Genomic DNA, 487,428 nt, shown 5'->3' with positions numbered 1-487,428 from the left:
CAAGTTACAGAACACTGAATCTCAGTTTCCTCATTATTACACTGGGGACAATAATCCCTGATTAGAAGGTAATTATGAGGATCAGGTGTGACACATGTGTAAGCACTGTTGCACTGGGTCCGGCATTAGGTCAACTTCAGTTCCCTCCCTCCCACTTTAAAGGCTTGTCACTAGGTGGCAGTCCATCTCAGCAGCTTGCCTTCCCCTCAGGTGGCTGAAGCCTCCTAGCACCAGGCACTGGACCTCAGGCTGAATACTCAGCTTCCTGAGGGGCTGCGTTCGAGGGAATCAAAACACACACACACACAATTACTACAAGACAAAGTCAGAGGCAGCTCAACACCATCAACACCCAGCTGGGTGGGCTGCCTGAGCAGTCACTGCTACACACTCACAAATTCCAGGAAACCTGGATCTTTCTCTGGCATCTGCTGCATGCTCTGCTGGGCCTCTCACCTCTGAAATGCGGTAAATTATCCCGCTCTGGCTCAATATCTGGTTGACCGGCTCCACTGTGATCTCAGGTGTCTTTGGTTTGGGCAGTTCTCTGTGACAGGGGCAGCTGGATTGCAGGGGCAAATCTAGAGAATGGCTTCAGGAAGACAAAGTGTGAATTATTCAAATACAGGTATATCTCAGAGATATTGCAGGTTCTGGTCCAGACCACCTTAATAAAGCAGGTATCGTGATAAAGCGAGTCATGGAGGGTCTTGCCTTCAGTTTGTAAAAAATCACAACACCCATGAAGCGCAATAAAGTCATGTGCACTAAAACGAGGTCCACCTGTAACACAAAAAGGCCTTGTGGCTAGAGATGGGGAGTGAAAGGGAGGTGGTGAGAGATGAAGTGGGAGAGCAAGGGATCGGGCCATACAGGACTTGCTGGGCTAGGTAGGGAGTGTGGATTTTATGAGCAATGAGAAGTCATGGAGGGTTTGAGGCTGGAGCTAGGAAATCATTTAATTTCCTTTAGAAGACCAAAGAGGGTCAAGTTTGGGTGAGAAAAGATGGGCCGTGGGCTTGTGGGTGGAGTGGAGATTATCTGGGAGCAGAATGAACTGGACTTGATGAATTGCTGTGGGGTTGAGGCAGAGAGAGGAATCAAGAACATCCCCAAGGGTTTTGGCCTAAGCACCGTAGAGTTTCGCGCCATGTTCTAAGAAAATGAAGACTGCAAGAGGAGCAGTTTGAGGAGGGAGTGAGATGCCTGTTAAGTGGGGACGTGGAGCAGGCAGTGTGGGATGCAGGGGAGACACAGATTTGGCGCTTCGGGGACCTGGGTCAGGGCGGGGGCAGTCTGTGAAGCCTCGAGAAAGGTCAGGTCATCTTGGGAACTGGCTCAGGACCCAGCCCACGGGAGGCTTCTGAGGTCGAAAGGCAGCGGCCAGAGAGAGAGGAGGAAAACTAGGAAGTCAGGCCGGGAAAACCAAGGCGCAGAAGAGCATTTGCAGGAGGGGCGCCTTACAGTGGGGCCTGTACCATGTGCTACGGCGTGGACACCAAGAGTGCGGTGTGGCGGGCAGGGCTCATGCCAAGGCCAGAGACGCGGGCCACCGGGGCCGCGGGTCCGAAGGCCCCGTAGGGGATGTTCAGGCCTGGGATGCTTCTCCCCAGGACCGGACCCTCGAAGGCCACACTGGCCGCAGGGGCGGGACCAGCGTGGGTCTGCGGCCTGTGGGCCAGCCCCGCGCGGCCAGAAAGGCGGGGCGGGACAGCCCTGCTGTCCATCAGAGCCCGGCGGCCAATCGGCAGGCGGCCCCGCCCCACCCACCCTCCCCGGAGAGGGCGCGCAGAGGACCCGCAGCCGCCGGGAGAGGCGGCCAGCCTGGCTCACTGCGCCGGGCAGCCCGCCCAGCTACTAGGTTTGACTTGCGGGCGCGGGGGCCGCTCAGCGCCCTCACCTCTCTCTCCAGTGGCTTCGCGGGCGGCGCTCGAGGAGCGGGGGTGAGGAAACGGCTGCGGCTGGGCCTGTGCGGGACAGGGACGGGGCGACTGCGGCCGACTGCCGGGCCGGCGCGCGGCTGCCGCGCGTGACGAGATCGGCCGTGGCCGCGTGAGGAAGATGCGGGACGGAGAACGCGGGCTTGACCGCGAGCGGCGCGCGCGCCCCGCCGCCTTGGCGCCCCTGTCCCCGCCCGGGCCTGTCGGGGGTCGCGGGGCGCAGGCGCGGCGGGCGGCGGGCGGGGGTCCTCCCCACGGGCTCGCGGGCGTCTTTGTTCCCGGCGCGCGGGCCGGGGCGGGGCCTGCGGAGCCGCCCGCCCTCCCCTCAGGCCCCGCCCCGTCTCCGCCCGCAGGAGCTGCCGCCGGGCCCACTCGCCGGCCGCCTCAGCCTCAGCCCCCGCCGCCGCCTCGTCTCGCCGGCCGGGCCCGCGCCGCCGCCTCCGCCGCCCCAGCGCCGAAGCCATGGCGGGCGCCGCGTCCCCCTGCGCCAACGGCTGCGGGCCCGGCGCGCCCTCCGACGCCGAGGTGCTGCACCTCTGCCGCAGCCTCGAGGTGGGCACCGTCATGACTTTGTTCTACTCCAAGAAGTCGCAGCGGCCCGAGCGGAAGACCTTCCAGGTCAAGCTGGAGACTCGGCAGATCACGTGGAGCCGCGGCGCCGACAAGATCGAGGGGGCCAGTAAGTGTGCCCCTGCCCGGGGCCTGCGGCACGCGGGGACCCGGGGGCCCGGGCGCGACTCCGGCAAACTTTCCGGGCCTCCCCACCCCCTCCGGGCCCCGCCCCCGCCTCGGCCCCGGGGGTCACCCCGGTGGGGGCATCCGGGTCCTCAGTCGCCTGACAGACACCCCTTCCCCCAGCCAGGGGGAGAGTTCTGGCGCTTTGCCCAGAGGTCTAAGAGTCCTAGTGGGTTGGAGGCCAGCGGAGCAGGCATCGTGTTCCCCGCACCCCCCTCCCCCCCTCCACGGGATGGTGGTCGTCTTGCGGGTGAGGGGAGGCGAGGCAGAGCCTCCGCCCAGCCCCTGAACTCGGGGCCTGGACAAGAGGTCGCCTCCCAAAACCCTTTCTCCTAAAAGAGCAGTCTTGGTGAAACTCTTGGGCCCCCAGGCTGGACTCTTATTTGCAAAGGAACCTTGGGGTTCTCGAAGTAGAACTTAGGTAGATGTTGGGGTCAGGCTGTTTTGGAGCAGAACCGAGTCTACTCATCTCCCTCTTGGTGGTCCTGTTTGGTTTGGCAGAGCCTGCGAGAGGGCAGTGGCTGCTTTTTCCTGCTGCTGCTTTTGTTCTGAGGCTGAATTTTGGAGGTCTGTGTGGGTGGTAAAGAGCCAGGCTCCCCTTGCCCTTGGAAGCGCCTTCTGAAAGCTTGGCTCCAGAATGGCCAGCCCTGGCGTCAGGTACTCTTTTCAAGAAGGGGCAGCCAGTTTGGGGTCTTCGTGTCCTCTCCTGTGGCTGCAGGGAGCCAGGGACAACTACTCTTGGTTTCCTGCTGCTTTGACCTCCCAGGCCTGTGCAGGGCTGCTTTTGCACAGGTCTCAGTGGGACGAGGGAGTTGGGAGATTTTGAAAAATCCCAGATCTATCAGAGTGTTATTCCACTTAGTGCATGCCTGTGCTGTGGCCGGATGGGCACCCAGCTCTGTCCTCCGTTCCCCGCCTCCAAGTGTGAGAGATGATGTGTCTGCAACCCTATGCTGTGGGTTGCTTCCTGCAAGGTCCTCTCCCCCACCCCCAGACTAGTGTTGGAGGGAGCCAGGCTCAGAACTAGGTCCATGTGGAGGAGGGTGGTCAGGAAGTGACACCCCCGGGGGAAGGTCCTACAGACCTCCTTGGGCATGGTGTATATGCTTGTAGATGGGGAGGAAGGAAATCTTGTGGTGAGGCAGCCATCCTCAACTACAAACTCCAGATCTGATACAGCTGCAGAACTTAGAAATGGCAGCTGCCTTCCCACATGCCCCCATTGGTCCTGTCAGCCATTGGGTGAAAATGTTCGTGATTTGAGAGACAGGATTTCCAAGTGGAGAAAGGACAGACATTGCTGAGGGTTGAGATAGTTCTGGGAGCATCACCTAGGGGTCAGACTCTAGGCACAGCCCCTTCCTTGCTTCTGTGGTGCTCCCTGTGAATTTGTGGCACTGGCTGGAGGTTCCCAGATAGAGATCTCCTGAGTAACAGGCTGCATTTCAAACCATTCATGTGACCAGCAGGCAATAAAGGCAGCACTAATTGAAGGCAAGGCTGGCTTTGAAGCCCACGTTTTAGTTGTGTGTGAATCCACCCCCCCCCCCCCCCCGTGATTACTTATCTTCTCTGAGCCTTAGTTTTCATCATCTTTAAAATGGGAGTAATAATATATACTGTATGCTTGATATGAAGATTAAATGAGAAAATTGATGTAAAACATTTAGCTCAGTGTCTGACACATGAATGTTTAATAAATGTGAACTGTTATTAATAATAACAATAGATTATGACTGTCCTCCTAGACCCTGAACTGTGAATGTTGTAGAGGTGGAGTGTGGCCATAGGAGAGGGTGAGGGTGCAGGAAGGGAGGAGGATGGGGACCAGACCGAGTTAACATTTCACTTAGATCACTACCCAACCTCTGGCTGGGTTGGAGCGTCATTCTGTGCACCAAAAGGTGGTGGGTTAAATTCCTGGTCAGGGCACATCCCCAGTGGGGCGCATGTGAAAGCAACAAATTGCGCATGGGAAGCAACAAATTGATGTTTCTCTCTCACACTGATGTTTCTCTCTCTAAACTAAGTTTTAAAAAACAAAACATATCCTTGGATGAGGATTTAAAAAAAATTTTTTTTTTAGATCACAACCTGGAAAAGGGGAAGAAATGTTTTTCTGTTTGGTTTTTCTGTTGTTGTTTTTTTTTTTTTTTTTTTGCTCCAACCCACTTAACTCACCCACCCTCCTACTGTATAGAACAGTGTGTAGAATAAGTATATGGAGATTTTCACATCTGATGCCTGAGTTTCTTGTTTGTAAGTTGGGGCCTGAGCAGAAGGAAGTGGTGTGTAAAGGGAAGAGTCTAGTCCATGGTGTCTCAGGTCTTTGAGCAATGGAGGCAGGAATGCTGAGGACCTGGGGTGGGTCAGCCAGATCTCATTTAATTATCTGGGATTTGAGAGGCCTGGGGCATAGGTAAAGGACAGAGAAGGGGCTCTGGCCCTTTGATTTTGGAGGCCCGGACTGAATGAGTCTGGGCAAAAAGACTAGTAGACACTTGTGTGGAGTTCAGATCTTGTAAATGGAGCCCCGTCCTGAAGCTGCACCACTTCTCCCACTTCTGCCCATTCATGGGTGCACCTCATTGATGGGTTCTGATCCCTGCAGCCCCGCTCTGTGGACTCTGAGGAAGGTTGGGCTGCCAGCTGGGTCCCCTGCCACCTGGCCTCTTGCCCGTGCCTCAGGTGTCTGGCCTTTTCCTGCTGGCCTTGCCAGGATACTATGCAGTGCCTGTAGCTGGGCCAGAGAGAGAGAGAGAGAGAGACATTTGTTACCCTCGGGTGTCCTTGGCCCTAAAGCAGTGGTTCTCAACCTTTTTAATGCCGCGACCCTTTAATACAGTTCCTAGTGTTGTGGTGACCCCAAACCATAAAATTATTTTCGTTGCTACTTCATAACTGTAATTTTGCTACTGTTAATGAATGGTAATGTAAATATCTGTGTTTTCCGATGGTCTTAGGCTCTACAGCAGCGGTTCTCAACCTGTGGGTCGCGAACCGCTAGCAGGGTCGCCTAAGACCATCGGAAAACACACATATTTACATTACGATTCATAACAGTAGCAAAATTACAGTTATGAAGTAGCAACGAAAATAATTTTATGGTTGGGGGTCACCACAACACGAGGAACTGTATTAAAGGGTCGCGGCATTAGAAAGGTTGAGAACCACTGCCCTAAAGGAACAATGCTGCGGTTCAGGGAAAGGGCACAGCACTCACGTAGAAGACCTCCTGGCCTAGCAATGCCCTCTCACTTTACCACTTGTGAAGTAGGACTGGTTTTTAGGGTGGTAGTTTGGCTCTAAAGAGGGGTGGAGAAGTGCTTTGGTGCCAGTTGTCATGGTGGTATGACAGGAACCAGGGTGATGTTTATACTTTTTTTTTTTCCAGATACTGACATAAGTGAATACAAAGCAGTTACAGACTTCCTGCTGAGTGCTACAGACACTTTTCATCATGTTTTTTTGGCTAATCCTCACAAGGGCCCTAGGGGATAGTTTGGAGTACCATTCCATTTTACAGATAAGGAAATAGAAATACAGGGAGTGGATTTTGCTGTGGGTGATAGTGCTGGTGTGGGACAGCCTCAGTGGACCCAGCTCTCCAGGCAGTGGCTGGCTAGCCAATCCCAAGAGGACTCTAAGCCTTAGGTTTATGCTGCAAATGGGCCTCAGGCCCATGTCATTGTGATCTGTGTTTCTCCTCTAAGGAGAAACCTATGTGCTCAGACCTTAGATGACAGACTGCCTCAGCCTCTCTAGGCTCTGGCTGCATGCTTTTCTTCTGGTGTCTTCTGGATGAGATGGTTCAATGAAGGGTGGTTATGGGTAAGTGGCCCAGGTAGAGGCTCCATGGAGAGCTCTGCATGCCAGTCAAGCACATCTGTGGGGATTTTGGAGCCCTAGGCTTTTGTCTTTGATTTTTCTGGAGCTAATCTTCTAGATGCTAGGCCCCCTTGTAGCGAATGGAAACAGGTTCTTGCCCTCAAGAAAACTGAAATAGACAATGACAATCCTAGTGGTATCTTTGATGACAAAGGTTGGGGGTGGCAGAAGAAAGCAAACAGTCTGGACAAGGCAGCCAGGCTCAGAGAGGAGATGATGTTGGGACAGCTGTCTGGAGCTTGACCCCTGTGACTATCAGACTGGCGAGGAGACAGACTACGAGGCCTGCACCAAAGGCTAGGCCCAAGGCGCCTGCTCAGGCCTGGTGTCATCAGGGGTTTTCTTTGTGCTGGCTGTCTGCTCCCAATGGGAGAGGGGCAAGAACACATGTCTGAATCTCCAGAGCTAGCCATCCCTGCCTGTGTGTTTCCTGTCTGACTGTAGTTTTTCCAGGGGAAGTGAGACCTCTTAGTGTTTCCTCAGCACTCCAGGCTTGCGCTGATGTGTGGGTTTCAGACCAGCCCTGCCAAGCCTCCTGTCCATCTGGGGCTCTCTTTCCTGTGAACCTAGGAAAGGGGCCTGTGCACAGCTGGCTGGAGGAGCTGAGCACACACCCAACACCTCCAGCTTCTCGTGTGTGTCATCAGTTAGAGATACTGGCTACAGGCCTTGTTTTGGGTAGCCCGTTGGAATGAGGGGCATTTATTTGTTTAATAAGTATTATTTAAACATCTATTTTTCCACTGAGGGTTCAAAGATGAGTGAGACATGGTCTATGTTATTGAGGAGATCCCAGACCCTTGAAGAAGACAGACTTGGGAACATGTAATTATAATCCTGAGTGACACATACTATGATAAAAGTCTGTACCGAGAGCTCTGCTTAGCAAGCTGGGGGTTGAGGGGAGAGAGAGCCAGGGGAGGTGACCTGTGCACTAGGCCTTGAGTGATTAGGGAACTTGCCCATGCCCTGGTTGAGGCACCAGAGGTCATGTGCCAGGGTTGGGAATGTGTTAGGTGTGGTAGAGATGAGGCCGGGGCTGGTGGGGGCAGCTCAGGGAGGACTTCGGTGTGCTGTGCTCATGGGCTGCAGTCTGTCCTGTGGACAGCAGGACTGTCTTGCATGCTTGCCTGGGAGAGGTTGAGGAGGGAGACCAGTGAGCTACTGCAGTTCACAGGAGACAGCTGATGAGCAAAGCAAGACCTTCTCGCTGAGGCAGGGGAGAGATGCAGTGGTGGTGGAGAAATGGGTCTGGGTCTGGAGGAATGAGACAGTGAGCATAGCACAGATGATCCTTGAACAATACGGGTTTGAACTGCTCTGGTCCACTTTATACTTGGATTTTTAAAAAATATATGCAATCATTCCTCTGTATCCCTAGGTCCTTTGGGTTCAACCAACCACAGATTGAAAATAGTATTTTCAGGGCCAGCTATATGTATTGTTCTATGCCATTTCATATAAGGGACCTGAGCATCCTTGGATTTGGGCATCTGTGGGGGAGGGGGGTCCTGGAATGTTCAGCACCCATGGATAGTGAGGGATGGCTTGGGGAGTCAAAAGTTATACACAGATTTTCAACAGCATGGGGCGAGGTGGTATAGGGGCCCTGTCGTTCAAGGGTCAACTGTAGTTCGGCATTTGGGCTCTGAACTCAGATGGCCTACGTTAAAAATCCTGTCTACAACTTGCTCTGTGACCTTGAGCATATGACTTTGTCTCTCTGGGCTCCTGATCTATTAAAGTGGGATAGTAGCAAACTGCATTTATTTCATAAGGTTTTTGTGAGGATTTGATAAGAATATGTGTAAAGTGCTTGCATCGAGTGTGGCCCAGCATACGTGCTTAACGTGTGGGAACTCTTACAAGGAGGAAGATGAGGGAGAAATTCCCCAGGAGGACCCGATAGCAGACAGGAGCAAATCCCACGGCCCTGTAGAGGGGGCTGGTGCCTGGCCACCAAGCCCTTTGATTCAGAGACGAGGAGGCCCACCCATCTTCTCTCTCCAAGCTCTCAGCAGTCCTCTGTTGTCGGGGTCACTGTCCAGGGTGTGATTTTTTTGTTGTTTGTTTGTTTCCCACTGCCGACTTTTGTAGGGTGGTTGGGCAGTTGGCTGGAAGCATCTGCTTTGGTATCATCTGAAGATATCAGATTGGCCTATTTCCAAGTGCCCATCCCAGAGCCCATAGTGTGAGACCCCTGTTTTCCAGGAAGTGCTCTAATGCCACCACCTCATTGTGGTAGAGCCTGCCTGTGCATCTACTGTCACTGTCCCTGCCCATCTCCATTAACTCATGGCATCTCTTCCCACTCTGCCCTTTCCGCTGGGACATGGCTTCAAGGAGGCCAGAGAGAGATAATGTCGCAAGACCTGTTAGTAGAGGATAAGAGACTTTTCCCCCTCTCCACTCCCTCTCTTAGAACTGGAGAAGTCTGTGGGGACTTGGAGGAGAGTCCTAGGAGGAATGGGTGTGGCATAGGAGGGGAATGTTCCGGTTCCCCTTGAAGAGTGCTTTGTTCAGAAAAGTGTGGCACCCGTGCTTCCCTGGGGGATCTTTGAGAGCAGCAAGGTAACAGATGACAAGGATGAGGAGTGACCTCCAGCAGCAGTTGCTAATTGGGCTGCAGTGACCAGAGATTTGTGGCTAGAATCAGTTAGATTTGGGTTTGAGTCTCAGCTCTTCCTGTGACCTTGGGCAAGCTACATTAAACGGCCTGAAGTGGATCTTCAGCTGTAAAAGTAATTTTCTAACAGAGTGTATTACCCATAGTTGAATGAGATTATATGAGAGTAAGGTTTTATGTGAAAGTGCTCAGCACAGCATTGGCACTTTTGGTCACTTAATAAGAGTTTGTTTCCTTTGCTTTCACTTTAGTGACAGCCCCAGTTCCATCACCAAGCTTGGCCACAGTGCTGCTCTGATTTCTGTGTTCCCTCTTTGAGTCTGGACACAGATACCTGGGACATGAGAAAAATCGGGTATTTGAATAGTGCATTAGAGTTATGGACCATTTTCTCATCTGCTGTGTTGTTTGAGTTGCACCATGGCTCCATGAATTGAGGGAGGGCAGGAATGATTAGCCCTCTTCTAGATGAGGAAACCAGGGCGCCAAGGTTAAGGTCATATAGCAGGTTCATGCAGTGCTGGTCCAGAGCCTAGCATTTCTGATTCCCACTACAATATTCAGTTTATTCTCCCTCTCTGGAGAAAGTAACAATAAGATGGGCTGTTCTATGGGACCAGAGTTTTTTGTTTTTTTAATATATTTTTTATTGATTTCAGGGATGAAGGGAGAGGGAGAGATTAAAACATCAATGATGAGAGAGAATCATTGATTGGCTGCCTCCTGCATGCCCTCTACTGGGGATTGAGCCCACATCCCAGGCATGTGCCTTAACTGGGAACCAAACTGATCTCCTGGCTCATAGGTTGACACTCAACCACTGAGCCACACTGGCTGGGCCATAGTTTTGTGTGTTTTTTATTTGTTTGTTTTTTAATGTGGACAGAACTGATATCTATTCTGCCCTACAGTCAGATTGGTTTGACCAGCTTAGGCTTCTCTGGACAAACTGGACTCCATGTTTCTGTCTAGATCCTCTGCTGTCCTCATCTCCTGACAGCGCCCCAGAGAGATGCTTTCCCACTCCTGCAGGGGGTGAGGAAGCCCCTGATTTGAGGTGGGGGGACAGAAGAGCCTCACTCTGACTTGTTCTTACTGGCTCATGATGACTGCTGTACCCGAGCCTCTGCCAGGGAAATGGGAACCTGGGTGCTCTAAGGAGGGCCTTTTCAGGACCCCTGGTGACAAGCTCACATGCATGCCTTCATCCATGTGTTCCTGCATTTGTCTCACATTGTGGCCCTAGTCTCTGTGTGTGGACGTGATTACTCTATCTTATGACTTGTTGGTGGCCGTAGGTCTCTAGCCTGGCATGCTTTCTGTAAAAAAGAAAAAGAGGAGAAAAACCCAGCTCTCTTGTGCCTCCGTGGCACACTGAACAAGCGAGACCCCCACTTGTGCTTCCCTAGCTTTGGACTCTGGCATTTGCTGACATGCCACACACCATGGAGTCCAGTAGTGACCATAAAAGGGTTATGGTGGATGCAGCCAGAAAGGACAAACAGCGAGGGAAGGGAACAAGCCAGAGGCCTTTGTCAGGAGAGGTGAGGGTGTGCTGGGATGAAGCACAGCCTCCAGTCTTGGGGTGACAGCAGCCAGGGCTCATTTGTCCCTTTTGCTGCATGTCCATGACAAGCCACACCACTGTCCCTGAGAGCGGTCTCAGTAGCTCTGGGTCAGCCCTCTGGTGCAGAGCCTGAACACCCTGAACACCTGGGCAGACTAGGCTGGAGAGGGATGAATTTCTGTGACTGGGCCAGGGTGCCGTGAGGGCAGCTGTGCTGCTGTGGCAGAGGAGACGGCTGCCCGTGTGGGTCAAGAGGCTGCTTTGGCTGGGGTCTTTGAAATAGGTATCTTGTGTTCAGGCTTAGGTATTACAGCTGTGCCCTTGCCTGTCACCTTCCTACATTCAACCCAACACACGTGCCCCTATTGAGCTGCCCCTGAGTCTAGTCTGCTGTGGCCACAGCTCCCTGCTATCACCCCAGAATTAGAACCTCTGATCATAGCGCCCAGAGCTCCTTTGCTGGTGTGTTGGGACCTCAGAGGGAACTTCAGTGCCCAGAGGAGAGGGAAAGAGGCATGAGAAGGCCTGGTCCCAGAATACTCTGGAGTGGGGGGGAAGGGCAATAGGGAAGGTGGAGTTAGTTGCTTTGGGGGAGGCTGTGATCCCGTGAGATGGGGTTCGGAGAATCTCTGCTTACGTTCCTGGCTCAGCTGTTAATATTCTTCCTCCCTCCTTGTAAGACTCATTCCTTTCGAGGTGGTGCTTGGCCAGCCTTTGAGAGGCTGCAGTGGCTGTGTGCCCAGGCACAAGTACTAGCGCTCTCCCCACTCGTCACCTCCTAGGAACCGGGCCCATTCTGGGAGGGCTCCTTTTTATAGCCCACATGTAGGCTTTGTGTATAGGCTCTGCTGCTTCCTTCCGGGCCCTTCCCGGTGTTGGCAGGTGGCCCTGGCCTCGCAAGACTCAGGATGCAGAATAAATGGGGCGGGGCTCTTCTCTTGCAAAAGACTGGCATCTCCTTTGCTGAGCCCAGGCCTGGCACAGAGGAGGCTGGGGTTAGGAAGTAAGAAAAGGAGGTGACCCAGTCCTTGATCCTGGGAAGCTTAGATCTGGAACAAGCAGAAAACCGTGAAAGCCCAGGGCTGGTGGGAGGCAGTCGTGCCTGAAGTGCGATGGGCTGAGCCCAAGGGTCCAGACAGAATCTGTTCTCTCTGCAGCAGCCCATCCTGCCCTGGGGGCTCTTTCCCCTACTGGCTGGCACGCCAGCATCAATTAGAGGATCTTTGCAAAGGTCGTGAGGGGCCTGGGAGCAAGGTGTGGGCACGATGAGGAGTGAATGGTCTGACCGAAACTCAGGGCCTGGCAGCAAACAACTGACCAGACTGGTGAGGGGATGGGCCACAGCGAGCTTGGCCACTTGTTTGTGTGAGATCTAATTCTAACTCAGTCGGGGTGGGACGTCTACTTTGGGGTTGGCTTCCTGTTTTCTTGGACACCTGGGGATATGGCTGAGCTGAAATGTCCTGAGGGAAGTAGTTGTTTAAGGGATGCCCCCAGGTCACAGTGTCCTTGGCTTGGCCTTGTCAGTGGGGGAGTAAGGCATTGGCCACACTGGGACTCTGGTGGTGTGGGTGTGTGGTGGGGGAATTCTAACCCCATGGGATTGATTGACTCTAGCCTCAGGCCCGGAGTGTTCATGGAGTGACTAATCCTAGGAAGGAGGGGAGGAGTTGGCCACAGGCCTAAAAGGCTTCTCAGCCCACTTGGGGGCAGGAGGTCAGCTGGGAGACTGGGCAGTGACAAGAGTGGGTGGGTGGGGGGGTGGGTCTCTCTCTGAGGCTCTGCAGACCACTTCCCCTCGTTGCACCTGATAGTCCAGCTGTTTGGAGGCATTGTTCTTCCTACCCTAGTCACTTTCTCCACCCACAACAATATTTGGGTATAAGATGTTTTATGTTCACTTGTCAGTTCCTAAATGGGACTGTGACTTTTCTTGGGAGCTCTTAACATATCTACCAAGGAGATTAGAAAAGGGAGCGTATGTCACTTGGTGAGGGGTGTTCCTTAGGGCCTCGAGGCCAGCAGTGACATACAGAGAGTACCCCCTCCAGTGAGAACAGAGCGTCGGGCCTGCACTGCTCTCTGGAGGTTGTCCTGGTTCCTGGCCTGAGACTGGCCCACACTGGAAGGGTGAGGCTCTGCAGGTGGCGGTGGGAGGCAGAGAGGCAGCTATCCTAGGATGCGTGCTAGTAGAGGTGAGATCAAGTGCTGTCTTAAAATGGTAGAACTAGGAAGTTTAAATAAGGAAGGGGAGGCTATCCCTAAGAATCAGAGCTGGGCTTCCTGAGGGGAGAGGCAATGAGTGGGTGGGTTCTTTGTCACATCAGAGTGAGGTCAGAGTCTAGACAAGCACTGGGGCCTCGCCTCCCCAGGAAGCAAAAGGAGGACAAGGAGAGTGGCTTGGCTTTGGCTGGCATGGCCCAAAGGGAGTGTGGCCAGATGCTGAGGAGCGGCTGGGCCAAGCAGTTCTGGGAGTGGCTATTGGGGTGGCAGGAGTGGGTGTCCTAGTGAGCAGACCTCTGAGGGTGACTCCTTTTATTACTTAGACTAGAGGCCCAGTGCACAAATTCATGCATGGGTGGGGGCCGAGCCTGTCGGGAGGAGGAGACGGTGGGAGGTTGGCCGGCTGGCCCACCCTGATCAGGATGGTGGGGGCTGATCGGGGGTGGGGCCACAGGTGGTTGGCCGGCCAGCCCCTAATCGGGGTGGGGGGCCGATCTGGGGTGGGGCAGGGGGAGGGGCTGCAGGAGGTTGGCTAGCCAGCTCTGCCCCCTACTGGGGTAAGGGAGGCGTTTGGGGGCAGGGCTGGTGGGGGGGAGGGGCCGTGGGGGTGTTGGCCGCCGCTCTGCCCTTGATTGGGGTGGAAGAGGCCGATTGGGAGTGGGGCTGGCCAGGGGGAGGGGTCATGGGAGATTGGCCAGCCAGCCCCACCCCCCAGTGGGCAGGTTTGCTGGCCACAGTGGGCATCATAGCCTCTGGTCATTCCAGACGTTACAGTGTTCCAGTCGCTGGCTTTTTATATGTATAGATTACAGGGGTGGGAAACCTTTTTTCTGTCAAGGGCCATTTGGATATTTATAACATCACTAGAGGCCTGGTGCATGGCATTTATGCATGGTTGGGGGGGGTGTCCCTCAGCCCGACTGCGCCCTCTTGCAGTCTGGGACCCCTCAGGGGATGTCCCACAGGGGAAGCGGGCCTAAGCCAGCAGTTGGACATCTCCCAAGGGGTCCTTAGCGTTGCCACAGAGGTGGGGGAGGCGCCCACCACCGCTGCTGCGCTCGCCAGCTGTGAGCCCAGCTTCTGCACTCCCCCTGTGGGAGTGCACTGACCACCCGGGGGCAGCTCCTGCGTTGAGCGTCTGCCCCCTGGTGGCTAGTGCACATCATAGCGACCGATCATTCTGCTGTTTGATCGTTTGCATATTAGGGTTTTATTATATAGGATTCTCAGGCCATATAATATTATAAACTTAAAAATTAGCTTGCTGTATTTGGTCAAACATTTAATTAAATCACCCCTAATGCCTTGGCAGGGCCAGACCAAATGATTTCGCTGGCTTTATTCGGCCTGCAGGCCGGTCATTCCCCACCCCTGATTTAGAACATCCCCAACTTCCTAGTCAAGTTTGACTCTGTTGGGGTTTAAAGGCTGCCCCACATCTCCCCCCAAGAGGGAGCAGGGCTCATGGTGGTGGTAACACAGAAACCAAAGAGGAGCCCGGGCTGGGTGCTGAGAATGAATGCATCGGGCCCAGCAAGCTCCACAAGAGGAGGCCTCTGCTGTCCCCTCACGTCAGTCCCTGTCACTGAGACCCCAGTCAGAGGCCCCTATTGTTTCCTTGAGGGAGGGAGGCCCCAGATTTTTCTTCTCCTAACTCATCCCATTTCTTGCAAGGCATTGGGGTATTGAAGCTGACAGCATGGTCCATGCCCTCAAGGAACTTACAGTCCAGTGGAGAGTATTGACTGTCAGTGAAATTGCTTTAAAGTACAGTTACCACTCATCTGGTGCTCAGTAAATATAGTTGTGAATAATAAATAAAGCCAGTAGGACTTGTTCACGGATTAGATTGGGAGAGAGGGGTGTGAGAGAAAAGGAGATATTAAGGATGATTCTAAAGTTTCTAGTTTATGCACTTATTTGAAGGTAATGATGTTAGCTGACCCAAGAGTTGTGGCGAGAGGGTTTTGGTGAGAGAAAACAGTGTTTGGTTTAGAGCGGCAGTCGCCAACCAGTAGTCCGAGGACCACTAGTGGTCCGTGAGGTCCGAAAGGTTGGTGACCGCTGGTTTAGAGGGGTTTCTTTGAGGTGGAGATGGCAAGTAGGTGGAGATGGCAAGTAGGCAGTTAGATGGATGGGCCTGAAGCTTGTAGTCCAGAACTTGGATAGAGCTGTGTTTGTGAATTACCTGTGCTAGGAGATAATTAAAGCTGTGGGTGACACTGACTAGGAACAAGGTAGAGCATTAGGAGAGGAGAATACCTTGGCCTTGAAGCCTGCATGTGATGGAGATAGGCCTGGAGCCTAAGGAGAAGATGGAAAATCAGGAGAGCTTGTGAGGGAGAGAGCAGTCAAGAGCAGAGCTTCCAGCAAGATGGAAGGCACAGTTAGCTGTGTTGAGTGCTCTGAGTTTCTGGAAAGAAGAGGATAAAAAAGTGACTTAAGCTGAGCGCTCTGGTTCTCCAGGTGGCTTGAATATATTGCGGGTGGAGGGTTTCATTGGGCCCTTTGAGATCCTGGACAGCTCTGGCACCTGGCCCTGCTAGGCCCTCGGCCTCTCTTCTGCGGTGGGGGCCTGGCAGACAGGCCATCTAGAATTTCGGCAGCATCAGCCTGCAGGGGAGGCAGAGGTCAAAGTGTACAGGACCTCTGTCAGCCCTGAGGTTGACCCATGGGGCAGTGGGCCGCCTGGGGGGTCATCTAGTCTCTTGGGCAGAAAAATTGGGACAAGTCCCTTCTTTTTGTTTTTTAAATTTTATTATTTATTGATTAAGGTATTACATATGTGTCCTTATCCCCCCATTGCCCCGCCCCCCCATTCATGCCCTCACCCCCCTGGTGTCTGTGTCCATTGGTTATGCTTATATGCATGCATACAAGTCCTTGGTTCTTGCTACACTTACCCTTACAGTTGTTTTCCCTTACGCGGTGGTGTTGCAGGCCGGGTAGGCCCCTTTCTCTCCCCTCTCATCCACAGAACTCTGAACAAACGTCCCGAACAACCAAGCTACTGCAATGATGCTCTGGCCCTCTGCGTGACATGGGCAGGCCAGCCCTCTACCCTGTCTTTGCAGCAGCCTGAGACTGTCTAAGTAGAACTGCTCACTTTCTCTGGGCTCTCAGCACCAGAGACCTGGGTCTCCCTGTTGTTCCCCTCTTGGCACGACCTCATAATTCCCTGCTTCCCCTGTTTCCTCCACCAGGTAGGGACTTTCTCAGAGGCAAGAACTCCAGTGCCTTATTGATTTCCATTTAGCCAGGACCCAGCCCAGGGCCTGGCCTGGAGTGAGTAGGTGTTTGATCAGATGATGAAATGAATGAATAATACTAATAGACAACTGCTCAGCTCTCTCTCTTAGCTTTTAGTTTTCTGGGTGGGGCCTCCTTTCCCTTCTTCCTTTGGGGCTTGGGCATACTGTGCCTACCTCCAGAATGGGTGGGCTTCATCTAGCACCCTAGGAAAGAGGGCTGCTGCCTGGAAGGTGTGAAGACTCGCCGGGGCTGCCCTGCTGCTTCTCAGGTATGGTGGCTGCTGTGGAGTCACTTCAGATGGTCCAGTTCTGCCAAGAGCTACCATGTGGAGTATCCGTTTCCTCATGGCTCCAAAGAGGAGCTTCACCTAAAATCTAGACTCTAGATAACATTCTGTACTGGTGAGGGTCCTTTACAGCTGTGGCCTGAGGCAGTTAGTAGATAGGGGTGCAGCGTTCCATGTAGGAGGATCCACAGTCCTCCGTCCAGCTGACTGAATAGCCTTTTCCTGTTTATCAAGGTGGGAGAGAGCCGGATGCTGAGTCAGGCCTGGCAGCTCTCCTCAGTCAGGTGTTGAGGGAATAGTGACTGAAGAAACTCCAGCCAGGGCAGATGCTGACCTCTGTCCTTGGTATACCTAGGCTGCAGGATTCGGCTAGGGTCTTCCTGTGTGCATCCTGGGAAGGGGCTCTGTTCCTCTCCCCACTGCTAGTTGGCTTTGAAGGCAACTGCTGTACCTTCCTCTTGGTGTGCTCAGAGACCCTGTGATCCTGGGTCTCTGAGCCTGGATTCTCATTTGTAAAATCGAGGTAGATAGCCTCCGCTTTTGCTGGGAGCTGCTTCTGTTTCTGTTGTAAGGTAGGAAGGGGAGGGGACCTCTCACTCCTGGAGGCTGTGGTATTCAGTGGGCAGACATCTGGGAAACTGCTGGCCATCCCAGGCACCTGGCCTGCAGCATCAGGTTTCTTTGCCGCCTGTGCCCAGGTTCTGTCTGTGTCCTCTTTGGTCACCTCCATCTTTTGCCTTTAGAGCTGTGAAGGCTCTGTTTGAAGCTGATATTCCTGGCTAGGACAGGTGTCCTGGGGTACAGAGCCCCTTTGCCCCTGGTTCCCTGTGAAGAGGCTCTCAGGTGCCTGCCCTACCCTGGGGGAGCCGCCGTGAGGGTACCTTTGAACCTTTGAGTGTACTGGTGGCAGAGGTGCAGGGCCAGGAATTGGCCAGAGGACAGTCACTTCCCCTTGAGGCTTCCTTTCTGCATCTCAGCATTCTCTGGGGGAAAAGGCTAAGCTCCATTTGTGCTCCCTCAGGCGCTTGGCATGTAGTTTCTTTGGAGGGTGATGAAGTGGTAGGCTGACTTGAAGGGTGGGGGTACTGGGAATGGCCCATCTGTTTGCACAGACTGTGCGTGGAGAAGGTGATTGATGAGAGCATTTCTGGGAAGATGTACACACCTCTCCTGACCCCTGGGACCCACTCTTCTGAATCCCCTGGTGGCCTTGGCTAAGCAGGGTGTGGTGCTCAAGGAGCCCTGCCACACCCTAGCCGGTTTGGCTCAGTGGATAGAGTGTTGGCCTGTGGACTGAAGGGTTCCGGGTTCGATTTCAGGCAAGGGCACATGCCCTGGTTGCTGGCTCCATCCCCATTGTGGGGCATGCAGGAGGCAGCCGATCAATGACTCTCTCTCATTGATGTTTCTATCTTTCTATTGATGTTTCTCTCTCTCTCTCTCTCTCTCTCTCTCTCTCTCTCTCTCTCCCCCCCCCCCCCTTTTTCTTCCTCTCTGAAATCAATAAAAATATATTTTTTTAAAAAGATATTGAACTAAAGTTAAAAAAAAAAAAAAAAGGAGCCCTAGCCGGCTTAGCTCAGTGGATACAGCGTCAGCCTGCGGATTGAAGGGTCCCAGGTTCGATTCCGGCCAAGGGCACATGCCTGGGTTGTGGGCTCGATCCCCAGTTGGGGGCGTGCAGGAGGCAGCCGATCAATGATGCTCATCACTGATGTTTCTATCTCTCTCTCCTCCCTCCTCTCTGAAATCAATAAAGAAGTATATTTTTTTAAAAAAAAGGAGCCCTGCCTCTTCTACTGTTCCGCCTGCCTCATAGCTCCATTGGCTTCCCATGGTTCCCACTGGCTGTAGGAGCCTTTGTGCGGGGACCTTCCATTGTTCCCGACTACACTGGCCCCAGAGGCCACATCCCCCCAGCTGTGCCTGGTCCTTTTTCCTGCCCCCAGAGTCACCTCACTGACCACTGCATTTGCATATTTGATGTAGCTCCTCAGGCTTTGGTGTCCCCCCACCCCCCACCACCATCACCGCCTCTTCATCCCTCATACCATCTTTGAGTACTTGGGGTCTTTGCTGCTTCATAGGTAATTAGCTCTGGAATCTAACCCTCGGGTGTCATTCTTGCTTCTAAGCACTCTGCGAAGCATTTTGAGGCCTCACCAGGACCTGGGTTTGGGGAATGGAGGAAAGAGCCCAAAGTGGTTTCTTCCTTGGTGAGCACACAGGACAGTGGCCAAAACACCAGGAAGCACTAGATGGTGTGACAGAGTCATGGGCACTGAGTGTGCGCTGGCCTGGGCCTGCCAGAGTCAGGTGCGGTGGTGGCCCTGGCTCGTGCACAGGCTCAGAGGTAAGGAGGAGGGCTGGGAGCCCGTGTGAGGCTGGGCTCTGCGTTTCGTTGCCTTGATTGGATTTCCACTCTTTTTAGAAGGGCTGGGCTTTCCCCACTTTCCTCCAGTGCCCTCAGCAGGACTGGTCAGGGCGTTCAGGTCCCACAGGTGGGTATACTGACAACCCCCAGAGTGAAGGGACCTGTCTGGGTTAATATACCCTTACCTCTGTTAGACAGTCAGGTTTTAAAAAGAACCTTCATATTTATCATGAGTTGTGATATTTTTAAGTTGCAAAATATATTTACTTGCATTTTAATGTGAACAGTTTCTATTATAGTTTTACATCAGTTAACTCACAGTTACAATTACTTTACCCTATAAAGGGAAAACTCAAGAAACTTGCACTAAAATCATGTTTCATGTGCAGAAATCTGTGTCATTTCCTTCTCTGTGTGTGTGTTGTTGTTTGGTTGGTTGTTGTTGTTGTTTGTCGTGGTGGTTTTCTTGGAAATATCTTCATTTGGGGGTTTTAATTTTCGGTATGTTCTCCCGTCCCTTCCTGGTAAGATCATTCTGTGTCTGTCATCGCACTGACATCTCACAGCAGCCCATGAAGAAGGTGCCAGGAGTGCTGATCCCATTTTGCAGATGAGGAAAGAGGCACAGAGGTGGAGGTTTTGCTCATGACTCTTTCATACGTCTTCCTTGCCTGATGGACCATTTGGAAAGTGGCCTCAATTGAGGGCAGGGGACCCTAGGACATGGGTTCCTGATCAAGAAGCTGGGATCTAACTTAGGGTCTTGGATGTGATTCTGGACACCCTCTCCCACAGCCCACCATGGTCAGGGTGAAGCCATGTTTCTACAATGAGCATGGGCTGGCTTTCTGGGGCTATGCTCATGGAGGAGCCCTAAAAACCTTGGTGTCCCACCTTTGCCACCCCTTTCTCTTCCTTGGGATTCTTGTCCGGGGACTCTGTCTGGTCAACAGGAATGCTGCCCCAGCACAGCCCTGCAGTTGCTGTCCAGAAGCCCTGGGCAGGAGCAGAGCTGGTGGGGCCCTTGTGGGTTGGCCTAATGTCTGGGAGTGGGTGGGGAGCAGGATTCCAAGACAGGAAGTAGCCCTACCTTCAGAGGGGCTGAGCACAGGCAGGTCCTCTGTGCTCATTGTCCTCTACCCTTCCCAGGCTCCAGACTGGCTGCCTGCCAGTTAGCTTGTCCCTTCACAGCACCCTCTCCTCCCCCACTCAGGACAGCGGGTACTGTCCGAGGGGTAGAGACCTACTCTCCTGTGGAGGCAAGTCCTGAGCTGGTCCTGAGCAGCATTGCCCTTTGTTGCTATCTAGCTGAACAGCTCCCTGAGTGCTTGGGGTCACTTCTGTGGCTCAGATGAGGAACCTGAGGCTCTTAAAGAGAAAGTGACTGCCATTGCTTGTATATGCAGGAGATATTTACTCTTCAGGTCTGCATGACCTGGGCACGGCTTTGAGTAACTGCTGGCCTATAGTCTCTGTGGTCTCAGGCAAGGAGCCTATCCCTGGGCCAAGAGAGGAGAGAAGGGAGCATCTCCCTGTTTGATCATCAAGCAAATTCAGTGCTTAGAGCCCCTGCCGCCAGGCTGTGAGCCACTTCCGTCTGCATAAAGACCACAACAGAAAACAGTCCAAGGCAGTCAGGGCAGATTAAGGCTGACTATCCCATATGGCTCTCGGTGTAGCAGTCTGTCTGCATGTGAAGGGTTTTTGGCAGGCCCATCCCCACTATAGCCTTCCCTTTATCCATGGCTTACCAGAGAGGAGAGCCGACGTGTCTAAAGCCCAAGCTATGAGCTTGGAAATGGGACTTGAAACTTGGTCTTTGTGATTTCAGATCTGTTAGTCTCCCATTCTGGTACCCCACCCTATGAGAGGCGGTGGTATGCACATGCCTCAGACTGTTGGTGCGTGTGCAGGTGGGGTGCTGTGGCTGCTGCAGGCTCAGGAAGCAGCTTCTGGCCTGGGCCACATCTGCATGCACTGATCTGAACTTAGAGCCCTTGTCCTGACAGAGATACCAGTCTCCCTCCCATCTCCAGCCTAGCAGGGACCTCTGAGTGCCTTTGGCTTTTCTTTTCCCTCGTGTTCCCCCGAGCGTGTTCTCCTGTGGTTCTGAGTGGGTATGAATGCTGGGTTATGGGTCTCTGGGAATAGGGTGCTGCTGTTCTCCTGCTCCTCTAAGCAGTTTCCCTCCTGACCCCTGGTAGGGTCTCTCTTCCTGTCCCACTGCAGGTGTGACCCAGACTGACTGTGGCCCAGCCCCCAACCCCCCAAAGTAGGGCCAAGGCTGTGTCCGACCCAGGGAGTCTCCTCTCCATGATGACAGTCCCTGGGGGACCGGACCTGGTTCTCTCAAGAAAGGGGACCCAGCTCTATTTGTTCTGGGAGGCATGAGATCGCACAGGATGTCGCTTTTAAGAACCTAGAAGGGTACCTCACTCTAGTGTTGTGTCCTTTCAGCCTGCTGTTGGCTTGATGGCCTTGGAGGGCATCAGGACCAGGCTGGCACCTCCTTATGAGGGAAGTACGAGGGACCAGATGTGCCAACAGGAGCTTGGGAGACTTGGACACCTGGCCTGGAGCTGCTCTGTGCCTACCTGTCTTGAGTGGGAGCCTGTTCTGCCTCCAGCCTGGTCTCAATGGAAGTGAGCCCAGGGGCACAGGGCATGGCTGGGGTTCACTCATGGCTACCGTCCATCAGTGTGTTGTGCACATGTGCACGCGTGTGGGGTGGCTGCATGTAGCCCAGCAGTAGGCTTCGTACTGACGTCCTAGCTGTCACGCTGTGACTGCTTCTATGTACTGAAGGGAGGGGCTGAGAGGAAGGGCCCAGGTATGCACCACACAGGCCTTGTCCTACATGCATTTGTGTGTGTGGGGTTTTGTGCCTCTGTCAGAGATGTGGGAGGATGACAGCAGCTTTGCACCGGAAAAGCATGCTGGTTTCTATTTCAAAGGGCAGATTTTGTGGTGGTTCTGCAGTTTCTCATCTGGGCATTTCCCCTGTTCAGCTCCTCCTTCCATCCCTGGAAACTGTCTTTCTGGGCTGGGTCTTTGTGACTCAATTTTCCCCCTCCCTGTTTCTACCTGAGTATGACTCCTAATTTAAAAAAGCCACCCCCATTTTGTTGCCCCTCCCCCCACCTGTGTGACTGTCTTTTTCATTTGTTCACTTGGTCATTGAGCAAGCACTGCCTGGCCTACGGGGAGATGAGGTGTGTATATGCATAGTGCCACTGGGGGTCAAGGGTATGGCCACTGCATGAAGGCGTTTCCAAGTTGGGTCTTGGTAGAATTGGAGTCCGGGATATAGACAGTCCCTGGCTGGGAACCAAGATGAAATGGGGGACAGGAAGGTGCTGGCTGTTCTTTCCATTGGCCCAGCTTATTTTGGCTGGAGTAGAGAAGATGGGAGGACAGAAGCTGGGGGGTAAATCATTGAGCCCCATAATGAAGGGCCTTAAAGGCCAGAAAAGAAGCATGTTCTCCTTAGTGAGCAACTTGGGGAGGGACCAGAGAACAATGTTCTGTAAAAATTCTGAAGACTCAAGAAGGATGGCTCATTGGTGAGAACTGGGGGCAGGGCAGCCGGCAGGAAAGTCAGGGCTTTCAGCTGTAGAACCAGGCCCGAGGGGCTTGCTGAGGACATGGAGCAGGCCGGTAGAACCAGTAATGTGTGGAGGGGGAGCTGGGGTTGGGACCAGAAGCCTTGCCATACTGTTCAAGGTGGGATGGATGTACCCCAGCTGTGGCTAGAGGGACAGGGAAAGAGCCTGGGGGTTTGGCCCCTTGGTACATTCCAGCCGGTGGTGTGCAGTTTGGGCTGGGAGGGCTCCTGGGGCGGAGGCTGGCCAGGCAGCATGTTGGCACTGCTCCTGGCCCCACATCTTCCAGGCCTGTCTGGGCTGAGCGCATTTGGAGAGAGGGGCTCTAAGGGAGTGCTCAGAAAGCCAGGCTTCTTTCACTTGACCTGATCCTCCCTAAGTCCCTTTATCTGGCTGGTAAGTCTGCTTTCTGTCCAGGGCCCCAGCTGGGTAGAGTGGGTGTGTGGCCGGGCAGCCTTCTCCAGGCCTGGGTTCAGAACCTATGTGCCTGAGCTGATTTTGGTGAAGGAGTGGGCACTGGATGAGCTCCTGCCATGCTGCCTACAGGGCTGGGTACTTGGGCTCTCAGTACTTTTGATCTTACCATCATCCTCATGATGCCGTTATTGGTTACTGTGTTCCCAACGATGCAGCAGTGGGGTCAGGCAGTTGTCACTCTGCTGAGGTCACACAGCTAATATGACCTGAGCTGGGTTCCAGCCCAGAGCCCATGAATGGTTTTCTACCACTCTGCCTTCTAGAGAAGCGCAGTCTAGCCCTTTCTTTATACATGGTGAAACCGAGACTGAAAGGCAAACGAGTCACTCAGCATCATCTCTGGATTAGCGGCCGAGGCAGGTGTCTGGCATTCAGGCCTATGCTCCCCATCTGTGCTGTGTTAGGGTAGGAGCATGCACAGCCTGATAGCCAGGATAGGAAACACCCCATGGACAGCTGCTGCTTTGGGGGACGAGGCCTCTTGCTGACATTCGCTTGTGGGTGACTTCAGAGGGTCGGCCATTTCAGGGGTGCACCAGTTCTTTGGGCCTGATCCTGCCCAGCCCCGCCCTCCCCAAGGGACTGTGCAATTTGGTTTGTGTACTTTGTGTAAGGAAATGGTCCTCACAGAACAGCCTGTTTCTCTTTCTAGGTTCCAGCTTTTTTTCAGGTCAGAGTAACCTGCTGTATTCTTAGCAAGGGAAAGGTACACGGGACCAAGCTCCCTCTCCCCCAGACAGCTCACTCAGACCTCTCAGCTTTGAGCAGAGGTATGCTTAGGTGCACCTCAGCTCTCGTCACCCAGCTGTCTGCCCCTCCAGGAGGGGAGTCTCTCTGTGGTCCCTCCCTGAGGGAGAGTGTGGTATTAAGTGAGGAAACCAGGTTGCCCTTGTTTCATTGCTAAGTCTCAGAGACCCCAGCCTGACCTTGACCTCTTCTCTACCTTCCTAGTTGACATTCGAGAAATCAAGGAGATCCGCCCAGGGAAGACTTCACGGGACTTTGATCGCTATCAAGAGGACCCTGCTTTCCGACCGGATCAATCACACTGCTTTGTCATCCTGTATGGGATGGAATTCCGCCTGAAGACCCTCAGTCTGCAAGGTGGGAGTTGAGGGGCTGGCGGAGACAGGGGAATAGTTAAGGGGAATGTCCCCTGGTCTCTGGCTCCGTGGGTGGTATGTGTCCTCAGTTCAGCTGTTCACCCCTCACTCACAGCTACATCTGAGGATGAAGTGAACATGTGGATCAAGGGCTTGACTTGGCTGATGGAGGACACATTGCAGGCAGCCACACCCCTGCAGATTGAGAGGTAAGAACCACCCCTGACCCTGTGGTTAGAGTTGGGGGCGTTGGGATCTAGGGAGCAGGGCAGGGACAGCCTGCTGACCTCCCTGGGCCTGGCCCTGGCTGGAGAAGTGGCTCTCACTGCAGGCTTCTCCCTCCAGGTGGCTGCGGAAGCAGTTCTACTCGGTGGATCGGAATCGTGAGGATCGGTAGGTCCTGAGCTGTGGCTCTAGCCCAGCAGGGTGAGCTGGGGCACCCATAACAGTAACCATGCCTCAGGGCAGCTGCCTGAAGAACCAGAGGACTCAGAGGACCTGCCTCCAAGGGGCTGGGGTTTGGCAGGTGGTTCTGGCACAAGTAGCTTCCTGCAGAAAGCCCTCTGGTGGCCATGGTGCAAGCTGCCAAGAGAGGCCAGGGACAAGAAGCCATGTGCCCTGACGCTTTAGGCAGAGACAGGAAGTGCAGAGCTAGCTCTGGGCGTCCTGGAAAGAGGCCAAGTGGCTTGTAATGTGTGCAGGGGGTACTTTAAAGCTGTAGTGTGATAGCCAGAGGGGCCAAGGAGAGATGGGGGACAAAGACCAGGTCATGACTGTCTTTGAGAGACGGGAAGCCAGGGAGGAAGAGAGACATGACCCGAATTCACTTACACAGGCTTGCTGGCTGCTAGTGGAGAGTCCAGGGCAGCAACTCTAGCACTGTGGGTGAAAGATCGGGGGAGGGCTTGGGTCAGGGCGGACGTGGGACTTGTGGGTGTGAGAAAAAGAGGAGTCGAGGGTGACAGCTTTTTGGCCTGAGAATCTGGAAAGGCAGAGCTGCCCTTGACAGATGGGAAGCCTGGGAGGAGCACATTTGGGGGCTTACCAGTTCATTGGGGTGTGTGAAGTTCCATGATGCCCTTAGATGTTCAGGTAGCGACATTAGTAGGTAAGTGGGCAAATGGAGTGTAGGGAAGAAGTTGGGGTGGAGATGTTAACCTGGGGAGCATTTAGATGATAGGAAGGCCATGAGGCTAGAATCACCTGGGGGTAAGTGTAACAAGAAAAGGGAAGAGGGCCAGTGGCTGGTCCCAGGCTGCTTGGGTGTTGGGGATTGGAGAGGTAATGAACTTGCCAAGCGATGTAGCAGCTTGTGAGGTAAGAGGGGGCCCGGTTCTGGAAGCCCAGGGAGAGGGAGCAGTCAGCTGTGCCAGGCCTCCAGGTGTGGTGAAGATGGAGGCCCAGGGAGATAAGCTTGGACTTCATAGCACAGAGGTTGTGGTGACCTTGAGACAGGCAATGGAGAGGGTTCAGGGAATGGATGGCTCCTTTAAGGCATTGCTGTGAAGGGGAGCAGACAAGGGGGTGGGCAGTAGCTAGAGCGGTATACAGGGGCAAGACATGTGTTTTGGGTGAGAGAGAGAACAGCCTGCTTGCAATGCTGATGGCAGAGTCCACAGAGCGAATGTGGAGTGATGCAGCAAGTTTCTTACCTGCGAAGTGAGGACCCTGACGGCCGACCTCCTGGTGACAGGGTCAGACAGCTGGCATCTACACAGGGCCAGTGCTTCTGAACAGCACTTGATGGTGGCAGACTGAACCCCTCAGTACAGAGCTGGATTCGCTCGGGAGTTTGGGTGCTGACTGCCAGGCTCTTGAGCAGGAAGAGGAGTGGTTGCCATCCTCCCAGGAGAGAAAGCCTTTCCCCCATCTTCTCCATCCTGTTCTAGGCCCAGCAGTATCCTCTAGCCCCACTTCCTGGCAGGGCACCCCTGGAGGGCAGGGGATGCTTCCCGTCAGGCCTAAGAGGGTGCCAAGTCACCGGCAGTGGTATTTGATTGAGTGACCTCCTCTTAAGTCCCCCCAGTGCCCGTGCGGAGGTTCAAACTCCCAGCATCCCTGGGGTGGTGTTGGAGGCACTGCTGAACTTCCCCTTAGAGGCAGAGGCGGGGAGGGGGAGGGGGAGGCTGCATGAGCTGGACCTGCAGCATCTGACTGCCCCGCTCTGTCCAGATGGGAGCCAGAGAGCTGGGGTCCAGAGGTACGGGCTGGATCAGGGCTGGTGGGAGGAGGGCCTCACTTTACTGAGACTGGTCACTCCTTCCTTGCCAGAACCCTGGGCTTTTCTTTGCTCAGATGAGGAAACCAAACTGAGAGAAAGGGCTCTGATCCAGCCTCATCCTCAGGACTTCAAGTCTCAGAGTAGTGCTGTTTACCTGTCTAGTCCCAGGTGGATTTAGCCTACAGGTCAGAGGTCATGAGAGGTTGGGTGAGGCCACTGGAGATGTTCATATTTCTTTAGTATATCAGCCAAGGACCTGAAGAATATGCTGTCCCAGGTCAACTACCGGGTCCCCAACATGCGCTCCCTCCGAGAGCGGCTGACGGTAAGGGCCTCCTGGGCTATCTGCGGGTGGGTGGGGGAGGCCGGGAGCCATGGCCAGTGGGGCTGACCAGAATCCTGTGGTGTACCTTGCAGGACCTGGAGCTGCGCAGCAGCGATATCACCTATGGGCAGTTTGCTCAGGTGTACCGCAGCCTCATGTACAGCGACCAGAAGACGGTGCATGAAGCTACCTGCCCTCCCACGGCCCTTGCCCCTGCTCTCCTGTCCCAGCCCTGCTTGCGTCAGCCCTGCTGCCCTGCTTGGGGGCTTTTGGGTGCCATTTCTCCAGCTCTTCTCTTGAGGCCTACCCCCATCTGTCACCCCAGCTTTTCTTTCTGAGAGCCCCTTTCCCACATGGCCTCCCAGGGCTCCCACTCTGACCAGGTTCTGTCTCCTGCAGATGGACCTCCCCTTCTTGGAAGCCTGCGCCCCAAGGTTTGGTTTGAAGTGGGGAGGTGGGGTTCCTTATGCAAGTGGAAGGCAGTGGGAGGGGGTGAGCCATATTGGATCATTCTTGGCAGCTGTGCTGGCTGGGAGCTGGGCTCTGCCTTCCAAGGGGCCCCTTATTGTCTGTGGACCATGCGAGCCAGCTGGCCGCCAGGCATTTCCCTTCTCTCCTGCAGGGCAGGGGAGCGGCCGGAGCTCTGCCGAATGTCCCTTCCGGAGTTCCAGCAGTTCCTCCTCGAGTACCAGGCGGTATGCTGGGCTGGGCTGGGACTGGGCCAGGGTTCCCAGCTGAAGGGGGCTGGGCTCATCACTGACTGGAGCCTCTCATGTGCCCCACCTTGCCCACCCCCATCAGGAGCTGTGGGCTGTCGACCGACTCCAGGTGCAGGAGTTCATGCTCGACTTCCTCCGAGACCCCTTGAGAGAGATTGAGGAGCCATACTTCTCCCTGGAGGAGGTGAGGCCTGCCTTTCACCTCTCTGTCAGAGAGATGGGTCGGGCTGACCAGAACCCCACCAGGTTTCCAGGAGCCGATCTGCCTTAGGGGTGCCACCTTGTTCCCCTCACTGTCTACCTTGCCCACCCCACTTGAGATTGAGCATCCTCTCTGCTTCCCCCACCAGTGGGCTAGGCCTGGGGCTCAGTTTCTCTTCCCTTCCCCCATGTGTTCCTGGACAGTTTGTCACCTTCCTGTTCTCCAAGGAGAACAGTGTGTGGAACTCGCAGCTGGATGCGGTGTGCCCGGACACCATGAACAACCCTCTCTCCCACTACTGGATCTCCTCCTCGCACAACACGTGAGCGGCGCCCTTGGCCCCACCCAGCCCGACCTGGGGAGGGTGGGACTCAGCTGACCACCCTGCCTTTCCTTTCCCCATCTAGGTACCTGACCGGGGACCAGTTCTCCAGCGAGTCCTCCCTGGAAGCCTACGCTCGCTGCCTGCGCATGGGCTGTCGCTGTATTGAATGTGCGTTGGGGCCAGGGCTGGGGGAGGAGGATGGGAGGCCTGCCCACTTGACGGTACTCATGTTGCTCCCCAGTGGACTGCTGGGACGGCCCGGATGGGATGCCAGTCATTTACCATGGACACACCCTTACGACCAAGATCAAGTTCTCAGACGTCCTGCACACCATCAAGGAGCATGCCTTCGTGGCCTCAGAGTGAGTGTGGGTAGGGACCCTGGCTTGGCTGGGTTTCAGCTCTCTCCTATGGCAAAAGGCAGAGGACCCCCTCAAAGGCCCTGTTCCCATTTCACCTGCCTTTCATCTCCATCCTTCCTCTCCTGCTGCTTGCGCGAGCCATTGCTTCCCACGGAACTCCCTGTTTCCTGCATCCTTGTCCCCTCTTTTGTGGGTCCTTCTCTTTAGGTTGTGGAACACAGTCAAACTCTTCCTGTCCTTAAAAAAGATACTTCCTTAACCCTGACCATTGTCCTGCCAACTCTTCCCCTCACAGCCCAGAAAATTGTCTTTGTCCCATGTCCCATTCTACAATTCCTATTCACCTCACCTATGGTCACTGTGGGATGGGCTCTGGGAGGAGATCCGCAGTGACCAGGGCACTGGTCTCTGCTGCCTCACTGAAGGAATCACCAGGGTCCCCCAGTAGCTGAATTTGGAGGCTGCTTCTCCTCTTTCCTGACCCCTTTGGTGTGGGATCTCTCTCTCGCTGGGGCAGCCTCCACTGTGGGACCAACTCATGGGATTGTGGCAGATCTGAGTCCCCAAGGTGCCCCTTTAGCACCCCTTCACCCTTCCAGTGGCCAGAACCCGCCTCCTCTCTGGGAAAGCTCCCTGTAAATGGGACCCCAGGCCCTTGGCTCCTAACACCTCACTGTGAGGGCTGTTTGGACCGAGACTTGATTCTGCAGAACCAACTGTAGGGTCTGTGTCAGAACGAAGTAGTGAGGATACCACTTCTGGAAGAGACCGGAGTCGTGACAGTGTGCTCCCACCACCTGGCCCCCTACCTGCAGGTACCCAGTTATCCTGTCCATCGAGGACCACTGCAGCATTGCTCAGCAGAGGAACATGGCCCAGTACTTCAAGAAAGTGCTCGGGGACACACTCCTCACCAAGCCCGTGGACATTGCCGCCGACGGGCTCCCTTCACCCAACCAGCTCAAGAGGAAGATCCTTATCAAGGTAGGGGTGATGGGCTGGTGGGCCCCCTGCTCAGCACCTCTCTACGGTCATTGGTCCAGCTGCTGGTCTGGGGCCTAGGTGAGGCAGTGGGGCTCTGGGACTCCGGCTGGCACTGCCATATCCTGGCCTGCTACCCACAGCACAAGAAGCTGGCTGAGGGCAGTGCCTATGAGGAGGTGCCTTCATCTGTGATGTACTCTGAGAACGACATCAGCAACTCCATCAAGAATGGCATCCTCTACCTGGAAGACCCCGTGAACCACGTGAGGGCAGAACTGGCCGGGCCGGGCTGGGCAGGGTGGGACAGGTGGGGGGAGCACCCTGTCATGGCCCCACTTCCGTCTCTTCCAGGAGTGGTATCCCCACTACTTTGTTCTGACCAGCAGCAAGATCTACTACTCTGAGGAGACCAGCAGTGACCAGGGCAATGAGGATGAGGAAGAGCCCAAGGAGGTGAGGGGCCAGCCCAGGGCTGGGGGCTGGGCTGGGCTCAGAGTCACTGAGTGTCTTTGCTGTCGTCCTCCTCCGTGCAGGCCAGTGGCAGCACAGAGCTGCACTCCAATGAGAAGTGGTTCCACGGGAAGCTCGGGGCAGGACGGGACGGGCGGCACATCGCCGAGCGCCTGCTGACTGAGTACTGCATTGAGACCGGGGCCCCCGATGGCTCCTTCCTAGTGCGCGAGAGCGAGACCTTCGTTGGCGACTACACCCTCTCTTTCTGGTAACCCACTCCCTGTGCTTGTGCACATGGGTGCAGCACCACCCTGAGGTAGCTGTGATTCATTTTCTTTCCTTCCAGGCTTTCAGGGGAAACATTTAATCTCGCCCACAAGCTCACACACACTTACCCAGTTAGAAGCCTCCCTCCTGCAGGGCTGCCCTGTCCCCGCTCTGAGATTTGATGCCTGTTTGGTACTCGGGCCTGTACTCACTGCTTCCCCTCTCCCCTCAGGCGGAACGGGAAGGTCCAACACTGCCGGATCCACTCCCGGCAGGATGCTGGGACCCCCAAGTTCTTCTTGACAGACAACCTTGTATTTGACTCACTCTATGACCTCATCACGCACTACCAGCAGGTGCCCCTGCGCTGCAATGAATTTGAGATGCGCCTCTCGGAGCCTGTCCCCCAGACCAATGCCCACGAAAGCAAAGAGTGAGGGCGGGGATGGGGGCGGGTGGGACCTGAGTGGTGATGGAGGGAGGGGTCCTGACTCAGGCCTGTCCTCAGATGGTACCACGCGAGCCTGACCAGAGCGCAGGCTGAGCACATGCTGATGCGCGTCCCCCGTGATGGGGCCTTCCTGGTGCGGAAACGGAATGAGCCCAACTCCTACGCCATCTCCTTCCGGTGAGACATGTGGCCTGGGATGCTGGAGGTGGTGCTGGCCTGCAGCTGGTCCCCTGTGTGACTGTTCTGTCCTTGTCAAGGGCTGAAGGCAAGATCAAGCATTGCCGCGTCCAGCAGGAGGGCCAGACGGTGATGCTGGGCAACTCGGAGTTTGACAGCCTCGTCGACCTCATCAGCTACTATGAGAAGCATCCGCTGTATCGAAAGATGAAGCTGCGCTATCCCATCAATGAGGAGGCACTGGAGAAGATAGGCACAGCTGTGAGGACCGGTTGAGGGCTGCAGCAGGCAGGGGAGAGACCAGCATGACCCTCCCGGGCTCACTGCTGGGCGGCCCAGAATCTACCAGTCGGGATAATCCAGATGTGTGGGGCAGGACTGGGCACAAGTTAGGCCGATGAGGTGGGGGACGGCCATTCAAACAGAGGTCCCTGTGGGCCAGGTTGTGGGTGAGGAGGTCCTGGAGTCCACACAGGGAGAGGATGGGCCCAAGGCTGGGGGCTTATCCAGCTGGGTGTGGACTAGAATGTTCCTGGGGCAGGAGAGAGTAGGCTACAGAAGTGGAATCGTGGAGGACAGAGCTCCAGGGGGAGGAGACTGGTGAAAAGGCAGGACCTGATGGTGCAGCGACAGTTAGGGTTCTGGACCAGGGTCATGGCCTTGGATAAAAGGAAGGAGTCTGGGACGGGAGATCCACTTGAGACTCTTGTCATCAGTGACGCGGATGGCCAGGGAAAAGACTGCCATCCATGGAGCTGGGGTGGTGGAGAGGAGTGTGCTGGGGGCCAGGCTCAGCAGTGAGTGAGGGAACTGCCGAACAGCTCTGCTGCAGAGAGCTCGCTAATGGGGTGGGTCTCAAGCTAAGAACGGGGAGAGAGGAAGGGGTGAGGCCATGCCCACTGAGGTAGGAAGACCAGGCGCCAGTGAAGAGGGCAGACTTAGTGACCAGCTGCCCTAGGAAAGGGGCATGTGGCAGCCAGCACCCCTTTCGTCTCTGGGTGTTAACGTGTCCCTTTCTGTCCCCTTTCTAGGAGCCTGACTATGGAGCCCTGTATGAGGGACGCAACCCTGGCTTTTATGTGGAGGCAAACCCTATGCCGACTTTTAAGGTACAGCCTTGGGCCTGTGGGCACAGGAAGCTGGGGATCGTCCCCAACTGCTTGGGGCTTACATTTCTCTGCTCAGAGCCCATCTGTGGTCTTTGTGGAGAAGTGGTGTTTGTGGTTTTCCGAGGCCTGAGAGGTTGTGAGAGATGTGTGGTTGGTGTGTGGCCGCAGCTCTCTCAGGGCCAACCCCTTCCAGCCCGTCCCTGGGGGTCAGCACTGATCCTGTAGACTGTTCCCCGGGGTAACCCTGGTTTCCTCCTTGGCAGCAGTGGGGGGAAGGGGAGCACACTTGTCAGAAAACTGTTTTTACTAACTCCCTCACCTCGTGGCAATCTTTCAGACAGGACCTTTCTCTTTTGCCTTTTTCTTTAAGGGGTAAGAGCTGTGCCCTATCCCTTCCCCACCCCCCCCCCTTTTCCTCAGCAGCCAGGGAGCCTGGGAGAAGGTTCCTTCTTTTTATTTTTCAGATGAGGAATGATGGGGCCCCAGGGGAGGCACTCCCTCCCGGCCCGCCAGCCCTAACTGCTGGGGCCCAGGCCGGGGCCTGCAAGGTTTCACCTGGGCCCCGAGGTGCTTCCCTGGTAGAGGCGTGGCTCTGTCCCCAGTGACATCTGTCCTGGAGCCTCCTGCAGGGCAGTGTTGAGGACTGCAACTAGGCGGGCTGCTGCCTGGGCCCCAGCTGGGAAGCCCAGGCGCTGGTGTGTGCACATGAGGCTGCAGTCAGCAGAGTGGCGGGCAGGGACTGGGCTCACCGCTGCTTCTCCCCGTGCAGTGTGCAGTCAAAGCCCTCTTTGACTACAAGGCCCAGAGAGACGACGAGCTGACTTTCACCAAGAGCGCCATCATCCAGAATGTGGAGAAGCAGGACGGAGGCTGGTGAGCTGGGTCCCTGGGCTGGAGAGCCCTATAAGTGCCCATCTGTCCCACGTGTGTCTCCGCAGTGCCTGCCTTGGCTTAGGTGTGGGGGTCCCAAAGGATACCCTCCTCATGGGAGTTTGGGGTGGTTGCTGGGGGTCAGCAGCTTGTGGCTTCCACAGGTGGCGGGGAGACTATGGTGGGAAGAAGCAACTCTGGTTCCCGTCAAACTACGTGGAGGAGATGGTCAGCCCAGCAGTCCTGGAACCTGAGAGGGAGGTGAGGCTAGAACTGCTGGCAGAACAGGAGTCCCACAACCAGCTTCCCTGTGCACACACCCATCACACAGTCAGGTGTGCCTGCGCATGACAGCCACCCCACATGTGCGGTCATCACAGCCGTGGCGTCCATGGTCTCCAACACACACGTGCCACGTCTGTTTAATCACGTGCACACTTGTAAGATGTATTTGTCATATGCAACAGACATCCCCTCACACGCATGTATACAGGAGACCTGCTGACGAACCTGTGGGCTTTGCTTCCCACAGCACTTGGACGAGAACAGCCCCCTGGGGGACCTGCTGCGGGGGGTCTTGGATGTTCCAGCTTGTCAGATTGGTGAGCCCCATCCCCTTCTCTCACCCACTGTTCCTCAGGCTCTCTCCATGCTCCAAGTGGGGAGACCAGTGGTGGCCCCAAAGGCTGCTCTCACTCTGAGCTCTTCCCATACTTAGACACCCCCTTGACACCACCCAGGATCCTTTCTGCATGCTCACCCTGGGCCAGGCACAGCGGCTGATGCTGACATCCACAGTCCCAATGGGTTGAGTCATAGAGTGTGACAGATGGTTGGGGAAGGGCCCAGGGGCCAGATTGGAGGCCTATATCAGACAGACCGGGTTCAAGCCCTGGCCTCCCCACTCCGGCAGTGCAAATAGGCCTGGCAGAGTAGCGCTGCCTCTCTCCGAGTGTTGGGAGGAGAAAAGGTGATGAGAAAACTTGGTGAAGGCACCGAGAAATGTCTGACCAAGCTCTTCTCTTGCTCCCCCAGCCATCCGTCCCGAGGGCAAGAACAACCGGCCGTTCGTCTTCTCCATCAGTATGGCATCAGTGGCGCAGTGGTCCCTGGATGTTGCTGCCGACTCACAGGAGGAGCTGCAGGACTGGGTGAAAAAGATCCGTGAAGTGGCCCAGACCGCAGATGCCAGGGTGAGTGCCTGCTGGAGTCTGCGGGGTGCTGGGTGGACAGCATGTGAGCCTCTAGGCAAGGATCTGGAGGAAACCCACATGAGCTAGTGAGGTGGCCTGTTAGGGTGTGTTGATACGTGAGGCCATCCAGGTGGGTCTTCTCAGTCGGGCAATTGGATACAAAGGGCAGAGGTAAGAGGAAAAGGCCTGGGCTGGAAGCAGGTGTGGGTGCTCAGGAGGCATGAGGACTGTAGAGGAGGAAGGAGCCTGGGAAGGACAGGGCTGTGGAGTCGCCCACAGGCCCGGTAAGAATCTGAAAGTACCCGTTGGGTTTGGCAGCAGAAAATGGCCTTGGTGACACTGTCAAGAGCCATGGCAGTGGCCAGGCTCTTTAGGACCTGGCTGTGGGAGAGAGCAGAGGGCTGGGATTTGGATGGGCATTAATGCCAACAGCTCAGGAGCCAGCAGGATGGAGCCCGAGCTTGGCTGGAATGGTCAGCCTTCTGGGGAAGGGAGGACCCTTCCACGGAGCCTAGGGAACGGAGAGAAGGAAGTACTCGCAAGGATAAGGGAATTACTACTTGGTGGCCCTTTGCCCTAGTCATTTAGGGTGGGGTAGAATGGCCTCAAAGCAGATTTGTGAGCTGAACAGAGGGGGTCTGAGGATTGTGCCAAAAGTGTGGTCTGAGATAAGGAACTGGCAGATCAGGTGGCTGGAGGGATGGATCCCAGGGTCTAGGCTGAAAGTGGAAGAGGCTATGAGTACATGAGTCCCTGGTGGAAGTGGACCTCCAGGGGTAAGAGGACAGGATGGGGGCTCTCAGGAGTGGGCTTCTGTCGCCAAAATGTGGCTGTGGAAGTAGATGTTGTGTTGGACTGGGGGAGCTGAGGCAGAAAGGCTCAGGGTGGTGGAAGGATGGTCCTTGGGGTACAGAAGACCGAGCCAGAGGCCCAAGTCCCCAGTGAAGTCACAGGGAACCAGGAGGTGATGGCCCTTTGGCCTGAGGAAAGTTAGGTACCAAATGGTGACAAAGCATCCTTGGGTAGTGCAGCCAACCCGGACCCCACCGTCTCCTCGGGCAGAGAGGAGGGACAGTTCGGGGTCGAGGCCGAAATAGAGGGCTCTGTGTATGGTCCAGTGGGGTCTGGAAGGTGCAGGGGACCTACTGTGTGGACTGGCCAAGGCTGGCAGGGGCTACTTTCTTCTCGGTCCCCACTCTGCCTGGGGCTACAGCGCCCTTGTGTGTGTCACCAGCTCACTGAGGGGAAGATGATGGAGCGGAGGAAGAAGATCGCCCTGGAACTCTCCGAGCTTGTCGTCTACTGCCGGCCTGTCCCCTTCGATGAAGAGAGTAAGGGCCGAGGCCCAGTGGGGGTGCTCTCCATGGGGGGTGCAGTAGTATTTAGTCCCGGGTGCTGGCCCCCCAACACTGCCTGGGTGGGCGGGCTCTGTAAGTGTTCTCCCTGTTTGGCCCAGAGATTGGCACAGAACGTGCCTGCTACCGGGACATGTCATCCTTTCCGGAAACCAAGGCTGAGAAGTATGTGAACAAGGCCAAAGGCAAGAAGTTCCTGCAGTACAACCGGCTGCAGCTCTCCCGCATCTACCCCAAGGGCCAGCGGCTGGACTCCTCCAATTATGACCCCTTGCCCATGTGGATCTGTGGCAGTCAGCTGGTGGCCCTCAACTTCCAGACCCCAGGTGAGGAGGTGCTCTGCGGGGTGGGGAGGAGCACCCCGGGCAGTGGGGCTGGAGGTCACTAACCTGGCTCTTGCAGACAAGCCCATGCAGATGAACCAGGCCCTCTTCATGACCGGCGGGCACTGTGGCTATGTGCTGCAGCCCAGCACCATGCGGGACGAGGCCTTCGACCCCTTTGACAAGAGCAGCCTCCGCGGGCTGGAGCCATGCGCCATCTGCATCGAGGTGGGCTTCAGAGTGGGAAGGGGGCTGCTCCACTGCTCTCGTTTCAGGAGTTAGAGATGGGATGCTGGGATGCTGGTTAATAAGACTGGGAAGGGCACTGCTCTGTTGTTGAGCTTGAAGAAGACGTAACTGTCCTCTGAGGTGGAAAGGCAGCTAGCAGTCTCTGCAGTGGGGCTGGACAGTGAGTGGCACAGGCCAGAGGCAGCCCGGTGAACAGGGCTGGCTCTTGACTAAGGAGTCAGGCTGCTCCTGAAGCCAAGCCGAGGGTAACCACTGCCTGGAAGGAGTAGGCAGAATGTGGGCAGGAAGCTAGTGCCAGTGGTGAACCAGGGGCCTGGTGCTCAGGAGAGCAAGTCGCCACAGGCCCAGGCTCGCACGCCTTCGCAGCAGTTCTTTAACAACCCTGATGCCCCTGCTGATGTGGGGTTCAGGGTGCTTGGGGCCTGAACAGTCTTAGAGGAAGTGTGAGGAGAGTATGGGGTGAGCATCTGCTTCCGAGAGAAGAGATTCCTTTTTCCCCCTAGAGGTAATTTGAAAGATTTCTATGTTAAAACAGACATGGATATAATGTGAAGTAGATTGCAAAAACTCACATGAAAATTTTGGTTAAAGCTAAGACACCTTCAAATGAACGTTTGCCGTCAGCAGTTACTCCTAGGGATGTAAGGGGCAGTGTCCTGGGGGCCCAGCAGAGGGCGCACTGCCTTCACTGCATAGTGAAGACGTGGAGGGAGCAGGAAGGACAATCCCAGGCCCATCTTTGTCTGCCTTACAGGTGCTAGGCGCCCGGCATCTACCAAAGAACGGCCGAGGCATTGTGTGTCCCTTTGTGGAGATTGAGGTTGCTGGAGCTGAGTATGACAACAGCAAGCAGAAGACAGAGTTTGTGGGTGAGCCTTCCTTCCCCACTCACTGTCCTCATCCTCCCCTCTGCACCAGCGGCCCTGTCCTCTTGAGGTGATGGCCTAAGGCAGTGGTCGGCAAACTCATTAGTCAACAGAGCCAAATATCAGCAGTACAACGATGTAAATTTTTTTTAAGAGCCGAAAACCGACTTCTGCGCAGGGGCCACGAAATTTCAATCACACTGTACGTGCGCGCCCACACGTATTTTGTGGAAGAGCCACACGTGGCTCGCGAGCCGCAGTTTGCCGACCACTGGCCTAAGGCCTTTTATCCTTGCTTTCGCAGTGGACAATGGCCTCAACCCCGTGTGGCCGGCCAAGCCCTTCCACTTCCAAATCAGTAACCCTGAGTTCGCTTTCCTGCGCTTTGTGGTATATGAGGAAGACATGTTTAGTGACCAGAACTTCTTGGCTCAGGCTACTTTCCCGGTGAAAGGCCTGAAGACAGGTGAGGACCCTGCCCGTGATCTGGGGCGGGAGGGTGGGGGCCTTTCCAGCTCCCTCCCAGGCTGAGGGCCAGGCTTTCCTCCCAGGGTACAGAGCAGTGCCTTTGAAGAACAACTACAGTGAGGACCTGGAGTTGGCGTCCCTGCTGGTCAAGGTCGACGTTTTCCCTGCCAAGGTAACTGCAGGGGTGGGACCCTGGCCGGGCTGCAGCCTTGCAGGTGCAGGGGAGTCACTGACTTCAGGTGCACTTCCCTCACTGAAGCAGGAGAATGGTGACCTCAGTCCCTTCAGTGGTACGTCCCTGCGGGAGCGAGGCTCCGATGCCTCGGGCCAGCTCTTCCATGGCCGGGCCCGCGAAGGCTCCTTTGAAGCGCGCTACCAGCAGCCATTTGAGGACTTTCGCATCTCCCAGGAGCATCTCGCAGACCATTTTGACAGCCGGGAGAGAAGGTGAGGGGTGGGGGGTAGGTGCCAATATGCATCTCGGCAGAGGGGGTGCTAGAGAGATGGGAAGTGGCTCAGTCGGTCGTCCTTTGATACCCTCTTCTCCTGGGTATGAGCGTTGTAACGGTCTGGCCTGGGGCTGGGCTGCAAGGCCCTACTGCCAGTAAGGACACTCGTCCCTTCTGTCCAGGGCCCCACGAAGGACTCGGGTCAACGGAGACAATCGCCTCTAGCTGTGCCCAGCCTCGTGGAGAGCAGCAGGTGCTGCGTGCCTCTTGGAATGCCGTGAACTGGGTTCATTGGAAGCGGCCGCCATGGCACCCTTCCTGGTCTCGCAGCCTGGAGCCTGGATTCCAGCAGAGAATGCTAAACAAAAACCAAGCCATTAAGATGTATTCCTGTTTGGGGCCTCCACACCCCAGCCTGGGTGAAGGCAAAAACTGTTCTGTGTCTCGCATTAAGCACACACATCTGGCCTGACTTCTGGAGGTGGATCCTTCCATCTTGTGGGGCCAGGACCATGTCCGAAGCCCCTTTGAGAGAGAGAGGCTGCCTCAGCTGGCAGCACAGGAGGCTCTGAGGAGCAGCAGCAGCCTTGCTGGGCCAGGGAAACCAAGTTTACATTGTCCTGCAGCTTTAAAACCACAGCCGGGCAGGGGTGGGGGTGGATGCCCCACAGTTTGGCCTTGGAGTTAGGGCACAGGAGCACAGGGCCTGCCCGAGGAGGAGGACACAGCACAAGGGCACATTGCCCATGGCGGGGAACACGACCCAGCCTGAAAGATACAGGGGATCATGTTAAAAGTAGCAGTATTGGGCGTCGCAGGCCATGGAAGGCTGCCCTTCGAGGGGCCAGTGGAGGAGGCTGAGCCCCAGGGCACCACCTGAAGCAGGGACAGGCAACGTGTCCCAGAGCCACAGCAGCGCCTCAGGGCCATGGAAGGACAAGGGCCCAGACCTGGGCGCACCACACCACTGGGCTACACACTCTGCCACTGCCCATCACTGAGGACCTGCTTACCAGGTAGACGAGTTTGTGGACATACTTGAGGCCTTTGTCGGCATGATCGGCACCAGTGTGGCCAGAATGGAGGAGCAAGTCGCTAAGGCAGAGGCCCAGCTAGGGACTTTGCCCAGTACATTCAGGAAACTCCTGCACACAATTCACATGCCGTCCTTCAACAAGGCTCTCCAGAGGCCCCAGCAGATTGGCTATGAAACCCCATCCTGAAGACCACTTTCTGTTACAGTGGAAGCCCTGGGGTCTGAATGCCAGCCAGCCCTGCCAGAGGGTGCTGCCTGAGATTAGCTCAAGTGTTCAGCCAACTGAAAACCCTAGTATTAGACATACATGATGTTGGAGTATAGAATTTTAAAGTTTATTTTTTGCACACTATTTCTCACTCTTCATTATTTCCCATACATGTATGATTTTTCTATGTCTTCCATGTCTAACCTGACAGCTGCTTGGTGATGGGATCGGGGAAGCAAAGAAAGAATTCGGCTGTGCACTGTGGCAGAACTGTTATTTTTATGGGTTTTCCAGCTCAGCTAACAGCGTGACTTTTTCACGGTTTATATCTACTCTTAAGAAAAACCACTGAGCCGTTAAAGCCTTGTTATTATTTGGTCCCAATATTGATTCAGTTTCCTATAGCTTACTTTTAGGGTAGGTGGTAAATTATTTAACATTATATTAAACTCTCCTTATCATGAATTGTAAACTGAAGGAAGTCATACAATTTCTGAGAAAAGGTAGAAAGGATGACCTCAAATCCTGATTTGTCCATAGCAAACGTCTACATATGGTTGCCAGTGTTTGGTTTATAATATAAATATTAAAATTTTTTAATTTTATTGGGAAAGCTTTCCTTCTAAAAAAGACTTTTTAAAAAAGTATTCTTTTTCTCGATGGTATAACTAACTTACTCCTCATGCTCCTCACCATGGAGAAGCCTCTGAGAGCAGCAAGTGGGTGGCCTGCCCTATTGGGGGTTCGACTTGGGGTGTTAAGGCACTGATAGGAATGGGAAGAGATGAAATAGCAAAGCTTATACTGGTGAGGTGGTTTTTTTTAAGGCAAAAAAGACAGTACGCTTTCCCTTAGGACTGGAAGAGGGATCAAGGAGCTGCCTGCCTTGTGGGAGGTGAGGGGACAGGACAGGCGGTCAGGTGCTGAATGAAGCCTCTGAGCTGATGGCAGCTTCTGTCTACCTGGTTAGAAGGTCCAAGGAAGGAGATGGGGAAGGCAGCCCCATCCTGAAGGACAGGTTGGGGCCTGGCCCGAGGGTGCTTAGGTGCCTCACACACGCAACCCCGTTGCCTGCATTTGGGCTCAGGTTTAGCCATTGCTAGTTCTGCTGCTCTCTTAAGATCTGACTGCCAAATAAATCATCCTTGTCTCCTTTTTCTTTTAACTGGTGTGTTCTTTTGTGGGCTTAGGAAAGCCAGGTTTCTGGAGGCGTGTTGACAAGGGACAATCACCTGGTATTTTTTCTGCAGTAGAAGCAGGTGGGAAGTTCCCGGTCAAGCAGAATTTGCCTCCTCTGGGCTACAAGGAGTATGAGGCCACCCTCTCCTCCAGGGTGCCCACCTAGGGTGTTGATGGGTGGAGTGTGGCCAGCCAGCTATGGCAGTGGGCAGTTCCACAGAAACCTCTCCTTTCAAAACACACACAGTGTCAAACATAGGGTGCTATGTGCCATTCTGGTTGCCTCTGGAACATGCAACCAAAATCTGCTCAGAATATGGTTAAAAAGGCCCTTCCCTCCTCTTCCCCTCCTGTGTTGCTTTTATCATGGTCTGTGCTGGTGGGGAGAAAAAATCATGCCATACAGAGTGCCTGCCTGCCTGGTGGGTGGATGGGTGGAGACAGGCATATGAAGCCATCCCAGGGAGCCCGAGAAGACCTGACATCGAAGGGATACAGGTAAGTGGAATTAGTTGGTTCTTAGGATGGTAATTAGCATCCCCTACTCATAGACCAAAGCATGGTTGGTGGCTTTGGATCAAGATTGTTTTAAGACAAGCCCAATGTGGATTTAGAGTTGTAGGTTCAAAACATCCCTTTGCTATTTGACAAGTCAGACCAAAGACATACATTTCTCAAGTTCACAGATGTGGGGTCAGTCCTAGTTCATTGTAGGCCCCTCTAAGCATCACCCACTTGGAGAACTGGGCTCATCATTTAAAATATTTCCTGTCATTCACTGAACTAGGTATGATAGCCAGTCCCAAACTGCCACTGCTCAGGTTCTTGCTCGCCTCCTAGGCTTTCCTCCTGGCGCTTCCTGGTACTTCTCAGAGGAAGTGGGGTGGTGGGTGATAGCCCAGAAATAAGCCCATGCCTTTATGATCAATATTTGACAAAGGAGGCAAGAACATACAATGGGATAAAGACAATCTGTTCTAGCATTTTTCAACTGGTATGCCACAAGAATTATTTTTAAAATATGCAATACCTGACTATTCAGGGGCACTGGCCTCTTTTCACAACAATAGCCATCAGGTCTGAATGTGCTGCCTTGAACCATAATATATAGTTCATATAGTAGGTTGTATCTTACTGGTCACATCACATAAGGTTGTGTCCAATTGGTTAATTCTTAGTACCAGAAATCATATATACAAATATAGACACTTGTTTTTTTTACAGATTCACTTTGGAGAAAAAAGGGTAGGTAATTTGGTAAACCTGTCAAAATTACATCTATATTTTTTTTGTCAGATCACCAATAAATGATTTTTTGCTATACCACAGAATTTTAGTCATTAGTTTATGTCTGCCATGGGATGGAAAAGTTGAAAAGCGCTGGTCCATTCAATAAAAGGTGTTGGGAAAATTGTACAGATAACGTGCAAAAAAATGAAACTAGACTGCCTTCTTACACTATATGCAAGAATAAAACCAAAATGGATTAAAGACTTAAATGTAAAATTTAAAACCATAAAGCTAGAGAAAACATAGGCAGTAAAATATCTGACATTTCCATTAGCGATATTTTTTTTTTCTGACATACCTCCTCGGCCACAGGAAACAAAAGGAAAAATAAACAAATTGGGACTACATCAAACTAAAAAGTTTTTGCACAGCAAAGAAAACCATCAACAAAATGAAAAGACAATCCACTGAGTGGTAGAACGTAGTCACCAATGATACATCTGATAAGGAATTAATATCTAAAATTTATAAGGAACTCCTACAACTCAAAAAATCAATTAAAAGATGGGCAGAGGACCCAAATAGACACTTCTCTAAAGAGGACATACAGATGGCCAATAGACATGAAAAGATGCTCAACATCACTAATCAGAGAAATGCAAATTAAAACCACAATGCGATAACACCTCACACCTGTCAGAATGGTTATCATCAATAAGCAAGTGTTGGTGAGGATGTGGAGAAAAGGAAACCCTAGTGCACTGTTGGGGGGAATGCAGACTGGTGTAGCCACTGTGGAAAGCAATATGGAGTTTCCTCAAAAAATTCAAAATGGAACTGCCTTATGACACAGTGGTTCCATTTCTGGGAACATATACGAAGAAACCCGAAACACTCATTCGAAAGAATATAGGCACTCCTATGTTCATTGCGGTACTTTTTACAACAGCCAAGCTTTGGAAGCAGCCCAAGTGTCCATCAGTAGATGAGTGGATTAAAAGGCAGTGGTACATTTACACAATGGAATGTGACTTGGCCATAAAAATAAAAAAAAAAAGTGAAATCTTACCTTTTGCGACAGCATGGATGGACCTGGAGAGTATCATGCTCAGGGAAATAAATCAGAATAAATGCCATATGGTTTCACTCATGTGGAATCTAATGAACAAAATAAAGCAATAAAAACACTCATAGGTACAGAGAAAGACATGGCTGCCCGAGGCGAGGTGAGTTGGGGGACTGGGTAAAAGGTGAAGTGATGGAGAAGTACAAATTGGTAGCCGCCAAACAGTCACAGGGATGTAAAGTACAGCATAGAGGATATGGTCAGTAACTGTCCGGTGTCCGGTGGGTACTTGAACTAGCAGGAGGACCACTTTGTAAAGTGTATGATTGTCTAGCCACCATGCTGTATACTTGAAACTACTACAAAATAACGTTGGATGTAAACTGTAATGGGGGGTGGAAAGGTGGTAGTGGGTGGGAGTTAACCTGGGCTCTCCTGATCCATGTTTTCCGGCTCCAGATACTAGTGGACAGGAGACAGCTTTTCTGATCAGTGAAGGAAGAGTCTGTGCTGGCGGTTAGGGGCGTCTTTGTCATCCTTGCGATGGCGACCACTTTAATTGCCTTCGTGACGTTCCTCCATTTCCTGAACACCAGCCTTTCTGGAGCACACCCTGGGGAGGAGCAGCTCCACACTGGACGGCCTGGCTCCGGCTCCTGCAGCACCGCCTCTGCTTCCACTGCAGACATCCTGGTCCTGCTTCCTAGAAGGAACAGGACAGCCCTCAGCCAAGCACATTCACACATCAGTCTCACCTCAGAATTCCTCCAGGCACACCTGATGATTCTTGGTTGACCAAGAGGCCCAGCAAGGGGTAGGGGTGAGGGGAGACCCTCACTTGGGAGGGAATGTCTTCATCTCTTAAACTCAGGGTTGGTAGCTATTTCCCTACACGATGCCCACAGGCCATGTCCCTGCAGTCCCGCAGCTTGGGCTGGCTGGCTGCCTTCCACCCACAGCCCTGCATCACCCGGGAAGCTTCTGAAAAACTGGTTTCGGGGACACTAGCATGTATTTTTCAAAGGCTCCCCAGAAGACCTGAATGAGTGGTCAGGGCTGAGAGCAGGGCAGGAAAAGGAAGTCAGTGGTACCAGGGCAAAGGCAAGAAGACGTTCCTTTGCAGGGTCCTCTGCTCCTGGCTGGCTGGCAGACTAGGGACAAGTAGACCGTTCAAGTGGCCGGCCTTGACTCACCTGGTGGTCACATGCACACACAGCACCGCCTCCACGGTCAGACTGTCCACAGCCTGATCACAGGACTCGGGTCAGAACCCTTGGCTCTAAAGGCTACCCTGGGCGCAGGGGAGGCAAGAGCAGTTTCTGACCTGCTGAGAACACTGGCATTGGCAAGGACCTGGGGCCATGCGCAGAGGCAGGGCCTCCCCTCCTGGTGAGGCTTCCTGAACATCACCTGAAGGCTGGGGCTAGAAACTTGTCTTTCCACTTGAGCCCATCTCGAACTTTCGGTTCTGTTGAGGGAAAAGTAACTAAGTCGCATCAGGTTACCCCATCAAACTAGCTCATGGAACAAAATGAGGCCATGCTTCCTCCACATTCCAGTTACACGGTCCAGCCCTGACTCAGTCTGAGGACCCTCCTCACCGGGTCTCCTCTGGTCATCTCTAGAGCACTCATACCCAGATGTCAGTCGGGTTCTGTTCCGTCTGGAAACCCACAGCCACCCCTTGCTGGCCACCTCTGCCAATTCCATCCACAGTTGTGTCCCAAGCGAGCCACTGCCTGAGTCTGCACCCACCCTGGGGGTCAGCTGAATGGCCTCAGGTTCCACACCTGGTGGTCTAGCTCCCAAGGTGTCCTCTCACCAGATACTTGATGACTCCTGGCTTGACTCAGCCTCTATCTGTGGTAATTTCTAAAGTGCCGAATTTCTGTCACGTAGAATCCGAGCATGAGTCGTGCAGGAGAAACTTCTGAGTGAGTCGAGGGAAACTGCCCTGCTCATCCATCCAAGCTCACAGCCGGCCTTACCCATAGAGTGAATCCACAGATGTGAAGTGTTTTTAGCTTTTTTTTTTTTTCTGACTCCCCCACAAAATAAAAGTCAGCAGATGTGAAATGTATTTAAGTTTTTATTTAGGGACAATTGAAAGATTTGAAGTACCATTTCGGCCCATTTCAAATTGTACAAGAAGTTTTTCCCTGTTGCCTTCTCTTATCCACGTCCACAGATACAAAATCTAGGAAATGTGCAATTCGCATCTTAGAAATAGCAGCATCCCTACAGGGACCTTGTGAGCCTGGAGATGGCCCAGTGCCAGCCTTGCCTCGGCACAGCCATGGTCCAAAGGCAAGTTACAACCTGTTAAAAACATTCCCCTGTGGCAGAATCCCGTTCCACCCAGGCCTAAAGGACAAAGCGCCCCTCCTACACGGTTTGGTAACGTTTTCATCTGCCTCCAGACAAACAGAAACAGGGCAACTGCCTCTTAGCACCAAGGTGATCACTTCTTCTGCCATCTCTGGGAGACAGGAAGCGAACCAAAAGCACTGGTCAACAGTCATCCCCCCTCCTCACTTCTCAGCAGCCCTCTGGAACAAAGGGTTTGTACTGAGCCCAGAATCTACCGGTGGTAGAAAACCAGGAAGCAGGACCATCGGGAAGGAATCTGCAGGCCTTTGGCAAACTCCCTGAGTTCCACAGACTGTGCTCAGTAAACTTTCAATGAACAATGGCCGGCAGGACAGAGGGGAAGGTTGGCGTGTTTTCTCTTTCTAAACTATGGCCCTCCTGACACAGCTGACAAAGCAGCTGCTCAGAAACCCGCAGACTCCTCCACACAGGGCTCACTCTCCCCTGGCACTGGCCGGCTTCACTGCGCAGTGACGACCCTGCTGGCTCCCTGCTGGGGTCAGGGCGGGGGCAGGCGCCCCTCCTGGCTCTGGGAAACCTGGGGCTCCAGTAAACTGCAAGAATGAGACAGCTGTATGGGCAGGAGCCAGGGGCAAGTGACATTCTCTCTCTCAACACAAATTGCAGGACTAGCATGTACCCTGTGTGTAGGTTCTTACCCTAACAGTATCTCCGGAGTCTGACTCTTGGGGAAGACGGAGCACTTACAGCTTTTTATGTATAGTGTCTGAGCCTGTGTCATCCCAGACAGTTCACTGCAGCCCCAGCTACACTGAGTACTTTTAAACCCTCCATTCATCATGGAAAGAACAGGAGTTATAAAGCATTCGCAAAGAGAAGCTACTAACACACTCAAGTGCTCACATGCCCACACACGCCACCAGAGCCGTCTCCTGAAGGAAGAGGCACTAAGACAGGTAAACACTCCCTCTCAGGAAGCCTGGCTCACCACCCGCCCCTAGTGGACAGCAGGAGAGAGAGAGGAGGAGAGGAGAGGACCACAGCCCCGTTGTAGGGCCTGCGCCCTGTGCTCACCTCCCTCCGCTGGGCCTGGCTCAGGCCTGAGCAGCAGCAAGGACCAGGTCCTGAGGGCTGTGGGAGCCTTCGGGCTGGCGACAACAAGGCAGGAACTATATGTTCTTTGTGGATCCTTGCAGTCCTTGCAAACTAAAAGATGTCATTTTTAAGCTCCAGGCTGCAGGTGCTTGCCCTGTCCATATGGTAACCAGGGCCTCCTCATCCATCCCAGACTTTGGGTCCCTACTCCTGCTCCAGATTTGGGGGCAGGTAGAGTGCTTGATTCCTGTGGGATCCAGGCTGTCATGTCTCCAGTCTGATGAAGGGCTAGGGCCCCACTCAAAGGAGAGGCCAGGTTTGCAGGCAGGTCACAGAACAGCCAGTCTCGACAAGTGAGCTCGGGACTGAAGAACCCAGAGAAGCAGACTCTCTGGGACCAAATGCTTTCTGTCTGTGCTCCTCCCAACTACGTACAGATGCTGGGTCAACCCAGGGAGAATTGGGGTGAGCCCCCAGTTCCAGTGTGACCTGCACTGGGGATACATACAGATTCCAGCAGAAATGAATTCGAACTGTAAGCCTCTGGACTTACAGCTGAGTTGGGGAGCAAGCCAAGCAGCACCCATGAGAGCTGCCTGCATCCAGTCGCTCGGCCCAAATCCAAACCCACCACTTTGTTGAGAGGTTGCCCACAGTCTCCTCAGCCCTGGTGTCACAGGGCTCAGCTATCATAAATGGGCCAGAGAAGCCAGCAAGGCGGGCACCTCAGACTGAAGCCTCGCTCAGGGAGGGGACTATGAGGAGAAAGCTGGGGCTCCACACTCCCTTTCTCAGGAGCTGGAGCTCTGCTGAGGAAGGTGCTCCCCAAGCCCCAGGGAGATGGCCCCCAGGGCTGGGCAGGAGGCTGGGCGGCCTGTGCTAGGGACAGGCAGCAGAGGAAGCCGATTCAGGGGTCCTGCAGAGGGAGGGCTCCAGTCTGGAGTGAGGAGAACTGAACCCCATTAACCTGCCCCAGGCTGGCTGCTGGCTGTGCAGACCTTGCATATCTAGAGGATTTTTTTCTCCAACACAACTGAGCCTTGCAAAGCGGTGGGATACATGAAAATTTAAATGTCATACAAAAGGTGAGTCAAATGATAACCTGCCCCAGGAAAATTCTGAGCCAGGGAAAGGGGGAATACTTGAGGAAAAGCCCAAACTCCAGGTTTGGTTTATTTAAGATTTTCTTCTTGGCTTGTTCTCCTCTCCTGCAGAGCGCCTTTCTCCACTTGGGTGTGGTGTCTGAACTGACAAGCTGCTCCAATCCCCAATTTTGGTCCGAGAAGAGAAAGGAAGACGAGGCAATAGGGCCCAAAGAGGGCAGCACAAGCAGGAAGCCATGGGAGAGGTTGTGCAGAGCAAGGCGAGACCCAACCAGAAAGAGCAATGCCCACCTGCACGGAAGGCAGCCTGGCACAGATGTCCGAGTCAGAGGAGGAGACACAGGACCACTGACCGAGCCACATCTCAGCCTGGACACACTGAAACTTCCTGGGGGGACACCCTCCCTCGGCCAGGTGGGCCACGGCCATTAGTACATGTGGGAGCCTATCAGGCACCACCCAACCCTCTGCCGAGCCCCCACCTTTTGTTTCTGAAGAGCAGGGTGCGGGGGCCTCGGGTCGAGGCACTTTGGTCCACCTCAACAGCTGCAGGTCACTCGGCCATGAAAGGAGCCCTAAGCCCCCGAGTCTGCCGAAGCCCAGTGCTGGCCACCACCCCACTCGGCATTCCAGTTCAGGAACCCGAGACTTCCAAAGACAGACCTCCTCCCAAACCAAATGCTCCTCAAGACCCAAACAAGTGATCAAAATATGCCAACTATATGTACCATAAATCCAGATTCCTGTATCAGAATGAAGATCTGGCTTCACCTCTTAAAACTGGATCTACAACCTCATTGTAGAAATTATAATAAACCAAACACGGATAAGACATGGGCAACTAGAAACAGTGAAATACTTTCCTGCCTCTGACGAGTCCAAGTGCATTCAGAGGAGCAGGGAGAGATTAGTCACCTTACAAAACAGGCTTTTCCTCTCGAGACTAACCCACCCACCCTCAGCTCTGCAGCCCAGACTGCCTTCTGCCGTAGCGGCGTCACAGAAGCTCCCCCTTCGGTCGTGTGCAAAACCGCCGCGGTCTGTCTTGTGGCAGGGCCTCGGGCCCCGGCACTGGGGGTATAGTCCTGATTTCTGGGCTAGCGTGGCTATTTCTCTGTGCCCAGTGGCTGTGTGTATGGTTCTGCACCAAAGCCTTGGGTACCTGCAATATCCTTTTAGGCACCTGCTTAATGTCCTGACCGTCTCTCCCCCCATCACCTTTGATCTTTTATTCTTTTAAGCATGAGGCCCACACCCCACTAATCACTCCGGCCCAAGAGCACAGGAAGGAGGCGCTGTGTCCACTCTGGCCCCTTACCTGGTCAGTCTTGTTATTCCTTGTGTGACCTGGTGGGTGGGCAGGGCCAACAATGTGAGGAAAACATGCCAATTTTTCTACCTTTTAAAGGTGAGTTGGTGCTGAGGTTGGGTTGCTCTGTCTTGCATGAACTTGTCCATCATGTACTTTATTTTTTCTGCCTTGCTATTTGGATTGTAAATGAAATGTGAATACAAATAACGAAGAATATCCTCTCTAAAGACCCACCCCTTTGGCCGGTGTGACGGTTCCAGTGGTGATGCCGGCAGGGTGTGTCTCACACTTGAAGATGGCTTCGTGCTGGGCCGCCCACTGCACCCCATGTACCAGCATTCCCCCAACACCCACGTGCCACCAAGTTCCTCAAGCTTACACGTCAGATGTCCATTTCACGAGCAAAGTATCAAATGAGTATTTATACTGTATATGTGTATACATAAATTAGTCTGCATGTACATAAACACTAAAGGAAAAATTCCAGGTGTCTGTTCTCTGAAGGAAGGCAATAATTCTTCATTCTTGGCAATTCTGCAAAGAGAGCTTTGGAGTTAAATAGCTTCACCCCCCAAAATGGAAAGGATACAAAAACAATAGGCTGCAAAGCTTGCCAAATGCGCATAGGCCACCTGTTTGACACACATAAGGGTGGTACCTATTGGGACAGAGAGGGCAGAAGGCATTTCCAAAGAACAAGGTCTGAGGACTTCTCATTTGCAAGGCAAGCCCTCTCCTGGACGGCCAGTGAAGAGCCTGCCTGGTCCCGTTCCCTGGGGGGTGGGGGGGATGGGAAGGGGGACCATGTCTAACCCAGCACCAGTATTTCTTGCCCACAGCCCCTGCCCTCTCTCCGGGGTCTCCTCATGCTGCCCACCCAGCCTGGACCAGGAGGGCTGTGCCCAGGAGGTCCCAGTGCTTTGGGAAGCAGGTGGTGTCCAGGTGAGCGGTGCTGCAGGTGACCCTTCTTTTGCCTGTCGCACTCTGTACCTGCTGCTCTTAAAGCAGCCAGTCCTGGGGAAACAGAGATTTACCATTCAGTACAGCTTTGAAAGCAAGTTTCCCCATGTTTCAAAGGCATCTGTTCCTGTGATTTTTCTCAATAAAAAACACACACGATGTTTAGGCTAATGTAGACAGAGGTCTTATTTCCAAGTTTGCAGATATAAATATAGACCTTTAACACCATAAACCCTGCAAGGACCTGTGCAGTGATGCCCAGCACCCCTGGGCGAGTGCCCAGCACACCAGCCAGGCCCTTGGCATGGGGGCCAGGAGGACTCTGGGTGTTCTGCCAGGACCCCCCACATGCAGGTCATTATGCCGAAGGCCACCCCAGTTCTGATAATCCCATCCGTCCTCACCCTCACCCCGGGAAGGTGTGGGTCTCTCCTCCCAGAGCACAGGGGGCTGTGCAGTGAGAGGACGAGGGCCCTGAACACAGGCGGTGGCCATGCACTATCGCTTTGTCCCCACTGCTGGTTCTGTTTTCAACTTTCCTCTAAGCATGTCTAGATTTTTTTAAAAAAATGCGGGCATATAGTCAGTACAATAGACTTAATAGCAAATGTTTCTTTAGTTGATCTGGTAACTAAAAAGTAACGGTCCATGATTCAAACTTCCATGAACAAAGCAGAATTACTACAACAGCTTAAGAGAGTGGTGATCACATAACCCAGTCGTTTCTTAAATGCAGTAACGGCAGGTTCTGCACCGATTATCCCACCAGGCATGCGAGCCGGCAGGAGATTCTGCTGGTCTCCACCTAAGGTGGCGGAGAGCACTTCAAAGGTGCTGCCTTCCTCGAGGAACACAAAGGGGCCCGGGCTCCAGATGTGGTCTGAGTGTGCGATCACCCTTGCCCGACCTGGAAGGTGAGGGAACATGTGGCCCCAGCGATGTCCAGAGAGCAGACACAGGACATTTTCAGAGATGATGCAAAAGACAATGTACTGCTTTGCTAACAAAGTTTCTATGTAATAGTAAGTGTTTATAATCCGATGTTTCATTAAATGTGTATAGGCGGACTTATGTTAAAAACTGGATTCTGTGTCTATGACTATGAAATCTGAACTACTTTATCCACTGAAAGGCAAAGGACAGGTCCTACATTGTGGAAGAACTGACGGGAACTCTGCTCTCCCTCTTGCTTGGTGATGGCTGGCCGGAGGTGACAGGAGGGATCTGGGCTGTCTGTGAGGTTCCAGAAGCTCTGGGCGCCCAGGGCCAGGTATGGGAATGGATGTGGCAGCAGAGAGTTGGGTGGGGCCCTTCCACGTGGCAGGCGGCATCCCCGACTGGCCAGTCCTTCACAGTAATCGGTTCAATTCAGTCCGTTTCTGAGGAGAAAGCACATGCCTGTCACCTCCATGTCAGCTGCCACGTGTGTAGCCCCAGGGGCGGCATCACTGGCTTTGGGGACTTCTTAATTCCATAAGCAACGCCTTCCTGCCAGCCACCCCCCACTCTGCAGCCTGAGGGAATGTGAAGGCGTGTGGGTAAAGGACGGGCTGCTGGCTAACTCTGGCAAGGGACCACTGCCCAACCCCAGGCCTCGCAGCTGGTGCAACGATGTCTTCTCTAGGCCACAACGTATCCCCGCGGCCCACTCCCCAGGCCGCTGCCTTCTCGGAGCCCTGTCCTAACCCGCCTCATCCTGCCCTCTTCCTTCCGGCTCTCCAGAACACACTGTTCTAATGTAACAGCAGCTGGGTCTAATTTCTGACATGCATTTTACTGATGTCTTCATTTCTAACTTCCAACCCCCAGTCAGAGCCATGGGTTGTTCAGAGAGGTCCGCCGTCCCTGCTGCTTTCAGAGGCAGCCGCCTTGAGGCTGCTGACAAGGCCGGGAGAAGCCAGGGGCAGACAGACAGCCCTTCCTGCACCTGGTACCTGCCTTGGATAGAAGAGGATGATGCCACAGGTGCAGGGTCACCCCCGCCGCTCCTGCTCTGTCCCACCCAAGACACCAGCACTTCACTGTCTGGTGGAGTTAGTAGCTGAGGGGAGCAAATGCTTGCGACTCAAACCCATTCATCCCAATTCCAGGTTAGCTTTCTTTAAAAGTGTGGTGAAATATACATAACAGAAATCCTACCACTTTAAGTGGCATTAAGTATAGTCACACTGTTGTGTAACCACCACCCTATTTCCAGCTGCCCAAGAATATAATTTAGTAAAACTTTAATTTAAAAAAAGGAAAAGAAATAGCTTGTTCTAGTTCCCAGCAATCTATGCTGTTTTGCTGGCGAAGCCAAAGCCCGGTGGGCATTCCCCAGGGCAAGCCCAGTGCAGGAGATGAGGCCAAGGCAACCAGCCCTGTGAAGACAGACCTGTCCCTGGTGCCCATGACGCTCCCTGGGAGGCCCTTGCTCACGGTGAGGGGCCTCTATGAGGAGACAAGTAGCTCAGGGTAAGGAGGGGAGGAGAGGCCTTGGAAAATCAACACCCGATAGTGATAGCCAGTGTGATTTGTCTGTAGCTTCAAGAAACCTGTCTTAGCCATAGCTGGTTTGGCTCTGTGGATAGAGCGCCGGCCTGTGGACTGAAGGGTCCTCGGTTCAATTCCGATCAAGGGTACATGCTGTGTAACTTTAAAAATTACTTAACTTCTCACCTGGCCAGCATGCTCAGTGGTTGAGCATCAACCTATGAACCAGGAAGTCTAGGTTTGATTCCCAGTCAGGGCACATGCCCGGGTTGTGGGCTTGATCCCCAGTAGGGGGTGTGCAGGAAGCAGCCAATCAATGATTCTCTCTCATCATTGATGTTTCCCTCCCTCCCTCTCCCTTACTCTCTGAAATCAATAAAATATATATATTTTAAAAGAAACCTGCCTTAAATAAAATATTCTTGCAGAATTTCCTGTCAAGTACTAATACACGACCCAGCATTTGATTCCATATATGTCTAAGAGGGAATGATTTTCCATTACTTCTACATCAGGAAGAACAATTAAAGAGCAAATTACAGGATTTTCATTATTAAAAAACTTAGACATGTATCTAAGGATAATTAAAGACTTTCTTTTTGTTTACCAATTTGAGTTGAATTTCCTCAAAAGTCCTATTGCTCTCTGCTACCCAGTGGTTTGGGTTCTGCCTGACCCAGGTGACGTACTGACCTATTCTCCTATTGCTAAAAAATGGCTAGAAAAGTTTGGACCCTTGTAGGTTCACTATGTTCCTGCCCCTGCACAAGTTTTTAAGAAACATGAAATGAAATAAACAACTCTCAACCCTTGATCATCTTATGCTCTGACGGTGTCTGCTGCCAGTTACCCCAAAGCAGCCGGGCAGCCTTTGAAATAGCAAATGTTCCCATGCAGTAAATCCAGTGCCCACCCATGGGCGCCCACTCCCCATACCACGGAGGACAGCCATGGCTCCTATGGGCTCCTTACCCAGCTGACGACCAGCCTGGGGACTTGGTATGTCACAGGGCTCTGAGCTGGCCTCAGGGGCACTGGGCTCCCACGACTCACTGTTTTCGGACACCTCTGAATAGGTATCGCCCAGCCCTTTGTGCACTGCTGCAGGGTCGCCAGGGCCCTGGTCCTCGCTGCCTGTGTCTGCCACGGCCCGGGTCTCCTCGCCCATTTTCTCAGCAAACCACTGCTTGACCTGCTGGGAGCTCATCTGGGTCTTATCGCAGAGGCTCTGCAGGTCCTCCTCATACAGCGTCTTGTGTGTCACGTAATAGTCTTGCAGCAGCTCCCGGTTGCCGGGGGCGATGACCAATAGCCCTGGTGGGAAGTTGCCCCGCTTGTAGTCTTCGTACCACTTGAGCTGGCCATTCTTCAGGGCGTACCTGCTGTCTCCAAACCAGCGCACCACCTCTGGCCGTGGCAGGCCTGTCTGGGCCATGATGGAGTCGTAGTCCTGAGTGCTCGGCCACTGCGTCTGCACAAAGAGCTGGCGCAGCAGGTGCCGCTGCTGTGCTGTCTTTTTGCAGCTCACCTTGCCGGGCGGCTGCAGGGCCAGTTTGTTTGACCCGTCGTCTTCAGGGTCACAGGCGCCCAGCCCGGGTAGCTCGCCCTTGCCATTGGCTTCAGTGACCCGCAGGTTCTTCAGGTTGATCTTGATGGGGCTGACTTTGCGTTCAGCCAAGGTGTGGCTGCTGGGCACTTCTGGGGAGCCATTCTCCCCAGGGACCCTCAGGTCACCGGCCGCCTCCTCTGCTCCCCCCTCATCCTCGGCGGCCTCTTCCTCCTCCTGACAGGCACTCCCATCAGCCTTGGTGGTCTCCTCGGTGTTCACCTTTTTCCGTCTCTCAGAAAACCAGCTGTCGATCTCTCTCCGGGTCATTTTGGTTTCAGTCCTCAGGCGGTCCAATTCCTCGTCGAGAGGAAGGGGGTTTTGTGCAAAACTGCTCTCCAGGGCTCGGAGCTGCTCGGGGGCTCGCTCCTTGTATTTGGTTGGTGTGAAGTCAGGGGTCTGGTGCCAGGACTGTCGTTTGGCAGAAGGGTGGGTGGCCAGGGTGGCTGCCGTCGGGATGCAGGTCACTTCAGGGGCCTTGGACACTGGGGAGAAGGGCACCTCTGGCACAGAGTCAATGATGATGGAGCTGGGATCCCCGGGCATCATGACCCGGGAGCCCTTCAGGTTCCGGCAGTGGTACCTCCGGTCACTGAACCATTTCCTCACCTCCCTGGTACTCAGGCCAGTCACTTTGGTCAGATGCTCAACTTCGCTCTGTCCCGGGAACTGGTTCCGACAGAAGCTGCCTTTCAGAGCTGACAGCTGTTCATGAGATTTCTTATTTTTGTAGATGCTGGCATCAAGGAAGGCTTGGGAAGTGATGCTCGGGCACGCTGTGAGCAATGACTGAGCTGCATTGACCACCTTCACTGCTGATGTCGTGTTTGAACACACAGTGTTAATGGGCGCAACAGTTGGCTGCTTGGGGATGGATGTTACTGCTAGAGGGAGAGACGAGCTTGGTGCCTGCAACCCATTGGCCATCAGTGGCTGAGTGACCAGAAGCCCCCCTGCTGCTCCCTCTGGCTGTCCCACAACATGACCTGGGAGGGCAGCCTGGATGAGATGCTGGACGTTGCCAGCATTGGCAACCAGAGGAGTATTCAGAACGGTGATTGTGGGCTGAGGGACAGACTGAATGACTGTATTGAACATCTTTTTCCGGGCATCCTCGATCTCTTCGGGGGACCAACTGATCCCTTGTTTCAGCCGCTGGGCTGTGAACCAGATCTTGAGCTGTTCTTCCGGATACTTGGTAACCACAGTCAAATAGCAGAGCTCAGCTTTGGTTGGGTAGGGAAACTTGTGGAAAGAGTTCTTCAAGAAGCTGTTGGAGTCCATGGCCGCATTGTATGTTGGAATGCTGCTCAAGGGGATCATCACTTTGGGAAGGGATTTGGAGGTGGGCAGTGGCTGGTGGGTGTGGTGCTGGGCATGTGCCGGGGGCTGCTGCTGGAGAGAGAGGAACTGTGCTATACCAGCTGGCAGAACTGGCACTGTCCCCAGCAGGGGCCCATTGGTCGTATGGGGAGGCTTGGCGGAGTTGGTGGGTGCCTGGCTGACTGGAACCGCACCATTGACAAAGGAGTGGTCCCCTTCTTTCGCTTCTGTTTCCCCAGCTGGTGGGTTTGGTAAGGTTTCACCAGCAGGTTGACTGGGGGCGTTTTCCTTGAGCGTATGAATTTTTTTGGCTTCAGCTTTGCCTTTCATTATCTTCATGATTGGAGTTTTGGTGATGATGATCTCGGCTTGTCCATCGGTCCCGTCAGTGCTGGGCTCGCCTGGCGGGTCAGGAGCGCTGGTGCTCTCAGGGACGCTCTGCTCCACGACCACGTGATTGTCTGGCGTGGCCACGTTCCACAGGAAGCTGGCTGCCCCTGGGTGGCACTTGGCGTTGTGCAGAGAAAGCCCCTCAGGAGTGTTTGCCAGAAAACTGCACTCAGTGCATACGAAGGTCGGGTCTTCATTAAAGTCTGTGTGTGCGGAGTTCATGTGCCCCACAAACTGGGTTATGTCCTGGGATCTGAAATCACAGTATTTACAAGAATACAAATAGCCATCCAAAGTGCTCTGATGCCCGTTGGCCAGCGCAGCGCTGTCGGTATTGCTGGAGGCCTGGGCGACCTCGCTGCTGGTGGCAGGCGCTTCTGGGGGCAGGTCCGGCGGGGGTCCTTCGGGCAGAGCCTCGGCGGGCTGGGCCTCTGCACTGGCTTCCTGCAGCACCACGGTCTTCACGGGAATCATGCATGGGGTGGTGGATTTCCGCTTGCTGGCCATGGCGACAACCGCTCCGGGTGATGGCTTGGGGACAGCTTGTCCTGTCAAAGGCCTCACAGTACAAGTTCCAGCTGCTGCATGAGGGCCAGAGAGTTTCCAAAGGCAGCTTTTTCAGTTTGCAGAAAGCAAGTTTTCCCTATTAAACCTGAGAAGGAAGAAAAAAACATGATTAAGATCTCTGAAGCTCTGCCTGTGTGTTTCTCAGATGCTCAGACACACTCCACTGCTTGACTTCTATCACTTCGGCCACTCGGGGGAAGCCAGCAGGAAGTTCAGCAGCAGCTTGGATGTCAACTTGGAGTCAGGAGCCCCCCAAATGCTAACAAAATGGTGCCCTGAAGAATGACCTGGGGATGTTCCCATCCCACTTGATAGACTTCAGACATGTGTTTCTGTTTTGTATTTCCCTCTGCATCCATGCATTAAGTAACTCAGATTCAAAAACAAAAACGACAATGAAATAATCCTCTTTTGAACCTCCAAATTCATTCTGACCACGTCTGAGTGAGAACAAAAGATCCTAGTGTAGTTCTTGTTTAAATGTTTGGGCCAACCAGGGTTTTCTTTTCATAGCCTTCCCACATATGAGAACAAGATGACGCCTCTGCCTCGCCCAAGCCAGGCCAAGGCCAAGTCAGCGGGAGGCGGGTGTTGGAGCCGGGCCTCTCTCCGTGCCCTTGCCCTGCCTGCTGCCCTATCAAACACACTCCAGGCTACAGAAGAGGGATCACCTCACAATTACTGGCTGTACCCCAGACCACTGCCACTCGTGAAGCCAAAGGCCATAGGGTCAGGGGATCCACAGCACAGACCCAGTCTGTGGCCCTGCCAGCTGCACATTCTCTCTCTGGGCGCAGCAATTTAAAGTGTGGCCACACCTTGGGTGCACAAACTACACATGACATTGTATCGTGCTTATTTCATTTTTATTTCTTTCAATGCCTTCCTTAAAAATACAAACTCTTAAATCTTTGATCCATTTGAAATTTATTTCAAAAGCTGGGGTGACTGATTTATTTACATGTAAAATAATTATTATAATAATTTTTTTTTTAAATCCTCCACTGAGGACATGCTTTTATTGATTTTAGAGAGAGAAGAATGGAGAAGGAAAGACAGAGAAACATCGATGTGAGAGTGAAACATCAATTAGTTGCCTGCCTGGGGATTGAACCCACAGCCTGGGTATGTGCCCTGACCTTTTAGTGTACAGAACGAAGCTCCAACTAACTGAGCACACTGGCCAGGGCTATTATAATAATTCTTTCTTGAAATGCCTGAGAAAGCGTTTCTGTGATTCCTATCATTAACGTAATATCACTACAATCATCATTATCTTTCTTTTAGCAAATGATAATGCTTATAATGATTAAAATAATAATAATTTTAATACCAAAATAATGTTATAATCAGTGTTTGTTTGTTTATTTATTTTTTTTCAATTTTTTTATTAAGGTATTATATGTGTACATATCTTACCATTGCCCCCCCACCCCACTCCCATATATGCCCTCACCCCCCAGAGTTTTGCGTCCATTGGTTATGCTTATATGCATGCATACAAGTCCTTCGGTTGATCTCTTATCTTCCCTACCTCTCCCTAACCTTCCTGCTGTAATTTGACAGACTGTTTGATGCTTTACTGCCTCTGTATCTATCATTTTTTCAACAGTTTATAATGTTCTTTATTATCCATAAATGAGTGAGATCATGTGGTATTTTTCTTTCATTTCTATATATTATTGACAAACATTTTCAATCATTTGCTTTATAATTCCAAATCAGGAAACTAAGAACAACACAGTTATGTTTCCAATGAGCAAATCATATTTTGAGGTAAATAACTGAAGACATCAAATAGAATATTTGAAAGCACAAGTGATGTAATAAAAAACAGATAAATTTTTAGGCCTTCAAGGTCAGCACCAAGAAAGAGAAAAAGACAACTTGCAAAATCAGAGAATATATTTGCAAATCATGTATCTGATAAGGGGCTTGTATCCAGAATAAAGAACTCTTACAACTCAACAATAAAAAACAAAATACCCAATTAAAAAATAGGTAAAGGATTTGAAAAGACATTTCTCTAAAAAATATATACAAATGGCCAGTAAATACATTAAAAAGTGCTCAACAGTGACGGCTGGTGGAGCTCGGAGCTCCATGGCCATCCAGGCAGCATTGGCAGCAGCCCAGATCTAGAGGCTGCTGTTGGGGGTGGTCCCCAGGAAGGGCCGCAGTTGTTTAAAAAGAAAGTGTTCAGCATCATTAGTCATTAGGAAAATGTAAATCAATATCACAATGAGATATCACTTCATACCCTTAGGATGGCCACTACAAAAAACAACAACACAAATCCTATCTAATAAAGAGGGGATATGCTAATTGACCCTCACACCATCGCAAAAATGGTGGCGCTCACAGCCAATAAGGAGGGAATATGCTAATTGACTGCCCCGCCCTCAAAGATGGCGGTACCCACAGCCACAAGATGGCGGCACCCAGTCCCCTCAGCCCCACTGGGGCAGCAGGCGTGCGGCAAGGCCGGGCCCGCCCTGCATGCCTGCCTCCAGAGTCCCCCAGTCCCCTCAGCCCCCCAGCAGCCCAGGGCCGGCCCAAGGCGCAGGCAAGCCTCGGATTGTGGCTGCCCAGCCAACCAGGGCCACAGGAGGCTCAGGTGACAAGGGCCGGCTGAGGCTTGCACTGCTGGCAGTGGCAGCAGCAGAGGTGTGATGGGGCGTCACCTTCCCCTGATCGCCGGGTCGCCTCCCACCCCTGAGGGCTCCCAGACTGACAGGGGGCAGGCCGGACTGAGGGACCACCCCTCCAGTGCATGAATTTTCATGCACCGGGCCTCTAGTAAGTAAATAACAGAAAATATCAAGAGTTGTTGAGGATATAGAGAAATTGGAACCCTTGTCATTGTTGGTGGAAATGTAACATTGTATAGCTTCTATGGAAAACAGTATGGCCTTTGCACTCTGTTGATTAGTTCCTTTGATGCAAAGTTTTTAAGTTTGATTTAGTCCCACTTGTTTATTTTTGTGGGGGTTTTTTGTTGTTGTTAAATCCAATAAATCATTGGCAAACCAATGTCATGAAGCTTTTGCCCTGTTTTTTTTTTGTTGTTGTTCTCTTAGCAGTTTTATAGTTTCAAGTCTTATGTTTAGGTCAGTGATTTTCAAATGGTGTACCATGGCACACTGGTGTGCAGTACTTGACTATTTAGTCAGGGGCACTGATCTCTTTTCTTAGATTGTCAAATAAAAAAAAATGCCAACACAACAATAGTCAACTGGTGTGAATGAATCAATATTATACCTATTTTTTGTGAGGCAAAACATGTATTTTCTGTTAGTGCCACATAATTTTAGTAATTAGTTTACATGTGCCATGAGATAAAAAAGGTTGAAAATCACTGGTTTAGGTCTTTGAGTTAATTTTTGTATATGGTGTAAGGTAACGGTCCAACCTCATTCTTTTGCATGTGGATATCCAGTTTTCCAGCACCATTTATTAAAACTACTGTCCTTTCTCCTTTGTGTAGCCTTGGCAACCTTGTTGAAGATCATTTGACTATATATGAAAGAGTTCATTGGACTCAATTCTGTTTCATTGGTCTATGGATATCTTTATACCAGTGTCATACAGTTTTTTAAAAAAAGTATTTTTATTGATTTCAGAGAAGAAGGGAGTGGGAGAGAAATATCAATGATGAGAGAGAATCATTGACTGGCTGCCACTGGGAATCAAGCCCGCAATCAGGGCATGTGCCCTGACTGGGAATTGAACCATGACCTCCTGGTTCCTACGGTGACACTCAACCAATGAGCCACACCGGCCAGGTGTGTATCATACAATTTTGATCACTGTACCTTTGTAATACAGGGTTGGCAAAAGTAGGTTTACAGTTGTGAGTAAGGAAACAGTTTATTCTTATATTATTTATTGTATTATTTTCCATAAGAACAACTGCAAACCCACTTTTACCCACCTCTGTATATTTTGAAATCAGGATGTGTGAGGTCCCCAGCTTTAATTTTCTTTCTGAAGATTTTCTTCTTTTCTTTTCAGGGTCCTTTGAGATTCCACATGAATTTTAGGATTTTTTTTTTTCTAGTTCTGCAAAAAGAAATGCCAATGGGATTTTGATAGGGATTGCTTTGAATCTGTAGATAGCTTTGGATAATATGGACATGTTAACAATATTTAGTTTTCCAATTCATGAACATGAGATGTCTATTTATTTGTGTCTTCTTTAAATTTTCAGCATTGTTTTGTAGTTTTTTTCATACAAGTCTTGACTCCTTGATTAAATTTATCCTTAAGTATTTTGTTCTTTTTGATGCTATTGTAAATGAGATTGTTTTCCTTTTTGGATTTTTCACTATTAACATGTAGGAAAAAAATTATTTTTGTGTGTTGATTTGTGTCCTGCAACGTTGTTGAATTCTTTTTTCTTACAGTTTTTTTGTTTTGTTTTGTTTTTGGTGTGGAATTTTTAGGGTCTTCTACATATATGATCAGTTCATCTGTGAACAGAAATAATTTTCTTTCTTTTTTATAGTTGATTTATTTTGCAACTATATAGGCATATAAATGTACTAGAGGCCCAATGCATGAAATTCCTGCAAGGGGCTCGGCCCTCGCAGCCGCAGTGGCTGCCTTGGCCCTCACAGCCCCAGCTTCTGGAAGGATGTCCGGAAGGTCATTCGGCTGTCTAGTCTAATTAGCATATTATGCTTTTATTATTATAGATTCCTTTTTAAACATCTCTGAAGATGAGTGAAAGTTAAAATGGTTGATCATAGATCAGCAGCAAAATGCCAACTGACATTTCAAATTATAAATAAAATTCTGTTTAGGATATTTAACGGATTCTCCAAATATAAGAATTAAGCTGAAAGGAAACAAATTTGTAGGCTTTTCTTTTAAACAAATATAGATATTCTTCCTTTGATTCTTTAAGCTTTAATTAAAAACATTTCCCTTTGGCAGGAGTTTTCAATTCCTTTCATTGTCATGGTATTGTGATTATAGGATCAAAAATGCTTAATTTTCTTGCCATTCCCCCCTCATATTATTCCCCACCCCTACTCAACATATAATTTTAATATTTTCAACAATAAAAGACTATTTAGAAATTAAAATCTAATTGACCATTTGCAATAATTGTTTTTTCTATACTGTCTTGATAAATGTTTAAATCCAAACAAGTTTTCTTCACAGTAGGCTGATAATCACCAAGTTATATGTGAAAATCTGGTTACTCTGACCTTTTTTTCAAGTGTTTAAAAAACACACCAAACTGCCTGTTAGACCCCTGAGTGAAATCCCAAAGAAGACAATGATGCTTTTAACTCTGTTCTAAACAGAGCTAAGTGCACACATTACCAACATCACTTAAAACAAAACAAAGAAGATGTAAACATCTACAAAGGTTAAGGTAAAAGCAGTTTGGTTTGTAAACAGTAACTGCAGATAACAATGTTATTGTAAAGTCACAGTTTATCAACGTCCTTCAAACTGATCAGGAGGTGCTGGGCGTGGAGCCGAACAGAATCAATAGCTACAGCAGTTTTCAGGCGGTTTTCAATCCTGTGGAAATGCATGTGTCAGTAGGCAGGTTATTGGTTTCTTTTATTCTTTCTAAGCATTCTGGATGTTATTCATTTCCCACTTCTGAGTCATTTGACTGGAGGCACAATTGGAGAGGAACAGGATGGAAGATGTCAGAGCGGTCTAAGCACTTTCCTGAAAGGTTGGGAGTGAATCTGTGCAGGTCCTGGAGTTCTGCCATTCCTTAAACTCCTTTAGATTACAGTGTGTAACCATAATTTTTGACCCTTTAGGCCCCTCTGTCAAATACTAGTCATACTGCACGAGCTGATTAGCTTTGCTGATTTGGAGAAGCTGGTTCCCTCCTCTCCAGTGGCAGGGTCCTAGTTCAACAAGGCCTCCATTTGTTTTTCCCATGCTAGCTAACGCAGTCAACAGTTTCCAAGCCTCTGATTTTTCTCAGTCAACATGTTTGGGTGGCAAAGGGTAGTGTGAGGTGATATCATAAGCAATTTCTCCCATGAACCATTTAAAACTTATGCAGTTGTGATCTTCTTGAAAATTTTTCAGCTCAGAGACATTTCCATATGCTAACACCTTTTGATTCAGGATGACTAGCACAGAAGTAGTCTTTATACTCATTCCACCAAACCTCTACAACTCTAACGTAATTCTTCAGAGTTGCAGAAGACCTAACGTAAGTGAGCAGAGGATTCCTTGCCAGCCCTCAAGATGGTAGATATGTCCCACATAAGAACAAGGGACAAATAGTAATTTGCCACCACACTGCCATATTTTGTATGAGATCTCAAAGTTTTCTCTCCTCAAATATGGGGGCCTGAGTCATAAAGATATGGTTCAGTTTTTGTCTCATTCTCTTCTCTTCAAGGGTCAGAGGCACTTATTTCCAGAGCATACTCCAATCCCATGCTCCTAGGGCACACCCAGCTTCATCATCACCCCTTGGAGTATAATTTCATGTGTTACCATTTATGATATCTGTAATCGGCACAGTATAAAAGGTTCTGTCCTTAGAAATGGGATCTGCAAGTGGTGCATAACAGTTAACTAGGTACATTAAAACCTGTCCAAGTTTAGCCTTCTGGGGACCAATACTTTGTGCTTGATTTAAACCTTCTCTTCTCTCATTTCAAAATATCTTTAATAGGCCATTCCACAGCTTAACATAGTCATTGAGTTTTTCTTTAAAAAATTTTCTTTTTAAATTTTTATTGATTTTTAAAGAGAGGAATGGAGAGGGAGAAAAACAGCAATGTAATCCCTGGCTGGTATTTCTCAGTGATTAGAGCATCGGCCCACACACTGAGGGGTCGCGGGTTTGATTCCCAGTCAAGGGCACATACCTGCGTTGCAGGTTCAATCCCCAGGCCCCATCTGGGCACATGTGGGAGGCAACCAATTGATGTGTCTTTCTCACATCAATGTTTCTCTCTCTCTCTTTCTCTTCCTCCCTTCGACTCTCTCTAAAAAATTAATGGAGGGAATATCCTAGGGTGAGGATTAACAAGAAAACAAAACAAAACAGGAAGAAAAAAAAAAGAAACACTGACCAGCCACCTCCTGCACACCCCCTACCGGGGATTGAGCCCACAATCCAGGCATGTGCCCTGAGGGGGAATCTAACCTGCAACTCCCACAACCCAGGGCATGTGCCCTGAGGGGGAATCTAACCTGCAACTCCCATGACCAACTGAGCCACACGAGCCAGGGCCAACTAGTTCTTTTAAGTGTTTTGTTTTGTTTGTTATTGCTTAAATAATTAATTAACACAATTTCTGTTAAATATTTCCTCAAAGACGTTTTAATTACACTGTGGACTGTTCTCTTGAGGGCTGACCATCCTTCATTATGGAAGACAATGACAACACTGGAAGTGAGCAGGTTTCCATCATAATGCCAATACTTGCATCCTCATCCTGCTCAGCAGGCTAGGGTCATCCAGCCATGGGGATATGAAAGATCAGAGGACCACTACCCCCAGGAAGCTTCCCACCACCAGCAAACTGCATAAGCTGAACCCAATCTTCAACCTCAACTTCCTCCAGCAGCTAGAGACACACAAAGCCAGTGTAGCTACCACCACAGTTCTCTTCTCTTTCCTTTTCCTCAACAATTGCTCTCCTAAGACTTCCAGTAGTATGTTGAACAGAAGTGGTGAAAATAGGCATCCTTGCCTTGTCTTGTTCCTGGTCATAGAGGAAAAGCTTTCAGTTTTTCACAATTAGCTGTGGGTTTTTCCTATATGGCCTTCATTATCCTCTATAATAAAAGGGTAATATGTAAATTGACCCTAACAGTGGGACAACTGGTTGCTATGATGCGCACTGACCACCAGGGGGCAGACGCTCAATGCAGGAGCTGCCCCCTGGTGGTCAGTGCGCTCCCACAGGGGGAGCTCCACTCAGCCACAAGTGCGCTGACAGCTGTGAGCACAGCGGTGGTGGCGGGAGCCTCTCCTGCCTCCTCGGCAGCGCTAAGGATGTCCAACTACAGCTTAGGCCCACTCCCCCCGGGGAGCAGGTCTAAGTTGTCAGTCGAACATCTCCCAAGGGTTCCTGGGCTGCCAGAGGGATGTATGACTGCCAGCTTAGGCCCAACACCCCAGGGAGCAGGCCTAAGCCGGCAGGTGGACATCCCTCAAGGGGTCGTGGACTGCGAGAGGGCTCAGGCTGGGCTGCAGGACCCCCCGAGTGCACGAATTTTTGTGCACCGGGCCTCTAGTATTGAGATAATAACTTATATTCCTAGTTTGTTGAGTGCTCTCATCATGAAAGGATGTTTAATTTTATCAAGTGCTCTTTCTGCATCAATTGAGATAATCATATGGTTTTTGTCCTTCATTCTGCTAATCTGCTGTTTTATATTACATTGATTGATTTTCATTTGTTGAATCGTCCTTGCATTCCAGAGATAATTTCACTTGGTCATGATATATAACCCTTTTAATGTGTTGTTGAATTCGATTTGCTAGTATTTTGTTGAGCATTTTTTGTATCAATATTCATGAGGAATATTTGGTCTATAGATTTCTTTTCTTATAGTATCTTTGTCTCATTTTGGTATTAGGGTAATGCTGACCTCATAAAATAAATTTGAAAGTGTTCTTATTTTATTGCTTAAGAATAAGCAATAAGAAATTTCCAGTGAAGCCATCAGGTCCTGAGTTTTTCTTTGTTGGGAGGATTTTTTATATTGATTCAATCTCCTTACTAGTTACATGTCTGGCCAGATTTTTATTTCTTCATGATTCAGTCGTGGTAGGTTGTATGTTTCCAGGAATTTATCCATTTCTTCTAGGTTATCCAATTTGTTGATGTATAACTGCTCATAATATTCTAATCCTTTTTATTTTTGTGGTATTAATTGTACTGTTGCCTCTTTCTTTTCTAACTATAGGCCCGATGCACGAAATTCATGCAAGGGCTTGGCCCTTGCAGCCGTGATGGCTTGCCTTGGTTCTCGCAGCCACGGCAGCTGCCTTGGCCCTTGCAGTCCCAGCTTCATCTGTAAGGTCGTCTGGAAGGACGTCCGGAAGGTAGTTCGGCTGTCTGGTCTAATTAGCATATTAAGCTTTTATTATTATAGATTTTTATTAGTGGATCTTCTCTCTTTTTTATTAGTCTGGCTAAGGGTTTGTAAATTTCATTGATCTTTTTTAAAAAAACTTCTTTACTTTTTCTATTGTTTTCTTATTCTCTATTTTGTTTTTTATTTTACTTTTCAATTACAGTTTACATTCAATATTGTTTTATATTAGTTTCAGGTATACAGTACAGTGGTTAGAAAATCACATACTTTACAAAGTGTTCCCCCTGATATTTCCAGTACTCACCTGGCATCATACATAGTTATTACAATATTATTGACTATACTAGAGGCCCGGTGCACGAAATTCGTGCACGGAGGTGAGGGGTCCCTCAGCCTGGCCTGCACCCTCTCCAATCCGGGACCCCTCGGGGAATGTCTGACTGCAGTTGGCCATCCCTCTTGCAATCGGGGACTGCTGGCTACTAACCGCTCACCTGCCTGCCTGCCTGATCTCTCCTAACCACTCTGCCTGCCAGCCTGATCGCCCCCTAACTGCCCTCCCCTGCCGTTCTGGTTGCCCCTAACTGCCTCTGCCTCAGCCCCCGCCACCTTGGCTTTGTCTGGTCTGGTCTAATTAGCATATTACCCTTTTATTAGTATAGATTCCCTATGCTGTACTTTACATCCTCATAACTATTTTGCATCTATTTTATTTTTTGCTCTGATCTTTATTATTTCCTTCTTCTGCTAACTTGGGCTTTAGTTTTTTTCTTCTTTTCCTAGTTCCTTGAGGTATAAAGCTAGGTTTCTTATTTGAGATATATTTTCTTTTTAAAATGTAGACATTTACTGCTATAAAATGTCCTTACTACTGCTTTTGCTGTACCCATAAGTTTTGGAATGTTGTGGGGTTTTTTTTTTTTTTCTTTTCAAGATGTTTTCTGATTTCTCCTTGGCTCACTGTTGTTCAAGAATGTATTGTTTTATTTCCACATATTTGAGAATTTTCCAGTTTTCCTTTTGCTATTAATTTCTAGTTTTGTTCAACTGTGGTTGGAAAAGATCCTTGGTATGATTTCAATTTGTTAAGACTTGTTTTGTGTCCTACCATGTGATCTGTCTTAGAGAATGTTCCATTAGCACTTGAGGAAAATATGTATATTATGCTATTGAGTGGAATGGTCTGTATATGTCTATAAGGCCCAATTGTTCATTGGTGGTGTTAAGTCTAAATTCTCATTCTTGAAAAAAATTAGCAAATGAAGGGAATACAACATCCTTAGATAAAGACTCTCTATCAGAAATCATAGCAAACATTGTACCTAATAGTGACACATTCAAGTCAGGAAGAAGATAAGGATTCCCACTATCATTATTTAACATTATAGTGGGATCCTAAACAGTAAAACATGACACGAAAAAGAAATATGAGGAGTAGACATAAAAAAAAGGTGAGATAAACCAGTGTTATTTGCAAATGAGGAGATTATCTCCTAAAAACTTATTATAATAAAAGAACTGAGTAAGATAATGAGGTACATTTGCAATATACATTAAATTTCTCTTATGCCAAAAAATAATCAATTACAGAAGGAAATGGGGTTGTGGGGAGCATTCATATTAACAACCAAATCTGGAAAAGATCTCAAAGTAAACCTTTTAAGACATATGTAAAATCTATAGGACAATAACTATAAAACTTCAATAAGAACAAAAAGACCTAAATAAATGGAGAGTCATAGCATATTCCTAGAGGTAAAATTCAGAATTATATGAATGTCAGTTCTCTCTAGATTAACCTCTAAATTCAGTACAATTATAATCACAATAAAAATGCCATCAAGTTGTAAGATTTTAATGGTAAAATCTAGGTGATGAGTAGATGGATGTTCACTATAAAATTTTTTCAATGTCTCTGTATTTTTTTTTTACTTTATGCCTTCTATATTGTTTGAATAAATAAAATTAACAGTGCAAATTAGGTGGCCAGCAAATGAAATGGTTGTGATTGCTCATTTAGAGTTGGGAGGTTTCAGTGTGACATGAACCAAAGAGGTAGGAGAGGGGTCCTGATATACCCATAGAAGCCAAGGCTTTGTCGAAATGTAGGCCCTGATTGGTATCACTATCATATCATTTACTTGGCAACTTTGTCTTGAAGTAATTCAACTGGAACAATAAATAATAACCAGGGAGGTGGAGGGAATATGACCACTCACTGTTTTCAAATACAATCAAATATGTATGCAAGGGGTTTTGTATCCACACATTCAACCAACTGGGGATCAAAAATATTTTTTTAAAGTTACATTGTTCACCTATATGCAAAAAACTACAGGACACTGAAAAAAGAGATTGAGGAAGATATAAACAGATAGAAGAACATACTGTGTTCATGGATTGGTAGAATCAACATCATCAAAATGTCCATACTATCCAAAGCAATCTATAGATTCAATGCAATCCCCATTAAAATACCAATGGCATATTTCACAGACCTAGAACAAACTCTCCAAAAATTCATCTGGAATAAAAAAAGACCCCGAATAGCTGCAGCAATCCTGAGAAAGAAGAACAAAGTAGGTGGGATCTCAATACCAGATTTCAAGCTGTAGTACAAAGCCACTGTTCTCGAAACAGCCTGGTACTGGCACCAGAACAGACATATAGATCAATGGAATAGAACAGAGAACCCAGAAATCGACCCAAAGCACTATGCCCAATTAATATTCGACAAAGGAGGCATGAACATACAATGGAATCAGGACAGTCTCTTCAATAAATGGTGTTGGAAAAATTGGATAGACACATGCAAAAAAATGAAACTAGACCACCAACTTACACCATACACAAAAATAAACTCAAAATGGATAAAGGACTTAAACATAAGACGGGAAACCATAAAAATACTAGAGGAATCCACAGGCAGCAAAATCTCAGACATATGCTGAAGGAACTTCTTCACTGATACTGCTCCTAGGGCAATGGAAAATAAAGAGAAAATAAACAAATGGGACTACATCAAAATAAAAAGCTTTGCACAGCAAAAGAAACCATCAACAAAACAACAAGAAAGACCACTACATGGGAAAGCATATTTGCCAATGTTATCACTGATAAGGGTTTACTCTCCAACATTTACAGGGAACTCATACAACTCAACAAAAGGAAGATAAACAATCCAATCAAGAAATGGGCAACGGACCTAAATAGAAACTTTTCAAAAGAAGATAGAAGAAAAGGCCAAGAGACATATGAAAACATGCTCAAAGTCACTAATTATCCAAGAGATGCAAATCAAAACGACAATGTGGTACCATCTCACACCTGTAAGAATGGCTATCATCAACAAATCAATAAACGACAAATGTTGGCGAGGATGCGGAGAAAAAGGAATACTCGTGCACTGCTGGTGGGAATGCAAATGGGTACAGCCACTGTGGAGAACAGTATGGAGTTTCCTCAAAAAACTAAAAATGGAACTCCCATTTGACCCAGTGATCCCACTTCTAGGAATATATCCCAAGAAGCTAGAAACATCAATCAGAAAGAATATATGCACCCCTATGTTCATAGCAGCACAATTTACCATAGCTAAGATTTGGAAACAGCCTAAGTGCCCATCAGCAGATGAGTGGATTAAAAAACTGTGGTACTTCTACACAATGGAATACTACGCTGTGCTAAAAAAGAAGGAAGTCCTACCATTTGCAACAACATGGATGGACCTGGAGAACATTATGCTAAGTGAAATAAGCCAGTCAGAGAAAGATAAATATCACATGATCTCACTCATCTATGGGAAATAATGAACAACATAAACTAATGATCAAAAACAGATCCAGAGACAGGGAAGCATCGATCAGACTGTCAAACCTCAGAGGGAAGGTAGGGGAGGGTGGGGGTAAGGGGGAGAGATCAACCAAAGGACTTGTATATATATGCATATAAGCCTAACCGGTGGACACAGACAACAGGGGGGTGAGGGCAGGAGTGGGGGTGGGTGAGAAGGTAATGGGGGGGATGAGGACAAATATGTAATACCTTAACCAATAAAGAAATTAATATGCAAAAAAAGTTACATTGTTCCTTACATGTACCCCCTATAGTTAGTTAGATCTACAATAGTTGTGCCTATACTGAACATGTACAGACATTTTTCGTGTCACTATTCCCTAAATAATACAGTCTAATAACTATTTACATAGCATTTACATTGTATTAGATGTTATAAGTAATCTAGAGATGATTTAAAGTATATGGGATAAAGATTAAAAGAATATTTGATGATATTAAAATATATAAATAAATATATGGGAGATGTGTGTAGGTTATACGCAAATACTACAGTATTTTATATAAGGAACTTGATCATTTGCAGATTCTGATATCCATAGAAGGTCCTAGAACCAATCCCCAAAAGATACCAAGGGGGGTAACTGCATCAATTTCAAATCATCAATGGATTTGACCACTTCAATGGACTCTTGACACCCTGAAATCCATAAGGGCACAATTTGATTGAGGCAGAATCCTTAGGAAATGCAGAGTTTGACCTTGAAAAGAGTCCTAGATACAAATATTCTTTAAAAATGCATATTTGTGTGAAGCTGCATATAATAGCTGAAAAAATTAGTGACCCCATACACTGGAAGTGTCAAAAAGTTGTTCTGGGGCCATATATGCAAAGAAACCGTAACAAAGAATCCATCAGGTTCCAATGTGAATTGAATCAAGGCTGAAAGTGATAGAATGCATGAGTACCTTTTAGAATTGATTTCTGGCATGAGTCAAGTGATCCCAACAGTGGTAGTAGCTGGTACTGTGAACCACTGCCATAAACTCCAAATTACACAATGGGTTCCATCTCAAGAGACTTCTGAAGTATAAGAACACCACATACAAGTGGATCAGTTTGCACTGATGGTGCCACTGCTCTGCTAAAAAGCAAATCTGAGAAATTTCCATGACCAACCAGGACACTAGATTTTCTTCAATTCCATCACCCAGAGTGCTTCATGGTGTGCAGAGCACTTTCACCTCTTCTGATCCATCTTCATAGTCTCCTGAATTGGATATTATTGTCCCTTCCCCCGTTTTAGCATTGAGGAGCTACTGAGCAAGAAAGGGAAGGTGATATAACCAAAGTCACACAGCAGATTTGTGGTGAGACTGATATTCTGACTCTAAGTCTTTTTTTTTTTTAATATATTTTATTGATTTTTTACAGAGAGGAAGAGAGAGGGATAGAGAGTTAGAAACATCGATGAGAGAGAAACATCGATCAGCTGCCTCTTGCACACCCCCTACTGGGGATGTGCCCGCAACCAAGGTACATGCCCTTGACCGGAATCGAACCTGGGACCCTTGAGTCCTCAGGCCGACGCTCTATCCACTGAGCCAAACCGGTTTCGGCCTGACTCTAAGTCTTAATGTTCTTTTTCAGGCCACATTCACTCTGAATATCAACTGAATAATAAACCTATCACCTTTAATTATTTTGACATTATTTACATGGGCAATTATATTATTTTGAGCCTTCCTACAAAGGGCTCAAAATTCTTAAAGCTCAATTATTCTAGTGTTGTTATTTTTTTAAATTAAAATGACTTGACAGGGCTATCATGAGCCTTATTATTTATAACACTTTGTACAGTCTGAAGAGGGGATGCATTATTTACTATTGCCTAGGACAAGAGAACTCTGGTACAGTGGGCTAAGTGATGAGACCAAGGTTAGTCAGCAGGAATCTATAACAAAACCAACAAGGGAAACTACCCATCCTCAGGAATGTGTGGGGCACGACCTTGGCCGTCCAACAGATCCACTGGCTAGAATCACCAGATTTCTACTGGAATGAAGGCATTTGAAGACTTCAAGCCTGTTTCTAAACCCGAATCCTCAAGTGTCAAAGCAACGTCGAGCCCAGAGCTGGCCTTGTTTTGCTCTCTCAATAAGGAAGGGTCACAATACTTTCTGCACTTTGTAATTACCATTCAATGGAGGGATCAGGGCCAGAGCTCTCTACTTGTTTCCCCCCCTCAAATAATTCTTGTTTCTGTCAAGTCACCAACAGAAAGAGCCTGCTCCAATCAGATGTTATCACCTCTGTAGTGAACACTAATTTATTCTTTCTCAAGCCAAAAAGGTGATTATAATATAAATATAAAGGCCTCAGAATTAAAGGGACTTTAGAGACCACTTTAGATTTCAACCACTCATCTTTACATGAATCATCTTGAATACCATGAGGTGGTTAGGATACCCTATATTTGAATATCTCTGAAGCCTGGGAGGTCAGCACCTATTAAAGCAGAAAATATGTTGGAAATGATTCCTTCTTTAAGCATCCCCCAAATTACCTTTACTCATTAAATTTAATTTTTTACTCAAAAAGAGTCAAGGACTTACTATGTGCTAAGTACTACTTGCTAGGTATTGGCTATATAGATATTTTTTAACAGATGCCATACTGTAGTCAAGAAGCTAATAGTTTATAGTGGATACCAGGCCATTCATCAATATTCTGGGGCGGACTCTCCTTTTGGACACATTGGATTTCCCTGTCCACCTGAACTGAAGTATATAACCAGTGAAATGTAAGCAAATGTGTTATCTCCAGGGGAAAGTTCTAGAAGAAAGTTCATGCTTTGGTTCACAATTTACTCTCTGGCCAAGCAACTGGCAATTCCCGTACTGTGGCTATTCTATTAGCCTGGGTCCTAAAAAGGGAGAACAAAAGCTGATCCACAATGTACACACAGTGTGAGCAAGAAACAACCTGTTATTTTAAGCCACTGAGGTTTTTGGAGTTGCTTGTTACTACAGCATAATTCAACCCATCCTACCTGATACACAACAGAAGGAAAGCCACACAAATTAACCAAACTCAAACACTAAGCTGAGTGTTGTAGTGGAAACATGCACAAGATTCACGAGGGCAGGGAAAGACTTAGCACCCACCTAAGTTTTCTGGAGGGCTGGGGGAAGACCTCACAGAGGGGATAGCCTTTGAATTAGAGGCTGAAGGATGAATAGATACTACCAAGTAGACATGTTGAGAAAAGGGTGCTCTGGACAGAGGGAACACTTTATGCAAAGCCAGAGGGAAGAGAAAACATTTTGGGGAAGTTACAAGGAGCTCAGTTTTGCTGGCAGGGGAAATCTAAATGTGGTGGATTTACCGTGAAGATAATGAAACTAACTTCCAGGACCCTACACCTTCCAAAGCCTGTATCTATATTTTTATAAATTTATACTTATACTCTTTATTTATTTTTTTTACCTTAGGAGGGGCTCCCTTCTAATGTTCAGGTTCCACAAAAGCTGGACCTGCTTTGGATGGGGTGGAAGGCAATAAGGAGGTGATTATAGGTCTATAGAGCAGATCTGTAGACCTCTTAATCTTCCACATGAGATCTTTTTTAACACTTGGAAAAAAGGAATCATGTTCCTCAAGAATCTTGTTTCCCCCTCCAAGCCAATCATCCTCATTCCTGCATTTGGTGTAATGGGTTGGAATGTCTGCACCATCCCCACTGCTCTTCTCCGAATGTGCTCTTACCGCCTATCGCCCTCTTAGAAGTGGTACCCGGATCTAAATCTAAGTCTCCAGATGTCACCCAAATGTATCTGGCACTTTCCTTAAAGAAGTTTCTTGGGTTATACTTAATCCTTCCACAAGAGTTGTTACCCAAATGATTCCAGGTGTCATACTGTGACATTCACCAGAAAAACATGGATCAGTGCTCTAGGATTTAGTTTGTATAACCAGTACCAGTATCAAAATACAACACATGTTGTTTCAGTTTAGGTTTGGCAGACTTTGGGGAACAAGTTTGGTAGAGAAAAGAAAGATAATTCATTTAACAAATGTTTACTAAGCACCCACCCTATGCTAGGCATTGTTCTACATGCTAGAATATGGGTGGGGGGAAAAAAAGAGCTATAAAAACTCTACCTTCCTGGAGTTTACATTTTAGGTTGAAGAATAGACAATAAACTAAACAAGTATATGAAATTGTGTTAAAGTGCAACGGAGAAAAATAAAGCAGGACAGGGGATAGTGAGTGTGGTGGGTGGGGAAGGGATGAGGCTGCAAGTTTAAATATGGAGGTCAGAATGGCCTCACTGAGAACGGCAATGGAGCAGAGACTTGGAGGTGAGGAAGTGAGCCACCTAGATGTGTGGGAGGAGCAGTCCAGGCAGAGGCACAGCTGGTGAGAGGACCTGGATGGGGGAGTGAGTCTGGTTTGTTCAAAGCAGAGCAAGGCCAGTCCAGCTGAGTAGCAGTGGTCGCAGAGAGAGCAGGAGAAGACAAGGCCAAAGAGGCGAGAAGGCTGACTGTGCAGAGCCACTGTAATGACTTTGGTTTCTCTGAGGTGGGCAGTGCCATGCGAGGGCTTGGAGCAGAGGCCTCACATGACGGGATCTGTGGCCTACAGGACGCCTCTCTGGCTGTATTGAGAACAGACTGCAGGAAAAACGAGTGGAGAAGCAGGAAATCTGTCAGGAGGTTATGGCAGCAACCCAGGCAGGGGATAACAGCTTGGACCATGATGACAGAGAAGTGGCTGGTTTCTGCATACATTTAGGAAGCAGAGCCCACAAGATTTCCTCGGGGACTGATGGAGCGTGTGAACAGCGTATCCATAGGGGAGCTTTGTCTTGGAGAGTTTTGACCTAAGCAACTGAAAGCATGGCATTGCCACCAAACAAGATAGGTTTGAACCTGCAAGTTTACTGCAAAAAGCAAAGTCAGGTCTCTGCTGCCAAGACTGGACGGTCCCTTTCTAGGTGAAAAACTGGACTAAGCAGGTTTGGTCAGAAGCATTTCAGAGGACTAATGGGTCAGGCTGCTAATGAGCATGGGGGCTATGCAATGCCAATATTCCCAGTGAAAAGACTCTGGTCTTTGCCAAAATCTGCTTGAACCAACAGAGAAACTGCAGGAAGGGTGGGAGGGGGGAAGCTGGGGGCAAACCTAGGACACCTTGAGAGCCAACTAGTCAGAAGCTACACCCTCAGAGGTGTGAGACAGCTCCTTCCAAAGTTAAACACATTCCGTTAAAATGTATTTGCATCCTAAATTTTGGTCCAAGTACAAAAGCAAAGTGCTTTATTTAATTTAAAACTAAAAATTAAAAAAGCAATATAAATGGTTTGTTCTGGATATGATTTTACTTCTGAATTACATTTGGTTTGTTTTAATTGAATTTTTCCAGTGTGGGCCAGAGAGTTTACAGGCTAAAATAGCTTGAAGGCTAGTGGGCCTGCTTGAACCTCCCAAGAACACGCATTGAAAAGGAACTCTGGCTCTCTTCTGTGAATACAGCGCTCCTCCTCTCCTTCCAGGCTCAGTCGGCATTGATGAACTTCTTCAATGGCCTCACTACAAAGCCCATTAAGATTTTACACAGGAGAAAGGATGCTCGATTTCACTCAGAGTAAGAAAAATACTAATTAAAATCACTTTGATTCTCTTTCTTTCACTCACTTTGGAAAAGCTCAAAATGTTTGACAATATACTTAGCTGACAAGGGTTTAAGGAAATAAGGCATTCTCATAAACTGCTTGTAGGAGTGAAACTTGGTAAAATCTCTATTGAGAACTATTTTTTTAAGAGCTAACAAAATTATAAATGCCCAATCTCTTTGATTCAGCAAGTCTGCCTTTAGGAATGTAGCTTACAGGTGTACTTGTACATGTGTGCATTCAAGCATGTATAAGGTAAGCCACTGGCAACACTGTGAAAGCAAAGGCTTGGAAATAACCTAACTATCCACAGAGGAATGGGATAGTATGCACCTGTGAAAAGGAACAAGCGAACACTTTTTATATTGCTATGGAGTCATCTTCAAGATATCTTGACATATTTTTATTTTTTATTTTATTTTTTTTTATTTATTTATTTATTTATTTTTTTAAATTTCTTTATTGATTAAGGTGTCACATATTTGTCCTCATCCCCCCATTCCCATCCCACACCCCTCCCCTTGGATGCCCCAACCCTCTGTTGAACTTAAGCATTGGTTAGGCTCATATGCATGCACACAAGACCTTTGGTTGATCTCTCCCCCCTCCCCCCACCCTCCCCTATCCTCCCTCTGAGGCCCGATAGTCCGATCGATGCCTCCTTGTTTCTGGTTCTGTTCTTGTTCATCAGTCTATGTTGTTCATCATTTCCCCTAGATGAGCGAAATCATGTGTCACTATAGATATACTTATAAGAATTGAATGTGCGACGAGCAATAATAGTTATGCTGACAGGCAAATGAATCAGTTTGTAGTGAGTTTCTTTCTGGACCAACAGTTCTTTTGAGACCCAATATCAATGTCCACCGGTTCCCTATGAGTACATGTCGGCACTGACCCCTCAGCTCTGGATGGTGGACAAATGGTGGTAATGCAGGTCCGACTCCCTCTGGTTTGGTCTCGGCTGGACCCAGGGGCACTGCTTCACCCGGATCCAGGGGCCCGCGGCCTCGCCCGGACCCGGGGCCCAGGGCTCACCCGGCTCCAGGGGCCCGCGGCCTCGCCCCGACCCGGGGCCCAGGGCTCACCCGGCTCCAGGGGCCCGCGGCCTCGCCCCGACCCGGGGCCCAGGGCTCACCCGGCTCCAGGGGCCCGCGGCCTCGCCCCGACCCGGGGCCCAGGGCTCACCCGGCTCCAGGGGCCCGCGGCCTCGCCCCGACCCGGGGCCCAGGGCTCACCCGGCTCCAGGGGCCCGCGGCCTCGCCCCGACCCGGGGCCCAGGGCTCACCCGGCTCCAGGGGCCCGCGGCCTCGCCCCGACCCGGGGCCCAGGGCTCACCCGGCTCCAGGGGCCCGCGGCCTCGCCCGGACCCAGGATTCAGCCTCACCCGGACCCAGGGGCGCACGGCCTTGCCCGGACCCAGGATTCAGCTTCACCCGGACCCAGGGGCGCATGGCCTCGCCCGGACCCAGGGGCACGTGGCCTCACCCGGACCCGGGGCCCAGGGCTCACCCGGCTCCAGGGGCCCGCGGCCTCGCCCCGACCCGGGGCCCAGGGCTCACCCGGCTCCAGGGGCCCGCGGCCTCGCCCCGACCCGGGGCCCAGGGCTCACCCGGCTCCAGGGGCCCGCGGCCTCGCCCCGACCCGGGGCCCAGGGCTCACCCGGCTCCAGGGGCCCGCGGCCTCGCCCCGACCCGGGGCCCAGGGCTCACCCGGCTCCAGGGGCCCGCGGCCTCGCCCGGACCCGGGGCCCAGGGCTCACCCGGCTCCAGGGGCCCGCGGCCTCGCCCGGACCCGGGGCCCAGGGCTCACCCGGCTCCAGGGGCCCGCGGCCTCGCCCCGACCCGGGGCCCAGGGCTCACCCGGCTCCAGGGGCCCGCGGCCTCGCCCCGACCCGGGGCCCAGGGCTCACCCGGCTCCAGGGGCCCGCGGCCTCGCCCCGACCCGGGGCCCAGGGCTCACCCGGCTCCAGGGGCCCGCGGCCTCGCCCCGACCCGGGGCCCAGGGCTCACCCGGCTCCAGGGGCCCGCGGCCTCGCCCCGACCCGGGGCCCAGGGCTCACCCGGCTCCAGGGGCCCGCGGCCTCGCCCCGACCCGGGGCCCAGGGCTCACCCGGCTCCAGGGGCCCGCGGCCTCGCCCGGACCCGGGGCCCAGGGCTCACCCGGCTCCAGGGGCCCGCGGCCTCGCCCGGACCCAGGATTCAGCCTCACCCGGACCCAGGGGCGCACGGCCTTGCCCGGACCCAGGATTCAGCTTCACCCGGACCCAGGGGCGCATGGCCTCGCCCGGACCCAGGGGCACGTTGCCTCACCCGGACCCGGGCCCAGCCTCACCCTGACCCAGTTCCCAGCCTCACCCATACCCAGGGGCACGCGGCTTCACCCGGATCCGGGACCCAGCGGGGTTTCGTCTTCTTGATCCCAATTCCTGTTGGTCAATTCCCTCTCAGCAATTCCTTCGGCCATTTTCTCAGAGTTCCAGGGTAGCCACCGCAGAACTCGTTGGGCGGCGGGCTCGGCGAAGCTCCGGTGTGCCCGGTGCGCGGCGGCGGGCTGGTCCGGGGTGGCTGCGTCGGCCCTTGGGTCTGCAGCGGTGGCCGGTCGCCGAGCGTGCGCACCTGGCCGCTTCCGGGGTGTTGAGATTCTTGAAGGACTCGGAGGTCAGCAAGCGCGTAGTCTCCCGCCCCATGTCTCCCAGGGGCTCGTCTGTCCATGCTCGGCAGCGAGTGAAGCCTTCCCCTCAGCCGGAGACCGCTGGGGGAACTGCACCGAGCACGTTCCAGGCCACCATTGTGTCGCCTGAGCCGTAGTTTTTAAAGTGTGGTCTTTGGGTCACCGGCATCAGCTTCATCCCGCGTACCCCTCTCTTTTATTCTAGTTGTATAGCATCCGCTCAGTTAGCCCTCCGGTGGTTCTGGATGGTGTCTGCTCTGCTCTCCCGTTGTAGTCTCAAAACCATTGTGGTAGGCAGCAATCAGGCTTCTGCCCTATGCCTCCATCTTGGTCCTTGTTTGTATAGTTAAGTCTTGATTGTTGTTGGTGTCACTGGGAGGAATTGTCCTCCAGGCCTATTGGCCGTGCGGACCCTCTGTGACTATAAAGGAAGAGTTGCTGTGCGGAAGACACGCCTATGTGCCGGGTCTTGGTGCAGCAAGGCTTCGGCGCTCACTGCGTCTGCCTCTTGAATGTGTCCCTTATGGGAGTGGTCGAAGTCTGGTGTCATCTCACACCGACCACTAGATGCCCTCATTTCTGGGTCTCCAATGTAGTGTAGGTCAGCTACTGCCTGTGGCCCCTCAGCAGGAATTACAGCATCCCTTATATTCGTGACCTGTTTCGGTGCCTTCCCCTTTTGGCTGCCTCCCTATCGCTCAGCTTCCCCAATCTCCCTAGGTGGTCGCTCTTGATATCCCCCTTTGTGGGCTGAGTGCAAAGTCTTGGTGTTGTTAAGCCTTGATTGCTGTTGGTACACTGGGAGGATGTGACCTCCGGCCCAATTGGCTGTGAGGATCAGCTGTGTCTATGCCGGGAGACAGCCCCATTCAACTAGACTTGCAAAATTGTAAAAGCCTCTGTGTTCAGCTTGGATGGGGCGGAGTTACAGGGCGGAGCCTACCGCCTTGGCTTCCTGTCAGCCCCGCCCTATGAGGTTCCTGTGTCCCTCCGTACTCCCAGCAAACACCTCTGAGAGAAAAGTGCCCTGGAGTTTCGCGCGCTGCCAAACAGTCTAGTCTCTCCCCCAATGAATCTGGATTCCCAGATTCTCTCCCGGAACTGGGTTTCCGTGTAGTCAGAATTGGGGCTCACCTCAGTCTGGCGCTTTTGTCTCCTTCCCTCCAGGGCAACTCAGCGGCACAGTCAACAGCCCATCCTCCGCGCACAATCCCCTGCGCGCCTCCGGTGCTCTGTTCTTCGCCGCCTCTCTGCATCTCTGCCCCACAGCCCAGTTTTCCCCAGTATGAGCCTGGCTTCCCCGGGTCTTTCCCGGAACTGGGGTTCAGTGCAGTTGGAACTAGGGATTCAGCACAGTCCGGAGCTTTTGTCTCCTTCCCGCTAGGGCAATCCAGCGGCACAGGCAACAGACCCTCCTCTGCGCGCATTCCCGTGCGCGGCTCCGGCGCAGCTCCTCTGTGTCTCCGTCCCACAGCTCAGACTCCCCCAGCCTGAGCCCGGCTTCCCAGGGTTTCGCCGGGAAATGGGGTTCAGTGCAGTCGGAGCTGGGGTTCAGCACAATCTGGCGCTTTTATCTCCTTCCCGCCAGAGAACGCCAGCCAGGCCGTCAGCCGCCCCTTCCTCTCCGGCTCCGTCTTCCCCGCACGCTCGCGGGCTCGTGTCTCCGCCTGTGTCTCCATACCTCAAGCTTTTACGGCTTCTCTGATTTTCCTTGTGGTTTTCTTTTTCCTTCTAATTGTGAGCATTTCAGTCAGCCAGCTTTCCTGTGGTTCTGGATGATGTCCGTTTTGACTTTTAGTTGTGTTTTTGATATTGTTGTGCCCGGCTGTAGGTTAGGTGTTTAACCTATGCCGCCATCTTGGTTTTTTCTTGACATATTTTTAAAGCAACGTATACTTGTGCTTATGTATATTTACACTTAAATATCTCTAGACAAATACATGAGAAACTAGTCATTGCCTCTGGGGAGGGGCACAGAGAGACAGAAGCTTTTCCTTGTGAACCTTTTTAAATTCTAAAAAATTACAAATGTGCTATGTATTAAAAACAAAATTTGAATAAATATATAAATGGAAAAAAACATTTTCCAAAGTATGTGGGTTGTTATTACAAAGAGCAACAAGTGAGAAAGTGAGTGGCTAATGGGGTTGAAGCAGAGGTCCTTAAAAAATATGTGACTGGGGTTGAATACTAGGTAGAACTTTACATCCAAACTTTTAATAAATACAGATGGGCTTTGGGTTTCACTTCTGTAGTGCTGCATCTGGGCACTTCATCTACATCTAAATATAATCCCTAGGCCTTCAGTTTACAGACATAGTTTTAAAACAACTTAAGAACATCCACAATAGAGGAAGGGGACAATCTATGCAGAGCAATCTCTTTCCCATTAAAAAAAGCCCTACAGCAACCTGTTATCCAGTCTCCATTTGAGTATCATCTCCATGGTCTGAGACTCATTATCACTTACAACTATTACAGAGCTCCTTTCTTACCTGGACCTGATTCCCAGGTTTAGATCTATCTTTAACCTTTTGCACTCAGATGTCGAGATTAAAATTACTCTTTGAATGTATCAATAATTTGAAATGTAAAAAAATTCAAATAAATAAATTTGTATGAAAAGAAACTCCAGTTTTTTATTCTACTGCCGCGCTTTGTAAAATCTGGGGTATTTAAAAAATTAAATCCCGAGTAGAATAAAGGAATTGAGAAAAAAGCAAGCGAGTGCAAAGGGTTAAACCAACATAAAACAAGGCAACACTCTTCACTATGTGATCAGTCCAACTCTCTATATATCAGCCTGTCTGTCACAAGTTGATGATCGTCATTTCATCCTTCAGTATTCACTTCTGCATTGTAACCATCCTGAATTCATTCCACATTCTCTAGTGACCTGTTCTTTGAATATATTTTAATTTGTCCATGTCGCTTTCAAAATATGGCAATTAGAACTGAACAAGCATTCAAATGTAGCCCAACCGGAGAGAATTCAATGAAAGCAGTGTTTTAATCATTCTACTACCACTAGTAATACCAGAAATCTATCTGGGTAGAAGTTCTATTTTCTTTTTCTCCCTGCACAGATGAGGAATTTGAGACCCAGTGGGACAAGGGAGCACTGCTGGAATTTGGCAGCACTGGGATTCTTTCATCACAGGGCCATGTGGGGACACATTTACACACACTCATTTACAATTCTGACACAGGAGTTCTGGGCTTTCTTCCCCTTTGCCTCTTTGAACTCTACCTTCTTGTTTTAGGAGGGAATGTTTGTTTCTTGTTCTTTGTTATAGCCATGCCACATGGGATCACTAGTGGTGCATGAGGTTCTTGCTGAATGCAGAAGGCCTGGGTGGGGATGGCATCTGGGACCCCTCTATGTGACACCTCTCACCCTAAGTATCACAGCCCTTGTACGATCTTCTCTGATCACCCTTGTTAAATGTCTAAGTTGGTCTCCAAACTCCACACTAATTAGTCATCCTCTATCACAGTTCCCTGATTGCTTCTCTACAGCATTTATCAAAATTCACCACTGGATCTTTATTTGCTTCTCCTACTTACTGTGTCACCCCGGTTAGCTCTGTAAAGTCAGGGTATCCTCAGCATCCAGCACAGTACCTGACACAAAATACAGTTCTAATTGAATGAATTGTATTGATTTCAGAGAGGAAGGGAGAGGAAGAGAGAGACAAAAACATCAATGATGAAAGAGAATAACTGATCAGCTGCTTCCTACACACCCCCTCACTGGGGATCAAGCCCGCAACCTAGGCATCGGGAATTGAACTGTGACCTCCTGGTTCATAGGTCGATGTTCAACCACTGAGCAATACCAGCCAGACCCATTTTAAGCATTTTTAAGTGTACAGTACAATAGTATTAACTACATGCACAAGTCTCCAGAATGCTATTCATCTTGCAAAACTGAAACTTTATATCCATTGAACAATTACTCTCCTTTCCCCTCCCTCACTCCCTGGCAACCACCATTCTATTTGCAGTATCTAAGAGTTTAACTGCTTCAGATTCCTCATACAAGTGGAATCATGCCGTACTTGTGTTTATGTGACTGGCTTATTTCACTTATAATAATGTCCTCAAGGTTCATCCAAGTTGTACCATGTGACAGGATTTCCTTCCTTATTTTTTGTATAGAGCGAGGAAGGGAGAGATAGCGAGAGGGAGAGAAACACTGATTTGTTATTCCACTTATTTATGCATTCATTGGTTGATTCTTGTATGTGCCCTGACCAGGGACTGAACCTGCAACCTTGGCGTATCAGGCCAACACTCTAACCAACTGAGCTACCAGGCCAAAACTGGGAGAAGCCCTCCATTTTAAGGCTGAATAATATTGCATTGTATTATAGACTATATTTTCTTTATCCACTCATCCATTGATGAACATTTAGGTTATGCCCATCTTTTGGCTATTATGAATAAACTAGGGGCCCAGTGCACGAATTTGTGCATCCTGAAAGGAACTGTGGGCCGTGAGGCTGTGGTGGGCACAGGGGCAGGTCCTGACCCATCCTCCACGCCCCTACCTGGCCCCTCCCATAGCGCTCCCCTCCACCCCTGTCCCCTCTCTGCTGTTAGCCCGGCTCCCATCGCATCCACTCCCACGCGCTGACATCACCGGCCCCACTCACACCTGCTGATGGCGCAGAGCGATTGGGGCCAGTGCCAGCAGTGGGTGCGAGTGACAACTGCTGTCCCTATTGCCCCTCAGGAGCAGGGGGAGGTGGAGAAGCCCTCAGGGGCAATCGGGGCTGACAGCCATCGCTCACACCCACTGACGGCACTGAGCAATCGGGACCGGCACTGGGCGCCAGCAGTGGGTGTGAGCAGCAGCTCCAGTGCTGGCTGCGGGTGCGAGCAGGGCTGGTGCCGGCAGTGGGTGCAAGTAACGGCTCTGGCACCAGCAGCAGGTGCGAGTGAGGCCATCTCTGTCAGCAGGTGCGAGCGGCAGCTGCCAGCCCCAATCGCCCCTCAGGAGCAGGGGGAGGTGGAGAAGCCCTGAGGGGTGATCAGGGCCAGCAGCCACCGCTCGCACCCACTGATGGCACCAAGCGATCGGAGCCGGCAACCAGCGCTGACAGCGGGTGTGAGTGGCGGTTCTGGTGTTGGCAGTGGGTGCAAGCAGGGCTGGTGCCGGCAGCAGGTGAGTGCCGGGCAGCACTGTGGCGTGTGGGAGCAAAGGATTTTCAGTAACCACCAGAGGCTCGCCCCGATGACAGTGACCGGCACCCTGCCTTGGTCTGGCGCCCCGGCTGACCTGCTCCACCATCTCGCTGTGGCCTGCGCCCACCATGTTCCATGCTCTGCCACCTACTGCCAATGCCCGCCATGTTCCGTGAGTGCCCCCTGGTGATCAGCGCACGTCATGTCATAGAGACTGGTTGTTTGGTTGTTCGGTTGTTCCACCGTTCGGTCTATTTGCATATTAGGGTTTTATATATATAGATAATGCTGCTATGAACATGGGTGTGCAAATATCTCTCTGAGACCCTGCATTCAATTCTTTTGGTTATATACTGTATTTATGTTATGCTCCCCACCACCCAATGATGCCAGCAGAGCTGTAGCAGTCATAGAAGTCATATTTATCTTCAAATTATTTTTACTCTTGTCACCAAATTATCTCCCTCTCAAGTTCGCTTCCTAGTCCTTTCCAATGTTCTCCAGGTTCCTTTATTTTTAAGTGAATTCCACAGGCCAAATTTCAAATTTGCTTCCTTGTCAAGAAGGAAAGGAATCTATTAAACCTTTCCTTCTCCCTCTGTTGGAAAAGATCCTAGGCCTGAGTAGAATGGCGCTACATTAAACCAGGGCACAGTGCCCTGGAACGGGTCAGGGCTGTGGCACTGCCTCAGTTGGCCCAGGACAGTTTTAATAATGTTCACTTTATGAGTAATGTTTTGAATGTTGTTAGTATTTCATCAAGAAGTTATAAGTTTCCCTTGACAAGTAAGATTAACTGGCATTCACTGGGTTTATCAGCCTTGTGACTTAGAGCCAGGATATTCCTATGCAAATCCACTTACAATCTTATGATGCCCAACCAAAAGGATCAACTGAATTTGTTTTTAAAAAATTCCACATTTTTCCAGATCTCGTCAAGATCAGGGTCACTTTTACATCATTGTCCTGAGCAGGGCAGCAGAACAGAGGTGTTGAACACCAGATGGAAGACATGCTAGAGGTCTCTAGGGGTGCTCAGCTGTCTCCCGGGGAGCCTTAGGGTGCCAAGGTCACCCAGGGGTAAGGAGGAACAATAGGCCTTAGCACCTGAGCCTTCTCTAGTCTATAAAGTATAAAGTCAATCACTTCACAAAAGTAAGAGTGGCTATGACTGTGCAAAATATAAAATTTCAACAACTATTTCTTCATAACCATTGTCAAACTGGGAATAAAGTACACATATCTCCCTATTCCCATCTTGACCCTCTTCTCCCTAGGATATGGGAGGGCACACCTGCAGGCACATCACTGATAACACTCAGGAGAGTTTGGGGAGACGTACCTTCTGGTTCAAGTTGGTAAGCATATTTATTTTCTTTCTATGAGATTTCAGGAGCCTAAATAAAAAGTTTCTAAGAACTTCTTTTGATATGAGAACTGACATGATGCAACTACCATCATAAATTTGGTAGAAGTTGTATTTATCCGTTTTTAAACAAAAGACTGCTTTAATATTATGTGTTGTTTCTATGATAATCTTGGACAATAAAATTTCATCTGACTTTACTTAAAATACTATTTAACTTTCATAAAAATAGAAATCATCCTCTTAATTGGCCCTCTACCCTTTCACCTCCCCTCTCCTCCGCAGAGCCAGCCTCCACCATCCCACTTATTTAACCTCCTTGCCCAGTCAGTCTTTGGCATGCTGAAGGCTCCATTTCACCCTCCCATTCTGCCCAAACTACTTGCACCAAGGTTACCAGTCAAGTGGCTCTCTCCAACTCCTTGGCGAGTCTCAAAGTCATTCAGGCCCCAAAGGAGGTTAAGACCCATGCCTCTAAAAGCTCTCCACAAGGGAGCAAACTCACCCCTGTCCAGGGCTTTGCAATCTCCTGTACCCAAGTGACCTCCAAATCACCGAGCAGGCTTGAATTATCCGCCAAGCTCCAAACCCATCACTTCCAACTGCCACTGGTCCCTGTAGGTTTTTAAAAACTACACACATAGTTTCTGCCTCCTTACTTTGGCATTCACCCCTCAAGAAAAATAAACCTAAACAAAATAAGCAAAACGAAAATTCAGCCACCATGTTCTACTGCCTAGATATTCATCTCACTTCTCCCCATGTGTACAGATTTCCAAGCAAGAGATCTGATCTCCAAATCACTTGTGTGTCCTTTATGCAGCCCTCATGTCTTTCTCTTATCCAGCTGCTATCACATCCTATAAATCTAAGAATATTTCAAATCTTAACTCTTGTCTCCATCCGCGTGAGACATAGTCCAAAGGAGCCAGACAGGCCTGGTTTATATCCTGATTCTGCTACTTATGAGCTCTGGAACACAAGCACAGTACTTGTACCTTCTATGTCCTCATTTCCTCCTCTTTATAAGGTGGAGATAATAGCCTCCATCTCTCAGAGCTCTTGCAAGAATTATGATACTGGTGTGAGTGCTCAATGGTTAGAGCGTCAACCTGAGCACCAAAGGGTCACAGGTTCGATTCCCGGCAAGGCCACATACTTGGGTTGCAGAATCGTCCCCAGCCTCAGTCGGGGTGCGTGTCTCCCCAGGGAAGACAACCTATTGATGTGTGTGTCTCCCATCTATGTTTTTCTCTTTCCCTTCCCCCCTTCCCTTTTACTCTCTCTAAAAATTAACAGAAAAATATCTTTGGGTAAGATTAATAAGTAAACAAACAAAAAGATATGGGTGTGAGGGGTGCAACACCATGCCTGACACATAGCAAGTACACCACAGGCAATGGCTATTGGCATTATCCTTGTGTTGTTGTTTTTTTTTACCATAATTCAGTCCTTTGTTGGTTTTGGCTTAAAGTCCTACAAAAACCCTTCAAGTTCCCAGCCCTTAGTTCTTTCTCCTCTTCCGTCCATCTCTAACATTATCAACAGAGTCAACATCCTCAAAACAAATGTATTCATGTCTCCTTGGTTTAAAGAATTCCTCCTGGAATTCCTACTTCCAATCAGAAGATTCTATTCCTATGCTGTTTGATACAATAGCCACTAGCCACATGTGGCTCTTCAGTACTTCAAGTGTGGCTTGTCCAAATTGAGATGTATGATAGGGTAAAATACACACTAGGTGTGAAGACTTAGTATGAAAAGGAGTGTAAAATATCTTAATTATTTTTTAATAGTACAGAGTTCTTTATTTAAAGAGGAAAAGAACTGATCTGGTATCTTCTTTTTAAAAATATATATATTTTATTGATTTTTTACAGAGAGGAAGGGAGAGGGATAGAGAGTAAGAAACATCGATGAGAGAGAAACATCGATCAGCTGCCTCCTGCACACCTCCCACTGGGGATGTGCACGCAACCAAGGTACATGCCCTTGACTGGAATCGAACCTGGGACCTTTCAGTCCACAGGCCGACGCTCTATCCACTGAGCCAAACTAGTTAGGGCGTATCTTCTTTTTTTTTTTAAACAATTTTTACATTCTGCACACTGATGTAGAAGTAAAAGAAAATAACTGAAACTTAAATATGAAAGAATTTTTTATAATTAAATCCACAATTTTATACATTTATCTTACTCATGCATCACTGAAAAATCAGCAACTATTATGAAATACAACAAATTATATCAAAAAGAACCCAAAAAATTCATAACAAATTATATCAAAAAGAACCCAAAAAATTTCATATATATCCAAGTATGAAAGTACTATATTCTTTTTTTATATATTTTTTTTATTGATTTCAGAGAGGAAGGGAGAGAGAGACAGAGAGAGAAACATCAATGATGAGAGAGAATCATTGATTGGCTGCCTCCTGCAAGCCCCCTACTGGGAGTAGAGCCCATAACCTGAGCATGTGTCCTGCCCGGGAATCGAACCATGATCTTCTAGTTCATAGGCTCAACCACTGAGCCACAGCAGTCTGGCAAAAATACTGTATTCTTGATGTTTTCACATCCTTCTCTTCTGTGTGCTCATGTATTACACATTGTTTCCTTGGATAAATGCATCCCCATACTTATTCTTCAGTTGTCCATTTACATATTCTTCCCAAGACTATCTTTGTGCAGCCATCCAGGCAAGCCAGGCCCCTTTGATAATCCACTCCAGAATTCAGTTTTACTGCCATTGGTCTTCAGTGATTTGCTTTAAGCAGTCATTGGGGTTTGCTTCCACAGACTCACTGTAACAATCCTGATCAGAAATCTCCTGGCTAGGATCTGGAATCCCTGCTATAAGTGCCCGCAAGCCTGGCTTCTGCCAACAATGGGATGAAACCCTCATCTCGTATTTTTTAGATCAGCTTTTTAAATCAATATGCTTATATTTGTTGGTAGTTTCTAATTTTTTCTTAGTCCCTTTACTCATGCCTCCTTTCTTTTTCTCTTTTCCTATCTGAAATTTTATGGTCTCTGAAGTACTTACATCTTTTTTTTAGAAGGAGGGGATTTTTTAAAAATACTGTGGCAAAATACACATAAAATTTACTCTCTTAACCATTTTTAAGTGGACAGTTGAGTGACACTAAGTACCTTCACACTGCTGTGTAACTATCGCCACCATCCATCTCTAGACCTCTTTTCATCTTGCAAAACAGAAATTCTGTACCCATTAAATTAGAACTCATTCCCTCTCCTCCCAGCCCTGGAAACCACCATTTTGCTTTCTGTCTATGGATTTGTCTATTCTAGGTACCTCATATAAGTGGAATCATACAGTGTATGTCCTTTAGCGACTGGCTTATTTTACTTAGCATAAGTCTTCAAGATTTAACCATGTTGTATCAATTTCCTCCCTTTGTGAGGCTGAATAATAGCCCATTATATTATATATACCACATTTTATTTATCTATTCATCCATCAATGGCCACTTGAGCTGCTTCTATTTTTTGCCTATTGTAAATAATGCTGCTGTGAACCTGGGTGTACAAATATTTCCTTGAGTCCTTGCTTTTAATTCTTTTGGACATATACCCAGAGGTAAAATTTTACCCAGAAGTGGAATTGCTGGATCAAATAGTAATTCTATGTTCAACTTTTTGAGAACTGCCATACTGTTTTCATAGAAACTGTACCATTTTACAGTCCTACTAACAGTGACAAGGGTTCCAATTTCTCCACATCCATGCCAACATTAGCTATTTTCTGTTTGTTGTTTTTTATAGTAGCCATCCTAATGGGTGCGAGGTGGTATCTTGCTGTGCTTTTGATTTGCATTTCCCTAATGATTAGTGATATAGAACATCTTTTCATGTGCTTATTAGCCATTTGTACAACTTCCTGGGAGAAATGTCTATTCATGTCCTTTGCCCATTTTTAAATCAAGCTGTATTTTGTTGTTGACTTGTAGGAATTCTTTATATATTCTGGATATTAACCCCTTATTAGATATATGATTTGCAAATAATTTCTTCCATCCCATAGGTCAACTTTCCACTCCACTGAATATGTCCTTTGAAGCACATAAGTTTTTAATTTTGATGTAATGAAATTTATCTATTTTTTTCTCTTGTTGCCTTGTTATTGGTATTATATCCAAGAAATAATTGCCAGATCAAATGTCATGAAGCTTTTCCCTTATCTTTTCTTCTAAGAGTTTTATAGTTTTAGCTCTTACATTTAGGTCTTTATCTATTTTAAATTAATTTTTGTATATGGTGTAGGGAAAAGGGCCAACATCATTCTAGGTTTCTGGACACTAGTTGTTGAAAAACACTATCCTTTTCTTACTGAATCTTGTCATAAGTCATTTGACCATATATGTAAAGCTTTATTTCTGGGCTTTCTATTCTATTTCACTGCTATATATGTCCTCATTAATAAGTTTTAACATTAAATATATGTTGAAACAATATTTGGGATATATTGGATTAAATAATTCTTAAAATTAATTTCATCTGTTTCTTTTTACTTTGTCAATGTGGTTCCTAAAACATTTTAAATAACACATGTGGTTTACATCATATTTCTACTGGATAGAGTTGCTAGATCAGTGGTTCCCGATCTTTTTTTTGGCCATGCCCCACCTAAGCATCTCTAAAATCCTGATGCCTGCCTCCGTGACATATAATTCTTATTATTCAAAAAGTGAACTCCTATTCACGTGGAGGAAGCCTAAAAGACCATTAACTTGGTCTAAACAAGCTTCCAAAGAACATGGCATCCAGGAAAGAGAAAAATAAAAGAACGAAAGGACAGTTGAAGTACTGAGGAAGAAATCACTATTAAAATAATAATATGAAAAAATAGCAAATAAAATTTCAAAACATATAATAGAGAAAAGAAATGCATATATATTTATATACTATTTGAGGCCCTAGAACCATAAGAAATGCAAAAAATTCACTGTCAATAACTCATTCTCAAATTGCCCCCTTTAAAAATCAAATCGCCCCGCTGTGGGGCATGTGCCCCACGTTGGGAACCACTGCTCTAGATGCTCTGAACTTGGGCCACCATGCAGTGTGAACAACAACTGACACCATGGGATTAAATGATAGTCTGCAAGCCCCCTTCCTTTTGTGTTACTACAGTGCTCAGGAAGCAGGAGAGTGGTGTGGTTGACAATTGAAACTCAGGTTTCAGTCTTCAAGACCTTTTCTGTCTAATACAGCAGCCACTAGCCACTTATGCCTATTTGAGCGCTTCAAATGTGGCTAGTGCAAGTTGAGATGTGCTGTAATATAAAGTTCAGACTAGATTTCAAAAGCTTAGTACAGCCTGGCTGGTGTTGCCCAGTGGTTAAGTGTTGACCCATGAACCAGGAGATCACAGTTCGATTCCTGCCCAGTCCAGGCACATGCCTGGGTTTCAGACTCGATCCCCAGTAAGGGGCATGCAGGAGGCAGACAATTGATGATTCTCTCTCATCATTGATGTTTCTATCTCTCTCTCCTTCTCCTTTCCTCTCTATGAAATCAATAAAAACATATTATATGTATGTGTATATATATATATGCATCCTAATATATAAAAAGCCAGGGGCCGTCACAACCAAAACAACTAGAAGGACGACCGAACAGCAGGCTGCGTGGGGCGACAAGGCTGGAACGGGGGTTAGTGAGGGACAACCAAACAACTGAACAGCAGGCTGCGTGGGGCGACCAGGCTGGCGGGGGGGGGGGGGGGGGCAGTTGGGGGAGACCAGGCCAGCAAGGGGGGCAGTTAGGGACGATCAGGCCAGCAGGCAGAGGCAGTTAGGGGTGATCAGGCTGGCACTGGGGGGCAGTTATGGGCAATCAGGCAGGCAGGTGAGCAGTTAGGAGCCAGTGGTCCTGGATTGTGAGAGGGATGTCCCGGATTGGAGAGGGTACAGGCTGGGGTGAGGGACACCCCCCCGCCCCTCCATGCATGAATTTCGTGCACCGGGCCTCTAGTGTATATATTTTATACACAAATATATATATATGTATGTGTATATATATATATATGTATATGTATATGTGTGTGTGTATACACACACACACACACACACACACACACACACACACACACACAAACAAACACACACACACACATACACTAGAGGCCCGTGCACGGAGAGGGGGGGGTGTCCTCAGCCCAGCCTGTACCCTCTCCAATCTGGGATCCCTCTCACAATCCAGGACTGCTGGCTCCCAACTGCTCGCCTGCCTGCCTTCCTGATTGCCCCTAACCGTTTCTGCCTGCCAGCCTGATCACCCCCTAACCACTCCGCTGCCAGCCTGATTGATACCTAACTGCTCCCCTGCCAGCCTGTTTGCCCCCAACTTCCCTCCTCTGCCGGCCTGGTCACCCCTAACTGCCCTCCCCTGCAGGGTTGATCGCCTCTCCAACTTCCCTCCCTTGCAGGCCTGGGTCCCTCTCAACTGCCCTCCCCTGCTGGCCATCTTGTGGTGGCCATCTTGTGTCCACATGGGGACAGGATCTTTGACCACATGGGGGCATCCATATTGTGTGTTGGAGTGATGGTCATTCTGCATATTACTCTTTTATTAGATAGGATAGAGGCCTGGTGCAGGGGTGGGGGCCGGCTGGTTTGCCCTGAAGGGTGTCCCAGATCAGGATGGGGGTTCCCTTGGGGCATGGGGCGGCCTGAGCAAGGGGCCTGTGGTGGTTTGCAGGCCAGCCACACCCCCTGGCGACCCAAGAGGAGGCCCTGGTATCTGGAATTTATTTACCTTCTACAATTGAAACTTTGTAGCCTGGAGTGGAGCCAAGCCTCCTGCTTGCTCCGTGGCCGGCAGCCATTTCTGTTGGGGTTAATTCACCTTCTATAATTGAAACTTTGTAGCCTTAAGTGGAGGCCTGGCCTGGCCAGGGTGTGCGGAAAGCTTTGCTTTCTCCGTTTCCGGGGGCAACCCTGGCCTGCTCTCTCCAGCTCCGTGGCTGCCGCCATTTCTGTTAAGATTTGTTTACCTTCTATAATTGAAACTTTGTAGCTTGAGTGGAGGCTTAGGCCTAGCAAGGGCAGGCGGAAAGCTTGGCTTCCTCTGTTGCCTGGGAAACCTTGCTCTTTGTGGCTGTAGCCATCTTGGTTGGGCTTATTTGCATACTCGCCCTGATTGGCTGGTGGGCGTGGCTTAGGCATAGTGAAGGTGTGGTCAATTTGCATGTTAATAAGGTATCACCTCACACCTGTCAGAATGGCTATCATCAACAAATCAACAAATGACAAGTGCTGGTGAGGATGTAGCAAAAAGGGAACTTTGTACACTGCTGATGGGAATGAAGGCTGGTGCAGCCACTGTGGAAAACAGTATGGAGTTTCCTCAAAAAATTAAAAATGGAACTGCAATTTGACCCAGTGATCCATGTCTAGGAATATAGCCTACGAAACCCAAAACACCAATCAGAAAGAATATATTCATAGCAGCGCAATTTACAATAGCTAAGATCTGAAAACAGCCCAAGTGCCCATCAGTAGATGAGTGGATAAAAAAGCTGTGGTATATTTACACCATAGAATACTATGCCCATGTAAAAAAGAAGCATCTCTTACCCTTTGAGACAGCATGGAGGGAGCTGTAGAGTATTATGGTAAGCAAAATAAGCCAGTCATAGAAAGATAAGTATTACATGATCTCACTCATATGTGGAATCTAATGAAAAAAATAAACTGTTGAACAAAATAGATCCAGAGACATAGAAGCATGGAATAGACTGACGAATCTCAGAGGGAAGACAGGGGTGGGAAGTGGGTGGAGAGAGATTAACCAGGGAACTTACATGCATATATGCATAGCCCATGGACACAGACAATAGTGTGGTGAAGGTCTGGGAAGGACAGATGTGGGGTAGAGGGGGTCAATGGAAAAAAAATGGGGAGGGCATCTGTAATACGTTTAATAATAAAGATTAATTAAAAATAATAAAAGTTTAAAAATAAATAAATAAAAGTACAAAAAGTTTTGTAAAATATCTCATTAATAATTGTATTATTTGTTGAAATATTAAATTTTTTTATAGTTTGAGTTAAATAAAATATATTATTAAAATTAGACTTATTTTGAATATATTTTTAGAGCAGTTTTAGGTTCACAGCAAAATTGAGAGCAAGGTATAGAGATTTCGCATATCACCTCTGTTCCCACACATGCATAACCTCCCCCGTTGTCAACATCTCCTATGTGTGTCACATTTGTTACAATTGGTGAACCTACATGCACACATCATTACCACCCAAAGTCTATAGTTATGACTCGTTTTTGATGTTGTACATTCTAAGGGTTTGGACAAATTTATGACATGTCAGCACCATTTTAGTATCAAACAGAGTAGTTTTAGTGCCCTAAAAATCCTCTGTGTTCCACCTATTCATCCCTCCCCACCCCTTAACCTCTGACCACCACGATCTTTTTAATGTCTCAACAGTTTTGCCTTTTTCAGAATGTCATACAGTTTGAATCACATTGTTAACTGTACACAGCCTTTTGGGATTGGTTTCTTTCATTTAGCAATATGCATTTAAGGTTCCACCATGTCTTTCCAAGGCTTGATAGCTCATTTCCTATTTATTTTTATTTTTAAAAATATTGCTCCTAGAATTATAAAATGACATATGCAGCTCACATTATATTTCTGTTGGATACCTGTTGGTTTGACAGGGGCAGTTTTTCAGTCTGGCATCAGCCACTCAAGTTCATGCTTGGCTACACCTAGTTAGCTTCATGCACCCTGACATACCAGCCTCCTTACCTTCATGTGTACTAGAGTCACTTCACAAGAGCTGCCTGTTTTTTTAAATATATATTTTTATTGAACTCAGAGAGGAAGGAAGAGAAAGAGAGAGAAACATCAATGATGAGAGCGAGTAATTGATTAGCTGCCTCCTGCACGCCCCCTATTTGGGATCAAGCCTGCAACCTGGGCATGTGCCCTTGACTGGAATCGAACCCGGGACCCTTCAGTCCACAGGCCAATGCTCTATCCACTGAACCAAATCAGCTCGGGCACGAGAATTTTCTTTAACTCCTTTATCCTTGAAGACTAATTCACATTCAGACCCATGTCAAATATGACATCTTCAGGGAAGCCTTTCTAAACTTCCACTGTACTTAAGTCACCCTTTACAGTACTCTGCACTCATTTTGTAATTTTTTCTTTTTGAGCACATATTTGACTTTCCCTCTAGATTGTGAGCTCCTTTAAGTAAAGAACCATGTTTTGTTTCAGTAGGCACTCATATATGTTGAGTGAATAATGAATGAAGAAAACACAACAAAATTCATATCCTCCAATAAGAGGTAACATGACCACTTAACATTCAGAAAGCATAGGAAACTCCTAAATGCAACAAACTAGGCTGCAAAAGTGTATCAGTCAATAGCTAGATTTATTTACAAGCTAAAATTTGTGTTTTATATTAAATCAATGCCTTAATATTTATATGTCACAATTAAGTGATAATAATTAGCCCCTTAATGGTTAGTAGATTCTGACTGTCTTGGAAATGTGGGGATTGGCTACGGAAACTGGATGGTTAAAACAACCACATTCCATATCCATTAGCTGAAAGCCCAGATCCCACCAGAATAGAGGCACTAAAACTGAGCCTTTGATGTAGTTTCCAAAGAAAGCCACCAAGATGATTAAAGAGTTGGAAAATGAGATTTATGGGGAATGGCCACAGGAACAGAGACAATTTAGCCTAGACAAGAGAAAAGGCCGAAGGGTGACTTAATAACCATCTTCAATCATTGTTATTATACAGATGATGGTGACCAGATGGTCTCCATTTCCATCAAAGAAAGAATACTGAAAATGGACTTAAGCTGCAGCATAAGAAAAGTCTAGTTTTAAAGAAAGAACTTAATGGCTAAGAACTAGTGCACAGTTAAGCAGATCCAAGGAGTATGTAGTGGTCACTTCCAAATGCTTTTATCATGCTAAAGCAGCAGCAAATGGATAGAGTGTGGTTAGGCCTTCACAATCCTTTGTTGAGGGCATATCCTCAACTGGCTAACCTTCAAATGAATCAAGTAACATACAACCATAGGAATGGAAAAGAACTAAAGATATGAAAGTTGAAACACAGCACCCTCTGGTGTACATAACTGTCTTTCAATCAAGGAAGATTCTTGATATATATCAGTATTTCTCAAAATATAAACCATGATAGAATCAAGAGAAACATATACCAGGCTGGTCCTAGTGTTCATTTAGTTGCTACATCCATCTTTATCAAGCATGTACTATGTATTTCCCCCTTTGGTACCAGGAAGGCTCTTACACAGGCACCTCACTTCTGTAAACATTAAACAAGGCTGCTTCCCCATCACCTTTTGAATGCTGCATTCAGCTGGCACATAAACATTTCATGCTGAGGCATGACGATGCTATCCACCAGATCAGTTCAATTTTGCCCTGCATTCAGAAGTACATTATATACAAAAGTTAGGGGACACCTGAACTGGGTGCTCTTTTGACATGTCCCCCTCTCTGTCATAACATACAGAGCCCTTCCTTACCAAGCTGGATCTCTTTGTCTCCTGAATGCCAGCAGCCATCCTCTGAGGCTATGTGCTTAAAAACTTTATCCATCTAACTTCCTTTTATTTTTAAATACAAAAGACATTCGACCAGCTCAAAAAGTCTGAGAATCAATCAAGAATGTTTTGCATCCCTCTCCATATCTTTAGTCATCTTGGTTCTGGGTGGGAACTTCATTTAAGTGACACACATACTTCATTCATGTGACTCACTACAGTTAAGCAGCTGCTGTGTCCTAGATAAACACAACACAGGCCCTGTGTCTGAGATTCACAATCCAGTGGGGGAGACAGAGATACAGGTGAAAATAGATAAACTGAAACTCAAAGCTCTACGTACTAACAGAGGAAAAGTAAAGGGCAGTAAAAACACCAGAGAAGATCTTGCTCAGGACATCAGAGCAAGACATAAATCCTGTGGGAGCAGGTCTTAAGGGTGAGAAGATGTTGTCTAGGCAGAGGACACAGGAGCACACACTATTCTAGGTGTAAATACCCCAAGGCCTAAAAAATAAAGAATGGCCCCTGGCACATCACCATTTGGGACAATTCTTCCTGTCCCAAAGGTCTCCTTGAGGAGACATGAGAAACACACCTGAACAACCTGACCCCTACACGTTATATATGGAACACACCCAAGTGACATCAAACAAACAAAAACAAAGCAGACCAGACCCTGGTCTGAGGGAGGGGAGAACAGGCTGGAATGGAGAGCACTAGGAGGCCAGTGGTCTGGCTGGGAAGCTCAAGCAGGTATTCCTCTGACATCGTCCCTGCCAGCTAATCAGCAGCCTTGCCCTGTGCCCATCTCCCTTGTAGCACTGAAGACAATGCATTAACTTGGGTACAATCTTCCCCTTTCACATGATGATGGGCAGAGGCTAAAGCTGTATCTTTATCACTATGCCTCTATCACTCAGCATACATGGAGCTCAAACAAAATTTAATGAATAAGCTAAGTGATTAGTTCATATGCATAACTAGGATTTAAAAGTGCAGAGCCCTGGACCTGTAAATCCCAAACACCTTCCTCTATCTAATTCCCCTTGTTTTGTTCTTCCTCATAAGCTATCCATCTTCGTCTGGTTCATGCTTTCCTATCCTTTCACTTTCTCCTAAATCAACTCCCATCCTCTAATTGGGGAAAGATGGCAGATATTATTGTCCCCAGTTAAGAGTAACCTATGGCAAAATGAAACAACCAAGCCAAAGAGGTAACAAGGAATTGGCTTCTCACATACTCAGAAGAATGTGAGATTGCTGCCTCTCCAGGGAAAAAGAGAAACCCGACCTGATTACAGAGCAAAAATAGGTCACTGCTTGAATACAGCCCTTTCGGACACTGGCAGCAAACGCTTTTTGCTTCTGACTCCAGTGTCACAAGAAAGTGGCAGCACAGTCTTAGAATAAGGACTCCACAGCCAGCTGGCCACCTCAGCCTGGCCTTCCCACTGGCATTCTAGAAGCAGCATGCAGGGCCAGGCAACTGCTGGGGAGCCCAGTGAGCCTTTGTCACTGGTGACATGAAATACCAGCATTCATATGTTTTGTTTTGAATCAACTGGATGATAATTCAAGGTTGTCCTTATAAAAAGTCTCTCTCCTTTGCATTCAGCTATATTTAGGAGGAAAGAAATGAATAGAGCTCAGCTAGCTTGCTTATATCTATGTAGAGCCAGCAGCAGCCTCTTTTCTATGAGTTATAACTATGAATTATTATAATGTTTTTCTTGCAGGAAATTCTGTGTGTGCATGGCTGGGAAGGATGTCAAAATTGTGTTTCTATGTCAAAAGTCTGCTATGTATTGCTCAAAAAATAAGCTGAGAATTACTGATCAAGAATCAGTGCTAGACTGTTGGTGGGAATGCAGACTGATGCAGCCACTGTGGAGAACAGTATGGAGTTTCCTCAAAAAACTAAAAATGGAACTCCCATTTGACCCAGTGATCCCACTTCTAGGAATATATCCCAAGAAATAGAAACACCAATCAGAAAGGATATATACACCCCTATGTTCATAGCAGCACAATTTACAATAGCTAAGATTTGGAAACAGCCTAAGTGCCCATCAGCAGATGAGTGGATTAAAAAACTGTGGTACATCTACACAATGGAATACTACGCTGCTGTAAAAAGGAAGAAACTCCTACCATTTCCAACAGCATGGATGGTCCTGGAGAGCATTGTGCTAAATGAAATAAGTCAGTCAGAGAAAGATAAATATCACATGATCTCACTCATTTGTGGAATATAATGAACAACATAAACTGATGAACAAAAACAGAGAATCATCGAACAGATGATCTAACATAAGAGGGAAGGTAGGGGAGGGTGGGGGTAAGGGCGAGAGATCAACCAAAGGGCTTGTATGCATGCATATAAGCATAACCAATGGACACAGACACGAGGGGAGTGAGGGCATGAGCAGGGTGGGGGGCTATGGGAGGGTAAGGACACCTATGTAATACCTTAATCAATAAAGAAAGGAAAATAATCAGTGGTAGAATAGAAAAGGTAAGGAAACAGGCATTTGAACAATATGTTTTATTAGCAAATAGCATCCTATATAATAAAACTCTAATATGCTAATTGACCGAACGGCAGAACAACCGGTCACTATGACACACACTGACCACCAGGGGGCAGAAGCTCAATGCAGGAACTGCCCCCTGATGGTCAGTGCGCTCCCACAGGGCGAGTGCCACTCAGCCAGAAGCCCCGAGCTGGACTCTCGGCTGGCGAGCGCAGCAGTGGTGGTGGGAGCTTCTCCCGCCTCCTCGGCAGCACTAAGGACTCCTTGGGGAATGTCTGCCTGCCCCGCAGGGAGCGGGCCTAAGCCGGCAGGTGGACATCCCCCAAGGGGTCCCAGACTGCGAGAGGGCGCAGGCCGGGCTGAGGGACCCCCCTACCCAGTGCACAAATGTCATGCACAAGGCCTCTAGTATTTCATAATAGCAATGATTGACATTTGTTAAACATAAGGTTCCAAAGGGCTCTGGTAAAGTAATTCTAAGAAAGAGGTTCCAGAATGGTCTACTGATATGTTCCTCTATAAAAATAGGCCTGGCTCATATAGTGTCTGGTATACACCTTTTCTCTAGATGCAAGATCTCTGAGGTAGGGCTCAGTGCCAGACTATTCAGTTTCTGCAATAGTGATATGCACACTGTGGGCATATACATCAGTTACACCTGCAGTGTTCTGCTTTACTAGCAAAAAAAGGGGGCTATGATTACAAGGTTCCGATCCAGTACTCATTTTGTTGCATGGGATTTAGTATTAAGTTTGGGTCCCTTGATACTAAAGCACTCAATACCCAGAATTTGTTTGCATGTGTCTAGAACTCATAGGTACAGGGTCTGAAAAGTTAAGCTGAATCTTAATGTAGCCATCTAAACAAAATTAGAATTTATTTTATAACAGAGATTGAGATAAGGCTAAATAGAAAAGAAATGGGTGATAAATAGTTTAGAGAAAGAGAGAAAGAAAAGGAAGAGGAGGAAAGATAAGGGGGAAGAAGGAAACACTTACCTAAGCAATGGCTTCCCTACCAAAAACATTTTTGAAGAAATGTACATGATGCTTTTAACATCTGTTCATTGTAAAAACACATAACAGAAACCTATAAATTCAGTAGTTTTACCTAAATTTGTATTTCATGAAGCAAAACCTTCAGATAAATATGAAAAGTATTAATATGTAGGCAAGAAATCTCTTTAATTTGAAGAAATACATAAGTAATTCATGCTTTCCCCTCCTCCAAGGTAGAAGCTTAGTCCACAGATTAGAATCACTAAAATAAACAAAATAAAAAGAAATGTATCTCCATTTTGAATTCTAAAGTACAAGTGATGAAAATCAATTCAAAATGGCTTACATAATAAAGTGGGTTTACCGGCATACATAAGTAGAAAGTCCAGAGGTGGGGTCTGGTTCAGTTGCTTTATAATGAAAGCAAGGGCCTGTGTGTTTTGTTTTGTTTTTCTGTTTCATTAGCCGCCTCCTAGGGGTAGCTTCCCTAATCACTGCAAGATGCGACAGCAGTCCCAGGCTTCACGTCCCCACCATCCAGGACTGGAGCAGGTTGGTTTGGGGAAGACCTCTTAAAACACCAAGGAGCCTTCTTCCCAAAGTCCTCAGCAAACATTCTGACGGCCTGAACTGGGTCACACAGGCCAGCCCTGAACTAACCCCCTAGGCACTGACTGCTACTGGGTTAATCACTGCAGCAACATGCAGGAGTTACATGATTGAGTTTAGACGATCAAGACCCATCCTGGAGCTGAGGGTGGGACCAATCCTTCTCGATCAGAAGACATACACACTGTCTGTTTGCTATGGAAGGGAGGGGGGAGTAGAAGAGATGTTGGGATGGGGACAATTATAATGTCCTCCACACCTCGCCTGGTACTGAATTTGACTCAGATCTCCAGTATCAAGGGCAAACATGGAAGTGCATTTTGAGTGACACTTGATCATTTAACAAAGACTAATGTTTATTCTTACAGAGAGGCAAATTTTCTTGGAGGTAAACTCAAGGAGAAATACATCTTGGAACTCTATATAAGGGAAAAGGGGTAAAGGTAAGGAGAACAGGCTAACTTTGGAACGATACGTTGAAACACTCAAAAAAGCTACCTTTACGTTGATCCCCCAGAAGGCAGAGGATGTGACAGTAAATCTAAGCACAGGGCCGAGATGAAATGGTCCAGATGCTTTCCTTTCAAATGACCTAATTTACTGCAAAGAGCAGGCACTGACTTATCTTAGACTCCTTCTTATGTATCAAATTTCTAAAAATGAGCTTGTCCTCACATGACGAATTAGTTGGGTGAGCCCTGTGAATGCTGATGTCCAATGGATCATTTACCATCTATCCCCTGCCTCTGACCCATGACCTACTCATGTAGTATTTCTTCATTCTTTAGCTGCTGACAAAAATGGAAGGCCAGTCATATTTCTGCAGGCCTTAGGACACAGCTGTCCCAAAGATGGAATTAGTTTTCTTTGATATGCATAGACTTCCTCTCTGTTCTAAAAATTAGGCCATATGTAGGAAGTACATTTGAAATTCTCTGGGCAAATCCAAGATGGTATTTGCACTGTTGGATATTTATATGGTTTTTATAACCCAGCTCTAGGAGTATATGAACATTGCCTTTGCCCACAGGATCAATAATCACTAACCTCTAACAGTGTGGAAAAGGTAATATAATGTCTGAACAGAATGTAATACTACTTCCTCTGTGCTGGTCTCCACCTACCAGGAAGTCATGGCAGTGAATGGATGCAGTGTCCCTCTAGTGCCTCAGCAGCCCCCTTACAAAGCAGCTGACTTTTGGTTACTTCAGGTCAGGGCAGACCGCCCAAACTTCAGGGCATGGTTCTAGGGCCCCAGTGTTCCAAGAGGGGTAGAAATATCTCCTTATAAAACAGTGGGCAGTCAGAAATGTATGGGATTTCCTCTGCTTCCATGGGATTAGGGGAAAGTCTCAACACTCCAGTACTTCTCCAGTAAATAGGATGTGCTATTGACCTGGTGCTCATCCTCATAAGGTGTAATGGTGAAGTGCTATCTGGAATTAAGATTGCTGCCGAGAGTATAATGGGAAAGAACTCTGTTTTCAGGGTCACATCTGGGACCCTGGATTCATTTTTCAGTTTCAACCCACATTTGACTGACCACTGTGTGCCAGGTTCTGTGCTAACAAATCCTCATAGCTTCAACAATTCTAGAAAATGGATATTACTACCTCTATCTTACCTGTGTGGAAGCAAAAGCTCAGGAAGGTTATATCTATTGTCATAGAGCTGGAATGTTATAGTTGGGTACCAGACTGAATCTCTTGATGTTTATTCCACACTGTGCCATTGACTCTCCTAGTGCAGTGTTTGGGGCCTTGGAACATCTATATAATAAAAGCCCAGTAACCATTACCGCAGAACAACCAGAATGACCGGTCATTATGACATGCACTGACCACTAGGGCGCAGACACTCAATGCAGGAGCTGCTCCCTGGTGGTCAGTGTGTTCCCACAGTGGGAGCACCTCTCAGCCAGAAGCCATGCTCATGACTGGCGAGTGCAGTGGTAGTGGCAGGAGCCTCTCCCGCCTCTGAGGTAGTAGCTAAGAAGCAGCGAGCCAAGCAGTAAAGAGCGAGCAGGTGGGCGGTTGGAGCAAGCAGGCAAGCGGTAAGGAGCGAGCAGGCAGGCAGTTAGGAATGAGCAGGCGGGCGGTTAGGAGCGAGCAGGCAGGTGGTTAGGAGCGAGGGGTACCGGATTGCGAGAGGGTGCAGGCTGGGCTGAGGGATGACCCCTCCCCCACCCCCCACCCGAATTTCATGCATCAGGCCTCTAGTTATTATATAAAAGGATGTGAATGGTCATCCTCATTATAGCCAAGCTCTTACTCTGCTCTCAAAAGAGAAAATAAACTAGGTTAAAGGGGGCTATTGGAAGGCAGAGGATGGTAAGTGTTGCAATGAATGAACACAAGAGGTTTGGAAACCCTAGGGCAGTGATGGCAAACTTATGACACGTGTGTCAGCACTGACACGCGTAGCCATTTCTGATGACACGCGGCCGCATGCCGAGGATGAAACATTTGCTGCTCCTGAGGATGAAACATTTGCGAAATAATATTTCTTCCTCAAAGTGACACACTACCCGAGTTATGCTCAGTTTTTTGGCGAAGTTTGACACACCAAGCTCAAAAGGTTGCCCATCACTGCCCTAGGGTGAGGATCAACTCTATTAGAATAGGGATGAGGAAAGACTTCAGACAGGTGAAGCCATCCTCTGGGGAGGAAGAGCTTTTGAGGTTAACAAGAGCCCCCCAATACAGACATGGAAGCAGGCAAGCATGTAAAGGGATGTATGGGAAACCTCTTAGATCAGGGTTTCTCATCCTTGGTATTGACAGTTTAGACCAGATAAATCTTTGTTCAGGGGAGGGAGGGGCTGTGCATTATAGGAAATTTAGCAATGTCCCTAACCTTTATCCACTAGGTGCCACTAGCACATCTCACCCACCCCCTTGTTGTGACAGTTAAAAAAAACTCCAGACATTTGCCTTAGACGAAGAAGTGTATGTCAGCAACTGGGGCCTGGCTGGATGTGGGGCCTGGGAAAGACTAGTATAAGAAGGAGAGTCCATGAACCAGACAGGAGAGGGAACAACGTGTGCCCCGGGTGCCCTTTCATCAGCTCCCTCAGCTATGGACTCAGATGACATTAGGACAAATGGAGCCAAAGGTGATCCCACAATGGGGTCCATTGGAAGAATGCCCAGCAGGATCCTGGCTGGGAGTAAAATGTCCACAGGAGGAGAGAAATGACTCTAGGCCTAGGCCATTTGGGAAGGGCAAACTCTTATTCTCTTTTCTCCTTTAAGTAAATGGAAGCAAGCGAGGAAGACACGGGGAATGCTACAGGAGCCCGGAACTCCCAAACCTATTTGGGAGGGTTTGAGGGGACCTGGATTAGGAAAAGTACTGAGCAGACATGTGTCTAGGACTACAGTGTCACCCTTTCTTCCCACTCCTGCACCTCTCATCCTCAGCCTGCTTGCTGTTGCCAGGAAAAGTAGACAGGAATTGGGATACTTACTCCTGGGAGGCTGAAAGGAAAAAGGAGAAGGGGGTGAAAGTGAGAGAATTTTGAGGTTCAAGAGAAATTTTGACAAGAGTTTACAAAGGGGGCTTTGTTGCTCAGTAAAGAGAAAAATAAGTACAACTGGACCTGGGGCGGTTTGAGGACAGTAAAGAGGCAGAGAAATGCATATTCTGGGTAGGGTGCATCACATGACCATTCATTCTGTTTTAGAGCTTAATATCTACAAATGGTGTGGGTATTATCATCTTTTTATAGTAGAGGAATATAAGGTGTAGGGAGGCAAGTAATTTCTCTTTGTTGACAGACGAGGGGCCTCCCAGTATGACCACAGGCCCCAGGCATGGTTGGCAGTCCCTCCATGCTGTGCCTCCTCTGGGCTCCAGAGCCCACAGCTTCCTGCTCCAGGTGAGCCGTAGCTGCTTGTCTGTCTGCTTCACTAGACCAGACGGTCAGGGGTTGTGTTTTGGGTTCTGGGTCTCCAGCATTTCCTTAGGTGCCAGGCCCAGCCCCCAAAGCCACAGAGGAAGCAAGAGTTAATACTGAGGAGAACAAAGGCCCGGCCAAGGCCCAGCTGTGTGGATTTACAGCAGAACTAATGAGCACACCCAGTTACATAAGTGCTTCTCCCACTCCGCTCAGCAGCCACTGGAGCAAAGCAGGGCTCTTTCTTCCCTGTGCTATATATAATCTCTGTTTTGGCAGGGAGCATGCTAGAGTTCCACAGCTCTGTTATAATAGATAGTAATTTTTTCTTCAAAGCCCAACAATTGTTTGTTGTTGTTGTTTTTACTATTGATGCCACAAAATAATACTTCAGACTTAGCTTAAGATTTAGATACTTTCCCCACATTTTCAGCATTTTTCTATCTCAAAAAACACACTTTTTTTCCTGGTTCCACTTTCAGAAGCAAATGAAGGGTCAAGTGAGATGCTGAAGAGAAGCTTGCCACATTCCATAATTACAGACTTTGATGCTGGAACCTCAAGGCTCCAATCCTAAATGGGATAGTATTTCCCTTTGGTAACTAAATAGGGACTGATCCATTAACCAGAAATATATTTTTGATACAGAGTAGGTCAGGTTTGTTTTTGGTTCTTTCCCATCTGTCTCCTAGGCCCTAATCCTGGAATTCATTACCCCATGAGCATAGAATGAATGTTTCATAGGAAGAATCACTCCTTTGTCCTGGGACTTGTTTGAAGGTGGTTTTTGCTTTAATAAATCTCTTTTGGAGCCCTGGCCAGGTAGCTCAGTTGATCAGAGCATCGTCCTGATATGCCAAGTATAAGAATCAACCAATGAATTCATAAATAAATGGAACAACAAATCGATGTCTGTCCCTATCTCCCTCCTTCCTTCTAAAATCAATAAAAGGCATATCCTCAGGTGAGGGGGGAGGGAAATAGTTTAAAAGCACACATTTACTAAAAATTACCATATTAACTTTGTGCCAGTACTAGAAGCTTTCTAATTCCTGAAAGTCATAGTTTGTTATTCTATAAACTGTTACATATACACATTTGCTTGAACATTAAAAAATTATATATATTTAAGTATATGCAATCATTTATACTTTTTGCTAATTTGGTTGGGCCCTCCCCCACACCAATTTTTCTGAAATGGTGAGCTACTAATCATGTATTTGACATTTTCATGGGAAGACAGGTTAACAAGAAAAAGAAAAATAGGCTTTAAAAATATGAATTGTATTAGCATTAATACTAAAATCTAAGTATTAGGTTAGTATTAGCAGTATTTGTAGACATAGCCCTTAGAGAGTATTAAGACATTTTGAGACTTGCTAACACTGGTCGGCTCAGTTGTATAGCAAGTGCTGTTCAAAGTGGCTTGTCACAGTGGTTGGAGTCAGATTAACATGAGTTCCATCCCTGACCTGGCAACTTCCCAGTGCAGGTCACTGGGTCTTGGATGAAGTATTTAACCTTCCACAGCTCAGAATTCTCTTTTTCAAACTGGGAATGGTATCAGCGTATACAGTGTAAGGTTCACTGTGAAAAGTAAATAAGGTAGTATATGTGAAAGCATCCTTGTGGGGCATGTTGAGAGTTAAGCAGAAGTCTTGGGCTTCCTGCCTCCTTCCAGGCCCCCTGCAATCCTCAGTCACCTTTGTGGACCCTGTGCAAGGATCTGAACACTGTCCTCCTCTTGCATGCAACTGTGGCTGTGAATTCAGTGACTTCTACTGCCTTTAAACACACACACACACCCTTCCTAATACAGTCCTCTGCATCACAACCACATCTGCCTTTTCAAAACACACAGATCGTTGTCTTAAGTGATTCCCTGAAGGATAAACTCTGCCCACTTTAGCCTGCTGTCAGATCCTCAGTCCAGTGCTTTCTGAGCTCCTGGCTCTTCACAAACCCTCGTTTTCCTACCCTACCTCGCCCAGGCCATGCCCCTGTTTCAAGCCCTAACACAGCACCCAAAGCCCACAGCATAAACTTCACACGGCTTCAAGTGGCATTTGAGACACATGGTATCCAGTCCCTGTCACTCTCCAGTTTCACTGTCCACCACACCTTTCCTTCCATACTTTATACCCAAGCAATTATACTTACGGGGCCTGGAACTCCCATGCTGTCTCTTCACTCGTCTGTCAACTTACATATGCTCCTCTCTTTGCCCAGAATATCTTCTCCTCTCATCTAGTTGGCAAACTCCTAGACAGTCTTTACACTTCACTCTAATGACTCCACTTCTGTGACAGTCCGTAAAGTACCGACTCTATGTCTTGTACATTCTTCTGTTACCACACCTGCCATACTGTAATTATTTTTTATGTTTTCTTATAATTCACTCAACCACTATAAATGTCTTTTTTGGGGGATGGACCCAGGGCTCAGTCTTACACAGAGCAGTCACTCAGGAAATAGTTATATTGTTGAACAGAAGCAGCTTCCAGCCTAGTGGGAATGTGGGAATACGTGCTACAACAGCAGTCTGTGACTGTGAGATGGCAGAGGGAGAATTCTACCACATCCCCATTTAAAATGTTAAAATGTTGGGGACTGCTAGAACTCAGAAAAAGAAACCCTTTATGTGGTTACAACTCTAACAAGTCAATTACATTTCCCTAAAGTCCGTGGAACTCAAAACTGTATTTTTCTCTCCAAAGTGTCTTTTTTTATAAAGTTTCCTGTTCTGTGGAATGATCGTGGGCAATCACTTTTGCAATTTTTGGTGATGCCAGTTTATGGCTATGTTTTTCTGTTCACTGAACTGGCTCATTTCTTCAGGAGAACAAACTGTTCTGCGCTGAAGCAGGAATTGGCTGGGTTCTAACAAAAAGATTCCCCCCGCCCCCTCTCCCCGACAGTGTTTTTGCAAAAGACCCAAGTCAATTTATAGCCAAGTAACAAAAGGTCAGAAAGGTTAGTCAAGCAATGGGCGTAATTCCTGTGTGTCACAGCCAATAAAGGAAATGGGTAGGAATAAATAGTATGCAATATTAACCTGAAATTATTTGTGCAAAACTATTATTGTAAACTATACAAAGGGACCCATGGCTTCCAATATAAAGAATTTCCCACTCTGATTTTTTTAAGGTACATTTACTGTGGAAGAACTGAGATGACCTCGAATTTCTCATTTGTAAGTGGAAAATGTAAAAAACTTTTCACACTAATTTATGAAAAATCTTGGTCATTGTTTTCCAGCCCTGAAATAGAAATGGTCACATAAAAATTAAATATTCCATAGTTAAATCACAGTTAAATACAATTTACATGGTGGAATTTAATATAAAATATTTGCCAAAGACAAAGAAAACTGACCAAAGGGATATACTAAGAAAAGACTCTATAAATATGTTTTAATCACACTGAAAGTGTGACAACTACTGCATTATTCAACGAGCATAAGAACAACAAGAAATGCCTGCCTTTGAAGCAGACATAAAGAACTGACATCACCAGCCAAGCAAGCAGATGAATAACAGCCTGTACTGGGCAGCCAACCAGGCCTGTGGAGTAAGGAAGCCTTTCAGGATCCAAGGCTATTGGAAGCAACCCCTACCCCCACCCCACCCTAGTCATGATGTCTACAGTACTCACCATTTAAAACAACCTAATCATCCAAAAGATGAATGGTTAAAGAGAACACAGTCATGGTTCAGACAAGATGATGTAACTTATTTCTCTCCTAGCCTCCTTCCTAAGTACAACTATAAATTCTGGAAATAACACAAGAGGCAACCAAAGGAGAAGGTAGAAAAGGGAAGGCGAACAGGTTAGAGATCCCAGAAGTGGAGGAATAGCATAGCAGCAGGGCATCTTATGACACTACCACCTCCCACCCCCACTCCATCCAACTAAAAACTGTAACCCAGGCCCAGTGTTTCCCAAGCCCCAGCCTAGCAACGAAGGTAACCCAGGTAGGCATATCTTTCCCCATGACAGAATGGAAGTTCTGCTGACAATACCAGGCCAGCTGGAAGCACCAGCAAGGAGGATAGATCAGGGGCCCACTGATAATAAAATAGGCTGAAAGCACTCTCCCTCCCTGTAGGACCTCTGGGAAGTACTCTTCATTCCAGCAGGATGGAGACTCCCTTCTCTCACCTACAGGCACTAGGCAGCATTGTCTGGGGAAACTCCTCCTCCCATTAGCACCAGCAGGGATCAGTGGGAGCCCCAGCTGCAACAGATAGCCAAGCAGACCAAAATAGTCAAGGCTCTGAAAAGTAAATTGTCATTGGAATCATAGCCTACAAAAGTAGATACAACCTATGTGCTAAACTTAATTGGGGTGACTTCCTGGTGAAATAAAAAATTTAAATAGGACCCAGAGTCTCCTAACATAACTGACAAATGTCCAGAATAGAACTGAAAATCACCCAACATACCAAGAACTAGGAAAACCATGACTTGAGTGAGAAAATATAATAAACTGATATCAACATCAAGATAAATCTGATATTAGAATTAGCTTACAAAAGATTTTAAAGCAACCATCTTAAAATGTTGCAACAAGTAACTACAAATTCTCTTGAATCAAATGACAAAATAGAAAATCCTATTAAAGAAATAGAAGTTATGAAAAAGAACTAAGTGAAAATTATAGAACTGAATGATACAATAAGAGAAATAAAAACTTGCTAAATGGCCCAGCCGGAATAACTCAGTGGTTGAGCATAAATCCATGAACCAGGAGGTCAGGGTTCGATTCCCAGTCGGGGCACATGCCAAGGTTGCAGGCTCGATTATTGATGTTTTTATGTCTCTCTCTCTCCCTTCCTCTCTCTGAAACAATAAAAAAATATATATTTTTTAAAAACCAACTTGCTAGATGGAGTGGAGATGACAGAGGACAGAATAAGTGAACTTGAAGATAGATCAATAACACTTATCCAATATGAACAAAAGAGAGTAGACTGAAAATAAATTAACAGAGCCTCAGGCACTTATGAGACAATAACAAAAAAAAATCAAATGTTCATATCATTAGAGTCCCAGAAGGAAAGTAGAAAGAGAGGGGATGAAATCGTATTTAAAAAGATAATGAGTGAGAATTTCCCAAACCTGGTAAAAAACATAAACCTATAGATTCAAAAAGCTGGGCAAATCTCAAAAAGGATAAACTCAAAGAAATTCATAGCCAGGACATATGATACCTGAGTTTCTGATAATTAAAGACAAAGAAAAACCCTTGGAAGCAGAGAAAAGCAACATATTGCCTATAAGGAAACATCAATACAAATGACAACAGATCTCTCATTTGAAACAATGGGGGCCAGAAGGAAGTAGCACAAAATTTTCAAAGTTAAAAGAAAAGAACTGTCAACCATGAATTCTGTATTTGGGGAAACTGTACTTCAAGACTAGAGGGGAAAAGATATTCTCGAACTAAGAAAAACTAAAAGAATGCGTTGCTAGAAGACCTACCCTTAAAGAATGGCTAAAGGAAGTTCTTCAAATAGAAAGGAAATTATAAAAGAAGAAATATCTGAGCAACAGAAAGGAATAAAGAACAGAAGAAGTCCCTGGACAGGTAGCTCAGTTGGTTAGAGCATGGTCCCGATATGCCAAGGTTGGTTTGATCCCTGGTCAGGGCACATACACGAATCAACCAATGAATGCATAAATAAGTGGAACAACAAAACAATGTTCCCTCTCTCTCTCCCTCTCTCTGTCTGTCTCTGTCTCTCATCAATAAACAAAAACTTTAAAAAAGAACATAAAAAGAATGTGAATACATATAATAGACTATCCTTCTCCTTGAGCTTTATAAATCATATTTAATGACTGAAAAAATCAAAACACCATATGATACTCAAGATAATTATATTTAAGGGGGGGGCAGGTGCTCGCTTCGGCAGCACATATACTAAAATTGGAACGATACAGAGAAGATTAGTATGGCCCCTGAGCAAGGATGACACGCAAATTCGTGAAGTGTTCCACATTTAAAAAACAATAAATAAATAAATAAATAAATAAATAAATAAATAAATAAGAGCAGTAAAGAGACACCTAGATGGAAGTAAATTTTTTACATTTCACTCCAAGTGGTAAAATATTGATACCAGTAAGACTATTATAGGTCAATTGTGTATATCATAATACCCATAGCAACTACTAAGAAAATGATACAGATACACAAAAAAACACAAATCAAGATAAAATCCTAAAAACTTCAAGTAACTCTGAGAAAGGCAAGTAGAGAAAAACAGGAAACAAAACAAAATAATAAAATGGCAGATTCAAGCCCTAATACACCAATAATTACCTTAAATGTAGATGGTCTAAACACACCAATTAAAAAGTAGTGACTGGCAGAGTGGATAAAAACCCAACCCAACTATATGCTATTCACAAGAAAACTCACTTAAATTCAATGAAATAGGCAGAAAATAAGAGTACTGTCCATATAATAGATACATCAATAGCTAGTTAAATTATGTTTATCAATAATTTTAATACAGGAAAATATTTAGACTATTACATTTTATAAGACATGATAAATAAGTAAATACATAAATACGTTTAAAGCTAGATATAAAATGTATATATAGAATGGCTTCAACTCTATGGAAACAATTTTTAAATAAATACCTAAAAAGAATGCTATGAATATATCACTAACAATACTCTCAATTATCTTCATTATGCTTTTGTATATTTTTCAGATTATCTACCATAAGAATGAATGGTGATTACCCGAGGAAAAAGGGGGTGGGGGTAGGTAGGAGAGGGTAAATGAGGAATAAATGGTGATGGAAGGAGACTTGGGGTGGTGAACACAATACAATATACAGATGATGTATTATAGAATTGTACACCTGAAATATATATAAAATTTTATTAACCAATGTCACCCCAATAAATTCAATTTAAAAAGAATGAATTGCTTTTATAATCAGAAAATAATATACTTTAAAAATTCTCTCTAATTAAAGTAGTCTATTAAAGATAACTGTGTTGTTGCCTGGGGAGGAGAAACTAATATTTATCATTGGCACCAACCATTAACATGGATCTTTCTACTAGTGATCGTTCTACTTGGCTGTCCACTTTTTCCCTGATCTCCAGAGGACCAGAGGCACAGGCAGGCCTCAAAGATCCAGAAAATGTTCTCTTTGCAAGCTTTGAGGCCTGCCTGTGCCTCTGGTCCTCTGGGGACGAGGGGTAAGAAAGCAGACATATGGGGTTGCAGGGCCATGTGGATAGCAGAGCAGGACGGTTGGACACCTGTCTTCACTTCCAGTGGTCTCCAGAGTCACTGCTCTAGATCTCCACAGGTCTGACCACTGAGCTGGTTCCCATGTTTCCTCACTCCATCACCCAAGGCCATAAGAGCATGCCTTGATCCTCACAGCCCAACAGAGCCGAACACAAGTATCATCCCACCATGCTGGGGACCACAGTTCAAACAGGAAATTCTTCTGTTTCCTAAATGGCAAGTCAGTATCAATTTAACATTCCCATCTTCCTTTCTTTTTCAAAGTCTCTCCCTAACTTTACCCAGAAGCCCTGTGACAATCTTCCTACTACAACAGGCCCAATCCTTTTCTGACATTTCAAGTAAGAAACTTCAAAGTAATATTCAATTCTTCTTCACCCTTTATTTGTATATCCAATATATATATATATATATATATATATATATATATATATATATATATATATATATATATATATATATGTAAAAGCCTAAGCGACTGGCCAACCGGCTGACCAGCTGGTAGCTATGACGTGCACTGATCACCAGGGAGCAGACACTCAATGCAGGGGCAGAAACCACTGGCATGGAAACATGGAACAGACCGATTAATCTCAGAGGAAAGGGGAGAGGGGGGAGGGTGGGAAGAGATTAGCCAGAGATCTTATATGCATATTAGAGGCCCGGTGCACGGATTCGTGTACCAATGGGGTCCCTCGGCCTGGTCTGTGGGGATCGGGTCGAAACCAGCTGTCCGACATCCCCTGAGAGGTCCCAGATTGCGAGAGGGTGCAGGCCAGGCCGAGGGACCCCACTAGTCTATTATAAAAGAGATTCAACATAGAATGCAGGAGGTAGCAAATAAAATTATTTCTAAAGTCCCCTATTAGAGCTTTACGGTTCTTTTACTAAATATTACCTTTACTCTTTCTTAAAGTCAAAGTTGAAAGCTCTGACCAAGACTCTTTCATGTATAAGATGCTTCCTTGTTGATGTTCTATGGCCCTATTTAACATTCAATAGGGCCATTTCAAGACTACCATCAATTCTGGAAAAGTTGCTTTTTATTTTTATAAGCACGTGGAATCCCATCTCTCTATACAAGATAACTCAAAGCCAACGTTGACCTTAAGGTGCAAATACTGCAAGACTATTTTAGTGCCCCCACCTTTGCCATCTCCCATAGCTAAACTACCAACAGTAATGAGGTAACACAATTTTACAAACACTTGAGCAAATATTATTTGAGAACATATTAACTTTCAAAATAAAATTTTATTTTACCTAGTTTTAGGGGGGGCTAGAATAGAAAAGGCATGGACTTTAGAGTCAAAAAATAACCCTATTACACAACTTTACAGCTACACAACTTTGCAGCTTTTTCATCTATGAACTGGAAATAATTATGCTTACCTCTTGTGAGGATTAAGTAACATCTATAAAAATAAAAGCATAATATGCTAATTAGACCAGACAGCCGAATGACCTTCCGGATAAAGCCGCGGCGGCGGTGGGCTGAGGCAGAGGCAGTTAGGGGCAATCAGGCAGGCATGCAGAGTGGGGATCAGGCAGACAGGAGAGCGGTTAGTGGCGATCAGGCAGGCAGGCAGGCAGGCAAGCGGTTAGGAGCCAGCGGTCCCAGATTGCGATGTCCAACCAGCAGTCGGACATCTCCCAAGGGGTCCCAGATTGCGAGAGGGTGCAGGCCGGGCTGAGGGACCCCCTCATGCACGAATTTCATGCACTGGGCCTCTAGTATTACTTATAAAAATGCCTGGCATATCATAGGGGCTCTCCTGGCTCCATTTAATATTGCTAACTTAGTTTCTTTTCTCCACCTATTTCTCATTTATGTTTTCTTGCAGTATTTTATGGACCTGAGTAAGTCACCTTAAAGTCTTTTGGAACAAAAATACACATACATATAAACATATGGCATAAAAAATAGTACACACTCCTATGGGAAGCAGAAGTGGGCATTTACTGGGAAGGAAAATGAGGCAACTTTCTGAGTAATGATATTTTGGTAAGCATTTGGTTACACAGGTATATGCATTTGTTAAAACTCAGCAAATGTACAGTTAAAATTTAACTGCAAATTTAACTACAAATGTACAAATATTACCTCAAAAGAAAAAATTCTATAAAACAAATAGTGACCTCTACTTAGTGATACACATGCTGAAGCAGTCAGGGTAAATACATAACAAATATGATGAACAGATGGTTGGTTAGAGGACTAGGAAGCACATGGAGTAAAATGTTAATGGTCAAAACCTGGTAGTGTGTATACTGCTGCTCACTGTAAATTCTTTCAACTTTGCAGAATGTTTAAAATTTTAACCCTTTGCATTCACTAACCCTTTGCTACCGATGCTAACAGTGTCAAGTCACACTCGACATCTGAGTGCAAAAGGTTAATAATAAAAAGTTGGGGAAGAATTTCCTACAGAAAAAAATGAAAAGCACTCAATACACGTTAGTTCTCTTCCTGAACCCTCTCCCTGTTGTTATACATCCACTTGTTCATTTACCTGTAAACACTAAGCACATACTAAAGTATTGCCTAGTACAAGCTGCTTAACCTCAAGCCCATTGAATCTCAGTTTCCTCATCTGTGGAATAATAACTACGTGCCTCATGGGATTTTTGTGAAGATTACAATGATAAACATAGAACACTCAACCCAGTTCCTGCCAGTATAGCATGCAGTAAAGAGCATGGGCATTATAGCGTATTATTCCAGTATCAGGTAGTGGTTAGAAGCCCTGACTCCTATATGACTGCCTGAGTTCAAATCCCAACTTCACCATTTTATAGCTTTGGGCAAAATTCTTACCCTTTCTACCCAGGACCAAATAGTTTCTCTAACCTATGATTTCTTACTTAAATTTTTAAAAAATGAGACAGAGAGAAAGCAGAATATGTTTGTGTGGAATCTTGTCAAAGGTTTATTTTTTTAACAAATGTTAAGTTTTTAGCTAATTTTAGACTTATAAAAAACTAGAGGCCCGGTGCACGAAATTCGTGCATGGGGGGGGGGGTTGTTCCTCAGCCCAGCCTGCACCCTCTCTCCAATCTGGGACCCCTCGAGGGATGTCCGACTGCCCGTTTAGGCCCAATCCCAGGGATTGGGCCTAAACGGGCAGTCGGACATCCCTCCCACAATCCAGGACTTCTGGCTCCCAACTGCTCGCCTGCCTGCCTTCCTGATTGCCCCTGCTTCTGCCTGCCAGCCTGATAACCCCCTAACCACTCCCTTGCCAGCCTGATTGATGCCTAACTGCTCCCCTGCCAGCCTGATTGCCCCTAACTGCCCTCCCCTGCAAGCCTGGTCCCCCCCAACTGCCCTTCCCTGCAGGCCCGGTTGCCCCCAACTTCCCTCCTCTGCCAGCCTGGTCACCCCTAACTGCCCACCCCTGCAGGCTTGATTGCCCCCAACTGCCCTCCCTTGCAGGCCTGATCCCTCCCAACTGCCCTCCCCTGCTGGCCATCTTGTGGTGGCCATCTTGTGTCCACATGGGGCAGCCATCTTGTGTGTTGGGAGTGACAGTCAATTTGCATATTACTCTTTTATTAGATAGGATAGAGGCCTGGTGCACGGGTGGGGGCCAGCTGGTTTGCCCTGAAGGGTGTCCTGGATCAGGGTGGGGGTTCCCTTGGGGTGTGGGGCAGCCTGGGCGAGGGGCCTGTGGTGGTTTGCAGGCCAGCCACGTCCTCCGGCGACCCAAGTGGAGGCCCTGGTATCTGGGATTTATTTATCTTCTATAATTGAAACTTTGTAGCCTTGAGCGGAGGCCAGGGCAGGCCAGGGCTGTGGGAAGCTTGGCTTCCTCCATCGCCAGAGGCAACTCAAGCCTCCTGCTCTCTCCAGCTCCGAGGCTGCCGCCATTTTTGTTGGGATTTATTTATCTTCTATAATTGAAACTTTGTAGCCTTGAGCGGAGGCCAGGGCAGGCCAGGGCTGCGGGAGGCTTGGCTTCCTCCATTGCTGGAGACACCCAAGCCTCCTGCTCTCTCCATGGCCACAGCCATCTTGGTTGGGTTAATTTGCATACTCGCTCCTGATTGGCTGGTGGGCATGGCTTGTGGGCATAGCAGAGGTACGGTCAATTTGCATGTTTCTCTTTTATTAGTGTAGATGTTGCGGCCCAGCCCACGTGGCTCAGTGGTTGAGCATCGATCAATAAACCAGGAGATCACAGTTCAATACCCGGTCAGGACACATGCCCGGGTTGCAAGCTTCATCCCCAGTCGGGGGGAGTGGGGAGGGGGGCATGCAGGAGTCAGCGGATCAATGATTCTCTCTCATCATTGATGTTTCTATCTCTCTCTCCCTTCTCCCTTCCTCTCTGAAATCAATAAAAATACATATTTTTTTAAGTTGCAAAAACAGTCCAGAAAATTTCCACATATCCCTGACCCAGCTTCCCTTTATGTTCGCACCTTGCATAACTATAGTACACTGAACAGAACCAGGACATTGGTACAATACTATTAACTAAACCAGAGAGCTGATTCAAATTTCACCAGTTTTTCCTACCAATGTCTTTTTTCTGTCTGGGGATCAAGAATCCCCACTGCATTTAGTCGTCATATCTCAGTATCCTGCAGTCTGTGACAGTTCTTTAGTCTTTCCTTGCCATTCATGTTCTTGACAGTTTTCAGAGCATTAATCAGTTATTTTGTTGAATGTCCCTTGATTTGGGTTTACCTGATGTTTTCTCATGATTATACTGGGGTTAGTCATTTTTGACAAAAATACCTCAGAAATGATTCTGTGTTCGTCTTAGTGCATCATGATGTTGTTATGTCTTATTACTGGTGGTGTAGATCTTGACCACTTGGTTAAGATGGTTTCTCTACTGTAAAGTCACTACCTTTTCTTTCCTTTATAGTTAACCAATATGTTGAAGGAATTTATTTGAAACTATGCAAATTCTATCAAAGGGTTCTTAAAGGACTACTGGCTCCCTCATTCACAAGCCTCCTCACTTCCCTTTAAAAAAACTCCAGAAGGTTAGGTGACATGATTTCCCCATATTATTTCTGTCATGCAAGTTCTTTGTTATTACTTTGTTAGCTCAGTGGGTTTTATTTTTCTTCTGCTTATAAAAATAGTATATCGCCCTGGCTGGTTTGGCTCTGGATAGAGTGTCGGCCTGCGGACTGAAGGGTCCCAGGTTCGATTCCGGTCAAGGGCATGTACCTTGGTTGCAGGCACATCCCCAGTTAGGGGTGTGCAGGAGGCAGCTGATCGATCTTTCTCTCTCATCGATGTTTCTAACTCTCTATCCCTCTCCCTTCCTCTCTGTAAAAAATCAATAAAATATATCTTTAAAAAAAATAGTATATCTTCATGGTCAAAAAAATTGTGAGGAGCTTACAACTATACCTTTAGAGATTGGTACCTGTTAGGAACTGAGTGTTTGTGTCCCCACCCCCAATTCAAGTTGAAATTCTAACCCCCAATGTGATGGTATTAGAAGGTGGAGCCTTTGGGAGGTTATTAGGTCATGAGGGTGGAATCCTTATAAAAAGGATTAGCCCTCTTATAAAAGGGAACCCCAGAGAGCTCTCTCATCCCTCCCCACCATATGAGGATACAAGGAAAAAAAAACCAGAAGAGGGCTCTCACCAGAATCTAACCATGTTGGCACCTTGATCTCAACTTCCAACAAAAATAATTAAATATTTGTTGTTTATAAGACCCCCAGTCTATGGTACTTTATTAGCACAGCTTGAACTAAGACAGCACTATAGGTATCCTGATATATATATATTCCAGTGAACCTGTTCTCTTCTTTTTAATACCACTTGGAGTCAGATACCATGGGCTTAATTAAATCCCAGCCCCACCATGCACTTTAGGCAAGTTACTTAATTTTGCATATTGATTGGTCCGCATCTGTTATTTACAGATGAAATGAGCAAAATTAAATAACATTTTTGGAAGAATTATTCAGTAAGGTAGAAATAAAAATTGTATGGCCTATATTTAAGAAAAGCCAGCTGAACACTGCCATGGGGAAGGTGAGGTCTCTCAGTGGACACCTGCAACTCCAGATGCCACATCTGGACCAAGGTGAAAATTGTTCATTGTTGAACTCCTTAAAAACTCCCAATCTCATTTGAGTCAGACACTAGACTTTTTTACATTCTGCCTCAAAACACCTCATCTGCCACTTCTCCATCACTGTTGTTACCACCTTGTTCAAGTTCCCATTGTCTCTCACCTGGATGACTGCCACAGCTGCTTAACCAACTTCCTCCCTGTAGTTTGTGCTGCACATGACAGTTATGCTTCTAAAAACAAAGTTGAGCATGATGCTCCCCTGCTTTAAAGCCTTTGTGGTACAGCCCACAGGATACAAACTCAAACTTGCTGGCCAGGCATTCAAGGCCCTTGACCATCTGGCCCCAATATCCCTTTGTCCAGTCTCATCTCCAACCACTTGGTACCTTTAGGTTTTGATGAACTAGGGCAATGAATTGGGTATCTTCAGGCTTATCCATTATCTCACAAAGCCCGACTGGTACAGGAACACTCAGCTCCCAGGATGCCTTCGCTCACTCAACAAACATCACTCCCTCCTCCCTCCCTGCCTCTGTGTCTCCAGGACACCTGACAGGTCACATAGATTTTGCCATTGTTGATCTGCATGCAGGCCACCTCTTCAACTAGAAAGGGGACCTTGAAGGCAGGGACAGACTGTCTTTATCTTTGTATCTCCTGCACCTAGCTCAGTATCTGTCCAGCTTGGAGTGAGGCCTTGGTGATTGTTAAATGAATCATAAGTAGCAAAATACTTATGACTAACAGGCTGAAGCCCAGAAGAATTGATACACTTCATCAAACACATGTAAAACATGAAAGGAAAAAATAATGGGGGTAGATAAGGAATAGGAAGAGTGGATGCCAAAAGAGAGAGTAACTGAATTTCCTTATATGCAAGGAAAGGGAAGTTCCTGGTTTTGCTTTAATAATACTATCTAATAAAAGAGTAATATGCAAATTGACCGTCACTCCAACACACAAGATGGCTGCCCCCATGTGGTAAAAAATGACTGCCCCCATGTGGACACAAGATGGCCACCACAAGATGGCCTGCAGGGGAGGGCAGTTGGGGGCGATCAGGCCAGCAGGGGAGGGCAGTTAGGGGTGACCAGGCCAGCGGAGGAGGGCAGTTGGGGGTGACCAGGCCTGCAGAGGAGGGCAGTTGGGGGAGACCAGGCCTGCTGTGGAGGGCAGTTGGGGGTGACCAGGCGCAGGGGAGGGCAGTTGAGGGTGAACAGGCCTGCAGAGGAGGGCAGTTGGGGGAGACCAGGCCTGCAGTGGAGGGCAGTTGGGGGGACCAGGCCTGTAGTGGAGGGCAGTGGGAGGGACCAGGCCTGCAGGGGAGGGCAGTTGGGGGAAACCAGGCCTGCAGGGAAGGGCAGTTGGGGGGACCAGGCCTGTAGTGGAGGGCAGTTGGGAGGGACCAGGCCTGCAGGGGAGGGCAGTTGGGGGAGATCAGGCCAGCAGAGGAGGGCAGTTGGGGGAGATCAGGCCGGCAGAGGAGGGCAGTTGGGGGAGACCAGCCCAGCAAAAAAAGGGCCGTTGGGGGAGACCAGGGCTACATGGCGGGCAGTTGGGGGGGACCAGGCCTGCAGGGGAGGGCAGTTTGGGGTTACTGGGCCAGCAGGCGAGGGTAGTTGGGGGTGACCAGGCCTGCAGGGGAGGACAGTTAGGGGCGACCAGGCTGGCAGGGGAGGGCAGTTAGGGGCAATCGGGCTGGCAGGGGAGCAGTTAGGCATCGATCAGGCTGGCAAGGGAGTTGTTAGGGGGATCAGGCTGGCAGGCAGAAGCAGTTATGGGCAATCAGGCAGGCAGACAGGCGAAGGGTTGGGAGCCAGCAGTCCTGGATTGTGAGAGGGATGTCTGACTGCCCGGTGGGATCGGGCCTAAACAGGCAGTCGGACATCCCTCAAGGAGTCCGATTGGAGAGGGTGCAGGCTGGGCTGAGAGACACCCTCCCACACACACACCCCTGCACGAATTTCGTACACTGGGCCTCTAGTAGTAAATAAATGTAGAAACTAATGTTATTTTTAGCACTAGGAGAATTCAAAGGTTTGTTCACCTTTAAAATTAGTTTTAAAGTGAAAAAGAAGGAAAAAACATTCCATATGACAGAACAGAGACAGGAAATATAAAAATTAAGGAACGAATTATATACAGAAAACATAACAATTGTACTATCAACCATAAATTAAAGATGATAAATTCACACGTAAGTAAATTATAGACTCTTCAAGATTGATTGAACAGAAGGACAAGCTTTACTTTAAGTATTGACAAAAAACATAAAAAGAATAAACACACAACTAAATAATCTTGAGAAACAAACAACCAAAAAAACTTAGAGGAACTTTTTTAAAAAGAAAGGAATTAATATTTGAAAGGAAAAACCAAAACTTTGGAAGGACCACAAGACACTGGCAGGAGTTGCTACCTATGGAGGCAGACATGACCTATGGATGCGACAGAATGATGCCAGCAAGAGAGAGTCTCTGTCCAAGTACTATGAGACAGGAGGCATGCATGAGGATTTAATAGAGGCTGAGGGGATACACAATTACCTGCACATCTGCATGAGTTTATATGTGAGATAAATTCCTAGAAATGCAATTGCTGAATTAAATGGTATGTACCTTGAAAAGTGAAAGATTAATCTATAAATATTTTAAAGGTGAAACAGAAAAAGCATGATGTGTAGAATAAATAAAATATCATACTTGATAGAAGTGGGATGAGAAAAATGAGGTAAGGTGGAGGTAGGCAAAATACTAGGTATAGACACTGACATAACAGAAAATTGGCTTTGTCCTTCCCATTAACTTTGCCCCCACAGCAGAAACCTGGAGGAGGAGGAGGACAGGAACCATGTGGCTATCTGGGAGGATATTCTCGGCAGGACTCAGCATGATAATGAGCAATAGAAAATGTGTGTACAAATTTACTTGCAAATAAACTTGTCTTCTGTTATTTTTAGTTTAGAGGACTAATATACAAGGCCATGAAATACTTTTTAACTCAAGCTGCCAACTCAGTTAAAGAATGAGCAAGCTGGAATACATCACATATTCAACAGCAGCCCTACTGTAATCCACCATAATGCAGAAAGTTCCAGAAGCTAGAATTTCCCATGGGCTGGGTGGCCCCAAGCTTGTGGAGGAGTTGCCATGTCTAAGTCAGGATGCTGTGCACAAGCTTCCAGCACTATTACCACCAATGACTCTGACTCAATTTCCTCCACTTTCTTTCCAAAAATTTCTACTCAGTATACTGGAAAAGAGCTCTTAATGTTATAATGAAAAGTTATGTAATGAATTTCCTTTATTTAAAAATGTTAACAACAACAACAAAACCCAAGTCTAAGCTTGTGAGTGCTGAATGACAAAATAAATTGAGTTCCCAACTAAATTAATAATAATAAAATTTTGTTAGAGCACATATACTTCATAAAGTGAAGGCTATGTCTATTTACATTGATTAACCAGTCTGCTTTGTTTTTAGCATTAAATTTAGCATTGAAAAAAATGTTTACTGTTCCTGAGGGCATTGCTGCCCATCTCATAGAATGTAACTTGAAAAACTGGTGTTCAAATTAGTGTTCTAATTTTTCAAGGCAGTAATTTAATAAAACAAAAGTATAAGTTCTACATTCAGACTTAAAGTTGACCTTGGACTAAATCTGCATATAACAGAGACACAACTCTACCTTTATAATACCCAATTGTCAACCTAAGACATAACAGGTTCCTAGGTGATCCAAGGAATCACAGAAATTGCATATTTCATATAGATTTTTAGATTAATTCAAAACAAATCATGTGGTCAAAGACCTCAGCAATAAAAATGGAAGGAGGATAAAATAACAAAAAGTTTAACAGCAACACAAGGACTAAATATTATGGCAAATATTATAGCAAGAAACGTGCTAAAATTCAGAAGCATACGATTTACCTGGGAAATATACTTTTTTCTTACTTCATTGGTTTCTCCAGTATCTCTCTTCACTTTATACAGTCCCGTGTGCATCTTTAAAGGTTCACTTGTTGTTGCTTCTGCAGTTGCAATTCAGTCCTGTAAAAGAAGCAGCATATCATCACTCCATGAGAAAAAAGATCAAGTATATTTTGGAAGCTGAGTTATCCAGTCTCATCAATCTCCCTTCCTAATTCATTTTCACCAGAACTATACACAAACAGAAAAGCCAAGGTGGTGGAGAGAGTAAAAAGAGGTCATTAAAATACAAACTAGACAGTTAAAACTACTTAAAATGCGAGTAGAAACTGAAAAATATAAATGGAAATAAGGCAAAGTCAATTGTCTCTTATAGTAGATCAGAACAAGACGATTCATTAAAATCTGTATTTTTAACCCTCTTTGCACCAATGAGTTGCCCTCTCTCCCTCCTAGCTAAGTTTGAGATAGCTTAGCAGAAATGATAAAATTAACTGACATGTGGCCTTACAATTTCAAGGCTGTGCACCTTCAAGGATCTGTTCTTTTTCACCACTTTTCCATTCAAAGTTCTGGGGTTTTCCTGGCATGGAATCTAGAGGTACCACAATGTTCTAGGCTGTGAGTTCTAGGCCAAAAACTATGTTATCTTTATCTTTGTTTCTGACCCTTACCCCTATGTTTTCACCTTCTGCCCAGGGCCAATGAAGAACACACAGTAACTCTTGGAGTAAAAAATAAGACAGTAACTATGTTTAAAACAACAACAACAAACAAAACACCAGAGATGCTTCATGTGATCTTATAATTACTTGGGAAACCGTTGAAAAACCACTTCTTTTGAGTTCTTTACTTCTTTTCCAAAGCATTTTCTTTGGTTGAAATGTACACTAGCAGTATAATGGCCCTAAAGAGAATATGCCAGAGGATCTCAGAACTTGAAACAGAACAGTGCATCGGTACACCAGAAAGGATCAGAACAGTGAGTATCTGTAAATGTAAACAAGTTTGCCCCTCAAAAAAGCACCCCTTACCAAAGTAGTTCCTACTTATCTTTCACCATCATTCTTACGTCTTTAGCATACACATAGCTAGCTCTGACTCTGTCAGGCACTGTTCTAAGAGCTTTAACTAAATTGACTAATTCTACCTTTATAACAACCCTATGAGGTAGATTCTAGTATTCAAATTGCCCAGATGGGAAAATTAAGGCACAGAAAGGTTAAGTAAATTGTGCAAGGAAATGCACTAAGCGCTGTTCACAGGCAGAGGGTTCTTGGACAAATGTAAGCCATAAGCTGCAGTCTCGTGCACCTATTTCACTTTCCTCTACTGTTGCCATTGTATAGTAGCTCAATGTCTAGCGGAATTAGCTCTTGTTGGAAATTTTCCCTAATTAATATTTTATTGAAAAACAACTTTTAACTCTCCACAACTTAAAGACTAACCTTTTCTTATTTTTAAAAATTATCCAATGCACATCACAAAAAGGAAACCATAATTTTATGGAAATCAGAAGCAATAACTATTTTAAGCTGAATACTCACATTCACCCACTACTTTAGCTTATTAGATTTATTCCAGACAGTTTGCTATGCTTACTAATTTCCTTCTAACTTTAAAATCACAAGGCCCTGGCTCAAGCAAGGCATTTATTCTTTTACTCTCTAGTTCAGCTGATTGGGGCATGATGCTAATGATGCCAGAAGCTGTGGGTTGAATCCACTAGAAACCAATTAGCTTTGCTGGCTTCAAGTCTACAAATTCTTAGTCTGGATGGCCTATTGTGGATCCTAAGAGGAACCAGGTGGGAGTGTGTGACACAGCACAGATACATCTGCAGGAGGAATGAGTCCACATATAACACTGGGTCAGAAGCAGGACAGGGGGTGGGGGGTGGAGAAGCATCAACTTTACTCATAAAGAAAAGCTTCATGATCATATTGGCAGAGCAGTTCTACCCTTCTAAGAAGTTCTTCTCAATCTCAGACCTTTTGCCAGAATCGAGCCTAAAGTCCCTCCTTCAAAAAACAGGTGTAAGATTAAAAAAATAATAAGAAACTAAGGTTTTTAGTTTTTGCACAAGCTCTGCTTGATTGATCTAAAACAGGATTTTCTTTTTTTTTTTTTGAATTTTTATTTCTGACATCAATTCCACTGACAATAAAAAGTACTTGTGATAGTTTAGATAGTCACAAAAATCTCTAGCAGTGCAGCATAGTAAAGCATCAGAAAAATCTTACTACAATTCCATATGAATTTTTTTAAATTTACTCTTAATTTTTATAAAACCAAAATCTGCTCCATCTCCAAATAATATAAAGTTATTTTAGACATTAAATAAGGAAGAGGAGAACAGGAACTAATTAGCACTAGGAGAATTAGTTTCTCTACTGTAAAGTCACTACCTTTTCTTTCCTTATAGATTCTTTTTTTTAATTTACTCTTAATTTTTATAAAACCAAAATCTGCTCCATTTCAAAATAATATAGTTATTTTAGACATTCTTTCTCAAATTAAATAAAGAAACCAACCAGTATCAGTCGAGATCAAACTTTAAAACCTAGGGCCTGTTCAAGATATAAATTTTACCAGTTCTACAAATAAAAATGAAAAAACAAAACTATATTCCTTAATTGTTATTTTGAAAAAAAACCCACTTGGGATCATCCATCTTCCAGTTTTCCTGCCCACAGGTGGAAAGAACTTTCCCAATGTTCTAATACTATAAAGCACATGGGTTCCTACAGTCACAAGGTAACTATGACAGCAAAGCCACAGTTATTTATGAGATCACAAAAACTATATGATGTAATTTTTAAAAATTGAGGTAAAACTGAAGTAACATAAAATTAGCCATTTTAAAGTATACAATTCAGTGGCATTCACAATGTTGTACAACTGTCACCTCTACCTAGCTCCAAAGCATTTTAGTCGCCCATTGAATTCATTAAGCAGTCACTACCATTTCCTATTCCACTAATATATTTTATTGCCTCTATGGATTTACTTTCCATGATATTTCATATAAATGCAATCACACAATATGTGACCTTTTGTGTCTACCTTGAAGACAGGTATTCAAACAAATACTTGTACACAAATGTTTATAGAAGCACTAGAGGCCCGGTGCACGAATTCGTGCATGGGTGGGGTCCCTCGGCCTGGCCAGTGATCGGGGCCATCTCAATTGGGGCAGGCTGGCCGGGGGGTGAGACTGCAGGAGGTTGTCCAGACAGCTGGGGGAAGGGACCGTGGGAGGTTGTCCAGCCACAGGAGGTTGGCTGTGGGAGCGCACTGACCACCAGGGAACAGCTCCTGCGTTGAGTGTCTGACCCCTGGTGGTCAGTGCACATCATAGCGACCAGTCAATCCGTTGTTTGGTTGACAGGTTGTAACGGTTGCTTAGGCTTTTATATACTACTGGAGGCCCGGTGCATGAAATTCGTGCATGGAGGGGGTCCCCTCAGCCCAGCCTGTACCCTCTCCAATCCGGGACCCCTCAGGGGATGTCCAACTACCAGTTTAGGCCTGATCCCGGGGATCGGACCTAAACCGGCAGTCAGATATCCCTCTCACAATCCAGGACTGCTGGCTCCTAACTGCTCACCTGCCTGCCTGCCTGATCTCCCCTAACCACTCTGCCAAGAACTCACAATTCCTGCTCTTGGGTAATATGCTGAGTATCTGAATGTATGACAACCATTTAAGGCTAGGGGGAGTATTTTTTCCAATTACCAAAACATTTGCCCAAAGAGGCCATGGTTTTTTTTTATGTAGCCTGTACTAGAAGAGCAGTGAGGGGCTGCATAACAAATGCTTCAAGTCATCTGGTGCTCCTTACCCCAGATGCCCAGCAGAAGGGAGCCCAGATGGGCACTTAGTGACACTTGCTACAGGGCCAGCTGGGGAGGAACCATCCCCACCCACTCTGTGTCATCAGCACTCAGCATTCTGAGTAACCCTGAACAACTGCTGTGATAGCTTTCTCTAGGTTTTTTTCCTCTCCTCCCTCCCTCCCTCCCTCCCTTCCTCCCTCCCTCCCTCTTTCTTTTCTTTTTTCTTTTCTTTTCTTTCTATAAAAGGAGCTTTCCATTAATTTGCAGGCTTGCCACTCTGTGCCCAGGCACTGAACTCCTGAGACATCTGTCCTGGACTTGGCAGACCCACTTTAGTTTTGTTCTCTGCTCTCTGTGGTGCTCTTGGTTACAAGCTCCCTCCTGGAAACAAGCCCTTAACTGTCGGCAAATGCCTGATTTGCAAGCACTATTACACAGGAAAAGAGAAGCAGGGGGGCATGAAGGGGTTTATGACACAGCTACAAATTAACCATCCCTGGGTTTAAAATAGTCCAAATCTGGCCTGGCTGGCATGGCTCAATGGTTGACCGTCAACCTATGAACCAGGAGGTCATGGTTTGATTCCCAGTCAGGGCACATACCCGGATTGTGGGCTCTATCCCCAGTGGGGGCGTGCAGGAGTCAACTGATCAATGATTCTCTCTCATCATTGATGTTTCTATCTCTCTCTCCCTCTCCCTTCCTCTCTGAAGTCAATAAAACAATATTTAAAAAAAAATAGTCCAAACCTGGGCACATCCTACATGTCTATAAACATGAGGATGGATAAACAAATGGTGGTATTCAGACAATGGAATACCATTTAGCAATTAAAAAGGAAGAGTAGGTTTTTGATATATATAATATGGATGAATCTCAAAATTATGTTGAGCAAAAGGAAGTAGACATAAAAGAATATGTTATATGATTCTTTATATAAAGTTCTTTAAAAAATCTATGATGGTGAAAATCAGAATAGAGATTACCTTTGTGTGGTGTTCACATGAGTTTAAAACTTATTGAACTATACATTTAAAATATGCACATTTTGCCCTTGCCAGTGTGGCTCAGTTGGTTGAGCATCTTTCCATGCACCAAAAGGCCACGGGTTCAATTTCCGGTTAGGGCACATGCCCAGGTTTCAGGTTTGCTCCCTGGTTGGCGTGCATATGGGAGGCAGCCAATTGATTTTTCTCTCTCATATCTCACATTAATGTTTCTTTCTCTCTTTCTCTTTCTCCTTCTCCCTTCCTCTCTAAAAATAAAAACATTTTAAAATATATAAATATAACATGCACATTTTGCTGTATGTATATCTCAATTTTTATGAATAAAGTTTGAAAGTCTTTATAAAAATGGTAAAAAGGCAGTTTTCCATCATATTGTACCTGTGTCTAACATTTTGAGAAAGAGGAAAGATATTTGAAGTACTCAAATATACTTCTTTAGACAAAACAAAGATAAATCTCTTTAAAGTAGTATAGAAATTTATATCAGTGTATTCATTTAATTCTTAAAACTGAATTACATAAAGCATTCTCTCAAATTTCTCCTACTCTAACATCCAAGTTAAATATTTTAAGCACATATTGAGAGTAGAAAAGTATGATTTAGAGGGAGGGAAGGAAGGAGAGGGAGACGGAGGAGGGAGGAGGGAGAGGAAGAAACATCGATGTGAGAGAGACACATCAATTGGTTGCCTCCCACACATGCCCCGATCAGGACCAGGGATCAAACCTGCAACCCAGGCATGTGCCCTTTACCGGGAATTGAACCTGAGACTCCTGGTCCCCAGGCTGATGCTCTAACCACTGACCACACCAGCCAGCTCTTTATAATAAAGTGGGGGACCACCCACATAAGTGCTAGAACTAGAGGATGAAGAAATAGCATGACAAATGACAAGGCACACCCCGCCCCCCCCGCCAGAACCCTGGAGGGATATTCCAACTATTTAGCAGGACCAGTGATCCTGTACCCACTTGTGCTAAGGGAACCTGCTACAGTTACCACTCTGATCACATAATCAGGGTTCTCAGCCCAGGTTGCATGCACATCAGAAACACCTGGAGAACTTTAAAAAAATACCAGTTAACATACAAATGGCCAACAGGAAAAGATGCTCACCACCACTAATCATCAGGGAAATGCAAATCAAAACCACAATGAGATATCACTTCATACCTGTAAGAATGGCTATTATATAAAAGACAACAGACAACTAGAATTGGCAAGGATGTGGAGAAAAGGGAGCCCTTGTGCGCTGTTGGTATGAATGTAAACTGGTGCTGCCACTATGGAAAGCGATATGGAGATGCCCCCCAAAATTAAAAATAGAACTACCATATAATCCAGCAATTCCACTTCTTGGTATTTATCCAAAGAAAATGAAAACACTAACTCAAAAATATATATAAACCCCCATGTTCATTGCAGCATTACTTATAATAATCAAGATGTGGAAATAACTAAGTGTCCATATATATAATGGAATATTATTCAGCCATATAAAAGAATGAAATCTTGCTATTTGCAACAACATGGATGGACCCTGAAGACATTTATGGTTGTCCCAACTGAGAGAGCTGGGTTCTAGTGGGTAAAGACCAGGGATGTTGCTGAACATCTCACAATGCACAACACAGCCCTCACAACAACGTATATCCAGCTAAAAATATCAATAATGTCAAGGTTTAGAAATTCTGCATTAGATTCCCCAAGGCATCTCAGTCTGCTCCCAAAAAGTTAAGAATTACTATTCCATAGTTTTATTTGCATAATAAAAGGCATAGACAAGAAGTGTTTCTGCAGCCTGAAAAAAAGAAAGTCAATTTGAGATACAAGAAGCAGTGTTGATCAAATAAATTATTAAAACTTATAGTTAGCTCTCTTTCTCCGCCATCGAGGTGCATGTGTTTGCTTCTCCTTCACCATGTCTTCCCACAAGACTTTCAGGATCAAGAGGTTCCTGGCCAAGAAACAAAAGCAGAATCGGCCCATTCCCCAATGGATTCGGATGAAAACTGGTAATAAAATCAGGTACAACTCGAAGAGGAGACACTGGAGAAGAACCAAACTGGGCCTATGAGAAATCACACATGAGAGATGACTCACATATTTATGCTGTATCCAGGTTGCCTACACCTTTAAATAATTGAAAAGATGCTACTGTCTGGACAGTTGGGGCATTTTAATTGGAAAATTAATGGATTTGTGATTTTGCTCTGTTGATTTTTTCCCCCTCCAATAGTAGGTTGGTTCAGTAATAAATGCGTGAGACCTTTAAAAAAAACAAACTTATAGTTAAATCCTGACAATTATTGATCAAATAGAATGTGAAGTGCAATACAACTGCTAATAAAAACTCTTGAACGGAAATAGGCATAATGTAGAAAATTAATCAGAAACTTTGTAAAACGTCTGGAAACCAAAGGATATGCTGCCATATCCAAGTGCAATCATATAACTTCTCTTCTCATTAGGCAGAATTAGGCTTTCAATGCCTCTAATGAGATCCACCTCTAAATGACAGCCAAACAAACTATTGAAACCTAGTTCCATTACATGCAGTAAAACCGGGCAAATAAGCAATCTAACAAAATGTACAGTGTCTTATGACCACTTCTCATTAACATTCCCTGAAGATAATTATTTTGATCAGCTAGAGACCAGTACAAGTTATAACACTCAAAATTAAGTGCATCACCAAAGTTACTTCAGTTCTTCAGATGTCCTATTTGTGTGTGTGCCCATGCACATGCATGTATGCGTGTACATAAGAATGACTCACATGTCAATGATGTTCTATACTCTGGAAATGAGGTCTCCCCCTCTCACCTGCATCTGTCCAGCTATAGTACAGCTTGCAAAAGTCCATAATATGGAGCTTCAGTTATTTACTAACTGCAGTTGAATGACTTCCTATAAAAAGCAAGTCACCCACTGGTAAGGAAAGGAAGGCAAGTACATCTCCTGGGGAGTCAGTCAATGAACATTAATATAACTTATCCATGGTCACTGTGAGTTAATGACAAACATGAGGAATCACATTCTCCAATCTCTAAACTAGACTCTGTTCAGAACACAATTTTATTTAGAAACAGTACATGAAAAGTAAGAAAATGAAGTCTTGGGTGGGAAAAGGGTGAAGAGAGAGGTAAAAAGGACAAACTTAACTCTCTATACTTGCAGATATTTTGGCTGTTAATAAAATATATCCTATCTAATAAAAGAGTAATATAAAAATTGACCGTACCTCCGCTACACCCACAAGCCACGTCCACAAGCCAATCAGGAGCAAGTATGCAAATTAACCCAACCAAGATGGCTGCAGCCACAGAGAAAGCAGGAGGCTTGGGTTTCCCTGGCAATGGAGGAAGCCAAGCTTTCCGCCTGCCCTGGCCTGCCTTGGCCTCCACTTAAGGCTACAAAGTTTCAATTATAGAAGATAAATAAATCCCAACAAAAATGGCTGTGGCCACAGAGCGAGCAGGTGGCTTGGCTCCGCTCAAGGCTACAAAGTTTCAATTATAGAAGATAAATAAATCCCAGATACCAGGGCCTCCGCTTGGGTCGGCGGGGGGCGTGGCCGGCCTGCAAACCACCACAGGCCCCTCGCCCAGGCCGCCCCACACCCCAAGGGAACCCCCACCCTGATCCGGGACACCCTTCAGGGCAAACCAGCCAGCCCCCACCCATGCACCAGGCTTCTATCCTGTCTAATAAAAGAATAATATGCAAATTGACTGTCACTCCAACACACAAGATGGCTGCCCCGTGTGGTCAAAGATGACTGCCCCATGTGGACACAAGATGGCCACCACAAGATGGCCAGCAGGGGAGGGCAGTTGGGAGGGACCAGGCCTGCAAGGGAGGGCAGTTGGGGGCGATCAAGCCTGCAGGAGAGGGCAGTTAGGGGTGACCAGGCTGGCAGAGGAGGGAAGTTGGGGGCGACCGGGCCTGCAGGGAAGGGCAGTTAGGGGTGACCAGGCCTGCAGGGGAGGGCAATTAGGGGTGACAAGGTCTGCAGGGGAGGGTAGTTAGAGGCAAACAGGCTGGCAGGGGAGCAGTTAGGCATCAATCAGGCTGGCAGGGGAGTGGTTAGGGGGTGATCAGGCTGGCAGGCAGAGCGGTTAGGGGCAATCAGGAAGGCAGGCAGGCAGGCGAGCAGTTGGGAGCCAGCAGTCCTGGATTGTGAGAGGGATGTCTGACTACCTGTTTAGGCCTGATTCCGGTAGGATCGGGCCTAAACAGGCAGTCAGACATCCTTCGAGGGGTCCCAGATTGGAGAGGGTGCAGGCTGGGCTGAGCGACACACACCCCCATGCATGAATTTCGTGCACTGGGCCTCTAGTGTGTGTGTGTGTGTGTGTATAGTGTGTGTGTATGTGTGTGTGTATATATATATATATATATATATATATATATATATATATATATATTTGTTCGTATGTTACTTACATATTTTTGAGGGGCTTTTTGCTAATCCTCACCCGAGGATATTTTTTCCATTGATTTTTTAGAGAGACAGAGTGGAAAGGAAGGTCGGGAGGGGGAGGGAGAGAAACATCTATGTTAAGAAAGATACATCGATTAGTTGCCTCCTGCTCGTGCCCCACTAGCGCAGGAATTAAACCTGAAACCCAGTGCCCTTGACCAGGACATGAACATGAGATCCTTTGGTGCATGGGCCAATGCTCTAACCATTTAACACACTGGTCAGGGCTACTTATATAATTTTAAAAAGTTATTACACAAAAAACTCCACTTCTCAAACATTTGTAATAGAAAAGTTAGTTCCCCCAAAATAATGAGAAAATTGACTTGCTTCATAATGTTACAATTACTGAACAAAGAATGCTTATTACATAAGTACTTAAAAAGGGATACAGCTGTTGATCAAATTAATTCATAACATTTATTTGGTACTAACAAGGTGCCAAGAATCAGGCTGAGACTCTCTCCTGCTCTCAGACCACTCACTACCCCATGCTGACCTCTGTTCCAAGTGCTGCAAGTTCCACCTTACATGCCAACGATCCTCAAACCCAGCTTCCTCTCAACCACAGAGCCAGCTACCCACAGCATTTCTATTCTTGAATGACCCACTGCTCCCAAGCTCACCATGTCCCAAACCAGGATCATCATCTTCCTCAGACCGGGTTCATTTCCTTTATTTCATGTTTGACTGCAGCTTTAGAGCCACTCAATCTCCATGATGGTGTCAACTTTTTGCTGAGTGCTACCATCTATCATCCCTTTAATCTAGAACAGTGACTGGCACACAATAGATACTTAATAAATATTTGCTAAATAAATACATGTTTAGAACTGTGTGCTCTAAGAAACTAAAATTTAGAAAACTAAAAAAATTGGGGGATATTCTTCCAGCCAATGCCAAAGTTTACCAGAAGGGTGATGAACTGGAGGTTCATAGGCAGAGAAACTGGACTGCAGAAGACAAGTCTTAGCTGACCATAGTGATATTTGAGGGAAAATGAATTGTTCTTACAGATAGGGCCCCAATGTTTCCCATAGATAACTACCACTCCTGTCTTACAGCAGACAAATTCCCACCTTTACTGATATATTATATGCCCATGACCTGTGGTCTTTAGTTAAACATTCTCCATCACCAGAGGTGTTGGGCATAGGCTTGGGCATTTTTGTACTGGAAGGACAACTATCCTAAATTACCTTTACACCCCTTTGAATTTCAGGACTTTGTAATTTTATTTATTTAGCTGTATGTATTTTGTAATTATTTAACACTAGAGGCCCGATGCACGAAGATTCATGCAAGAATGGGCCTTCCTTCCCCTGGCTGCTGGCACTGCCTTCGCTCTGGCCCGGAGTCGCCTTTCCGCCTTCCCATGCTGCCCAGAGGCCTGGAGCGGTTGGGGCAGTGCGGAATGCCTGCGTCCTGCCCCATCTGCTCGGAGCCTGTGTAGGCAAATTAACCCCCCTTTGTTGGGTTAATTTGCATACTCACTCCTGATTGGCTGGTGGGAGTCACAAAGGTACGGTCAATTTGCATCTTACTCTTTTATTAGTGTAGCTTAAGGTATTAAGAATGGACGCAAACATTTGCAAAGCTTTAAGAAGACATCAACACGCTTTTTAGACATCCTAACTAATAGAACCTAATACTACTGAATATATAACCATTTTCAATCATCAGTAGGTCACTGGTGAATGATTACATACTGTCAAATGTGTTGTTCAATGCAATTGTGCTTCCTATTTCAAGTTCATGAATGACTCCAAAGTCACAGTCAAACAAAAGGAAAATAAAGGAGGTCCTTGTTTTATCCCAAATTTGAATTTAAAGGGATGATTACATCATTGAACTGGATACAGATTGATGTCTCCCTCAGTACATCTCATTTTATTCATAAAGAAGGCATCTGTCTTCCTTTGGGTAACATATCAAGGATATGATCTTGTACCAATAAAAGTACTGGATATACCTACAAAACATTCCAAAATTTGCATTTTTCCTTTCAGCAGTTTTAACAATGTTTAGTACTATCACATTTTTGACACAATTCAAGGTGCTGATTAAAGCTTTTTTTTGCCCCCTAGATTACAAATGCCACAGGGAAATGACCTTTACTTGTTCACTGCTATATTCCTAGTGTTTAACAGTATGTTTTACAAATAGTAGGTGGTCAATAAAAGTTTGTTGAATAAACAAATATTCACCTCTATCCTAGTTGTAATTTGATCAAAAACACACTGGCCAGGGGAGGGGAGGTAGAGGCCGGGCAGAAGGCGGTGCCGGCAGCCAGGGGAAGGAAGTGGGAGAAACAGGGGATATCTGTTAATAGTGTCAACAACAAAAAACAAACACACCTATAGACTAAAAACTAGTAATAAGAAGTCCAAACACATTTTTAGCAAAAGCAACAATGGAGTAAATAAGGGCATTTCAAGAGGACCAGTTTGAAAGGGGAACGCTCAGATTTGACAAAGTTCTGTTATGGTTGTTGAACAACCTAACTCAGTCCTTACAACTCTGTTATTAAGTTACTAAAACTCCATAGCCTTCCTTTAAAAAGACTAAGTCTAAAAAGAAGTGATGGATAAATTACAGTTTGTTTTACTGAATGGTGATTATGTACCAGGTACTGTGCTTGGCACCTGACATTTATTTCATGTAATCCTCACGAACACCCTATGACGCAAATGCCCGTTATCTCCACGTTATTGATGAGGAATCAGAGAGGCAAAGAAACCTGGCTTAGGTCATCCATTGGCAAGACTGTTGCTCTTAACCACTAGGCTATGCTGGCAGACCCAAAGTTTCTCTGATCATAATACTGCCACGGCAGCTATGTGGTCCAAATGAGCATGTGGAAAAGTAGTTATAGTCACTCACTAAATATTAGTTATTTACCTTCCTGTTTCTCCTCTCCCACTTTCTTTATCTAGGGGCCTCTGTCCTGGCTCCTTAGGCTATGTTCCCTGAGTTGTAATTTGGGAAGATAAGCAGTGACCCAATAATTTGCTTCCTCCCTGCCTACAAGTTTGGGGAGCTTTAGGAGATTTTGAACAATTTGTGGTATTGTCTGATGCAGGCCACTGAAAAGCAATTAAACATATTAGTCATGATTGGGGAAATTAAGCACATTGCTTCAGTCAGGCAGTTAAGTGGTGGAGCTGAGATCCGAAACCAGGACTTTTCTCCCCCCATGTAGTGCTCCTGTCACTACTGAAAGGGGAGTCATATAACCTCAAGATGGGTTACCCACATAAACAAGGAAGACAGATAACAGAATTCATATAAAACTTTAAGAATATGTGGAAATAGATGAGAGGTGCTGCCAGAGGAAGGCAAATCCAGAATAATACAAATGACTTTGCAAATGGAAGGCTACAGCAGCATCTGTAAGTAGGTTTTGTACTAAACCAAGTTAGTACAGGTTTGGAAAGGCTGAGTGGAGCAATTTTTAAAAATATCTTCTCTTTTAACCAAAAATGCAATAATCATGATAGAAATTACTATATTTTCTTTGTTAATAATTTAGCAAGCACAGAGCATAAGTACTACATAAAAGTTGCAGTTTTGTAAAAGAAATAAAACATTGGTTTAAAAATATATCTTCTAAACCTGTAATTCTTATGTAGACCATCAATTAAAACTAAAACATGAGTTTTGAAAAAATACATTTTAAGCAATCAGGAAAATTTTAATATACTGAGTATTAGATGATATTAAAAAACTTGTTGCTGTTTTTAGATATGTTAATGGCACTATAGTTATGGGGTTTAAGTTCTATTATTTAATCATTGTTAACACATCCAAGTCATTCTTTTCAACCTGGATTGAATATGAGCATGATTATTTTTCACTGAAACTAAAAGCCTTATTATTATCAATGTCAAGACTTAATTTTTTGCTGCTGTTGTTTTTCTACTCTGATTGACATGTCCTAATTTAATGTCTAGTTACAGGACTCAATTTTGTAACGTATTTGGAAGACACAGTATTTAGTATTTAGGAGTTAGAATTATCTAAACATATTAATGAACAATGGAGAAGTAATCAACTCATTGAAACTAATAATACTTGGTTTGGGTTGTTTTCTTTTTTATGAGTTTTGTTTTGTTTGTTTGCTTAATTCCTTCACCTTTTCATTTTTCTTTATGTATACTATAATTCAATAAAAATATTTATGTTAAGTTACATACTGAAGTATTACAGATGAAATGCTAGGATATGTGGAATTTGCTTTAAAAGATCAGAAGAAGTGGGGTTGGAAGGGGAGATAAGGTGCTCATGACCTCCCTGTGCTGTGTTCTACAGAACTCACTTGCTAATCTATAACTGAAAGGCAGCCAGCTGCAAGAGTATCTTTCAGTTTAGGAATGTAATTTCAACAATGCATCCATTTTCTCCAAATTCCAATAGAGAAAAAAAAAATTGGATGCTCCATAACATTTCTTATAAAAGAATTTTATCAGTAACACTGTACTTTCTAGCCAATGTTTAAAAAACTAAGTATTTAGTTTCTCTTTGGGTAACTTTCCGATATACAAAAGTACACCAGATTTATAACTTAAAAAGTGCTCAGTATACATGAGCATTTTATCAATGTCCAGATGACAAGAAACTTGAAAAGATACCAATTATGTTGGATAACAGTTTGTTGGACTGGAGTAAAGGGTCAATCAAACATGCACAGAAAGGTCCACAACCACTTCGAAGCCGGTGAAACCGCAACACTCACATTTTCTTCATTTACCTAGTGAGATAGGAGATGAAGCTCTGAGTACCTGCATGACACAGTATTTGTTGGGGGCTCTAATGGGACAGCACAGCTATCCACACACTGAAGGATTTGCTCTAATGAACAACTGGACCCCCAAACTGTGCCTTACTGCTCAAAGTATGGCCTCATAGGCCCCACAGTGTCTGCATCACCTGGGAACTTGTTAGAAAGACGGAATCTCAGGCTATACGCAGACTTATTAAATCAGAACCTGCATTTTAACCAAATTCCCAGGTAATTTGTATGCGCAACACAGTTTGAAAAGCATGGGATTAGGGGACTACTGTCAATTTGGAGGGAGATTTCCACGGGGCTCTTCCAGGGGCCTTCCCTGGTCCTCATTTATACTGACGACTTATATGAGGATACTGAAGAGCCCTCATCAAATCCCAAATGACACTAATCTAGAAGGACAAAATTACACAAGCATCTCTTGGAAGAGACCAGCTTGACAGCAGATCACGTGAAAAGATACAAGTAATCGGGTTTTGCTAAAGAAAGAAAAGTAATACACACTTGAATGCATTACTGCAAATCAGGTAATTTCTAGAGAGCTGGATGCAAATCTGGCCACATATTTTAACAGAGTAACTGACAGCAAACTGTGGTCACAGACATTGGTGAATGACTAGAAGAAAGGGATCTGGAGATTCTATCATGACAAATGGCTAAACCGGAGGACATTAAATCTGAAGAGGCAACTAAAAGTGGGGACGTTGTAGTTGTATTCACACATTTGAAGGACTGTCTCAAGACAGTTCGTTCTGCAATTAGTTTCTGAGCATCTGTTATGTGCCAGGCACTATGCCAGGAGTTATGAACAGAGAGAGTTAAAAACCAGACCTGATCTCTGATTTTCTGAAGACTCCTGACTAGTGGTAGAAGCTTGTCTGTTGCTCCAGAAAGCAGAATTATGGACAGTGGAAAGCAAGTGGAAAGTCAACAGCACCATACAAGGGACCTCCTCTGGCTAGAGGGCTCCAGCTTTGTAAAAGAGTGAACAGACATAAGGGTCCAGGTCCCCCAAGTGAACAGAATGGATTTGGAAGGGAAAGACCACCTCCCAGGGAGTAGCCCAGGGGACTACCTGGCCAATGCTAATATTACAGAGTTACAGGATAATAGGGGCCAATATCATAAATCAAATACAAGATCTGTTCAGAATTACACTATGTGCAATTGAGCCAAGAACACATTTTTTAAAACTTAATCACAATTTAGGGTTTCAGTTAAATTTTGTGTGCAAAGATAAGTGATGTCCAATTTCTCTTTTAATAATAATTTTAAAAATAGGATTTAGCCCTGGTCGGTGTTGCTAAGTGGTTAGAGCGTCAGCCTGTGCACCGGACGGTTTTGGGTCACATACCTCAGTTGCAGGGGGCATGTGGGGGGCAACTAGTCAATGTCTCTCACATCAATGTTTCTCTCTCTCTCCCCCCCTCCTTCCCTTTCCTCTACTCTCTAAGAAAAGCAATGGAAAAAATATTCTCAGGTAAGGATCAAAAACACACCTTAGGATTTAAATAAAAAAATCAAGATTAACATTTTAGTTATAACTCTGCTAAATGACTCATTTTAATTATAATCTTGCTTCTCTCAGCAACTCTAAAACTATTTTCATATTCTTTTATATACCTTTGGAGATGCTTATCCTATTTCTGAGAAATTATCCTTAAAAAATAACAATTCCTTTCCTTTTGCCAGAAAGAACAAAAGAGGGAGGTGAGAAACTAGATACATAAAGATGCAAATGGACGTTTTTAAAGAAAAATAATAAATAAACCATTTAAATGTTCAACAAAATTGCCAGTCTTTTTTGTGGCATAGAACAGAATAAGTAAATAACAATATCCAACAAATTGGAAAATATTTAAAGGTAAACTGACAAACTAAATAATTATGAAGGCTATATAGCAACATGGAAAAATACTCAGAATGACAAGATAGTATAAATTTGTACAGTTCTAGCCATGTAAAATGTATGCATGCATACAACAAAAACTAGAAGAACAGAGACAATTTTAATGTTTAGTTTATGAAGGGTTACGATTCCTCTCTTTTTTAATTTAAAATTTCAGCTTCACTGTTGATTGTTCGGTAAATACTTTTACAGTGTATGTATCAGGAACCAAAATAATTGTAACCATAAGTGTAATGATTTGTACATTAGGAAGAAGTAAAATAAAGAAAACATGTAGTTTAATCTTAATGTTCAATTGGTTCATTGTCTTTTATGAAGCTATTTAAGTTCATAAACAACCAAAATTAAAAGGTAATAATTTTCATGTTATGAAAAGTGCTTAACATTTGAGGAAAGTAAAAAGGACTTTGTACAGTAACCGCCCATGAACTTTGAGCAAAAGCAAAACTAAATTTCTGGATTCTATTTTGCTTTTCACCTTATTTGATCTCACTTAACATCATTCATGCCAAGTTGAATTTTTTCCCTCCTCTACCCCGTCTCTTCAAGTTCATAGATGTGAAGAAAAAAATACACAGCAGCTCTGAACAGTCCTCTCCTGTTCTCCCAGCAATGCCATAAACTGTGGCTTTCTGGAATGGACTCCAGAGAGTGCCAGATGTGAGGGATATCTGGCTACAATCTGTCACCACAGAGATGACCAGAACTGAGCTGACTTAAGGCCAAGAGATTTGGGTTCAAGTTTTCCACATCTATAACATGGAAATACTACTTACCCCAAAACATGATTGTGTACTAGGTGATGCTTGAGAAATGCTTATCTCATCCTTTTTACTTACTTTCCACTACACACACACACACACACACACACACACACACACACACACGAGCATGCACACAGTTCTGCCCATTATGAAACTGCATGGTCCTTATCCTATATAATAAAAGCCTAATATGCTAAGTGTCCAGTCATCCGGTCATCCGTTCAACCAATCAAAGAGTAATATGCTAATGATATGTTAAGGCCGCTCAACCACTCGCTATGACATGCACTGACCATCAGGGGGAAGACAGCCGACCAGTCAACCAGTCACTATGATGTGCACTGACCACCAGGGGGCAGATGCTCTGACCCGTAGGTTAGCTTGTTGCTGGGGTCCCACCAATTGGGACTGAGCAAGACAGGCCGTACACGCCCAGGAGCCCTCCTGTGGTCCCTCCCCGGCTGGCCAACCTCCCGAGTCCCTCCCCAGCCCCGATCATGCACCAGTAGGCTCCTTGGCCTGGCCTGTGCCCTCTTGCAATCCAGGACCCCTCAGGGGATGTCGAAGAGCCAGTTTCAGCCTGATCCCACAAGCCAGGCCGAGAGACCCCACTGGTGCACGAATTTGTGCACCAGGCTTCTAGTGTCTAATATCTTCCTATGGCTCCTCCAGTTTCACTCTCCACCCTTCTCTACCTTGCTCTATGCCCCAGCAGGCTGATCTTTATGGATCACATCACCAGGCCCTATGCCTTTGACTTCTGAGTTTGTCCAATGCTGAGTCCCAGAAAAAGATTAGAGAAAGGAAAAGGAGTTGGAAATTAATTCCATTTAGGCTGGGTGTATCCCTCAACCAAAAGTCACTACTCCTCTCAAGGTGGCCTTTTCTAAATGACAATCCCTTCTGGCTTCTGATAAGCACTTCATCCACTTGTCCATTGGGAGCTAGGAGTGGTATTAACTCCACTGTTACCATAACTCTGGGTTCCTGCTCTGTCCCTTGTGATTTCCTCTACATTCCACCAACATCTCTTTAAGTAAATGCTCCTGGAATTATCTCAAGTTGAGAATACCAAGTTTTCCTGTAGGGACTCTGATAAAGCCCCATCTATAGCATTTCAGAATTATTTACATCTTGAGTCACAGGGAGAAGGGGCAGTTCTAGAGTTCATCTCAGGCTGAGATGTGCACACAGGCAGGACCAGATGATTCTAAAATATTAGACTCGAAAGACTAGCCTGTGCTCCCCCAATTGGCCTGAAGTAGTCCAACAACTGAGCCACTGTCCTCAGACCACAGGGGAATTAACCAGTTCCTAAACTCTCAGAGGAGAAGTTCTAGGCAGTCCCAAATTTTAATTCCTCAGTCCAGGCTCAGTTAACAAGTCCCAGTTTTATCCCTAATTAATAATGGTGTCCAACTCACCAATCTCTTAGGGACTAGGGGAAGGGGAAACAGCAGCCTCCCAAAGTCCCTACCTTCCAATTGTGCCACTGCTTCAAGTGTGGAGTTGGGGAATAGGGCACAAAAACTGACCCTCCAACACCAAAAGAGTAGGGAAAGAACAAAGAATAACCAACTCCACCCCCCCTTATACCTTTCTCTCCCTCCCAATTCCCAAGAACTGAAGACACTGACACCCACAGAGGGCAAGCATGTTAAGGCTGAACACAGGTATCTGGCTACCAGTCCAACATCAGCTACAACAGCCATCGTCTCTCACATATGGTCTGTGCCAGCCAGTTGTCCAAAAGCAAATCAAAGGTTTAGTCCAAGCCCACCATGATGGCATTAGACTTTGGTTTAAAATTGACTTGTGGGGTCTGGAGAGGCCCTAGCCATCCTGAGACCAAAGAACTCTCAAGGGTTTAATTTCTTTTTACTGAGTCTAGAGACATAGAATCAAAGACCTCAGTTCTACTGTCAGCACCTACCATGTGAACAGTACTCTTCTGGGAGCTGTGGTGAGTTGCAAAAATCACCCAATTATTTTTTTAATTTACATTTTAATTTTAAAATGTCAAGGGATAAATATGAGGCATAAGAGAAGGGAATTATACATAGAGCTTTACCCAGGTGTTGGAGAAGCCATATAGTGGTGTATAAAGAGCACAAGGTTTGGGTCACTTTGCTACATGTGACACATGGAGCAAATCCCAACCTTTCTAAGCCTCAGTTTCTTCATTGTTAAGATGAGGTCAATAACAGTGTCTACTATTAATGATATCATTATTATCCAGGGCTGTGAGTATTGAACTAAATGGTATGTGTCCTTGGCACAGTAGCTGGCATGCTGTGAGGGCTCAATCAATGCTAGCTCTGAATATCAGACCCAGCTGAAGTTGCTTAAATCTCTCCTCTAGCTAGAAACAAAATTGTACGGCCTTACTGGCATTTTACCTGCATCCCAGGACTTAAAAGCCTCTGTTTTCTTTTAGAGAGCAATATTTTACAATATTATTGAATGTAACAAAAGGCTTTACTGTTAAGTAAGACTACTGAGATAAAAATATTCCATTAAATAAGACATTTTGAAGTACTACTCTAGAGATGGGTTCCAAGAAAAAGAGTATCAACTGAGAATAAGTTTAACAAGAGACTGAGCCACCAAAAAAGCCAACAAAACCTTGGGATTATCTATTAGGATCACAAGATATAGAATAAGGAAGGATGTTACATCTGAAGAAACTGGGGATCCAGAGTCTGCAGAGAAGGCTTTGGGAGATGAAAAGGAAGATGTTAGCTGTCTTCATGTACTTGAAAGGATGTATATGTTGTATAAGGTGGGAAAGACTCAGTAAATCCAATAGTTCAAAAGTCGCAAGACACAGATTGCAGCTTCCTGTGAGAATGTTCTCAGGCTAACAGAGGGCCCCCACATACAAAGAGGAGTTGGCATCACATCAGGGGGCATACTGGAAAACCCTATGTCATTTCCTATCTGACAGTCTGAAATCCTAATGTTTTGTTTGAACACCAGAAATAAACATTTGTGGAATCAATAAAGTACGGCTCAGGTGTGTAAGTATTTCTCACTTTGATAACAATAAACCCTTGAGAGAGTATTATGGAGGTCAAATGTAGTCCACTATTACACAGACGTAGCAGTCTTATTTCATTTGAGAGATGTCTATAGTTAATAAATAACCCCATAGTGTTTTTTCTTTAAAAATATCTTTATCGATATAGCTCCTTGAACAATGGAAACTTAGGAGAAAATAAACAAATGGGACTACATCAAAATAAAAAGCTTCTACACAGCAAAAGAAACCATCAACAAAACAAGAGAGCCACTGCATGGGAGAACATATTTGCCAATGTTATATCCGATAAGGGTTTAATCTCCAAAATTTATAGGGAATCCAATCAAAAAATGGGCAAAGGACCTAAAGAGACGCTTTCGAAAGTGAACATACAGAAGGCCAAGAGACATATGAAAACATGCTCAAAATTACTAATCATCTGAGAGATGCAAATCAAAACAATAATGCAGTACCATCTCACACCTGTCAGAATGGCTATCATCAACAAATCAACAAACAACAAGTGCTGGCAAGGATGCGGAGAAAAAGGAACCCTCGTGCACTGCTGGTGGGCATGTAGACTGGTGCAGTCTCTGTGGAAAACAGTATGGAGTTTCCTCAAAAAATTAAAAATGGAACTCCCATTTGACCCAGTAATCCCACTTCTAGGAATACACTAGTATATCCCAAGAAATCAGAAACACCAATCAGAAAGGATATATGCACCCCTATGTTCATAGCAGCACAATTTACCATAGCTAAGATTTGGAAACATCCTAAGTGCCCATCAGCAGATGAGAGGATTAAAAACCTGTGGTGCATCTACACAATGGAATACTACGCTGTTGTAAAAAAGAAAGAATTCTTATCATTCGCAACAGCATGGATGGACGTGGAGAGCATTATGATAAGTCCATGGTCGGCAAACTGCGGCTCACGAGCCACATGCGGCTCTTTGGCCCCTTGAGTGTGGCTCTTCCACAAAATACCACAGCCTGGGCGAGTCTATTTTGAAGAAGTGGCATTAGAAGAAGTTTAAGTTTAAAAAAATTGGCTCTCAAAAGAAATTTCAATCGTTGTACTGTTGATATTTGGCTCTGTTGACTAATGAGTTTGACGACCACTGTGCTAAGTGAAATAAGCCAGTCAGAGAAAGATAAATATCACATGATCTAACTCATTTGTGGAATCTAATGAACAAAAATAGATCCAGAGACACAGAATCATCGAACAGACTGTCAAACCTCAGAGGGAAGGCAGAGGAGGGGGGCGGTGTAAGAGATCAACCAAAGGACTTGTATGCATGCATATCAGCATAACCAATGGACACAGACAGTAGGGGGGTGAGGGCATGTGCTGGGGGGTAGAAGTGGCCAGGGAGAGGTCAGTGGGGAAAAAACGAGACATATGTAATACTTCAAACAATAAAGAATTTAAAAAATAATAATAATCAGCCCAATACTACATCAAAAAGACTCAAGTGCTCTAGCTGGTTTGGCTCAGGGGATAGAGCATCAGCCTGCTGACTAAAGGGTCCCAGGTTCTATTCCGGTCAAGAGCACATGCCTGGGTTGTGGGCTCAATCCCCAGTTGGGGTGTGCAGGAGGCAGCCAATCAATGATTCTCTCTCATCATTGATGTTTCTATCTCTCTCTCCCTCTCCCTTCCTCTCTGAAATCAATAAAAATATATTTAAAAAGACTCAAGTAACCCTGACCAGTGTTGCTAAGTGGTAGAGCATTGACCCTAGTACAGAAGGGTTGTGGGTTCGATTCCCAGTCAAAGGGTCGTACCTGGGTTGCCGGTTCAATCCTCAGCCCCAGTCTGGGCACATGCAGGAGGCAACCAATCAATGTGTCTTTCTCACATCTCTCTCTCTCTCTCTCTCTCTCTCTCTCTCTCTCTCTCTCTCTCTCTCTCTCTTCCCTCTCTCTCTCCCCGTCTCCTTCTTCCCCTTCCACTCTCTCTAAAAATCAATGGGGGAGAGGGAAGGAAAGGCACAAGTACAACAAAACAAACAAAAAGACACAAGTACAATCTGTAGCATTTGATTAATGAAGCTAAGGTTTTGTTTAGTCAAAGGAATCTCTGCTTTTTACTCTGTAAAGCTCAGAAAACTAAACACTGAAAAAAGAAATCAAGAAAGATTCTAAAAATCAAACCACTGAGAAGAAAGTGATTCAACATTTTATTTTCTTTGTTCCACCTGCCAAAAAAGATAAAGTGTGTTTGGAACTGAGAGAAAGACAAAAACAAAGAATTTAAAAGAGTTGAAAAAGACATTTGAAAGAGAAGCATGAGAGTTTGCTGACATTAACCACCCAGAACCTTACTGAAATTCCAGATGGGTGACATATAGAGCTAAGCGTATGTGTACTGCACTGTTTCTACGTATTTCTTCTTTTTCGTTCACGAATAAGCTGGCTAGCAGGAGGGAAGGCTATAAAGGCAGAAGCTCATCTTTCTTTCATCCTATTTGCTGCCTTCCACAGCTATCACAATTCAGCCCAGGAGAACATTAGTGCTTATCACCATGGAGGCAATTGTAATGTCACAAGCCCAAAATTGTGGGACCACAAAACGAGGACCATGTAGCACATTTTGGAATTGGAGTGAGGGAGTTGGAAACCAAATTACCAGGCAATACAGATTTTTGGACGCTCTTCTAAAGCAATTAGTATTCTTAAATTCTCAGATTTTTTTTCCTTTCAGAAGATGGAGACAATTACTAATTCTTTTGAGTTAAATTAATTCCTTTGTTCATAGAATATATTATACCAGAATTCACAGCCCTCAAACTCAGCGAGGAATGAATGCTCTACGAAAAGACATACAATCAAGTGCAGATACCTTCATTATAAAGTGAGGCTTTCATCTGAACTGGAGAAAGCAATCTTTGTCCTAGATCACTGGGTATTTTATTGTAATCCTATCCTTCAAGTACTATTAGACTGGGGAGACAAATAAGTAAGCAGGGTGCTAAGTGTGATCATATCCACTTTATGCTCCAGGAGAAATGAAAAGGGAGGAGAAGCGGCGTCTAACCCAGTCTGAGGGGTCAGGGAAGGCTTCCTGGAGGAGGGGGCATCTGCAATGAAGCTGGAAAGGCAGGTAATCATTGGTCTGATGAAGAGGGAAGGGTTCTTTTTATTCAGGGAGGCACAGAGGAAATCCCGGAGGACCAAGGTCAGAAGCCTGAGGAATGCTATCATTTAGGGCAGGCCAGAGGACTTGGGGATCCATAAAAGGGCCACAGAATGAGGGAGCAGAGACACAGAGGGCTAAGGAGGGGAGCATTTCGAGGCAGGAATGGCTCATGTGACTGGATGCCAGTCAAGCCAGGCAAGGGCCAAAGGCCTAGACTTGGCTAACCATAAAGAGCCTCAGGTGCCCTTTGCCCAAGACATTTCAGAGAAGTAGCAATGACAGAGGCCAGAGCACAGAGGGTTGAGTTGAGGTGAGGAAGTAGAGACTGTGGATAAGGCTACTCACAGGAAGCTTGGCTAAGAACAGGGAGTGAGCTAACAGGAAATACAGGATCAAATTTTCTTCATCAACCTGAACCTCTCTGCTCTGAACTCCAGACTCACTTCTCCTCTTTTTCCCTCATCACTCCATTCAGTATACACTATAGCCTTCTATACAACAACCAGATTGGTCTTTTCAAATTGTAAGTTGAACCCTCTTAGCCCCCACTCAAAATGTACAACGGTTTCCTGATGCCCTTAGAATAGTTAACCCCGTGTCTTGGCCATATGTTCTTGTGTGATCTGGGCCCTGCTTCCCCCCTTAGCATCTTCTCATGCAATGCACCTCCCCCTCCTGCTGGTTGTGGACCAATCTGGTCTTCTTTCAGCCCAGAAAACCTTTCAGCGCATTTCTGCCTTAGGATCTTTGCTCAGGATGCTCCCTCTGCCTGGAATGCTCTTACTCTCCCTCCTCCAACCAAAGCTGCCAAAGGGTGAGTCACTTATAAGAGAACACACCACAGTTCCTCCTCCACCCTGTGCTCAGGGGTTCCTCAAACCAACTTCAGAGTCCACGTTTTCCAGCTCTCCAGGTGGGATGTATCCAGGCTCTCACTACCAGGCACTTTGACAGCAAAAGACTCAAGACCTAGCTCATTTCTCTGCTGCCTATTAGTTGTGTGGCTTTTGTCAAGACACCACCTAATCAGTTTTCTCATCTTGAAAAAGACAAACTACGTCTGCCCCCCTTTCCCCGCCTGATGTTAGGAAGCTCATGTCAGAAGGTATGTAAACATCCCAGTTCTCACCCACCTATTTCCCCTACCCCAAGGGCCTCTCTCCCACATTTGTAGCACTTGCCTTCACCAGAAACCAGTCCTAGGCCCCTCAGCCCTTCCCAATCTGTCCATCGAGGCAGAAGGGGGTAACCTCTCTGTTTTGTCCTAGGGCTGCACCAGCCCTGCCTCACTCTCCTCAGCTCCCCCTCCATCATTCTGTGTCTACTAAAACCCATACACCCAATGCATTTCCCATCTAGGTTTGGTGCCTAAGAGCCTCTGACACAATCCTCCGCTCTTTCTCTTCCCCCAATTGCTGCCTGGACATCGATACCCAGGGCAACCTTGGAAACCATGGTTTGAAGATGGCCAAGCATCCATCAGTTGGACCCCTTCTACCCCTACTGCTGACTGAATTTTAAATAAGCGTGAAAATGTCTTCTGTTTTAAGCCACTGAGATTTCAGCAGGGTTTATCTGTTACAGAAGGTAGCATAGCATTTCTCTATGTAATACAGGCTGAATTTAGATCTTTGGAGGAAAAGGGGAGGACTTTAGTGGTAAAGAAGAAAGTTCACACAAAAGCCTGGAGCCAGAATTACTCATGGCCTGATGACACCAGCTCCATTTATATACTTCTTATCATCTTCAAATAATTTAAAATACATCTTTTCATATGATACAACCATCAGCATCAGTACTTTTTTAAAAAATATATTTTATTGATCTTTTACAGAGAGGAAAGGAGAGGGATAGCGAGATAGAAACATCGATGAGAGAGAAACATCAATCAGCTGCCTCTTGCACACCCCCCACTGGGGATGTGCCCGCAACCAAGGTACATGCCCTTGACCGGAATCGAACCCGGGACCCTTGAGTCTGCAGGCCGACGCTCTATCCACTGAGCCAAACCGGTTTCGGCAGCATCAGTACTTTTTAAGTTTTCATTATAACTAACAGTTTACAAATGAAAAAACAGACTTAGAGAAGTTAAGGTATGTCTAAGGTCCCATAGCTAGTAAATGGAGGACCAGAGCACTCCTGACTCTCGGTCCAATGGCATTTTCACTACAGCATCCGGTCTCTCAAAGCCACCTTCTAGTGCTACAGCAGAGATACTCTTGGCCGAAATATAAGGGTGCTAAAATGAAACAAAAAAGATAGGTAGTCTGGCAGAAATGGTTAAAGGCTGGTTGCTGAGGACTTTATAAACATCAGACTGTGGAGTATAACTTACATTCCACAGACAATGGGAACAATAATCAGCCTCCACTTTCAAGCCCCACAGCAGTAATTTTATACCTTCACCTCTGTCTTCAAAGACCTTACTGCACCATCTCCTCTTGGCTATCAGTTGTTGCCAATAGTTCACTTTCCAAAGAAAATAGGAGCTTTTATGAGGGCAACATTTCCAGCCCCCTACTTTCTATAAACATTGCTGTATCCCCAAATAGCCTTCTTTTTTCCAGACAAAGTGAGAGAGGTATCCCTCCCCTGGAAATGCTACTGACCATCCGCGGTGCAAGTCCCTCATGGGGACTTGGAGGAGACAGACCTAAATCAACCACTGTCCTTTTTCTCCCTTGAATGTCTGACTTCTTCCTTTCTTCTAGCTCCATTTCTTCAGCCTCTGTACAGTCCCTTTTATCCTAAAATCATCCCTTCCTCAAGAAGCCCACAGCCCCCCTTATCCTACTTCATAACTGAGCTTCTTTAACAAACAGCAACAACAAACACACATTTCCACTTCATCACCATGGATTCTCTATTCCACCCTTTGTAATGTACCACGACACTGAAAGAGTCACCTCTAACAATACCACCTATGAGCTTAAGTTCAATGGACAGATTCCAATGGACAGAATGGACTTCTCCCAACCTCTTCATAGCTGCACTCCCTCCTTCCTGAAATCCTCCCCTGCCCTGACTTCTCCTCATCTTCTTCCTGTCTACTCCTTTTTGGTTTCCTATTGGCCTCTCTTCCTTCATCTCTCCCCTAAATGTTGGTATTTCCTGGAGTTCCACCTTGATACCTCCTCTTACCTTACATTTTCTATTCTCTAATTGAAATCATCCACAAACATAGCTTCAACTGATAGCTACACATTGGTAACTTGAAAACTTATCTGTTCAGACCACTCATGTAAGTTCTCCATACCTTGGCTACATTTGCCTGCCAGTATCTTCATGATGATTCCATGGGCATCTGAAACTCAACGTGGCTAAAACCACATTAGGCATCTTGCTTACCATATTTGTTCCTCCTCTTTCTGTACTGATAATGAGAGCATTTGTTGAGTACTGTATCAGTCTAGGTCAGTGGTCGGCAAACTCATTAGTCAACAGAGCCAAATATCAACAGTACAATGATTGAAATTTCTTTTGAGAGCCAAATTTTTTAAACTTAAACTTCTTCTAACGCCACTTCTTCAAAATAGACTCACCCAGGCTGCGGTATTTTGTGCAAGAGCCACACTCAAGTGGCCAAAGAGCCGCATGTGGCTCGCGAGCCGCAGTTTGCCAACCACGGGTCTAGGTTCTCCAGAGAAACAGAACCAATGGGATATATGTGTATATGTGTGCATGTATACACACATAAAGATTGACTTGTTTTAAGGAATTGGCTCATGTGACTATAGGGACTGGCAAGTCTGAAATCTATAGGGAAGGCAATCCAGCTAAAAATTCAGGCAAGAATTAATTTTAGGCTCAAGCTCATCCCCCACTCAAAAGGGCATTCTGGAGTCACGGTCTGGCCCTCTCCCCTCCAACTCCCCAGCATCCTACACAATGCCTGACACACAGCAGAAGCTCAAATATTGGCTAATGGCCAACCAGGTAGAAAGTGAAATGCTATTAAATGAGAAGGGTACAAAAGGATGAGGAAGGCACTGAATCATAATGAGGAACAATCGGGAAACTTAAACAAAGGCTGTGCTATAAATCAAGACATGGCCCTGCTGTGGCATTCACTTGCCAGAATTACCTGACCACTACACCTGTGAATGAATGACGATTATCATGTAGACAGAAGCACATCCATTCTGATACAGTCAAACCTCATTTCTCCATGTCTCCCATCTCAAACAATTCAGTTCACAGAAAAAAATGTGTTGGTTGTGGAACCAAACTTCAATTAGCACAATTTTAAAACATAAAGAAGCCATTGAATGCTAATGTTGCTAAGGGTGTGAAAGAAACAATGACCACAGACAATTAAAGAGGTAGAAAAACTGTTGTTGATTTGGATAAACGAAAAACAGTTAGCCAGTGACAGCCATTTCAGAAGCAGTGATATATGAACAAGCAAAGCTGTTGCATGATGACCTGAAAGACATCCCTGGACTGAATGCAAAAAGTGATTTATTTAAGGCTAGTAGGGGTGGTTCGATAAACTTAAGAAAAGAGGTGTTTATTTATAGATTAAATAAGAAAGGTTAAAACAGGAAATCATTTGGGGATCTGGAGTGGATTAATTCAATTTACATTCTTTCAAGAGGGGGGCGGGGAAAGGATTAGGTTTTTGAAAAAATTATTTCTCCAACACCCATCTGGAAGGAATTAAGTTTGAGAAACGAAGTTCCACTTACTCCATTTGAATATCTCAACAACTCTGTGAAGCTGACATGGCAAAGAAAAGGCCACATTTCATGAGTAAACTGAGGTTCAAAAAGCTGGTCTTGTCTAGTTTGCTAGAGAAAATATCTACAATGAAAGGTCTTAGTTCTTCAGTGATATGCAGGTAAAAGGGGCTATAAAAATAACAGGTCAGAACCACAAAGGAACCATGAAATTCAAAGCTCCTTATGTACCTAAATCTGCAAGAACTAAAGATATCTTCTAGTATTTACAAAGGATACTTCCTATTTTAATTACGGTTCAGATCAATTTTTTGTCTTACTGCACTGTAATTCCATGGTATGTATTATATTGTTAGCATTGTCATATGTCCACTGTTGTAGTAATAAATTTCTGGTTATAAAATATTTATCTAGAAGCACTGTTTTCTGAAATAATGCCAATATGTATTAAATCTACAGTTCTTTAGGGAAGACTAAATAGCCTATTTTAACTGTTTAGCTGTTTTTCTTATTTATTAGTAAACATTAGAATTAGTGCAGTTTTAAAAGATTTAGTCCAAGTCTTATATTTGGTGATTTGCTGAAGCTACATGGCATTCTCTGAGGCCACAAAGTAATGGAAACCCTCACTAGCTATTCCAATTAAACAAGGCAGGGCTGATTCCCATCCCCCACTTATAGTAATTTGACTTTTTCAAAGCTCTTTCTACATAGTATCACTTAACTATTATAAAACTCTTATAAACCTTTTCAAAAGGTGTTTTATTCCAGTTGACAGAAAATAGAGGCAAATGCCTAAGGTCATATAATTGATAAAAGGCAAAAGCAAGACTAGAAGCCAGGCCTTTCTGCCCCCTGGACAGTAGTTATGCTATACCAGTAAATCTATCATGGCTCCTGGCCATGGAGCCACCAGATTATAAGTGGCCTGAAGCCAGAGAGACCATGTCTGACTTGCTTCCCACTAGTGTCTAGCAGAGTAACTGACACATAGTAGGCACACAATAAGTGCATAATGGGTGAGGAACTGAATTCATTTTCTTAGAGCTGCTTTAATCACTTGCATGGTAAAATGGGGCATATAGCATTGCCATATATGTATATTGGCTTTTAAAATGCTATTGGCGCCAGTCAGAGAAAGGTAAGTATCACATGCTCTCACTCATATGTGGAATCTAATGAACCAAATAAACTGATGATCAAAAACAGACCCAGAGACACAGAAGCATGAACAGATTGTTGAACCTCAGAGGGAAGGCAGGGGAGGGTGGGTGGGAAAGATCAACCAATGAACCTGTATGCATATATGCATAACCTGTGGACACAGACAATGGGGTGGTGAGGACCTGGGTTGGGAGGGATGGGAACAGGCTGGAAGAGGTTAATGGAGGACCTACAGTATGTGATACTTTCAACAATAAAGATTTTTAAAAAATAAGTATGCTACTGGCATTAGCAGGAATAAACAAAAGGGAAAACACTGTATTTTCAAAGTATGTGATGATTTCCAAGATATCCAGAATTCTGAGCCAGAACCCTATTTCAGCACAAAATGTAGAGGTGGTATGTTTTCACTTCCTGAAAAATAGTGTTGAATTGATGGAGCAAATGGAAGATTGAAAACAGAAAATAGAGCCTTAATAGGAGAAGGGGAAAAGTGAAAGATTGTCAGGCATAACAACCATTTGCAAGGCTGGCACAACGGTCCAGCTGTATCTAACCCACCATGGCAAGAAATGGTGTTGCTAAAGGAGAGATGATTCACCCAGAGGGCCACATGTCAGTGAGAGAGAATCCACTCTGTGGTAGGGAGATATAGCTGTGAAGCAGGACAAGCCCAGAAACAAGGCACACAAAGGCTTGGGGCGGGAAGAGTAACTGGGCACAGCTTCACAGCCTTCCTGTAAACCCCTCTTGCTTAACTAGAGTAAGGGAAACAAGGAGGAGTGGCCCCCTTCAGTTTATTATGGCCCCAGCCCACAGTGCTCTCCTGCCCTCACTGCCAACTATCCCTGAGAAAGATACTCAGAAGTGAGATGGTGAATGTTCAAGAGGCTTCCTACCCTGGCAGACTATGCCTTTCCTATGAAGGCCTCACCAACATCACTTAGAACTCCCTCTTTTCCCAATTTCTAAACTATATATCCAAATATTACCGCCCATTATCATTCTGATTTTCTATTCACCACCATTTGAGACATTCACTATGGTCCCAAAATTATTTTTAAGGGCTTCCATAAAAGCCCTTCTCCACCATACTTTCCTTAACACTTCATATGTTAATTTCAGAGACAAGTTATCCAAAATAATTGAGGAATGAGGCATTCTTAATGAGTTATGTAGATAACTGAAAGCTAATTCATTAAGCACCAAAATAAAGAATGCCTTAGTAAACAGAGACTATAAAATATAATAATTATATAATTAAATCCATAATTAAAATAAAGGATGCCTTAGTAAACAGAAAATATAAAATATAATCATTCAAAATTATTGCTAAAATAAAGGATGCCTTAGTAAACAGAGAATATATAAATATATATATATATATATATATATATATATATATATATATATATATATATAAAAGGCTAAGTGTCCATCCATCCAAAAGGTAGCCATGACGTACACTGACCACCAGGGGACAGACACTCAATGCAGGAGCTGCCATGATGCACACTGGCCATTTAAAAATAAACGGCACCACAGACCTGGCACCAACAAACCAATATTCAGCTTCTCCCAAGTGGGACACAGGCCCCGCCACCACCCTGGAGCAACACCCCACCAAATCACAGCCAACGCTACCAAGACCCCATGGCCAACCCAGAAATGGTGGCTGTGAGCACTGGGTAATGACATCACATAGCAACGCCCAGCTTCCTCTCCCTAGTGACCAGCATCCTTGGAGTTTCTTCAACCCAGGAACCCAGCCTGCTTTATAGCCAGGTGCAAACATTTTACAGTTTCACCGAATGTTTGTGAAGCGTTTTCCTGTGCCTCATCTCATTTGTTCCTCACAGAAGTCCTGGAGTAGGTAGATAGGAGACTCAGTAGAATTCTATTTTCTTTTCATTAGCAAGATGCAAATAGCGATATTAAAATATTTCTTCTAATTAATTTCCTTTCAATGTGCACAAATCCATGCACCGGGACACTAGTCAAATATATCACTCAAAATTATACCCAGCCTTCAAGAAGCAGTCTGATTACAATCACTCCCTGAAAGCATCCTCTGATCCACTCACCACTTCCACCCAACTGCCAGAAATAACCTCTCTTTTGTCTGTGGTCCTACATTTTGATTGCACCTCCTTTGTAGCACACAACATGGTCTGCTTGAGGTTAGAGATTTAAATGCACCTTCTGACTCAAAAAAATAAGTTCCTTGAGACCAGGAACCTCTTTTTTAACTAAGGGGCCTAGTTCACAGCAAGCATACAAACACTTCACAAATGGGATACTCCATCTAAAGTGATTCAAACACTATAAAGAGCATCAGAACAGAGCTGAGCCTTCAAGGGTTCCTGAGCTCTGTAGGGCAGGAAAGTGGGATATTAGAGAACATGTTACTATCATTAAAATACTCATTGGCCTCTGGTTCAGTACTTCTCAGCTTTAGAAGAAAATGTTTTTCTAACAGGGAAAAAATACCCTGAATTCCTGTGTGTGTTTTTCTAAAATAGAATTACTTTTTTAAACTCTCAACTTGCAAACTGAAAGTTCTGGTTGAGTTGGCATTGCTAACCCTCGAATGCCACAGTTTTTAGGTCTCAAGACGTGCATTCAAGTGGCTCCCTGCACTTCACCAGAGAGATGAGACAGCGAGTGGAAGGATGTGGTAAGTGACAGGAATATAACCAAGATGCTATGCCATGTTTGGCACCTGTACACCAGTTTGAAAGCCAGGCTTCTCAGGACCAGCAGTGCTAAGAGGAAATAAGAAATGGAACACATGATAGAGCAAATCAAGTTTTAGGCTCAAGGTCCATAGCAACCACTTGTAGCAGGGCTGACAACATTCTTTTCCTAAGCCCTAGTGTTTCGGTATGACACACAGGGTGGTAGGTATAGTTTAAGGATTCTAAATACTTCAACTCAACTCAAAGCCTCCTTACTAGCAATAGGGGATTCTAAGTGGTCAGCCAAGGACAGCTAACTTTCAAGATTCCTCCCCAGCAACTATTCTTTTGGAGGATTCTTCTTTCTTGTCATGAAAAGGAACTGAAGTTTCTTTGTGAAAATAGGGAGAATGGGATGGTAGGATTACTGGTATTGTGATATTAAGTATCTAATCATATACACAGCTCCTTGGGGTTTATAACTGCTCATGTCTTTGGTTTGTCATTGAGTAAAATTTTTTTAAATGAAGAGAATCTCAAAGTTTATTTGAAAATCCATAATTATAATGAAACATTTTAATATATTTTCTCAGGAAATGAAAAACAATATTTGTTAGCATACAACAGCTTAGAAAATTTAATAAAATAATTTATGAAACACCTACAGAAGTGTTTATTTGGTCAAAAAAAACCCACATACTTTAATAACAATCAAACATAATTGAAACACACTGAGGGCTTACATTCAGCTACAAGTGACGGGAAGTGCCCTGTCTGCCTGACAGAAGGAAGGGCTGGGTCAAGGCAGCCACTGCACAAGCAGCAGAGAAACTCACATGTCCTCCTTCTGGATGCACAATTGTAGATGTCACGGTCAATCAGGACAGCATACTCACTAGCACTGTTAATGCATAATGCATAAGATGTTTCCTATACAAATCAGACCCTATATAGATACAATATAGAAAAGAGGGGAATAAGTCTGATCAGTATCCTGGTGGACACAGTGGGCTTACAGAAAAATCCTCTCCCTCTCCCTTCCTCTCTGTAAAAAATCAATAAAATATATATTTTTTAAAAATCCAAACTCTGATCAATCTTTGATGTGGATCTTATGAAGAAACCAGTGGAAAGTTCAGAATATAAATACCAGATAGCTGGTGGTGATTTTGAGGATAGTCTTGATTGGAAGGCCAAAGGATCCGGATTATGGATTGGAAGATGGTGTTTCCATTGCTACTGTGTGTTCGTCTATCTAGCAGTCTGTACGATGGCTCAAAAATCTGATTAATGCCTTCTTCATTTTTGCCTTCCAATCTCCTACAAGTGTGGCTATTAATGAATTCTAACATGGAAGCATAGAGAAGGTGGGTTTTGGAAAATCAATTTCCTAACATTAGCCACACAGGAGAATGTCTCCAACTCTAGATTTTGTTGGCCCATCACAGATCCCTCATCTTAAGTCAAAATTTATTCACCAAATACCAGTCAGAAGGAAGGACAAAAAGCAAAGGGCCAAATATGAAAATAATAATGTATGTGAAACTATATTCTTTCATAAACTTGCCATACATAAAATTTATTCCAATTATTTATTAGTATGGGAAACAGCAAAAAGCTCCTATTCTAAGTACCCCCAAAAAGGAGCTTTGTTAGAGCGAAAGGTAGAATATACATAAGGTCACTAGGAAAATCTAAATACCAACTGTCCTTTTTCAATAGCCCCTTAACACAGAACAAATAAAACATAAACAGATATTTAACCTAACTGCATATAAAATACATTTCAACTCACCTATAAATCTAACAGGCTTCAAAATGGAGAGAAAATATTATTAAATAGCCCTAGCTGGTTTGGCTCAGTGGGTAGAGCGTTGGCCTACCGAATGAAGGATCCTGGGTTCAATTCCAGTCAAGGGCACATGCCCGGGTTGCAGGCTTGATCCCCAGTGTGGGGTGTGCAGGAGGCAGCCGATCAATGATTCTCTCTCATCATTGATGTTTCTATCTCTCTCTCCCTCTCTCTTCCTCTCTGAAATCAATAAACATATATTTAAAAAATATAAATATTATTAAATGTTTTCAGAAAAAGCAGTACCCATTAATCTTATGTACTATTGTTGAAAGACAACTCTCAGAATTATTTCACATGAATATTCATTTCTGAAATTAGTAGAAATTCACAGTCCAATGATGTACTATGGAGGTTCAATAAACATTACATTTATAACATTAATAAGAACTCTTTCATGTTGAAAGTTTTCTGGCACATTATACATGCATTAATTTCTACCAAGCTTTCTCCTTGGTAGAAATTAATTTCTACTTCTTTACATTTCTCTTTCTTTTCATATGTACTGGGATGGGTCAATTCAAGTCTTCCTTCTACTGTTTACATTCGAGAGGTTTTATCCAGTGAGTCTTTTCATTGTTGGAAAGGAACTGGGATAACTTAAGCCTTTCCCAAATTCTGCAATTCTATTTGATTTCTCTCCAGTGGACATTGTCACATGTCTTCAAAAATCTGTGTGATAAATGAAGGCTTTTCCACATTCCTTACATTCATAGGGTTTCTCTCCAATATTAGTTCTTTCACATTTTTGTAAGGAACTGGGGTCTAAGTAGGCTTTACCACATTGTTTACATCAAAACAGTTTTCTCTTCAGAGATTTCTTTCATAATTTTGAAGATCGCTGGGGTACCTAGTGCTTCACTGCATTTTTTACATTCATAGGGTTTCTTTCCAGTGTGAATTATTTCATGTTTTTTAAAGATAACTGAAACAACTAAAGGTGTCACTAAATTGTTTATCTACATAAGGTTTCTTTCTTCAGTATGAATTATTTTGTGTTTAAGGAACTGTGATCTCTATAGGCGTCACCACATGGCTTACATTCCCAGGGGTTCTCTCCAGTAAGTCCTTCTGTGTCTTTGGAAGGTGCCATAATATCTGTAGGCTATCCCACATTCTTCACACTCAAAGGGTTTCTGTGCAGTGGGATTTCTTTCATGTATTTGAAAACTTTGATAGCATCTGATAACATCTTGATGGCTTTCCCACATTCCTTACATTCATAGGGCTTCTCTCCAGTGAATTTTCTTTCATACCTTCAAAATTTTTGATAACATGTAAGGGCTTTTCCATATTCTTTATGTGCATAGGGTTCCTCTCCAGTGTGAGTTCTTTCATGTGTTTGGAAACCTAGATGACAACTGAAAGTTTTACCCTGCTGACATTCATGGGATTTCTCGCCTGTTTGAGTTCTCTGGTGGGTCTGTAAGGCACTCTAACACATGTAGGCTTTACCACATTGTTTATATTGATAAGGTTTCTCTGTAGTGTAAGTTCTGGCATGCATTGGAAAACAACTTTACTACTTCTTTACTACATTGTTTACATTCATAGGGTTTCTCTCCTGTTTGAGTGATGTGTTGGAAAAGTTTGGTGATATCTATAGACTTTCCTATAGACTTTGATAGAGTTTCTCTTCAGTGTGGGTTCTTTCATGTATTTGAAGTGAAGTTGAAGAACTTAAAATTTTCCCATATTCCTTACATTGATAGGTTTTTGCTCTACTCTGATTTCTTTCATGTTTTTCAAAACACCGGAGATAACTGAAAGCTCCCCCACATGTACTACATATATATGGTTTCTCTCCATAATTCTGATACTTATATGGCTTACATTCAGTTTGACATCTGATGTGCATATTATGAGAAGAATAAAGACTTTTCCACACACACTGTGTTCCCATGGTTTTACTCCAGGAAGAGTTTTCTTATGCAGAGAAATTTAGAATAAGACTGATGTTTTCTTCACATTGACTACTCTCTTTCCCACCACACATTCTCTCTACTATATGACTTCATTTCTATATTTCCTGGGTCTCCCTGAGTCCTTCCTACACAAATCACATGAGAGAGAAGCTGTGACATGGCCATCATATTTTTTTTAAAAATCCAAAGGGTGGGCAACACGTAATCCTCAGCTCAGTTGGAGAGAGAAGGGAGTAAGTACTTTTTTAATCTAGTGTCTTCAGAGACAGAATTGTGTCACATAAATTAATTTTATGGATAACTGAAGCAATAAAATATGCAAGCTTACGTTGGAAAGCTTTTAAATCGCATTACTTCCTTCTGAGCCTTCTGAACTAACCAAACCATAATTTGACCTATTATTTTTGAACAGGATAACAATTAAGATTAATTACTGCATTCGGAGACCACTGAGGCTAATGAGACTGTTTCCTCTACAACGAATGTTCCCAAACTGCTATACTTCAAAATATTTCTGCCTCTGTCATCACCAGCTAGCTGTCTCTTCTTGCTTTTGTCAGTGTGCTTGCCTCTAAGGAAGGGCCCTTTACTTCATAGCTTCTGATATAAGATAGACCTGGAAAGACAGTCTATTAAGGGTCATAAGAGAAGGCTCATGTCCATGTCTGAAGCTTCAGACCCACACAGTCAACTTCCAGACGCTGTGTTCTTATCCACTACAACTACACTTCCCTCCTTGACTTCAGTCACCTTCACTGGGTTCATTCACTTCAGTCATTCATGCCAGTGGCAAAACCCAGGAGCCTGTCATATCCAGTAATTAACTGCTCCAACTCTGAAATATTCCACTCACGTGTCCCTCCCTAACCACATCCTCCTATTACTCCATCACTCCAATGCACCCATTCCTTTACTTCATCAACACCTCTGGTCCTTTTCTCCTCCTCATCCTGCTTAGACATTTTTACCTTATCATGTTTATCACTCCCAGGCCAATGGCTTCAGTTCCTCTGCTCTACTGTCCTTCTGCTGCTCACCCCTGGCAAACCGCTATCCTGGCTAAATCCAACTATATGCCTTCTTTGCTCCTAAAATCAGGCAGCTGCGTGCTATGGTGTCCCAATCAATTCATGGTCTCCTACCTCAACAGAGCCCTACACACTACCTGGAAATAATGGTTGTTACCCTAAGGCCACTCTTCCTCTTCCTGACCTCAGTTATAAGTCAAATCTCCTTGTTTTCTCTGAACTCTTCCCACTCTTAGCAGAAAATCTCACCCCCTCTGTTTCACAGAGATGATGGAAGCCACCAGACTGGCACTTGCTTATAAGCCCAGAAAATGCAACTGTGCCCAGATATTCCATCATAAGGTCTGTCAAATCCACTGCATCTGTGCCAGGTCAACTGTTTGCTTGGGTGTTTGAAGTATGCTCCCAGTGATCATCATTACTGAAATAAGCAGCAATGATGGTAAGTACGTTTCTGGTGCAAAGTATAAAAATAATCAACATCTCAAAAATAGCCAGCCCCTCTAAAGATCTCTTTACCCTGAGAATGTAGCTTAAGATAGGAAGGAGTTTAAAAAGGAAGGAAGGAAGGAAGGAAGGAAGGAAGGAAGGAAGGAAGGAAGGAAGGAAGGAAGGAAGGAAGCTGTTTTAACTACAAGCATTTAAGACGTTTAAATCCAAACATAAAGTTGCCATGCAGCAAAAGAATAATTATAAATCCCAAGGCAAATCGTTAATTCCCTGATAATTTTAATAAATTCAAAACCAGAGTCAGTGAGATCATTTTATTATTATCTTTTTGTCACACTTACCCAAACTGTAATTTGTTGATGGGGCTACACAAGACTTTTTGGGGGGCTTTTTCCCCCTTCTTATAATATTAATAGCTAACATTAGTTGGGTTTTTTGTGTGTATAATTATGCTCCTCACAATGACCCTGTGAGATAAGAATTATTCTTTTTCTCCATTTATAGTTGAAAGACACTTAGATATGTTAAGTAATTTGCCCAAGGGTTTTCAGCTGGAAAGTGGCAAAGGTAAAATTAAAACACAGATCCTGAATATAAACTAATCTATGTGCTTTGGCAGAGAGGTTATTATCAGAAACTTCCCAGGAAATGCAAAATCCCAACCCAAGCATTCTTATTTTTTATACTCAAATATATGCTTAGAAACAAAATGACGAGGAATCATCAAATATCAATATTATGGTATATTTCCTATTCATTCATTCCTACTCCATGCATATTAGAAGGCATAATGAGTGAGAGAGACATTTCTATGGCCAGATCATGTAGATTCAAATCTTAGCTCCAGCACTTTGTTAGCTGTGTAACTTTAAAAATTATTTAACTTCTCGCCTGGCCAGCGTGGCTCAGCGGTTGAGCATCAACCTATGAACCAGGAGGTGGAGGTTCGATTGCCAGTCAGGGCACATGCCCGGGGTTGCGGGCTTGATCCCCAGTAGGGGGCGTGCAGGAGGCAGCTGATCAATGATTCTCATCATTGATGCTTCTATCTCTCTCTCCCTTCCTCTCTAAAATCAATAATATATTTTTTAAATTAACTTCTCTAAATTCAATTTTCTCAACTAAAACTAGAAATGCTAATGTAATAGCCATCATTACCTTAGTTAAGGTTTCTCCCAGATATTTAGAGATATGCATGAACACACCTTGGATATGTTAAGTAATGAACCTGGCACAAAGTAAGTCTCAAAAAAAGTTAGCTGTTAAAATATCAATATTTTTCAAAACATATCTTGCATCTACTGGATTCTAAGCAGAGCATGGGGTGCCAGGACTATACCATCAACAGTCCAAGGCTTCCCCTGCCTCATAGATCTTGTGGTCTATTGGGGGACTAGACAATATAGAAGAAAACAAATATATAAATGAAACTAGAGGCCCAGCGCACAACATCATGTGCGGGTATGGTCCCCAGGCCTAGCCTGTGATCAGGGCCATCTTCCCCGGTTGCTGGCAGCCAGCCCCGCCCCCGGCCGCCACCCACCCCAGTTCCCCATTCAGCAATGGGAGCCTAATGGCCAGGGGAGGGACCGAGAGGTGGGCCACTCACTGGCCCCACCCCTGCCACTGGTGGCCCTCTGTGCATGGGGCCACCAGTGGGGTGAAGGCCTTGTGGTCTGGCGCTGCCCACATCCCCGCCACCTACCCCTGGTCCCTGTTCACCATCGGCACCTCATAGTGAGGGGTCAAGCGGTCATTCTCGTCGTTCTGCCGTTATGGTTGCTGGGCTTTTATTATATAGGATACTTGGAATTTTGGCTAAGCAGGAAATGCACATGTACCGAGAGAAGGGACAGTGGGGAGCTACTATAGAAACAGTGATCAGGACAGGCCCCTCAGCTGTTTGAGAAGGCTCTATGAGAAGAGGGGGGCAGAAGAGGGAGTGCGGGGCAGAGGGAAGGGTCTGTAGAGGGACTTGGCAAATTTGAGGAACTGACAGTGCTCCAACCTGAGACAAGCATGGTGAGCTGGAGAGGAGGCAGAGAGGGAGACAAGGCCTGACACTTCTGAGTAAGAAGTGAGGATGTGGGCTAAGTGCAGTGGGAAGCCACTAAGCAAGAAGCTAATGTGATGTGGTTTAGATTTTTAGTAGGATCACCCTGGCTGTAGAGGGGAGAATGGGTTAAAAGAAGGTAAAAGTGGAAGTTAGGAGAGACCAGGTAACAGGTAGAGGCAGTCACCCAGCTGAGAGAAGATGGTGGGTAGATAAGGAGGGTGGAGGGAATGGAGGATTTGCGCTATCCTGGAGACTAGGCCACGAGACCACACTGATGGATTGAATGTGGACTGAGGAATCAGGAAGAATCAAAGATGACTTTTCTGGCCTGAACACTGAGTGAAGAGTCATGACAATGAGCCAGGGAAGGCTGGAGAAGAGGGGATGAAGGGGCCAGGAATGAGGAATACTAATTTGGAAGTTTAAGAGGAAGACTGAGAGATCAATTTTGTATATGTGTGAACTTTGAGATCACTGTTAGGCAAGCAAGTAGAGATAACAGGAAGGCAGCAGTTGAAAATGCAAGTCTGGAACCAGAAAAAGGTCCAGGCGGGAGGTGTAACTGAGGGAGTCATCTGCATCCAGAGGGTATTAAATCCTGGGAACAGATGAGATCATTTAGGGAGAGAATATGATGAAAGAAGGGAGATAATCTAATGAGAAAAGAGAAGAAATAATAAAACAGGTTGGTAATCTAACACTGATCGTAGTAATGCTAAAAACACAGAGAAAAATTAAAAATAAATTCTTAACAAATTACCTTTAGGCTTTTAAAATAAAAAATTTTCACTTTGGATTTTTCCCGAAAGTTTCTGTATATTGGAGGCATAAGAAAAAATTTTTTAAGTTCTCTGTTTGGATTGTATTCAGAAGGATCCTTTTCCTTAAGAACAAAAGTGAAATTATTTTTCAAAAACTCACTACTTGAAATTCAAGACTTTAAAAAGCTTACTCTCACACTATGTCCTCTCTGTAAACATTCTACCTTAAGATACACTTTTTCTCATCCTTATAATAAAAATGCAATTATATGTTTTATTATCAATGTCCTTTCATCCTGAAAGATGAAACTGGTCCTTGCAAATAGTCCAAGAGTCATACGAGAGGTGTAAAATGCTCAAGAGATCAAGAACTTATTTTAAAATGTTAAAAAACAAAAAACTTAAGTGTGCCTTCCAGGCCACCCAAAAACCGATAAGCAAGGAGCTGAAAAGGATAGAATTGCCAGGAAAAATATGTAAATATAATAGCTACTCCTCAAATGAAAACACATTAAAGCTGTAATTATATCTCTGGGTATTTGTTAACCCAAAAAACTCACTCTGCTCTTGAGGCTTATACTATCACTAAGAACTACCAAATTGAAATCATAGTTGTAAACATAACTGGGATACTTTATATGTTTAAAAGATTCCCAATGTTTCACAAGGGGTGATGTATAAGAAGGAAAGTCAGTAACAGTTGCCAAAACTGTTCCTTCCCTCAATTGTGAAATTAAATCAAGACTGAAATTCTCTTTTACAATCATAAGACTCTGTAAAATTCTTCTGTTCAGACATATAAAGGAGAGGACTAGCCTAACTTGTAAGGGATTGTTATTCCATTTCATGATGCAGCTATGCAAAAGCCTAGGAGGCTACCAGGAAGGTCACATGAATTGATGGATAATGAGCATTCATTCATTCAACAAATATTGATTACGCACCCATAACGTGTCAGGTGCTATTCTGTGTCCTGAGGTTACATCAGTGAAAAGGTCTCACATTTAGGAGTTAATGGGGGAGACAATGAAACAACAAATAAATACATATGTATTTGCCAACTGGTGTAAGTGCTATGAAGATAAGTAAAGTGGGTTGAAGGAGGGCTGGAGAATGGAGTGTATATTACACACAATGATCAGTGAAAGCCTGATGGTTATACCTGAGCAGAGACTTGAGGCCAGTACCATGATATTCAGGGAACAGAGTTCTAGATAGAGGAACAGCAAGTGCAAAGTCACTGAAGCTATGCTTGAAGTTTTTAAGGCATAGCAAAGAGAACAGTCTAGCATGGCTGAAAGTGAGGACAGGGAGGTAGCCTAGCAGGCAAGAACTTCAGATTTTACTTTAAAATGAGAAGCTACTGGAGTGCTCTAACAGAGGTCCTAACTTTTTAAAAAGATCACAAAGGGAACACAAGTTCTTACTCATAAAAACAAAACAAGCAGATGTCTCTCAATCTGTTCATAAGTTTAAAAAAACACACAATAAAACAACCTTACAGTATGGTAGCATTTTTGTAAAAAAAATACTCATACATAGGAACAAAAAACTAAAAAGATAGTGTGATTTACTATGGTTTGTGGGATTGTGATTTTTTTCTTAGGTTTTGATTTTTCTAGTTTTCTGCCTTAAACACGAATTACTTTTGAAAATTTAAACGTTATCTTAAGGGGGGGAGCACTCCCACTGTGAGACTACCTTAGTCTGAAATTTTAATTACGGGGAAAAAACAACAAAAAAATAAAGCATGGGAAACATTTTCTCCAAAAATTACTCGACTTTCTATGCAATGTTTGCCTGTTATGAAGCACTGCACAAATCAAGTGCTGCTCAATGTATCAAGGTCACAAAACCAACTTGGTTAATATGTTTATCATTACACTAGAGGCCCAGTGCACAAAATTCGTGCAGGGCGGGGGTGGGGTGGGGGTGGGTGGGTAGGTGTCCCTCAGCCGGACTGCACCCTCCGAAACTGCTGGCTCCTAACTGCTGGCATGCCTGCCAGCCTGATCGCCCCCTAACCGCTCCCCTGTCCGACCGATTGCCCCCAACTGCCCTCCCCTGCAGGCCTGATTGCCCCCAAGCTGCCCTCCCCTGCCGGCCATCTTGTGATGACGCAGGGACCACCTAGGCTTTTATTAGTATAGATAGTAGCTCCGTCCTCTAAAGCAACTTTGATTACCATCTTTCCAGGGCAGCAATAGAAAGCCCTTTTCATTAATTTCCTAAGGCTCTTTGATACTATTTTGCTGCTTCTGGATTTTTCCACTGTATGTCTCTTAGAAACAAATTAAGCCAGAATAAGTTGTTCCAGCTAATGAAGTGTACTTTGGGTTCTTTCCCCGTGATTGAGAATTATCCAGCAAAATACCAAATTGTTTTAGGACGCATTTTCTCTCAGTTTTGAAATATTGCACTACTACGTTACTACAAATAAAGAGCATCAAGATAACAATATACAAGAATGTGTATAAGTGGAAACTACAGGAATCCTTTTTTAAAGCAAGGATATGTGGAGGTCTCATGAGTAAATTACTATGTGTCTACATAGTTTAAAACAGAAAAAGAACATATGCCCTCCCTACTCCTTTACCCACCCTCAACGCCCCCCGCCCCACCCGCGCCCCCATCATTTAACAGTTTCTCCCAGGGCACAAGCTCAGGACCATCACTCCTCAGAAATGCAAACCACTCAACTCAAAATGACTCAGGCTCTCAAACACTTTGCACCTGAGCGCCACATCCCACCCACTATTCAATCACTTTCAACAGGCTTCTCTGAATGAAAATCCCAAACCGGGAAGGTTTAACTAGCCCCCAACACCGCTCACACGCCACCCGCGGCATCCGGGGACCCGGCGCCCGGGTTTTCTGTTTTCGCGAGGCCAAAAAAGGGTTCCAGGATTCAAGATCCTGCTGTACCCCAATGGGTCGAGTCCGGATTCACCTGCCTCCCTAGCCGAACTGGCGCTCTTTAGACCAGAGGCAGTGGCCGGGCCTTCCCCGCAGGACACACGGGCCGGCCGGAGTTGGAGCAAGTGGCTCTGACCTCCCAGCATCTCCACCTCCCGTCAGTCAGGCCGTCCCCCCACTCCCCTCCCTGCTCTCGGGCGCACGTGTCGCCCCCCGGCGCACCCTCGGACACGCACCCTCACGCGAGCGGGCGGGCGGGCATCTGCGGACCCCCACTTCCCCTCCACACCCCTCTCGTTGCTCCTTTCGCCGCGGTCTGGCCGACCTGAGCTACACTGACCCCTAGGAGCGGTGGCACCCCACGCCCCCAGGACGCCCGAGCCTGAAGCTGGGGGAGGGGGTGATGACAGATGGGCGAAGGGCGGGGATTCGGGGGGAAGGGGCGGAGCCTCCCAGCATGGAGGTGCTGGCGGCTGACAGTAAGAGTGGGGCAGCGGGCGGGAGGGGTACGCGGACACTGCGGGCAGGGCCGGGGGTCAGACGTGGCGGGAAGGAGCTCGCGCAGACACAGGGGGCTGACAGGCAGAGAGACACACAGACACGGGAACTGACAGTCGCGGGGACACACGGGCCGGCGGGCCGGCGGGCCGCGGCAGGCGCTCACCTGGCAGCGGCGGCGGCGGCGGCGGCGGCGCCCGCGGCCGGGCGGCTCTCACCGCGCTCCGGGCCTCTCTCCTGGCGGCCGGCCGGTCGGCCGGTGCAGGCCCCGCTGAGGCGGCGGCGACGGCGGAGCCGCAGACTGCTGAGCGGCGGGGACGCAGCTGCACCAACCGACTCCCGGCCGCTCGGCTCGGCTCGGCCGTACTCGGAAACGCTCGGCTCCGCTCGGTCCCGCTCGGCTCGGCTGGGGGCGTGGCCCGAGGCCCCCCGCCCAAGTCGCCTCTGGCGCCGGTGGGCGGGGCTCCCTTGCGAGCGCGAGCCCCCTGACGTACCCGAGAGCGGACCTTGCCCCGGGCGCATGCGCGGGCTGCGGTCCGGCTCTGCCCCGCGTGGAACTTGAGGGGGTTGGTGAAGAAGGGGACTGGGGCGGATGCTGCGGCCCCAGAGGTTACCGGCTTTTGTATTCCATATCCTGGTCTTTCTGGAGGACCGGCTAAGGAAGGCCACACCAAGCTACACTTTGAAAAGGATGTGGGCAGGGCAGGGGCCAGAGGCCATCCCCACCCTCTCCCCTCTCCCCGTCCAGTGTTTCCCAACACGCGTCACCTTGGGAGTCCGTCTTTCTTTGATCCCACCAACGGGCACGTCACTGCAGTTTAGGAACTCTTCTGTTTCCTAAACAGAGCAACAACTTTTGATAACTGCTTTCCTAACGTTAAATTTCCAGGTACTTGAAACTTGAAAGCATCAATTAGCCCCCTCATAGAATAACGCTGTCCCTTCTTCACAGGTTCTATTGTGTAACCTGTAACACCTGGGATGGGGGTGGGTCTTTTCCTGAGTTTTCCTCGCACGCTCCAGGTACCGTGTTTGTGATGGAGCCCAGGTCTATAGCAAATGGGCTCAGGAAGTGGTCCCCACCTTTAGAACCTAGTGATTAATAAACAGCAAGAGCTCTGCAGTCTGACTAACTGGGTTGGAATCCCAGATCTGCATTATACTAGCAGATTAATAGTTGGTAGAGTGACTTTGGACATGCTACTTAATCTCTCACCCGTAAAAGAGCTATGAAAATATTAGGAACGAAGCCAATAGGAATGGTTGAAAGGGTTAAATCACAGCACCTGTGACGTTTTCCACACGGTGCCTGTTGTTGAATAAATAAGGCTGGCTTTAACTTTAGTTTACTTACAATTTTCAGAGCCTGAAAACCAGTCAACATATACAAGGGTGGGCAAATGTAGTGAGTATGCGAAAATTAATTTTTGTATTATATATTTTTCTATATGAACTATAAACCTACTTTTGCCCCTCTTTTCCCCCCCCCCACCCCCCACCCCCACCCTAACACACACACAAGTGCTGAGCAATATGTCAAACTTGCCAGGTACAATGCCAAACTGAAAATTGCTCCTCATCTTGCTCCTTTTCACAGTCTTCCCCATCCCCAATTAATGTCAATTCCATCCTTCTGGTGGCTCAGGACAAACCATTGGAATCATCCTCGACTGGTCTCTTGTATCACATCCCACACGCAATCTAGCAGCAAAGCTTGTCAGCTCTCCCTACAGTGGCCTCCTCTTCTCTTTCCTGGAATATTGCAATAACCTGCTACCTGCTCTCCCTGAATTCACTCTGCTCTCGTGGAGCTTGTTCTCAAGCAGCCAGAGGGATTCTGTTGAAACCTAAGTCAAAACATATTTCTCCTCTAAAGCCTTCAATGGCTTCCCGCCTCACTCAGAGCAAAAACCAAGGTCTTTTTTTCAAGGACCTTCAAGATTCTATGTGACTGCACCCCTCTGCTCCCCAGCACTCTGCGTCTCCATCCAATCCACCCCCTCACTCCACTCCAGCCACACTAGCCTCCTTCCTGCTCCTAGAACATGCAGGCCACTTTCACCCCAAGACCTTTGCCCTTGGTATTTCTTCCCCCCAAGATATCAAAAAGGCGTGCATCCTTACTCCAAATATCTGCTCAAAAGCCATCTCCCCAGCCAGGCTGGTGTGGCTCAGTTGGTTGAACACTGACCCATGCACCAAGAGCTCAGGGGTTTGATTCCTGGTCAGAGCACATGTCCGGGGTTTGGGCTCAATCCCCAGTAGGGGGCCTGCAGGAGGCAGCCGATACATTTTTCTCTTTCTTAGATGTTTCTATTTCTCTCCCTCTCCCTTCCTTTCTCTCTGAAATAAATAATATATATAAATTCCCCAGAAAGACCTCCCACACCACTATACTGAAATATCAAGCCCCAACCCCCATCACTCTCTCTTTCCTCATCCTGCTTTATTTTTCCTCATGGCCCTTATGACCTGACTATCATCTGTAATGTCCCAAGGGCAGAAACTTTGTGTTCTAGCATCTGGAGCATGGCCTGACATGACCTGAATATCATCTGTAATGTCCCAAGGGCACGAACTTTATATTCCAGCATCTGCAACATGGCCTGACATGCCCAAGCACTCAATAAATATTTGTTGAATGAAAGTATATATGGAATGTGTTGTTCCAAAGGACTCCATTTACTCAACCAACTTTTCTGAGCATGTATTCTAACCCAGGCCCTGTGGGATGCAGAGGTAAAGGAGTCACTCTCCCGACCACTGAGAACTCAGTATTTTGGAGGAGACAGACATGTAAAGAAGTACTTCTGGAAGAAAGTATGGAACGCTCCATGGATAAGCCACCTGCTTTGGGAAGTAGAGAGAAGGACATAATTAACCCTTTGCACTCGCTTGCTTTTTTCTCGATTCCTTTATTCTAATGCTAACTGTGTCGAGTCACACTCGATATCCGAGTGCAAAAGGTTAATACTATATAAGAGAGTGTGGAAAGGCTTCTCAGAGGAAGTGAAGCTAGGCTGGTCCTAAAGAGATGAGGGGGAGGAGACTCCAGGCAGAGGAAACAGGATGCACGTAAAACCAGTGTTGGGAGGTTTGTCACAAATCTCCTTTATCGAAGAAGGCAAATTATTATTTTTTAAATAATTTAAGAAGATTCCAGGTGGTTCCTATAATGTCACCTGCACTTACATTCTGATAAGCTTTCTCAAGTGGGAAAGAAACTGTCAGAAGTATAGTTGATGCAATAGAGTTACAACCTGAGCTCCATTTTATTGGAGTGAGCTACACCTGTGACTTTTTTATGTCAGGGTCCAGAGCAGGGGTCCTCAAACTACGGCCCGCGGGCCACATGTGGCCCACCGAGGACATTTATCCGGCCCGCCGGGTGTTTTTGCCACCGCTGCCTGTCCTGCTTAGCAGCTGACTCGTCCCGGGCCCGCAGTGCACGGGTGTGGAATGTGCGCCGCACTCTCTGACTCCCCTCCTTCTCTGAGGGACAGTGAACTGGCCCCCTGTTTAAAAAGTTTGAGGACCCCTGGTCCAGAGGCAAAGAGCATGTATCATTAGACGTTTGCTGGCTGCAAGTACCAGTTACCCATCAGGCCAGTTTAAGGAAAATAAAAGGAGAACTTAAAAGCTTGGGGTGGGGCAGGAGGGTGGTTCTCTCAGGCCAAGGGCAAGAACCCAGCTGGACTTCTGTATGAATTGGAAGCAGAGCAAGGGTTACCAGTAGGACCATCTCTGCAAACTTGTTTTCTCTGATTCATGATAATAAAATGGACGTATGTCTGCCAGCCACTCCCAAGTACATGACAATTCCAACTATCCAGAGAGAGACTAAAAATCCCTAATTGTTCCAATTTCCAAATCCCAGAAAAGAGGCTCTCATTGACCCAACTTGAGTCAGGTGCCCCCTCCTAGTTCACCAGGAACCCACCGCCGTGGATCAGGACCACAAAAAAGGAATTGCTTTGAGTTGAGGAGATAACTTAATAGAACTCCCTCTTAGAACCATTAATTTCACGTCATGAAAAAACATCTGGGAGACATTTGATTGTGACACAGGAGAAGATTATTGAGTTTCTGATTTCTGCTTAGCAGGGAGGCCTCTTTGTAGGCAGCAAACAAAACAGGAAGTTGCTCTTTTCCCAACAAAAAGTGGACAGAAACTGGGGTGGTCTCCATAAGTCCTCTGTAGTGGGTATTCTGATGGCCTCCTATGGCAGTTGACATTAATGCCAGCCACCAAAGGTTTTTGGGTTTGCTTGCAAGACACTTCTTAGGATTGTACTTCTTTACATCTTGGAGTCAGGAGTGGCCATGTCACTTACTCTTATTATGGTCAATAAAGTATGAGCCGAAGTGTATCACTCCTGGATCCAAATTTTAAGAGCTAGTAGGCTATTTTTTGTTTTCTCTTTCCCTCAATAACAGCAAAAGACAATGCTTGAGATAGTTGTAGCTCCATCAGCCTAGGTCCTGGAGTGAGAAAACATGGAATAATGCCCCTAGATGACCCACAGTGGACATGTAGTATTAGCAAGAAATACACCTTTGCTGTTATAAAAAAAAAAAAAATGGTGCTTGTTTGTTATCACAGCAAAACCCAGCCTATCCTGAGAGATGCATCTTCCTAACATCCAGTCTATCTCACCCCCCATTGTACAGCAAGACAATCTGAGTGGGATGGACCCTCATCTCCCACATGGGGTGTGGACCCTAAACCAGTTGAAGTAATCTCACGCACCTGGTATTGGTTGCTCCAGGGATAGCCCTCTTACCCTGGCCTACATCTATCAGTACCCAGTATTCACCTCATTGCAATAGTTGCATAAACCCTTCACTGTCTCCCTGGATGTCAGTAAGGAACTATTTGCTGCTGGCAGCTACTTTGTGACCAGGAAGAGAGCCAGCCTAATGATGACACCAATGCATGGAAAAGGGAAAGGCAGATGAACTGAAGAGAAACAGAGTTGGGGTGCTGATCAAGGCTTACCTGAATCCATCTACCCAATAATCTACCCAATAAAGTTACTTAAGTCAATAAATTCCCTTTATCATTGATTCTAATTTGACTTGGAGTCTCTTATACTTGAAACCAAAAGCATTCCAACTATGACTGTTCACTGCATACTTCTGAGTAGTAGCCAGTGCCACTGACTCACAGGTGGGAAAGAGTCTGGGCTATGAACAGTTGCAGGAAGAGAAGCTGAAAATTCTACCTGATTTATATGCCAGTTCCTTATCAAGAATGAGTATCACGATGCAGGCACAGCACAGAGAAGGATCGGGATGAGGCCTGTCTTCTGCCAGCACTCACAGCTAGGGTTCTGCTGCCTCTATGGGCAGCCCAGCCCAGGACCCCCGTCCTAACACAGGGTGGGACCTGGAATCACATCTTATTTTCTAAATATGCACTTTCTGCTGGACCAGAGACGAGTTTGAATATCCATGAGCTCTCCAAGCTCATAGTATTGTCTGTCCCCACCCACTGCTCTCCAATAAATATGTATTGTGCACCTACCTACCATGTACCTGACCCTCTGTTAGGTTCTGGATATGCAGCAGTGAATAAAACCAGAGACCTTCATGGAGCTTACAGCCTAATAAATAGGGCAGACACTGGTCAAGTAATCAACAACATAAATCTTACATGGTGCCGCGTACCATGAGATCCAGGGGGGTGGAAACCTTGGAGAATTTAATGCCGGCAAGCCTGCACTACCAGATTTTCAAGTCAAAGAAAAACAATTCTAGGTAGAAACACAGAACTATAGGACAAAATGAAGATCACAGGCAACAGTATATATGTGGATAAATATGAAAACTACTTTAACTGTAAAATAATTACTATTTAAAGCAATAACAATGTATTTTGAGATTTGTAACATGTAAAAGTAAACAATATGACAGAAATATCATAGAAGGTAGAAGCAATAAAGAGAATTATACTGTTATGAGGTTCTTATATTGTTGGGAAAATTGTAAAATACTAATTCAAGTTATGCTGCAATAAGTAAGGGTGTATATCATAATCTCCAAAGTAAGCATTAAAAATATAAAAATGGTTTATCTAAAATTCCAATAGAAAAGAAATTGAAAGCAAGGTTTCAAAGAGATGGTTATACTCTCATGTCCATAGCAACATTATTCAAAGTAGCCAAAATGTGGAAGCAGCTCAAATGTCCATCAATAGGTGAATGAAAAAACAAAACATAATATACTCATACAGTGGAATATTATTCAGCCTTTAAAGGAAGAAAGTTCCGCCCTAACTGGTTTGGCTCAGTGGGTAGAGCATCGGCCTGCGGACTCAAGGGTCCCAGGTTTGATTCCAGTCAAGGGCACATACCCAGTAGGGAGTGTGCAGGAGGTAGCTGATCGATGTTTCTAGCTCTCTATCCCCCTCCCTTCCTCTCTGTAAAAAAAATCAATAAAATATTTTTTTTTTAAAAAAGAAGAAAGTTCTGACGTATACTACAACATAGATGAACTTTAAAGACATGAAGCTAAGTGAAATAAGTCAGTCACATACACAAAATAAAAGAAATAAGTGAGTCACAAAATACAAATACTCTATGGCTGCATTTATATGAATTACAGGCATACCTCAGAGATATTATGGGTTTATTTTCAGACCACCATGATAAAGTGAATATAGCAATGAATTTTTTTGGTTTCCCAGTTCATATAAAAGTTATGTTTACACTATCCTGTAGTCTATTAAGTGTGCAATAGCATTACATCTAAAAACAAACAAACAATGTATATATCTTAATTTAAAAATACTTTATTATTAAAAAAAATGCTAACCATTATCTGAGATTTCAATGAGTCAATCTTTTTGCTTGTGGAGGGTCTTACTTTTAATTTGTAAAAAAAATGCAATATCTGCAAAGCACAATAAAGCATAGTGAAATAAAGCAAGGTATACCTATAACTAAAGTAGTCAGATTCATAGAAACAGAAAAGAAAATGGTGGTTGCCAAGGCCTGGGATGGGGGGAGGAATGGGAAGTTTTTGTTTAATGGAGATAGAGTTTCAGTTGTGCTAGATGAAAAGTATTCTGGAGACCGACTGCACTGAAGTGGGAGTTACTTAAAGCTAGTGAACTGTACACTTAAAATGGCTACAATGGCACATTTTATGTGTATTTTTTAATGCTTTTATTGACTTTAGAGAGAGAGAAAGGGAGAGGGGGAGAGAGAGAAACATCCATGAGAGAGAGAAACATCAATTGGCTGGCTCCTGCACACTCCTTACTGGAAATTGAGCCCACAACCTGAGCATGTGCCCCCCCTGGGAATCAAACTGGTAACCTCTGAGTGTATAGGATGACACTCATCCAACTAAGCCACATTGGCCAGGGTTTGTTATATGTATTTTACAACAGTTTTTTAGGAAAATTAAATGGAGCCCTAGACAGTTTGGCTCAGTGGATAGAGGACTGAAGGGTCACGGGTTCAATTCCTGGTCAAGGGCAAGCACTTTGGTTGCAGGCTCAATCCCCGCCCCGACTGGGGCGCATTTGAGAGGCAGCCAATTCATGTGTACCTCTCACATCGATGTTTCCCTCTCTCTGTCCCTCCCCCTCTCTTCCACTCTCTCTAAAAATCAAAGGAAAAATATCCTCGGGTGAGGATCAACAAAACAAAACAAAATCAAATGGAGAAGATAAAATGAAACAATAATATATCCAAAAGAAGTGAGAAAAACAGGAACAAACACCAGGTAGGACAAATAAAAGACAAATAAGATTATAGCATTAAATGATTTGGAACCATACCTATAATTATGTTAAATGTAAGTGGACTAAATATTTAATAAAAAGAAAAAGTTTGACAGGCTGAATTACACAAACAAACAAAAGACTCAATTATAAAATATTTATAAGAGACACACTTTAAGGACATATAGGTTGAAAAATTAAAAATGGAAATATAGCTAACATTTAAATAAGAAATATTACCTACCTTATATAAATTCTATAAGAAAATAGGGGAACAATTCCCAACTTATTTTATAAAGTCAGCATAATCCTACTACCAAAACCTGGCAAGAATATGACAAGAGAAAATACCACAGACCAGTATCTTTCATGATCGTAAATGCAACAACCGTAAACAAAATGTTAGCAAATCAAATACAGCATAAATAAAAAGGATAATAAATAAAAACCAAGTGGAGTTTGTCCCAGAAATGCAAATCCGTTTAACATTTAAAATCAACCACTTTAACATAATAAAATAAAAAATAATTTGATCATCTGAATAAACAATTAAAAAAAGCATTTGCTAAAATTCAATACCTATTCACAATCAAAAATGTTTAGCAACCTAGGAATAGAACTTCATCAATTTGACACAGGGAATATAGGAGGAAAAACAAAAACACCAAAACTGGAGCTAACATCGTCCTTAATGGTAAAACATTGAACACTTTCCTCCCTAAGGTCAGGAACAGAGCAAGGATATCAGCTGTCACCACCTCTAATCAACATTTTACTCTATGTCCTAGCCAGGACTGTAAGGCAAGAAAAAAAAAAAAAAAAGTCATAAAGATACGAAAGAAAAAAAAAAGTAAAACTGTCTTTATCCAAAGATAATATGATAGTGGAGATAAGAAATCCTAAACTTTTAGGACCAATAAATGACCATCTTAGTCTGGCTGCTATCATGAAATACCACAAACTGGGTCTTATCGACAATAAAAATGTATTTCTGGAGGCTGGAAGTCTGAGCTCAGGGTGCCACATGGTCGGGTTCTGATGAAGGCCCTCTTCTGGGTTGCAAATTTAATACTATCCCCAAATCAACCTTATTTCTACCGTCCAGCAAATGTCAGAAAATAGTTTTTAAAAAGAATAGTCAAAATAGTTTTGAAATAACAACAACAAACAAAAAAATGCCAAGTACAGACAAACCTCAGTTCTCAAACAATTCACTTCTTGACCTGACAATCCTTTCATGCTAATACCTGTATGATCAATCAAGCATGTCTCACTCAGGCAACAACAAAGGGGAGAATGCACAGGTATGAGTCAGTTTACCGCTAAACCTTATGTTGTTAGCATCTCAGGAAATGGTGCTGTGAATATTTTTGTGGGCTTTTTTTCCCCTTTGTTGCTGATTCTTGTTAAATTTTCATTTTTTACTATACATTTCATTTTCTTTCTTTAAAATATATTTTTATTGATTTCAGAGAGGAAGGGAGAGGGAGAGATAGAAACATCAATGATGAGAGAGAACCATTGCGGCTGCCTCCTGCACACCTCCTACTGGGGATCAAGCCCACAACCTAGGCATGTGCCCTTGACCGGAATTGAACCTGGGACCCTTCAGTCCACAGGTCAACACTCTATCCACTGAACCAAACCAGCTAGGGCTCCTTTTGAATATATATATTTTTAATATATTTTATTGATTTTTTACAGAGAGGAAGGGAGAGGGATAGAGAGTTAGAAACATCGATGAGAAACATCAATCAGCTGCCTCCTGCACACCCCCCACTGGGGATGTGCCTGCAACCAAGGTACATGCCCTTGACCAGAATCGAACCTGGGACATTTCAACCGACACTCTATCCACTGAGCCAAACCAGTCAGGGCTCCTTTTGAATATTGACTGGGAATTGAACCTTGACCTCCTGGTTCATACATAGGTCGATGCTCAACCACTGAACCATGCCACCTGGGCCTGTTGAACTTTACAAAAACTGAACATTAGGTGTTAAATATCTGTCCATTTTAATACACGTAGACCTACTTCACACTTGGAGAGGGGGGTAATGCATATATTTATTATCTTGATTGTGGTGATGGTTTCATGGGTATCTGCACCTGTCAAAACTCAAATGTATGCTTTAAACATGTCAGTACTGTATGTCAGTCATACCCCAACAAAACTGGAAACATATTGTGCTTTTAAATCTTTTACTGTTTTCCCCACTTAACACTCTAAATTCCATCCAGTCTGCTGTATGTGTGTCAAATTCGTAGCTGCGCACTGCTGTGTAGAAATAAGCTGTAAAATAAGCAGATAGTTCTCAGTGAAATGGGGTCTGCGTAGGGCACGTCATTCAGCCATCCCATCCTTGCCTCCTGCTCGCCTATGCCACAGACAATGCTATCCTATATAATAAAAGCATACTATGCAAATCGACCGAACGGCTGAATGACCCGTCAGTGGGGGGCGGGGCCAGCGAGCAGGCAACATCAGGCCAGCCAAGGCACGTGCCAGCAGGCAGAGGGCGGGAACAGTGACGAGGTGAGGGGCAATGACCAGTGGTGGCGGAGGGGCGATGGGGGAAGGGGGAGCCAGCACCGTCGCCTGATCAGCCCAGCGGCGGCACCGTAGAGGCAGGGTAATGGAGGCGGCGCTGTCCCCTGATCGCCCATCTGGTCACCTCCCGCAGAGGGAAGCCAGACTGCGGCTTACGGGGATGGGGCCTAAGCTGTCAGTAGGACATCCCCTGAGGACTCCCAGATTGTGAGAGTGTGCAGACCGAGGGCACCCCCCCTCCCACCCCCAGTACATGAATTTTCGTGCACCGGGCCTCTACTCATAAATAACCTCCTCCTTGTCATCATGTATCTAAGCAAACTGTCTTCAAAATACACTTCAAGGAGTGAGGTTGCTGAACAACGTGCCCGAGTCAAGTTTCCCCGTGCAGCCCGCTGCCGGGAGGGTCCCAGTCTCTTCACTTGAGTTTCTGACCCCTTCCTGCTGCAACAAGACAGAGGGCAAGGACGTAGGTCCGTGGCATCCCCCTTCAATTTGGTAGCCACCTCATGGTTGCTGACAAAGAATTCTTCAGGCACATGGCTGTGGCCATGCCATAAGTGCGTAACAGATGGAATGTCTTTATTTTTTACTTGTTTTTTTATCCTGTTTTGGGGGACGGATGCAGGTTAGAGAAAGAAACTCTATAGCCTGACTTTCGGGGCACGCCCTGTCGGCCTTCAAAGGTCCACCTACAGGGGGGAGCTGGGCCTCAGGGCTCAGCCAGGGTTTGAAGCAGCCAGGAATGCAGCAACCCAGCTGGCCGCTCAGGAACACCTCTGAACAAGGCTGCGGGGAAGGAAGTCATTACACAGACAGCTGGGCTGCAAAAAAACAAAAATACTCCCCACACCAAACTCCACAAAGCAGTGTGGCTGGGTGCCCCATGACTCAACGGGTTGTCTGCCATGTGGCACACAACCCTCACCCACTGCTGGCCACTCCTCTGAGCAGCTTGGAAATGACTGGGCGGGGGCCCCGGGAAAATCCATGACTGTCTTCCCTCTCCACCCTCTCTGCTCTGCCATTGCTACCCTCAGCAGCTCCCTTCTCCTCACTCCTTCCCTTTTCACCCTTTTGCCCTTAAAAAAAAAAAAAAAAGGCTGGAATTTAGTATTTCATACCTGCTGGAGACTTTGTGGGGGCACTGAGGTCAAAACACTGGCAACCGCCCTGGCAGGTTTGGCTCAGTGGATAGAGGACTGAAGGGTACCAGGTTCGATTCTGGTCAAGGGCACATGCCCGGGTTGTGGGCTCGATCCCCAGTGGGGGGTGTGCAGGAGGCAGGCAGCCAATCAATGATTCTCTCTCATCATTGATGTTTCTATCTCTCTCTCCCTCTCCCTTCCTCTCTGAAATCAATAAAAATATACTAAAAAAGAAAACAAAACAAACAAACAAACAAAACACTGGCAACCTACTGAATCAGACAGATACCAGCAACAAGTCATACCACCTTGGGCAGGGGCCATATCACCTGGAGAGAGGCCGGGGGAGACAGACGGCAGCAAGGGATGGAGACTACAAGGTAGAGGCAAGACCATCAGAGATGCAGATATTTACTCACTAATCTTGACTGGAGACCTACTCTGTGCCAAATACCATTCTGAGAATAGAAAGGTGCAGACAGACCCCATGTCTTGTCCTCCTGAGGGCTACGTTCTCCTGGGGGAAGACCCACAAACACCAAATACCATAAATTGGTAAATCAGGTCGCATATGGAAAGGTGATAGGGCTACCAGAAAAGATTAGAACAGGGAAAGGTGGATGGGAGGGGTCAGGGTAGAAAGGTGACATCTGAGTCAACTGGAGGTGGTGGTAGGGGGGTGAGCCATGTGGGTGTCTAGGGAAAGAGCATTCTGGGTAGAGGAAACCACCAGGGCAGAGGGGACAGTGTGCCTGGTGTGCTTGAGAACCAACCAGGAGGTGAATGTGGCGGCTGCAGGCAATGAGGGGGAGCTGAGTGGGAGATGAGAGCAGGGAGGTGGGAGGTGGGAGACTGGGAACCACGGGCGGGTTTTGAGCAGAGATCTAACCAGAACTGACTTTGGTTTTAACAGCATCCCACTGTCAGGTGTTTCTGCCCTCTGAGAGTATGATGCAAGAGGAGTACAAACTGAAACTACTGAGTGTGGCGATGGTTTCATGGGTATCTACACCTGTCAAAACTCAAATGCGCACTTTAAACATGTGTGGTTTACTGAACACCAGTCATACCTCCATAAAACTGGGAAAGTGTGGAGCTTTAAATCTGTTACTATTGTCCCCACTTGATACCCTAAATTCGATCCAGGCTGTTGTGTGTACATCTAAGTCGTAGCTGCTCACTGCTGTGTAGAAAGAGGTCTTGCCAAAGACATAGAATTGTATGAAGTCAATGAGAGTGATGCTGGGAACAGCTGGAATCACATAAAGCATTGGCAGATGAGGGTCTGGCAGCGTTAGAAAAGGACATCACAGGGCAGGAGTTTCCGAAGAATGATTTAAGTAAGAGATAAGAGAAGCCTTTGGAAAAACCAAAGGAGTCCAGAATTATTTTTGGATAGTTGTGCTTTTGAGAAAATACAATACTACATAAAGGATGTCATACCATGCAATCATGCAATTGCTCCATGCTCCCAAGTTATTTAAATTATTCTTGGTCACACTAAAAATTAGGATAGGGTGGCATGCATTATTACCAAAATTTTATTCAGTATAGGATAAGATTTTGTTGAGCATATTTTTAAGTGTAAGTTAATAACTGGTTTTCTTCTCTTCATGTATAACAATGGTTCCTACTTCACCAGCTTGCTTGTTATAAAGATCAAATAAGAGCATTCATTCACTAACACATGCAACTAATACTTATTGTGGGTCTCCTTTTGTGTACCAGGCCCCAAGTGAGGCTTCAGGTTACAGTGATGAGCAAAAAGACATAGCTTTCACTGAATAAGGCCCACATAACACACTACGATGAAAAGACACATAATTCTATGAGAGCCTATGTGAGGGAAAGTCAACCTAGCCAGAAGGTGTATTAGTTAGCTATTACTGTGTAACAAATCACCCAAAACTTAGAAATTTTGAACAACATACATGTACTAGAGGCCCAGTGCATGAAATTCATGCACTCGGGGGGGCGGGGCTCAACTCAGCCTGCGCCCTCTCATAGTCTGGGAGCCCTCGGGGGATGCCCAACTGATGGCTCCGGGGAGTGGGCCTAAGCCATCAGTTGGACATCCTTAGCACTGCCAGGAGAGGCTCCTGCCACCACCACTGCATTCGCCAGCTGTGAGCCTGGCTTCTAGCTGAGCGGTGCTCCCCCTGTGGGAGCGCACTGACCACCAGGGGGCAGCTCCTGTGTTGAGCATCTGCCCCCTGGTGGTCAATGTGCATCATAGTGACCGGTTGTTCCACTGTTTGGTCTATTTGCATATTAGCCTTTTATTATATAGGATTATCTCACTACTTCTATGAGTCAGGAGTCTGAGCATGGCTTAGTTGGGTCTTCTGCTTTGAGACTCACAAGGCTGCAATCAAGGTCACAGCCAGGCTACATTCTCATTTGGAGACTGAACTGGGGAAAAATTGCTTCCAAGCTCATGCAGGTTGTTGGCTGGGTTCATTTTCTTCTGACTATAGGACTAAGGACTCTAGCTTTTTGCTGGAGGCTGCCACAGCTCCTAGAGACCACCATAGCTCCTTGTGAGCGTCCTAAACCTGGCTGTTTACTTCAAGTCAGCATGGAGAGTCTCCAGAGCTAGTCTGTCACATAATCATGGGAGTGACAGCTGGCACCCCTGCCATATTCTATTGGTTAAAATCAAGTCACAGGTCCCGCCCACACTCAAAAGGTAGGGATAACACAAAAGCATGAATACCAGGAGGCAGGGATACAGAGGGTCACCTTGAAGTCTGTCTGCCACTGCAGGCTTCCCTGAGGAAGTAACAATGGAGCTGGGATCTAGTACAATGACTAGCAATATTACGTGACTCTCCTGCTCAACAACCATCAATTGTTCCTCAATGCCCACGATTTTGCCCCATATTCCAGGCTAGGCAGGCTATCTGCTTGTTCTCACTTTCGCTCCAGTATCCATGCCTTCATTCACCACTTCCACCCACTTAGGCCGCCCCTGGCTCTCTCGTATATCCTCCATCTACTTATAATTCAAGGCTGAGCATAAATTGATCCTCCCTAAACAATGTTTTTGAACATATATTTAAGGGAAGAGCACCATGCTAGACTCTCCCTGAACTGGAAAGCATAATGAGGCATGATCCTGAATGCCAGACACAGGGTGGGGAGCAGAGGGTATCCTCAAATAAGAAGAGGAAGAATAGAAGGTTCCTTTGCTGAAGATCAAGTTCACGGGGCAGTTGGTAAGTCCTACAGGGATTTTAGATGCACAGAAAGCTCCACTTCACGCAATGCTTCATGATCTTTCAGGATTCTTCCCTAGGCTGGAAATCACGAGCGGGTTCCAAAAGGTTTCGGTCAAACTGACGTTTTTCTGGGAAGGACAGTTGGAGCCAGGAACTGCCCAGCCGCAGCCCACGCTGCCAGGCAACCTGGCCAGGCTGGCACCAAAGGCTTCTGTGGAAGGAGTAGGGAACAGCACAGAAGTCTCCTGCCCTTCAGCCCAGGATTCCCAGGCCTTTGGCCCAGAGTCTGGCTTCCTCTGGCCTGCGGCAGGGGGCGGGGCCACGGGGGCGGGGCCAGCGGGAACAGCTTTGCTTCCTCAACCTTCAGAATATATTAGCCTTGGCCCTGAAATACCAGCTTTGGACCCGCGCACCTGCCCACTGCTGCCATAGGGGTCTGAATCTTTGCAGATGTCGTAGAGGGAAGAAGCAGCCTGGATCTACAGGTGGGGGAAGGCCTGGCTCCCCGAGTCCCCCGTGCCCATCTTCCCTAGTGCCCACTCCACCTGGAAGCCAGAGGGCTTTTTCTCAATACCCATTAAAGCTTCATTTGCTCTGAGCACCTGGACACAATCAGAATCCTTCCCCACCCCACACTCCCACCCACCTCACTTCACTTTCCATCCTCAGTAGTGAACTACCCCCAGGACCTTGCACAAACTAGACCCTACACCTGGAACATTGTTCCCACCCTTCTTCACCAAACAAATTCCAATTTTTTTTTTCCAGGCTTAGACATCCACTCAGGAAAGCTGGACTTGACCCCTCCCATCCTGCTATGGGCTCCAGGGCTGGGCCCACCACCGCTCTCATCTTTTTACATCATAGCCACCTGACTGCCTGTCTATTCTTGTCTTTCTTTTCCTTCTTCCTCCCCTTCCCTCCCCCCAAGCCTGTGCTGTGGCTGCAGCACACGGTGTCTGGCCCAGGCATGGTGCTGGGTAAGGTCATAAACACCTTGCCTGGGGGTCCTCTATACCTCTGCCTGGATTGGGGGGACTCCCGCAGCCGCTTCATGTCTTAGAGCAGCAGGTCTCAAACTACAACTGGCATCAGAATCGCCTGGTGGTGGGCGGGGGGCGGCGCTTATCAAATACAGGTGGCTAGGCCTCACCCCCAGAGTTTCTGCTTCAGTAGGTCTGGAGTAGGGCCCGAGTTTGCATTTCTAAGAAGTCCCCAGGTGCGGCTGCTGCTGCCAGCCCAGGAACCAACTTTAAGAATCACTTTTCCCACCGGCCGCAAGTTTGACATGCCTGAGAGCACCAGTTTCCCCACTGCTGGAATAGGATAACGGCCGTTCCCACCTAGGTTTTGTGAGAATCCAATGAGACAATGCAAACGAAGAACTCAGCATTGTGCCTGGGCCCAATAAAGTGTCTGCAATGGCGAATGGGAGAGGGCAGGAGACATGCCAAGCAGGGAACACATGGGCAGGAGCAGAGGCAGGAAAGGGCCAAGCAGGGCAGCGGGGCTGACAGAAGAGCCAAGGCCAAGCACAGCAGCCAGCGTCCACGTTGCACGATGGAAGCAGCTGGGAGCAGGTGGGAGCTGAATGTGGCAACACTGGGCAGGAGGCTGTTGCCGGCAGCAAATTCCCCACGCTGGGTTCTCCTTGGCTATTTGGCCAGGCGCTGGGTTGCCAGGTTTAGCAAATAAAAATAAAGGCTAATCTTTAAATCTGAATTTCAGATAAACAAACACATAATTTTAGTATAAGTGTATCCCAAATATTGCATGGGACACACACTAAAAATAAAACCTTATGGTATTTATCAGGAATTCAAACTTAACTAGGCATCCTAAATCTGACAACCCTAGCCAGAGACCAACTGCTTACCACCCAACCCCCAAGCCTGCATGCTGGAGGGAGAAGGTCCCAGAGTCCTCTGCCTCCCTCCCCACCTTCAACAGGGCCATCAGGAGTGGTCCAAGCTGCAGGCCTGGGGGAGAGGGTCCTTTCGCCTCACGCTAGGCTCGCCCAGCAAGAAAGTAGCGGGACACAGTAACTCATCCTTGGGCCTGACTTAGCGAAGCACAGACCACCCAGTTCCATGAAGAAGGAAGTGCCACCTACACTCATGAGTTAATTAAGAAACCAACCGTTGCCAGTGGCATGGGCCCATCTGGTGCGTGTACTCTGAGAGAGGAGAAAATAGCCTCTGTCCTTAACCCCAGAAAGGGGCAAACACAAGCACCCACGGCAGGGTGGGCCCGGCCTCGTTCAGTTCACGTGGGCGTTAGGACATCCTTCTCCCAGAGGCTGCCTCTGTCTCCCCTGCCTCATAATCACCAAATCTCTGAGGATTTATAGTTCCAGAAACAAGCCTGTCAGAAATACAATTTCTGCAACAAACTTTCTATCAACCCCATCTAACAAGAAACAACGAAGGCAATTTGTGTTCCATCTTCAAAAAAAAAAAAAAATGCGATAAACATTATTGAATGCTTAGTGTGTGCCCTGTGCTGTGTTTAGCATTTTATTTGGCCCAGTAGTTCTCAGCCTTGGCTACACATTACAATCACCTGGAGAGGTGTGTTTTTTTGTTGTTGTTGTTTATTTGTTTTTTCATTCCAGTACCCCAGGCATCAGTACTTGCACAGGACACAGTGATTCCAATGGACAGTCACTGACTTTGTTCATTCTGTTTAATTCTCACAATACAATCCTGAAAGGGAGGTTTTATCTCCGTTTTGCAGATGAGAAAACTGAGGCTCGAAGAGGAGTAACTATGCATCTCTAGCCACAACCTCTGACCTCTCCTTCCTTCCTCCCTTCCCAGGCTCACTGCAGGGGTTGCCGATGTTCCCAGTGTTTCACTGTTATATATAACAGTTATCTCTAACGCTATCACAGAAAGGTTTGTGGCATGGCACTGCCCTCTGGCCACTTCGAGATAGCTCTGCTCCCAACAAGTCTCTTCTGAAATACCAGCCAAACACTGCCCTGGGTTCAGGACTGACACCAAATGACTTTTGCTAAAGCAAAAACAACTGAGGTGCTAGCTAGGTCCTGTCCTCTTGGGTCACAGAACAACGGTAGCCAGGTCTCTCTCCCCACCACCGCCCAGCACTTCTAAGTCTGCCTCTTGGCCATTGTGCCCCACCCTCCCAAGCCTTTCCTCAATGCCCGACCTCTTAACAGCAAATTCCCTCACCTCCTGAGCCTTCTCAGCGCATCTTCTTTGCAGGGCTCACATTCTGATAGGCAGTCAGAGAGGTCTTTTGATACAGGACAGACCGCGAACCACAGGTCCAAAAGGAAACAAAGCGTTCTCCGGCGCGAGCCTCGCCGGTGGCTCGCGGGCCGGCGGATCTTTCAGAAGTGCGCGCACCTGGGCTCACCTGCGCGCGTCGGTGGGGCTTGCCGGCCTAGAGAGGATGCTCAGCTGGGCGAGAAGGCTGGTCATCGCCTGCCCTCTGCTGGCCAGTAGCGGTATTGAGCCTGCTGCCGCTCCACTGTGCGTCCAGTAGGTGCAAGGAAGGGGAGTGGGCATTTATTGAGCTCCTGCTGTATGTCAGGCACTGAGTGAACTGGGCGCTGGGGTGTAAGAATAAACGCGGAGTTCAAATTCAGAGGAAGAGGCAGACAATCATCATAGTCATTCGAGCAACTATGAAATTACAACTGTGGGCTATGTGAGCATATGATAGATGTGAGGGTCCTGTTCAGCCTGGGGTGGTAGAGGGGGCAGGGGAAACTGCCCCAAGGAGGTGACGTTTGAACACCAGGTACCTCACAAAGTCATTTCATTTGGTGTCGAAAATCCTGCACGGTGGCTATGTCCTTTGACAAAGCAGAAAACGGGCTCCGACTGGGGAAAACTCACCCAAAGTCACACAGCGAGCTGGAAGCAAAGCCTAGGGATTTGAAGGGCCCCGCCTCTCCGCGGTTCCTGGAAGCGAGGCACGTGGCCGGCCACCCGCACAATGCTGCCAGCAACTCCAGGGCGTGGGGCGGGGCGGGGGTGGAGCCGAAGTGTGACCCCGCCCACCCACACTCTATAGGTGAAAGGGCGGCCTTGGGCGTGGGGACGGGCGTGGGGACTGGGCGTGGGGACTGGGCGGAGGTGGGGTCTTTGGGGGGGCGGGGGTTGGAGCCCGCCCTGGGCTCGTGGAAGGGGCGGAGCCGGGATCTCTCCCGGTCCTAGAGGAGGCGGAAGTGCCATGCGAGTGCGGGGCCAAGGACACTTACCCGCTGACCCTGTGCACTCAGACAGAGGCGGCGGCTCCGGGTCCGGGAGGTCCAGTGGGCAGCTCCAGAGGTAGGGCCCCACCCGGGCCTGCGAAGAGGTACCCCGCGCCCCGTCCCGCCTTGCCCCGCCCATCCGTCCTGCCATTCGACCCTCATTCCTTCCTGTTCTCGGGCCTGAGTCCAGAAGGGAACTCTCAAGGGTTGAGGAACTCACTTCGTCCTTGTTGCCGGCTCGGCGGTGGTGGGGGGCCCTGGACACCCAGAATTTGGGGTCAGGAGATAATGAGATGCAAAAACCTTTCGGGGGTGGTGAGGGGGTTGGCTGGCCCAGCATCATCCCAGGCTGACTGACCTTGAGGAGGTAATCCACCCATTCTGGTACTAAGTAGTCTCAGTGGCAAAGCAGGGTCTGACCTCGCCCGGCCTGCCCTGTGACTGGCCAGGTGGGGAGGGTAGCCGTGAAGGCGGCTGGGAACCTTCCAGAACGATAGGAATTCTTATCCTCCTGCTCCCTCTGTTCCTAGATAGAGAACCGTGCCCCTACCTAGCCCCAAATCTGGGAGCCCCAAAAGCTGAAAGCTCCCACCCAGGGCAGCAGCTTGTTGGTGGAGTTGTGTATTGGCCTGGGAGACCCGTGGATGTTCCCAGAGCGGTCTCAGGCTTGGGCACCCTGTGAGGCCTGCCTGGAGCCCACCTGCTCACTTTGCAAACAGTGGGGTCACCATATCATGCAGGGCCTTGAATGCTGAGTTAAGAAGTCTAAACTCTCAACTGTGAGCAGGGACAGTGCATTGGAGTCTGGCCTGTAGTGTCAGGACCAGCCTGGGTGAAGGGGGCTGTCACAACGCCAGTAAAGTTGCTGGTGCCGATAGGTGACATGTATGGGCATTTATTGCATGCTAGTACTTTACTTGAATTGTGTCATGAATTGCTCATGCATCCCTTATGTTATCCCCATTTCAGAGGCTGAAACAGGCTTAGAGAGGTAAAGAGACTTGCCCAAGGTCACAGCTAGTGTCAAGGAGGGGATTGGAACCCAGGCAGTTTGGTGCCTTACCCACAGTGTCCTGTTGCCATCTAGGATCTAGGCATCTGGTAATAAAGCCTTGGCCTAGTTCAGCAGGAGGAGAAAGGAGGGACCAGATGAGCAGAAAGTTGGGGAATGGGATTCAGAGGTTTTTTGTGGGGCTACCCATGAGTTCTGAGAGAAATTCAGCTGACCTGGGTTTGGAGGGGGGTGAAGTATTTAATTTTATTTTTATTTTATTTTTTTATTTTATTTTATTTTTAAAAAAATACATTTTATTGATTTTTTAGAGAGGAAGGGAGAGGGATAGAGAGTTAGAAACATTGATGAGAGAGAAACATCAATCAGCTGCCTCCTGCACACCCCCTACTGGGGATGTGCCCACAACCAAGGTACATGCCCTTGACCAGAATCGAACCTGGGACCGTTTAGTCCGCAGGCCGACGCTCTATCCACTGAGCAAAACCGGTTAGGGCAAGTATTTAATTTTAGACGTTAGTTTGGGGTGAAGGGTGACATAGGGGAGCCGAGCAGAGCTTCCCCCCATCTGGGGAAGACTCAAGGCTGGGTCCTCGGGAGAGGAGATGCCTTCAGGGATGGATGCAGGTAGGGGGAGGCAGCCAGAGCCTGGCTCACAGGAATCCCTCCAAATGCTGAGCAGACTGATGTGGGGGCATCCACTCGTGGGATGGGAGAACAGATTGAGGAATGAATTGTAGGCTGAGAAGGGTTTGAAAAATTGAGGCCTTGTTTCATAGAAGGGGAAATTGAGGCCAGCCAAGTACTTGCCTGAGGACATTGTGTGGGTGGGTCACCCAGGACAATCCCGTGGGTGACATCTCTGCTGTTCAGCTCTTTCTACTACCTTCAGTGGCTCTCCACCAAGGCCAGTTTTGATCATGTTTAGAGACAATGTGATTGTCACACCTGGAGGAGGTGTTACTATTGGTATCTAGTGTGTAGAGACCAGGGATGCTGCTAACCATCCTACAATTCCCCCACAGCAAAGAATTATCCAGCCCCAAATATCAATGATTCCAAAGCTGAGAAACCCTGTACTTGGTCCAGCTCAGCGTTTCACACCTCCCCTCGGCCCCCAAGCTCTTTTGCCCTCAGCAGGGCGGATAGCTCAGGCTTGGGCCTCCAGCTGGGCAGACCTTTGCCCCCAGCCCTGGTCTGCCCCTCCCACGGTTGCTCCTTTATTTCTGGTAGCTTCTAGCGTCCTCTCTGCTTTTCCTGGGCACAGTGGTCTAGAGTCCTGCCCACCACATGTCTGCCTTGTCGGTTTGTCTGTCTCCCCAGACCTATATTCACAGAGTTTGGTGTTAGGTGGGGAAGACACCAACGTGGAAATTTCCATATAGCGCAGAGTAGGTGCATTGCAGATAAAATATTTATTGCATTTGAGTGGCATGCTCAGGGTCCAAAGATCTTCATTTTATCTGTTTTCACTTTAGCAATTGAAATTGTACCTTACGTTTGTGAAGCTCCGCACTTCTCACAAGCTGCTCCCAGGTGACGCTGGTGCTGCTGGGGACGGAGCACACTTTGAGTGGCAAGGTATTACAGGGCTGCGCAGAGGGGGCTGGGGGCCGGGCAGCTCTCTCCACAGACAACTGTGGACCGAGGAGGAGAAGGAACCACGGCATGGAGTCAGGAAACCAGGATATGAGTCATCACTCCCTCGTCCCATCTATGGCCTCTTAGCTTAATAGAGTTTGGATAAATCACTTAACTTCTTTGAGGGCTGGTCTTGCACGGCCGGCGGTCCTCCAGGAATTCTGATTCAGGGTCTGAGAGGGGGAAGTGCCCTGTGGAAGCGGATGGCCTGTGTCCTGGCAGCCACCGGGCAGTGGGCCACTGGCCTGGCCAGCAGGGAGGGCAGGGAGCTGAAGTTGGCAGAGGGGGCACCATGCCAGCGTGGAGGCGGCTCTCATTATGGCTCTGGTTTTTCTCTTTGGTGGCCACAACCTCCTGCCTCTAGCTCACCGAGCTGGGCCTGGCGTGGGAAAGCTGGAGGGACAGGTCTGGCCAGGGGAAGGAGAGTTGGTGCCACGGGCCAGTCCTAGGCCTGAATAGTGGCCTGAGGACTGGGGGTTGGGCCTGAGAATGATGGCCTAGAGCCGTGGTCGGCAAACTGCGGCTCGCGAGCCACATGCGGCTCTTTGGCCTCTTGAGTGTGGCTCTTCCACAAAATACCACGGCCTGAGCGAGTCTATTTTGAAGAAGTGGCGTTAGAAGAAGTTTAAGTTTAAAAAAATTGGCTCTCAAAAGAAATTTCAATCGTTGTACTGTTGATATTTGGCTCTGTTGACTAATGAGTTTGCCGACCACTGGCCTAGAGACACCGGGGTCAGCTATGGGCCGAGGATGGACTTCTCATCCTCCTAAGGAAACTGGGAAGGACTTGTAGTTGGAGCCTTAAACTGGAGCTCCCTCCACCCACAGCTATAAGGAGATGAACCCAGGAATAGAGCTGCACAGAGCCTTAGGCACCTGGGGTGCTCCTACCCCTGGTACCTCACAAATCAGCCACGATGGACCAGCAAGGCCCCTTCCAATTCCTGGGACCAGGAGGCAGCAAGACAGCTCAACCCATTTCTCAGGTGGAAAAATTGAGACGCCTGTCTCCTTATTTACTGGGAGGGTATCGGCCTTTAGGGCTGTTGCCTGTTACGCACAGGGGTCAGGGCCTGATATGTCATGAGGCTGCTCCCCATTGACCCCAGGGAGGGGTGCCTGCCTCCTCCTGTTCCCACAGTTGGGCCACCTGGGCTTCTGGGGCTCGAATCTCCGCCCCTCTCCTTCCTAGTTGTGAGGTCCTGGGCAATTCACTCCACCTCTCTGAGCCTCAGCTGGCTTGTCTGTAAACAGGAATAATGACACCCACTCGGCCAAGCTGGTAGGTTGTTGTGACGAGGAAATGAGCCCTGTCACTGAGCACTGTGGTCATCATCATTACTCATGGCATTTAGAGGCTCAGAGAACCCCAGGTCGCCTTACCCTGTGCCCTCATTTCACAGATGTGGGGATCGGCACCCGGAGAAAGGAGGCAGCTGTCCGGGAGCCTCCTGGTTGGTCAGTAGGTGAGCCAGAGCCAGAACCCACGTCCGCTGGCACCCCTCCCATCCCGTGACTCCGAAGGCGCTCCGAGGGCGACACACTGTAAGCCAGGGGACCCGGGGGTCAGGATGCAAAGTCTCCCCACGGGGGTGTGGGGTGGGCGGGGGCCAGGCCTTGGTCCCAGCACTGCCTCCCTTTGCCAGCCCCAGCCATGAACTACGTGGGCCAGCTGGCGGGGACCGTGTTTGGGACGATGAAGGAGCTGTACCAGGGCCTGAACCCGGCCACACTGAGTGGTTGCATCGATGTGCTGGTGGTGAAGCAGCTGGACGGCTCCTTCAGGTGCTCGCCCTTCCACGTGCGTTTCGGCAAGCTGGGTGTCCTGCGGTCCCGGGAGAAGGTGGTGAGTGCTGGCAGCTGCCGCGGGCCACGGCCGGGTGGGCTTTGAGGCCGGGCAGCCACCGCAGTCCCAGGAGAGCACCCAGGCCTCCCTTAGGTGCGGATCTGTCCTCTGGACAGGCTTCCAGCCTTCTGTATTTTCTTTGATGGTTTTAGGGTTAGTTCGGGGCTTTGGTCCAAGGGGTTCCTATTTTCCCCTAAAAGCAGCGTAGTGGAACCATCGGACCGGAAGCTCAGTAAGACCTTACCTGTGTGTTCTCATAAGTGGCCTCACCTGTGCAGGTGGTGTCTTCTGCCTGATGATCGATAGGAGGTGGTAACACCATCCCCGGGCCAGGCCTGGGGTGACACTCAGAGGTTCGTTCCTCTCCCTTAGGAAACCTGCACTGTTGTCACTGGGCTCCGGTGTGTGAAAGGGGGTGTTGGTGGGCCCAGACCCCTTCACACTGGGGTGACTATAAACTGTCCAGAGTCACAGCGTAACCTTGTGGGAGATAGACTCGTGCCTTGTGGTTAAGAACTAGGCTCTGGGTTCATAGCCTCCTTTGGCTACTTCCCAGAGAATTACTTAACCCCTCCCAGCCTCAGTTTCCTCATCTATAAAGTGGGAAGAATGACTGGAGCTGCTGCAAGGGGAGGCTGTGGAGATTAAACAAGATGGTCTAGATAAAACATGATGCTGAGTGCCTAGGAAGTGGTCATTCTTACCATTGTTGGTCCAAGCACTGCCCTGGGGCCGGGGACTCCACAGGGACGAGATGAATCACGTCCTTGTTCTCATGGGCTGTGGGAGAGAGAGGAACACAGAAACCAAAGCATAAACAAGGAAACTGAGACCATGACACGTGCATCAAAGCCTCGAGAATGGGGAAGTGTGTTCGGGGAGGGGCACAGAGGCTCAGCCCGCCTCTCCGAGGAGGCAGCGACCCTCAGAGAGGGGAGCAGCCTGGTACACCAAGGGCTGGGGAGACAGTTCCAGCAAATGCAGGGCTGGGGAAGGGGAGGCAGCAGGGAGCCTGTCACTGGGACCCGCTGGGAGGCCAGGGCCCCAGTGGACTGGAGTGAGGGCCGACGGCGGGGATCATGCGCCCCGTGGCCCATCATGCCCTGCTGCAGGTGGACATCGAGATCAATGGGGAGCCTGTGGACTTGCACATGAAGCTGGGGGACAGCGGGGAGGCCTTCTTCGTCCAGGAGCTGGAGAGTGATGAGGTAAATACCTCCGTCCTTGACAGCACCTGCCCCTGCCCCTGCCCTGCACTAGTGCCCCCTCTGGGCGGGGCTTTGGGGTTTGTCACTGTCAGCAAGGGTCCAATGCAGGGGATGGGTAAGGGCTGGCACTCATGATCTGCTCTTGGAGCCGGGTAGAATTGGGGGTGGGGGAGGGGACGAGGGCTGACTTACTCCCCCGGGAAAGTTGAGGAAGGTTTCTCAGAAGAAGACACTTGAGCTGGTCCCTGAAGGGTGAAAAGGAGGCCTTCGTTGGCAGCCTGGGGAGAGGAGGGAGCTGAGGCGTGGCTGGGGCTGAAGAGCATGAGATGGCTTGCTCTGGATCTGGGGCGGGCTCAGTGCAGCTGGAACAGGGAAGTACGTGGGTGGAGCATGAAGAGAGGGGTGTTTGCAGAGGGAGGCAGGCCCAGCACGAGCCAGCAGAGGTGTTTGAATAGTTTGAGCTTGACAAACTTTAACTGAGCCCTGTGCCAGACACTGCAGTGAACTCAGACGAGGGGTGACCCCCTACTTCAAAGGAGGTTCCCAGACGAGCCTGGGAGACAGACACATAAATAATGGCTGGTGAAACCCTTTGGTCATTACAGTGAAGGGGGTTGGAACCGAGGCTGAGAATAGTCAGGGCAAACTTCCTGGAGGAGGTGACGCCTGGCTAAGTCTTAAAAGGGAAGTAGGCGTTTACTGGAAGTAGGTGTGGGCAGAGAAGATGAGAGGCTGATGCCCAGGTCTGACCAGACCGTGTGGTCCACACCCTGGGCTGCCAGGGATGCAGGCAGCCCCTGGGGTTAGGGCTGCTTTACCCCTGAGGGAGCTCCACGACCAGCAGCAGTTACAGGCCATGCTGCTGCCACCTCTGTCCAGCCTCCACGCCTGTTTTCCTGACCCCAAATGAGCTCACTCCAGGGCCTGAGACACTGGCAGGGCTCAGGGTGCCTGGTGACAAGAGCGGTCCCCCTGAGCGGTAGCCCCTGATCTTCTCCACAGGAAAACGTGCCTCCCCGCCTATGCACGTCACCCTTACCTTGGGGAGGCCTGTCTGGGTTCCCCTCCGACTCCCAGCTGGGTACAGCCAGCGAATCCGAGCCCATCATCTTGGGTGTGGCCTCCACGGGAAGGAAGAAGAGGCTTCGTAGGAGGAAACCCAGGTGGAAGGAGGACACGGTGGCAGACGATTCTAGTTCTGAGGAGCTGGAGGCGGGTGCTGAGAGTGAGCTGTCCCTGCTGGAGAAGCCGAGGCTGGAGCCCACAGGATGTGTGGAGACCAGGTGGGGGCCAAGGGTGTGAGGATGCCAGCCTGGGTTCAAGCACGGTTTCCTCTGCTGGTGCTGTGCGACCCTGGGCGAGAGCCTTGACCTCTCTGGGCTTTAGTTGCTTCACCTCCCCAAGCCCCTGACGTCCAGGCTCCCGTGCCCTGTGCTCTCAGTGACCATTTATTTCCCTGTGGCCCCTCAGCAGCATCCAGTTGGAAGAGGAGTCCTCGTCACAGCCTACAGACATCTACCCCTACTCCGATGGCGAGTGGCCCTCCCAGACCAGGTGAGAATCCAGGTGGGCCGCAGGTGGGGACTCAAGACCAAGGTGGTTTCCCTTTACATTTTTCTAATAAATAATGACGTCGAACACATTTAATGTGTTTACCAGCCACTTGTATATCTCCTTTGCAAAGTGTTTAAGTTGTTTGCCCATTAAAAAAAAATTGTGGTGCCCTAGCTGGTTTGGCTCAGTGGATAGAGCGTCGGCCTGTGGACTGAAGGGTCCCAGGTTTGATTCCGGCCAAGGGCACATGCTTGGGTTGCAGGCTCGATCCCCAGTAGGGGGTGTGCAGGAGGCAGCCGATCAATGATTCTCTCTCATCATTGATGTTCCTATCTCTCTCCTCTCCCTTCCTCTCTAAAATCAATAAAAATATGTATTTTTTAAAAACTGTGGTAATATGCACATAACATAAAATTTACCATTTTAATCATAGTAAAGTGCACAATTCAATGGCATTTAATAAATTCGTAATGTTGTGCCACCATCCAAGACAATCCCTCTCCAGTTCCAGAATTTTTTCATCACTCCCAATGGAAATCCTATACCCATTAAGCAGTCACAAACTTGCCCCCCCCCTTTTTTTTTTTCACTGGACTGCCTTCTTATTATTGATTTGTTGGGAGTTCTTTATATATTAATATATCCTTTATATATTCTGGGGATGCAACACAAGCATAAATATGTTTTGAAAATATTTTTCCCAGGCTTGGGGGTGGGGGGGAGAGGATGGCGGCAGGCTGGTTTGGGGGTCTCTGAATTCTTGTTTTCTGCAGCCTTTCGTCGGGAGAGCTAACATCCCCTAAGAGCGACTCAGAGCTGGAGGTGAGGACCCCGGAGCCCAGCCCCCTGAGAGCTGAGTCGCACATGCAGTGGGCCTGGGGGAGGCTGCCTAAGGTGAGTTCCTCTGTGCCATCCCCCATCCCTGCCTTTCAGGGGACTGGAGTGACTGAGACTTGGGCCACCTAGTGGGGTGTGGGAGGCAACCCCTGCATCGGCCCTGCCCACATCCTTCCCATTGGTTTGATTGAAGGTGGCCAAAGCTGAGAGGCCCATGTCCTCGGTGGTCCCTGATGGCAGCACTGGGGCAGCCTCCGCTCAGGGAGAGCCCAGCACCCCTGACCTTCCGCCTGACACGGAGGGGCCCGCTCTGGTGGGTCCCCCTCTCCCTGCCCCCGAGAGAGAAGAATCCAAGACTCAGAGATCCAAGGATGCGGGTCTCTCTCCTGCCTCAAAATCATGGAGCTGGGCCGCTCTGGAGGGTCCGGCTCCCACCGGGCCACCAGAGGGGTTCTCCAGGAGGAAAGGTGAGTGATGCCTGGACACCCCCCAGTGCTTCCCTGGCCTCACGTTACCTCTGGGGTGGACTCTGGGGCATCAGGCCTGTTTTGAGCACCTACTGTGTGCCCAGCATTGTGTTTGACACCAGCCCTCATGGGGGGCAGACAGATAATGCATACAAAAGCCAGGAAGAGTGTTACAGCGATGATGTGGTACCGTTCATTGGGTGGGACGGGGGCTATCTAGATCACGCGGTCAGGGAAGGCCTGTGCAAGTGGGTGATGTTTGAGCTGAGACATGAACAATGAAGACCTAGGCACGTGCGGATCAGGGGAAGAGAATTCTAGGCGGAGGGAATAGCATGTTTCAAGGCCATGAGGCAGGAGAGAGGTTTCACGTTTAGGAACTGAGGCAGCTGGTGTGTCTTGAGCGAGGCCGGGGAGAGGGTGGGGAGAGGAGGCCGGGAGATGAGCAGAGGCTAGACATTCTCGCTCACCGGCTGGGATTTATTCTGAGTGCATGGGAAGGCAGTGGCTAGTCCAGTGATGGGCAACCTTTTGAGCTTGGTGTGTCAAACTTTGCCAAAAAAACTGAGCATAACTCGGGTAGTGTGTCACTTTGAGGAAAAAACTAACTCCAAGACTCTAGTCGCAAATGTTTCATCCTCAGGAGCAGCAAATGTTTCATCCTCAGCATGCGGCCGCGTGTCATCAGAAATGGCTACACGTGTCAGTGCTGACACGCGTGTCATAGGTTTGCCATCACTGGGCTAGTCCCTGGATACACGTGGCTATTTACAATTACAATTAAGTAACATTTAAAAAATTCCATTTCTCCATCACACCACATTTTAAGTGTGCTGATAGTCCCCTGTGGCTGTTGGCTACTGTACTGGACTAGCTGACGGGACATTTCCAACATCGTAGAAAGTCCACTGGACAGTGCTGCTTTAGGGTGCTCCAAGACAAGGGGGCCTCATACTGCTCACATGACGGAGCACACGCTAGGTCTGCAGCAAATGGCATCTCCTCTGCCCTCAGGCTCCCTGAAGAGAAGCCAGCCCCTGGGCCCCATCTACCTGGATGACTTGTCCTCCCTGGACTCTGAGAATGCAGCCCTTTACTTCCCCAAGAGGTGCCTGGGTTCTGGGTGCTAGTGGCTTGGGATCAGGACTGGTGGGGCCAGGGGTTGGCTGTCAGGGGCTTGAGAGGGGTGAGGCCCTCCTCCCAGCCTCCTTGTATTCATGTCACCGCTGACCCCTTCCCCCCCAGTGACTGTGGGCTGGGGCCCAGGAGGTGGAGTGAACCCGGCGGCCAGAAGCCAATGGGGGACCCCAACCCCGAACAGGAAGCAGAACCCACTCCGGACACAGTGGACACGATAGTGCTGTCTCTCTGTGGAGGACTGGCTGACAGCCGGGACATTTCCCTGGGTATGTCCAACCAGGAGCCCTTCTAAGGATTGGCCCTGAGCCTGGGGGCTGGGGAGAGCAGGAGGACCCCAGGGGGTGGGGCAGCAGAGGTGTGAGGCTGGGCCAGGCTCCCTGCATTCTCTGCCCTGTGGAGCCCACATTCAGCCAGCAGGGATGGGGCATTCCCAAGGCCCCGTGAAGCAAAGGCTTGATGCTTAGCTGTGACTTATCCTGTGAGAGCTCAGGATGGCCAGTGCCTGGGGTGGGAATAGCAGGTGCAAAACCACAGGAGGGGAGGAGCCCTGGGGGAGGCCTGAATGGTAGAGTGCGGAGGGACCCGGAGAGACTAGGGCAGTGGGTCATGCGGGATGTATCAGCCTCTCCCCTCACTCTCTGCCTCTGTGCCCAGAGAAGTTCAACAAGTACATAGTCTCCTACCAGGACCTCGTCCAAAACCCTGGCCTCTTGGACGACCCAAACCTGGTGGTGAAAATCAATGAGAAGTAAGTACCAGGGCTGGGCTGCTGGCTGCCACAGGACTCACCCTGCCTCCTTCATGGCCCTGCAGCTCCTACACCCTGTTCTGTCCCTCCAGGCACTATAACTGGGCTGTAGCTGCCCCCATGGTCCTCTCCCTCCAAGCCTTTCAGAAGAACTTGCCCAAGGTAATGGTTAGAGCACCACTGGGACTCCTGGGGAAAGTGGCCATGGCCTCGGGGTGGGGGGCCCTTAGCCAGGAAGTGGAGGGTGGGCAGAGAGGGGCCTGGGGCTGACGGATTGCAAGACCCACTCTGCCAACATTGCTGTGTGGACAGAGCCACCCCCTTCCCTGGTTTCCTGGCGTAGCTGAATCCCACTGGATTTGGACTTTACTTCAAAAGAGCTCAGGGCAAACCAGAGTGGGATAAACATTCGACAGGGACATGCCTTCAGCAGGAAGTTTTCAGATCTGGGAGATGAGACTTGGGAGATGGAGGTCCCACTCCTCACCTGACCCTGAGAACCTCTGAGGCTGGGCTGCGGGTGTTTGCCCACATTATCAGCACACATTTGTTATGTACCTACTATGTGCCAGGGACAGTCATCCCCTCAAAGAAAGACAGTTAAAGACTCAGCCAGGTGAACGTAAAATTCAACTGTGAGTATTGGGAAGGAGAGGTCTGGGTTGCTTTGAGAGCCTCAACAGGGAAGTTTGCTGAGCAAGTGCCTGCTGGGCAGAGATCGGAAGGATGAGTAAGCCTTGGCAGGAACAGCATGTACTGATGCTCAGAGGTGGGAAGGAACCCAGCCTCTTTAGTCCCTCCTGTACCTGCCCCTTCTGCCCTTCTGGAAGCGGTCCAGGCCCTGCCCTGGTCTATTGTTCTCCGTTTGATTAGAGTTGCCCAAAGAACATCACTAATCAGCTGGTGCCTCCCTTTGGTGATGCTGAGCTCCATCCTCTGGCTGCCTCTGGGTCTGAGCTAGTACCACAGCCTGTGAGAAGGAAGAGGGTCCCTCTCCTGCTTGACTGTCCTCACCTGGACATACCCACCATTGAGGTCCCTGTTCCCAGCTCAAGTGGGCACCCTGGCCAACCCACCCCAAGCCCATGTCCTCCTGACGTGGGTGCACCATTCTGTGTTTGTAGGAAGCACAGATCTAATCCGTATTTTCCACAAGCGCATGTTACCCCCACCAGACAGGAACGGTAACATACAGAGGGCGCATTTATGGGATAGAATCACTGACCTTACGGGTTGCCCGTGTGGGTCTTGGAGGTTGAGGGGAGTACCGGCTCTAGACTGTCCTTCCTGCTGTCACTTGGTGGCATCATGCAGGGAGTCCCAGATCTTGAGAAACTCCCAAAGCACTGCCTTCAGCTACTCCGGAGAAACTGACCCACAAGATTTGGAAGCCAGGCCAAGGTTGGGCTAGAGGTAGGGGGTCAGGGCTGGGATGGAGGGGCCCTTGGTCTCCCGTGCTTGCTTACCTGAATCCCACGATGGTGGTGGGTGTGCTTCCTCAGCTCGAAGGTCAGCCCCAGGCTCCGGGCTTATGTTGGCCCCAAGGGCAGTCGAAGGTGGGTTTGTGTGATGCAGGGGGAAATGCCATGGCCTTTATCTGCCCACAGAGCACCGTGGACAAGCTGGAGAAGGAGAAAATGCCCAGGAAGGGTGGGCGGTGGTGGTTTTCCTGGCGACGCAAGGACTTCCCGGCCGAGGAGGTGGGTGGTCACGGTCCCAGGGTGGGGTCAGCCCAGGCAGGAGCTAACTGTTCACTGGATGGATGTTCTTCCCATAGAGAAGTGCCCCGAGGGAGAAGACCACAGCCAGGGAGGCACGGGGGTGAGTTGCTCTCTTGGCTGGGGGTGGGGAGGATTGCTGTTGGAGGGTCGGAGTGGTGCAGGCACCCCTCCCCCAGCCATGGTTCTCTGTCACTCCCTAATCACACCTACACCCTTTCTTTCTCCTGAGAAATGCCCCCATTTCACAGATGGGAAAACTGAGACTTAGAGACATACCAAAGGTCCCACAGCCGAGAAATGGCAGAGCTGGAATGGGTGCCTCGACTCCTGGCCCAGACAGGGGTTACTATATTAAGGAGGGCAGGGCCTCTCCTCTCCGCCAGGGGCCTGCTGATCTTGCTTTTTTTTTTTTTTTTTACCTCTGAACTGAGCCAGAATGCCCAAGGGTGGTGGGGGCGTGGGGGAAGGTGGCCAAGGTGAATCAACTGAAGCCAAAGCAGGTAAGTTTGGGCGTACACCGTAAAACACATTTCTGGGTTTTCAGGTAAATATCTCCAGGCAGGTCTGGCATCCTGGTTGTAGAGAGGCACTGAGGGCTGAGAGCCCGGGCCCTGGCTCCAGCTCTGCCACCACCTTTCTGGGTCTAGCATGCCGGCCCACATCCTTAGTCTGCCACCACCCCCAAAATGGGTGGCACCTAGAGGGAGGGGTTCCTGGTCCCCTGGGTAGTCTCTGGAGGGGCAGGGACAGGCCCAGGCTCCTTGTGGCCTGGGTCGAGGGGTGTCTACTGGGAGTACAGTGCCCTCGGCTGGCGGAGGTGCCTGAGAGCTGGGCTGCCCACAGGGAGAAGATGGATGTCCTGAGTAGCGAGGATGACGCCCCTGACAGCCCCGTCATCCTTGAGGCTCCCTCCCTGCCACCCTTGCCTCCAGCCTACACTCCTGCCTACAAGAAGTCCCTCCGCCTCTCCTCCGATCAGATCGTATGTGTGTCCCTGGGTGTGTTCGTGTGGGATGGTGGGGGTGGTGATAACTGTCAGAGCCCCACAGTCACTAAAGCCCAGAATCCAACCCCTTGGCAGCCAAACAGCCTCTGCTTGAATACCCCCAGGGGCAGGGGCTCGCTGCTTTACGTGCCAGTCCATTTCTGTCCAATGCCCTCACTGGAGAAGCCCTCTCTAGGCCTAAAATATCAGCCTGCAGTGGGTGGCGGGCTGCGCTCTGGCCCTTGCAAGCCACCTAAAGGAATCAAATGTTGATGACAGCCCTTCAGATTGGCCCTGGGTTCACGGCTTTGAGCTCAGTAACAGGTGGCTCCTGAAATAAGGATGTTTTCTCTCTGAGTATAGCTCCAGGGCCAGGGAGGTGCCCGGGGGCCTGGCCGGTCTGGTACAGAGCAGCTGCCGCCTGTGTGGTACCCAGGACTCACACCGGCGATGGCTGAGCTGCTCTCATCCTTCTCTATGGACCAAGGAAAGGGCTAGGGTCTCTCTTTGGGGTGTCACAGGGCTGCCTGTGATGATCCCACAGGGCCTTTCCATACAGTGAGGTGTCTCCCTGACAAGGGCAGTGCCAGCCTCGGGGCTGACCTGAGAAACTGGAGTGGGAGCTACGGGCCAGGCTTTGTCCTCGAGCTTCACCCCAAAGGAACACAGAGGGAGATTAGGGCTCCTGTGCTGGCACTGTGCCAGCCCCACCCGCACTCCCTCCTCGGGGCCACCCTCTGCCCACGTGGCTCTCTCCGATGGATTCAGGCAGGTTCTCTGAGCTGGGAAGGAGAGGAGAATGAGAGGCCTGGGGATTGAAGGCCACAGTTTGGGGTGGCAAGGGGTGGACAGTGCCTGGCTGTGGCTGATCACAGCCCCCCACCTTTGCCCGGCCCCAGCGGCAGTTGAACCTGCAAGAAGGTGCCAACGATGTGGTCTTCAGCGTGACAACCCAGTACCAGGGTACCTGCCGCTGCAGGGCCACCATCTACCTGTGGAAGTGGGACGACAAGGTGGTCATCTCGGACATCGATGGTACCATCACCAAGTGAGGCCTGGTGGGTGGGGGAGAGGGAGGGCCTGGAAATGTGCCGTCCTCTGTGCTGGGGGGCAGGGGCCAGGGGAGAGCCCCCCTCTCCTACCCCCAGTGCACCACCTTGGGGCTGGGAGCTGGGCCCCATGCCTGGAACACGAGGCCACATGAGGCTGCCTTGGAGTGACCCCTCCTCTGGGATCTAGGTCGGACGCTCTGGGCCACATTCTGCCCCAGCTGGGGAAAGACTGGACACACCAGGGCATCACGAGTCTCTACCACAAAATCCACCTGTGAGTGCTGGGGCTGGGGCAGGGCCCCAGGGAGGGAGGGACAGGACAGTTTAAGCCACCATAGCCCCGGCCCTGGGAAGCCAGGCTTGGGGCCCAGCAGGGCCCAGAGAGGAAGACGCTGAGCCATGTCGCTGGAGAGCTGAGACCCACCCACCAGTCCTCCTGAGGAAGACTTGTCTCCTGGGGTGAGGGATCTGGGTCTAACTGCTGGACTTCATGCTCCAGAGGAAGTCTGCGGACTTGCTCACACCCTTGTCCATCTCGGTCCGCCTGGGCCTCGGGACTCTGTCCATGCTCCCTCCCCGAGGCCGCCTCTCAGCCTGCCCAGCTGTTCTCCTGGACCGCTCCCTGCAAAGGCCCCTAGGTTTGGAGGCTTGAGCTGAGCTGGCTGAAGCCAAGAGGGCAGGATGGGTGGTGCCACCTGTCCCTGTGCCGGGACAGGCCCCCTGATGGCGCTGTGCCACCTGTCTCCACCCCCAGAAACGGGTACAAGTTCCTGTACTGCTCAGCGCGGGCCATTGGCATGGCTGACCTCACCAAGGGGTACCTACAGTGGGTGAGCGAGCGGGGCTGCGGCCTCCCTAAGGGCCCCATCCTGCTGTCTCCCAGCAGCCTCTTCTCCGCCCTGCACAGGTAATCAATCCCCTACACGATACGAGCCTACAGCCCTGGAGGGGGGTGCGGGCCCACTGCCAGCCCAGGCCGGCACTGGGCCTATGTCACCTGACCCTGCCGTCCTCCGATTGCTACCCCTCCTCGGCTGCCTTCCCTGCCCTGCCCTGGCCCCGGCTCCCCAGGGAGGTGATTGAGAAGAAGCCAGAGGTGTTCAAGATCGCCTGCCTGAGCGACATCCAGCAGTTGTTTCTGCCCCACGGACAACCCTTCTATGCCGCCTTTGGGAACAGACCCAATGTGAGTGTCTCCTCCCCGAGGCCTGAGGCACCGCTCCCCACCCCGCAGCCCACCAGCCCCTCCTTGTCTCCCACAGGATGTCACTGCCTACCGGCACGTGGGCCTACCTGAATCTCGGATCTTCACCGTCAACCCCCGGGGAGAGCTCATCCAGGAGCCCATGAAGAACCACAAATCCACGTGAGGCCAAACCCTGCCCTGTGTCCCCAGGCCCTGCCATGTCCCCGCACCCCAGCCTCTGCCTGGGCCCCAGTTCCAGCTCTGCACCGGGGCCTCTGTTCCTTGCCCAGGGCTCCCAGGCAGGGTAGTTGGCTTGATGGGACGGGGGCCACGGCCTGGCAGCAGCTCAGGCCCTCAGTGCCGGCCCTGTTTTGCTCACAGGTACAAGCGGCTCAGCGAGGTGGTTGAGCTCCTCTTCCCACCCTTGGACCGTGGCCCCAGCACAGACCTGGCCAACCCTGAATACAGCAGCTTCTGCTACTGGCGGGAGCCACTGACCACTGTGGACCTTGACACCCTGGCCTGACACCCTTTCCTCCCTGGCCTGGCCCAGAACTGACTGGGGATCCTAGGACATCGGGGGTTGGAAGCTTGGTGCCACAGGACCAACCGGACGCGGAGAGGGGAGATGAGGGCTGCTTGGCAACCTCTCTCCCTATCCTGCCTCTTGCCTCTGCCAGCGGAGCTGCAGGGGGTGGGGCAGCTGTTCCAGGCCTCAGCTGGCCTGTGGCGATTAAATGACTGTCACCTGGGCCCTTGCAGCGTTCTCCGAGACCTTGATGTCTCTGTCCCTATCACTCTTGAGACTTTGCCTCAACTCCTGATAGGACAGAGAGAAGAGGGAGGCCCCACTGAGGCTGTAAGCACAGAGAAGGCTGGCGGCAGCAGCGGGGCACAGATTAGCATCTGAGAGGAACACAATGTCCCCCCACCCCTTCAGGGAGCCTGAAGCCAGACCCTTACATAGCCCTGGCCCCTTCCCACAGCTCTTGAGCCAGACACCTCAGCATGTCCCCTGAGGATGCAGCCCCAAATCCTGCCAAGCAGGTGGGGTTGGCCTGCCGCCCTCCCCAAGTTCAGTGCCACACAGCTGCTGAGCAAACTCTTGCCCAAGGAGCTGTGGGAAGCAGGACTGACACCCACTGCAGTCATCCCTCCCACTGTCTTTGGGGAAGAAAGTACCTTTAGTTTAGAAAGGCTAAAAGCTTTAATCCGGCCCACCCTCCCCCAACAGCACCACAGTGGAGAGCAGAATTCCAAAGTGTCAAGAAGCTGGAAGGCAGGGCTACTGGAACTTGCAAAACAGCACAGGAGGGCCCATGCTGCCATGGGGAAACTGAGGCCAGGAGCCTCAGCAGAGATAGGCATCAGGGTCTCTGGGACCTGTGCAGGCCAGATGCACGCTTGTATTTTCATGTTCCTTGGTCATGTTCTACCTGAATTCCTCGTGACTTCACGAACATCCAGGCGAGGTGTTTGCAAGGATTCTGGAAGCTAGGTCTGGAGCCCTCTCCTTCCAGCCATGGCCTTCTGCCCAGGGCTTGGCCTCATTCAGGCCATGACGTACATGAGAGTGGCCCTCAAGATTTCCCCACACACATGAAAAGGAGAGGACTCTGTGGGGACCAGAGTGCCTGAAAACATATCTGGGGAAGAGAAGGAAACACATAAATCGCAGAGGATCTCCAAACAGATCCCCTGGGCCTAATCCTGTCCTCTAGGAATCGACAGGTTCCCTAAGCCCACACCTTGTGGGAGGATCAAAAGGAATAAAGAGAACTCGTGCCTGAGTCTTGTGTTTCTGTTCTGCCCTGAAGGACCTGTGGTGGTGGAAACCTCTGGTCCTTGGTTCAGAAATAGCACCTGTGAAGCTGCCAGGTGTGAGGACAGTGCCAATGGGCAGCACCTTCCTGCAGATGACAGGGGAGAGAAGCTAAGAGGACAAAGGAACCAGGAGCCTCCATGAGCTCGGGCCTACTGCCCGTGGGCAAAGGGGCATGTGGACAGGCCACTGTCTGAGAGTGGACCTGCAGTCTTTGCCCAGGTGCCAACTCATGTCTGCAGAAGGGCAATTGGCAAACTGGATTGTGAGGTCTCTTAGGTGTGCCCTTGCCTGCAGGCATGTTGTGCTCGCCTTGACCACTATCCTGAACTGTCCAGTTGGTGCAGCAGTGAGCATGGGTATTGATGTCTGAGACCGTCAGGTGAAGCTGGACCAAGACTGTTCCTTCGTGGCCTCTGCAATGGCCTCTGCAGTGGCCAAGGGAGGCTGGAAAGCATGGTCTGGGCTCTGGGGCGATGTCCCCAGGGTTGGTAGGGTCTGGGGGTTGGGTCCCGTCCAGCCTGCCTAGTTGGCCCGCCCCGGCCGCCCCTGCTCAGCCAGCTGGGCTTGGCAATCTAGCAGGTCATCCCGGAGGCGGGCGATGTCCCGTGCGTGCTGGGCCAGCGTGCGATTCAGCTGATCCACATGGCCCCATAGGCCCTCCCGGGGCCTGAGTGGATCAGTGGGCAAGCTGTTCAGGTCTGCAGCCATTGGGCCCAGCTTCCCACACACACCCTCCACTTGTGCCACCCTCTGATCGAAATGGCCCACTGCCAGCTGGAGTTCCTGGGCTGTGTCCTGGCAGCGGCTCAGCCCGCCAGCCACATCGGCCACACCGGCCTTGAGTTGCTCCAGCTCCCCCCGCAGGCTCAGGACCTGCCTGTGGCCAGCTCGAAGCCGTGAGCCTTGGCTGCTGACCTGCTCCTGGATGGCGTGGACCTCGGCCTCCACCTTGCGTTCCCGCTCATCCAGGGAGGTGTTGGTGGCTAAGAAGGCATCGGAGTACTGGCTGACGGAGTCGCTGAGGCCTGTGAGTGACTTGCTCACGGAGTTCAGATTGACCTTGAGCAGGGTGATCTCGCCCTGGAGTGAGCTGCCCGTTGCTTCTGCCAGCTGCCCCTGGACCTCGGCCACAGTGCCATTGAGCTGCTGGAGTAAGGCGGTGTGGCTGGCCACCTGGCGGAGAAGGACCTCAATCTGGGTCTGCCAGGCCTTCACTTCCGCCATGAGGTTGTTCAGAACAGCTGAGGTGGTGCTGGGGGTACATGAGGTCTCCAGCGAAACCAGCCGTTGTTCCAGCACAGCGAGCTCTGTCTGCACCAGGGGCCCTGCTGACCTGCCTGGCGGGGTACTGTCACGGCTTAGCTCTCCAGCCAGTGTCAGCAGGCGCTCCTCCAGGCTGTGCACACGCTCTTCCAGCATGGTCCTGAAACCATCCACCCCGCCTCCCCCCTCCTGCACCCCCCCACAGCAGCCCCTCCCTCCACTCTCTGTCCCATTGAGGGTCTCCAGGCCCTCAAGAAGTCCATCCACACCACCCTCGAGCATGGCAGCAGAGAGCCGCGTGAGCTCATCCCTGGTGCTGGAGCCACGGCCCCTTTGGACCTCGGTGACTGCCTGCAGGTTGCTCTCGAGGCTGTCCATGCGGGCACTGACCAAGGCTAGCTGGCTGCAGCAGCTGCCCCTACCAGCCACGCTCAGGCCCTGCAGCCGGGTACCCAGCTGTGAGAGCTCTCGGCGCAGGGCCAGCTCCCGGCCATCCAGGCTCTGGTGCAGCCTCAGGCTGGCCGCCTGACCCTCCTCGCACTGCTGCCGCACCTCCTGCACCCGCAGGTCGCATGCGCTCTGGACGCCTTGCAGCTTCTGCTCGAAGCCATCCAGCAGGCTCCCCCAGAGTTGATGCAGCCGTCGGTCCACATATTCGTCCAACAGGGCCAGGGAGGTGAGCGGAGATGGGGGGGCCTCCCGAAGCTGCTGCAGGTGGGCCTCGTGGCCGAGGGCCAGCCCATGCACCTCATCCAGCAGCTGCACCTTGGTCCGCAGTGTGTTGCTCACCTCTGTCACCTTGCTCAAGATCTCATCCAGAGGAGGTGTGAGTGGCCCTCCAGCTCTGTCTCCAGGGTTCACAAACCCCTCGGGGATGCCTCCAAAGCCCACACGGGGATCAGGAGCTCTGGGGCCACCAGTCATCCTGTTGGGGTCCTCGTGGCTGGCCACCAGGCCGCTGAGGGTACCATATGCTTGTGCCAGGCGCTGGACATCACCCTCCAGGCGTTCTAGCCGCTCACCAAACAACCCTAGGCCTTTCCTTCCTGGGAAAGAGAAGGAGAGAACCCCGGGGCAGGATCACTGGCCTGGCTCTCTCAGCTTGTCCTGGTACCAAGCCACCTGAGAGACTTTCTGTTCTAAGCCAACCTTGCTGGGCATAGCTCTGTCACTTTGGGGAGAGGGCCTGGGGGCTCACCCTTTTGCCCAGCACGAGATGCACCCTCCCTAACCCTGCCCAAGCTCAGCTAGCTTGGGTCAGTCCCCTTCCCACCTCCCCCAAGAAACCCAACCACCTTGGTAGGGTCTCCATGGGCAGACTCACCGTAGGGGCTGGGGGTGGCTCTGCTAGAAGGAGGGGGCCTGGGGCCTGGGCTCAGCTGCCCAGAGGGAATCTGGGGCTCAGGCTCCAACTGGGGTGGAGCGGCCACCCCGTGGTCTGTGAGGTGCTCGGGGCAGCCTTCTCCAGTGAGCCCAGGGCAGCAACGCCAGGAGAGTTCTGTCACCTTCTTGTAGCCGACCTTGTATTTGGGTCTGAGCACCGTGCGGTACCTGGGCCAGGGATGGGGAGAGGGCAGGGCTCTGTGTCTGTGGGCTGAGGCACCTGCCTCCTGGCAGGTGACCTTGCCCCCTGGCTGGTCTTCAGGGCCACTCTGACACTTGGATATAGTCTAGATGTCCTGCCTCCACAACACCCCCAGGGTTTCCTTTCCTGTGCTGAAGGCGACAGGGCCGAGGGATGGAAGCAGGTGTTGCCAAGGCTGAGATGGGTTAGGGGAGCGCAGGGAGAAGCCCCACCCCATCCTGTTTGCCTGGGGAAAAGGGGAACAAGAATTTAGCCCCAAGGCTCCCAAGGTCACCTGGACACCCTTGAGCTCAGACTGCCATCAGAAATTTCACTGTGGCTTTGGTGGGACCTTGAAGAATTCTGACAAAGGTGTCCTGCCCTGGAGCTGGGGCAAGCAGCTCCTCTCACTGCCCGGGGGCCACTCTGGGCTCCCATCAGCTCCCCCATTCTCTCCACTCCTTCCTACCCTACTCTGGAAACTCAGCTCTGGTCATGGAGGCTGGTGACAAGGTACCTCTGATTTTGAGCACAGAGGTGAAGGGCCCAGGCGGAAGGCAGAGCAGGGGCCACTCCCTCACCTGTTCACCCACTGAAGGCATACCTGGGGCAGGTGCCCAAGGATCCTGAGTACACAGGCTTGTATTCAGACCTGCATTTGAACCTCTCCAAGTGCAGACCTGAGCATCCCACCTATGTGCAATACCACACAGCCTCACTTGGCCCCATCTGTCCAGTCTGAGCCCCCTGGCTGGTATTCAGGGCCACTCTCAGACACTGGATATAGTCTAGATGTCTTCCTGCCTCCACAACACCCTGTCACCTTCCTTTCCTGTGCTGAAGGGGACAGGGCCCCACACCCTCACCCCTGGCCTGCCTTTTCCACATCACCACAGCCCTCCTTGAGTCTGCCCGGGGCCCCTGTGGCATTAACCACTGCCAGTGTGACCCTCTGCTCTCCCCTGTGCCCCCCACCCCCACCCCTTGCCCCTGCTTCTTCCTTGCCTGGTGCTGCCTCTCCCCTAAAAACCCTCCCCTGGTACCCGTGTGGGCTCTGACCAGACCAGCCTGCCCCTGATCCCTCCCTGGCCCCCTCCACCAGGCTGGTGTGGGCTCTAAGAGAGTTGCAGCCCTTGCAGAGCTGGCTGCTGCTCTCAGCGTAAGGCAGGCCCGGGGCATGGGCCCAGGGATCCTGAGTGGGTGGGATGGGTGTGCACTCACGTGACTGTCCCGGGGCACTTGGGCCCCCATCCACACTGCCGGTACTCAGCCTTTATGTAGCTCTCTGCTCCCTCCTGTAGGACACAGGTCACATTCCTGTGCACCACGTAGGCGCAGAGGGCCCTGCAGGGGAGAATGGCATCCTTGGAATATCTGGCCTGGGCCGGGCCCACTGAAGCTCCTACACCCCCTCCTCCATCTGTAGGCCTCAGCAGGAGATGTGACCCCCATCTTTTCTCTACTACTTCTCCTTATTCCTGGGAGCCAGGGCCCTCGGCCTGGGGTCCCGCCCACTGCTGGGCTCGCTGGTTCCAGCCTCCCCAATGGGTTGGTCACTGGGTTCAGCTCTGTACTGAACCAGGCGTCTGGTGCAGCTGCCCTCCCCTGGTCTGACCTCTGCCCTCCCTGCCTGGAGAAGAGGCCCACCCTGGATTCCCCATCTAGGGCTTTGCCACATTCCCAACTCCTTTACTGGCTCTCAACTCCTCACCTTAGCACTGGAGGTTTCTGAGGTCTCAATATAGTTCATGAGGTCTTTGAAATCACCCTTCTCTCTTCTTCCCCTGACCGACTCCTGGAGCAATGCACCCACCTTGTACCTTTCTGGCCCCTGCCTCTGTTCTGGTTCCTCATCCTCAGATCACTTCTACCGCCTCCTCCAGGAAGCCTGCTCTGATGTGCCCAGGCCCACTAAGTGTCAGCTGTTGGCCCGGCACTCTTCTCCCATACCTCTGAAGGGCAGCTAGAGTTCAAATGCAGCAGAGCCCCTAACTCACCTGGAGACCAGTTGGCATGCCACTGCCTACTCAAGACCAGAGGCTGAGGCAGGGGAGGGGCAACAACCCCACTTACAGGCCACAGGGATGGGATGGCGGCTGCCAGGCATAAACCAGCCACCTGTGGACTGCTGTGGAGCTCTGGAGCCACAACAGGAACCCAGGACCCAGGAGTCCCAACTAGCTCTGTGGCCCACCCACGTTGGGGCTGCCGAGGGGCTGCTGGGGCCAGGCTGACCGAGGGACAGGGCGGGCCGCCGGGCGCAGGGCTCCATCTCCGACCGGGTGGGGCAGGGGAGTGGTGGAGGCCCGCGCGCCGCGTGTGGGAGAGCCCCGCGTGCGGACCGCCCTCCCTCCCTTCCCTCCACCTGGTCCGCTGCGCCCGGGTGTGCACACAGCGCAGCTGGAAAATGTTACTTCGCTGGAAAGGTTTCCGCGGGCACTGCCAGGATCCCCGCCGCCGCGCCAGGCCCCCTCGGCTTACTTTTCTTTGCCAGTCCCGCAGCCTCCCGAGGCGTGGGGCACTCGCCCGGCACAAGCTTAGCCCCGGGAGCCGCCCCCTCCGCGCCGCGGCCTCGGGTGCCCGCGCCCTCCCGCCTCCGCGCGCGGTGGGGCAGGTGGGAGCGGCGCCGCGGGGCCATCCCTCCCATCCCTCCGGTTTCCCGCCCGCCGCGTGGCCCGCGCTTACTTGTGCGGCCCCGGGCGCAGCCGCGGGCGCCATCCCGTCGTGTATAGGCTGTAGCGGGACGCACCGGGCGGCGCGGGCCGCGCGAGGAGCGGGGTGCCCTTGGCCTGCGCCCCCGAGAGCAGCGCCGCGACGGCGCACAACCAGACCGGCAGGCGACGGCGGCCCATCGCCACCCCCGCGACCCCCACTGGTCCCGCGCGGGGCCCCCGCCCGTGTCCGCCCGCCGCGCCGCGCCGCCGCCTGGGTCCCGCCGCCGCTCGCGGCCCCGGGAGCTCGCTGGCTCCGCCGCCTGGCGCTCCGAAGCGGCTGCGTCCGTGGAGTGGCCGGCGCTGCGCGCGGCTAGGGCCGCGGAGGGGAGGCGGGAGGCGGGCTCTGCGCGGATTAGCATAAACTTGGGGCCGCGTCGCTCTGCTCCGCCAGCCCCCTCTCGGCCGCCAGCCCCCCGCCCCGCTCCTAGCTGACGCGCGAGGGGCCGCCCGCAAGGAAGAGGTTAAGAAGGAAGCAGCCCTAGGGTGGAGGGGGCGCAGGCCGTCACGCCCTGGGAGGCCCCCCAAGCTCACCCATCCACATGCACCGGAGAGAAGCGGAGCCAAACCCCTGGGCTGGCCTGGGTGCGGGGGCTCTCGGGAGCCGCCCACCATCCGCCCGACACATTGGTCCTTAAAACCCATTGTGCACCTGGGACCGCCTTCGTCCAGGGCTCCGGAGCTGAGATGACCGTGATTTGCGCCCGCCAGCAACACCTCCTCAGCCACCGCCTTGGAACAGGCCCCAGACCTTCCCCGTGGGCTAGCTCTGCCTCCAGGCACCCGTCGTTGTCCGGAGGTGCCCAGGACATCGGATCACTCTGCTGTTGACTCCTCGCTAAGCCCCTGCAACCTAATCTGGTGGCTGTCCCTCTGGTTTCCTGGTGGGGTCCGTGTTATCTCTGTCTCCCTTAGCCCAGGATGCTCCGCTGCTTTCGGTGCATCTAAAGCTCGTGGCTAGCTGTACCACAGCGCTGGCTCATTGTTAGCGTCTGGTCAAAGAAAACCTTCAGGTGTTTCTCCCAAAGAGTTGCTGTTGAGCCAGGCTTCCTCCATATTTCCCTTGTGAAATTGACTCTTGGAACCCAAGCGTTAGCCTTTGTAGTCATCCTTATTCAACATCATCTTGTTGACATTTTAACCCGCAAAGAGCGTGCTGAATCCTGATTCTCTCATCCAACAGAGTGGCACTTCTTCCTGACGTTGTCTCATCCACACAGGTGACCACAGCCTTCTGTGTCTTTAACAAGTGGCTGGTAGGTATGCAGAAGGCAAGGGACTCTGAAGCACACCTGGAGAGGCCTCGCTCCAGCCTGACTTTGGGATGCAACCCACACCCTCCAGGTAAAGCAATGATATCAAGGGGCCCAGAATGGCGCAGCTCTGAAACACATCCATGCTTATGCCCTCTCCCAGCCTTCGGGGCATGTGGGACCGTCTCCCGGGCTTGGGAATTGAAACACAGAGGCCAAGGGGACCCAGCTTCACGGTGGGGCCTGTATTAATTTTTCTAGGGCTGCCATAACAAATTACCACAAACTTTGTGGCTTAACACAACAGAAATCGATTCTCCCCTAATCCTGGAGACTAGAAATCTGAAAGCAAGGTGTCGGCAGGGCCATACTGATCCCAGAGGCTCAAGGGAAGGACCCTGCCTCTCCTCTTCCAGCATCTGGGCCCCCTGGCAATGCTTGGCAGTCTTTGGCTTGTAGCACATCACTCCAGCGTCTGCGTCTGTCTTCACAGGGCCTTCTCCCCGGGTCTCCACGTGGCCTTCTTCCCATGGCCTTTTCTCTGTGTGTGCCTGTGTCCTCTCTCTTCTTCTTTTCTTAAAAATATATTTTACTGATTTTAGAGAGGGAGAGAGAGATAGAAACATCAATGATGAGAGAGAATCATTGATTGGCTGCCTCCTGCACGCCCCCTACTGGGGATTGAGCCCGAAACCCAGGCATGTGCCCGTAGCTGGAATCGAACCTGGGACCCTTCAGTCCGCAGGCCGACGCTCTATCCATTGAGCCAAACCAGCTAGGACTGTGTCCTCTCTTCTTAGAAGGACCCCAGTCATAGAAGTCAGGGCCCAGGCAAATCCAGTAGGACCTAGTTTGAAGTAATTACACTGCAAAGATGCTAATTCCACAGAAGGCCACATTGGAAGGGTCTAGGACCTAGACTCTAGGTGGACATACATTTTGGGGGCACAGACATGATTCAACCCACAGGATCCCTGCGGGGTGGTGAGAGGACAAGGCGTGTCACTCTGTGGCCATTGCTCTGCGGGAATTATGGGGAAGCCGAGGAAGAGAATTCGCCAGGGGAGTGGGGCAGAGTCGAGAGGCAGTGGCCATCTGGTGACTGCCTTCCCCTGTCTGCTTCCAGTAACCCACTTCACTTGAGCTAGCTTGAATGGGCTTCTGATCCCGGCAACCAAATGATGCCCGTCTAAGACAGTCTTTCATCCCCCACCACAAATGCACCGAATGTGTTATTTTAATCTCCGGCCTTTAACAGAGATGTCATGAGCCGTTTTGCTGAGGGCAGGATACAGTGTCCATAGCACGCTCTTGATCTGTAACCGCTGAACTTCCGCTTCTTGGGAAGCGAGAGACATCTGAGGGAGATGCACGGGCCCTGCTCCTCACTCTCGGCTGGGCTCAGACTGCCTGGCAGCACACTGCCCTGCGGCTCTGGAAGAAACCCCCTCCCTGTCCCAGAAACTGTGATCCTTTTCCAAGGGGTCCCGCCCCTTCCTCTCACTCCTTTCCCCAGCCCAGATGTGGGGCCCACGGCTCACAGGGAGGAGGCTAGATCCTGTCTGAACTTGGAAAAATCCACACAACAAGGGGTGGAAAGGACAGCCGGACCCCGCTTCCCTTTCCCAGGTGGCTGACATCAAACCATGTTTAATTAGAACAGCCTCTTTAATTAGAACAGTCTCAGGAGCCAGCCCTGGGCCCCTTCCCGGTGGGGATGGAGGACGTGGGTGGGGGAGATGCTCAGGGTCTTGGCTGGATCCAGGCAGAGGCTGGGGTCTCCCCCGCAGATGATGAGGCCACTTTGCATGTGCCAGACAGGAAACCTAGGCAGGCCAGAGGCAGGGGAGGGAGGCGGAGTTGTCCTTCCCCCCAACTCAGACTGGAGTTTCCACACCTGAATGGAGGCAGCTGAGGGGCCATGCACAGGGTCACACTATCTGTTCATGGGGACATGCACGGCCATATCCAGACACATGTGGTCCACCCCACACCAATTCCCTATACACACACACGCAGAAGCATACTTTCCCAGTCTCCACTAGCCCCTCAGGGACAGATGTGCCGCCTCTCTCTTCAGGAGGGACAGGATGCCATCAGGACAAGGTAACCCTGGGCGGGGAGCATAAAGTCTTGCGTTTGGGGTCCGTCAGTAAGTGGCACAGTGTGGGGCATGCGTAGGAGCCTCTGCCAGACCCTGAAGCATCCTTCCTCCATGGGCTCTCGGGGCAGAAGGAAAGCGCTGGCTCCTGGGACAGAGAGGCAGGTTTGCATGGTGGTGACCCACTCACCTGGGATAGCCCTTCCAGGCCTCCGAGGACTTCCCAAAATGCCAGGCTCCTCTCCCTCTCCAGGCTCCTCCCACCTCACAGGTTGTTCTCTGCATTTTATGGAGGCCCACCCACCACATAAGGTCAGTGAGCGCGTCACAGAGTTTTATGGAAAGCAGTTCCCCTAAAAGAGACCGAAGTAGAAAGCCCTGACCCTGCTAGCTTTCTGGCACAAGCCTTTCCCTCCACAGATGAGCCCCCAATGGGAGAAATTCACCTACCCCGGAGTCGACGGGTGGTGGCACCCATCCTAGGATACAGGCTCCGGCTCCACCACCCACACCAGCTCCTTTCTTCTGAGCCTGCGCAGTCACCTCCCTGCACGTGGGGCCACCTGTGGAAGTTCTGTGCAGCAAGCTCTGCCCAGCTCCCTCTTTCCTCAGCATAAACATCAGCGCTCAAAGCCCAGTCGGCATTTTGATTACAGCTCCACAGCTTCAAAGAACGTTACAGTTAAATCCACGCTGGCTTCTCCAGGACCCTGGGGGTGTGTAGATGTGCAGCCCCAAGGTGAGGGCCTGGGAGAGGGTCCAGAAATCATGGACACTGGACTCTGTAAAGCCAGGAGTTCGAGTTGCTTAGAAGGAACTTAAAAATTGTGCAGTGCTGGTGGACCCACATGCAAACCAGATGCCATCATTATGCAAACGATATGCAAAATATATGTATGGGCCTCCCAACTTTCCCAAATGCCAGATGTGGCCCTTGGGGACCCTGAGGATGCCTGATTGTGGGGAACAGAGATGACCTTGGACTCATCAGTCTCTTATGGTGGGCAGAAGGGGCTTAGCTCTGAGGCTGTTCATGCACTGGGGGAGGGAATCGGACAAGGAGCCAACTGGACCTGGGTTTGAATCCCAGCTCCTCCACTTGCAAGTTGCATGAGCTTTATGGAGTCACGTCACTGCTCTGAGCCTCTGTCATCCCATCTGTAAAATAGTTACTATGAGGACTAAATGAGAACATTGGCTAAGCTGCCATCTGCAGGGTCGGGCACTAAGAGACTCACGAGGAGGCAGGGCTCAGAGTGCTTCTCTGAGAGGTGGACGTCTGGGCTTCTTTCCACTCGCTGAAGTGGTGGCTGCTGGGCAGGACCCTCTCCAGGGGCAGCCGCGCGTCTTGGGCTTGGGAAGGTCAGTGCTGATAGACCAAGTACCCACAAGCTCCTCGTTTATTCAGAAATCTGCCAGAGGTCCCACTTGCCAGGGGTGTGGTGGATGCCCGTTGGGGCCCTGACAGGCCCCATTGTACCCGACAGTGCACCCGCCATCCCCCTCTGCAGGAGTGGTGACTGCTGATGCTCACAGCTACCCTTCCTGTGACCTGCCCTCAGATATGAGAGCCACCTCCCCTGGGAAGTTACAAACCCTCCCACCCTCAGCCAATGACTGGCCGAGACATGGTATAAAAGACTGGCCTCGCCGAAACCGGTTTGGCTCTGTGGATAGAGCATCGGTCTGCGGACTGAAAGGTCCCAGGTTCGATTCCGGTCAAGGGCATGTACATTGGTTGTGGGCACATCCCCAGTAGGGGGCGTGCAGGAGGCAGCTGGTCAATGTTTCTCTCTCATCGATGTTTCTAGCTTTCTATTCCTCTCCCTTCCTCTCTGTAAAAAATCAATAAAATATATTAAAAATAAATAAATAAAATACTGGCCTCTTCGCTTCAAGGGTTTATGTTCCAGGCCCCTCAGATCAGGCCACATCTAGGCTCCACCTGCAACCACCTTCTTGACCTGCAAGCAGAGCTGGACAATGCATGTGACACTCACTATGGAGGTGAGTGTCACAGAGGACCAGGGGGAGTGAGGGGTCACAGAGGAAGTGCCTGGGTTGGGTGGGAGATGTCTCCTGGAGGTCACCTGTGAGCAGGTACAGTGTGTGCAAGGCCAGGAGGCAGGACACTGCTCAGTGTGCGTGGAGAACCTGCAGAACTTGGGGGGCAGGGGGAGCCTGTGCTCTTAGGAGCGGGCCCTAAGAGAGGCTGGCAGGGACCAGACAAGAGGGACTTGGGTACCCCAGTGAAGAGCCTGACTGTACAGCAAGGGGACAGCATTCAGAGTTGTTGTGAAAAAATGTCCCCAGGCTGTCACTGCACAGAGCCGGCTGGGGGATGGGGGAGGGGAGGGAGGCTGCCAGGAGGCAGCGGCTGCTGATGGGGCAGGGGGTGGCTCAGGGGTCCATCCCAGAGGCTTGTAGGGCAGAGGGCTGACAGGCCTTGGTGGCTGATTTGGGGACTGTGAGTGTGGGAAGGATTCTGGAAGGCGCCAGGCGGAGGGGAGACAAAACATCAGAACAGGGGCGCCCATGTGTGGGCAAGTGTGGGAGAGAGGAGGGTCTAATGAGCTGAGCAGGGCAGGCCTGCATTCCCAGTGCCGGCCGTGGGCAGCCACAGCCAGGCTGAGGAGGCTGAGCCTTGAGTGGGAGGCCTCTGTGAAGGCGGGTGCTGACAAGAGTGGGTGGCATAGCTGGCTGGATTCCAGGGGACTGGGAGCTGCTCCCCGCTGCAGGGGCGGGGCGTAAGGCCCTGGGAAGGGCTCCCGCCCGCCCTCCTCTAACTCTTCTATTCACGGGCAGCGGAGTAAAAACCACACGGGATTACCACCGGTGACGGAGGAGCCAGGCATGCGAGGGGCGGGGGCAGCGAGGCCAAGCCAGGCCGGGCAGGGGGCTGCCCTCCACTGGGATAGGGGTGGGGGGAAGTCATTGCTATGGAAACTCATGCTTGGATAGGCAGGACCTGACCTCCACCCAGACACTGCCCTTATCTCAGACCCGCTCTGCCTTAATTCCTTCATTCCCAGGACATTGGCTGGGTGCCCCGCTCGGTGCTAGCAGCACAGACTAGGGGCAGGCAGAGGTGGCTGATGGTTGGGAGAAATCTCAGGAGGGGTCAGGAAAGGAGCCTGGGGAGGGGACGGGGCAGGAGACTCCCTGAAGTGGCTTAGGAGAGGGTGTGGCCGGACCGGGGAGGGCCGTGTGCAGGCCTCGGCCTCGGGAGGCGGGCGCAGACACACTTGGTCTTCTGCGCTGTAAGCCCCCTCACCTGCCTCTTCTGCCTGCCAACGCCATCGTCGTCCTGCGTGGACCTCCCTCCTGACCCACAGTCCTTGCTTGATGCAGGGGCCACTTACTGCCTGTGCTTGCTGTGCGGATGAACTGTGGGTTTTAGACGGTCACTCTGTGGTCACGGGGAGGGTGCAGGGGGAGGCTGGTACCGGGACCTAGGCAAGAGATGCTGGGAATGAGGGCAGGCATTTGGAGGGAGGGCTGTCAGGCCTCCAGGAGCTGGCTGGAGAGATGGGTCAGGGCCAAGGTCAGAGTCATGGGGCCCACCCCCTGCAGGGTCACAGGCCTGTCTCCCCCCATCTCATGCTTAGGGATAGATGGTATATTTAGCATCAATTTAAAGAGCTCCCTGCCAGGGCCAAACCACTCTGACCCTCCCCCACCCCAGAGCAGCCCACCCACCCTGTGAGCAAGGGGGCCTTCCCCAGGTTGAGGCTCTGCAGCCAGTGACTCCCACATTCCCGGCTCTCCTGGCGGCAGCGGGCAGCCCCAGCTCCTTTGGGAAAGGGCAGACAGGAGGCTCCCACGGTGGGCCTTCATCCCTCCCTCCCGCCCCCCTGCCCGGGGCTGGTGGGGATTAGGGCACCCTTCCTCACCCAGTGTGTCCCATCCCTGCCCTCCACTGACGGTCTGCCTCTGCAACCTCAGCTCCTCCTGCCCTCACCCCCCTCCCCGCTGGGGAAGGGCTCCCTGGCCCCTCAGCCCCCTCCGTGGAGTGCCTGGGAGCGGGAGGGAGAGGGACAGGGAAAGGGCTTAGGAGGCTGTGCCGGTGCCCAGGCGGCAGGCCGGGCTGCTGCCACGTAGGGGCGGATGGCAGGGGTGGGAGGCACCCGGGAAGATTAGGAGACCAGGAAGGCCTTGGTGATCTTCGAGGGGCTCCAAGGTGCCTCTGGGTGTCCAGCTGTGGGGTCCCTTTTTGCCGGGACAAGGGAAGAGGGGGGCACACGCTGGAGGGAAGCCATGGAGGTGCCCGCAGAGGCCCTGGAGGAGATGGGTGGCCGGGATATGAAGGCAGCTTAGGTGTCCCATTTGCCCACTGCCCTTCCCAGCTCGGGCGGCTGGCGTGTGCTCGGCTGGGCCCCCTGGTGTGAGATCACACTCACCGTCCCACTGGTGTCCAGAGCTGCTATCGAAGCCCCAGGGAAGGGGCCAACTTGTGGCCCTAGTGACCCCACTCCTGAGACGACTGGCAGAGGCGCCTGTGCAGAGGGCATGAGGGCCCGGGCAGCGGGGGGCGGGGGGGGAGGTGCTGGGCCCTTGCTGCCCCTGAGGTGGTGCTGCCCTTTTTCTATTGGATGGCCCCTCCCAGGCAGGCTCCACCTCCACCTACCTTTCAGCTTCGGGACCCTGGGGTGTCCCCATCCTTCCCCGTCTCCCCAGCCTCTCAGCCTCCCTGCCCAGGAACCTTCCTCCTCTCACCCCAAACCTCATTCTCTTCCTTGTCCCATAATCAGGAGAACCTCAATTGCCATGATCTCTGGAGCCCAAATGGTCAGCGACAGAAGAAGGTTTCCCCACCTCGAGTGCTTGGAGGTCAGACATCCAGGGCGGCCAGGTGGCGCTCCCAGGAGGAGGGAGGGGAGGGAGGTGTCTCCATTCTGCCTCTCAGGATGGGCTGATGGCTCCTAATACAGGGGAAATAAAGGCCAAAGAAGAAGTTGGATTAACAACAGGAAGTTGAAGGTTTAAGTCCTGCCCCATCTGGTTGATCTGAAATTGGAGAGAAGTTAACTCACCGGCAAACGTTAAGGCCTTGAAGGGAATGAAGCGATCTTCAAAGGGGCCCCTGGGTGGTGGGGAAGGAAAGCTGGGGGCGTTCAAGGTGACCACCCCGAGAGAAGGCAGCGCAGGCCTGTGCCTGGGCCAAGCTGGGCTCAAACAGGGTGAAGGATGGTGAAGGGGTGAGGAGCGGAGACAGCGATGGTGCAGAGGGGAGTGGGGAAGGCAAAGGCAGATGAATGGAAGACAAGGGCAGAAGGCTGGGGTTCTGAGAGGGAAGAGCTGAGCATGTCTCTAAGCAGAGGGGAAGGAGCAGAGAGCGAGAGGTTGGAGACCTAGAGAGAGGGAAAGGCCCCCAAAGGGACTGGAAGGGAGGAGGGGGAGAGCCAGGAGGGCCTGGGAGGCAGAGCGCCTGTAAGAGCCGTGGACGGTGGAGGGGGTGGCAGGAAGAAGAAAGGTGTTCTGACTCATGGCCAGGGCTTCTGGTGCTCAATGGCAGGCGAGGTTTTCTCCAGGGATGTGGGGCCAAGTGCAGGGCTGAGGAAAGGCTGTAGGGAAAGGGCCTCGGGGAGACCAGACCGCGGGGTGTGTGGTAGCTGGGTGGATGGTGGCTGTAGGCCCCAGTGTCCTCCCACTGACCACAGGACTCAGCAGCTTGAGGGTGGGGCCAAACCATGGCTTGTAGGGCCTATACGGGGCTGTGAGTGTGGATCTGGGGAGGGCTGGGAGGACCTGGTGGAGTCAGAGTTGGGTGTTCCCCAACCCAGGTTCCCAGAGAAACACATTCAGGATCGGCAGATACCTGAAACCCGGCATCTAAGTGCTTAAACGCAGCTCCACTATTTGTTTTGTGGCAATAAAATAAATCACACCTTCCCAATGAGAAAGGAAAGGAAAATACGCCTGGGATCAGTTTGGCTAATGCTGTCGTTTCCGTGTGCCCCTTCTAGCTGCCTGGTGTCACCAGCCTGCCCACCTGCCTGGCTCATTTCTCACTCTGCTTGCAAACGTGTCCTGTGAGAGTTTTCTCTGTCTTGACCAAAGTTGGCTGTGGTTGCTCAGTAATTGTGATTATTTAAGCATGCTCTATTGCCATTTTTTTACAACCAAGAATCTCGGGGCTCCCCAGGGGATTAAGCGACGGTACAGAGTTTTCCAGAATCATTAACATCTGGCACCAAAACTGAGTGACGGATACCATTCGGAGCCAGGTGTCACTGAGTGAAGGTGGGCGGGTCGACACAGCCCATCAGGAAACACGGAGGTCTGTGCGAGCTGTAGGATTTTCAGAGTCTTGGTGATCAGAAAGAGTTAGCATTTTGTGGCTTTTCCCATTGTTTGCCATAAAGTGTCAACCGTGGAGAAGCTAAACCATTCACCAGGAAAAGGGCATCCGTGGAAGTCATTTTAGGAAGGCATAGTTTTGGAGTTGTTGGAGGTCGGAATAGGAACCAAAGGAGAAGAGCTTAAAAAAAAAGTTTTTATTGATTTTATAGAGAGAGAGGAAGGGAGAGGGAGAGAGAGAGAGAGAAACACTGATGAAAGAGAAACATAGATCAGCTGCCTCCTGCATGCCCCCAACTGTGGATTGAGCCCATAACCTGGGCATGTACCCTGACCGGGAGTCGAACCCGTGACTTCTTGGTGCATCGGGACGATGCTCAACCACTGAGCCACACCGGCTAGGCAAAGAGCTCTTTTGATCCGTGAAGAGGAGGGCTGATTTCTACAAAAGGGTGCAAATTCTAAATAAATTGTTGGGCAAACAAAAACAAAAAAAAGTGAAATGTTGCAGCATTTTGTGACAATAAATGTTTCCCCCAGCTTGAAAAAAAAAAAAAGAGTAATGAACCCTGCCCTGTGTCACTGAGATTCCTTGAGCTATTCCCTCTCCTGTCTGTGTGTATTTAGAAGTTTCCATAATAAAAGATTTTTCAAGTTAAAAAAAGAGAGAGGGAAAGGATGGAACAATTGACAATAGATGCTGGTCATTCCTCTTTTTCCCTTCTCCTTTTGGAAGCTCTACTGTATGTTGTCTTCCACTAATGTTGTCCCGCCCCTTTCTGGTTTTCATAGGGAAAAAACCTTCTATTACTTGTCAACAAGGTATCGATCAATTCCTCCCGCCCACCGGCTCCCTCCCCTTCTTCCTTCTCCCCCACCCAGTGGAGATATTTAAAATGCTTTTGCTGGCTCCCTTTCCCCTCCTCAGCGCCTGCCTTGTGCCAAGATCATTTAGCACTTTTAGCTGTAGGCTAGCAATAGGTCCTTGCTCACCAGAGATGGCGTCCTCTTTTCTTCATCTCCCTTGTCCCCAATCTGATCCATTTATTGCCTGATTCAGTTCCTTTCTAGGGCACTTCCCTGTACGGGGAAATTCAGTGGATCCTTGTATTTTCTCTCTCCTGGGCAGGTGGCATGGGATACTTTGCTCTTTTCTAGCAAATGAGATGTGCGTTTCCAGTCTTACTCTCTTTTCTTTCCGTGCAGCTTGTTCATTTGGGAAGCTTATAAGACTTTTCCCTTTAATCGTGGAATTCGGGAATCTTCCCAGGCTATGCCTGCATGTCTGCTTTTTTCCATCATTCCTGCCTGGAATTCAGCGAACCCTTTCAAACCCCATCTTTCTTCAAACCACGGAAATGTTGCTCTCTCGTCTTCGAGTGATTGCCGCCCCTCCATTTGTTGCTTTTTTCCTTCTGGGTTTGTGATTCACAAGTGATGCCTCCTGGGTCTCTCTCCTCAAGGGCTCTTCTTTATCTCCGCTCCGCACGGGTTCTGTCCTCTGTTTTTTGCTTTGGGTTTTGCATCATAGAAAACCGCCCCCTTGGTTTTCCAGTTCTCCATCCTCTCCTTTAAAATCCCATTTCCTAGTTCAAGAGAGCATTTTCTTTTGCGGCTGATTTTCTCAAAGTGCTCTCGTGTTGTTTAGTTTTCTTTCTCCTGCGGCTGTGAAGGTCGCGGTGTGTCTCCTCCCGCGGTTCTGAGTGAATGCCGGGCTCTTTCTCCTGACTGTTGGGTTCCCTCAGTTGCCTATTGCTTTCACTTTGTCTTTTTCTCCCCCAGAATGTCAATGTAAATTGTATTAAGTTCCCATTTTCCTCCAGCTTTATTGAGGTATAATTGACAGATAAAAGTGATATTAGGATGCACGCCATGATGTTTTGAGGTAAGTATACATTGACACACTGTGAAATGCTTACCAAAACCAAGCTAATTAACACATCCATCACCCCAGTCACTTTTTTTTTTAAGAAAAACTCTCTTAACAAACTTCAAGTATATAATACAGTCTATTCACTGTAGTCGTATTGTGGTACATTAGACCTCCAGGCCGTTTCATCCAGCATAACTGAAACTTTGTAGCCTTTGACCAACATTGCCGCTGTTCCCCTCCCGCCACCTCCCCAGCCCTTGGCCACCACCACTCTACTCTCTGCTTCTAGGAATTCGACTCTTTTAGATTCCACATACAAGTGAGATCACACAGTACTTGTCTTTCTGTGTCTGGCTTATTTCACTTAGCATAATGTCCTCTGGGTCCATCCACGTTGTTGCAAATGGCAGAATTTTTCTTCTTTTTAAAGGCTGAGTAATATTTCATCATATGTACAGGTGGGCAAAGGTAGGTTTACAGTTGTTCGTATGGAAAATAATACAATACATAATAATACAAGAACAAACTGTGCTTTGTGTACTCACAACTGTAAACCTACTTTTACCCACCCCTGTGTGCACCACATTTTCTTCCATCATTCATTCATCTGAACTCATTCCAAGTATCTTTTCCGACCACAACAGAATGACCCTGGAAATCAATAACAGCAAGGAAACAGGAAAACTCACAAATATGTGGAAAGTAAACAGCACACTCTTGAACAACTATTGGGTCAAATAGGAAATCAAAAGGAAATTGAAAAAATATCTTGAGACAGATGGAAACACAAACACAACACAGCAAAACTTATGGGATGCAGCAAAAGCAGCTGCTAACAGAAGTTTATCCTTTCCTTCTTGCGGCTCTAATCACCCCCAAGGCTCAGGTCCAGCTGACAGACTAGCTTGTGCCTTGGGGTGCCCCAGGAGGGAGCACTCTGGGTCCCCATCTCCCAGGGACAGGAATGGGTTCTGAGGGTCCTCCCAGCAGCACCCAAGGCGGCTGGACCAGCTCTCGGGTGGATCCCTGCGCTGAGCTCTCTCTGCGAGGGTCTCTACTGTCTGCCGGGAGGGAGCCAGCCCTCTGAGTGCAGGGCCCGCCCAAGCGGCCAGGCCTGCTGCTGGCTGGCCCTGGAGCTGTGCTGAGTAGCAGCCTTAGAGCTGGGAAGCAGGCAGCCTTTGTCCAGGAGGCTTAATGAGAGAGACATTCTCGGATTTCATGGATGTTGAAGAGATGACTGGGATCAAGCACCTCATGCAGGGTTATAAAAACATATCAGCGCCTGGCCAGTTGCTCAGTGGTTAGAGCATGGGCCCTTGGACTGAAGAGTCTCGGGTTCGATTCCTGGTCAAGGGCACTTACCTCGGTTGCAGGTTGGATCTCTGGCCCTGGTCAGGGCTCATGTGGAAGGCAACTAACCCATGTGATGTGTCTCTTTCACGTGGGTGTTTTTTTTTTTCTTTATCTTCTTCCCTCCCTCTTACCCGCCCTTCCACTCTCTAAGAAAATCAATGGGAAAAATATCCTCAGGTGAGGATTTAAAAAAAAATACATGTCAGCAAAAAATAAAATAAAATAAAGCAGCAAAGTGGAATTGGTGAACCAAATTGAAGAAACTTTGAGGAGTTCTGCATATCTGTTGAGTCTGAGAATAACGAAGCTTTATGAGGAAAGGACCTCCGAGGCTCTCAGTCCTGTTCTTGGCACAACACGATGCACCTACCAGGAGAGCTCTCCAACCTTTGGCAGCGGTGCAGGTGGAGGGTGCAGGAGGCACGGTGATTTCCGGACGACACCTGCAGCTGTGAGGAAGTGTCCAGGGGCCGTCAGACCACGGGGCAGGGCAGCAAAGGATTCTTCTCATCCTGCAGGAGACCGGTGGTCCACTTGATAGCCCTGCTTCCAAATTTGAATTTATCGTTTGTTTTAAATTTCTTTACCACATGGTAAGTGTCATGGGAATTTTCTTTCTAAAGAGCTTCAAAGGGAAACTATAGACATTTTCTTTGTCTTTAAAAGCTAGCAAGGATCGTCATCTGAGAGAAATTATGAACATTGCAAAGCCGCTTGGGACAGAGTGGATAAATTATGCCAAAAAACAATTCCTAAGGACTTCAAAGTTGAAAACTATTTCTTTCCAAAGAAAAGAACTTCTGAAATAAAATAAATGGTGGCAATTCAATGTAGGCATTTCTTCTGCTCTTGTCAGAAGAAAAGTGCTATATGAATAACTGTTCTGCAGGAGGGGTCCCTAGGTTATTGATTTAAATTTACACTTTTCTAGAAACAATCGTGACAAAGTGAAACAAATTTCTGAACTGCCATATTCAGATGGAGTGAAATAATAAATAGGAATGGTTAAACATGAGCAACTTTTGTTTGGCAACTTTTTTTTTTCAATTCTCACCCGAGGGTATGTTTTCATTGACCTAAGAGAGGAATGGAGAGAGAGAGAGAAAAACATCGATGTGAGAGACACACATTGATTGGCTGCCTCCTGCATGCACCCTGACTGGAGCCAGGGATAGAACCTGCAGACAGCTTCAGAATGAGTCCTTGACCTGGAATCAAACCCATGACCCTTTGGTGTGTGGGTGAATGCTCTAACCACTGAGCACCTGGCCAGGGCAACCACATGCAACTTTTGATACCATAATTCAGAGCATGTTTTATGAAACTCTGAAAGTACCACTTCTGCTGTGATTGCCTCAGCCTAATGGATCTTCTCGGCTTGCTGATTTACAAGGTCTTCACCACCCTGTTCCTTCATCTCAGCTATTATAGATGGCAGTGCACAAAGCTCATTTTCTACTCTTTGTGGCCTGGATGTCCCCTTTTGCTGCCCAACCATGAGGGAGGTACTGACTCTGATGGCTGCCGAGTAGGACGAATCCACAACAGTGAACACTTCCTGAGTCCTTACTTCCTCCAGCCACGGGGAACACCCTGAACTCATCAGTTCATTCAATCTTCAAGTAACCCCTAGGGAAGGGATTAATGCTTCATTTCTCGGGTGAGGAAAATGAGGCTCAGAAAAGGTAAGTGACTTGCCCAAGGTCATACAGCAAGGAAGCCTCAAACCCAGAGCCCGAGACACCAGAGCCAGTATAATCACTACGTTATCTGTGAGCAAACAGATGAGGAGTCAGGGCATGGAGTCTTCTGCATTAGCTGAGCTAAAAATGTGCTACCACTTTAATCTCATCACAAAGAACTTTTCATTTCAGGAGGCATGTGTGTTTCATGTACATTTCTGGGTGACCAGACATTCCTATAGAATTCTGAAGCTCTCTGCTGAGCAGCACTGGCTCTGGCACGCCTTCTCTGATGCTGCGATGACATAAAGGACATACGTTACAGTGAGATACTATGAAAACTTCCTCCGCCACTAAAAAATAAATTTCCCAGGCTAAACAAATGGTGCAATATTTATATAATGGAAGAGTACTCAACGATGAAAAGGGGCACAGTACTGACTCATGCAGCCACATAGATGAATCCCAAAAGCCTTGTACTGGGTAGAGTAAATCAGACACAAAAGAATAGATACTGTATGGTTTTATCTATATAGAGTTTTAGAAAAGGAAAACCTAGTGTATCAGTTTGCTAGCATGGACTGCCACAGACGGGGACAACAGAAATTAATTTTTCTCACAGTTCTGGAGACTAAAAGCTCAAGATCAAGGTGTGGTCCTAGCCAGTTTGGCTCAGTGGATAGAGCACTGGCCTGCAGACTGAAGGGTCCTGGGTTCTGTTCCGGTCAAGGGTACATGCCCGGGTTGTGGGTTCGGTCCCCAGGGTGGGGTGTGCAGGAGGCAGCCGATCAATGATTCTCTCTCATCATTGATGTTTCTCTCTCTCTCTCTCTCCCTTCCTCTCTGAAATCAATAAAAGTATATATTTTTTTAAAAAAGATCAAGGTGTGGCCAGGGTTGGTTCCTTCTGAGGCCGCTCTCCTTGGCTGTGGATGGCTGTCTTCTCCCTGTGTCTTCACAGGGTCTTCCCTCTGTGCGCCCACATGTCTGTGCCCAATCTCTTCTAGTAAGGGCGCTGGTTAAACCCGATGAGGGCCCACCTATATGACCTCATTTTATCTAGTTATCTCTTTAAAGGTCCCATCTCCAAACACACTCATATTCTGAGGTTCTGGGGTTGGGGCTTCAACGTGGGAATTCTGGGAGAACACGATTCAGCCCATAACACCGAGCCTATGGGGAACACACCAGAACAGTGGTTGCCTCTGGGAGCAGTGGGGGATAGAGGTGGACTGGGCCATGGTGAACTTTCTGGGGTTGACGGTAAATAGTATACAGTGACAGGCGTTTGGGTTACACAAGTACTAGTATCTGGGTTTGTCAAACTTACTGGAATAATACACTTAAGACATATGCACTTCATTGGATGTCAATCTCACCTCCAAGAAAACCATAAACAAATATTGAACTCAAATTAATGATATGCTCGCATAGTGTCTAGGGGTAAAGGTAGTGATGTCTGAAAATTGCTTTTGAATTGATTGATGTGTAACTAGATGGATAGATACAGCAGCATGTTCACAATTGCAGAGTCCAGGAGGTGGGTTTATGTGGGTGGGTATTCACTGTATAATTCTTTCAATTTTTTGGTATGTTTGAAAATTTTCATCACAAAATGCTGGGGGGAAATATTTTTTAAAATAAAATTTCCATTTAAAAAATGTTAGCCAGACATTTCTCATAAAGTCTCCTTGATTGCGAGATCAAGGCTCAGTCATGGAGGGAATGACCAGGACTCCTGCCGGGTCACTGGTGGGTCAGCGCCCACAGTGTTTAGCCCCAGGATGCCTGTGTCCAGGGAGGAAGGATAGGAAGGCGATTCAGGGAGAGGCCTGAGGGTCGGAGGGAGTTCCCGGGACCAGCTAAGGTGTGCAGGCTCGGGGTCAGAGGAAGCTGAGGTGCATTGCAGTTTGGAATCCAGGGCAGTCTATGATCTGTTTCCTTAAGCCATGATGACTCCATTTAGGCTCAGTGAGAGTGCTGGGGTGGACATGTGAATGATATGGAGTTGGCAGCGCATAGTAGGCACACAAGTACTGAATTTAAAGAGATTGGAAAGGGGCCTTCCCAGGACGTAACCCTCAGGAGACAGTGAAGTTGCCTGTCCAGCGGGGGAGTCGGTCTCTGCCTCTGCCAGGCCCACCTCTGGCCTGGCCTGCGCTGCCTTGAGGAATGGGCCCCGGAGGCTGCTGGGTCTCTGGGTTCCTGGACAGCCAGGGTGAGGGCGCCTTGCCACATTTTTAGGAGAGAGCACATCCAAAACAATTTCTTTTTCTAAAAACTCAGCGCTAACGGGTTCCAGATGTCCGTTTGTTATATAATGGGGTTTGTTTTAATAGCGTCAACTTCCAGATGTGCAGCCTGGAATCAAGAAGCCCATTGGCCCCCTGGGGACCTGGTGAGCCAAGCCCAGAGCTGCCCAGGGAGAGAGCAGACGAACGGACGGACGTGCGGAACCAGGCCCGGGAGAGGAGCTGGTGGTGCCCTCCTGCTGCCCCCTGGGCTGCTCACCTGCCCAGCAGCTATCCCGACTGGGAGAGTGGGGAGGGTGTCCCGCCTCCTGCCGCTCAGTCCTGACTCTGAGCAGGGCTCCCAGTGGACAATCACAGAGACAGCCCAAGGGGCGTGTGCTTGGGAATCAGGCTGCACCAGCGCTGCCTGGTGACCTTGGTTAAGTCTCTCGGCCTTGCCGATCCTCCCTGTCCTAGCAGGTAAAGGGGATGAACACCACGCTACCCCTACGGGTCCCTGTGAAGAGTGAAGCAAGGTGAGGGGCACAGAGGAGGATTGGGAAGCCTTGGGCCTTTCCCCTTGGTCCGTGGAAGGACAGTCCCTTGTAACCCATCACACCCCCAAGACCCCTCCCCAAGCCAGGAGCCCCTGGGCGGCATAGGCGACCTTTTCCCTGGACGCTGGAAGGGAGCCGGTGGTGCAGCCTTCAGCACCCCACCGCCAGCACTTGTCCCACTGCCCTGCAGCTCCCACAGACAGAACCTTCTTCCCTGGCCGAGCCAAAGGCAGCCTCTGGGGGACCCCCAGCTGGTCGGAGCTCCGCTCTCTGCAGCCTTGCTGAGTGCGTCCACGCCCTCGCCTACCTGTGGGCCCTCAGGTGCGGGAGGCAGTGACCAGTCTCCAGATCCTCTTCCTCTCTGCTGGCTGCAGCCACAACATCCAGTGGATTCAGATGACGTGCCCTAGGAGGGATGCGCAGGTCCGCAGGAGAAAGAGCCCAGAACCTAAGTGTAACCACAGGAGACAGACACACTCTTTCCACGCCAGGAACACTGCTATGGAAAGGAAGATAACCATCCCAAATTAATGCGTGGAAACAATGCAATTCCAGCAAACTCCCATCCAAACTGGGCGGGGGTGGGGCGGGGAATATAAAGGTGACATGAAAAATAAGTGTAGCCGAAACCGGTTTGGCTCAGTGGATAGAGCGTCGGCTTGCGGACTGAAGGGTCCCAGGTTCGATTCCGGTCAAGGGCATATACCTTGGTTGCGGGCACATGCCCAGTAGGGGGTGTGCAGGAGGCAGCTGGTCGATGTTTCTCTCTCATTGACGTTTCTAGCTCTCTATCCCTCTCCCTTCCTCCCTGTAAAAATCAATAAAATATATTAAAAAAAAAAGAAAAAGAAAAATAAGTGTAGAGTAGTCACTGTAAGGGACTGAATGGTTGTCTCCCCACCCCCTGCCACCCCCCAGTTACTATATTGAAGTTCTAATCCCCAAGGTGATGGTATCAGGAGGTGGAGACTTCGGGAGGTGATTAGAGGGCAGAGCCCTCATAAATGGGATTAGTGCCCTCATGGCAGAGACCCCCAGAGCCCTCTCACCCTTTTTCTGCCACGTGAGGACCCAGTGAGAGGTTGGTACTCTGCCACCAGGAAGAGAGCCCTCACCAGAGCCCGACGATGCTACCACCTGAGCTCTAGACTTCCCGCCTCCAGAGCTGTGAGAAATACATCTCTGCCAGTGAAGCCACCCAGTCCGTGGTATTCGTTATGGCAACACAAAGGGACTAAGACAGTCATGATATCTCTGTGAAGGAAGAACAATAAAGGAGGACCTACCCTCCCAGCTGTTAAAACATATGGTAACACCTGGCAGGAGTAGCGCAGTGGTTAAAGCAGTGGCCTGTGCACCAAAGGGTCATGGGTTCGATTCCCAGTCAAAGGCTCTGGTCAGGGAGTGTGCAGGGGGCAACCAATCGATGTGTATCTCTCACATCAATGTTTCTCTCTCTCTTTCCCTCCCTCGCTCCCTTCCATTCTCTCTAAAAATTAATGGAAAAAATACCCTTGGGTGAGGAGTAACAAATTACCCTAAACACATGGTGAAACTATAATAGTTTAAACAGTATGGTTCTAACACCAGGATAGCAGGGAAATAAATGGCACATAAAACTAAAGGTCCAGATGTAGACCCATCTGCAGGTGAGAATGTGGAATGTGGTAAAGAAATCCATTTCAAACGAAAGCAACTAGCAGTGCTAGCTGGTTACCTTCGGGGCGAGGGATTTGGTGTGGGCGGGCAGGGAGTGTGAGAGATGGTTTGTTTTTCATTTTGTATCTTTCAGAATGTCTGACTTTTCTAACTTCATACATGTAATACTCTTTTTTTAAATATCAACATATTTTTAGGTCAATATATTAACTAGAGATTTTGGTTCCTTTGGGTTTTCTCCTTTGTACATCTTTGTATTTAAGAGAAACCTAACAGGTATTGTAACACTAATAATAAAAGGAGATGTAACACCCTGTTGCTGGTTATCTCTGCGAGGTGGGCCCCGGGCAGGCTTTTCACCTTCTATGCCATATATTTCCATGACGTGTGGACGGCTTCTCATCCTCCCCTTCTCTCTTTAATTCCAGGTATGACTTTAAAAATCAAAAAGAGGAGGAATGCATTTTGAACAAAATAAACAAACGAGTGCAGAAATGATGGATTACTCAACAAATGGCTCTGGACAACTGGCTAACAATTTGGAAAAAATAAAGTTAGATTCCTACCTTACACCATAATAACCTCATATGGCTTTAAGATTTCGATGTTAGAAGTAAAACCATGAAAGAATCCTGAAACGTGCCTTGGCCGGTGGCTCAGTTGGTTGGAACGTTGTCCGGTACACCAAAAAGGTTTCGGGTTCGATTCTCAGTCAGGACACATACATACCTAGTTTGCATGTTCGATTCCCGGTTCAGCGCATACAGGTGGCCGCCAATTGATGTTTCTTTCTCACATCCATGTTTCTCTCTCTCTCTAAAAATCAATAAATGTATCCTTGAGCGATGATTTAAAAAAAGAATCCTGAAACATATACAATTTTAGATAGGCAATGATTTTCTAAGAAGACCCCAAATGCACAGATTGATAGATTTGATAATAAAATACATAGTATCCCCCTTTCCATCAAAACAAAATAGAATAAAGGTCAAACTGGAAAAAAAAAAAAGACAGATAAGAGTCCTATGTAACAAAGAATGAAGAATTTCGATACATAAAGAGCTTTTACAAAAATTCCTGCCATTTAATTTCTTTTCCAAGCCAAGAATAGAGGGGATTTGACCACATTGAGCCCTGAGTTTCTTAGCACAGCTGAGGTTGGGGGGTGGGGCTGTCCAGAGGGTTCAGAGTGGAGTGGAGAGCGCATGGGGCAGCTCCAGGGCCGGGCTGGGTGCCCTCCATGCGGCAGGGGTTCCCCAGTCTCCCTGGCATCCACAGTCCTATCTGGTGCCAGCTTCCCCAGTCCAACCTGACACACGCCCCTCCGGGCACATCTAACATTTCCCCATTCCTTCACACACACCAGGCACTTCCCGTCTCCATGACTTTTGCAAACGCTGGTCTCTCTGCTTGGCTTACTCTCGTTACCAGAAAAAAGATCCAACTGCTCCTTGAAGGCTCAGCTCAAATGTCCCCTGTTCTGCAAACCCATCTTTATCCACCCGGCCCCGCACGGAAGTCCCCTCAGGCTCCCGCAGCGCCTGCCCATTGTTCTCCCACCCAGTGGCTTATCTGGTCCTCCCTATGGACAGGGCCTCCATGGGCTCCCCTTCCCCACTCCAGGTCTGGCATGGGGCAGGTGTTAACCAATTCTGCATGAACAAATGAATTGCCTCGTGATTGACAGAGCAGGGCACTTGAAATGACACTCCCCGTGTTGGCTGGTTGAGCTTCAGGGTCAATCAAGTTATTCCCTAAAACCATATAATTTCATTCACTATTGGACATAGGTTATTTGACTATTGTGTAATGAGAAACACATTAAAGAGAGGTGCCCGTTACAGTACGAATAAAAGTTAAAGAAAGAAACGCACCGAGGGGTGGTGGTATGTGAACGCACTTGAACTACAGAGACCAACAAGCATAGCCTCATACCCGGCTCGGTGCCAGCACACCCTGCCCTTGAGATGCCCACCCTCTCCGGGGAGAAAGGGCTACGACAGTGGCATCCCCAGGTTTGGTGCTGACACAAAGAAGGAAGGGATGCGCCTGCAGTAGGATGAGAGCTCTAGGGGCAGACGTGGGGGAACGTGTGCTGCACAACCAGGATGTGAGCCCAGTGGTTCCCTCCCAGGCAGGGGTTCTGTCTCCTGGTCCGTCCCTGAATGCCCAGCATCTGGAAAAGCACCTGGTGCACAGTAGGCCTTCAGGGAACATTTGTTCCCTGAGTGACTGGAATGAGTCGGGCACAGTGCCTGGAGAAGGGGCTGAAGTCACCTCTGGGGGTCTCCCCAGGGCGAACACTCCTGAGTTAGAAAGTGGGGCTGTTCTCACTGGAGGTTCGGCTTCTAGAGGACCTAGCTCTGAGGGAGCAGAGGCTGGGGCAGGGCAGGAGGGACAGGTGCCTCCAGTGTGATGAGAACCACTTCTCATCCTCCCCTTCTCTCAGAGGGCACCGGGCACCTGTGGGGCCGAGGCAAGGACCGTAAGGTGGGGCTAAGGGAGGAGGGGAGCCAGAGCAGGAAGCCATGGGCTGGCCTGGACCCGCCTCCCTGGGCCAGCAGGTTGCTAGCAGCCAGGCCCAGAGGCAATGCGTGCAGAGAGAGAAGGCTGCTGTGCCCTGTGGGCTCAACAATGAGGATGTGCCTCCGGGCGGTGAGAACTGTATAACAAGGACTTGAATTTGAGGCTCAAAAAGGCCAGGTCTGTTCTCAAGGTCACCCGCTAGTGAAAGACAGAGCCAAGACTCAATTTCACATCTTCCTAGTTCCAGAGACTGACCTTTTTTCACTCTGCTAAAAACAGCAAGGCCACTGGCACAAGACAGGCGTGGTGCCGGGGCCAGAGCCGGCCTCAGTCTGGGTCAGTGCAGCTCCAGGGCTGGGGGTCAGTCTGAGGTCAGGGCCAGACCAGGGCTAGGGGCAGAGTGGCCAGGCCTGAGAGAAACTGGCTTTCTGGGCTCTGTGTAGGCAGTCAGGAGACAGTGTCCCAAGGGTGGTGGCAGGGTCTGCCAGAGCCCAGCTCCCTCTCCCTCAGTCCCCGGCCTCGCCTGACCTTCCTCCCTGGGGTGAGGAACTGGCCCGGCCCTTATCCTGCAGGAGGCTGCAGCTGCTCCCACAGCCCTGGTCCCAGCAGACAAAGGCGCTTTCTTTCCCAGCACTAGGTCTCGAGTGCATGTTGCCCTGGATCCGAAAGCTCCTATGAAGCAAGTGGTTCCCTCCCAGGGTGTGTGCGTGTGCGTGTGTGCGCGCGTGCGTGTGTGTGTGCATGTGCATGTGTGTGTGTGTGCATGTATGTGTGTGTGCGCGCGCGCACTGGGTCCCAGGGAGCTGGGTCATGGGGCAGTCAAGCCCTCTCCCTGCCCACTGCCTGGGTGTGGCCTAGCATTTCTCAGTCTGCATCCTTTGTACACATCTGTGGGTGTGTGTGCATGTACGTACGTGTCTCTGTGGGCCTGTATGTGTGAGCATGTTTGAGCACGTCTCTGCAGCGGCATGTGTGACTGCCTAGATGTATGTATGTTCCGGTGCACATCTCTGTGTACACCAGCACACACCTACACGTTTGCACACCTATGTACCTGTGTAGCTATCTCTATACCCAAGTGCTTTTGGGTGTGTGGGTGTGTTTCCCGTGTGCGTCTACATGAGGTCCCTGCGCCCTCTGGCCGCGCCTCCCCACCCTTCCTCGCCCCTGGCTGCTGCTCCTGCTGCGGTGGGAGGTGGTTGTCCCTTTCTTCTCGAGCTCCACCCCCCGCCTCTGCATGCGTCTGGGAACAACCTGGCCCCGTTCAGCTCTGGGAGGAAGACAGGTTTGTACAGCTTGGCTTGGCCCATACACTTTCCAAAAGTTCCCTGGCTGCCTGCCGAACTCTGCAAAAAAGACTTGTGGGGAATAGTCTAACAGGAAGGAGGGGACCCTGTCGAGGGGGCTCAGGACCCCCGTTCCAAGCCCCAAGATGAAATGGGAACATCAGTCCATGGAGCCTCACCAGGAAAGGCCCTGTGCCCTGAGGCTGAGCTCCATTTGAGGACCCTCCACCCCCGAGGAGGGGACACAGCATCTCGGGGTCTCATGCCCAGAGTGGCAGAGCTGGGAGCCACTGAGCACAGAGAAGGTGAGGCCCAGAGAGGTGCTTCAGGCCTTCAGGGGGCTGAGCCCCTTCCCGGCACCCTGCTGCCCCGGGCCTGGTGACCTTCTGGTGACCTTCAGGGGGCTGCCACCAGTGCCAGCGCCTCTCAGGAGGCGCTCCGCCTACACAGAGCCCAGAGCCTCCAGACTCCAAATCAGAAAGTCAGCGTCTGAGCAGCACCGATGTCACACGGCGGGTTCTGTCCGGCACCCACCTGACCTGGGATTATGGGGCCCTCCGGCTGGTTTCTCCCAGCCCCTCCGCACCCCTGATCTGAAGCACAAGGGTGGGGGCTTCCCGCACTGCTCTCCCCTGATTTCCGGGGCCCCACCTCTGAAGGCACAGGGATCCTGCAGGTGTCCCAGGCTGCTGGAAGGAGGGCTGTCCCATGGGGTGAGAGCTGATCCGAGTGGGGCTCAGGGCACAGGTGGCAGCCACTCACACTGGCCTGTCCACAGGACCCAGGAGCTGCTGCTGACGGAGGTGGCACAGCCAGTGAGGCGTGGCTGCTGGAGCTGAACGGGCTGTGCCTGGGAGGCTGGCTCCTTCCAGTCCCCGTGGCCTCCACCAGCCGCCCCCTCTCCTTTTCCCTCCAGGAATCCGTTCCTAGCCGGGGAGGGATGTACTGGAAAGCGTTGCTCTTACCTGGCACGTGTGTCCAGGCCAGGGGCTTCTTTGGAAACTCAAAAGCCAGCAAGAAAATCTTGCCTTTCTTTTTCCAGTGCCAGCTGTCCCTGAGAAATGAGCGTAGACTGGCGGACGCAGCACGAAGGGGAGGGGGAACCCAAGGTGCAAGGAATCACCGGAAACCGAAACACACAAGGCCAGGAATTCAGCAGTCCGTGCCACCACAGTGACTCCGAAGACAGCGTCACCTGAATGGGTGTTGAATCTCTTTGAACCCCTGCTCCTTGTAGAGGCTGGATGGCCGGGCCGGTGGGGCCTGGCCAAGGACCGTGGTCCCTGACCCTTGGGCCTGTTTTGGGTGCTGGGTTGTGCACAGAGAGTGCTGTTGGAGGGGCTCCGAACCCTCCTGCCCCCCCCCCAACCCCAGTCCAGGGGAGATGCCTCTCCACCCCCTCCCTGAACGGGATGCTAGTGATCTCTAATTGACCTGGGGAGTGGAAGGAAGTGGCTGCAGGAACTCAGCCGGCAAGAGCACCCGCTCCCCTGGCCCGCCGTCCAACCCTCTCTCACACGCACACCCCCACGGTGCACCGGAACTGAGGGCTCTGTTCCTTACAGACACCCCCCTGCTTCCTGATGGGGAAGTCCTACAAGGGGCTGGGCGATCTCCACCGGCCCCTCTCGTCCACTTGACAGGCCTGCGTGTCCCCTAGCCGCCGCCGAAGGCACTCACCCGGGCCTTGGCAGCCCCTCCGGTCTGGCTCTTCACTGGGCTGGAAAGTTTGGGATCTGTGAATGGAAAAGCCTGGGTCAGAGCTGGAGTGGGGATGGGGTGGAAGGGGGCTGGGTGGGAGCAGAGTTTGAGTTTTCCTGGTCTGGCCTCCTCTTGGTCTGAGCCAGGAAAAAGGCTAAATACCTCAGCAGCCCTGCTGGGCCTGGCCCCTCAGGTCCCGCCCTCCTCCCCCGCTGCACCTGCAGAGGGGCCCTCGGTGGGATCCACACGCTGGAAGGCCCCGAGGATTCTCAGGGAACCCGAACGTGCTGGGACCGAGGTGGGTGAGGTGCAGGCATCATCCTGAGGGGGCGGTACCACAGACTAATGTTGGCAAGTGCCCAGCTTGGCCCCACGTCGGACTGCCACACCTTTCTGGACACCCCCTCTGGGGTGGAGCACTCACCGCTCGGGGGTGCCCGCTGCCAGCATCGCACCCACCTGAACTCCTGAGCCTGTCCTAGGGTTCTGCTGCTGAGAGCCGGCTGAACACCCCAGAGGGGGACATCGCCCTGGGAATGCAAGCTGACTCTGTATTCTCAGGTCACCCGCTGGTTGTCCCAGGAGCCACGGCCCACAGCTCTCCAATGACTCAGGCAGCAAATGTGTGCTCTGTGCACTAGATCCAACCTGCAGGCAGATATGTGTCTGTTCAGAGGATTTTTTTTGAAAATCTGAATTTATCGCACACCTTTAAAAATCAGGGGATTTTATATAAATATCTGACTTTCTATTCTCTGTTAAAAAAAAAAAAATCAGAGTGTCAGGCACCACAGGGCCCACATTCCCGAGTGGCACCAGCTGGCTGTGGCTGATAGCAGCTGTCCCTTTTAGCCAGGGCGCCCTTCTTAGTGCCTTCCTCATGTATGTCACCTGCCTCACCTGGTGTGCGTGCGCGTTTACAAACACGGCTATAGATGGAGAAAAGGGCCCAGAGCCACTGAGGTGTGCCCAGAGGGACACAGACCCGTCTCTTGGTTCCTGTGGGGTCCGGCCATTCAGGCAGGGACAAAATCCCGCAGCTCTCCGCTCTGCCCATCACCATAAAACCACCCGGGGCTGCTCTCTTCACCCAACAGTGGTCACAAAACGGGGTGGAGGTAAGTCTGGCTTGACGTGTCCTTAGTAAACACTCGGCACAATCCTTTAAAAAACCATCCCTGCCATTTCCTCCACTAGGGTTGATGTCAAATTCACTAGGCCGTAGTTAGCTGAATCGCCCGGCTTCCTTTCCTGAGAACGGTGGCACTTCCTCCCACACCTCGGCCCTCACCCACGACGGCTCAGAGGCCGACACCAGCTCCATCCGCTGCCCTTGCTCCCTGCGTAACCCACACTGGCCGCGCGAGACGTGAGTGCAATCCATTCAATGTCTGGTGCCGAGTCAGTAGCGGGTAACGTCTAGATTTCATGGTCCCTGGGTTGGCCATTCCTCCAACCAGACTCTGATGTGCCTGACAGGGTGGTGTCTGCTCTGTCTCCCGGGATAGCAGGGGAGACTTAAAGTCCCCAGGCCGTGTCCAAGGGCTCAGCGCCTTTGGGAGGCCATGGCTTGGGCCTGATGGTGTGCCTGCTGCCCTCAGTTACAGGAGTGAGACAGGATAAGATGGGAACTCACTTTTTCCTGCGTAGACTTGGTCCCAGCTGCTCTTTCCTGTCTTCCTGTGAACTCTGCTTCCAGGATGTGGCTGCCGGTCAGCCTGGGCCTTGGGCTCCCAGCCACTGCTTCCTGGCACTCAGCTCCCCCACATGTGGCCTTCCTGTTGCCTGAGCTCCAGGTGGGAAGGTGACCCGAATCTGCTTATCCTCCAGGCCCGTTTCCTGGGAGGCCTCCCGTCCGCTCATACGCAGGTCACCGGCCCACAGCCCCTGACTGATCGGACGGTCTTGCTGGCCCCTTCCCAAGGCAGGGGCAGTTCCGCCTCCTGGTCCTCAAACCCACATCCTGCATCTCCTTCTGCCTGTGTCCCCCTCCCCTTTCTGGGTCTTCTCTCTAAAAACGACCGCTTCTCTCTCACCAGCAGCTTCACGCCTGTCCTCTGACTCCCCCTTTTTTTTAAAAAAAAATTTTTTTTTATTGAGGTATTATATGTGTACATATCTTACCATTACCCCCCCACACCCCACACCCATACATGCCCTCACTTCCCAGAGTTTTGCGTCCATTGTTTATGCTTATATGCATGCATACAAGTCCTTCGTTTGATTTCTTATCTCCCCCACCTCTCCCTAACTTTCCCCCTGTAATTTGAAAGTCTGTTTGTTGCTTTACTGTCTCTGTATCTATCTTTTTGTGCATCAGTTTATAATGTTCTTTATTATCCATAAATGAGTGAGATCATGTGGTATTTTTCTTTTATTGACTGGCTTATTTCACTTAGTATAATATTCTCCAATTCCATCCAGGTTGCTGCAAATGATGAGAATTCCTTCTTTTTTATGGCAGCATAGTATTCTATTGTGTAGATGTACCACAGTTTTCTGATCCAGTCGTCTGCTGACGGGCACCTAGGCTGATTCCAAATCTTAGCTATTGTAAATTGTGCTGCTATGAACATAGGGGTGCATATATCCTTTCTGATTGGTGTTTCTAGTTTCTTCGGATATATTCCCAGGAGTGGGATTACTGGGTCAAATGGGCTGACTCCCCTTCTTAATCCCAAACAGGATGTGGTGTGGAGAGAGGGCAGGGCAGCTCAGCTTTTCCTCCGGAGTGAAAGGATGCCCTGCGGGTCTAGGGGGCCCTCGGAGGAGCTCCCACGCCCAGGGCTTCCCTAAAGTTTATTTTACCTTAAGAGTAGATGTCACTCAGATACTAGTGTCTGATTCACATTTCTACAAAACCATGTTTGCGTTAATATAAAAATGCTTAAATAACTTCGTTTTTTCACTGAATCTAGGAAGAAAATCGATGCTGTAAAACAGGGGTCGGCCAGATAGTAAACCTCTTCGGCTTTGCAGGCCGCGTGGTTCTGCGGCGATTCGACTCCGCGGTTGCGGTGTGAAAGCAGCCACACGACGTGTACAGGAGTGTGCGGGCTGTGCTCCAATAAACCTTTGCTCCTGGTCTCTGAAATGTAATTTGGTGCGATATTCACTGTCATGAAGTGTTATTCTTCTTCTGGTTTTTCCGTTATTTAAGACTGTGAAGTCCATTCGTGGCTTGCGGGCTGCACCAAGGCCGGTGCCGGGCCGTGCTCTGCCCACGCCACCCTAGGAAGACAGTGCTGGGCCTGAGCTCCGGGGTCTCAGACCCCCTCTAAATTTTGGTTCTTCTCCTCCTGAACTGTGCCACTGAAGGCAGGCGACAGCCTACCTGAGTGTGGTCCTCACCTGAAAACGCGTTCTGGGATGAGCGCATGCCTGGCCGGGGCTGGCAGTGAGCAGCAGAGAGGGCACCCAGGAGGCAGTGCCGGGCACCGTTAGAGCTGCCTGTGGCTGAGCCACGCCGGGTGGAGGAAGGCGTCGGCCAGGGCCTGGTGTGCCTCCTCCCGGCAGCTCCGGCAGCGCCCAGCACTGCAGGTGGGCGATCCATGAACACCCTCGGGCGACAGCTGAGCCGTTTTCATACCAAAAGGCTGAATCAGAGCTCTCCCAGTTGGGATTCCTGGTCCTGCTTCCGGGTCATGACTCACACCTGCTGGAGGTTAGGCTCTGCCTTCAGAGAGGACCCATGGTCAGGGAGGCTCATTCCACATCATTTGCAATTTGCCTCTCTCTTAACCCAGGGGATTTCTCCCCTGCCCCTTCCCCCAGGCCCTTCTAGCTGAGCAGTTACCCCCACCCCCTAAACCTTCTTTTCCACCTTCTGGACCTGCCTCTCCCATGGCCCCTTGGACCTGGGTGGGTGAGACCAGACACCGAGAACATCCCTGGGCTCGCCAGCAGGATGGGAAGGAAATACCTTCTCCCTGGGTCCCTGCTCCTCTGCTGCGGGGCTGGCAGCTGTATACAGGGGCAGCGTGGCCCGAACAGCCCCTCTCCCCTTGCTCATCACTCCATGACCGCTATTTTATGAAGCTGCACCTTAGAGGGACAGCCAGCCCCAGGCCTCAGGCTAGCTGCCCATCCTGACTCCCCTACTGGTCAGTTTATGGCTCTGAAACCTGTTTTCCCCGAGTCCCCAAATCCCAGGAAGTTATTTAGCCTCTCTGGGCCTCAGTTCTCTCATCTGTAAAATGGGGATAACCTCATAGAGTAACTGTGGAGATGAAGAACATGGCCATGGAGCACTGAGAACAAGCCCCACTAGAGGAAGTGCCTAGTAAATGTGTTACTCCATTGCGTAAGGTTACCAAAGGAAATGTCTGCATGTAAGAATTTAAATCCCAGATAAAATATTTTGAGTAAAATTATGTACCAAACATTGCATGGATATACTTATACCAAAAAAAAATAGTTTATGTAAAATTCAAATATAACTAGGTGTCATTCCGTGCCCCCCCCCCCCAAATCTGGCAACTCTACACTGAGGGGGCTTCACAGACCTGGGGCCTCCCTGTTCCCGTCCCTTAGCTCAGGGCTCACGGGCAAAGGCCCCTCCTTGGCTGTGTGCAGGGCTGTGGGGACAGAGCCAGCCAGAAAGCCCGAGTCTTGCAGTGCTTTGAGTCCAATCCCATACCCACCCTGTGCTTGCCTTGAGGCTAGAGCAAGATCTTCCTTCATAACTTTCTTGCTAGAACATTGATTTGATTACCTTATCTTTCCAGGGGACTGGTAATCCTTATCCCCCCAGCTACTCCAAAGGAGCAAAGATATACAAACCAAATGTATCAAGCACAATTTTAAGACCTGGCATTGATCATTTCAATCAACCCCACAACAACCCTATAGGTCCAAGTTATAATGACCCCTGTTCTATCAGATGTGGAAACTGAGGCTTGTGGAAGGTGGGGACGTTGCTCCTGCCTCCCTCGGGGAAGCCATGTTTCTTCCCAGGTTACCACTGCCCTCTCCTCTCCTCCTCATTCTCCCCTCCCTCTGTCCTCCAGGCCTGGACTAGGGCTGAGCCACAGTGCAGACAAGGGGACCAACCACTTGAGTCACCATCACGCTCAGGTCTTCATTCCCAAACTGAAACCACGAACACCCTCCTTGTAGGAGCCAGGACCTAATTTCTCCCCTTCCCTCCTTTCCTATCTTAGCCCACAGATACGGGGCCCAGTTTGGAAAATGAGGCCCGTGGGCTGCACAAGCTGTGTCCTGAGGATCTGCCCTCGTGCTTCTGCACCTGAGACTGGGTCCTGAGAAGCCAGGTGTCAGCCTCTGGGCTGGGTGAGTCCTCCACTGCTGACCTGAGAAAGATCCTTGTGTGACTTGCAGACCAGACAAATGAACAGTAATTCTTGCAAGAAACAATTTTAAGAACTTTGGTGTAAATGAACCAAGCATAAAGTTTTCCAGAGGGTGTGATCTGACTGTTCCGCTTTTCCCAGCCTCAGCTTTTCTGAGTGCACTTCGGTTGGATCTGGTTTCTGAGGCTGAGGGGTCCCAGACTATCATAAAGGCTAGTGTTCCAGCCTTGGCCTTGGGACTGAGGGTCTAGCCCCAGCTCTGTTCTCCGTCACTGATGAGATAGCTTTGCAGCCTTCTGTTGGCTCTCATTAGGCTAACAGATCGATGCCAGTGTCTACCCAGCAACCAAGATAGTATGAGACAAAGGAGGTCACTTATGGCAAACACACACAACACACTGGCCCAATGGACTGTCCCGGGCTACCTGTACTCTTCTGCCCTCGGCCAAGGAGGCATCTACTGGGGCAGGTTTTGAGGTCACAAATGAAACCAAGACCCTTTCCTACTTATTCTGCATAAATCATCCCTCACCTTGGCCAGGTAGCTCAGTCAGTTGGAGCTTTGTCCCATACACCAAAAGGTTGCAGGTTTGATCCCTGGTTGGGGTGTGTATGGGAGGCAACTGATAATCAATAAACATATCTCTGGGTGAGGATTAAAAAAATAATTATTCCTCTACCCAGAGCTCTCCAAGTCTCAACCAACTAAAGGTCTAAAGTCCTTACTTTAAAAATGGTATAACTGTAAAGCCTTATAAAACAACTAGAGGCCCGATGCACGAGATTCGTGCACTTGGGGGGCAGGGCCCTCAGCCCAGCCTGTGCCCTCTCGCAGTCCAGGAGCCCTCGGGGGATGTCTGACTGATGGCTTAGGCCCGCTCCACATGGGAGCGAGCCTAAGCTGTCAGTCGGACATCCTTAGCGCTGCCTCAGAGACTCCCGCCACGCTGCTGCGCTCGCCAGCCGTGAGCCTGGCTTCTGGGCTTCTGGCTGAGCTGTGCTCTCCCAGTGGGAGCGCACTAACCACCAGGGGGCAGCTCCTGTGTTGAGCGTCTGCCCCCTGGTGGTCAGTGCGTGTCATAGTGACCAGTAGTTCCACAGTTTGGTCAATTTTCACATTACCCTTTTATTATATAGGATGTCCCACCATCCTCCAGGCTAGTCACCCACCACCTATTGGTACTCAGTGGGACCCAGCAAGGGAGAGGGAGGTCATCTCTTTTCTGTCTCACCGAGACGTCAGCACTTCCTGCCAGCCTTGTGGACAATTCCTGACAGACTTTCTGGGGCCCAAGAAGTGATGCTTCCCAAAACGAAGGACTCTGAAATTCTCAATAAGCCTAAGAACTTCAGCTACCGAACGATCAAGGGAATTTCTATGCCTTACAGAGAAAATAATCCACAAAGTGGCATCCCTGAGTTTTATGGACCTGCTCCAACCCACAGGTCTAGTTGCATCCTTAAGTCCCAGCTGTGCGGTCTGAGGTGGGACTTCGGGAATGGCGCTCAGCAAAGTGCGCCACTGAGGCATTCAGGCCCCAAGTCCCAGAAGCTGTGCTGCACCCCCTGCCATGGTGTCTTTTAACCAGGTGCTCTGGCAGGTCGACTGGCAGGTCAAGTCAACCCTCCTGAATGAATATTTAACAAGCTCGCAACAGGGTGCACCCAGGAAAGACTGAATTCCCGTGTGCAGATGATTCCTTCAGAAAGTACCCAGGCAGCAAGAGACACCCAAGTTCCACTGAAGTCCTTACGTACAAATTTGACTTTTCAACTTTTTTTTTTTAAATCCAGCATCAAGACCACAGACAATTTATTATGTAAGACATAGGGTGAGGAACGATCAAGGGAATTTATGGCTGTGAGCGACATGGAATTGGATGAAAAGGCTCAAGTTGGCTGAAGAAAGTTTAAATTTGGCTTTTGCTTTTGATAACGTCAAAATAAGAAGAAGCACTTATGCCTTACAGAGAAAATAATCCACAAAGTGTCATTTTCATTTTGCAAACAGGGACACAATAGCAGTCAAATATCAGCCTAAACGCCAGGAGAGCTAACATACAGGCTCGGGAAGCGGTAACAAGGGGTTTCGCATGCTGGTGGGTTTCAAAAGCAAATCCATACTGAACCCTGTGACCTACTGGAGGTTCTAAGTGGAACCTGGGGAAGCAGCTTTTCCGTACAAAACAAGGACGACGACGATGACGACGACGAGCCCAGGCTCTGCTGGATGTCTATAATACTCATTTGCAGTAAGGCTTTCAAGATACATGAATTTTTATAGCATTTGTATTTTAAGGATTTAGGGCAAATACATTTTTTTTCTACTTGATAAAAAGAAAATTAGTACTTAAAAGGTTCAAAAATATATTGATTGAGTGATTTTTTTTTTACATAAATAAATTATATTGATTTTCAGGATTTAACAGCTGAAAAAACCCTTTCTGCTTCCACTGGAGGCAAAACTGAACAAAATGTTAGTTAAATAGAGAGAGCAGCATTTCTAAGAAATCTGTTGTCAGCATTACAGACCATCTATGCTACAAAGATGTCATTAAATAGGATCTGTTCAATTACTGGGTTCTTTCTTCTTATACGATCAGTTATAGATTTTCTGATTTATAGCTTTGATTCACAAAACTGGGACTCCACTTTTTGAAAATACATTTGATTCTTTTCGGTCACGATTTAACAGACTTCTTTGAGATGCTCATTTTAACATTTACATAATTTATAATCCCAAATGTATAAAAGACAATGACAAAAGCATCATAAATAAATAATGCAAACTGAAATAGTTATGTCAAACTTTTGGACCTTCTGATAAATTAGCAAAATGGTAACAGAAAAAGTAAAAAATACAGTAAATTGTGACAACAAAAAGTGAAACTGGTACTAGTAACACTTCCAACATTTCCAATGGTCCTGCACTGCCCTGTGCCCCGGAGTACCGAGCCATGAGCTTATTTCAAGTCTCAGAGTGTGGACTGTCAGGAAAGGGTAAGGTCATCGGAAGGTTTGGAACACGAGTGGGAAGGCCAAAGGAAACGGCTGAAGTGCTGCTCGGGCAGGAAGAAGGAAAAATAATGTTAATTTGCAACAGTCTCGACTAACTTGATGATTTGGAATCTGGGTCCAACTGTAAAATATAAAACCAAAGAGAGAAAAAATGGAGAATAAAACTTTTCACAGTCGTTTTATAAAAGGTGGTACACACGTTTTGACAACCTCAGATGACTTTGACAGAAGGACCTAGGCAAGTGTAAAAGTGTTGAGTGACTGTTTTCTCGCAAGCTCCAGAAAGAGCCTGATTCTTGGTGGACGAAAGCACAAAATAAAAACCCATCAGGCCCGGTGGTGGCTAGCGCAATTTTGGAGAATGGAGAATGAGGGGAGTGGAGTGCTAGTCATGTGCTTGTGAGCAGCGTGCAGCTCCATGGAGGGCGAGCCCCTCACCCACCCCCGTCGCCAGCAATAACTCAAGGTGTGTAAAGTGTCCTCATACTGAGACTCATCCTTTAACTTGGGAGAGAGCATACGTATATAAAATAATGCCTAGTCAGTACTTCTTCTTGCTGCAGGTGCTGAAAAACCATAAAGGGGGAAGTTAATTTATTACCAATAAGGATTTTGTTTTATAAAGAAATGAATATATGCATTTTCAATCATTAGTTATATATTTCTGTCTATACTACTCATTTAGTAATCATGATAAAATAGGGAAATATCTTAACTAAAAAATGTGCACCAGCACTTCCTTTTCCTGTGCTTTTTGGTTCCCCATTACATTCTTTCCCATCCAACACAGCTCACGAAAAAAGAGCTGCTCTGTCTGTCCTTCGGCCCTGTAACAGTTAAGTCCCTAGACAGCCTTCTTATGCCATTTTTCCTCCTCAAATACGTGGGAAACTTGGAAGAGAAGGGGGTAGGGCGTGTCACCAAGTACTGTATTAACTCCGATTGCTGGAATGAACAACTGGATAACAGAGGGAGAATTCTGTGCCTCCTAGACTAGGTCGACGACACTTATCTAATGAAGTGGCAAGACCCTGCAGCTATTGACATCTGTTACCATAGTTCTCAGACAGGAAATTAGGTAGGTAAATATTACTTATGGAAACAGAGGTTCTTATGAAGGTGAAGGGAGGGAAGTAACAAACCTTTATGGGATAAGAAACTTACAAGTCACATCATTTCTTAAATGAAAAAGTTCTAATTGGTGTCACTGTTGGAGTCTTTGAGGCCCCCGTCCCCGGCCTGTGCTGCATGTTCTCTATCTGAGGGCACAGGGGCCCTGGATTCGGGGCAGTTCTGGTCATTGCCCGGCTCCCTGTCCGGCCCGGGAGCAGGCTCTGGGTTGGGGTTCGGGTTGTCCCCTTTTGTTTTCTTCTTCTTCCTCTTTTGGCTCTCCAGCCCTGCTATCTCCGAGTGTCTGGCCTGCTGCATGGCTGGCAGAGCCATGCCCATGCCAGGGGAGAGAAACATGGGTGGGTAGATGAGTCCAGGGGATACTCCTGGGATGAGAAACGGGTTAAAAGCCACAGGACTACTCGTAGTTATTGCAGGTTCAGACTGATCGGAATATGGACCAGGACCGGGCTTGTCTTCCGCAGACGTGTCCGTTTTTCCGTCACGGCTACTAGGCTTGTCTTCTGCAGTCTGTTCAGTCACTGATGTGCCACTTTTCGTTGTGCTTGACAGAGGCGCTGGAGCAGTCGAAGTGCAGGTAGTTGCCATGGGGGCATTGAGGAGGCCCCCAACACCGAACATCTGGGGCACGGCGGCCATTCCCGGCAGCATCATAGGCAGCATGCTCAGGGTGCTCTTGACCTCTTCACCTGTGGGCATCGTGGCGAAGCCGGCCGGGAACCCCACCAGCCCTGTGAGAGGGATGCCCGGCATATTTCTCATGTTCTGAAGTCCTACCAGGTCCATCCCAGCAATCAGTCCATTCATGAACAGTGGCCCCATCCCAGAGGGTGAGTCCGCCGCAATGGCGGGAGTTTTCAGAAGCTCACTCCGAGGCCGTCTCCCCCTCCTGCGGGGGCCTGCATCGCGAAGAACAGGCTCGGTCAGGGTGTGATTAAACTTGTTTTCTGGGAGAAACCCCTGAAAAGGGACAAAGAAACACAAGATGCTGAAGGTTACTGGATGACGTGTGATCATCTGTCCCAGCTTGCGAAGGGTCCCTGATGGTACTGCCTCCTGCCGGAAGCAGGCAGCCCTCCTGCCTCACTGCACCGGAAGGCTTTTTCCCTCCGAGGCCGACAGACAGCCTGTCACCACCAAGCAGTGCCATCAACATGCTCATTGTGCAAAAGCAGTGTCCACCCTGTGGAGAAGCTGACAGTGCTGGGAGCTAGAGACCAGTAGTAGACGCCCAGGTCTTAGTCAAGACTCTTTAAAAAATTTTATTGAAGTATAACTGGCATGACCTATTAGTTTTGGTTGTACAATGTAAAAACCATATGGAATACTGCAGGAATTTGCATGTCTTTTTTTTTTTTTTTAAAGTAGGTTTTTATTGGTTCCTGAGAGAGATAAAGGGAGAGGGAGAGAGAGAAAAACACCGATATGAGAGAGAAACATGGATTAGCTGCCTCCTGCACACCCCATACCGGGGATGGAGCCTGCAACCCGGACATGTGTACCAACTGGGAATCGAACCTGCCACCTTTTGGTGCACTAGACTGCGTGTCATTCTTGTATAGGGGCCATGCTAATCTTCTCGGAATCGTCCCAAGTGTAGTACATGTGCTACCAACGTGTGCAGCCAAGACTCTTGTGGTTGCGACTCCTTGACCAGATCCCAACATTCGTCTTCCTCATGACTCAGGAAGGTTTTTTCTTAAAAAAAAATTTTTTTTAAATAATTTTTTAGATTTCAGAGAGGAAGGGAGAGGGAGAGAGAGATAGAAACATCAGTAGTCCTGACCAGTTTGGCTCAGTGGATAGAGCGTCGGCCTGCGGACTAAAAGGTCCCAGGTTCGATTCCGGTCAGGGGCATGTACCTTGGTTGCAGGCACATACCCAGTGGGGAATGTGCAGGAGGCAGCTGATCGGATGTTTCTCTCTCATCAATTATTCTAACTCTCTATACCACTTCCTTCCTCTCTGTAAAAAATCAATAAAATATACTAAAAAAAGAAAAGAAACATTAGTGATGAAAGAGAATCATCGATCAGCTGCCTCCTGCATGCCCCCTACTGGGGCTCAAGCCTGCAACCCAGGCATGTGCCCTGACTGGAAATTGAACCATAACCTCCTGGTTCATAGGTTGATTCTCAACCACTGAGCCACACAGGCCCGGCACAGGAAGACTTTTCAATCAGCCACAGAGCAGAGTAGGTAACTGAAAGTGAGGTGTTTAATACATTACCCAGCCCACAGGAAGAAGTCTCGCTAAAGGGACACTTAGCTGTGTGTGCCCACTCCCCTCTGGATTGTGAGCTCCTGGAGGGCAATGACTCTCACACACCTATGTATTTGCCCGGAAATGAAAGCATTCTTGACGATCACTGGGGAAATGCATCAGAAAGCAGCAGTATTCTGGTTTCCCTTCAAGGAGATGATCTTCTTTCCTCTGTTCAGAGGCACTCTCCAGTGTTCTTACTTAGTGGAGAGCTCCAGAACTCAGCACTCTGCTCCACGTGGACTGTACTGTGACTGTGCCTGGGACTTACAGCTATGCCTGCACACAGGTCACTAGCACCACACATCTGGATGACTGAGCTACAGAGAATCACAGAGGAGGACCTACTGTCTAATGTATCAGTGAGTGGCAGGCAGATGTGGGGGAGAAAGCACCCGCCTAGAGTGGGTTTGCTGCAGCCACATGCGCTCCTTCCTGTGACTGTGGCTCAGGAGCTCTGGGGGGAAACGATGCAGTCAGAACCTGCTGAGAACCTGCTCCCCCAGCGCAGCCGCTACAGAGAATTAAACCAACCACTGCCATTACAATGTAACTGACTCTGAATGTGTTTCAAAAATGGCCAGAATAACCCCCATGTGCAGGGAGAAATGTTTTCCTCACGGAAAGGGCGACAGTTCTTCCAGGACTCGTCTGAAATGCCTACACCCCTCTGGGTGATGCCTACGCCCTGCACTCTTCACAGCTATCATTAGGCTTATCAAGGTGATGCATGTCCACAGTATTAAAGGCCACTTGTACTTCTATTGTTAAGCAGCCTCAGTCTTCTTTGCTCAGGAGCATAAGGAACAGGCCTTCCCCTGTGGGTTCCCAGGGAGTCATCCATCATCCCTTTCTGAGCCCAGTGAGAGGAAGCAACTCTAACTATTCTGGTGTCTCCTCCTTGTGGTTCTTGTCACAAAGCGGGTGTTCTTTTCCAACCTTCTCTCTTAAAAAAAAAGTACTGATTTCAGAGAGGGAGAAGGAGAGAGAGAAACATCAATGATAAGAGAGAATCATTGATCAGCTGCCTCATGCACATCCCCTACTGGGGATCGAGCCCACAACCCGGGCATGTACTCTGACTGGGAATGGAACCATGACTTCCTGGTTCATAGGTCAATGCTCAACCACTGAGCCATATCAGCCGGCTACAACCTTCTCTTTGATCACAGCAATGGTAAGGCTAAAAAATGTTCAGAGTGGCCTTGTGGGATATGTGACCCTGGATTCGCCCTGGGACGCAGGTCACAGTTAGGGCTGGAGTGTGGACATGTGATAGGGTTAAGAAGCTCCTGAACTGGGTGGGAGGTGGGAGGGCTCAACAGTGAGGCTTCTCGGCTGGGCCTCTGGATACTGGAGGAGCCACGCTTTCTATGACGGCTGTGCTGCCTTTTCAGGATTCTCAGGCGTCTGTGTAAACGCCTTCCCTTCCTGCAAGCCCACTGAGGCTCAGAGGCAGGGACCCAGTTGCTCTCCTCAGTGGAGCACTCGGAGCAAGAAAGGAGGGACAGGTTTCACCAAGAGATAGTGGATGGACCAGAAACACGTTGTTAGGCCTGGTGAGTGTGGAGAAAGAAGTCAGAGCAGCTAAGGACATTAAAGGGCTGAGACTGGTGATCAGAGCAGTTAAGAAATCTCTTTACAAACTTCCCAAGGACACCTACTTTGAACTTTAATCGAGTTGCTCTGGCGTTCCAATTTGATTCACTGCCTCTCCTCTTCCTTAACTGTCTAGTCAAATCCTTAGAAAACCCCACAGACCTTTGCTTAAGGGGCTGTTGTAGAGACAGGGTGTGCTAGTGACACTGAGTCAGGTTCTCCACGAGCCGTGAGTACACACGTGTATGAGAAGCAGCCGAGATGCAAGGGAGATTGGCTGCCAGGGTGCTCGTGCAGGGGGCGTGGGTAAGAGGAGCAGCAGCAGGAGTGCTGACGGTAGATTAAATGAGCACTTACCCACGTCAGGTACCGTGCTTAGGGCTCCATCTGCACTACTGCAATTAATCACCACACCGACCCCATGGAGTTAGTACTGTTATCTGAGCCATTTTACAGGGCGTTTACGAATTCACAGACACGTGAAAAAATGTGCACTTGAATGTTTCCAACTCCCCTCAAATAATGTTAATTTTGAAGTCCCACATCTGTTTCCCAACGAATATGAAAGAAAAACCAGGTCACCATAAGCCAGGCAAAGAGCATTATGACGGTCATCTCTCAAAGGCTTTGGTTTAGAAGAGCAGAAGCCTCTGATCCTGTCGTGCGTGGTCCCCCTTCTTCCTTACGAAGTGAGAGGGGCAGGGATGTGCCGCTGGGGCAGCTGGTCCGGTGGCCCGAACCACACCACACTGTCTCACTCTGTGTCTGGGGATGCTGGTGGAACAATTCCTCAACTGAGGTAGTAGGACTTGATGGACTGGGGCCAGGCTACAAGTGCCATTTCTCGCGAGTGTGTCTTGAGCCCATTAAGGAAAACTGCCTCATTCTGGACTCCACCGCAGTCTCAGGCCCCTGCTGGGCACAGCACCCCAGCCCAGGGCCCTGGCAGGGTAACCACAGCTCAACCACAAGGCTTTTCCAAGCCCTCTTTCCTGCAGCCCACCCACAGCAAGAGCCAGAGAAAAGTGCCGGTGGGTCGCTTTCCTTTATACCCACAAACGTTCCCCTCCTCGCTCTCCCTATGACTCTCCTGGGGTAAATCTTTCTGTGGGAAGCAAGCAAACCCAGAGCTCGGTGAATAACGCCCTCCATCTTATTTTCAAACAATCTGCTATAAACCACATACTTGATTTTGAGCTCATCGAGGCACTTAGGACCAGACAGTGCACTTAGGACAGCCTGCCTCCTGTGGGACCAGTGGGCTCTCTGGCCCTGCCCACTAAGTTCACGTCGCACTCCTCAGGCACCAAGATGTCTGAAAATATCCCTTCCCTACCCTTGTTACAAACCACTGATACCAAGAGAACGCCGGGCCCTTTCAGAACTGGGAACAGGCCAAGAAGGCCCAGGCTGGCCACTCTCTCCTTCAGACTGAGAGCAGCTGCAAAGGCCCCAGGCGTGACGAGAACAATTCTCACCTACAGCAAAGCCAGGGGCGCGCTGGCAGAGGAAGTCGGCTCTCACCACTTCCTGTGGGAGGGAGTCGCTTCAGCCACCCAGCTGCTGCCCACCCCTGTCAGATGCCCCTCCCAGCAGCTCGGGGACCACACACAGCGGCAAGTGGGGCTTTGGCAGCGCTCCCTCCTGGTAATTACACCCTGGGAGCAAACTGCTTCCCTTCCAGGGAGGCTTGGGGAGAGGGCAAGGAGAGCCAGGAAAGGAGAGGCAGCCATGAAGCGGCACCGGGGCAGGGCTGCCTTTGCAGATGATTACGGGGCCTCCCACCCGAGAAGCACGTCTGTCTTCATCAGCACCTGGTAGCACTTATTCCAAAGCCTGCAGATTCCAACTCTAAAACTCAACTCCTGGGCAGAGGAGGTGGGAACGAAAACTTCCCTGCTCCTCCCAGGAAGGTGAGCAGGTTCAGCCCACAAATATCCAGCGAGTGGCAAGAGACCTAACAACTAGATGCAGCATGTAGATTCCAATTTAAAAAATCCTACAAACAAAACAAAATAAAACAAAACAAAAACTAGCTCTAAAAATCATTTTTGGAACAACTGAAAAAATCTAAATATGAACTAGATATTAATATTCACATGCGCAATAATGGAAATAGTTACATAGGAAAATGTTGTTAGGAGATGCATGCTGAAGTATTTAGGGGTGACGTGTCATGTCAAATGACCCAGTGAGAAACAAACAGCAAAACTATACACACATGTGTGCATATAATGTGAAACAAATGTAACTTACACATATGAAATATATGAAGTATGTACGTGAACACACATACATTTAATGAGCGACCACTGTGTACTGGGCCTTCTGACGCCGAATCCCCCGCCTTACCACGCACCAGTGAGCCACAGCCCACAGAGCAGCGAGAAGCCCCTGTGGGATGGGAGCCTGTCTCTAGAAGGGTAGGGTCTCCCTGGGAGAGAAGAGTGCAGTGCACCAGAGGGCTCCTGCCCCAGGAGGAACCGCGGGAGACATGGTTGAGAAATGGGCCCTCCTGGAGCCTAGCAGAGTGTCGATGTCAGAGCCGGGCCGGCTCTGCCCGTGGGAAGGCCATGCAACCCTGAGGACCATGTGGACAAGTGCTTCCTGTTCTTGCTGAGCTGCAGGAAAGGGCCTCCGAGGCAGGGACTGTGTTTATTTAACAAAGCAGGGAAAGTGCATCTCTGGTAAGAGGCTGACTTGCAAGAACAGCTTAGAAATGGGTTTTCTGGCAAGGGGTCAGTGTCTGTAGGGAGTGATGAACATTAATTTCCAGAGAACATGAGGGAAATTGTCAGACATGTAGAAAGACATGAGAGGGCCAAGGGGAAACCACATGGTTTTTCTGACGAATCTCTAAACCAAGAGCTCTGAGTTACAACAAAGCAAGAACTGGAGGTCTCTACGGGACAACACTGCTGAGTGCAGAAAGTAGGAGGCAGCGTGAGGGCTGGAGAGAGACAGATGGGATAAGAACCGAAGCTGAATCAGCTCGCCCAGCACAAGCCGGTCTAAGAGGGCGGGAGGGGACATTTTCTGAGGAGAGAACAAGAGAGTTGGAAAAAGGGCCTCTTTTCAACATGACAAACTTTCTCAGAAGCAGGCCACAGGGACGGAGATGAGATGAGAGAGCAGTTATGTTTGCCGAGTTGCTGGAGAGAAGAGGAATCATCCAGGTGACAAATCAGTAACAAGCTTGGAGAACATTAAGTAACAGCTTCTTTCTGCACAGAGGAGGAAATGACTAGGGTGGGTGGTCTTTTGGAGCTAAAACAATAAATCACCTCCAGCAATCTCACGAAGGGAATTTGGATCCCAGGACGGCCGCACTGGCCGAGCACTGAGAGAGGCACTCGGGAAGGCTGCGAGCGTGGGGACTCCCAGGAAGAGCAGGCCCCCGTGAGGATCTTCAGAGGCTTCCCATTTGGGCAGAATGCACTTTTAGGGGGTTAATAACATATTTAGGAATAATTTTCCCAAGCTCAACGCCTTTTCAAGTTGAAATGATATTGCTGCCCTCTAGAGGTTATGAATTTTCTATTCCAAATTTGTACTCATCTGTAAACGATAATTAACTCATATTTGTTATACTAGAAGTATTTTGCAGATGTCTTTGAAGTCTCTTCCAGGCTCATGATTCTGTAATAGGAAAAGGGCCGAGCTTGGAGTCAGCTGTTTCTCATTGTCAGTGAGGACGGACTAGGAGGAAATATCTTAAATGGTAGCCAGAAAAGCTAAGCTTAGAAAATTAAAATGTCCAATAATGAAGTTTGTTAAACACTGGAAACAGACTGCTGATGAGTTAAGGTATATTTTCCCTGAACTCTACCAAAAGGGGGAAAATATCAAGCTTTGGTAATGGGTTAAATACATAAGTAAACTAAAAGTTTTGCAGGTAAAGGTTGAAACAAATGACCACAGCACCTACAGATGTCCTGTGCTGCCCCTTGTCCTCTGGGAACCCCGCTTCCCAGCGGAGCTCACTCTCTGAGTCTGCAAGGCTAGGCTCTGCAGGGACAGGCCCCTCTTCCTTACCCTCAGTCCTGGCTCCTTGGGGGCAGCAGAAACCCTCTCTTCCCCAATCAGAGAGTGGACGTCTAATTTCCCAGGTTCCTTACAGCGTGGCCTCCTCTGCTTTGGTTTGTCTGAAAAAGTCTAGGAGACAAATGGAAATCAACATTACAAAACATTCTGTCACAGAGTCTGAGGAGGGTGGTGCATGTCAATTGGTTTTGCTCTTTTCTCATTAATGGCCCTCTGCAAAGGACCCAGCCAGGTCATGTTGAAGGAAAAAGCCACCTGGCCCTTGCCTAGGCGCTCTTCTTGAAGCAGCAGCAAGCTGGAAAACAGGCTGTGAGGGGCCGCCTGGCCCCCCAGACTAGAACACCTGGGCTGTCTAGACAGTTTCCCAGGGCGCTGCCTAATCCCGAGCCCTTTCCTTGTCAGCACTTTCTCAGATTCTCTCCACTGCTACCTACCCAGCAGCTCTGCCTGTCTTTGAGGGTGTGCATCTGTGAATGCATTCCCTTTCTTTTCCTGTGAGCTCTCTACCTCCATTTCTTATTAGCTAGATGTACCCAAAACACAGATGGTGGTGGGTAGATGAGCAAATAAGGAAAGAAAAACCAGGAAAAGACATCTGTGCTCAGTAGCCCTCTCCTATAGATTTCTAATCTGAAAGATTTAGGGCTAAGGCAGTAAGAAGACTTGAGGAAAAGTCCCAAAGCAAGAACTATATAACTAAGAACAGACACACTCCTATAAAATGATAATGTACTAACTTGAAAGGAACACATAGGAACATTTTCATGAAGTGGCAGTGTTTATGCAACCTAACGATTTCTCTGTGAGCTTAAGATATTGTGTGGTAATTCCAGGGGGGAAGGGGCTGAGCTTAGGCTAGTTGTCTTCATATTCTGCATGCCTATTTGGCATAGTGTTCTGACATGGGTTATAACTTTTTTCTTGACTTTAAAACGATGTCCTTAGTTGACAGAGATTTCTCCCAAACTTCCTGGTCTCCCTCAGCACACTCCTTATCAAAACAGCACCAAGTAGGCAGAAGTAAAACAGCAATCCCAGGCAGTACCAAAAGCACTTACTGCTCCAAAGCCAGGGACATCTAAGGAGTAGTCAGCCTGCTGCCTCAGCCAGTCAAGCAGACTTTTGCTAGGAATGGTCTTCTCAGTCTGGCTGCCAGCTGCTGGGGCCGGTTCCGGGGTCGAAGGGGCGGGCACTGGCCCTTCAGGGTGTGAGGTGCTCAGAGAGGCCTGCCCTGAATCTTCATGGACTTCCTGGATGAAGGGAAAATAAGTATGTGTAGTTAATCATGTCAGAATGAAAACTAGTTTCTAAAAGGAAAATGTGTAAGGTATTCTTTGAATCTTTGTCTATTTCCACCTGAACATTACTCTGCTGGGTGCTCGAGTAAGAACCATACACACTACTTACCCACACAGACGCCACTGCACGTGAGGGGTGTTCCCTCCACCTGAATACGCCTCTCCCTGTCTTGTCTACTTGGTAAACGTTAATCCCATCCTATCTGCTCAGGTTCAGGGTCACCTCCCTTGTCACCGTCACTGGCAGTCCCCACGGGCAGTCCCAGGCAACAACGGCCACTCCTGTCCTGTTCCCCACAGCACTCTTCGCAGGTTTTCCACGCCTCACTGCAATTTGCTTACCTATTTCTCCCTTTATTGTTCCAATACCTCTTTTACTCATCTCTGTATTCCCAATGCCTATACTTGGGTCTGCTGATAAAGTACAATGTCAATGCTAAATAAATGTTTGCTTAATAAATTTTAAAAATACTCTCAAGTCAAGGGGAAAATTTCATCAGTCATTCCATTGGACTCTCACCATCATTACAGAGAAACTATGGCTTTGCACCTCTGAAAAATTAGGCAACCACCCCAAAAGCTTGCAGGGTTGGGCAGGGAAAGAACCTGCCACTTCAGCTTCCCAAATTATACAGAAAGTCTAAGAGGAAGACACATCTCAAACAATATACCTTAGCAATAAGCTGCTTGAGGAATAGAGAAAGAAGTCCTTGGCTTGGTCCCCTGATCTGCCACTTACTAGCTGGACAACCTTAGGCTAATTATTTCATGCTTATAAGCTTCAGTTTTCTCATCTATAAAATGGGAATAATAATACCACCTTCACAGGGTTGTTGTAAGGATCACATAGGACAATCATGTAAAACCCTGAACACAGTGCCTGGCACATAGTAAGTACTCAACAAATACTGGCTATTATTATTCCTTTTAAAATAAGAAGACATGCTTGGCTGAGTAGCTCAGTTGGTTAGAGCATCCTCCTAATACATCAAGGTTACAGGCTTGATCCCAGGTCGGGCACATACAATAATCAACCAATGAATGCATAAATAAGTGGAATAACAAATCAATGTTTCTCTCTCCAGCCCCCTTCCCCTCTCTCTCTCAAATCAAGAAAAAAAGAAAGAAAGAAAGAAAGAAAGAAAGAGAGAGAGAGAGAAAGAAAGACAGAGAGAAAGAAAATAAGAAAACATGAAATGTGATCCCTGTTTTGGAGCTCAAAAATCAATAAATGGGAAAAACCAAAATATAAAGAGAAGTCAGTGGTCTTTGATACATTAAACAAAGTCTAAGGGGGTCTCTCTCTTGGCTGCTGAACCTTTTCTGTTGTTTACAATGATCTCCTTTGAGTTTAGAACGTCTTAGTGTGATCTCAGTGAATCCTCACAGCGACCCTCTGTGGGAGATGCTGTGACCCCCACTTTACGGAGGAGCAAAGTGAGGTGGTGATGTGCCTAATGCTGACCAGAAAGTCAAGCAGTAGAGTCATGATCAACCTGCAGAAGTCCTACTCCTGATCCTTCTTCCAACCCCAGCTCCTGGAAAGCCACTAATCTGGAGCTACCAGCCACAGACTCAACCCTGCTGTCTCACTTTGCTCACTCATCATGTGGCTCTTCCGAGACACCTGAGGATTTGGGTTGTTTCTATTTGAAAAGGCAAGACCTCCTGGCTCATTTCTCCAGGATGCCTGCAGATTAAGGGCCCTTGGTGGATTAATACCATCTATTTCTAGAAAAAACTGAGGGTAACTTATTATGAAGACATAATGAAAGTAAGCAGGACAACTGAAAAAGGGAGAAAAGAGACACAAACCAAAAAGTTTTGTGTCTGAGGAAGAAGGGTTTATTGCTCTGTGTAGAAAGGCCAATGTTTCTATTTAAGGCCTCGTATACCTACCAGGATTCCTGCCTGAAGTGTCTGCTCCTTCAAAAAGATGAGGTCCATCCCTCCTTCAGCATGTTTCCGCCTCCCTCTCCGCCTCCTCGCGGCAGCGTCATCTCTTCTGAGGCTCCCGTTGACAATCTGCCCGGTCACTGGGTGGATCAGGCCAGCTTGCAGAATCCCAGACAAGTCCATGCCAAGGGCTCCTTGAAGTGAACTGATAGCCCCCATCTTAGGGGTGCTGGCACTCACTGGGAAAGGGGACGTGGCTCCTGGGGACCCCTCAGACGTGCAGGAGAGGTCTATTGCTGACTCCCCGTGCCAGCCATTGAGGACGATGGGGGGGTGCCCATGGGTGGCAGAGAACTGTTCCAGGCTCCGAGCCTTTGCATCCCGCTCCACCTCAAACTCGTAAGGACGTCTGTGCTTTTGTTCATCCTTTGAGAAAACTGGAGCCAAGAAGCTGTCCTGTGAACACACACACAGGGCTGAATGCCAGCCATTTCTTCAGGCCCGATTTCCTTGGGCAGAGTATGATTTCTAATCATCTTCTAGCTCAAGCCTTCTCAAACTTTAGTACCAAATCGCCTGGACAGCTTGTTAAAATGCAGATTCTATTTCAGTGGGCCTAAGAGTTTGCATTTCTAACAGGTTGCCATATGCTGCGAACGCTGTTTGTCTATGACCTACACTTGGAGTTGCAAGATTTTAATTTAGGGAATCTCAACTTCGGCTGTACATCAGGATCAACTGGGAAGTTTAAAAGAAATTCCAATACTCAGCACACACACACCAATTAAATCAGAACCAGCAGCTCTTCAAGGTTCCCAGTGGATTCCAATGTGCAGTCGAGAGTGAGGGTAAGTGTGCTCATTAGTGTACCTACAATTAATCTTGACTTTTAAGTTTGAAGTTATAAAAATAAAATAAAACTCATTCCTGCTTTGATTTTCCTAATTTCTATCAGCTGCCACCCTTCCTCAGTCCTCCATGTGTTGAACACACTAACCCATTCATGCCCCCTTCCTCATATGCCTGCCAATTTCCTTGCCTTTCTTTGTATTCACTCTGCCACTGACCTAGTCTAGAACCTCACCTCTTCTGCAGCTCCTCACGTGGCCTCCAGCTGCTGAGGCACCCCCTCCTTCCTGACCGCAGCTCCTGTGAGCCTGCACACCACTCCAGCTGACCTGCAAAACTCTGCCTTCATCACGCATTTCCCTGCTCTAAAACTTGTAATGGCTCTTCGCTGCCTACAGGATAAAAATCCAAATTCTTCAATTAACACTAATGGTTGTACCAAAACCCCCCACAAAAACCCCTATTCATTCAGTAAATGGGTTGAATGGATGACTCAGCCAAGAAGTGCAAAGTGTCCCCCACCCTCTGTTTCATGGTCAACACCATTCTTGCGGCCTCACCTTCTGGATCTGGGCCACCAATGCTGCACCGTTGCTGAAGCTGTGCTCTGATGCTTCAGGCTCCGAGAGGCTGCTTCGCGAACCAGCGGTGCTGGTTAACACAGGGGCGGGCAGTGTGCCCGAGGGCTCATACTGCTGGCTGGAGGGCCACTTCCCGTTCAACACTACGTGGCAGATGTTATCTAGGCGGTTGATTATCACTCGATCCTGTAAAAAAAAAAAAGACAAAATCTCTGAGGAATAAGTACCAAGTTACCCAAGTTTGAAAAGTCCCTTGAGATCAAGTTTTCTAACCAGAATGACCTGATTAGAAAGGAGCGCTCACTTTATAATCCTTAACATAAAGTTCAAAGCCACAGTTGCTGTAAATATGAAGACAACTTAACATTTTTGTCTTATGGTCTAATTAGTCAAGTGCATATACCTTCAATGCTCAAATGTTACAATACTAATACCTTTTACAGATATTAAACATTTCTCTGAATCTGTTACTCAGAAATACTCTGGAAGGTAAATCTAAAGAATTCAGAGCTGAGAATGGCCTGGGAGAAGAGGGAAAGCGCTGGGAGAGACCTTTGGCCACTCCGAGAAGGAGAAGAGGGTTTTCTCCTGCAGCAGCTGTGCGATGGTGGGGGCCCGGGCCTCCTGCAGGTCGTCTCCGATGTCGCCCGTGAGGCCTGATGTCGAGCTCTTGCTCTCCTCTTCAGAGTATTTCCCTGGGTAATCTGGCAAGAAAGGTTAAAAATTTAGATACTTGGGAGATAGGAGTAATCTGAAAGATCAGGATATCGGATCTCTTTTTAAAATTGGCCTATTCTGTGTTATTTTAAATTGAATATTAATTACCATGTCTTCTATCTCCAGAAAAACCACACAGGTTAAACTGTAAAGGTAGACGCCGCTCTAGGGCTACCCATACAAGTCATGAGAAGAGTTGCATCTACACCCCAACAAAAACAACAAGGAAATAGACGAGAAAGAATGTTTTCCTGCGTACCCAAGAGTGAAATGAGTGAATGACCACAAAGAGGCTTTCATTTGGGGTAGTGGATAAGAGGAAATCAAACATTATAATCCTTAGATGCATTTGAAGGGACAGTCTATGAAACGCAACACAGCAAGAAGCTGATGTTCTGTTTTCTTTTTGTTAATCCTCACCTGAGGATATTTTTTTCCATTGATTTTTTAGAGAGAATGGAAGGGAGGTGGGAGGGGAGGGGAGGGGAGGGGAGGGGAGGGGAGAGAGAGAGAGAGAGAGAGAGAGAGAGAGAGAGAGAGAGAGAAACATTGATTGGTTGCCTCCCACATGTGCCTCGACCAGGGCCAGGGACATGCCTGCAACTGAGGTACATGTCCTTGACAGGAATCAAACCCGGGACCCTTCAGTCTGTGGGGCCAACACTCTATCCACTGAGCCAAACCGGCTAGGGCAAGAGGCTGTTAATGAAAAGGATGAAAAGTCATAAAACCTACTACAAAGGTAAAACAGACACGATTCGTGTAAAAAATGATGCATAGGAACCAAGAACATTTAAATTACTTCACTGATACAAAGAAATGGAAATGCAACTTATTCTTTCAAGCTTAAGTGGATCTTTAAAGATCCACTTACCAGGAAGGACAGGGAGTGAATTAGAGGGGGTCAAAATGCCTCAGGCAGGAAAAGTTGTGAACTTCTCTTCCTGGTGAAATGACAAGGAATGTGTATCCTCTGATAGGTACAGATTTCACTTTTTTTTTTTTTTTAAGTATTTTTCAATTACAGTTTAGACTCAATAATATTTTATATTAGTTTCAGGTGTACAACATAGTGGTCAATCACATACTTTACAAAGTGGTCCCCCCTGATATTTCAAGTGCCCACCTGGCACCATACAGAGTTCACTTTTGACTGTACAAGTCTCTTGGGGAACTGGAGAGACCCTTTACCATGAGCAGGGCCTTGCTAGGCCAGGGGATTCAAGGATACACAAGAGAGACGTGGCCTTGGCCCGCAAGGATCGTACAGTTTCATGGGGAAAGAAAGGAAAACAGCAAATAAAAAACCCACCACAGCAATGATAAACAAATAACTCCAATTATGAACCATGGGGAGTGCTAGAAAGGGAAAGAAACAAGGTGCCATGCTGGCAGGGGGAAGGCTGGGGAGAGAGCATCCCACAGGCGAGAACACTCAAGAAGAGGAGGCAATGGGGAGGGTGCTCTGGGCATGTGGAGGAACTGAGACATCCAGGGAAAGGCACAGGGATGAGGCTGGAGGGGCAGACTCCTCTAGGTCATGCTGAGTTCTGTAGGCCAGGAAAGTAAATGCTACTTTTATTCTAGATCCTATGGGGAGCACCAATGAAAGGTGTTAAGCAGAGGAGATGGATTTAAGTTTTCAGAAAAAGCAAAATGATGTGTGAGAGAAAATCCTGGAAAAGCAGCCAGAAGATCCGGGAACTGGCCCAATAGTCATGCCAAAGACTGTTCCTTCAGCTGTAGAATTCGTCTCAGAAACAGGCTAACCCTCCCTGCTACACCTATTCCACATCACACACTTGTGAGGGCCTTCAGAGGGCTGCAGAAGCAGTTTTAAAGGCATCGGTGCAAAGAACTTTCATCTACGAATATGCGCAAGCTTCTCAAGTCCACTGCCCCTTCCACCACAGCAAGGCAGCCACTGCCCCCCCTTCTACCTCAACTCAGCAAGGCAGCCACTGCCCCCCCACTTCTACCTCAACTCAGCAAGGCAGCCACTGCCCCCCACCTTCTACCTCAACTCAGCAAGGCAGCCACTGCCCCCCCTCACTTCTACCTCAACTCAGCAAGGCAGCCACTGCCCCCCCCCCCCGCCTTCTACCTCAACTCAGCAAGGCAGCCACTGCCCCCTCTTCTACCTCAACTCAGCAAGGCAGCCACTGCCCCCGCTTCTACCTCAACTCAGCAAGGCAGCCACTGCCCCCCCTCACTTCTACCTCAACTCAGCAAGGCAGCCATTGCCCCCCCTTCTACCTCAACTCAGCAAGGCAGCCACTGCCCCCCCTCACTTCTACCTCAACTCAGCAAGGCAGCCACTGCCCCCCCTCACTTCTACCTCAACTCAGCAAGGCAGCCACTGCCCCCCACCTTCTACCTCAACTCAGCAAGGCAGCCACTGCCCCCCCTCACTTCTACCTCAACTCAGCAAGGCAGCCACTGCCCCCCCCCTTCTACCTCAACTCAGCAAGGCAGCCACTGCCCCCCCTCACTTCTACCTCAACTCAGCAAGGCAGCCACTGCCCCCCCCCTTCTACCTCAACTCAGCAAGGCAGCCACTGCCCCCCACCTTCTACCTCAACTCAGCAAGGCAGCCACTGCCCCCCCCCACTTCTACCTCAACTCAGCAAGGCAGCCACTGCCCCCCACCACTTCTACCTCAACTCAGCAAGGCAGCCACTGCCCCCCACCTTCTACCTCAACTCAGCAAGGCAGCCACTGCCCCCCCCCCCACTTCTACCTCAACTCAGCAAGGCAGCCACTGCCCCCCACCACTTCTACCTCAACTCAGCAAGGCAGCCACTGCCCCCCACCACTTCTACCTCAACTCAGCAAGGCAGCCACTGCCCCCCCTCACTTCTACTTCAACTCAGCAAGGCAGCCACTGCCCCCCCCCTTCTACCTCAACTCAGCAAGGCAGCCACTGCCCCCCCCTCACTTCTACCCCAACTCAGCAAGGCAGCCACTGCCCCCCACCACTTCTACCTCAACTCAGCAAGGCAGCCACTGCCCCCCACCACTTCTACCTCAACTCAGCAAGGCAGCCACTGCCCCCCCTCTTCTACCTCAACTCAGCCCCCCTCCACCTCAGCTCAGCAAGGCAGCCACTGCCCCCCTCCACCTCAGCTCAGCCCCCCTCCACCTCAGCTCAGCAAGGCACCCACTGCCCCCCTCCACCTCAGCTCAGCAAGGCAGCCACTGCCCCCCTCCACCTCAGCTCAGCCCCCCTCCACCTCAGCTCAGCAAGGCACCCACTGCCCCCCTCCACCTCAGCTCAGCAAGGCAGCCAATGCCACCAAAGGACATCAGTCAGTGCACAGCAGCTCTCCTCTAAACCATACTCGTCTATACCCTGCACTTGTTTGACTGCCTGGGTTTCAAAAAGCAAAGTAGGTTTTATAAATCACACATGGCAGTCGTCCTTCGTGGCCTGGGGTGAGGATTGGCAGGTCACAGACTGGCTCCTCTGAGTCAGCTGGGGCCACAAGCCATGTTCAGCTCAGCTCCTCTGTCCTTATCCTAGCTATTGTGCCAATTTTAATTTGGCTTCAGAAGACTTCCCAAAATAATCACATCACACTAACTAAAACCAAAGGCTGGGAAATCACAGTATCTATATCCCTGCAAGGCATGAAAAATCTCAGGGGCATCTAGATTCTTAATATTTTAAAATTCCTTCTAATTTGAACCCTCATCTAAGATTCCCCCTATTTAAAAAAAGATCAAGTATGTATATTTGTTGAGTTACTTATAATTTTATTTTAATTTCTGCTGAGTTACTAAAAGGACTCTACTGAGTTACTAATGCCCCAACATTAAGTCACAGGGTTTTAACAATGAATGAATAAACAGTGCTATCTTTTTTCACCTTAATAAAGATCACATTTATTTGTATTTTTGTGGAGTGCCTGAAAAATTCCATCTATATTAAGCTACAGGTTCCTGAGGTTCCCCGGCTGTTCTGTTCTACTTAGTTTGAAATGCCCTATCTAGGGGAATAGCCAATTATTCCCCCTGATGCCACCTCTAGCATCTATCAGATAAAAAGCACACAGCCTCTGCCCCAATCACATCGCTGATGCAGTAAAGGTGCTAGGATCATCTATCACCCTCCTCGCTTTTCTGGAATGACCAGAGTTAAGCTACTGTCTCATTTTCAGACCAAGGCCTGGGACCTTCAGTTTTAAACACATGGTGAGTGCTGGTAGACCTGTTTCAGAAGCCGTAAAACTTTTAGCACTCCCCACTCCCTCCTCCTCCCTGTCATGTGAGAACTGGCTTATCCAAAATACCACAAGGTCCCACATACTGTACCTTGACTATGGCAGTTTCCATCTCTGTCATAGTCATCTTTACTTTCGAAATCCATGTCTTCTGACTTGAGCTCACTTCCTTCAGGAGGATATGTAGGGAACCCTTTCTTCCCTTCTGCACTTTCTTTCCAAGGTTCTTTTACAAGTTCATGCTTCACTTTAAATGGCTCCAATGGAATGGCCGTGAGCTCACCCTCCATTGTGATGTTATTAGTTTTGCTTTTGTACAGGTCTGGGCTATGACCCTTGGGCTTCTCCACTTCAAATTCATCACTCTCCAGGCCGCGTGTCCACCTCTCCAAGTGTTTGCAGTGGCACTGACAGGCCGCTTGAGGAAAAGCCCCCTGCAGCCCGGCACTCTGGCTCCCGGCCCCTAGGCGGCCTTTCTGGGCTTCCTCTGCCTGGAAGCCTCGGCCCTTCTCTCCTGGAGTACTAGCGGTGGGCTCGCTCAGAGGCAGAATCTCTGGCCTATCCCTCCCGCCTGCTGCTACATCCAAGTTTTCCTCCTCATTTTCCTCCTCTTCCTCCTCTTCCTCACTGTGGTTCTGACTCAGTATCAAATCAGTTTCTAAACTCTTGTTTTCTAGTAAATCAATTAATTGCTGCTCTGATGACAGGTTTCTTTTGGAGTCACAGACACTAAGGTTACACATATCGACAAACCCACTTTCATTTCCTTGATCCAAGGAAGGGGAAGCCAAGAATTTGGCTTCCAGCTGCCCGACGCTCTCAGGCCTCTGCTTTGCCTCACTGCAGCAGAGCTCCTCATCTCTTGCAAGAGACAACAACAAATGTTTTCCATTTTTAATGTTCATTTGAGCTACTCCTGCTTCCAAACTATCCATAAGAGAGGGGCCTGCAGCTACTTCTGCCTCGTGGCCACCGGGCCGACAGTTCACACCTCTGCTTGCTGAGATGCCAAGAGCATCTGTTCTGGATTCTGTGTTGGTATGTGGGCTCTCCTGAAAAGAGCCCGGCTCTCGGCTGAGCCCCTTCTTACCATACATCATGCTCTCCAAGGATTCAGGCAGCAGACTTTCCTCGTGGGTGATGGAGATGACATCCTGAACTTTAGAAATAAAGTTCTCACACGTTATGTCCGATAAGCTGCCCTCAGGTGGACCAAGATGATCATCCCTACCTTCAATTTGTCCTAGATTCTCAGGTTCAGTTTCAAGGGACTCTGAAGTCCTGCTCATTTGTGTATATGTAGGAGATTCATAGAGTTTGGAGTTGGTCTGGTAAAGGCAATAGAGACTCTCTGGAGCCTGGGTGTCAGGTCTTTTATGCTGGGCGTAGTTTCTGTAGGCGTCCAGGAAGGACAGCTGGGGGTCAGTCATGACATAATAGTCAGTGCGATTCAGCCCATGTTTGGCGGTGCCAATGAGCAGGTCCCGATCGTGCTTCCCACACTCCCACCACACTGGGAGGTAGAGGCTGGGCCTGCAGAGCTGGAGGCGTTCGTGCAGCTGGGGACACGTTAGCACCTGCTCTCGGACCTTCCGTAATAGTTCAATGCGGTACAGAGTTCTTGCAGCCCGTTCCTCAGTGATAGGTTCAACACAGATGGTGGGATCTGGGGGACCTGGGAAGGTAAACAAAGAGCCCATCACTTCAAGGAGCCCTTGGTCACCTGCTGCCCACCTGAGTCCCTGCTCTTTGGTCTTACAGTTTAACTCCCTAGTTCCGCAGCACGGCAGTCTCGGTGTGTGTGCCCCTGCCAAAATGAAAAGCTAAAAGAGAACGGGAGGTTTTTTATGAAACAGGACAGACCCAGCGAGGGTCAGAGAAGAGCACAAACACTTCAGTTCTGGAAGTAAGATTAGTTCCCCTGCAGTAAGCATGTACTATGTGCCCCTGACACTAGGTGCTTTACATGTTAGTTCTCACAGAAAGTCTAAGATATACCAACATCATCCCGTTTGAAGGTTAAGGAAACATGTTTAGATAAGCTAACCTGCTCAAGGTAGCAGAACCAGGACTCTAATCCAGGTCTTGTCAGTGGGACGCCAAGGTCCAGCTCTTCCCACTCTATCCAAGCTCTCCGGCTTTAGCGAAAACACACTAACCATGCCACCCGGGGGCAAGAGTTGGGACATCCGTGCATGCTGCCAACAGCCCAGCACCCAAACTGGGTGGGCTCAATGTGTGTTTCAGCTTTCCTAAAATACAGTCACAATGCCCAGAACAAGTTTATCTACAAGGATGAGGCTGAAGAGGACCTTGAAGGAACTGCTGCAAATAATTCCAAGCAGGAAGAAATTTCTCAGAAGAGGTCTCTATCAGACTAGGAGATGTTAAATGATAGCCACTTCCTTTCTCTAGCTACAAGTCAATACATGAGAAAATGAAGTTAAGATTTAATCTGAGGAAGGTGCCAAGTTCATAGCAGGATAAATTTATGAGACTTAAAAAAATAAAACTATACTTTGGAAAAGGTGATTAATAGTAGTCTCAATATTTCTGTGAGGTTTTAATTTGAATTTCAATTTTTATTGTAGTTATATTATTTTGGGAGAGAGATTTTACTTTATGAGGGTGGACCTAATTTGGAGTTCATAAATTTGTGAAAACCCACTTGTTTTTACCTGAAATCTTCAGGTAGACTCCACTTTTATAATTATACCTAAAATAATTCTGAACCTGGAAATTTAAGCATGTTCTTTCCTTGTCTCATCTGGGATACCATGACAGAGTTTTCTCACCGCCATCTTTCCACGGGGGCAGACGGCAGACGTGCCGGCACATGGCCACAAAACTATAAAAATAGTGTTCCAGGCTCTCATCCGATTTCTTGTCCAAACGAGAAATGATGCGGAACTGCGTCCAGTTGAAAGTTTTCTTTTCTTGATCATAAACAACACCAAAGGAAGACACTGTTCTGTAGAAGTCGGCTTGCTCCCTCCTTGTCCACCTGAGATTTAATCAGCAAGGGAGGGTGAGCGGTTTCTCTTTCTTTATAAAAAACCAACAACTAACTTATTAAACACCTCCTGAAAGAGACTGTGAAGTCAAGAAAGCAGGTAGGGCTGGTTTGTCTATTTTACTGCTTGTTTTTATTTAAGTTAAGTTGGGCTGAGAGGCTTATAACGAGAACAGCCTACCAGCCGACCTGCACTTCCCACACCTTTCAGCTCTCTTCTGGTACTTACCTCTCCATTTCTAAACCATGTGTGCCTATTTGTGATCTCCTGACTCATAAACTCAAGAAATTACCTAGTTTATTTCCTCTTGTGAGAAAGATTTTTATAATACTATGTATGCTTACACATTTTGCCATATTTTTTGCCCCCGTTTGACATCCTAGAATCACAGAATCCTGGAGGGACCTTCCAGACCTTTAAATTCACCTCCTTCGCTTTATAGACAAGAAGCTGGTCCAGAGAAGGAAAGCACCTCCCTCAGCCACACACCTCTACGACTCCTTATCACACATTGGCTTTCTTCCTGGTTATGTAGGCAGGTTTCCCATATCAATTATTTTCTCTAGAACACAAAGACTCTGTAGTCTTTATATCCTGTAGAATTAAGATAATGACTTAAGGGGGTTGGATGATTATACTCCACCATAGTCTTTGAGGGGCTTTGGGCACTACACTCTTCACCCCCAGAAGAAGTGGGGTAAGGAGTGCAGCAGGGAATCAGAGGAAAAATGAGAAGCAAGAAAGAAGGGACTCTGGCTCTTCTCTTCGGAGCTGCAAAAGATGGAAGAAATATTTCCCCCGTATCACCAAATTTCATAAAGCCAGGAGTGCAAAGAAGTAATTGAATGTGTTATGTGGTGGTGCTTTAACTCACTGGATGTTACATCAGAGGGATGGAGAGATATAAAAACTCAAATAATTGCAGCATTGTTAATTTTTCTGGTGGTATCAATCCTAACCGGGCCTTCTGTGGCCATTTTTAGCTTAATTCTCAGACAGGCAAGTAACTCCTGACAATTAATATCTTCATCATAGGCTGGCTTTGTAAAAAAAAAAAAAAAAAAAATCCTTACATGAGGATATATTTTTTTATTTTTTTAGAGGGGGGGAAAGAGGGAGGGAGAAAAGGAGAGAGGGAGAGAGAGGGAGAGGAAGGGAGAGAGATATCAGTTGCCTCCTATATGTGCAGCAACCGGGATTGAGCCTGCAAGTGGCCCTGATCTGAAATCGAACCCACAACTTTTCAGTGTAGGGGATGATGCTCAAATCAACTGAGCCACCCTACCTGGCATTTTTTTGGTATTTATTGTTCTCAAAGGCTTGACAAGGACTGGCAGCTATAATAAGACAGCTTCAATGCACACTATTCACTTTGCTGCTAAAAGAATGTCTGATATATGCCCTTTGTCACTTTAAAAAATTTTTTTTTCTTTATTGATAAAGGTATTGCATATGTGTCCTTATCCTTCCCATTCCCCCCCCGCCCCCCCAATCTGTGTCCATTATGTGTTTTTTATTTTTTTCTTTATGCCCGGGAACTCTGTGTCCATTATGTTTATATGCATGCATACAAGTCCTTTGGTTGATCTCTCCTCCATACCCCCACCCTCCCCTACCTTCCCTCTGAGATTTGACAGTCTGATTGATGCTTCTCTGTCTCTGTTTTTGTTCATCAGTTTATGTTGTTCATTATATTCCACAAATGAGTGAGATCATGTGATATTTATCTTTCTCTGACTGACTTATTTTACTTAGCATAATGCTCTCCAGGTCCATCCATTCTATTGAAAATGGAAGGAGTTCCTTCCTTTTTATAGCAGCGTAGTATTCCATTGTGTAGATGTACCAGTTTTTTAATCCACTCATCTGCTGATGGACACTTAGGCTGTTTCCAAATCTTAGCTATGGTAAATTGTGCTGCTACGAACATAGAGGTGCATATATCCTTTCTGATTGGTGTTTCTAGACCCTTTGTCACTTTTATCCAGCATGGTGTTTTTAAGCCCCATCCCCAGAGACTGGGGTCCCATTTAGGAAAGAGGGTCAAGTTGGAAAATCATAAAAGTCTTGGAATTGTGAACAAAGGCTGTCCTAGATCTCATCGGACTCCCCAGTCAGCAAGACAACAGTAACATTTGGAGGCTGGTTCTAATTAATTTTGGAGACCACCTATCTCCATGAGAGAACATGAAGTACACTTCCCTGCGGCTCTCAGCTTTCCTTTTTGTCCCCTTTACCCACTGGGCAGCTCAGCACGCCCTCTCGGCCACTAGCTTTTATTTTACCTCTTTTGGGCTTCCTTGTTGATGAGGTCCATTTCAGAAGTCCTCCTGAACATCTCTTCCTGGACCCAGTATCCTTGGTTACCTGGTCCCAGAATTTCAGGCCGGCAGAGTTCCTTGCGGTTGCAACGCTGGTAAATAGTGACCAGTCGTCTGAGCCGAGCTGTGAGCGCAGATGAAACTGGCCAGGGCGATTTGTCTGGGTCGGAGCCATCCTGGGCTTCAAACATCAGTGAGGACATTAGTATTTACAAACAGAACCCAACAGAGGTGACTGAATAACTGAAGGAGCTCAAGTGTTAGGCAGAGCTAGTGGGCTGCAAGTTTGCTTTAGAAACAGCTTGGTTGTGGTTGGCTGCTCTGTCTCAAATACAAACGTGCCTGTCTGTGGGGGTAGAACTGATCGAGGACCTTGTTCTAAGCCAGGAACAAGCAGACCCTCTGAGGCCTCCCCCATGGAGAACTATGGGCTTTTGTGTAGCTGGGCTTTTCAAATGCCAAAGACTATAAAGTGTGAATTCAGAAAAACAAACCAAAAAAATCCAAACCAAACCAAACCCTCCTAACTTTTCTCCCTCGCCAAACATTTAAATTAAAAAAAAAAAAAAAGAAGAAGAAAAAAAGGAAACCACAATTCCTTTGTTTCCCTCAGACTCCACCTGACGTCAGAGACCATCAGTGATTTCAGTTTTGAACTTCAGTGCCAGGTGGAGGAGGCTTGCCAGAGAGAGCCAAGCTGCAGCTCCGTGTACTACTCCAGGGGAGTTTGACCAAGGCCCACTTCCGTGGCTTTTTAAAAGAGCCTCCTTAAAAAGCAGCATTTTATGAACCGGGACCTTACTTTTCTTTGCCTTCAGAAGGTCACAGTCTCACCTGCCCGGCTGTCATCCTTCTTCTCACCAAAAATGCCATCCCCTCCATCACTGGAACTCTCCTGGGGATAAAGGAAGCCATCAGCAAAGCTGCAGCTCAGAGGAAAGCACCCCAGACAACCCTTGTCCAGAAGGAACAAACATGCACAGAGATCTGCCCAGGAACAGCTCCAACGCCATGGCCCCTGAGAAATAAAGCTCACTTAGGCACAATTTTAAAAGAGCCAGAAAGCAGTTTATTTAAAAAAGCATTTTCCCCCTGGAACTGTGTGGAATGCAGAGAATTACAGCTCAAACAATGATGAAGTTGAATGTTCTCCCTGGCAGTTACATTTTACAAGCACTATTTTAGCTGTGAATTTAAATATTTGCTTTACCATGCAATGTAATAGTCATTTCACAAAGGTTGTGCCTACATTTCTGCTGTGAAAAGTATCATGCTCATGTTCATTATGGTTAGCTTACTTTAGTCACAGCAAAAGATGCTATTTTCCTGAAACACGGCTGCTGCAGCATGAGATTGATGGTGCAGAGTCGCAGGAATTTAAAAATAAATTCACGCTCTGAGGCTCTGGTTGAATCTGGACTATTGTCACAGGCATGAAGCTTATCCAAGTTGGAGCATTGTTCAAATTGGCGCTAATGAATTCCTTCATGAACTCCTTGGTTTCAGGAACGGAACCTTAAAAGCTCCATATATATAAGGCATGTGGAGTTTGGGGGTGGGAGGAGAGAGAGTGTGCTGTTTTACCCCTGGACTCCATTTTTAACATGAAAACTTGTTTTTGACCAGTGTCTGTTGATCTGAATGATGGGAGAATGACCCCAGAGTGAAGACTTTGGCCATGTTAGAGCACAGGTCAGATGAGAAAGGCCAGCAAACTGTTCCGTATGGCCTTCAAGGTAAGAATGGGTTTTAGATTTTTACCGCGAAGAAGAAGGAAAAGAAGGGGAAAGGGAGAGGCGGGAGAGAGAGAAGATGTGTGACAGACTGATGTGGCCCCAGGCCCAGATATTTACTACCTGGTCCTTTACAGAAAATGCCTGCTGCCTCCTGGACAAACACACAGCACAGGAGGCCAGTAACCCAGGCACAGAGCAATGGATAGACACCTATGATGGACAATAGTTAAAATTCAAACCACTTTCACCCGCCAGTGTTGCTCAGTGGTTAGAGCATTGTCCTGTACACACGAAGGTGAAGGGTTTGATTCCTGGTTGGGGCACATACCCAGGGTTTGGGTTTGATTTCCGGTTGGGGCGTGTGTAGTAGGCAATTGATCTCTCTCTCTCCCTCTCCCTCTCTTTAAAAAACTATTTCAAGCCACTCTCTTGGGAGACCCTGAAAGAGAAAACTCTGAAAAGGCAACAGGAGTAGGAGTGCATTTTCTGAATGCATTTGTTTCTTACCAGAATAGTGAGAGGAGCTAACATTACTGAGAATTATGTTACTTAAAGCGCCGTGGAAAACCCTTTACATGATGTCTCATTTAGTTCTTAGAACTGCTTTACGGAGGAGAAAGTATTACCACCCACATTTTACAGAAAACAAGTCATTCCAAAGGCTCTGTAACTTGCCCAAGGTCACACGGCTAGTAAGTGGCAGAGCTGGGTTTCAAACAGTAGTCTGACGAGGGCCTACACTTTCAGCCACTAGCTATGAAAAACAAGAGGCAAGAGGGTCCGGATGAACTTCTGTTTTGGAGAATGAAATATACTTAGAATTGGAAAACAGTAGTTTAGCCTCTCTTTCTTGGCCCAAACTGTTTCCGGCCATCTAATGTTAGCGAAAAGTGGAAAATGTCAGGCTGGTCTACCATACCCTTTTGAAGTAGCACTTAAACATGCCATCTCATCCCCTCCCACTGCTTAGGTAGCTAAAAAATAGGCCAAAAAGCCCACGACCATGCCTTATAGCCTTTCCTGCCATAGAGAACATTTTTCAGTATCCACGGAGATCCTTTGAATGCTGAATTTGTAATTACAAACATTTTCAGACTGAGGAATGTTCTACAGACTATAAAATGCGGGAGTCAGGCGCCAGAGCTGCCATGTTCCTTATTATGACGCATGGGAGGCTGCTGTGGGCATCACCATACCCCACACCCATGGGGTGGCTCCCAGCTTGGTGTGAGGCAGACACACACGGCATCAGGTTTCCCTTCCAGTCCATCTAACGGTTTCTGTTGCTGCAGTAAGTATACACCAACCACCCTTTTCTGAATCCTGCCCTCTCTTGAAGGCACGTCCCCTCTCTAGAAAGGACAGAATGGAGAAATATGTCATAACCTTGGTTAATAGCCACCTAATGGCAGTGTGTGGTGTGGACAGCAGTGACAGACTGGGGTCACACAAGCACACCCAAAGCCCAGCGGCTGAACTAGTTATCTCAGGTTCTGCCTACGAGGAACAATGTGAAAGAAATGTTCACCTTCGAAGAGGTATGAATCAATCATTTCAGAGTGAAGGGTCCCAACGAGTGGTGACAACAAGAACGTCAAAACAAAGGAAACTGACTACAACCGGCAATTTCTCCATCCTGTGCACGCATATGGTTTGGAGTCTGACAGTTCATCAGGCCTTGGGCAAGATGTTTCCATCTCTCTCAGGCTCAGTTCTTCATTTGTAAAATGGAGATAATACTTTTATAGGGTGACTGTGGGGTGTAAATGGGTTGATTGTATAATGTGTTTAATCTGCTGATATAAAACAAATGTCCAACAAATGGTAGCTAGGACTGGGAAATACTAACAAACAGTCCCAACTACAAGATGATCACTCAGTATTTCTTTTTCAACTAAAATGTGTACTCTCAGGAAGACTTCATAACACAATAAAACAGCAACAATATTAGCAACAAAAGTCTATTGAGTTAGATACTGTACTTTATATACATTTCCATTTGTTTATAATGGGGATTTTAGACAAGAGGAAATTGCGGAGTGGGGAGGTTGACAATCTTGTCCAGTATTACCCAGAGTCATTAAGTGGTACCTGGAATACAAACCCAGAAGGTCTGACACTATTGGTGAGCTCTAACCATTGTGCAGCATTACCTTTGGGGGGTAGAAGGCACACTGCGCTGAATCAAAAACATGGTCGGTAGTAAGAGTAACTTAATTCCAGGCCATCACTTCTCCTCTGAGGGTGTGGGGATCTATTCTTATCTGAAAACATAAGGTCTAGTCTCCCTAGCTCATGGCTGCTCCTCCAGGCCTGGCTGCCTCCCCTGTTTGGTCTGGGTGGAGGTGGAGGTGGTAACAGTGGCAGCACAGACCCTGTAGGACCCAGAGAATTCCCTCTATGCCCTCATAAAAGGCTAGCTGAGTGGTCTTCCCACATTTAGCAAACAATGAGTGTCTCGAGTGCCAGGAACTGTGCTAGGTTCCGGGACTACAACAGTGGGAAATATGGAACCCTGATCCTTCTGGAGCCCACGGTCTGATGGCATGACAGACACATTATGCTGGCCATGCAGTGTGATAAGTGCTCCTAAACACAGTGGACAAACAAGAAAGTGTCACCAACTCTACCATCCCCAAATCTGGTCAGGGAAAGATACCCAAGAAGTGACTTCTGAGCTTTACACTGAAGAACACAGGAGTTCACCAGGGGGGAAGATAAGAGCTCTGTGTCAAGGCAACAGGAGGTACAATGACGAAGTTAAAAAGATCCCACAGCCGTTTCCATTTTGCAGGAAAATCAAGCATCCTTCCACTCTTGCATAAACTTCATATGGTCCGTGAGGTCCGAAAGGTTGGCAATCGCTGCACAAGATCATCTCAAACATCCCTTTTAACTCTAACATTTCATGATTCTCCGTCTGCCACATTTGAAGAGGACAGCTGTCACAGTGTGCTCTGGAAGGCACCAGCGTAGCGAGGGTCTGGAGAGGATGTGATATGAAGAAAGGCAGAGGAACTAGGGAAACTATATCTGCAGACTTAAAGAGATTAAGGTTGCTAACTGGCCTCAAGAATTTAAAATCCTATCAGAGAGGAAAGAAAGAAGAGTTTTGTTCTTTGCAGCACCAATGAAAACTAGACACAATCTATGGAACCAACTGGCAGCCAGATATCTGGGTCAGTGTAAGGGAGCATCACCCAATGAAATGGGCTTCCCTGGAGGGCAGCACATTTCTCCTCTTTCCCCACAGATCCCTGGAAGTACCTGAACCTACCTGAATGACCCCCTGGCATTGAAGTTGCCGAGGGGATAGACACTCAGACGTTTGTTAGGGCTCCTTGCAATGCTAAGAGCCTCCCAATCTATTAACTGCTAACCTTTCTGTGTCCAGGTCTATTTAATTCAGAGAAATTACTCTAGGTATGGATGATAGGCTCTTTGGGCTTCTTGAACCCTGCTTGCTGATCTGCCTGAGGGCAGGGGAGTAGGGGTTGGGCAGCAGGCTTGCTTCAGATGTTGGCTGTTCTTCTGCATTTGTTACTTTAGCACATGGACTAGAAATCAAGCTTAATCTGTTACATAATCTGCCCACCTCAAAATCTGGGGGAAGCCACTCTCCACTCCATCTGCTTTAGATTATATTGTATTTATAGCCCAGGTTTTAGAGGTTTCAAAAGCAAAAGAAATAATATAGGCATTAATTTTATAAATGAATCAAAATGTAGTTCCAGAGGAGTTTTACCTTACTATAAGAAAACTTAAGTTATTTTATCAGTTTTGCTGCAACCCCTTCAGTGCCCAAAGCTCTCCAAGATCAAAGACTGACCAGTTAGGCCGGTAAACTTTACTGAACAGCTCTCACCAGCCTGGCCTGAGGAGGTCTGGTGGCTGCCTTTCCGCAGAAGCACTGCCGGGAGGACGGCGATGTATGCACAGCTGAAATACTTTCTCCCTTCTTCATTACGAAAAGAATACTTAATTGGAAAAGAGAATACCAGATTATCGAGAGAATACCTAGGTTGAGCTCTAACATCTAGTAGCTGAGAGAATTTGGCCAAGTTCTTTAATTTCCTGGGCCTAAATTTGCTCAGCTCTCAAAGGAGGGCAGTAATATCTGAAGTGTTTACTTTACAAAGTTGGGGTGAGAATCAAATGAAACAAATGGAAAAGGTGCTTTGGAAAGAGTCAAGTTCCACATAAGTACAAGGTATTGCTTTCATTTCTTTGGCACCAGAGTTGTTTTCTATGAAAAACACACCCCAAATTCCAGACAAAATAAGTAGCAGAATAAGCTATGACCAAAATAGCAGAATTTGGGATTTTAATTGTCAAGACCAGTACTCAATTTCCGTCAGGTCCAGGGTCTAAAGCTTCATGCTGATTTGCTTCAATCTACCACTCCCCAATTCACCGTAGGGAGACATGAAAACATAGCTTCTTCGAAAAATAATTATTTCCTGCTCTGGGAAAAGTGATGTCATTGCTACTATTACAGGAATCAGAGCTGATGGAAGCCAAAGTAAATATTACACATTCTCTAAACTAGAACCAAAAGAAAAGAATTGATAACTTTTAGGTGGTGGCCTGGAGAAGAGGAGAGATTCTTTAGGCAATGGAGTAAGTTGGGGACAATGCTACAGTAGCCTCTGGGATCCAGAATTCATAAAATTAGCTCCACTCCTCAAAGCCAGGGAAAAAATAGTAAATGGTGCCTGACTCCTGGTAAGGTTTTGTTGTCTTCTGCAAAGTCCCAGAAACTCATTTGTAAAATGCAATACAGACTTATGCTTCTGGGAAGGTGCACATTTCTTCACTCCTCACTCTAAGTACAGCTAAAACACTTGGACATTATACACAAAACAAACATAAGAAAACTCTTATGCAAAGAGAATAAGGCAGACCACCTAGGGATCACGGACCTAAGGAATGACACAGTGGTGAGTTCTCTGGGTTTTCTTTATTGCCTTTTACATCCTAGATTTGGAAATAAAGAAACTGGCTACCTGGAAAAGGCAAATGGTACAGACGGGGGGCGGGGGGAGCCACCAATAAAAGCCTGCTCTAGCAAAGGACCAGGAAAAGGGCAGGTTAGAAACACACAAAATGTTATGTCAATACCCACTACATTCCAGTGCAATGACAAAGTAAAAACAGTGGCTCAGGATACCCATACCAGCAGAGGCTGTGTGGGGAATCTAGATCTCCACCTTCACCAGGCTTAACAGGGCATGCCATTCCCACGCTGGGGTGGTTTCAAAAAGCCAACAGGGAGTGGGACTTTCATCTCTGATAGTAATGAGGTGCCCACCCCATTCATGGTGTCAGCAAAGACCATGCGGAGAGCTGAACTTCCATTCCTGCCCAATAGTAATGAGAAACAACCCCCTTGGGTGTCATCAGGGGTTGAGTGGGAACTTGAACTTCTCTACTCCCACCTAGTAGTAACAAGGGGGTGCAGTCCCTACTATTCCCCTGTATGAGAGGTGTCAGAGGTAGTCAGCTAAAACAGAAGTTTTCAATAAGATCACGAGTCTCACAATAAAATAACCAAAATATCCAGGTTTCTCTAAAAAAAAAAAAAAAATCACTATTATACCAAGAACCAAGATGATCTCAAATTGAATAGAAATAGATAATCAGCAGGTGCTAACACGGAAATGACAGAGATCTTATAATGATCTGACTTAAGAACTTAAAGCAGTCATCAACAATTTATTCTGAACACACAAATTTGTGTTTTTCACCACAAATGAAAAAATAAAGTCCCAGCAAAGAAAAAATTATCTAAAGAGCCAAAGGGAAATTTTAGATATGAAAAATACAATAACCATAAAAAACAACAACAAAAAACCCTCAACGGACAGGTTTGTTTTCAAGAAGTTTGTTTTCAAGAACAAAATACCAAAAAAATCTTGAAAGCAGCAAGAGAGAAAAGATGCCTTACCAATAGGAAAAAAACAAATTGAATGACAGTGGATTTCTCATCAGAAACCATGGAAGCCAGAAGGAAGTAGCACAACATTTTTCAAGAGCTGGAAAAAAAAGCACTGTCAACCCAGAATCCTATATCCAGTAAAAATATCTTTCAGGAATGAAGGGAATATTAAGACATTCTCAGATGAAGAAAAACTAAGAGAACTGTCACAGCAGATATACACTCAAAGAATGGCTAAAGGAATTTCTCTAGATAGAATGATTGAGGCCCGGTGCACGAATTTGTGCACCAGTGAGGTCCCTAGGCCTGGCCTGCGGGATCGACCAAAACCGCTCTCCAACATCTCCTGAGGGGTCCCAGATTGTGAGAGGGTGCAGGCCAAACCGAGGGACCCCACTGGTGCACGATCGAGGCCTGGGAGGAACGCAGGAGGTTGGCCAGTTAGGGAGGGACTGTGGGAGGGCTCCAGGGTGTGTCCGGCCTGTCTTGCTCAGTCCCGATCAGCCAGACCCCAGCAGCAACCTAACCTACCAGTTGGAGTGTCTGCCCCCTGGTGGTCAGTGCACGTCATAGAAAGCAGTTCAGCAACCTTAGCATATCATTAGCATATTATGCTTTGATTGGTTGAACAGCCGACAGGTCAACTAGACACTTAGCATATTAGGCTTTTATAATATAGGATAATAAAACATCTAGAATAACTACTGAAAAGCAATAAAATATAGATAAATCAAAAAGTAATCATAAAAAACATTCAAGCAACCCACACGGAGGCAGGGAAAAGAAAATAGAGCATCAAAAAGCAGAGGAAACAATAAAATGTCAGACTTCAACCTTCCAGTATCAATAACTACATTGATTGTAAATGGCTAAATACACCAACTAGAAGACAGAGACTGGCATAATACATGAAAAAAATATGACCTAACTATATGCTGTCTGTAGGAAACTCACTTCAAATACAATGATAAAGGCAGGTTGAAAGTAGGAGGTAGAAAAAGATATACAAACATTAATCAAAGGAAACCAGGAGTAGCTGAGACAGAGAGGGACGTTATATAATGATAGCAGAGACAATCCACCAAGAACACACAATCATAAACGTGTATACACCAAACAACAGAGCTGCAAAATACATGAAGCAAAAACTGACAGAACTGAAAGGAGAAATAGGCAAACCCATAATTACAGTTGGAGACTTTAAGACTCTGCTCTCAAAAACTGATGATACTACTAGACAGAACACCAGTAAGGATACAGAAGACCTCAACAACAGTACCAACCAAAAGAATCTAAGTCACATTTATGCAACACTCCACCCAAAACAGCACAATGCACTTTTTTTTTTTCAAGTGCCCATGGAGCATATACCGAAATAGACCATATCCTGGGCCTAAAACAAACCTTAACAAATTTAAAACTGAAATAATACAGATCATGTTCTCTGAACAAAATGGAACCAAACTAGAAACCAAAACCAAAAGATATGAGTAAGTCTCCACTTGGAAACTAAGTAATACATGTCTAATAATCCATGTTTCATAAAGGAAGTCTCAAGAGATTTTTTTTTGAAATACATTAAATTGAACGAAAATAGAACACAGTAAAATTTGTGGGACATAACTAAAGCAATGCTGAGAGGAAAATTTATAGCACTAAATGCATACAATAAACAAGCAGTCAAGTCTCAAATCAGTAATCTAAGTGTCCATCCAAAAATCTAGAAAAAGAGGAAAATAAAACAAAAGCAAGTAGAAGGAAGGGAATAATAAAGAACAAAAATCAGTGACATTAAAAACAGAAAAAAAAATAAAGAAAATTAATGAAACAAAGAGCTGATTCTTTAAAAAGATAAAGCAGACAAATCTCTAGCAAGATGAGTAAGGGAAAAAGAGAAAAGATGCAAATTACCAATATCAAGAATGAAATAGGGAATTTCACTACAAATTCTGCAGACATGAAAGGAAAATAAGAGAATATTATGAATAACTCAACATATATTTTTGACAACTCTGATAAAACAGATCCATTTCTTAAAAAACACAAACAACTGCAACTTAACCAATATAAATTCACAACTGGATTTGTAATTTAAAAACTCCCCCAAAAGGGCTTCCAGGTCCAGATGTCTTCACTGAAGAATCCTACTAGACATTTAAAAAATTAATACCAAGCCTGGCCGGCATGGCTCAGTGGTTGAGCATCGACCTATGAACCAGAAGATCGTGGTTCGATTCCCAGTCAGGGCTCAACCTGGGTTGCAGGCTCGATTCCCAGTGTGGAGTGTGCAGGAGGCAGCCGATCAATGATTCTCTCTAATCATTGATGTTTCTATCTCTCTCTCCCACTCCCTTCCTCTCTGAAATCAATAAAAAATTTTTTATAAATAAATGAATAAATAAATAAAATAATACCAATTCTAGACAACCTCTATCAGAAAATAAGAGGGAAGGAACATCCAATTCATTTTATGAGGCTAACATTACCCTCATATGAAAACCAGATTAAAGATGGTACCAAGATAACTACAGACCAATATTCCTCATGAATAGAGATGAAAAAATCCTTAAGGAAATATTAACAAATAGAACTCAACAATAAAAATCATCCACCATTACTAAGTAGCATTTATCCCAGTTTATCCAGGAATGTAAGGCTGGTTCAATATTTGAAAATCAATCAAAGTAATCTACTAATATTATAGGCTAAATAAGAAAAATTGCATGACCATATTATTTGGTACAAAAATGTATGTGACAAAATTCAACATTCATTCATGATAAAAATTCTAAGAAAACTAGGAATACAGGGAAATATCCTCACCTTCAATAAAGAGCATCTATAAAAAAATCTAGAACATTATATTTAATGATGAAAAACTGAATGCCTTCCTCCTAATATCAGGAACAACACAAGGATGTCTGCTCTCATCCCTCTTTTTGAACACAATGCTGGAAGTTTTAGACAGTACAATAAAGAAAAGAAAAAAAGGAAATACATGGCATATAGATCAGAAAGAAAAATATATAACTACCCCTATTTGCAGATGACATGTTAGTTGATGTAGAAGATCTCAAAAAATCTACAAACGCCTCCTAGAACTAACTCCTAAATGAAAAGATATGTGGTAAGCTTCAATATAGTAAAGGTGTAAATTCTCCCCAAAGTGATATGGGTTTAATGCAATTCCTATCAAAATTCCAGCAAGAATTTTTGTAGATATAGATAATTCTAAAACTTACATGGAAAGGCAAAGGAACAAGAAAAGCTAAAATAATTTAAAAAAAGAAATGAGATGAATCAGTCTACCCAATTTAAAACTTATTATATAGCTACAGTAATCGATATATATACTATTGGAGGAATATATAAATAGATCTATGGAAAAAAACAGAGAACCCAGAAACAGAGCCACACAAATATGCTCAACTGATTTTTTTGGCAAAGGTGCAAATGCAGTTCAATGAAAGTAAGATAGCTTTTTAAAACAAACAGAGCCAGAGCAATTGGATGTCAATAAGAAAATGAACCTCAACCTAGTTTTCTCCTTTTATATGAAAATGAACTTAAAATGGATCACAGAGTTAAATGTAAAACTAAAGAACTTTTAGAAAAAAAAAACACAGAAGAAAATCTACAACTAGGCAGAGTTCTTAGATTTGACACTAAAAATGTGATCCATAAGAGAAAAATATTGGCAAGTTGCACTTCATCAAAATGAAAAAACTTTTGTTCTGTGAAAGACAATGTGAATAGCATAAAAAGACAAACTACTAGTGGAAGAAAATATTTGCCAACTATGTATTTGCCAACACTAGTATCTAGAATATATGAAGAACTCTCAATATCAACAGTAAGACAAAGAAACAATGCAATTAGAAAATGGGCAAAGGACATAAGAAACATTTCACTCAAGAGGTATACATTTGGCAGTTAAGTATAAAAAAGATGCCAAACATCATTAGTCACTTGGGAAATGCAAATTAAAACAATGAGATATCCTACATACCTATCAGAATGGCTCAATTAAAAAATAGTGACAGTACAAAAGCTAGTGAGGATGAGGACACATCGCTGGTGGAAATGTAAAATGGTATAGCCATTCTGGAAAAAAAGTTTGGTAGTTTATTAAAAAAACTAAACATGCAACTACCATATTACCTAGCAATTGTACTCCTGGACATTTATACCAGAGAAATGAAAATGTATGTTCACACAAAATCTGTACGTAAATATTTACAGAGGCATTTGTAATATTCAAAAATTGTAATCAACCAATGTCCTTTAATGGATGAAGGGTGAAACAAACTGTGGTACATCCACACCATGGACTACTCCTCAATAATAAAAAGGAATGAGTTACTATTACAGACAACAACCTACAGGAAATTATGCTTTGTGATAAAAGCCAATTCCCAGAGGTTACATAGTTTATGATTCCATTTATATAACATCTATTTATATAAAGAGGTAATATTCTAATTGGTCCTAACAGTGTCACAGTAATGACCAATTTGCATATTGACAGACCAGCAGGAGGCTGTGCACGCAGCAGGGGGCGGCGGCCAGAGCCAAGTTCCCGTGGGTCTGAGGAGACTGCCTGACAGGAGCCCGGACTGCAAAGAAGGAAGAGGAAGCGGCCACGGAGAGCTCTTCCAATCCCCCTGCATGGACACCCTACCACAGCCCCCGCACCCCCAGAGGGACGGATGGACACCCTACCCTAGACCCGCACCCCCGGGGGGACGAGGAGGCTGACCGGATGGGGAGAAGACCCAGCCTTGGGGTTAGCTGCAGCCCGTACCTCCGACTCCTGATCTCTTCCCCTGCCACCCCCGCCAGAGGCGCCCACAACAATAGCATGCCAGCGACCACCCGTCAGCGCCCCTGAGGCACCCGGGGCCCGAAGCCCGCTGCTGCCAGGCCCCCTCCGCTGGGGCCGGGCACGCCTCTCCTCCCTACAACTCCAGACCCGGGTGGAGGCAGGCCTGAGCGGCTCCCCAGGGTCAGACCCTTCCTCCCGACAGCAGCAGTGCTGTCTCCCAGCTGAAGTACGCTGAACCTCGTTGGGGGCATGGCTAAACCCGCCCTCCTAGACCGCCTGGCTCCGCCCTGGCCGGACACCACCCCACTCCAGGAGATTGGAGCCCCGCCCTGAGCAGGTACAGCTGTGAAACAGCCACGTACAATGTAAAGAATGGTGTGGAGAAACCAAGATGGCTGCATAGGTAAACACCTGAACTTGCTGCCTCGCACAACCACTTCAAAACTACAACTAAAAGACAAAACGGACATCATCCAGAACCACAGGAAGGCTGGTTGAGTGGAAATTCTACAACTAGAAGGGAAGAGTAAAGCACACTGAGACTCAGAGGAAGTGTGAAAGTAAAGTGTGGAGGTACGGAGGTGCGCGTGAGCACGGAGAGGGCTGGCAACTGAGGATGCAGTTGTCTTTCTCAATGGGGAGGGAAAGACAAGCTCCCGACTGCTCTGAACTACAGTTCTGGGCAAGACTCTGGGGACCCAGACTCATATGGGGGGAAACTGGACTGTCTGGCATCGGGCTGTAACACGAGGGCAGCTTTCTCTCAGAGGTGCTTGCAGCGATTACCGTGGGACACTGAGACCCAGGGGCCTCTTAGGGCAGGGCTGAAGGTCAGCCATTGCTGTTTGCTCTGCCCTGTGGATTCCCTGAGACGCCGCCCCACCCAATTTACAACCCCACCCCAGCTGTGCCCAGAGGCTTTTGCATATGAATGGCCTGGCCCTTGGCAATCTAAAATTACCTAACAAACTGCAGCTGGATCAGGGAGACCCAGAACTTCCAAGGTTCCACAGCAGCTTGCATTGCTTCACAGCTGGGCCTCATCTGGGCACCTCCAAACCCCAAACAAAGAAGAGGAATCTGCAGATCTCTCCGTAGCTCCTGCTGGGTGGCCTCAGGCAGAGCTAAATTTGCACCTCCTTGGAGATCCAAGATCCAGTGTACCCAGTGATCAGAGTGGGACCATCCAGATTACAACTCCTCAGATCCATAAGGGACACACTCAGGGAACACCAAAGCCCCAGTGAAGCAAGTCCTGCCCCATAAGGATGTCTCCAGCACAGAAGTTCTCCCAGCGTAGACACAACTGATCCTCACAGCCAATTGGCCTGGAGGTCAATTCCTTCCAGGGATACCAACAACAATCAAGGCTTAATTACAACAAGACTGTGCACACAGCCCACAAAGGGGTACACCAAGAGTGTCCACCTCAGGTAATTGGGGAGGCTGAGCCACTAGGCCCTATAGGACACCTAGCACACAAAGCCACTCTATCGACACAGGGAAGAAGCCAAAATGCGGAGACAAAGAAACAGGTCACAAATGAAAGAAATGGAGGAAAGCAAACTACTGGATATAGAGTTCAAAACCACAGTTATAAGGTTACTCAAGAATTTTCTAGAAACCGCCGATAAATTTAGTGAGTCTCTCGAGGATATGAAAAAGGACCAACTAGAAATTAAGCATTCACTGACTGAAATAAAGAATAATATACAGAGATCCAACAGCAGACTAGAAGATCGCAAGAATTAAGTCAAAGATTTGAAATATGAAGAAGCAAAAAACACCCAACCAGAAAAGATAAAAGAAAAAAGAATAAAAAAATATGAAGATAGTGTAAGAAGCCTCTGGGACAAGTTCAAGTGTACCAACATCCGAATTATGGAGGTGCCAGAAGAGAGAGAGCAAGATATTGAAAACATATTTGAAGAAATAATGACAGAAAATTTCCCCCACCTGGTGAAAGAAATAGACTTCCAAGTCCAGGAAGTGCAGAGAACCCCAAACAAGAGGAATCCAAAGAGGACCACACCAAGACACATCATAATTAAAATGCCAAGAGCAAAAGACAAAGAGAGAATATTAAAAGCAGCAAGAGAAAAACAGTTAGTTACCTACAAGGGAGTACCCATACGACTGTCAGCTGATTTCTCAACAGAAACTATGCAGGCCAGTGGGAGTGGCAAGAAATATTCCAAGTGATGAATAGCAAGAACCTACAACCAAGATTACTCTACCCAGCAAAGCTATCATTCAGAATTGAAGGTCAGATAAAGAGCTTCAAAGATAAAAAAAAGCTAAAGGAGTTCATCACCACCAAACCAGTATTATATGAAATGCTGAAGGTTATTCTTTAAGAAGAGGAGGAAGAAGAAAAAGGTAAAGATAAAAATTATGAACAACAAATACATATCTATCAACAAGTGAATCTAAAAATCAAGTGAATAAAAAATCTGATGAACAGAATAAACTGGTGAATATAATAGATTCAAGGGGCATAGAAAAGGAGTGGACTGACAATTCTCGGGGGGAAAGGGGTGTGGGGGGTGTGGGAAGAGACTGGACAAAAATTGTACACCTACGGATGAGGACAGTGGGGGTGGGGGGTAAGGGCAGAGGGTGGGGTGGGATCTGGGCGGAGGGGAGCTATGGGGGGAAAAAAGAGGAACAACTGTAATAATCTGAACAATAAAGATTTATTTAAAAAAAAAAAAAAAAGAATGGCGCCAAGTGGGAAGGTTTGACAGTTACTCCCCCTTCGGCCTTGTCAACCCCCGAGCACCCCCCTAACGCCCCGCCACCTGCCAGCGTCTCCAGGGATGACCACCGCTACAGGGCTGCTAGCCAGAGCCCGCCCCTCCAAGGCCTGCGGAATCCTCTGCAAAGCTTCCATAGCTACAGTCCCAGGAAACAATCATGCCCTTCTCCCCTAATCAGCACCTGCTACCTGCGAGGGTACCTGTGGGCTTAAAAAATAACAATCCCTTCCCGTTTAGACATCACTTACTTGATAAAACATTTCTAGGTTTATTAGCTCAGAATCTCCTCATGACAACCCAGTGAGACAGGCGGAGAAGAGATTACAATTCCCATGGTATATGCGTATGTATTCAGAAATGCAGCTCAGAGAGGAAAAGTGTCAAGCCCAGTGGTTCCCAAGGTGCAGCACACGCCCCACAGGGGGGGCAATTTGATTTTAAGTAGGGGTAATTCAAGAATGAGTTAACAGTGAATTTTTTGCATTTCTTATGGTTCTAGGGGGCCTGACCTACAGTGTATCCTACATAATAAAAGGCTAATATGCAAATGACCGAATGGTGGAATGACCGCTCACTATAATATGCGCTGACCACCAGGGGGCAGACACTTAACGCAGGAGCTGCCCCCTGGTGGTCAGTGTGCTCCCATGAAGCCGGGCTCATGGCTGGCAAGCACAGCGGCAGTGGTGGGAGCCTCTCACGCCTCTATGGCAATGCGTCCGACTAAGCCGTCAGTCGGACATCCCCCCAGGGCTCCCGGACTGCAAGAGGGGGCAGGCCAGGCTGAGGGACACCCCCCTGAAGTGCACGAATTTCGTGCACCGGGCCTCTAGTTCTTAAAATGATGAAATTACAGAAATGGAGAACAGAGTGGTTGCCAGGGATTAAAAGGAGGTGAAGGCAGGAGGGAAGTGGAGGTAGCTATAAAAGGGCAACATTGTGGCCATGGGCTTATCACAATGTCAAGACTCCATCAATGTCAGCATCCTAGTTGTGATCTTGTACTATAGTTCTGCAAGATGTTCCCCGGTGGAGAAATGGATATGAAAGGTACAAGGGATCACTCTGTATTGTATCTTACAACCACACCTAACATCTACAGTTATCTCAAAATCAAGTTTCATTAGAATGAAAGTACAATGTAGTCTGTATGTTGACAATTTTTATAATAAAATGTTGGGGAAAATGGAATGCAATCAAGTTCCCCCAAAGCACTGCTAAGATGGGGTTTTCTTTCTTCATGTGGCAGATCATGGGGATTACCAATATAGCACATATGACTCACCATTTGTTTCTGGAGGCCATCTAGTTTGTCTTCAGTGTTGTCATCTTTATCCGTGTTGCTTCTAAATAAAAGTAAAAAACAAAGGCATCATATACTACCTAAGAGCTATTTGGCAACCAGCATGCTTATAAGAAAGCCTCCTAAATCACAGAGCAAAGGGAATATTAGTAGATCACTTTCCCCACAGGCCTCAAAATCTGGGTCTTTCCAATGTTATAACTTCTATGGGCAAGGCCCCCTGTCAGACCGAGACTCTAGCATCTACTCAGTCAATTAAGAGGCCAGCTGTTCAACAATGATTCTATCATAACACACCCAGGGTTTTCTGGATCTGTGGCTTTGATAAAATAAGACTTTAGAGACTGAAGGCTGTGCAAACTGAGCCAGTCCTGACGTGCCAACCCCTATATCACAATAGGATGATCTTCGCACAGAATCACTCTCTTGGCAGCAGTCACTGCTTCAAAAGGAAGCTCTGCCGAAACATCCAAGAAAGGACATTTTGCCCCCTGTACCACCAATCACTTGCCTCTAGGTTAGCTGCCTAATGTCTTCTCTCTTGTGAGCTTAACTACTGCTGGTGTCTATCTGTTCTTCATCATTCCTTTTAAAACTGCCTGTGAAGTATTCCTGTCTCAAATATTCTTATCTTTGCTGCTCAGATCCTGGAGGCAGGAGAACCTCCTACCTTCACTGCTTAACCACAGAAAGAACAGCCAGCCTATAAGAAAATGAACCTCATGCCTTATCCAGGTACCTCACTCACTCAGCCAATGTTTTCCCAGACCCAGTGAATCTAATGGCCACACTGGTCACCTGGGCATTTGTTAACATCTCTCTGACTGCATCTACTTTCTGCTAGAGGAAGCACCTGTGGGTAGAGAATGTTATGGTAGCTAAAGTGTTAATCAAGGGTTAAGAACAGATGGACTCCAGTGGCGCAATCGGTTAGCGCGCGGTACTTATAAGAACAGATGGAAAATGCATTTCGCTCTTTTCTCTGCCATAGAAATAGTGAAGGGCTCCACACAGAGCCACGCCCTCATGTCCAGGCTTGGCCACAGCCCTAGGCAATGAAAAGCAGTATCTGCCACTTTGGGGGAGAAGATCAGGTCAAAAGCTCACCAAACACGAAGTAAGACATATATGTTATGTTTTTTTAAATGTATATACATGTATTTTGGAGAACTAGTTTTTGGTTATTTAGCTTTCCTATAAACTTACACATTTGGAGGTTATGCCAACAGTAAATAAAATCCAGCCAAAGAGGATACCTCCATACTTTTTTTGCATACCCAGGGATAAGGCTTATATACCATGGCTGTCAAGCAGTGTGGCTCCTAAATCCACCTTAGTCACAGACCATGCAATCCTTAAATAATGCTGGAATTTCATCTGAGGAATGCTGAGGGCAGGAAGCCTGTACTTGTTGTACCTCTTCTTAGCTTTCTGCCAGGTAGGAGAGGTCTGAATTCTTCCTCAAGAATCCTCTGACCAGGTAAAAGACAAGGATGGTGAGCAGCTTAGGGAGCCCATGTAGGACAGGAACCAGTACTTGGTTCAAAGTGCTTAGAAGTCAAAGAAAAGGCCTGAGGTGTAAGAGGATGGAACCAAAGCAGCCATTCTGGAGGGCCGCTCCAACATGGCAAGGCTAAAGGAGATGCCACTCTGTGAGGAGGAGACTGAGTGTGCTGGACATACGTGGAAGGGGTCATAGATTCGTGGCATGACACGTTAGTTACGGCACAGATGGCCCATGGAGCTTCTCACCTTTCAGGAATGTCTGAGGTCCCATCCGTAACACCCTGTTCTGCAGAAAGGGACTTCTCATCTGGCATCCCAACTTTCTCCAGGAAGCAAAGTGCAGGGTCTGCTCGCATGGCATTGTACCGCTCGTACCCTGATCAGGAGTAATGAGAAACATCAGAAGTCATGTCAGAACTCACACAATCTGCCCTGGGCCCTAGATGGTCATTTTGTTTCCCTTATTAAGTAAAAACAAAACAAAAATACTTATTGAAGATTAACTGGATCCTTTAAGATTTCCTATCTGGGAAGATCCTTGAGCTAAAGTAGACACCTCTGAGTAGTGCTAGGCCAAAAACGAAAGCTTAGTGACTTTGCCATAGCAGGTTTTTGTTTTGTTTTGGTTGTTAGTATTTGCCCGGAATATCTTATTTTACCCCTTAGATGTCAATCTCATTCTATCTTCCATCTGATCTTATCTCACTTCCAGCACTGCTTCCCTGGGCCAGTCAGAGAGCCATTTCTTGCCCTCCTTCCCTGGAGGGCCTTACTTCCTGTTTCAGTGTGGGTATTAAACCGCCTGGTCTGCTACCATATCAGCTCCTGAGCTTGCAGCTCTGGCTGTAATATGTAGGGTATCTTGAGTGGCCTCTTCATTTGGGGCTTTCCTTCATTTCTTTCAGGTTCAGCTATAATTCACCTCAGCGTTCGCATGTCTGTGGTGAGTGTGTTGGGTGGGGGGAGGGAGAGGAAGCATGTGCATCTGTCTGCCACACTCCTGGGGCTGCAGGTGTGTCCTGACAGCACGCTGGCTCCATCAGGGAGTTGGCAATGTGCTCCACAGCCACTACTGAGATGAGACACCGTCAATGGACGCTCCTGCACACACCACGCTCACATGCTCTGGATGTGGTTGCCTGCAGCAGCTGATCTACTTTTGGGTTCTTTCCAAAATTAGATTAAACCAAGTTTCAGTTACACTGTGGCCCTTTGTGCTTAACAGGGAGGTCACATGCTTCTCCTTCTTTCTTCAGAGCTGAGTTCCAGCCCTGTACTGTCCAAAAGAGGAGCCACACGTGGCTATTTTAATTACAATGACATAAATTAAAAAAATACAGTGCTCAGTTGTATTAGTCACATTTCCAGTGCCCAACAGCCACATGTGGCTCCTCCAGAGCTGACTTCCAGTGCAGAAAAGGCATTTCCATAACAGCAGGGAGTCCTGTGGCAGCACTGTTATAGCCTAACCCAGTGGTTTGACAAAGAGCCCTCAGCAGCACCGGACCTCCTAAAGCCTGCTCTGGTAACACCAGAATCCAAGTTTTGAGGGTATGCCTCATTAAAATATGTAAAGTTATCCTTCAGTATCCAGGGAGGATTGGTTCCAGGATGCCCCTGAGGATACCAAAATCCACAGATGCTTAAGTGCCTTACAAAAAAACGTCATTTTATTTGCATAAAACCTGTATTTGCATAGAGGCTCCAGCAGGGTATCCCTACACAGCAATTCAGTCACATGGATTCAGTGTAGTGTTTGGCATATGGAAAATTCAAAGTTTTGCTTTTTGGAACTTTATGGGACTATTTTTGGGAAATATTTTTGATCTGAATTTGGTTGAACTGGTGAACGCGAAACCCGCAGATATGGAGGAAATGCAACTGGTTATAGCCTGTAAGTGTTGAAGAATCCTACTCATAGGGAATGTGTTAGAAAGTTTACTTTCCAAAGGCAGGGTAATAAGCAACAGTGAAATAACGTCAAGCATCTATTATGTACCAAGCACTGTTCTAGGCAGTCTACCTATATTGTTCTAGTTAATCTTCAAACAACCCTCCACGTTAGTTGTTTTGATAGAATTCCCCTTATAGATAAGGAATTAGATCGTAGGTGTTTATGAAATGCCCAAGATCAGACATTTAGTAAGTGGCAGAGCTGAAAGCAAAAGCTAGGTGTACCGAACTCTTCCCACTTTAAACCCTGCTATCCAGTTTAAAATTTTAGTTAATTCACCTGGCAGGGAAGAGGTGTATCAGGCACATTAGTGACTGTCACCTGGCATCTTCATCATTCATTTTAACTGTTGGCTGAAAGCAAGGGTAGGTGCTTAGAACAGTGTCAGAAGTGAAAAAGGGGGCACTTATTTCAGTTTCCAAAGCTACTCAAAGGCTTCTCAATATCCTTTGCTCTCTTGCTTACCACATTAAAAAAAAAAGATACCCATGCCAACTTCTATTCTCAAATTTTTATACCCAGTAGGGCAAACTAGAAATGTGTAGGATATCTGGAATGACCTTAGAATTCTATACACAAATGAAATGCTAAAACCTTAACATTTTCCCCACCTACCACATGCCAGACACTAGGCCAAATATTGGGACAATGGAGTAAATGAGTATGAGGCAGTCCCAGACCAAGCATACAGACAGGTTAGGTGAGGAAGATACAAGGTCTTTATGGCCAAGTCACTCTCTTGAAGTTCCTCACTGATCCTAACATTCACTGTAATTTCGTGATTCCACATTCCTCTGGTTGAAATTCTGAGAGGGCAGAGGTAAGGCTCTACTTTCTAAGACAGACGTGCAATAGGAATGTGGCGTTTTCAGGAAAGGGGGAACACTGAAATACACACCATGTTTGAATACGCCAATCAGAAGGGACTTGTCGGCCTCAGCATCCCACCAGTCCACTGGAATCTCCACGTAGTCGATGTCGGGCAGAGGCACTTCCAGCTCCCTGTGGAAGAAAGGGCAGACTCAGAGTTCCTTCAACAGACAGAAAACAACGTCAGAGCTACTGGTCAAACCCTGGTATTAAGCCACATGCCTAGTTGCAAGCTTAGACACTAAGGAACAGGATGCAGGAATTGTGGGCCAAGGTTCCTTACAGGGCTTTCCCAGTGAGCGATCTCTGCATGTGTACTTGACTCCCAGGCTCCACCCTAGATTGACTGGCTTACCTTGTGGAAAACTCCTGTCAGTCGGTCTGGAGTGGGGCCTTAGGATCTACATGCACAGTGTAGTTCTGATGTGCACCTTCAGCTGAGAACCACAGCAAAATCCATCTATGTACCATTCTCTGAAGGTAGAACACCTCTCAAATGGTTGAATTTATACATGATCAAATGCTGAGATGAGTGTCCAAACCATGGAGAGATCTCAAGCTCGATTTGAGAACAAGATGATGGGCTTTGGAACATGCAGGGATATGAAGAGAGCCCTTCAGAGGACATGGGCCACAATCGGTGGCAGTGGTCTGCTAATGCTCTGTAGGGTCAAAAATGACCACAAATTGCACTGCTCCTGGCCAAAGTAATAACAATGACTTGTCCTAGGGAGTAGACGTGAGGGGATTAGCAGGCCTGTACCATTAGCCCCTCTCTGAGTTTCTGTCCACGTTCTGAGAGCTCACATGGATCCTCAGCTCACTGTCTTCATTTGTCCTGCCCTGGGAGAGAACTTCTATCTGCACGGCTCCTCTCCCACCTCTCAGCTCCTGGATGGTTCCTCTGCTGCATTTGAAGTTTCTTATTCAATCAGGCTCATTTTACTGTGACACAGGGCTGAGGCCCTTGCCAGGCCCAACTCCCTTGTGAGGATGGTGTCCCCAGCCCCACCTTTCCAGGCAGCTCCCCTTATCTGGCTCCCCTGCAGGGCCCACTGCTCTGCCTGTGTGGTGCCATGCGCTGAACAACTTTTCTGGGATGAACTGTTATGTATTCCTTATGGCAACTTCTCTACAATAAGATATTAAACCTGAATGGGACGAGGGAGATCCAGGATTGAGGAAAGCAGAGAGGAGGAAAAAGCGTGGTGAATGGACTGGCACTCTCCACGTCTGCCTAGCTTCCATCTATCTACATGTCTACGAAAGCAATGACAGGGATGAGGAAGTTCAGATAGATTACCTGTGGCAGGTAACACCTAATACAAATGATTGGTTGAATTCTGCTGCATCTATATGACTCACAAATTGAACCTTTTTACCAAATACTCAACTTCCCTATTCCTCCTAAAAATGACTACAGTAACTACAGAAAGCCTATCAAGTAACCATAGTCACTGTGATGATTGCTCTGGATTGCAAATTGTCCGTGAACAGGGCTGTCAATGTTCTTCATCCTTCTCTTTCTTCAGTGCTGCTATGATTACTAAACATTAGAATTGCCCAATGGAAAGGAAGAGAAAGAAGAAACCATGGCCCCAGGTCATCTCAAGGCAAAGTTCAAATACCAACACTTCTGGTGACTTCTGGAAATCACGGGCATAGCACAGGGCTGGAGCCAACTGCACGTGTGGGGCAGGGGAAAGGGGCTGCCTGGCGATCCCACCTACAAACTGTGACCATCTGACAGCTTCAAGTGGGATTTGGGAGCTGACAGCCTTATTCCCCCAAATCTCGGGAGATTCCCACAGAATTCTACAGCTTTAGAAACTACTTCACAAAATCAAGGTGCAAGAAATCAAACAGGTCAGAGGTGACAGGATTAGCAAATAAAGGAGAAGCACTCAAAGGCCAAGAATGGGATTCCGAGTACAACTTCTGGTGTATACCCATCAGATCAAACATATGAAAGTAATTAACACTCATTCTACAATGATTAAGAGAAATGACAGTTCTGAAAAGATTTTACAACACTGTAAAAAAGAGAAAAAAAACTAACGTACTAGTAAAACTTCACTGAAAGCTGTGTTTCTAAGGAAGTGTTTTCTCCTTGCACTGTCCTTACTCCACCTACCTGCTCTCCCATCTAAGTAACTGATGGGTGAGATGGGAACATGGACACATTGGCCATTTCCAGGAACAGGCATTGATGGCAACTCCCTACCTCAGAGAGGTAGGGTTGACTCATTTTACCTGGCGGGAGTTCCTTCAAATGCTTTATCAGCTGCTTCTCCCAGTATTTCTGCTTTTAGGTAGTAGAGCATCCGAACTCGCAAAAGTACCCTATGAAAGGTGAACACATTAATGCAAACACATTAGAACCCAGGAGCTGCCTATGAACTGCCACCCCCAGTTGACAGAGAAATTCTGGGCATTCCAATGTCATTATATTAGTGCTATGAAGTAACACATGAGAAAGCACTAGAAAAACAAACCACTAGGTACCAATGGCAGACATTATTGTGATCATCCCATTTTACACAAGAAAATGCATTTCATCAGTCATCTGTTAAGTCACCCTGTGAGCCATGTGGGGTGGGGGGACAGCAGAAACAGTTCCTCCTGGTCCCTAAAAGAGTTCTCACTCCTTTCTATGGCCTCAATCATTTCTTTGGCAGAGCTGCCTTCCAAGAGGCTGGTTACCAGTTTATTGAAGAGTAAGTCATGGTGAATGGCACTGCTTTCAAACAGTTCCACTTGTACATCATTAAATGAACCTTTTAAAGTCCCTTTCGTGGCAATACTATCAGAGAGTAACATCTTTCACTGTGATTCTGCAAGGACCACACTCCAGCCCCATGGGGAACACACCAAACATGTTTGAGACAAGGCAATCAAGGAAGTATCTGCTGGGCAACACTGTGTGCCATGCACCATGCTGGGTACTGTGAGGTACATAATGGAAGTAAACAATTTCACCCTGTTCTGGAGGAGCCCACAGCAGTCTAACTGTGAAATGACACCAACCCAAGAAAGAATCAGAGCACAGAGGGTAACAGTGGGGTCAAGGGAGGGAAAGGCTCACTGGTGCAAAAATGGTGAAAGTAAGGGTAGGCACAGAGAAGCCAACCACGCTCCAGAAAATGCTTCATATTCATGGCTAAGCTGCAAAGAGGTATAGAAGAGTACCCGTAACTTGCCAATACCAGCCAAGAGTAAAGGCTAGCTATCTATAATAATAGAAGTGTAACAGGCTAATTACACCGGACAGCCAAACGACTTCCCGATGAAGCTGCGGTGGCGGGGGCCAAGGCAGAGGCAGTTAGGGACAAGAAGGCAGGCAGGCGAGTGGTTAGAGGCGATCAGGCAGGCAAGCAGTTAGGGGCAATGAGGCAGGCGAGCAGTTAGTGGTGATGAGGCAGGCAGGCAGGCGAGTGGTTAGGAGCTAGTGCTCCCGGATTGTGAGAGGGTGCAGGCCGGGCTAAGGGACACCCTCCAGCTCCCTGTGCATGAATTTTGTGCACCAGGACTCTAGTTAAAAATAAAAGCTCATTTATATATTCTGATATAGGAACTTATCTCTACATAAGTTGTTAAAAAACAAAGACAGCATAAACAGTATGTTAGATGTGTGCTATTTTAGGGAAGACAAAGGAGGCTGTACATTCACCTGTGCTAATTCATGTGCAGAGTATCTCTGTCTGGAAGAATTAGGTTAACAGTGGTTGCCTTTGGAGAGGGAAATAGGGGAATTGGAAGTTGGAAGAAAGCTTACTTTTGAAAAATATTGTTTAACACATATATGTATTAACTATTCCAAAGATGTTAATAATGGGTTGAGGCCTCTAAGAAAGCGTAATTTCTTAGATGCAGGCAGAAAGTGCCACTGTAGCTCAAGTTGTAGGTAGCAATATACAAATTGACCTTTTAGATCAGAAAGAACCCTAACTTTTTTGGTACGCCATTACTTACCTCGGCTGTCAATCAACTCAAATAATTTTGAGGGTTTTTTGTTTTGTTTTGTTTTTAAAAAGTTCAAAGAATAAGTACTCTAAGAATTGATAACCATCACTGATCCTTCCATCTTGCTGGCAGCAGCTGACAACCTCCTTAGTAAGAACCAGAAAAAGGGTGTCTGAGGTACAGAATTCCTGCCTGCTTAGATCTAGCTCAGTGAGAGCAAGGCTTTCGTGAAGATGCAGGACACAGAGAACTAGTCCTACTTCTCTAAAGAGAAGCCAAGGTGTTAATATGTGGCAGTACCTATCGCATGAGAGAAAAGAATTTAAAGCCAACAGTGTTCACTTGGTCTCCATATGAGAAGCAAATCAATTCAGTGAACAGATGGACAACTCCTCTTAGAGAGCCACCTCCTCCCAGAGTGAGATGATATTCCCAGTTGGTATCTGAACTCAAACAAAACCCATTAATATTTCAGTGGCAAGTATTGTTTTCTTTCAATTCTCTTGCTTTATTTTTTAAAATTTTTTACTTATTGATTTGAGAGAGAAATAAAGACACAGAGAGAAACATCAATTTGTTGTTCCACTTATTTATGCAATCATTGCTTGATTCTTATATGTGCCCTGACTGGAGATTGAACCCTAAACCTTGCCCTATCAGGATGATGCTCTAACCAACAGAACTACCCAGCCAGGGCCGCATCTCTTTCTTAAAAAAACAAACAAAAAAAAAACCCAAAACATTTTGCTGATATGAAATATACTTCCCAAAAGTCCACTTTGCATAAGCTTAAAGCTTGGTGGGATTTTGACAAAGTGATCACACATGTGCATGTAGTATCCAGATCAGGAAGCACAACATTTATTTTCCCAACAGGCATCCCGGTATCCCCTTCCAGTCACTACCCCCACCCCGAATGACTAACCACTGTCCTGACTTCTTACAGCTTAGATTTGAAGCAGCTGATTTTTAACTTTTCAAAGTTCTTTAGATGACAATTTCATGTCCCTAAATTCTATACCACTAATAACAAACAATGCTTTGAGTACTTAGTATTTACTGTGTGCCAGCATGTATTAGCTCATTTAATCCTCATAACAGTGCTAACAGGTAGGCACTACTGTTAATCTCATTTTTTAGGTGAAAAAAAGGCACACAGAGGTTAAAGAATTCACCTGCTGGTCAGCCATGGGGCCAGAATTTAAATCCAGGCAGTCCTGACCCCAGAGCTTGTCTTAACCCTTATATATTGGGTGGCAGTAAATTTGCTAATTAAGAGAGCCCACAATCTAGAGCTCATAGTCATTTATGCTGAAGAAATTCAAGTTTCAAGGCAGCGGAGTTTAGATTTAATATACAGAAGGACAATTAATTAGAGTCATCTGGTAATTAAATGAGCCTTGCTGAGAAATGGCAAACTCCCATAAGTCCGAAGGCTCAGCAGAGGCTGGAAGATGCCCTGTCGGGATACTGCGATCATCTCTTTAGGTGTAGAGGGAAGTTCTGTGTCAACCTCTCCAGCTCAGCCTGTTTTCAGTGCTCCAGACCACATCTGTAGCTGTGGATGGAATAGCCAAATGTTGCTGCTCTAACTTAACAAGGCAAAACTTGAGCCCTTCATCTCTTAGTGAATATAATGATTCTCATTCCGTCATTGCTCATTCCGTCAAGGCTTATCGTCGTGGAGTTAGCTCCTTTTTGTACTCCTCATCACACACTATGGATTCTTCTTTAGTCATGTGTCTCCTATTTAATTTTTCTTCCCCATTCTACTTAGCATCCTAATCTAAGTCCGTATGATCAATACTTAAACTATGACAGAACCCTTCCAGTTGGTCATTCAGTTCTAGCTTTAACTTCTGTATCTTGCAAATTATTGCCAGATTAATTTTTCTCACCAAATACCTTATTTTTATCATGTCTAACTTGTTCAAGAAGCAATGGTTGCTTAATATCTACACTAATAAGAGAGAAACGTGCAAATTGACCATCACTCCACGATGCCCACCAGCCAATCAGGAGTGAATATGCAAATCAACCTGACAAAGATGCTGGCGGCCCCGCCCCCCAGCCTCTCTGGGCCTCTGGGCAGCACATATGCAGGCGCGGAGCAGCCAGGTGGGCTGGGGCACCTGCTATGAGGGAGAGGGTGGGGGGTGGAGGGAGTTACAGAAGTGGTGCTCTGGCTGGAGCAAAGACTGAAGGCTCTGGCTGGAGCGAAGACTGAAGATGGCGGCCAGAGTGAAGGCCTGGGTCCCGTGTGCCGGAGGAAAACCGGTGCCGGCAGCCAGGGGAAGGAAGGCCTATTGCATGAATCTTTGTGCAACGGGCCTCTAGTTTATTTATAATAGACTACTTAGTTAGCCTGCTGCATAAGCGCTGCCATCAACAGGTCCTCTTGCTTAGCCAGCCTCCTCTTTCTGTGTCCCACACAGTGACTCTCATTCAGTCACAGCGACCACGATAGTGGGTCCTGCACCAATCAGCCTCCATTATCCACAGCATGTGACCTTTAAGTATGAGACTGAGATCTACTGTCCCTAAAGAGCTTGTACTTTTGTGTACAGTAGTTTTTGTTACAGTATTGGGCATGAGACATATCTTCAAATATTTGGAAGAATGAAGGGAAAGGACTAGACTTTATCTGTTAAAGGAAAAACAAAACAAAAAACAACCAACCCCCAAACAACTATAAAACCATTAGGTTGATGTTATAGGGAAGAAGGGAAAACCTAGCAAAACCTCTTAATTCATAAGGTACTAAACTCTTTATAATCAGAGATGTGTAAGCAGAAGTCCTCTCACTACCTACCAGGAATGCCAGGGATATAATTCTTGCATGACCTAGGAAGCTGGATTAGATGGGTTTCAAGGGTCCTTTTAATTCTAATAGATACACTATATAGCGATGCAATTTCCATGTGCAAGCATATCAATGTTTCAGTGGCTGAGTGCTTTAACTCCTCAAAACTAAACTTCATACAAACAGTTTCATTATCTATCATTTTTTCCTCTGTCTCTCCCTACCCCATCCAGCTGTCAGCCCAGGGACATAAGAATACTATCTCGGATGCATGTCTATCAAATACCTGGAGGCCACGAATGACAATAGCAACTGAGAAGAGGAAGCAACTTGGCATGAGGGACTGAGAGTGATGGCTACTAGGTTGGTCTTCTGCTCAAGTTAATGTGATCTCCGTGAAGAAGGAGGCAAATAAAAAGACAGTGAAATCACCAGGGTCTTAATTGGATTTTGAGTCAGGCCAAAAAAATCCTCTGGGGTAAAAACTGCACTAGCAGAGAGGTTAGGTTTTGTGGAAAAGATATACTGGTAAAGGGATCAGAGAGGCTTTAAAGCTAGTGAATCATGACCCAGCTTAGACCCCATATCTTGCTTTTCCAAACCTTGCATGGCAGTACAGGAACACCACGTGCTCCTGCAGGGGTCCGAAGAACTTGGACAGTGAGTAGAGCTACTAGTAGGGGAGGGAAAGGGGGAGGCACACCCACTTGTTGCAGTGTTGTTTGAGATGTTTCTTGTAGCCATCATCATGCAAGACCACCTCGGGGTTGCAGGTGGCCAGCCAGTCTGCATTCTTTAACTCTGGGAGCAGAAGCTGATTCTTCGTCTTCTTCCCCTTCCTCCCTCTGGGGACTGGAGCAGACAACCCTGAAACAGAAAGGCTGGTCGATGAGACAAGGCAGCATAAACATGGGCATGAGAACAGAACTGGGCTGGGATTGCAAAAAGGCAGCCAGGCTGTGTGTGGTGGTTCTGGACAACAGACCCCACTCCTCCATCTACCAAATAGTGATTGATGGTGGTGAAGAGATGTGCCTGGTCCCAAACTTAGTAAACCTCAGGACTGTTCAGTCAGGAAGTAATAATTTATCAAGTATCCCAAGAGGATCAAGAAAGGTATACCATAACCTGTGCACTCTGGGAACTTACAACACAGTCAGGGAAAAGGAAGTTGATCTGAAACCTGAAGGTGAGCTATGGCCAAGCACAGGAAGGAGAAGCACAGCACAAGGAAAGGCGCAGACAGAGGTGGAGTGGAGATAGCACTGTGAAACGCAAAGACAAACCATGGAGCACATGGTGTGAGTCTCATCAGAAGAGGAACCCCTGTGATGCTCAAGTAAACGTGCAGGACTGGCACCTGGCAAACTTTGGAGGGCCCAATAGTACTTAAACAAAACATCACGTAGCTCGGGATAACGCTGAGGGGGAACTGAAAGAATCATCATCCTTTCCCACAGGTAACATTCTGAAACAGACCTGAGAAAGAGAAGTCCCCAAAGCACAGCAACATGGACCAACATGGGAAGAGGGCTGGAAGTGTAGGAGAGTTGTGCTTCTCAGGCCACCTCACCTGAGTGGTTCTGGAGGGTCTGGGCCTGCCCATCTTTGGTAGGTGTGATAAGCTCCCAAATGAAGCTCTTGATCTTCTCGTCCCCTTTGTAATGCTTGACACAGTACACCAGCAGGGCACGGCAAATCATCTCCATGTCCTTTTCGTTCAGATGCCACTTGAATCGCCCATGAGTCAGGATGTCCTTCCACCGGCCCCAGCTGAGTGGAAATATAGAAGGCTGTTGGGGGGAGCGAGGGCCATGCATGCCCTCAACACTGCAGGACAAAGAGGGGCCAAGAGAGCTTCTCATCCTCTGTTGGGTCTATTAACTGGTCCAAGAGCCTTGTCCTGCAAGGCCTTGGAGGCCTGTATGTTGTAACATACCAAATGTCACTAAGGTGACCTGGACACTGGCCACTGAGTGCTTTATATGGTCACTAGATTAAGAAGAGAGGGACAAAAATATTTGGATCGCAAAATAAAAATTTGGAATTAAAGGAGTTCAGCTGCAGTATTTAAAAGCAATGGTGAGCTCCCAGAAGGTAAACCTTCTATTTCGATCAAAGCCAGAGCCCTGCACAAATCATGCCTTAACGGGAACATCTGTTGCACTGACTCCTTATATATCCTTGGTGGGGGGAAAGGCAGGAAATCAGTACCAGGCAGCAAATTAGTAGCAAAGATTCGCTGCGACAAGCATATGAGAAATGGCACATCTACAATAGGGCAGCAGAGTGTACAGTGACTGGGGTGGGGGTAGTGGGGGGGGGTGGTCATGGGCAGAAAGCACAGTTCTCTCTTGCTCTAACCGAGCCTGCATCAGCCCATAACTCCAGAGGTGACTGGAGAGACACACTGAACAAATCTCAGGGACCGAACACCAACAACAAATAGGCAAAGCCAATACCCACCCAAAGATGAGCAGGTTCTTCTCTACCCGGAAGCATTCGGCTCGGAGGTAGCGCCTGGTTTTATCATTGAGGCGCCTTGACCTCGTGGGCCTTTCATCAGAGTCACTGTCCAACTCTGAAAACTCCATGAGCTCATCCTCCTCAAAGGAGTTGTAGTGTTTGGTCTGCTTTCTCACGCGAGGCCGGTCGAGCACTAAGCTTTCCTAGAAACAGAGAGGACTACTGGGGAGAAAGCCCTGCTTCTGTCTTCCCATCACAATGCACAAGCACATCCTGTTGACATTCCTCAAGACACATTTGGGAAAGAACCATACCCTGGTCTCAGCACACCAGCTCTGTCCACGACAAGCAGTGGGGATTCTCTGGGACTGGCTGAAGTTGACGTGTCATCTGTCACCATCTGCTGTCTCTGCAGTCATTCTAACAGTATGGGCAGGCAAGGCCCCCCAGTGCCCAGAGTGACAGTCTGCTCTTGCCAAGAAAGACGGAGTGGTGCACCCCAGCCGTTCTGCCCAGCATGCAGAGGCAGGCTGTGTTCTGGAGACAGGACCAGTTGGAGAATTCCATCTGCTCAGCAACTTTCTCAAGACAAACACATATTCCAGCTGTTCCATTTTCTGCCTTCCACTGGCACTAAATACTAACGTTTTGTCTTTCACATTATTTCTAGCCCAGGAACCTCTCGTTTTGGTGGCTCTCCTGGCCACAACCATCGCCTCCTCTCTTATCTCCATCATCTCATGCGTCTCACTCCTTCCCCTTACATCTCTTTCCAAAGGTAGGCTAAGGTCCTGAATACTCCCCTATGTAGTCCAGGTAAATTTCTAGTGTCATCCCTGCTTCAGTCACCTTACTTTCCACCTGCTCCAACTGCTTCTTACTATCCATAGGGCAAAAACCCTCCCCCCCACCCCCCTTTGCCAACTTCTCTTGCACAGAGTTAACTTCTTGACTGTGAAACTGTAAAACACAGGTTACTAAAGGACTGCACAATCTTCCTATTTGGAGAAAGTTGAATTAAACACCCTCTGGTGATCCTACAGAAGAAGAGTTAAGGCTGGGTGCTGGCTATTGAATAAGCTGGATATCTGCAGGAACTGTCTCCGGGGCTTGTGGGTTCACAAGAGTTCAATACTCACCTAAGAAGACAGGTAAAAAGGGATGTGTGCTCATTCTGCAGTGAGGTGATAGGATCTGAGACAGAGGGAGGGGGAACTAACGCTTAAGGCGTGGGGCGCCTCACAAGGTCCTAGGCAGTTATAGTCATGAGTGCTATCACCACCTCCTTTTCCACTTGTTTCAGTGAGGTCAAGTACCTTGCCCAAAGGCTCGCATCCAGTCAGGGGCAGAGGCAGTGTTCAAACTCTGGCTTTATTTTAAGACCATTCTCTCTCTTATGTATAGAAATAGAAAAATTCAAGATACTGAAAGAAAGGAAGTGAAGCCAACAAACTTTACTTATTGTGCTTTTCCCCTCTTCTCAGTATTCCTGTTTCTTTCATAGGAATGGTGAAAAAGAGGTAAAATGGTCACATACCAAGATTGGGATGTTGGCTTGGGCCAGAGGACTAAACTTGACCTGTTGGGCCAGTTCCAGTTCTAATTGCCTTGATTTCTCAGGTGCTCAGTATGTCCCATAGGTCATTTTAAATTCTAACAGTTAATGTTAATGAAGCTAAGCATGTTTTAAGTATATTACATCTACCATCTCATTTAAGAATTACGGCTCAGGAGTAAATAATGACTTGAGCTGTGTGGGAATTTATGGTCCTATAAGACACAGTGAAATGTTCAATGGAATAAAATATTCTTAATGCTGTACCTTTTCGTTCTTTGCTTCAGTGTCCAGTTCAGCTATTTTAGCCCATTTCTGCCAAAAATTCGGATCATCTAAGGAAATATCTGTTCTGTTTCCTGAAGCCACAAAGCTAGCCTGTGAAGAAGATAAGCATCAGTAAGCTGTGCTTGAACACAGTACACATTAATAAACACCTGTGTTCTTTAAAATGTATCAGAAACTCAAACAGAGCCTCAAAGCTATTCTTCTTCTTCTCTTTTAAAAGACTGGTTCAGGAAATTACAATTTCAACCTACAGATCATTTTTTGAAACTTAAACTTGGAAGCAGGAAGACAGCCCTGGAAAACAATGGCAATGTATTACTTGACATCTAGTTCCCTGGGAAAGAATTAATTCTTAAAACTTCCCTAGATAAAACTTTTCTTTCAGTCCACCAGTTACCAAACGCCTGCTACAGAAAAGGCACTGAGGTGGGCAGTATGAGGTGGACAGAGATAAGTGATGGCTATAAAACACAAAATATCCTACTGAAAATGTCCCATGTCAAACAGGAGTTTAATTAGACAGGTCACAAAGCTCATGGAGCCTGTGGTCAGGGAAACCTGAGAGTGATCTGATAAGTGGTCTAATTAGCTGAATTCTAAATCCAGTAACTTGCAGGGCAGCACCTAGCTGGGATTATTGACTAAAATGTATTTTCTCATGAAATGAAGAAGATGCTTGCTTGAGGTTGAGGAATGGGGTGTTCACTAGAAACTGACCAAGGAGTGCTCTGCAAGGAATCAAAGTGACCACAAGGGCTTCAGAGCAGGCTTTGTGAACAGTGAATAGTGTGACTTGTGAGCTAAGGTGTCTATCCTGCTCACTGAAAACCAGCTCCCAGAGGTTAGGAGTGGCGTTCTTTCTGTAGCTTCTAGCTCATTACTGACACATCCTCTAAGAACCTGTTTCTTCAGTGTCACACAGAATAAATGTGTAGCCAGAAAATTTCAATAGTGTACTTAGGGAAATAGAAGTCTGACTAATGAGAGTCAAAGCCTGAACAACTTTCTTCTCGCTCCCCCCAATGGACTCTGGAGAGAAGGTCCTATATACCTTGGCAAAAGTGGACCCCTGCCCTTCAGACTGGATGGTGATGGTGTGGGTTCTCCTCTGCAGAATCTGGTCTATGTCTTCTTCACAGAATTTGGAGCCTTCGTCTTCTTCATCCATTAAAGCTCCATAAGCACCTTTCCGGAGCAAGTCCTCTACCTCCATTTTCGAAAGCTGCTGTACCTGGACAGGTCACCAAAGGCTACTCACAAAGTAGAAAATGCACAGGAGAAAAACAGCCTCAAATCTGGCCCTTGTGACTCAGTACACAGTACCTCCACTAACTGCACATATCAGAAGAATAAAGACATGAACAACAAGCTTTAGAAAATGAAAGCCCAGATAAAGGCACTCAAGAGAACTATGGGGAGGGCAGGCAGACGATCCTCTATAGGGAGCTCCAGAATAAAACCCAGCCCATGACCCAATGACCCTAACGTTCTTCAGGACGTTGGTTATTACCAAATGTCACAAGCCATTAAAACTATGCACCATTAAAGAGGATATATTTAATGTTTATTTTATATTTCAGTTTGAGTCTGTATCTTTAAAAACCTCCAGATGTACCCAATGAGCTAAAGAATGATTTCTTCATTATTAAATAAATACATTAGTATTGGAAATGATGTCATTTCTTAACTAAAGAGAGGATCCTGTGCCAAGTGTGATCTTCTCAATTGCTTGTTGAAAACAGGAAATGGGGAGTTCAAAACACCCCTTCCTGGTTTTAATTAAGAATCTGGTTCTCTTTATATCAATCACAAGAGGGAATTCCATAACTCGCAGCACTGGTAACTTGAAGTATTATACTTAGCAACACATGCATAGCTACGAGGATATAGAACATCTGGACTAAAGAGAATTCATTTAGAAGGTTTAATTCCCAACCTTTGATGCCCTGAGCCCAGAGATTAAGGAGATATTCTACTTTGTTTGTCTATACTTTAATACAATTTAAGAATCTTAGCTGCAATTTTTATCCCCTTTAGAGGGGAAAAAAGATTTTATTACTTTAAGCTGCTAATCTATTCATTCATTTATTCACTGACCATCATGCATTGAACATCTTTAATATGCCAAGGACTGTTAGGGGCATTGAGGGATACAGATAAAATAGGTTCCATTGTCTGGAGTATGAGATAAAAGCATGGTGACAATAGATAATTTAGAATTAAGTGTAAAGATCTACTCACTTCTAACAGGCACTGTTAAAAAACTCTGTTTACTGAAATGTTACTGCATGTTGGACAGTCCTACTACATAACTGTTCCTACAGATTTCCTTTATCCATCTATCAGATGCAGAGACCTGACCCGAATTACCCTCTAGGGTAGGGTATTACCCAACAAACTTGTTTGGCCTGACTCAGTTTGGTGAGTCAATCTTAAAACAGCTGCAGGAAGAATCCAGAGGCCCCAGCTGTGTGACAAATGCTCAAGGCTCCAGCACAGGTACCGTCATACTCACTCCATTGGTGCTGCCCTTTCGGTTGATATCCTGAAGAACAGCCTTGTCTAGACCCAGCTTCAGGCTGGCCTTATCAAACATTTCTCGCTCATAGGAGTTCCGAGTAATGAGGCGATACACCTTCACAGCTTTACTCTGGCCTATCCGGTGACATCGGGCCTGAGCCTGGAAGGAAGGAGGGCCATACACATCATGTCACCAGATATAATGGCAGTGGCCCAAGGAATAGGGAAATGCTTAAGTTCCATGTGGTATGAGTGGTCAGGTCTTGAAGTTATGAGTCATGGGACAGAATTCACCAAAATGCCAGCTGCCCTTTCAAGGTCACTTATTTCGTCACCCGCTATTTATTGAGTGACCAGTGTGTGCTAGGGTAAAGTGATGAGAAGAACATGGCGTACTCCCCCCCACTAGCCTATGATCTTAGTGGAGGCATTCATTCCCGGGATCCGGTCCTGCTCTTTTGGGAAATGCCTCAGAGCTGGCAGCACCACTTTTTAATTTTACTACAGCAAATTCCACACACACAAAAGTAAAGTATAATAATTTCGTATAGACAATCCTGTTTCATCTATTATGCCTCTACCCGCCAAGATCATTAGGAAGCAAATCCTAGGCACCATATTGTTTCATCCTTACACATTTCAATATGTATTTCTAAAGATAAGAACTCTTGTAAAACATATTATCATCGCCATACTTCAAAAAATTAATACTCCGTTTCTTCCAATTTCCCTGCTTATCTCATACATACTTGTTAAAGCTCGCTTGTTTGGATCAGGATCCAAGGAAAGACATTACACTGTAACTGGTTGATATGTCTCAAGTCTCTTAATCTATAGATACTCCTTGCCTTTGATCTCTCTTTTTTCATATGTAATTTATTATTTTTTTTTTAAGAAACCAGATATCTGTCTTATAGTTTAAGACAGTCTACATTTTGCCGTCTTCATTCTGGTTGTGTCTGAGAATAAGTGCCCCTGCTCCTTGTATCTCCCCTAAAGTGGAAGTTATATCTTGAGACTTAAGCAGGCTAAGATTTCATTTTTGGCAAGTGTATTTCATAGGTAGTGCTGAATTTCCATCAAGAGGCACATGATGTCTGGTTATCCTTATTTTGAATTGATGATCACTGTCCAGAACAATTGTTTCATTAAGGATTATAATTTCCCTTGTCAAATTTTTGGTTACCCTGATGATACAGTTCATATAGGAGAGACAAGCTAAATGTTTAATTCTTTCTCTTTATTTAATCAATTCTCAAAATAACATCCACCAAAGCGACTGAGGAAGATTTTTAATATTTTGTTTAAGAAACAAAATGAGGTTACATTTAAATACATGTCCTATGTTTTATTGCACTGCTGTTATTATTTCTATTGCTGTTCAAAAATGTCCTGTGAGAACATTTTCAAGTTGGCTCCTGAGTTTTTCTGACATGATCCAGTCAAATATGGAAAGGAGGGAGACTAGAATATACTCTGGTATTAAAATGCAGTAGGAGGTATCAGGATGAGCTCATGGTTAATGTGTGTGTGTGTGTGTGTGTGTGTGTGTGTACACATGCGCATTTGTGCGCATGCATACATACATACACATACAGATAAAGAAAAATATATGCGTATGTCTGTATTTATGTTTGTATGTTATATCAAAGACCAGTAGTCTCTGATAGCTCCCATGCTTTCTGGTATGACAATATGTTTCATGCTCCTACTGCATATTTCCTGCCCAGAAGTGGAGTCAGCCATTTGTTTCAAGGCATCCTAGTTTCTTTGATAGGAAATGGTAGCTAGAGACAACAGTCTGGATGCCCTAGAGGTGCTCTCTGCTACTGGTTGGTCATTGTTTCTAGCCTATTAAATGGGAAAAAATAGAAGTGTTTGTGTGTGTATAGTATATACAGCCATTGCACATATAAGACAAAACACATCATGAGATCATAACAATATTTTAAATTCATTAACCATGTATCTGTATCTCTTCAACCATGTTTAAAACTCAGTTCTTAACCACAACAATGTCATGACTCATTTGATTTATCCCACAATATATACTATTTAATGAAAGAGTAATATGGTAATTGACCATCACTCCACGATGCCCGCAGCCAATCAGGAGGGAATATGCAAATTAGTGGGCCAAAGATGGCGGCGGCCACGGAGCCAGCCAGAGCAGGCGGGAGGCTTGGGTGGCTCCCGGCGATGGAGGAAGCCAAGCTTCCCGCCCGCCTGGGCCGCCTGCCGAAGGAGGGGCCTGTGGGCGGCGGCCATGTAGCAGGCCAGAGCGAGCAGGAGGCTTGGGTTGCGCCCGGCAATGAAGCTTGGCTTCCTCCATCGCTGGGGGCAACCCAAGCTTCCCGCCCACCCTGGCCGGCTGCTGAAGGAGGGGCCTGTGGATGGCGGCCATGGAGCTGGCCTGAGCGCGCAGGAGGCTTGGGTCACCCGGGCCAGCTTCCAAGGGAGGGGCCTACAAAAGGCCCTCAGCCCCTCACCCAGGCTGGCCATGCCACCATCGGGGTGAGGGTCCCCGCTGGGGGGCATGGCCAGCCTGAAAATGGCCCTCAGCCCCTTACCCAGGCTGGCCACACCCCCATGGGGTGAGGGTCCCCGCTGGGGGGGGGGTGGCCAGCCTGCAAACAGCCATCAGCCCCTCTTCCAGGCTGGCCAGGCACCCCCAGCAGGGACCCTCACCCCCTGGGGGCATGGCTGGCCTGCAAACTGCCCCAGCCCCTCACCAAGTCTGGCACTGTCCCCAGTGGGGACCCCCACCCTGATGGAGGCGTGGCCAGCCTGCAAACCACCACAGGCTCCTTGCCCAGGCCGCCCCGCCCCCCAAGGGAACCCCCACCCTGATCTGGGACACCCTTCAGGGCAAACCAGCCAGCCCCCACCCGTGCACCAGGCCACTATCTATACTAATAAAAGGGTAATATGCTAATTAGACTGGGAGACCTTCCAGGAGACATTCTGGACGTTCTTCTGGACAAAGCAATGGTGGCGGGGCCAAGGTAGAGACAGTTAGGGGCCAAGAGGGGAGGGCAGTTGTGGGTGATCAGGCCGGTGGGGGGGGGGGCTGTTGGGGGTGATCAGGTCGGCAGGAGAGGCAGTTGGGGGTGAGCAGGCTGGCAAGGAGGGGCCAGTTGGGGGTGAGCAGGCCATCAGTGGGGGTCAGTTGGGGGCCATCAGGCCGGTGGGGGGGGCAGTTGGGGGCAAGCAGGCCAGAGGGCAGGGCAGGTGGGGGCAAGCAGGCCAGTGGCGGGGGCAGTTGGGGGCGAGCAGGCTGGCAGACAGAGTGGTTAAGGGCAATCAGGCAGGTGAGCAGTTAGGAGCCAGCAGTCCCGGATTGCGAGAGGGATGTCCGACTGCCGGCAGTCGGACATCCCCCAAGGGGTCCCAGATTGGAGAGGGTGCAGGCCAGGCTGAGGGACACCCCCCCCTGCCGTGCACGAATTTCGTGCACCAGGCCACTAGTCCTATCTAATAAAAGAGTAATATGCAAATTGACCATCACTCCAACATACAAGATGGCTGCCCCTATGTGGTCAAAGATGGCTGCCCCCATGTGGACACAAGATGGCCACCACAAGATGGCCAGCAGGGGAGGGCAGTTGGAAGGGACCCAGGCCTGCAGGGGAGAGCAGTTGGGGGGGACCAGGCCTGCAGGGGAGTGCAGTTGGGGGCAATCAAGCCTGCAGGGAAGGGCAGTTAGGGGTGACCAGGCCGGCAGAGGAGGGAAGTTGGGGGCGACCGGGCCTGCAGGGAAGGGCAGTTGGGGGGGTACCCAGGCCTGCAGGGGAGAGCAGTTGGGGGGGACTAGGCCTGCAGGGGAGAGCAGTTGGGGGGGACTAGGCCTGCAGGGGAGGGCAGTTGGGGGCGATCAAGCCTGCAGGGGAGGGCAAGTAGGGGTGACCAGGCCTGCAGGGGAGGGCAGTTAGGGGCAAACAGGCTGGCAGGGGAGCAGTTAGGCATCAATCAGGCTGGCAGGGGAGTGGTTAGGGGGTGATCAGGCTGGCAGGCAGAAGCAGTTAGGGGCAATCAGGAAGGCAGGCAGACAAGCAGTTGGGAGCCAGCAATCCTGGATTGTGAGAGGGATGTCCGACTGCCCGTTTAGGCACAATCCGGATCGGGCCTAAACGGGCAGTCGGACATCCCTCGAGGAGTCCCAGATTGGAGAGGGTGCAGGCTGGGCTGAGGGACACCTGCCCCCACCCGTGCATGAATTTTGTGCACCGGGCCTCTAGTATATATATAATAGTCTCAGAAAAACAGTATCATTATAATCTCACCAAAACGTAATTACTGAAAAACATGTAAGATTTGTTTTCACCCACTTAGGGTTATATCCTACTATATATGTACAGTCAAATCATAGTGTTTTAAATACCCACTTGCAGGTAGGTTTCTTTTTCACAGTGGTAGGGTTAGCAGTTTCAAAACTACTTTCTGTGTAATCTAGGATTGAGCACATTAATACATATACTGAGAGTTGAAAAAGGAAATTACAAATATGGAAAGGAGGAAAACTAGAATGACTGTGGTGTAGGAATAGATTGGAGGTTATCAGTGTTAACTCATGGTTAGGTATGCGCATGTGTATATATACATGTATATATATACATAGAAATAGATGTGGATATATGTGTGTATTCATAATTAAGTTTATATGTATACTTGTTCATATACACATATACATATGAAGGCATATTATATGTATATGCATATTTATATTCTCTGTGTGTATGTATTCCAGCTATGTTCACTGAGAGGGTCTAGAAGCAATAGCATTCCAGTGGTAAAGAATACAACTGACTCTCTAATCTTGGTTTCTAAATTCCATTGTTCATAAGACAGAACAAAGTCATGTTAGAGAAATGGTTAATTGGAGGGCTGGGGCAGACAAAGTATAAGATGAGCCTAAAACATATTACTGTGCCAGAATGCAAGGAAGTACTCACACAATGATGGAGATATCCTCTCTAATAAAATGGTAATATGCAAATTAACCATCACTCTGATACATAAGCCACGCCCACCAGCCAATCAGGGCGAGTATGCAAATTAACCCCAATCCAAGATGGCTACAGCCACAGAGAGCAAGGTTTCCCAGGTAACAGAGGAAGCCAAGCTTTCCATAGCCGCTGCAGGCCTAAGCCTCCACTCAAGCTACAAAGTTTCAATTATAGAAGGTAAACAAATTCAAACAAATGGCGGCAGAATGGAGCTTGAGAGAGCAGGCCAGGGTTGCCGGTGGCAACAGGGGAAGCAAAGCTTTCCGCACACCCTGGCCGGGCCCACCCGCTTAAGGCAACAAAGTTTCAATTGTAGAAGGTGAATTAACTACCACAGAAATGGCTGCCGCCCCGGAGGGAACAGCAGGCTTGGTTCCGCCCCAGGCTACAAAGTTTCAATTGTAGAAGGAAAATAAATTCCAGATACCAGGGCCTCCCCTTGGGTTGCCAGGGGGCATGGCCGGCCTGCAAACCACCACAGGCCCCTCGCTCAGGCCGCCCCACACCCCAAGGGAACCCCCACCCTTATCTGTGACACCCTTCAGAGCAAACCAGCTGGCCCCCACCCGTGCACCAGGCCTCTATCCTATCTAATAAAAGAGTGATATACAGATTGATCATCACTGCAACACACAATATAGCTGCCCCCATGTGGTCAAAGATCCTGCCCCCATGTGGACACAAGATGGCCACTAAAAGATGGCCAGCAGGAGAGGGCAGTTGGGAGGCACCCGGCCTGCAAGGGAGGGCAGTTGTGAGGGACCAGGCCTGCAAGGGAGGGCAGTTGAGAGGGACCAGGTTTGCAAGGGAGGGCAGTTGGAGGTGATCAACCCTGCAGGAGAGGGCAGTAGGGGTGACCAGGCAGACAGAGGAGGGAAGTTGGGGGCAAACAGGCTGGCAGGGGAGCAGTTAAGCATCAACCAGGCTGGCAGCGGAGTGGTTAGGGGGTGATCAGGCTGGCAGGCAGAAGCGGTTAGGGGCAATCAGGAAGGCAGGCAGGCAAGCAGTTGGGAGCCAGCAGTCCTGGATTGTGAGAGGGATGTCCGACTGCCCGTTTAGGCCCGATCCCACCAGGATCGGGCCTAAACGGGCAGTCGGACATCCCTCCAGGAGTCCCAGATTGGAGAGGGTACAGGCTGGGCTGAGGAACAACCCCCCACCGTGCACGAATTTCGTGCACCGGGCTTCTAGTATTAAAATAACACTCGAAACTTGAGGAGGCTGCCACTGGCTAAGTCTAGGACTATTTAAACATCAAAAGAAATAAAGATAGCAGTGGAATATAACCCACTGAATAAAAAAGAATCCATGAGTACATACTGACATAAATAAATGGGAGAAAAGGGAAAATTCTTTTTTATAGTAGTAGCCAAAAAAATGTAGGGTTACAGATAATCACCACCTTAAAACCATCATAATGATGACTGATTCAGGCAAAGATAATCAATGGAAACTAAAATCAATGTGTAAATGTTGATGAGAAACAGGATATTACAGTTTCAAACTATCTATCCAAAATTCCTTATTAATTTCAAAGGGAAAAAATAGCAACTTATAGTAGAGAAATCTGGCAGATGCCACTTAACTAAGAGACCAAAGTCTATTATCAGACAAACAGACATCATATGTTCCTCTTATGATATGTTGACAAGGACATATCACTTCAGTAGTAGTATTACTAAACCTGAATCCAATCCTGAGGAGACACAAACAGAAACTGAGGGACAGTCTATAAAATGACTGGCCTGTACTCTTCAAAAACATCAAAGTCATAAAAGGAAAAGAAATATGGATGAAATGACTCAAGTTAAAGGGGGCTAGAGAGAGGAGAACTTTATGTAATGGGTGATCCTGGGCTGGATCTTAGGGGGAATAATAGCTATAACGAATGTTGAGAGAAATTACAGAATTTGAATAAGGACTATGGATTGGACAGTATTCTCATTTCCTGATTCTGAGAACTGAATTGTGTTTATATAAGAGAATGTCCTGGCACTTAGGAAATACACACTAAAGAAGCGGTCACTAACCGGTGGTCCGAGGTCCGAAAGGTTGGTGACTGCTGCACTAAAGTCCTTAGGAGGCAACTTACTCTCAAATGGTTCAGACAAAAATGGTGTGTGTACTAGTATGTGTGCATGAGCATGTTATGTCTATGTATGCACTCAGAGACACAGAGGAGAGGGTTAAAAAGGGCAAAAATAACAAAGTCAATGCGGCAAAATGTAAACAGTTGGTGAATATGGATAAAGGGTATACAGGACTTGCAAACTGAAATCCTATCAAAACGACAATGAAAAAAATATTAAATATAGGCATTTGAAATAATTTCTCTCTTGAGTTCATGCTGTTTACTTGATATACAGCTAGATTCAACTGTGTTGTTTTGTTTTAGAATTTTAAAAATAAATTTTCCCTACATTAATTTAATCACAATGAAGGGGGTGGGAAATAAAAAAACTAGACCCAGTAACTTTGGAAAATGGTATTTTCATTGTATACTGTAAGACTAATAACAAAAAAAAACACCCACTATATAGTCCAATATTACAGGCTGGTAAATTTACTTTTCACAGAATATGGGCTAATAATTCTGAAATTAGTATACTTATGTGTATATTAGGATTGAACAAATGAATAAATATACTTTGTTGTGATAATGGCATCCAGGCTTCTCACAGCCAGGGAAAGGAGTTTCAAATAAGGAAGTGGGAAAGGCTAGAAAGAATTCTGTGGTGTTGGTCTGGAATCAGAAATCTCACTATGGATGGACAGAAACGGAATAAATAGAGATGTGTGGTATGAGTATTTATGTTAGAGTGTGTGTGTGTGTGTGTGTGTGTGTATATTTCCTAGCTCTGTCTGCTCAGAGTATCTAGAAGCAATAATACTCCAGTAGCAATGTGCATACCTAGTACCAAATCTTAGTTTCTAAATGCCATCCTCAAATAAAAGGAACGAGGGATCCATGGAGAAATGCCAATTCCATGGCTAAAACAGGAAACATGGGGCATGAATCTGAACACCTCGTGGTGCTAGAAAGGAAGTGCTCAAAAACTGATGGCAGCCTGTCACACAATACAGGAGCCAACGTGAAGGACCTACAAATGACCAAATCTGAACAACAATGAGAGTAATGAATTATAACCCATAAAATAAATATTATTGAGTCCATACTGACAAGTAAATAAATGGTGGGCAAAGGTCAACTGTTCTTTATCGTAGAATTCCAATTAATATCTGCAGAAGGAGTGACTGAAACAGAAAATTACCTTTAGCCAAACACCATAATAATAATTAATGAAGTCAAGTACCATTGATAAATGCTAAAATAGGCAAAAGTATGATGAGAAACAGGTTAAAGTCTCAGAATATCTCCTCCCAAGATATTGATTAATTTTAAAGGTAAAAAGAGTTACTTTACAGTAGAGAAATCAGGCAGATGCCACTCAACCAAGTAATCAAGATTAACATCACAAGTAAGGTATTGACATCATATACCTCGTGATATGATACACAGAAAAGGCTATAACACCACTTCTATGATATTCTTGTCCAAAATGCATAACTTCAAAATCTGATAAGAAAACATCAAGCAAACACAAATTGAGCCATTCTAGAAAACAGCTGATCAGTACCCTTCAGAAGTGTCAAGGTCATGAAAAATAAGAAAAGACGGAAGTTATTACAGACTGAAGCTGGCAAAAGAGCCATGACTTCTACAGGAAATGTGAAATCCTAGACTGAATCTCATACCACAAGAAAAACATTTGTAGGAAACTGAAGGAATATGAACAAAGTCTGTGATAAAGTATTGTATCAATGATAATTTCCTGGTTTCAATAATTGCATTATGGTTATCTTCTATAATAATAATAATAATAATAATAATAATAATAATAATAAAAGGGTAATATGCTAATTAGACCGGACATCATTCCAGACGAAGCCGGGCTCCCGGGTGCCTGCCGGCAGCCCGGGGGAAGCAGCCCAGGTCCCAGGTGCCTGCTGGCAGCCGGAGGAGGAAAGCCCAGGTCCTAGGTGCCAGAGGGAAGCCGGTGCTGGCAGCCAGGGGAAGAAAGGCCTACTCTAGCACGAATTTTCGTACATCGGGCCTCTAGTATAAAATATTAACATTAAGGGAAGCTTGGTGAAGGGTCCTAGAATTCTGCACTTAATTTGCAACATTTTTAAAGTTTAAAATGATCTCAAAATAAAAAGTTTTTTTTAACAGACTGATGAATCTCAGAGGGAAGTGATTAACCAAAGAACTTATATGCATATATGCATAACTCATGGACACAGACAATAGTGTAGTGAAGGCCTGGGTAGGGGGCGGCCATGGGGTGGAGGGCGTCAATGGGGGAAGAAAGGAGACATCTGTAATACTTTAACAATAAAGATACATTTAAAAAAATTAATTTTATTTTCTAATGCTTTAAAATACTTAGGATGGTTCCAAAGTCAAAAATGCAAAAAGGTGCCCAGTTAGTGTGGCTCAGTGGTTAAGCATCAACCCATGAACCAGGAGGTCAAAGTTCAATTCCCAGTCAGGGCATATGGGCTCGATCCCCGCTGGGGGGCATGCAGGAGGCATCTTATCAATGATTCTCTATCATCATTGATGTTTCTCTCTCTCTCTCCCTCTCCCTTCCTCTCTGAAATCAATAAAAATATTTAAAAATAAAAATAAAGCTTTTGTTCATTTTATCTTTCCATGGGGCAGGGGAAGGAAGAGACAGCCTTTTTAGATAAATGCTAGCATACTATGCATACTTTTCCACCTTATTTTTTTCACCCAACACTATATTTAGGTGTCTGCAGACATATTCCTCATCCTACCTAATAAAATGGTAATATGTAAATTACCATCACTCCACTACGCCCACGATTGGGCCAGCGGGAGGCGCAGGGGGCGGGACTCGGGGTGGCCGGGGTAGCCGATTGGGCCAGCGGGACGCTGAGCTCGCGTTGCCAGCGGTGGCTCGAGCTCAGTGTCTGCGCCATGGCTGTGCTGCGGAACAGAAGGGGCCTCTGGGGCAGCGAGCTCATGTCCCGCCGCGGACCATCAAAAGCGGGGGAGCTGGGTGCCTGTCCGCTCCGGCACCAGGCCTTTCGGAAGCCTCCGCCGAGCCGGAGGCTTCCCAAAGGCCTGGTGCACCAGCAGACAGGCACCCAGCTCCCCCGCGATCGAAAGCGAAAGCGTGTAGGGGACCCTACACGTGCATGATTCAATCATGCACTGGGCCTCAGTTCTTTTATATATGGCTTAGTCAATCAGTCTTCTATTACTGGACAACTAAACTGTTTAGTCTTTGGCTATTACAATTAGTTGCCACAACTTCTTTCTGTATCCTTAGTGGTAGTTAAATCTTTAGTATCAGGGGAAGGTTTGATGGATAATTCTGGTAAAGAAAGGAATCAAGGTAAGTAATACAGTTTATGGAATCTATAAAGCAGCAATAATATGTGGCCATAGATTTTACACTGATTTTTCTTTTTTCTGGCTCATCTAGTGTTGAGAGTAAATTACAGGAGGAAGTTTAAGAATGGTTCTGAGCAAAGGTCTAATAAGAGGAGCACTGCAGACACTGTTAATTACCTCTTTGGTATCCACATTTCCTTTCTTCCTCATTCTAGAACCCTGATTCTTGCAAAGGGCAGCAACATGTCCAAATGAAACCACTTCCAGCCTCCCAGGGATGGCAAGGTAACACAGGTCTAGACAGTGAGATGCAGAAGTATACTAGAGATATCTGGGAAGGTTCTGCTCTCCTGAAAAAAGCACCACACCTTCCTGCCTGGGACATGAAGTATCCATCTGGGAACCAAGAGGATGTAAACCACATTCACTGAGGATGAAGGAGCAGAAAGACAGAAGGAACCTGGGACTCTGATGACACTATGAAGCCACCCCACTAGTCCTGACTACACATCTCTGGACTTCTCATTAACAGAGAAAAGCAAACCTGTTTGGGGGACCACTGGTTTATCTCTATACCAGGAGATAAACACGTGCTCTACCAAGATAACTTACCTGAAGGATAACAAGATGAGTCCTGTCACATTTAGAGACTCGTCATTTTACAGTCAAATATCCAACAGTTAATCAGGTATTCCTAATTTTCCGAACTCAAATACAAAAACATGTGGTAAAGAGAGAACTTGGGCAGCAAATGGGATGAAGTCCAAATAAGATCCATCAGCAAAGATATATATACAGAACCCTGGAGTAGTTAGGCAAGTGGGGGCCGCGGTGCCACCCCCACACAGGAAAAATTACAGAGCTCTGATGTGCTCCTGCACAATTTGCAGGCCCCGGGTTAGTTCTTTAGTTTTTAATATATTTGAGGTGAACAAAGGCCTATGAAAAAACGTAGTGATGTTTAGATCCCAGTGACTGCAAAGGGAAGGAAGGGGGAATATCTTGTTGCCCAAGCAGTGAGATTTTAAATTGATTCAGGCCTTTAATTGACTATTGTCACTTTCACGTCCAGAACTTGGCAAAACCTTTCACCATGCCTTTACAATCATCCTATATAATAAAAGGGTAATATGCAAATAGACCGAACGGCAGAACAACTGAACAACCGAAGTGTAATATGCTAATGGTATGCTAAGGCTGCTCAATCACTCGCTATACAGGGGTCCTCAAACTTTTTAAACAGGGGGCCAGTTCACTGTCCCTCAGACCGTTGGAGGGCCGGACTATAGTTTAAAAAAAACTATGAACAAATTCCTATGCACACTGCACATATCTTACTTTGAAGTAAAAAAACAAAATGGCAAAAACACCCGCATGTGGCCCGCCCACGGGCCGTAGTTTGAGGACGCCTGTGCTATGATGTGCACTAACCACCAGGGGGCAGACAGTCAACTGGTCAACAAGTTGCTATGATGTGCACTGACCACCAGGGGGCAGACGCTCCAACTGGTAGGTTAGCTTGCTGCTGGGGTCCAGTTGATCGGGGCTGAGCGAGATGGGCCGGACACACCCTGGAGCCCTCCCAAGGTCCCTCCCTGGCCCAATCGTGCACCAGAGGGGGTCCCTCAGCCTGGCCTGCACCCTCTCGCAATCCGGGACTCCTTGGGGGATGTCAGAGAGCTGGTTTCAGCCCGATCCCGCAGGCCACTCCCCTTGGGAGGGCACCAGATGCAGGGCTCATGGCTGGTGAGCGCTGCTGCGGCAACGCGGGCCTCTCCCTATCAGGAATGATTGGGTGCAAGTCAGCGTCAGGCACAGTCGGGCCGGGATGAGTGGGAGCAGCAGGTAGGAGCTGCAGGCGGCGTTGGACTGCGGGTTTTGGCCCGATCCCTGCAGGCCACCCAGAGGGACCCCACCCGTGCATGAATTCGTGCACCAGGCCTCTAGTGTGAAAATAAAATAGCTGGTACAAAGAACCAAGCATAATGCTATATCCTCTCTTGACCTTTATAGTACTATTTCAAGTCATTAGCTCTATTACATTTAAAAAGCAGATTTTCTTTAATACTTTAAAATACTACTTATTACTTGATGTCAAAACTGCATAATCAGAGAGGTTAAAGAAATTACTACAGTGCTACTGGAACCCAACCACTTTTAGCATGCTGGTATAATACTGTAGCCCAGTTTCTACACACAAGTATTTTATTTCAAGCCTAGCAATTTTACATTTCTCCTGCCAATCTAAAAGTTTGCCTCCACAGGGTCACCACTCATGCAAAAGAGGAATTGGGCTCTTGGCAGCATGAGTCAGGGAGTACTGGGAAGTGGCTCTTCCTTTTGCAGGCCTACATTTGGGCTCAATAAACGTGTCAATAAGTCAGTCAAGAGCTGGCTGAGAATAGGAGAGAAGTTGACAGCATGGGAAATGGAAAAGGATGCTTTGGGGCAGCAGAAAAAAAGGAGCAGGGAGTGAAAAAGACAGGACACTGACAAGAGAGGCAGGAGAGAACTCAAAAGAAACCTGACTCACTGTATTTGGGATTGAGACTGTACAGTAAGTGCCTGGCCCACCTGCTTAAGGGGTGCCACCTATGTTCACTCCCACCCTAAGTGGTTATACTTTTTATTTCCTCTGTCTGGAACATTCTTCCTTCTAACCTTGTAATTTAAGATCCTTCCCCATCATTGACGTCTCTGCTCAGATCACCTTCTTAAAGGAGCCTTCCTAGACCACTTTCTAAACCAGGGCATCCAACCCTCATCATTCTTATCCGCTTATCCTGTTTTACTTCTTTGTAATAAGTATTACTCTCTGTAACTCATATATTTTTCCTTGTTTACTGAACACAGTGCCACACAATTTGTTTTACAATGACTTTTCCCTCTGAGTTTTAGCCAATTGTCATCAATTTAATAATTTAAAGGACTGGTTGTTTAACTAGTAGACTGCTTTCTTCAAATAAAATGTTGCCTGGAAACTCATTAAATGAAAAGGACAAAGCAGAATGCTCTGTGTGAAGTGGTGGCCATGGAAGAAGGCCCAACAGGCATCAGCTTGGCTCTCCCTCCTGGCCTTCCTTTCCTTGTGGAATCCCCTAGGATACCTCTTCAGTTTTGTGAAGAAGCATCCTCCAAACTTCTTTTATTAATCACTGTGTCATGAAAAAGGTTGTAAGGCACCCACTACTCTCCCTACCCTACACTCACACTCCGAGTATTAGAAAATATACCAAGATACACTTAGGATACATTCATCGTTAATAATAATGTAAATCTATATTCTAAATGATCTTCTTGACAAGTTAGAATCTCTTTGGCTAATTTACTGTCTAATCTGGTCACTGTTTTTACTTTCAAACAGGGTTGATGAAGAACTCTAAACTGGAAGTGTTAGCTCTGTCATTTTCTTGTTTGTCTATGCTTACTTTTTAAATGTATAAACTTCGATCTTTGAATAACTTCAATCTTTGTAAGTCATCTTTGAAAGTCACCATTATTTAACTTGGGTAAAACTAGAAAATACAACCTGCAAATCCACTTAAAAGGGCATATATACACTTTGCATTAAGTGCAGAACAAATGAGCTAGTGAGGATGCCTGTCAACCCTGACACACCGTGGAAATTTCCCACCCCTGTGTTATCTCCCTAGCTGAATATGACATATGACCATCTAACAAACAAGATGAGTGAAAATGCCAGAACTGAGGATTAGTCAAGCTTAATAATTTTCTTTATGTCTGATGATGATAATAATAAAGAAGTAGTTCAATTCTATATTTGGAGGCTACCACTATGAAATATCATTTGATTTAAAGTAAAAGGAAAAAGCAATTCTCTTATTAGTAGGAAGGGCCGACATTTACTTTTCATTCAGTTACCCTAGGCCGAGGCCCTAAGCCTGCCCTCTGGCTCACACCATAGCATGGAACATGGCAGATACTCTATAGCCAAGCCAGGCCCTGCCATATGTTCTTGGGTTCGGGGTGGCTAAGGCAAACAGCAATCATCCTAATGGTTACCTGCAAGTCATTTTGTGGGTTCCAGTCTGAATCAAATATGATGCAGGTATCAGCGGCTGTGAGATTGATCCCCAGGCCTCCCGCTCTGGTGCACAGAAGAAAGACAAAGCGGTCTGAGTCTGGCTTACAGAACCGGTCGATGGCTGCCTGGCGCAGGTTTCCCCGTACTCGCCCATCAATTCGCTCATAGGTGTATCTGAGGGGACCCAAACGAACGAAAGCCCAGGTGTTAATCATGACTTCAATGGAGAACAGCAAACAATGCAAGAAGCTGTTGACCGATGGCCTTAAATCCCTCACTTCTAAATATGGATCAAATGTCCACAGTCTAGAAGAATCCCCACCCTCTACATATGCAGCAGGACAGACATCTAAAACTGCATTGCAGTGTCACCCCTCAAAACAAACAAAACCCAAACAAAAACAAAAAAAGCCACAAACTAAGGAGGACTAGGAGAATTGTAAACACAAAAAAATATCAATTCCCACTGCCCAAACAACTTATTCTCAAGTCATTTCCCAGTTTTAACTTGCACTGAATGTAATCATAAGACCCCGAAAAGCAAATAAAAGCCTCAACCACCTGCTTTCAGTCGTATTCATAAAAGGAATCAGAGTTAAATCAGCCCCTCACTGCTTTCTGTGAAACTGAAAACGGGAAGAAGACTATAATGACAGGCAGTCCCTTGATGTCTGGGCTGGTCATCTCTAACCTAACAGTTCCTCAACGCTTTAGAGGTGCACAGCAAAACTTCCAGGCTTACAGCTGAAACCAAGGTCTTCTGGGCAGTATACTGCCACGTAAGCAGGGAGAACTCACAGAAAATGTTTTGTGCTATGTCAGGGGTGGGGAAAACTAAAGAATTTTTAAAGCAAAATAAAGTGAGGAAGTAAAGCTGAATATACTTAAGAAGGCATATACCTGTGTGGAAGTTAAGAAATAAAGGTGGAAAGCATGGTGGAGGAGAAGGGAAAAGGAAGGAGAATAAAAGAAATGAAACACTATGGGATCATATTACTATCTGTCTACCCAATCAGAAAACACAGACGGTACCTTTATGATGAAATAATGTAATTAACAGAGCATTAAAATATTGTAGCAACCTGGACAGCTGCTTAGAGTCTTATTCTTTTCTTACTTACCCCTGCCAACACATGAATTAACAAGGGGATGTTACCTGGACCCAATTTGACCTCCAAGCATGAACTGGTTGGTAAAGTAGAAGCAACAGAACCTTGTGAGAAGAGGACCAAATCATCCTAGACCCAACAATAGTCAAGAACATAAATCTTGATGAAAATCTTACCAGTAGCCCAGAATTTGGGAAATCTGGCCTCTAAAATTTCAGACAAATAATTGGTAAGAGAATAAGAATAGACAGTCTAGGGGCAGATGACTCTGTGTGGGGATGATTCCAGACAACTAAATTGGGCAACACAATCCTGACTTTCTTGAGGAAAAGGAAAATCCATGTAAAGAAATCACCCAAGGAAATCCATGTAAAGAAACCAAACCAACTCAGACTCTAAGGGACATGTAACACAGCAAAGAACCAAGTCCGAACATATGTCTTCCTCTTACAAAGCTGCAGTGCATCCATACCTGGAATTACAGGTGTAGACTTTTCTTTTCTTTCTTTTTTTTTTTTTATGTAACAAACTTAGGAATAATATTTGAAACTACAGTAGCAAATAAAATGAGTGATGATGACAGGATTGTCATGAAGGCAGACTAAGAAGATCTTATATCGTAAGATAAAAGGTAAGAGTTACATTCTAAATTCTATAACACTATGAAGCAATTAGATATAATTATCGTTACTATTAATAACAGCCACAGCAACAATATTAGCAGCAACCGAAGTGTCAACTCTGCCAGGCACTGTGATACATGCTTTACATGTATCATCACATTTAACTCTCACAATAATTCTATGAGGTAGTTTTACTATTACCATCCCCATTTTACACTTGAGGAAATTTTCAAAAACAACAAAAACCCATACAATAAAAATAACTTGCTATTACCTAGCTGGTAAGTGAGTTAACTCAGATCCATTTGATTCAAACAAAGTCCACACTCTTAACCAGTTTGCTGTGTGGCCTTCATATTGTGCCCTACATTTCAATGCAGCAGAACAGAAAGATTTTCTTAAGAACTTAGAAGAGAAAGTTAAATAGGAAAACACCAGTAAACTTAGGAAACTTGTAGCTCTGGCAGAAAATGAAAGAAGAAACTACAGGTATCAAAATGATTTTGATAAATCAATGCAGCGAGGATCTGGTTTGGGTGGGTTCCCACAGCAGTTGGGCCATGTAAGTGATGTGTGGAAGAAGCACAGGATTTGGAGGCAGGAGACAGGGCTGACACAATGAAACAATAGCAGCTACCACCCCAACCATCACACATGCCAACGATTATAACCACAGGCACAGAGAACTCAATGTTCTTTGACAAGACACCCGCAGCCATCAGAGAGGAGCGAGATGCCCACGGATCTGAGTGAGGCAGGGAGTTAGCATAGCCTTGGGAGAAGTCAATGAATGTGATGACATAGCTTGGCCATCACCCAGGGAAAATTATTTCCATAAAATTAGATAGCATTCTGCCAGCTATGACTTAACGATGGTTTTAGAAATTGTGCAGGATGATTGGAACATTAATTCTCATTTCCATCACTTGTTCAGTTTTGAGGGAGTGCTCTCGAAGAACACAAAAACTAAAATAAAAATTCAATTATTAGAGTTTTTTTCAACTGTTCCTCATCCCCTCACTTCTGAGCCAAATCCTTTGGCTATGCCCTCACCCTGGATGAGAGTATGGCATGAAATTAAATGGGAACAAAACCAAACTGACAGCTGGAGAAGCAACAAGGCTCAAAAACAAAGAAAATCTTGAGGGCGAGTAAGTCTGAATGAAGAAATCAGACATCATAAAATTCCCACACCAAACATCAGTGCAGCAATTAACCCCCTGCATCAACTGTATTGTGAACTAACTCCCTAGGAGTTGATGTGGTTCATGAAACTGTAATTCTGAGTCATTGTCAAATATCAATGAGAAGCAGGTGGCACTCTGGGAAACCTCTGTGCACTTTGTTTGGGGAGGAGGAAGGGGTGGAGGGACACATTTTGGCACAACAGGAAATGTTCTCACAAGGCCTAAAGGAAAATGAATGACTTTCTTGTCTCCCAACAATAAACAGCTGGAAAACATAAAGAGTGAAAAATCACCCATTCACAACAGCCATAAACATATAAAACACTTAGCATGAAACTTATAAGAAATATGAAGGATTTGGCAATATGACAGTAGGGGCTACGTTGGTTTGTTCATCATCTCCCTAACACCTACCGAGGTTCTAGCACAAGGTAGGCACTTTATATTTACTCAATCAACAGTGTATACAAAAGACCTGAATAAATGTAGTGAACATTATGTTCTTCAATTCTGTAAAGATGTCAATCCTACTCTACTAAATGTGTAAAAGCCAATCAAAATCCCAATAAATGGATATATGTATATAGAGATAAATACAGACGTGTAAATGTGTGTGTACACACACACAACACACACACATAATTTTTAATAGTGGGAGACTGAAGTAGTCAAGGATAGACTAAAAAAGAATAATTCTGAAGTTCATCTGCAATAATATATGAGAAAAGAATAAAACTACTGATCAGAACAGAAAGGTTAGGGATATACCCAGCATATATAATATCTCAGTATATTTTATGAATAGTGTTTTAGATGAATAGGGGGGAAACATGGACTATTTAGTAAATAGAAAATTAGACATATTTAGAAATAAACTAGATTAAATGCGCATTATATACCATTTATCAAAATTACAGAAGGATTGCAGACTGACATATCAAAAAAAAAAGAAATCCAGTTAAAGATTATGAATTAACATGCATATTTTATTCTTTTATCTTCCCAATCTTCTAGTAAAATAATAGTTAAAGAATTTTTTTAAAACGCATAATACACTCCCCTAAATAAACCCACAAACAGAACAGGAGAAATTACAACAAAATTCTAGAAGATGGAAAGTCAGCTATATGGTATTAAATTTAAAGAAAGCAGAATCCCAGGTGAGAAATAACCTGACCTAATACTGCAGAATACCCAAAGGGACTGGGCATTGATGGCATCAGATACTCCTGAAAATGGGGATGCAAAGAATCTAAAAACCAGGGGAACTGGTTGAATATCAGCCCTATAGATCACACATCCCTGCCCTGAGAGGGTAAAACAAAAGAACCATACCCTTCTCTACCCGAAGGGGTTCCAATCTCAGTTAAAGGTAGAAGTATTAGACTGAAAAAAGGGAAGAGAGAGTGCGATCTCCCTACCTCTCTCTACCCTCCTTCCCTACAATCAGCTCCAGGTACAATCAAATTCCCATCCTTGCCGAAACCGGTTTGGCTCAGTGGATAGAGCGTCGGCCTGCGGACTCAAGGGTCCCAGGTTCGATTCCGGTCAAGAGCATATACCTTGGTTGCGGGCACATCCCCAGTGGGGGGTGTGCAGGAGGCAGCTGATCGATGTTTCTCTCTCATTGATGTTTCTAACTCTCTATCCCTCTCTCTTCCTCTCTGTAAAAAAAAAAAAAAAAAAAAAAAAAAAAAAAAAAAATTCCCATCCTTTCAGCTAGGGAAAGAAAGGAAACACCCAAAAATACTGACACTGGAGATTCCCCAATGAAATGGTCCATCTAGACGACTAGTGTTTACATATGCAGGTTGTGACCCAGAACCAGCAGTCCTAGCCCACATACCTAGAGCTTCCAATCAGCTCGACAGTGCCCACCAACTGATGGCTAAGATCTGAAACACAGAGGCTCTGCTTCTGGTATGGAGGGGCAAGGTCCTAACACACCAATTCTCAGCAAATAACAACCACAAAGTCCAGATGAAATACAGAAAACAAAACAAATGAACAGAGAAATTTCTCTGAGGGCGCTGGAGAGTTAAGGAAAGCAGGCAGATTTTGGAGAGCAACAGAAACTTGTGGTTTTGAGCAGAGGAAAAGACAGAGAGGGTATACCCCAAACTCTGGCTATAAACTCTACTCAAGTCTCTGGCTGGCCTCTGACTCAGACATGCTTGGGGCAGACCAAGTGTAGTCTGAGCTGAGATTGCAGCTGTTATCTACTAGAGACATTGACAGAATTTGCATTTTTAGTCACATCTCATATAATACCTCCAAATAAAAACCATCATCTTCATGGAAATGTAACAGATTCCTGAATCCCCACAACAAAATATTCACAATGTCCATGGAAAAAAACAAAATTATGTAACATGAAGAAACAGGAAAAATGTGACCCATTTTCAAGAGTAAAAAATCCAATCAACAGGTGTAAAATCCAAAAATTTACAATTATCAGGTAAGAACTTTATAATAGCTGTTATAATTATGCTCAATAAAGTGAAGGAATGTATGCAATGAACAAAAAGATAGGAAATCACCGGAGAGAGACATCAAACTGAGAAACAAATGAAACTCTTAGAACTAAAATATAATCTGTATAATAAAGAAAACTTTGGATGGGCTTAATAAGCATGAAAGAAATAGCAGAAAAGAGTCAGAATCTGAAGACAGATAAATCAAAACAAGAGAGAAAAAGGACTGAAGGGGTGGCGGGGAGACAGAACAAGGGCCTGTGGGACAATACCAAAAGGTCAAACATTCAGGTAATTGGAGTCTTACAAAGAAACCAGAGGCTGGGGCAAAAGGAATAACAAAATAGAAGAAATAGAGATTCAAATCCTCCCAAATTTGATGATATACGTTTACACATTCATTCAAGAGGCTCTGTGAACTCTGCAGAGGTTGAACTCCACCCATTAAAGTCAAACTGCGAATCAAAAATCAAACGAAAATCTCACTACACAGAATAAAACAACATATTACATACAAGAGAACAGTGACTTAAATGACTGCAGAACTTCTCATCAGAAACTATGGGGGCCAGAACACAGTGGAATAATACTTAAAAGTGTTGAAAGAAAGAAAAACAAACAAACCCAGAATTCTAATAAAAAAGATATAAATATATATATCATACCTAATAACAGACAAACATGTAAATTGACCGTACCTCTGCTATGCCCACAGCCAATCAGAGTGAGTATGCAAATTAACCCAACAAAGATGGAGGTTAATTTGCATACGTAGGTGCCCAGCAGCCTGTGTCCCGAGAACTTTCTCAGCACCCAGGTCACTCCGAGGTAGGCCCCCTCTGGGTCCTGAGCAACCTGGGAAGGGCCTGAGCCAGGGAGCTCCTGGGCAGGGGTGGAGGGAGATCGGAGGGAGCTGGGGGGGGCCCCTGCCCAGGCCCTGAGGCTATAGGCCTGGCAGGGGTGGAGCTGGCGATTGGAGTGAGCTGGGGATCCCCTGTCCAGGCCCCAAGCCCCGGCCAGAGGCTTGGGGCCTGGGCAGGGGCGGAGCCGGGCGATCGGGCTATCAAAGGGAGCTGGGGGCCCCTGCCCAGGCCCGGAGGCTTTAGGCCTTGGCAGGGGCGGAGCCAGAGATCGGAGGCGATTGGTGTGAACTACAGAGGAAATACCTTTTCTGATCGCTCATTGGCTAAGCTCCCTGTTTGCCACTGGTAATATTCTTAGTAGCTTGGGTATAAAAATCAAAAAAGGTGATCTAGGGTTTTTCCACCACACTCCTGGAGAAAAAAAGGAAGGTCCACTGCTGGAGGGCTAAGAAATGTCATATCCTGCCCTAGCCGGTTTGGCTCAGTGGATAATGCCTAGGCTTGCCTACCACAGGGTCCGGTTCGATTCTGATCAAGGGCATGTACCTAGGTTGCAGGCTCCTCCTTGGCTGGGGCCTAGGTCAGAGCTCATGCAGGAGGCAACCAATCAAAGTGTTCCTCTCACTTTGATGTTTCTCTCTGTCTTTCCCTTTCTCTTCCACATTCTCTAAAAATCAATGGAAACATATCCTCAGGTGAGGATAAAAAAAAATAAAGAAAGAAATGTCATATCCTATGAAAGACACATCTTGAAAATGCCTAAAGAAAGTTGTCATTTTTTCATGGTGAAGGGACTGGAGTCTGTGTTGATGAAAACACCTTGGTGGCTGTGGTGACTGGCAGTGGCTGCAGCAGCGGGGTGATGGGGTTGGTGCCTTCCCCTGATCAGCCCGGTGGCCTCAGTAGGACATCCCCTGAGGGCTCCCAGTATGTGAGAGGGGGCAGACTGGGCTGAGGGACTCCCCCAACCAGTGCACGAATTTCGTGCACCAGGCCCCTAGTGTGTGTGTGTGTGTGTGTGTGTGTGTGTGTGTGTGTGTATAATTCTGACTTGGAGAAAGCTGCAGGAAGAAAAAACAAATCTATCATGATTAATTTCAGAAAAACGAAAGAAGACACTGTACCTATGAAATAACCAGTACAATGTTATAAGAATTTAAAATTTAGAGAAGAAAATGCTCTAGGAAATTAAAAATATAATTATACAAAGAAAACCTAGGGTTAAAGTTGGAAGAGAGAGTAAAGGAATTCTATCAGAAAATATAGCAAAATATAAGATGGAGAAAAAAGAGAAAATCAGGTGATCAATCCAGAAGACCTGACATACAAATAACAGGAGTTCCACAAAGATAAAACAAAGCATAAAGAAATAATGAAAGATAAAAATCCAAGAAAATTCTCCAGAGCTGATGAACTTAGATTTCAAATAGGAAAAACTACTTAGTATCTAATTCAATGCATCCCATACAAAAAACAGTTCATTGTAAAACTTCACAGCACTGGGACAAAGAGGATATATCAAAGCTTCTAAACAGGAAAAAAAAAAAAAAAGTCACATACACAGACTGGGAATCAGAAGGGCAGGGCTTTGAACTTCTAAACCACAACCCTGGATACAAAAAGACAATGAACTAATAACTCTTCAAAATTCTGTGGGAAAATGATTTCTAACTTGGAATCTCAAACCCAGCCAAACTATTACTCAAGAATGAGAGTAGACTACAAACATTTCAAAGTCTCAAAATTCACTTATCATTCACCCTTTCTCAGAAGCTCCCAGAAGAGGTACATGAGATCCACCAATAAGGAAATTTGATTCAAGTGGGAAGGAAAGAAACTTGTCAGCATGATGAAGGAAGGGAGATAACAGATGACAACTGTGTACTAGGTGAGAAGAGCACTGAACACAGAGGAGCACGTTAGAAGGTCCCAGAAGAGATGGCCCTGAGACGATGAACTGATGTGCGTGACCGCCACAAGAGGAGATTCAGGCAACCAGGGTAAAGTGTGGAGCTGAATTATAATAAGTACACAGAAAAATAAGCAATGAAATAAAAAGCTAATTTTTAGCTTCAGGGAAAATAAAAATTATGCAATAAAGAAATAACAGGTACTACATGACTAAGCTGTAATTTAGCATTTACATAAGTCCTAATAAACACTGAACATTAATCTAATCCGAAGTAATATGTGGCATTTTGGGAAGATAGGAGGACAGGAAATTGCACATGTGGCATTTACATAGTGAGAACAGATAATATCTAAAACTGAAAAAAAATTATAACTATTAACATTTTTTAGATATAGCTATAAATACCAAAAGAAATAGCATAAAGAGTTTAAAGTAATTAATTGTTTCTGAGGTTGGAAAAACTCAGGGGCCAGAAGGGAGTAAATTAGGAAATGCAATTTTTCATAAGTCTAATAGAATAATTTGCCTCTTTAAGTTATGTTGAATAATGCATAACTTTAATGAAAATAAAAACTGAATTAGCCCTGGCCAGTGTGGCTCAGTTGGTTGAGCCTTGTCCCATGCACAAAAAGGTTGTTGGTTCAATTCCCAGTCAGGGCACATGCCCGGATTGTGGGCTCGATCCCCAGTAGGGGTCTTGCAGGAGGCAGCCGATTGATGTTTCTCTTTATCTCTAAAATCAAAAAAACATTAAAAAAAAAACTGAATTAAAAGGAGAAGAGTAATGATGATATTAAGCCCAGAAGAACTCTGTTAGGTGCTATTAGGATGAAGAAACCATAAAAGAAACACCTCAGAATATTCAAATGATGTAATGGTTAACAGGTGAGTGAAGGCTATTTAAGCATATTGATTTAATCATTTAAATTTATTTTAAAGCTGTTTTAAGATGGAGAGATTTAACTATTATAAAATTTAAAACTTCTGGGAATAAAGTAAACATACAAAAGCCCACACCCATAAGTAAAAAGTCAAAAACAATACTGGGGAAATATATACACCATATTCTTAAGTAAACAAACAATTCTTATAAATGAATAAACTAAGACAAAGAGCAACAGAAAATGGAGAAAGAACATGAACAACTCATAAAAAAGCAATATAAATAAAGATATGTAAAAAATTCACTCATTAATAATCAGAAATACAAACTAAAACATAATTTAAATATCTACAGGGGCTTTGAAAATATGTACTAAATGCTTTTAAAAATGTACATCAGAATTGGTCCTAAGAAAATAACTGGCAATATTTACAATGGATGTAAAGGGATATTCAGAGTTTCTTAAAGTACTGAAAATTTGAAAACAACTCATAAGACACAATAAGAATATCAGACAGATCACCAAAATTGTGTCATAGGAAAATAATTTAAAAATTTTTTCATAATATATTAAATAAAAATGTGAGTTACAAAGTAGAATGTAGAATACTTAAACAAGTAAGCAACAAAGCTAAATATATGTATGAACAAAGAAAAAAGACGAAGAAGATAAACACCTAAGTCTGAATGGAGGCTTTGGGCAGGTGTTGGTGTTATATGTGCCCATATTATCAAAAGAAACTGTATTACTTAAGTAATTTGAAAACAAAGTAAGCAATAAATGATAAATAAAAATAGCATAAAGGGAGCTAAATAAGGATACCCTTCTTAATAAAAGTGTGTTAATTATACTGTTACTCATTTTGTGGGGTTCTTTAAAAAACTGAAAACTATGAGTTGTTTTGTATATATTTTGAAGAGTAAGATAATATATTTATGAAAAGCAAGTGTTCTGGCAATGGGTTCCTAATCTAAAGTGAGTTCCGATTTCAAGGAATTATTTATGTAAATATTAAATGTCAGCCTAACCCATACCTAAATTTGCCATTTAACACTCTTTTAGAAATTACATGTTAGAAGAACAAACAGAATCTTCCAGGACAAGAATATTTAAGACAACTGAGATTTGCCATGATTTTACTTTAAGAAAACAAGAATTTCCTGTAAACTTAGCAATGCCTAGACTAACAGTTTCTATGATCCTGAAAAATCTTTTATCATTAAGAGTTGTTAAAAATCCATTTATCATCTTCAGATCATTGATGTATCCCAACGTAACAAATGCAGTACCCACAAAGAATCCAAATAACACCATTGACTTTCCACCTTCATGAGTAATGGACCTAGGATCAAGAAATTATAGGAGTGTGAACAAGAAAATAAACTAGGATGCCATAGCTAGTGTATCATAAAACCTAGAGAGTTTGCTGAAAAAGGACATGAAATATCCCCCAAATTATTTTCCTGTGAGTTGTCAGATTATGCTCTTTTAGTAACCTGACACATAGTGATGCTTTCTAGGATGTATTTCTCTCATCATCATTAAGCAAAACAATAAAAGTAAACACATTATTTTTTTTAACATTCTCTAATGTTGATTAAATTGTTTTATCCAACTACAAAGAATATAAACAAACATGTAGGATATCGTTTTTAAGCAAAGCAAGGGCTCTACATTATAAGCTATGAAATTCACTCTAGAGAGTTAAACTTGGATATACTTGGTCATAAGATTTAACTCTGTGTTTTAGAGAATCTTTAAGAAGATATTCCTTTCCTCCCTTTTTGAATGCTTTGTTGTTGTTAAAGCACAATTTTTGAATGAATCAAAATGTATCAAAAAGAAGGTAGTGCCTGCAGCATTGACACACAGCTTTGACATCAGTCTCACCTTCTCTGGATGAGATAATCTTCCAGGATATCAAGACAGCGCACCATCTGGGAGAAGATAAGTACTTTGTGGCCACCTGCAATCAGCTTAGGGAGTAGTTTATCAATCAGCACCAGCTTCCCTGCCGCCTGAATCATGGCCTGTAGCTGAAAGTCAGGGGCATCAGAACTGTGGGTTTTCCGGAAATCTTCCAGAATTTTCTCCTCTGCCCCTGAAAACAAAACAAAACAAAATATTCCTTGAAAAAACATTAAGGGTAAAAGCTGCTCTCTGCTTTACAGATCCTAGGAGAAATTAAGTGAATTCTTGGGTTCGGGACCAAGTCCAGTGAGGCAATGCTGTATGTACAACCCTAGTCTGTGCCCCAGCAGAGGGCTCTGCAGTGGCAGCAGGTACAGAGAACTCAGGTGCTTTGCTCTCCTGGTAGAGAAGAATTTGAGATACCAAGATGACTTATGCTGTTAAAGAAACCTTCACAGAAAGTTGACAAAAAGACGTATCTTTAAATGTCATAAAAATTTAACTATAAGCAAATCCAAGCCAGATATTGATTATTGATTTAAAATTTTCTCAAAAAGTTTTATTGCAAAAAAAAAAAAAAGGCTCCAATATATACTCTTATGGTATAGGCAACTTCATTTATCTACAGAGTTTTCACTCATTGCATCATGACCATTTACCCAACAAAGTAACACATGTTCTGTCCCCACAGGACATAATGGACAACAGACTGATGAGTAACATCCCCATCTTCAGACAGACAGTTTCAAAATGTGGCTCTTTGTACTCATTAAACTGCTTAGGTAGATCCATCAACCTCTTTGAATCTCAGTTTAATACTCTGTAAAAAGGTGAGAATACATACATCCTAGTATCTAATGGGAACTCAATAACTACAATTGTTGGTTATCATGAGCCTGTGGCAGAGACCCACAACAGGCCTGAGTATCACCCTGCATCGCCCACTCACCATTGATCAGGTAGGGATGGTTGCAGCACTTTCTAAGCTCCATCATGGTGTTGATGAGGTTGGGCATGTTGTGCTGATTTGCCCCTTTAGTCAGGAAGGAAAAGTTCTTTTCCAGGATGGCCCGGTAGTACTTTTTCTGGATATTGGTCAGCTCTACTTCAATGATTGTCTCTTGTTTGGGAGCAAGGTTCTTTTCCACATCATCTTTCAGCCGCCGAAGCATCATTGGTTTTAGGATAGACTGCAGTTTCTTCACCTGTCCAGGTAAATCCAGATTTAATGATTACGGGGGTTTCCACCCTTCACTACAAACTCTTGAGCACAGTACTGTGTTAGCAGACTAAATGAAAGATCATAACTGATCCCTGAACATGAGGCTGAAAGGAAAAAAGGGGTCTGGTTTTCATTCACTAGTGTTTACTGAGAAACTATGTGACAACCTTACAAGATATAAAGAAAGAAAAATACAAAAGACAGTACCTATTCTCCAGCCTGGAGAAAACAAACCTCTCCCCCTCTAACATGCACGTGTGTGCAGCAATTAACTGAGAAATATTTAAGCCACATTAACAGGTATAAGTGACATATTATAAAGGGAAGACTTAGATGCTGAAAGAACAAAGTAAGAAGTAGAGGCAATCTGGGATGGGAGAAATGGATGAAGGTGTCAAAAAGTACAAACTTCCAGTTACAAAATAAATGAGTCTCGAGGATGAACAGCAAGGTGACCATAGTTAATAAGACTGTATTACGTATTTGAAAGTTGCTGAGAGTAGATCTTAAAAGTTCTCCTCACTAGGAAAAATATTTGTCACTATGCACTGTGATGGATATTAACTAAACTAGATTTATTGTGGTAATCATTTCATAATATATCTATTCACTGTATCATTGTGATGTGCATTTAAAACTAGTATGTCAATTATATCTCACGTAAGAAGTAGAGGCAATCTGGAAACAGATTCTTCATATATGTTACAAATAACTTCAGTAAACATGTTTGGGGGAAGCAGAATATAGAAAGCTGGTGCTGTAAGGTGACTTCTACCATTCCATCATGAAAGCTATCACATCAGGGGTGCTTTCAGCCTGACAGTGTTCTTTGCTATGATTTTTCTGTTCTTCTGACTGCCCAGGCCTGGAGAACAGAACTCTATTCACTTTGACTGCACTGACCAGAGACCTGCTCCCTCTCCCAAGAAGACAATTCAAAGTCAAGGCACCTAAGTTAACCCTGAGCTAAAACATGATACCAATAAGAGTAATCCTGGTGGGAAAATAAAATACAGGAAAATGGAAGTGCAAAAGATCAAGTTTTGAGTCATAAAGGCCTGTTCAAAAATTTTTAAGGAGTAGATTCTGCATAAATAAGTTGTGCACATGCCAATGCTTCCTGAAGAGAGTGATTCAGAAGAGCTACTTACTGGAGCAGGTTTTAAACAATGATGGAAATGCTTTACTTTGGAAGCAGATGCTTTCTAGAACTTTTATTTACTGTGACTTAAAACATACACATTTGATGTCATTTTTGTGGTTTTATCCTAACTAACCCCAATTTTAAACCTACCTCATTTGAGACTTTCATTTTACCTACCATGGTACTCAGGAATCTAATCCCCCAAGTGGATTAGGAATCTATATATAAAAGGCTAAGAGACTGGCTGGTAGCTATGATGCACACTGACCACCAGGGGGGCAGATGCTCAATGCAGGAGCTGTGGAGCGACAACAACTTTGCAGAGTGCCACCTCATAAAACGGGACCCCTCAGGGGATGTTGGACTGCTGGTTTTGGCCCAATTCCCTCAGGCCTGGCCAAGGGATCCCACCTGCCAGAGGGACCCTGCTCACATGCAGAAACCCTTCAAGCTCCGGCGCCACCCCAGGTGCCGCCTTCTAATTAATTTCCTTTCAATGTGCATGAATTCGTGCACCAGGCCTCTAGTTACTACATAAGAACCCAGAGAGAAAAGAAATAGGCACAAATGCCCATCTGCCACATGCTGGGTTCCGCTTTGCCCTTCACTTGTTTCATACCTTGGATCATCTAGATCAGTGGTCACTAAACTTTTAACCTCACGGACCACCAGTTGGTAACCGCTGATTTAAACTATACTATGTGCCAGATACTGTGTTGGTCAATACAACACACACAACTTTAGAGAAGATGTGGGCCTTTTCCTCAAGAAGGTCATTGTCTAGGAAGAAGAAAAAATGCATACTACAAAATAAGTGCAATGGAAGAAAAGAATGCATTTCTAATGGTCCAAAAATGGAGAGGGGGCTGGAGCTGGCTTTTGGAGGATCAATAGATACTGCACATGTAGCAGAAGTGGAATTCAGTTTGATTATTCATTGCTCTCAAAGTCTGCCTTGCCACAGAAGTAGAAGCAAACAGATTGGAACCACAGAGTGTACCCTTGACATCTGTTAGTGAAAGTCCCTAGGTTTCTCAGTCCCCACATTCTCTGCCCTAACCCATTGTCACACCATTGCTAGATTAATTTAGCAGAACTAATTATGTCACTCCTGCAATCAAAGCTTTGCATTGCTCCTCTAATACCCACCAAATTCTTCAACCTGTCTTTCCAGATCTTCCCAAAATATAGCTCTGAACCTCTGTCCTCATCCTATATAATAAAAGGCTAATATGCAAATCGACTGAACAGCGAAATGACCAGTCGCTATGGCGTGCACTGACCACCAGGGGGCAGACGCTCAATGCAGGAGCTGCCCCCTGGTGGTCAGTGCGCTCCCAAAGGGGGAGCACCACTCAGCCAGAAGCCAGGCTCACAGCTGGTGAGTGGAGTGGCAGGAGCCCCTCCCACCTCTGCAGCAGGGCTAAGGATGTCTGACTGACAGCGTAGGCCTGCTCCCCACAGCTCCCGGACTGTCAAAGGGCCCAGGCTGGGCTGAGGGACCCCCCCACCCGCCGAGTGCACGAATGTTGTGCACAGGGCTTCTAGTACTCCATAATCATCCATCCTGTTTCCAGCTTATATGAATGATTCCTTACTCCCGAATAAATTCTATTTAAAAAACAATAAATTCCCATTTTTCCTATGTAAAATAGTCACCATCTCTTCTCTCTCCACCTACTGAAAAATTATCCACTCTTCCAAGTCCACTTTCAGACTGTAATCTGTGAAATCTTCCTGATTTCCAAACAGATGTGACCTTTTTCTCCTAATAAAGCCCCCAATTCTATTCTTGTTTCTCCTGACGCATTTAAACTTGTCTGGCTTATTTCTGTAATCTTTAGTAGATAATTCTACCCTGGTAGAATTATTAATGTCGGCCATTTGAATCAGCTCTGAGTCCAATAAGCCAGACTCAGGACTAGATCTTTCAAAATTGAGGAAATTCAGTTGATATGGACAAAGATGGACTTACCAACTACTCTAATATATAATTGCCTTCTTTTCCTCACTGCTCTTGAGTATTTTGTTGAACTAAAAAATGAGCCTGAGAATATGTTGCAGATTATGTAGGAGGAAGGAGGAAGGAGGAAGGATGAGGGGAGCAAAAGAAAGCACCATGATCCTGAAATCACAGCTATGAGCAAAATCACTGAACTTACATGGGAGATTAGTGAAGGCTAGAGGTCTGATATGTCAACATAAAATATTTTAGGTGCTGATTCATTTATTCTTTGCAGTAATAAGAACTGCTGATAATCAGCTTATCCTCCTCAACATAAACAAAAAATACATTAAATAAAGGATGTCAGAACTTGCTAACCCCTGTCCCCACAGTGGTTTCTCTCCTTGATGGTAAAGTAATCATCACATTGTCTCCTTGATCCTTCAGGCTCCTATTTACCTGTTCCTCTGTTTTCAGATCTCCAAACTCATCCAAGAAAGCAGTCTCTGAAGGAAACTGTGATGGCTCCAAAAAGTTGAGCAAACTGAAGAGCTCCTCCACAGAGTTCTGCAAGGGTGTCCCAGTGAGCAGCACTTTGTGTTCCTGCACAAATTAACACATGATGAGTGTTTGAGCTCCCCAAACAGTAGGCCAGGGCATTCCATGCTCAATTTGGGGCAATTCTATTGTGCGTTAATGAAAAGACAGGGTGCCAAAATTTCATGGGAGTACAGTTAATGGACAGATCAACCTTCCTTTCACATTAATAATTCCAGCAGCAATTTCATGTTAATTAAAGCAACCATTCATTCATTCAATATTACTGAGTGTCTTCCCCCACATACCGGGCACTGTGCCAAGACAATGATGTTAAAAAGCCATAATCTTTGGTATCAGGTCATTCAGGGACCCAGAAACAAACCAGAACACCTTACATTTCCAGGTCACAAATTTAATGGGATTTAAGATTCCCTTGTATCCCTTTGGGAATCATCTGTGGCAAAGGTCAAACTGGTAACCCAGTTCATAACAAAAAACAAACAAATAAACACATTTGATTCCTACACTATCATAGCTATAGAGGGCAAACAGAAAATCTAGAGTAAAGAAACTACTCAGAAGTAAGTTACATGAATAATGCTTCCTCCATAGTAAAGAGTGTTTATGTGAAGAGCTTGCAACTCTCACCAGGGCCATGAGCTTTAGACCCTCCAGAAGTTTGCAGTTCCTGTTCTTCAACCTGTGGGCTTCATCGATGATCACACAGCTCCAGTGAATCTTCTTCAGCTCTGGGCAGTCTGCCAGGATCATCTCAAATGTTGTGATGACAACATGGAACTTGAAGACTCCTGAAAGGGGGTTTCCCTGAGGATGATACAACAGCAGGCAAAACTTTATGCAATGGCTATAGAATCCAGCTAATGGGCACCAGCTGGACAAGAGGAGCCAGCACTAGTAATGCTAGGGCCTAGGTGAGAAGCCAATAAGCACTGCTCTTCCTTATTTGAGAAAAGAGAGAACAAGAATGCACCAGCTTTTCAGACAAGACAGACCTCATTACATGGGTGAAACAGAAGAGAGCATGTGCCCTCACAAAGGTGAGACAGATGAGCAGTATGGAAGGCACAGCAAGGAAGCTTTCTATTTATTAACTGCCAGGGTAAGGAAAGCAGATGGGTGTTGATTCACATATTCTAGTCACGAGTCTGTCTAAACCCGTGGTCGGCAAACTGCGGCTCGCGAGCCACATGCGGCTCTTTGGCCCCTTGAGTGTGGCTATTCCACAAAATACCATGGCCTGGGCGAGTCTATTTTGAAGAAGTGGCGTTAGAAGAAGTGTAAGTTTAAAAAATTTGGCTCTCAAAAGAAATTTCAGTCGTTGTACTGTTGATATTTGGCTCTGGTGACTAATGAGTTTGCCGACCACTGGTCTAAACCATGCATAGCTTGTAAGCCCAAGCAAATTTTCTTTGCTACTTTTCAGATACAATTAATTTCAACTTATCACTTGGGTTCTAGCACAGAGTCACAGTAAAGATCTTGATTCCCCTGGGACAGGTGCTACCAGGAGGGCACACCTTTGTCTTTTTGCCTGTCTCAGTGCTGCCATCACATTTAAAGAACAGAGCTGCATATCATGTCAGAGCACACCGTAAATTCCTTCCAAGTGTCTCCTGCAGTTACAAAGCTCCCAGATGGCTTTTCTCTGATTAGATTCTTTTAATTTTCACCTTAATTATAAAATTCAGTGCCCAGGACAAGCATACTCAGCAAAGTCCTTATAATACTTAACAAAAGCTTTTTAAAAATCCTATTGTGCTTTTAACGATTTGAATCTTGTTTTCTCTTTATCCTTCCCTGTCAAATCTGTTAACCTCTTCTCCAAACTCCCTGGCTAGGAACCCATTATCTATACAACAATTCTGCTGCTCACTTTCTTCACTGAGCATATAGTAATTCAGATAAAATTTTGTGTGTAAAAGTAACTTCATAATCCAACCCAGAAGCCAAGCTTTCAGAGTCCTAAAAAGGGTCGCTGGTATATCTCAGGGAGTGTAAAGCATGCTCTATAATTCTGTGTTTTATCATAAGTTAAACTACCAGGGAGGAGCAAGAAGTCTGCCTCAATAAGCATATGACTGACTCTACATAATCAGTAAATAGTAGCCCAAGGCACAAGACACTAAACTCCAGAAGATAAGTGATGGAAATGCTGCTCTCAACTATGACATCGAGGGTCACTGAGTCTTTGTGATCGGCATAAGGCTCACCTGTGCATCTCTGTACACCATCTCATACTGCTGGATCATCTGCCTACTGATCTGGCTGCCATGGTACACAATGGCATTCATCTCTGTCCATGTCCGAAACTCCCGCTCCCAGTTAGTGATAGTGGAGAGTGGGGCGATGATGAGGAAAGGGCCATGGACTCCCCTGAGGAATATTTCTGAAAGGAATGTAATGGACTGGATGGTCTTCCCTAGGCCCATCTCATCAGCCAAAATACAGTTTTTCCTGCAGAGAGTAAGAAATACAGGCAATTCACAATCAATACAGGACAGAGGTAGAGGTTGGTTATAACTAAAAAGATACTTCAGATGCATACCTTGACCTGTAAGTGAATGTCAGTGAAGGTCTTATCAGCATTTGCCAGAGATGCAACTAAGGCAAGTTTTTATTATTCTTAGTCATATCTTGCCTGCTTCCAAAAAGGAACTATGGCAGATTGTGAGAAAATACATGAAATTGATCCATTTAAATATAAACTAAAAACACTAAAAATTAAAATAATAGAGAACAAAAATATGCCTCAAACCCAAGCCAGTTTCTGTACCCAACAAACTTCATGGAAGCAAAGGCAAAAATAAAATGATAAGTTACATGATTCTCATTGTCTTTCACTTGTGTTATCAAAGGACAAACTTAACCCACATAATAAATTTCTAATCAGAGAAAAGATGCTGGTCTTGTCTGGTGATTCAGGGTCACAGATGGCACAGAGCTGAGACACTTGAAGCAAGGGTGTGGCCCCATCCAGTCTCACCCCTCACTGCATAGAGGGCAACCTCAGACCTAGAAAGCAACGCTCTGAGCTGAGAATAAGGGCAGAAGACTATGCCAGAACACACGCCTCCAGAGTCCCATCTTGGTGTGTTTTCCGTTACAACATGCTGTCTTTAAAATCAATACTGGGGGAGGGGGGGGGGGGGACGACGACATTCTAGAATGTTAAGAAAATCTCAACCCATGTTTCTCAAATTTCATCTGTTTCATCTATTCTGATAGGAACTAAAGCACAAAGAGTCCAACCTGAGCATTCTAGTACAAGTCCAGAACATCTGTGGCTCACAAACAAGTAGCGGAGTTGGGAAAGAATCCAGATCTAGTCCCCTTTAAAGCCAATTTTTGCTAAAGACATAGAGATAGAAAACACGTTTAAAGGATCCTTTGAGCATAACCAAGATAGAGCCTTACCTTTTGGCTAGATCGGCAAAGGTGGAAAAAAAAAAAAAAAAAAAAGCACGAAGTCGATGATGTGTAAAGACCATTCCTTTGGTTGGGAGAAATACCTGACATAAAAATATGATGTCCTAGTATGAGGGACATGCAAGGACTGCCAGCCTGAATCAATGGCTGTGTTGTCCTCTCAGCTCTCTGCTGCTCTACTCTAAGCGGGCCAAGGCAGCAAGCCACCTCCAACTACAAACACTTGGTTAAAAAATCACCCATGAAGACAGATATGGTTCTGGATCCTTACCTATTATACCAGTTAAATAGAAGCCAGTTCATTCCCTCCAGCTGGTACTCCCGGAGCTGGTTACTGTTCTTATACTCACGAGACTTTTCGAGTTTCTGCCAGGAGTCTGAAGCAGGCCGCTCCTAGTGGGAAAAAGCAGAGCACACTACGTAGAGAATGATGTTTTAGAAGCATAAAACAAATAGGGACACAGAATAATAATGGGGAAAGTGGTAAATCTCAAAACACTGCCCTAAATCTGGCTTCAAACTACAGTGACTGTTTTCTGACTAATGTATAGGCCCTACATTTTCTAGGTTTCACTGGATTAAACTAAGAATATCTCTCTAATATTTGCAAGTAATTAATAAAAAAGAGAAACAGATCCACCAATCTTATTAAATGTCATATTGTTTTACTTAGACTCTTAGATATCAATCCTACTTATATTTTAATTTCCCTGAAAGCCAATATTAGTCAGGTTTTTTGGTTTCTATAGACAGAATTTCTTTTATTTCTTTGTGCCTGTGGTATGAGCTCAGGAAAGTACAGTGTGTCAAATATTTTGATTAGTTTCTAGAGTCAGAACAATATAATCAAAATTGCAAATTCCTTAAGTTCTCCATAAACACACTAGCAATCTTATTACTTTATCTTTCCATATGAAACACCAAATTCTACATATAACTGATAGATTACCACATGCTTAATTTCAGGGAGAACTTGAAGAGATTCAAATTCTTTAACTTTAGCAGGATCCACGTCTTCCTCTAGCTCCCACGTGCTTTCTTCATAGGGCAGTGAGCACCACTTCACCAGATAATGTGTCACTTCCTGGTGGGAAAGAGGAGAGAGAGAAAAATGTTCTACTAGATTAAAGGCATCGGTCATATTCTATCCAACTTATGGAAACCCAACCTATAATATAACACAACACACGGATGCCATTAAAACAAAGACAACATGTTGACAAAACAAGCACAATATAAGGTAAGAAGGGAAGACACTAGGAGAGTCAGCATAGTGAAACACCTACCTCTCCTGTTTCTGCATCCTTGGTGTGGGCCACCTCCAAGATGCGATCAACTTCTACATAGTCTGGGTTGAACAAGTCTTCGTCAGGCTAATGCAAACAGAGGAGAAGGGTTTAAGAGTGTCCCCTGCCCTCAAATCCCACTTCATGCTTTACCCTTAAGTGACCCCTATCAGGAAACACATAAAATGGTTCACCTGAGAATAAAAGTCACCTCAGACACTCTTCACTGTCCTAAATCCTGCTCTCTATGACTAAATGGGAAGGAATCAACCACACCTCACAGGCTGCCCACAGCCTGGGGAAGACTTCCCTGCTGATTACTGTAGTGCTGTGCAAAAATCAGCACGAAGAGGTGCCCTTTTATTACCGCTCCCTGTTCCAAAGATCACCCTTGGACACCCTGGTTTCTTTTCCTTTTATTTACTTATTTTTAATATATATTTTATTGATTTTTTACAGAGGAAGGGAGAGGGATAGAGAGTTAGAAACATCGATGAGAGAGAAACATCAATCAGCTGCCTCCTGCACACTCCCCACCGGGTATGTACCCACAACCAAGGTACATGCCCTTGACCGGAATCGAACCTGAGGCCCTTGAGTCCGCAGGCCGACGCTCTATCCACTGAACCAAACTGGTTAGGGCTCTTTTCCTTCTTAATATAAATAACAGTAATAGCTAATACTGGAAAGAGGCATGAGAGGAGCTTCTGGGGTGCAGATAATGTTCTAATTCCTGACCCAGGAGGTGGTTATTTTGTAAAAATTCACTGACCTTAGGATCTGTTTATTTTTATATACATTATGCTTCAAAAAAAAGGGTACTTACAAAACAACAATAAACAACACTGAGAAATATTTAATGTGTGTCTGGAATCATATTAAATGCTTTCATTTAAGTCTCAAAACTACTTTATGGAGTAGGTACTACAATTACTTTACAGATGAGAAAGCTGACTCAGAGAGGCTAAGTAACATGACCAAGGAACACAGAGCTGTGAGAACTGGAGGTTTACCCAGGTCTTTCTTACCCAGAAGCCCCAGTCCTGGACAGCTGGAATGTTCTTATGGCCCCTTAAGTTGGACGCTATCTAGTTTCATCTTCTAACCAGTGCAAGAATACTTTATATAGCATTCCTGGCAAACCCACCCTCAGGTTCAATTATTCCCATGTTCAGGAATATATTACACTCTAAGACCTGACCCACTGCCAAGACAGCTCTACCTCTGCCTGCTCAGCAGTAGCATCATGATCTTTATCATTATGACTATTAAATTACAGCTCCATTTCCATCCTGTAACTGTGACTCATTGGTGAGAACTGCTTCCTCTCCAGCAATGGTGACCAAGTTGATTCTTACCTCTCTGTGTTGGCTCTTCAACAACCCCTCCCTAGCTGGGTTAAACAGCCCCAGGCATCTAACTGTCCTTCAGATGCTTTAATGTTTCCAGATCCCTTAATGATACAGAGTTCACACTTGTGGAAGAGTGACTATGGGTCAGGTATTGTGCTAAGCACTTCTACTGGTATAAACATTGTGTCACTTAATCCTCCCAGGTATTCTGTGAGGTTGACACTATTAGGAAGGATGTTATGCAAGTGGCCCAAGGCCACCCAGGTGTATGCATGCATGTAGGGGGAATAGTTTGACTCCAGAACCCAGGCTCCTAGCAGCATGCAGTCTGCTTTCCACCTTTCTTCTCAATCACTCAGCTATGGCTGGATCCCTTTACCACCATTACAGTCCTCCTGAAGCTGCCCTCAGGTTTTGCAGAACCTCACTGAATCCTGGTACTCAAAAATAAACCTAACATCTCTATATATATAAAAGGCTAATATGCAAAGTGTCCCCGCGGGAGTTCAACTGGGAGACTGGGAGTTCTATCACTCGCTATGACATGCGCTGACCACCAGGGGGTGGCGTGGAATGAAGGAAGGCCTCAGCCAGCAGCTGGGGAAGGGAGGTCCCAGCCAGCAGCCAGAAGGGATCCTACCCAAGCATGAATTTCGTGCACCAGGCCTCTAGTTTAGGAATAAAAATAGCAAGGCACAGCAGGGCTGTTCAATTGGTACAGTGCAGGATTAACATTACTTTTTAAACAGCCACACCCTACTCTTGGCTCACAGCAAACTTGTAATTAAACTGGCAACATCTTTCCTCCTGAGAACTGCTATCCAGTCATTCTCCACACTCCAAAATGTAAAGATCTTTAAATACAAATGTATGACATTACATTTTACAGCCATTGTATTTCACTCATCCTGGCCTGTCCAGGTAAACCTGAACATTATCTTTGTCATTTATTCTCCCAGCGTTATTTCTGGTTTTCAGAAAGAGTTTTAGTTGGGCCTCTATCCCTATGGAATATGGGAACTCCAGTCTCTCCAACTGGAGTCTCCTTCGTAAGACTACCCTCTCCCCTGGCTACCTCATAAAGCACCTGGAAATAATAGATACGAAGACACTCTACTCAAAACTAAGTTATTATTTCTTTTATAAGAATAGCATTTATCCAAGTTATTAATAAAAATGTTAAAACCAAAAATAGTATTATAGGAACTAGTCCCCAGGATTACTCCTTAATTTCATGATGTCCTCCAACCCTTTTCTTCCCACAAGAGTATGAACTACTGTTACCAGTATTTCTGTAAACCCAACACAATTTCCTCTCTCTATATTCCCAACCAAGGAAAACTCACACCCTTGAGAATAAATCAGAAAATAGACACATGGGGCTTTGAAGGCTATATTAAGAAGCTTGGACTTTATTCCAAGAAAATGGGAAATGCTGACGGTTCTGGAGCAGGGTAACAAACAGCATAGGTCAAACCATTCTTACTCCCTGGGAACAGCCAAATAATTACTGAGCACTGACTCTGTGCCTAGTACCAAGGCTAGAAATACGAGGAAGACCAGGGCCCTATCTGTCTCCAGGGCTCAAAATGGAAGACACAGACATGTTGTAAACAAGTTACTGCACTGCAAATACTTGCTAAAATAGAGGTGTGGAAAAAATGTTCCAAGAACAGAGGGAGAGTATCCAACAGGGCTTCAAGATAGTTTTCTAATTCTAGTAGTCACCTTCCTTTCCCAATTCTCTACCAGAGGGATGATGCCCTGAAAACAGTTCTCACAGGCTCACAGGCATTAGAACAATTATTGGGGGGGGTGGGAGGGGAGGGGGCGGACCTGGGCCAAACATTAAGGTTAAAGAGGAAGAACCCCATGTTGGGACATGAAGAATGCTTATTGACATTATCCTAAAATAATTTTTTTTTTGTCACAAGAAAAGGGAGTACAACATAAATAATTAATTGGTAAATATCTGTAGCAATTTACTACAATTTGATGACATCTGAGTGCTCTCTTAAGATCCAGTACTTATGACTACATTTTAAGAATAATTTTTATTGCTTCCTTTCTTCAAAAGTTATCTAAATAAAATTTAAAAATCACGTTAAAAAATAAGAAAATAAAAATCACCACAATCCCATCAACCAGAGAAGAGACTTTCCATGTCATTAATAACTGTCCTCCAATACCATTTTTACTGACTGCACAGTATTCCATCCTGTGGGCTGTATAATTTAACAAAAGTCTATTATCTAACACTTCATTTTCAATTTTTCACCAATATAAACAACTGTTTATCACTGTTAAATCTTTGCACAAAGACTTGATAGTTTCCTTAAAATAAAGGACAGTTAGTTGCTGGGACAGACGACATGCAAATTTTGAGACGTTTGATGTCGTTTGTCATACTGCTCTTCTGACAGTCATATGGCGTGATGCTCTCACCCAATGATGTACAAGTGTCTCTTCCCTACACCCTCACCAGCAACCGACAGTACTTCTTTTTAAAACCTTCAAATACTTGATAAGAAAAAAATTAGAAGATTCCCATTTTAATTTACATTCTTTGACTAGTAGTCAAATTGACTACATTTTTATAAGTTAATTTGTCCATTTTTTTCCATTTTGGGTTTTATATTTTTCTTAGTTATAAGAGTATTTCTTATTAAACTATTGGTTATATGTATATGTATGTGTATAATGTGTGTGTATGTATAAAAACATAAATAGGAAGATTCTCATACTAGATAAAAAATGTATACTATGAATGTATGTATGTATATATATCGTTAGAAAATATGTATACATAATGCAGATACACATTTTCTAATTACTATGTATGTGTATATGTATATAATAAAAAATATTTATACATACATACTATTTAAGATTTGTTTATAGTATTTTTTAATGTACAGATACTATAGATTTGTTTAAGATCCAAATCCACCAACCCTTCCTCTTGCTATAGGCCCCATACTTAGAAGTTCCCAAGTTTAATATAAATTTATTTATTTATTTTTGAACATTTGGGCTTTGTTTTTATTTACATTCAAATTTTGGGTCTCTTTGGAATTGCCTTTGGAGTTGGGAGATGAAAGAATTGTGTGCATATTCCCCTTGCCCTAGCTGTTCACTGGTATTCTGACCAAGATGTCTGTTCTTATGGGTTGTTAGTTTGTAAGGTTTGCTCCTCATACCTCGGTGGATAATTTGTTTTCTTTGGCTTAAATCTGGACTAGTTTTGCTATAAATCAGTGCATACTTACCAATTTGACTTAAGCAACAGATCTACACAAAACTTCAATTTAAAGAAACTTATACCCAGTATTTAATTCTGCAAGAAAAGCAATGGTCAGATTAATCAGTAAATATTGCTTCACCTCAGTAAAAATGTGCTTCATCTGGGCTTGTTTATTCCTAAATCGCTTGATCTTCTGTGCGATGCGAGGATCCTTTTCGAGCTCTTCCATCGTGGCCCATTTACAGTGTAAGTAGGAACTATCCAACGACATATAACTTGTGAGACAAGCACGGAACTAGCAAATCACTGAGCTTTAAAATGTTTCAATAAACAGGATAACCATCTAACACAGAAGCAACTGGAGTGGTTTGTTGTGAAACTGCTGGAGATTTGGCCTACAAGGGCTTTGTCCTTAAAGGCAAAAACAGGAGAAACAATGCAGCAATTCCAAGTAATGGAGCACTCTGCAGCTTCTATAGAAAGAAACTGGCTCAGAGCAGAGGACAGATGCAGGCAGGCTATCATTACACATTAGTGAAAGTGGGCGTGTAGCAGAGAACTAAAGAAAAATGCATGGGGGGGGGGCGGGGAGGAGTATAGGCTATAAGAACAGTGGTTTTCCACCCTGGGTGCAAATGAGAATCACACAGGGAGTTTTAAAAAAACACCAATTCTTAGGACATACTCCCAGGGTCTGAGTCAACAGGTCTTGAGTGGACCAAGGGCTTCAGTAGTTTGAAAGCTCTCAGGTGATTCTATGTGCAGCCAAAGTTGAGCCCTATCACATGAGGGGAACTTGAGTCAACTAACTGTGGGTCATGCCTTAGGGGCCATTCTTGAAAAATATAGAAGATGATGTAATACGGAAAGGAAGTTTCATTTATATAATTCAAATAAAAATAATACATTAAATAGACGTACAAATTTCTATACTTAACGTAGAACAGCTCCAAGTCAAATGGGGGTTCTCCAGGATGAACCTGTAACCAACAGCAAGCAGTTAATCAGCCCAGATATCTGCAGATCGCCTTTGTATGCCAAAAGAACGTAAATCAACATCTCTGCCTGGTTTTAATACAGATTTCTTGAGGACATATTCATTTTTCCAGGTCTTTTTCTGACAGCTACTGAGCAGGGTTAATAAGGTTGAATACACAGCTAGCTATAAGGTAAAAAAGAAAAAAATGATCCTCCCAGTGTCCTTCCAAGGTCCAGGCTGGGACAGCGTTGGTTCAGCTGATAACCGCAAACTGGCCCAGGGCTCTGAGACCCACGAGGAGCAGAGCCTGGTGCAGAAGTAAGAACATGTATTATATCTCTGGAGTCCCCCATGACCGTCACCCCAAAACACCAGTGGTGTTCACTCTCAAAGTAAGGAATGTTACTTTCATAAATACTTGAAAGTGTTTATGCTCTCACTGGCACTTTTACTCAGGAACTTTCTCTAGAGAATCCCTACAATGGCCCTGGGATATCTAAAGGAAAAACTCCAATGTTTTCATCTTGCCATCTCTTCTTCTTAGTTCTCTGATGACTTTCAATGGCCTATAGAAACTAAGGGATAAAGATCTTTTGCTAGGATCACAATGGAGGAAAAAATCAGTTTGGGCCATTCTCAAATATTTAACCCTTTGCACTCGCTTGCTTTTTTCTCGATTCCTGCTGCCGATGCTAACCGTGTCGAGTCACACTTGACATCCGAGTGCAAAAGGTTAAGAATTTTATGTCCTAAAAAATAAGTGTTGACTAGCTTAGCTCATACTCCAGCCAGGAATGACCATCCCAGATTCTCTAGCCAAACATCTCTATTTTTTAAAAAAATACATTTTTATTGATTTGAGAGAGAGGAAGGGAGAGGGGGAGAGAGATAGAAACATCAATGATGAGAGAGAATCATTGATCGGCTGCCTCCTATATGCCCCAAACTGGGGATTGAGCCTGAAACCCAAATATGCCCTGACTGGGAATCGAACCATTCATAAGTTGATGCTACCACTGAGCAACATCAGCTGGGCCAGCCAAACATCTATTCATAGAGGATATAATCTGTGCTAGTGATATAAAAGCCAAAATAATCAGTCACCGACCTCCTGGACAGTCTTAGATGCCAGGATCTTCTCAATGATGTTTGCATCATCTTCTGGAGGCTCCTGGAGATGGGGGTTAAAAGGAAAGAGAATCACTAGCAGCACAGAATCCAAGAAATAATTCTGTTAAGAAATAATACAACAGGTACTACTAAATCCAAAAGTTTACCTTTGAATGAATACTGAGGCCTCCCTTCTATCAGACCACAGAATGATCAAAAGATAGAAAACCTAACCTCTGGGCACAATCCTATTACCCGCCTCCACAAACAAACACATGCTTAGAAGTTGTTCTGTTTTTCAGACTCTTAATTTCAGATCTGCCTTTACGCATCACTAAAACGGTCCAAGGACTTTCTTCCTCTGCCAAAACTGCCTACATGTTGCCACATGTAACTTTCAGAAAAGTGTAAAAATTACCGTCTGGGCGCTTTAGCATCAGAAGATCCCAATTCTTTTTTTTTTTTAAATCCTCACCCAAGGATATTTTCCCATTGATTTTTTAGAGAGAGTGGAAGAGATAGAAACACTGATGTGAGAGAGACACATCAATTGGTTGCCTCCCGCATGCCCACCAGGGCCAGGAAGCCTTCAACTGAGGTATGTGCCCTTGACTGGAATCGAACGCGGGACTCTTCAGTTCGCAGGCCAATGTTCTATCCACTGAGTCAAACTGGCTAGGGCAGAAGGTCCCAATCCTAATACCTACCAGTCTCTGTGGGCAAGTCAATGAACACCTCATAGTTTCCAAATCTATATATACAAAAGGCTAATATGCAAAGTGTCCCCTCTGGAGTTCAACCGGGAGACTGGGAGTTCGATCGCTCTCTATGATGTATGCTGACCACCAGGGGGCAGCGCGGAATGAAGGAAGGCCCTGGCCGGCGACTGGCAGCTGGGGAAGGGAGGCCCTCGCTGGCAACTGGAAGGCCCCGATCAGCCCTGATTGCTGGCCAGGCCTAGGGACCCTACCCATGCATGAATTTTGTGCACCAGGCCTCTAGTCTATTAATAAAGGAGTTAAAAATTAATATCTCACTGGATCACTGGGAGGATAAAATAACATTTTTGGAGAGTAAGCACTATGTAGATGGAAGGTGTAATTATTCCCTTCTAAATTGTACCATCTTTCCCCTCAGTATTGGAAAATGGCTGTTTCATTGATCATCCTTTGACTACAAATCCCAACCAACACAAATAAATTTCTTCCTTTACTACCCTAGATACACATCAACATTTCTATGCTACTAATTTCCATGAAATTTCTTTTACAGAGTATGTGATCTTTAAAAATCTGCATTAAAGATGACAAAATTGCCCTGGCTGGTACTCAGTGCTTAAAGCATTATCCTGCAGACCAAAAGGTCTCGGGTTCAATTCCTGGTCAAGGTCATGAACCTCAGTTGCAGGTTCCCCAGTCCAGGGAGGGGCATGTGAGGGAGGCAATCAATTGATATATCTCTCTTGAGTCGATATTTCTCCCCCCACCACCTCCCTCCCACTCTCTAGAAATCAATGTAAAAGGTATCTTGGGTGAGGATTAAAAACAACAACAAAAACCAAAAAAACACCCTGAAAAACTTTAAAAAAAAGGATGCACTGAATCAGAACACTCTTGCATTTAACATTCTCTCTAGGACTTTAAGTAGTTTTATTTCAGTGGTTTCCTATACACTGTAAGACTGTCCCAGATCTAGTATTTATCATGATATGAGACTTAGAACTGTGTATAAAAATAATGCTCATCACAACAATCATAACTCTCAAAATAACTACTAGGTGTACCAGTTAATAATGTGGATTTTTTTCAATAGATGGAGTACACATATGTTGATATATATGCGATTTGATATGTATGCTATTTTGTTGTGTTGACAGCAAGCTTCAAAACTTCATGTGTCAAATTTGCTGAAAGTGTTAACATAGATATTTTTACGCTTAAAAATGTCAAATTCTGTGCCAAGAAAAGAGCATTTGTGGGAAATTTTAATTCATTACTTTATTTTGAAGAAAAAGTTATCTTATACTTCGGGAAGCTTATGGTGAACATGCTCTATCTCAAGATACTTGTGAATGCTGGTTTAAACGCTTTAAAAGCGATGATTTCAATGTGAAGGACAAAGAACGTCCAGATCAACTGAAAAAGTTTTAAGACTAATAATTACAAGCATTATTGGATGAAGATGCATGTCAAACTCAAAAACAACTTGCAGAAAGATTAAACGTTGCTCAGCAAACAATTTCTGATCATTTACAAGCAATGGGAAAGATTTTAAAGGAAGGAAAATGGGTGCCACATCAACTGAACGAAAGACAAATGGAAAACTGAAAAGTCATCAGTAAAATGTTGCTTTAACGGCACGAAAGAAAGTCTTTTTTGCATCGAATTGTGACTGGTGATGAAAAGTGGATTTCTTTTGAGAATCCCAAACGCACAAAATCATGCGTTAATCCAAGTCAACCATCAACATTGACTGCAAGGCCAAATTGCTTCAGAAAGAAGACAATGCTCTGCATTTGGTGGGATCAGGAAGGTGTGGTGTATTATGAGCTTCTAAATCCAGGTGAAACCATTAATACTGATCGCTACAAACAACAAATAATCAATTTGAACCATGCTTTGATCGTAAAACGACCAGAATGGGCCAGAAGACATGGCACAGTAATTTTGCTTCATGATAACGCACCATCACACACTTCAAAACCAGTTAAAGACATGTTAAAAGATCTTGCCTGAGAAGTATTAACCCACCCGCCTTATTCACCAGATCTTGCTCCTACAGGTTACCACTTGTTCCGATCGATGGCACATGCACTTTCTGAGCAGCACTTCAAAACGTACGAACAAGTGGAAAATTGGGTCTCTGAATGGTTTGCCTCAAAACAAGGAAAGTTCTATTGGGACGGTATCCACAAATTACCTGAAAGATGGGGAAATGTAGCTAGCGATGGACATTACTTTGAATAAAGCACTTTTGATGTTTCTCTTGAAATTACCATGTTTTCTTTGATTACAAAATCCTCCATTATTAACTGGTACACCTAGTATTTGGGTGCCTGATCAGAACTTACCAAAAGGATGGTATATTCTGCATATCACTGTCTACCCATTCTAGGGTTCGGTTGTCACAAAGCCATACCACTACGGAAAACTTATATTTTCTCAGATCTTAAAATCAAGCTCTTCCCATAAAAGTGATAGTTTACAAAAAATTAGGAGGGCAGATGGTAGGAAAAAAATGTGGAAATCAGCAGGCACGGACAGATGCTCCCAAAGGTTACAAATATTTATTACGTCCCCCCACACACATGGCATTGTTGTAGGTTCCATGCAGAAGTTAATCCAAAATGATTAAGTCTTTTCCCACAGCTCAACAAGAAGGCAAGTGAACTGTGCCTACCATACAACAGGAAGAAGCTTTTGTTTTTCTGTTTAAGTATTTGTTCTGTTTAATTCTTAAGCACAAGTTAGGAAAGGAGGAGGCAGTTTATTGCTTACTGCTTGTCTTCTCCCATTCGATATAAACCTTTTGAGGGCAGAGATCCTTATTTGTTTTATTCAATGATGTTGCTCGATACCTCAAAAATGCCAGGCAACAGTGGCTGACCAACAAATATTTCTTGAATTGGAAGAGAGTCCCAACAAATATTTGTTGAATTGTTGAAGAGGAAGAGACTTGATAGTGTCAGTCTTTAAAATTTTAGCCATTCTAATGGATGTATAGTATTGTCTCATAATGCTTTAAAAGGAAATAAGGAAATAAAGCATTAAACTCACCAGGACTACAGACTGCAGACTGTTATTATTCTTAATCTACATCATGTAATTAAAAAGTCCCCCCCTTCTCCATATCCTCGGACTTATCCTATACTATCAGCATGGCTAACAGAAAAGGGCCAAAGCTAGGTGTATTTTTTTTTTTTAACATTTGTTATTGATTTTTCAGAGAGAGAGCAAGAGACAAAAATCAATGTGAGAGTGAAACATCAATTGGCTGCCTCCTACACAAACGCTTCTGAGCCAGCAGCCAGGAATATGCCCTGACTGGGAATTGAATCCACAACTTTTCAGTGCACAGGATGTCACCCAACCAACTGAGCCACACCAGCCAGAGCTAGATGTATTTTCTTGAGCAGTAAAGATCACTACCCCGACCTTGCAGCCAACAAACAGTGTTCTATGGCAAGCTGGCAGGTGCTAGGTTAAGAGAAACTAGATTAATGAACCAACTTCTTTCCTAACTTCCTACTTCCTTCCTAATTTCCTTCCATATTATTTACTGAGTGTCTCTTAAGTTTATGCACTGGTCTTAGGGAAATAAATGAGCTATAGTCTTCATCATCAAGAATGATCAGACATGCTAACATAATGCTTTAAAAGTTACTGGGTATAGCATACATACAGTATGCAGAGACCTCAAGTGCTCAGTTGATGGATTTTTACATATACACATACACACTTGTGTAAGTACCATCCAGAGCAAGTTATATAACATTTCCAACATTCTGGAAAACCCTTGTGTCCTCATGGGAACTAACTACTATTCAGACTTCTACCACTATTAATTAGTTTTGTTTTTTATTAAACTTTATATAAATTGAATCATTATAGTACATGGTTTATACTTCTGTATTACTATGTAGTATTTTATTGTATAAATGCACCAACATTTATTTATCCACTTTACTGTTGAGGAATATGTGGGTTGCTTTCAATGTTCATGTATGTCTTTCGCTGGACAAGTACACTCATTTATCTTGGATACATACATAGGAGTGGATGTACTAAACTATGAGTTTGGTTATATGTTGGGTTTTAAAAGATACAGTCAACATTTTTTCCAAAGTGATCTTAACATTTTTTACAGCCACAAGCAAGGTATGGATGGTTCAGCTGACTTGATATTGTCAGTCTTTAAAATTTTAGTCATTCTAGTGGATGTGTAATATTGTCTCTTTAATTCACATTTCCCTTATAACTGTGGCTGCTGAAAACCTTTTCATATGCTTATTGGCCATGTGGATATCCTCTTTGTGAAGCTCCTATTCAAGTCACTTGCCTATTTTTAAAACTGTCCTCTGTTTTGATTTGCAAGAGCTCTTTATGTATTTCTGATTAGCAAAGAAATCTTGTTGGCTCTTCCTTCAAAATATGTTCAGAATCCAATCGTTTCTCACCATTTCCACTGTTTATACCCTGATCTAAACCACCTTTTTTTCTCACCCCAATTATTTCCAAGAGCCTCCTCACTAGTCTTGCCCTGCTACTCTGTTCTCAAACATTCACAAGGGTCCTTTTTATTATGACACCTTTTGCTTAAACTGCTTAAAATATTTCTCTAACTCAGAATAAGCCATGGCTAGTGTGGCTCAGTTGGTTGAGCATCGTCCCATGCACAGAAAGATTGCTGGTTGATTCCCAGTCAGGGCACATATCCAGGTTGTGGGCTTGATCTGGTAGAGGGCATGCAGGAGGCAGCCGATTGATGTTTCGCTCTCACATTGATGTTTCTCTCTCTCCCTCTCCCTTCCTCTCTCTCTCTAAAAATCAATAAAAAAGAAAAAAAATAATAACAATAAAGTCAAAGATCTTCCAAAAGTCTACAAAACTCTATAGTATCTGTACCCAGTCTCCCATCTCATCTTGTTACCTTTAAGGTCTCTTTGCCTGTTCCTCATACATACAGGCATGCTTCTACCTCAAGGACTTTGCATAGGCTATTCCCTCTGTCTGAAGCACTCTTCACCCCTACATAACTCCCTTGCTTCTTTACTTCCTCCAATTCTTTGCTCGAATGTTATCTTTATAGACCAACACTGACTACCTTGTTTAAAACTGTAATCCCCATTTCTGAAATCCTTATCAACTCTTTTATTCTAATTTTTTCCCCCATAGAACTTAACCACCACTGACTATACAATTTTCTTATTTTCAGGTTTACTAACAGCCATTCCCTAGAAAATTTTACCCTTTGGAAGTTTTGAACTTATCTGTTTGGCTTCACATCCCACATGGGTTCAAAATCTGGCAAATATCTGGAGGGAGAGACTGGTGGTGTGTTGGTTGCAGGTTTCTTCTTCATTTGTTGTAGGCTCCCTTCATGAGGGCAGAAATTTTTGTCTCTTTTGTTTCTTGATGTTATCTCGAACACTACGTGGCATTAGTAGGTGCTCAATAAATATTTTTGAATAAATAATGCTAAGAGGTTTTTGCTATACAACTTGGTAACAGTATAAAGCAAGTGCCATGGGACCACAGAAGCCAGAGCATGTGGGAAAATGAGCAGAGGCTTTGGAAATGCAGTGCCACCTGAGTTAGACCTCTGCTAGCCAGCATCAAAGTGTCATAACTGCCAACTACCTTTCCAACCTACTCCTAAGTCTCCAGAATCCAGACTAGACTAGCCAGCAGGCATTCATACATACTGAGAGAAACCTCTTCCTCATTACCAGATTGCTTCAAATATTCTCTTATTCTTACCTACCATGAAAAACAGGAAAAGATGGTTTCTGAGGGTAGAATTTTGATTGCTATTCAGAGTTTTTAACTAGAACCAAATCCAAGGAAATGGTAACACATGGATGAAGAAAGCACAGGACTTTATTCTGACTATTAAAAGGATGGAAGACTTAAAACATTCTTAATTATAAAAAAATTTCAATTAAGAAATTTGAAATACATTTTCAATTTATTTTTTTGGCAGAGGTTAAAAAAAATCAATGGTCATCATCAAATTCTGAGAACAGGTTCTTACTCTATCCTAATAAAAGGAAAGGAGAGTAGCATTTCCAAAATAAACATCAAAATAGGAAGGAAATTGGGAAATCAAGATTTTTTCCCCCCTAAACAGAGATTGTGCATAAAAGCAGGATCATGTGTGTATAAACACTTAGTATATACAGATACACACAGATATAAACTAAATCTGCTTGCCAAGCACACTTCCATAACAACCATCTGTTCTCAACTGCTTGGAATTTTCTCAAATTATCCTTCAAAGAAGACCATTTTAATTCATTCACATTCATGTCAGAGACTCACATAATGAAACAGTTTTTCTTAGGGAAAATTTCAAAAATTTTCAAACCAATTTGCTCCCAACTTCAACCAACCACCTGATTTACTTCTATTGAACTAACCATAAGAAGAGACTATAACAAGAAGCACATCACCTTTTGAAATCATCAAGGATTTCCCAAGGGTCAAGGAAAATACAAAAGTAGCATCAAACAAGATGCCCAGTTTCAGGGGTTTATACTCATTCAGGGAAAGCAAATTTAAACAGATTTTTCTTAGATGTCCCAGGATAAAGCTAATTAGTGTGATAGTAACCATAAGCTAACCAGAATGCAGAAGGCAAGAACAGCTTGGAATTCACAGAATAGATGGTGTTGGGCTCAAAAGAATGGTGATTCATAAGAGGTCAGCAAACAGGAATAAAAGCCAAAATGAACCCAAAGGATGAAAGAAGGAGTCTATGGGGAATAGGATGCATATTTGGAACACTCAGTAACCAGTCTCAGTAGAGCAAAAGCATTATACACAATGAGGAGTGGAAATAAATGAGGGTAAACAGGTGCAGCCACATTTTTTTTTTAACAAATCAGGCAGGAGTTTCAACCTTTTATAGGAGTTAAGAAATAACCAGCTTAGATTCTTAAGCAGGACACTGAGAAACACCAAACTTTCTCTGGTATTGTGGGAAAATTAGTTTGGTAATGGATTAGGAGGACAGAGACTGCAGCAGGAAACTAGACAAGTGCATACTGCAATATCCTGAACACTGGCCTCAGCACAATGGGTGGCAGCAGAAACCAAGAGGAAACAAGTACAGGAGATGATCTGAAGAAAGATTCAGGGTGGGAAGTGGTGGTTGTAGCCAATGAAGAAATAGGAAGAATCGAGATCATCCACCCAGGCCAAGTGGATAGGAGCCAAAGCACTGAATCATGGAAGCTGGTCCAAAACTAGAGCAGTGCCAAATGCCAAAGAGCACCGAGTCATTTTTGCCAAGGGGTCTGTTTGCAGGCTAGAGTGTCTGCTTGGAGCAAGAAGTAAATGAATACCAATGGGAAAAATATGCCAGTATAAAGAAATGGAGAAAACAAGAGGCTGAGAGAAAAAAGAAAAATATCTCATTCTTGTTTTTCTAACCTAGGAGTTAAAAATCATACCTGTTTACATAATGGGTTTTAAGCATATTTATTCATTATTCATATCTACATAATAAAAACCCAGTGGTCATAACACCGTAATGACCAAAGAGCAGTCACCAGGAGGCTGCGTGCATGGCGAGGCCCGCATGGGTGGGCGGGGACTTGGCTCTGGGTCCCACAGTGCCGGCGGGACTCCGGGGTCCCAGGTCTTGCACAATTTCACATGCTGGGTCACTAGTATTAAATAAATATGTAAGTACAACTTAGTACAAGTTAGTACTACCTGTGTTAGGTGAACATTATGCTAAACTGAAAAGTGATACTTGTTTTGCAAGTTTATAATCTGACTGAGGGAACAATGGGGAGTAATATTCAGAACAGTGTGACAGAGGCACTGACAAATCCGAAGAGTCACAGGCACTGGACACGTGGGATATGGATTCCAACTGACTCCTGACTTTGGTAATAATAAATAAACAGTCATAACACCACAAAACAGAGACTGGAAAGTGCCATAAGTGAGTTTTTGCCTGAATAGTTCCTGGGAATTCATGTAAATTTTACTTTATTGAAATTCATGCCTGAGAGATACAGAGAAGAAGAAAAAAAAGATACAAACCCTATCCTTAAATAGTTCATGGTTTAGAACAGCGATTTTCAACTGGTGTGCTGCAAGAAATTTTGAAACATGCAATACCTGACTATTTAGTCAGGGACACTGACCTCTTTTTCCGTAGATTGTCAAATAAAAAAAATGACAACAGTTAACACAACAATAGCCGTCCATTGTAAATGAATAAAAATTATACCTATTTTTTTTGGTCAGGCAAAATACAGTGTATTTTTTGGTGGGCTGCAGAATTTTAGTAATTAGTTTATGAGTGCTATCAGAAAAAAAAGTTGAAAACTGCTGGTTTAGAACGAAAGCAAAAACTGGCAGGTGTTGAAAGGACAATAAAAAAGTTAATCATATGAGAATGCTGTGGGAGCATTGGAGAGAGGAACTTATCCCTAGCTCAGGGGGAGTAGGGAGCTTGCTGGGGGAGGCAATAACTGAGCTCAACCTGCCAGGCACAGGAAAAGGCCAAAGCAGAGGGGCTGTCTGCAAAGTGGTGAGGCACAGGGGAGCACCATGAGTTGAACTTCATTCAAATTAAAGTCCTTTTGTTCCAAAAGGCAAAATTATACAAACCACACAAATTGTAGGAGGCAAAAACTGAGACAACCTTGTGAAAATCTATACCCTGTAAATGTACACCTGTGAAAGTTCCCTGTGTTCCAAGTACTAACATCCATGTGACAAAGAATAGGAAAACAAGGAGTTCGTGTCAGGGTGGAAACTTATTTCCAGCCCCTGAATCCCAGCTCCCGTAAGGGGACTGTCCTCTGGACTCTAAAGCAGGCTGTGCTAATCTGCCAGTCTTGAACTAGAATGAATCATGTGTAAAGATGTTTTTAGCAACTCACCACTAGGTAACCAATACTGAGGTTGCAATCTGGGGCTGGGACAGGGGCCAGCAGCCACAGAATTGGGCTAAGTATGCTGATAAGAGATAGCACAGAATTGCCAACAGGTGCCAGAGGGGCCTTTTTTATGCCTTTTCCACACCCTTCTCTGCCCCAAGCTAAAGCCAGCAAGCAAGCAGACACCCATCCAAAGGGCCTGGGGGGTAGGGGGGGGGGGGGAGATGAAAGAGAGCCTCATCTTCTTCAACTGATTTTCTGTGCCACTGGATGCTTTGAGGATTGCCTGGAATCCAAGATGAGATCCAAGGCTTTTAAGCTTTGCATTAGCCCAGGAAATCTTTGTTCACACCTCACCAGGAAGCCCAACAGATGAAAGTGAAGCTGTTTGGTTCTGCAGCAGCCAGAGCTCCATGGAGCACTGATTTTGAAACCCACTCAACCCCCCTTGCAAGCTATCTGGTCTGCCCTGGGTGTTGGGCCAGGCCTATGGTCTGGTTGCTTTTCTGAACATCAGCACCAAAACCTCTTATCAGGCCTTTTTCTTTTCTTTTTTATTTTTTAAAATATATTTTATTGATTTTTTACAGAGAGGAAGAGAGAGGGATAGAGAGTTAGAAACATCGATGATAGAGAAACATCGATCAGCTGCCTCTTGCACAACCCCCACTGGGGATGTGCCTGCAACCAAGGTACATGCCCTTGACCGGAATCGAACCCGGGACCCTTCAGTCCGCAGGCCGACGCTCTATCCACTGAGCCAAACCGGTTTCGGCTATCAGGCCTCTTTCTTGCTTAAATTTAGTAATAATTGTTGAGGCATAATTAATTCAAATTCAGATTCTATCTTGTATTTCACCGTACATATCCCTCTCTTTGCTGTATCCTTAAGAGGATAAAAAGAGCTTTAAGATACATACAAGTTCCTGAATTGTTTCTGTCAGGTCAGCTAATTCTGCCCTTCAGGTACCAGGGGAGAAATCTTAACAATAACTGAAATATAGTTAATGACTTAGGCTAAATGGCTAGTAGGAGAAAATAAAATCTCTTATAGATTTTTTAAAAATATATTTTTATTGATTTCAGAGAGGAAGGGAGAGGGAGAGAGAGAAATATTAATGATAAGAGAGAATCATTGATCGGCTTGTCTTCTGCACGCCCCACACTGGGGATCGAGCCCACAACTCCCGGCATGTGCCCCAACCAGGAATCGACCCATGACCTCCTCAACCACTAAGTCATGCGGGCTGGGGCTCCCTTATATTTTTTAAATACCAAACCAACCATTAAATCTCCAATGAAGAAAAACCCATTATAAAGCAATATAATCCTATCAATGCACGGCAGTCTTCGAGGGCTACTCTTAACTACTTGCTTGAAAAGTACTACAATGACAATACGTCAATTATTATTCCTATTAAGTCTTATATCCCACATGAGACCAACTCTTAGTGCTAGTCACTGATCAACACCTACTATATAATTATATGACCTGGGTCGTTCTGTGCCTCTTTCTTGATTATTAAAAAAGGAACAATGACCCTGTTTCTAGCTCCCTTCCATGCCAAAGGAGTGAAAGGACATGTGAAGTTATGTAAAATTGCTTCAAATAGGAGGCCAGGTGGTTTCAACAGATAAAGGATTATCGGCTTCAGTGAGCCACACCGGCGCCCAGGAGAAAGGACAGGTATTTATGCTGCTGCTGCACATGCAGAGCATGAATTCTGCCAAGTCAGCAACGGTGACTCCGAAACAACAGATAGCCAGAAGGTGCTGCTGGCAATGATGCCCCTCCTACATGCTCAGCCTGCTTCTCCTTTTGCTTCTAATTTCTTCTCTGTAAGCTCCTTTGCACAGACCTCCTCCTTTTCAACATTTACCGCTCTTCCTTTCTAACATCTGGGCATCAGGTCCTAATGCTATCTTCTTCCTCCTTGATGTTGCTGCCAGTGGAAAGTCCTAAAATGCAAATATGGCCATCCTGCTTCTCTGCTTGAGCCCATCGATGCCTCCTGTGCCTCTCTGATCTACAGTATAAAGGCCAAATACCTTAGCTGACATCTAAGGATCTACATTATGTGACTTTTTCTACCAACCACTCAGATCTCATCTCCCACCACTCTGCAAATTAGACTGCACCATGCAGCCACACTTGTCTATCTATCATATCACAGCCTGTGGTACCATCCAGGCTCTGGGGCTGTAGTTCATGTCGGATATTACCTCTCCTAAAGCCCTGACTGCCCTCCCTTTCCTGTCCATGCCTCCTTCTGTGCAGTTACAGTATCCAGCACATACTTCTAGGACTGCACTTATCATGGTAGTAGGACAGCTATACACTCCTTCTCCTAGTTAAGGCTCCTGGGAGGCAGGGACCAACCCTTCATGCTCATCCTTGAATTCCAGGACCTGGCCTTGCGGTGGACTCTCAGTACACATTTGGAGAACACAAGTTCCAACTGTAATGACTAGTTCACATGATTTTATTCACTGAACAACTATTTATCACATATCATACTTTTCCATTCTAGTGAGAGAGGCAACAAAATGAAATTATAAATCCAAATTACAAGTGTAGTAAGCGCTATGAAGGAAACACACAGGAGTGAAATACAGAATCACTAGGCTGAGGGACAGTGAACCAGTCATGTAAAATGTAAAGCACATGGTGAAGAGCATTCCAGGAAGAAGGGACAACACATACAAAGGCCAGTAGGTGGGAAAGAACTGCTAGTTGAGGCATTAAAAGACAGAAAGTCTTTTGGCTGCAGTGTCATGAGAGGGATGAGGAAAAGTCATTTATCTGAAAAATGCATTTGGTGAAATAGTGTAATGGCAGAGGATCCTGCTTGGCACAGCGAGGGTCTGAATTTTATAAGCGGTAGTTAAAATGATCTAACTTGTTTTAGCAAATAGCCACAGAACAACTCCATTAGGTAGGCCAACATCCCATGCAAAGGCCATACCTCTGCCTGCCAAGCCAGGGTAGAAGCTGAGAGGGCAGATGTTCGGCCAGCTCCAAGAACAGCGATTGTTTCCCCATCGTCATCCACCACTTTGAAATCCAGGTCCTCGTTGTATTTTCTGCGCTTCACTTGCCGTCCAGAGCGTCGTTTCTGCAAGGAAAACACATCAGAGAGTTCTGTGAGTCAGAAGCAAAAACTTGTAAAAGAATACTCTCATCTACACTCACTAACATGCAAAGGAGAACTTTCTTACATTACAAAAGGAGTCTTCCTTAAACACAACTCTTTTAAGAACTAAATTCACTCAAAATGGGACCTAGTTGAGGGAGGGGGTCCAAACTGCTGGGAACTGAGAAGGTGCAGTCTTGGAATCCAGTGAGGCATGTTTTATTCATCAACAGCAGTGACTTTTCACCTCCTCCTAGAATTGGGTTCTATTCCAGTAAAACAGAGATGGGAGGTAAACTTCATCATCTTTGAGGTCCCTTCTAGCCTAGCTGGAAGCTCTGATTTTATGACAATGATATATAATAGTTGATTTTGGTTTTGCTTAAATTCACCAACTTACATAACTCCTAAATTAAATAATACCAATTTTATTAGAATCTTATAATACTCCTTGAAATACAGGGAGACATGAGACATCTTAAGTGTGACAAAACAAGACTCATGAGTCACCATCTGAGGACTCGTCTATAATTAAGCAGCTTGTGACCTTTTAGAGACAACATTCTGCAATAGAGTGGCCCAGTGGCTTTCCTCCAACATAAAAACACATGGTTCATTTCTGTGTACACATCATCCAGGCGGCAGAAACATGCTGGGAACCATTCACCAGCTAGCTCACTCTCAAGTATTTAAACCTTAAAAAACAAAACAAAAGCAAAACCCCGCCTCCCTTATTTCCTAAAAGGTATCTCCTGAGCCTCTCTTACGCCTTCCCACCATTTCTTCACTGTGTCACCTCTGGTGCTTAACTTTACATGAGAGGTTCTACATAGAAACCTAACCCTAGTCCCACATACAGATCACCACCCTAGAAACACTTAACCCCCTGCCAACTCCCATCAACCCAATGTGCTTTCTCCTCTGCCAATCAGATATCTAGCAGCTACAAGCCCAAATTTATAGGCAGTGAGGGGGGTTGGCTCTGACACTCCAGACACTACTACTTATTACCATGATGACATCAGGAGCTGACACCTTCCTACAATGAAGATCACCTAGAAACCTATGAGGGTCCAGATGGCACTGAAGTTAAAGCAAGTTGGTCTTATTCTCAATGGTCCTCTGCAGCATCACAGTTCAGATGAACTGCTGTGGGCATCAGAGGAATAGCACTTCAAAAGGGAGACTCATGTTGCTTCACTCAGGGAGTGCATGCTGACCAAGGTCATATCTCACCAAGGTCATGTCCTACCAAGGTCATGGGAACACTTGGCATATTGTCAGAAATTGCATGTAGATGGCCAACTCCTTGTTTTCATGTTTGGCCAAACTTTCCTTCCTATTTTGGCGTAATAAATACATCCTGACTTTTCCAGCATCTAGGACTATGAAAATGTCCTTGTGCAGACTGGCCCAGCGTTGAGTCCTAAATGCATACTTACATTGCAAAACAGGGCCCTGTGCCTTACCTAGCTTAGCTCTCAACTTCATTTTCCACATTCATTCTCTCTGCAGCCAAATATGCTCCTTTCCAAGAAGGAAGAAACACCACAAGAAAACTGGGAGATTATTTCATACTAATTATAATATACTAAAGATCAGGATGCTAGGGAAAAGGTCTGTGGTCTTTTGGTGCTTACCCACCAAAACAATGAAAGCCCAGCCTAGGTCTGTGCACAAGGGACGTAGGCTTGAGAGAGGGAGAGGAGTGACAGGATCGCGTCAGCAAGATCCCATCTGGCAGCCGTAACCTTCACCAGGGCTCCCGGTCACAGCTGTACCTGGCTGTCTGTAGACTCAGTGGATTCCTCAGGACTCCGCAGGGATGAGTTCGGCAGGCCCTGATCCAGCTCTAAACTCTCCACTGTGGTTTCACTTTTCCTTTTTCCTTTCTTCTTTTTCTCCACTGGGGTTGGTCCTGGCTCCTTGCTACAAGGAGAAATTCAAAATTAAACCTGTTGGGCAGTTTTTTAAACTAAGATTTCTCATGTGATCAAAGTTATGATATCACATCCTGGAATCCTTGGACCAGGGTAGACTTTAATTGAAAATCTAAAAGAATTTCTTCCCCAAAATATACAAAAACATGGGAAGAAATAGCTTCCCATGCAGAATTCACTTTTTACACCCCTATTGTGACTCCTATGGCTATGATTAATGTGAGAAGAAATAAAATACAGTGGAACCTTGTTACTCAAATGTCTCCCATCTTAAACAATTCGCTTTTCAACCTGACAACCTTTTCATGCTGATACCTGTATGAACAGTCACATATCTCTCAGGTGACAAACAAAGGAGAGAATCCGCGAATATGAGTCAGTTTACCACTGCTAAAATCTCAGGATATTGTGCTGTGAATATTTTCGTGGGTTTTTTTGTTGTTGTTGCTGTTTATAATTAATGCTATATTTTATTTTTTACTGTACATTTCCTTTCTTTTTTGTTAAATTATCATTTATATTTCATGTCCTTTTTGTTTTTAAAGTGTTTATAGATTAAACTGTACAACAGCCATGTACTGTATATAAAAAAGGTTAAAACAGGGAATCATTTGGAGGTCTGGAATGGATTCATTCAATTTACATTATTTCTAATGGGAAAAAAATGATTCGGTTTTTTAATAGCCTTCCGGAATGAATTGAGTTCGAGAAACAAGGTCCCACTATAATATGAACATTGCCAAAAACCTCACTTCCAGTTTATATAAATGTCTTCTCTAGGAAATGCACTTGCTTTGCAGATATTGAGAATCATCAAATTTCAATCTCCCTTTAAGTTACATGGGAAGAGACATCTCCCTAATCTGTCATCATCCTCTATTGAGAATAATCTATGTATAAGACTAAAAGTGATTACTAAAAACTCAAAAATGAAAAAGGAAGATAACAGTGTCCCTGCCCTTAAGGAGATTACAATTATGAAAATTCCAAAGACCATGCAGAGCCATAGTCCAAAGTCCACCCATTCTGCAACCCTGCTAAAATGGCAATATCTCCTCTAAAAAGGCTTCCTGACCCTCCTAGTGCATAGAATCTCTTTCCTACACTCCCAAAGCATTCCAACTGTTCTTTCCTTAAGGTACTCAAACTCTGATCTGTCACCAAAGTTAGTCATTAACTCTGACATGGGCTCAGTACCATACAGTGCCTGGATCTTCTGCAGTTGCTCAATAAACATTTGTTGAATGAATGACTTTTCCTAGAGGACAATATGTATTTGGATAAGTTTTATATTTGCCTTATACATAAGTATTAAATAAATATTTATTGAATATATAGACAGATGGAGTTTATCAATGGATGGATTAGATTACTTATCATTGGGGAGATTTAGGAAAATGTATATGAGTGGAGATATACATAGAATTTTGACAGAAGATAGGAATCATCATTATCATAGCTAATGCTTATATAACAATACATGCAGGCACAATCACCATCATCCTCATCACAACTAATTCTTATAAATGATACATGCAGACACAATTCTCTAAGACCTTTATGTGAATTACTTCCTTTACTTTTCTCAACAACCTTGTAAGGCAGATACTAGTCTTATTAGTCTCACTTTATCAGTAGGCACAATGAGGTTCAGTCAGATTTCCAGGATAACATGGCTAGTAAACAGCAGAGAAAAGAGTTGAACCCAGACATACTTTTAACCATCATGACATTTTGGGGAATGGAAGAGTTTTAAGAGCACATTTAGTAAAAGACAGTCTGCGTGACTGGGTGACAGGGAAGTGAACAGAAGTACTAAGTGACAGAGCTGGAAAGAAACCAGGAGTATACCAGCCTAGAGAGTTTAGACTTCCATCTGTGTGAAGGGGCCATGATGGTATGCCCACACAAGAGGCAATGAAGACCTAGGCTAGATATAATCAATAAAAACTCAAAGGTGGAAATAATTTTAAAGATTCAGCTGAAGTAGAACCAGTAAGTCTTGGCAAATGACAGAATGGGAAAATGTATTTTCCATCAAGTGAGTTATTGAGCAGTGTGGGGGGAAAGGAGAACCGAGGGCCTTGTTTGGAGAAGGGAAATCCAGCATGATGAACTGTGGCAGGACTAGCAGCCGGTGATGACTGGTCAGCACAAACAGCCCACTCTCAATTCCCCAGGTTGAAGACTGGCTGGTCTACCTATCAGGAAAGTTATGAAAATTATTCTGGTCCAACCGAAGGCAATGAAACTTAAGGGGTCCTGCCCTTTTAGAGGATTACACCTTTGAACAAGAGGCTTGCCCTCTCAAGCAGGGAGTGGGTAAGCAAAACTTCTTCCACTTATCAGTTCAGGACAGGAGACTCAGGTGAAACAGTTTTAAAAGATGCTAACTTTTCACAGGAATATGTATCTCATGTTATGTGGCTTCTCACTAAGAAAACTGTATAGCAATTTATATTCTACAAAGCACTTCTCATGTTCCGAGCCTCACTGAACTGTTAAAACCACGATTCTATGAGGGAGCAAAGCAGATGAGTCATCTAATCCAGATGAAGAAACAGGTTTGAAAGCAGCACAGGCCCCAAAGTCCCGCCCTCAACTATAAAAAAAAGGAATCTCTTACCCTTTGGGGCAGCATGGATGGACCTGGAAAGTATTATGCTAAGTGAAATCTGAGAAAGACAAATATCACATGATCTCACTTACTTGTGGAATCTAATGAACAAAATGAATTGACCGACAAAATAAGACCCGAAGCCTAGAGGCATGGAACAGACTGACATACATCGTTGTGCGGTTGGGCAGGTGAGAAGAGATAAACCAAAGAACTTACTAGAGGCCCGGTGCACGAAATTCATGCACGGAGGGGGGCGGTTTCCTCAGCCCGGCCTGCACCCTCTCCAATCTGGGAACCCTCAGCGGATGTCCGACTGCAGTCAGACATCACTCTCGCAATCCGGGACAACTGGCTCCTAACCACTCACCTGCCTGCCTGCCTGATCGCCCCTAACCTCTCTGCCTGCTGGCCTGATTGCCCCTACCTTGCCCCCCTGCCGGCCTGATCTCCCCTACCTTGCCCCCCTGCCAGCCTGATCACCCCTAACTGCCTCTGCCTGCCTGATCTCACCCCTAACTGCCCTCCTCTGCTGACCTGATCTCGCCCCCAACTGCCCACTCCTGCTTGCCTGATCTCGCCCCCAACTGCCCTCCCCTGCCAGCCTGATCTCACCCCCAACTTCCCTCCCCTGCCGGCCTGATGGCTCCTAACTGCCTTGGCCCCCACCACCATGGCTTTGTCTGGAAGGAAGTAGGACTTCTGGAAGATGGCCGGTCAACCCAGTCTAATTAGCATATTACCCTTTTATTAGTATAGATAGATTATATAGGATAGGATTGCTTGAATGGGGGGGAAAAGCCTTTTTCAGCAGGAGGAGATGCTCTTGGTAGACAAAAACACATAATCCCTATATCTGGACTGATAGCCAGCCCTAACCCTAACCCTAACCCTAACCCACTAGTCAACAATAAAAAAATATATTTAAAATTAAAACAAAAAAACCTTGATTTTATAATAAAACATATACCCACTTTAAAGAAAGCACATATGTGTTTACAACATGCAAGAAACTTCAAATATATAAAACTACTAGAAGCTAAAATTGGTAGTTAGAGACTGGGTGTTAGATCTGAGTATGAGAAGAAAAGTCTGGGTATTTGTCACGACACTGTATTACTATGATTTTCTTTTTTTATTATTACTTTGCTCCCATGGATTCCAGGTAATGAAAATTTTTATTTACCAAACAAATTGCATTATTTAAAAAAAGATTAGTCTTCCCATTTTTAAATTAAATCTTGTAACATGTCCATCAAAGTCTTAGCAGATAAGAATCAGTTACTGCCATAGTGAGATGCCACAATTCCCCAGCTCAGAATGACTGAAAACAGCTCATGATGGCAATCACTGTGCTCACAGACATGCATAGGTCTGGGGAGTCCAGCCTGAGAGCCACTGCTTCACCCTAGGAACAACTCTTCAGAGAAGCGTCCAGTCCAGGCCTAGTCACAGGCTCTGATCTTCTTCCCAGGAGTACAATACTGAAAACAGGGATACTGCCCCCAAAGAGCTCATTTGCAAAAATAATTCAACTTTTACTTAATGCCCATATTAGTTCAGCCTATATCCAGAGAACTGAGTTGGGCACAGATTTTTAAAATATTGGTTAAAAGAAAAAATGCAAAAAAAAACAAAAACACCCCTAATTGTTTTGGTACAGATATAGTCAGCTGTAGACAAAATGAGAACCAAATCACCCTGTCCTCAGTCCCTTTAAAACAAATCCCACTTTCCAGTCAGAATCACTTTTCACTGATACCTCCCTAACTCCAAATATGCTCATGCCTCTAGTTCCTTAGTTATCCAATAAAGCCCAGTTACAGGCATCCTGATATGAAAGTTAATGAATTTAGATCTTATATATCTCCCCACTTCTTCCTCTACTCAATATTTTTGCTGAATTATTTTAATCAAGGCAACCATGTATTACATTTTTCTTATTAAACTTTCTTTTTCATAACCCATTCTTGTTTTGCAGACAAAGCTTCATCTTGATCTGAGGATTCTAACTTAAAATCTTACAAGTTCTGCCATAACTGGTTTGGCTCAGTGGATAGAGCGACGGCCTGCGGACTGAAGGGTCCCAGGTTAGATTCCGGTCAAGGGCATGTACCTTGGTTGCGGGCACATCCCCAGTAGGGGGCGTGCAGGAGGCAGCTGATCGATGTTTCTCATCAATGTTTCTAACTCTATCCCTCTCCCTTACTCTCTGTAAAAAATCAATAAAATATATTTTTAAAAATCTTACAAGTTCTTTTCTTTGACTTGTTTCTCCTAAGACAGCTGTTCTGCTCATTTCTCTTTTCCTCTTCTTTGCTGCTTGCTTTCCTCACAGTCTCATGTCTTTGGTGAACTGTTCCTATTTAAAATGAATGAGGTTGACAATGCAGGTGTCTGGTGAGGCTATCTGCTGCCTAATAAGTCACTTTCTCCATCAACAAGCCTCAGACTGGGAGGCCAGGCCTGGGAACATGCACACAGGTGCCCCTCTCCCTCCCTTTTAGAGTATGGGCAGGGAAAGGCAGAGGAGCTGGTGCCCCTAGACTCCCTTCTTGTGGATGTCAGTCTCCACTTGCAGCCCTAGAACCTCCCCCAGAGTAAACTGCTCAATATCCCTAGAGCAGTGGTTCCCAACCTTTTTTTGGACATGCCCCACCTACACATCTCTAAAATCCTGATGCCCACTCCCGTGACATATAATTCTTATTATTCAAAAAGTGAACTCTTAGTCACGTGGAGGAAGCCTAAAAAGCCATTAACTTGCTCTAAACAAGCTTCCAAAGAACATGGCATCCATGAAAAAGAAAAATAAAAGAATGAAAGGACAGTTGAAGTACTGAGGGAAAATCACTAAGAAATCATTTTAAAAATTCACTGTTAAAACTCATTCTCGAATTGCCCCCCTGTGGGGCATGTGCCCCATGTTGGGAACCACGGCTCTAGAGTAATTGCCTAACTTCAGCCTAGAGTTGACAAACCACACCGCCACTCTGCGGATAGTCCCTGCAAGGTCTACTATGAGGAAGCACTTCTACCTCTGCTACAAGCATAGCTCCTGCACATGCTCTGAGCTGGGACTCCCTCCACAGCATTTATCCATCCGTATGATACACTGGCCTTCCTCATCCAGAAATTCCTAACATTGCTCATCTTTGAAGAATGTATTCCCTCTGTTCTTCCAGTCATTTCATTAAGATTTAGTGAATAGAAAATAAAAGTATGCTCAGTCTACCATCATAAAATTGAAAATACCCCCAAAGAACATTTATTTAAATGCAGTCTGGTCTTTTGCTTCATTTTTTCTCATGTACTAATTCCTTTAGTACCTGGCTCAATATTCACCTCTTCCAAGGGACTCTCTGGAACAGAAATGAAATACTCCTAATCTTGTAAATTTTTTCAGCTATCCTATATACAATTATACTAGGTTCTTTTGTTTGCTTGTATTTTTGTTTTTGTTTTTTATTTGAATGTTTGCAAGGCTGTTTCTCTACTCCTGAAAGCTCCTCAAAGATAGAGCCCATAGATGATACTTCTATGACACTTTCCTTCCTCAACTATATTATTCCCAACAAAAGTACTTGTAAACAAAGCAAGGCACACATTAAATATATACCAGAAAAATATATCAAGCATTAGTATTTTAGCAACTGCTTCCTTATCGATCAGGTCCAACATACATGAGACCCTAATTTAGAAAGCTCTGGGATTACAGGGGAAGCACTCCAGGTGTTCTTAGAAAACTAGGAATGGAGACTTAGTCCAAAGCTTCAGAAATGGTCTCTGCCCTTATCATTTAAATTCTTCCCCTACTTAACATAAAGCCCAATGGGTTCAAAGCGCAAGGTGTCTATTCATTGTCTTCTTACTTCTAATAAATTATTAGAATGTAAAAACAAGTCTCCCAACAGAAAGAATCTGGTCAACTGACTGCTCTGGAGCCCAAGAATCCTGTATTATAAGAGGCTAATATGCAAACTGTCCCCTCGACCAGGAGTTCGACCAAGGGGCGGGCCCCCCATTGCCCCTCCCCCGACCAGCCTCACCCTTGATCGCCCCACCAACCTCAATCAGGGGTGGGGCCGGCCGGCCAACTGCCCGCAGCCCCTTCCCCCGGCCGGACCCGACCGTGCATGAATTCGTGCACCGGGCCTCTAGTTCCTCAATAAAGATATGCACTCTACAAAGGTGATGACCTTCAAACAGGGAGGCAGAGCTGAGCTGACTGAATTTTACTCATCCTAAGTCACAGTTATCAGCTGACTCACAGCTCAAATGGGTATATGATCAGAAACTCTGGGGCTTAACTTTCTAGAAGCAGCCATCAAAGAAGAAAATCAGAAAAGGTAAAACCTTTCTTCCAGGATGTTACTAAACTTATTGGATGGGAGAAAAATCTGCTGTAAGTTGACAAAACCACAACAAAGAGGGTAAAAAGCTGAGGCACGGAAACTGGTGCTTGTGTTGGAAAAAACACAGTTTTCCACCTTCCTGTGCAGAGAAAACCCAATTCTTACAATGTTCCTCTCCTTCGAGTCCCTTGACTACTCATTCAAAACACTTCACTTTTGGTCACCAAGCATTTCTCCTCCTACAAAAACAATTCTTGGACACCAGCTTTTAACTCAATTCTGACACCATCTACCCAGAGATAGCAGCAGATTCCACAGGGTAAGGGATCAGTGCCAAGACGTCTTGCCCTCCACCCCACTTTCAACACCAGTCACCAGCCTAGGTTGTCACCCATGTTTCTAACCAACCACCTATAAATTAGAGGTTCCAATGACCCGCTCCGTGGGTTCAATTAATTTGCAAGAGTGGCTCACAGAACCCAGGGAAACATGTTTATCGGTTTGTTAAAGGATATGATAAAAGACACAGATGTACGGTCAGAGGGAGAGATACATTGGGGAAGCTCTGGGAGGGTCCTGAGCACAGGCACTTCTTTGTGGAACTGGGGTGCATCACCCTCCCTGAACGTGAATGCATTCACCAACCTGGAAGCTCTCCAAAACCCCTACACTTGGCATTTTATGGAGACTTCCTCACATAGGCATGATCAATTATTAACTATTTCTAGCTTTTCTCCCCTCTCCGAAGGATAAGGGGTAGGGCTGAAAATTCCAAGCTTCTAATCATGGGTTGGTCTTTGGTGACCAGCCCCCAGTAGCCATTCAGGAACCCACCCAGAGTTGCCTCATTAGAACATTTCATTTCTTTAATTATAAAATGAAAACACCACTTACTGTTATTTAACAATGGAAGTTATTATACGCTATCTTATATGAATCTTATTTTCAGGGAGAAGAGCTCTATCCATTACTTCCAAGAAAATATCAAATTATATATATAGATAAATAGATAGATAGAGATATAGATAGATAGATATAGATATATACATTCTATATATACAAAAGCCTAAGCAACCATGACGACCAAATGACCAGAACGACCAGTGGACCAGTCGCTATTACACGCAATGACCACCAGGGGACAGACGCTCAATGCAGGAGCTGCCCCCTCGTGGTCAGTGCACTCCCACAGACAACCCCCCATGGCCAGCCAACGTCCTGTGGCCAACCAACCTCCTGCGGCCAGCCAACCTCCCACAGCCCTTCCCCCTGCCAACCAACCTCCCACGGCCCCTCTCCCCGGCTGTCCCTGATCAGAACCTCCCACAGCCCCTCTGCCCCACTGCTGGCCAGACAACCTCCCGCAGCCCTCCCCCTGGCCAGCCAACTTCCCACGGGGGTCTGGGTGAGACGCCCCAATTGCCGGCCAGGCTGAGGGACCCCACCCATGCACAAATTAGTGCACTGGGCCTCTAGTGTGTGTGTTAATAATATATAAAATCATATCTATATATATAAAAGGCTAATATGCAAAGTGTCACCACAAGAGTTCAACCGGGAGACTGGGAGTTCCATCACTCGCTATGGTGGTCAGCGCAGAATGAAGGGAGGCCCTGGCTGGCAGCCAGAAGGCCCTGTTCCGCTCTGATTGCTGGCCAGGCCTAGGGACCCTACCCATGCATGAATTTCATGCACTGGGCCTCTAGTATTATATAAATACATATTTCATACATAAAGTAAATTTATATTATATATAAATTAAATATATTTATATAAAATAAATTTTATGCCTCCTATGTAGCCAATAACCTGACAAACCTCTCTGGTAATGGACCCCCAGAACCATAAAAAAACAAAAAGCATGGTGGTCCTGATCTTAGGCACTTAACTTTTCTTGAGGAGACAAGTCACCCATACAAGAAAACAAAAGTGTATGGATGCCCTATCCAGTTTGGCTCAGTGGATAGACTGCTGGCCTGTGGACCAAAGAGCCCTGGATTCAATTCCGGTCAAAGGCACATACCTTGGTTGCAGGCTCCTCCCCAGCCGGGGCCCTGGTCGGGCGTGTGCAGGAGGCAACCAAATCAATATATTTCTCTCACATTAATGTTTCTCTCTCTCTTTCCCTCTCTTCCACTCTCCCTAAAAATCAATAGAAAAATATCCTTCTGTGAGGATTAACAAAAAAACAACAGTGTATGACTGAAAGGTAGCCTATTGCAGAGGGAAGTGTACAAAACTGGGGATCAGGAGGTCTGAGTTTGTGACACTTGTAATCAAGTTACTGCTTCGTGGGTCTCCGTTTCCCTGGCTGTAGTACAACAGGGTTGGACTAGATCTCCTTTAGTCTTCCCGGGTATAAACATCTGAGTGACAATGCAAAGTAAGGCTCCAACTGCCATGGAAACTGAGACGGGATGGGTGAGCACACTGGTTTGGGAAGCTCTGTGGAGGAACTGGGACTTGCACTGAGACCTGAAGAATGGAGAGGACTTGGAACACTGGGAGGACAAAGGGCATAATGTTGAGACAAAGAGCAAGAGCAATCTGAAGGAGAAATGAGTCAAGTACCTTTAAGGGCTAGTGAGTTCAACCTGGCAAGATCTGTTGTCAGAGGCAGGAAGGCAGGGAGAGGTGAGACCCCAAAGGGTTTACATAACAGAAAAAGGAGTCTGGATTTTGTCCTGGAGGCAGTAGGAACAATCAGAGGTTTCTAAGCAGGTATAAAATGTTAGAGGAAATCCTATTTCCCTATCCCTGTGTTTTCATGAGGAAAATCATGTTTTACTACCAAGAAGGGAACAATACTGAAAACATATTTTCGGCCTTTTTTCACACTTCTCACTTCTCTACCAGACTAGTGAGACTCGGAAAAGAAGCACATGTGGCCCAGGAGCACATGTGGCCCAGCGTCCTCTCTGCTCAGGGACAAGCCTGCAGTTCTGATGGGAAAACTCAACTGAGGGAGTAACTTACAAGAAGCCTGATTCTGGCCACAAGCCAATGGAAATTTGTCAATCCAGTTATCAATAATAAAGCTTAAGTGCATCTCCATCTCTGTTGACTATTTCTCAACTGGTGTGAATGAAGAGAGGGGAAGAGGGGGTGTGATTTATACCACCAATTATAAACATAAATAAGAAAACAGCAGTGGTTCAGAAAGATTAGCCAGGTGGCAGCTAGCAAGATGGACTGAAGGAGGAAAATACTGGAAGCCCCTAAATCACTTCTGGAGCAACTGCAATAATCCAAGCATTCAGTGAACCATTTGTAACCATCAAGTATTGTCTGGGGGCTAATCAATAACTGCTTACATCAAGACATGTACTTGAGTCAATCTGCAAGATGATAAATCAAAGAGCTAAAAAAAAACACTGAGACTTAATTACCAACATATATTTTTTTATCAATTAATGTCACTCTTTCATAACTAAAATTGCTTTTGCTGACCAGTAGGGTCATTAATTAAAGGAACCAAAACAATTTAATAAATATATAAAGGACAAGAAGTGAAAGGCTTGACATTCAGAATCCCTAATGGGCTACATAGAAAAATTCTATTATGTTACAAGTCCCTCTTACATAGTCCCAAAATCAAGAGAGAGAAAGCTTCATGGAACTTGCCCACATTTATAAAGGAATAACTAACCCTATCTATCCATCAGCATCCTCCCAAAGGGTGTCTTCTGAATGTCTAAACCTCAAGAGATTCTGTTTTCTAAGTTAGCATCCCTTGAAAGTACTACCAAACACTTCTCTAACTCATACTTTATACAGACTAATCAAATCAAAATCAGGTTTCTTCAATATCTTCTACACATTCATTTGCCCCAAAATGGACTTTCCAGCAATGTCTGTATTCATCACCTTGTTTCACATTTTATCCAAAGTAAATGTGAATTCCTTTTAGAAAGGGAAGAAAATTGTAAGCACCAGTGGCTAAAGTGAGTTCAGATACCAGATAGCTATGGCTTTCTGGCTTTCTACTGCCTTACACACAAACCAAGCCCCTTATTAGAGCTGTGAAACTCTCCTCCAATTACCCTAATTCTAAAACATTATCCTGAAGGATCCTGTTTTCTGTAATAACCAAAATAAGTCACTCCACTAGCTCACATCTGACTCTCCTTCTTCACACATGCTATTACCTGAGAACCACTTCAGCTTCGCAAAGTAATATGAAGAGGAAAGCTATTGGCAGAAGACAGAAACTCACTCTGCCATCCCTTACACACGTCAGAGATCAGAGTTTATACATTAGGTTCACTGAGAAACAGAGCCCACAAGTTTCTCATTAGTCAGAATCTTGATTTTACCTATTTATCTTGACCTTCTGGGGCAGGCAGACATTCCTAGGATCCCACCCAAGCCTCTACAATAGACAAAAGATGAAATCTCCCGCCAGACAGAAGGGAATGAACTTGATAAGACAGTCTTAACTTGGATTACAAAATTATCCATCTGGTCCCAACCAACTGTCTTTCTGAAAATGAACTGAACCATATAGTAAATTCAGAGTTGCAGTAGACAACACCTACAATGCTTTCTCTCTTTAAAAATTACTTCCTCCATGCCTCACCTCATACAGGATGGACTACTTTATGTTCTGCTAGCATTCGCATTTTTGTGTTTTTATGGGTGCCCCTGGTCTATATTCTACCTCTGCACTTAGATTTTAGAAACTTAAATTCCTCTTAAATATATTTAAAAAGTTATATATTTGTTGTTTTGTATATCCTCAAAATATGTTCTGCACAAAGAACTGAGAAATAAACCAAACGTAAAATATTACATTTGTATACAGACGACAAATGTTGAATTCCCTGAGTGCATCTGGATCCTGATAGAATCTGCAGCCAGGGCCCTCAGTTATCACCCAACTCCGTACTTGGTCCATGTCCTCTCATCTCCCTCTACATGTGGTCTCCTCTGGTCTCATTTACTCACCATTTCCTGAGCACCTACGGACATGTCAGGCGCTGTGTTAATGCAAATAAAGACTAGGAATGAATGGTCCTGCACTCAAGAGCTCATAGCCTAGGGAAGCTTGGCAATCCTTTTCTTCTGCACACACCCATGGCTTTAGCAGGTTACCTGCACCACTGATTCCCAGGACTGTACCCCTTCTTTGCCGCTGTATGCTGCTGCTGTTCTAAAACCCGCTGCCCTCCCTGAATCACACTGTAACATCCCTTCCCTTCCATGCTGAGCATGCTAACATACTCTAATTTTTAATTCAATTGTAGGGCCAGTACTAGGTTATCTTTCTCTCATTACGAGGTGAGAAAATGGTTCATTTTGGCCGAACGTAGACAAGTTTTTTCCAGAGCTGGATAAGCCCAAAGGCATACTGCTTGGTAGAGACAGAGCCAAGAGCTCGGAATGGGGTGAAGGGGACGCACCTGGCCTTCCTGGACTTTGTCCTGGCTGTAGAGTCAGCACCGCTCCTCTTCTCTTTGGCCTCCTTGGTGCCCGAGGCCTCCCGGGGCTTCCGTGCTTTCTTTGCTCCCTCCTTCTGCTTGGGATCCTTGGGCTCCTTGGCCCTCCTGGGCTCCTTGGCCTTTCTGGGTTCCTTTGGCTCTCTAGGTTCTCGCTTCCTCTTTGGCTTGGGCTCCCTGTCCTTTCTTCCCTTTGCTGCCCCCTCTTGCTCTCCTGGATCCTTTTTCTTCCGTTTCTTCTTCACTCCAGTGCCTCCTCCTCCACTGTCCTCCATCCCATTATGAGATGTCATTTTCCTAGGAAAAAGGGTCTCGGCTTCCTCTTCAGCAGTGTACAGGTCCTTCTGGGGCAAACAGTGACTGGCAACATCTTCAAGTTTTTCTTCCTGATCAGTGCTGCGGTCAAACGGGGAGGGGGATTTGTAGTCAAAAGTGACGGAGGCATCAGACATTGGGGAGTGATTCAGAACTTTTAAATGTGACAACTATAAAAAGAGAGAAACAAGAGTATTACTTTTCTTTTGCATGCTTCATGCAAGGAACATTATTAAGTTTGAAGGCATGTATTTGTTCAACATTTACTAAGTTCCTACTATGTGTTAGTTCGTCCAGGGCTAGGCCTTGGGGATATGGTGGCAAACAGGACACACATTATTTGCCTTTCCTCTGGTGGAGCTATACCAAGTCATTGTTAATAAGAAATTATGTAAGAAATTCATATGTAAAAACCTCAAGGACTTTCCACATTATATGCAAAATTCTGAAACATTTTTAAAGCTCCATGTTGTTAAACAGGTAACAACAATAGTTTCCCACAAAATACCTTTAGATGGCACTAACAGAAACAAACCCAAGGAACACTGTTCTCACCTAGAGTTGCATTTATCATGCTCATACACAAAAGTTCTATTCAAATGTGTTCATGAATAAAGGTAATATTACTTGGGTGATAAGGATGCAGGGTCAAACTCAGTATGTTGCTTTATATCCCCCAAATCTTTGCTCTCACATATCATTAAGCAGCATCAAAATTCAGCTGGTTTGATTTTCAATAAGAAAATCTGCATCATTCAAAACTATGCCTTTTATTTTTAACTAAAAATGGTGTTCTGCTGTATGATAACCTAACTTATTCACCAGATTCAGCACCAAACAACCTTTGCCCACATGGAAAAAACAACTACCATATAGGAGAAAGCTTTCTTGTGATGGATACCATTAGAAAGAATGTGTCACAGAAGCTAAAGGCAACCCTAAAAAGGAAGTTCCAAAGCTGTTTTTGAGCACCATCAAACCACTTCTAAGGAAACATCTCTTTGGAAGCATAAGTTACAGCTCATACTTTCAGGTCTGGTGTGGCAAAGTGCATTTGTCATTTCATAACTAAGCTAAGGTTGGCAGTAATCTGGTAATAACATGGATGCCAGTTTCACAGAGCAACACACTCTCCTGTAATAACCAAAATAACTCCCTTATTTTGGGTCAGGAACAAAGAAACTAACTTAAGGAGAACCTGGGAGGGACAAGCAGGCTTTCCAGGAAGATGGTTACAATGATCTTTGATGGCTCAGGAACAGCACCATATGTAAGAAGCCTGCTCTCCTAACAAGAGGTCTGGCTGGTGCGAAAGGGCACAGACACTTGCCAGGTGGTGAGGTCTGCCTCCAGTGTTCTGGTTACCCAATCTGTGCTCAGACTTCCTGGCCCACCCTGGGAGTGATGGAGAGTACAAAATTCAGCTGCATGGTTCCCCTTCTGTTGTTTCCAGTTCCCTTCCCTCATCTGATATTCCCAAGCATAATCCTAAGCATAACACTCAGAATCCCAGGAGAAAAAAGATGAAAGAAAGGATTTTTTTTGGGGGTAGAGGGAGGATCTTTTTCATAACTAAAGCCAGCCTTATAAACAAGCCTAAATCCAGAGGAAACTGGTCATTCTGGCAGGACTCACTACTTTACACAAAGTGAAAAACAATTCAGGGTAACTACTGATTTCAGTACTTGAATGGTTTAGGAAAAGGAGGAGCTAAAGAAACTTAAAAGGAATTTAAAATCAAATACAAGAAAATGATTAAAAAGTGGTAAATTTTGTTATGTGTTTTTTACTGCAATAAGAAGAAAAGAAAATACAAGGCAACAAGAAACCTAACAGTGCAGCAACAGGTGCCCAGTGAAGCTGAAGCCCTGTTAGTGCATAACCATCCCTGGTATTACTAAATTCTGTGCCAGGGACACAGGGCCCTCAGGAAGGAAGTTTTTGCTTAGCATGTGAAGGTGAACACACTAAAAAAGCAAGAGATACAGATTTGCTTATTAAAGAGGCCTTTAAAACAATACATTATAAAGACCTGGTTTCAGTAAAGCAGGTCTCTGTAGGTAAAAGTGGGATCCTCTCTTCAACTCATACCTCATGTCAAGGTCTCTCTTTTGAGGGATAGGCTCTCCAATGAAGCTGAGGCAGATGGAAGCAACTGGATATTCAATTCAAGGGAACTGGCAATAACAATAGCGCAGCTAACATTTACTGGACACATAGCATGCTTCATGATTATCTCTAGTCTTCACAACAATCCTATAAGGTTACTGTAAAGATGTCATTTTATATAGAAAGAAATAGAAGATTATTGATGTTAAGTGGCATGCCGGAGGAGCTTGGACATTAATCCTCTGGCCAAAGGCCAATGTTCATTTCATTAAGTATTTTATGCCATCCCTGGGAATCATAACATCTACTGGGACACCAGACCCACATGATCACGTAAAGTTAGAAACGTTACGTGTGACATTTGGAAACGCTCAGATACTTCTTTATAAAACTAAACATATACCTAAGTGATGTCCCAGCAATTCCACTCCCAGGAATCATAAATAGTTGTCTAGTCTATGCCTCATTTCATAAATAAGATCATCAATTCAAAAATGGACATACAGAAGGCCAAAAGTCATATGAAAAAATGCTCAAAGTCACTAACCATCCGAGAGATGCAAATCAAAATGACAATGAGGTACCACCTCACACCTGTCAGAATGGCCATCATCAACAAATCAATAAACGACAAGTGTTGGCTAGGATGTGGAGAAAAGGGCACCCTAAACACTGCTGGTGGGAATGCAGACTGGTGCAGCCTCTGTTTGAAGTTTCCTCAAAAAATTAAAAAATGGAACTCCCATTTGACCCAGTGATTCCACTTCTAGGGATATATTCCAAGAATGCAGGAACACCCATTAGAAAGAATATATATATCCCTATGTTCACAGCAGCACAATTTACCATAGCTAAGATTTGGAAACAGCCTAAGTGCCCATCAGCAGATGAATGGATTAAAAAGCTGTGGTACATCTACACAATGGAATACTATGCAGCTGTAAAAAAGAACTCTACTATTTGCAACAGCATGGATGGAACTAGAGAGCATTATGCTAAGTGAAATAAGCCAGTAAGAGAAAGGTAAGTATCACAGGATCTCACTCATGTGGGATCTAGTGAACAACATAAACTTATGAACAAAAATAGATCCAGAGACATAGAAACATCAAGCATACTGTTAAACCTCAGAGGGAAGGCAGGGGAAGGTGGAAGGTGGGGGAGAGATCAACCAATGAACTCATATGCATATATGCATAACGCATAGACACAGACAATAGGGTGGTGAAGGCTTTGGGGGGGGGGCAATGGGGGAAAAAAAAGGACATGTGTAATACTTTCAACAATAAAGATTTTATTAAAAAAAAAAAAAGACCATTAGTTCAAATAGATGAAGAAATTTGTCATGGTTAGATTCCTAGGCAGTGGCAGGGCTAGGACATACTAGAGGGAGAAGGGAAACCCACGAAATGTAGCACAATTAATCAATGATAAAAAGGGGGATTTTCCCCAAAAGACAGATGTTAGTAATAAAAATTATAAACTTATTATCTGTCAATAACCCACCAGAAATGGTGTGGTATTTTTGTTTGTTTTTTTAATATTTTTATTGATTTCAGAGAGGAAGGGAGAGGGAGAGATAGAAAGATCAATGATGAGAAAGAATCACTGATCCGCTGCCTCCTGCATGCCTGCCCCCTCCCGGGGTTTCAGCCCACAACCCGGGTGTGTGCCCTGACCGGGAATCGAACCATGGCCTCCTGGTTCATAGGTCGATGCTCAACCACTGAGCCATGCCAGTCGGACAACAGTATAGGTTTTTTGTTTCTTTTTTTTATCCTCACCCGTGGATATTTTTTCCGCTGATTTTTAGAGAGAGTAGAAAAGAGAGGGACAGACAGAGAGAAACACCCATATGAGAGAGACACATCGATTGGTTGCCTCCCACATGCCCCTGATCAGATCTGGGAGCCTGCAACCGAGGTACGTGCCTTTTTGTCAGGCAATGAACTCTCTACACATATGCTCGGTCCTGAAGTCTGAGGATTGCTTTAGCATGATCATAATTTTCTGTTTTCATGCTCTGAAACTTCTTGTGGTTCAATCATCAGTATGGCCTATCACCAGTGCCATAGGAGGAGTAGAATCAATTCCTCCTGAAAATGTCTTCACTTAATTAACTTGCTCCTCTACCACAGCTAATATTAACTTTTAAATAAAAATGCTGCCCTGTTCATCAATATTACTGTGAAGTCTAAAATGAAAACCCCTCTAACTGAGGCTACTCAATAGCTGGCTGACATACCAAAGATCTTAATATGAACAAGTAAAACTTCAAAAGAAAGAAATTCTAATTCATTTGGGGGTAATTCTGGTAAAGAATGTTTTTATTAAACTAAAAGCTTATCCAGTAGTCACCAACTAGTGGTCCGCGGACCAGTGGTCCTTGAGGTCTGAAAGGTTGGTGACAGCTGCCTTAAAGATTGTCTTAAACTTAAATATGCCAATTGTTTTGAGGGTTTGGGGGCTCTCTTCAATAATGTGTTCTCTTTAACAACAGCATAATATTCCACTGGGTGGATATGCTATGATTAAATAGTTCCCCTTTTTTCTTTTTTTTTCTTTTAATAAATCTTTATTGTTCAGATTATTACAATTGTTTCTCCTTTTTTCCCCCCATCACCCGGTTCCCTCCCCCTCCCCCGTTGTCCTTATCCATAGGTTAGTTCCCCTTTTTAAAAAATATATATATTTTATTGATTTTTTTACAGAGAGGAAGAGAGAGGGATAGAGAGTTAGAAACATCGATGAGAGAGAAACATCGATCAGCCGCCTCCTGCACACTCCCTACTGGGTATGTGCCCACAACCAAGGTACATGTCCTTGACTGGAATCGAACCTGGGACCCTTGAGTCCGCAGGCCGACGCTCTATCCACTGAGCCAAACCGGCCAGGGCAAATAGTCCCCTTTTTGAGGGACATGTAAGTCTTTCCAGTTTTGCTATTCTAAACAAAGCAGCAATGAAAGCCCTGTATATACAGTTTTGCATACCTGTCTAAGTATATCCACAGGATAAATGCCTGACAGATGTAACTGCGTTCCCTATGGTGTTTGTCTACCAGCTGACACCCCATAGGGCCAGACAGGAAGAAATCAGTGTGTAGAAAGTATTTAATCACTGCTCTTCTTGTTAAGAATTGGCAGCAGATGAGTCAATTAATTTCCCAAAACAAGTCGTTTTTGTTTTGGTTTCACAAGGACCTATCCACTGAGGACAGACCAGAAGGTAGTCCTTTTAACCAAATCCCTAAATTGCCCTTTATCTAATTGGTCACTGCTGCTTAGGAGCAGAGTGGAGAGGAAAGTTGGCTGGTCCCACGCAACATATTTGCACAGGGGGCAGGTGAAGGGCAGGAATTCAGAACTCCCCAGTTACCAGGTGGTCATTTGATTCTATAAAAGGAAAACCAGCCCATGAGAGATAGCCTGTTTCCAAGAGACAGAAGCAGGTCCCCCCATCTCACTTCCCTGAGCCTCACTGGTTGAGGTCTCTGGGTTCCTTTAAATATGTAACCACCTGGAGCATAGAAGTACCAACTAAGGAAAAAGATCCTGGCAGGATCAGTCACAGAGGCCTTTTTTTTTTTTTTATCAACTCCCCTCTCTTGCAGAAACCAAGTACCAAATAGTTAATGTTTTCTCTAGAAGGAAACTTCCACAGAATTTATAAATGAGAATCCTTTTATTTTAGCCAAACATCAAAAGTGATAAACATATAAATAATTGATCACATTGCTCTTTATAAAAACTTAGAAACCCATATATTAAGTCATTCACAACAGAGCTCTCAGTTACTACATGGAAATGGGAAACAGAGGCAGCAAGGTAACTACCAGAGGCTAAGATAGGAGTCAAAACTGCCGACTCTCCCTTTTGTTAAAAAAGCACTAGTGTATGCTGGATGCATTCACTTAAAAGATATGTGAAATCAGCTGGAGCAGTGGTTAGAGTGTCGGCCCATGCACCAAAGGGCCTTGGGTTCAATTCCCGGTCAAGGGCACATATCTGGGTTACAGGTTCAATCCCCATTGCAGGTCAGGGTGCATGTGGGAGGCAACGTATCAATGTGTCTCTCTCACATCATTTTCTTCCTTCCCCCAACGCTCTTCCACTCTCTCTAAAAATCAATGGGAAAAATATTCTCAGATGAGGATTAACTAAAAATATAAAAAAGATAAGTAACATCACCTACCTGCTTCTCTTTCTTCTGTATTTTCATTATCATCTATTGAAGGAAGATATTTATTTCTGTAAAATATAAAAAAAGGCAAAGATTCTGATAAAATCCAAAATAAAATATTTTAGATTATCTCAGGATTAACTGTGACACATGAGGAGTACCCAGAACAAAGAAAAGAATACTTCTACAGAACATTTGTAATCAGTAGTCTTCTAGTCCAACAACCCCCAGAGTCCTTAGTATAGCCCGGGTGCTACCCAATCCTATCCCAAACCCTAATTTATTTCTCCAGATAAGGGATAGAAATAAGCTAAGCTCTCGTTTCCTTTGAAAGAAAATCAATAAATAATATCGGTAACTGATAAATCACAAAATACAAATATACACAATAAAAATGAGAGGTAAAGGAGTTCAAATTATTTCTTTTGAAAAGTGAGCCCTGGCCAGTGTTTCTAACTGCTTAGAGCTTCGGCTGGCACACCAAAGGGTCAAGGGTTCAATTCCCAGTCAAGGGACATACCTGGGTTGCAGGTTCAACCCTGGCCCTGGTCGTGGCATGTGCAGAAGGCAACCGATTGATGTTTCTCTCTCTCTCTCTCTCTCTCCCCCCTCCTCCTCCATCCCTCCCTCCTTTCACTCTCTCTTAAAAAAAAAAAAATCAATGAAAAAAAATATACTCGGTGTGGATTAACCAAAAAAAAAGAAAAATAAAAAGTGAGAGAGGAATTGGTGAGGTAGGAAAGGTCACTCTTGCACTTCATAATATGAGATCCTGTATTATTTGATGTTTAAAACCATGTGCATATATTACTTGACAAAATAGATTCTATTCCAATATTTCATATGACTTTTTATTTTTTAAAATATATTTTATTGATTTCAGAGAGGAAGGGAGAGGGAGAAATAGAAACATCAATAATGAGAGAGAGTCATTGATTAGCTGCCTCCGCATGCCCCCCACTGGGGATCAAGCCTGAAACCCAGGCATGTGCCCTTGACCAGAATTGAACCCAGGACCCTTAAGTCTGCAGGCTGATGCTCTATCCACTGAGCCAAACCAGCTAGGGCTCATATGACTTTTTAAATGACTGGTTTTATGCTACCCAGGACTTAAGTCCCATTTCCAACCACAATGCCCTTGATGACATTGACCTTTTCCTCATAAATGACTTTAGAACCCGGACGATGTGGCTCAGTGGTTGAATGTCAACCCATGAACCAGGTCACAGTTCGATTCCTGGTCAGAACACATGCCCAGGTTGTGGGCTCAATCCCCAGTGGAAGGCGTACAGGAAGCAGCCAATCAATGATTCTCTCTCATTCTTGATGTTTCTCTCTCTCTCTCTCTCTCTCCCTCCCTCCTTCCCTTCCTCCTCCTCCCTTCCTCTCTGAAATCAATAAAAATATTTTAAAAAAATAAATAAATAAATGACTTCAGAGCACCATAATAATAAGAGCCCAGCAAGTGGCTTTAGAGGTCTCGGAGGTACACTGAGCATCAGGGGGAACAGGAACAATCCTAGTCTAGGAAACCTGGGATTTAGTTGTATTGCCTGGGGTCTGAAGCACTCACCTTCCTCATATACAAACAGTGTACAAACAGGTCATAGAGTCTCAGCTGCCCACTCTAGCCCAGACAGACACTGCCTCATATTTATTATGTACTTTGATTTCCTAAACATCCCACAGAGCTACAGAATACCATACCCTCAGGAAACCATCACAGAGGCACATAATTATCCTTATGTTCACGATTATTTCTCATACCCAAATCAATGTGTCATGTAGGCAATTAAGCAGAACTTGAAAGTGAGATGGCCCCATTTTCTGTGTTCATGGTATGTTTGATGAAAAAGGAAGGACTTGTGATTCCAAGCATCCTTAGGGCCACAATTACAGTTTATCAGTTTAATATCTGTATATTTAGTGTGGTTTTTTTTCTCCAGGAGTCAGAGGCATTTTCTATAAAAAGGACCCTAAAACGCTGCCAGGATATTGGTACTCACAAAGAGGTAATAATAAGCTTCAAAGTGGGTGTAGTCAGCCCTAGACCAAGGGGAAAGGGAGGAGGGCAGAGAGGAATTTGGAAAAGGAAAGTCAGGTTAGTAAGGGATGTTTCTAAGAATCACAGCGAGGATTAGCAATTGATGGAACAATTATTCAGCTTAAGAAAACTATAAATACCAGAGAAATGGTAAGTGCTCTGAATCAAGATAGTTAAATGAATTTTACCCCTCAATCTTTACTAGTGGAGTGAGTTCTAGGTAAATTACATTAGTACGAGTTTATCTCCTTTATTTCTCAACTTTAAATTATCAGACCCCAGAAAACCATTCTCAACAGTTACAAACTCTGAAATGAAGAAAGTTTGAGAAATAAATCCAGTTAATAAAATGGGATATATATTATAATCAGACATATGTACTCAAAATTCTGCCCAACAAAATGAAATCAGTCATTTAAAAAATAAAGAAAAATTTCACCAATGCTAATAAAAATTCCTTTAAATTTTCTTAAAAATTTATTTTTTACAGAGAGAGATGGGGGGAGGGGGGGAATGAAGGACAGGGAGAGGGAGAAAGAGAAAAACATCAATCGAGGGAGAAAGAGAAAAACATCAATCGGTTGCTTCCCGTATGCACCCTGCCCAGGGATCGAACCCGAAGCCTGGATATGTACCCCGACCAGGAATCAAACCTGCCACCTTTTGGTGTATCAGACGATGCTCCAACAAACTGAGCCACACCAGCCAGGGCAAACATTACTTCTTAATATATAAAAGAATAAGTATAATGCAGTAGATACATCAAAAACACAATTTCCAAGCACACTTTCTTTCCACCGAAGAATAAAGACTGCGTCTTCTGGACTTAGCTGAAACACTGAAGATGTCTCGCCAAAGCAGAGTGAAGCAGAGCATGGCAGATGGGAGCAGACCAGCACAGGGCAAAGCAGATTGGCACGAAGCAGAGCAGAGCATGGAGGAGCAGAGCAGAGCTGTCCTACAGCCATGCTGTATCACAATTGAGCTGTTTTGCACTGAATAAAGCTTCCTTCACCGCAAAAACACATAAAACAAAAAACAATTTCCGATGAAGTACCACAAACTAGCATGCAAATAAGTAGGGCCACAACATTGCCAGGAATGTGAGGAAACCAGGTCCAACTTATCATTGCTAATGGCACTTTTAATTCTTTCAAGCTTTCTGAAGAGCACTCGGGCAATGTGCCATGAGATATGTAAACCATTGCAGTCCTTTTCTCTGCCAATTCCACAAGGTAGGAGGAAATAAACCCGGGCCTTAGCGGGAGCTCAGGGATGAGGTAGGTGGAAGTGTGACATAAAATGCTTGACACTGGAGACAGCTACGAAGATCACACAGGCACAGAGATCACACAGGATCACCACTCCTTGGGCCTGTGTTATCACAGGGCCGGAGAAGATCAGAGAACACAGGCTTGAATGACTCGGAAAGAGGTGGGACTGACTCAAGTATGGCTTGAATTAGATTACTCAGCAAAGAAAGAAGACTTGGAGGAAAAAGAGATCGAGGAAACCAAATATTTCCCCCACCCCAATTTGTTCACGTGTAAGATATTGCCACCTGCACCTTCAGCGATATTCATGCTGTACAGATAACCTCACCCCATACTCTGTGTGTGTGTGTGTGTGTGTGTGTGTGTGTGAATTCCGAGTGAGTGGGAGTGATACTACTATAAGAACAACTGCTCTAGTTCACTGAAAACAATCTTTGGCAAATCTCATGTTATTATTGTGAAATCATTTATTGCACCCGGATGGACTGTCACACACCAGCATGCTGCCACTCCACAACATAACAGATGTCATCAAAACATCAATAGGTGTTGAATGACTTTTATTTCTACAAATAGTAACTAATGATTTACAAAGCACTCTCTCTTAAATTACCTCTAATTTTTTTTACCTCTTTTATGGTGCACATTTAAAAAATATAAAACTACATAATCTTTTTGTAAGGAGAAATTTTATGTTGCAGGAGTGGATGAATAGATGCACACTAAAGCCTATACTTCTGCACAACACTGGAAATGGCTTTGCAGCCTCTGTTGCTGCATTGCCATCGCTCAAAAGTTGTGATTACATTTTTCTGGCTCAATAAAGAACAAATTAAACAGTAACTTCAGCATCCCACAACTTAATTAGAACATAATACAGACTGTGTGGGCAAACCAAGAAATTTGTCAGCAGGGGGGGAAATGTGTATAACTTCTGAATTATATGAAAACTGGTAGGACTCCTGCTCTCTTCCTCACTTCGTTTCAATGCTTATGTATGCATATAGCATTTAATTACCTTCACAAGAAGATAAGCTAATAATGTAACAAGAAAACAATATAAAATTCCCATTCCTTCTTACTCTCACCCACCTAATGTTGCTTCCCTTAAGAAAAATGGGTGAGTGCCAGGTTTCAAATAGAACGTTTTGAAAGTTATTGTTATTACTGTCTCTCTCTCTCTCCATTTCAAAAATTTTGCAACAGTGCTTGTGCCATTTCAAGTTCCTTGGTGCCATTATGGACAATCTATAATAATAAAAGCGTAATATGCTAATTAGACCGGACAGCCAAACAACCTTCCGGACGTCATTCCTGACATCCTTCCAGATGAAGCCGCGGCAGTGGGGGCCGAGGCAGAGGCGGTTAGTGGCAATGAGGCAGGCAGGCGAGCAGTTAGGGGCAATGAGGCAGGCAGGCAGAGTGGTTAGGGGTTATCAGGCAGGCAGGCAGAGTGGTTAGGGGTTATCAGGCAGGCAGGCGAGCAGTTAGGGGCATCAGGCAGGCAGAGTGGTTAGGAGCGATCAGGCAGGTAGGTGAGCGGTTAGGAGCCAGCGGTACCGGATTGCGAGAGGGATGTCCGACTGCCAGTTTAGGCCTGATCCCTGTCGGACATCCCCCGAGATGTCCCTGATTGCAAGAGGGTGCAGGCCAAGCTGAGGGAACCCCCTCCCCCCGCCATGCATGAATTTCATGCACTGGGCCTCTAGTTAAAAATAATAAAACAAGGTATACACTCTTCCACCATTCATTCACAGAGATTTACTTTTACTATACCTTGCGAACTCTGCCACCCTAACAATGCCTCTCAATTCCCCTGGTTTATTTCACTACAAGAGTGTGTGTTTATACACACACACACACACACACACACACACACACACACACACAGCAAACTGCTACCATGGTCCTTTGTATTCAAGGAGACAGCAGAGGACGTCAGGAAGGATGGGGACCTTTGCTGTTAACAGGCCCCTGTCCCTTCCACTCTGTCAGGCCCTTTGGGACAGAGTATGTGGGAAGCAACTGTAAATAACAGATACACCTCAAATTTTCCATAATGAACATGTACTTTTATAATCTATGCCCACCCTCAACCTCAAGGTTGGTTCCTGAGAATTACTCTAACATCAGCAGGCACAAATAATGCAATCCCATATTGTTACAGGGTGGGATGTTAGAAGGGAATAGGAAAGGGACATGAAGAATAGTAACTCACTTGGGAAGAGTTACTCAAGAAGGCAGTGAGGTATTGGGGAACGCCAACTTGCTTACTAGTAAACCCTCTCCAACCACCTCTTACCAAGACTCTTGACAGTCATTCTTGACCACAAAGAGGGTGTAATGGGCAAGATATCCTTCAGCTTATCAGTTCTCCATCACCTTCCACAAACTGGACAAATTTATCTATGTCTTTTGCTAGGCTTGGAGCACTCTAGAGGAGGATAACAGCAAGGGTTTGAAGTGTCAAGAAGCAGAGGGTAAATCCAGGCTCTAATAATGACTAGCCAGGTAAAACCTCTTCCAGACTTTGCCCCCTCACCTGCAAAATTCTGACAATAACTACCTCAAAGGGTTTAAGAATTAAAAGGTATGAGAATCTATAGTGTCTGTCACGTGGTGAACATTAGTATTGCCTGACCTTATGGGCTTCCTCCAATGTCAGAAGAAGGTGGCCCTCTCTCCTGAGGACAACTAACCCTTGCATCAGTACTTGGGATCCATTCTCTCCCACTTCTCAGCTCCCTCGGGATACTTTGCAGTTAGTCTTTCCTCATTTCATTCAGGTCTTTCCTCAAATGCCTAATCAGTGATGCCTTCCTTAACCACCCCATGGGAAAATACACCTCCCCTAGACCTCAGCCCCAACTTCACTCTCTATCTTTTACACTAATTTAGTTTTCTTCCTGGTACTTGTTACTACCTGACATTATGTCTAGCTTATTATAAATTTACTAGAGGCCTGGTGCACGAATTCGTGCACGGGTGGGGTCCCTAGCCTGGCTGGTGATCAGGGCCAATCAGAGCCAGGCTGATCGGGGCCTGCCGGCTGGGGGGAGGATGGGGCGCGGGAGGTTGGCCACTGGCCCTGAGGAGGAAGCCGGCCCTCGGCCCCTTTGGGAAAGGGACCGTGTCCACTGCCACCCACTCCCGGTTCCCCATCCCAGCCCAGGGCCCAAAGGCCCTAGCAGGGCTGGGAAAGGAGGCAACGGTCGCCGGGCCAGGCGCAGAAGGAACAGATGCCGGACGGTGGTGTGAGGTTGGCTGTGGGAGCACAGTGACCACCAAGGGGCAGTTCCTGCGTTGAGCGTCTGCCCCCTGCTGGTCATACTACCTTCACACACATATACACCTGCTCCTGTGTCCCCCAGCCCAGAATTGACATCTTAATTCCTTCCTTTTCCCTGAACTCTTATATAATTCCTGAATCCCTTGTTTCCTCCCCAGTCCACTTCTTTACTTTATTCCCACATTTGTCTTCTTTTAACCTGAAATAGCCTCTACTCTTCATGCCTTCTATCTTCATCCCATTACCCTCACTGCACCATTACCCTCACTGTTTTCTTACAGTATAAATATAATCTGATTGAATCTCTTTAGTGTTTTCACAAAAAACAACAACAACAACAACAACAAAAAAAAAACAAATTGCTTATAGCACAGAGCCCTGTATAAGAAATCTGGCCTCTGGTCCTTGTCTACAGCTTTGACATTACCTTCTGCCATCCATCCAACTATAGTAAATACTTGCAGACTCTGAAACCATCCCTATTCACTCAGGTCTTTGTTAAGGCTATGCCTCCATCTAAGAAATTCTTCCAGTGTCCTTCTCTCCCATCTCTTATCCTTCATAGCTGAGGTCTGGTGTCATGTTCTCCAGGATGCCTTACTGGCCTTCCGTAAACATGAAAGCATCTTGAGATACCATCTTTTCTCTGTGCGTGCCATTAGCTGTTAAGTGTCTCTGGGAAGGAACTCTGTTCTGCAGAACTGAGCTCAGGGCCTGACATTTGTACTCTGAAATGATAATCTATGAAATGAATGAATGAATAAATGAGAAAATGGGACATAAGAATAGACGAGAAAGCCTGCTTACAGGAAAGGCTTTGAGCTCCTGCTTTCTTCATAACTGGTGGCCTATATCTTTTGTTCCTTTCTTGTTTATTCTGTTCTTCTAGTTCAAGCAAATTTCTCAGCATTCTTCATTCAGACTTTTCAAATACATGTACTTAGCTTAAGAATTCAATAATATAAAACTTAAGCCCTAGTTAGTTTTGCTCAGTAGATAGAGCATCGGCCTGCGGACCAAAGGGTCCCAGGTTCAATTCCGGTCAAGGGCACGTACTGTGGGTTGCAGGCTCCTCCCCAGCTCAGGCCCTCGTGTGCAGGATGCAACCAATCAATGTGTTTCTCTCGCATGGATGTTTCTCTCAGTCTTTCTCTCTCTGGATCAATGGAAAAATATCCTCGAGTGAGGAGTAACAAAAAAAACAAAAAAAAACAAACAAAAAATAATCCCCTGACTCTACTCCTCCTCATTCCTGATTCACTCTTCCCAAAGATAATCATTTGATCTTTAGCTGTTCCTTCTGCTACTTTCCATAATATTTTTTAAACATGCTAATATGCTATTACACCACCCCTCCCCCAATTTTAAACTTTATTCTTTTGGCTTCTTCATATGAAACAGGGGTTGGCAAATATTCTTATGAAAAGCCAGGTAATAAATATTTTAGGCTTTGCAGGCCATATGGTCTCTGCTGCAACTATTCAATTCTGCCACTGCCGCACAAAAACAGGCCATGAACAACATGCATTCCAATAAATATTTACAAAAACAAGTAGCCAGCTCCTGCAATGGAATATGAAATGTTATCTTCCCAATAGTTATTATCACCATTATTAAATCAATATTCAATTCACAGTTAAGCCATGAACTATACTATGCTAAAGCTTTCTTTCTTTCTTTTTTTTTCTAATTTTCCCTCTAAAAATAGTACCTCATTTTTTAGAATGCTCCCCCAAAACATTAAACAACTTTTTTCTCCCTTGGATCACTGTATCTGGAGTCTTATTCTGTCTAACCTGCTTCAAAGTCATCTTCCTAGGACTACTCGTTATCATCCTTCTTGTGCCTCTCAAGAGTGGGCTCTTATGTTTCATCTCTCTAGGTTTACTCTCATTTTGGTTAATCACAATGACCAGTAACCCTCTGGGAAATGTATGAATGAGAGGTAAGTTTTTGAGACTGTCATGTCTGAATATGTTTCCATTCTACCTTGATAGGTAGGTAGCAAATCACAGGTTGGAGATTGATTACTCCTAAGAATTTGAGAGCATTGTGCCACTGTCTAGTTCAGTGATGGCGAACCTATGACACGCGTGTCAGCACTGACACGCGTAGCCATTTCTGATGACACGCGGCCGCTAAGGCGGCCGCATGCCGAGGATGAAACATTTGCTGCTCCTGAGGATGGAACATTTGCGACTAGAGTCTTGGAGTTAGCAGCGGAACGCAGCGGGGAACTCATCTCTGAGGGCCCTGCCATTACCAGTAACCAAATAACAGTTAACCACAGCAACCATTATCTACTGTTCTGGGGTGTCATGGATTTCTAATCCATCATTACTGAGATAAGTGAGGCGGAGGCTGGGAGAGGCGAGGGTTTGTGGTGTGCTCCATATGGGTGCCATTTCCCACCATTAGAAATAGCGGAAGCCATTTTAATTCACATAAGGAACACCATCTTGCTCCATAGTGCAGACTCCATTTCACCACTATTACTGTTGTGCATCCTTATTAACCCATTTCTGCTTATTAACCCTGCCCTTTCCTAAAAGACAGTTATATGCACCATTTTGTGGTTAGTTAGGCTAGTTAACCCCTGATTGCCTGCAGGCCTAACAAGCTATCTATAATTCTATCTTCTGTCACTGCCCCCCTGATGGAGAACCCAAAAAATAAAAAACTAAGGTTAAGTAAAGGAAGTGGTAGTAGCAGTGGCCAACCCTTTCAAGAGACATGGCGCGAGATGTATGGCTTTATAGAAAAAAATGGCAGATCATTTTGCGTTCTATGTACTGAAACAGTAGTAAGCAGAACATGGAATATAAATAGACATTTTGAAACTAATCATGCCCAGCTCTTGGAAAAAAGTGAGGATGAAAGGAAGCAATACATTTCCAGGCAGCTACACCTTTATAAGAGCCAATCTAATTCCATCCTTAAATTTATGAAAGGCTCTACAAATTTAACATCTGCAAGTTTGAGCATTGCTCACTCTATAGCTCAGCATGGAAAAGCGCTCAGTGAGGGAGAATTTATTAAAGAAACTCTCCTAAGATGTGCACCAGTTCTATTTCACAATATGCAGAATAAAGATGCAATTATTAAGAGAATATCTGAGTTACCACTCAGTAGAAATATCATAAAAGACCGAATAATGAGACTGAACACAAACGTACAACATCAATTAAAGAGAGACATAAGAAGTGTAAATATTTTTCGATCTCTCTTGATGAAACTACTGATGTCACATCACATGCTCAGTTGGCCATTATTGGTCGATATTCTGATGGTCCCACAATGAGAGAAGAGTTGATAAAGTTAGTATCAGTGTCAACAAGTAAATTAGGAAGCGAAATATGTAAGGTTGTTATACAAACATTTCGTGACCTAAGCATTGATATCTCTAAAGTTGTGTCAGTGACGACAGATGGGGCACCAAATATGGTGGGGGAAAAAGTAGGATTTGTCAAATTGTTTACAGAAGCTATTGGACATCTGATTGTGCCTTTTCATTGTATTATCCATCAGGAGGCTTTATGTGCCAAGGCAGGATTCACCGACTCAAACAACTTAATGTCAGTTGTTACAAAAATAGTTAATTTAATAGCTGCTAGCCCCCTTCACAAGCGAGAATTTTCGGCACTTTTACTGGAGGTTGATTCCACCTACAGTGGACTACTGATGTACAATAATGTAAGATGGCTGAGCCGAGGCAAAGTTCTTGAGCGCTTTGTGGAGTGCTTTGAAGAAATTAAGGTATTTCTTGACGATAAGGATCTGGGAAACTTTCCTCAGCTTAATGATGATAAGTGGGTCAACACCCTGATGTTTTTTACAGATTTCTCTGTTCATATTAATGAACTGAACTTAAAGTTACAAGGTTTTGGCAAAAGTATTGACGTTATGTTTGGATACATAAAAGCTTTTGAAAGTAAAGTTAAAATTTTCTAGCGAGACGTAGAAACTAAAACTTATAAATATTTTCCTCGAGTAACAAAGTATTTTGAGAAGGCCAGTGCAGCTGTACAAAATGAAATGGAACTCTTGCATATGAAGTACCAGCATGTTTTAGACTCATTACTTGACCAGTTTAGTGATAGATTTAGTCAATTTAGAAGTCTAGAACAGACCATGAAAATAATTAAGTATCCTGATGTAGTAGTCTACAGTGGTTTGGAATTAAATGGTTTCCAATGGATGCAAATTGATGATTTGGAGATGCAACTTGCAGAATTTCAAGACAGTATCTGGGCTCAGGTGTTTGTCAACTTGAGGTCAAAGCTTGAGAATCTGGAAAGGTACCACTTGGAGAATCAAGAGGAGTGCCACTACGAACAGGAAATTTGGAGTGCCTGGAACCGACTACCAGACACTTTTAGCACCCTGAAAAATATAGCAATGGCTTTACTCACAATTTTTCCCTCTACATACTTTTGTGAGGCCTTATTCTCAGCGTTAAATAATATCAAAACCAACAAAAGAAACAGATGGACAGATGAAGTTAGTAGCGCTTGCTTGGGCCTGAAGTGTACAAAATACCAACCTTCAATTGAAGATTTAGCCAATGAAATTCAGCAACAAAAAAGTCACTAATAGGCAGGTTAGTTAAAGAATTCCCCCTCCCCCTCACTTATCTTAGTTCACGGCACCCCACACAAGCTAAATAATATCAAGACCAACAAAAGAAACCGACTGACGGATGAATAAAGAAGTCACTAAGCAGGTAAGTTAAATATTTAGTTTTTGGTTTATTAAATACAATTATATATAACAATTATACATTTATGTTATTTAAACTATAAATATCGCGAAATAATGTTTTTTTCCTCAAAGTGACACACTACCCAAGTTATGCTCAGTTTTTTGTCGAAGTTTGACACACCAAGCTCAAAAGGTTGCCCATCACTGGTCTAGTTCCTTCCACCATCTCTGTTAAGGAATCTGAACCATTTTGATCCTTGATCATTTGTATATATAACCTCCGCCCCACTCCCCTCAGGATCATCTTGTCACAATGATGTGCCTTGGGGCTATTTTCATCTATGAGACTAGGCATCTGGTGGATTCTTTCACAATCTAGAAATTCTTGCTTTAGTTCTCAGAAATCCTCTTGTATTATTTCTTCACAATTCCCTCCCTATTGCTTTCTTTTAATGGAACTCATATTATTACTATACTAGTGGCCCGGTGCACAAAATTCATGCACATTAAAGGGGGGTTAATTAGAGGAAATAATTTAATATTGCTATTTGCCCTTTCTCTATAATAGAAGTGTCAGAGATGAAAGAAAATTAGTAAAATGTATAAGAAAACCTTCCTCCTGTCAGAGTCTGGGGCACACCACGGGACCCAGAGTCAGGTCCCCGCCCACCCACATGCACCTCAAAATCACGTGAGACCCAGACCCAGCCAGCCCCCCTCCCCCATTGGGCTAGATCCAGACCTGGCCAGTCCCACCCTTGTCAAGCCCCGCCAGGCAGGGTCATAACCTCAGGTCCCCTGGCCTGGTGCCAGGATGGGGGGCATGGCCTGAGGTCCCCCAGCCCAGACCAGGGCGGGGGGTGTGCCTTGAGGTCCCCCATCAAGCCCTGCCAGGTGGGGGACAGGGACTGAGATCCCCTGTCAAGCCCACTGGGTGGGGGGCATGGCTTGAAGTCCCCTGTCAAGCCCCACCAGGTGGGGGGGGGGGCGTAGCCTCAGGTCCCCCGGCCCGGCACCAGGAGGGGGGCACAGCCTCAGGTCCCCCGTCAAGCCCCACTGACAGAGGGGCGCAGCCTCAGGTCCCCCGTCAAGTCCTGCTGGGCGGGGGGTGCGGCCTGAGTTCCCCCGACCCAGCACTGGGGGTGCACCTTGAGGTCCCCTGTCAAGCCCCACTGGGTGGGGAGCACGGCCTGAGGTCCCCTGTCAAGCCCCGCCAGGCAGGGGGGTGCAGCCTCAGGTCCCCTGGCCTGGTGCCAGGGCAGGGGGTGCAGCCTGAGGTTCCCCGGCCTGGTGCTGGGGTGGGGGGTGCAGCCTGAAGTCCCCCAGCCTGGCGCTGGGGTAGGGGGAGCAGCCTGAGGTCCCCTAGCCCAGCACCAGGATGGGAAGCACACCTGGAGGGCCCCCAACAAGCCCTGCTGGGCGGGGGGCATGGCCTCAGGTCCCCTGGCCTGGCATCGGGGCGGGGGGCGGGGCCTGAGGTTCCCCAGCCTGATGCCTGGGTCGGGGGTGCGGCCAGAGGTCCCCTGTCAAGCCCCACGGGGGCAGGGGAGGGCGTAGCCTCAGGTCCCTGCTGATTGCTCGTTAAGGCTCCTGATGGGAACTTGTCTTCAGCTGTGGGTGCAGCCATCTTTGTGACAGAGTGATGGTCAATTAGCATATTACCTCTTTATTATATAGGATTAACATTACACACACACACACATAATTTCTTTTTATTGATTTCAGATAGAGGAAGGGAGAGGGAGAGAGTCTGCAACTCAGGCTTGTGTCTTGACCAGGAATCCAACCCTGACCTCCTGGCTCATCGGTAGACACTCAACCACTGAACAACACTGGATGAGCTGCATAGATTGATCTTTGATGCTCTCTACTACAGGCTAGAGATAACATACCACCTTAATCTCCTAAGTATATGTCAAAAGCATTCACATCTGTAAGACAAAGAGGGTCATGAGGATAGGGACCTATCTTTTTTTTTCTCATCATTTTGGGTGTTTTTTTTTAATAATTTTAAAATTTTTTTTCATTTATTTTTTAATGCTTTTTCTATTTTTTAAATTTTTATTTATATTTTGGGAGGGAACCTATCTATTTTGACTACTACTATATAGCTAAGTTCTAGTACAGTATTTAATCAATAAATTAAATATATTAATATTACAAATAAATTTATCAATGGGGGAGGGTCAAAAGAGAAGGATCATACCGGTGTAAGGGATATATATCAGGCTTGGACTAAAAACTGTTCTCTCTAAAAATGTAGATGCCTAAATTGAAATAACAGCCAAACATTACTAGTGAGAAGGCATAGTACTGTCAACTTCCAAACTGAGGCAGCTCTCTTTTGCTGGCTGGAAAGTACGCTACCACCACCAACATTAACTTAAATACTTTGCTCCTAAAAACAAGTGTTTTAAACACATAATGTATTATAGTGAAAGCTGTGATACTCTGTATGTGGGTGATGTGAACAAAAAAGCAAATCAAGAGTAGTGATTTTAATCCTTCTCTATGAGAAGACATAGTCAGCAGTAAGTGTAATAATAACCTAGTAAACTCTTGTTACTGAATCAAGAGTTTTAGAAACCCCATTTTGAAAGGCTTCTTATTGGTCAACTGCATAACAATGCTTTTTACTAACTGAATGAATTTCCTCTGGTTATTTAAACTAATACTAGTGACTTCCGTCTTGTGTTTGTATAATTCCTTACTAGAATCTGTTGTGCCTGAGACAGTAAAGTGTAAACCAAGCATGTCAAACTCAAAGGCTAACACAGGCCAAATAAACAAGGTTTAAGTTTATGTGGGCCACAAAAAAACAAAAGCTTCGATTTTCATAGAAACGTAGGTTTATTTCAATAGAGACATGTTGAATACAAAGGGCTGAAATAAATGAGTAATCATTATCATAAAATAATAGAACATTTTAATAAAAATTAATATTTTCTGGAACATTAATTTACCAGACACCGAATAACTGCACAAATTAATAAGCATAATGCAAATAAACCTATTTTTCTTGTTCTCTGAAAGCGAAATATTTCCTGTTACGCACACCAAACAAGTCAGTACAAGACTAATGACGTGGCAATCGGCTGCTAAAATATTCACTGCTAGTATCAGTGGAGAGAAATGGTGCGCCTGCGCGTAAGGTGCATAAGGGAAATGAATGCAACACGATTATAGTAATCAGTCATTAGTGAACATTGTAGTTTGTTATTAATAATTAAGTATAACAGGATATTGTAAAAATTAAGTTACGAAATTTTTATTAAAACGTTTCTTACATACCGTTATATTGGCTGGGCCGCAAAAGCATTTGTTGTGGGCTGCGTGCAGCCCGCAGGCCAGGAGTTTGACATGCTTGGTGTAAACTAAGGAAGTTCTCCACTGGCTAGAAACATTTCAACAATGCTGCATTCACAGAATCAGAAGTAAATGGGAGCTTTGAGCTCCTTCAGCCAAACACTTTGATTTTAATAATGAAAGAGACACATTTGCATAATACAGAAGAAACATCAACTCTAACTACCAGTTCATCTTTTCAATCAGAGAAAATAATTTTAACTCCTAATCTGGTGGTAAAATTCAACTTCCTCGGTAAGAATCACTATTAAGGATAGTAGAAGCAAGTAATCAGGTACTACTATCAGTGCTATCAAATGATCACCTTGTAAAGTAAAACTTGATTGTACTTTTTTTGTCATTAAACCCTACACACCATAATGTCAACTGATCCAGATAAAAAACGATCACATCTCCTGACAGTCCAGCACACAAGGAACAGAGCCCTGAAAATGCAAACTAACCATATGTTGCAAGACAAAAGGTTTTTACAAATAACACTCCACATTCAAACTCAACAGGTCTCACCAGTAATGCTGTGAAGAAAGATTAAAACCTGTAGATTTGGGAGTGAAGATATGTAGGTTCTGAACACTCACTCACGTACAATTTATTTGTACAATTTATTCAATCTTCCTGGGTCTCAGTTTCTTCATTTGTATGTTAGGGACAAAAACCATCTTTAGGGAGAGGAGATGGATGAGTTTTATTTTGAACAAGCTAAATTTGAAGGAACAGTAAGACTGCAACAGCCCTAGCCGGTTTTGCTCAGTGGATAGTGTGTCAGCCTGCGGACTGAAGGGTCCCAGGTTTGATTCCAGTGAAGGGCAGATGCCCTGGTGGCAGGCTCGATCCCCAAAAGGGGGTGTGCAAGAAGCAGCCAATCAATGATTCTCTCTCATCATTGATCTTTCTATCTCTCTCTCTCCCTTCCTCTCTGAAATCAATAAAAGTATATTTAAAAAAAAAGACTGCAACAAAGTGAAGGGAGGGAACTTAAAGCTCAGGCAATACAATCCTTTTATCTTAAACTAGAGGCCTGGTGCACGAAATTCGTGTACAAGGGGAGGTGTCCCTCAGCCCAGCCTGCACCCTCTCCAATCTGGGACCCCTCAAGGGATGTCCGACTGCCCTCTCACAATCCAGGACTGCTGGCTCCCAACTCCTCGCCTGCCTGCCTTCCTGATTGCCCCTAACCGCTTCTGCCTGCCAGCCTGATGACCTCCTAACCACTCCCCTGCCAGCCTGACTGATGTCTAACTGCTCCCCTGCCAGCCTGTTTGCCCCCAACTTCCCTCCTCTGCCAGCCTGGTCCCTCCCAACTGCCCTCCCCTGCTGGCCATCTTGTGGTGGCCATCTTGTGTCCACATAGGGGCAGGATCTTTGACTACATGGGGGCAGCCATCTTGTGTGTTGGAGTGATAGTCAATTTGCATATTACTCTTTTATTAGATAGGATAGAGGCCTGGTGCATGGGTGGGGGCTAGCTGGTTTGCCCTGAAGGGTGTCCTGGATCAGGGTGGGGGTTCCTTGGGGTATGGGGCAGCCTGGGCGAGGGGCCTGTGGTGGTTGGCAGGCCAGCCACAGGCGACCCAAGTGGAGGCCCTGGTATCTGGGATTAATTTATCTTCTATAATTGAAACTTTGTAGCCTAGAGTGGAGCCAAGCCTCCTGCTCACTCAGTGGCGGCAGGGGATTTATTTACCTTCTATAATTGAAACTTTGTAGCCTTAAGCGGAGGCCTGGGCTGGCCAGGGTGTGTGGAAAGCTTGGTTCCTCCATTGCCTGGGAAACCCAAGCCTCCCTCCTGCTTTCTCCATGGCCGCAGCCATCTTGGTTGGGTTAATTTGCATAATTGCTCTGAGTGGCTGGTGGGCTCTGGCTGGTGGGCGTGGCTTGTGGGTGTAGGGGAGTGATGGTTAATTTGCATATTACTCTTTTATTAGATAGGATTAATGAAACTAAAAGAGCTGCCTGGTTGCCCAAAGGCTCACAAGTTATTCAGAAGTACATTTCCTGGGTTCCAATTCAACCCTCTTAGCACTACATCAAGCTGCCTTGTAGGCAAATGAAAACGGTAAAAAGTCAGAATTTGGAGATGTTCTAGTTGGAAAAAGAGTGTGGGCAGAGGTTAGAAAGCTATTTTTTAGACAACAGTCTAAAAAAAGAAAGACCATATGGCAAAAAAAAAAAAGGGGGGGGCAGGCTATAGCAGAGAATGGATTTATTTGATCCATCCATAGGGTGAAAAGGAAGCAATTAAAACAGCTTGATATAACTATCATTCATGTGGACCTTTTGAGCACATTTACACAAGATGGATGAACCCTTCAGATAATATTACAAACAAGAGAACAAAATATATAAATTACTCATATGATAAACAGATAAAACCTTTAGTGATATAACTGCAAATAATTGTTTAAATTATTTATCTACTTTCAATAAGTTTTCCATTTGAATTCTAAATTGTAAAAGCAAAATTGTTTGGGGGCAATTTACAGTTAGGAACAAAGTCTACCTGATAGCAGGAAACAAAATAAACACCAACAGAATCATAATACAGACAATACTCAGCAGAGTTTTTACTTTGGGATAAATGAAAGAAAAATGACATATTTATTGTCATCCAGGCTATGCACTCTATTCTACAGGAAACAGAAGAGCCTGCCTAAGTGCAAACCACTGTACAATATGAAAACATTTTATCAACTAAATCTGTGGGATTCTCAATGAGGTACAGGATAGTAAGAAGCTAGGAAAATTCCTTGGCAAATGGGATGGGAAAAGTGAAGACAGATAGCTGAACAAATTGGCAGAGCAATTTAAAGCCAGATACACTTCACCTGGGTTGGAAAGCCCTGGGGAACCTAGTGACAGGCAAACTGGTGCCAGACCTCACCCCCAGGATGGCCTTTCCTCTCTGGACATATAGCTGCCATGCAGCTGAGACCCCTGTGACCTTTCCTCCATAGAGATAACATGTAGGCCTCAGTTGTATTTCAGCTCCAGGCCCAGAAACGCAGCAAAACTAGGGGGGTGACACCAGGACCAGCTATAATGACTAATGACCCCTGCCCTGGCACTGACTAATCAGTGGAGATCACACCTGGAAAAGCTGATGACTATTCTATTGAGACCCTCCCCTGTAATCTCCCCTAAATTTCCCACCTTTGGAAAGCAGATAAAACCCCTGAAGACAAGCCAAGGGTGCACTCTCTCTGGAACACATCCTGGTGAACTTTTTACTTTCTCCTAAACTCTAGGGGTTCCCACGAGACTTGCAACCAGGGGAGCAATGGGCAGGGGCAGCTCATGCCAGGTTAAGCCCCTGAACCTGTCCCCAAAGCCCCCTTTTCTGACTTTTCAGTGAGCTGACAGCAGCCCCTCATTGGCTCATTTCTTTCCTAACATTTCTAGAGAGCAAAGCAGCCTCACCTAGGCTCCCTCCTGTTGCTTCTATCCTAGGCCCTTCCTTGTTCCATTGTCCCCAGCTTTAATAAACGTACTCTCAAAATTACTTGGGCTTGTGTTGTGAGATCTTTTCCTGCACGAAGTCAAGAACCCACACACTACAAGCCCGCCTGAGGCCCCAGTAACACTAGCACTAAAAAGATGGGATTTCCCCCTATTTCTACAACTCCATTTTGTTAAAGTAAAATAAAAACCCAGAATTTTTCCCAAGTGTTTTTTTCCTATTGTCTAAAGACAAGACAAATAATGGATTCTGAATCTGACGCAAATTTCCTTCAACCCTAAAACCTAACTTTCACATCTTGCATTGAATCAACTGCTGCCAGCCCAGGAGGATGCTGCACCCTGATGGGCTCCATAGTCATTTCCGTCTCCTAAAAGCTGTTTAACTCTGGCACCTCCTGCACTTTCCTTAGGGCCTAGGGATTTCTGTTTAATGGAAATTGCAAAAAAATTTTTAAGCTCTGAATTTTTAAAAAAATTATTCTTAATCCTCTCTCACCCTCAATTCCCCATTACATGAAACCTAAAAGGAAGAGAGTGCTATGATAAATGCAGAACCAGTCTGTGGGGATGTGACTGAGATGCAAAAGGTTCTCCTTGCAAAAGCAAGCTGATTGATGAGGCAGGTGGCTGGCACAGGAGTCTCCTACCAATACAATGCCTTGGTTCTCTGACTCTGGTTGTACTGCACCAAGAGTAGAAACTGCAGGCAACCAACAGAACACTTAAGAGGCGACCCACCCTAGGCAAGCTCAATTAACTAAAATCTGGTAACACCATCTACATTATAGGTGATCCATCTAATGTGCCTACAAATTGGTAAATATGTAGTCAGCCTATTTTAAATTAATGTATTAGCAAGCATCATATTATTAAAACTACTGACTTCTAACAGCTAAACAATTTTGAGGACCTCAATTTAATGGACTTTGGATGTAATGGACAAAACTTCTGGCCCCTATACCATATGTGAAAATTAACACCATGTTCATTTTTAAATGTTTTTAACCAAGATTTGCTTGTAATTAAATTAACTGGTTTTTTGTTTTTGTTTTTTTGGTGATTAATTCACTGTTATTTTTAACAAATTTTAGTGAATAGGCTATATGTTGGAAAAACACTGGAGTAATTTTGCTGACATAAATATTACATATCTACAACTATAGTCTACATATTTAAATCCAAGAGTCACCACTCGTAAACAATGTTGGGCAAATGACTATCACATGATCACACGGCATCATGAGCAGTAATTGGTTCACATGGGTGACTTTCTGCAGCAGTTTTTTTTCTTTTGAGGGAGGGGCTGTCTTACTTTTAAAAAAATCTTTATTGTTGAAAGTATTACAGATGTCTCCCCCCTTCCCCCCCCCCTTTTCCCTTTTCTGTCCCCCTTCCAGGCCATTACCACACTATTGTCTATGGCCATGGTTTATGCCTATATTCATTTGGTTAATCTCCCCCCCACCCCATTCCCTCTGAGATTCATCAGTCTGTTGCATGCTCCCATGAGTCTGGATCTATTTTGTTTGACAGATTATTTTGTTCATTAGATTCCACATATAAGTGATATCATGTGATATTTGTCTTTCTCTGACTGGCTTATTTTGCTTAGCATAATAATCTCTAGGTTCCTCCATGTTGTTCTCAAAGGGTAATAGAATAGTTCCTTCTTTTTTACAGCTGCATTGTATTCCATTATGTAAATGTACTTACCACAGCTTTTTTATCCACTCATCTACTGATGGGCCCTTGGACTGTTTCCAGAGCTTAGCTATCTTATATAATAAAAGGCTAATATGCAAATCGACCGAACAGCGGAATGACCAGTCACTATGACATGCACTGACAAACAGGGGGCAGACGCTCAATGCAGGAGCTGCCCCCTGGTGGTCAGTGAGCTCCCACAGGGGTAGCACCACTTATCCAGAAGCCGGGCTCACGGCTGGCAAGCGCAGCAGTGGTGGCAGGAGCCTCTCCTGCCTCTGCGGCAGCACTAAGGATGTCTGACTGCCGGCTTAGGCCAGCTACTTCCGGGGAGCAGGCCTACACTGTCAGTCAGACATCCCCTGAGGGTTTCCAGACTGTGAGAGGGCACAGGCCGGGCTGAGGGACCCCCTCTCCCTGAGTGCATGAATTTTGTGCACTGGCCCTCTAGTATATAGGTAATATGCATGAACACATGCATGTAACCAGCATCTACATCCAGAAACAGAACACGGTTATTTGCACAATGAAAGACCTATCCATGATCCTTTCTGATCACTACTACTTTTCTCCAAGGATAACCACTAGTCTGACTTCTAACAGTATAGATTTGTTTTGCTTGTTTCTGTACCTTATAAAAAAGGAATTACATAGTATATATTCTTGTGTGTGGCTTCTGTGATACTTATCATCTACTGCCTTTCAACTCCAAATTCACCCTTCAGTACCTGCTCTGTGATAATGCACTGTGCTCTTAAGTATTTCTCCTTTACAGAGAATGATATTAAGCTTGGTCAGGAGAGGGCAGTGGAGGGACACTGCAGGAAGCAGATAGCTGGTCTTTCATGTTTGAGTGCAGTGCTTTTGCTTGTTTTTGCTCCTACTCCAGAGTCACCAGTGAAAGTATGTAGGGACATCTATCTGATGGTCTATTCACAAGCCCAGAGCATTAGACTGTTTTCTTATTCTCAAAGATGATCTGGAAGTTTTAATTTGCCAGCATACGTCATACCTACACTTGAGGATAATGAAATCATCCCATAGGTGTGTTTTCTTTTCCTTCTCTAGGGTAAATATTCCCAGATATTTAATATTATTATTTAATACTCCATATATTTTTCTGCTCTTTCCTGAACCTTCTATGTTCTGTATCCTCCTTAATTTGCGAAGTCAAAACCTGAACTAAGATACTTTATCTGAGTAAAGTAGTATCAACCCTTATAAATATTCAACTGCAACAAAATCAGATCTTATGGTCAGATGCTGAAGGCACTCCTATTAAAAAATCTGGACACCATCCATTAAGCATTGCTCTACACATTCTAGAGAACATGAAGGAAAATTATAAGATGTATAAACTGTAAAGAAAGATACAAAATTATTATTTATACTAGGGGCCCGGTGCACAAAATTTGTGGACGGGGGTGTGTGTTTGTGTCCCTAAGCCCATCCTGCACCCTCTCCAATTTGGGACCCCTCGAGGGATGTCCGACTGCCCTATCACAATCCAGGACTGCTGGCTCCCAACTGCTCTCCTGCCTGCCTGCCTGATTGCCCTAACAGCTTCTGCCTGCCAGACTGATCACTCCTTAACCACTCCCCTGCCAGCCTGACTGATGCCTAACTGCTCCCCTGCTGGCCCGATTGCCCCTAACTGCCCTCCCCTGAAGGCCTGATTGACCCTAACTATCTTCCCCTGCAGGCCTAGTCGCCCCAAACTGTTCTCCCCTACAGGCCTGGTCGCCCCTAACTGTCCTCCCCTGCTGGCCTGGTCGGCCCTAACTATCCTCCCCTGCAGACCTGGTCACCCCCAATTGCCCTCCCCTGCAGGCCTGGTCCCCCAACAGCCCTCCCCTGCAGGCCTGGTCACCCCTCTCCCAGAGCCCTCTCCTGCAGGCCTGGTCACCCCCAACTGCCCTTCCCTGCAGGCCTGGTCACACCTAACTGCCCTCCCTTGCTGGCCTAGTCACCCCCAACTGCCCTCCCTTTCAGGCCTGGTTCCCCCCAACTGCCCTCCCCTGCTGGCCTGATTGTCCACAACTGCCCTCCCCTGCTGGCCATCTTGTGGCAGCCATCTTGTGTCCACATGGGGCGGCCATCTTTGACTACATGGGGGCGGTCATCTTGTGTGTTGGAGTAATGGTCAATTTGCATATTACTCTTTTATTAGATAGGATATGATGTGACTGTTCCTCTTCTAAGCCTTTAAGAAATTTGAGAACCATGAGAATCAAGAAAGAGTTTATAAATGGTCAGTAAAAATATATTTATGTAAATATCAATAACTTTGTGGAAAAAACCCTCAAGCTTCATGTATGCACTTGCTGCTGATTCACGTCATGCATATCAAGTGAAACCAATTCTACTACTCTGGTTGTGACTTCCTACTCAGGGACTGGTGCCAAGGCAAAGGCCCACTTACAGGTCAGACAGGAGAGCCAACCTCCTGTAGTATAGTTTAGCACCATACTGAAACAGACCTAATCAGCCAAAAGCCCACACAAGGGCAACCCATGTTTAGCCTGATGAACATAATATTCATCTTGAATTTCTATTATGACAAATTCAACCATTTCTCAAATTTCTCCATCTCGTTTTTTGTTTTATTGTATATCTCAGGAGCTGGCCATCTCACTCAGCAACCAACAAGAGGATATACAGAACCAATGAAACTAGTTTCACCAATGAAACTAAAGAATTGATCTGGCTGGTATGGCTCAGTTGGTTGGACGTCCCCCATGCACTGAAAGGTTGCCAGCTCAATTTCTGGTCAGGGCAAATGCCTGGATTGTGGGCTTGATCCCTAGTGGGGGTTCTGCAGGAGGCAGGCCATTGATACTTTGCTCTCACATCAACGTTTCTCTCTCTTTCTCTAAAAAATAAAAACCCCAATATAAACTAAAGAACTGACGCTTTCCTCAACTATAAAATGAGGGTGTTTGACCTAAGGTTTTAAAAATCCTATGCCCTAAAATCCTATAATTCTATGACTCCAGTACATATAATAGCTACATAGTAAGAGAGAGGAAAAAAAACCAACTATGGAAATGAATCCTGTAAAAAGTTAATATGTTCCCTGCTTTACTGAGTTCTCCATTCTCTAGGTGAATAAGAAACTATTCTGTGATTTTTTTTTTAAAGATAGAAAGGTAATACATTTTTTTCTTCAAAAAGACTTATTAAAACGGAAGGGCTGCACAGAAGTCAGAAAGATGATTCAGGAAATCTATTTCTGTTAGAAGGCAAGAACAATTTACTTTTTAAAAAAGTATTAAATACTTTAAGAAATTCTCTAAATTTGGGAAAAATTAAACCATGCAATAATAATTACCAAAGTTATATACAGTGTCAATATTTAAATCTATAAATAGAATAAAACAAAATTAAGAAGCGTGTTGTCTTTAAATCCATCCTCACTCTTATACCTGGAGAATCAATCCAATCAGGTCTTTCCTGTTAAATTTTACCACTGGCACACAACTGCTGGAAGCTTCAAACAGACTAAAAGAGAACTAGTTACATCCCTATCATTCAGCTCTTACCCCTATCAATGATATCCAACTGTTCAAACCATAAGACTATTACAACAATGTTCACATTCTTAAGAATCTAGTCATTTTCTTACCCACACAGATTAACCTCTTATCAGACCCATAAAAAACAAGCACAATTCAAATATAAAAACATGATAAATGGAGAGATATTTTATGAAAGAACATGACCACTCAAATTATTCAATGTTCCCATCTGAACTGACATTTGGTGGAAATAATAAATTCATTTGCTAAAGTAAATACAGAATGACGGAAAAAGAGAGGAAGAGAATTATTTAATAGCGTGTTAAAATATGAGCTACATTACCTCAACGTAAAAAAAAAAATCACTTGGCAAAGAGACAGTAGAAATAAACGGGACAAGATTATCTATAGTGCCTCCTGACTCCTGGTTCTGTAATAGAGACCTATGGCTGCTATTTATCATGACTTGGAGCAGTGGTTGCCAACGTTTCGGACCTCACAGTCTACCAGTGGTCCACGGATCACCGGTTGGCGACCGCTGATGGGAGAATTTGAAAATTTGTTTTTATGGTATTGAATACTAGCTATATGGCTTTTTACTCCAAAAATAATCTGAAATTGTGTAGCTGGGTGGCTGCTTAGAGAGCAAGCAGCTTCATCTTCAAGACAGAAAGGATCTACCGGCCAGAGTAGTATTCTGTGCCTATGTGAGTGAATCTGTGACTCAAGCAGTCTGTACCTTTCCATCTATTCTGTCCTTATAAGTCCCTCTACACCAGAGCATATTAGCAGAGTCTAGGGGCTGTTTCTGCCTCTATCTATAAGGTCAAGTTAAAAGATTCAAAAAAAGGTTTTAGAATAAGAAGGACCTCTCTAAAGGGAAAACCCTATATACTTGCTCCTCCATTTGGACATATTATGTTTGTATATGTCTCTCTATAAACAAACAGAATATATATGTAGATTATTTACATACAAATATAGATTATCCTCCAGGGCTTGTAGGACGGTACACTTGAGGTATTTTTCTAGTAACAGAGACTACATAATCCACTCTGTCCTGCTAAGAGCACAAATTCTGCAACCAAACTGGGTCCAAATCCTGGCACTCACCATTTATTAGCTATGTGACCAGGGTAAATTACTTAATCTCTCTACCTCAGTTTCCTCATATGTAAAATAGGAATGATAATCAATTAATTTGAGGATTAATTAATTAGTACATGCAAATTACAAAGTACAGTATATGACATATAGAAGTCAAATATTACTACTGACATTTATACAACAGCCATCTAGGTAGGATTACAGGAAAAATAATATGTGATCACAGTAGTGAGAATAAATGACCTACATAGATTCAAGTGACTTACATGAATTCATGATCCATAATCCCCAACCAAAGTAACATTAGAACTTTGTTAACTTTGGAGCAAGCCCCAATGTAGATAAAAATATTTCACAAATGGCTAATAATCCCATAAAACCTTTTAAAGACAACTCATTCAAAAACAAATACTTTTCTACATGACACTTCTTTTACTAGGCATAATCAGAAAAAAAAATACTTTGCATAAATGAATTTTCCAGACACCTCAGAGATTACATGTAGTTTTTTTTTTTTTAAGTTCTTAATCAAAAATAGAAAAGAAGGGGACACTTCCTATCTCATTTTATTAGGCTAGCAATACTCCAGTTAACTTTTTTTAAAACCTCACCCAAGAATATGTTTTTAATGAATTTTTAGAAAGAGGGGGAAAGGGGAAGGGAGGACTGGGGGGGGGGGGTGGGGGGGGCGGAAATTATCAATGTGGGAGAGAAGCATCAGTTAGTTACATCCCAGAGCAGGGATCAAACCCACAATCAAGGTATGTGCCCTGACAGAAATCGAACCCGCAACCTTTTGATGTATGGGACAATGCTCCAACCAACTAAACCACCCAGCCAGGACTATAAATTAACATTTTTTAAAAGTACCCCAAAACATTAAATACTTAAAGGTAAATAAAAAATTAAGAGCAACCTTATAACTGTTATAAACCAGCTTTAATTTGACCAGTCTCTTCCTCTATATAGAAAAGCTGTGTAAAGCCTACATAGCCTAAAACTTCAGAGTAAGCTGACTTATTTTCTTCTCAACTCATTGGAAGGTTTTGCATGAGTAAGCTTTCCTTCCAGTAGATAGTCCCTTTCCTCACATTTTCCCTTAGAAGAGATTCATCCTGAGAATTCATGCTGTGTGATTGATATCTTGGAACTAAGAAACAAAAATGGAATGCAGCCCCAGAAAATTAAAAGCTTGCAAAATCCAAATTAAAAGCTTCCCTTCTGGTGACTGATGAACCCAGACACTGACAAGCTTTAATACTAAAATCCCCAGATGAAATACAACACTGTGTAAAAGACTTGTCTTATCACTAAGCCTTCCACACATTCACAGCCTCTATTAATAAGGCTACTGCACCCATGTATTTTAAGACATGTCCCTCCCTCCCAACACCCCCCCCCCCCAAACACATCTAATTGGACCAGAGGTGGACCCTAACCCAAGGGCAGCCAATGCCTAAAAACAGGCCAACAACTGAGGACATGACATTTCTAGGGGCAGGGAACACCCTGTTGCGGCAAAATCGGTTTTCTCAGAAATCTGAAATGAAAAGTACCAAAAGAACAAGGCATTAAACAACAGGAGTAGAAGCTCAGAAATCATGAAGTTGAGAGAGCCTGGAGGAACTCTTAAGAGGCCTTGGATATCATGGAAAAGTTAAGAGAGAACATAATATATAAGTAGGCAGACACTGTAAAGTACTAGTAGAGGAGAGCAATACATAGGATGAGGAAGCTAGTGGGTGAGAAGAGTAGAGGGCAGACCCACTGGGCATTATGTAAATGGCAAAGTACTAAGAGAGACCATCCAAGAAAGCCTGCTACTAGAGGCCTAGAGCTGCCCAGCATTAGTCATCTATTGCCACAATAATACTAAGCAACAACAGACCACACAATCTCAGGGCTTAGAACAAGAAGCATTTAATTTTCCCTCAGGTATCTGAGTTGGATTGGCTCAGCTTTATGTCTGCTGTGTGGCTCTGCTCTATGGCCTCACCCTGAGGCCCACCCTGAAAAGGCTACAGCTACTCAGGGCTCTTCTCACAGTGATGGCAAAAGCACAGGAAGACAAGCCCATCAGCACAAGCATCCTGCAAACCTCTGCTCTCATCATGTCCACTTACATCCCCCTGGGCCAAGCAACTCACAAGGCAAGCCTAAAATCAAAGGGTAGGGACATGATTCCATCTACTATGAGGTTATGGCAAGGGTTTAAATGTGAAATACTACTACAAGAGTCAAAAATTAGGACCAGTAACTCAACCACTCTGCATCACTTTTCTAAACTAACTTGGCCTAAATTTCTGTTTGTTGCAACTCAAAGAATCTATACTAATAAGAGAGTAATATGCTAATTAGCCTAGACATCTTCTGGACATCCGGACAAAGCCAAGGTGGCAGGGGCTGAGGCAGAGGTGGTTAGGGGCGATCAGGCAGGCAGAGAGGTTAGGGGCGATCAGGCAGGCAGGCAGAGGAGTTAGGGGCAATCAGGCAGGTAGGCAGAGGCAGTTAGGGGCAAACAGGCAAGCAGGCAGGTGAGCGGTTAGGAGCCAGCGGTCCTATATTGCAAGCAGGATGTCTGACTGCCGGTTTAGGCCCGATCCCTATGGACATCCCCAAGGGGTCCCCAATTGGAGAGGGTACAGGCTGGGTGAGGGAACCGCCCCCCCCCCCATGCACAAATTTTCTGCACCGGGCCCCTAGGCTAATTAAAACACAGAGATCAGAAAAATTATCTAGGAACAAAGGCACACTACACTGGGAGCGTCCACTTCCCAATGCAACTCTACCTCTGAATCCCATATCTCTCCCTTCTCCCCTTAGAAGTAGGATACCATCTGAATTATTTTATTGAAATATTTCTAATTAAGAAGGGAGGAAGAATTAAGAAAGTCAGAAGACATGTCTAAAAAATATGGCAGCAGCTGCTCAAGGATTTCCATAGATGGAAGGTGCCAATAAAACATCAGACAGCTCTACCAAGGTACACAGAATTTCAAATCAGTCAGCATATTTATGGATTAAAAAACACTTTTCTAGGAATAGTATTAACTACCTAATTTATAAAAAATAAAAAAGTAATGAATTATCAAAATAAGCAAATAGAGTCAAATCTAAAAGTAGAACAAAATGGTAGAAAACAGAATGAATACAAAATAGAAAAATTTGGCCCAGCTGGCGTGGCTCAGTGGTTGAGCATCGACCTATGAACCAGGCGATCACAGTTCGATTCCTGGTCAGGGCACATGCCTGGGTTGCAGGCTCGATCCCTAGTGTGGCGCATGCAGGAGGCAGCCAATCAATGATTCTCTATCATTATTGATGTTTCTATCTCTCTCTCCCTCTCCCTTTCTCTCTGAAATCAATAAAAATATATTTATTAAAAAAAGAAAAATTTGGAAAGTTAAAACATTTAATTTGCTTGAGGTATAAGAACTACTGTTTAGTGTCCTAAACAGAGAAGAATTTTGAAAATGACAATTTTGTTTCTTCAAAAAGTAAGTAAAATTCTGGGTACACTTTTGAACTGTGACCCATTTCAAACAATGAAGTTCCTTCTTGTTAAAAGAATTAACAATGACTCAATAATGTCTATTAAAAGGACCTCATTCCTCAGTAAACAACCAAGCAAGTCAAAGATAACACAAGTATTATATTAATACTAGAGGCCTGGTGCACGAAATTCATGCATTGGGGGGGGGGGGTCCCTCAGCCCGGCCTGCACCCTCTCCAATCCGGGACATCCCTCTCGCAATCCGGTGGCTCCTAACCACTCGCCTGCCTGCCTGCCTGATCGCCGCCTATCTGCCCTCCCCTGCCAGCCTGATTGCCCCCAACTGCCCACCCCTGCTGGCCTGATTGCCCCTACTGTCTCTGCTTGCCAGCCTGATAGCCCCCTAACTGGTCCCCTGCCGGGCTGGTCACCCTCAACTGCCCCCCTGCCAGCCTGGTCACCCCCTAACTGCCCCCCTGCCAGCTTGGTCACCTCCTAACTGCCCCCCTGCCAGCCTGGTCACCCCCTAACTGCTCCCCTGCCGGCCTGATTGCCCCTAACCGCCTCTGCCTCGGCCCCCGCCACCATAGCTTTGTCCAGAAGGAAGTTGGACATCTGGGAAGATGTCTGGTCGACCTGGTCTAATTAACATATTACCCTTTTATTAGTATAGACTAGAGGCCTGGTGCACGAATTCATGCACGGGTGGGTCCCTTGGCCTGGCCAGCGATCAGGGATGATGGGGGCCATCTCGCCCAGTCCTGATCGGAGCCCATGGAGGTGGGGCCATCCAGGGGGAGGGCCAATTGGGAGCGGGGCCAGCCAGGAGGGGAGGGCTGCTGGCGGTTTGCCAGCTGGCCCCACCCCCTGGTCAAACTCCTGGTCGAGGGGACAATTTGCATATTAGCCTTTTATTATATAGGAGGATAAAACACCATAGTCTTAACAGTGTTAGACATATTACCAAAGGCTCATGGGTTTGTGTGTGCACAGATGACACACTATGAACACAGAGATGGCACTTTAAGACCAAGCCCAGCCCCAACAAGGGTCACACCAGATGTTGGTCTATACCTCTGCTTATCTTGACCCTGTTGTGGCCCCTGCTTTTCTCTGGTAACAACTCTCAGACAGTCCAACAATGTTATGGTAGGTTTTGAAACATGGTGTTATGAACTGAACTGTGTTCCCTCCTCCCCCCAAATTCATATGCTGAAGCAAAGCTCTATTTCCCAGTAATTCAAATGTGAACGTATTTGGAGATAGGGCCTTTAAAGAGGTGACTAAGTTAAAGTGCGGTCACTGGGGATGGGCCCTAATCCAACATGGCTGGTATCCTTTTAAGAAGAGATGAGGACACAAACACACAGAAAAGACCAAGTGAGGACACAGGTGAGAAGGACTGCAAGCCAAGCCCATAGGCTTCAGAAGAAATCAAACCTGCCACCTTGATCATGAACTTCCAGCCTCCTGAATTGTAAGAAAATAAATTTCTGTGTAAGCCACCCAGTTCCTAGTATTTTGTTATAACAGCCTCAGCAAACTGATACTACCAGGAACACATTTTGCTACAAAATGCCCTGACTAAAGAAGAGATGCTGCATCTAAAGCCACCCTTAGGACATTTTTGATGGCTTAATGGGACATCTCAAGTCATCTCAACAACTGGGGGGGAAAAAACAATAAAACACATTCATAATAAGCATCTAAAGTTTTATCTAACCTCATAAAACACTGCTGGATGTTTTTTCCTTAGCTACACAGCCATCACCGAAGTTCACTTCCAGTCCTTGCCTACTCCACAAGGATCCATTATAACCGTTTGCTCAAGTGGTCTTCTTCCACGGCTCCGGCCTAAGACCTCAGTCAAGCTTACACATCAATGTTTTCCTCAAAAATTCCTCCCAAAATGAGATTTGCTTCATTAGCCTGGAAGCTCCTTGGTGGCAGAAACTTATTCAGCTTAATTCACCTGGTGCATGGTACTTGTAAATGTGTACTGAATAAATAAATGCCACCAATAAATTCATACTAAATTTCAATGACATAACTCATATGTGATTATTCTGGGTCTCTTCCTAACAGTGTGTCTGGTAATCAGTGTTCCCTGACTATCTGGATGAATCTCATAATCAAAAAGTTGAGTAAAAGAAGCCAGATACAAAACATATATTCTGTATGATTCCATTTAAATAGAGTTCAAGAACAGGCAAAACTAATCTTTGGTGACAGAAGTCAGAATAGTGTTGGGGGAGAGGAAATGTTCTCTATCTTAATCTGAAGGTGATGGTTACAAAGGTATATACACATATTTAAAAAAATGCATTTTACTTTACTGAATGTATGTTATACTTAAAAAACCCAATTTCTATGTTATGGTCCTAACCTACCCTCCATCCAAAAAAGTCAGTGCTCAATTAACGTTTGTCTGAATGCCTAAATACCTTTAAAAAAAAAATGTTTTCATTGATTTTTTTAGAGAGAGAGAGGAAGGGAGAGGGAGAGAAATACTGACTGCTGCCTCCTACATGCCCCTACTGGGGATTGAGCTTGCAACCTGGGCATGTGCCCTGACCAGGAATGGAACCAGCAACCACTCAGTGCATGGTACAACACTCAATCAACTGAGCCACACTAACCAGAGCCCTAAATGCCTTTTGAAAACAATAATCTATCTACTCTTTCCATATAAGAGAAGAAAAGTCTCAGCAAGCATTACAATCAAAGTCTTAAACTGGAGCTAGGTTAGGAAACACTATCATCCCCACATAAGCAGGAAACTCACGTCTGCCCCAAGTTGCAGCAAGCCTGCAAGTGCTAAATGGGTAGCAATTTTTCCCTCCTAAAACTGCCAAAAGCAAAATCCCTTCGTGACCAGCCCTACTGCTGAGACACAGAATCCCAGTGACATTTTAAGACACTAGCAGAAAAAAGGAAATTTCACAACTTGTTCTACCACATTAAGAATCTAGACACATTGGCAATAATATCAGAAGGAAGCCTCTGTCCATCTCTCTAGCAATTATAACTTAATTTAATTATTCTGCAGCCTACCTGGCAAACTCTTATTCATCCTTCAAAACCAAATTCAGATGTTAACTCTCCTGGGAAGTTCTTCTTAACCTCGCACCCTCCTCTGTTCCTTTTAATGTTTCTGTATACTTTATTTCACTGCAATTTAAATATTGATCATGTTTATTTTGGCATTCTTACACTTCTATACTGTAATCACATCTCTCACCCCAGCACCAAGTGCATGGCAGAGTACTTTGGAGGTATGCAAATATCTGTTGAACTGACTACCACCGACCAAAACCTACCATTTAAATGTCTAACTACAGAGTCCTAAAATAAGTAATATTTCCCAGATAAGGCATAGTCTGTACTTAAGAAGAGTGAGTGAAAAAAACTATAAATATTCTCTAGGACAATGTTATTTTTAGTATTGTAGTCACCAGCCTCTAAGAGTGAACTTCAGAGAAGCAACCTAGAGACTAAATGACTTAAATGAAGATCATGGGACCTGCCCGATAGGCTATGTTCCAGAAGATAGAGGTATGGTACAGCAGAATGGTCCCCGAAGCAGTGGGTTCATTCACTTCAAGGCAGACTCTCCAAGTTCCTGCACTTATATTACATGGAAGCACAAGTAACCATGTGACCCTAAACAGTTTCTTTACCTCTCTGTGCTTCAATTTGTTTCATTAGTAAAATGGGGGTGGGGGGTAATAACACAACCTACAACTTCCCACAGTTTTAAAGGGTTAAATGAGAGAATAAATGTAAAATACTTAGTACCTAGCATATAGCAAACACTTGATAAATGTTTGCTCTAATTATTCTGCTGCTCTAGGATGGGATGGGGATGCCTGGTCCTATCATATTCCTGCCCTGCCCGGTACTGGGGCCAAATGTACTTACTCTCTGGGCCTTTGCACCACTCGCTTCCATTTTTACACTGCTGATTCCCCCTAACTTAGTTTCCTATTTCATTTCCTCAGTGCTCTATTCCCTTTTAACAGATTAATGACAGTAAATTAATCAAATACACAGATCTCTATAGTCACTCTCTCAAATATTCTTATGGATAAATCCAATTATGGATAAATCCAATTAAGTAATGAGGATTTCAAGAATTTCAGGCTCTACTATCTAACATTAAATCAATCTTCCTTCCCTCCACTCCGACCCCGCAATCACTTTCTTATTTTAGAAGGGAGAAGGGATGATGGCACCACAAATCATAGAATGAAGATGCCCATTTCACCTTCCTGGAAGGCAAGCCCTTTGATTGCCACCAGACAGTTTTACTTGTGGGCTTAAATAAAAATATATTTAAAAAAGAAGAAGAAAAAAATAATGGCTGGCTCCATCTTCCCTTGTCTCCACTACCAATGCCTCAATTCAAAGATTTAAATCCTAGCCAGGTCACTGCAGTAACCTCGGAATTCATTACCCTGCTGTCAGACCTCTAGGTTTCCTTAAACCAGCGGTCGCCAACCTTTTAGACCTCATGGAGCTACTGGTTGGGAACCGCTGCTCTAGACCACTCGTACTCAAACTTGGGTGCACACTGGAATCAGCTGAGGTAGTATAAAAAATCCAATACCTAGGTCTCTCTTCCAGAGAATCTGATTTTATTGTGTGGAGCCTGCGCACTGGTATTTTTTAAAGCTCTCAATTCTTTTTTTTTTTTTAATACTCACCCGAGGACATTTTTCTATTGATTTTTTAAAAATATATTTTTATTGATTTCAGAGAGGAAGGGAGAGGGCAAGAAACATCAATGTTAAGAGAGAATCATTGATGGGCTGCCTCCTGCATGCCTTACTGGGGACCGAGCCCGCAACCCCGGCATGTGCCCTGACCAGGAATCAAACCCAGGACCTCCTGGTTCATAGGTCAATGCTCAACCACAGAGCCACGCTGGCTGGACTCCAATGATTTTTAGAGAGAGTGGAAGAGAGAGGGAAAGACAGAGAGAAATATCAATGTGAGAGAAACACATCGATTGACTGCTTCCTGCACATGCCCTGACTAGGGCCTGGGCCAGGGAGAAGCCTGCAACTGAGGTACGTGCCCTTGAACTGGAATCCAACCCGGGACTCTTTGGTCCACAGGCCGACACTCTATCCACTGAGCCAAACCGGCTAGGGCTAAAGCTCTCAATTTTAATATGCAGCAGAGTTTGAGCATCGCTGTTATAAACCAACCTCAACTGGCCAAGTGTAGAATACAAGCCACTCTCTCGCATTAAAACCTCTAATGACTCCTCAATGGCAAAACAACTCTAAACTCCTTACCATGATCTTTCTCCCACCTACTCCCCCAGCCCCATCGCCCACCACAACTCCACAGCTCTCCATTATACTCCAGCCACAATGAACTTACCATTTGCCTCCATCTGTTCACAGAATACTTCCTATGCATGAGACTCTCTAAACTCAAACACTCCTCCCAGTCTCTGATTATGAAACTCCAAATCAACGTTCAAAAAGCAATTTAAAGTTTCTTCCTTTCCAAAGCCTTAACCAAGTCCCCTGGGTAGATGGTTGCTCCCTCTTATATTTGAACAAAACTTTCTACATAGCTGAAATTTGACATTGTAGTAGCAGTTTACATTTCTATCTCTACTAATAAACTGTGCATTCCTCAAGGACAGAGACCAAGTGCATTTATCTTCAAGTTCTCAATGCTCAGTAATGCTGAAACAAAATGAAAGTTCAATAATTATTTACTAAATAAATAGCTATCACATACTGTGGAATAAACAAGTAACATGAGAAAAGAAAAAGGCAGTTCAATATGAAATGCAAATTAGTTATAGAGGCAAAATCTGACTCAGAAGTGTAGAGGAAAGAGAGTGCTTCTGGCAGATATACAGGGGGGAAGGCCCCATGATGACACTGGGACTTGTTCTCAAGTCTCAAAGGAAGGAAAATATCTACATAGGCCAGGAGCAAGGGGCAGAAAACTCTGAGCTTGGGATAAAGTCATTTAGCTGTGCCTTGCGTTTCCTCAAAAGATACCCTAAAAATTTTTTTAGAAATTAAGCATGCTTTTCTTTGTTATATAAATCTACTCTCTGTCTCATTATCCTGCTTTATTTTTCTTCTAAGTCTTATCACCACTTGATACATTATGGTTTTGCATATTCAAATACTAGGACATATGCTCCATGAGAGCAGGAACTTCCTTTTGTTTATTGTGTGTCCCAGGGTTTATATCAGTGCCTAGCACATAGTAAATGTCCAATATATATTTGCTGAAAGGGTAAATGAACAGATTTATTATGGGCTTCTGCTCTAAAGCTCCCTTTCACCTAGGAAGCCAACCTCACTCAGTCTCCACACATCCAAATCCTGCCTATCCTCCCAAACGCTAATAAATGTCCTATCTGACTCTAAGGCTTTATGAAGCCCCACCTCTCCTTTTTCTGAACTCCCTTTATCCTTGTCTTATAACACTTTTACAGACTATATTGTAATAGCAAAATTATTTGTGTACAAGTTTATCTTATCTCCCCCTTTATACTGTAAATTCTTTGAAGGCAAGCTCTAGGACATCCCCCCATCCCCTTCAGCTTCCAGGCTGCCAGGCTTCCAGAGCACAGTGCCTTAGAGAGTTTTTCAGTAATCCCTGTTGAATAAAAGGAAAAATTAAATATTAATATTATCATATTAACATCGGAAAGATTAAGATCAATAATGACCTATCTCGGTTCATCATGGCTCTATGGTACCTGATTCTTTAAAATATCCAACACTTAAAAAACTAAATAAAATAAAATATGCAACACCTATACCATATTATAATGTGTCAGGTATATTCCAAGGCTTTATATAAGTGAACTCATTTAATCCTCAAAACAACCACATGAGATAGGTATTATTATTTATCTCCATTTTGCGTATGAGCAAACTTAGACATAGAGACGTTCACACAGCCAATTAAGTGGCAGAGCAAAGATTCAAACCCAGGTCTGGTTGCAGAATTCATGCATTTAACCACTAGTTGTAATGCCTTCATGGTTGCTGGGTAGCCTCCTATTCATAAAGCTAAAGGTGGCCTTCTGAGAAATTTACTTAGAAAATATTAGAGATGTGAAGGTATCTAAGGCAAAAAAGTACCCTCATCACATGAAAGATGGAATTCCAGAGGGCAGTAAAAGTAGGTAACAGGTAATATAAAAGGAATGGAGATCTTTGCAGTACAAGATTGGGAAAGACAAGTGCTAATAAGAGACAATCACCCTTGATACTAGAAATTTAAGGGCATCTGAAGGAAGGGATGAAACAGAGGTAAGTGTAAGCTTTGGCATGAAGTTATCATGGGCGGAGTCCTTAGTCTGTATATAATAATGGGTACTGAGATAGCACAGCATAGAGAATGACAGCAAACTCTAGTGCTTAAGAATGTAGGGCTCAAACTGCCTGGGTTACTAGTTCTGCAATTACAGACAACTTAATTCCTGTCTCATTTACTCAACTGTTGAATGGGCTCAGTATCAGCACTTAGTCATGAGCATAATCGATAATAATCCACATACATTCATCAGGATGGCTTGGCTATGTGCAGTTAAAACTCCATTTTAAAAACTCAGTGGCACCCTGGCTGGTATGCTCAGCGGTTAGAGCCTCAGCCCACGCACTGAAGGGTTGCAGGTTTGATTTCTGGTCAAAAGCATGTACTGGGTTGCAGTTTCGATCCCTGGCCATGGTCAGGGTGTATGCAGGGTGGTAACCAATTGATGTGTCTCTCTCACATCGATGTCTCTCTCTCTCTTTCTCTCTCGTCCCTCACTCCCTTCATTTTCTCTAAAACTCAATGGAAAGAAATACTTCGGATGAGAATTAACAAAAACAAACAAACAAAAACCTCAGTGGTTTAAAGCATTAGCTTACTTGCTTACATTACATAACCATTGCAGATGTCTTTCAGGGGGAAAAAAAAAGGTATCTGCTTCAAAGTGTCTCACATCATTTCCACTCTGCTTTGGATATTGAAATTTGAGTGGAAATGATGTCCAAAGCAGTCACACAGCCATGCTCAACTTCAAGGTGATGGACAAATGCAGTCTGACAATGTACCTAGAAGCAAGAGAATATTGGTGAATGGTCCTAATGACCACCACACCATGCAAGAGCCGACGACCATACCTGGCATAGCTGCTATTATTATCATGATTATTGAGGGGGGTTGGGAAAAACCTTTTCTAATAACCCTAAGTCATAAAGCTGAGCAGATGTGAGAAAATCTATCATGCATGTTATTTGTAATAAAGCAAAGGTGAATTTCACCATGATATAATAGAGAGGCATGCCAAAAAGTTTCCAGTAAGCAAAATATAGTAAACAGAGCTACCAAAAGGGAAGGACATGCCAAAATGTTTCTAATAAACAAGAGCTACCAAAATAGTACCACTCATTTATACTAATTTAAGAAGTGTAAAATTTCATTAATAATTATCTTTATTTTATTTTTAAGAACATAAAAAAGGATTATGTAGATTTTCACCAATTTATTTCTAATCTCAGAACACTCCTTGCCCATATTTCCCCCCAAAATTTTCAAGACCCTAACCATCAGTTAGGGAAAGAGTCGAATTCTAATCCTAACTTGGCCATAGACCAACTCATGGCATCAAAAAATATTTACATGACTAGGACTCTGTACATCATCCATAATTGGACTAGATAGCCTCTGAAGTCCCTTCCTACTCTACTCTTCTGCAATTCTGAGAAGCCAGAAAGAGGCTTTGACTTAGAAGAATCTAGTTAATATGCTGAATTGTGTGAAACCTGATAATGCTTAAATCTTGAACCAGAAATAACTGCCACGACCACACCTATAATGGTGGCAACAAACTTTGTTCAAGAGTGAACATGAATAAAGTCAGAGTATCCAGGGAGAGCCCTGCTAGCATGAAATGTTGCAGTCAGAGCACAGAGGAGTGAATAGAGTCTGACTATCATGTATAAATAAGGAGACTGGGCATGGCTTATGAAATCCATCTTCTAGTAACATCTCATACCACATTCCGGCTGCAGCTATGGGAACCAGTGACAGTGACGGGTACAAACTTGAAGCAAGGAACTTCCAAACCTTCTAAGCTTAGGATCTGTCAACTATCAGATCTCAAACCCAACAGATTGGGTTTTCCAAGCCCTTAAGACCCCAAAGCAATAATCCAAATATAGGCCTAGAAACCCTTGGGAGAAAGTCAAACAAAAAGAGCCCAAAGCATGTTACAAAACAATAAGCCCCCAATCAGTGATAATTGTGTCATTTTCGGTTAAACAGAAGTCTCTGCCCAGACAACCATGTCTGAGCATATAAGACAATCATTACAACAAAGCAACAGACACTGCTGTATTAATAATTTTGCTATTCCTGCAGCCCTATCCATGATCTTTAAGAAGCCTTCCGATTCCAACATTCTGAGTGTATAGAGCACATTGGGACCCCTTACTGCCTCTCATGGTTCAAGAGTCGCTGCCTAAATGACTAACACTCTCCTGCTTGAAAACCTAAAGCCTGGCAAATATATTTAATAAAATTATGGTATGATTAGAAAGATTCATCTTATTATGCCTGAACAGAATCTTAAAAAGCTAAGATTCCACATGTGGATCTTCATTTTCCATTCTTTTTTTCTTTTTAATCCTCTCCCGAGGAGTGAGGATATTTTTCCACTAATTTTTAGAGAGAGTGGAACAGAGGGGGTTGGGGGCTAGGGGGAGAGGAGAGAGAGAGAGAGAGAGAGAGAGAGAGAGAGAGAGAGAGAGAGAGAGAGAGAGAGAGAAAGACATCAATGTGAGACACATCAATTGGTTGCCACCCACACATGCCCCCACTGTGGATCGGGATCAAACCTACAACCCAGGTAGGTACATGCCCTTGAGGGGGAATCAAATGGGTGACCCTCTGGTGCACAGGCCAACACTCTAAACAGCAAGTTATGCTGGCCAGCGCTTCATTTATTTCTATAGGCATGTTTCATTCTACTTGTCAATCACAAAATAATTTCCAATTCTGAAATGGATATTGAACAATATGTTGGAATCATTGTTACCCTTGAGTTTTAAGAGTTTAAAACCTAAATTACAGTAAGATGGGGCTGGAGGCAGGAAGCATAAACAACCCTGAATGAGAAAAAACACACAAAAAACACCTTTCTTTTAATGAATCAATTTTTAAATATTTGGGGACAGAGGATAAGTCTCAATCTTTCTAGGGAGCCTTCATGAATATTATTAAAAACAAAGATTACCTTTATAAACTGAAAAACCATCCTCTAAGTAAGCTGAAAAACCAGAAATACTTTACATAGAAAAATCTCCATTAACTAGTCCAGTGATCGGCAAACTCATTAGTCAACAGAGCCAAATATCAACAGTACAACGATTGAAATTTCTTTTGAGAGCCAAATTTTTTAAACTTAAACTTCTTCTAATGCCACTTCAAAATAGACTCGCCCAGGCGTGGTATTTTGTGGAAGAGCCACACTCAAGGGGCCAAAGAGCCGCATGTGGCTCGCGAGCCGCAGTTTGCCGACCATGGAACTAGTCTAAAGAAATGAGAACCCTCAATAACCAGCGTTTTATATGGAGAACTGAAAAATACAGTATTGCCTTTAACAGCCGCCTGTCTTGAATCTTTATATGAAAGGAAAAAGCTTCAGAAGTCATGTTGAAAGACATCATGCACGTTAGTCACAGCCATGAAGGGGTCACTGGAACAGCTTTGCTATTTACAAAACCTTACAAGGCACAAATCTAAATTTATTTTTTGATCCTACTATTTTCTTAACATCAAATCAACTTTTAGATAAAAATAAATAGGTAAATATAAATGGGTATAACGTGCCAACTTTTATTAAATGATTTGCTTAGTCTCATTTTAGGCTAAAGAGTAGTCTTGTCCTATAATGTATTTTCCTTTGTAAATGAAGAAAAAAATTCTACTTCCCCCACCCCTAAAAAAGGTTGTGAGGCAGCGAAAGGGTCTAGAGTTTTGCTGTCAAAATCCAATGCCACTAGCCATATGTGGCTATTTAAACTAAATTAATAGTAAATAAAATTTAAAATTCTGTCCCTCACTCATACTACTCACCTTGTGAGGGCTCAGAAGCCACATATGACTAACAGGCCCCACACAGACATAGGACATGTTCCATCACAGCATAAAGTTCTGCTGGACAGTGCTAATCTAGAACACTTTTGCAAATTTTAATGTGCACAAAAATCACCAGGACAGCTTGTTATAACACAAATTACTGGGTCCCCACTCAAGGTAGTTTATTTCAGTCAGTCTGGGATTGGGGCCAAAAATTTTCATGTCTAACAAGCTCTAAGATAATACTAATGTTGCCTATCATCCTGAGTAGTGTTCTCTATAAAGAAGGACTAGTTTTTGCTTTTTCCCAATCCATCATGGACCAATACTTTAAAATACTAGAAAAATTAATTACCAGAAAAAATATTTTTTAAACAAGGACTACACTATAAACTTACATTCTTTATTACTAGATTCAACAGAAAAATCCTTTTTCTAAAAACTGCTACAAAAGCATCTAAATGCTTCCTTTCAAATTTTGGACTTACCCGTCACAGACAGGTCACAAACAGTCCATAGACCTGCACAGATCTGCGGACTAACTTTGAGCAACCCAGACCTAAGAGAACTTATTTTACATTTTTACAATAATCTTTCTGGAGCTGGTCATTAATGATCTCTTTCATACCCTCTATCATTTCCTCAGTGGATTTTTACAACTCAAAGCACAACTGTTAATTCCATTATGCAGAATACCTTTTGAGTCCCTTAAAATGACACTATACAGGGTTCGCTGATAGAAGCAATCTGATGGCACCATCAGTTATAATGTGATCCAATTCTGTCACATGGTAAAACATGCATGATGGCTTGACTTTTTCATGCTAACCCATGGTTGAATTTAGGCTGCTAACATTGCAAGAGGTGTTATGCCAAAATACACAATGAACTTTAATAAAGTCTCTGTTAAATTATGTAAAATTTCTTTCAGTCAATAAAATCTATTATCTGAATCTAGCTTATCAGACATAATCTTGTCAAAGATTTCTTAGCGTACTGATGGTTTCCTTGAAGCCAAAATAAAGAGTCCAGGTACACTTCTTTACCAGGTACACTTAAGGAAGGAACTGCCTGAAGCTTAGGTGATTTCCCCAATTTACTATCAAGTCAGATTTTTCAACTTCTGGTCTAGCCCCACAAATGGATTTTTATGAAAATCTTCAGGGTAACTTCAAGTTCAACCACTTCCTTGAGACACTAATCTTAGGATTTTCTTGTTGCTCTAGAATTTTGTTTTGCCAATTTGCTTGACTTTTTATTAAGTAAATTATAAAATAAGGTTTAGAGAACTTTAATATGTGATCCTTTTTCCTATAGTAACAGCTAGTTCAATAGAACTTGACAGATATGCATGTAAAATAAGGTTATACACTCAACTAGACCTTATATTAACATAAATTCCACTTAAAATGCACATTAAAAGAAAAGTTGCTGGGGGATGAGGGCGGGAGAGGTAATGGGGAGAAAAGGGACATATGTAATACTTTCAACAATAAAGATTTACTTAAAAAAAGAAGTTGCAAAGTATCTTATACAAAGTCTGGAGAATACAAAAATAGAGGGATTTTTTTTAATTGCTCCTCTCTCAGTGTATGAAAGAAAACTCTTTTCCTCCCAACATATTGAATAAAGAGTAACAGAATGAATAAAAAGTAGTACTCAAAGCAAGAAAATGTCAGGAGCTTCTGCCATGGCCACCCTTCCAGTCCCATCTGCAGAGGCAGATGGCTGAAACTGAGGCCCAGGACCCTCTAAGACTGTCTAGCAATTGACCTCATGCCTCCCGCTTCAACCTTTCCACATCAGGCTGCATGGGAAAGTGTGTGGAACAGCTTCCCAAGTATAACTAGGCAAGGGAGAATTCTGGGGAAGATCCTTGCCTGGATGCTGCCAGGAGGGTTGCAGAAGTATTTCCCCAAGACCAGGCTAACTGATCCAGACTGAGACTGTAGGTCCTGCTAAAGGGGGACAAAAGAAGTCAGGCTCCAGGCAAAAGACTATGGTCACACAAAACAAATGTTCTGAAATGACCTAAATCAATGATCCTTATTGTTTTTGCATGTGAATGAGAAGAGATTAGGGAGAGGACAGGAGAGTAGGAGTCACAAACCCCTCTAAGATCCTAAAAAGCAAAGATTCGCTTCACATAAAAGTGCACAAACAAAATTTTGCATACCATTTAGGGGAGTTCACAGACCAAAGACTCTCTAGGGGTCCATGAAGCCCAGGACAAAAAGTCTCAACCTAAATAGGTAAGAACTAAAGGTCAATGTTACCACAGTAGTTAGACCTTCTTTTAACCTGAAGCCTGATCTTTTTACATAAAGAATCTTTGAATAAAAAAATATAGAGATTCTAAAAATAAAATCTTAGTCACATGGTATACAAGATAATCCAAAGCATATTAAAAATTTTGAGATCCCTGGCTGGTGTGGCTTAGTTGAAGTGTCATCCCATACACCAAAAGGTGGTGGATTTGGCTCCCAGTCAGGGCACATAACCAGGTTGCAGGTTCGATCCATGTTTCTCCCACTTACACTCAATGACTCTCTCTCTCTCCCTTCCTCACTCTAAAATCAATAATATATATCCTATGTAATAAAGCACAGAGACCAAAACGGCAGAATGACCAGAACGACCAGAGACCAGAATGACCTCGGCCCCTCACCCCAGCCAGCCCCGCCCCCCAGCGGGGATCCCCACCCAATCAGGGGTGTGGCCAGCCTGCAAACCGCCTGCGGCCCCTCGCCCCAGCCAGCCCCACCCCCATCGGGGACCCCCACCCCAATCCGGGGCCCCCATCAGGGCAGGCCTGAAGGCCCCCACCCGTGCACCAGGCCTCTATCCTATATAATAAAAGGGTAATATGCAAATTGACCCTGACAGCAGAACAATCAGAATGACCACTGGACCAGTCACTGTGAAGCGCACTGACCACCTCTCAGTCCCTTTCCCCGGCCAGCAGGCTCCAATCACCCGATGGCGAACGGGGAACCGGGGTGGGTGGCAGCAGGGGGCGGGGCCGGCTGCAGGCAGCCAGGGAAGATGGCCCTGATTGCAGGCCAGGCCTAGGGACCGTACCTGCGCACGATTTCGTGCGCTGGGCCTCTAGTATATACATAAATTTACTGAGAAAATACTATATTAAATCAATGGATATTCTCCATAAGAATTTTAATAAAGGAGCAGAAAAATTAAAGACTCTCTTTACTTATTTAGAAAGTTCAATATGTATACATCACTTTGTAGTTGTTTCAATTCATTTCTTGAAGTTATCTTAAAATTCTACTTTCCAGTTTTCTGCACTCTCCCTCTGCATTTCATGGTTATTACTGTACCAGCTAAGCCTGAACTCCTAAGTCCTAGGAAGAACATTCCTACAATGTAGAGACAAGGGGAGAAAAGGGTGCCCACACTATATTCCAATATGCCTTTTCAGTGACAAATTCTTTAAATGATAAAGTAAAAATGGACATGTGCAGAGAAGAACGTAGACAAGGTGTGTTACTTTACCTAGCACCATACCACTAAAACATGACAGACTCACCAAGTGGCTATGAAAACAGGAATAGTTTTTCATCTCTAGCCCCAGAACCTGGCTGAGTGCTCAACACACACCAGGTAATCATTCAATGCTCCTTTTTTTGCTTCCTTCACAATTATGTCACATTCTGCTGCAAACAAAAATGTTTTCTCGGGAACAGATATCTAAGCCCTAGCTATTATTTTATGTATTTCAAAGAGTTTTCAATATACAGTAGCCCCTCTTTATCCACGGTTTTACTTTCTGCAGTTTCAAGTTACCCACAGTCAATCATAGTCCAAAATATTAAAGAGAAAATTCCAGAAATAAACAATTCATAAGTCTAAACTGTGCACCGTTCTGAGTAGTGTAATAAAAATTTCACACCGTTCTGCTCTGTCCCACCGGGATATGAATCATCCCTTTGTCCAGTCTACCCACGCTCTGTACACTACCCACCTGTTAGTCACTTAGTAACCATCTGAGTTATCAGAGACACTGTCTAGGTATCGTAGTACTTGTGTTCAAGTAACTCTTATACCTTATAGTAGCCTAACACTGTCGCAATGCCTGCGTCATTCAACTCACTTCATCATATCATAAGGCATTAAATCATCACATCATCAAAAGGGTTAGTACAGTACAATCAGATATTTTGAGCGAGACCACATTACTACTGTATATTGCTATAATTGTTCTATTTTATTTTTGTTGTTCATCTCTTACTGCACCAATTTTATAAATTCAATTACCACAGGTATGTATGTATGTATAGGAAAAAACATAGTACAGTTGATTCATGAGCAATACAGATTTGGACTGCGCTGTTTCAGACACAGATTTTTTCAGAAATACTCTATTTGTATTTCCTTTATGATTTTCTTATTAATATCTTCTTTTCTCAAGATTACTTTATTGTAAGAATACAGTATATAGTACATATAGCATACAAAATATGTGTTAATAGACTGTTTATGTTATCACTAAGGCTTCCCGTCAACAATAGGCTATCAATTAAGTTATTGGAGAGTCAAAAGTTATATATGGATTTTCAACTGCATAGATGTTCAGCGCCCCTAACCCCCATGTTGTTCAAGGGTCAACTGTACAAATAGGGTTTGGTACTATTTTTGCTTTCAGGCATCCACTGGGGGTCTTGGAATACATCCATGTGGATATAGGGGGACTACCATTGTAACCTGGTACTGGAGAATTCAGGCAAGTACCATGAAATTCGCTGTAGCTCTTCCACTGAATTAAACTAAAGCTTTGTATGAGGAATGAAAGTATAAAGAGAACCACTAAATATTTATTAAAAATAAAACTAGTTTAAGCCTTGCTATACTGGGGAAGAAGAGGGAAGGAGGGAACAGTCAGTCACCTCAATTGATTTGGATATCGTCACTGTCCTAATTGCTGTCATTGTCATATACCAAAGATATTTTTGCAGGTAGAATCCTTGAATCCTAAAACCTGTTCAAAAGGGTTCAGAACATGAGGGGTCCACGTGTGACTCCATTTGGTCATAACTAATACAAGTTGAAAAACAAGCCTGAGGATGTGAAACCAGTTTCCCTCCTGGTTAACACAGGAAGACATAACCATAAACTCTGCTTGGGGGCAAAGCCATACTTTCAAGAAAACCAAAAAACTCCTTTGAAGCTTGTATAAATCAGAGACTTCCAAGACACAGTAGCCCAAGGGCCTGTCGTTTCTGATAGGTTTCCTGTAATATAATGGCAACAGTCACAAATGAGATCTGGTTTCTAAAGAGATATAATTCTACTTCAGATTTTCTTTGGTATTTAAAATAGTTATAAAAAATAAAAATAAATAAAATAGTTATAAAAAAAAGTAAATTACAAAATACAAAAAACTATCTGCCAAAGGATTTTCCAGGAATGCAGTGGTGTTAGTCATGGCTTCCCCATTTCACTTAGAACTGGCCTTTCAACTTCTTGTGTGGTTCGCATGAAGTATTATACTGAAGAGTTCAGAGAACTTCCAGCTATATTAATAATAAATTACAAAAATAATTATAAAGAGAATATTAACAAGTTGTGGAAGTGATCATACTGAAAGAGTTTTCAGTGCTATAACAACAAAAGAGCTAATGTAAAAAGCAAAGAAATAACTGCAGTATAAAAGATGTGACTCTAGGCAGACTGTGATACCATGATAAGACACAATTAATTTCACAAAAGGTCTAGATTTACTTGCCATAGCCAGACTACAGAAAGAACAGTATCAAAGTCTAGTTACTATAAGGGAGATTCCAAAGTTAGCGAAACGAAGGGGAAAAAATTATAGAGGATAGCTTTTAATAGCCCATTAATCAAAAAAAATGTTTAAATAATTCATCATAATTCATCTTGGAAATTGCCCCGGTACAGAAAGCAGTCCAAAACTAATAATTTTATCGCTCCGAATTTTCCCAGGCCTGCAGTTACAATCATGCATGGCTTATACAAAACCACCTGTTCTGGTTGGCATAAACCATGTTACTTGACGATTCATGCCTAATCATGTTATCACACATGAATCTCAAACCTTCTTTCTATTGACAGAGAGCCACAAAGTTCACCAAAACTATCTACCTGATCTCCCAATTTAGCTTACCAAAAAACTCTATCGTGTCATGCAGTTAATGAGTACACATCCGCAGTAAGAAAGACAACTCAGCCTCCGGACCACAGAATGGTTCCTGCCCAGACTTTTCTAAGGGCCACAAATGTATCCCTACCAAATATGTCAAAATTTGGGGCCTACTAGGATGGTATTCCTCTACAGTATTTAAGAAACAATAAAATCTCCAGCAATAGTGCAGACATTCTAAAAATTGTAAAAAATAAAAAAAAATTAAGTTAGTATTTTCTCTGTTCGTGGATCTGCTTACACCAGAAAAGGGTAGTCTTGAGGGGAGGAGGAGGAATAATGCCCACACACAGCCCCAAAGATGCCTGGAGATGCCAGGGACTCGCTAAAATCCTTGGCCAGATTACTAATGGTTCATAAACCCTAATTTGGAGCACATGGGCCTACAAGTTCAAAACTGAATTATACTGCCTTATTAGATCCCACACTATCGAAACCACAGTCCCATCAGTCATAACTGGAACTAGGAATACTTTATGTACACAAATATAAGTGCCTGCTTATGTATTTTTAATTGGATCAAATAAAACTGAAGCTGCAAACAAACTCCAATGTCAATTATCTCACTAGTGAGGGGATTTCCTAATAGCATCTTTTTTAAAAACCGAGTCGCTGCCAGCCCTCTGCACATCTGACAGGCACGTCCCTGGAAATTTGGGAGCAACAGACTCCGTTACTTCTCAATAGCAAAGGAAATAAATACCCTGAAGAGGACATATGCCTGGTTTTTTAAAGCTCCAACATGCAATCTAATAAAGCATAAAACTTGGCTACGGGGTTGCTGGGCACCTCCAGGGTGCCAATTTGGGGGGCGACTGCGCGCTAGTGCGTAAGAAGGGGACGGAGGAGTGCGCGCTCCGAGGACACGCGGGGGCCCCCGCCCCCTCCTGGAGCAGCAGCCTGGCACCAGCCCACCCTTCTCCACCCCTGCAAACAGACGCAAGACGCCAATAGAGCAACTTCTCCGCGGGGGCGGCCGCGGAATAGCGGTCACCCCCGCCAAGGCGCGGTGCGGCCGGGTTGGGGGGTCACTCTTCGACCTGTCCCGAGGGGTCCTCCGCACGCCCCGCCCCCGCCCGTCAGGCCTAGGGCCGGGGGCTGCCCGGACCCCCGCCCCTCCGCGCGGCCCGCAGCAACGCGCTCCCAAGGACGGCCTCCCTCCCGAGCGCGGCCAGAGCGCGAGCGGGTGCGAGGCGCGGCAGCGGCCGGCCCCTCTCCTCAGGCCTCAGGCCGCCGCCTGCCCTCCGCCAGGCAGCCCGCCGCTGGCCCAGCTCGGACCCGGCCCGACCGGGCCTCGGCGCCACTGCAGCCCCTCATCCCGACTCCATTCATAGGAGCACCCCAGCCCGGCCAGCGGGGCGGGGCCGGGGACCCGCGGACAAGGCCGGCCCCCCGAGGCCGGGGAGAAAAATAAAAAGTTAAGAGAAGAACTTACCTAAAATGGCTCCTGCAGCAGCCAAAATACAAACAGCTATTATTTGGTGAAGTTTAGCTCAGACACCCTGCAAGGACACCCTAACCCGTCTCGGGCCCGCCTTCCTTGCCACATCATTGGGCTTCGCCAGCCCAAAACATAGAGTCATTGGTCAGTCTGGTTGCCGCTCAGGTAGAAGCCCATTTCAAGCTTGCTTGCAGGGGCGAGTGATGGGCTCGCTCCATTGTGCTCATATTTGCATGGATGTGAGCGCGGCGCTGATTGGCCAGTGCTGGGACCGCCCCGCCCCCTGCCTCGCGCCCCCCCGCCTTGGAGACGCTGCTGCGCGCGGCCCCGCCCCCCGGGACTGAGTGGAGGGGCCACGGGGGGCGGGGCGGGGCCGGGGTCCTGGGGGCTTGGGGGGGGCGGGGTCTGGCACATTGTAGACGGCAGGCAGGGGGCGGGGACCTGGAGAGCGCGCGAGCTGGGCCGGGGTTCAGCCAGCAGGTGGAGGTCTCGCAGGTAGCCGGCTAGCCATCTGGAAGACCCGGGCCTGGCGTCTCCGGGTATGGGAAAGGATGTGACTGGGGTCCCACGACCGAGAGATTCCCCTGGGGCCGAGGTCCCACAGACAGAATCCAGGAGAGGCGAGGGTCCCGCAGGGCAAGAAACGAAGGTGCCGAAAAGCTAAGCGAATAGCCAAGGAAATCTATGCTCTGTCTCCAGCCACATCTCTGCCTCTCCGCTTAGCTCCCTGGCACTCGACCTGCTTCTTCCCAAGGCCCTCGCACACCCCGGGAGTTTTCCAGGCCCCGGGATCCTGTAGCGCTTTGGGTATACCTGTGTAAAAGCAGGTGTCTGCGCTATGGTGTATCTATTTTCAGGCCTTTCTCCTGCACCATCCTTGTAGCATCCTCAAGGACAGGACCCAGCATAGGGCAGGGATTCAAGTAATTGTTTAAAAATTTTTAATTCATTCATTAGCAGCTAATTTTTTAGTGCCGACTAAATGCCAGGCATTGATCTAAGACAGGGGATACAGCGGTCAATAGGACAAAGACCGCAGGGAATAGGCAAGCTAATAGGAAAGAAAGACAATAAATAAATACAAGGGGCAGGCAGTGATAAATGCTCTAGAGAAAATATATGGAGGCAGGGAAGGATGGGGAGTTTGCCCTGTCTTGCTGAGTATGGCATCCCATGAATGCCCCCCTGCTAGGATCTTGTGAATCATCTGACCCCTCACCCACTGCCTGTCCCCACCATGGGTGTTTCCTTAGCACGTGCACACACACACACACAAATGATTGGATTCTGCCTGGCCCGTGTGGCTCAGCGGTTGAGCATCGACCCATGCACCAAGAAGTCACCTGTTCAATTCCTGGTCAGGGCACATGCTGGACTGAATCCCCAGTTGGGTAGCCGACCAATGTTTCTCTCTCATGGATGTTTCTATCTCTCCCTCTCCTTTCCTCTTTCTATAATCAATTAAAAAAATTTTTTTAAAAAGGTTGGATTCTAACTGTAGAGGCTCATTTTTACCTTCATTAAAGTAGCAGTGACGTCATTTATGGATAATAAAGAACATTATAATCTTGAACAAAAAAAAAGATAGATACAGAGACAGTAAAGCATCAAACAGACTGTCAAATTACAAGGGGAAGGTTAGGGAGAGGTGGGGGAGATAAGAGATCAATCAAAGGACTTGTATGCATGCATATAAGCATAACCAATGGATGCAAAACTCTGGGGGGTGGGGGCATATATGGGAGGGGGGTGTGGGGAGGGCAATGGTAAGATATGTACACATATAATACCTTAATAAAAAAATTGAAAAAAAAAAAAAAAAAAAAAAAAAAAGTAGCAGTGACGTGAGTCCTGATGATTTCAAGAGCAATTTGTCCGATACATTTCAGATAAATATAATTTGCCTTTGTCAGGGGTAGCTATAACACTTTAGCAGAGCCTTACTGCACCCCCAGAAAGAGGATATTTTTAGTGTCTTTGAAACCCCCGGGGTTCCTGTGGTTTTCAGCCTGTGATCTTAACTCTCTTCTGAGGACCACTTCTCTTCTTGGCAGATACCAGAGAGTTCACCAGTTTGAAAATACAGAGATAGCAGCCCCCTGCCACCTGTCTACCTCACCTGTGTACATGTCTAGCTCTCACTTGACTCAAGGCTGGTAAAGAAGGTTCATGGTACTTCCTTCCTCCTCTTTCTTCATTAAACAAAACTTTATTAAGCACCAGCTGTGTTCCAGGTATTGTTCCAGACACAAGGGATACAGCATTAAATAAAGCAGACAACATCCCTATCCTCAGGGAACTCATAAACTAGTTGAGGACAAGATAGAGATTTACACATGGACCTCCAATCCTGCCAAGCTAATGGTGAGTGAGTGTGCAGAGAGCAGCTTGTCCCCTGCCCCCTACCCCCTGCCTCACGGGACAAGGAACTTGCTCTCCTGAGCCAGCTGCTACTGGGGCTAAGGCAGGACCAGGCAGCTGATAGCCACAGCCTCTTCATTTTGACACCAGGATCAAGGGGTCTAAAATTCTCAAGAGTGATCATGGGGCTCAGGTCTGTGCACTTTAGTTTCTGGAAAGGGGGTGGGTGCAGAGTTATATTAGAGATAGACTTGAATCCTATATGGATAGTCTATATAGTCCTCTCTTTGCACACAAAAGATAAAATAAATTAGCTGGAGAGGAATGGGATCCAGACAGAGGAAGCACCGAATATATATGCCAACGCATAGAAGCAAGAGACAGCATTGGGAGGTGTGGGAGCGGGAGGGAGGGGGAAGGTAGACTTGTCAATAATTCCTGTTCTTAAACTTGAGAAAAGTCAGTAGCATGTAAGAAGTACACACACAGAGACACAATATGTCACTAAATAAATCAGTAGGAGGACATGATTGATTCACAAATGAATGGAACAGGTATAAGCAACGGAAAGATCTGGAAGCTGCACTCAGGAGAGGCAGCAGGCTTCACCTTCAAAGAGTCAGGTTTGCAGGACTGAGCAGGGTTAGTGGACTCTGTCCCTTAAAATACTTTCACAGTTTCCAGGGACCTGTGGCTAGGCACTGGAAGGGAAACAGACAGCTCAGTGGCTTTTAGCTATAGCCATTCATGGAGATGATTTAGCCTGGATTCACCAGAATGCAGAATCTGGTTCTATTGGTCAGATGTGAGAGGCAAAAGGAATAAGGCAGGGTGGTTATTCATCTGGTCTCCACTAAGGGATTATCTTCTGCTCAAGGGATTATCCACATAAAATGAGTCTCAGTATAGCCTGTGGGAGGGGGAAGGGAAGGAAATTTATGCACCTGCTCATCTCCCATTGGCTAAAAGATTTACTCCAGTTGTTCACAAATAAGCGCCAAGTGGGGTTCTGTGGCATCCCAAAACTCGGGGCCGTGAGTTAAAGCATTATCAGGGTACAGCTGCAAATCAGATGGAGGCCATGTAGAACTGGGTCCCACAGCAACCGCTGGAACAAGAGATGGTTGACACTAGAGGCTCTGAAGGTCTGCTATGGGGTGACACCAGTAACACACAACTTTCTGTACTATATAGTATGTCCACGTTTACAAAATCCCCAGAAGAGCAAATCCTTAAGAGCTCTGAAGGGAAGCTACAGAAGGGCTTCCAGCAGTTCTGGAACATTCTCATAGTAACTCCATAAACACAAGTTGTGTTCCACCTTTCTGCCTCTGTTCACTTGTCTGTTTCCTCCATTAGATGGTGAGCTTCTTTACTGTTCTTATTTACCGTATTTTCCGGCGTATAAGACGACTTTTTAACCCAGGAAAATCTTCTATACACCCAGTCGTCTTATACGCCAGAAAATACGGTATGTATATGTGGCAGAGGAAAGGCTATTTTCATCAGCCCATTTCATTTCCCTCCTAGGCTCATAGCAAAACTACATTTCTCAGTAATCAGGCAGGCCCATGTGACTGAGTTCTGAGTAATGAAATTTAGAAGGAAGTGATAGATATATCCCATTTCTCGGCATTCCCTAAGACCTCCTGTGTAATCCTCAAACTCCCCTCCATTCCTTATTAGCTGGCCAGATGCAAAGAATACTTTTGAGAAGTACCATCCCAGAAAACGGCAATGGAGTGAGTCTGGGTCCCTGACTGACTGCATGAAGCAGAACCCCTGTGCTTCCCTGCAGTAGACTGTGCTGTGAGGGAGAAATACAGTGCCATGATGTCCAGTCACTGAAATATGAAGGCTGTTGGTCACAGCTGTTAGCACACTGACTACAGTACTTGCCTGACTCTATTTAATTCTGTGTCCCTGCTCTGGCTGGTATATTCAGTGGTTAGAGCGACAGCCTGTAAGTCGGAGGGTAGAGGGTTTGATTCCCAGTCAAGGGCACATATCTGGTTTGCAGGTTCCTTCCAGTGCCTGTAAGAGGCAGCCAATTGATGTGTCTCTCTCACATTGATGTTTCTCTCTCTCTCTCTCTCTCTCTCTCTCTCTCTCTCTCTCTCTCTCTCCCCCCCCCCCTCACTCTCCTTTCTTCTCCCAAACCCTTCTACTCTCTCTAAAAATCAATGGGAAAAAATATCCTCTCTCCTTGGGTAAGGATTAAATAATAATAATAATAATAATAATAAATCTGTGTCCGTCAGGGGCAGGGATCATGTTTATATGTTTTTGTAACCCAAGTATTTGTATGATGCCTGACATATAATAGTAGGCACTGCTCAAGGTATACTAGGTAAATGGGTGTGAATGAGCTGATACCTGAGCCTGATCCTAAAGGATCAGTGGTAGAATATCAGACAAGGTAGAAGGTTGAAAGTGGCGTATTCAGAGAGGCATGGCATGTGAAGAGCAGAGAGACTGGGGAGAACATACATAGTTCTCAATAGTGCAATTGATTAATGGTGTGAGAGGGAAATGGCTAGGATGAGGCTAGAGAGAAGGGCCAGATCACAAAAGGTCTTATTCATTATGGAAGGAGTTTGAACGATATCCTACAGGAATCATTCAAGGATTTTAAACAGGAATGTGATATCGTTTATGTTTAAGAAAAATATTTTTAGCAGCCTAGAAGAAGGATGAATTAAAAAGGAGAAAGCAAAAATATGGATTTTTTAAAGCAACATTTCCCTTTGCCCCAAATCATTCCATAAGATGCTCCATTGAAAAGAGGTTTTGGCCCTAACCGGTTTGGGTCAGTGGATAGAGCATTAGCCTGCGACTCAAGGGTCCCAGGTTCAGTTCTGGTCAAGGGCATGCACCTTGGTTGCCAGTACATCCCCAGTAGGAGGTGTGCAGGAGGCAGCTGCTTGATGTTTCTCTCTCATCAATGTTTCTAACTCTCTCTCCCTATCCCTTCCTCTCTGTAAAAAAATCAATAAAATATATTTTTTTAAAAAAGAAAAGAGGTTTTGGGGTCAAGTTGGTTTGGTAAATTGCACATACTCTAGCCCCTTCCTATTGATGCTCAGTAGCATATTAAAAACTCTGAGAATTAATGACATCTGTTAAACTTTAACATAATAGTTCTCAAAATTATTTGACCATAGACCCCCTCCCCTTTTCATTTAATACTGATATTAGGATTAGATTTGCCTACATATAATAGAAAAAGAACAAGGACATAAGACTGAGGTCTATTTTTTGCCTTGCTTTAAAGAAAACTGGGAAGCAGGTAGTCCAAGAATGGTATGGCAGCTCTGTGGTATTGTGAGCAGTCCAGGCCTTGGTAATTTTGCTTTTCCATCCTTAGTTTTCCTTTTCATGGTCCAAGATGGCTACTGCATCACCAGTCCACATGTCCTTGGAAGGAAAAATGGAAAAAGTGGAGCTGAGTCATGTTCCTTAAACTGCCTTCCTGTAAATACTACACATCACTTGTGCTTAGATCTCATTGGCCAGAACTTGGTCACATGGCCACACCAAGCTGCAAAGGAAGCTAGGAAATATGCTATTTTTATTTTGATTGGCTAGATGCAAAGTTAAAAATTGAGGTTCTAAAAAAAGTGAGGTTCTGTCACTAAAGAGATTCAACTAGCGGTCTCTGGCACAATTTCCCACAGAACATAAGTTGGGATAAAATAAATAAGGAGATTATTTTAAAAAAACACATTTGTAGCAGCTTTATTGAGATGTAATTCATATGCCATACAATTCATTTATTGCAAATGTATAGTTTGGTGATTTTTAGTAAATTTATACAGTTCTGCAACCATCACCCAGTTTTAGAACATTTCCATCACCTCCAAAAATTCTCTTCTTTTTTTTTTATTGTTTTTTTCATTATACATAATAAATCTATTACCAGATTGTAGATACAAAATAATTAGCCATTACATGCAATAAACATTAATATTTCAAGAAAAACAATTTTAAATACAATAATATTACATGCATTAAACAATATTTCAAGAAAAAATATTTTAAATATAATATTACCAAAACTGTTCTAACATAGTATAATATTACAAAAGTTGTTAGAAATATTAAAAATCTGCAAATAACAGGATTACTTCTATTATATTCTAAAATATTTTTTCCTCTGTCTCTATTTTTGTTCATCAGTTTATGTTGTTCATTATATTTCACAAATGAGTCAGATCTTTTTGTAGTCAATCCCCATTTCTGCCCAAGGCTCAGACAATCATTGATCTGCTTTCTTCGCTGTAAATTTTGTCTTCTCTAGAAGTTTCATATATACAGAACTAGAGGCCCAGCGCGCAAGACCCAGAGTCCCTACCACCACCACCGCGGGACCCAGAATCCCTCCGCCGCTGCTGCGGGACCCATCAATGCACCTCCTGGTGACCAGTCGTTTGGTTATTCCAGCGTTCCGGCCACTGGCTTTTTATAATATAGACTAGAAGCCCAGTGCATGAAAATTCATGCACTGGAGCGGGGGTCCCTCAGCCCGGCCTGCCCCCTATCACAGTCCAGGAGCCCTCAGGGGCGGGAGGTGACCAGGCAATCAGGGGAAGGCGACGTCCCTATCACACCTCTGCTGTTGCCACTGCTGGCAGCACAAGCCTCGGCTGACCCTGGTTACCTGAGCCTCGGGTGTCCCTGGGCAGCTGGGCAGCCGCCGTCAAGGCTTGCCTGCACCTTGGGCCAGCCCTGGGCGGCTGGGGGGCTGAGGGGACTGGGGGACTCCGGAGGCAGGCGTGCTGGCAGGACTGAGGGGACTGGGCACCGCCATCTTGTGACTGTGGGCTTCGCCATCTTTGAGGGCATGACAGTCAATTAGCATATTCCCTCCTTATTGGCTGTGGGCACCTCCATCTTTGAGGGTGGGGCAGTCAATTAACTAGCATACTCCCTCCTCATTGGCTGTGGGCACCGCCATCTTTGCAATGGTGTGAGGGTCAATTAGCATATTCCCTCTTTATTAGATAGGCTAGTATAATATGTAGTCATTTGTGTCTGGATTATTTCATTTAATGCAATATCTTTGTGGTTCAATCATATTGTATAATGTATTGTCAGTTCCTTCTTTTTTATTGCTGAATGGTCTTCCATTGTGTGGATATGCCACCTTTGTTTATCCACTCAACAACTGATGGACATTTGGATTGTTTCACTTTGGGACTACATTCTATGTACCTGTCTTTGTGTGGACATATGTTTTCATTTCTCTTGGGTTGATACCTAAAGAAACTGATGTTTAAAATTGAGCACATTTATTGAAAGGATTTTTATTTAATGGCTATGACTGACAAGGGTTCTAGGAATACAATGGTGAATAAAATTCAGCACAAACTCAGCCCTCATGGAGTTAGCAGTCTATGGAGGAGACAGGCATTAGTCAAATAATCATTCAAACAAATATAAAACCTCACAACAGTAAGTGTTATAAAGGAGGGACATGTGGTGCCGTGAGAGCCTATGCTGGAAGGATCAGCCTTGGTCAAGGTCAGGAAAGCTGCTCATGAGCTGAGATCTGAAATATGATATGAATTCATATCACCTCAATGAATTTTGCCCTTCAAAGTAATATCTTATGAGGCTATACTCTTATTTCTAATAATGCTGCCCTGGCAAACAATTCTCAGCCAGTTTATTAGTGTGCTGGTCCCAGGCCTATTTGTCCCCAGTCCTTTTGTTTTAACCTCTCCAAGTGTCTCATTTTCTGATTAGACCATGACTCATATAACAAGCCATGTAAGAAAATGAGCTGCAACTCTTTAGAATCACATCTCACTTGTTGCCAAAAAATGAAATTCCCCTGCTCCATCATGGACCTTATTCCCCAGAGCTGGTAGAGTGGGGTTCATGGAGCTTGTAAAAATAAACTTACAGATGTAAAAGAAGAGTGAACAAAACTGGATAAGAAGAGTGAAATCCACAGGCTTCGGAACCTGAAAAATCTGGTTCAAATCCCAGCTCTACCACTAGTGACCTTAGGTAAGTCACTTAACTTACAGTTTCTTGATTCCAATAATGAGGTTGTTATATGCATTAAGTGATTCATACAAACTACTTAGCACATGGTAACTGCTCAACCAATTGCTAATTACTGCGTTATTATTACATCCTTTCCTCTGGCTCCCATTTCCTCATGTTCTGTGTGAATCTCCTTCTTGTTGACTTGTTCTTTTTGAAACATATTAATTCCATTAACTCGACTAAAGTCAATCTCTGCTCTTCTTGTCTTTGGTCGAAGAGACCTGTCTTTTAGAGTGCCTTCTGCTGATATATGGCTTCCATCCCTTGTGTATTAATCTGGCTGATTTAACTCTTAAAGAGCTGCAGAGCTCTCCCACCCATGTATAGCACTACCACAATTTTGATCTTTTAAAATCTGAGATACTGTCAGTAACTATGATTTATGGAAAGTCACTCCTCAAATGTTCTTGGGCAGGACTTTTTAAAAATCACTGGTTGTTCTGCCCTGAAACAGCTCCATAAATCCCTCATTTTCACTCAGCAGTGTACTTTCCTGCAGAGACACACAAGTTTAGCCATAAAAACTTGCATAAGCTGAGGCTTTTTATCAACCCTCAAGTTGCTGTGGAATCCTTTTCCTTATACACAATTCTACCATCTGCATTATTGAACAATTTAGAGGGGCTACCATCTGCAAATTGACAATAAAGGAAGCAATGTTGTGCTCTGGTCAGTGTGGCTCAATTGGTTGGAGTGTTGTCCCATGCACCAGAGGGTCTCGTGTTTGATTCCTGGTCAGGGCACATACCCAGGTTGCTGGTTCAATCCCTAGTCAGGGCGCATGGGAGAGGGGCAATCAATCTATGATTCTCTTTCACATCAATGTTTCTCCCTCTCTCTCCCTCTCCCTTCCTCTCTCTTTAAAATCAATTAAAAAATAAAAAGAAGCAATGCTTTTTTACACTCAAGGAATAAAACATACTTTTCAAAATGAATTAATTAATTTCCATGTTTATCCTGAGGTAAGGATGGTCTCTATGCTTCAAGATAGGCCTCCATGATCTCATGTCCATGTGCTGGGATTCAAACCCTTATAATGTCCCTCCTGTAATGAATAGTGCCAACTAGGAATGGCTTGCAGTGTGAAACCTATTTGCCATCTCTTGACATTGACTTTCTAGATGTAGTCATTTCTCCTGTAAAATAGGGATAATGCCTATCTAGAATATGTCTCAGGGGTTGTTATAAAAGTCAAATGAGATACAGCATGTGAAAGAGCTTCAGCATAAACCCAAGAATTATTGTTGAGGATTTCAGGTGTAGCGTTTTATACGAAGGACATCAAAGTATAAACCCATTATGTGTAATTTGACCAGAGCCCATAGTCATAAAACAGTGGTCTCATGTTGAAATGTCATTTCTTTCAAGATCTTTTGACCCAGAGCCCTAGAATCTTCCATCGGCTAAGGAGTGACATCTTCCCAGACCAGACTGCCAATAAGACACAGAGTATTGCCTGGGCACTGGCCCTTTCCATTCATTTCTGAAATATTTGTTTTGCCACGGCTCTGATAGTAGCACACTTTCCATTAAATCTTTCTTGAATGGTTTTGAAAAGTGTAGACCAAGCATGTCAAACTCAATGGGCCAAATAAACAAGGTTTAAGTTTATGTGGGCTGCAAAAAAAACCAAAAGCTTTGATTTTCATGGTAACGCAGGTTTATTTCGATAGAGACATGCTGAATACAAAGGGCTGAAATAAATGAATAATCATTAACATAAAATAATAGAACATTTTAATAAAAATTAATATTTTTTCTTCAACATTAACTTACCAGACACTGAATAACTGCACAAATTAATAAGCGTAAAGCAAATTAACCTATTTTTCTTGTTCTCCAAAAGCGAAATATTTCCTGTTGTGCACACCAAACAAGTCAGTCCAAGACTAATGACATGGCAATCAGCTGCTAAAATATTCGCTGCTAGTATTAGTGGAAAGAGATGGTGCTCTTGCACATATGGCACATAAGAGAAATGAATGCAACATGATTATAGTAAACAGTCATTAGCAAATGTTGTAGTTTGTTATTAATAACTAGTGGCTCGGTGCACGGATTCATGCACATTAAAAGGAAATTAATTAGAAGAAATATTTTTTTAAAATATATTTTATTGATTTTTTACAGAGAGGAAGGGAGAGGGATAGAGAGCTAGAAACATCGATGAGAGAGAAACATCCCCTACTGGGGATGTGCCCACAACCAATGTACATGCCCTTGACCGGAATCGAACCTGGGACCCTCCAGTCTGCAGGCCGACGCTCTATCCACTGAGCCAAACCGGTTTTGGCTAGAAGAAATATTTTAATATCACTATTCGCCCTTTCTCTATAATAAAAGTGTCAACCAAATTCACAATCGACAATGACAGATCAAAACACACGCATGCGATTGGCACCACTGAGAGCTTTATATGTATCACCTATGTGCGAGTCAATGTTTATTTTTAAATTGCCAGTGCATGTCATATGTACCAGATGGTCAGTCGAATGGTCGGACAGATGTATGGTCGGTCATATATACTAGAGGCCTGGTGCATGGGATTCGTGCACTGGTCTGGGGCATGGCCTGCAGGCATCGGCCCACTGTGGGAGCACCGCTCATCCCAGTCTGCCCAGCAGCTGTGGACCCACTCTCTAAGTGGCTGATCCCTGGTCCAGTATCTTCCGTGGAGCCGGAGCACTCACCTCTCCAGGGGACCTGCAGCAGAGTAGGCCTCAGTCCCACAGCAGATATGAACCCACCTCCCAGCCTCCAGAGTCAGCTCTGCGAACCCAGCAGCGGCAATGCTGCACAGCCTGCAGGCATCCGGAGGAGGTGGCAGGGAGCAAGGAGGAGGAGCCTGGGGCAAGGAGATGACAATCACAGCCCAGGTTCCTGCCCAGCGGCCTGGGGTTTACAGCGGGAGCAGCTGCTCATCCTGGTCAGCTGAGCAGCGCTCCCACTGTGGTAGTGCACTGACCACCAGAGCACAACTCCTGCATTGAGCGTCTGCCCCCTGGTGGTTAGTGCATGTCATAGCAATTGGTTGACCAGCTGTTCTGGTTGTTCCGCCGTTCTGTCACTGGGCTTTTATTATATAGGATAGATTATGTATAACAGGATATTGTAAAAATTAAGTTATGAAATTTTTATTAAAACATTTCTTACATACCGTTATATTGGCTGGGCTGCAAAAATATTCATTGTGGGCTGCATGTGGCCTGTGGGCCACAAGTTTGACATGCTTGGTGTAGACTGTGCCCTCAAAGGGCCAGTTCGAGCTCCATTATGAAGTGCCAGCACTTCTGTTCACCTGAGTGAATGGTATCTGCAGGAGAGGATCTGGGCTACCAAGACTTGCCCAAACAATTTCATTCCAGTTTGAACTTGTGCCCATGATGGATTCTTGACCTTAAAACTCTATAGGAAACCAGCAGTCATTTAGTCATGATTGTCAGTGATCATGTTTTGACATAGCCAGTCATGAGCTATATGGCAAGTAACTTGTCATAGATCATATATAAAGTACCACAGTCCAAATGACTTGCCTTTTACAAAATAAATAAATGGGAGCATATATTCTTATAATACTGTCATTTCTGTTCATTTGTATTCTAATATGCTCTCATGAATAATAGAGCCGAGAATGGCATTTTAGCTGGGCCTTGGCACTGTCACACAGTCCACAGTCAACCTTACCTATGCCTCAGCCTGTGGTGAAAGATTATTACCAGTCTGACAACTATAAATTATGGTGGTGCTTGTGAGTGGTGATTTTATAGTTATTGCCACAATTAATTCTTTTGCTTCAGTAACATGTGGTTTCTCATATTCTACTGAAAATCTACAGGAAAAACAAACCTTGTTAAAAATAAAGTTAACCACATTTACTTAATTTTTTACTTATGTAACAGCAATTTTAATAATTAAAAATTCTTTAATTTTTTTTTGTATTTTAAAAATGCTTTTATGACCATTGTACCACAAATATTTTTAGTATTATTTGTCTTACTTCCCTGGGGGTAAAAAATCAACCCAGATTGTGCGGAGTATGGTCTCACCCAAACCTCCTCATTGGAGGGTTGTGGGGTGGAGCAGGAAAAACATTGAGACAGAGTTGTAATCCAGTACCTCCCCTACATACATATTCACATGTGTTAGAGTTGTTTGTTCTTCTCACTCCTTCTGGGCATAACCAGGAGAAGGGCAGATCAGGACCAACACAGGCAGGGGTCTGTAAACTAAGTAAAATTCCAGGAAGACTCATTGGCATGCAGCCAGTATACACGGTGCCACAGGCAAAACTGAGTCAGGGTTAGGAGCCAGGGGCTTCAAGTCATTTGGCATAAAAAGAGGTGGTTGAGAACAAATGACAAAGATCCAGGTAGGAAGACTTGTTTTGGTAAATAGGTCCAAATTGTGTGTGTGTGTGCATGCGTGTATATGTGTTAGGGGTCTTAAAAGGGTACTGTATAGTTAATAAAAGCTCAGAGTCAAGGTAGATAAGGGTAGCTAATAAATGATTAGATGAATAGTTAAATGGATAGATAAATTGATGCATGAATGGATAAATGGTTATAATGAAATTAGAATTGATGGTTGATATGACAGATGAATGGATGGTGTGCAAGAGAATGATTAGTTGGATGAATGGATAAATAAATGAACAATTGGATGGATGGATAGATAGATAGATAGATAGATAGATAGATAGATAGATAGATAGATGAACAATCAAACTGATGGATTGATGGATGGACACAAAGATGGACTAATGAATGAATGGATGAATGATTGTATAAATGGGTAGATGGTATGGTAGGCAGAATAATGGTCCCCCAAAATGTCTTAATCCTTGACATTTGTGGATATGTTAGATAACATGGCAAAGGGGAATTAAGCTTGCTAATCAGCTGACCTTGAGATGAGGAGATTATCTTGGATTATCTAAGTGGGTCCAACGTAATCACAAGTATCCTTATAAGAGGAAAGCCGAAGGAACAGAGTCAGAGAGATGTGATGATGCTATACTGCTGGTTTTAAAGTTGGAGGGAGGAGCCTTGAGACCAGAAATGCAGGTGGTTCTAGGAGCTGGGAAAGGCAAGGAAACAGATTCTCCTCTAAAGCCTCCAGAAAAACTGCAGCTCTACCAACATTTTTATTTCAATTCTTAAGACCCATTTTGGACTTCTGAACTCTAGAACTAAGTTTGTCATTGCCCACTGCAGCAATAGAAATGAATGACTACATCAGTGGGTAAGTAAGTGAATGGAAGATGAATAAGTACCTGGATGATTCAATGGGTGTGATAAAGGGATAAATATACAAATAGATGGGTAGATGAATGGATGTATGGGAGGATAGATGAATAGAAACATGAATAAATGGTTGGTTGGTGGTGGGGGGATAAAAGAAAACTTGTTTCTCCACTCATAATGCTTCTCACACCAAATGTGTGGTTTTTCCCTCACTTTATATAATTCTGATACTAACTTCCTAGGGTTGGCATACACCCCACAAGTTAAGGGCTCATCCTCACTAGTCTGCCCTCCACTTCAGATACCAATCACAAGTAATAAGTTCCCAGGTTACCCACACTTCTGTCCAATTTAGATAAATTGGGGCTTCCCATGACCCTCTCCTTTGGGTTTGATAATTTGCTATAACAGCTCACAGAATTCAGAGAAATGCCATACTTCTATTTACAAGGTTATTATAAAGTATATTATAAAGTGTACAAACGAACAGTCAGATGAAGAGGTACATAGGGTGAGGTTTAGAAGGGTCCTAAGCATAGGAGCTTTTGACCTGGTGGACTTTGCGGTGCACCACCTCCCAGTACATGGATGCATTCCCCAATCCAGAACTTCTCCAAACCCCATAGTTTAGAGATTTAAAAAATATATTTTTATTGATTTCAGAAAGGAAGGGAGAGGGAGAGAGAGATAGAAACATCAATGATGAGAGAGAATTATTGATCCCAAAACATGGGCATAAATGGGTAAAATGAAATTATAATATATGGATATATAATAAATGGATATGCCCTGACCAGGAATTGAACCTCTAACCTTTTGTTTCACAGGTCAATGTTCAACCACTGAGCCACGCTGGTGGGGCCATAGTTTAGAGATTGTTATGAAAGTTTCAGCACATAGGCATGATTGCTTATTAACTCAATCTTCAGTCCTTCTCACCTCCCCGCTCCCCCCCAGAGATGGGGGCAGGTAGAGCTGGAAATTCCAAGCTTCTAATCATGGCTTGATCTTTCTGGTAACTAGCCGCCATATGGAAGCTATTCAGGAGCCCACCAAGAATCCCTTCCTTAGGACAAAAGATATTCTTATCACCCAGGAAATTCCGAGAGACTTAGGAGCTCTGTGTAAGACACTCTCACCTCACTACTCAGAAAATTACAAGGGTTTTAGGAGGTCTGTGTCAGAAACTGGGGGTAGAGACCAAACATATATTTCTTATTATATCACAGAGAGATAGATAAATGAATAAACAGATACATGAATGGATAAATTAATAGATGGACACAAGGGTAAATGAATGGGTAAATAGGTGGGTGGAGGATGAACAGATAAGTGGATATATAAAGACATGGAGAGACAGAATGTGGTAGATACTTGGATAGATAAATGGTTATCTGGTGAGTGGGTGGACAATACATGGATTGGTATCTTATGCTTAAAGACAGAAGCACTACCTTTAACCAGAAATGTGGATGTTGGCCAGTAGGGGAGTTTCCAATTAGAAAGGGGCACATCCAAATAGACTATAAAGTGAGCACAAAGCCTCGTGCACTAAGCCTCCATCCTCTATGATGAACAGTTTAAAACAAGGGACCTTGCCGCCGTTTGGCTCAATAGTTAGAGCGTTCGACTGTGGACTGAAGGGTTGCAGGTTCTATTTCAGTCAAGGGCACATACCTCAGTTGCTGGCCCCAGTCAGGGCGCATGTGGGAGGCAACCAATTGATGTGTCTCTCTCACATTGATGTTTCTCCCTCTCTGTCTCTCCCCCGCCCTTCCACTCTCTCTCTCTCAAAAAAAAAAAAAAAAAATCAATGGAAAAAATATCCTCGGGTGAGGATTAAAATCAATCAATCAATAAAAATAAAACAAAGACCTTTGCACTTGATGGTGTCTCTATCTGGAATGTAATACTCTTTCTTCAAGTAATTAACTTCTACTCATTCCCTGCATCACAGCACAAGCACTGCTTTCTCAGGGAAGCCTTACTTAAAATGTGTTTATAGTATAGTGTACCTTCCTTTTGTAGCACTTGTTAAAATTTCAATTTTACATTTATTTGTATGACCATTTAATTAGTATAAGTCTATTCCACTAGACAATAGCTCCACAAGGGCAGGGATCCAAGTGTTTTTGCATACCATTTTATCCCCATCCCTTAAGTCATGCTTGGCCCATAGAAAATGTGCTTTTTTGGATGGATTGGAACCTTCCTGTGGCATTCCCAGTCAAATCATCAGGAAAGATCTTGATGGGTGGCCAGGGTATTACTGATCCCCTGACGACTAAGTCTGGCTTTACTGATAGCAGACTTTGACCAGGAATGTGCTCCTCCAAAAGAGAAAAGCCATTCACTGAGTTCAAGTCTTCCTCTGACCTAGAGAGGCCAGAGATGGGGTTAACTATTTCTTTGCCTTAACTCAGATTCTCCTTACTCAGTGGTCCTGGAACCAGCAGCCTCTCTGACTTGATGAGGCCGTCTAGCCATCTCCCACCCTGACCTCCATCAGTGCCAGGTCCTGCCACCTGCCCCTGCCCTGCTCCAGGCCAACAGATCCAGAGACCACACCTCTGACAGACAGCTAACACAACCTCTTCTGTCACTCTGATCATCCTTCTTTTCTCTCATTCCGTTAGTTTCACTTTGACATTTACAGTTATCTGCTAGGCTTCAGTTTGAACTTTATCATCTATTCCTTTCTGTACATGAGAGAGCAGCACCCAAATCCCAGCTCTGTGTGAACTAGTTGTGTGCCTTGTGCAAGTTATGTAACCCTTCTGAGCCTGTTTCCTAATCTGAGAAATGGATGCAATAAATATATGTCTCAGGGTGGTTGTGATGATTAAGCATGATGATATAAATGAAGCATCTAGCATGATGACTGGCAACAGCGAGTGACAATCAATTATTAATTTCCCTTCTCTCTTCCAAGTTCTTTTCTCTTGTTTCTTCCTGAGGCAAAATGCAATCTCCCTTTCTATTTTCCACTTTTCTGTCTCCAGAACACTTTCTAGTCCTCATAAAAATAGCACTACATAAAAAACAAAATTGCACAGTATTTTTATATCCTCCAAATAACTCCATTCAATTATAGACTGGTCAATTTTAGTTATTTGAGCATTACTAAGCCATCTGAAACTGGTAAATAAAGTTCTATATTCACATTCAGGAAATAAAGAGCTAAATAAATACTTTGGAAGCCGGTAAGGGAAAGACATTTTCCTGGAGGCCTAAGACCTTATATGGAATGTGTCAGCCTATTGCTGCTGCCTCTGGCTAGAAGACAATGCACAAGAAACCCTTTATATTTTAAATTGGACACAGCAGCCATGAAGCTAGTGGAAGAATGGAGGCCTACATTTCCTGGGAAGAGAGATTTGGCAGGAGGTCCCTGTGAGTTACCCACAGAGTGCTCACGTGCATAATTTAATGCTGAAGATTTGAAAATTCAGAAAGAAATAAAGAAATTAGTTGGAAAGGGGTTATCAACTTATTTTTAGAATAGTTAGTGGACTAATTAGATAGCAGTGAAGATATCTAAGCTATAGAGAGATGTCCAGATGGGGTCATATTCAGCTATTACAAAGACTAGCACAGAGAAAGCAGATGGTCCAGAAATCATTCTGATTTCATGACTTTGGTCAAGTTACTCCATTTCGTTGGGCTCTCTTTTCTGCATCTGTAAATTAGAAACGAGTATTGTTTATAGCATATACATTGTCTGGCTATTAAATAGTCCATTAAGCCTGGCCCGTATGGTTCAATGGTTGAGCATCAACCTATGAACCAAGTGGTCACGGTTTGATTCCTGGTCAGGTGCTGGGGCTGACCAGCAGCCCCTGAACGATGGATGAATGGATTACTCTGACACAACGTTTGCTGTGAAAGAGAGGCTAAGGGACAGCCTGGCCAAAGGGACCAGGCTGCCTCGATTGCCTGCCTCGTTAGCCTTTTATTGTAACAGCAGTTTGAAATAAAGTTTATCTTTTAGATACAATCATCAGGGTAAGTAATTTTGGGAGGACACATGTGTTTGTAGTGTCTTTTAAGCAAGGACACCCAAAAGATTAAGCATAAGGATTCCAGTAAATACCCAGGGGTCTGCATGTGCACAGAATGGTTTGGAAAGGTCAAGGAATAATTAGGGGCGCTGCCTTCGACACTCCCCTAATTCCCCCTAAGTCAGAATTCCGATAAATAGGGCAGGCAGCCTTCCACACACTTCCCTTTTCTCAGAAGTCCTCCTTTCAAACTTTCCAACCAAGTCTCATGTGCTCCCCAACAGTCAGGGCACAAGCCCAGGTTGGGTTGTGCAGATTCCATCCCCCGTGTGGGTCATGCAGGAGGCAGCCGATCAATGATTCTTTCTCATCATTGATGTTTCTATCTCTCTCCCTCTCTCTTCCTTTCTAAAATTAATTATATATATACTAGAGGCCCAGTGCATGATTGAATCATGCACGTGTAGGGTCCCCTACACGCTTTCGCTTTTTGCGGTGGAGCTGGGTGCCTGTCCGCTGGTGCACCAGGCCTTTCAGAAGCCTCTGGCTCGACACCTGGCTACCCTGCCATTGAGAGGCGCAGCTGGGTGTCCGCGGCAGGCCCCCTCAGCGGCCGAGGATCTGGCGGTTGAGAGGCACAGGGGGCAGGAGTCCCGCCCCCTGTGCCTCTCAACAGCAGGGTAGCCCCCCTCAGTGGCAGCGGATCCGTGCCTCTCAATGGCCGGATAGGCCACCCCGAGTCCTGCCCCCCAGCCTCCCGCCGCCCAATCGTGGGCATAGCGGAGTGATGGTAATTTACATGTTACTCTATTATTAGATAGGATATATATATACATATATATATATATTAAAAAGGTCTGTATGAATTAACTCAGCCTAAATTCCGACTCTCAAATTTACAATTCAGGAACCTGATTTTGTCAACATTGAGAACAGATTCACTTCTAGGGAAAACTCATTAGACCAATTATAAAGCAAATCACAGTCAATTAATTTTCAATGAGAAATTGAGCTTTTGAAAAGACTAGAATGCTCAGGGATTGTGTGATCTGTGCATTTTCTACATGGCCTCACACGAATGTGGGGAGCCAAGTTTTCATAGGAAGATACATAATAAGAAACTTAGAGGCAGAGCAGTGAGACTCAGAGGATCTAAATGTAACCCCAAGCCAGCAATTTCATATTAGGGATAGCCTTTCCCATGCTGTGTATTGTGAAACTTAACCCTCTTGACCCAGCTAAAAAGGAAAATATTCGCCAACTGGCGTGGCTCAGTAGTTGAGCATCAACCTATGAACCAGGAGGTCACAGTTTCATTCCTGATCAGGGCACATGCCCAGGTTTTGGGCTCAATCCCCAGTAAGGGGTGTGTAAGAGGCAGCTGATCAATGATTCTCTCTCATCATTGATGGTTTTATCTCCCTTTCCCTCTCCCTTTCTCTCTGAAATCAATAAAAATATTTTTTTTAAAAAAGGAGAACATTGATGAATTTGACCACTTAAATTGTATATCTAGATTATCCACCAAGCTCAAACAGGGGTGTCCTCCAGAGCAGAAAGCATGCTCAGTCATCTCTGCGTCTCCAGTGCCCAGCACAGACTGATGAATGGATGACGGTGCTTCTGAACCTGAGGTCTCTTCTCCCCATCCAACCTGTTCCCAGCCTCACAGAGCTATCCCTAACATGAAATTGCTGGCTTACGGTAGCATGGACTAAAACCACTTTACATTTAGATCCTCTGAGTCTCACTGCTCTGCTTCTAAGTTTCTTATTATGTATCTTCCTATGAAAACTTGGCTTTCCACATACATGTGAGCCCAGGGAGAAAATGCACGCATCACACAGACCTGCTTTAGCTCTCACTCTGATTCGTTTCTTTGAATAATTTGCTTCCTTCTCCAACTTTCTCTGAAGATTGGTTCCCATTCAATCTTGCTATGAGGGCCTGATATATCTTTTGCTTTGTATTACCTGCCAGCTAATTTACGACTGCTTGGTGGGAGAATCTCGGAGCCTGGACTTTACTGAGAACCCTGAAACCTCTTAAATCCTACCTGAGCTGGCAGTCTCCCCAATCCGGCCATATTCCCAGGGCAAGTTCAGGACCAGGTCCTAAACCTTCTGGCCATCTCCATGGTCTTATAAACATAAGACCAGGCCTCCTCATGACCATAAGATTCAAATTTTGGTTCCAACTTGACCCCCTACCATTCTTCCCACCTCCTACACCACTTCAAGCATGTCAGAAAGCAAATGAGCTGAGTTACTCCTGGGCCAGGAGTCCTGCAGCATCACCATCATGAGCGAAATCAATGGAAAAGGAAATTAGCTCATTCCGCAGAGAGGCACTTAGAGCAGCCAGGCAGCCTAAAGTTCCAGGCAGGTCAGGCAAAGAACCAGCTAGATACAACTGTGTCCTCCCAGCTGTTGCTACTCTTTGGAGAGAAGTGCTCTCTGTGCCAATCCTACAGATCCATTCACACACAAGCAGTCCCTGGCATAGGGGAAGGACCATGCCCCCCTCCTCCCCTGCCTGTCTCTAGGACCCTCATATTTTCACACCTCCTCAAGATGAGCTGTTGGATCAGATAACGGAGGATGTGTGTTCTGAGCTCTAGGGTGAGGATGTTTGAGAGTCTTAACTGATTTAGTCTCTAAATACTCACTGACACCCACTCTACACCAGCCTCAAACATTACTACGTCATCATTCCTGCCCCCAAGGTTCATGGTCCAGCGGATGAGGATGTTTTAAAGCATTCCAAATTGGGCTCTTGTAGAGAAAATACAAGTAGAGACAAAGAAGTCCAAACAAAGCTCCCTTGTGTGCAATGTGGTTGAAAGGAGAGAGCATTGGCCAGAGGGCTGGGAGAGCAGATTTCACTTTAAGAATTACCTTTTGAGAATCAGATGGCTGTGGTACAGAGGGAGTGAGGTAGATGAAGCTGAAAAACTAGGTTACAGAAGAGGACTTCATTTTGAAGACCAGATCTCTATAGCAGAACAGCAGAATAGTCACTGAGCTCGGGAACACAGGAGAAGGAACACACCTGGGAGTGAAGATGACATGCTAGGTTTATACAAGTTGAGTCTGGAATGCTGAATTAGAGTGGAATCCATTCGATCTGTGTACTTGCTACATCTTTAGCCTCTCTGAGCAATATAGGTATAGAGCTTAGGCCTTGCAGGACTCTGTATGAGTCCTGATTAAGAGATCTAATCACACCATCTTTTGGGAAGTTGGGATCCAAGAGATCAACTTAAACAGCAGAGTGGCCTTCAAGTTTTGAGAACCACAGAGAGAAGGCTGCAAGTAGAAGCAGTGAGGCAGCAAAGTCACCAAGCAGAAGAGACCGTAGGGCAGACAGAAGGAGCCTGGCATGAAGCTATGACCCTGTGAGAGGAAATGGTTGGGAGGGGGTAGAGAAATCAATACACCAACCAGAGGAAGAAACCATGAGCTAGAAGTAGAGATAGAAAGGCATGAAATCATGAGCATGGTGAAGTGACAAAGGCGAAGAGCAATAGTGCTCATTTCTTGGTGGTGGTGGTGGTGGGGGGGGTGTCACAGGATGCCTGGAAAGATAAGTATTTTCTGATCCTCCACAACTGCTGGACTTTAGGGAGAGATGCAGGTCCACTCTCCCTGACTCTGCCTCTAAGCAGGAGGCGTACCAATATGGATGGGCCTAGGGCCAGGATGCTAATGGGGCCACATGGCTAAGAGTTAATCTCCCTCTTTTGCGATGAGCTCTTTTGTGAAATTCTCCCTTTCTTCCTCTCATGTGGCTGAGAAGGGAAATGGCCTGGGTCTGTTCCCACTTAGGATCTGCGTTTCCAGCCCATCAAAGAAAGCCTAGAGTGGGTGGCTAAGTCAAGATGTGCTGTGGATGCCTGGCCAGCCAGCATGGCTCAGTGGTTGAGCATCAACCTATGAACCAGGAGGTCATGGTTCAATTCCCAGTCAGGGCACATGCCCAGGTTGGGTTGTGGGCTCGATCCCCAGCATGGGGTGTGCAGGAGGCAGCGATCAATGATTCTCTCTTATCATTGATGTTTTTATCTCTTTCTCCCTCTCCCTTCCTCTCTGAAATCAATAAAAAAATATATTTTTAAAAAGATGGGCTGTGGAACTTAAGATCTCTATCTTGCTCAGTATATTTGTCCTTGGGTTTGCCACTTTGTACCACTGGAGTGGGGAGTAAGGATGGGCCCCATGGTGGGAATAGAATAAAAATGATGTTGAACCATTTGGGGTTTCTGGTGTCCAACAGTAGACAGCATACCCAGTGATCATAAAGAGAATGGAATTTATTGGAAGAATCTTAAGTAGCATATGAAAATGATAGGAACACTGGAAAACTGGCCTCAGAAAAGACAGATAAGCTCCTCCTAAAGGGACAATCCTGTTAGGTCACTTCTGCCAGTTCTGCTGCCACTGGAAAAACACCTCCATTGTGCTGGGCTCTGGTTTCCTCCAAATAGAATGGGTGCTCAGATGCTGAGCAGCCAAAAAATGGTAAATGTTCTCTTCTGAGGTCAATTTGTTCTCCCTCCAGCCCAGGTCAAAGAAATCCTCACATTGTTCAATTCAGCACAATAGGCCACAACCTCAGACAAAGACTTTCTGGCCTTGTTCTCTTTCAAAGACTTGGGGAGAAGTGACGGACAGTAGTGGTTGTGGCAGGATGGGTCTCAGGTCTCAGGAAATTCTGGGCATCCTCCAAATTCTGTTATTCTGAGCATGACTTAACTCATTACAATTGGCGATTCTGGCCAAGAGAGCTCTAAGCTGAGACCTGAAGGGTGAGTAGGAGATAGGGGAAGGCTATGTAAAAGCTTATTCCAGGATGTGCAAAGCCTTGGTGTATTTAGGTAGTAACTGACATTGATTCCACATGGCTGGGAAGATAAGCAAAGGGGATGGTGGAGTGAGATGCGCAGGAGAAGAAAGAATATTAGTGGGTTTAGATTTTATCATGAGGGCAGTGGGGTACTATTGATATATTTTAAGTTGGGAGAAGACATGACAATATTTGTGCTTTAGGAAGGACAACTGACTTCTGTAAGAATGTTAGTCTCATGAAGATGAGGACTTTGTTTTGCTTATCACTGTATGACCAGCACCTAACACATAGTAGGTGCTTGGTAAACAATTATAAAATGAATGAATGCCCGGCCAGCTTGGCTCAGTGGTTGAGCATGGACCTATGAACCAAGAGGTCACAGTTCGATTCCCAGTCAGGGCACATGCCCGGGTTGCAGGCTTGATCCCCAGTGGGGGACGTGTAGGAGGCAGCTGATTCTCTCTCATCATTGATGTTTCTATCTCTCTCTCCCTCTTCCTTCCTCTCTGAAATCAATAAAAAAATATATATTTTAAATGGGTGAATGAATGACCACTGTGGAATGGTCATCAGTTAGAAAGTGACTCTGTAGTCCAAATATTAAGTAATAGGTGGTCTGACCTTTAGTGATGGCTGTGGGGATGGAAAGAAGTGGCCAGATTCATGGGATATTTGGGTGACAATAAATTAGATACTGCTTGGGGTATAGTGATGCTGGCAGGGGTAGCAAAGTATCAAGGACAATATCCTGATTCCTTTCATAGACAAATGAATGGCTGGGGGTACCATCACCTGAGAAAGGGAACCGGAAGAATAGGTTTGGGGTAGAGATGAACAAATTAATGTGCCGACCCATTGTTTTAGGCATCTATGGAATGAACGTTCAGGTAGAGACTTCCACTGGGAAGTTCATTACAAGAGAGGTCCCTGGGGAAACCCACCCATACCCATATGGATTACATGTGAAAATTTAGCAATCCCTGAGAGCAGTGCTAGAGTCTGTGCCAGCTGGGACACTGGAGCCGAGGATGCTGGGACTCTGAAGTCCCATGGCCCAGACTCTGGCCCCATCTTTGCCATTAAACATTTATGTAATAAACATTGAGGGCCTGCTTTGCACCTACGCCTGATGTGTTCCCTTCCATATCTCATCCCCAGGCTCACTGTTTTGTTACAACTGCAGGAAAGAAGGTCAGTACTTCTCTTAGGGAGACTGAGCCCAAACACTGCAGCAGAACCTCTCTCAGAATTATGTAAGCTACTACAGAATGCTGGAGCCTTCATTTCAGCCAGCATAGACGGATGAAACAGACTGCTCAAATCACATAGTACTTGTATTGCTTTTATAGTTAAAATTGCAAAACTAAATTAAGTCACTGAACAAAATGTTTGTACGTATTCTGACAACTCCTTATGTATATAATAAATAGAATCCTGTTTTCTCATTGTGCCGCTCCCATTTCTCGGGCCTCTGATGTGAGGCCAGCCTGCCCTGCAGTCATTGAGAGCCGGAAATAAGCCTGGAGAAGGCAGGGGAGGGTGGGGAGCAATTGAGAGATTTGTGGAACTAAGTCACCAAGGGCCTGGAGGTGTGGGGATCTGGGATGCTACTTCTACAGCGAAACTTCTGTTGAGGGGTCACTGCATCCCTTCACCCTACAGACTTATGAGTCAAAGAAAGTGTTGTTAATATGAACAGTAAAGAAAGGAACAGGTTCCTTGATTATGTCAAGAACATGATCAAGTACAGAGCTTTTTCTAATAGAAAAGACTTTCCTATTTCTTTATATGATCATTTGTGTTTCTGAATAAATTTCAGAGCTTGGTTGTTAAGTTATGCAAAAATTCATGCTGAAATTTTGATTGGGACTGCATTGAATCTGTAGACCACTTTGGATAGAACCCTCATCTTAATGATAGCAAGTTTTCCAATAAAGAAAAAAAAGACTTTCTTGTTTTGTGTAATAATATTTGTATTTAATAAGGAATTAAACTAGTGCATACATTCTGAACATTGATACATACTAATTAAGTGCTATTTAAATTAATTTACTTCTAAAAATTAAATAATACTCTAACAAATGTAATTTAAATATGGAAGCATGTGCTGTCCAAGGTCTGTTAGTTCTCAGATCCATTCCTGGTCCTTTTCCTGCTTTGCTCCGTGTCACAGCAGGACTGACCCCACAGGCTCCTTTCTCAGGCTCCTCTGTCAGCTGGGTTACAGCATGGCAGGTACTGACGTGAGATTGGAGAGCAGGAGGAAAGGAGAACCCAGGGTGTTATTTCCCGCTCTGGCACAGGCAGCATTTTCAACAGCATCTGTCTTTTCTGTGATTCCAGCTCTCATCAGACATACCTGGCATGGTCCCGCTTCCCAGAGTGACTCTAAACCCCCGAACTCCAGTATCACCACCTCCTTCTTTTGTCCCTCCAGCTAAGGCGTGATAGTGCCTTCCTATTGTTGCTAAACTCTGTGTTGCTGCTTTATCCTCTATCAGTTCTCTCATCACTTACATAACCAATTCTCTGAGTTGAATTCCCTCGCCTTTAAATCTTGAGCGTGATTCTGTTTTCCTGGTTGAGTCCTGCCTGATAAATGTAACATCAATGGAGAGGGGTCATGGATGGAACATTTTTGTTTTTTAAACTGAAGATGACAACTTTCTGAATGAGGGTAACAAAGAACCAGAAGCTGAAGTTTGCCTGGGAGTAGTGGGCCTGTGGTAAGGGAATGAGCCTGGGCTTTCCCAGCCCTGGACTGAATGAGTTCAGGGCAAGGACACTGAGGTGACAGTGGGTGATGGAGAGAGGGCCATCCCTGTGGAATCAAGCAACAGCTACACACTTGGGCTAACTCAAGATAAGCGGGATTTATTGGGAGACTAGGAACAGTTTTAGAATTGTAAAGAAAGCAGACTACTCAGCTTTTGGAATGATCAGGAACAAGGGTAGCTGCAGGATCTAGGGAGCAGAAATTAGCCATCTCTTTAAAAAGTTTGATTGAAGTAGCTTTGTCCTTGGGTCATTCTGCTCAAGATTCAAAATCTAGGAAGGGAGAGAAAGGGTCCAATTGGCTCAGCATGAGTTAAGTGCTCAACATTCCCAGGGAGAGCAGGACCCCAAGGCCAAAGGCAAGGCAGAAAAGTTTGCCCCCCAAAGAGAGAGCAGGTAGAAAGCTGTGTTATTTGCCACCGGGTCCACAGTAAAAGTAAAGAGTAAGGCATGAAAAAGTGGCCCCAAAAGGAAACAGGAGAATCTTCTTCAGCCAAGAAACTGACCAAGAACCAAAATGGAGGCCAATCCGAGGATGAAGTAGCTATTGCTAGAGACACTGGCTGGGGACCAGATGATCCTTATGGACTTGCTTCCACCCTTGAGCCAAAGACAGCTGCCTGCTTCCATGTAACTCAGGGCCTGGCAGGGTGATCCCCAAACCAATCACTTCTGGGGGTGGCTGAGACGTGGTGGAGGCAGAGTCCCAGACAGGAGGCCACAGCATAGGGCAGGAATAGAGCCTACTTACTCTGTTCCTAAGGTATGTTAAAACAGCTACTGTTGTACTTAGAATTTAGCACAGAGTTATTTAGCATAAGGCGTCATTGTTCCTGGGAGCTAAGCCCTGAAGAAGCACTCAAGGGTCTTGGTTAATAGAAGAATCATCATATCTTCACTTTTTAAGGAGATATAAAGAAGAGGATCATGAAAGGGACTAAAGATTTACTGAGATCAGCAGGGAGGCAGGAAAGTCAGCTTGACTTGGTCTAAGCTGGGTCCATGCATGGGGTGTAGACGCGTTGGGTTTTGTCTCGATAAAACCAGACATCTCTTGGTCTGAGGGTATGAGGGACTTCTTGGGAGAAAACTCACCCTAAACAAAGAGGGGCTCCAAGAACAAGATGACCTACTGAGTGAGGTCCTCATCCTGGGTAATTAATTCTGAGTTCAGAATGATAGAACAAAACAGAAGCTTTAAACAAACCCCCTTTCCCAGTACTGGGAGCAAAAGTCTTAAACTGTTCCACAAACCCCCTTTTTCCAGTACTGGGAACAAAAGCCTTAAACTGTTCCAGGAAACAGCTCTGAGCCACAGGTGCTAACAATTAAGAAAAATAGGAGGTAGGGTTATCAGATAAGAACAACTGACTAAGTCAGAAGGTCTATTGTAACAATTTACTGTAAACAAGCCCAGGTCCACTTTGGAAAATTCCCCGAATTACATTGTACCCCACCCCAGGCTATAGTTTTCCCTTTATAAGCTTGTAAGACTCTTCATTCGGGGCCCAACTCCTCTGCTCCTGCGTGAGTCAGGAGTTGAGCCCCAGCGCGCTGGAATAAAAACCTCTTGTCTTTTGCATCAAGTGACGCCTCCTGTGGCTGATTGGGGTTGCCGTCGATTCGTGGGACAGAGTAAGGGTCTCCTTTTGGGGGTCTTACATTTGGTGCATTGGCCGGGAATTGACGGCCCCCCCCTCATCCGCGGAGTCGACCTTGGAGGTAAGAAGGGGTACCCCGAGATTGTCTGTCTTTGTCCTGTGCGAGATTGTCTGTCTTTGTCCTGTGTTTCGCCAGTTGTTTCGCCAGTTGGTCTGGTGTTGTGTGCGCGTGCACTTTTGGTTTGGCAGCCGTTCGGTGACTCGTGAGAGTGGCCGAACAGTGGTCGGTAGACGTGCCTGGAGGACCACAGGTTGCAGCCCTGGGGGACGCCCCAAGGGTGGAGGAGAGCCAGGGACGCCTGGTAGTCTCCGTCTGGAGGGGCGTAAAAACCCCCGTTTGGAGGGGCGTAAAAACCCCCGTTTGGAGGGGAGTGGCTTCCCCTCAAAACTCTGGGACGAAGCGGGTCACTCCCGCTGGTTGGCACAGGGCCATCGTCCAGCTGTTCCCAGGTGTCTTTGTCTGTTTGGTTTCTGTGGACTTCTGTGGAATTACTAGACGGACGTTATAAGATAGACTCAGTCCACTCCAAGTGAGTGGAAAGGGGAGCTTAACCCCCCCAGAGGCCATAGAGCTTCCTCAGGCAAATTAATCAGGTGACTGTTTAAACTCTGGTAAATATCTAATAGGAGTCAAAAACTCAGATTGTTTGGTATATAAATATAAATGTGAAAGTATTTGTTATCTCTTTCTGCTGTTTAATTTATTTAAAGATGGGGCGGACCTGCTATGTCGGAATACAAAGGTCTTTAGCAGCTGCTGAGACACCTTTTTCTCAGAGTCCTTTGTTCTCCGTCAGAGAGGGAATCAGCCCACTTAGATAATAAAAATTCCTCTGTTTGTATAAATAAAAGTTTCAGTTTGCGCTAATTTGTGAATTTACTGTATTAAATTGAATTTTAAAGTCCTAAGGTCGATTTAAAAGTATCCATTTATAACATTTCAAAGAACAAAAGAACTTTTATTTACAGCTTCCTTGTCTCTTTTGGTGCTGGGAGACTCCCAGCTAACAGCTTCACAGGGCGGAGAGATTTACAGGCTCTGTCCCTGCCTGTGACATCATAGTCCAACGTGAAACTAAGGCTGAAGTTACTATTAACTCTTTTTCTTTCAGGAGGCCATCCAGGCTTTCAGCTCACAAGAGATCTCCTCCTGCGAGAGGAGAGAGGGACCCCCCAGAAGGGGCTGGAGGCTCTCCCTCTCAACAGGTGTTTGTTTTGTGTTTTGTCATGTTGGTATCTGGACTGTTTGTTTTGTCTTTTTGTCTTATATTTTCTGAAATAATTGGGCCCTATATGTATATATTATTCGTTGAGTTTTGATTTGTCAAGGTTTTGTCAGTTTGTTATCAGTTTGTTAAAATCCTCTCAGAGGACATTGAGTGGTTCTTCCCTTCCTGTTTAACCTTTGACTGTGTAATTGGATTACTGAGCTTTTATCAAGGTTTTGCCTCTCTTGAAATAACACTCTGTGTAACCTGTCCCTCCCCGACCAAGCATTTTTTCCCCCAGGTCAACGCCGGACTGTAGGATAACTTTCCCCTCACAGTCCCTGGAATATTAGTCTTGTTTCCTTTGTCCAATATGAGTGTCATTTCTGTTTTGCTGAAACATGAGTTGAGAATCCTGTCCTGGGATATGGGAAAGGGAAGCCCCCATCAGGGGACTTAGAGGCAGTGTTCCTGTTATCTGCTCAGATCACAAAACTATAAGAATACTTGTTCACTGAAATGGTGTAAGTACAGACGTTTGTTTGATATTTTGTTTGTCTGCCTGGGTATAATTATTTGTTCATGTATGGAGGTCTGTGAGAAGAAAAAAGAAACATTTAATTTGTTTAAGGCTGAGTGCTCTGACACATAGCAAATCGCCCTGAGTGGCCACAGGGATTTCTTTTTTCCCAGGGGTGTTTGCTCTCTGTCAGAGGGGGAATCGGCCCGTCTAACAAAATTTCTGTCTATGTTTATTAATTTGAAGGTATAACATTGTAACAATTGTGGTCCAAGAGATTAAAAGCAGGGACCAAATTTTAAAATTAACTATTTATAAGAAGGAAGCTTGAGCTGGCAAAGTCACCAAGTCTGCCCAGCAAGCTCAAAAACTAAATGAATCTTATTTGACACCTGCTGCCACCCAGTCTTAATCAGTGGTGGAGAAACAGTCTCAGAAGTGTTTGTCTCAATTGGCCATTTAACTTTGATGTGATTAATGATTACAGCACATTGTATAATCTTTAGGAAAGAAAGGAAAATATTTTGTAGGCCACTTGGTCCTTGTGTGTGTGTCAACTCTTAAGTTGTAGTTTTAAAATCAGTAATTTTAATAGAAACACACTCAAACAGAGGGGCTTTTCAGAAAGGTCAGGGAGTCTGATTGCAGTGTAAGGGTCACTGGTTCCCCCCCCCCCCCCCCCCATGCCACCTTCATTGGCAGGAGGCAAGAGCTTTTCCCAATGGGAACAGAGAGTAGACTGCCAGATGAAAACGCCCAGGTGGGAGCATTCCTTCACCACCTGGGACCCGCGCCGCGCTCCCTGCCTCCGCCCACCCGGTGTCCATCCCCTCCAAGGGTTGTTTTAAGTAGCTGCTGGAGGCAGCGACGAAGAGGGAAATTCCCTTGTGACCCCCTGCGCCCCAATGAGACCCAAGAACCCAAGAACCCCTGACGACTCCTTGGACACTTTTCACCGTGTTCTGTTAGGGGGCTTAAAGAAGGCACAGCTAGTAATTCCTCTTTTCAGGCTTATCAGAATCTGAGATCATTATCTGTAGGAAGAATGTGGCCATTTGGGACTCAAGCGGCTGGAGGCCTGGGAACAGGGTGATGGGCCTGCTCCCTCCTCCCTCTGCCTTTTTCTAAATATTTTAAAATAATAGAAGTTTTGAAAGTTAATTTGAAATTATAAAGCTTTTTGTAAAGGTTGTACATATGATGAGAAAGGGGAACAGAGAAAGAAAGAAAAGGCCAGCAGCAAATAGAAAGGAATTAGTATGCTTATTGTAGGAAGCGGGGGCACTGCAAGAGAAAATGTCCTGGCAGGTTACTTAGAGAAGCAAAAGGGGAGACTCAGACTCCAAGGGTCTTTAACTTAGAGGAAGAGAACTGACAGGACTGGGGCTCCTTTCCATTGAGCCCCCAGGAGCCCAGGGTAACCTTACAAGTGGGGGGCAAACCTGTTAGTTTCCTGGTGGACACTGGGGCAGCCTATTCAGTCTTGACAGAGCCGATGGGACCCGTAACCTCTAAGAAGACATCAGTCCAGGGAGCCACCGGACAAATTTCCTGTTTTCCTTGGACATCAAAAAGGACTGTAGACCTCGAAAGGACACGGTAACGCATTCATTTCTGATCATGCCAGAATGTCCGTACCCCCTATGTAGACGTGACCTCCTACAGAAACTATTTGGATGTGCCACCATATCCTTTGAGGGGGACGGAGCGGGAATTCCTACGGGCAGTTGGATACTGCCACCTGTGGATATCGGGGCTCGCGGAGATTGCTAAACCTCTGTACTCAAGTACTAGGGGAATGCATCCACTGAACTGGACCGAAGTGGAACAACAGGCCTTTGAGAAGCTAAAGAAGGCTCTCGTCTCAGCACCTGCCCTAGCCTTGCCAGACGTCACGAAGCCCTTCCACCTCTACGTGAGTGAGGTAAGGGGCATTGCCAAAGGGGTTCTCACTCAGACTCTAGGTCCCTGGAAGAGACCTGTTGCTAAGAGGCTAGACCCCGTGGCAGCAGGGTGGCCAGCGTGCCTCCGGGCAGTGGCCACCACAGCATTGCTGGTGAAGGAGGCAGATAAGTAGACTCTGGGCCAGGAACTAGCCCTGACAACACCCCATGGTGTGGAGGCCCTCCTTCGAGGTGCTCCAGAGAGATGGATGTCAAACACCAGGATCACCCAGTGCCAAGCTCTTCTCCTAGACCAGCCCTGTGTCCGGTTCCATAAGACACTGGCCATCAACCCTGCCAGCCTGCTTCCAGATGATAATCCAGAGAAACCTATTCAGGACTGCACAGAGGTAACAGACGCAGTACGAACAGCTCGCCCAGACCTGACAGATGTCCCGCTATCATCACCAGACAAGGTACTGTTCACGGTTGGGAGCAGTTATGTTCAGGATGGCATCCCATATGCAGAGCAGCGGTAGTAGCCCTGGACCGCACCATTTGGGCGCAGTCCTTGAATAGGGGAACCACGGCACAAAAAGTCGAACTTTTGGCCTTAATCCAGGCCCTTCGATGGGGACACAGTGCCATCCACCGGGAAAGAGGGTTACCAACTACAGCGGGAAAGGACATTAAAAATAAGGAAGAGATTTTAGCCTTATTAGAGGTCATCTGGCTCCCAAGGGCAGTTGCAATAGTGCACTGCAAAGGACATCAGAAAGGAGAGACACTTGCGGCCAGAGGAAATAGAGCCGCAGACCAAACTGCCAAGGAAGCCGCCCAAAAACCAATGGGGCCTTTACAAGTTTTAGTAACCCTGCCGTACCTGGACCTACGCAGACCCCCTCTTACACCAAACAAGAGGAGGAATTGGCAGAACAGAAGCAAGCCATCAAAGGACCAGATGGTTGGTGGATCCTACCAGATGACAGACTGTTGGTCCCAGAGGCTCTAGGTCGGACGTGAGTTGCCCAGTTACACCAGGCTACCCACTTGGCATCACCAAGACTTCTGAACTTCTGTGAGGCAGGTACTACCAAGCTTAGATAAGGTAATTAAAGGCATAGTCACTAGAAGTAGTGTCTGTGCACAGGTAAATGCTAAGCAAGGTAAGAGGGTCCCCCTGAGAATTCGGGCCCCAGGGAAATTCCCCAGGAGAGCATTGGGAGGTGGATTTCACAGAGATTAAGCCACCAGTGTCAAGGTATAAATATCTGCTAGCTCTCATAGACACCCTCTTGGGTTGGGTTGAAGCATACCCCATTAGGACAGAAACTGCCTCTATAGTTGTCAAGAGATTACTCCAGGAGATTATACCTAGCTTCGGGCTGCCAGTAGTCATAGGATCAGATAACAGCCCCACCTGCCTTTGTAGCCAAAGTATTTCTAAGTAAAGCTCAAGCCTTAGGCCCAGAATCTGGACAGGCATGAGCAGGACTCTAAAAATACTTTAACTAAATTTGTCTTAGAAACCGGTGAAAACTGGACCAACCTCCTGCCCTTCGCTATCTTATGGGCCAGGTGTACCCCCTACCAGAAGGGGTTCCCCCTTCGTTTGTGATCATGTATAGTAGACCTTCCCCCATCCTTCCCAGGGTCAGGGAGAAACTGAAAGCTGGAATTCATAACCATTCCCTTCCTTAAGTCCTTACAGGCTCTATACCCAGAGAGCCACCCATAAGCTTGTTCGAGATGCACTGCCAGTGCCCACCGCGGACCCTGTACATCCCTTCCAGCCCGGGGACTCGGTGTAGGTAAAGAAGTTCACTGCCCAAGGACTCACCCCAACCTGAAAGGGATGCTACACTGTTATCCTGAGCATGCCCACGGCTGTTGAAGTGGACGGCACCCAGATCTGGCTACATCACTCCCAGCTCCTGCACCAGGAAACGGCCTGGATCCTGGCAACCAGCGGCCTCACCCGTGAGATCCCTAGCCTGGGCTCCATGCAGGCCAGGAGGAGACTCAACACCTGCAGGAGGGGAACTGGACTTCAGTGAGGACAGTACTGATGGGGACTGTGGTACTAGGGGCCTTGGTAACTGTAAGAACATTTTTCTAGCCAGTGAGAAAGTCCAGGGCTAAGTAAGGCTAGATGTGCTAGGGGGTGGGAGAGCAGGAACAGAACAGAGAATGCCCTTAAAGGAAGTAATGAAATATAGTAACAACCATACTTAGGTAAAAACTGCTGTTTGAATTTTAACCCTGCTATTCTGGCTTCTGTACACACTTGCTTGCTTGGACAATAGGATGGTTTGAAAGTTGGTACAGCCAATCCCCTTGGTTTCATCAGGGAGAGAATAAGTACTGTACAGGTTCTAATGCTCAGGCAACAATACCAGTCCCTCCGCCACGGAGACAGCTTTAGAGAAGGGTATATAGAGACAGAAGTTCCATGATTAGAACTTACAAAAAAGCAAATGGGGGAATGATAGAACAAAACAGAAGCTTTAAACAAACCCCCTTTCCCAGTACTGGGAGCAAAAGTCTTAAACTGTTCCACAAACCCCCTTTTTCCAGTACTGGGAACAAAAGCCTTAAACTGTTCCAGGAAACAGCTCTGAGCCACAGGTGCTAACAATTAAGAAAAATAGGAGGTAGGGTTATCAGATAAGAACAACTGACTAAGTCAGAAGGTCTATTGTAACAATTTACTGTAAACAAGCCCAGGTCCACTTTGGAAAATTCCCCGAATTACATTGTACCCCACCCCAGGCTATAGTTTTCCCTTTATAAGCTTGTAAGACTCTTCATTCGGGGCCCAACTCCTCTGCTCCTGCGTGAGTCAGGAGTTGAGCCCCAGCGCGCTGGAATAAAAACCTCTTGTCTTTTGCATCAAGTGACGCCTCCTGTGGCTGATTGGGGTTGCCGTCGATTCGTGGGACAGAGTAAGGGTCTCCTTTTGGGGGTCTTACAAGAAAGGTCGCTTCCACTTAGATTTGTGTCCAATGGGCACATATCCGAATGCTAAGGTGGGGCAGGGGGAGATAGAGAGAAGGAAATACTGAACTCTGCAAAGTGAAAACATACTGTAAATTAGAGACTTTATAAAGCCCTTTCCTCAAGCACAGTACAGCTATCAGTCTTGTTGGTTCTCACAGCATGACACCTTGCTACCCCAGTGCATTTCAGTATCAGTGGCAATGTCTGGAGGAGGAGACCATTACCCAGCAATATAGCTGTAGCCACTGGGAGGGTGGCAGGAGCCAAAGAAGACTATACCTGCAGCTGTGTCAGGATAACCTCCCAGGATAACCCCTGGAGCCCTGAGTGATCTGGTGTGAGATTATCCCCTGGAAGTGGGAATTTTGTGTTTGAAGCGGGGAGCAAGAGCCATCAAAATACAGGTTATTGGATGATGACCATTCCAAGCAGAGGGAGTGGGAGGTGTGGAGACAATAATAACCTGAATCACTGCAGCTTCCATGACTGGCCCAGCTGCTATCACTTTAAAAATGTCTCGTCATCTTCAGCTTGGTCCTGAATCTGCAGTGGAAATGCTTTGGCTGGTATATGCATTCATGTTAGAGAAGCCCTGTTTCTTAACGGTTGAGTACACTGTTCCACCTGGAGGCTGGCTGGCCTCCCCCCTTCTCTTTCTCTCTCCCTCCTTCCCTCTTCTCCGTGCTTCTCTTCTTTCCTCTGTCTCTCTTTCTCCACATTTTTAAGACATTGTAGTAGCTACTTGACAAAGGCTGATGGCTTATGCCTTCTAAGAGGGGAAGTTCACAAATTACAAAAGAGTTTTTTTGTTTGGTTTGGTTTGGTTTGGTTTAGAGCTGAGCAGCAGGAAGACAGAAACTGCAGGTTTGCTGCCTGCTCAGCGGGACAGAGAGCAGAGGGAGGAAGATGAAAAGCCAAGCCGACCAGAAGAAAGGAAACACCGGAGGAGCTCATTGAAAGGGGGAGGAGACTTTGCGGAAGCCATTGGGGAGGGAGGAGGACACTGCCCCAAGCAAGTGCTGTTTCCCGTTGTCCAGATGGTGTCATTTGCTCTGCAAAACAAGTAACAGACAACATGGTTTGAATGCTCAGAAATAAATGTGTGAGTCAGTCATTTGGAAAATGACGCCGGCAACATTATCCTTACACAGAAGAAATTCAACCATATTTGAAAACAACTGCCCTGTGTTCCTGGCCTCCAGTTCATTTAAATACTCTATTTACATTGTTACTAGATATATTTGCACAACTAGAACTTTCACCTGCTCGTAATTTACTTAGGGCACATACTGTATTTATATGGTATAGACCAGAGTGGGAAAACTGGTCATACCAGTTTAAGGCTGGAAAGAGTGGAAATTCACATGAAGTGTTCTTGGTTTTACCAGACCCACTATTCTTGCCACAGGAACTGGCACATAGTCAACACATTATAATAATAAGTTTGATAGAATGGTTTACTATGTGCTAGGCACTATTCTAAGAGCTCACAATAGTCAAGTGAAGTATGTATTATTACCCTCATTTTAGATGAAGAAACTGAGGCATAGAGAGTTTCTGTAACTTCCCCATGGTTAAGCAGCTACTATGTGCTAAGAGCCAGGATGCTAAAGCCAGCATTCAAACCCAGGCAGTCTGGATGTGTGTTTCAGTCCTGGTTGTTATTCAACATGAAGACTTCAGTTCAAGACGGAAGATTCAATAAGTACAACTGATTACTAACCTTCTTTCCCAAAGTCCTACTAAAATAATAGTGCAGGAATTTTTTAAAAAGTTTTAATCTATGAAGACAAAGAAGGTGGGAGAGGAGACAATATCCCCAAGTAGCAATAGAATATTAGAAGCTGGAAGACAGATGAATGAATGGTGAGTGACTTAGGAGACCCAGAAAGCTAAATCCTAGACTGGCTGTGGAAAAAGCCGAGAAACAACAACCGATTTCACAGCAGAAACTTCTAAAACTCAGGGATTGGTAGCACCCCTGGATGGTTAAAACAGTAAGATTGGTTTAAAGTTGTCAGTCTATGGTCAGTTGTTGGTGCCAATTCAACACCAACAGGAATCCCCAATTTGAGGTGTGGTGAAGAAGGAAACTTTATTCAGTACAAAACAGCTCAATTGTAATGGTGGTGAAAACAGCTGGGCTGTGAGGCCACCCTGGGGGCAGGCCCCTCTCTGGCTAGACAGAGACAGCTTTGCTCTGCTCAATGCTGGTCTGCTTTGCCCTGGTGAGACAACTTTGGTGTTTCAGCTCAGCTGAGGAAACACAGTTTCTGGTTGAAAGGGAATATATGTTCCCAGAGCCAGTTGGGAGCTGACATATATAGACAGAAGTACCTCCCTGTGGTCCCTGATTGGTCCATTCTCATGCAAATGAGGATTCCAAATCCTTGAAGTTTGGTTGGTCCAAAAGGCACTGCCCTGATTTTTCTGTGAAGAAACTAAAGGAGGGGGAGGGGGGAAGGGGTGTTGAGATAAAGCTGCTCAGCTCTGATTGGATGAGGAAAGGCTGCTCTGATTGGTTGAGGAAAGGCTATGTCCTATTGGTTGAAATAGGATACCAGGAACTCCTTTATAAGGGGTCAGCTGGCAGAAACAGTGCATGTAGGCAGTTCAGTGTAGGCTTCTCCCTGAAGTGCAGTTTGTATGAGAGGCCCTGTGTAGAAATGGCTGCTAGGCTGGTTTTTAATTTGGTTTGTTTTAGATTAGACCCCAGTTAACCATGGCAGCCCTTTTTAGTAGGTATCTTCTTTCCTGGTCCACAAGTCTAAGAAGCAGACCCCCCAATTCTCCACAGCCCCAGCAGAAGATTGCAGGTTTGTTTTCCCGAGAAGGTAAAAGAGGGCTTTCAGAATTGGGGGATGCCAGTTTCAATTGAAGGCAGGGGTGGTCCATGATGAAAATAGGGAACTTGGATGTAAATTTGCATACTAAAAGTTAAAACTCCCTTCTTGTTATCTCACCCCTGCTAGAATGCTGGTAGCTAGGATCATTCCCTCTAGACAGGAGAGTGGGCAACCCTTTTCTCCGGGGAATCTAAGCAACCTAAGAGGAAGGCTCTAACACATGGATCCTGGGAGATCACTTTACAGTAAAGTTCACAAACTACATGCCCAGCCAAGTGCAAAAAGCTTCTGATCAGTTGTTGCTTTTTAAATTCTTTCCTTGGTTTCTTTTGCTTTGTTTGTTTTAATAATATGCTTTTATTGATTTTTTAGAAAGAGAGGATGGGAGAGGGATAGAGATAGAAACATTGATGAGAGAGAAACATCAATTGATCAGCTGCCTCTTGCATGCCCCCTTCAGGGGATTGATTGGATGAGGAAAGGCTGCTCTGATTGGATGAGGAAAGGCTATGTCCTATTGGTTGAAATAGGATACCAGGAACTCCTTTATAAAGGGTCAGCTGGCAGAAACAGTGCATGTAAGCAGTTCATGTGCCCTGACCAGAAATTGAACCTTGATCTCTTGGTTCCTGGGTTGACGCTCAACCACTGAGCAACACCGACTGAGTGAGCTCCTGATCAGTTTTTGGTGCTTTATTCTGAAGTTGATCAGGCAATCTAAATGTCTAAACGTAAGCCTAATCTAAATCTCCAAACAACCACTAGACATTCTCAAATATTTGAGGAAAGCCTCCACTGTGAAAATAGAGACACAAACTAATAGGTGTAATTTGAAGGAATTCGAAATGACATAGAGGGAAGATTAGATACTGCACCCATGAAAAAATAACAGTATTATAAAAAGGGAAACACTCAGATCAAAAAAAGAAGTCTTGGAAATGAAAACAGCTCTAATAGCCAGGATGATATTATTTTCCTTGGATATTTAGAGGATGTTGCTGCATGGTCTTCCATCTTCTACTTGAGAAATCTGATATCATTCTGATTTTTGAAAAAATTTTGACTCTCTGGAAGCTTTTAGGGTCTCCTCTTTGTCCTCAATAATCTGATACTTCCCAAAGATGTGACTTAGGATAGAAATATTTTCAGTGTTTGTTTTGGCCACTCTGGAAACTCATGATTATCTTTTTATTATATTTATATTATTTCTTTGATAATTTACTTCCATCTGTTTTCTCCATTCTTTATTTTGGGAATTTATATTATTCAGTCATTCTGTCTCCTCCTTTGGGAGATAGTACTGGGGGCAAACACCCTTTGGCTCTCTTGCTGGTATAGTACTGGACCTCTGCTACAACCCTCTGTCCACAGCCCCTCATTGGCTTTCCCATCCTCCAATCCAAATCTTTCCCATCCTGCTTCTACAGCTGAGTCTGTAGATAAAGAGTGGAGGAATTGGGGCCCTAGCTGGTTTGGCTCAGTGGATAGAGCATTGGCCTGTGGACTGAAGAGTCCCAAGTTCGATTCCCATCAAGGACAGCTACCTCAGGATGTGAGGGCGATCTGGCTGCGACATCTGTCACCCCATTGATCGCCAGGGTTGATTCGGCTGATCTGGCTGGCTAGGCGGGTGTCCCCCTCCTCCCTCACCGATCCTTGTGCGACAGGAAGATTTTTGTTAGGCTTCAGGTAACACACCACTGTCTAGGCTTTGCTGTGTCCCGGGATGCCAGAGGACTTGTTTCCTTAGCAACAATAATCATGTGACAGGAACACACAGAGCTCCAGAGATGTTGCTTAGCAACTTTGCTGCACCTGCTGGGGCTCAGCCCGCAGCTTGGGCCAGGAAGCCTGGCTTTGAACTTGGAAACCCCCATCAGGGCTGGCAAAAAAAGGAGGAAGACCTAATTTGGGCAGGTCCAGCTTGGGCCCTGGGCTTCTGCAGGGCCCAACATAATGGGACGTGAGAAGTAATGGCAGGTGTAGGAAGAGCAGGGCTGCACCAGAGTTCAGAGAGATGCTTCTTGAGAAGGGTCTTCAGAGGAGAGTCCTGGCTTAGGACCGAACTCATAGGACTTCTACGGACTCAAATCAAGTCAGAGCATCTGGTCCCTGGGAGTCAGTCCAAGAAGAATTCTCCTCTGCAAGAAAGCAGAGCTCTTCAAAATGGGTGGACATTAGAGGGCATCAGAAGATACAACAAGCCAGCCTCTGGAACCTGGCTACTCAACTATAGGCCATGGGCAGCTGTCCATGATTTTGGGTGGCCTCCCCACCAGCTCTCTCTCTGACCCTCTGCCAGGGCCCAGGTGACCAGGAAGTAGGCTTGAGGTCCAACTGCTGAGATTTGAATTCAGCTTCCTCACCCAAGGACAAAGGACTAAAATTTGTGTTTCAGTTTATTTGTATAATAAGAATGTCCACCTCATGGGTTACTGTAAGGACTCAATGAGTTAACCCAGTGGTCGGCAAACTGCAGCTCGCAAGCCATATACGGCTCTTTGGCCCCTTGAGTGTGGCTCTTCCACAAAATACCACGGCCTGGGCGAGTCTATTTTGAAGAATTGGCATTAGAAGAAGTTTAAGTTTAAAAAATTTGGCTCTCAAAAGAAATTTCAATTGTTGTACTGTTGATATTTGGCTCTGTTGACTAATGAGTTTGCCGACCACTGAGTTAACCCATGTAAACGTGATTATCACACTTTCTGACATATAGTAAGTGCTCAGTAAAACTATCATCATTATCTCCACCCAACTCTCACTCTCAGCAACTTGCCCAGAAGACAGACTCTATGGCCAGGCCTTTCTCTTGATGCCCACAGAGCACATGAGAGTAGATATATCCATGCAGCCTAGACTTTCTACTTTTGCAGATGGAAGGAACATGATCACTTCCCCTGAGGAGCTTGCTGAGGGTTTGACTATCCTTGACCCATTAACTTTGTTTAAGGAACCAAGTTCTCCTCCAACCCTTGCTGCCCCAAATATCCCAACTCTTCATCTTGGTGCTGTCCCAGAACATTATAAAAGCAGCATGTCACTTTAAGAGGCAGGAGAGGATCGATTCAGGAGTTGAGTTTAAATCCCAGCTTCTGCCATGTCCTAATCATGAGATCTTTTTTTTTTTTTTTTTTTCCAATTTTTTTATTAAGGTATTATATGTGTACATATCTTACCATTGCCCTCCCCACACCCCACTCCCATATATGCCCCCACCCCCCAGAGTTTTGCATCCATTGGTTATGCTTATATGCATGCATACAAGTCCTTTGATTGATCTCTTATCTCCCCCACCTCTCCCTAACCTTCCCCTTGTAATTTGACAGTCTGTTTGATGCTTTACTGTCTCTGTATCTATCTTTTTGTTCAAGTTTATAATGTTCTTTATTATCCATAAATGAGTGAGATCATGTGGTATTTTTCTTTCATTGACTGACTTATTTCACTTAACATAATGTTCTCCAATTCCTCCCAGGTTGCTGCAAATGATGAGAATTCCTTCTTTTTTATGGCAGCATAGTATTCCATTGTGTAGATGTACCACAGTTTTCTGATCCAGTCATCTGCTGACGGGCACCTAGGCTGTTTCCAAATCTTAGCTATGGTGAATTGCGCTGCTATGAACATAGGGGTGCATATATCCTTTCTAATTGGTGTTTCTAGTTTCTTCGGATATATTCCCAGGAGTGGGATTACTGGGTCAAATGGGAGTTCCATTTTCAGTTTTTTGAGGAAACTCCATACTGTTCTCCACAGTGGCTGCACCAGTCTGCAATCCCACCAGCAGTGCACGAGGGTTCCTTTTTCTCCGCATCCTCGCCAACACTTGTCGTTTGTTGATTTGTTGATGATAGCCATTCTGACAGGTGTGAGATGGTACCGCATTGTTGTTTTGATTTGCATCTCTCGGATAATTAGTGACGTTGAGCATGTTTTCATGTGTCTCTTGGCCTTCCTTCTGTCTTCTTTTGAAAAGATTCTATTTAGGTCTGTTGCCCATTTTTTTATTGGATCATTTATCTTCCTTTTATTAAGTTGTATAAGCTGCCTGTAGATGTTGGAGATTAAACCTTTATCAGTGATGCCATTTGCAAATATGTTCTCCCATGCAGTGGGTCTTCTTGTTGTTTTGTTGATGGTTTCTTTTGCTGTGAAAAAGCTTTTTATTTTGATGTAGTCCCATTTGTTAATTTTCTCTTTAGCTTCCATTGCCCTAGGGGCAGTGTCAGTGAAGAATTTCTTTTGGCATATGTCTGACATTTTGCTGCCTGTGGATTGCTCTAGTATTTTTATGGTTTCCCGTCTTATGTTTAAGTCCTGTATCCATTTTGAGTTTATTTTTGTGTATGGCGTAAGTTGGTGATCAAGCTTCATTTTTTTGCATGTATCTGTCCAATTTTCCCAACACCATTTATTGAAGAGACTGTCTTTATTCCATTGTATGTTCATGCCTCCTTTGTCAAATATTAATTGAGCATAGTGGTTTGGGTCAATATCTGGATTCTCTATTCTGTTCCATTGATCTATATGTCTGTTCTTGTGCCAGTACCAGGCTGTTTTGAGAACAGTGGCTTTGTAATACAGCTTGAAATCTGGTATTGAGATCCCTCCTACTTTATTCTTCTTTCTCAGGATTGCTGTGGCTATTCGGGGTCTTTTTTTATTCCAGATGAATTTTTGGAGAGTTCTTTCAAGATCTGTGAAATATGCCGTTGGTATTTTAATGGGGAGTGCATTGAATCTATAGATTGCTTTGGGTAGTATGGACATTTTAATGATGTTGATTCTACCAATCCATGAACATGGTATGTTCTTCCATCTGTTTACGTCTTCCTCTATCTCTTTTTTCAGTGTCCTGTAGTTTTCCGTGTATAGGTCTTTTACCTCCTTAGTTAAGTTTATTCCTAGGTATCTTAATTTTTTTGGTGCGATGGTAAATGGGATTGCCTTTTTAGTCTCTCTGTCTGTAAGTTTACTATTGGTGTATAGAAAGGCCATAGATTTCTTGGCGTTAATTTTGTATCCTGCTACATTGCCGAATTCATTTATTATGTCTATGAGTTTTTTGACGGAGTCTTTCGGATTTTTTATGTACAATATCATGTCGTCTGCAAATAAAGACAGCTTTACTTGTTCTTTTCCAATCTGGATGCCTTTTATTTCTTCTTCTTGTCTAATTGCAATGGCTAATACTTCCAGTACTATGTCAAACAGGAGTGGTGAGAGTGGGCATCCCTGTCTTGTTCCTGTTCTTAGGGGAAATGTCTTTAGTTTTTGTCCATTGAGTATGATGTTTGCTGTGGGTTTATCATATATAGCTTTTATTATGTTGAGGTATGAGCCATCTATTCCCACCTTGTTGAGAGCTTTTATCAAGAAAGGGTGTTGGATTTTGTCAAATGCTTTTTCTGCATCAATTGATATGACTATGTGATTTTTATCTTTCAATTTGTTTATGTGATGTATCACGTTTATTGATTTGCGGATATTGTACCATCCTTGCATTCCTGGGATAAATCCTACTTGGTCATGGTGTATGATCTTTCTGATGTACTGCTGGAGCCGATTTGCTAGAATTTTGTTGAGGATTTTGGCGTCTATGTTCATGAGGGATATTGGTCTGTAATTCTCTTTCATTGTGTTGTCTTTATCTGGTTTTGGTATTAGGGTGATGCTGGCTTCATAGAAGGAGCTTGGAAGTGTTCCTTCCACTTGAATTTTTTGGAATAGTCTGAGGAGGATAGGTTTTAGTTCTTCCTTGAATGTTTGGTAAAACTCTCCTGTGAAGCCATCTGGCCCCGGGCTTTTGTTTGCTGGAAGCTTTTTGATGACTGCTTCAATTTCGTCCATAGTTATTGGCCTATTGAGCTGTTTAGATTCTTCTTGATTGATTTTTGGAAGGTTATATTTTTCTAGGAATATGTCCATTTCCTCCAGATTGTCCAGTTTGTTGGAATAGAGTTGTTCGTAGTATTTTGTAACAATCCTTTGTATCTCAGCGGGGTCTGTTGTTATTTCACCTCTTTCATTTCTGATTTTGTTTATTTGGGTCCTCTCTCTTTGCTTCTTGGTGAGCCTGGCTAGAGGTCCATCAATCTTGTTTATCCTTTCAAAGAACCAGCTCTTGGTTTTGTTGATCTTATGTATTGTTTCTTTGGTCTCTATGTCATTTATCTCCGCTCTGATCTTTGTTATTTCCTTCCTTCTGGTTACACTGGGCTTTTCTTGCTGCTCTTTTTCTAGCTCTTTGAGTTGTAGGGTTAAGTAATTTATTACCATTGTTTCTTGTTTTTTGCAATAGGCCTGTAGAGCTATGAACTTCCCTCTCAAGACTGCTTTCGCTGTGTCCCATAGATTTTGGATTGTTGTGTTTTCATTGTCATTTGTTGCCATGATGTTTTTTATTTCTTCCTTGATCTCTCTGGTGACCCAGTCCTTGTTTAATAGCATGCTGTTTAGTCTCCATGTGTTTGATTTCTTTGGATTGTTTTTATTGTAGTTGATTTCCAGTTTTATGCCACTGTGATCTGAGAAGATGCTTGATATAATTTCTATCTTCTTGAATTTGAAGAGACTTTGCCTGTGACCCAGAATATGGTCTATCTTTGAAAATGACCCATGTGCACTTGAGAAGAATGTATATTCTGTGGCTTTGGGGTGAAATGTTCTGAAGATGTCAATTAATTCCATCTGGTCTAGTGAGTCATTTAGGATTGCTGTTTCTTTGCTGATTTTTTGTTTAGAGGATTTGTCCAGTGGTGATAGTGGGGTATTAAAGTCTCCTACTATGATTGTGTTGCTATTAATCTCTCCCTTGATATCCTCCAGGAGTTTTTTTATGTATTTGGGTGCTCCTATATTGGGAGCGTATATGTTTACCAGAATTATTTCTTCTTGTTGGATTTCTCCCTTTAGTATTATGAAGTGGCCTTCCTTATCTCTTGTTATGGCATTTACTTTGAGGTCTATTTTGTCAGATATAAGTATTGCTACCCCAGCTTTTTTTTCATTTCCATTTGCCTGAAAGATATTTTTCCATCCCTTCACTTTCAATCTGTGTGAGTCTCTTGTTCTGAGGTGGGTCTCTTGTAGACAGCATATATATGGGTCGTGTTTTTTTATCCATTCAGCTACTCTATGTCTTTTGATTGGAGCATTTAGTCCGTTTACATTTAAAGTTATTACTGAAAGGTATTTGTTTGCAGTCATATCTATTTTTGTGTCTGTATTCCTTCTTACCTGTTTATTTCTTCTTTTTACAGTATTCCCTTTAGCAATTCTTGCATTGCTGGTTTGGTGGTGATAAACTCCCTGAGGCTTTTTTTGTCTGCAAAGCTCCTGATTTCCCCTTCAATTTTGATTGATAGTCTTGCTGGATATAGTATTCTTGGATTCAGTCCTTTGCTTTGCAACACTTTGTATACCTCCTTCCATTCACTTCTAGCTTGTTGTGTTTCTGATGAGTAATCATTTGACAATCTGATGGGTGTTCCTTTGTAGGTAACTCTCTGTCTCTCTCTTGCCGCCTTTAGGATTCTCTCTTTATCATTTATATTTGCCATTGAAATTATGACATGTCTTGGTGTGGGTCTTTTGGGGTTGATCCTGCTTGGGACTCTCTTTACTTGCGTAACTTTTATCTTTCCCATATCCGGGAAGTTTTCTGTCATTATTTCTTCAAATAGATTTTCTAATCCCTGCTGCTCTTCTTGTCCTTCTGGCAGCCCTATTATACGCATGTTACTTCGTTTCATGTTGTCCCGAAGCTCCCTTAGGCTTTCCTCCTGCTTTTTAATTTTTTTCTCCAATTGCTGTTCAGCTTGAGCTTGTTTCTGTACCTGATCTTCTAACTCACTAATTCGGTCCTCTGCTTCTTGTAATCTACTGTTGAAACTTTCCATGGTGTTTTTGATTGTAGCTATATCACTTTTCATTTCTTCCTGATTCTTGCATAAGTTGTTGATTTTCTCATCCATCCGATGTATAAATTCCATGACCATTACTCTGAACTCCTTTTCGGTCATGTTGCAAGCTTCATTTTCACTAATTTCCTTTCTTGGCGACTCCACATTTTCTTTCCTCTGTGAGTTATTTCGTTTCCCCATTCTGGCTATTACCAGAAAGCTCAAGCTTCTGTTTGCGTGGACCTGGGTCGTGTGCTGTGGGGACTTCGCTCCACCCTAGTTTCACTGAAGTGCTCTGACACTAGGACGTGTGACTGTCTTTGGTTGGTGGGAACCAAACTTGCCCAGGATCAGTGTCCCCAGTGTTCCGTGTGGTCTCGTGTGCACATTTAGAATCAGGGGCCCTGTCTGCACCACACTGTTGGTATGTGCCGAGAATGAGATCCTTAGCATGTGCCAGGAGTCAGAGTTTCCCTGTGTCTGCACCAAGACTCGAGTGTCAAAGTCTCTGTTGCCTTGTGCGGTTTCTCGTTGAGAATCAGGGTCCCTGTGTGTGCACGCACCAACAATTGGGGTCGCTGGCTCTTAGTGTGAATGCGCTGTGAGTCAGGGATCCCAGGCAGCTGTGTCCGGCGTGCCAAATTCCCTGAAGTGGGGCTGCGTCCTGTGTGTGCTCTCTCTACTGAGCCAAACCGGCTAGAGCGCACATTCTTAAAAACCTGAAGGTGAGCCGGCTCAGTGCACTCTCCCAAAGTCCCAGAAGGGGGGCGGAGTCCGTCCTGCGCGCCAAATTCCCCAAAGGGAAGCCCCTCTGTGCACGCTTTTAAGAATCTCCGAAGGGGGAGCTGTGCCCCGCGAGCCAAATTCCCCCAAATTCCCCGAAGGGGAGCCCTCTGTGCGCGCTGACAGATTTCCCCGACGGGGAGCTGCTTCTGTCCCGTGCGCGAGCGCGCGCCAAATTCCCTAAGAGGGAGAGCGTTCCTGCGCAAAGCTCGGCAGCTTGGGCCAGGGGCGGGTCTATCAGTTACTATGACGCTGTCTGTGCGCGCGCCTGTGAGCAGCTTGGGCAAGGGGCGCGTCTATCAGTTACTATGGCGCTTTCCGCACGCCTGTGGGCGCTCAGCAGCTTGGGGGAGGGGCGCGTCTATCAGTTACTATGGCGCTATCAGCGCCTGCGAGGAGGGGGATAGGCTCTTTGACTCACGGAAATCTGCCGGGAAGTCTGGATTCTTGTTTGTTTGTCTGAAGCTGTGATAGCAGTTCTCTGTCCCCAGTGGCTGCAGGGTCCTGGTTTGTGTCAGAAGCCAGGATCCGAGTCTCGGGCAGCTCTGTTTCCCAAGATGGCGTGGTCTCTGCGTCAGCACCAGCCGCCGAGAAGTGTCCGCTTTGTGCACGGGGCTCCGCCGTCTAGGGCTGCCCTGTTCGGGAGCCCCTTGGAAGACCTGCAGAATCTAACTGACCCTATCTCATACACACACACACACCACACACATCTACACTCTCCTCTATGGGTTCCTCACTCACACTCTCTCTCTCCCTACCTTCCTGCCGGTCGCCATCTTTTTTTTCGTCTAATCATGAGATCTTGATCATGAAGCTCACCTCCCTGAGCTTCAGTTTTCTCATCTTTAATACAGGAAAGTAATAGTACCTAGCCTCTCCGTATGAGATATACCTGGCTCTTGATAAATACTATTAGCAATGTTAACATGTGTTGATAGCCAGAGACAGGACCAAGGGGATGGCAGATTCCCACTGATCCCTCAAAGGGTCAAAGGAGACAGTTAAAGCAGCTGGTGGTTGGAATGTCCCTGTCTCTACCCTCAAGTGGTGCTGGCAGCTGCAATGGCAGCTTTGCTCTCCCGGGCCCAGGACTCTGACTCTGCTGCTCTGCGGTGCTGAGGGAATCCCAGCCAGCCTGCCTTCTGCCTGCTTCTCCACTCCAGCCAACCTGAGGCCCCTCAACTTGCTGGCTCCCTCCAAGCCACTGCAGAGGCTGGTGCCCTCGCTTCCTCCTTTCTCAGCTGAGCTTGTTCCCCAGATGACCCTACAGCTGCATCTTTCTAAAATTAGCTGGATCCTGCATTTGACTCTGATAATTAATTACCCAAATGGAGAAAATTGAATAGTTAACTGGTTCACAGGAAGATAATTAGCTTTTCTGAGCCCCTGTTACAGGCAAATAAAGAGGAGGATTGTTTCTCAATTGCCTTCATTAAAGGGAGTCCCTCTCACCCTTGGGGCTCTGTAGGGTTCCTTAATGCTCCTGGTGCTTCATCCCAAGACAGAGAGGCAGCTGGTACAGTGTAGCCAGTGCAGGCTTCTGACTCTCACAGGCTGGGGCTCAAGCCCTAGCTCCACCACCTATTACCTAGTGACCTTGAACATGTGATACAACCTCTCTGGATCTCACTTTCGTCATCTGAAAATGGGAATAATGGTATATCCATCACAGCAGTATTACAAGCATTGAATGATATAATGTAAATAAATGCTTTTGTCTTTGCTTATTGATGGATTTTTCATTGGTAAAGTTCTATATGAAGTTCATTGTTCACCGATGAAGTGTTCATTGATTGGGAGCTATTTTACCATATCAGCATCATTATTGCTACGATCACAGCACTATGTGTCCCTGTCATGGAAACAGAACCGAATTTGTCAGCCAGGGAAACACACACGGAAACCAGGGGTATGTTAAATTAAGATTAAATGAAGCAATATATGGTGAAGATGCAGAACCTACACAAGATGGAGAAAACACCAGGGTCTCCTCCAGCCGACTCAGCTTTGCCCTGAGCTCCTGACATTGGTTCTGCCTTTTGGTCCTAGGCTCTCTGAGTCACCGTGTAGCCACCCCTCTCTCAGTAGCAAGTCCCTACCAACCATCTCATAAGTGCAGCATCTTATCCTCACCTACACAGCCACAGCTCTTTGACCTTTTAAAATTTAATTTACTTCTCCCAAGCCCCAACCCCTGCTAGTGTTTCTCACTCTGACACTTCAAGTATGCACAGATAGATATGTAGGAGTCAAGAGCAAGTGTTCTGGAGCCAAACTGCCCAAATTTGAATTCAGTTCACACATCTACTATATTAACTACCTTATAGCTCATTATAAAATGGGGTTGATGGTAGTAGTGCCTACTTATGGTGACAAAAGGAGATTTGACTTTGGGTGGTGGGCACACAATGCCATACACAGATGATGTATCACAGAATTGTACACTTGAAATCTACATAATTTTATTAACCAATGTTATCCCAGTATCCCAATAATTTAATAAAAATAAATAAAATAAAAATTTGTAGTATCAACTTAATAAAGTTACTCTGACTAAATACAGAGCAGTGCTTGGACCTTGTAAGTGCTCAAGAAGTGCTATCTATTCCTATACCAGTTCTGATACTGGATTAGGGCAAGGAGAGGTCTGCAGATAGAGTAGAGAAAAGAGGGCTAGAGATTTCACCTGGGTGTGAACTCAGAGTAGAACATCTCAGAGACAAATGGACCATCTCTGCTGGGAAGATTAAATTCTGGGTATAATATCTCACATTCTCTGAGATAACTGTGTCGTACTGTCTTATTTCTGCTGAAACCCCCAATTCCTCCTCCAGACTCACTCTCAGCTGAGAATCTTGCTTCTTGTTTCACTGAGAAAATATAAGTAATTGGAAAAGAACTTCAACAAGCTCCCTCCACTGAATTTACTCCCTGCCAGGACTCTGCTCATATATTCTGCTTTCCTAACTGTTACTGTAGATGAACTGCCTGTATGCTTTTCCAAGGTCGACCTTTTGCTTATCGCTAGATTCCATCCTTTCTTGCTTACTCAAGGACATCGCTCCAGCAATATTCTCTCTCTTTCCTGCATCATCAATTTTTTCTCTCTACTGGAACATTCCCATCAGCATAAAAACATGCTTTTAGTTCTTCATTGTAAAAAACAAAGCAAAACCCACTTGATTGCACAACCTTCCAGCTACTGCCTTTTTGCTTGTCTTCTTTTCACAGCAACCTTATTGAAAGAAGTTGTTAACAATTGCTCCAATTATCCTCCTCCCATTTTCACTTCAATTTCACATGCACCAGTCTACCAAGGCTTGATTATCACGATCGTCAATTGCCTCCATATTGCTAACTAAATCTAATGTTAATTCTCGGTTATCAGCTTGCTTGATCATGAGGTAGAGAAAGATTAGCTGCTCACCAAATCTCTCCCTTCTCCCACCTGGGTACCAGCTGGACCATATTCCCCAAATTTATCTGTAGTTAGATGTGAACATATAATTGGGATCTGGCCAATGGAATGTGAGGCATGTATACAACTTCCAAGTCTGATTCACAGAAATGTCCTTTACTGGATATCTGCTTCTCTAGACCCACTCTTCACCTTTCCCACCCTGCTCTGTGTATCAGGAGCCTACCTATCAGGGACTTGATCAATGAGACTTCTGGATTCTGGTTGAGTTAAGTCCATGACAGATACCTACAGGAGACTGGAGGGAGGGAGAAGAGTGAGGTAGGGTATTTGTTCCCTTGGCTCCCTACTGTGGGGTTGCTTTGAGTTGGCTGTTTTCTTATACCAACACTTCACTCAGGCATGCCTCCCACTCAGTTGTGTCTCTCTCCCAATTCCACTAACCATAACTTTGTCTCTTCAGATCTGGGGTGGCAACAGCTTCTACTATCAACAACCTCAAGGTTATGAAAATCCTTTGATAGTTTTCCTTCCCCTGCTCATGCCTTTATAGATAGTCTCTTTGTTAAATAAACCTTTCTCAAATTACCCGGCTTGAGTGTGCCCTCTATTTCTTGCCAGCCTCTTACCAATACATTTTCCATGAACCATCCTCACCTCCCACCCCCATTTACTGGAGGACAATGACACCCTGAGCGACCTTGAAAGCCACAAGTTGAAAATGACTCAGCCTCCGTCAACATGGGGCCTTGATTATCATCGTGGAGCAGAGAAATGCTTTTCTCCACCTTTTATCCTTTCTCTCTGCTGATGAATATACTTAATGTGAATGAGAAAGAAACTTATATTGTCTATGCCACTGATATATGGGGATGTCTAGATTATAGCAGCTAGTTCTACTGGGACTAATACAACCTATCATTTGGCACAGTTGATGATTCTCTGCTCCTGAAAACACTGTCTGTGCTCAGCTGTCATGACACTGCATTCTTCTAGTTTTCCTTCTACTTTCATGATTGCTCTTAGTCGTTTTTGCTGCTTCTTCTTCATTTTCCCATCTAAATGTTGGATTTCCTCAGGTTCAGTCCTTGATCTTCTTCTTTATTTTCACTTACTTCCTGGTGACCTCATCCAGTCCCATGGCTTTAAACACTCCCAAATTTATATCTCCAACCCAGGCTTCTCCCAAAACTCTTGGCTTGTATATCCAACTACCTGTTTGATATCCTCCTTTAGGTGTCTAGTAGCATCTCAAATATAATATGTCTAAAATTAAATTCCAGACCTCTTCAAAACTTTCTTATCTTGCCTGGACGGTGTGGCTCACTGGTTGAGTGTTGACCCCTGAATCAAGAGATCACTGGTTGATTCTCGGGCAGGGCACATGCTCGGGTTTTGGGCTGGCTCCCCAGTAGGGAGTGTGCCAGAGGCAGCTGATCGATCTCATCAATGTTTCTCTCTCTCTATCCCTCCCCCTTCCTCTCTCTCTAAAATCAATAAAAAACATATTATAAAACAAACAAACAAACAAAACCACACACAAAAAAACTTTCTCATGTTATCATTTCCTCCATGTCAATAAGTAGCAACTCCATGCTTCCAATTGCCCAGACTAAAAGCCTTCCAGTCATCCTTGATCCATCTCTTTTTCTCTCATCCACATTTAATTTGCCAGCAATTCACATCAGCTCTATCATCATGATGTATTCAGAATCTGACCAAGTCTCATTACCTATAATATCTTGGCCTCAGGAGATGCCAGGCTTTAAGGAGAAGGGGGGAGAGTTGTGGCAGCTTAACCATCCTGCCACATTATCATCACCATTATTATTATTGAATCTTAGCCTTGAACTGGTTTGAATGTGAAGTTTTCTAAGAAGAACTTTCCCTAAACCCCATCCAAACCCTCCTAGTTCTCTTCTCAGACACACATCTACAGTGCAGACTGTTTCCAGAGAACTCATTCTCCCATTCCAACAGACATGATGGTATCAGGACCTCCTGTAGGCAACATTCAGCAGAGGAATGAGATAACCTGAGCTTTTAGCACAATATGAACTGGCTCTAGGGTGGGAGAATAAACAGGTTTGAAGAAATCTGCATCCCCACATCTCAAAGGATGGTCACTAGATCCTCAGTGGTTAAATTTGTAATCTGGAAAAGATTACTCTGAAAAATAAAAGGATTACCTTGGAAGCTGGTGTGAAAAATGAATTGATGAGGAGCAAAAATGGATGCAAAGAGAGCAGGAAGTTGTTGCAATAATCCCTATGTGCGGAGGGTAATCTAAGAAAAGGCAATGCAAATAACTACCAGGAGAAATGGTTGAGTTAAATAAAATAGTACTCCGTTAGAGTGATCTTTCTAAAAAGCAAGTCTGATGCTATAACTCTTTAAAGTTCTTCCATAGTTACCCACAGCCTCAAGCTGAAGCCTGGCCTTCAAAGTCCTTATCATGGTTCTTGCTCATCTCCATGTGCACCAAGCTCCGCCATTCTGAAATATATTCAGTGTCCCATAAGGGAAACTCAGACCTCCAATGTTTGTACAAAAAGTTCCCTAATGCCTGGCTTGTCTGACTTCCAAAATTTCTGTCCAGTGGCTTTTGTTCCTACCATTAAAATACTATCACTAAATTCATCAATAACCTTCCTGTTATTAAATCTAAAATACATTTTGAATTCTTGTTTGATCTTAGTGAACTCAACATTGGCTACTTTCTCCTTCTTAAAATAAATATATATTTTTTTCATTTTTATAGTATGTGCTAGGGATAGAGTGTTGGGATAATCAGACATTATTCTTGTCCTCAAGTAAGATGTTAAGGGGTCCAATCAAGTTAGAAATGAAAGAATGCTAGCAATTGAAGAAGAGGGATTTAAAAACCAATAAATTTGGCCTGATATTATTAGTCATAGTCTTGGAGGTTCTAGAAAATGCCAAAAAAAGAAAATGAAAAGAGATAGCTAAAACTATTTCTTTTTTTCTGATGTTATTTAACAAGAAAATGCAAGCGGTTCCAGTATTAAAAAAAAAAAAGCTTATATGAATACGATAATTTGATAAGGTATCTCGTTATATGATAAGTATACAAAAATCCATAATGTTTCTCTATTTTACCAATAAATACCTAGAAGTGTAAATAGGAAAATATTTATAATAACTTTAAAAACTACAGAATATTTAAGAATAAATTTAACAAGAAAGGCATAGGATGGAGGGGAGCTATGGGGGGAAAAAGAGGAACAATTGTAATAATCTGAACAATGAAGATTTATTAAAAAAAAAAGAAAGGCATAGGAAAAGCTATATAAAAGACTATAAAGTTTATTGAAAGGCATAAAAGAACTGAACCAATAAAAAGTTTACCATGTTCTTGGGTAGAAGGCTTAATACAAAAATTTTAATTTTCTCAAAATTTATATATCAATTTATTGTAATTCCATTTAGAATCCCATAGGGGTTTGTTTGAATTGAATAAAGTGATCTTGTTATATGGAAGAATAAATGCCTTAAAATTATGAAAAGAAGAGATAGGAGTCTTACATTACCAGATATTGATTAATAGTCAGGAAAAGCAACATGAGGTAACATTTTCCATTCACTAGACCCATAGTCGGCAAACTGCGGCTCTCGAGCCACATGCGGCTCTTTGGCCCCTTGAGTGTGGCTCTTCCACAAAATACTATGGCCTGGGCGAGTCTATTTTGAAGAAGTGACATTAGAAGAAGTTTAAGTTTAAAAAATTTGGCTCTCAAAAGGAATTTCAATCGTTGTACTGTTGATATTTGGCTCTGTTGACTAATGAGTTTGCCGACCACTGCACTAGACTGTTGAAATATAAAAAGGAGCTATTGCTGGTGGGGATATAGGGAAATGGTGCTCTCATACATTGCTGATGGAAATGTAAGTGTTGCAGGCTTTCTGGAAAGCAATCTAGTAATTTCTATTAAAATTTAAAACACATGCACCCTTCACCCAGCTAACTTACGCCTAGGAGTCTATCCCTTAGAAACAGGAGTGCCAGTACACAGGAACGTATCTTTATTACTTCATTGTCAATAGTGAGAGAGAAATCAGAAGCAAAGCAAATGCCCAATAATGAGAGGATGGAGAAATACATTTTGGTCCTTTAAAAAAAAAAATGAAGTAATGTCTGGAGTGCGCCCATGCCACCCCTTCCCCCCCCGCCCCCCCAGTGGCGTTACCTTTGCCTTTCTCTCCCCTAAACTCCAAGGGCCCTTCTTTTGCTTCGGTAACTTGTTTCCTGAAGCCTAAGCAGCCCAGCTGGCTCACTTCTATACCTCTGTAACTTTCTAAATAGACTTTTTCTTATAATTTGGAAAAAAAAATGAAGTAGAGCTATATTAATTGACATGGATAACATTTCACAAGGTTGTATAGACTGAGAAAAACAAGCTGAAGACCGTTTTTCCTCCCTCAGTGACAAAAACCTATGTAAAATGTGTGTGTGAAATAGGTCTGGATATAATTACATAATTATTTAATGGGGAAAATATGAAAGGTTATTATAATAGGATTAGATTCACCTATGGATGAAGAAAACCTAAAATATCAGTGGCTTAAACAAGATGGTTGTGTTCTCCCTCACGTGTAAGTCCAGATACAGGCGATCTGGAGCTGATGTGGTTCCTCTCCTTCCTGAAACCAAATACTGAGTACTGGAAACCGGGCTTCTGTCACTACTAGAATGTGACCTTCTTCCTTCAAGTCCAGCCTACACATCCTCACCTTCAGACTTCATGTTCCAGGCAGCAGGATGCATAAAGGAGTGAGCTCAGGGGAAATGATGCGAGTAAATTGTTTCTTTAAAAAGGTTTCTAGCCCTGGCTGGTGTTGCTCAGTGGTCAGAGCGTCATCCTGTGCACCAAAGGGTCATGGGTTTGATCCTAGGTCAGGGAGCATGCCTGAGGCAACCAATCGATGTTTCTCTCTCTAGAATCAATGAAAAACATATCCTTGGGTGAGGATTTAAAAAAAAAAAAGTTTTCTAGATGCATCAACAAAATACACTGGTCAAAACTTAATCACATGAACACATGTGGCTGCAGAAAAGAATGGGAAATGTAGTCTTTATTCTGTGTGGCTATGAGCCCATCCAAAATTTCTTGGCTTTATGCATACCTTCTTCCAGACAACTTTAGAATCAATCTTTCAAGTTCCAAAAATAATCCCATAGGGATTTTGATTAGAACTGTTTTAAATTCATAAAATAATTCAGGAAAAACAAATATCTTTATACCATGAAATGTGGTATCTCTAACTAAAGTTTATTTTCTTTAGAAATAATATATACTTTTCTTCATATAAATCATATATTTTTGGTCAGTCATACACAGGTATTCTATAGTTATCATTGCAATTATGAATGGAATCTCCTTTTTTCATTACATTTACTAACTACTTATTGATAGTATATAAGATTTGTCTATGTATTTCTTATATTGAACCACTTCATTAACCGCTCATTAGTTTCAATAATATTTCAGTTGGCTTTACAGGAAGAAAATAATATAGTCAGGAAATAAAGATAACTTGCTATGTCTTTTAATATCTATCTCTTTTTATTTATTATTATTTTTTAAACCTCACCAGAGGATATGCTGTGTGTTGTGTTTTATTTTTTATTTTTTTAATTGATTTTAGAGAGAAAGGAAGGAGAGAAAGAGAAACATTGATGTGAGAAAGAAACATCGATTGGTTGCCTCTCGTATGGTCCCTGACCAGAAATTGAACCCGCAACCTAGGAATGTGCCCTGACTGGGAATTGAACCACAAACTTTTTAGTGTACAGAACAATGCTCCCACCAACTGAGCCACCTGGCCAGGCCCCTTTATATTTCTTCTTCTTAACTAATGGCATTGTTCTGAGACCTCAAAAACATCTGGTTAATAATAATAGTGAGCATCTCATTCAATGGAGACACTGTCAGTTTGTAATGTTTTACCATTAAGTTTGCTGCTTGTGGCTTTGATTTTAAATTTTTAAAAAAGTATCCTTGGCCTATCTGGAGAGAGAGAAAGAGAGAGAGAGAGAGAGAGAGAGAGAGAGAGAGAGAGAGAGAGAGAGAGAGAGAGAGAGAGAGAGATCAGCAGCCTTCGACCAGGGATGGAACCTGAAACCTGGGTAAGTGCCCTGACCAGGAATACTAGTAGAAGCCATCACTTTTTGGTATACCAGATGACACTCCAACCAACTGAGCCACACTGGTCAGGGCATGAAATAAATGTCATACTTTAATTAATGCATTTCTGGCATATATTGAGATGATCATATGCTTTTTTCTTTCACTATCTGATGTATTACAGAATGCTTGATTCAACACAGATTTCTTAATGTTGAACCAATCATTCTTCCGGGAATAAACGCTACTCCGTCATGGTGCACAGTTCTTTTAATACACTGCTGGGTATAACTTACTAATATTTTATTTAAGACTTTCATATCTGTAAGTGCCCAGTTAGACTTTTGTATTATAAAATGCATTGCATTTTTGTGTTATAAATTACATCTTTTCCCATGCTAGTTTAAATATCTAGTTTAAATAACACAGAGAAATGGCATTTTAAAATGAGATTTCCTAGAACTCATTCATAAAACCATCTGGGGCGCTGTCACTTGGGGGCATAAATTATTTACGACCTTTTCCATTTTATCAATGGATCTTTGTATATTCTGGTATATAGGTTCTGTAGAATAAGATTTGGGAAATTATATTTTCAAGGGAAACCAGTCATTTCAAATAAAATTTCAGTTGTATTAACAAAAATATTAGCATAAAATTTTAAATAATTTTTAGATCTTTATATGTGGAGTGCAGACCCTATTCCTTATACCTGGCACTGTGTGCTTTTTGTTTTATCTTTCTCTCTGTCTTTTTTTTTTTTTTTTTTGCTTGTGCTTGATAGTTTTTTCTTTTCTTCTTCCTCCACCCTCCACCCTTCTTTTTAATCTTTCTATCTATTTATTATTATTTTTTTTGTTAATCCTCACCTGAGGATATTTTTCCATTGACTTTTAGAGAGAGTGGAAGGAAGGGGGAAGAGATAGAGAAAGAGAAACATCAGTGTGAGAGAGACACATCAATTGGTTTTTTCCTACATGCGCCCCGACCAGGGCAGGGAATCAAGTCTGCAACCAAGGTATGTGCCCTTGACCAGAATCGAAGCTGGGACCCTTCAGTTCGTGGGCCAATGCTCTATCCACTGAACCAAACCGGCTAGGGCCACCCTTCTTTTTAAAAGAATAAGTTTTTACTTTTATTTATCCAGCCTAATTATTTTTTGCTTTCTAATTTATTAGTTTCTGCTACTATATTTAATAATTCCTCTCCTATTATCTGTGTTTTATCTTCACATTTGTTGTGAGAATTCTAGTTCAAAATATTTTTTTACAAAGAAATAAAAAAAAGTTTTGCTCCATTATAGCAATGAGATAAAATTTTTCATATTAGCAATGTGTAAAATACCCAATGTTATGAAATGTGTGAGAAAAAATCACTTTCAGACACCACTAGTAGGAGTATTCTGGCAAGCAATTTGACAATATGTGTGAAAAGTTTAAGTGGGGATGCATATGAACAAACTATTCTACTTTCAGCAATTTATTCTTAGACAAATAACTAGACCAGGAGGCAAATATTTATTTAAAAGGCTATTTTTCAGAGTATTAGTTAGAAGTAGTGAAAAATAAGACAGTGAATAAATGATGACATAGCAACACAATTAAGAACAATGCAGCATTAAAAAGAATGTGGTGAGTTTATGTTTCGAGTTGATATAAAAAAACTGGTTAAGTATAATAGAATATGGTTCTCGCTATGTAATCACATTGTATGTAATCTGGAAGGCTATTGGTCAAAGTGTGAAGGTTGGTTATTTCTGCCCACAGGCAGTGTATCTTTCTTTTTTTTTTTTTTCAATTTTTTTATTAAGGTATTATATGTGTACATATCTTACCATTGCCCCCCCCACACCCCACTCCCATATATGCCCCCACCCCCCGTATCTTTCACATTCACCATTTTGTACCATTCTTTCAATAAGTATTCCTGATCAGAAAAAAAATTATTTTGAAAAAAGAACTCCCAGTTGTTCATACATTCTAGGGTATATATACAATAAACTTGATTTGATGCCATACTGGACACAGGAGGAAAAGGAGAGTTAGTGCAATTCTTTCCTTGAATGGTGAAGAGAAGGTAATATTCATTGCCTAGAAAGCACAGATGATTGATGGAAATCTCCCCATCCCAGCAAGTAGATACTTCAAGAACATGGCAGGAGCCCTAGTCAATGTGGCTCAGTTGGTTGGGCATCATCCCGTGCACTGAAGGGTTGCCTGTTCAATTCCTAGTCAGGGCATGTGCCCAGGTTGCTGGCTTGATCCCCTGTAGGGGGTGTGCAGGAGGCAGCTGATCAGTGATGTTCCTCTCTCACTGATGTTTCATTCTCTCCCTGTCTCTCTAAAAATCAATTTAAAAAAATGAACAGGGCAGGAGTCCCCTGAAAATCCAACAGGGAGGGCAGGCCTCTTACCTTACCTCAATCTGTTCAGATCTTTTGGGTTTCCTTCAACCCTGAGATATTGGCTCCTGGCTCCCTCTCCTAACTCAGTTTCCTGTGGATACTCAACATCTCTCACAGTGTCCTGGGATTCTGTCCTTCAAACCACTCACAATTACCTAAATATACCATACATCCAGTGTCTCCTAGCCTTTCCTGATATGGTTAGTCTGGAACACTCATTCCTCCCATTGCTCCCTAGAACAACATCCCTTGGTTCTCCAAGATCCAGCTTGTGGAAGATTAGATGATGATTCAACAAATATTCACTACTTCTCATTACACCTTTATGAGAGGAATAAATTTCCTTGCACCTTAACTTTGGGCTTTGCCATATGACCTACTTTGGCCAATGGGATATTAGTACCCATGATGTGAGCAGAGGCTTAAAATGTGCTTGCCTGTTAGGCTTGGTCTCTCACATGCCTGTCTTGTCATGATAACCAGGTGCAAAGAGATCTAAGCATGGAATGTGGCTCACTTGGTTGGAGTGTCATCCTGTACACTGAAAGCGTATGGGTTTGATTTTCGGTCAGGGTACACACCTAGATTGATGGTTCAGCCCCTGGTTGGGGTGCATAAGGGAGGCAGCCAATTGATGTTTCTCTCTCTCTCCTTCCTCTCTCTAAAATCAATAAAAAACAACAACAAACACAAACATTCAATCTAGAGCGAGTGTGACTAAAAATTATAGGACATCAAAGCTGTTTAGATGTTTGAAAAAAGGAGGAGTCTCGATTAACAGTCTCGATTGGCACATGCTTGATATTAGTGTGTATTGAACAAATCAACAAACAAGTATGCAGAAAGGTTACTAGGCATATCTTCTACAAACCAACCTATCTGTAGCGATATTCCAGAAGGTGAGTGTCATTAGGAACCCTGGGAAAACATTTGTGACCTCCCCCCCCCACCTTAAATATGAGGTTGGTATGAACTTAAAGAAGTCTAGTTACATGTACACATTGCTGTGAAAATAATTTTCCAATATATCACAAGCCTTAACAATGTCTCTACCCTTTGACCTAAACATACTACACCCAGGGAGCTCTTCTGTAGTAATTAATCTGAGAGGTAGAAAAAGATCTACAATCATGTTCATTACACAGTTATGCCTTGTAGCAAAAGACATTAGAACTTGTTTGCACAAACTGCTTTGTGGGCACTGTCAAACTTGCTGTGTCATCTCTCTTCAGAGCTATAGGCCAATGTAACTCAGAAGAGATCAGGACTGAGAGAAGGAATAGAGAGAGGGAAAGGGTGAAGCGTCAAGAGAGAAAGAGGGGAAAAGAGGAGGAAAGAAGCAGGAATGGTGTCAGGGGGGAAGAGAAAAAGAAACAGAAACAGGAATAGAGGCAGAACAAAGATATCAGTTCCTGGTGAGTAGCGTGTGGTGAATAAATGTTTGTGGAATAAAGACTTGAAAGGAGAAAGAGTCAGAGGTAGGAGTGGATCCAGAGGCAGGTCCCCAGCTCCCTGACTGCCTTAGACCTTATTCACCCTGGAGCACCCACCGTGAGGCCCCGGGCACACAGGGAGGCAGCTGGAAGCACGGTGGACAGGGAGGGTAAGGAAGGGGCAGGGCTATCAGCACAGACTGCTGAGCCCCTAGGGGAGCAGGGTAGAGAGAGGGCGTCCCATGGATGTCCAGGCTCTGCCATGGGCATGGAGGAGTAGGGAAAGGGCTGAGGTCATATGGGAGTGGGGAGAGGGATGCCATGTCCTAGGACCCCCACTGTGGGTTTGGATGACATTGCCTTAGCTCAAGCATGTCAAACTTGCGGCCCGCAGGCTGCATGCCTTATTTGGCCCATGTTAGCCTTTGAGTTTGACATGCTTGCTTAGCTTGTCCTTTCTAATTGTAGCCCCCACCTTCCAGCAACTCCTGTTTGCTGTGGGAGTCAACTTACAGATTTTAATTGCGAAATGCTGTTCTGATATTGTAGATGCCTTTGGGTATTCTTGGGATGAATTTAGAATTTATCCTTCAATTATTTCAAGTTTGTCATTGCATGCCTAACTCAGATCTCAGAGGAAGTATTTCTTCCTTTTCTACCTCTTGGTGGTTCCTGTGTGTGTGTGTGTGTGTGTGTGTGTGTGTGTGTGTGGTACATGCATGCTGGATTACATCTGCCTAACTCTTCTCTGGCTCAGAGTTTCTGTTTCTGCTTCCACTGAATGAGCACAGTTCCAGGATCGCCCTGTCTTCTGCTCTGCACTGCAGCATCGCACCACCGGCAGCCTTTTCACCGGATCCCCCTTGCCCCAAACATCACACCACTCAGTGGTTGTGTGAGTAGCAGTCTTTACTGACGGCATGGGAACATGGAGAGGTTTCATCCTGCCATGCTGCTTAGCCCCTTCTCCACCCCAAACTCCCGGCTTCCTCCCCTTCTCACCACTCCAGGTTCCCTTCAGAAGCCCAATTCTCTCTCCTTAATTTGAAAAAATAATTTAAGTCTCCACTCTTTCCTCATGGCAGGGTCCACCCTTTTCATACCGGCAGCATCCTTATCATGCTTTATAAATAAAGGGCTATCCATTTCTTCCATTTTTAGTAGCAAAGAACCAGCAAGGGCTCTGAAATATGAGGTTGAGTTCCAGGAGCAGATTTGGAAAAGAGGATTCTTGCAAAAATTATTTATTTAAGAAGTGTTCCCAGAAAAAACTGATGGGGGGGGGGGGTTTGGGTGGGGAAGTGGGGCCTGGAAAAACGAGGCCAAGCAAAGATATGAGAGAAAGCAGAGTCCCAAGGAGAGCAGCTCTGGCTCAATCCCTTGTGGGAACTCTGGAGACACCGGACCATTGCCTCAACAGGGAGCAAGAGAGCTGGAGGACTGTTCCCCCATGTTTGTTCGCCATTTGTTAAAGGGCTGGCCCTAAGGGCACATACATTCCCAGGCTGTCTATCAGGAGATGCAGGTGCAGGCTGTTTGGAGTGAAATCACACGGAGAGGAGAGCGAGGGTGCACGAAAACCAGTCCAGGGATCCTAGGGGCTGTGGGCAAAGCACCAACAGCATCTGCCGCAGCCGTTCCTTCCCCCCTCCGTACCCACTCTGTGAGGGGAAGGGAGCTGCGTGCAGGATCATTTCCTCGCCAAAGTGAGTAATGCCAGCGGAGAGAGCAGAGCAGCTATCACTGAGGGTGGCTGTCGGTATCATAAGAAATATATTTGGTTTCCCTCTTTGGTTCCTGGCGCCAAGATCCTAAAATCCATGTCATTTCCTAAATAATAGGAGTATCTTTTGTTATTCATAACAAGCCCTTTCAATCTCCCCCGAGTTTATGCCAACGAGGTGACTCAGGGTGGGGTCCCTACATAGCCTCAGGATGGGGTTGGTCACCCAGAAAGACCAAGTGATGACAGGATTGGAATTTTCAGTCCTACCCACCGATCTAAGGAAAGTGGGAATCGGTGCTTCGGTGCTGCAGCTTAAGTTCTATAAAAACTCTTGAACAAGGAGATTTGATGAGCTTCTGGGATGGTGAAGGCATCCCCGTGCCGGGAGGGGTGGCACACCCCAGATCCACGGGAACAGAAGCTCAGGACCCTTCCTCACCTTGTCCTATGCATCTCTTCATTTGGCTGTCCATCTAGATCCTTTATCATAAAAAACTTTATAATAAACTCATAAGTGTAAGCAACTGTTTCCCTGAGCTTTGTGAGCTGTTCTAACAAATGATCGAACCTAGGGGACGTGGGGGCGTTGGGGAGGATTGTTGGGGACCTCCAATTTACAGCCTATGGATGAGGAACACAGGTGACAACTTGAATTTAGAATTGGCATCTGAAGTGGGGGCAGTCTGGTGGGACTGGGCCCTTAACCTGTAGGATCTGCTGCTATCTCTAGGTAGATAGTGTCCGATTTGAGTTCAATTGTATCAGAGCAGCAGACACCAGTCAGTATCTGCTGAGAATGGCTTGGTGGTGTTGAAAACAGTCTAGAACCTGTTTACCTACCAGAGCAGAAGCTTTTCTTCCAGGCCCTTCTCGCACTTCCCACTCCTCTCAGGCCTGTCTTAGCTCCTTGGGAGGATGGAGGGGCTCACTAGCAGAAGAAAAGGATAAGTACTGTGGACGAAAAAGTTGCTGTAATAGATCATAAATTCCTAACTGGGCAGGTCATGGTGGGTAGTCACACCTCAGGCCTATAATTTCTCTACTGAAGGGGCTTAAGCCAGCCCTGTCCATTGTTCTTATGCACCTAGGTTAACACACCTTGGAAATGCCAGAAGCAATACGCCTCAAAGGCATAACCACCATTAAGAAAGCACATAATCTTGTAATCCAATCCCTGCCTCGATTTCTGACCCAGGGTGAGAAATCTGCTGTTCCCCACGTCAGGAACTCAGTCTCAGGTGTTGGAGTCATGCGTTCTAAGTACATTGTACATCGTACATCGTACATCCTACATCGCGCATCGCATTGCTCCTGGAGTCTGAGCAGGCGCTATTAGTGAACACTGCTACTCTGAGCTGCTCCTCAAAAGCACCAGATACTGCCTCCCCCTGAATGAAGTCTCTGAACGGGAGAATGGGGTGGGTGACATTCATCTGGATCTTGGCCATCAATGCTTTTCCTGTAGATTTTTGTTTGCTACGACTGAGGCAGGATATTAAGAAGCTAGGAAAATTCCTTGGCAAGTAGAATGGGGAAACTGAGACAGATAGCTGAAAAAAACTGGCCAGATACAGAGAGTCACCAGGGTGGAAAGCACCAGGTGCCTAGCAACCGGCAAAACTGGTACTGGACCTCCTCGCCCCCAGGGTGGCCTTCCCTCCTCTGGCATATTGCTGGCCATGCAATTTAGACCCCTCTGACCTTTCCTCTGTCAAGATAATATCTAGGCCTTGGTTGTATTTCAGCTCCAAGCCCAGAAAAGCAGCAAAACCAGATGGGTGACACCAGGACTAGCTGTGATGAACCCTGACCTGGCACTAACCCATCAGTGGAGACTATGACCATGAACGATGGATATTCCATTGAGATTCTCCTCTGGGAGCTCCCCTAAATTCCCTGCCCCCCTTTATTTTCTTCCAAATATGTTTCCATTGATTTCAGAGAAAGAAACAAAGATGGACAGATAGAAACATCAATGATGAGAAAGAATCATTGATTGACTACGTCCTGCACCTCCTTCCCCCCTCCCCCCTGAGGATCGAACCTGCAACCAGGCCATGTGCCCTGACCAGGAATCAAACCATGATCTCCTGGTTCATGGATCAACGCTCAACCACTGTGCCACACAGACAGGGCTAAACTCCCTGCCTTTAAAACCCTCAAGCCAAAGGACCCAGTGCAAGCTCTCCCTCCCAACATAATGCCTGTGACTATTCCTTCCCCTTCTTCTTCCCCCACAGATGTGCATCTCCTAAACTCTAAGGATCCCCATGAGACTTGTAACCAGGGGAGCAGCTCATCCCAGGCTAAGCCCCTGAATGTGTCCCAAAGGCCCCCCTTTTCTCTGATTTTCCAGTGAGCTGACAGCAGCCTCTCCTTGGCTCATTTCTTTCCTAACATTTCTAGAGAGCAAAGCAGCCCCACCTAGGCTCCCTCCTGTTGCTTCTTCTATCCTAGGCCCTTCCTTGTTCCATTGTCCCCAGCTTTAATAAACATACTCTCAAAATTACCTGGACTTGTGTTGTGAAATCTTTCCTGCATGAAGTCAAGAACCCACACACTATGGGTCGGCCCCGAGTCTAATTCTGTTTCCTCAGTTCAAAAGCACTTTCCTCTACTGCTCTTTGCAAAAGCATCACTGGTCTCAACACACACACACACACACACACACACACACACACACACACACACACACGGAGTATTCCTCTCTATTCACTACATAACTGAATACGGTGCAGGCAGTGGGCCAGTATTCAGAGGCTGCGCAGACATCCGAGCAAGGCCCTGTGGACTTCCTGCAATTTCCAGTGCCCCTCCCCTCAGGTACTTGCCACATTCTAACATCTCTGCTTTATGGGATAAAGACATTGAAAACATGTGCATTCATTTCCGCCTCCTCCCCAAAGCCTCAAAATGAGAGAAGAGAAATTACAACAACAAAAAAGCATATATGCACAAGGACAAAGTGAATTGAAGAGGGTACAGGCACAGATGACAGATGTCCAGAAAATTTTGGAAGCTGGAGAGTCAGTGGTAACTGATTTAGAAGAGCAGAAATAGCTGAGTTTTAAACCTGAAAAGGAAGGTGATGCACAACAAGAAGCAAGTGGATTTTTTTACTCTGGGGATTCTAACTGAAATATCCGCTTGGGATGAGGATGGGGCGGGGGGGGGGGAGGGCGCTGAAAATAGGAGCTGCATCTTGGCTGTGTGTTTGAGCAGCAGTGAGACACCAGATCTCCACTCCCTCCCTTAACCAAAGGAGAACAGAGAACTACACTAAAAAAAGGCACTAAGTGAAAGTCTACCTGTGAGTCAACCTCGCTTCCCACCCCCTCTCCCCACACACACACTCTCTCTTCTGAGCAGGCAGAATGATGGTAGACAAGCTTACATCCTCTGGGAGGAAGAATGGAAGATTCCTCTCTGGAGAAACTGACTAGGCTAAGAGAAAAAACCTACTGGCATTTGGTTCCCTCAATGAAACAGCTGGGTCCCCACTTGATCACCCTATTGTGAAGCCCATTGGAATATGGGCCCCTCTCATACACCCAAGGCTCAAACATCTGAGCAGATAGCTAAGCATCCCATGATATCAGAGGGGAGCTTCTAATATAAACTACAGAGACATAAATCCACCACCCACCCATTCAACTATCCTAGAGGAAAGCAGAAAATACACAAAGCAAAAGAAAACTATGAAAACAAAACAGTAAGCTAGAAAAAGGGACATCCAGAGACTAGGGGCTTTTAAAAATTCAAAATATGATAGCAGAAATAAAAAATTCAATAGATGCATAATTTGAGAAATTCTCTGATAGTAGAAAAAATACAAAGAAACAGAAAGCAGGAGAGAAGGGGAAAGAAAATTCAAGGCTTATTCCAGAAGATCCAACAACTAATATAAGTTTCAGAGAGAAGAGAGAAAATGAGGGGAGGAAATGATCACACTAGTAGGCATGATAGGAAGAAAAGGAAATAACTCAATGCCTGTCATTGGGAGAATAAAGAAATTGTAATAGCTTCATACAACAGAATACTATACTGCATAATAAACTATGGCTATGTGCATAGATGACTCTTATGAACAATGTTAAATGAAATGCGAGCCACAGAAGAATGCCATTTCTTCATATGATGCTATTTCTACAATATTCAAAGCAAGCACAAGTAAACAAGTTGTAGTTTAGCAACACATACATGTGTAGTTAAACAATTTAAAAGGCAATCAAGTTGGGAAAAAAGCCATGAGAGTGAGCATGTGGCTGGTGGAGGGTGAGGGAAGGGGGGCAGCATGGGAAGGCAGGGAATGAGATCAGAAAGAACATATAGGGGAGGTCAAGGTATTGATAATATCCTATTTCCTAAGTAGGTTGGTGGCTTCATAGATGCTTGTTTTACTACTATGTTTCATAACTTATATTATTCATATTCTTTTAGATATGTGAAATGCTCTCTCTCTCTCTCTCTCTCTCTCTCTCTCTCTCTCTCTCTCACACACACACACACACACACACACACAGAAATAATATAAGAAAATTTCCCTGAATTGGGGTTGTGCATTTCTAGATTAAAAGTCCAATGCAATGAGGGGTAAATCTACACCAAAACATATCCTTATGAAATTTCAGAACATCGGAGATAAAAAGGATATTATAGAAGCAAGAAGAGAGAAAAAAATACCTCATGTACAAAAAAACTGAGAACAGAAGTGTATTGGTCTCTCACCATCAAGACTGGAAGTAGAAGACAACATGCCTTCACATTCTGAAAGAACAAGGTTCCTATCTAGAACTCTGGACCCATCAAAGAAGCAAGTGGGAGAGCAGAAGGAAGGTAAACTCAGAGCAGTTAGGCCTCAAAAATGTTATCTTCCATACTCCCCTTCTCAAAATGAGAGAATGTGCTCCACCAAAATGAACCAGTAAATCAAGAAAGAGAAAACCCTGGAAGCAAGGTTTTCCAAAATAGAAAAGAGACAAAAGGGATACAAAAGGTGTTAGTAGAGGGAAATAATCCCAAAATAGCAGGAACAGGCACAGTACAATCCATTTTGGAAGGAGAGAACAAGAAAACTCCAGGAGAGATTTATCCATGTAAAACAACAACATCAGCTGCCTAATATTGAAGTGAACTGAGTTATAGTTCTGTGAGAGAGTTTTGCGAAGAATTACTGATTGGCACATAGAAAACTAAGTAAAAAAATCCAACCAAATAAAAAGAGGCCATTTATTTACTCCAGGGAAAAACCAAAGTTGTACAGGAAGGGATATATAAAAGTAATATATTATGTGGCTTATTAGTATATAACATTAATATATAACATTAATCCTGATAATGCTGAATATTGACTGAACCAAAAAATATTATATAACTATACAGGGAGAATGAAGGCAATCGAAGTGTGTTTGTGGATCAGAGTGTAAGAAATTAAGAGAATTGAATCTGTATCTTCTGTAGCTATAAATAAATGATTACTTTCTAAAATGAAAAAAACACATGCACACACAAAACAAACAAAATAGGAGGAGAGGAGAACACTCCCCAACTCAATTACATAAACCTGAACCAAAACTAGATGAGGAAGCAGAAGACAGGAACTTAGAGCCAGTTTCACTCATAAGCATGTAAGTCGAAGTTTTAATTACAGGGTTAGAAAGCTGAATGTAGCAGAACCAAGCTGGTCATAGTGCAGTAATACAAAGTTGGTCCAAGTTAAACAAAAAATATTCATATAAATCATCACAATAATAGATTAATGGAGAAAATCTATCTTGATAGGCACAGAAAAAGCATTTGATAAAAATCAGTACTCATTCATGTTAAAAACAATCGTAGCCAAAGAGGAGTATAAGGAAATTTCCTTAATGTGACTGAAAACACTTTACCAATAATTTATAGCAATTAGGATACTTAAATGGTAAAGTATTAGTAACATTCCCTTTAAAATCAGGAAAATGACAAGGGCATCTTTTAATACCTTTCTACTCAACATTGTACTTGCAGAGTCTGGCCAGCATAGTAAGACAAGAAAAAGAAATAAACGACATAAAAATTGTAAAGGGAGAAAAAACTACCTATCTCATTCTGAGAACAGGATTCCAACCTAGAATTCTAGAGCCACCAGACTTGCAAATGAGAGAGCAGAATTTAAGACAAGTTCAGACAAAATAGGTCTCAAAAAGTTGATCTTACATGTACTTTGTATTAGTTTCTCATTGCTGCTAAAACAAATGGCCACAAATTTAGTGGCTTAAAACAACACAAATGTATTCTCTTACAGTTCTTGAGGTTGGAAATTAGTCTAGTCCATGGTTCTAAAACCTAGGTGTCAGCAGGGCTGTGTTCCTTCTGGAGGTTCTCGGAGAGAATCTGTTCTCTTGTCTTTTCCAACTTCTACTAGTAGAGGCCGCTCCCAATCCTTGACTTGTGGCCCCTTCCTCTATAATCAAAGCACATCACTGTAATCTTTGCTTCCATTGTCACATCGTCTCTCTGTGCTACTTGTCATCATATAACCTTCACCATCTCTGACCCTTCTACCTCCATCTTAAAAGAACCTGTGATTATATTGGGCCCATTTGGATAATACAGGAAAATTTCCCCATCTCAAAACCCTTAATGGAGTCACATCTACAAAGTTCATTTTGTCATGCAAGGTAATATATTATCAGGTTTTGGGAACTGGGTTGTGGACATCTTTGGGGAGAGGCATTATTCAATCTATTTATTACCTATTACTTCCATGCAATTATTCATAGGCTATATGATTATATACATAGAAAGACCAAGATAACTTACAAACAGACTATTAGAATTAATAGGAGAGTTTAGCAAGGTGATTCAACTGCTTTCCTATAGTTCAGATACAAAGAGTTGAAAAATAAAATTTAAAAAAGATGTCATTTACAACATTAAGAAAGAAATTATAAAGTACCTCATAATAAATCTAACAAAAGATATAATTGACAAAGGACTCAAACCCAGAATATATAAGTAACTCACAAATCAATACTTACAAAAGCTCAATAGAAAAATGAGTAAATGATAAAGAGGTAAATCACAGAATAAAAAGCCAGAATGGCTAATAAATGTATGAAAAGATGCTCAACCTCATTATTAATCAGGGAAATACAAATTAAACCATAATGAGGTACCATTTACTATCCACAGCTTGGGAAAATTAAAAAGTTTGACAGTTTCAAATGTTGTGGTCCAATGGAGAAATGAGAACTCCCCTACACTGCTGAATTAAGTGTAAATTGGTTCAAGCATTTTGGAGACCAAGCAGGCAATATCTCAAGGTGAAGATGCATGAAGGTGCATATGCCCTTCAACCCAGCAGTTTCACTCATGGATGTATAAATCACACAGAATCACATGGGTGTATATACTCTAGGTTCTTTCATTTGTGCATGAAGACACATTTAAAAGAATGTTCACTGCAACACTGTTAGTAATAATAAAAAGTGGGAAGCGATCCAAATGTTCATCAACAGAGAATGGGTAAATAAATTGTGGTTTATTCATATAATGAGATACTGCACAACAGAGGAAATTAATGGACCACAGCTATATATATCATTGTGGATAATTCTCAAAAACATCTTATTAAGGGAAAAAAGGGTTTCAGAAAGTATTGTGCTATTTTTCAAAAACTTAACATAAAAAACAATATATACTTGGTTTGGGAATATAGACATATTTAGTAAAAGTATAAAAGGACATGTATGAGAATAAACACCAATAAAAATCAAATGTGGTTTACTTTTGGCAGGGGGAATGAAACCAGGGAGGGTAATACAGAGCTTCAGCTATAAATGTAATGCTTTATTTTTTAAGATGGGTGATGGATATTTCTCATTATTTGTACCTTGGAATGAAATATGCCACTCAGCATTATATGCTTGTTGTTCAGAAACCTGGAAGGAAAGGGAAGAGAAAAAAGAAAAAAAAGTGAGTGGGGAGATGAAGGAAGGTGCAGCAGACTCTTATTTTTTAAAACCTGTACTTCTGCCAGGCCGGTGTGGCTCAGTGGTTGAGTGTCAACCTATGAACCAGGAGGTCACGGTTCAGTTCCATTTGCAGTCAGGGCACATGCCTGGGTTGCAGGCTCGATCCTCAGTGGGGGACGTGCAGGAGGTAGCAAATCAATGTTTCTCTCACATTATTGATGTTTCTCTCTCGTTCTCTCTTCCTTCCTCTCTGAAATCAATAAAAATAAATAAATAAATAAATAAATAAATAAATAAAACCTTTAAAGGGTGACCTTTAAACTATACTTAATTATGACTTCAATAAGTCAGTATTGTTATAGGCACCTCTCACTGACACCGGAGAGGTGTTACCGGACAGTACAACCCCCTGAGCCAGTGGAACAGGGCTGTCCCCAACCTCGATCCTTGTCTTCTCACATAAAATGAATTTATACGAGAGACCTTGACTGCATTGTGAAAGCCAATTTATTAAAGCAATTAAAGCATGCACCTTTACTGAAAAAGCAAAGCAAGTGAGCAAACCTATACATCTGGCTTATGAAGCACAGACCAGCTCTCAGCTAATCTGAAGATAAAGTTGGGTGGGGGTCTGTGGCATTATATACCCTCCTGTCTATAGACTTCAAAATTCCTCTGCTGACTATTTTGGTACAGATTAATTCTCAAGGTCCCTTTTTTTACTCTGTTGTGGCCTTCCCAGAATTCATGAAAAGCACCTGGCAATTTTATCTTGCCAAGCCTTGAGACAATAAAAATACATTTATATTGATTTCAGAGAGGAAGGGAGAGGGAGGGAGAGATAGAAACTTCAATGGTGAGAGAGAACCATTGATCTGCTGCCTCCTGCACGTCCCCCACTGGGGATCAAGCCTGCAACCTGGGTGTGTGCCCTGAATGGGAATGGAAGCATGACCTCGAGGTTCATAGGTCAACACTCAACACTGAGCCATGCCAGCTGGGCAAAATTATACCCATTTTTGTCAGATGAGCAAAATATACACGGAGTGGCCAGATTATTATGATCTCTGAATGCATAATAATCTGGCCACTCAGTGTATATCCTATATAATAAAAGGCTAATATGCAAATTGTCCCCTCGACCAAGAGTTCAACCAGCAGGCAGTCCAGCCAATCGCCCATGTCCCCTCCCCCTGGCCAGGCTGGCCGGACCCCAGCCATGCATGAATTCATGCACTGGGTCTGTAAAAAAAAAAAAATATATATATATATATACACACACACACACACACACACACACACACACACACACACTGAGTGGCCAGATTATTATGCATTCAGAGATCATAATAATCTGGCCACTCAGTGTATATTTTTTTTGCTCTGCCGCAGAATTTTAGTCATTAGTTTCGTGTGCCATGAGATGAAAAAGGTTGAAAATTGCTGCTTTATCTTAATGAAACTTGATATCTTTGTGATTTTTTTCTCCCTACAATGCGTAAGTTTTCTTGTTCATTGAGGCTCTTGTGCTCCAGTCCTAAAATATTAATGTCCTATGTGGGATTTCCGAATTGTTCTATTTGTTTCTGGATATTTGCCTTGCATATAAAGATGTGGCTATTCTCTGCATGCATTTTCCCCAGAGACACATGTAAATGTAGCTGTAATTTCCTGTTTGGTAAACAGCAAGTCTTTAAATTTAGAACCAGGTAGCAAGGTTAGTATGTAGAAGTGTAATAAATTGGATTGCTTTCAAAGCAATACCTTTTCCAGTTAACTGTTGATTCACAGTTTGCTTCTTTACTAAATTTACCAAATATCACATGGTATGTGAAAACACTATCGATATAGTTTAAAGTATTTCATGGACCTTTTTGCATGATAAATGGACTTCATGCTATAAAGGAACGAAAGATATATCTTAACAAAACATTATCATTGTTAAGAGGACAAAATTGAACCAAACCTCTTCTCCAGTGCTTGGTAGTGTTACCGTTGTAATTACCTAGAAAGGAACAAAGAGAGGCCAGACGTTATAAGCATGGCCATCTGAGCAGCTTCACCAGAAAGCTGCAATACACACTCCATACTGAACCACTGGCCCATTCTACACAGATCACTGGGGGAAGGGATCCAACAAAGGGGAGACAGATGCAAGCTCAGTAAAATCGAGGTGACACAGGGAAGATGCCTGTCAGTCAAACCTGGGAATAGAGATCACTGGCTAAAGGGGGAAGGGTTCCATTCCAAATGTGAAAATTTGGAATACATAATCCCCCCAGACATAGAAGTTCT

General features: G+C 45.6%; 6 protein-coding genes and 1 pseudogene across 14 annotated transcripts; 3 read left to right on the top strand and 4 right to left on the bottom strand.

Annotated features, from left to right (window-relative positions):
* Positions 1 to 1,790: 1,790 nt before the first annotated feature.
* Positions 1,791 to 38,639, top strand: PLCG1 (phospholipase C gamma 1). Of its 2 annotated transcripts, none has more exons than XM_079783783.1 (33): positions 1,791 to 1,943; positions 2,294 to 2,619; positions 23,922 to 24,074; positions 24,189 to 24,282; positions 24,419 to 24,466; positions 26,535 to 26,619; positions 26,712 to 26,795; positions 27,019 to 27,053; positions 27,242 to 27,314; positions 27,421 to 27,522; positions 27,744 to 27,862; positions 27,948 to 28,033; positions 28,107 to 28,227; positions 29,043 to 29,211; positions 29,352 to 29,474; positions 29,563 to 29,664; positions 29,745 to 29,932; positions 30,164 to 30,364; positions 30,440 to 30,559; positions 30,640 to 30,820; positions 31,591 to 31,668; positions 32,438 to 32,541; positions 32,703 to 32,799; positions 33,071 to 33,140; positions 33,574 to 33,731; positions 34,966 to 35,062; positions 35,188 to 35,412; positions 35,489 to 35,637; positions 36,413 to 36,527; positions 36,829 to 36,990; positions 37,076 to 37,164; positions 37,255 to 37,439; positions 37,624 to 38,639. In XM_079783783.1, exons 2-33 carry the CDS (start codon positions 2,403 to 2,405, stop codon positions 37,664 to 37,666), a joined length of 3,873 nt encoding a protein of 1,290 aa, XP_079639909.1. In that variant the 5' UTR covers positions 1,791 to 1,943; positions 2,294 to 2,402; the 3' UTR covers positions 37,667 to 38,639. The 2 variants fall into 2 exon arrangements, with proteins under 2 accessions (XP_079639909.1, XP_079639908.1); XM_079783782.1 differs by having other exon boundaries at positions 37,252 to 37,439.
* Positions 38,640 to 50,169: 11,530 nt separating this feature from the next.
* Positions 50,170 to 180,100, bottom strand: ZHX3 (zinc fingers and homeoboxes 3). Of its 4 annotated transcripts, none has more exons than XM_079783786.1 (4): positions 179,976 to 180,100; positions 118,969 to 119,088; positions 52,406 to 55,404; positions 50,170 to 50,340 (listed from the first exon to the last, which is right to left on the bottom strand). In XM_079783786.1, the coding sequence occupies exons 3-4, from the start codon at positions 55,257 to 55,259 to the stop codon at positions 50,330 to 50,332; spliced, it is 2,865 nt and encodes a 954-aa protein (XP_079639912.1). In that variant the 5' UTR covers positions 55,260 to 55,404; positions 118,969 to 119,088; positions 179,976 to 180,100; the 3' UTR covers positions 50,170 to 50,329. The 4 variants fall into 4 exon arrangements, with proteins under 4 accessions (XP_079639912.1, XP_079639910.1, XP_079639913.1 ...); XM_079783784.1 differs by lacking the exon at positions 179,976 to 180,100 and adding an exon at positions 162,109 to 162,298; XM_079783787.1 differs by lacking the exon at positions 179,976 to 180,100 and adding an exon at positions 162,109 to 162,298 and having other exon boundaries at positions 118,993 to 119,088.
* LOC307106765 (N-acetylgalactosaminyltransferase 7-like) lies at positions 60,521 to 62,686 on the bottom strand (annotated as a pseudogene). The gene is made up of 3 exons: positions 62,677 to 62,686; positions 61,903 to 62,021; positions 60,521 to 61,613 (listed from the first exon to the last, which is right to left on the bottom strand). The product of its transcript is annotated as an N-acetylgalactosaminyltransferase 7-like (transcript).
* On the top strand, positions 125,683 to 126,063 carry LOC307107718 (large ribosomal subunit protein eL39). The gene has a single exon (XM_079785147.1). The coding sequence runs from the start codon at positions 125,740 to 125,742 to the stop codon at positions 125,893 to 125,895; it is 156 nt and encodes a 51-aa protein (XP_079641273.1). The 5' UTR covers positions 125,683 to 125,739; the 3' UTR covers positions 125,896 to 126,063.
* A 681-nt stretch (positions 180,101 to 180,781) lies between the features above and the next one.
* Positions 180,782 to 196,749, top strand: LPIN3 (lipin 3). Of its 3 annotated transcripts, none has more exons than XM_079784556.1 (22): positions 180,782 to 180,895; positions 183,310 to 183,412; positions 184,876 to 185,017; positions 185,119 to 185,318; positions 186,431 to 186,526; positions 187,529 to 187,809; positions 187,997 to 188,080; positions 188,854 to 188,974; positions 189,111 to 189,384; positions 190,399 to 190,492; positions 190,630 to 190,790; positions 191,179 to 191,272; positions 191,365 to 191,434; positions 192,880 to 192,972; positions 193,050 to 193,093; positions 193,837 to 193,975; positions 194,878 to 195,026; positions 195,218 to 195,304; positions 195,785 to 195,937; positions 196,102 to 196,216; positions 196,293 to 196,396; positions 196,598 to 196,749. In XM_079784556.1, the coding sequence occupies exons 4-22, from the start codon at positions 185,127 to 185,129 to the stop codon at positions 196,740 to 196,742; spliced, it is 2,496 nt and encodes an 831-aa protein (XP_079640682.1). In that variant the 5' UTR covers positions 180,782 to 180,895; positions 183,310 to 183,412; positions 184,876 to 185,017; positions 185,119 to 185,126; the 3' UTR covers positions 196,743 to 196,749. The 3 variants fall into 3 exon arrangements, with proteins under 3 accessions (XP_079640682.1, XP_079640683.1, XP_079640681.1); XM_079784557.1 differs by having other exon boundaries at positions 180,786 to 180,923; positions 188,000 to 188,080; XM_079784555.1 differs by having other exon boundaries at positions 180,786 to 180,923.
* Positions 196,750 to 198,563: 1,814 nt separating this feature from the next.
* On the bottom strand, positions 198,564 to 203,798 carry EMILIN3 (elastin microfibril interfacer 3; the record flags this gene model as incomplete). The annotated part of the gene is made up of 4 exons (XM_079784554.1): positions 203,554 to 203,798; positions 202,090 to 202,212; positions 200,629 to 200,855; positions 198,564 to 200,350 (listed from the first exon to the last, which is right to left on the bottom strand). The coding sequence occupies exons 1-4, from the start codon at positions 203,718 to 203,720 to the stop codon at positions 198,564 to 198,566; spliced, it is 2,304 nt and encodes a 767-aa protein (XP_079640680.1). The 5' UTR covers positions 203,721 to 203,798.
* A 31,426-nt stretch (positions 203,799 to 235,224) lies between these two features.
* On the bottom strand, positions 235,225 to 417,055 carry CHD6 (chromodomain helicase DNA binding protein 6). 2 transcript variants are annotated; one of them, XM_079785076.1, is made up of 37 exons: positions 416,956 to 417,055; positions 370,282 to 370,337; positions 363,629 to 364,149; positions 351,096 to 351,243; positions 349,147 to 349,296; positions 336,560 to 336,622; positions 335,394 to 335,452; positions 334,612 to 334,729; positions 329,877 to 329,963; positions 329,540 to 329,674; positions 328,862 to 328,983; positions 327,375 to 327,618; positions 325,792 to 325,968; positions 325,063 to 325,206; positions 321,242 to 321,497; positions 320,272 to 320,482; positions 309,308 to 309,503; positions 294,849 to 295,013; positions 293,385 to 293,564; positions 292,313 to 292,423; positions 290,491 to 290,693; positions 289,598 to 289,797; positions 288,732 to 288,891; positions 283,512 to 283,601; positions 281,287 to 281,390; positions 278,681 to 278,810; positions 276,911 to 276,971; positions 261,202 to 261,262; positions 260,332 to 260,548; positions 257,828 to 258,036; positions 255,124 to 256,707; positions 250,645 to 250,796; positions 250,072 to 250,278; positions 248,666 to 249,118; positions 246,527 to 246,718; positions 245,460 to 245,579; positions 235,225 to 238,522 (listed from the first exon to the last, which is right to left on the bottom strand). In XM_079785076.1, the coding sequence occupies exons 2-37, from the start codon at positions 370,312 to 370,314 to the stop codon at positions 237,626 to 237,628; spliced, it is 8,160 nt and encodes a 2,719-aa protein (XP_079641202.1). In that variant the 5' UTR covers positions 370,315 to 370,337; positions 416,956 to 417,055; the 3' UTR covers positions 235,225 to 237,625. The 2 variants fall into 2 exon arrangements, with proteins under 2 accessions (XP_079641202.1, XP_079641203.1); XM_079785077.1 differs by lacking the exons at positions 328,862 to 328,983; positions 329,540 to 329,674; positions 329,877 to 329,963; ... (6 more) ...; positions 370,282 to 370,337; positions 416,956 to 417,055 and adding an exon at positions 327,710 to 328,849.
* Positions 417,056 to 487,428: the final 70,373 nt, after the last annotated feature.

This window comes from Cnephaeus nilssonii, assembly GCF_951640355.1.
Source record: "Cnephaeus nilssonii genome assembly, chromosome: 11".
Lineage (NCBI taxonomy): Eukaryota > Metazoa > Chordata > Mammalia > Chiroptera > Vespertilionidae > Cnephaeus > Cnephaeus nilssonii.
The sequence above is the reverse complement of the archived record's forward strand: the minus strand, read 5'-3'. Positions and strand labels throughout refer to the sequence as shown.

Coding starts and splice junctions, on each gene's coding strand:
- PLCG1 (XM_079783782.1), top strand. CDS start 2,403: ATGGCGGGCGCCGCGTCCCCCTGCGCCAACGGCTGCGGGCCCGGCGCG. Junction 30,560..30,639: donor TCCTACGCCATCTCCTTCCG/GTGAGACATGTG, acceptor GTCCTTGTCAAG/GGCTGAAGGCAAGATCAAGC. Junction 30,821..31,590: donor TGGAGAAGATAGGCACAGCT/GTGAGGACCGGT, acceptor TCCCCTTTCTAG/GAGCCTGACTATGGAGCCCT.
- LOC307107718 (XM_079785147.1), top strand. CDS start 125,740: ATGTCTTCCCACAAGACTTTCAGGATCAAGAGGTTCCTGGCCAAGAAA.
- LPIN3 (XM_079784556.1), top strand. CDS start 185,127: ATGAACTACGTGGGCCAGCTGGCGGGGACCGTGTTTGGGACGATGAAG. Junction 191,435..192,879: donor TTCAGAAGAACTTGCCCAAG/GTAATGGTTAGA, acceptor ATCTGCCCACAG/AGCACCGTGGACAAGCTGGA. Junction 192,973..193,049: donor AGGACTTCCCGGCCGAGGAG/GTGGGTGGTCAC, acceptor TTCTTCCCATAG/AGAAGTGCCCCGAGGGAGAA.
- ZHX3 (XM_079783786.1), bottom strand. CDS start 55,259: ATGGCCAGCAAGCGGAAATCCACCACCCCATGCATGATTCCCGTGAAG.
- CHD6 (XM_079785076.1), bottom strand. CDS start 370,314: ATGATAATGAAAATACAGAAGAAAGAGAAGCAG. Junction 261,263..276,910: donor ATGGCCTCCAGAAACAAATG/GTGAGTCATATG, acceptor CTTTATCCCCAG/GAGAGTTCCAGTGATGGAGG. Junction 260,549..261,201: donor GAAGGATGACAGCCGGGCAG/GTGAGACTGTGA, acceptor TGATGTTTGAAG/CCCAGGATGGCTCCGACCCA.